This window comes from Pogona vitticeps, chromosome 2 (assembly GCF_051106095.1).
Source record: "Pogona vitticeps strain Pit_001003342236 chromosome 2, PviZW2.1, whole genome shotgun sequence".
Taxonomy (NCBI): domain Eukaryota; kingdom Metazoa; phylum Chordata; class Lepidosauria; order Squamata; family Agamidae; genus Pogona; species Pogona vitticeps.
In genome coordinates, this window is record NC_135784.1 from 148282651 (window position 1) to 148687154 (window position 404504).

Consider the following 404504-nt stretch of genomic DNA (forward strand, 5'->3'; position numbering starts at 1 on the left):
GTAAATCATAGCATTGTGAGGTATAATTGCCTTGTAATCTTTCCCTCATTACTATCTCAGTAAAAGATGTAATCATCTCACCCAGGTTTGGTATTCCTTTTTATCAAAGGCAAGTAGAAATCACACCAGAAACAGTCTGTGCTAAATGCTGTTTTCATATTTTTACCACATACATGTTGTGAGGCCTGGCAGTTGGTCTTAATATTGGAAGATAGTACTTGATGCATTCTTGAAGGCTTTCACAGCCATGACACAATGATTGTTGTAGTTTTGGGGGGCTGTTTGGCTGTGTTCTGGAGGTTTTTCTTCCTAACGTTTTGCCAGTCTCTGTGGCTGGCATCTTCAGGGGACAGGAGTCAGAACCTTGTCTGTGTTCTGGTGTAGTGTGTGGGATAGTCGAATATTTGTAACTGTGGGATCAGCTTTTTAACCTTTTTAGGAGATTGGGTGATCAGGGTGTTTTTTATGGGTGTATTGTTGTGATATGGGGGGATATAATCTGTCACTGTGATCGATGGTTATTATTAGCTAGTCTTTTGTGGGCAGTGATCACCGATCCTTGTGGCTGAGTAGAGTTTGTTGACCTTTTTGCAGGCTGTATTTTTCAGTGCTGGGAGCCAGGCTTTGTTGAGTTTTAGACTTTCTTCTTTTTTGTTGAAGCTTTGCTGATGTTTGTGGATTTCAGCGGCTTTCCTGTGTAGTGTAACATAATGATTGCTCGTGTTGTCCACTACAAGAAAAGCCTACAACAACCATAGTACTTGATGCTGCTTAAATAATTTAGTTTCAAAAAGTTGGCATTAATGTCAGAACACACTATAGGTATTGTTCTGGTCTGCACCTTGCATAATCTTTGAACATAAGCTGTTGCTGATATTAAGTGCTCAAGACCCCTCCATTTTCTTTCCAGTCCCATGCATGAAGTAAACAGAAGCAAGCCATTGGGATGCTACTTGGCATGACTGGTGAACAGAGCTAGTGAAAGCTTCTTTTTAAACCTACAACTTCCAGACTCCTCCAACCCACACGGACATTTTTTACCTCTATTCCAAAAAAATAAACTTTTCAAGGTCTGCTGGTGAGCTTCATTAACTTTGGTTGGCCGCTAATTGTGCACACATCTTTCAGCATTAACTCTGAAATTCTGAAGCATCTAAGCATGTCCAAGATAACCTTGGACCAAGAGGGTGCCCAATGAAGAAATTCCAAGGATAATGAGTAAAGGTCAATAAATTGTAGAACACTTAAAAGACAAGATTGCTAGAATATTTTGCTCACGTACTGAGTAATAAAAAGTATAGGTTATTACAGGTAATAATTTAAGATGAAATAAATAAGAAAATAAATGCAAGAAGGAGACAATCCTGTTGGCTAAAGAACTGTAGGGATTACTTTGGACACAATACGGCATCATTGTTTAAAAGGGCTATATTCAAGGTCAGAGTAGCAACCTCCAGTAGGAAAGGAGGAGGAGGAGGAATGAGGTTGCCACTTTCCAAACTGTGCTAGCTTTCTCACCTGTCAGTTTGATGCAATACATGGCCCCAGGAGCCATCTGCACCCCAACACTATCCCATCTCACCATGATTAAACACATAGAAAAAAAAATTGGACTCAAAACATTCCATTGTTCTCAGTACAGAATAATTTTACCTGTTTTGAGAAGTACCACTTCCACTCCATCCCCAGTAGTTTTTTTTTAATTGAGCCACTAGAAAACCAAAGGGACTCTTTCAATAAAAATACTGTAAATGGTCTTCATTTTTGTAAAAAAAAAAAAAAATTAAACATAAAAAGGAAAGGGTTGCAGGACAGATTTTTACAGATGAACATGTTTAGTCCCTGCACTTCAAGAAGCTTCTAACCCCTTCGTGTAAGGGTTGTTGTTGTGTCATCAAGTCAAAAATGACTTATAGTAACTCTAATAGGATTTTCAAGATAAGGTGTTTAAGGAATGGTTTACCAGTTCTGCTGCCCAGTGAATTTCCTTGCCTAAGCTGGGGGATTGAAAAGTTCCCTGAGTCCTACTTTATTATCCTGTCCACACACCACACTGGGTATCAGTACATCTATTCAGAAGAGAAATCTTAGCATCTTCACTATATTACAATTCTCACATTCTGTGAAGGAAAGTGTGAAGGTAAAGCTGATTTACACCAGGTTGTAGTGTATATCTACATTAAAAAAACTCATATCTCATGAATCAGCTTCATCCTCATTAGCTTCCTTCAAAGACTCTGAGAATTGTAGTATAGTGAGAAGAGATGCTAAGATTCACCCCCTCTCCATTTTGGACTTCAGTTCCCAGAGTTCTCTGTTAACATGAACTGATGGATAAACAAATATATCTCTGCCGTGAGAATACCCAATTAGAGCTACACTGAAGCAGGTCCATCAGAGCCTCCCTCGCTTCCCTGATTGCATTGTTTAGAGCACACACACACGGCCATCTTTCTCCTGCTGAATAAATGCGAATCCAAAGAGACAAGAAGGGAACACACTCTCCAGTGGATATAGGGATGGAAGAAGACATGGAGGTGCTTTGTGCATGAAGCCATTGGATTCAACCTGCCACCTGCCATATTCTCTTTAGGAAAACCCATGTTATAACATTACAAACTAATTTTTACAAGATAAAATCAAGGTTCTGTTCCTTGCCTAAACCGTTTGACTCTGCAATTGAATTAGTTGTGCCTTTCTTTCCTTTTTTTTAACTGAAACTAGTGGCTACCTGCCACCATCATGAGAACGTTGTAAACACCAGGAAGAGGCAATTTAGACATTTCTTTTTAAAAAACCGGGAACTTGACACATAACTGAGTCTTTTCCAGACAAGCACAACTCACTTAATTTGTACACTGAGACATTAACTTGGCACTAGCATGCCAAGCTGTGCTAGAATTTAAGTCTTTATAAGGGCAGAAATTAAGCGGAAAGGTCTTCTGCATCCGATTGACATTAGCAATGTCTAAACTTTCCCCCAGAGATGTTGCCGTTGATGACATTGTTGTAATGCAGAACTATGGGAGAAGCCGAAGCCCACTTTGCAAATGAAGCATCAAGGGGAGTTTGCTTTAGCTGTGGAGGCACTCTGGCGTACATAAAGCAAGGCAGTGTAGTTGGAAAAATTGCTATTAAAAAGGAGTTGTACATTTAAAAAAAACATGCCTAATTTGCTCCAAAATATCATGAATTGCTCTAACAGACATTCATTGCATTTGTTCTTTGAGGAAGTTGCACTGAGACTCTGAGGAGAATTCCTCAGTCAGTCTGCAAGGCTACATCCACATAGCAAGTTTTTCAAATGGGAAAGTGCCTCCACATTTTAAGTACTGTCTGCCTGTAAGAGTTTCTTATGTTTCAGCTGAGTAGACATTCCCAGTGTAGGTACCAGGGAGAATTCCATTTGGTCTCCATTTTTATATAACTTCACCAAATTCATACACTCTGGAACAACATGCGGCTACCCTTTAACTGAGCAAGGCTCCGGATTTTACCATGCAAGTCTCAGATCACATACTGTAAAAAATGGCAAGTATTAGGGCATATAGTATATAAAATTACATATATTGTGATAAGTTTCAAATAAAAGTATATGTCAGGGGAAATACATGTATGTGTGTGCATGCATGCACACTGGCACTTGCACATGCAGACTAATGGAGAACTTCAGTTGAAAAGCTTACCTGAATATGTGTAAAACTGTCACTGAACAGAAATAGCTCTAAATGCCTGTCTATACCTCTGTGCCATCAGTGAAATGAGCACACGGAGAACATGGTTGTTTGTATCCCACCTAAATTAAGTAACTTCTTCAGAAATGTTGATGATATTATTTTGACAGAGACCTGTGTACTAGAAGCATGGTTCTCATTTTTGCAATCACCACCAAAAAGGGGGGGGGGGTTTCTTGAAGAAATCCCTGTGGTCACAGACAAATGGCCACATTTCATTGGAATGGGTTGTCATATATAAAGTGTTGTGTTTTTCCTCGATAATCCCATGCACTGAGCAGATCTTGTTTTAAGAGGCTGGATAGGTGACCCATAACATCAAAGTAAAAAAGAATGGGTGTTAAGCATCCTCAGAAATCATGCCAAGAGCTATTGAAAGGATGCAAATTGTTGTGTAGGAAAACCCCTCAAATTGTAGTTCACGATCTTGCCAATGATTTGAACGCTGCATATTTTAAATTCTCCGAAGATTGCTTGATTCTAATAAAACATATTGTTCAAATGATATTTGTTTCTTGACAGAAGCCAAATGCCTTTCATACTTTTTTTTAATGGAAATGGTTCTTGGCTTGATGAAAGGTGATTCAATATCTATTTTCTCTCATTATCAAACTAAAGTGCCCAAGATAAATTTGCCAGTGTCTAAATCATGAAACATCCCTCAAAATAATTAAATTGGCATCATCATTATGAACATTAACCCCACATTTCTTATTCCTCAAGTCTTTTTCAAGTCTTTGAAGAGAAATTAACTTCATCTCTTTTTTAATTTTATTTCCGCAATGAGCAGTATTACTAACCCATTTTCATCCACTAAGATGACAATTTTCAATTAAAGTAGACCTAGTGCATCAGAAATAAGAACTGGAAACTCTTCTGTGCAATTGCATAAAGCCAACTTTACCTCAGAAAGTCAAGCATTTCATGGTGATAAAAAGATAACTGAGATGAGAGAGAAGTTTGACAAGGAACATACCTTTGCTACAACTTTATATCAGTTTTGTGCTTGTTTAATTGTTGTGGTAACCATCTCCTCATACACACACACAACCCCCCCCAATAAATTACACTTATGAGAGACTGCTAACTCCCCCTCCCCATGTGAATTCTGTGAGGATGGAGAATATTGTATATACTAGTTTTTCAGCACAATTTTTTTTGCTGAAAAAGCACCCCCCTCGGCTTATACTCAAGTCGGTGTAAAAATTACATGCTCTCCCCTGCAGTGTGGGTGTTCTCTGAACTCCTCCACTGATCTACAGGCACCTGCAGCCTCTGTGGGTGGTCTCATGACCCACATTAAGTACACTGCACTTCCGCTTCCAGGACACTCCCATCCTCCTCCATCCTCCATCTCCCTCCATCTTATTACACAGCAGTAGAGCAGTAGATAAGAACAGCATCCAGTGTGAGTCCTCCCTCCGCAGGCAGTGAAGTGTGTCTCGCTGCTCAGAAGAACAGTATCTTCAAAAACATTTAACCTACTGATGCCTTAATTAATGTAATTTTATTGGTATCTATTTTTATTTTTGAAATTTACCAGTAGCTGCTGCATTTTCCACCCTCGGCTTATACTCGAGTCAGTAAATTTTCCCAGTTTTTGTGGTAAAATTGGGTGCCTCGGCTTATATTCGGGTCGGCTTATACTCAAGCATATGCGGTAATTATTAATCCAGTTCAAGCAGTTTATATCTGTGGCGTAGCTATGCCTCAAAAGGATGATAACTTCCATGGAGAATCAAAGAGACCATTGTGCGTGCAGGATGAGGCACTCAAAGCAAAAAAAAAAAAAAAGCTATTCTGGATAAGCCTTCTGCCATGCCAGTCATGTCAGCTGTCCCTGGACAAATACATCTCTTTTGGAAATTGTTGTTGTAATCGGTGAGTGGGTGGGGACTGAACCACATCCTATAACCACCCATCCCATAAAGAGGCAGGATGAAGAATCAAGTTCCCCAAGTTCTTTAGTATAGGAGGAGGATTGACAAGGTGCTCCTGCTTATAAAGGAAAAGTGAGTATGGTCAATATGGAGTGAAATCAGGCAAACACAAAAAACGGAAAGAAGTATTAGAAGACCCTGCCTGAAGAGAACACAAATTTAATGGACAAGGAGGAGAATTGATCCTTTCAGGATACACCTTTTTATGCCAGGCAATATAACTTCTCGAGTTTTATAACCCCTACTAGGGTGTAAAGAGAGGCCATCAAAGAGCAAATCTTGGCTAAGAAAGCTTAGACCGGTGCCTCCTGCAGTGAGTAGCTGCTTCCACTACCGCAGCCAGTGCATTCTTCTCATCCTCTGCAGTTCCTCTTGCAGCCTCCTCTGGGAAATCAAGAGCCTTTTAAACCCACGAGGCCCAACCTCTTCCTTTTGCAGCCTCACCCTCCCTGCTCTCACCTGAACCAGCTGCTGCCAGCAGCATTGTTGAGATTCACCCAGCTGCACAGCCTCATCCATTCCAAGCTTTGGCCTTTCTGGGAACAAGATGGCGACCAGGAAGGGTCATGGAATGGAAAGGACACTGCAGTTGGTATGGGGAGTTGGGATAGTCAGAGGAAGGCCCACAGTGCCTTCCGACTGTCTACTGTTGTCGTTGCTATTTTTATTTTTATCAGCGTAGAGTAACGGTCAGTAAGCAGTGCACTCAAGGAAATTATCTGTCTTGATTTTTCATTAACTAATCTTCCGCTGTAGTGAAGGGCACCTTGGCTGTCATACAGGGCCTTTGCCTGCCAAAAAGGAACGTTGAATCAGCAGGGGATTCTGAAGAGAAAAATTAGCTTGTTCATGGCGTTGTGTTTTTTTTTTAAGTTAGGCAATTTACACAGTTTGCAGAAACAGCAGTAGCTCGTCAGGATGCCAATTAAACAGGCTCATTCAACTGTCATTTTAAAAAAAACAGAGATTCTGTGTTGTAAACATTTTTCTTCAACTTCAATAAGAAGCCTCACAAACATTGAGAAGGCTCAGCCTTATACTTCCAAGCTTCAAAAAAGGAAAAAAGGAAAAGAAAAAGAGAACTTCTCACAGTGGGTTTCAGCATTCAAACCTCCCTTTCTTGTATACATTCTCTTGTTTTCTTGAGGTCTCCTCTGGCAGAGTGCTTTGAAGATTATTTTTATTACCTTTGTATCCAAGGAACCGCAGGTGATATACACAAGGGCCTACGTCTCCCATTTTTCAGCCTCACAAAAACATGTGAAATAACTTGGGTGAGAGGCGGTAGCATCCAAGGCCGTATGATAACATGTATGGCTAAGGGAAATTTATTCAGGAGAACAATGGAGAAGCAAAAGATTTTTTTTCTTCGAACATAAAAAATGCATCTGTTGGGAATTTGATTGAGGGAAGGCCACTAGCATATGTTTCTCCTTCTCCCTGCACCATTTCCCAATGAATATTGTATCCTGTATTATTGTTCCTGTGTTTGTTCCAAGCAGGGGAGAAACTCAGATTAGAGAAGTGATGCATGATAGCACAATGAAGAATGTGTTGTTATGTTATGTGTCATCAAGTCGCATTCAACTCACAGGAACCCTAAAAGGCTTTACAAGGTTTGTGAGAGATATAAGGAGTGGCTTTATCAGCTACAAACTCAGGCACACACATGCACATGATTTGCATGGCTGAATTGGGATTTTAACCTACCTCTCGTGGGTTCAAATCCCCTCCTAGTCCATGACTCTGCCCCCTATACTGCACTGGGACCAGCAATGGAGAAACAGAGTGTTGTTATTAGATGGTGGTACCTAATCACAAGATTTCCCAGATGACTCCATGCCCCATGGCATACTTTGGAAGTAGCATCCATTCTCTGAAAGAGATTTCACTGCCAAAACCTGAAAGCTGAGGGGAGAACCTCAGGATGTCACAAGGGGGTAAGTCTTTGTGATGTCACAGAGGCAGAATGCAAGGGTTGGGAAGAGAAGGTTTTGTGCTTTTTTTTCCTATGAAAACATATGCAACAAGAAAGCAATGAGTTGTGATTTCAATGCTCCACTCCCTGCCTTGGTCTACAGCAGTGGTCCCCAACTGTTTTAATGCCAGGGACCGGTTTTGTTGAAGGCCATTCTTCCAAGGATGGAGGGGGCGCCGCCGCCAGCGTCCATGAATGGGGGTGGGGGGCGTCCGTGCGTGGAGGTACTTGTTATGCAGTAGGTTGTTGGAGGAATTTCCAAGGCATTGGATATACCATTGAACACAGTGAAAACAGGCATCATCGAGTGGAGAAAATATCATACAACAGTGACATTACCAAGAACTGGACGTCCCTGCAAAATTAATGAAAAGACTAGAAGAAAACTGGTCAGGGAGGCTGCCAAGAGGCCTACAGCAACATTAAAAGAGCTGCAGGAATATCTGGCAACTACTGGCTGTGTGGTACATGTGACAACAATCTCCACGTATTCTTCACAGGTCTGGGCTATTGGGTAGAGTGGCAAGACGGAAGCCTTTTCTTATGAAGAAAAACATCCAAGCCTGGCAAAGTTTTGCAATAACACACCTGAAGTCTCCCAAAAGCATGTGGGGAAAAGTGTTATGGTCTGATGAAACCAAGGTTGGACCTTTCAACCATAATTCTAAAAGATCTGTTTGGTGCAAAAACCACAGTGTGCATCACCACAAGAACACCATACCCACAGTGAAGCATGGTGGTGGCAGCAGCATGCTTTGGGGCTGGGACCTTAGTCAAGCTCGAGGGAATTATGAACAGTTCCAAATACCAGTCAATATTGGCACAAAAGCGATCGCAAAAACTTCATTGTAAAGCAATTTCCTCGTCTAACAGGGTAATCAAGTGGGGCACCACTGTATTTTTTGCTGCTGTATCATAGAGGTGCAAGGTGTTTCTGCTTTAACCAGTGCTTATCAAGTAGAATTTAAGGCAATACATTATACATATGAAAATATAATTAAATCAGTTCTCATATTAAAGCAGAAGATGACCAAAGCTCCCCTCCGGCTGCCTCTTCTGCCCGGTCTTGTGGGCTTCCCTTCCCTTGGCTGAGCTTGGAGTTGGGTCGCTGGGGGTCCTCCCTCCCTCCTTCCCTCCCTCCCCTCTCCTCCCTCCGGCCTCCCTCAGTTCCTCCCCCCCACTCACCCTCCCAGGCAGCCCTGCTGGGACACACTCACCATCCCACCCAATTGAAATGGTGGGGTCTTGGGAGGGAAGAGACAGATCCCAGAAAGGGAGAAGCAGATCCCTGGCAGCCTTTCCAGCCGCCCAAGCCTCGCTTTCCTCCCAAGGAAGAAAAAGGAGGGACAGGAAGGGACTTGTCTTTAGAGAGGTAACATTTCCAATGGGGACAGAAAGGTCTCCTTCTCCCAAGCTCCCCTTCCCTTCTAGGAATCCCTATTCGGTGTATTTCACCCTTAGTTGCGTCGGCAACCAAAAGAAGTCCAGGGAAGCATTGAGTAGAGTTTTGGTTCCTTGGATCCGTATCTCCCTCCTAGGTTTTTGAAGGGAAGGGCCGGCACCTCCACCCGCTTGCCGCCTAGCTGTGGAGCAACCCTCTCCGCCCTGCCTGGGAAGGAAGCCGGGGGCCCGCCAACTGGGCGCTGTGGGGCCCCAAGCCGCCACTGCCGCTGCCAACGCTTCCTCTTCCCTTCAGCTTTCCCAGGTTGGGGTCACACAAGGTCCCGGCAGCAGCCCTGCCTCTGCCCCAAGGGATCCCGGGGGAGTCCATGCGCCACAAGGAGGCATGGCAACTGGGTGGGTGAGGCCGCACCAGAGAGGACCCACCAACCAAGTTTCCCAGCCCAGCCCGAAGAAGCCTTTCGCCCAAAACCAGCAGAGTGAAAAGCAGCCCCTGGGGGGTCAGCCGCCTGCGCCCACCTCTTCTTCATGGCTGCCTGCAGGAAAGCCTCCGGCCTGGCCCATCCTGGCCCTGCAGAAGAGCTCAGAGAACCTGGGTGCCAATCCCGCCCCCTTTGGCTGCAGAAACGGGTGCTGCCACCACCAAATACCTCGCGTGAGGAGCCCTGCCACAGCAAGAGCTGCGGGCCCAGACAGGCGGGCCAAGGGCCTGAACCAGAACTGCCACCCCCTCCCTTTCCCCGGACCGCCAGCTGTAAAAGTAGCCTCTCCGAAGTTGCAAGTCCCGCCCACGTGGCTCACACCGACAGGCCGTCCCTCTCCCTCCCTCCCTCCTCACCCCCGGGAGGCGCTTCCCTGGAGCTCCCTTTTCCCCTCCCAAGCCCGGGTAGAGGTCCAGGCCACAGCCCTGAGTGAGCTCAGGCGGCAGAGAGAGTGTGGGGGGGGGGTGGCGGCAGCCTTTTACCTTTCTCCCTCCCTCCTCCACAAGTCCGGCGATGGAAAGGGCGAGGGAGGGAAGGGAGCTGCCCCCACTCGCCCTGGGTCTCCCAGCGGCCCTTCCTGGAGAAACCCCTGCCTGCCTCCACACACAACCCCGGACAACTGAAGCAGGGCGAGTCCTTGAAGCACTCCTCGAAGTCAACAGCCACCCACATCGTGGCCTCCCTGCTTCTGCTCCTGCTTTTGGCAGCGGAGGGAGGGAGGGGGTAGGGCCTTTGAAGGGTGAGTGTGTGCAGGGGGGGAGGTCTGTCTTTGCGGACCTGTCCGGCTCAGGCCACGGACCGGCACTGGGCTGCAAACCAGGGGTTGATGACCTCTGGTCTACAGGGCATGAGGAGTTGGATGTCTGAATGCTCGCAGACACTAAGCCACTGCACACTGGCTCCTGTTGGGAATTTTTCAAGACAGGTGCCCAAGTTTTAAAACCACCTCACATAAAAATTAAAACAAATGAAACAACAGCCTCTTTAGCACTACTCATGCTGAAATTTCTCTCCTTGTCTAATGGTCCAGAGAGGCACAGCAATTCTTTGGGTCCACACAGCACCCTATGACCTGACGAGCATTATTTGAGTGGAGAAGCTTTGTAATGAGACAAAGTGATGTGGTCACCTCAGGCATCAGGTGCCGGGAGATCCAATCAGAAGCCGACCTCCTTCTTCTGTACTTGATTGCAGGAACCAAGCATCACAACGATCCCACATAGTAGGTGAAGTGAAGGGCACAGAGAGGGCACTCTTTCCCAGGTTTTGTCTATTTCTAGAATACCCCAGGAAACATCTGTTGATCTCAGGAGATTATTTGCATACTGACAGATTTTTTAAAAGAAACTAAGGGGGCAGGTGGAGGATATATCAAGTCTGCTAACCCAGCACGCACGTGCACGCACGTGCGCGCGCGCACATACACACACACACACACACACACACAAAGTAAACACTGTTACTGCTCAGATAACAACAGAAAAAGCAGTGATAGGTTTAGCCAAAGGACTATTGCAATCAAACATTTGAAAGGTGGGATGACAACCAGGTATGGGGACTTGATTCTTCATAACTCGCTAGTGTCTTGGCCTAACCTACCACTTAATGCAATCCAGGATAATTTATGCTTTCTTGCTGAACTCAGCTTATAATCATCTTGGTGATCAATGATACAAATATTCTATGGAGCATTTGTAGTTCCTCTCTCTCTCTCTCTCTCTCTCTCTCTCTCCTTTTGTGCAAGGAACTCTGGATAAAATCAAAACTTTACTCTTCCTCCCACCCCCACCCCCAAAACTGCTTGCGGCTTTGGGAAAAGGCCACATTAATCTTGTCTCAAGCAGCAAACTCTTGGGCTTTGGCTTCCCATCATCCCCACCCACCCCAATCAAGATGCCAAAGAGGCCTGCTCTTGCCCAGTTTTTGCTGGCTACTGTTGATGACTACCCATTTACTGTTACACAGTTTTGAATTTTGTTTAAATTCCTCTAGCTATGCAGCGGAAGTGCAGGGACTCACAGAAAATAATAGCTTTAAATTCTCCAGATTAGTCCACCTGCTTTCCTTATCAGTTGACATTTACAGTCTTAATAACTCACCCTGAAACATAAGTAGGAGAAAGAATAAAAGGTTTCATTTACTTACAGTTGTGGAAAGATTAAACAGCCAACTGACAAACAGGGCTGACTGACGTTCACTGACAGGTCTCAACAGACTCACTGACTGCTTCAACAGACAAAGGAGAGAGGGAAAGGCTCGGAGCAGAGAGGTGGGGCTCTCTGAATTCAGAGGTATGAGGGCACTATTGCTTATTCCTGGGTAAATTGACAGTCACCCCAGCCCAGAAATGTCCCTCCGAGCCACGTCTAAGAGAGGCAACATGCAAGATTGCAAAAACTCCAACAATTACCTGCTCTTGCAACCTCCTGCTCACTGCCCCACTTGTTCCTGGCACCCTCTCACATCAGTGCCCTCTTTCTGTCTTTCGCCAAGAGAGCAATGCAGAAGTGCAGCATTACAAAAGGAAAGACTCTTGCTTCTGCCCACCCGAACAAACACTAAGCAGCTGCTAGGGTCTGTTTCCTGGGTAAACTTATCCTTGATAAGAACCAAGACTTACTAATGTCGCCTGGGACTTTGAACCTTCCAACCTGTGTGGCCACAGTCATGCTTGACAAAGGATTCTGGGAGCAGTGGTCCAACAAAGTAACCATTCCAGGTTCTAGTAAGAACATAAGCAACATGTGGTGGCAGTCCATTGTCCGTTGTGTTGAGCCAGACCAAATATCTGCCGAGTCCTGCATTCTATTCCCACTCCAGAAAATCAGAAGTCCCTGGGAAGCCGTCAAGCAGGACAGGAGGACAGTTGAGTTTCCCCACCATGTGCTCCTGAACAACTGGTATACAGAGACACACTAACTCTGATATTAGCCATTGATAGATTTCCCCTCTATGAGTCCGTTTCATTCCTTGTTAAAGTCATCTGAGTTGGTGGGAAGCAGCCCATCTTGTACAGAGATTCCATGAGATACATACCTGCTCTGAACTTTCCGTGTGCTGTTGAAACATAAAATACATCTATACCAAGCAGATGAAGGAACCAGAAAAACTCTCCAATAACATATAATGATCCAATATGTTGGTGCACTCATCTGTGAAATCAGGGCCTTTTGCCATTCAGCAGACATCAACTGAAATAACATGTCTTGCATTATTTGATAGAGTAATTTATTGCTGCTCTACTTTAAACATAAGATGCACCATCTAAGCACATGAGGTGACTGACTCCTCTCTTTTTAAATGCAGTTAAAATTACTATAATTTTCTACCTGTCTCCTGCCATGCTCCTAAATATACTGGAATTTCCCCGCAGTACTTTAACGAGTAGCTTAATCAGAGGTATAATTTACCAGGATTTCAGTGAAACTCCCTGAATACGTATGAGGCCTTTTAAAGAATTGCATTTATATTTTTCTCTGTTTACCTGCTAGCGGGATGCCTAAAAATGGCTTCTCACATCTCTCTTCCACCCACCATGATGTAGCCCATTTTGCTTAATTTTAGCTATGCTGCTTACTCCTTGGAGCTTCTGCTTCTCAAAATACCTTGCCTTTTCAGAGCCATTTTCTGGAGAAAGAAGGCTCCCGGGCTTGCACAAATAGAACATAGCCAAGGGAGGAGTTAGTTGGCATTTTCTGCTTTTCGTTTGTGCTGTGTTTTCTTCCCACCTCCTATAATGTGTGCATATTGCATATAGGCAAAACTGTGATATTGTTGTACTCTGAGCATCTGAAGGAGTGGGTTGTAAACTATGAAAATTTATGTCATACTCTGTTAGTCTTGAAGATGCTAGGGTTCTCTGTTGTTTTGCTGGAATGGACTAACATGGCCGATGGAAAAATATTCCACCAGGGCAAGTCTTTTCCAATATTTCTCATATACATGGAAATAGTTTTTTTTCCCCTGTTGGGAATATAATCCTGTATCTTGTGTGTCTTTGGGGTGTAGGGGGTGTCTTTCTTTTTATGCCTCTCTGGCTTGGGAGTGAGACCGTGTGCAGAAATGTGTATGTTTAAAGAACTCAATTTATTTAAGTATTTAAGAATACTAAAATAAATTGAGTGGTTTCTTTTTCTGCTTGATGTTTTCAGTTGTCCATCCAGGTTCCTCCTTTTTCTCTTTGTTCATCTATTGCTACTGTAGTAGCTATTCTGACTTCAGATGTGACAACTCTAAACAATAATGTTGTGTTGTGTGAAGCAACCTCCAAGGTTTTTCAGCCAAAATGAAAATGTTCTTCCTACACTTCTTTTTTCATTTATTTTTTTTCCTAGAATGATCAGCTGTAATCCTCTGTACTTACTGTTTCCCATTATGCACTTGATGTATTCTAGCTTTCTCCATTTTATGTTTTACAATTTCTTGGTCTTTATTCACTTGCCTTAGTACTTCTTTGTTGGCTACTCTCTTGTTCCAAGAAATTCTTAATATCCTGTGAGAAATCCACAAATGTTTCCACCTTTTCAGTAGTATAGCCCCCAACTCCATGCCATACAGTAGCACCAATAATAAAAAGAACTGTACAAGATGCATTCTCAAAGTCTGTTTTTGTTGCATATTACATTCTTATTGCATTTAACTTAAAGAATCTCTTCCATGCCATTTTTTTAATTTAATTTTTATTTTTGACCCAACAAACATTAACCTCCATCCTTTAAAAAAAATTCTGATGTCTGAAAAGTACTAGTAATTTAACAAAATGAACTGAGATAAATTTGTATATTGAACTGCTATCCACTATCATCTTTTGAATAGAGATGGTCATTAAGAACACATTCCAACTTAACATAGGAATATGCTAATAGGTTACAGTATGGTATCATTTTTGTAAACAGCTACAGTAAGCTGAAGATGTGTTACTACTGTATGATAGCTTTTAGAGAGCATCCCCAGAGGTTTAAACAGACTGTAAAATACAATACCAGGAGAGTATACTCAGAAGTAAGTTCCACGGTATTCAGCTGGGTTCGCAATCACCTTGTCATCCTGCCATGCGGAGTTGGGGAGAGAGAATAGAAAGTTTAGGACAAAACAGCCTTCTGGAACCTCATGTTCATTGGACATCATCACTTGTACACTGCGGATCATGTTGGATTGTGGTCCAATATAACTGGGGAGCACCCTGTTAGTCAGCCAAGGTTGCTATAAAAAGAACTCGCAGTTCCCAATAACTATTTTATGTCATTTGTTCTCTCTCTCTCTCTCTCTCTCTCTCTCTCTCTCTCTCTCTCTCTCTCTCTCTCTCTCTCTCTCTCTCAGTTTCAGGTCTTTCTTCAGTGCCTGCTTAGTGATTCATTGGTGCTTGCTTTTAAATAATCTTAGAACTGGAAGGACCCTATGGATCATGGAGTCCAACCTCTGTCAAGGAAGCTCACTGGGGAATCGAACCCCCAACCTGCAGCCAGATTCCAAAACCACCAAGCAACTGAAGATCTCCTGTCAATCCAGATTCACTGAAATTCCTCCTTTTATTTCCTTGGCTTCTTTTCCCCTTGTTTTCTGACCTCCACTGTTTACGTTCAGTTATATCTCCATCCTCCATAACTCCTAAAGACCTGAGAAACCAGAAGACAAATTTCACATAGCACCTAATGGGTTCCTATAGCTTGGTTTTAGAATAGAGCCTTTAAAAAAACCCACTATTTTTATACCTTTTTACTATCCGAGTAGCCACATCCTGTTTGTGTGGAAGAGGAAAACAAAAGTTAAACTCTCAGTAACCTTCGTAGTGGCCACAGGGTTGGGAGGAGAGCTTTTAGAGTCTGGAATAAAACTTTGTGCCATTTCTTAAATTTACCCATAGCAACCGACCACAAGTTTATTCACTGTTTTCGGAAGGTGTGTTTTGTTACCAGCAGACATGTACATGTGTCAGCTCTTCAGAGAGCATATGTGTAGACTGCCTGTCCTTTAAAGCAAAGTTTCCACCCATACCTCCATTCTGCTCAACACTTCTGAGAAGTGTTGGAATTTTGTCCAAGAACCAGTTGAAATGAGGATTAGGAGCCCGATTAGGGGATCAGGTTGGTACCTTGTGAAGATTAAGTCGAGACTTGGGTGCAATAGAGATAAACCCATCATGACTCACCCACCAAAGTCTCCATGAATCAGTCCATTCAGCATAATGACTCTTTATGCGCAGAACTGCACAAGTCAGGCAGCAGGGAAGGGCTGCGCACCTAGGACCTCAATGCAGGAAAGTTACAAGGAGGTGCCATAAAAAGATCTTTGAATGATCAAAAGACAGAAACCTAATGAAACAACAGCAGCCTATGTTTGTTTGCGCAGGAGCTGAGAAGGAAGATCATTACCAAGGTTGGTTTGTGATATCTGGACTCCTGAGATGGAAGAGCAAATGGTACACCACTCACTCTTAGGCAAGGTTCATAGTATTAACAGACAGCCCAGTTGTTTTTGTACCTAAAGCAGGGAAACAAACAAACAAACAAACGAAACTCCCCAAAGCCCCTTTTTTGCTCCCTGAACTATGAAATGAAAAAATAAATAATAGGAAATGTGGAAGAAGAAGAAGAAGAAGAAGAAGAAGAAGAAGAAGAAGAAGAAGAAGAAGAAGAAGAAGAAGAAGAAGAAGAAGAAGAAGAAGAAGAAGAAGAAGAAGAAGAAGAAGAAGAAGAAGAAGAAGAAGAAGAAGAAGAAGAAGAAGAATGACTGCAAAAGAAACCAATGCTATTTTAGGCTGCATTAACAGAAGTATTGTCTCCAAATCTCATGAAGTAATGTACCCCCTCTATTCAGCACCGGTTAGGACTCATCTTGGGTACTATGTCCAGTTCTGGACACTGCACTTTAAGAAGGATGATCAGAGAACTGGAAACCAAGCCCTGTGCGGAAAGACTGAAAGAACTGGGCATGTTTAGCCTGGAGAAAAGGAGACTGAGGGGAGATAGGATAGCATTTTTCAAATATTTGAAAGATAGTCATGCAGAGGAGGGGCAGGATGTGTTCTCGATCATCCCTAAGTGCCGGACATGGGATAATGGGCTCAAATTACAGGAAGCCAGAGTTAGGCTCAGTTATCAGGAACAACTTCACAACTGTTAAGAGCAGTGCAACGGTAGAACCAATTACTGTACCTCAGGAGGGGCAAGTTGTCCAACGCTGGAGACATTCAAGAAGAAATTGGACAACCATCTGTCAGCTCTGTTTTGATTTGGATTCCTGCACTGAGGAGTTGTACTCAATTGCCTTATAGGCTCCTTCCAACTCCATTATTCTATGATTCTGTGAATAATTTGCTGCTGTTCTGTGGTACAAATAAATATGAATCTACCACTTGAAGTGGCTGCCTCTATTGGCCTAATACAGTGGTCAGGGAACAGGGGTAAATTACCCCAAATGGGGTAAAAATGAAAATCCTGGGGGTAATGAGGACGGTCGCAGCAGACATTTTACCTCCAGGCGTTTTATTTCTGACAATGCTGTCTGTAGGTGGGTATTCCGTTGCGGGGAGAGCAAGCCCCGCCTGCCCTCCTTGCCTCCAAAGTGTGTGGGGGAGGGCGGCGTACCAGGTCAGCTGGACTCTTAGCCCGGTGAAGCCCTGGCTGGGGCTCTCCTTCTTGCCTGCGCCCACCCACCTGGTGCGCTGGCGAGGAGGCCCCCTTCCCGCCTCGCCTCACCTGAGTTCATGGCCAGTGGACCTGCTGGTCCTGTGGTGCCTGCCTCCCCTTGCCAAGGACGTGCTTTCCTGGTGGTGTGGCAGCTCCAGACTGACTGCCCGGGTGGCAGTGGCAGGTCCCGGGCGAGCACAGAGGCGGGGGGGGTCACCTGCAGATGGCAAGAGCCAATGGGGGTAATGTCAACGTATATAAATTGGGGGGGGGGGGTAAAGTTAAAAAAGTTCCCTGACCCCTGGCCTAATAATAGGGCTGGCCCAGTTCTATATGTAGCTTGATTTAGATAGCCATGAAATGTCTTTCAGGCCTATGATAAAGGAGCTGATTGACTCTTAAGAATGACTCAGATATGAGTAAATATCACTTGATTTCCTATTTATTAGCCAATTTATAAGCCATGCTATAACAAGATTCTTTGGGCAGTGCAGAATTTAAAAACAAATGCAGTAAGTGTATTTTAGAGAAGAAAACAATAAAATTGCAACATTATTCAAGTTACAGCAAACCCCATTAGAACCCTGAAAAAACTGTAGAACAACATTAAAACATGCTGGAATGCTTTGTAAAAAATATTTACTCAGGTGGAACAAATACAATAAACTGGTGCCTAGCAAGCTTCTGTGGTGGCCTCTTTCCATATCTGAGTCACAACGAAGGTCATCTCTTTGGTCATCAGTGTCCAAGTTTCAGATGACAGGGCAATCCAAAGAAAGACCGCAGATAAGAAACGAATTTCTGCAATTTTATGCAGAAGAGGCTGGCTTTTAAGTGGCCAGGTCACAAGCTTTGTGGAGCTTTGTCGTTAGCATCTAGCACTTTAAACTGTTTTCAGGAAACAGACCGGCAAAGAGCTGCAGTAGTTAGGCATTACCTGCATTGCCTCCTCACCTGATGCTTCAGAGATAAAGACCAGAAAGCTATTAGTGTCTGCATAAAGGCTGTGCAATTTGCTGCAACTAACTGCGTTAATTAACATGACACCAGGGCACAGCTGTGTACCTCGGCACATGTACAGGTACGTGACCAAGATGCACCCCAGCATTTCATCAGCTAGCCACAATTAGCTGTGGTTTGTTGCATAAACCTTACGAGAACTGCAAGAGGATTCTGGCTGAGAGAGTGAACTGATTTCATTTAAAAGTCATCATCATCAAAACATCTCGCTTGTGGATGAAACATACTTCAGTGGTCCCCGTAGTCATCAGGGCCTTGGGAACAATATCAAGAAATTTAACACAGTATTATAAGCAGTTGCAGATCTCAGAAATAACACAGTCAAAGCTACAAAAACAGCAATATTAGGAACAGCATACATACGGGGCCGATATTTAACAGATACTTAGGTTGTTGGTTAAAACTTGTATCTGTTATGTAACACCAGTCATTGTTTTTATAATTTTGATTGACTGTGTCTGGTGTTTTATAACAATAGCAACAACAACAACAACAAAGTGCCATCAAGTCTATTCTGACTTATAGTGACTGCTTTCAGGGTTGTCTAGGTAGAGAGGACTCAGAAGTAGTTTACCATTCCTTTCTTCTGGGGGTTGCCCTGGGACTGTGCATTTTATCTAAGGCCACATAGGCTGGCTCTTCCCCCTAGAAGCACAATGGGGAATTGTACTCCCAACCTTTGGCCCCACAGCCGGATGCCTAACTCAATGAGCTATCCAGACAGCTAAAGGTTTGTGCAACAAGGATTATTAAAATCTTCCATTGTGATATCTGATCTGTGGATACATCACGTAATGCTGAGGTCTTCTAGTCATGGTGTATGCACGAATCAGCCCCTAGGCTTGATTTGAAAAGGTCAGACAGGTATCTTATTGCCTATAAGCTGAGTGGAAGAGGAGTCATGTAAGAATCTCTGGCTCCTGCTCCAGTAGGCTCCTCATTGTGCAACTGGTGGTGCAATTGATCTTGCAAGCAGTGCAGAATAGGGACATGACATGAAGCCTGCCAGAGCAGTGATGGGCACATATATGCATTTACTCTTCCACTCTGCTTTAGGCAAGAGGGTAAAGGTCTCATTTCTCAACCCACTCTGACCATACTTAGATCTATTCTCTCCACAACAAAGATGAAAGGTAGCCTCTTTGTGATGAGGGTGGCAGACTTTCACTGGTGATGTAGGTTCTACTGCCATGGAAACATGGGTAGGAAATTATGAGCAAAGTATTTGTATTATCCATGTACCTGGCACTCTGTTATTCTAAGCTGGCATGAGTGAGATGGTTCCTTCACCACCAACAAGGTCCATCAATGGAAGTTTTCTCTTAAATATTTTTTTAAGTTGTTCAATCCATATCATGGGAAGTAGCCCCAACCTCCTTGCTCCACATGGTATTGTGACGTCAGCAGTCACTGACAGAAATGTGTTTGAAATACAGTTATTATCTGGATGTCACGAAATAATCATAGAATAAGAATTGCAGAGCTGGAAGAAATGTGAAGAGTATTCCTCTCAACCTATTGCCAAAGCAAGAAATCTGCATGCAAAGCATCCTTGGCGGATGTCCATCCTACCTCTGTTTAAAAACCTCCAGTGAAGGAGTGTCCACCCTGTCACAAGGCAGCCTCTCCTACAGCTGAACAAATTTCCCAGTAATGAAATCCTGCAAAATATAAGGGGCCGACGTCAAGGGCACTGATTTGGTTTCTGAGTCACTGGGAAGCGTTTTCACAGCTTCTTGCTTAATGTGAGCTGTAGCTCTTCAAAGAAAAGAAAAGAAAAACCAACAAGCTGAGGAAAAAACCAAAGCCACATCCTGAAATCAGTGTCCTTTGTTGGGTGGAGAACATGGAGAGGGTTTCATCCATATTAATCTGGATTTTGACATTTATGCAGCCACAGGAGGAACAGGCTGGACAGAAAAAGAATCAGGACCACGAGTTGTTTTTTTTTCTCCGTCTTTCATGCTGGATGACCTACTAAGTTCTTGGCTAGAATTTTATCCTGCTTAGTGGATACACAGCATTTCATGTTTGACTCATCCCTGTTTCCCAACACATGCTATCCAGTCATTTTGTGTATGTTTTTTTGCCACCACTGATAATAATCACCACTAAAATGGTTCAGAGATTAGAAGCCTTTATGTTATAGCCTTGAAGGAAAGCTTGATGGCCTCTGGTATTTAACCTTGCTGAGACATGTTTGTGTAGTCTGTAATACTTTCACGTCGCCTGATGTTTTCCAGACTTTGGTTGGCCATTAATGGGATTATTTTTCGAAAGCTCACTTCATTCTGCATTACCTTGGCCATCAAACTACATTTCTTATGAATTCTTCGGAGGCGCTTTTAGTCTGCTGCAGATGTCATACTGACAACACTATGAGATTTCTGTTTTCTCCCAAAGCAATTCATTTCATTTGATTTACTTTGCCTGTGTTTACGACATCAACATCCCATGCATCTCATAGTTACAGCATGAAAGCAGTCCTTCAAAACTGGAGTCCTGTCAGAAATCTCTTGAGTAAAATATACATGTAGGATCATTCCCAACTTCCTATATCAGTGTAATGCCTATGCAGTAATTGGTTTAGCCCACAGGGTGAGAAATCCTAAAGAAATGGCCTGAGCTCTTTGGTTTTCATTTAGACCACTGGTTCTTAACCTTGGGTTACTCAGGAGTTTTGGACTGCAACTCCCAGAAGCCTTCACCACCAGCTGTCCTGACTGGGGTTTCTGGGAGTTGCAGTTCAAAAGCATCCGAGTAACAAAGGTTAAGAACCACTGATTTAGACCAGTGATTCCCAACCCGGGTCCCCAGATGTTCTTGGACTAAAGCTCCCAGAACTCATCATCACTAGCTGGGCCGGCCAAGATGTCTGGGAGTTGTCCAAGAACATCTGGGGACTCAAGGTTGGAACCACTGAAAGGAGTGGATTTGCCATTCCTCTGAGAGCAGACATATGGGCTCAAATTTAGATAATGGACTTCAAAGTATGTGTACTGGGGGCAAGGGAAGGATGAATTTGATAAAGTAGCCATTATGTATTATGTTTGTATTCTAGTTTTTTAAAGATTTACCTGCTCATTGCATTCCCTACATGTTGTACTTAAAACAACAATGTTTTGAAGACAATAAATACTAATCTGAATTCTGGACATTAGAAGTACAGAGACTTTGTGGAGGGTTTTTGTTTTCCTTTCCAATCACGTTACAACACCTTTCTGATGTATGGAACTGAAAGGACATGTATGTATGAAGCCTCAGACTTATTATTCATTTAAAATATTTTCACCCTGCTTTCCTCCCTAAAAACAACCCAAAGCAGTAGAAGACAATGTTCAAAAGCTAAAACAGTAAGTATACAAAATATTACAAAAGAATAAAACACCACAGTAAAACCATAAAGAAAATCAACACCAAAACACATACAAAGCAACATATACTTCAATCGTTGTTGCTTTTGTTATCTGTTTGTTTTTTAACTGCAAGTCCTTGGAACATTTCTATTGTGTTTGCAATATTCATTTAAAAGTTAGCCTCACTGAACTTTGGAAAGCAATACATCAACCCAGAACATTTTTGCTGCTAGAAGCCAAGGCTAAATAACAATTCCCTTACCTGAGCTACTACTGCACAAGGCTTATAATTCAGGCAGTCATTACAGGAATACAGAATCATATCTTTTCAAAGAGTTTACTTTGGAGTTCCAAAATTCAAAAATAGATAGATACCAAAAAATTAAAATGAAAACGTCCTGTTGAACGTTTCTGTAACTGTGTCGTCCCAGAAGAGGCCATTCTTGATTGAAATGTCATGCTTTCTTTAGTTTAATCCAATTCAAGAGAAATGGGTCTCATGCCTATAAGGAACAAAGTTTTCTGCCTTCGGAAATTAACTTTGTGTGAAATATGTCCAAATATAAAAGGCACTTTAGGGCACGCAGACGTAAATAGTTGCCCTGAAACAACCTTGCAGAATTCCGTCCTCTCCGGAATTACATGGCTATCAATCCCAAGCCACAAGGAGTCCAGAGTCTTCCACTAAAGTGCTTTTTAATTTGAGGGAGACAGCACTCGTGCAATTTATAGGCCTGATGTTTATCAGAAATGTTGAAATGTGTTCTCAGTCTGTATGATTACGCATCTGTTATTCATTCTGCCAGCTTCCTCGATACATCTCCAACACCATACGGCTGCAGCGTTATCTACTTTTGCATTTCTTTTAGATGCACTCTTCTTCATATAAACATAGTTCCCATTTTGAGAAACATGACTTGATAGTAGAATTACCTCGTCAGGACTTAACAAGCGGCATCAGGATCCTAGGAAATCCGGTCATGGCTCCTTGGGAGTTTAAGATAGGAAAGAAGATCAGAAGGATAGACCAATGAGGCGAGCCCAAGACATTTTGCTGCCCGAGGTAAGCAAGAAAAGATTCTACCCATACAAGTCAAAGTGCATAGAACCCCAGAGCCAGTTAAATTAGTCTGGCACATAAAGGAATAAAAATCCATAAGCATGTTTCCATTCCTCTAGCAGTAAAAAATACAAGAAAAAATAAAGTAAGAATTCACTGAGCTTTCATGGTATCGGCTGCCTAAGTTAGCTACATACATATCACCAGAAGGAAGGAAGGAAGGACATCACCAAAATAGATCAAAAGAAGACACCAATTTGTACACAATTGTGTATGCTAATTTAAATACACAGCTGCAAATTAAAAGTGATTTTAATATACTTTTTTTAAGGTAAACTGCATTTTGCCTTGTGTGAGGAAGACTGTGCATCTACTGGGTCTGCTGTGGTTGGGCAACCGTAGGGTGCCCCGTTATGCGCCTGCCAATTCGTCAAATCAGATTTGATAGTCCTGGACGGTCCTTCAAATGGAAGACATCCTCAAAAGAGGAGGGTCATTGATAAAAGAGGGCACATGATTTCTCTACTGTTCCCCAAGGTGGCAGCTTCACTCTACTCAATGTCTACTCGATGTCTCTCTACTCTCTACTCACTCTACTCTCTGGCCCAGAGAGAAGGAAAATCCAGTTCCTGTTTGAAGAGAAGGAAGGAGGGGACACAGCACAGTAGCTGTTCCAGGAGAAGGGGCACGTCTCCCTAGTCCTTCCTGGAATGCTGGCCATATAAGTGGTGAGGCACTATTGTTCAGACCTGCAAAACGTGGCAGCACAACAGTCATGAAGAAAGAACACTAGCCCCCAGTCCCCTGAGGTGACAGAACTAGCCTTTGCCAGCTTCTGTAATAGAGGTTATGCTGTCTTAGTGTGGGTGATGAACAGTATACAAATATGGATATATATATATATATTTCAAAGATTCCATTCACATAAATTCTTTTAATATGCTATCAGATTTGCATAGTCAAGGGCCCAGTTACAAACTTTCTCAAACCTGGCAGCCCCAACTATAAAGATTTACTGTGTTCCCAGCACGGTCCTGTCACTAGATATTTCATAAATACACATGCCACCAGATAATCAGTCTCTTTTACGATGTTGTTGTTCCATTTGGGGCTTTATAAGAGTCCTCGATCATATGACAGTGATGAAATGACAACAGCTCCCCCACCTCACCGCCAAAAGCCAAGGGAGGCACGTTCTCTATGGGAGCGATGAATTACGTATTCTTCTCCTTTCCATCCTTAGGCAGTGTTTTGATTGGGCTATATTTAACCTCTAGCAAGAAGTTCATCATCTTTGCCGAAGCTGAGAATTGTGAAATTAAAGACTGCTCTTGAAGTTTCAAACACTGTTGTTACGGTAATAAGAAAAGCACCCCTTGACCTTGCAAAGGCAGCCATTACTGCAGCTTCCCAATCCTGGATCAAAGTAAACATTTGTGGCCATTTCTCCCATAGGCCTCTGTGCAGTATTCTTAAAGCCTGGGTGCTCGTTCTGAGCAGCCTGCAGTTTTTAAGGCAGAGGTAAGTGTGATAAGTGGAATTAAAGTGGTGGCCATAAGAGCAACTAAAGGGAGCCGGAGAGAAAGGAAGTGACTTATACCCTAAAAGTCTTATGTCCACCATGGAGTTTCAGAATACTTTTTTCAGACTGCAGTGCCCAAGCCATGCTGGCTAGCCAGGACAGATTGCTCCACTGACCCCCTTGGGTTGCCTCTAATAATTGTTTTGGTTTGCAGCCAGGATGGTAATGATTAACAGCTCACATTTTAGCTACCTACGCACCTTAAATTATACGTCCCTGAGATGCAACCGCTGGGGCAATCAGAGCAATATTCTTGGCTTGTTTTCTTTAATGGATGATTGGTAGAACTGTCAAAAATCATGGGAGGGGGAGACTTTTAGCCTCCCATCCCCAACAACAGTGATGGTCCCAAACAGGACTGAGGCACCCCAGTGATATAAACTTCACATTAAATATTCAAAGAAGCATGTACTTTGTCCCTAGGTAAACTGAATTCTGAGTAAGCACGTGGAGTCCCTGGAATTAATTCCTCATCACTCAGAAGTTGGAAACACACATAGAATAAGGAAAACACTGCTGCTGTTGCTATTTATTTTCTTTTATGATACATTTTGGTCTAGTTAGATCCGAGGCCTACCTGTTGAGGATAAAAACCACACAAGAGATGAAAGGAACCATATAGCTTTCAGATTTTAAAAAACACTAAAAGCTATATTTGTGAAGCTATATTAATACAATCTTTTTTTAAAAAAAGGCTTCTCATGTTTGTGGCCATAACAGAGGGTATCCCTCAAATTGTGCGATCTGGCACCCATCCTGCTTGGTCCCCAAGTAAGCCATGTCCTCATGGACCCTATGAGTCCTCCAGCAACAAATTGTTTCAGTTCTTTGGAATATAATTATTTCTCATGTTTCTGATTTCCAGTGATATGAGGAAAAAACGGTATGAGCAAGAAACACATTATTCAAGTCCTACGACACATTAGGAAGCACAACCTTCTGCTGCTCCATGCTGTGACAGCATGGAGCAAGATGAAATTGTCATTATCAATGCCATCTGGCTGCTGATGTAAATATCCAACATGACACACCCCATTAAACAGTTTTGTCTGCAGTGTGACATCATTTCACAGACAAAACAGTTCGGTTACCCTAAAAGCCCTTGAGAAGCAATTGCATATTTTCTGGGATGCAACCCGAATAGAACGCTTCTTTTGATCTTCAGTGTCTAAACAGTAAACAAACATGCAACTTTTGATCTTGCCCTCATTGGGTCAAACAGAATCATAGAATAATGGAGTTGAATTGGGCCAATAAGGACATCAAATCCAACCCCCTGCTCAATGTAGGAGTCCAAATCAAAGCAGATCTGACAGATGGTTGTCCAATTTCTTCTTGAGTGCCTCCAGTGTTGGAGCGCTCACCATCTCCCGAAGTAAATGTTTCTATTGTTGTACTGCTCTAACAGTCAGGATGTTTTTCCTGACAATGAGCCTAAATCTGGTTTCCTGCAACTTGAGTCAATTATTACGTGTCCTGAACTCAGGGATGATTGAGAACAGATTCTGCCCTTCTCTGTATGACTACCTTTCAAGTATTTGAAAAATACTATAATATCTTCTGTTAGTCTCCTTTTTTCAAGACTAAATATACCCAGTTCTTCCAGTCTTTTTTCAAAGGGCCTGATTTCCTGCCTCCTAATCATCCTCATTGCCTTTCTCTGAACTGTTCCAATTAGTCAGCATCCTTCTTGAAGTGTGGTGTCCAGAACTGGATTTGAAGACTACACTTCTATTAATCCAGCCTAAAGGAGCATTGGCCTTTTTCCAGCCACGTTGTACTGTTAGCTCATATCAGTTTGTGACCTACAACAATTCCAGGATCTTTTTCACTCATAGTATTACTGAGCCAAGTATCCCCCATCTTGTAACTGGGAGTTTGGGGGTTTCTTTTTTCCTCCCTAGTTGTAGAACTTTGCACTTATCTTTGTTTATTTCTTTATTTCATTAGCTTTATATACTGCCCCATTAGTGCAATGCACTCCTCTGGCTGGTTCACAATAAGTGTGGACTTCTACCGGGCCCAGAGTTGAGCATTTTCACAAGCAGGTATATCTCCAAGTATGTAGTTTTATTGTCAAAAGGGATCCTGGTGGTCTTGTCCTGAGATCTTGACAAAAGTTACCCTGCAATGCGTCATAGGTATTTTGTCCTTGTTTCACCCCTTCCCTCCTCCACGTTTTCTGAGCTGCATGGATCACCCAGAGGGTTTGGGATCTGAGCCTGAAGCGGACGTTTTTACATGTCTACTGCTATGCAGATTCTACAGTCCACTTCCACAATCTTTATTTAAGCATTTTGATTTAAAACAGCCTCCCACAGATGAGAAAATATATATATATATCTCCAAAAACGAACAGTTGAGGAATAATTTTGAATATATGCTAATCATTTAGATCTCCTGGTGATTTCCAGCATTAGCTTATTCCTATGATAAAATATATCAGGGGAAATAAGTATGAAATACATGCAACATGATAACTAGAAACTATTTAAATCTGTTTTTTTTAAATAAAAAAAAACCCACTTCAGAAGTCAATGGCTGTACAAAAACAACATTCTCATAACGTTCAGAAAATAGGACTCATGACAGCATTAGTTTTATAAATTTGTCCCTAAACTACACAACATTAGCACAACATGAACTGCTGGATAGCTCGGTGGTTTAGATAGAGATTGGGAGCTGGATTCCCCACTGGGCCTCCTTGAGAGGGGCTGTACTCGATGATCCATAAGATCCCTTCCAGCTCTGCAGTTCTAAGATTATCAAGAATATTGTCACGGATGCTTATATAAGGAATTGTCCCAGTCCAGGTAAAATTAGGCAAGATTTCTAACCCACTTCTAATTAGGCAGAAATTCATTTCATTTGGGGTTTTAAAATCAGAATTTACAAAAATTAAAAAAAAATTCAAATGCAAGTGGAAATAAAAATCATATACTTGCCCAGCTCTTCAGAATGGCTGAGAATTTTCTTCTTCTTCTTTACATCGGAATTTAGCATAAATTGCAAAATAATAATAATAATAACATGGGAGAAAACAAGACTAACAGATTTGTCTTTTCCCAATCCTGATGATGTACTATGAAAAGCAGAATCCACAAAAGCAAAAAGCATAAATATAAGTATGCATTTCACATATCTGCTTTATAAAACTGTCAGATTTGCATATTCAAAAGCCTAGTTATAAGTTACTGTATCTCAAATCTACCGCCCCTGGATTGACAAAATTTACTGTGTTCTCAACACAGCTTTATAACTGGAAGTCACAGTTAGAATCATGCTACGTGGGTAGATATTTTTTTCTTAATGAAGGGGAGAACACTCAGAGTGTGTGGGCCTGGAAGCAATGATTCAATTGATCTGATGATTTTCAGGTGTTGTTATTTGTTCTACACTCTTTCTGGGGTGTGGCACATCATATCCTGTGAACTGAGCTAGAAGAAGGCATCTATAGGGGACTGCCCCATACACTTGCCTGGATGAGAAGGCGAGCCACTGAACAAGCCTTGCCTCTTTATTCTGTGCTGACTCAGTTGGTGGCAGTGGTACTCCCAGCTCTGCAAGGTTAAAGCTTCAGCATTGGGGGACAGGATGTTCCCCAGGCTAGTGACTCTGAGCGGTAGTAGGCATCTAGGGAAGGGTGTGGCACCTGACTACTGGAGCGGTGTAATCAACATCTATCCAGTAAGTTAACAATTCACTCTCCAACCTGTATAAGTGTCTGGGTCATTGAGGATGTCCAGCTTCAGGTTCTACCCCTGCTCACAAGTAACTGCTGTTGGGGTAGCTGTCTTCCCCCCCACCAGAGGTCACCCTTGAGCTAGGCTGGGAAAAGCAAGGTAGGTCCCTTTCCACTTGTAAGTACTGCTCAACCTGGGCCCCGTCAGCCCTGGTAGGTTGGAGACCATGATCCTGATATGTTGGAGCTAAATCCCAGAGGGTCTCCTGTCCCCCTTGGTCCGGTTGGGGGCTGTGGCACAGATGGCCCATAGGGCACAGGCAAGGGAGGGTGGAATGAGTGCCCCCACCCCATGATAGGTAGCAATGAGGAGGCTCTCTGCCTCCAGGACCTCTCAAGCCCACCAGCCCTGTCTCCCTTCCCCAAACTGTGCTCCCACTTTCCTGCCATCGAGAGGACCCTCAGGGCCATTGGATTGAACCCCCCCACAGGCTTGGCAACTGCCTCCTGTGAATGGCCCTCCATCCTCCTTTGCCCATCCCCTTCCTGGAGAAGCAGGTGCCATGGACTAGGATATCTGGTGAGACACCGCCAGTTGCCTTTGTTACAGTGGTGCTCTGACCTGTCACATCTGTTGTCCTGTCCTTGGTGCTCAGTTCTCTGCCAGTCTTCTTTCCTTCTTCTCTTGCTTACATTGTTCTCTCCACTCCTTACATCTCAACTGCTACCTGGCCCCATCTCTATGTGTCTTTTTACTTCCTCCTGTGTCTCTGCCTCTTCCTGTCCCTTTGCAGCCCCTCACCTTGCTCCCTGTTGGTCACTCTGCTGATGTCTCTGGGTTGTGATGGCAGCATGCCGTGAAGCCATCAGTTCCATGAGCCACAGCAGCTGAGATCTGGGCTCCCAAATCTTCCTCAAAGGATAGGCAGCAGCCGCAGCAGCAGGCCCTTTCGCCTCTTCACAGGTGGTTCAATTGGTTCGTGGTTTTAAGTTATAAAATGCAGTAGGGCCTTTGGGACAGCAAAAGCTCCTCTTCAAACTACTGCTCATTGGTTGCAGCTCCCAGGATTCTGCCTGTGGAAATTCCTAGAGAATTCTGGTGAGTGTAGTCCAAAGAAACAAATAAACATCTAATGTGATGAGTATTTTAGATAAACATCTAGCATGAAAACCCTAAATTAAAAACACCACCTTTCCATTCTGTTGCTCTAAGGACAAAACAAACAAATAAGTTTTGACAGGTGAAAATGTAAACTTCTATATTTACAGGGGGGAAAAACAGATATACAAATATAGGATAACTGGCTTGGTACTAGTCAATGTGAAAAGGATCTAGAGTTTATTTGTTTGTTTGTTTGTTTGTTTGTTTGTTGCTATCACATCACCCTTGGATCAACAGGGTGATGGGTGGCCAAAAAAAAAGTAAAGGCAGTTTTCAAGGGAAGTATAGTATAGTATTGACATCAAAGAAAGTAACAATACCATTCAATACCATTCTATCCTGCTTTGGTCAGACCTGACCTGGAATACAGTGTCCAGTTTTGGGCACCAAAGTTTAAGAATAATACTGACGAGCTGGGCCATGTCCAAAGGAGGCCAACCAGGAGGGTGAAAGATCTGTGAGGAATGCTTGAAGGATCTGGGTGTATTTAATCTGGAGAAGACCAAGAAGGTTTAAATATTTGAAGGGCTGTCCCATGGAAGCTGGCACAAGTTTGTTTTCTGTAGCTCAACAGAGTAGGACCCACAGCAATGGATTCAAATGACAACAAAAGAGATTTCACTTAAACATTAGGAAACTTTATTTTGACAATAAAACTGTCTGGCAGTGGAATGGATTCCCTCGGGGGATGGCGGATTCTTCTTCATCCGCGTTTTTTTAAACAGAGGCTGGATTTCCACCTGTGCTTCAGCTATCAATTTCTTTTCACCAGGAGTTGGTCACTCTAAAGGACCTGAGGGGTTCCCTTCAGCTCTACAGGTCTCTCAGTCTATGAGAAGTCAGAAAATGCTATATTCATCCTGGATGCATTCATTCTGTAGTTTCCTTCCCCCCCCCCCCACCTTTGGCTTTTGCTCTTTCGTACTTTCTGTAGAACGGTGTGAGGAAAGCCAGGTTCACCAAGTGGATATAGGTCAACAGCAGAGGCCCAGTCCAGGTTTGCTGAAACAAGCTGCAATCTCTTTCTAATAAACCTAATCTTCAGTGGTAAAACAACACACCCCAACAGAGCAGAATGGCTAGCTATAAAGAAAATAATGCCCCCGACTCTTTTTCCAAGATAATCTACTAGCCTGCCCTTACCCTGCCCTTATTCAAGAACATGCTTCCCAAAGAACACTGACTACTGTTGTGCCTGTGGTCATTTTACTATTCAAATGATTAGTGTCTCAAAACTTTGCGAATTCCCATCCACACCAAATTATGTACAGTATTCATAATTCCAGTTAAATTGCTCTGTGGGTGTCGGCAGAGATCTGAAAAGAGGTGACAGGCTTGGTTTGCACACAAAACCCATGCAGAAGGCAAACAGGATATTTGTATTGCCCAAAACACACTGCAGCATTTTTCATGCAACACAATCATTTAAAATTGCCCAGTATAGATTCTTCTTGGATGCAGCCAACAGAGAGAGAGAGAGAGCATTTTTTATGAGAGGAGTGTAGACAGAAGTAGAGTATGCTGATATATAAACAAGGAAAGGATTTTCATTTCAAAGGAGCATGGGACAGGTGGTCTCACTGCCTATTAGATTCTACAGAGGGAGTGTCTCAAACAATTACCTATCCCATGCTCCCGCGAAAATCCCACGAAGCCTTCTATGACTACAAGGCACAACGCTGAGCGGTTTCTTTCCTCTTGAAAAGGCCAATATAATGGCGAAGGAGGCCCACATGGAAGTAAGAAAAAAGCATCTCTTCAAACTTTAGTTCATGGGCTGAAACTCCTAAGATTCTGCCTGTGGGGATTCCTGGAGAATTCTGGGGGTTGTAGTCCAAAAGAAACAAAAGTCCCATTCCTAATCAGGGGCAGGACACTTTTAAGAGTTGGCAAGGGAATCCCAGCAAGCACTGCTGTCCCAGTCCCTGCGAGTGAGGCTACCCCTGCCCCAAGCCTCTTGTTGACTTCCTTTGAAGGTGCGGAAGCCTCATCCTATCTTTTAGATGCCATCCCAAGGCCGGAAGGGATGTTGTGCTTTGCCACAGCAGGGGTCACATCTTTGCCATGCACTTGAAAGTGCTACCCAGAATAATACCAAATGCTGCCATTAGGTGATTCCAGAGAGGGGGACCCAGGCTGTCAGATGATGTGACTTCAGCTCATGGGGGTTTGCCCTTCTGTCCTCCTCTGTTTTCTGGTGCAACACATTGCCAACTACATTTACAGAAATGTCTGAGGAAGTGGACTTGTCCACAAAAGCTCACATTAAAATATAACAGTCTTTAAGATGCCACCACCTATTTGTTGTCTTTACTTTTTCTTTTTCTTTGGGTTTTGCACAAAATGGAAACTACTATTTTTGCTCACCTTAAATCTAAACCATGACTTACACTGCTGAGAGAGAATTTGAGATGTAGATCCTGCAGGAATAAGCTCAGCAATTGAACACATATTTTTCATTCATTTCCTGTCACCTGTTGGCTTCTGCTGAGGGGGGTTAGGAAAGAATTCTGCCCGACAACTCTAAGGAGCTGCTGTCAATCAGTGTGGACTTGAAGTGAGCAAATGTGGCCCTCCAGGAGTTGTTAGAAAGCAACTTCTGTCATCTTTCACCACTGGCACTACTGGCCAGGGTTGACAGGGGTTATAGCCTGACAACATCTGGAGAGCCACAAGTTGCTCAGCCCTCATGTCCATTGTTGGACACTCTCCTCTAAAAGTAAGGCCAGAGGGCCTTTCGGGCCGTGTGAAAAGAAGAGCAGGGAAACATGTTCGTGTCAGACCCAAGTTAGCAAGAGCAGCTGAGCCTTGCATGACATCTTTGGCTGCCAGGACAAGCCAGGGGCTACTTAGTTAGGTTAGGGTTTTATGCTTCTTAAAAGCCAGATGTTGTTCAGGAGACTGTAATCAATAATGTGAACTGAAGACATCGGTGTGCCCTGCCATTTCCCATATTCAAAAGAGAATATCTGAATCTCTGGGATTTGGGTCTGAGTAAACTCATTCATTCTCTGCAGGCTTTGAATGATCTACAAAGAAAGTTCTTCAAAGCACATGTGCGTAAGAGGCAATGTTCTCTCATTTATTTATTTTTTTGCTGATTTCTCGGGGGGGGGGACCATGTCTTGCCTGCTACCATCCTTCACTGACTTCTCTCTCCTTTTCTTTCAATTTCTATCCCATTTCTTCCTGATGCCACTGAATTCTATCTTCTGTTGCATCCCAACAGCCAACACAATGTGCAGGAGAGAAAAGATAGCTGCTGTTGTCGGTGGTGGTGGATTGCTTTTTCGCAGGACACAATGTGACCAGAATTTGCCCTAAGCAGATGAAAGGTTTATGGGAAAGCATAGCTTTTGCTAAATACAGTTGCTGGTTAAAATCTTTTACTGCAATGATACAAATAGCATAACTTTTAAAGTTGCCATAAGTTAAGAAACCTCCATAGGCATTATCAGTTACACACTATTGCATGACTCAACATGCAATAGATTTTGGAGCTTTCTTGACTTAACATCAGTCAGCTTCCAAAAGTTATGTCATTTGCATAGCTGTGCAACAAGATTTCAGCCATTGTGTAATAATCATCATTTTGGACCAAGATTTGGCAGATCTAGGTGCCATTTCTCCCTCAGCTATGAAGCTAATTGAACGATGTTAGGCCAGTCTTTTGCAGCCTGACCTACTTCACAAGGTTCTTGACAAGATAAAGTGGGGAGGAAAAAAGGTATATATGACTCACAAGCTTATGGGTAAGAGTAATATAAATAGTGTAGCAGAAGTTGCTAATCATGTCCATTAAGGTTGCCCAATAAAACTATGAGCCCAAGCAGACACATGTCTTCCTCTCTTCCTGTTTCTCTCTGTCCTTTTTAATCTTAAAGGTTGCATAATATTCTGCATTGGTTTTGCTGCAACAGCCTACTGGGACATCTCCCTGATTTTTCAGTAATGAACGGCTGCCTTGGTCCCATCTCTTGGACATTCACGTGACCAAAGCAAAGCAAAAACAAAGTGTGCTGCTTATACTCTGCCCCATAGTGCTTAAAACACTCTCTGGGTGGTTTACAATTTAATTATGCAGGCTACGCATTGTCCCCACCCCTTCAAAAAGCAAGCTGGGTATTCAATTTACCAACCTCAGAAGAATGGAAGGCTGAGTGAACCTCAATCTGGCTGCCTGGGATTGAACCCGGGCTGTGAGAAGAATTTTGGCTGCAGTACAAGGCTGACCACAGCTGTAATAACCAATTATCTGTTCTGTATCATTTGGCCTTAATTCTTGTGCCGGTGAGCAGAAATGTCCAGCAAAACTTTGTGGTTACATGATGACTTAAAAGTGGGCAAATGTTTTGAATACAAATCCAACATTTCTCATAATATAATGTCAAACAATATCAGTGTTTGGCAGCCTCTGCTGGCTGTCGAGTGGGCAAAGCTGTATTAAAGAACATGTCCTTTTCTCATAAGAAGTAAGGGCTCAGAGTCACTTACATACATTTCCCAGGCTCTCTGCTATTAAGAGCGCTTACAAAGCCAGACTGTTTTTGTTTTAAAAATAGAAGGGAACTCACTCACAATTAGATGTGCGTACAAACACAGTCTGCCAACAAAAGTCCGAATAGTCAAAGCTACGGTTTTTCCTGTTGTGATGTATGGAAGTGAGAGTTGGACCATAAAGAAAGCAGACCGCCGAAGAATTGATGCCTTTGAATTGTGGTGCTGGAGGAGGCTCTTGAGAATCCCCTGGACTGCAAGGAGAACAAACCTATCAGTTCTAAAGGAAATCAACCCTGAATGCTCACTTGAAGGACAGATCCTGAAGCTGAGGCTCCAGTACTTTGGCCATCTCATGAGAAGAAAAGAGTCCTTGGAAAAAACCTTGATGTTAGGAAGGTGTGATGGCAAGAGGAGAAGGGGACGACCAAGGATGAGATGGCTGGACAGTGTCTGCGAAGCAACCAACATGAACCTGACACAACTCCGGGAGGCAGTAGAAGACAGGAGGGCCTGGCGTGCTCTGGTCCATGGGGTCACGAAGAGTCGGACACGACTAAACGACTAAACACACACACAAACACAGTCTGTCATTTAGAAAGCTCTTCCCACTCTTCAGTTTAGCACTTGAGAAGCTATTGTGCAAACAGGCTCCCAAAGGTATGAGAACTTGCTATACAGGTTTAAATTGTCTTCCAGTCCATCCTGAATTGGCGGATCATGATTTCCTCGGCGCTAGGAGAATTCCCAGTTCAAAACCCTGAAGTTAAAAGGAGATTTGTAGCTCCACACAAAATATAATAAAATAACCTACAGTAACATAATCCGGGGGGGGGGGGGGGAACACGGCACATCTGTACTAAATCTGAATTCCTTTTCAAATGCCAACCAGCTTGGTCGAATGCCATTGTTTTTGCTTCCAACATCACATCTGGAGCTAAAGCCAGAGGTTTTGTTTCCTGAATTCTAATTATGTCATCTTCAAAGGTCACCCAGAAGGAAGGATGGCAGAAGAGTCTGCATATAAAGCCAGGGATGAGTTTAAAGAGTGTCATGAAATCAGCAAGATTGTCTCTAAGCTTTTGACCCAAAGAAAGGAGACATCGTGCAAGGGAAGAGGTTTTCCAGCCAAAATCTCTGAAGGCATGTTGGTAATGTGAAGGGAGTGGTAGGAAACATTAGGACAGTATATTAAATTTTGGCTCCACGCGCCTCTGAATGAGAAAAGCAATGAACGGAGCAGCCAAAAACGCTGCATCCCAGACTCAGAAAATCAGTTCAGTGATTTAAAACATTCAGCTGCATCTCAGGAATGCCTGCGAGAACGTCTGCGCTTTTCTCACAGGCAAGCTTAAAACGAGCATCGCCAAAAGACAACAGCCTGGAGAATGTCAATACTATTCCCACTTCCCCCTGGAATCAAGGAGCAAATTCCTATCACAACATCAATTTCAATCCTTCCGTGTCCTGGGATGCAAGTGAAGCAGCCAATATTACAAGGCTATCACAGGGCACTGCCTCACACGGCATTCTTAGGCAGCTGTCAGGACTCCAAGAGGACCCACCATTGAGGCCTTAATGTCCCTCATGGCCTTGGAGGTCCATGGAGAAGGTAAGGGGTGACTAGGTCCATGTGCCCAGACCTGCCTAATGGACTGCTGCAGAACCTAGAAAAGTTACTTTTGTGGACTGTACCCCACACTGGCTATGTTGAACTGTAGGCTAAGAAGCATCTCCAAGCTACTTTTCAAAGGCTAACCCACACTCTGCCTGGAGGACACGTCATCTAATATGATGCCACCCCAGAACCAAGGGTAGGGTCCAATTCTTCAGCAATGCCCTTGCATCACTTGGCTGTAAAAACACATATCAGTCCAGGAGTTCAATGTAAGAAGTGTCTTCTCTTCCCCCACTGAATGCTTGGGGCTTGGTATATAGCAGAAATCTAGATCTCTATTTGGAATGCATAACAATTTTCACTTCCTTTCTTTTCTAGCTCTTTCGGGAGTGCCTCTTTTGGGTCATTCCCCCTCCCCATTTTCATATTGTTTGCACACTCGTCCTTTCATTTATACACCAAAGGGAAAGCATTTTTGAACTTGTTTCATTTTGTGATTTCCCCATTCATGTTTTCGGGCACTCCAAAAACCCTAAAGAACCCTTTAGAAACTACTCCAAAAATAACAAGCTACCATCTCGTTGTACAAACACAACTTCAGTCCAGGAGCTCAAGATATGAAGTCCATTCTGTTTCCCCAATGAACTCATGGGACACAGATTTCTCTGAAGGAGCAAAAATAAGGAGGATGGAGGATTCATGTGCATTTTATCAATTCATTAACCGGGATCTTCTTTGCTTGTGCTACATGCACATTCATCCATTGTGTGAGCAGTTGTGCTCATGTGAGACATACTGAAAGGTGTATTCATTACCCACATGCACAAGCAAATGCATTTGTTGTTTTAAAGAAGACATCTCCACTTGTGCCACAGAAGCCGGAGATCACATCAGAGTCTCTCTCCCTCCCCCCCCCGGCTTCCAAAGAACAGAGTGATCACAGATTCTTATTTTCACAATAGTAGGTCCCCACCCAAAGAGCAGAGAAACAACAGCTTGGTAAGAAAACATTTCTCACAGGATGCCATGAGAACACAGATCGCTTTTTGCATTTAAATACAGAACCCAATCTCATTAAAAAAATAGGTGCTATTTGAGAAGTAGACAATATTGAGATTACTAACCATGTCCAAATCACTATCATAATTAGAAAACAGAAATTAAGTACTGTGTTGATTCTGGCAGAACTGTTGCTTCACGTGCCTATTCTACTTAAAAATCACACTATTTTTTGTTTTGTTTTAATGACTCGTATCCTATTGTGTAGCTCCCACTGCATAACAGGAGTGTAATCACTGGTAGCAGCAGACTGCCATCAATGAAAGAGTTCCTTTTTTCAATTTTGGGGTGCATGTGACTTTACATCATTGGATGTGAATGTGCTAACCTTAAAATAAAGAAAAGAACTCTTTAGTAAGTAACAAGTGGCCAGTGACGTCAGTCCCCTTGCACAGACAAGGCTATGCAACAGGATACTGGCTAAACTAATGGGAAGAGAAATGTCCCCTTCTTTGCCAAACAAATAACCTGTTTACTCACCTGGTTTCCTATCTATTTATTCCCCAACTGGCTATGTTTTTTTTCCAATTAAATCTTCCTGAAAATAATCACTTCAAGCAGTTGTAGATCATATAGCTTGTAGGATGGAGTCCTAAAACCCTGTTATCAGTCAGAGTTGGCCATTTGATAATGTCACTGAAAGCAAATCCAAGCCAACTGAGAGTGAGGGCAATAGTTTGTCTGCCCTGCAGACTTTGCTCTGTCTTGGCTCAGACTGCCAGGCCAATGCTTCCCATCTGACCCTCTAGTTTCATTGCCGACCTTTACTGTTGTTAGTTATATGGCCAATACACCCAAGACTATGTTTTTCTATGAATATCATTCACTACCTACATACATCCCTGCCGCTCATAGCCAGGAAAGTCTAGTTACTGCTTTCTCTACTCTAAGCGAGGCAGCCATCAATTCTGCACTGTGATTAAATACTTTCACCCTTTTTCAATGTCACCTCTGGAAAGTGACTGAAGGAGCAACTGCTTCTGCCATTACTAGACAAGTTTGCAAGAAGCTACCTTCCCTTTGTTCCAGATAAGGCCTAATTCGAATTCATTCCTAATATTTTTTCCCTGACAGATCTATGCAACTTTCTCTTGTTTTACTAATCTCATTACTTGCCAGAGTGAATTTCTATGGGAACAGAATATTATACTTTCTCAGCTTCAACATTTTATGGTCGACTTAAGATTTCACTGCTAGAATTCCCCACAATCTTGCCATGTCCCATAAGTATACAAAATAAGAATGCATACTTTTATGATCTCATCACAATCAAAGCATAACTGTGTTAGATGAGCCTGAATAAGCCACTTCTTCATTAGACCAGAAGAAAATTCTGTTGGATCAGACAAAAGTCCATCTCATCCTGCATTTTTGCACAAAACTATCCAGTGAATCAGCTCCACATTACGCCCTCCAGATGTGTTGGACATAGCAGTTTCCAAGCAAATCAGCCTCATAAAAAATTCCAGTCTTTGCTCTAATGATGCTACTTAATTTTCAGTGCTGTTTTGTAGCCAAAGAAATGCAACACACTCCATCATTTTAAGGATGTCTGACAAATATTGGGTTACATTTTACAGTAATATGATATACCTAACAAATTGCATCTAAAGAAAGTAAGCTACAGGACTTATCTAGGTGCAAATAACCACATTATTTGATTCTTCTTATAATTGCTGATGACATTTACTTGCAAAGATTGATACCTTATGAATCTACAATGAAATGTATGTCATGTCAGGATGTTGTAGAACTCCTGCTTACACATGAAAGAATCACCAGCAACATTGCCTTATGACCCTGCCACAGTCCCATCTTGACAATGGCCCTTTCCCTACGTCCTAGCCTTATTCTCCATTCTTTTGCCCATCCTTCCTCCATGTCCCCCATTTCTACTACTCCTTTCTTCTCTCCCAATCAAGCATGGGATACTTGAGTTGGAACTTCAAATGATATGCCAGTTCTTTTTTTCATTTCCACAATGAGACTAGCTAATTCACCCTAAGCAATTAAGAGCCTTTGAGATGAGAAGGTTTTAGAGAAATAAACAATCAACAATCCAGTGCAGAGGACCACTGAGGATCATTAAATAAATAAATAAATAAATAAATAAATAAATAAATAAATAAATAAATAAATAAATAAATAAATAAATAAATAAATAAATTCTCTACTCTAAGCAAGGCAGCCATCAATTCTGCACTGTGATTAAACACTTTCATCCTTTTTCAAAGTTAAATTTATTTATTTGTTTGTTTGTTTGTTTGTTTGTTTGTTTGTTTTCTAGAGGATGTCCCCAAAGTTTTTCAATGAGACAGTCAAAACCAGCTGATTTTCAAAGAAAATTATGTCTGAAGCATGCCTCTTTTGCAATCAATGATAGTGCTAATCCCTCACACACACACACACACACACACACACACACACACACACAATCTAGCAAACAACCTTATTTTTCAAGGTGACTCCAACTTTTGAAAAAAGTGGTGTTGAAATAAGTTGATTTTGAAATTTGATTAGGACTGGAACAAGTCTCCCGTCAAGAGTTAAGAGCAGTGGCTGTCAATGATAGTGTTTTTTTCTCCATCCACCCAACCAAACTAAACAAGAGCAAAAAAAAAAAAAAAGAGCAAGAGGAGTGAGACACTTTGTGCAGCACCTCATTGGTGACATCATCAACCATGCTCAAAGACATACCTGACATAGGCATGGAAGCCGCTCAACCACAACATACAATATTGACACAAAGTAGGGAAGAACACACTGCAGTAAAATATCCAACAACAACAAAAACTATCAGGTTGGACAAAAAGAACCAGAAAACCATCACCTGCAATCAGTATATGAAAGAATACTGTATGGGCATTGTAGAAAAGACAGGTACCATCCATTTAGGACCTGGTCCATACAGCAAGATAAATGCTAATCTGGACAAGGCCTGGGGCTACTAAAACGTATGCCAAATAAAACTCACTAGTCTTTAGGATATCATAAAACCCTTCGTCACTTTTGCTGCACAGGGACCCCTTTTGATATTTTTCCAGTAACCTGTATTGTTTTGCCCTTGGGGCAATGAAGCATCTGACCTTGCTTGATATGGTGCCATATAATCCTCAGTTGCCCAGGAAAGTCACTGGGTTGGCTGTTCATTTTCTGTGAAGGAAGGAAAACTTGTTTGCTGGAATAGAAATGTTCACACAGATGAGTCAAGGATGAAAGAGGACTTGAGACACATAAGTAATTTAAGGGGTGGGGAGGCCAGGGAGAAAGATGCTGAAGAATAAGTAAAAGCGAGAGAGAAAAAGAGTACCAAGTCAGACTAGCTGAAGAACAAGGTTTGATGAAAAGGGCACAGAAAATTAAAGGGGACTAATTACAGTAGGATTTTAAGAGGAGGGAAGGAAACATTTGACAGTATTTAAATTTGGGAGGAGTTCTGTGCCATGGTTTCAGAGACTGCAGCACTGGAGAGGGCTCAGGGTTAATTAGCTAAAAGAAGTAGGGCACAGTAACCAGTAGACTGGGGAGGGGGAGGAATTGAGGGAACAATGGGTGATAAAGACATGGGACTGAAGAAAGGAGACATCAAAGAGAACAGAAAGCTGAGGTTAAACTGTGGACAGGTTCTGAAAAGGAAGGAAGCTCTACACCAGTGGCAAGATAGAAGGAACGGAGGGAAAAAAGAAAAAAAGGTGTGGCCTGAATACTGTATCACGTATTGAATCAACCCAAACTAAGCCAAATCTTTTACTTTAGCCTTCTAGTTCCCTGTAAGAAGCTTCTAGATGTTATTTCATTGCAAGTGCTCTTGAAATAACTCAAAGTTACATCAACCGCCATGTTGGTGTTTTGCAAAGCACATGCTGATGACCCTTAAAAGCACGCATGTATCTCAAATAGGTGTTTCCAGGGGAAACTATTTGGGAAAATAATTGCAGTCCCGTACAACTGATGACACACGAACTGGAATGAAACCTGCCAACCACATATTATTGTATAGCTGACCAGTAGTCACTCATGGGTTTGTTTGTTTTTTCAGCTGTAGGCAAGCCACAAAAAAGAGGAGGTGAAGATGGTCTCTGGTGAGCCACTATAGTTGACCAGTGGGCTGGGTTTGGTTTCCCAGGTTACCATTTGTACAGATCAAAGGTAGTGGATTGATTCCAAGATGCTGCTTGCAAGCTGAGAATGAAACATGCTGGAGAAAACAGCCCAGTCTCGCATGTGTTGCTTATTATCAAGCACTGACACCGTATCTGAAGCTCTGTTTCTCTGCACTTCGTTGGTCATGAAATCTATGCATTTCTCCCATAGAGATGGATAGTCACAAGGCACTACAGAGTTTCAGTCCTCTGGTTCATTTCCCCAAACTGTCCACCTTTTAATGCTGATCTTGTTCTTTAGGCAGTTCACCCCAGGCTTGAAAATGTTGGCAGGCAGAGGGCAAAAATGATATGGCATTGCAACATAGCAACTCTTCAGTAACACACAAAGGACCAGGAAACAGCATAGGGGTGGCCTGAATGTCAGATCTTGATTTGGCCTAAGTTGAGTCTTTTGAGTCACTCTTCTAGCCCATTATTAAAAAATTGCTGGGCTTTGTCTTCATTTCATATGTGCTTGCTTCTGCTCTAATTCAAAGTTATTATAAGAGAAGAAACATTTGGAGAAAACAAACAAGCCAGATCTGGGGGGTGGAACACGATGGCTTCTTTGCACCTTTTGCATAAGGAAAAACATTTCTGAAGAAAAAGATGATTGTTCCCTAAGCAGTCCATTGATATTTACACTGTTGTGCTACAACATTGTGCAATAGCTGTTCAAACCATTTAAGTGTGTGTTTCACTGGCAGTTACCCAGGCTTAAGAGCAGACTGTTTATATGAAGGAAAATGAAAACAAGTTCCAATGAAGTTTGGAATAAATGCAGTTAGAACTAGTAATCTGCTAAAACAGACTTTCCCAACAGATGATCATGCTGGCCAGCGATGTTGTGAATTGTTATCCAATACATCTGGAGAGTACAAGGTATAAGTCCTACATTTGGAAGACTTTAGTAAAACTGAGGAGGTGTGGTGGCATGTTTCAATTTTCCTCTGTACTTAAGCTAACTTGCATATAGCTATAGACGCATTCATAAATCTCCATTTTATATAGGTGTTACGGACCTTTCTTAGTTTGAGTAGATGTTCACTATTTCTGCAGTTTACTTTCTCTTCACATGTCCTTTCCTTGACCTGACAAATAGCTGCCTGAAAAGAGTACCAATTAACTTACCAATTAACTGTATGGGAAGACAGGTGCTTATCATAAAGGTATGTGGCTGTCACTTGAAATAGGAATTTGTTTGTAAAGCTGTGCTAGCCAAGGTCAGTAATGTCAGATACCTGTGCTTGGGAAGGCAAAGTGTTATCAATTTGCTCATTAGAGAAGTCCTTTCAAGATGTGTTATCATTTTGCCAATTAGCAGTGATTGCCTCATCAATACTCCAGTTACTGAGTAACTATTTGAATATTTTACCAATTAAGAAGGAATGTGCTGTAATCCAACCTGAAAGGTGCTAAATTCATTAAGGCAAAAAAATAAACCTAGGAATTTGGGTCACTGTTGAGATTCAGCACAGGCTGTATGTATCTGGTACTGGGTAATCTATGTGGGCATGAAACCCACAAGGGATGTGGAGACTGGTAACAGCTGAGAATAGGATGAACCCGCTTTCATTTCTTGCATTCCTGGTGGCAGAATGGGCTTCCAAGTTGTATCTTTACTGTGTCCTTTGCATTAGATTTAGCCTTTTATTCTTTTTTGTATTATTGCCTTCTAGTATACTTACTTTACTTTGGCTTCTCTTTTTTCTTATTGCTTTAACAAACGTTTGTAGCCTTTTTTCTTTATTGGCGTTGCCTTGGACCCAAAAATAACACCTTGCCTGTGGCAAGAGAGTCTGTGGTGAAATACTAGGCTGTTCGAAAACTATTTTCACCCAGCCATTTCTCCTACCTTCCATCCCTCGTCTCTTTCTGACTGAGACCATCTCAATTATTATTCCTGCTCCAAGCAATTCTCTTTCCCCCAAACATGCCTCAAATATTGTTCACTACTACACCATCTCATAGCAAACTTGGAGTTCTTCAACTTCATCACCTTCAACTTCACACCATGCAACAAGTAATATCCACGAATAATTCTTAATTTAGGTATTTTATCCCTAAAGGTTATACTTTTTGTGCAATAGGATTTTACAGTCCTATTGCACAAATGACTGTTTGTCCATCTGTCCCAGTGTTTTCCAACCTTTTTCAAACTGTAACTCCTTTTTATAATAGCCAAGTAACATGTGACCTCACCATCACATTTACATAAAAAGGCTCTTTTGATAGGGTAAAGAAAATACACCCAAATATATTATTAAAAGATAATAGAAAAAACCGTAAGTCCTGGGCTTGTTAACCTTTAAACTTTCCAGCTCCTTTAAGATTCTTCCCCACTGCCAAATACTATTAAAGAAGTCCGAATAAGGAAAGCTATACAGTACTGCCACTGCATTTTATCTTTCCTCAGACTCTTCATTTCCACTCCCTTCACATGGGGACAACCTCTGAATCACTGCTTAAGCCCTGAAAACAGTCATAAGGTGGGCGTTGCTGAAGATGGGAAAAGCAAATGCTTCCTTGATTTGCCCAATTCAACCCTCATTTCCTTTCTTCTCCTGGGGCTCTTCACTTTATTTCTGGACAGTCAACTATCTGTCCAAATTACCCTTTGTGTTTCCAACCCAGGTACTCCAAACTCTGCACTCACCTCAGGTGCAGCTCTAGTGTCGTACCCAGAGCATGGAAGCTTCCAACTCCTGTGGAAGAGGAAGGGGAGGACAACCTCTGGGACACTGCTGAGAACTTTTGGTGGGGGTGGGAGTTGTATTATCTTTCCCTCCCAGTCACTTTTACAGCAAGGGGGATTTTTCAAACACTCTGGTGAAGAAACCTGGCAGGACAAAGTCCCAAACAGAGTAGTCCTAGAACGAGCTGGAATTTTCAGCATGAATACATTGCTGAAACAGCGACGTCTACGTTGGCTTGGGCATGTTTTGAGAATGGCTGATGGTCGGATTCCAAAGGATCTCCTGTATGGAGAATTAGTGCAGGGAAATCGCCCCAGAGGGAGACCACAGCTGCGATACAAGGATATCTGCAAGTGAGATCTGAAGGCCTTAGGAATAGACCTCAACAGATGGGAAAACTTGACGTCTGAGCGTTCAGCCTGGAGGCAGGCGGTGCATCATGGCCTCTCCCAATGTGAAGAGTCCCTTGTCCAGCAGGCCGAGGCCAAGAGGCAGTCACAAAAGGAGCAAAACCAGGGAGCTGGACAGGGGACAAATTGGATTTGTCTTCAGTGTGGAAGGGATTGTCACTCTCGAATTTGCCTCCTCAGCCACACTAGACGCTGTTCCAAGTCCTCCATACAGAGCATGTTACCATAGTCTTTCGAGACTGAAGGATGCCTAACTAACTGTACATTCCCTTCCTATCTGTGAAGGTGGTTTGGCCCCTCGGCTTGTTGGAGTGCATTGGGTAAATGCACCGACTTACTTGGGAAAAGGGGGAAGGCAAGAATAAACTTTGTTTAGCCTGCCTCTCTTCCCCTCTCTTAATGAAAGTGAACTTTCCCGGGTATGGCTTAGGCAGATGGGTGGAAACCGCCGGGTCATTTAAACCTGGCGACCCCTTCAGAAAACACCTTAAGGCCCCCATTTGGGAACACAACCCTTCCAGGTTGGGAATCTGTTATCTCACCCAATATCATCAGTTCTAACTGGCACCAACTCCTCTGGCTTTTTCTCTATCCAGATCCAGAAATCCCTGGTATTCCCTGGGGTCTTCCATTCAGATGCAAAGCAGGCCTCAGCCCACTTAGGTTCTGAAATCAGACATGATCAGGTGTGGCAAGGGAGGTGGTATAGTGTAAAACCATGTGCCTATATGCCTAACATGTGCCCATTGCTTCAGTGTTCTTAGCCAACAATGGTTTTCTCTTCCCAACCACACATGCTTGAAAATTATCACTCAGAGTGATACATTTTGTTAATTAAAGTCCAGAGGTTGTTGACTTCAAGTTACAGCAAAATTGCTGATTTTTCCCACTTCCCATTCCCACTGCTGGCAGACGTTCTGAGGACTGCTGCTACAAAAGGGCTGGGCTACTCACTACCTACAACCCCCCACTTCCGCTTGGTCTCTGAAGACCTTTTTGGAGCAAGGCATTGCCCAGACAGAGGGGACCTGGATGGAGGCCTGGTTGGCTTCAGACTTCTTCCTCTCTCTGAGCAGCTTTTCTATCACCCCCCACACACACACACACCTTTTATTTCCCATGCAAACAACAGCTGGGGAGGTAGTTAATCTGGATTGGGGCAACCCTTTCGCTGGATAAAGGATTAAAGCCCCCAAGCCTACTATGAACCTACATTGGTAATAGCTGAAAGAAAAGAGCTTGTACTTGGAGGCAAGCCTCAGTGGGTGTGATTATCATCACACAGTCATTTGACCCTCAGCAGGAGGCCTTCCCGGCTAGGCATCCAAGACTGCCAATGATGATTCATGTTGGGACTAGTTTGTACAATCTGTGCAATCAAAAAATCCAAACTGTTCTACCCAGGGCCACTTCAGGCAATGGGTGTGAGGAAAGTTGCTGCTGAAAGTGCTCTCGCTCTTCCTGTGCCAGGACAGGAGAAGGAGCAGTAGTGCTTGCACACAGAAAAGTGGTCTCTCCCTGGCATGTTTGTTTTTATGGGGAAACATTCAAACCTATACCCTGAAGTGGTTCAGTCTGGGGAAAACTGTAGCGCTAAATTCCGCAAAAGGTTTTAGTTATCCCTTCTAAACCTGGGGAGCTTTGGGTCAGATTCATCCTTGTTCCTGATTTTGTCATACCTGTGACAAGGGCAAAGGTGTGCCCAAGATGGCAGACTCAACCTGGTGCTGAAGAGCCAAACCACGTTCCTGACAGGATATTGTTAGCAACCTGAATATGATTCTGGCAGATATTTATGACTGAGCACTCACAGTTATGCCTGCCAATTTCCATTGGTGACCAATCAGAAACAAGAAAATTCCTGCTGGTGGCCAATCACAAAACAAAGTAAGCTCATTTGCAAACTACCAGAGATGTGAAAAGCTCCTGCTGTGACGGTGGGATGTTCTCACTTAGAGATCTTCCTCTTCGAACAACTCACTATCTGTAATGTATTGTTTGCACCTATGTAAAAGGTAGTTGCCCTGAATCAGACTGTGATTCTATACACATTCAGAGGGATAAACTCCATTGAGCTCAGAAAATATATAGAAATTATATGTAAGGTTTCTCTGTTAGGCTGGTGTGTGTCTATCAAAACTAAAGGAAGCAAATATTTTCTTTCTGGGACACAGACAACTTTTTAAAAAATCACCCAGAACATAATGATATCTTACTCCCAAACATCTTAACAGTTTCATTACACAACCATAGATCATGTTTTGTATATCCCATCAAAGCCAGCAGCTCCTCCCTCGGACTCTTCTTGCGGAATTTAGGATTAGAATATCCAGGGCAAAACAAAATCATTGTTTATGCTTTGTATTTCACATATGTTTTTACCTAGTAAGGATTTTATCTTGTAATTTACATTCCTCCAACTTTATTCATGGACTAAAGAGATTGGGTTGGGCCCAGGCTGAGTCATGCTTAGAGGAGTCCCACTGAAACTCATGGAGCCAGAGCTCAGAAGAGTTAGTTTGGAGAACTGCACTCTCAGATTCCTCCCCTCCGCCAGGGTGATCAAAGCTCAGAAATCTTGCCTTTTGGGAAGGCTCCAGCCAAAACAGGGACTCTTCCAACCTCTGGTTCTAATTCAATCCCATTGATTTTGCTGGGGTTTTTTTTCCCAAAGGATGGCTAAACCCAATCTAAATCATTGCCTGAACAGTTGGTTCATACATGTACAGTAGTACCTCGGTTTATGAATTTAATGTGTTCTCCAGGACGCTGGGTAATGTGAAAAATTCGTAAACCGAAACACGGATTGCCATAGGAAGAGGGGTGGCACTATAAACCTCCAAGCACAATGCATCCTGGGGAAACCTCCTTCATACTGCAGGAAAAAATCGTAAACCGAGGCATTATTTTCAATGTATTTCTGTTTGTAAACCGAAAACTATGTTAACCGAGGTGTTCATAAACCGAGGTAGTACTGTGATTTGTTCCTTCAAGCAGCAAACTGAAAAATACAGTACTTTTTGGTTCATCGTTCCTAAGCAAGATAAACCTCTCCTCAGAATCAGACGATATGATTATAAGGCACACCTGAGAATCGTGTGTTTCAGTACCATCTGTAGTCTGACATTTGCTCCCATCTGCTAGCCAGAGAACTGAATATTGATCAATCGAAATAATGTTCCTTTAACAGCTGAAGAAAGTTCATTGTCAGTGTTAGCTGCAGTACTCGTGTTAATTATGACAGATACTTGCAGAGATTTGTGGGTAATAATATATAGAGGAACATTGCTCACTCCTGTTTTCGCATCTGGAAATTTCCAAGCAAATGACAACAACGAAAATCCAGTCAGATGACTCCCCCTCCAAAGCAAGCCCAGGAGATGGGTGCAAGAACACTACCTCTTGTGCAGACCCCATTCCTTTCAATAGGACAAAATGGAAGCCAAAAACAGTAGCTTTTCCATGCTCTGTTCCTGAAAATGGCTGTGTCTGAGATTTAAGGCAAGACCCTTCCTCCAATTCACATAATCAAACTAACATTTAATAGTAGGGATTTCTAAATTGTACATACATCATCCTATGCATTTTCCTTCACAGATTTAAATATATATATTCATCGTTGTTTAGTCTTGTCTGACTCTTTGTGACCCTATGGACCAGAGCACGCCAGGCCCTCCTGTCTTCCACTGCCTCCCAGAGTTGGGTCAAATTCATGTTGGTTGTTTCGATGACACTGTCAAACCATCTCATCCTCTGTCGTCCCTTTCTCCTTTTGCCTTCACACTTTCCCAACATCAGGGTCTTTTCCAGAGAGTCTTCTCTTCTCATGAGATGGCCAAAGTATTGGAGCCTTAGCTTCAGGATCTGTCCTTCCACTGAGCACTCAGGGTTGATTTCCTTTCCCAAGACGGACAGGTCATAATGGAGAGTTCCGACTAAACGCAATCCACCTGGAGTAGGAATTGGCAGTGCCACTCCAGTATCTTTGCCAAGAACGCCTCATGATCAGAAACAAAAGGCTTATATATATATTAGTGCTGTGCAAAAGAAGTGACTGAACGATGGTCCCTCAGAGGGATCAGAGATGCAAAAGTATCACAAGGAATTATTATTTATTCCAGTATTTAATACTGACCACTATTTGGGTGAAGGGTGTGTTCTTTTTTAAAAAATGCCCACCATTGCATTGGCTTGCAATAAAATAATGAATATTTTGAACCCCACTGATGTGCTTTGTAACTTTTGACTCATTTTATTTTAGCTCCATAAGGTTTGCCCATCTAATGTACAATACCTTGCTAAATTCTGTTGGCTGGTCCATGTTTTATTTTTCTTCCTCCACCCACTTATTTTGCCCTGAATTAATGAATCCTAGGCAGCCGGTGACTAGCCTTCCATCAAGATAGTCATTTAAAGGATGACTAAGTAGAAGGAGGCCAGATCCTTTGGAATTTCTGGATGATTTGGCCACCAAAAGGGCACGTTCCAAGGGAAAGGTTCTGATGTCTATACCAGCAAATCTGGATTAACTGTTATGCTCAGTAGAAAACCTCTGGCTTGGGTTCTTCACCCAGATTTTCCTCAGCCAATCCAGAGGAGATAACATATCTGGCCTGCTTATTAATCCAAAAGGTCTTGGAACTCACCATAAAGCAGATGGAGGCAATGACCGTATTACCTCTATCCTGATCAGTTTTGGCAAAGGAACAACTTAAAACCTACCAGAGGCTACCCACTCCTGCTACCCATTAGTTCTGCCCCTGCCATTTCTGCCCCTCAAGTTTTGCTGGGAAATATGATGCTACAGGTGTAGCATATCAGGGCTTGTCTTCCTGCAGATGCTCTTGACAGTGCCCTGGAGTGAAATTCTGTTGGAAAACCAGCATGCTGTGTTGCTCAGAGGAGCTGCTGGAATAATCGTAGAACTGCAGAGCTGGAAGGGATAACCGAACCCAGCCTTTGTCAAAAAGGTGCAGTGGGGAATCAAACTCCCAGCCTCTATCCAACAGCTCTATTTCAACAGTGATACAACCTGCTGGAATGCCCCACAAAATAGCCATTGTCTGGAGACCTTATGCTGCCCATCCCATTCTAATTGCATACTGTAGCAATTTCTGGAGGGCCATGTCTCTCATAGGCCACCAAAGTGAATCGACCACCAACACACTCCATGAAGGCTGCCATCTGACAGAACTGTTTCTTCCTGAGCTTGTCTGAACTGCTTTTGAGGACAGCTGGTTTCCTTTGAAAGGCTGTACACTTATTATTGGAGTAGGGGTAGAACTGGTAGGGATACCTTAATAGGCTACAACTCAATACGCAGTTACTCAAAACAAAGTCGATTGAATTTGATGGGTAGATGTGTACAGAATTGCCCTATAAATGACTAATCTGGTACTGCATTGGGTGTATTTATATACTTTTCAGCATGTTAATAAATTATGGAACGCGTAAGTAATTTTCCCTAATAGACTGGAATAATTAATAGTGCTGATATTTAAATTATGGTAGCTGAACTCCATAAACTGAACTACTATTCATAAACAAGTTGAAATAAAACTCTACAAGAAGCTGTTTAATTAATTGAAGTTGTTTCATGGATGTTGTTTAATTAGTACTTTCACTATTGTCTATGCTTTAAATCCTAGTACTGTATAATGATGTAGCCAGTTACAGTCTTTTCCCCATAACTTTTTTAGTTATATTTCTCAACTGATTATTTTGAAGTGTCCTTGGTATATGTCTCATCTGAAACGATTTAAAGAATGATAATCTATTTCTATTGTCATCTAATAGCATTTAATAATCATCAATTATCTTAGAAATGCCGAGCTGGAAGGGACACTACGGATCATCAAGTCCAGCCCCTGGCAAGGAGGCTCAGTGGGGAATTGAACTCTCAACCTCTGGCTCCTAAACCAATAAGCTATCCAGCAGTTCCTTCATTAGAGTTACTGAGTTATTTTTTAAAGAAACCTCTGGTATCTAATTACTAATAATCAAGACAAGTCGCCCACAACAGTGTGTACATTAACATCTCTTGTGTGAGATCAACAACACTGTAGAAGAAGATACCGAAGACCTTACTATGGGCTTAAATATGTTCTGATTTTTTTTTATTCCCCAAAGACCAGGATTATTTTTAATATTATAAAGCCTGCATATTGCTGGACTCTGTAATACGTATTTTGATGGGATTTTGAAAGCTCTCTTTTAAGACTGCGAAAGCCCAGACACCAGCTGGGAGAAGTATAATTGACAGGAATGGCAATAAATTGTGAAAGAATGGAAACTCTCGCCAGCACCACAACCTCTCTCCGTTGGGTTTTTAAATGACACATCTTGTGATTCTCTGGTGCTTGTTTGCCCAAACAAAGGGGATTACCAAATCTTCCTCGCCTTGGCGATGGGTTTGCAGTACTGCAAATAGGCAAAGATCAAAAGAATCTAAAGCTGGAGAAGAGTATCAGTGCTAATCACAGATAGGCTGGATTAGAAAGACAGCACTCTGGCACTCGGGTGGCACTTTCTCAAAGTCTTTGAAATGACTGTCATTTCTAGCTACCTTTAATCTCTTTCTGCAGGGGCCAATCATTTATTGAACACAGAGTTCTCTTATTAGTCTGAATCTTTAAGCACCCTGGCCCCCACTACTTGCTCTTGATATGCAATCCCCTAAGCAAATCCTTTAGCTCCTGTTCCTACCATGATCCTAAAATCTCTCTCTTCTTCTTCTTCTTCTTCTTCTTCTTCTTCTTCTTCTTCTTCTTCTTCTTCTTCTTCTTCTTCTTCTTCTTCTTCTTCTTCTTCTTCTTCTTCGTTGTTGTTGTTGTCGTTGTTGTTGTCGTTGTCGTTGTTGTAGAAGTAGTGTTGTCACAAATTTTTCAATCTGAGATACTTAATTCTGGGGCAAGGAAAGGGAGTCAGTGTGTCATATAACAGTTATGTATCCAGGGAGTACCCTCCCATACAGACGTAGCTGGCTTATTGAAGAACATGGGAACAAAGCAAACAGCGAAGGCACGGAGATGTGCCATTATCTTTTCCAAGGAATGCAAAGGAAAAGATGATGGAGCAGAGGTATCTGCTTATAGTCTCCTTCCTCAAGAAGAAATTCCTTTGGCGTTGCTCCAGAAATTGGAGCAACTACAGAGGAAGCCACCTAGGAGCAAAAGAGGCTCTTGGTCCATCACTTGACCCCACATCACCTGTCAGAGACTCTTCAGGGCTATGGGCAGAAAAGGGACCTTTCCTGTCTTCTGATCCTGTTTGGCTGGGTCCTAGACATGTCGGTATGCCTGAGACAGAGAACAAGATGGTACCCCTTCTTGCTCCATGCACAAAAGTCATCTGAACCAGTACTTGAATCTTTCTTCAACAGATGGTGATGGGGCTTTGTCCTTCAGCTCACTCAAAGGGCCCAAGGCGGGCGGATGTTGCGCCTAGCTCTACCCCTTGCTGCTGCCTTCCAGCCTCTCTTGTCTCAGGGCACTGCCTCACTTTGCCAAAGGATACGGCTCACTCTTCCTCCCGGAAACATCAAAACTTGGTCCTGGGACCTTTTCTAACCAGCTACTAGGGTCTCTAATTCAACGTTGCTTTTGGAAGCAAGCTATTGTAATTGTTAGGCCAAAGGAAACATTACAGATAGCTTGATGTTAAAAGAGTGAATGCCTTACGTTCCAAAAGTTCTAAGTGCAGGAGCAGGAGCGTTCCACACATGTCCCTCAGTTTGTAAATTAGCATGCTTTGCTTGCTTTAATTTGCTGCTTCAGAAATGGTGGAAAGAAAGTGCCACCAGAGCACCATCTTTCCAGTCCAACTCACTGAACAGCTTTGCCATTGGCGGTGAATGGTCCTCGGGAGGTAAGCACGGGCTTCATTTGCAAATAGGGTTGCTCAGACACAAAGGTCTACTTGAGTCACCTCTCTAGAACACTGAGAGATTCCAGCTTCTAAGGGCAGGCAAAGGGAGATGTCAACCTCCAGTTGGATTTAGGGCAGAACCTGGTCTGTCCCTTGGCTTTAAAGACCAGGACTGCAGCAAAGCTACTTTCTCTAAATGGGACACACATCTAGGCATCTGAGGTGGGGGGGGGGATATTTCACCCCATCCTGAAGGCTAGACAGTTCACTTGCCTTTTAAACATAAGCACTCCTTAGCTGGGACCTAGCCTTGACTCTTGATCGCCACAGAGGGCGGGGGAGCGAACCATGCCTGCCAGGGACAATTCCTGACTTCTCCCTCAGCAACGGGTCCGCGCCTGTCTTTTGCACAAGGCGAAAGCCCGGGAGAAGGGAGCGTCCTCTCCCCGGGCAAGGAGCGCGACTTCGGCGCTCTTCCGTGGAGACGCACTTGCTCTCCCAGGTCCTGCCCTTCCCTGGACGGCTGCTGGGCGCGCTCCCTCTCCCTCGGCCCCGATCCTTCCCCCCCCCGCCTTACCCCCTCAGTGTTGCGCTTCGGAGGCTGGCGAGGAATGGATCTCGGGAGCGGGAAGGGGGGACGGGACGGCGGCGGGGGAAAGAGCGCTTTCGCAGGCACTTTGGCCGGCACAGTCGCTGCCCCTGATCTGAGCTCCCTCGGAGGAGGAGGAGGAGGAGGGTAGGTCAGGTCCGTCGTGGCTGCTCCCCTCCCTCCCTCCCTCCCTCTGTCGCTCCCTCCTTCCCTCCATGCCCACCCCGAGCAGATCCATCCTTCCAGAGGCAGCGCTGCCTGCCGGTTCTCCTGCCCTCCTGCCTGGGGAGGGCAGCTCGGGAGCGGCGATTTGGGCAAGGTGCCGGGCGCAGCCCCGCCCCGCCTCGCTTCCTCCCCCCCCACCCCCACCCGAGGAGAGCGGACCTGCCGTCTCCTCTCTCTCCTCCTCCTCACCTGCTCCTGCGGCGGCAGCGGGGCAGAGGCCCTCCCCAGGCGGGCTCCCCTCCCTCCCCTCCCAGGCGCTTCGCCTCTCTGGCCCCCGCCCGCCCGCCCTCCTCAGAGGCCACGATCCCGCCGGGTCGCAGCCATCCTCTCCCCCGGGGCGAGGATCCCGGCCGCCGCCGCCGCCGCCGCCGCCGCCGCCGAGCGCTGGACCGGCCATGCTGGGGATCCGCCGCGACCGGCTGCTCATCCTGCTGCTCCTTGGGGCGCTGCTGAGCGCCGATCTTTATTTCCACCTCTGGCCCCAAGTGCGGCGCCGCTTGGCCCCGGCCGGAGCCGACAAGCCGGGCTGCGCTTGCCCTACCGCCGGAGCCGACGGAGCCTCCTCTTCTTTTTCTTCCCCGAGTCCTCCGAAGCCCTCGACGAGGCCGCCGGACGAGGAGCGAAGTCCCCCGGCGGCCGCCCGGTCCAAGCTGAGGCGGCTCTTCGCACACCCGCTCTACAGCGCCCCCGAGGGGCCGGCCGAGAAGCTGCTCAGCGCGCAGGAGGCGCTGCGCTACTACCGGCGCAAAGTGGCCCGCTGGAACAGGTGCGTCCCACCTGGCGGGAGGGGACAGGTACCACCCCCCCGCCCCGCATGCACACCTCTCCATCCTGCCCCAGCCCACGGTCGCTTTGCTGGTACTCTTCTCCCCGCTTTCTGTTGGTTCCTAGTACAATTTCTAACTTAGGCGTGATTTGGAAGTAGGAAGGGGGCGGTTGCTGCCACCAGGACTAGAAACTTGCTCAGCAGTGAAATCCTGCGTCGATTTGGGCTTTTTTAACTTAATTATGTGGAGGGAAAGAGTTAACTGCAAAGTCAAGTATGTTTTATTGTATTGACGTTTATGTGCTTTTAAAAACTCTCTCTCTCTCTCTCTCTCTCTCTCTCTCTCTCTCTCTTTGGCTGACTAATGAGATACCCTTTCCAGATTAAACAATTTCTGTGTCTGTAGACGTGGCTTTCTTTAGTATAAACCAGAAGCTGAGGATGACCAGGTTCCTTGTGCCTACTCTCTTGCCAGGGTAAATCCCACTGAATTCAGGAAAGCTTCCTTTCTCCTAAACATGCACTGGCTTTGATTTCATGTGTGCATCATTCACCCTTTTCCTTCTGGATGGGTCGGAACATCAGTACTTATAAGCCCAGAATGGCAGAGAAGGCCTTCTACCAGCCTGAGAACTTTATAAGATAAACACTTAACTCCAGGCTTTTTGAAAACTTCACTTTCTGGTTCTTGCTGATACAGCCGTTGTTCAATGCACTAGAGCAAAACAGATTGGCATCTTCTCATCTGTTGGCATCTGTGCCATCCCACCCAAAAAACACAAAAATCTTAAAATTCTGTCCTCTCCAGCTTTTATTGTTCAGCTCTGCAGACCTCAGGGCTCTCCCTGTCATTCAATCAGAGGCCATGCTTTTATTTTGTGCTTTGGTGGATGTGACAGTGTCTGTCCAGCCATCTGGGAAGTCAGCAACAGAACTGGCTGAAGACATTTTTGCTGCTAGAAGCAAATTCGATGCCTTTCTCCCCCTCCATCTGCATAAGATGGACTGGTGGCTGAATGATCTTACTTTAACTCAGGTGATGATGGGGTATTGTTCTCCTTCGCACATAAGCCTGCAGGTTAGTTTGTTGTTGCTATTGTTGCTGTTGTTATATGCCATCAAGTGACTTCCAACTGGTTGTTGTTGGTTTTTCAGGCTGTTTGGCCATGTTCTGGAGGTTTTTCTTCCTAACATTTTGCCAGTCTCTGCATCCAGCATCTTCAGAGGACAGGAGTTGGAACTCTCTCTGTGTTCTGGTGTAGTGTGTGGGATAGTTGAGTATTTATAACTGTGGGATCAGCTTTTTGTCATTTTCAGGAGATTGGGTGATTATGGTGATCAGGGTTTTTTTATGGGTGTATTGTTGTGATAAGGGGAGAATGATCTGTCATTGTGATTGATGGGTGTTGTTAGCTAGTCTTTTGTGTGCAGTGATCACCGGTCCTTGTGGCTGTGTAGAGTTTGTTGACCATTTTGCAGGCTGTATTTTTCAGTTCTTGGAGCCAGGCTTCGGTGATTTTTAGATTTTCTTCTTTTTTGTTGTTCAAACTTTGCTGGTGTTTGTGGATTTCAGTGGCTTCCCTGTGTAGTTTAACATTTGCCCTACAGGCAAATGGCTATTCCAAAAATGAAATCACAAGAGCCATCAAACCGAGAAAACACTGAACTGAAGAAGAAAAACAGCCACCCACAAATAAAGTATTTCTGCCATACATCAAAGGGGTCACAGACCGCATGGGGAAACTTTTGAAAAAACACAACCTACAAACAGTATTCATGCCCACCACAAAAATACAACAAATGTTATGGTCAACAATGGACAAAAAGGGACCCCCTCACCACTGTAGGAGTATACCTAATACCTTGCAGTTGTGGCCAGGTATATATTGGGACCACAAAACGCTGCATCCACACTAGAATCAAAGAACATGAAAGACATTGCAGGCTAAAACAACCGGAAAAATCAGCAGTAGCTGAACATGCTCTGAAACAAGCTGGACACAAAACCCTATTTCAAAAAACAGAAGTACTGGACAACACCAGCAATCATTATGTCCCCTTCTGCTGGAGAGCATTGCCTCCCTTTACATATTCAGGCTGTTTTCCAAAGCACTGTGAGGTGAAGTGCCTGAGGTGAATAGTCCTGGTCTCTGGACTGAGCATGGCCTTAAGGACAGCTCAGACCTGGTAGCAATGGTGTCACCTACAATCATTGCCTGAGTGGAAAAACATCCAGGAGCCAAGCCAGATAGAGGAAGCCAGAACTTGAATCTCTAGCGTTGTTTTAAGCATATGGAGCAAAGATCCAGATTTGATTAGAACTGCAATGCTGGACTGAGGAGGGAGGGCTTTTTCCTAGTTTAAAAGCGTTCCTGAGACATACTTAGAATTGGGCAGGGGTGTGGATGAGCCATGATACATATCTTTTTCATACTGGGATTCTAACAATGCCTTCTACAGATGGCTTGCTGTGTATTAGGCAATAGGTAGGAAGGTCCAGTGAAAGATATCCCCACATCAAGTTTGAATCAGCTGTGTGTGGCCCTGTAGATATAGTTAGGCATCCCTCTCCCATCATCCCTCATAATCTATAGGCCTGGCAACGGTGAGTGGGAATATGCTACCCTTCAACATGTGTGGGGCGGCATATTCTTCCAGTTTAGCTTCCAGAATGTAAAAGTGTTACTCTTTTCGAGTACAGTGGACCCTCGACTTACAGACGGCTCGACTTACAGACTTTTCAAGTTACAGACTTCTCTGGCTGCAAAATTTAGATTCGACTTGCAGCCAGAGAATCGACTTACAGACCAGAAAAAAACCAAAATGGAATAAAAATAGAATAAAAACCACTGGTTATGGGATTAATCAGTTTTCAGTGCATTGTAGGTCAATGGAGATTCGATTTACAGACTTTTCGACTTGCAGCCACCATTCCAATACGGATTAATTCCTTAAGTAGAAGGTCCACTGTAACCAAAAATCCAAGAGGAACTGCAGAAAATTACCAGATTCTGAGCAGAGAATATCTTTCCTCCTATGCACAGCTAATTTGGCTGACAGGACCTTACAAAATTTGGGTTTTGATTTTTGTTTTGTTTGTTTGATTGTTTTGCATTTTCTTAAAGACCGGGCATGAGTCTGGGCATAGGGTTTTTTTTTTAAATGCTTGAATTGGCTTCACAACTGAATGCAAAAAGAGCCTTGCATTAGTCTTCACACTGATCAAACTGCTGGTCTAGGCATGGGTCTCAGTTAATAAAGCCAGGGATCAGGAGGGAGAGCATAAATGAATCAGGGTGGTTAAAGCCTTCCTTCCTGGTTCTTGTGCTCCAGAGTGAGGGACTATTTACAAGCTGGGTGTAAATGTAAGTAAAAATCAGTCAAGGAAGACAGGTACGCAGCCACTGACTGGACAATAACTCATGCAGTCTTGTACCATTGACCATGACAAATGAGGCTGGTTGGAGGTAGCAGGCCAAAACATCTGGAAAACAAAAGGTTCTGCAGCCCTCATCTATCCATTCATCTGTGTATCTAATTGACTTGACTGTCTGCCATCAAATCAGTTTTGACGTATGGTGGCACTCCCCAGGGTTTTCTAGGTATAGAGTTTTCAAACATAGTTTACCTTTCCCTTCTTCTGGGGTTGTTCTGGGACTGTGAAGCTTGCTTTAGACTACACAGGCTGGCTCTTCTCATGGGAGGCACACTGGAGAGTCAAACTCCCAGCGTCTGGCTCTGCAGCCAGATACTTAATTTACTAATCTCTCTTTCTCTGACTTTGACTTTGTACAGTATATGTCTTTGAATTATATCTTGCCTATCTCCAGTGAGATTAAGGTAGTATATATGGATCTCTTTGTCCCTATTTTATCCTCATAGCAACTGTGTGAGGAGGTCAGGCTGAGAGAATGTGACTGGCCCATAGCTAAAGGGTGCTCTCCTCAGGGGACCCACTTTGAGGGTGTATAACTTGGATGCATGAAATCCAATCTTCACCAAACCTGGAGGGATTGTAGAGGCGAGTCAGAGGACTTCTCTGTGAATGCGGTGTCTCTAGGTGCCTGGTGGGGGGCATGTTATATGGTTTTAAAGTTAAAAAAATTGACAAATAGATTCATCAATTTGTCAGAAAAAAATCATACATTTGTAATTCATGATTTGTCATCTTGATAAATCATGAATCAAAACGAATCACTGTTTTTCTGATCCATGATCATCTCTAGTACCAACTACTTTTCTCAGATTTCATGTATTACTCAGCTACCAGGGGTTTTACTCTCTATGTTGTCCACTTTTAGATGGAGGTAAGTCTTGCTGATCACTTCGGTCTGTACATCCCGGTTGTTGTTGTGTGCTGAAGACTACAGCACTGGGCTTTTAAAATCTACACTATACAACAATTTAATTAGGGAAAGGAAGATGCCACATAAGGGACCAAGCACCTGGAACAATTGTGTCCTTTTCTAAATGTAGCAACGGAACTTACTGAGCAGCTTTCTAGCAGCCTTTTAAACTTAACAGGGTCACTTTTGTTCTGCAGAAGGGGGGGGGAATCAAGCTGAACACCTTGGCACAGGAGCTAAAAATCTTTATCACAAACCTGCCACCGTGTCTATGTTATGCTCAGATCCCTAATTGGCACTGCTTACGTGTCACTCTCTCTCTCAAAAACAAACAAACAAAAAAACCAAACACCTCACAATGTAAGAACAAGAGCTGTTGGTGCAAGATCCAAGGAGAAGATCGATGGGAACGGGTGACCTTGCTCCGGTTCAATGGAGTAACTGTACAGTACTTTAAACCACCGAGGCGGGAGACGTGACAATAGAGATAAATAAGGCTGTCACTTAAGGCCAAGTCAGGCTGCAACTACATAGCCAAATGCTATGAGATTGGCTCGGCTTATGAAACAGGTGAATTCAAAGTATTTTTCTTAATCAGATGGCACAAAGGCTGATATGAATCAATCCATCCCTTTTTGCTCCCAGATGGGCTTCCCCACACACACACACACCTCTGCTGCTAGGAGTGGGGTTTCTACTTTTTAAAAACCGGAACAATTCAAATGGGCTTTTCCATGTAGTGGGTAGTTGTGATACATTTTTGTAAAGATCGGTTGGCATGTCAGTGGTGTAGGTGTAACCTCTCTGAAATTGTATTTGGAAGATTCATCAACAGTAAGCAAATAGTGCCTTAGAACTTTAAGGCATTTGGTGCATGATGTTCAGGACTCTCCCCCAATCATCCTCCATCTTTAAATATTTTTAATTAATTGCATATATGAGATTAGTGCTAGATTACCTTATCACCTTAATGGTGAGCCATTATTATTATTATTATTATTATTATTATTATTATTGTTGTTGTTGTTGTTGTTGTTGTTGTTGTTGTTGTTGTTGTTGTTGTTGTTCAAAAACACCAGGCACAGTCAATCAAAACTGTATTATATAACATGGACTGGTATTATATAATTATGTTTTAACTAAAAACCTAAGTATCTGTTAAATATCGGCACAGTATGAATGCTGTTCCTAATATTGCTTTTTTTGGTAGCTCTGGTGGTGGTGTGATTTCTAAGATCTGCAACTGCTTATAGTTCTGTATGAAATTTCTTGATATTGTTCCCAAAGCCCCAATGACCACGGGGACCACTGAAGTGCATTTCATCCACAAGCAAGATGTTTCAATTGCCAGGTCTCTGTACTTTGTTAGTTTTTCCAATTCTTCATTTTCAACTCTGGCATAGCCTTTTTTATTAATTATTATTAATTATTTTTTTGTTGTTGTTGTTGTTAAAAACACCAGGCACAGTCAAAATTAAAAACATTGACTGGTATAATGTAATTCTTTATTTCCAATTCTTTATTTTCAACTCTGGCATCCTTTCTTATTGTTGTTGCTGTTGTTATTTCCTATATTTACACCCCATAAAAAGATCATCAGAGATGGGACCAGAGAAAGGAAGGAAAGAAGGGGGATGTAGGCTGGAATGTGACTTGCACAGCATCCAGTATGAATGGTGAATTCCCAAATCAATCTGCAGCCCCTGTATGAGCTTTGACTATGATTTCAAATGTTATACAGGCTGTGAATCAAAGCAGAGCGGAATCGCTCCAATTTAGCTTTCCAGTGCAGTTGCACCCATTGATATGATGGTGAAGAGGCAAGAATAGCTGTTTGGTCTTTTGCAAACTTTTTCAAAAAAAACATTAGTACTGTTGATGGTGGGACAGATAGAGAAATAGTGTGTCTTTGGCTGCCAGAAATATTTATCACAACAGCAGCTTTGGAGAAGGGAGAAGATTTCAACAGGAGAGTGTAGGGCAGAAGAATAAAGTCTTCCCACAACCTGGCCTGATCCAGATCACATGACCAGGGCTGATGGGAGCTGTAGTCTGGAGGGTCCCATATCACTGCCGCTCTCCAGGACCAGGAACTGAAGTGGTTTCTAGGAAGCAGGAAGTAGGTTTAGTGGGAACTGTATCACCCTACTGATTTCAATATGTCCTCTTGACAGTTTTAACACTTCTGCTGAGGTTCAGATTCTGAAATAAAGAATGGAGCAGGGAAAGTGGGGGAGGTGTGGCCTGACAGCTAGGATGTGATGGATCATGGGTGAGTGTGAAGACTAGAGTAAACGCCCAAGACCAGATGCTTTATGTAACTTTTATGGTTTAGAATGCAACCAAAGAGGAGGAGAGGAGCATGCTCCTACTGGTGCAGTGGGTCATTGGCCAGGGAGTTAGGGGGAAGGTTGCCACACATATGAACTGGCATGAACATGCGAACCAAGGTTTGTGTCCATCTCGACGGGAGACCAGTCACTAAACAGAACAAACTAATTTGCATAATCTCAGAGGTGAGAGGAGCTCATGTTGTGGCACACAGATACTTGCATTTGTTAAGAATTTTTTTTTCCAGTCATAGACTATCTCTAATGTCTGTTTCTGGTAGGGGTGTGGTAGGGGCTTGGTATTTCAGCAACGAGATTACTGCTCCCAGAAGCATTGCAACGGGAATTGGACTTAGAAGAAGGCCTTAAACGAGGCTTCAGCCTTGTCCAGGCGGTTGAAATGAAGGGGTCTTCAGGTATGTGTTTGTGGGCTGGAACTCCCAGGATTCTTCTTGGGGAATTCCTGGACAACTTTAGGATTTGAAGTCTTAAAAAAAAAACACTTCCAAATTCTGGCCTAGAACAATCCTGAGCCTGTTTCTGTCAGATCATTATGTTTCTTTGAAATCAAATGTTGCTCGGTGTTCCAGGAAGTTTTAATAAATAGTCTTGGCTGAAGACCTCTCTGTGTGGTGCTCTTTCCCATATGAAAAAAAAAAGATACATTGCCAAGAGTTTGGGCTTGCCGATGCCTGGAACAACTCTGAAAGGTTTTGTAGGAGAGAAGAAAGCACAAGCCGGAAGGGATGAGGCAAAAGTGGAACAAGAGCTCAGGAAAGAAATGAGGAACGTCCCAGAGACCTTGATGGTTGGCCAATTAGGCTGCTGTTTCAGGAGAAAAACAGCTCGCCAGTGAATGGAGATTCTTTGCAGTTGATCAACTGCCCGCTGAAACTTTCAGATTCCATCTTTACAATCTAGTGGCGTTAACAGAGGTTTGTTGAAACGAGTAGAGTCTGGAGTTCAGACCCAGGCCCTTGTGAGAAAATTGGGCTGCCAATGGTCTTTCACGGAGAACTGATGGACAAACACCCATAATTCAGAACTCACCGTGGCACGCTGGAGAAGACTCCCATGCCAAGAACAGCCCATCTGAAACACTGGAATATTTTTCATCAGAGGCAGGCTCTTGGCTGCTTATAGCAGGTCTGAATTGGACTCGAGGTTATTTCCAAAATCTTAATTTCTTCCCCAGCCCTTGAAATGCATTCATTAACCAAGAGTGCGTTTTACACTTTTAAGTTTCTCTGTGGTCAAAAGCCAAACATTCTCCTTGAGCAGCTGTTGGATTTACATCAAGGGCATTTAAAACATCGGCTGACTTACTATTAAATACTGTCTGACACTGTGTTGCCACCCATTCCTTCCTGCCCTGACAGAGGCTCTGTGCCTTTAACAACTGCGTGGCATGGAAATGTCCCTCAGGTGTATTTCTCAGCCTAGTATTGCAGAATTTCTGCTGCGGTTAAAGGCATGTAGCTTCTTCCCCCCCAGGGGAAAAGCTTGCAGTCCTGGGCTCATGGTCAGATTTGTTACGAAGCAAAGGTGAGAGCTGTGGGATAGTGGTTATATAAGGAGCACCAAGGAGTCAATGGCAAGGGGAGAAAGCCTTGTTTGCAGACCTGCCTTTGGATCTTACATCTGTGAGGCTTATGGGAACCTGCCAAGGGAAAAATAAAGTTGGCAGCCTTACCCTGTGACCTAGATTAGTCCAGAATGTGCTTCATGATTTCCAGGAAGTGTGGGAGGGGGAATCACTGCACAAATACATTAACTAAACAAAAGAGGAGAAAGGATGAAGTTATAGATAGCAAAAGGCCAAATGGGAAAGAGTTCCATATTCCTTTATCTGCAGAAAATAAATTGCCTTCAGGTCCAAAAGAGGAAAATGCAGACATTAAAACATGTTTACCTTCAGAACGTGCACTAATATTTGATTTGCAAAGCTCGGGGGGGTTCTCGGCTCAGGTTGTGAAGGGGTGTAATGTGGGGAAGGGCAGTAGTAGTTGCAGGGGAGTAGGAATGTGTAATGTGAGGCCCCCCAGGTATTTTTGGATTGTAACTATCATGAGACCTGACTGGATAGATCAGTGGTTTAAGTATATTGTTAAATCAGAATTGACTTGAGAGCACATTGTCATGATGATGATTAGCTATTATGGATGCTTGCCAACAGAGCCACTGGTTTGAAATTGCCAGAGTTATAGGGAATTTTTAAAAAAAAATAATTGAGGGACTGTATATTGCCCACCTCAGAACCAGAGGGAATTCTGGAAGATGGCACTTGTCATGCAGTGACTGAAATTCTCCCTCACAAGAATTAAAAGTACTGTACAGGTGCTCTGTATCTCTGGCTTTGCTGTCTGGTAATTAAAACACAACACAGTTCATCTTTGGCACAGACATGTCTTCTGCTGATGTGAAAGCAACTTGGAGCATTCGGCTTGCCCTAAAATAAATGAAACCGGTAGCCTTTCGCTGGGAAAAGTATTTTCATTTTTCTTTCATTCTGGTCTTGGCAAATGGTTCATCAGGTTGGGTGCTTGAAGCCCAGACAATGCTGTACTTAATCACAATAAGAAGGACTGAAATATTCAAGGCCACTTAAGTAGCAAGTGTTTAAGTAGTATGAAGAGCTCCTGCAAATGGATATTGATTTTGAATTTGCAGAAGGACTAATACAGGCCAAGAAGGCAATGCTATGAAATGGGCCTGCTGAAGATAACGGCAGGCTACAAAGATGATAGAAAGTAAGTGTCGGCTGTAATGGATCTCTGAATACCTCACAGGTCAGATATAAGGGAAGCCTATGCGTTAAGTGCACACATCCTGAATTATCCATGAATCTTTTGTTGTCGTTGTCGTTACAAACGCACAGTGCATGCTTTTGGAATGCTTCTGAAATACGCAAGACTTGCATAGAAGGGTACCTTTATACCATGACAAATTGTTTGTCCATCTGGCCTCTTATTCTTTATTCTGACTGATCACATTTGAGATAGCTGACTTGCAAAACATGTGCCTTGCACTCCTGCCTCCCCTCCCCACTTCCGAATTATAGTCCCAGCCCAAGAGGGAAGGCAACCCTGTTCTTCCTGTTTGCTTCTCATGATGGAGGAGAGAGGCAACAACAGAAGGCAAAGCATTGCTGCCCTAGAGGTTTTGGTGGTTGAGGCAAAGGACAAGATGTCCACCATTCTATGTGCAGACATGAACCAAAGGAGTACAGTGCTGGTGCTGGACCCATATCAGATTTGTTTTGATGGCACAGAACAGGCTGAGTGTCCCACAGAGTCCTGTCCTCTACTGTGGGGGGCCAGGAGTTACGTGAGTGGTCATGAAGACATAACTAATGCCTTTCATCATCTAAAATGTGAGTTAATTACTGCATTTCCCCCTAATTCTTGGGGTGGCTGCAGAGAAAGCAATGGAGAATTTGGCTTTAATTCTACTAAGTTCTGGCTTTGGTTCCACCCATTGCTGGCATGTCACTTTCAAGAGGCTATGAACATATGAATGTGGCAATTTATGGGCACATGAATTAAACTGCTGTACTACAGGCAAGACTCTGCTCACAGCCAAGAGTTCATTCCCAGCAGGTTCAGATAACCAGCTTAAAGTTGACTCAGCCCTCTGTTCTTCCAAGGTCAGTAAACTGAGTACCCAGCCAGAATCCATCTGAAAAAATACACTGATGTTAGTTTGCATGCACTAAGTCACATAATTGGTATATGATAGCAAATGCCTATGCTGACTTCTTAACTAGTGGGCCATTTGCCTCTGAGATTTACACCAATACACTTACGCTGGCAGGCGTAAGTAAGAGGATTCCGTCCTCTCTGTTTTAAAATGTGTACATGGCAAGGTGCATCTTTAAGCTCTCACCATAGGTGGGATATACTATATGATCCAACTCTTACACACTGCCCACAAGGTCTGTCCACTCCAAACGTAGATAAGGGAGGATACCACAATATAGGTTTGGATGTGCTCAAGTAAGAGATGTGTACACAGAGGCATGGTATCAGATAGTATCTACTGTGTGACTGATGATCACATTACACAAAATGCTGGCTTTGTAGAAGCTGAAAGCATGTAAATTCTTCAGTGGCATGATTCTCTGAGAACTGTGTGCTTGGAGCAATCCGTTTTGTAACTTTTAAAGCTCTATTTCCCTTAACATATAAGATTCATGTACTGTACTGTCAAGTCAATTCTGATTGATGGCAACCTTGTTTCAGGGGTTTCCAAGCAGAGAGTGGTTCACCCTTCCCTTTTTCTGGAGTTGCCGTGGGACTGTGCAGCTTGCCCAAGAGCCACGCAGGCTGGCTCTATTTCTTAGAGTCCCAGTGGGGAATCAAACACTTGCTTACCAGCCAGATACCTAAACCATTGAGCTGTCCAACCAACAACCTTCCCTTAGCATGGCCAACCAGTCACAAAACAAAGCAAAGTGATTTGCAAAATAAATGAGCTGAAAAAAGCACAGGGCTATGGCAAATGTAGTCTTTCAGCATTTAAAGCAGTCCCACTGCTAACAATGAGCTAGTAGAGTTGTGAAATTGGGCTCTGAGGTGCATCGGAGCCTAAGACCTGCACCCCAACCCCTACCAAATCTCCATGCTGGCTGAGTGGATGAAATGTCCCTAGGCCCTAGTGAGGACAGGTGAATGACATTCTCCCGAGCGAGCAGAGTGAATGGGTAAGTTGAACCCACAGTTGTCATCATTCCAGGCATTCTATTGCAGTCGTGTTTTCCTCTTCTGGATTTGTAAAAAAAAAAAGTGTGACTATCAGAATTTACACTTGGTGTCAGAAAACATGTGTGGAATGCATTCAAAAGTGGGACAGGCGTCCCTAAGCTATTTATTGTACTGGATGTGCCTTAAATCATGCCATGTATGATGGTATACATGGCTTGCAATGATGCTCTATGTTGATAATGTATAAATTGCTGCTCATCCTGCCACATAATTCCCTCCCTCCTGAGAAAGAGAACTCTCTCTGTGTGTGTGCATGCATGTGTGGTTGTATGTGTGCCTTTCCCACCTCTTTTTCTGTCTGTTGCTGTTCATCTGCTGTTTGCCCCCTTTGGGGTAGGGAGCTGCTTTGCTCATTTACTACCAGGATTATTCCTGTGAGGTCTGGACAAGCCATTTGCCCTTGTGTGACTTTAGCATCGTGTCTTATTCTTTTGGGGGAGAGACAGTATTGATTATGCTTCCAGTCGCTTTGGAATGCAATATGTGGCACTCATAAAAGCAGGCACTCTTCCGAGAATCTTTACAGGCTGCCTGAACACTGAAAGGTGTCTTTGCCTTCGTGCCCCAATGTGGATGAAATGGAAGGCCAAAGGCTTTTATTTTTTGAAAGACTGTTATTTGTACATGAATAGTTTGGGCGATGCAAGAAAGGTAACCTTTGACACAGGTAGGGAATCAACAGCGGAATAACAGTGGTGCAGAATTTGAAGTGTTGCCTAATGATTTAAAATGGCCTGGGCCAGTGACCATAAGGAACCACCCAACCCTTACATCGTTGAGATTTATGGTAATGATGTTAGCAGAGTGCAGCAGGCTACTAAGAGGAGCTTATGGTTGTGAATTCAAGAGCCATCACTCAGGATGCCCACAGCAAGATAAAGAGGAAAAACACACATGTGTTGTTCCAAAAAAAAAAAAAAATCAGTTTGGGATAAAATAGAATAAAACCTAGGCTTCAGTACCAGAGCTGTAAGAACTGCCTTCTTTGTGTGCAAACCCCTATAGAGGAACCCCCAAGGCAGAAGCAGGAGAACAAAGGGCCAAAGCTATTTCTTTGGAGAAGCGGGGGGGGGGGGAGAGAGAGAGAGAGGAGAAAGAGTCCTAAGGACCTCTGCTATGTAGTGACTACAGAGAACCAAGACGCCCAGCTCTACCTATCTGTCTGTTCCTCCCCGCCCCCCCAGCACTGATAATATTAAATACAGTGTTGATGGACTTATTCGGACAAAAATGAAACCAAGACATCTTGGGTTTCCAAAGTGTAGCTCTCTAGTATTAATGGGGACAACCCCAGGACCAGGTGCTGGATGAGAGTGATTCCAACGTAAAGTGTTTTTTTGTTACGTGCTATCAAGTTGCAGCTGTCTTTGAGCAGCCCTAATAGGGCTTTCCAGGTATGTGAGATATTTAAGAAGCAGTTTCACAACCCACTAGCTGTGAGTTTCCATGGCTGAGCAGGGATTGGAGTCCAAGTTCACTGAGTCCTAGGCTATCCGTTACACCGCACAGGGTACCGCAGCATCATTAGGCAGCAGTAAAGGGCAGAGGAATAAAGGATATTGATGGCCCTGCATCCCAGGCAATGTAGATTTTTATATTCCTGACAGTATCTGCTTCAAAACAAAGCCAATTTAAGCCTCCGATCTGAAGACAGAGGGAGACAAATGTCTGCAGCGATCCCTGAGTGAACTTTGGCAACTTTGATTCATACCCTGAATAATGCTTGTAAATTTCACTTTCTGGCATTTTGAGAACAGAAATGAAATTGACCAAGTCCAATCTCAACCCTGCTGAGAGACAACCTTTTAGGGAAAGGAATGAAAAATGGACCGCCTTGATGCTGTGGTGCTGGAGTCTGTGTCTAGCTCTTTGGAGAAAAGGGAAGGGGTTGGGGTTGGGGTTGGGGAGGCAAGGGGATGTTTTGCTGTCTGCCATAAAGCAGGTCTGCTTCCTGCGTATCAAGGCCATCCCCCCTGTCTTTCTCTATTCTCTGTCTCTCATAGATGTGGCATGGTGTAGTCTAGTGCAGTATAGGCTGGAGAACTTGTGATCCTCCACTGGGTATTGAACTCCACTTTCCACCAGTTCTGGCCCTAGCAAGTAACTGTGGCTGACTCATAGTGTAAGCCATTTATTTTTTGAGTCAGGGGTTAGGAAGGTGAGAGCTGCAGTTTTCTGCACTTGGTGTGGCACCTTATCATGACTGAAGGAAAGAGCTTGCAGAAGGAATCGTGCAAAACAGAGGATCAAGACCTGGGATGTCCTTTGCAAGTTCATGTGGATAAGCCCAGGTGGCCAACAGCACAAGGCTAACATCGCTTATTGACCTCATGTGTGAACATTAGGGCTACACTGTGGATCTGCTTGATGCACATGTCCTGCTAAAGGGTGGGAAATGCACAGGATTGGATACATTGCAATGCATGTTACCTGAGAAGCAAATCTTACATTCCTCACCCCTATGCAGATTGCAGCCTACAACCATTGTGAGTATTTTGACTGGAGGAGTAGGTGCAGGGGCTGAATAACTGGACATTACAGCCCCACTGTCATCCTGTTCCATTTTCAACCATCATGGCTCCCTCTTGGTGCTTAGCAGTAAACCTGGCCCTTCTGGAAAACAACCAGAGCCCGGGTTCAAGAATATGTTCCTCACAGGTAGATGTGTCCTTTTAGCTATTCCGTACTTTGCTGCAGGAAGAGCTATGATCCGAGGAGCCCTCACTCACAGATGCTCTGGCTGGCGTGGGTTAGCAATAGGCAAAAGTCTCTTCTTCCATAGAAGTCCACTTGTGCCGCCAGACAAGCCCTTCTGATCTCAGAGATCTGGCGGCAGAGCGATCTGCTCACAGGACTGCTGTGCTGACAGAAGAATCAGAAAGGAACAGAGAAAGGGTAGCTCGGAGGGAGGCAAGTTATGTTAGATATAAGCCTCTTCCAGTCCAAAGCCACAGCGACTACGCTAGCACAAAGTTTAGGGCGAGGTCAAGGTAGTAATAAACATCTCTAGGCTGAGAAGGGTTTAGATTAAATATAGCTTGAGCTGGGCAACTTGAGCAGGCCCTCAGCCATCTTGGCTGATTAAGATTGCTCTCAAAAGTCAGTATCCACTAATGATGGGTGGAAGATGATGCTCTCTCTGGAGAGCTTCTCTTGATCCAGCTTGCTGTTGTGCAAGCTGGAGGTCACTGTCTTGAAACAAATGGGGATTGTGTCCATGCAGGGATCTCGCCTTGTGCAAGTTCTTAAAGAGCTTAACTGCTCATTGAGTGGAAGGGGTGTAGAAGATTCTGCCCAATGAGTTCTGTTTCACTATAAAGGGTGGCAGGTTTTATTGGGCATAACCTGTCATGAACTCCAGCCCACTGTGTCTGATGAAGTTAGCCTGCGGTCAGAAAAAAGAAGTTTGTGCCAAATAAATCCTGCTCATATTTATGGTGAGACAAGACTCTTCATTGTTTCCTTGTTGTGAACTCCTCCAACCCCAGGGGAGGTTGTGTGGATCTCCTTCCTCCATTCTTTGTTCCATGACAGATGACGGAATTTAATTTATCAAAACAGGTTTCATTAAGCTACTAATACTGTAGATGAGCCAACAAGATTAACACCAACAGGGGTAAGAACAGTCTCTTTGAATGTCAACAGCTGGCAGGGGAAATTATCCTCTCTCCCTTGAATTCCTGTTTCTTTTATTCGCCTTTATTGATGATTGTGGGTTATCGTATTCCTGTCTGCCATACCTGGACAAGGAGTGGTTTGGACAAGGAGTGCTGCAAGAGAGAGGGCTTACATAGAACTCTCCTCCCTCCCCAAAAGGCTGCATCTGCCTTTCCAAGGATCATGCCGGAGCAGATGGTACTCTCCATCTTGGCAGGGAACTCCTTTACTATCTCAGATAGTAGAGACCAATGCACTTGTCTTTCTCAGATTGAACGTTGCCTTTTCCTCCATTCCCACTCTCCTCAATAAGGGGGTTTATGAGGGACGTGTTGGGTTTAGGTGTTTGGCAGCTTCAGATTTTAGTATCTTCGTTGTTCCCAAACCCCAGTCCTCAGTCTTCCTTAAATACATATTCCCCATCTCCTGGGGATTCAGGCTGTTCAAGTCCCTCTATATCTATCTGATGAACCTTTTCCCTGAGGTCACTGGTGGCATTAATCTGAACCTCTTCCTCCTCTACCTTCCTCTCATGTGTTCATCCTTCAGGCCCTTGATCTGCATGGGTTCGCTCCCTATTTCCTCTCTCAATCTTCTTCTTCTTCTTCTTCTTCTTCTTCTTCTTCTTCTTCTTCTTCTTCTTCTTCTTCTTCTTCTTCTTCTTCTTCTTCTTTTGGTGTTTCTTTTTTTCCTGGTTCCCCCTCTTTAGGATTTCTCCTCATTCTTCTCCCTGGTTAGCTTCATCTTCACTTTGATCTAGTAGTTCCCCTGAGAAGTTGTAATCCATCATGGCATCTCGCAGGGAATCGGTGAGGTGGAATTTGAGACCATTGGTCCTCAAAGTATATGATTTCTTACAGGCTGACTCAGGACTTAAGTTATTAGTGGTAACTATCATCTTGCATGCAGTGCCATGCAAATAGAGCAGAGCCTTTAGGGCTAGACGCTCCTGGATTTATTTCTATGGGTTTGTCAGCCCTTAAGGATTGAAGTACATTGTCTGCAATTGGACGGCTCCTGTCTGCTATTTTTGCTGGCAGTGTAAATTTGGTAATCTTTTAATTTCAGTTTGCAAACAGTTTCCCTCACATACATACAAACTCGTGTCATCTCCATTGTTTTCATGCATCTCATGAAGCAGGCCTTTGCCTGTGGAAGCTTGCATCACAGTAACACTACTGTTTTACATTTGTGTGCCCAGAGAGTTCAAAGGGATTTAACTGCATGGTGAACAAGTGTAGGATTACAGACAAAATGTGTTAATCTGAGGTTCTCAACAAGAGTCTCCCCGGCTTCCATGGGATCGCAGTACCTGATTGTACTTAAAGAAGGCCCACTGAAATCAATGGGATGTCTAATCCTTTTTAGGTTCTTCCCATCTGAGATAGGCTGCAATTTAATGTCCATGTGTCTGAGCGCGCATATGTTTCCATGCTCTCCAAAGGCTGGCCTGCACCGAAACAGGATGTGGATAACATCGCATAGTTCAGTGAAACCCTGAGGCTGGCATTTCTCATATGTTCACCATTAATTTACCACATCCATTCTTCAAGGGCTTTTTATTTAAAAGCTAGGCACTGACTGCAGGGTATTGAAATCTTCTGGTGACATTAATAGAAATCCAAAAGGATTCCAAAAGGAGGACAAGATAAATTATAATAGTAGTAATAATAACAATTAGGATGAGGAAGGTGCTTCATTTCCTAAAAAAAAAAACTCCACAGTTAAATTTAATTTTTTTTTAAAAATGAGCAGACACACCACTTAGAATTCCAAATGCCATGAAATAAAGCCTCTCAGAAGAGCATTGTTCTTAGCAGCTACCTCTCTAATTTGAAAATATTCTGCCTTGGTGGGGGGGAATTACATTGATTTATCTGCTGAATACCTCCTGCAGAGAAAGCACTTGCGCTGCAGAAGATTCTTGGTGGGATCTGTTCAAATCTCTGAGGCACACCCAGTACACTCAGGGCTTGCATAGAATCAGGGCTTGTGGTGACTCATGGCATCATGGTCACCACATGTCAATTGAGAGAATTGGGGGGGTTACATAATGCACACACACATAAATGTCTCTGCTGCTGTGTTACAGAAATTATCCCAGAGATGGGAAACATTGGGTCCTCCAGATATTGTTGAACTGGCTTGATGTCTCCCCATGGGCTATACAGTAATGGTTATAGCTGATGGGAGTTACAGGTCAAGGACGTCTAGAAACTAAACATTCCTCAGGCATGCTTTATACCTCACTTTCCCTTCTGTTTTCTATGGTTTACAGCTGGTGATGTTTTCTTGTACAGTTTCTGCCCTGTCTCACATGCAGAAGTCTACCTTGTGACATAAGGCCCACAGCATTTGTGGAATGAGGTCTTCTCCTAGGGCTTTTGAGGGATTGAGTTGTTTAAAGAGGAATTGGTGAACAGGAGGAGAAGGACCTGGCTATTTTCAAGCTAAGAAACACAAATGTTGCAGGGAAGTGTGGGTGGGGCCTTTATAGACCCAATCTTGGGTCCCTAGATGTTCTTGGACTACAGCTTCCAGAAATCCTGTCCAGCATATCTAGTGGTGAAGGCTTATGAGAGTTTTGGCCTGAGAACATCTGGAGACCCAAGGTTGGAAACCACTGCTATAGAAAGATCAAGAAGTTTGTAGTGCCTGCTTTTCTTTTAATTCTGCTCACTTCCTGTTGAATTCTTCTCGAAAGTATTGCATGCACATACCCGTGCATGCATACACAGATTATGTGTTCTGACTATATCTTGAAATATATTGGTGAATTCTTGACGTGGGTACCCGTCCTGAGGTTTCCTGGCAGGAAAGGACAAAGAAGCAGCGCTCTTTTAGAAAGTGGTTCTTCCACTTTCTTGCATATATTTCCTCACAGCTGCCCATAAGAACCAGCACTAGCTCTCTCTTTTCCTTTGGTTGATCCATGCCATCTGTTTCGTGTGGCCAGACTGAGGAGATTGTAAATGAGGTTGACGTGAAAGATGGTCTGGTTGGTTTGTCGGTTAGAAGAGCAAAAAGGCACTATGTAATTTAGGCCATTTTAGTTTGTCAGTAACTCTGCTGCCTGTTTGGCAAGTATGGTGACATGTTTGTGCTCCGTCAATAGATACCCATTACATTTCCAGCAGCTTAAGAATGACTGAGCCAAATCCACATTATAAAAATAAACCAAACATCTCTACAAGTTTGCCAACAATGGCTTGCCACTGTCATGCACTGATTAGTATAACAGCCATTAATATCAGAGCTGTAACTAGCCATTGGGTGGCCAAAGCTTCATTGCCCTGTTGGTTAAGTTTGGGTCATATGCTGTGCTCATATACAGGGAGAGCATGGATATCTGGGAAGGAACACTTGGTCTGCACACACCGCAGCCATAGTGGCTCCACACTGAGACCAGCTATTGTGGGTTTCATTCTGCCCATGGAGGAGGAATTGCAGGCAACATAAATATGTATAGCAAAGGGGTTTCTATCTTTCTCGTAGCAAATACTGTATCAATAGGTTACTCACATGTTCACCCCCTGTCCTCTAAATTTTGACATCACTCCTAAAGCCCCTTTTGCCCTCCTCTGCTGATTAATATATTAATATATAAAACATACTGGCTAAAATCCCACTGTTGTTTGTGCAACTTTCCATGGCTAATTGCAGCTAATTGACAAGATGCCATCAGATATTGTAGTTGTATGCATGGTCACGCTTCTGAGTATGCAACCGAGATGTATCCCACCCGCTCGTCAGATAACCACCATTAACCATGACCAATTCTGTATATGCATACAGAAGAGGACTCCGGCTATTTTTGAGACTGCGAATTGGACTTTGTCCCCCTAAGGTGAAAAAAAGTAGTCAACATGACCGCCCTGGGCTTCATTTGAGCCTCGAAGATTTCCTTTCAGTTCCCGGAATCGGTTCTCAAATAGCCAAAGTAATAATATAGCAGAAAACACTTTTGACTATATGTAGACTACCATTTCCTCACAATTATTTCCTTATATGATTGGAATTAGAGGGGAATGTTTCTAGGTAATATTCTAGATGGGTTTGACCACATATTTTAATAATTTAGCTCTTTTTTGTGATCTCAGTTTTTATGGATAAAAAAATAGATCTTGGCAAACACAAATCCAGGGTGATTGGCAGCAGAAAAATCCTATGTCTTTGCCCTGAATTAACTAGCATGCTAAACACTCTACCGCAGTGCAGCCTGAGATTATATGCAGTCCTGAGATTACGGCTACAACTCCCATTACTCTTGACCACTGGCTATGCCAACAAAGGTTGTTAAGAGTTTCAGTCCAATAATGCCTGCAGGGCTCCACTTTGCTTAACCCTCTTTGTGGCCCCACCCTGGGATGATGGTCTGTTTGTCTCCGTTGTGGAAATGTTATATACAAAACTTCTACAACCTGTTCTAAAATTATGGAGATACACATATACAGTATAACAATTTCACACTACATATTCAGTACCTAGTGAAAACGAACAGAGAGTCTTGTGGTACCTCAAAGACTAAAAAGTTTAATATGGCATAAACATCTGTGAACTGCAGCTCATATAATCAAAAACAGATGTAACCTTGATGTAGGGTTTTTTTCATTGTGTGATACATCTGTCCATGTATTTTGGATATCACTGTGCAATATAAGGTGAAAAATTATATACCATGGAACACAATGAAGACAGTCATCATCAAGTGGAGAAAATATGGCACAACAGTGACAGTAGCAAGAACTGGACTTCCCTGCAAAATTGATGAAAAGACTAGAACAAAATTGTCAGGGAGGCTGCCAAGAGGCCTACAGCAACATTAAAGGAGCTGCAGGAATATCTGGCAAGTACTGGCTGTGTGGTATATGTGACAACCATGTGACATATTATTCATATATCTGAGCTATGGGGTAGAGTGGCAAGACAGAAGCCTTTCCTTACAGACAAAAACGTCCAAATTTTGCAAAAACCATATCTGAAGTTTCCCAAAAAAGTGGAGAAAAGTGTAATGAACTGATGAAACCAAGGTTGATCTTTTCGGCCCTAATTCCAAAATATATTTTTGGTGCAAAAACAACACTGCACATCACCAAAAGAACACCATACCCACAGTGAAGCTTGGTGGTGATGGCACCATTATGCTTTGGGGCTGTTTTTCTTCAGGTGGGACAGGGACCTTAGTCAAGGAAGAGGGAATTATGAACAGTTTCAAATGCCAGTCAATATTGGCACAAAGCTTTCAGGGTTCTGCTAGAAAGTTGAACATGAGGAGGAATAAATAAATAATAAATAAACTTAATCTTTCAGCATGACAACCACCCAAAGCAAACATTCAAATCAACAAAGGAATGGCTTCACCAGAAGAAGATTAACGTTTTGGAATGGCCAAGCTAGAGCCTAGACTTGAATCCGACTGAATATCTGTGGGATGATCTGCAGAAAGCTGTGCACAGGAGACGCCCTTGCAATCTGACAGATCTGGATCGTTTTTGCAAAGAAGAGTGGGCAAATATTGCCAAGTCAAGGATTTGCCATACTGATAGACTCATACCCAAAAAGGCTGAGTGCGGTAATAAAATCAAAAGGTGCTTTGACAAAGTATTAAGTTTAAGGGTGTGCCCACAGATGCAACCATATTATTTCAGTTTTTTTATTTTTACTTCCCTCCACCTAAAAGATTTCAGTTTGTTGTTCAACTGAGTTGTACAGTTCATAGGTCTCATTAAAGGTGGAAAAAGTTCTGAAATGATTTATCTTTGTCTCATTTTTTTTACATCACAGACACTTGACAGTTTAACAGAGTTGTGTAAACTTTTTATATCCACTGTATATTGAACTGCCACTGATTTCCAACTGTATCCGCTACATATGCTGTGGTCTTGGACCTCAATATCACAATATCTCTGACATTATGGATAAGCCAGCAGACCAATCGGAGGCATCCAGGTGCAGCAGAGAAATGTAATCTGTATTGAGCTCAAGTAATCTGAAAAGAATGGAATCGTATATCTGATAACATTCCCCGTGGAGCCTCCAGTCTTTGAAATGAGAATTGTTCCCTCTCCATCAGCCCTGGCAACTCTGACAAGCCCATCAGGATTTTCAAGAGGCTGCAAGAAGGAGAACCTCATTACTGTGCTCCCAGGCATGGATGAGGAATCTGGGGTATCCATCAAGACTTCCCTTTATCTTGATATCCTGGGCTGCCAGGGAAGGGAGGTGGATTGATCTTGCCAGAAGCCTGAATGGATCCCCTTTGAAGCACCTTCCGAAATTAGGCCAAGACCCCTAGGGCTGGCAGCCTGTGGGGTTGCATCTGTGCTACCAAAAGTGGGCAAAGGGCAAGATGGGGTCCAGAAGGAGATCTGTTTGTGATGTGCAGTACAGTACCAGGTTTTTCTGATTCCCAGCCGCGGCAGAATTACCTCCGTTTGTCCTCGTTGTACTGCCCAGTTAAAAAAACAACTTTAGGATAGTCGGGAGTAGATCTTTACTCAGGTATTCATGGTGTAAAAAGGCTGCCATGCCACAGGTACAATGGGAAGCTCACCAATTTGTGCCATCTCACTTGTCCTGCCAGGTTTTCTCCTCACCTTCTTCCTGCTCACTGAGGCTTGCTGTTGACAGGGCAAACCAACACTCCTTAGGCTTGGGGCCCACCACTGTGAACTTCCTCAACTTTCACACTCCCACGATTCCTGGAAAAGGCCACCTTTTACTGTTGCTTTCAGACAGAGATGGCCCTCATGGTAACAAGGTTTCCAAGGGACGGCTGCTGTGGCACTCAAGCTGATGGGGTTCCTTCTGCATGCTTTTTAAAACCCTAACCTCCTTTTGTTATGTGTATTTCAGGAAGCAGAAGATTTACAGAGAGGAGCGCAACCTAACCTTGGACTCATTGATGCAGCTCAAGCAGGAGGCAAGCTGGCTCCAGTTCCACTTGGGCATTAATAGCCAGGCCCTGTATCCTCGGTCCAGCCCTGCTATTGACCAACTCCTCAAGGACACACATGACCTTAACACCATCAGCGCTGGTAAGTTTTCCTTCTGAATCTGTGGTTAATCAGTCCTGGTTTTGAACTGTTCGGGTTTGTGCCTGGCGGATTGGAGAGGAATGGTCTGTTAATTGCACCTTGAAAAGTCTTACCTAATTTCCACAAGGTCAGTGGGAGTGAACGTTGCTCGTGTTCCATCATTCTGTTCCGTTTTTTGACAGTTGTTAGTTGTTATGTGCCATTGTGCTGCTCCCAACTTATGGTGGCCCTGTGAATGAGGGATTTCCAAAACGTCTTGTCCTCGACAGCCTTGCTCAGCTCTTGCAAACTCAAGGCTGTGACTTCCTTTATGTAGTCAGTTCATCTCATATTTGGTCTTCCTCTATTCCTGCTGCCTTTTTGATGGTACACCACACTGTTTAAAAAGAACACAAAGGAAAGTGCTAAGAAGAGGAAACCAGTAATTAAAACCTCTCCCACTGAATAGGAAGAGAAATTGGCAGTGGCGTAATAGGGGAAGTGCATCAGTAAAATCCTGCTGTTGCTGACTTTGTTTTCATGGCATAGGCAAGGGAGCAGTTCTTTCTGCCTCTGTCAGACCCTGCCTCAATACTGGGGTGTCCTCCTGGAGAGATTTTGGAAGCCTGCGGAGGAGGGGCAGCAGGGAAAAAGGAGCAGAAGAAAGTGCAATTGTTCATGAGAGCATTTCACCTGATGCCATGTTGGATCCCATCCTCTATGTTGGAGCCTCCATCCTGTGCTGGGATTTCATCGGGGAAACAACAAAAGGAGCTGAGCATGCAGGCAGGCGTAGAATGCAGAAGCGGGGAGATTTAACCACTGGGCCACTGAGATAAAGGCCAGAGGGGTAGTAAGCTATACAGCTTCTTGGCCTTCTCACCCTGAAATGGGCACCCAGTGGAGATGATCTGTGAAGAGGCGAGCCTCTTCAGATGGTTCTACAGCTGTGGTGCTCACTTTAAAAGTGAACATTTTGGAAACCGTATGTTCTCTCCTGCTGCCGTTGAGACATAAAAGCCTATCCGCATAAAGGGTGGTCACAAACCCAAACATAAAACATAAGACGCAGAATTCCTCCCACAATCCTCTGCATGTCATCTGTTATGTCCCTGGAAGCTGCCAAATACAGATTGTCTCCTGTGTGCCACTTGTTGGTCAAACCACCAACAAGAACATGAAATTCTTCTGCCAGAGGGAATAGGACTTCCATTGTTCTCCTGTTTTCTACTGACCAAGTCGCTCCTGTGTGTTGAACATCAGGACATGCTTGGGCATGTAGGCAGAGCACCACAAAATCTTTTACACAAGGAAATTCCCAAATAGCCACACGACATAAGAGGGGCGTCTTTAATTAGACCATAGCTGTGTTATTTAATTAACATGATAGTTAATCTGTCCCTTAGTTTGCAGCATGCATGGGAAAATCTAATTTTTTATGAATCATGCTTAGTTAATCAGGTCAGATTTCTAGCAAAGTAAGCATCCTGTCTATTTAATAACCAACTGGCAGAGACGGGATGCACCAGATTTTTCTCACAACAAAATGAGAAGAAAAAGTAAGAAATGTTACTTTGTTCTAGTCTCTGTGGTTACTAGCATAACTAATGCTAACAATTTTGTATTATTTAGGGGATGGTTAGAAGGGAATTTGCCCTACTATTTGGTCTGCTATGGGGATGGACTGGTTCACTTCTTTTGCTGGTGATCAGATGACTTAAGTGCCAGAGTGAACCAGCCCATCCCCAGGGCAATCCTATATGCACTTTTATGGGTCCCAGTCAGGGGCTACTCTTTTTTATGGTACAAGTAGAATCGCACCGTTCTGAATTCATTTACATTATATGTGATTGCTGGGATGGAACCGAAGCAGAGATTGAAGCTTTAAATTTCCCTTCCACTTTCAATTTCCCAATATTGTTAAGTGGCATAAGGAGACAGTTTAACCACTTCACAAAAATGCAGAATTAAACATTTTCCCTGCTCCTCCATGGAGAGGAAGAGGAAGAAAACAATTTTTTAAAAGTCTATGAGAACAGAACTGATGTGTTACATTGTTTTGAGAGAGAAAAAATTGAAAGCTTCCTCCCAGAAAAAGGAGGAGAGTGGAGGGAGCAACGAGGAAGATTTTTTTTCTTTTTGTTCTTGTTGTTTTTTTAGGAATGTAGGCCAAATAGAGTCACTCGATGTATGGATGCCACGTGGATGCAAGGATTGCACCAAATGGCATACTGGACCTTTACACAATCTTAAGCAACCCTATTTAGCCCGCTCCCTCCTGCTTCAGTTGAGCTGTGCAACCAAGCCCTAAGTGCTCATCCAACCTAATTCCATCTTTGCCTCATTTGTTAGAAAGCTGGCAAAGCAGTTCCACCTGGAGGAAAAAGGAAGCGTAGTGCTGTGGCCAAGGATGCTGCTTAGAGGCAGAGTTTAGAGGCACTGTAAGCACATATGCCCCTATTTTGTTGGCTATGAACCACACAGGAAGGGGTCTGTTCACCACACCATTCTACTTTCTCTGTTACTTGTGCAAGAGAGAATCTACTCACCTTTTGCACACACAGGACACTTGCCAGCTTGTTTAACTGTGAGGTGGAGATCTTGGGGACACATGGAGAGGGACAAATCTCTCAGCCAAAATCTCCAGCAGTGTCCTTGATGGAATTTTCTACTGTTATTGACACAAGAAAGTGTGACTTATCACAAAGTCCTTTTGCGATACAAAAGATACGTTATCATATAACTCAGTGAGCAGTCTTAACTTTCACTGGGCTTTTTCGCAATTATATCCTGAACCCGTCGGAGAGAGCCTGTAACTCTTGCTGGAAATGATCTATCTGCATGTAAAATCACTTGGCCAAAACTTCCCGTGGTGTTCTTACCTTGATTCAAGCTCAACTGCTGTTTTAAAACCCTTCATTCTCCCCAGGATATTCTTGATTGTCCTTGTTCCCCTTTTGTTCTTCTAAAAATTATAATGCACACATCCTTTGCAACACCCATTACTGGCATGACAGGGCACACCAAAGGCTGTCATAAGACATTTTGCTGCTTAAGATCAAGGATAAAACAATGCTTCTCCCTGAACAGTACTACATACTGAAGAACCTTACATCTACGTTGATGGTGCGACAATTCCCTTTTCCACGCCATGGGCAGCCTAAAAGGTAGGGGGCAGATTGCCTGGCACATAAAGATCCCTCCTGCAACACCACCCTGCCTCTTGTCATCCTTCCAGTAACTGCCATGTGGTTCTAACGGTAGGAGCAGCCCTGCATACCTATTATGGCAAATGGTAGCACTGGTCCGCCACGCGGGCTGATGATTGGGCTGTCTCTGCATGAAACTCTTTTTCGAGATCTATTCAATGGCTCTGAATCTCATTCCTTTTCTTTTCTTTTTTCATTTCAGATTATAGTCAGGATGAGAAAGCATTGTTAGGTGCCTGTGACTGTTCACAAAGTAGGTGGAATGTATTTTGTTTCTGTTACCTGTCTTGATCGATGTACCTCAAGAGTCCTTGTTTCTTAGGAGAATAGAGGGATTTTAATAATACCTTGGGGAGGTGATCTTCAACCATTTCTCCTTCCCTCTGCAGCCCTTTACATCTCTTTATGATCTGGACACAATCTCTGCCCTCCAGGGCAGCTTTATAGATGGCACATGGGAAAGACCAATCACAAAGGCTGAGGGCAGGAAAAGATAAGAAGGTGACTTTGCAGTTAGAAGCAATGCTGCCTCAAGAAGTAAAGGACATTGGATTACCCTATTTTCTTATCACAACTTTACAGGTTGCAAATTAGTTTGCTTTTGTTTGATGAATAGCAATAGGAAGATTTCCTTTGCATGTTGATTGCAGTTTTCATGAATGCTCTTCTGGAGAGATCACCTTCTAACCACAAAGTAACTGTCTGTCTTTCTGCACTGACTCCTGCCCAATTCAGCTGTCTATCAATGTTAAAACAAACTTTGCAAAAACCACACTGTGTGTACATGGCTTATGCTCACAATCACTCATGCACAACGCCCTTTCTGCTGGTTAAAGGGCCTATTGTTTTTACACAAATGCCCTAGCAAAACTAGCATGTTTAACTAAATAAGCATTTTGTCTTCTTAAAAAGTAGTTTTGTAAAAAAAAAAATGGGATAAATAATTCTTTCATTTCTCAGTTGTCAAGCCCAGCGGAGTTCATTTGAAGCTCGTTCTGCGGTTCCAGGACTTTGGGAAAGCCATGTTCAAACCTATGAGGTAAGCTTACTTTGCCTGAAAATATTTGGGTTCATTGTTAAGGTGGTGGGCAGTGGGTTTTCAGAAGGCCAAACAATTTGTAGACATACATACATACATACATACATACATACATACATACATACATACATACATACATACATACATACATACATACATACATACATACATACATACATACATACATACATACAGCACTTATATTTAACAGATACTTAGGTTTTTGGTTAAAACTTGTATCTGCTATATAATACCAGTCAATGTTTTTATGTTGATTGACTATGCCTGGTGTTTTATAATAATAATAGTAATAGTAATAATAAATAAATAAATAAACAAATACATTTATTATTATTATTATTATTATTATTATTATTATTATTATTATTATTATTATTATTATTATTATTATTATTATTATTATTATTATTATTATTATTATTATTATTCCAATTTATGGCAGCTTTCCTACATTTTCAAACTGTAAAGTTCTCAGAAGTAGCTTACCGTCCCTCCTTCAGGTGGCTGTCTGAGACTGCAGTTTTTGAAGACCGGGCACACAGCCCAATCATCCACATAGCTGCTTTTCCTCAGAGGCACAGCAGGGAATCAAACTCCCAGGTCTGGAAGTCCAGCCAGGTGCTCGAACCCCTTGAGCTATTCCAGCTCTGCTGAAGAATTTCCTCCCAAATAATCAAGAGATTTCCCTGTAACAGGCCAAGATGAGACAAACTATTGCCTCACTATTCATATGACTGGCAATTCTGCATTAAAAATGATTTACTTTCTTTCTTAAGTAAAACTATGGAAGAAAAATGATCCAGAGCTCTTGATATGGTCAAGGATGGTGGTTGTGGGGAATTTATTTCTCTGCCCTCTGCTGCCATCATGCGCTGGATCTGTAGCTGCCAATTACAAAAGGCAGATGGCTCTCTGTATTGTTGCTCACCATTCACACAGCAGCATGAATGGCATTGTGGACTCAGTTTGGCCCTAAGGTGCTGCTGGGTGAGGTGATTTCAACCTTATTTGTCCCAGCCATTGGAACAGAGGAATGAAAATCGATCAGAGGATCAGCACGTATCCTTTTGTACTAATTGTGAAATATTTTTCTGGAGCCCAAGGACAACATCAGTTGCTACCATTCTTAACCCCTAGCTTTCCTTCAGACAGAAACGAGATGAGGAAACTCCTGAAGATTTTTTCTATTTTGTGGACTTTCAACGACATAATGCAGAAATTGCTGCCTTCCACTTGGATAGGTAAGTATATCTGATGGGCTCCTCGTTCCTTCTTTAGCTGTAGAGCATTGTCAAGTCACATCTGACTCAGGGCAATTCTAAAAGTACTTTCAAAATATGTCAAATAGTAATGAGTGATTTTACCAGGGAGTCTCCATGGTTGAACAGAGATTTGAACCCAGGTCTCCTGAGTCCTAGTCTATTACTCTGTCCACTATACCACACTGCCTCTTCCATGCATGTCAAAAGAAGAGACTGTTTATGATAGGGGATCTAGACACCTGGATCATGACTTTAATGAGTTCTCGAACTGAACTTAAAAGGATCTGTACAGGATGGGACCATAGGCCTGTTTACCTCTGTCTAGCCACTAATCTAAAGGCTGAAATCCTGTTGCTTAGCATATGCCAAATTGTACTGTAACTGTTGAATTTTTTCCTCCCTAGTAAACTAAGCGTCCCTGTTGTGTGCACACCTGGCTTGCTGCATCATGGCAGGGCTGCTTTGCTTACCAAGAAGGAATGAACTGAACGTTTTGGCTTGGATTAAGCTACAGACAGGAGTTCGGCCAAAGAGGCACACTTTCCGACTCCCTTGCAAGAAACAGAGACAGTGAACAGTTCAGAAACCTTTCTCCATCTGTGTGCAGGTTTCTTCCATTGTCATCAGCAGGTACTGATTTCTAGGCTCTTCTCTTAGCCTTTATTCCTCGAGTCCTATCATGCCGCTTGCTCCCTGCTCTCTTGGATGTGAGAACATGGTTTCTCTACCCCCAGATGAATGGGGCAGGCGGAACAGAGGGAGATGCCCAAGTGGAATACCAAAGAGTGGGGGGCTGTCCAGAGGTTCTCTGGACTACAAGGCTGTTCTCCTTTTCCCTACAAAGCGGGGGGTGGGCCCAGAGGTGCCTCATTATCAGTTTGATAATTTGAAGGTGGATTTGTTTTCTCTGAGTTGGGGCCTGGCAACCTTATGTGAAACCATATGTCATCTCTGTATCGCACAGGAGAATTTCGTATGCAAACATGCACTGTCGGATTCATTCATTCATTTATTAATTTAGTCAGTCAGTCAGTCAACTTATATACTGCCCCATTAGTGCAAGCAGTACACTGGGTGATTTACAAAATTAAAACTTAACAACTCTCAAACCCCAATAGGAAAAAAAACAATCATTCAAAAATAATAGGCAATACAACAGGCATTAAGTAAACCGTAAATATAAATAACCCTTTAAAAATCTATAATTAGTTTTTTTAAAATGGCATAGACCTGTGGTTGCCCAAAGGAGCAGAGAACATACTAGTGATGCCTTTCAGACATGACTCTTGCCTCCAAAAAGCTGCGTGGGTGCTGTTGATGCTCATACAACAACCGTTTTTTCCAATGGCACATTCCCCCCATTTTCAAATAGTATTTCATTGGTATTGAATGGTCCGTTGGAGTTCTCAAATGACGTGCTCTAATAGCGTGTGTCAGGTGCTCCCATCCTGGTGTCCTACAAAGGTGTCCGATTATAATATATCAATCCTGGCCACAGGCTGTGCTTACTGCAAGTGATGGGTGTTGTAGTCCAATACCTTTGAGGAAGCCTGGTGGGGTAGACACGTCCTATTTTCAAAGAGTATTCCTTGTTCTATAGACATCTCACCTCCACAGGATACATTGCATGCCACTGGTTTCAATTATCTCAATTTTGGAATCCAATTTATTAAACAAAACTTGAGAATTGAACTGGGCAATTTCAGGTGCTTGATCAGGTGTGTGTGAGATGTTTCCCCGCTAAGCAAAAGGCAAGCAGTAGCTATGTAGATGGCAGCAGGCAAGGGCTCCGCCCACCTCCTGGGTTTGCTACCTGTCAAGTGCCTGACATACGGGGAGGGGGGGGCTCCTTTGAGCTGGAGCTGGAGCCCAGGCAGTATCTTTCTTTGTTGGCTTTGATGTTCAGAAAGCAACCAGCTAAAGAGCCCTTCCCAGCTGTCTTGGGGGCATGTTAAGAGGCATCTGTGCCAGTATTTAGTCAGTCTGCCTGGTGGTTGCTGACTCACTAACCGATGATGTTTTGTTTTGCTGAGGAAATAAGCCCCAAGGCACCATTTTGTAAATTTTGTGGAATGCATCAGCCTAGACAGGAGAAATTGCTCCCACTTTGAAGGATCTTCCAAGATGTTGCAAGCTGGAAAAGCTATGCTAGGAACAAAAGCCCACTCTAGACCAGGGTTTTGTTTCTCATGATGGCCAAACAGATGCTCGGATGGGACTGATTCCATGAATGGAACTACAGTACTTGCTCTGCTCATGTTCACCAGCAAAAAGGGTGGGGGAGAAGAGGCAGGTTCAAACTAGACGTTTGGGATCAGGCATACAACCTGCCAATAGTCAGCTTTTTCCTCCCACAACATAGTTTCTGAAGAGATGTAAAACCTAGACAGTTTCATCCAAAACCTGGGCTTATCCTTCACTGATCAACACAAAACAAAGCTTCTGGGAATATAAAGTAAAGCACTGAGTGAAAGGACCTGCTAGATCAAAGAGGTCTCCCAGCATTTACAGAAGCTAAGAGTGTTGTTTCATTTAACCCTGGTATTAAGAGGTAAACACCAGCTGATACAGAGATACTGTGCATAGCCATTGAGCCTAGCAGCTATAGATACCTACTCATAGGGGGAAACTCTTGATCTCTACATAATAATCTTCTTAGAGCAAGGGAGGGAAACTTTGAACCAGCAGATGGTGGTGTAGTGGTGAATTTGAAAGTGAGAATACATTTCATGACAATCCCTGTAGTCAGTTTCCTTCCTTCAAGAGTCCAAAAACTCAGGCCTCTAGATCAGCTCATGTCAACAAATGAGGAGCAGATATTTTGTCAGATTAATGACTCTTAACTGCCTATTCAAGACTAAACCACCCTCAAATGCTGTAGACATAATATATCTTAATTTCAGCAAAGCCTTAGACAAAGTGCTTCATGATATTCTGATTAGCAGCTAACTAGCTGTGGGCTGGATAAGGCAAGTGTCAGATGGATGCACAGTTGGTTACAGAATGAAACAGAGTCCTTATCAATGGCTCCTTCTCAAACAGAGGAGGTAACAAGTGGGGTACCAAAAGGTTCGGTCCTGAGCCAGTGCTCGTCAACACTTTTATTAATGACTTGGATAACAGAGTGCAGCAAATACTTATGAGATTTGTGTGAATTAGTTAATACTCTGAAGGTATTAACACAATTCACAGATATCTTCATAGACTTGAGCAATAGGCTGGAAACAAAAAAAAATGAAATTGAACAGGGATAAGTGCAAACCTTAGGGGGGGAACACAAATGCACAGTTAAAAATTGGAGGATACTTGGCTCAGTAATACTACGAGTAAAAAGAATATTGGAATTGTTGTGGATCAAAAGCTGAATACAGTATGAGCCAACAATGTAATGTGGCTGCAAAAAAGGCCAATGCTATTTTAGGTTGCATTAACAGAAGTATAATCTCCAAATCCCATGAGATACTAGTTCCCCTCTATTTGGCGGAGATTAGGCCTCATCTGGAGTACTGTGTCCAGTGCTGAACACCGCAATCTGGAAAGGACGTTGTCAAACTGGAACAAGTTCCAAGGAGAGCAACAAGGATGACCAGATAACTGGAAACCTATGAGGAAAAATGGAAAGAACTGGGTGTGTTTAGCCTTGGGAAGAGAAGACCGAGGGGAGATATGATAGCACTTTTCAAATTCTTGAATGGTAGTCATAAAAAAGAGGAACAGGAACTGTTCTCAATCATTCCAGAGCGCAGGGCGCATAATAATGGGCTCATGTTACAGGAAACCAAATTTAGGCTGAAAAACTTCTTAACTGTTAACTGAGCAGTGTGCCAATGGAACCACTTACCTTAAAAGGTGGCAAGTGCTCCAACACTGGAGGTATTGACGAGAAAATTAGGCAAGCACCTGGCAGATATCCTTTGATTTGTATTCCTGCATTGAGCAGGGGGTTGGAAAAAGCATTCCTTTCCCAAATTATGTGAGGGTAATAGCTAACCTCAGAGGAAATAGGGAAGCTGGGGGAGGAAAGTACTTCAAGCACCCAAGCTCTCGTTCCAGTTCATAATGCTTGCAGCCAGTCTCAATCTGGCCCACAAGGACTCTCCTCTCAGAGTCCCTCTGTCCTGAAGCCATTCCCTCCCGTGCTGCGTGCTGCGTGCTTTCTTAGTTCAGATGGCAGATAGAGGCCTGAAGAGACACTTGTAAAGCACATTCAACTGCACACACCTCTATGGTCTACTATAGACCTTCCACTATGGACCTTCCAAGGTCTGTCTGGAAGGAGGAAGGTGGGGGCAGGCTTATGTGTATGTCCAGCCCTGAATTCCTGTGATGTCCTAAGAGGGCAACCCTGTTTGGGTAGAAGCCTACGCTATAAATTACGAAACATGAGGGATGAGTTGAGCAGACCTGGTTCAGGAAGTGTGTTCATTTAAAACTGAATGGAAGTGATGAACCCCCCCTCTCTCATAGCAAAACAGACCTGCTTCTTACATTTAGTCTGAGCAAACACTTCTCTCTCCCTCCAGAATACTCGATTTTCGGCGTGTCCCTCCTGTGGTTGGGAGAATGATTAACATAACAAAGGAAATATTGGAGATCACTAAGAACGAACTCCTGCAAAGTGTCTTTTTTATTTCCCCAGGTAAGTTTCATCTGTACTGGGTGCCCAAAGGAGAAGCTTTGTTGTTTCCTGGTGCTGCAGATCGAGGGCTGCATTGAAAAAGAAGTTGTTGTATCACAACAGAGAGTGGGGTGTGGTGAGTGCACACACATGTACTGCATCCCATGCAGATGTGCATGGAAACTGGTTGATCTGAGAGTTCTGTGAGAAAGCTACAGTTTCTCGCAGAGTCCACATGCTATTGAAATAAGGCATAGATGATTTGTATGTGTGCCAGTTTACACACAGGCTGCTTGGTTGGGAGGTCTGCCCCATTAGAAGTGGGCCATTGAAGTCGAATTACCAGGAAAAGGGAATGTATCATCCTCACTCCGACATGACTGGAAGCCTAGAAGCCATGCTGCTGTTAACATGTCCTGTTCTCTCCATAGCCAGCAACGTCTGCTTCTTTGCCAAGTGCCCTTATATGTGCAAGACGGAATATGCCGTCTGCGGCAACCCCCACATGCTGGAAGGATCCCTCTCTGCTTTCCTGCCATCCCTCAACTTGGCGCCAAGACTCTCTGTCCCCAATCCATGGATCCGATCCTACACCTTTGCTGGAAAAGAGGAGTAAGTGGGTAAATGGATCTCTCTCTCTCTCTCTCTCTTTTTACCTAATAGCAATTCCCGTTTGATACAGTACTTTTAAAACACATGCCATGGGGCTCTTTATGGAGCATCCCAGCCCTTCAAAGGTCAGTAAGTATTTCTATTTTATGGTTAGGAAAAGCGAGCAATGCACACATTCCTGGGAGAAAGTCCTGCTCAACACACAAGAGTTTGTTTGTTTTCCTTTGGATTTTAGCTTTCTCCATCTTGGTGTCTTTTCTGTGAGCTGTACTACAGTTCCCATGAACCCCATGCCCTTGGTTGTGCTGGCCAGAGACGATAATAGTTTTAGTTCAGCATTTCCAACCTTCTGCCAAGCAAGTGCTGTTATAATATGCACGTTTTGGGCTGGTGCTGAAAAACTCTATACAGTTCCAGGGTCATCAAGAACTAGACTTTTGCCTTTTTCTCTCCATGCCACGCCCCCCCCCCCAAAAAAAGGACAAAAATTGTCTCAGAATCTGCTACTGTAGTTCCATTTCAAGCAAATCCTCCACTGGTGCCTGTAAGGGCTTCCCTTGAAATGCAAAGGACACCAGGTTTTGTTGGGACTATGGCCGAGGCAGAGAAAACTGGCATCTTCTCAAAGAATGGTTCAAAACAAATTTTCAGGAACCTTGAAGAAACTGACCTTCCCCTCAGGATCTTTATTTTGTTTTGGGTTCCTTTGCTTTAATAATAGTTATCACAGAGTGTGCGCACACACAGCTTTGGAGCAGGAGGAAGAGGGAAAATAAGGAAGGAAAAAAGAGAGTGGGCATCTTAAGGAGTCACTCAGAGGAGGCTAAGCAGGGAGGCTCTCAGTTCCTCTTCATTGCTGCTTTAGTAGATTAGTACCAATGTGAAACCTTCCAGGGGAAGCCCTCTACAGTGGAGAAGGAATGGGACACATACACGTGCATAGGCACAGTTGCAGAGCAGGAGGAAGAGGAGAGAGGTGGGGGAAAGAGGATGTCTGATGTCTGAGGGAATCACTGAGAGAGACACAAAACAGGCAGGACCTCATGTTTTCTATGTTGCCTCACTTTGGAATTTGATTCCATTCACTTGAAGCCATTTGACTCCCCCTGTTCCACCGCCATCCACTCCGTATTCCTCAGCAATGTATTTCCCCCTGCTTTTCTGCCAGTGCTTGCCTGGAGGGATGTCTTGCACCTGTAATTGCGGGAATTTGAGGGATAGGTAGTGGTGGTTCATTTTCTACTAGCTTAGCACTGAACGGAAGGCTCCCAGCTGGAGAAGAAGTGGCCTCCTGAACTCTGCTGCAATAAAAATAGAAACAAACAAACAGAAACCTGCAGGAGGTGGTATTTAAAACAAAAACAGGAAACCAGGGGAGTTGCTGCACTCGGTCATTGTTGATATCATTATAAGACTTGCCTCGTCTGCCTGGTGGGGGGAAATGCCAGTATCCTCCAGTGTGCAGGAGGGTACAAAACAGGGAATGCACAGTCTGTGTGCAGGAGCCTTTCCATATAAACAAAAGCTAGAACAAAACCTCTGCACATCCATGCAGTCCCTTGCGCTGGGCCATGGTGAGTCCTAGGCAGGGAAAAGACACAATCTCCCAGCCAGAGATGGGATAAAGTGGACAGGGTTTTTGGGGGACTGAGATCCTGGCATTCTTTGCTGGCAGAACCTTCCTCTGTGTCATGACCCGGGGGGGGGGGATAATCTTTTGTGTGAGAGACAACCCTGTCCTTAACAATAGATAAAATAGTTTCTTACAGGTGAAAGTACCGTATTCCATATTCCTAGCAAGCATATCAGCACTGTCCCTTCTATAGAACATTGGGAAACGACCTGCTGCTCCCTTTATCAGAAAAAAAACCAACTCATCCCTACACTCGTTGCCAGCAGCTAGAATGGATTTTGAAAACATGTTGGTTACAATGAATAGTAGAGAATAGGCCTTCATAGGAACCTTATGGGCTAATGAAATGTTCTGTTATGTTACTGCAATCCAGCCTTCCCTACACACGTGCCTTTGAGATACAGCTCCCATTAATCCCCAGCTAGCATGACCAGCCATGCTGCTTATCGCGGGAGGATGAAAATTGTAGACCAAAGCATCTGGAGGGCACTAGCTGGGTTTTTTCTGGGGGGTGGTGCTTTAAGCAAACATAGCACACACACACCGAGCAGTTAGGTCATCTTGCAAGCCTCAGAACTCAGGAAAGAATTCCAACCCTCCAGAGGCTAATCACCTAGAGATAAGGACAGGGCAAGAAGGCAAGGTCACTGGTGACTTCTTTGTTCTTCTCTGTGGCACCAAGGCAGGATTTGAAAAGCTCCTTTGGGTGCAGCCAATGGGACTTTTGACCCTCTCACCCCACTCCCTTTGGAAAAGCTGTTTGGTTTTGGAGCACTTATGAGTCTCCACAGCAGTTCCCTCATGGGCCAGCAGGTCAGTTGAATGAGGGGTTGTGCAACAAACAGAAGGATAAAGGCACACAGACACTAAGGCCTACTATGTCAGTGTGTCTCTCTGGCTATGTTGACAGAGGACTTTGGTCTGTTTAACATGACTCGCCCTACTGTTAGGTAAAGTGAGGTGGACGCCACAAGCAGCTGATTTGGGGTATTGTGGTTGTAGTCATAATTTTATTGCTGGGAGAGGCATTTGTAAATTTTTGGCCATTTGTTCTATTATGGGCAACAAACTGTATTTAAGCTAATCAAGCTACAGAACCATTCTAGTGCCATCGCTGGTGCAGTGAATTAAAATATTCACCTGCCTCTTAAGTCTAGTAGAGTACCCAAGGCCATCATCCTATTTCACTTATGAGACAGTGGCTGACAATGATCCTAGACAATGTGGAGGGAATCCTGGCAAATGCCACAGAAGCTCTTGAGGAAAAGAACCATATGCTTATGTAGGTGTTTGTGGCATTTATGAGCCAATGTGGTAGAGTGGACAGGGTGACAGACTAAGACAGAATACCTGGGTTCACTCAGTCATGAAAACTCACTGGAGAGGTAGAACTGGTAAAACCACTCATTAAATATTGCACATACCTTGAAATCTCTATTAAAGTTGCTATAAGTCCAGTACTACTTTGTGTTGCATTATGTAACACAACATGGCATTTGAACATGCCTACCAAAGCCACCAACATGAATTTGACACAACTCCGGGAGGCAGTGGAAGACAGGAGGGCCTGGCGTGCTCTGGTCCATGGGGTCACGAAGAGTCGGACACGACTGAACGACTAGACAACGACCGCATTTAGCCCTGCTTTTCCTCTTAAATTTACTCCCTGAATACCATTGGTACCCATGAAGTAATTACTAGCAGCAGATTTCATAATCACAGTATAATAGTAACTTTTAGGAGCTCAACATATGATACCTTTTTCAGCATAATAATGGAACATTACAAAGTGTTAAGTGTTTGTGTTGGGGCTGAGATTTAAAGTGGTGGGTAAAGGCAAGCTGTTATGAGGTGAGGAGCAGACATTCAGTTACAACCATATGGCTCCGTTTGCTTGTTGTTTGCCAAGGCAAGACAGATTGCGACTGGGTGCATTGATAGTGTGGAAGCACATGGCCACCACTGCAGAAGAGTGGTACTGGCTCAAAAAAACTTTAGATATCCTCACCATAGGCTGTTGCAATAAAAGGTTGCCAGTTACTTCCCACACTGGGTGCCAATTATTTTCAAATATAGTGAATGAATGTGGAAAGTGCTAGTGCTGAGGTCCAACCACTGTCCTCTTTGATATTTTCCACAGATGGGAAGTGAATCCACTTTATTGCAATACAGTGAAGGAGATTTATCCTTACAGCAGTGGCAGCCGGCTACTCAATATCATTGACATGGCAATCTTTGACTTCTTAATAGGTATGTGGGAAACACCTGGATAACAACTAATCTCATTAATTTGATATGCTCTCTGGAAGACTGCAAAAGATCCTTGCTGTGTAGATTCCAGCTGGCCTGGGAACACAGTGGTAAATACAGATAAAGAGTTAATGTTTCCTTTATTATTTTTTATTTAACTATAACATAAACATAAAATACATAAACCAAAATACAAATTAACTGTGTTCCCCATCACCATAGTTGGGAGCTCTTGTAATAATCCTCTTCTTCCTCCATCTATATTCTTTTTCTTCCTTTATTGTCCTCTTCTCCAGAACTGCATTGATTCTTGATTTGGAGCTTTCCCTTTTCCTCTTGCTAATACATATTCCAAAAGTCTGCCCATATATCATAAAAAATTATTCTTTTTCAACTCTCCTTTCTTAACCTTTAAGTTACAAGTTAGCTTATCATTTATAGCTATATTCCATATTTCATTATACCAATTATCCATTCGAAATTCAGATTTTGATTTCCATTGCCTACCTATTATTAATCTAGCTGCCGTTAATAAATTGATAATCAATTCTTTAGTCATCATATTCCACATTCTCAAATATTGATAACAAAGCTATCTCAGGATTAAATTCTATATCTTTTTCACATATGTCATTTTTGTTCTTTAAAGATTAATTTCCAAAATCTTTGTATTTTTTCACATTCCCACCACATATGAAAGTATGTACCAATTTCCTTCTCACATTTCCAACAGACATTCAGGTAACTAGCATTAATTTTATTTAATTTTGTCAGTGTTAAATACCATCTTAAGCCCAATTTTAAAAAAATTTCTCTTATTCTCACTGACATCTTAAAACCCTCATTTTCCACATCTTCCTCCATTCTTCCTCATTTATTCTTTTTCCAAAATCTTGTTCCCACACTAACGTCAATCCTTCTTTCTCACTTTCTTCTTCTAAGTCAAGCAGGAATCCATAAATTTTACTCACTGTACCCTTTAGTGAATCAGTCATCTGAATGTCTTCATATGATAATAGAAATTGTTCATACCTCGTATAGTCTCTACCTTTGTTATATTTCTTTACCCATTAATTAGTCCATCTTTCTAACTGCATATAATTCAGCCATGAAATATTCTTATTCTGGTTAATAACCTTTATTATATATAATTTCTCCAATAAACCTTAATTAAATAATAATTCTTTATATTTGGTAAACCCATATCACCTTTTTTGTTTTATACCAATACTTTTTATTTATTCTGGCTCTCTTCCCTTCATTATAAGAGTTAATATTTCCGACATTCTGTTAACTCGTTTCCAAGTCCTTACCCAGTAGTACTAAAGCACATCAGGAGTATCTTCTTGCTTTTATTTTGATGAGAATTTTACAAAGCAGAAATGCATATGTTAGGACAGGACAACTATAGCAGGCATGCCAGGAGGGTAAATATTTACTATATCAGATCCAAAAATATCAGAAAATGTCAAATGCAAATAAATGAACAAGCAAACGAAGAAATGAGTGAAACAAATGCGAGAAGGTTAAGGTTTGGGGGATGGAGTAAGCCTGTCGACCTGCTTTATATTAAAACTGCTGCTTATAGAAGTCTCCAAAAGGAGACTTTTAAATAATGATAATAGTAGCATGCTGTCATTGCCATTATTTCCTTGACCTCCAGGGGGAGGAGGCCATAAGGTGTCCTGGAGGTTGCAAACATTTCCTTGGGGGAATCACTCTGCAGCCACCACAGTATAAGTCTTCCAAAGAATTAAGACTTTCATGTAGAAAATTTCCTCTCTACAGTGGTTACAGGATAGGGGGAGGGGGAAGAGTTCACCCCATGATATCTGGGGTTCTTTTGCCCTTGGCTGCCGAAACCAACAGGAATTTTCCTTACAATGCTAGCGGTAGGAAGTGAGGGTAGTGGATGTCATCAAAACCCAGAACACAAGGACACCAAAGTATTTTGTCCCACCTCTGCGTGCTGTCTAATGAAATAAACAAATTAATTAGATAGGATTACACTAACAGACAGCCACATCTGCAGTACCATGCTGACACTGATTTGGGGTGGCGTTTGCCAAGGCTGTTAGATTTTGTTGGCATCTCAGTCTTGCTCAGGATGAATGAAGCTCACTTCCTAGGGCTGAAGGGAACACCCCCCCCCACGCCACTAGACTAGTGCTCATGCCCCACCCCACCCATTTTTGAACTACAACAAAATGCCTCTCCATGTTCTCTTGTGGGTAAGTGAAGCAATTTTACGAGGTTTGCCCACCTCCCGGGGCAGCAGCTGTTTTAAGCCCAGAGGGGGTCTTTTTCCAGCAGTGACTGTAGAAATTCTATCTATGCAACCATGCGTCAGAGCACACCATTTCGTATCCAGTGAAAAGTAACTCTGTGGGGTTGTTTTCCTGCTACATCCCATCATGCATCATCTGAGGTGGATTAAGGGCAAAAAGGAACACAAGCATCTTTTAAGAGCTTTATAATCTAGGAAGGTTTCTATGCCACTGCTGTTGGCGGAGAGTGTACTGCCACTTTGTCAGCCCTGAAAATGCCAATAAAAAGCGGTGGTATCATCAGGAGAACCATATTATATCACTTCCTAGCACTTCAGCCACCGGAAGGGAGGATTTGTCCTTATTAGCCACTTCAGGCTCATTAAACAGTTGCAAATCCCAGTCTTCATAAAGATTCTTGCGTACATGCCATAATGATGAATAACCTCCCCTGTAATAGTGGTTTCCTGCTGGATTGTAGAGAGCTGGCAGTTCCTTGACCGCAAAATGCAATGCTAACAAGGGGCAGCAAAAAAAACAGACTGCAGTCCAAGTGACTTTAGTAACCATCTGTCGTCAAGTCGTCTCCGACTCTTCGTAGCACGCTAGCAATTAGTATACTTTAGTAACTTACTTCTGATTAAATGTGCACAGGATTGCATTGATAGGCATCATTGCCACGCTTACCCCAGCCTGGAGTCCTCTGCCAAGTATAATGGACTACAACTCCCATTCTCACCAAGTAGCGTGCCATTTGAACATGGTTTCTGAAGATGATGGAAGCTGTAGCCCAGAAGGAGTTTGGAAGGGGAAGGCTGTCCTAGCTCAGAGAACAGGAGTAGGGATGGTGTAGCCCTCCAGATGACCTTGGATTACAACTCCCTCCAGAGGTTGCCATTGTGACATTCAGTGCATCAACTTATATGTTATGTATGAACTCAAAGCATAGCATCTGCACATCACCTCATACAGATGCCTCCAAACTCATGACATAGGTCAGCTAAGACTTCAGCCCATGCTGTAGAACTGAACATGACACATCAGTGTATGCTGAGTAAAAAAAGAGCCCTGCCAGATGAGATCCAAAGGGTTTATCTGGTCCAACATTCTATTCCCAGAGTAGTCAACTGGCTGTCTATGAGGAAGCCCACAAATAAGAGTACAAGTAAAGGTGTGATCTGATGACTGCAAAGGCAAGACATCTAATCACGCTGTAAAGAATCGCTGTAATGTAAGCAATCTCCCTTATAGTGCATCTTCTTGTCTACTGGGGAAGCACTCCAAAAAGGAGTAGCTCTAGAGATGAGCAAAAAAGGTCTGTCTTAGGCATGAATTGGGGTCAGGCTGGAGAGAATTTCTCTGTTATGTTGTGTGGTCGCTGGGAAATAGATTGCACTGGGCCTCTCTACAAGCAGACCAAATTGCAATCTATTTCCCTATGTAATCACACACTAAATCAGTGGATGTTCACTGAATCAGTTGTGTAGCTACGCCCTGAACATCCAGCCAGAAGAATTCACTGCAACTCAAAAGCTTGCAGCAATTCCGCTCTTTATGTTATCAGTGTCTCTTGCTCAGGTGTTCTTATTCCAACCAAGCAATTATGAACATCTGGCATACCTTGGATATATCCTTATGCACAGACGCCCTCAGGTGGTTGTTTTGGATTAGCTCTTGGGGACTAGTAACTATGTCTCTTTTTCTCTTTCAAAGGCAACATGGACCGCCATCATTATGAGATGTTCACCAAATTTGGGGATGATGGCTTTTTCCTGCACCTGGACAATGCAAGAGGGTAAGGTGTTCTCCAGGTGACCTGTCTCTTCCGGGCTTTCTGCGTCTGACCCAGATGCTCTCTCAGTTTATCATAACTTACCCTTTTTCTCAATTATATATTTCGTCTTTAGCATGCTTTGTTTTGTGATTTGGCACTGGCAGGTTAAGTACAAGCATAATTTGCAAGGGTATATTGTTTCTAGTAGCCGGCACAACTGTGGATTCTGAGCTAATGAGGGAATGCCTGTTTCAAAAGAAAACTAAGTTGATTAGAAGAAAGACACATTCCCCTTAATATCTGGTTTAATCTCAGGCACATCCTGGCTTGGTTTAAAAGTCATGTTAAAATATTAACAGAAATCCATGTGTCTCAGATGGCCACTGTACAGCAGTAAACTAAAAGACTGTGTTTAACTTATCAACTGGATTTAACTGTTCTTACCAAGGAACCTGGGAAGTGTCGTATTTTGTTTTATATTTTTTTTGGGAGGGGGGAGGAAGGATAGGAGAGCTGTAGCCATGCTAGGGAATTCTGGACATACTGACTGAACTACAGTGGATAGTTCGGTCAGTATGCTTTAACTCTGGGTTTATAGATCAAGTACAAGAATCAGGGTATTTCAACTATAGGTTTGTAGTTTTCCATAAAGCAACCTAATGCACAGATCGGCATCTTATGAATACACAGTGGAAACGTCCTCCGTAGGATCCCATGGAGTACGTCCACTGATGGAACTGATTCATCAGCACAAGGTGGAGATGGAAATCTCCACTCCCAGCTCTTGCCTGCCACCCCAAACACTTTGCTACAGAGGGGTGGGAAGCCCCCTCAAGCAGCTTTCTGAGCAGCTCCAAGAGCTGAAGGGGGGGAAGCCAAACAATATTTTGTTGTGCTGGAGCTTCGTTTTAGGTGGACACCGTTTTTCACAAATACAGTACTGTAGTGGCATAGTCTTTTGTGGTGTCCCCTGCGAGGTGTCCCTTCTCACTATTATCATTCTCTAGTGAGTTACACGCTCACCAGGGAGTTGCAGGGCGCTTCTGGCACCTTCGCCTCAAAACCTGGCCACCTCTTCTCAATGCCACTAGGTTAGGCGTTAGCCCAAAGGGCAACCAGCCACAAACCTGTCCAGAGCGTCTGAGGTTGTCCCTTGATTGTGCTAATCAGTCTGAGCCTTCCAGCCCCTCTTGCGGATTTCTATTATGTAGCTCTTAAGTGAAAAGATTTCTAAGGTAAGCTTGGTCTTTTCCTTATTCAAGTGTTGGTATTGATGTGAGTTGGATGTAATTCTTGCTTGTTTATTCTGGCTTCTAAGTATTTTTAAAGTGTGTCTTATAAATGAATAACAAGGGCTTTTTCCCCCCTAAGAATCAAACAAAAGCAATTTATGAGGAAAATCAGGTATAAGAAAGGCAGGCGAGTAAGGATAAATTTATCAATCAAAATTGAAGTGGAAAAACAAGGATAATAGATATTATCTTTTAAATATTTTTGTATACTTCCTTATCATCTACTGTTTCATCTTTTAACTTTAGAATTCGCTATTTCAATAGTCACCACACAACCCATTTCCCCCTTAACTCCTTTCTCCTCACTAACTCTTCAAAAGAACACAGATTCTCCAGACAGACTGAACTAGACGTCTCTCTCTCTTTCTCTCTCTCAACTCTCATATTCCACCAAATCAACCAATCAGCATTCAGGCTGGTATTCAGCATTCTATAATTCTTCCGCCAATCAATCCAGCACTCAGCCTATGTGTATTTATTGATCATATCTCTTCAACCATCTCTCATACCAACCTGTTAGCACTCTGGCTGAATCCCTGTCGCTGAAGATAGTGACCTGCATTCAAATTAATGGAACTTCCAGTGGAATTGATTTGCAAAATTCTCATTGATTCAGTGGCCGAGCTCTAGTGCACTAGTGTTTACCTAAAAATTACTATCAGGCTATTCATTAGCTCAGAACCTACACAACAGTGCCAGCTACTAGAACCATAGTACAGTATATATTTTGCCAAGCACAAAAATAAGCTAATTTGAAAATAAAATATGTACTGATATACTTTTAACCATTTGAAATAGACAACTTGCTTTGGTTCTAAGCCAAATGTAACGGGCAGTTAAGTAGAAAGGTTCAGTTCTGTAAAATGGTTTGGGTAATCATTAATCATCTGTTTTCCCATGCCCTCTCATAAAATGCCTCAGGGTGCCAAAATAATTTAGTCGTCAGAGATGAAGGACCACAACTTTTTAAAAAATGGAAGTATGCAGACAGACCCCCCCAAAAAATGAGCTTGAGACTATAGTATGTGGGGGAGGGGGAGTTGGCTGTGTTATCTATCTATCTATCTATCTATCTATCTATCTATCTATCTATCTATCTATCTATCTATCTATCTATCTATCTATCTATCTATCTATCTATCTATCTATCTATCTATCTGTCTATCTATCTATCTATCTATCTATCTATCTATCTATCTATCTATCTATCTATCTATCTATCTATTTGCCCTTTTGGTTAAAATTGGGCACCTGTAGCACAGAAAACAGCAGCTTGCTAAGAGGCAGCAGTTTCTGCTGAGATCATTATAGGGTAGCTAATGAGGGAACTACTGGCTTGCAAGTGCAGGAGAGATGCTGTAACTTTTTAAAAGACAATTTAGGCAAGCAGGAGACCCAACCATTGCCCCCCCTTTTTTTAAAAAAAGGTGGAGCAGATAACATATTCCATGGATTACATGCACACCCAAGCCATTTTCGTGGCAGTTTCATCCAATAAAAGTGCACCATTGGAGGTTAGAGGGAAGATTCTCTCCTTTACAGAAATGGAAACACTCTGCCCTGCCAGCTCTATGATGCAGGATGTCACTCTGGCACCATCCTGTTAAGAGCTGCTATGGTGTCAAGAGCTGCTATGGTGGATGTCAAGCTGCTACAGTGGCCCAATCATTTTGGCTGCATGAATGTTACTAGGACAAACTCTCCTCATTGAGTGTGTGTGTGTGTGTGTGGGAGATCCGTTACTGCCTCCTGCAGCAGGAAGATGTCCCTCTCTATTTTAGGACAACAGGGATTTCTGAAGTTAGAGGGAACATGAGAGGTAAAGCTGTGCTAGATGTCCTTGGAGTCACAGTTGACGCTGTAGATGGACTTTCAGAGCCACTTCTAGCAGTCACCTGCTTGATGTTGCAGGCTGGGCTGCAGGTATTACCACCTGCAGCTACCATTTGGAGTACAAGACCTCTGCTCCCTACCAGTGGTATAGGAAGCCTGGACTGTACAGGCTAAGTGGGAAGGGAGCAGAAAAGGAAGCAGACAGGTCTGTTCTTTTTCAATGTGATTACCCCCTTCTGCTTTGCGACCCTGTTTTCAAGCGCAAATTAAGAAGGCAAAGGGTAAAGGTAAAGGTTCCCCTTGACAATTTTTGTCCAGTCGTGTTCGACTCTAGGGGGCGGTGCTCATCCCCGTTTCCAAGCCATAGAGCCAGCGTTTTGTCCGAAGACAATCTTCCGTGGTCACATGGCCAGTGCGACTTAGACACGGAACGCTGTTACCTTTCCACTGAGGTGGTCCCTATTGATCTACTTGCATTTGCATGCTTTCGAACCGCTAGGTTGGTGGGAGCTGGGACAACCAACAGGCGCTCACTCCGTCGCGTGGATTCGATCTTACGACTGCTGGTCTTCTGTCCCTGCAGAACAGGCTTCTGTGGTTTAGCCCGCAGTGCCACCACATCCCAAGAAGGCAAAGAATGCTAGCAAAATTACTCCTTGTTTGGGAGAAGAAATTGTCAAGAAAATTACTAGTCTTTGCCAGCATTCTTGCTTCCAGTGTGAGAACAAGACAAGGCCCGGGGTTTGGTGGGGTGGTTTTCTCCAAAGGGTTTCTTTAATTTGCACCAAAAAAATTCTACTTTAAATGATAGTCTTTTCTCTTTGTGGAAAATGGAAATGGCCACGCAGACACATTACTGAAGGATTATGCTGATTGTTAAAAAAACAAGAAGAAAGAACCTGTCTGATCCTGCTAATCTTGTGCTGCAAGGCAGAAGAGATAGTACTTTGGAATAGTCTGCTGAATTTACACAATTTGCATAAAAATCACCCTCACAAATACAAGAACCCTCTTAGAATATCTTGCCCTCTTGCAAGAAAGGAGAGAAAAACTGCAGTTTCTTATTCTCATGCATGGGAATGGGACAGGAATTACAGCCCTAATACAAAGGGAAGCAGTCACAAGCCCTATAAGACAAATGAAAATCTCATTGACCACTCTCTTTTGATGGCCACTTCCACATGAAAAACACCTGGCATCTCCAGCTATTTGGCACATCTTTGCCCTGGTAACTCTTTACTATTTTCTTTGTTGTTCTCACAGTTTTGGGAAGCATTCCCATGACGAGATCTCCATTCTGGCTCCCCTGGAACAGTGCTGTGTGTAAGTACCTGTCCTTCCAAATTAATGTAACCAAATGGAGAGACTAAATGATTGTTTCCTGAGCCACGATAAGCAAGCAAGTTCCTAGTTTACTTGAGGCTGATCAAATGAAGCGTCCTTGGCAGGCTCAGTTCAACAGGTCCAATTTGTTTTAGGATGTGGCAGCTCCCCAAAGCCCTCTCCATTTCCCACAAGAGGTGTGTGTGTGGGGGGGCCTTCAGGGTGGGTGGGTGATCTCATTTGAAATGAAAAAGCAATGCTGGAAACTATGGGAGCTACATTTTCCCAGAGTGCCCATAGGAACTTGACACTTTCACATCCATGGCCCCAAAGCACTAGCACAGGATTTTCTTCCCACCCAATGCCGAAAACGCCATCGCAGTCCTCTCTCTTTGTTTCCTATCTCTGCACCCCACTTCAGTATGTTTGGACAAGGGGGGAAAGGGAAAATTTCCAAGTGACTGTGTTACGGTTTCAAGTGCTTTGCCCAACCCATTATCACCACGATTAGTTGCAGTTCTATTTTGGACACTGACAGATATGGCAAAATAATTCAGTTTCTCGGAATTATTTCTTTAAAAAGGCACATCCAATCTCTCCGATGCACACAAAACATCAAGATTTGGATCTTGGCCACACACCCGTTCCCCTTCAAACCTGCCATTCGTCATAGCTTAAGGAAAATGAGGCTTTCCCTCAGATTCCTGTCAAGAACGTTCACATTTTATTGGCTTCCAAAGGGGGTGAAAGAACCTGAATGTATCCATTACATTTGTGTCCCCCCACAGCGGTTTAGGGGGATGCCAATAAATCATGCTGTCTGAATCCTCTCCAGGCTCCTCTTTATGCATTCCAGTAAATCAAGGCCCTAGGCCTTTAAAGAGTTTGGGTTAAGGGCTATGCTGCCTTCAGGTTTCTCAGCCACCACCAATCCTTGGCATTTCCACCACTGCCTGATGTCAATAATGGTGATACAGCTATATTGAGCCTCCACGTCATATTTCAAAAAGTCGTTATTCACACTCTGCAGGGCCTCCAGGTGATAATTACAGGCTTGCCAATAAATCATACTTGTCTGTGTGATTTTAAATTGGCACTCACTCACACCTAATATGAAATAACCACTTCCTCTGAGCCACAAACTATTACTATATCAGTATTTTAAATGCAGACAGGGTGGGGCTTACAGCATTATCAAATATAATAATACCACATCTGGTACTTATTTATCCCTATCTGAACAGAAAAGAGGGGGGGGGACACAGACTGCACGTATCTGAAATCAAGGCAGAGAATTTGGGTCCTCTGTTTCTGCATTTCTAAAGAAAATCTCAAAGGGTGTTCACGAAATAAATATACTGCTAGGCTTTCAAAGGCCTGGGTGAAAAGCCAGGTTTTAATTTGCTTCCTGAAGGTAAGGAGCCTGGGAGCCTGATACAACTCCATTGGAAGAGAGTTCCAAAGTGATGTGGCCATTATGGAGAAGGCCCAGCTTCTAGTTGACAGATTCTGGACCTCCCTTGGAGTGACCACCTACAACATCAATGACTGGAAGTGCAGGTGGGACTAGAGGTCAACCTGAGGGACAGGCACTCTGTCAGGGTAGTGAAGATCTAAACTGTACAGGGCTTTATAAATTTAACCTTAGCACCTTGAATTTGGAGCATTCCAGGAGCATACCAGCAGCTTTCTGGGCATGGGGAAGAGTAGTTTTTGTTTGTCTGGCCCATATCATTTACTTCTTTATTATAAATATATTACCACGTTTTCTGTAAGAAGCTCAAGGGAGCACACATAATTGCCCTCTTAGCTTGATCCTCAAGCTTGTGATACCAGGTTGGCTGAGAAAGTGACTAGCCCTAACGTCCCCCGGTAAATTTCATGGCTCCGTGGAAACAATCAAGTATTTTTCGCAAGTCACTGCCCAGCATTCAAGCCATCCCACTGCACTGACTCTTGTACGGCAAACCAGTACACTACACAAGTAACTTTCACTAGATCCCAGAAACTAAGAGGAAGAATTGGATGTACCCAAGGTTGATTCTTGTGGATCTACTAGCATCACCAGACGTATTATAAACATGCCTTTGCAGTCATGTTTTCAGGCTCATATCTGCTGACAATGCAAGATATGGGGCTTAAGATATTGCTAGATGCAAGCTCCCATGTTTGTTGGCCATGACAGCTGAGGCTGGCGGGAGCTATAGTCTGACAACATATTGAGGTTGGCAGGTTCCTTACCTCTGCGTTAAAGGCTTGGAAGTTGATACAGTTCTGATTTAATTCGAATTACAGTACCTACTGTAGAAGATGCATTAACTCTTGTGTTCTTGTATCTCACTCCCCAGTATGGCTTGCTGCTAACTTTGTATAGATGATGGCTTTTTACAGGTTGTATTACAAAACTGGCATTGCCTGAAATACACACAATAAATTAGTGTATTCTGGTCAAATGGATTTTTCAGCTTCGCAAGCTGTATGCTAGAGAAACCAGACTAACCTAGGAAATGTAACCAAAACTGTTTTGTTAGCAAGTCCACCTAAACACCAATGGAAACGATGGCCTTACATTCAAGATTACCCATCAGCAAATCATCAAAGTCACATATCTGAAGAACCAGACTCACAGAAAAAGTGCTTGTGGCCTAGTGGTAGCGATTAAAATGTCTGTCATAAGAGCCCCCCTCAACCCTTGCTTAAGGAATTCCCTCTGCTTGTGATCACGTCAGGCATAATTGGGCTCAGTGTCATGCACTGACTTCACTAAGTCATGATTTGACACTGCTACCACTATAGGCTGGTATCAGGAGGGTCTTTTGGAAGCACAGAAATCAACCATACTGAAGAAGCTGATTTTCAGAGTAGGTCAGAACACAAAATACAGGAGGGCTACCGAGGGGAGGCCTGTAGTTTCAAAATATACCTCTAGGACTACGACAGAGATAAAAGGAACACAGGAGGATTCAGAGGAATCAGAAAGTGGAATGCAGTCAGACCTGGAATTCTGTTGGTGGTATCACATGGCCAAAATGAGCTCTAGTTCAACCCTCAGTGGGTTGCTTTGTACTCAGTGCATCCACCAGTCACATTGCAAACTCATAGTCGGGAGATATTGAGCCATTTCTTCTCAGAAACCCAGAGGCCAACCATATATCCATGTACCTTACCTTCACAACTCAGCATCCCACATATGTGACAAAGGGACAGATTTGACTTATGAGACGGTTAGGTCTTAGCTTCTAATCATACATTTCAAAGCTAGGCTCCAATGTCTTTTCTCTCTTTTCTCTAGAATCAAGGAGACAACATTATTGCGGCTGCAGCTGTTAGCTCAGCCAGACTACAAGCTCAGTGACATCATGCGGGAGTCCTTGCTGCAGGACCACCTCTCACCTGTCCTCACAGAACCTCACCTGTTGGCCCTTGACAGAAGGTTATGGATCGTCCTGAAGACAGTAGAGAAATGCATAGAGGCCAATGGTGAAGATAATGTTGTGGCTGATGGCAGACCACTGGAGACACCCACTTTTGACAGAATGACACAGCCAAGCTAGAGCTCAACAAGAACACTGGACCTGAACTTTGAACTGCTGATTATGATGTCTCTTATCCTGGGCAACTCAGACAGAACTAGGAGGAGGTCTCAGAAGTATAATTAATCTACTGGCTGGGGCACTGTTGGCATCAGGTTTTAGTGTATTTATATACTGGAACCTTGTCCTTTCAACCCTCCTCTTACCTTTGTGCCTCTTCTCCAACAGAACTGAATAAACGAAGCACCATCGAGCTAAAAACAGCACAGTTTGAGTGTTTGGGCATTTTGCAAAATCTGCCCCTGGGCCCTCCTTGTCATAGATTATCATGATTCTTTTTATTTTAACTGGTGGCTTGAATAAAAAGGGACCAATCAAAGAGAAGCATGGTTAATCTGCACCTGTGTGTCTGCTCCAAGCTTTAAGACATGCTATTAAAACTGAAGAAGAAAAGGCAAACAGAGAGCGAGGGAGGCAAAATATTGTGCCATTTAAAAAACTTAAGATTTCTGTGCGAGCTTTAGGAATTTTTGCCAACATACTGAGACAGTCAAATGCAGCTATTTCTCCAGAAGCAATAGGACAGTATTAGCAAGATGGTTCTTGTATATGTTCGGTTTCTGGTAAACCATAGCAATTGTCTCATGATGTCCAGAGAATGAGAAAAAGCTGTCGGGGTGGGTGGGCATGAGTGGTAGAAGTTCAACTTATTCTCATGAAAGGTGTAGAGAGAGAAAGAGTAGGACCAACTCACGTTGGGAGAGAAGACTTTCTGAGGGGCACTTTTGAGGAACACAGCCAAATGCATGGCTAGGCTGCTGAATAGATGGAAATCTGCTTTTCGTTCAGTTCCAGTGATGGGGAAAGTATAGCCTTCCAGCTCTTGTTGAAATGCAGCTCCCTTCACCTTGGGCTATACTGGGTAGGGCTGATGGAAGCTACCTCCCATCTGTCTGGCCACATCTGCCTGCCTTGTTGGTCTGCCTTGGGAGCCCAAGGATAACAGCAAGGGAAGAGGAGCAAAGGAAACTTTGAATGAGGGCAATCCATGTAAGAAACTCAAGTTGCAGACTAAGATGGCTGTCATAGGAAGGAGGGAGTACATGAGTTCCATTAAAACCTCTCACCCACTGTCTGTCACAAGTGTAGTGGTGTCTTCATAGGCATTTTAGTATGAACCCTAGCAAACAGAACTACATTCTAAAGAACAAATTGAACAGTAGCATGAAAAGGCACAGAATTTAGATATTTGTCGCCTGGAGCACATTCTTCCAGTTTAGATCAGATATTTCTGCAAATTAAATATGGTTTGTACATGAAGAAAACTAGCACATGAAAGGAGCTGCAGCAATATACATCTGAAGGGGCTCACAGAGGGAAAGAGACCAGCTTTGTTAATAAGAGATACAAATAATGTAGGTCAGAAAAAATTATTGTTCTGGCCAATGATTAATTTAGAATACCTTTCACCATTTCTCTACTCTGTGACATATCAGTATATTTTGGGTCCCTGTAGTTCCTTCCAAGAAAGAGTGTGTAGTCATTTACTTTTAACAGAGCATAGACATTTTCAAAAAATAAGTAGCTCTGTTAATCTGTGCAAATATATCAAGGCAAAATTCAAAAAAGGAAAAGGAAAGAGAGAGGGAGAGAGACTATAACAACTGTTATACAATATTTCAATGCAAGATTTTGTAGGTAGGAAGGAATTGAAGGAAACAGGATGCATTCCTCTGTTAGAACTGGCAAGCTTCAAAATGAGGGAGTATTTCCAAGAATAGAGACATCACGTCTTGCTAAAAACTACCCTCTTTGCTATAAATCATGCTTCCCCCCCCCCCAAATTTCTGATTACAGGGCTGACTGGGATAACTCAGTAGTGAAACAAAGCTAGTTTCCAAAAAACATATGAAGAGCCTGTCCCAAAGTGAGGCAGCATTGGATCCTGGACAGCTAAAACAGCCACTCGTTCATTTTTCTATGTATGCCTCTGCCAGAGGTCTTATGGATGTTTCAGTAAGATTATAAAGGGATGCTCTGTTGAAGGCGGGGCTCAAGAGCATTTGGGAAGCAGGTCTCTCTCTCTCTCTCTCTCTCTCACACACACACACAGACACACAGACACACAGACACAGACACAGACACAGACACAGACACAGACACAGACACAGACACAGACACAGACACAGACACAGACACACACAGACAGACAGACAGAGAGAGAGAGTCTTTTGCCCATAGCCCCTATAAACTTGGTGCCAAGCCGGTTGAATCTGTTCAGGAATCTAGCAGAAATAAATACATATAACACAGGCAGCAGTATCTCCAGGGATCTAAAGCTAGAAAATAGCATTGGAAATAGATTTCAGGGCTGACAGTTGCTTCAATTTAACCACTGCCTTAGGAGTGTTGAAGATGGAGCGCTAGCAGTCTCAGTACTGAGAGTGACCTCATTTTTAAAAATCTCTTGCTGGGTGAGAACAGGTCAGTCTGAGAAATACTGTCCTTTCACGAAGAATGTGGTTTAGGAAGCTGCAGAGAGAATAATACTAATGAGTAGGGAAGTCAGGAAGTTTGCTTTGACTGATATCCCTTGCTGAAACATTCACACTCCCAACTTGCTCTAAGAATGTTTCCCAGTTTTTAGAATGGCTGTTCAATAATACCTATTTCCCCCTCCCCTCTAGATCTATAAGATATTTATTATCACCCATCTTGAGCATATAGTCAAAGCTAATAGCATGAGCAAGACAGGCTGAAAGTTCAAAAGCAGTTGATTTGGACATTTAGCATGCCTATAAAGTGTGGCCTATCTGTGCACTGTGTCAATCCCCGGGATGCGCAGCAACATTCCTGTCGCCGGGGGAGTCGCTGGTAACATCTGCCGTCCCCAGGCACTGGGTGAGAGACAGTGCCTGGGAGTATTTCTGGCCTGCACTCCCCTACCCTTCAGGACCAGGACCCTGCTGCTGCTGCTGCTGCTGCTTTGGGCAACCCCACCCCTTCCTCAACACCAGCCATCTGGCTGGGAGGGGAGGGAAGCTGGAAAAGCAAGAAGCCGGTGCCAGGGCCCTTTGAGAGCAACGTTCCTGTCGCCGGGGGAGTCGCTGGTAACATCTGCCGTCCCCAGGCACTGGGTGAGAGACAGTGCCTGGGAGTATTTCTGGCCTGCACTCCCCTACCCTTCAGGACCAGGACCCTGCTGCTGCTGCTGCTTTGGGCAACCCCACCCCTTCCTCAACACCAGCCATCTGGCTGGGAGGGGAGGGAAGCTGGAAAAGCAAGAAGCCGGTGCCAGGGCCCTTTGAGAGCAACGTTCCTGTCGCCGGGGGAGTCGCTGGTAACATCTGCCGTCCCCAGGCACTGGGTGAGAGACAGTGCCTGGGAGTATTTCTGGCCTGCACTCCCCTACCCTTCAGGACCAGGACCCTGCTGCTGCTGCTGCTTTGGGCAACCCCACCCCTTCCTCAACACCAGCCATCTGGCTGGGAGGGGAGGGAAGCTATAAAAGCAAGAAGCCGGTGCCAGGGCCCTCTGAGAGCAGCGTTCCTGTCGCCGGGGGAGTCGCTGGTAACATCTGCCGTCCCCAGGCACTGGGTGAGAGACAGTGCCTGGGAGTATTTCTGGCCTGCACTCCCCTGCCCTTCAGGACCAGGACCCTGCTGCTGCTGCTGCTTTGGGCAACCCCACCCCTTCCTCAACACCAGCCACCTGGCTGGGAGGGGAGGGAAGCTATAAAAGCAAGAAGCCGGTGCCAGGGCCCTTTGAGAGCAACGTTCCTGTCGCCGGGGGAGTCGCTGGTAACATCTGCCGTCCCCAGGCACTGGGTGAGAGACAGTGCCTGGGAGTATTTCTGGCCTGCACTCCCCTACCCTTCAGGACCAGGACCCTGCTGCTGCTGCTGCTTTGGGCAACCCCACCCCTTCCTCAACACCAGCCATCTGGCTGGGAGGGGAGAAGGGGCATTAGAAGGGTGTGTGGGCTTGTTTTGTTTGTTTTTAACTGTTATCGAGTTGCATAGAGACCCACAGTGAACCTGATGGAACAGGAAGGGGGGAGGGCGTTGGAGGGGGCAGCCATTGAGGTGGTGCTGGGTAGGGGAAGGAATGGTGGTGGGGGTAGAACATGCCCGCGTAGGAGAAGAGAGGTTAGATATCTTACATCTATCCCCTCTTCTAGTCCTACCTCCAACCAAATGGTATCAGGCGACCATATCAGCAAACCCTCAAGCCACACGGTGCTGTTGATGAACGCCAGGTCAGTACAAAACAAAACTGCCCTCATCCATGATGTAATTCTGGATGAGGGGGCTGACCTGGCGTGCATTACTGAGACCTGGGTGGGACAGGAAGGTGGTGTCCCCCTCTCCCAGCTGTGTCCTCCTGGGTACTCAGTCCAGCACCAGTGTCGCTCAGAGGGTCGGGGAGGGGGAGTTGCTATAGTCTATAGGAGTTCTATCTCCTTGACCAGGCTTCCTATCCCTTTGAGAGGAGGTCTTGAGGGCCTGTATTGTGTGTTGGGCTCACGAGACAGATTAGGGATTCTGTTGGTGTACCGCCCACCCTGCTGCGTACCAACAGTCTCCCTACCTGAGCTGACGGAGGCAGTCTCGGACCTGGTGTTGAGGACTCCCAGGCTGCTGGTGCTGGGGGACCTCAACATCCATGCTGAGGCTGCCTTGACTGGGGCAGCTCAGGACTTCATGGCCGCCATGACAACCATGGGGCTGTCTCAATGTGTCATCGGCCCGACACATGAGAAGGGCCACACCTTGGACCTGGTTTTCACAACGGGACTGGAAGGTGGTGGTTTGGATGTGGAGGGGCTGGTCGTGACCCCATTGTCATGGTCAGACCACTTCCTGGTCAAGTTTAGTCTATTAGCGTCTTCTTCCCTCTGCAAGGGTGGGGGATCGATTAAGATGATCCGCCCCCGGAGACTAATGGATCCGGATGGTTTCCTGAATGCTCTGGGGGAGTATCCGTCTGATATGGTTGGCGCTCCTGTCGAAGCTCAGGTCACCCTATGGAATAGGGAGATGACCCGGGCGGTTGACACGATTGCGCCTAAGCGCCCTCTCCCTGCTCGCCGAGCCCAGACAGCTCCCTGGTATACTTCTGAACTGCGGGCGATGAAGCAAGAGGGGAGACGGCTAGAGCGCAGGTGGAGGAAGTCCCGCTGGGAATCCGATCGAACACGACTTAGAGCCCATTATCGGGCCTATTTCGTGGCAATACGGCTGGCGAAACGGCAATATTTCTCCAGCCGTATTGCTTCCTCAGAATGTCGTCCAGCAGAGCTGTTTCGGGTGGTCCGGGATCTTCTTCAACCGGGAAACCCGGTGGAGGTCCTGGACTGCTCATCAGCTCGCTGTGATGAGTTTGCTATTCATTTTGAGGAAAAAATCGCTCAGATTCGCAGTGGGCTGGACTCCACTGTTACTGCAAAATCGGAAGATGTGTCCAGTGTGCCGTGCTTAGGTCAAACTTTAATGGATGAGTTTCAATTGTTGAGACCCGAGGATGTGGACAGGGTGCTTGGATCTGTCCGTTCTACCACCACGCCGCTCGACCCTTGCCCATCTTGGCTAATTGGAAGATCTGCCAGGGGGGTTCGCACTTGGGTCCAGGAGGCCGTGAACGCCTCTCTGAGAGAGGGAGTGGTCCCTACCGCCTTGAAAGAGGCGGTAATTCGACCACTCCTTAAAAAGCCTAACCTGGACCCAAGGCTGGTAGTCAACTACCGACCAGTGGCGAACCTCCCTTATTTGGGCAAGGTGTTGGAGCGGGTTGTGGCCGGGCAACTCCAGGCGCTGCTGGATGAAACGGATTTTCTGGATCCATTTCAATCGGGTTTCAGGCCGGGTTTTGGTACAGAGACAGCCTTGGTCGCCCTGTATGATGACCTTTGCCGGGAGAGAGACAGGGGGAGTGTGACCCTGTTGATACTCCTGGACCTCTCAGCGGCTTTCGACACCATCGATCATGGTGTCCTTCTGGATAGGCTGGCTGGGTTAGGAGTTGGGGGCACTGTTTTACGGTGGTTCCGCTCCTTCCTAGCTGACCGTATCCAGAGGGTGGTGCTGGGGGACAGTTGCTCTGCCCCATGGCATTTATGTCATGGGGTTCCTCAGGGCTCGATACTGTCCCCCATGCTGTTTAACATCTACATGAAACCGCTGGGAGAGGTCATCAGGAGGTTTGGGCTGAGGAGTCAGCAATATGCTGACGACACTCAGCTCTACCTCTCGTTTTCCACCAATCCAGGTGAGGCGGTTTCTGTGCTGAACTCGTGTCTGGACCTGATAATGGACTGGATGAGGGTTAATAAATTGAAACTCAATCCAGACAAGACGGAAGTGCTGTTAGTGGGTGCTTCGCCGGACAGATTGGAGGGCCACTTCCCTGTCCTGAATGGGGTTACACTCCCCCTAAGGGACAGGGTCCGCAGCTTGGGGGTGCTCCTGGACCCCAGTCTAACACTGGAAGCCCAGGTGGACTCGGTGGCCAGGGGCGCCTTCCTCCAGCTGCGGAAACTATACCAGCTACGGCCCTACCTGGACGAGCGGAGTCTCATGACAGTTACACATGCACTGGTAACATCTCGTATTGATTATTGCAATGCGCTCTACGTGGGGCTGCCTTTGAAGACGGTCCGGCGACTGCAACTGGTCCAGAATCGAGCTGCACGGCTGGTGAGTGGTGGGGCCGCCAGAGAGCACATCAAGCCGATTCTGTATAATTTACACTGGTTACCAGTTGCTGTCCGGGCCCAATTCAAAGTGCTTGTTTTGACATATAAAGCCCTAAACGGCTTGGGCCCTGGATACTTGAAGGACCGCCTCCTTCCATATGAGCCTACCAGGCTGTTAAGATCTAGCCAGGGGGCCCTTTTGAAAGAGCCATCCCTCAAGGAGGTAAGAGGGATGGCTTGTAGACAAAGGGCCTTCTCGGCAGCTGCCCCCAGACTATGGAACGCCCTCCCAACTGAAATTCGCCTGGCGCCGACACTGATGATATTTCGGCGCCAGGTCAAAACCTTCCTGTTCCAGAAGGCTTTTAATTGAAATAACATTAACTGTGGGTCTTAATGATGGCAATTTTAATTGTATTTTTTAATTGTATTTTAATTGTATTTTAACTGTATTTTGATCATTTTATTTTATCGCATTGAATTTTAATTGTTGTAAGCCGCCCAGAGACCTTTGGGTAGAGTGGGCGGCATATAAATTAAATAAATAAATAAATAAATAAATAAATTTGCACACATCACCCTGGCTCACCTCTCCGCTCAGTATTTCACATCAAAGTGACTACTTTCTCATCCAGCTCTTCCACCTCCTTTGGCCGGGGAACAAGGAAGTCCTATAAAATGTACAGCATACACTGAGCTCCTCTTGATAACACCCACCCAAAGAGTCCGATGCTACTACTAGCTCTATTCAATGTTTTCCAAAAGACTTAACATTTACACCCTGGTTTTAGTACTGGAATGCCATCTTTTGACATGGATTAAGAAACTGCTAGACAGCTCTGTGGTTTAGGCATCCGGCTGCTGAACGAAAGCTTGGGAATTCAATTTCCCACTGTGCCTCCTTGACAAGGGCTGGACTCAGTTCATAGGGTCCACTCCAGCCCTGCAGTAGTTTTTTTATTATTATTATTATTATTATTATTATTATTATTATTATTATTATTATTATTATTATTATTATTATTATTATTATTATTATTATTATTAAACCAGTTACAATTAAATTTGTTATTTTTGCTAATTTGCATTGTCATCATTATGTGGATGAGAGACAGATCTTTCTCTTTCTTCCTCCGCAGATGATGCTGTGCACATTCATTAGCACTGCCTAAACTCAGTAATGGACTAGAAGACGGCCAACAAACTGAAACTGAATCCAGATAAGACGGAGATCCTAATGTTGGACGGATCACCAAACCAGTTAGAAGGAAATTTATTCAGTCTGGGTGGAGTTAGCAGTTCCCCTGAAAACCTCTTTATGGAGGTACAAAATATCTGTTGTGGCCAAGAGTGCCTTTTATCACCTCCAGCCAATTGTCCAGCTGTCCCCCGTACTTGGATGAGAAATGGCTCAGCCGTGGTTCAGGCACTGGTAATCTTTAAAATGCACTCTTGTAACACTCTAAATAGGGCTGCCCTTTATGTTGGTACTGAAACTCCAGCAGGTTCAAAATGTGGTTGCCAGTCCAATTACAGGTACCAGTAGATAAGAACACACATCGCATCTTGGGATGCCCTCATTGGCTCCCTGTTAGTTTCTATTCCCCATGTGAGGTGCAGGATGATGACCTAGAAAATCCTTAATGGTTTGTGTGTTTAGTCGTTTAGTCGTGTCCGACTCTTCGTGACCCCATGGACCAGAGCACGCCAGGCCCTCCTGTCTTCTACTGCCTCCTGGAGTTGTGTCAGGTTCATGTTGGTTGCTTCGCAGACACTGTCCAGCCATCTCATCCTCGGTCGTCCCCTTCTCCTCTTGCCATCACACCTTCCTAACATCAAGGTTTTTTCCAAGGACTCTTTTCTTCTCATGAGATGGCCAAAGTACTGGAGCCTCAGCTTCAGGATCTGTCCTTCAAGTGAGCATTCAGGGTTGATTTCCTTCAAAATGGATAGGTTTGTTCTCCTTGCAGTCCAGGGGATTCTCAAGAGCCTCCTCCAGCACCACAATTCAAAGGCATCAATTCGTCGGCGGTCTGCTTTCTTTATGGTCCAGCTCTCACTTCCATACATCACGACAGGAAAAACCATAGCTTTGACTATTCGGACTTTTGTTGGCAAGGTGATGTCTCTGCTTTTCAAGATGCTGTCAAGATTTGTCATCGCTTTCCTCCCAAGAAGAAGGCGCCTTTTAATTTCAGGGCTGCTGTCTCCATCTGCAGTGATCATGGAGCCCAGGAAGATAAAATTTGACACTGCCTCCATATCTTCCCCTTCTATTTCCCAGGAGGTGATGGGACCAGTGGCCATGATCTTAGTTTTTTTGATGTTGAGTTTCAGACCGTTTTTTGCACTCTCCTCTTTCACTCTCATTACAAGGTTCTTTAATTCCTCCTCACTTTCTGCCATCAGAGTGGTATCACCTGCATATCGGAGGTTGTTGATATTTCTTCCGGCAATCTTAATTCCGGCTTGGGTTTCTTCCAGTCCAGCCTTCCGCATGATGTATTCCGCATATAAGTTAAATAAGCTGGGGGACAATATACAGCCTTGCCGTACTCCTTTCCCAATTTTGAACCACTCAGTTGTTCCATGACCAGTTCTAACTGTTGCCTCCTGTCCCACATATAGGTTTCTCAGGAGACAGATAAAGTGGTCAGGCACTCCCATTTCTTTAAGAACTTGCCATAGTTTGCTGTGGTCCACACAGTCAAAGGCTTTCGCATAGTCAATGAAGCAGAAGTAGATATTTTTCTGGAACTCTCTGGCTTTCTCCATAATCCAGCGCAAGTTAGCAATTTGGTCTCGAGTTCCTCTGCCTCTTCGGAATCCAGCTTGTACTTCTGGGAGTTCTCGGTCCACATACTGCTGAAGCCTACCTTGTAGGATTTTGAGCATAACCTTGCTAGCGTGCGAAATGAGTGCAATTGTACGGTAGTTGGAGCATTCTTTGGCACTGCCTTTCTTTGGGATTGGGATGTAGACTGATCTTTTCCAATCCTCTGGCCACTGTTGAGTTTTCCAAACTTGCTGGCATATTGAATGTAGCACCTTAACAGCATCATATTTCAAGATTTTAAATAGTTCAACTGGAATGCCATCACCTCCACTGGCCTTGTTGTTAGCCAGGCTTTCTAAGGCCCACTTGACTTCGCTCTCCAGGATGTCTGGCTCAAGGTCAGCAACTACATTGTCTGGGTTGTCCGGGATATCCAAATCTTTCTGATATAATTCCTCTGTGTATTCTTGCCACCTCTTCTTGACGTCTTCTGCTTCTGTTAGGTCCCTCCCATTTTTGTCTTTTATCATGTTCATCTTTGCGCAAAATGTTCCTTTAATATCTCCAATTTTCCTGAACAGATCTCTGGTCTTTCCCTTTCTGTTATCTTCCTCTATTTCTTTGCATTGTTCATTTAAGAAGGCCCTCTTGTCTCTCCTTGCTATTCTTTGGAAGTCTGCATTCAAGTTTCTGTAACTTTCCCTATCTCCCTTGCATTTTGCTTCCCTTCTCCTCTCTGCTATTTCTAAGGCCTCGTTGGACAGCCACTTTGCTTTCTTGCATTTCCTTTTCTTTGGGATGGTTTTCGTTGCTGCCTCCTGGACAATGTTACGAGCCTCTATCCAAAGTTCTTCAGGCACTCTGTCCACCAAATCTAGTTCCTTAAATCTGTTATTTACTTCCACTGTGTATTCATAAGGGATTTGGTTTAGATTATACCTGAGTGGCCCAGTGGTTTTTCCTACTCTCTTGTCGAATATCTCTCCTGAAAAATAGCTACCTGTCCCACATGCTCCTTGCAGTCCTTATGCTAAAAATCATAACACCAAAGAAAGCCAATAGAACTAATGCCAAGAACTTTCTTGGTTGTGAGGCCTTTCCTCTGGAATAGTTTCTACAAATGTTCATCCCTCTCAGTTTTTAGGAAGTTGATTAAAACCAAACTGTATAAAGCTGCTTTCTACTAGTATTTTACTAATTGACCTGAGAGGTTCAAATTTGCTTTAAATTTATTTAAATGCAGGTTTTATTGATTCAGCTAGAGATAACGTTTTTATTGCCTTTTCTAGTTTGTTTGTATGACTGTAATTATGTTCGGATGCAGTGGTATAGAAGTAAAAGGAAGAAAAAGAGAGGAAGGAAGGAAAGTGATAGGGCTCCCTCTACTGTCAGGTTACAGGTAGTAACTGTTAGAATTTTTGAAGGCGTTCTGAGTTCTGCGGCAGGGGGCAAAAGAAGAATGAGATCAATGCAATCAGAGGCAGTATGAAAGTTTTTGTTTAATTACTGTCCCAAGTAGATTCACTGATTCATAACACACTGGACAACATAAAACACTCTTCAGAGCAACCCAATTCTAAGGTCCACAAAACATGATCGACGATACTGAGGGGCTATATTATGCTAAGGCAGGGGTCGTCAACCCCCGGTCCGCGGCCTGTTGCCGGTCCGTGGGCTTACCGGAACTTTGGCCGCGGAGACAAATCTCCACCCCCCGCCTCCCCCCGGAGGGGCGTGTTGCTCTTGCTGAGGGGTGTGTTGCCGTCCTAACGGTTCCCCCAGCGCTCTTTCTCTGCACGGAAGCTGTTGCGGGCAGACCACCCGGGAAGCGCCAACAGCCGGTCACCATGCTCGGCGCCACCCAACCCAGGGCGAGTGGCCGATCCTGCTGCTTCCTGCCCAGCCGTGGCCGCCACTTCCCGGGTGGGAAAGGTGGGCTGGGCTGCATGGGGCTCTGTTCCTCCTCCGTGGAAGAGGTTCCAGGAGGGCAGCTTCCCCTCCGCCACCACCGCCGAGTAGGGCTTGCCTTCTGGGGCCTCCCATCGGAGCCTCGCTCATGCCCTTGCAGCAACGGCTCCATTGCTTCTGGCGGCCCTGCCCGGGAGCCCTCGTCTTGTCTTTTTCTCGCAGCAGAAGCATCCCCCACTGCCAGAGCCCCGCTTCCCTCACCGATGGAAAGTGCTCAACAGGGAAGGAGGGGGATGTGCCGGCCTTAGCTCCAAGACGCAGCCTGGGCGGCTGCACACTGTCCATTGGTGAGGGAACCGGGCTCTGGCAGTGGGAGATGCTTCAGCTGCCAGAGAAAGATGAGGCCAGGGCTGCCAGGCACGGAGCTGGCGCTGCAAGGGTGGAAATGAGGCCCCACTTCCCTCGCCGACAGACCTGTTGTTCTTTCCAACCGGACCTCGCTCCTGCCCTTGCAGCACCTGCTCTGTCGCTCATGGCGGCCCTGCCTGGCAGCCTTCGCCTCCTCTCTCTGGCAGCAGAAGCATCCCCCACTGCCAGAGCTCCGCTTCCCTCACTGATGGACAGTGTGCAGCCGCCTAGGCTGCGTCTTGGAGTTAAGGCCGGCGCATCCCCCTCCCTCTCTGCTGAGCACTTACAATCGGTGAGGCAAGCGGGGCTCTGGTGGCAGGGGATGCTTCCCCTGCAGGAGGAGGAGGAGGTGAGGGCTCCCGGGCAGGGCCGCCAGGAGTGATGGAGCCGCTGCTGCAAGGGCAGGAGCGAGGCTCCAATGGGAGGCCCCAGAAGGCGAGCCCCACTCGGGGGGGGGGGCGGCGGAGGGGAAGCCACCCTCCTGGAACCTCTTCCACAGAGCAGCAGCGCCCCATGCTGCCCGGCCCAGCCCACCTTTCCCACCCGGGAAGAGGCGGCCACGGCCAGGCAGGAAGCAGCAGGATCAGCCGCTCGCCCTGGGTGGGGTGGCGCTAAGCACAGTGATCAGCCGTTGGCACTTCCCGGGTGGGCTGCCTGCAACAGTTTTCCTGCAGGGAAGGAGCGCTGCTCTCCTGTGAGGTGTGCTGGGGGAACGGTAGCAGGAGTGGGATACACCCACCCGTGAACACGGGGGTGCCCCACCTGTGAACTGGTCCACGCATGGCGCTTGCCCCCCCAATGGTCCGCAGACCGGAAAAGGTTGAGAACTACTGTGCTAAGGGAAGTAACTAATGTTCTTTGCAACTACTTAGATTTTCTGTGCGCCAACTCTAGGAATGCCTTAAGACAAAATATACTGAATTTCATACCTAAATACACCCAATACTTTAAAGATTTGACCTGTGTCTCAGTCCTTTTAGCAAGCTACATGAGCAGCTGAAATCAACTCCTCCAGTTCTGAGCCTCACAATAAATCACTACTCATGGAAGCCATTGACACTAAATCCTGTGGTTTCATTTTCAAGTCAATGCAAAACCAAAAGACAGATGCTTAATTAATCTGAATAACTCATGTATGATCAGTTACCCTATGTTTCAAGTTTAGCTTTATGTACAACCTCTTAAACACACAGGTTTATTTTTTGCTCACCCATTGAAAGGAAGATTTTGTGCACAGCTGATGCCTGTTTCACTGTTTATCTTTCATAGTTTAGAACACTTCCCTTTCTGTTGTTGGTTTTTAAAAAACTATTAGAACTGTATCATGCTGTTACACTGGACTTCTATCCAGGCAACTGGGGAATCCTAGAAAGTGTTAGGGCTGAGCGATATCAGGCGAGCCCAGAAGTGTACTGGGGCTTGATTACAACTTCCCTAGAACAAAACATGTAGTCTGCAGAAAATTATATTAGAACCCTCGACTTAGATAAAACCAATCAATAACATTTCTCTTCTGCTGTCATAATCACATGGGACGTTATCATGATAATATGGCTGATTAAAAGCATTGGAATAAGATCCTCAGAAAGGACAGGGGTTGCTGGTATAATTATAGGAACACATTCTAGATCAACACTAGCCTAAAATTTTTGGAAAAGATTTACAGCTATCCAAATGCAAAATTCTGCATTTTTCATTAGAACTGTTTAAAGCAGCCGATGGAAATCTCTATCTGTCAGGGAATGGCTCTGGTACTGACAATCCAAAGTGGTCAACGTTTGGCCCCCTCAACCATATTTACCCAGCATTAATTTCTATGACACCCTTGAAGTATCCCCAAAGTTCCCTTGCCACTTGCACAATCCAGTGGTGATAAAAGTAGCACTTTCTCTTCAAAAGGATCACTTTTCAATTTTCATGATGCATTTGTTAGATTCTCATGCACCTTACTTACAAGTGGAACTACACTTCCAGGAACACAAATTTACCAGCAAAGAATAAATTGGCAGTGGTAGCACAGCCCCATTTTGGACTCTTTGATGGGCCCTGGACCCATGGACATTGTCTCTCTCTTCCCTTGACTGCCAATTGCAGAAATACAAACGGAGAATATTTGAGGGAGAAAAACAAAATTGTGCTGCTTTGAAAAGATGGAAGGCTGAGTCAACCTTGAGCTGGTTACCTAGGATTGAACCCCAGGTTGTGGGCAGAGTTTTACTGCAGTACAGCAGTTTAGCCACTGTGCTATGAGGCTCTACATCAGGCAATGTTAGCAGCAACCAAAATACCACATAAATTCCATTTTTCACATTTGACAGAATTCTTTATCAGGTTAGGTGGTATAAAAATCTAAGGGATGGGTAAAGTAAAAAAAAAAAAGGCCACTTGTTGAAGTCATGAGTAGGGGGAAGATTTCTAGGACATGCCATATCTTTTTCTGCAACCAATGTTTCACCTTATGGGTAGGTTTGACCATGTTTATGAGTAATCTGGTGAGAAAGGCCAGATTACTCATAGATATATTTGAACCAGTTTATGGGTTTAAATGTAGGTTTCAGAGAAAATGTGAAATGTCATAGAAATCCTACCCCTAGTCATGTTTTAGGACTTCAGACAGGTTTTTCACCACAGAGTCTGGAGCTGGCACATAGCAAGACTACAGAGAAACATGAGAACCCTTACAAAAGCTTCGTAAGATCAAATATTTCAAACTTTTCTCCTGCTGCCTTCAGGCATCAACAGCCACATACTGACTGAGAAAAGGGATAAACAACGGTCTTCAGAAGATAAGTTGAAATCAACAGGAAAGGGGCATTAACTTAAGATAAAACATGTATCAAATGAATAATATACGGAATAAGCTAAGATCCAAAGAAGATATGACCATTTTTTAACCATGTTTAAAGATCTGGAATAGACCTCCTCCTCTTGCAGCAATTTTCTAAGACAGTAGAACAACAACAACAAAATCACCGACCAAGCAATCTTAGCTAGATTACGACAGCAAATGTAAGTTACTGTTAACAAAAGTGAAGACACAAAACCAAGGCAAAGCGCGGCAAGATCAACCATGTAGCCTATTCCTCAGTACTTGGTCCTAGCCCCAAAGCTTACTCTTGAACAGGGCGTGGCAAAATAAAACGCTGATTACATTTAAGAATTTAAATCATTTTATTGCTTTACCTGCCATTAGGACAATCTATAACAAAAGGAATATATTAGCACATACAGTAAGTCAGACTAATAGTCCAGTAACGATACAAAAATGGTCCTCTGGTTTACTATAGCATTCTAGGGCAGTAGATTGTTTGTTTTAATTTGCTAAGGTGACCTAGCAAAAAAAGATTACTTCCAAAGCCCTGAATGTTAGCTAAAGCAAACTATACCAACTGTGGATTCAAACATGTTTAAATTGCACACAAAGGTAAAGCTTTAACTGTGATTAATATTTAACTCAGACATAGCTGGTTCATCTTAAAATTTTGTTGATAAAACTACAAAAGGGAGTAAACAGCAAGCTAAAAAGACGCAGTAGTGAAACTTGATTAGAAAGCCTTATATAAAAAAATGTGCATTTTTGTGGCGCTGCAACTAGCTTACATAAGATTTAAAATATTTTTGGTGCTTCAACAAGGATCAAATCAAGCTTCAAAAGTAACAAAGGTGTAAGGGGGAAAAATCCCTGGATAGATTCAAACTGAATAGAAGTTTAGAAGGAAAAAACAGCACTGATGACCCCTGAAAAGGTAGATATCCTCACCTCACCTAGGTCTCAAAGAACAAACAAAAGGAATTCACAATGTATATGTTACATTTAATCTGTTATCTAGAAATATGGGCACATTGATAGCTCCCTAAAGCTTTTTTATACTAAGGCTCCTATTCTTCAAAATTAAAATATGATTAGCAAACATTTTCCCAACATGTCAGAAAGGGTGTATACCAGGTCCAATTGTCAGGTGGTGGAGGAAGTCTGGGCCAAGTGGGATTCATAAGTAGTAGTTGCATAAAAAAATGCAAAAAACTTGCTGTCACTCCCAAACAAAACCCTATACTAGTTTTAAATAATTATTATAATGAAACTGAGTTGCCTACATTATCCAACTGTGAAATTTCATAAAGCCGGTGGGCAGCACTGAGTGCACACTGAATATCATTAACACAAACCTGGTAAATACTGAAACACACCTCAGACTTGACAACAGGCTAGCTTTCCAAAAATGGCTATTCCATCAGATCAATATGGGACTCTAGGCCAAGAAAAGGAGGAGATTAGAATGTGTTGTTTACTCTAAGTATTTTATTTTATTTTAAGGCTAGAAGTTACAAAAACTTCTCCTGGGGCAGAAGAGATTCTTAGAAAGAAGAGTCTTTCACAAAACTGGACGCCAGCTTTCTCTTTCCTGTCTTTTTCTGCCACCTTCCTCCATGGGACTGTGTATTATATGCTGCTTTGAATTATCAGCTATGAAACAGAACCACTTTTCTCTGGTTCCAAAACTAAAAGGGAACGCAAAGCTGTGAAGAGCAGACCAAAGACTGGACACAGAGAGGGCACCCTTCACTGTCCTGCTCTATATACAGAGCATGGGGTGTTACATTTGGCATTAGCTAAGGAGCCGTACAATTGTTATACCAGTGCAAGTATCAACACCAATATTCATAGCTGACTTTTGAGCATTTGCACAGGGAAAAAAAATAAGGAGGGGCAAATATGAATATTCACAACTAAGAACAGGCAGAAAGACTTGCCATGCCAAAGATCAGCAACGCTGGCAGTGGCCGCCAGAACAAAAGCTTCTACACAAAAACCTGACAAACAATAACCAGGCCATCTTGAACCAACTGAAATGGAGACAGGCATACAAAACTATCAGCTTTCTAACTGGTTTCACTAAGAGCTGCTCTTAATAACCAAGTCAAAGATAACCCATATCCAGAACATTTATGCCAAGAAATTGAGCTAAGAAGGTATGTTTCTCCATCTAAGAGAAGCACAGTAGAAAGTTAATCACAACCTAAAAGACACATAGGATTCACCAGATGAAATATGTGTGCCTTGAAATGATTTCCTACTGTTGCATCCTTAACTCTATGGCAATAACCTTGGTGCTGGGAGATTTCCCCAGCAAAAGGAATGGCAGTCACTGACCAAGTTGGGCAGTGGACATTGCACAGAGAAAAGCAGTAACAGCAAAGGTCTCCATACAATTTTCTATTTATTTTAAATGGGGTTGGGAGCACCAAAATAATGCTCTAAAATTTAAAATGGTGCTATAAAAAGCAACTGGGTTCTCTTTTTTCCCTTTCCTCTCTCAGACAGACAGGAAGCTGCAATAGCCAGTGGCCATGTGGCTCTGCACAAGAGTAACGAAGCAGTCTGCGTTTGTGAAGCATGTATTGGAGAAGGAGGGAGACTTCAGACAGACAGAGAGACAAAGCTGTTGTACTGCTGGATGTTCCGCTTGAGAATATCTGAACACGGACCCAAAACTCGCTCAAATCGGGGCCTGTCAAGCTTCACACATTTCAGTGGGCCACGGGCAACAACGGTGGCAGCACGCGGACGATTCATCAACAGAGCTATTTCACCTAAAGGAACAAAACAGGAGATTTTTTTTTCTCAAGTGGATGAGATGATGAGATTTAAAAATGAACAATGAGTGCACAAAATAAAAACTAATACTGCAGTCCTCCAGTCCTTAGGACCGTACTGTAACATACTTTGAATCTACTTCTCCAATGGAAGGAGATTTACTTTGGAGGCACTCATCTGACTGATGGTGGAAAAACTCAGTCTTTGTTATAGCTCCAGTGGCAGTAAAGGCAACAAGTGGGCATTCTGGGGACATGTCACAGGCAGATTGGGGGAAGCTTTGGATCTGCTTGACCCCAGATATACTCTAGCAGTGGGACTAAACTATAGTAATACTAGAGTTGTTGTGATTTATTTTCTCTTCCATGGGAATGGGGCTGAGGGACTGCACTCCTACTTTGGGTGATAAAAGCACAATAGGACTCATAACATGTTTCCTCTTCCCCACACACTCTCCTAAGATTTCTAGGAGTAGTTCAGGATACCATGTAGTAAATTCTTGCATAAGAATGATGACAAAATTTGTTTTTTAAATCCAAGTTATTTGAATTGACCTAAGTCTTTGACATTTATAGAGCACTCAGACATCAAGGAAACTCACCAAAGTAATCAGATGGTGCAAGTCTGCCCACTTCAACAAATTCTTCATGTTCTGACCTGCGCTGTAACACAGCAGCTGTACCCTTTAAACAATAGATTGTTAAGTGAGTTAAGTCCACAAAAGCAACCATTTTGTAACAGATTTAGGAAACAAAGCAAAGCGCGCTGTTTATATACCGCCCCATAGTGCTTAAAGCACTCTCTGGGAGGTTTAAAAGTTAATTATGCAGGCTACACATTGCCCCCTCAGTGAGCTCAGAAGGGTAGAAGGCAGCCTTGAGCCAACTACCTGGGACTGAAGCAGGTCATGAACACATTTTGGCTGCAGTACAGCAGTTTAACCACTGTGCCACAAGGCTCTCTGTCTAAACAGAAGCAATCCTTGCAAACAACTTGGTTTAAGCTGTCCCTTTAGCTCAGAGGTTTACTCAAAGGGAATTTAGCAACATTGTATGTAATTTGAAAGCATACCTCACAAGTAAATAAATAAATAAATAAATAAATCATTCATTCATTCATTCATTCATTCATTCATTCATTCATTCATTTTGCTGAATTTAGAACTGTTCTCTTTTTAAAACAACTCTGTTCTCAAACTTCTCAAATCTATATTGCAGAAAGAAATATTCAGGTTACTGCTGGTGCCAGTAGCTCGTATTTCACATTAGGTCAAAAGAACAAATGTTCATACAACCAGCATGTAAATACTATACAGTTAAAGCAGTGGACTAACATTACGTGGAATATAGCACACTCCAAAGTTACAGAAACCAAATGACGAAAACAACTTAAAACAAGTATTAAATATGCAATGTGAAAACAGCACTGGCACAGCTACTTACCTCTAGTATGATGAAGAACTCATCTCCTGGCTCTCCCTGCACCACAATTTTTTGTCCATCCTCAAATTGTACTGGCTCTAAAGCATCTGCCACTGTGAGACGTTCCCATTTGTCAAGCGATTCTAAATACAAAAAGTTGATACTTAGCTCATCTCATTGTATTACAAAGGTTTAGAATTAGGTTACCTCTTCACCTCTCCTAGGATATAATGTTCCTGCCAACACCATCATTCAAACAGCAGCCAAATCTCTATACACTGTTCCACATTTCAGTTCAAATCACCCAAAGGATTGTTTCAAAGGACAATAGCCAAAAAGTGATTCAGGCTCTTTTGACAACACTGAATGGCCCGTTTTAGACAGCAGGTGATGATTAAGGTGAGGAACAGCCCATTTTCACAGCAACACTTTTCAGGATCAACAAGAAGATCCTTCTTCATTGACTTGCACATAGATTTCATACTGCACTACAGAACATGTTCAGAACATGCGACAAAAAAAGACCTGACTGAATTTGTATACACCCAGGGAGTTGATGAAAAAGTCTGCAGAAATAAGGACAAAGGATTAGGCATGGCAGGGGACAAGACAGAAAACAGTGAATGTTTGTGCCTGATGAATCCAAGATAACAGAAGATCAAGTGAGAATTCCAAAGAACTCTCATAAGCCTGTAGAGAGGAGAGGCATCACAACACACACAAGCTCTTCAGACACAGCTGTTTTGTATCTGTAGCTCAAATCCTCTTATGCAACTAAACTGGCATAATACTAACAACAAACATTTGGAGGCAAATTGTCTCCCATGAAGCAATGCCTTGTAGATATTACCTATTGTGTATGTAACCATGTGATTTAGCCTGCAGTGATTTTAGAACTTGAGGCAATTCACTTCCAGAAGTTAGGCTATTAGCATGACACCAATGTAGCTGAGCAAGAGAATGTTGGGGGATGCCTAGGAAAGCCAACCACCACTCAACAATGAAAAAGACACTAAAACAGCACTTTAGCTCAATTAAGTCCTGTTGCTAGAGCCTATTGGGTGGGGGGGGAAGTTAATTGGAAATATATTGATAAGAAACTGCAGAGTGTAAATCAGGCCTAGAAATGGTGGAAAGGAATAAAGAAGACATACACAAGAGGTGAAAATACAAAAAGGAATTATGGGAGCATAAAAAAGAAACTATGAGGAAAGGACTTGAAAGGCAGTGACCCACTTCTATATAGAAGAATACGCATGAGAATATATGCCTGATTTTGATTTTTCTCCCCAACCTGTGGCAATCACCGGATTAAATCATCAATTGTAACTAGGTCCCTGGATTTTTGACCTGTTTGGGGCAAAATACACACATGTAGCATCAATAAAATCTAGAAGGGAAACTGCACCATAGCAAGAACACCACAATATTTATCGATTCTTGTGATTCACAGGACAGCGACAATCAGGCATTTAATAGAACTACTGGCAAAGTATTCACTCACCCAATATTGATACTTTGCTAAGAAATTCTTCATACATTTTTCTCTTTCTCAATGTACTACCCTGGGGGGAAACACAAACACATATAGAAATTACTCCCTGTTTAGTATTTTATACTACCTTGAAGTAGTCTGAAGAATTCCTAGGTAAATTCAACCAGATCCACTTTTGCCTTCGTTTAGGGATGCAGTAAAACCTGTTCTATTCTACCTGTGTTTTGATTAATTTTAATGTTATCCCTTTGGTCTAGTTTTCAAGTTGTCTCCATTCCTTTCCTCTAGTTTTCAAGTTGTCTCGGGGGGGGGGGGGGGTCTGGTTACAAATTGTTCATAAAGTTATTTTCACTTTACATCTTGAGAGTCCAAGTGAACAGGAAGATGATTTATTTTAATGTCACAGAAATGTTAAGCCTACCTGTTACTGAAACCCAGTATTAAACAGTTAAAGGTAGTTAAATAGTTAAAAGTAAAGTAAACCTATTTGAATAAACAGAACTTACACAGGACTCATCAAAACACCATTGGTTCAATGACGCTACTCTAATTATGACTTATTGCCTTTGTCTATTCCAACATCTTACAAAGGTTAAGTTCAGCTCTATTGCCAAGCACGCAATACGGAATGTATGTTGCATGTGAACAGTAACAGTTCTACTGATCTCAGTCCCATCCAGAGGTGATAGGACGCAATTCAGAGATTTTTATCCATGCCTTCTCCTGAAATTTATACTAGCAAAACACAGCAGGGAAGCCACTACATTTTATTCAAGACCAAGGATTAAATCGCCTGGAAAAAGCTATTTACAACTAAGGACTGTTTTTTAAACTTAGGTTGAGAGCAGCTGTTTAACTGAGTACATTGTTCTTTCTTAAGCTCCTTCATCAAAAAAGTAAATTAAAAATAGTTTTAAAAATGTAAATCCTGTTATATGTATATAACGAAGCTTGCAGAAAGTATACAACTGTGGACTCCCAAAATGCTTTTTGATTGCACCTTGTCCTCAACCCAATCAACACTGCTAGAAGCAACCAGAAATGCTAATCAGCTTCAAAACAAATTACATGCTTTCTCTGGGCCTCATTTTAAATCAAATCTGTACAGCTTAAAGTTGTATTTTGTTTATTTGCTGCATCACCATATTTCAGCAGTACAGATCCTGCTAGAACGAAGAAATCAATGCTATCCACCCTAAAACCAGAAGTTGTCTTATTCATGATATAAACAAAACTCTTTTTTCAGATTACTCCTTAGAAGTTGCTTGGAGGTTTCACATTCTAGTTTCCATTCTAAAATCTTCTGCTTAGGAATGTGCAGTATGGACCCTACTGGCTACATCAGGCTGACACACAAACCTTGTAATCTACAGGCACCCCCCTCCTGCAGAACTGGTGGTGGCAACTGTAAGAACTTTCTGCCTTCCCATCACTTTAGAGAGGGAAGCTGACACTTTGTTCTGTAGCCTCATAGACCTTACTCCCCTGAACAATAGAAACCTGCCACCAAATTCTATTAAGGGAGCAAATTCAGTGGTAAGCAATGCTTTTCAATAGCAGGTACAAAACTAACTGTTGGTGAGCAAAATTGGTGAACAATTTTTCCCTCGGGGCACAACCAACCAAAATTAAACTTTTAAAGCAACATGTAAGTTTCTACCGGTGAAATCAGTAGGACGTGTTTCATCACATTGGATCACACCCTTATTGTATTTATTTTATACCTTTCCTGTTTGCTTCAGATGATTGACAAGAAATAATGACAAGGTCACGCAATGCCTCTCAGAACTCCTTTTGAAAACATGTCAACACTTACCATAAGGATTCTTCTATAGCTGTCTCTATCAATACCCCACAGTTTCACATTAGTTTTTGCTTTGACTGTTGCTGCCCGGGGTGTGCCATAGATGAGTGCAAGTTCTCCAAAGCTGCCCCCTTCACCAACACTAGTGGCCCACTCACTGTTTACATATACCTAAGGAATCAAGACACACCGCTGAAAGTAGGCAGACATTGCCACAAACATATTTAGATCTTGGTCTGGTCTGTTTCATTTCAAAATATACAGGACACACTCTGGATAATACCCTAATATTCTCTCACAATAACAGTTTTCCACACATAAAATGCCATTATATTTTTATTTTGGTAAAATTTAATTTTAGTGACCGTTTGCATTGCTTTTGCATAATGCTAAAGGCATTATTTAACAGGACACAACACTTGGCCTATCAACCATTACTCATCTGATTCAACATTTTAAGACTGCAGTCCTACATCCACATATGTAGTATTCCTATGTAACTCAACAGCATTTGTTTTTAGAAAATATATTTAGGATGTTAGCAGTGTTTCTCAACCTGATCCCCCTCCCAAAAAAAGACATTTTGGGCTGAAAATCAAAAATAACTCTCATCACTGGCTATGTTAACTAGTGGAACTGCAGTCCAAAAGTCGGGGAAGAATAAAGATCTGATTAATCAGAACTCCAGAGCTGGAAGGGATGGTGAACTACAGTGAAAATGTATTCTTGAAGGCTTTACATTACAGTGTTAATGTTTGGTTGCTCCTGCATAACTTCGTCCCAGTAAAACAACCTATATATCCTAAAAGCATTTGAGAACAGTGAAATAATCTAATGTGGAGGGAGGGGACTTACATCCATTTCTCCTTGATCGACAACATAGAAATTATCCCCTTCATCACCTAAAAATGGAAAGAACAAATTTGAGAAATGATTACTGCAAGAATGGACAACTCTGGCCCACACTATATTAGCTACTGGACTCCAACTTTCTTGCCCCCCTGGACTGTGGGGTTATTCAGACATAGGACATGTTCCTTTAAAAGTATCAGGTTCTGAAATGATTTTATTGGTTTTGGTCTCATCATCCACATGACATTAAGACTTTCACCACATTTTTTCCTCTTTTCAACATTGTTTACTTTGGCCTTTGGTTGTTCCCCACACCCACCCAAAGGAGGAGGTATGTAGTGCTATGGAACTTCTTGCCAGAAGTTCACATCTGCTATCAGGGCCACCTGGCTGGAAGCTTTCAAAAGAGCATGTCAGTTAGCACACAACCCCTGTCGCAAAACTCCTGAAGAGAAGCTCCCACAGGAAAATCTTTCTTGAAATTTTTAAAGGAATTCTAAGATTTCCTAAAGAAAGACAGGTTTCTAATAAATAGCTTTTTAAAGGAAAGTTTGTATACAAATGCTAGTAATGTCCACATTGATTCACAACCAAGCAAGAGAAACAGGGTGGAATTTTATCCCATCTGGAAAAGCCCTTGGCCAGAAACTTCTAAAGTGCTGCAGCTGATCACTCTTATTGGCTTAAGCAAGCATCAGAACTATGCATCTCTCCTCTCTCTCTCTCTCTCTTGCATACACACACACACACACACACACACACACACACAAATTCTGTATTGGTTTGTAACATTTACACTTCCCTTTAGATTCATGCAAGTTGAAATTGCCATGTCATCCTGAAGTATCACTGAAAGATGGAGACTATTTCATCACACCTACACCAGGAATGGTGAGAAGTAACTATTTCATGCTAACTGATCTTTTCAGCATGCCATTGCTGAAACAGCTCATGTTGTCATGCAGTTTCTACCCAGCCTCAAATTTAGTAAAGGAACACACTGCAGCAGCTACACTGAAAGAAACTTCAGTCAAACACTGCCTTGCTGAGATTTAGTCCAATGCATCTGGAAGAAACCTTACGCTTTGATAAACAGTAAGCAAATGATCCCAATCCCAAAGAAGGGCAGTGCAAAGAATGCTCCAACTACCTTACAATTGCACTCATTTCACATGCTAGCAAGATAATGTTCAAAATCCTCCAAGGTAAGCTTCAGCAGTATGTGGACCGAGAACTCCCAGAAGTACAAGCTGGATTTCGAAGGGGCAGAGGAACTCAAGACCAAATTGCTAACATGCGCTGGATTATGGAGGAAGCCAGAGAGTTCCACAAAAACATCTACTTCTGCTTCATTGACTACGCAAAAGCCTTTGACTGTGTGGACCACAACAAAATATGGCAAGTTCTTAAAGAAACAGGAATGCCTGATCGCCTTATCTATCTCCTGAGAAATCTATATGTGGGACAGGAAGCAACACTTTGAACTGGATATAGAACAACTGATTGGTTCAAAATTGGGAAAAGAGTACAACAAGGCTGTATTTTGTCTCCCTGCTTATTTAACTTATATACAGAATACATCATGCGAAAGGCCAGACTGGATGAATCCCAAACCGGAATTAAGATTTGCTGGAAGAAATATCAACAACCTCCGATATGCTGATGATACCACTCTGATAGCAGAAAGTGAGGAGGAATTAAAGAACCTCTTAATGAGAGTGAAAGAGGAGAGCGCAAAAAATTTGTCTGAAGCTCAACATAAAAAGAACTAAGATCATGGCCACTGGTCCCATCACCTTCTTGCAAACAGAAGGGGAAGATATGGAGGCAGTGACAGATTTTACTTTCTTTGGCTCCATGATCACTGCACATGGAGACAGCAGCGATGAAATTAAAAGACGCCTGCTTCTTGGAAGGAAAGCGATGAGAAACCTAGACAGTATCTTAAAAAGCAGAGACATCACCTTGCTGACAAAGGTTCGCATACTCAAAGCTGTGGTTTTTCCAGTTGCAATGTATGGAAGTGAGAGCTGGACCATAAAGAAGACTGACTGCCAAAGGATTGATGCTTTTGAATTGTGGTGCTGGAGGCGGCTCTTGAGAGTCCCCTGGACTGCAAAGAAATTAAACCTATCGATTCTGAAGGAAATCAACCTTGAGTGCTCACTGGAACAACAGATCCTGGAGCTGAGGCTCCAATACTTTGGCCATCTCATGAGAAGACTCCCTGGAAAAGACCCTGATGTTGGGAAAGTATGAAGGCAAGAGGAGAAGGAGACGAGAGTGTTGGACACTGTCATCGAAGCTACCAACATGAATTAGACCAAACTCTGGGAGGCAGTGGAAGACAGGAAGGCCTGGCATGCTCTGGTCCCCGGGGTCATGAAGAGTCAGACACGACTTAACGACTAAACAACAACAACCACTAAATGAGCAGCTGCTTAAAAAACTAATGCACATACGAAAATTATATATAAACACAAAAATTGCCATCACTTGCCTTGCTGTATCACAGTCTCGCCAGCAATATAGGTGACTGGGAACATAGCATCAAAAATATCACTGAAAAAGATTTTAGAATTATTCAGCAAAAAAAAAAACAAACCCAAGAAATCTGAGGTTTGTTCAATATACTGTATTTCTAAATGAGGATGAGTGATAATATTTATATGAACATTTGTTTTGTTGAATTAAGCAGCCAGGTATGTTCATGTCCTACCTCTTCCTATGTTCATACAATACATACAATAGAGCCCAATTGTACCCTAATGATTTTTCTTTCTCCCTCACCTACAGCTATTCTTGCATTTACAGAAAATAACTATATAATTTAAATCCAATTATATATATATTTAAATAAAATTAAAACACATTTTGCTATTCTAAGACTCCAAACCAAGGATAAAAACAAAGTTCACAGTGTAACTAAACCAATCAGGAAATGCTGGTTACATTATAAAAGAAGACAATGTATTTCTGTTAAAAAATCTAAAACGGATACAGTATCACAATATGGGTCAAAAGAACCCTAGTTATTTTGAAGTTACTGATCCCTTCTACTGACTGTTCAGCACTATTTGAACATAAGATCAAAAGATTTGGAGCTAATGTAGCATACCTTCGTTCATTGTCATCAAGATGGGCAAAAAGCACATTTTTCTCTATAGCTTTTGCCAAAGCAGCCATGGTCTTGTAATCTTTTGGAATAACCTGCAGTATGGGAAAACAGAGGTTGGATTCAAATAGAAATAGATGTCCTTTAAGTAAACCTATTTCTAATAGCAGTTTTATCCTTGATAGTGTAGTGTAGTGTAGTGGCTAAAGTGCCAGACTATGACTCAAGAGACATGCACCTAAATCCCAGCTCAACCATGAAAACTCACAGGAGTTGGCAGAGGGAAATAATACCTTTTAACATCTTATGTATTTCAGAAACCATAGTCACACACAGTTAGTAGGCATCCTTCAGTCTCAAGAGACTATGGTAATGTGCTCTGAATAGAGGTCTTGGAACAGTATCTAATGTGGCTGAGAAGGCCAATTCGAGTGTGACAATCCCTTCCACACTGAAGATGGGATTTTGCTGCTTTCGGGACTGCCTCTTTGCCTCGGCCTGCTGAACAAGGGTCTCTTCAAATTGGGAGAGGCCATGTTGTACAGCCTGCCTCCAGGCTGAACGCTCAGATGTCAAGGTTTCCCATCTACTGAGGTCCATTCCTAAGGCCTTCAGATCCCGCTTGCAGATGTCCTTGTATTGCAGCTGTGGTCTCCCTCTGGGGCAATTTCCCTGCACTAATTCTCCATACAGGAGAAATTTTGGAATCTGACCATCAGCCATTCTCATGACATACCCAAGCCAACGTAGATGTCGCTGTTTCAGTAATGTATACAGTGGTGCCTCGCTTAGCAATGTTAATCCGTGCAGCAAAAATTGCCAAGTGATAACATCGCTAAGCGATTTTTAAAAGCCCATAGAAATGCATTAAAACGCGTTTAATGCGTTCCTATGGGCTTAAAAACTAACCTTATGCGAAAATCCTCCATGGGGCAGCCATTTTCGGTGATTCTAAAGCAAGGCAAAACAGCGGGCGGCCATTTTTTTCCCGGCAGCCATTTTGGAACCACTGATCAGCTGGCAGAAAATGGGGGCTTTGCGATGATCGCTTCACCACGATCATTGCAAAGCAAATTTTCCCCATAGGAAACATCGCAAAGCGATAGCAAAAACAGCATTGCTAAGCGATTTCGCCATAAAACGGAGTGATCGCTAAGCGAGGCACCACTGTACATGCTAAAAATTCCAGCTCGTTCTAGGACTATTCTATTTGGAAATTTGTCCTCCCAGGTAATACCAAAAATGCATCGGAGACAACTCATATGGAACATGTTCAACTTCCTCTCCTGCTATGCACAAGGGTCCAGGACTCACTGCAGTACAGGAGTGTCTCATGACACAGGCTCTATAGACCTGGATCTTGGTGTATGCCATCAGCTTCTTATTAAGGCATACTCTTTTTGCGAGTCTAGAGAACATGGTAGCTGCTTTGCCAATGTGTTTATCCATTTCGACATCTAGAGAGAGTCAGAGATCGTTGAGCCAAGGTACACAAAATCATGAAGAACCTCCAGTTCTTGTGTAGAGATGGTAATAGAGGGAGGTGAGTCCACACACTGGCCCATGACTTGTGTTTCAGGCTGATTGTTAATGCAAAATCTTGGCAGGCGGCACATAAGTTAAATAAATAAATAAAATTATATTTAATATGACTGTCGTCCTTGAAAGTGATTTCAGGCATTTTTTCTCTTACACAAAGCAATCACTAATTTCTAAAGTAATAAAAACTTTCCAATATTTTAAAAAATGGATGTTTGTGCTGTTTTGCCTACTTTCTGAAGATAGTAGGAATTGTCCAGCTGATAGTTATCATTCCTGACTGGTGCAAGATTTGTTGACATTTTTCCAGCAAAGACACCATTCAAAAACTACTGTAGGCTTTAGGAGTCACAGAATCAGCATAACCACTGCATTTTCCATGTATAAGATGACCCAATATATAAGATGACCCCCACTTTTCCAACTCCAAATAAGAAAATTTGATCACTGCTTTCCCCCTCCACTTCCTTAGCCCCGTGAAAGCAGGATCAAAGGGCTGCGGAAGTGGAGGGGGAAAGCAGCAATGAAAGGGCTGCAGGATCGCAGCCCTTTGATCCTGCAGCCCTTTCACGCTGGCTTTCTTCGCCACTTCAAAAGCCCTGTCGGGCTTATGCTGCTTTTCCCCTGAACTTCATAAGCCCCACAGGGCTTAGGAAGTGGTGGGGAAAGCAGCTAAGCGGCTGCAGGATCAAAGGACTGCAATCCTGCAGTGCTTTCATCCCTTCCCCTCTTTACTTCCGTGTATAAGACGACCCTCAATTTTTAGTCTAAAGATTTAAGAAAAAATATTGTCTTATACACGGAAAAATATGGTAACAGTGTTCTTAAGGAAGAGATAGTTGATCTTGAATGACCATCAAACAAGCACAACAGCTCTCACCTCCTTGAGGCTAACATTCTTGCCTCTTGTTTTTTATTTTACCCTTCCTACTTGCTAGCATCATGGCTCTGAGGAGTTCTTAAGTGTGCTTACGGGTTTCCCATTGGTCAGCTTGCTAGCACTATGCTTTCTGTAAACTGTATACAAGTCAAAAGGATCGCAAGAACAACACTTTAGGAGTTCCAAATTCTGTTGAAATTAACTGGGCAGACATAACAGAATCAAGAGAGACACTTTGCTTTGTTGAGCCCACCTTTTAAAAACAAATAGCTCCTTACGACATATACACAAATATATGTTTCTATAAAAAATTAAAATTAAGCCATCACCAAACTAAGCATCTGTTAGTTTATGATATGCTGTATGGTATCTCACTAATTCTAAGACAAAATAAGTTTTATATGCAAAGCACAAAATACAGCATATCTGAAGGAAGAACCAGAATGCAATACCTTTCTAACATAAGAGGCAGCATCCTCTTCTGTGTAAACTTCTGCACTGATGGCACCACGCCTTCTGCGGCCCTTTACCACTGGATTCATGGGTGGGGGTGGAGAAATCTCATCTTCACGTGAGTCTGTGCGGGAGCTGGCTTTCTGCTGACTCATAAACTGTTTTGTTTCTTCCTGTAAAGGGGCAAAATAGTTCTTCATTAACAAAGTGATACTAGCAAAACCATTTTCCTCTCTTGCTATTACATCCATTTAAAGAACAATCATTAAGTTGTATTATGCACTGAAATCTCAGATTGTAACTTACGTATTAGAATCTCTCCTCTCATAAAGTTTGTGAAAAGTAGCATCCTATCTGTGTGTTCAGTATGGAACACGGTGATAGAACGAATCAAGCCAAAATTCTCCTTTGAGGCAAAACTGTTAAAACTCAGGCCATTGTACCTTGGGCACACAAAGAGAAGGCAAGACTCACTGGAAAAGAGAATGCTAGGAAAAGTTGAGGGCAGCAGGAACAGAGGGAGACTAAGGGAAAGACTGGCTCAACAAAAGAAGCCATGGCCTTGAGTGTGCAAAAAAAGAATAGGACTGTTAGCAACAGGACCTTTTGGAGGTCACTAATTCATAGCAGCAGCACTAAGTCAAAAACAACTTGACAATATGGAACATGAACTGTTGTAGAGGATTTGAATAGTGAATTTAAAACTGTTCCAGAGGAATATATATGAACAAGAGTGGAGTGAAATCCTACTGTTAAACCATAATTATTATCTACAGACAGTTTTTATTTTAAAGCAGAAATAATTTTCAAATGCAATAAAGTTCTAAACTAAGCTTGCACTTAACACAGAATATAGTCAGTCAGAACCTTTATTGGCATAAACAAAAATCATATATACAGTGTAAGAACAAACTATTAATTAAGTGAATCCACAAATTCACTCTGTCTTAGTCTATGACTCCTCAGGATCTGTTCAAAAAGGCAGCCACGTTCTCCACTGTAACTGACTCTCTTGCTGATGAAATATACCTCAGTGTGTCACAGCCCCTCTTCTTCAACAAAACGGATCTAAATATTTTCTGTGGAGATCCATGCAAAATGGACAATACAAATCATGTGAGAGAGTGACTCCACCCTACCCAGCTTGCAGGAGCAGCAGCTCTTGCTATATGGAATCCCACTGAATCTCCCATACAGCGCTGCTGATGAAACAGCATTGCATCTAGTAAGGGTGATGGCCCTGCATCCTGGGGACATGTTAGCAGGTAAAGATACCATGCTGGTTGACCAACTTTGATAGGAATCTGCAGGCTCATTGGTGAACAGGTCTTATTCACAACACTCTGCAGTTCCAATATGGAATGTATATGTTGGGACCAAACAGTGCTGGAAAAGACCTGAAAAGACAATAAGAACTGTTAAAATATTTCCAAATTAAAGGTTCTGAACTGCCTCTGTTCATACTTTTAAAAACTGGAATCAAGAAGACTACTTGACATTACTACTATCCTCCAAGGAGACCATAGTTTTCATAGTTGTCTTCACACAACCCACTCGGCAGCTCAAACTGAGATAACAGCCAATGCAATGCTAACAAGTCTCATTGCTAAGGCTCATCACACAAATTACCGCAATGGCAGGTTTGCTGCTAGTTCCATGGAAAAGGCACAAACAGGGATACAAACTTTCTCCCAATATTTACATCTAGAACCCCCTAGACAAAATGCTAGCACTTCACATACAATTCACCAGAATGCAAGACTATCTTTTATGCCGCTGTCTATCTCTGAATCCCAGTACTCTGTTTCAGCAGAATGGAATACATTTGAGGACCTATCTACTATTCAATTAAGTGGTCAGCATGAGAATTAACTCCAGAAGAAGACAACTTATCAAATAGCACATGATAATTTTAGTTGTGACCAGATTTTCATTCCCAAGGGTGTCTCTCATATGAGTCCATTAAATTAGATCAGACTGTGCACCATTAAATATGACTCTATGACCCTTTAGGGGAAAATTAGAACACTCAAGATGAGTATTATTCCCCAGAGAATGGCTAAAATCCTGTTGTTTAATGTAGTAACTCAGACTAAAGTAGACCCAGTGAATCAGTGATTATTCAGTGAATCTTCTGTAAGTTCCATTGATTCAAATGGGCATACTCTAGTGTGGTTTATTACACTAAGAAATGAGATTTCAACCAAAATAGGAGAAATTTCTCTATATACCTTATAACTTTTTCAGAAATTGAATACTTTGTTCCAGAAACTCATGCAGGTTTCTGCAGAACTACAAATATCCCTGACAAGGATGCAGCCCTCAGCCTATGAAGATGGATTGGGTTTCCAGATATTGGTCTATATCAGTGGTTACCAACCTTGGGTCTCTGGATGTTCTTGGACTAAAACTCTCAGAATCCTTCACCACTAACTGTACAGACCAAGATTTCTGGGAGCTATAGTCCAAGAACATCTGGGAACCCGAAGTTGGGAACCACTGGTCTATATGTGAGATGAGGGGCAGAACAGATTCCCACACAAGTGCCGTCCACTCTGCATGAGAAAGGAGAGAAGAGTCTAGATCCTGGGGTAGAGGGGGCTAGATTGAAAGGAAAGGAACTGACATCTGCCAGAGGAAAATTAAGGAGATGAAAAGCAGAAAAAACAGGGGATGTAGGGGAGGAAGTAATGGAGCAACTGGAAAAAGCGGGAAGAAAAAAATGAGGCAATTGGGCAGCTAATGAAGGCAGGAAGAGAGGATAAGGAGGAAAAGAGTGGAAACTGGCAAACAGGGGGCTACATATAAAGAACGACCGTCAAGGGAGAAGGTAGTTGAAGCTGGAGAGGTGGAGGCTTTAAAAGGAGGGAAGATATTTCCTCCTGCCAGGGAGTGGGTCTGACTAGAAAACTCATGGACATATAAATGGGAGAGGCTGATGGTGATATGATGCTGCACCCATCCTGATCCTGGAAGGTATATCAGATGTACAGTGCGATAAATGTAATGCCCTGACCATTGCTGTTGCAGGTTTCTTATCTGCAATTCTGAAATTGTCCCCTGCTTCTCACTCCTAATTTGTGAAATTTGTGTAATTTTACTTTTCCTATTTTGCTTGTGTTGTTGTAACTTGTAAATGCCATTAAAGGTTTCAGAACAGAACAGTGTTCTGAACACATTTCCGAAACACGTTTACCTTCTTGACATTTGATCTTTCATAATGCACATCTAAGACAGAGCACACAAAATAGCTGAAAACAGAGATTTGAAAGGAGGCCACTGAAACACATTATACACCGATTTCCATTTTATCTATAAAGAGCAAAAAGTATTGTAAGATAACAGAAAATAGATGGTTTTTGCAAACAAGAATCTTAGCACAATCTATTTAGTAACTTTAAAATTGCCTTTTTGTTAGTACAGTGGTGCCTCGCTTAACGAGTGCACTGTTTAACGACGAGTCTGCATAGCGATGTTTTTGCGATTGCAAAAGCAATCGCATAACGATGTTTTCAATGGGTAAACATCACTTTGCGATGATCGGTAAGCGTTTCACTTACCGATTATCACATAACGATGTTTTAAAAACAGCTGATTGGCGGCTCCAAAATGGCTGCCGGGTAAACAAAATGGCCACCTGCAGTGTTTTTGTGCCCTTTCCTCGCTTACCGGGCAGCGAAAATGGCGGCCAGATGGAGGATTTCCGCATAGTGGTGAGTTTCCCCATAGGAACACATTAAACGTGTTTTAATGAGTTCCTATGGGTTTTTTTTTCCCGCATAGCGACGAATCCGGATGGCATCGCTATGCGGGGCACCACTGTAAATACAAATTGACAGAATTCCTACAGTGTGTAAGCATTAACAAGTAGTAGTAACTTGATCGTTGTTTATTTTATTTGAAAGAAAAAATCCACAACCATTTAATGTGATTTTTTTAACAGCAAGCTTTTAATTTTTCTCCTTCTAAAACTAGATGCTAAGTAATTTGAAACAACAGAAGTTACCACAAAATATTGAGGGTAGCTTTCTCCAACTAATACTGTATATTTCTTCAGTATACTAAACTACTTCATATTTGCCTCATATTTTTTACATAAGCCTGTGACTGAAACTAAACCAAGTTGTTACTCCCTCAAAATACATATTACAGACATAGTCATATCTAAAAGATTCTTTACTGTAAAGTGATTTTGCAGCTCAAAGTCACTGCACATCCAAACACCAACACACAATGAAACAGCAACCCAACTCTAAATCTTTTTGGCATCCAATGAGGGAAATAATACAAAAAAGGGAACGCTAGGTTTCACTAGACTGATTTCCACCCATCTGATTGTGGGTCAGACATGTTGCTTTGCCTCAAGAATGGGCAAAAACTGGCCCTCTGTGTAAATCGTGGTATTGACTGAATCAGGGCATATTTTTAAATTTCAAGGGGTTATTATTACTTATTTAGCCGCCTAGAGTGGTCATGTTACCAGATAGGCGGGAAATAAATAAATAAATAAATTTTATTTATTTAAAGTACAGTATCAGCTTTTCCACCCATTAGTACTCTTGTCTTAAGAGCATTTATGACAGGTTAAAATAATTAAAATATATTTTATATATTCTTTTAAAACAGATTTAAAACATTATGTAAAGATCAGATCTAACACCAGCCTTTCTTTGTCAACAAAACACTCTGTTCATTAAAATATTATCTTTGCACTCTTTTTGAGGTACGTAGTTGCTTCAAACTCTGAACAAAGACAGCTGCACCTGCAACTGTTACTATGATATATCAAACATTTCCCTTGATAAAGAATTTGCATAAAATACACTATATCTACAGACATATATTTTTAAACTTAAAGAAATTTCAGTGTTATTTCTTTAAAAATACAATGTATTCATCCTATATCAGGCATCAGATTTGCAAATTGAGTTGCATTTGCTAAAGTTGTAAGCTAAGAGGCAAACACACAAGATTTAGCCTTTCAACATTTCACAAGGTTTAATGCTATTCTCACCAGTGCTGTTTTGGAGGAGGAAGGGGGTAGCATTTAATGGAACATACATTTTAAACTGGTTCAGTTTTCTTATTGATACCCAGCATGAAGATTTGGTTGAGGCTTTTATGTAATTCTCTGGCACGAAACTACTTAACCCTAGGCACAGTACTAAAACTAAGTTTCACTGACCTCAGTGGGACTTTCTCTCCTATAAGCAGATATAAGACTGTACAGTGGTGCCTCGCTTAACAATTGCCTCGTTTAGCGATGAATTCGCATAACGATGTGTTTTTTAGAAAATAATATGCACCGTATAACGATGTTTCCTATGGGCGATTTTCGCTTAGCAAAGTTTGGGACCATGCTTCGCATAACGAATGCGATTTTAGGTCCCCTGCTTCACTTAATGATGTTTCTTTTTTCAATTAAAAAAGTGTCTTAGAAGGGTCAAAAACGGTTCTAAATGCTTGGATTCGTTAGAGGACCCCCTAAGTCATGTGCAAACCTGATTTGGCTTTGATCTGACTTTTCGTTAATTTATGGTTAATTTTTTTTTCGGCCCATAGGAATCAATGGACCTGTCAAAATCTGACAGCTCCATGCTTTCCTATGGGGGAGAAAACAATTCACCATAAATTAACGAAAGTTCAGATCAAAGCCACATCAGGTTTGCACACGACTTAGGGGGTCCTCTAACGAATCCAAGCATTTAGAACAGTTGCTGAGTCTTCATTAATTTTTTGTGAATTTTTTCTTCCCCCATAGGAAATAATGGAGCTGTCAGATTTTGACAGCTGTCAAAAGCTGGGGGGGGGGAACTCACCATTAATTAACGAAAAGTCAGATCAAAGCCAAATTAACTTTTGCATCCATTTTAGAGGGTGCAGAAGCTAATCCAAGCATTTAAAACCATTTTTGACCCTTTTATGACACACTTAATTTTGCAAAAATTGACTTCACAAAGCCATTGAAATGTATTGAGTCAGCTTCAATACATTCCAATGGAGGAAACATTGTATCGTTTAACGATGTTTCCTATGGGTTTTTTCGCTTAAGGACGGCAATCCGTGCCTACTGGAATGGATTAACCGGTTTCCAATGCATTCCTATGGAAAATGGTGTTTCGCATAACGATGTTTCACATAACGTTTTTTTTTTAACCAATTAAAATCGTTATGCGAGGCACCACTTGTACAGTATTTTGAAAGAAACACCAAAGCCTCCTGAATCATTTCTGTCACTCATAGAGAGGGCACTGTGTTTCATTCTTTGTCTCATTTTTTAAAAAATTCACTTCCCAATTCATATGGCAAATCATTTTTAATTCATTTATATTCCTCTATATAGAAGTCTGCAAACTTAGCTCATCTGGGTACTACTGTTGAGAAATTATTGACGTAAGATACTGCCATAGAAGATGCTTTTCAATGATTATAAGTCCATCAACTACAAATTTCACTTAGGACACTTTAAAGATTCATAAGCTAAAGCGGACTGTTCTGATTATACAATGGGTTTCAATTCAGTCTGCTGCAACATGGCTTTCTAATACACGCCAACTCCAGAAATAGTGTTCAGCAAGATAACTATTGAGATAAAACGCAGTCAAAATATTTTTTTTCTTAGCAATTATAATCTGTCTCCAGCTCAGAAGAAATGAGATACTTTCAGTAGTTAAAATCCTGGAAATGTTCACAGGGGCAGGGAAAGGTTTGCTACTGTGACCATAAATATACCAAGTTTCAATCTCAATTATATTTTCAAATAAAGTAATAGGAAGAGAGGAAACTACTTTCATTGATAATCACTATCCAAATTCTATCTTTTTTAAAATCTAAAATAATGTACTTGTAATAGCCATGGGGTATATATAACAGATAATATTTTTCCATCTTTCTTCAAGAATAACTCATTTTATAACATTAATATCACATGTTTACAGCTAGCAAAAAGCAGGGCTTCATGCAACAGTTCCTTATTAACATACTTCCTTGTGCAAATCATGTCCAAACTCATGTTAATGAAGCACACTTATTTCTTGTTTTACACTACCTTTTTAAGAATCTATTCACAGGCCTCCACAAGTCCACTCATTATAGGCAAGGTCCTTGTTCTATGCTACTTGAGATCTCTAGCTGGAATAAGTTTGTCCTGTCGTGCTTTTAAGGGTGGGGAACAAGCAGAAGCAGAGTAATTGACTCACAGCTTTCACCTTTTCCAACTCTCCCTTGGCCTGATATAAAAGAGCTCCCTCACCTGTCCCCCACCTTCTTTTGCATTTAATTACCTTTATTCATACTTAGTTTTATTTTATTCATTATTAAAGGCTGAAACGAAATAAGATTTACTTGTATTTTTTCTGTATTTCTATAGAAATTGTCTTACAGGTGTGACTGAATGAAACACAATATACATTTTATCAGTAAGATAAAGTGGTATCTGTAAATAGAGGTGTTTGTGTTTTGACAGTGTTTCTGCTCTGTAAACAATGGATACAAATAACTTCATCTAATTATATGCTGGAATATAAAGCATACAGTGTTCTAGCAGGTTAAAGACAAAAGTGCAATGTTTATACTATTTGGTTTGCCAACTGCACAGAACAATGCTTTGCCTCTTTTTATTCCTACATACAAACACACCTATAAAAATAACTAAGATTAAATCTTCACTTTAACTTAGCAAGGCTTGTAAGAATCAAGGTTTCCCCTTTTCAGCTAAAGACACCTGCTTATAAGTAACTGCTTCCTCAGTATTCAAAACAGAGATATCCAAGCAATTCAAGAATTATTTGTGGCTAGAAGGTAGATCAATTAAGTTTATATACTACTCTTTTATTCTGTAGTTTTAAGCTGTTGCAAAGAATGCTCCTGCGATATTATAAATGTAAAGTGTTTGCTTAAGTAAAAATAGGGTATTTAAAACTCAGTTATCTTATTTTTTTATTTATTTGCTTAAATTTTAATTAAATCAAGTAAAGCTACTACTCATTATTGTAAAGAAAGATCATTTTAACTATTTTCACTTATCACAAAATTGTCTGAAAAATAAACATACATGCCCAAACATGCACCTACTGGTTGAACAGAACGTGCAGTTCTATCTGCAACTATCACTTCTGTCACACCACTGCAGCCCCCTGTATCCCATAAACCAATCTAAAATGATCCCCTAGAATGGTATGATGTGACATACAGAGGATCTGAATACAGCGAAGCCGACACCAGAATCAAGGGTTGCTACATGAATGCTAGGTCCTTTCTATTGCCACAATACACCTTTGGATTATAAAGCCTGATACTTAACAGCTCACACAACTCACTCTGCTGCTTTTAGAAAATACATTGCTCAACATTTGGATAAAGCCAAAATACAAAATACAAACAGATGACAAGAATTTTACTGATCACAGCACTGATGTGTTCATATATATACACATCCTCAAGGCTCAACTGAAAGAGCCAGTACGTTGCACGACATATGAACACAATGCCTCCTACTCCAAACAAATTATGCATTCTCATAATAGTGTTCCCTGTAAATAAAAAATATGCATTAAACTAAAAATCAGCAGTCAATCCAAGAATCACTAAATATTGGCTGTACGATTTGCCTTTAAGGCATCAGCTGGCACTGTATGAATGCTGTTGACCTTCTCTCCTTCCACAGAATGTTGACATAGTGAGGGGAGAAGCTGTTAATGATAGAGCAGTCAAAGAACAAGAGGAATAAATATTTTTTGTGGTCCTGCTATACAGCTACATGGGGAGAGACACGAGTCTTTTTAAAAAAGACAATCAGTACAAATTATAGAAGTAGCATCCCCTATAAACAAGGCATAATCCAACAGGAAAATTTAAAATGTGAATTACTGCTAACTAATGAATTGACTTCCCTGGCAATTTTATTGCTCATCTATACTTTGATACTTATGTTTTGCCTATACAGCTTCAGATTTTACATCAGTGGAAACCGTTTTCACTGCAAGGCATTAAACTAACCTTGACAGACCAGAACATTTAACAGTATCCTAAATTTCTCGCTTCCCTAGTCTCTCGGAATTAATGCAATCCAGAATTCAAATATTCTGCACTTTCACAATAACATGTGAAGCCCCAAATTAGTCTTAATTCTTGCAAATAATTATATTCCCCTCCAGTGATGGTGTGGGGACCCTGCATTCCTGGACTTCAACCTTCATCAACCCCAGGCAACATGTTAGTGATTAGTGATGATGGTGAATTGCCCAACAACTTCTGGAGGGTTACAGATTCCCTACACCTACTCAAATTCCAAGTGAACTAGGAGTTTTGTGTTTTTCTGCAAAATGTTTATAAAGCAATCTGGGAAACAAGCTTATTACATATGAAATCAATTGGCAAAAGAGATATAACTTTAAGGCTGCAAGACATTCAAAATGACTACAGTTGTATGCCATGAAACTACTTTTATGGGCATGCAATTACTTCCCCTGGTGCAATAGTAATACTATACAGTACTAGTTTTATGCAGAGGTCTGAACCAAAGCAGGGAAATGTTGGCTGTTCTGCAATTTCTCATTAACCTTTACCACTGCAAATGTTCATTGAAGCTTCTGGTTGTTACGGCTGAAAGGCAAATGGAGGGCAAATGTTCCCCACTCCAGCCTCTACTTTACAGATTGTTTCATAAGGAACCAGAAGAATATGAAAAAAGACCAGGCACCATAGGCTCTAATTGATAAACCTAAAATTAACACTGTTGCTAGACATAACTACTGTAAGCAAACTGATCACAATAAATTCACTGAAGTTTTCTAGGTCATGCTGTACTGCACAATCATAAAACAGAAAACATTCTCCTCTGCTAATGGAATCCAACATTAAAAAACTCAACTTTTTTTTCTTTCAAAAGCAGGACTGCTAGCTGCTTTTTTCCTGCCTTTGAGCTATGAAGAAGCTTTTGCTCAGGCCTGAACATTTTCAGTCCATCTTTAAATAAATGTGATAGCTAAGTGAAGAAAAGTTTTCCAGTTTTCTGCCTATATGTACTTACATGAAAATCACAGGTTTAGAATACCTTATAACAAAACTTCTTGAAGACAGAAAAGGCTGGCTATAAATGTACCGAAGACTCCAATATTTTGTAAGCAGAAATGACTTCTCTCTGCAATCTTCCTGAAATTCATTTTCTTACCAATTTATTTTCTCTACTCCACTTAAGAAACTATTATTGCATAGACATTTTCTAGCAAAACTGCAAAAATTCAAATATTAATTTGTATTTTCCTCTGTGAACAGCTACAGTTTTAATGTACTCCAGGCCAAAATCAACACTGACTCTAAGTTATTTGAGAGATGATGCAAATAGTTTTCTCCCCCTATTCTCCAAACCTATTTTTACCTTCTCCAGTCTTTCAAAATACTCCCGGAGGAACCCCATGGGTCTCTCAGGCCGCACTGTACATAGCTGGACGATGCAATCCTTCAAGAGTTGCTGGATATTGTGTTTTTGCACATACTGTTCACATTCACGGAGGCTGCGCTCCTCTTCACTGCTGGTGCTGGTAGAGGTTGCCATTGCTGCTATCTAAAAGAAACAATGCATTTAAAAAACCTTTAAAAAGATGTCCTACTGCTTTGGTAGCAATATTATTGCACTCATATTTTTTAGCACACACAGCAAACATACACTCTAACTTGTTTACAGCTAATTAGCAACAAAGGAAACATGAGGCACTTCCAAAATAAATTCATGTTCAGTACTTCTGTCTATGCCCTTAGCCACCAGTAATTAAGAAAACCATAAGAGAAGAAATAAGCAAAGATATATATTCAGTTACCTTACAAGTATCACTATCTTCCAGCCATACATACCAGCTAACATAATAAACCAAAGTAAAAATAAAATATTGCATTTAAATGCCTGTTTCTTCTCTGAAAACAGTTACCAAAATAAATAAACATTCCATAATGCTTTATATCACTTATGAAAATAAGGTTTTGTGAAACTGAGAATGCATTTTCCAACTGTACAACACTTACTTGAGATACAGCTAACAGGAACAACTACAGGTATGCACAGAATTTAAAGGAGAGGATGTTGATCCCAGTATCACCTTTCAAGAAGGAAGGAAGAAGGAAGAAAGTGAATAACTTAAACTCCCAAGTGTTACTGTCCTATTAATACATGCTTTCCTAGGTGACATATTTAGACACACTGCACATATGGCAATACACTTGTGATAACAAATATATCCCTCTAATTTCTGTTACTGAGGGTTATACAAGGACTAAAGACAATGCTGAATTGCCCATTCCACTCCAAACACATTGCATTATTGTCAACTAATCTGTAGTGTAAAGGTTACAGTACACCAAAACTGCACATTACACCCTAAACCCATTGCATTTTGTTATGGGTAATCATTGCAAAAAAGTCTAAAGGTTGCACTACACCTGTTTATGATCAGACAGTACACACATGCCCATGTGGCATTCACACTGAGTTGCTTGAAGTTCTACAGTTACCCCTTTTGTTTTGACAACTTGCATAACGAAGGTTCATAATAAATTCCTTAATTAACTGCCCCAAAGTAATTCCATGGCTTCATGATAGCCTGCACATTTGTCTGTGGAAAAAACATTCACACTGCTGATAGAAAACATCAAATATCACTGCTCAAACACCACTGCTAAAGTACCATACAAGAAGAGTCTCTCGAATAGATAACCTCAGTTCTGCAAAGCATGCTACTTAGCAAAGTAAGTCTCTACCACAGACAGTTACTGAATTTCTTTTAACGAGGGCAAAGCCAAATATTTTTGCAGCCTGATACCATCACCAACTGGAAAGTAATATCTGATGCAGAACTTTGCATTTCTACCAGTCTTCCCAATGTGAAGGGGAAAAATACAAGTAAATTCCACATCCAAGATCACTGATAGGTTCTGAAAGCACTGCCTTTGACAAGGAAAACCAAGCCAGGAGTCCTCATGCAATTCCTTTGTAAACATACTTGTAGTCATGTTTAAACGTCAAGCAAATAACAATCTGGTTGCAAGTTAGTTGACAAAGTGGAAAGGGGTCCTATGGTTTTACTGAAACACCAGATACAGTATAATCAATGCAACACCTAAAAACTTGTTTATCACTGCATTTGCCATTTACAGCATATCTTCTTTCAAATCTCCTTCCTTTTACATCCATACCCAGGAAAGTCCTACAATTCCTGGTAGAAACATAGCTCATTTAGACCTAGTATCTGCAGGAAAGGAAGATGCAGACATTCAAGAACTCACAATTCCTGTGACTACTTCAAAAGTAGATTTTTTTAAAAAAAAAACCATCTCTCCCTCTTCATCCAACCTACACAAGAAATAATATTCAAATCTCTCTTCTCCTTCCCATCACACATAATATGAAACATACTGGAAGACCCATATAATGAATTTTTTATGACAGAAAGAACAGCTCCATTTTAAGCAATACTGAGCAATCTTCAACTGTACTTCAGTCCATGTCTTTACTACTGATACTAATCCCATCCCCATTTCTCCCTTGCTTGTTTATTAAGTAGCTCCATTCCCAACCCAATCCTGCTTCCCTGGAATAAAGTTACACCTCAGATCAACCATCTTCTTTCCACTAGGAGGACTCACCCTCCCGCAAACGTACATGCAACCCCTCGCTTAGACGGTTCAGGAGCACTGAAAACGCTTCCCCAGCCCTGCTTCCAGGATTTTGCACTCCCGGGAAGAAGGAAAGGCCTCAACAACACCTTTAAACCAAAGGATTTTCTCTCTGCCTACATGGCGTCACCCTCCACGTACACCCTTCTCGTCCTGAAGGTAGTAGCTCTGTATGCTGCAGCTACGTGATCCAGGAGCCCCTCGGCCCCCCGAATCGGCTCTCCGCACACCTCTAGCCCGGACTCCCTTCCCACTCCTGAAGAATCATGGAGTACCGTCCCCTCTCCACCCGGCCTGGCCTGCCCTGCCCCGCCCCACCCCCTGGGCAGGGTACTTTGAAACAGAAGGTGCCCGCCCCAAAATCTCCACCGCCGCTCCCTGCAAGTGCCCCCCCGTCCCCTAGTTGTTCCCCCCACCGCTCCCTCCTTCCCTCCCTCCCCCTACCCCACCCGGCCCGGCCTTCCCTAAACGGTTTCTCCCCTCATGCCCTAGCAGAGAGGGATCCCTGCCGCCGCCGCCTCCTCTCCCGCCACCGGCCTCACCTGAGGTGAAGGAGAGAGAGAGAGAGAGAGGCCTCCCTCTGCCGCCACTTCAGCTCAGGCGTACCGGGTGGCCAGTGGCTCCCCCTCCCGCTCCCCTCCGCGAGGGCTTTGGGCCCAAGCGGGACTTACCCCCGGGGGTCAGGGCGGCAACTCCCTGCCTGGGCCTCTTCTCTGGCCCCCCTTCCGCCTCCTCCTCCTCTCCTGCCCCGACTTCTGGCCTGCTCTTTCTCTGCCTCAGCAATCGCTCCCACCGGAAACCCTGATCCCTCCGCCAATCGCCGCCCGGCCTGACGTCAATGGGCCTCGTTCTCACTTGCCGAACCGTCACCCAGGCAACCTTAAAGGGGAAGCGCCACGGTCTCCCCCCCCCCACCGCACGGTCGCCTCCCGCCAAAGGGGACGCGAAGAGCAGTGAAAAATTGCCGCCAAACGTCAGTCGGGCCTGTCCCTTTAAAACGCCGGCTGACGTCAGAGCGCTCGTTGAAAGGGAGCAGTCACCCTCCTCTCCCCGTGCCCACAAAGGGGGAGGGGGGGAGAAAGAAAGAGGGATGCGATGGAGAGCGAAAGGAATGCCAGCCAGGAAGGGAGAGCGCCTGCGTTCCTTTGCCGAGGGCGGGAACGCGTTACTGGCCGCTGCCGTTATTCCAGAGTAGTTATTTCAGAACACCGGCAGAAAACGGGGAGGGGTTGCTTTGTTCGCCCTTCGCAGCCAAGCCGCAGTAGAGCGAGTTTTGTGGCTCCTTAAACGGCTTTCTAGAGAGATTAAGGGCTGCCGTCCTCGCTGCCCTTACCTGGAAGTAAATCCTTTCAGCAGGCGCTAATAAGTGTGCACGGTTATGGCTACGGGTGTTTTCGTGGGGCCGAGCACGCTTCCTCAGAGGCAGAAAGCGTCCGACCGAGGATGCTTCTCAAGCATCTCTCTCTCCAGTGAGATCCTCCTTCCTTCCAGGCTAGCCGCCGCTGACGGCGGGCTCCTTATAGTCGCTAAGGAGGACTGGAATACTTTCTTTAGCAAAACGTTAACAACTGGGAGGGACAGGGGGGATCTGTCTTTTTACCCTATTTAATAGACCCGCTTTAAAAAAAATCTTTGGTAGATCAGGAAAAAAAAACATGGATCCTTGTATCAGAAAAAGAAACGTACAGTACTTAAATGGCCAAGTGAGAAGGCCCATGACTACAGATACAGGCTGGAATAAATAACCCTCTAGAAGAAAAGGCCCAGAAGACGTTTGTATCAATAGACCAGAAGTAGGGCAAAAAACCCGGTAGTGTTTGAGGCTTTCCTGGCTGAGGCTGTGACCGCACTTTTAACAACAAATATCATCTGATTCGGACTGGAAAAGATGGGAGAGAACACAACAATAGAGGGAATCAGATGTTTAACAGTGACATCATCTGGAGTCTTCACAAAAACTGAGCTATGTCAATATTGGGGAAATTAACTGGAGCTTGCTCCATGCATCGTCCTTGTCAGTGAGCAGTGGTATGTGACCTTAGTAATAAATAGATAACTGTATTTGTTCTGAAACTGTAGTGCCCTCCCCCACCCCAGTCGGCAGTGGTGAAGGCAAGTGCAGGACTAATTGGTAGCAAATATAAAAGAGAAAAAGAAAGAGAAAAACACAGGTAAGGCTGCTTTCCTGTTTATACTTACCTAGAAGTAAATCCCAGTAAGGTTTATATCTGAGTAAACATGGATAACATTGCACTACTGTACACAGAAGAAATGTGAGCTCCTACTAAGTTGACACAAACTGCCTCAGTTTTTTTTTAAAACTACATATAATTCATTTTGTGTGTATTTTTGAAACAAGGCTATGCTCCTGACAATTCTTCACATTTTGTCTGATTTTGGAATGTTTTTCTTGTATAGTACCTGAAAAGCTTGTTTATTAATGTTGGTGAAGAAACATTTTTTTTCTGCCTGGTATCTGGTAGACATAGACAGATCTTCTTGGGATACAATGAAAATTATAGAAAGGTAAAAGTGGTTTTTGGTGTTCATGAGCCATCAAAGAATGAGGAAACTCCTTCTGTATTTCTTTCTGTTGTTAGCAGCAACACAGCTTTGAACCATATACTTAGCTCTCATTGGTAGCAAGCCAACAGGTAATATGGCAGAGTCTTCACTGCACCTATTTGCAATCTCGGTGAGGAACCATACTGGGGTTTTCAGCTACTGCTGTGTACTGAGGTACAAGGGGAGCAAAGGGTACATGTCTTGCGTAGGAACGATACACTCGTAGATTGCTGTGCAAAAAACCCACTTTGAATGCATGGAAATTTATGGCAGTATCAAGGGAAACAATGCTCTGCCCCAGCATTAATTTATACCTGGAATGAATGTGTACTCAAGGCTCCAGTAACTGCTTTAAATAGTACTCTAAATAGTACAACAGTCAGCCATGACCTTAGGAGCACTTAATATAGATTTCTAAGTAGTCACGTAAGAAGCATATTAAAACTTGTTTGAATTGGATAAAGCTTGAAATGGAAAATACGGGAACTGTTGGGAGAAACTGCCAGAGCAGTTCCCAGAGAAAAAAAATCTGGGTGGACTTTCAGACATTCAGTATTTTCGTTCCCCACCACCACCATTCCTTATCCTGTTCTTGTCTTCATTCCTGAAACAAAGAACCACAGTTATTTCTCTTCCTCCTCAACACTCATCTTTATTGTAAAGCCCCAAGTCTCTTTCAAGCAGCATTTTTTCATCTTAATGCATCTAGTTCACCACTGATCTTACTGGTATTATTCCCCCCCCCCAATCAACATTCCTTTCGTTTCCATTAGTACTGTGAGATTTTCTACTGCTGTATCTACCTTTTCTTCTTTCCTGAAAACATGATTTATTTTTAGTCTCTCACTTTGTTCTGGGAGGATAGAGTTAGGCTATGGCTCTTCCCAGCTAAAGCCATGTCCAAGGGGAGCTTTCTCTTAGCATGAATGAACCAAAAAGCTTCTGCAGCTGAGCCTTTTAATTATGTTTTAAAAGATTTCCTTTTAAAATAACAGTTTTTGTAAAGAGAAGAAAGGGAACTTTGGATGCAAATGCCAGTAATTTTTGCAGCCCTTTATGACCAACAAAAAGAGTAGAACTTTTGCTCCATCCAGGAAAGCCCTTACACTCCTTCTAGAGTAAACTGAAACACGTTCACACTATCTTTACGTTTTGGAAAACAGTCATTCTGAAGCACACCTCTGCAAACATGCTTATGACTGCATTTCAAGTACTGTACCTTTAGAACTTGGACATTTGTCCTTCGGATCCAGATACAGCACCCATTTAAACACAGTGTATCTAATTGGGAAAACAATGTTTTCCAGGCTGCAGAGAAGTGTGAGTTTGAAATTAATTCAGAGAAAATAGACCATGTCATCATGGGACACTGGGGCTCATGACCCATGTGAAACAGCTTCCCTTTTGGGCCACTTGAACTGACTGGAACTTATAAAAAAATTATAACAACTAGTATACATTTATGTATGATTCATTTCCTTTACATGTAATTCATCCAAATGTGTCCTATATAATTGAAGGGCTTTATTATATATCTCACCCAACATAAGGCGTCCATGCGGGCAAATACTTTAAAGGGACTACATTTTCCCTTCTGGTCAACACAGCTGCCTGCATGAGATCTCCTTTGACTGTGTGACTATCATAAGGAGTTCCTGTTCTCAATCTACCAGTATGCTAGAAGAACTACTCCCAACTATGTAGTACAAAAAGAAAAAGCTTTTTTCAAAAGGCAGAATGCTGTTAGGATACTGTAATAACCTTCAAGCATAGTATCCTGGGCGTCCTCCGGCATGCAGTTGTCTGAGCAGAAGCCCACTGAAAACAACAGAGCTTCTGCACAGACAAACACTGGGGGGGAAAATCAAACCACATTTACAAATAACTTGCATGTGCAGTAAAAACAAAGGGGCTTCTGCGTTGAGGTATCGGTGAGGCAGAGTCTGTGTTACATGATAAAGGAGCATCTTCTCCTACTCGGATTATTTCCACCCATGTTGCTCTATTGCAGCAAAACCAAGAAAGAGTCCCGTGTCATCCTCAAAAATAACAAGATTTAATTGGCATAAGCCTTTGTGGACTGTAGCCCACATCTTCAGACTCTGTGCATCTTCACTCCCATGCCATGCTTCTGAATAAGTGGGCTACAATCCATGAAATCGTACGCTAGATAAGACTTGTTCGCCTTAAAGATGGCACAGGATTCTTTGCTGGCTTTCTCTCCCAGAATTGTATCTTTCTGTTCTTGACGTTGCTGGCCTGATACTTTTTGCTGCCTGAAATGGAAGTATCCTTCCCATAATTCCCCATATGGAAACAAACCAAAATGGCAGTTGTATTTTATTTCAACACTAATGTTTTCCCATCATCTTAGAGGAAACAGGCTGCTATAGGGATACTGTACCTCTATTCTAGGATCTGGTGGCGGAATGTCTGGCATGGGCTGCTGTCCACGGCATTTGCTGCCTGAGGTGGTCACCTCAGTTGGCTTAATGGCCAAGATAGCCTTGTCACTTAAGATAAACCTGAGAAGCATATTTGCTCTGGATTTTTTTCGGCTTGTCATGTAGCGTCTCTGGCGTGATCTTCTCCTGCTAGCAGGATGAGGCAAGAGATGGACAGTGTCACATCAGGCTGCACTTGAGGAGGGGGGCATTGCTTTACTTAATGCTTTCTTATTTTGAAAGCAAAAATAGTGAACTCTGCTATTACAAATTGAGAGAAGAACAGGCAACAACTTTTTTAAACAAAAATTACATATATATATTTACATGGAAGGAGAGATCATGAAAAAATATTTCTTAGTAAATTTGAAAATATTTGGAGGAGAAGACGTTTGTACACAGTGTTTAGCATTCCACCTTCACTCCCACAACCACACCATACCACCCATTATCAGCATTTGGAAATACACTCCACTGGCTCCATGTCAAAGAGTAGACTGTGTCCAGCACAAATTAATTGGTGGGAATATGGTATTTATCTCTCAGGGCCTCAGTGATGCAAAGTACTGTTCCATGTTGACATCTCCAGCACCTAGTTTGCTGTGCAGAGCCTCCTCTTTGATATAAAACTGCTGGAATGTACATATTTCCAACTGCTGATAATGGCTGGGCTGTGTGTGTGTGTGTGTGTGTGTGTGTGAGAGAGAGAGAGAGAGAGAGAGCGAGAGAGAGAGAGAGAGAGCTAGCTGTGTCATGGAAAGAGAGCTGGGCAAGAAGATAAGTACAGTATGCTCCTTTTCTATCAGCAGCAATCTGGTTATGTAGCAGCTTTTATATCTTTATAACTTAACGAGGGATGACTCCACTCTTTCCTTAGTATAATTAACTTTTTAAAAAACTTTCATAGTTACCAGGGTGGACTTGTTAAATGATGGAAAAAAGTATCATGTGATTCAGCTGGTGCTGACTCATGACTTGTGCTTTGTTGTGCATGTTTAGAGTATGATGAGTACCAGAGATTTGCAGCTTATACCCATCACGTTTTTGCCTTTTTAAAAAATGGTGCTTTTGAGAAACGGCAAGCTGCAGAGTTCCTTATTAAAATTTAAAATGACAGCAGTAATGAACTATGGAGGGTGACCTGTTACGAGATGATAAAGAAGCGAGTTATTTTTGAAATTAATTCACCAAGTTCCAATAAGGAAATAAATATTAGTTGTTGGAGGTGTTTTAAAATTTGGTAGTAGGGGTGGGTCATAGCTTCGGTGGGAGGTGGATAGGGCTCCCTTTGACGTTTTTGGGTGGGGCGCCTCCTCCCTCTGCAACCTCTGCATCTACCCTGCATAGGAGTTCCTTCTGGTTTTAAGTGGAAAAGTTAAACAATAAGCAGAGGACTCTCCCCCCCCACCCCGTGAGTAGATCTTTGAGCTGTTCTGCTAGTAACAGTGAAGGAGGGCAATGACTGATGACTCAGTCATCGGTGAGATACAGATGACTGACCTGTGGCATGGATCCCCGCAAGTGGCAAGACAGTAAAGATTTGTGGCACACCTGGAGGCTGACATGCTCACAATTTATTTGCAGGGAGGTTTATTTCACAAGGTGGAAAATGTTCAAAGCACCTTACCCCATGTGGTGCCTTCCACTTGAGTCCAACTGCAATTTCCATCTCCCCCGGTCATCACTAACAATGCTGGCTGAGAATAATGGGAGCTGTAGTTTTGACACATCTGCCAGGCTCTGGTTTGGGAAGGGCTTTAAAGTTTTGGTCAGCCACCTAATAAAGTCCAGGCGTAGATAACATCCTGTCACCCTAATGGCTTTGTAATTCTCTTCTTATCAGTTATTGCTGAGAATTGATGCAGTAGGTTAATCCTATGATAACGCACCTGCATGAAATAGCCTCCATAGATCAAACAGACCAGACAGAACTTCAGCCTCAAACACAAATTCTTTTCATCAGCAGCAACCAACTCAACCGTGATTGTTGTCTTATTGAACATAAGCAGTCAATATGAATTTGTGAGCTAGTGCTCAAAGCATCCTGCATCCATTACAAATTGTTGCACTTGAGCTGATGTAAAAAAGCAATATTTTTTTAAACCAGTGGTGATTATTCCATCTATATTGACGTAGTTAGGGGACATCAATAATTTAATAATTTAGGTAGATGAAATCATCTTATTGGCAGAAGGCAGTGACCTGAAATGACTTTTAGTGAAAGTAAAAGAAGAAAGTGCCATAGCAGGACTGCAGTTGAACTTGAACATTAAGACCAAAAAATAAAAGTAAAAGAAATCCCAACTATAGAAGAACTATACAACTTTAGTGTTATCAATGAAGAAATTTAAATAGTTAGAGATGTTGTATACCTTGGTTCAATCATCGATCCAAATGGAGATTGCAGCCAAGAAATCAGAAGAGGACTGAGACTTAAAAGGGCAGCAACAAAGGAATTAGAAAATATAATCCAGTGTAAGGATGTGTGACTGGAGACCAAGACCAAGATAATCCACACTCTTGTATTTCTGATCACCATGTGTGGATGTGAAAGATGGATAGTTAAGAAAACTGAGAGGGGAAATGTATTAATTTGAAATGTGCTGGAGGAGAGCTTTGTGGATACACTGGACCGCTAGAAAGACAAACAAGTGGATGCTAGATAAAATCAATTCTGAACTACCTGTGGAGGCAAAAATTGTTAAAAGTGAGACTGTGCAGCTTTGGGCACATCATGTGAAAGCAGGATTCTCTGGAAAAGACAATAATGCTGGGAAAGGCAGAAGGCAGCAGGAAAAGAGGAAGACCAAATAGGAAATGGACTGACTCCTTAGAGGAACCCGTAAGCTTAAGTTTACAAAAGCTGAGCAGGGCAGTTGATGACCCTCATTTTGGGGATCCCTCATTCAAAGGGTCGCTAGGTTAGGAGACATGCACATGTGAACTGTGCTCAGAATGGGAAGAGAAGAAAGTAGTAGCATCTGCTTCATTAACGTGGCTTGAAGGCGCCTTAGCCATCTCAGGCCATAAGAATTATGATACAGTAATGATACAGTAATTTCAAAGGATCCCAAACTTTATTTTCACATCTAATGAAACATACAAAACCAAAGATAAATTCCTATGTCCAATAATAAAATAATAAAATCCCAGGAAAAAAATGTTAAAAGCAGCTATTTAATGCCATACACATTTTTTAAAAGCTTAGAAACTCAGGAGGCAATATGATTAGTCTATCAGCCATTAAAACCTTGCTGAAATAAAGAGATAGCTTTGTGGGAAGTAGACAGTTTTAAAATTGTGGCTATGTGGATTTGCAGCTCTGTATGTTGTGTACCAGGATGGTTGTGTAGAACTCGGTGTGAGCTGACTTTCTGGAACACACAGAATGCCACTCTGTCAGGAGTGTGTAGAGAACAACGTTGCATTTCTTCTTGCATTGTTCTTGGTCACATGTAACACCCTGTGGTTTCTGCGGGCCAAGTCTAAGCCATAGATGTGAGACTCAGGGAGAAATCCTGAGAAAGCACCCTCGGTTGCTAGATGCAAACAGAATAAGATGTTGTTATAGGATTCTTTCTCTTTTTAAAGGACTTGAACCTTTGTTATTGTTACAATTGGTTTATCTTGCTTAGATCTCTTCAGCTCTTCCCGGTCATGGCTTTGATATTTTGAGGCTTGCTGTGAAGCCCACCCCGTGGCTATCTCAACCAGAAATTGGTTTAGTCCCACAATCTTAATTATGTTGGAAGTTAATCATTTGCAGTGGGCTTGCTGTCAGGTGCCTATCTGGTCTCCCTTCTCAGAAAAGAATGGTTGTGAGGTTGAACTGTCACTAGATGGCAATATTCATTACTAGTGCATCTTTAAACAGCGTTCATTGATTGAGCTGCTGGCCACCTATGCATCTTGAATTGGATACAACCATAGAACCCTACATTTTTTTCAAGTATACACCCAGGTTAAATATGCAACTATAAGAGAGCTGGGGTGGTGTAGTGGACTGAGTGACAGACTCAAGCATGGGAGACCTGGATTCTAATCACTGTTTGGCCAAGGAAATCAGCAGAGGCTTGGGACTGGTACAACCACTCACATACCTGGAGAACCCGATTGGGATTGCAATTAACAGTACCTAATAATGTCTAACTATAAAAGTACTAGGAACACAGAAAAATGTCATATGTCAGTGGCCGGGCTGGTAGTGGAATGCTGGGAGTTGTGAGTGGGAAAACTTTGCCCATTTTTCTTTAAGTGAGTCAGACTGGATTTTTCCTAGACCTTATTTATTTATTTATTTATTTATTTATTTATTTATTTATTTATTTATTTATTTATTTATTTAAACTAAAGGTGTGCAGAATTGTGTTTTTGGACTACAGACATACCAGGTGGGTATGAAGTGTTTCCTACTTTAGCTAGTGATGCCAGAAATTCTCCCTGGGATCCTCTACATGCAAACCCTGTGCTCAGAAATTGAACTAGATCTCCCTCCCACAGCAGAATATCCATGTTGCTAGTGTATGTTTGGAAAGATCTATCAGACAAATAGACGTGTTAGAGAATCAGGATTGCTTGAGTTCCTGGCCAGAGTACAGTGGGGTCTTGTCTTGAGAACTTAATCCGTATTGGAAGGCAGTTCTCAAGTCAAAATGTTCTCAAGTCAAATCTGCATTTCCCATAGGAATGCATTGAAAACCATTTGATCCGTATCTGCTCTTTTCCGTCCATAGAAACTAATGGGAAGCTGCTATTCTGCCTACGACCACTAGAGGGGGATATTTTGTTTCTTTTTTTCTTAGGTCAAGAAAGGTTCAGGGAAGGCAGGGAAAATACAGTCCAGGCAGTACCAGGCAGTCTGAAGACTCCCAATCCACTCTCTAAACGCTGGGAGGCGTTAGGAAGCAGACAGGCACCCTTTTCACTGGCCAACAGTTAACTGAAAGTTCAAATTTTGCACTTTCCCTGCCTCCCACGTGGTTTTTTTTAATTCTTAACTCAAATCTAAGTATGTAAGTCAAGTCAATATTTTCCTATGAGAGTGGTTCTTAAGTCAAAATGTTCTTAACTCAAGGCGTTCTTAAGTCAAGACCCCACTGTACAACTGGTGGAAAACCTTCACAAAATATGTGAAGTGATCCTACCATTTGATCATCACTCCAGATATGTAAGAGAGCTACTTCTGGATCTTTTGTCAGAGACACATTCTGTTTTCAAATCTGAAGCCTTGCAGAATAACCACTTGTGGGAAAGTATGGATACTTACTAGGCTCTCAAACCTTGCTCCAGTTACAAACCTTTGTTTTTAAATTTTGTAAGAAGCTGTAGGGCTGACCCTGATGTTTGACACATTGATATAGCAGACACAGGCAAGTTTGGGGTAACATCAGCATGTAGTAAATATTTCCTCTCTTATAATTGTGTTTTTTCACCAGAGGTGAGGAAATGTTTGAGGGTTTTTTACCTCCTGGCTTGTTCTCCCCCCCCCCCCCCAAAAAAAGAAAACTTGGCTAGCTTTGGGTATTCTGCATCTAGATCTAGAGGGATGTGTTTCTCAGTGTGGGTAGTGGGAGTCATTTGGTATTTTGCTTCAGTCAGCCAATATCTTGGGTTGCCCTTACTTAGAAAGATGAAAACAGGAGTCAATGAGCAGCAGCAGATGAAAACGTTGCTCCAAATCAGCCTCCTAGATGGACCTGCCCCTGCTGTTGAAAGGAGAACAATTTTGGTTGACAAATAGCTGGAAACAAGAGTTTCCTCCTCAGCATGTGGACACAGCTTTCATGCTTAGGCTGTGTGAATAATTTTGAAAATAAGCAGAAAAAGTAACTGGAAGTCTTTGATGGGGGGGGCGGCACAACAGGGCACCCTTTGCAGCTGTGTGAACCTCAGAATGTGTGACGTTGGATGCTGATCTTCCTGGTGCCAGTCATTCAGATGCCCATTATGTGTAGCATAAGTCCTAGGTCATGGTGGGGGGAAATCAATTTAAAGTAACCTAACAGTAATGGACTCAGTTTATATAGGCTAGAGGGGGCCAGCAACTCACAAGTTGTTCTTGGAGACTGCTTTTACAACCTGCCATGTGTCCCTGAAGTTGCTGTCACCTCTCTTACTCTACACCTCCACCACAAGGGATGATCATAATTAGTGAAGTATTTTTTTTGTCATCCTTGTCCCCAGTACCACCGGGGTCCTATTAGTCTAACACAGAGCTGACTAGTGCTCTGTCAGTGGTCCGCATACACTCACTTTCCCAGCACAATTATGCTGATGGATCTTGTAGCACATGTGACAGGCTAGTGCCAGGAGGGTCTGCATTCTTGGTTGCCTGCTGAGGCTCCCATACCTGTCAGTCTCGTGGCCTGTTTCCATGGTCTTATTGCCCACCTAAGATAGCTTTATCCTTGACATGCTCTTTTTCAACATAGAGCTGCAATACAGTGAATCATCTAACTTTTTTAAAAAGTTCATGTATCCCAAACTATCTCCGAAACGCTAGCGCTAGAAATATAAAAATTTTCAGATACTGTACTACCAATGTCACAACTTAAGTAACTGGTATGTAATTTCCTGAAATGAGTTTCCTCAAAGCCCCACTTGGTTTCACTGGTAATTAGATTTTATTAGCTCCTGATCATAGGCAATTTCTGGATGCTTATGTTAACCACGCAAGATAAACTTCAGTGACAAGATCCTTTTCCTCTAGCTAGAGTATTTAATAGAAGTGAGTCCACTCCCTCACATTTCATAAATATTTTACTATATCTTTTCCTGAGACAACACTGAAGAAATGACACTTGGCTACAATGTAAAGCAGTGAGTATATAGCTTGTATAACAGTGTAAATGTGCTGTCCCCTCAAAATAACGTGACACACAGCCATTAATATCTAAACCGCTGGGAACAAAAATGAGTACACCCGTAAGTGACAATGTCCAAATTAGGCCCAAGTAGCCATTTTCCCTCCTTGGTGTCATGAGACCCGTTAGTGTCACAAGTCTCAGGTGTGGAGGGGGAGCAGGTGTTATCACTCTCACTCTCTCAGCCTGGTCACTGGAAGAGCACCTCATAGTAATGAACTACAGTGGTGCCTCACATTACGACGTTAATTCGTTTCAGCGAAATCGCTGTAGAACGAAAATGTAATGCGAAATTTAAAAGCCCATAGAAATGCATTAAACCCCGATTAATGCGTTCCTAGGGGCTTGAAACTCACCGTCCAGCGAAGATCCCCAATAGCGCAGCCATATTCGCTGCCTGTGCAGTGAGGAATCCATCGCAGAAAAGAGCGGGGGAGCCATGTTTTTTACCCAGCGGCCATTTTGAAACCGCCGATCAGCTGGCCAAAAATTATCGCTTTGTGAGAAATTCCCCCATAGGAAACATCGTTTTGCGATCGCTTTTGCAATCGCAAAACCTTCAACATAAAGCAATTTTGTCGTAAAACGGAGTGCTCATAATGCGAGGCACCACTGTATCTGCGTTCCTCATGGCACCTCATAGTAATGAACTATCTGAGGATCTGAAAAAACAAATTGCTGCTCTACATAAAGATGGCCTAGGCCAGGGTGGGCAATTAATTTCTATGGGGGGGCACATAAAAAGTCTGAACTGTGTTTGGGGGCCGAACCAACTTTACTTAAAAATAGCCCCCCCCTTAGGTGGGTAGTAATAGGCCCCCATTGGGTGAGGCCCTGCGGTGAATGAACTACAAGGCTGATATAGTTAACTCCCTAAACATTTTCGGGAGTTAACTATGTGAGCATTGTAATTCGTTCACCGCAGGGGGGCAAAGGAAAAAAAAAAACCCGACACTGAGCTAACTCATCTGTTCTCCGTTCCCCTGCGGCCTTCCTCTCCAACTGTTTTCTATCCCACGCAGGCGACGTGATGCATCATCACGTCGCCTGCGCAAGGATCGCTTCTGGCCTCTTGAGCTGCAGGCTCCATAGCCTGCAGCTGAAGAGTAACAGTCAAAACTCGTGAAATTCCAGTGTTGGATCTCGCAATTTTTGCTTACTGCCATGCTGGGTGACCGGAGCCAGAGCTCCGGCTTACTCAGCGGTGATGGGCGGGCCAGACTGGAGCAGCTCGAGGGCCATATGTGGCCCGCAGGCCGCACTTTGCCCAGGTCTGGCCTAGGCTATAAGAAGGCAAAAACCCTGAAACTGAGCTGCAGCACGGAGTAGTTTAACAGGACAGGTTCCACTCAGAACAGGCCTCGCCATAGTCGACCCAAGAAGTGGAGTGCCCGTGCTCAGTATCATATCCAGAGCTTGGCTTTAGGAAATGGACGTCTGAATGCTGTCAGCATTGCTGCAGAGTTTGAAGGGGGGGGGGGTGTTCAGCCTGTCAATGCTCAGACCATACGCTGCACACTGCATCAAACTGGTCTTCAGGGCTGTCGTCCCAGAAGGAAGCCTCTTCTACAAATGATACACAAGAAAGCCCACATATGGTTTGCTGCAGACAAGCAGACTAAGGACACAGATTTCTAGACCCATGTCCTGTGGTCCGATGAGACCAAGATAATCTTATTTGGTTCAGATGGTGTCAAGCGTGTGTGGACGATGGAGGTACGCAAGGTCTCTAACATCCGCCAGCTCTGTGATGTCATCATGGAGGAGTGGAAGAGGATTCCACTGGCAACCTGTGAAGCTCTGGTGAACTTTATGCCCAGGAGGGTTAAGGCAGTGCTAGAAAATAATGGTGGCCACATAAAATATTGACACTTTGTGCCCAATTTGGACATTGTTACTTAGGGGTGTGTCACTTTTGTTGCCAGCGGTTTAGACATTAATGACTGTGTGTTGCTTTATTTTGAGGGGACAGCACATTTACACTGTTATACAAGCTGTATACTCAGTGCTTTACATTGTAGCCAAGTGTCATTTCTTCAGTGTTGTCCCAGGAAAAGATATACTAAAACATTTATGAAATGTGAGGGTGTACTCCTGTGATATACTATATGTGCTAAGTAGTTCATCTGTCTCTCATGCATCTTTCCGCCAATACTTTGATTTCTTAATGAGATGTAATCAATATTTCAAGTTACTTTGGTGGTAATATGCAATAATTTTAACAGTAATAATTCGGTGGATGTAATTGAAAAATCAGTATCTTCAAATCTCTAAATATGGAACTCAATTTCTGCATAAGTGGAAGTGAGTTCCAGGGCAAATCAGGGGCAGAATGAATGGTGGTGTGTGAAAAAAAAACCTAGCATGGAGGGAAACACTAGGGGTGGGATTATTAGAGATATATAGCACTTCCAGGAAGACTCCCTGGAAAAAACCCTGATATTGGGAAAGTGTGAAGGCAAGAGGAGAAGGGGACAACAGAGAATGAGATGGTTGGACAGTGTCACCAAAGCAACCAACATGAATTTGACACAACTCCGGGAGGCAGTGGAAGACAGGAGGGCCTGGCGTGCTCTGATCTATGGGGTCACAAAGAGTTGGACATGACTAAACAACAAGAATAGCACTTAGAGTGGTGGTGGAATGTATGGGTTTTAATGTGGGAGAAGCTGAATATATTTGTTGCAGTTTTACTCTAGTTTGAATTAGGTGGAAATGGGGCTTTAATTATCTCCTTTGTTCATGTGAGAAATAATCCAGTGGCAGGATCAGTGAGCAGGGAAGTTCCTTCAAAGTCCGCTGCTTTAAATTATGATGACACCGTACTTATTTTATATCTTCTAATATGGCAGCCAAAATTTTGTTGCTTAGTGTAGTAAACTGCACTAGAGTGGTCCCATTTGAATCAATGGAACTTACAAAGGAGTTGACTCACTCAATCCCCATTGATTCAGTGGGCATACTCTAGTGCAGTGGTTCTTAACCTTTGTTACTCGGATGTTTTTGAACTGCAACTCCCAGAAACCCCAGCCAGCACAGTTGGTGGTGAAGGCTTCTGGGAGTTGCAGTCCAAAACTCCTGAGTAACCCAAGGTTAAGAACCACTGCTCTAGTGCAATTTACCATGCAAAGCCAGAAAATTTTGGCCAGCATGGTGTTAAAAAGAGAACAGAGTAAGAACAAAACATTTTTAGAATGGCTTATTTATTTATTTTTTATTTATTTATTTTATTTCTATCCCGCCTATCTGATCATATTAGACCACTCTAGGCGGCTTACAGTAAAAACAACAATGTAATTTTAAGACTTTACAGCAGAAACGTAAATAAAAAAAAAATAAAGAACAGAATAAGAAAAAAGATCGTCAAGGGTTTTCTGTTGGGAAGGCCCGCCTATACATCAATGTTTTTAGTTGTTTCTTAAAAATGCCCAGCGAGGGAGCCGCGCGAATCTCAGGGGGCAAGTTGTTCCAAAGGCGAGGAGCTGCCACCGCCGAGAAGGCCCGATTTCTGGTCTTTTCCTTTCGGGCCTCTCTCGGCGTTAGGCTCCTCAGCCTTATCTCCTGGCTCGCGCGAGTGACACGGGTAGATCTAGGTGGGAGAAGGCGTTCCGCCAAGTATCGAGGTCCTAAACCGTTTAGGGCTTTGTAAGTAAGAGTTAACACTTTGAAATCAATGCGGAATTGGATGGGCAGCCAATGCAATGCGGCCAGAGTGGGGGAGATATGTTGGTATCTTCTCAGCCCACTGAGTAGTCTGGCCGCCGCATTCTGCACCACCTGTAGTTTCCGCAGCAATCTCAAAGGTAGCCCCACGTAGAGCGCATTACAGTGGTCTAATCTCGAGACTACAAGCGCATGCACCAGAGTGGTGAGAGACCCCACATCAAGGTAGGGCCGCAGCTGGGCTATCCGCCTGAGATGGAAAAAAGCGGAACGGACCACGGACGCCACCTGGGTCTCCATGGTGAGCGCCGGGTCAAGATGGACACCCAAGCTACGGACCCCATCCCTGGCGGGCAGGGTCACCCCCCCCCAAAAAATGAGGGAGTTTCCCATGTCCCCAGGTGTGGGGGCGCCCACCCTCAGTACCTCCGTCTTGTCCGGGTTCAGCCTCAGCCCGTTCTCCTGCATCCACTCCTGTACAGCCTCCAGGCAACGCCGAAGGGACAGAATGGCATCTCCTGCAGTTGGAAAAAAGGAGATGTAGAGCTGTGTGTCATCCGCATATTGATGGCACTGCGCTCCACACCTCCTGATGACCCCTCCCAGCGGCCTCATGTAGATATTAAACAGCATTGGGGAGATGATCGACCCCTGTGGGACCCCACAATTAAGGCACCACGGGGCCGAAACATTCTCCCCAAGCTGTACTCTCTGGGGACGGTCCTCCAAGAAGGAACGGAGCCAAGCAAAAGCCCGGCCACCTATCCCCAACTCGGCGAGCCTCCCCAGGAGGATACCATGGTCAATGGTATCAAAGGCCGCTGAGATATCGAGGAGGACCAACAGAGACACTTTGCCCCTGTTGGCCTCCCTCAATAAGTCATCACACAGGGCGACCAATGCCGTTTCTGTCCCATGGCGCGGCCTGAAGCCCGACTGGAATGGATCCAGGGCATCTGTTTCATCCAGGAACGCCTGGAGCTGATCGGCCACCACCCTCTCGACTACCTTGCTTAAGAAAGAAACATTGGCGATGGGCCTATAGTTGCCAATTTCGTCCGCCGCCAAACTGGGTTTCTTTCTTATGGGCCTAATGAGTGTTTCCTTGAGGGCAGAGGGAAATCTACCCTCAAGGAAAGACCCATTAATTATTACAGTAGCCCATTCCGTTGTTGAGGGCCTGGCTGCCTTGATTAGCCAGGCCGGGCAGGGGTCCAAAGAGGAGGTGGTGGCACGACAGCGATCAAGCGTCCTGGCCACAGTGTCGGGCGATACGGGCTGAAAAGAGTCAAAAGACACCGGGCAAGACGGAGCGCTGGACATCTCAACTCGACTCTCTGTATTCAAAAAAGGAGTGAGATCCCGGCGGATGGCCTCCACTTTGGATTTTAAAAATGCTGCAAATTGGTCCGGGGTAAGACTAGGGGGAGGCCTATCTCCCGGGCCAATTCCGGATAGGTCACGTACTATACAGAATAGTTCCGCCTGCTGGTTGGATGCCTCACTTATCCGGTTAGCGAGGTAAGTTCTACTGGCAGCCTTTACCTTAGACTGGTAAAGGTTAGTTGCGACCTTAACAGCTATACGATTGAAAACCGTCGGGTCCTTTCTCCATTTGCGCTCCAGCCGTCTCCTGACCCGCTTCGACACCCGAAGATCCTGGTTAAACCAGGGTGCCGGGCGATCTCTGCGGCGGAGAGGGCGTTTAGGTGCGATCGTGTCAACGGCACTAGTCGCGGCGGTGAGCCAGCCGTGAACCAGGGCCTCGACAGGAACGCCAGCCAGGTCAGCCGTAACCCCTCTCATGGCATCCTGGAATCCAATCGGATCCAGTAGCCTTCGAGGGCGGACCATGACAATAGATCCCTGCTCCCTGCGAGGGTTTCCACTGTTTCCACTGTTGCATCTATGATACTGGTGGTAGTGGAGGGTGAAGTTTGCTTTTGATTCCCAAAAGCAAACTTCAAAAGTTACAGTACTTGCATCTGTTACTCAGAAGAAACAGTGACCAGAATTTGATGTTATAAATGTTGCAAAGGATTATAACTGAAGACAGTAAATAAGATGGGCTGGGGAGTGTATCCAGTAACCAGCTGAGTCTGCAGCAAAAACAGCAAAGACACTTCCAGGCGTTATGAAGACTCCTTTTTATCGGGCCCAAGCTCCTAAACGTGCGCTGCCCACGGAGTGCTGCCAGGCACCTGAGAAGGAGGCTTGCAATCCATGATAACGTCTCGTTCGTCGTTAAAATGCCAGGAGGCTCCTTGATGTTTTTGTGGGCAAGGGCTAACTCGTTTCCTTTGAAACCACCTGGGCACAGGATGGCCCTACACCATTACATCGATGGTAGTTAATTGCCTCGTCTATTAAAAGCAGAGATAATCTTCGCCACCACCGCTAGAGGAAGGAAGGAAGTAATGGACGCAGTTCCCAAAGGAAGCGACCTCGTCCGCGAGCAGGCATCAGGGAAAGGGCTTGGCTCCAGGGAAGCTGGGCCGCGGCCGCTGCCACCTCACGACCGCCCAGCCCGCCGGCTGCCCACGCCTGTGCCCTCCCCCCCTCCACCACTGCCGCCGCCTCCCTCTCGCGTCTGATGCAACCACCACAACACAACCACGTGGCCCTCACCAGCTGTTTGCCCGCCTGAACCAATCGGGGTCGGCCCTGCTGGCGTCGGGGGCGGGGCCTGAGGAGCCGAGCCGCTTCGGTCGGGCCAGGCTGAGAGGCCCGGCTGCTGACGAGGGCGGGACGAGGTGGCCCGTTTGGGTTCGCGGCGCCCAATAGGAGCGCTCGGCCCGGCGGAGGGCGTCGACCCCCCTCCCCTCCCGAAGCCGGCGGCGGTTGGGGTGGCGATGAGACTGGCCGTCGCTTCGGCTCGGAGCCGGAACCGGGGAGGTGTCGCGGCGGAGGCCGGTGCGGGGAAGGGGGAGGCAGGCCTCGAACCCGGTCCGGGGGACGGAATTGAGCCCGGGGATTCGGCGCCCGCTAGAGTCCAATGGAGGCCGCCGGCGGAGAGGGGGAGCCGGAGGCGCTGACCTGCTTCTCCTACAACCAGGACTGCACGTACGTAAAGGGGAGGCGGGAGGGGAACTAAGTGGGCACACTCGAGCCCGGTCGACTCCTCTGCTCGCCCTCCCGCCCGCCTTCTGGGAAAGAAAGACTGACTTTAAAAAAAGCCTTTCCAGGCTTGATCAGGGAGGGAAAAGGAGGGAGGGAGGAGGAGGAAGAACAAGAACGACCCGGGGCAGGGGAAAATGGGCAAAAGGGGATGAGGTAGGCCGCGGAAGAGCATCAGGTGGAATGAGCTGGGCCGGAGAAGTGTGGGAAGGGGCAGGGCAAGGGAGGAAAGGCTGCGGGAGGATCTGCAGGAGTCCTCAAAAGAACTCTCCTTTTGGGTGGGCTTTTCCCGCCAGATGTCCTTGGATCGGGGTTTTATACGGAGTTAATAGACAGATGCTATGTTCTCTAGTATCCGTTCCCATGGCTGCTGCTTCTCCGATTTAAGATGTTTTTGGATTGGGCAGGAGTGTACTATGTGCTGCCAACCAGAACCAATTTATAGCCATCCTAATAGGGTTTTCAAGTGAAACAACATATTTCAGGAGTGGTTCTATGAGTTTACATGGCTGTGGGGATTCGAACCCAGATCACCTGAGCCCTAGTCCATCACTCTATCCATTACAACCCACTGGCTGAAATCCAGTATTAAGTCACAACTAGAGTAGGAATCAGTAAACAGAGGAATTTAATCACCGGTCCCCACTAATTCAGTAGGCCTACTATAAAACCCTAATGGATTTCAGCCATTGTATTACAGTTCCCATAATTCTCACACAGCACAGCCATCAAGAAGGGTGTGATGGTCCAACACAACCATACACCTCCAGAGGAGCGAAGGCTGTTATGTGAGTTAACCTCCTGTTGGTCCTGTTGGTAGTTCAAGAAATCTGAGGCCCAACCCAAAGGCCTGATGTTTCCCCTTCATCATTTTCTAGCTTTGTGTGTTGGCTGCAGTGCCCCATAATTATTCCCTTTGCTTTGGTTTTCTTCCTGTCCTCTCTCCTGCATTGACCTTTTCTATTATTTCTGGTAGAGCAGAAGTCAGAGAAAGGAAGACTTGTTTAACAACAGAAGTCACAGGAAATGCTATGATGCTGTGTTCACAAGCTAAGACCCAAGGATAGATTCAATTGTTTTGCTTCTTAAACATCTGATTAGAAAGGTGCCTGTAAAAGAGCAGCTTTTATGGACTCTTTTTAGAAAATGACAAAATGTTTTGAGAGAATGCCTTATGAGCCTTCCTCTGGATTTAATTCTTACTGTATATCAGGACACACACTTGCAGAACAGTATCATATAATAGAGTAGATACAGGCATTGGTTAAAACTAAGCTTTAGCACGCCTTGCTTCTGCCCTAGGTTGTGGAAAGAGGAAACTGCACATCTCTACCTTGCATTTGTTTATGTGCTTCAGAAACCAGCAGGGGTGCCAGGCCTGACCCACTTTTCTGATGAGCAATTACAGTAACATAGAGCTAGCAGCTTATGATTCTCCAGGTGGTGTTAGATTACAACTCCCATTGTCATTTCCCATTGACTACTCTGGTTAGTGCTGATGGGAGCTGCAGTCCAACAGTATCTGGATGACCACAGTTTGCTTCTGCCTGCTCTAATCCACAAAGCAACCTGTAAAATTGCTGAAATAGGAAGTAACACACTTTGGAGTTCTATATTACTGCTCCATGTTTTTATATCCTAAAATAATCATGTGCTGTGAAGTCAATTCTGACTTATGGAGACCCTTTTCAGGGTTTTTCAGGCAGAGAACACTCAGAAGTGGTTTACCATTCCCATCGGGGGACACCCAAAGACTATGCAGCGTGCCCAAGGCCACTCAAGTTGGCTCTACTCGCAGGAGGCACAGTAATGAGGAACTGAACTTCCAGTCTCTGGCTCCACAGCCATTGAGCCGTCCAGCTAACTCAAGTTATTTTATACATTCCTTTAATAGGCAATTTAGAGTATGCCCCCCAGTACTTTTGAATACAACCAGGAAGCTCTTCTTTGGCCAAATAGAAATAAATTTCACGTCCTCGTGGTTTATTTGCAGTACAAAAAAAAATCTTTAAAAAAATCACAGTGAAGGCAGCTGAAAACATATTTTCACTTCTTCTGGTTTAATGTTTCTTAGATAATATAATTCAACAGCTAAACTTAGCAGTTTCTGAATAAGGCTATTTAATGAGTCTGCCTACTGCAGTTTGTTACTGAGCAGTTTCTAAAATGGTATGCAAATTATATTATTTGCATTTCAGGTACACAATAAGCCACCTGCCACTGATATGATTACAGCATTGTTCTTAGTAAATCTTACAGCATTGGGAGTAAGGTGTACCTGTAAGCCACTACTGAAGTCTTAATAATATCAAGTTAAGGCTAGCTTAAATCCCACTGATTTTAAATGGTCTGTTGTAACCATGATTAAGTCTGAATCTAGCCCATAATGTGGGTGGTGATGCAGCATCTAATCCACAAATACATGAACAGGAAATATCTTTGCTCTTAGCCGAACATGCAGAAATGAGAGGAAATGTAACAGCTGTTGAGAAGTAGATTAAAAGATGTTTAACTGGTCTGTGAAATATTTTACCTTACAATATGCTAGATGGACATCAGGTTTACTTAATATCTGAAGTTTATACGTTCATTTGGAAGAATTGTCAGGAGATAACAGTTTTATTCCCTCTGTTTTCAGAAATAGGAAGTAGACAGCAGAGGAAAGAGTACTCCTGAATGTGTTTCTCCACTTCTTCAGGTACTCTGTCAAAGACAGAAGGGATCTGTCAGGGCAAGTTGCCATAGCATTATGTCTTGTCTCTAAATCAGTACCGAAAATAATATTAATCTTGGATGAATCAAAGGGAATTTGAATGAGTTTGTGATTAAGCACAAGCGAATAAAGGAAAATCAGAGACAAATTGCTTTACTGAATCAAATTAATCATTGCAGCAGTCCTCCAGTTTGTCTCCAACAGTAGCTGGACAAATATCTCTGGAAGTTCAGCAGTAGGAGCCCTTAGAGAAATTACACATCCCTAGTTTCTGTTTAGCACGTAGTATTCAGTAATGTATTCCCATGAGACACAGAGATTCAGAAATGCTGCTTTATGTTAAGTCACACCAATGATGCATTTAGGCAAGTATTGTCTGCTGTGACTGTCAGTGTTTCTCCAGGAAGAGACCCTTCCATTAGCTACAGCCTGTGACGTTTTGACCTGGGAAGGAGCTTTCCTTTCTACTAATTTTTACACTAGCTAAGGCAGTTGCAGACACTACCCAGGCACTTTTTCATACCTTTTAATGCCTGAAGTCCTAGCCACCATTCCTTAGTGCCAGTAGAGAAGTCTTTAAACTGCAAGAACACCCTCCAAGTATTTGTGGGCTATTCCTTTTACTGTCCCAGCCAAAGCCTCCTTTGCGCAAGCTGGTATCCACCTAGATCATGCAGATGTTCTATGTGAGTTTCTCAGTGTAAATAAAACTCTGTGTTCCTAATGATAAAATATGACTTCGTAGGATATGGATGTATTTTCCTTTATTAGTAGTCTGGGTTCTCTATTCTTAGTTCTGTATAGAACAAATAATTTTTGTTCTGTATAAAACAAACAAATTGGATTTTTATTTAGGGATGACAGGTGGTAGGTGTGAAGGGAAAATATGGTTCTTAGATGGGAACAATAAGGATTAAAAGAGCAATAAAGATCATCAGAATTTAAATTTCAAAATAATTATATCACAAATTCTCAAGCTTCCTTACACACGCACTCTTAACTGCCATAGACAGACTTCTCTTCATAAACCCTGTAATAGACTGCTACTTGCAAACAAACTTTTTACTTCCTCCAACTTTCTGATTTCTTTCCCCAACTGAACTCTCACCAGACCCCAAAATCCTACCACATTCCAATCACGCTAGCCTTCTAAGCTGTGGATCCCCAGAGTGCTCTGCCAAGAACATCCACAACCCAGGCACCCAAAATCCTTTATCTAGAAACCTCATGTAAGTAATTGAACATAAGTTTATACATTGAGCCTGTCGCTGCTGTTTAAACAACTGTCATGTAAAATCTTGAAAGGAATGTTATCCTCTGGAGAAGGAAGTGATTCCTTCTCTTTGGCATTGCAATGCAACAGCTGCCTTTCTTTATAGATCCCCTGTTTCATCCCATCCAAATTCCAGATGTGCCCATTTCTGAAAAAAGCAAAGACTGGCCTGCAGTAAATTAGTCTGGGCTTTGGCATTCTGTATCTTCATAATATGTTCTTCAGAGGCTGTAAATACCCCATGAAATTAGCTCTGTGTTTATCATGCTGCAGATTTCTGATTTATTGTTAACAGTATTAGTCCTTTCCCACAAATGTGGGAATCCAGGGTTTACGTTCTAACAATGTGGAACAGTTATGTAAAGCTATTGATTTCCATAGCATTATACTGTAGAATCTTTATTGCATTTATCCTGTCAGAAATAATGGACAGCCTCATTTATGCATAATGCAGTAGTGTAAATTGTTGAGATGAATTTTCGCTACCTAACAAGTCATTGCTTGTATTCCTCATTGTGCCAGGTCTCATGACCAGTATGCAGTAAGGCATATGAACAGTGACTTGTTAACTAGCAGCAGTTTATCACTGTGATTGCTGCCATTGCACTCATGTGGTATAAATAACTAATAGGATTCTGACTGATATAAGTCACTATCATTTCCAATTTGTAAATGGAGGACTGACTTAACCAAAACTATAATTAATGCATAGCTGAATGGGAGGAATGCTTAAGTGTTCCACATCTAAACTGTGCCACAGCACCAAGATTAGGGCTGCTATTTAATTTTCTTTTGTATCAGCTGAGCAATCCTAGTAATGACATATTCTCTGATCAAAGAGGGTTTACTGTTGACATCAGGGAGACAAAGCACGGCTTTAGGGTGAAGCAGTCAGGAGTGTTTAGATTGTAGATATGAGTGAGTGTGAGCAGCTAAAAGTGTAGACAAGGCTAGAATTAGTTATGAAAAGTTTTCCTGAAATTGAAGTTTGAATGAGTAGTTTTAAAAAAAAATCTGCCTGTTGTTTTAGGAGGAGGAGAACGTTCTAGGGATGAAATAAAAAAAGGTAGAGAGTGTACAACTGGAGAGCTGGAAGAGGAGGCATAGGGATCTGTATGCAGGAGTAAATGCTGATTTGCCCTAGATAAATTTCTAAAATATAATAATGATAATGTGCCATCAAGTCAATTCTGACATGGCAACCCTTTTCAGGGTTTTCTAGGTAGAGAGTACTCAGAAATGGTTTACCATTCCCTTCTTCTGAGGGTGCCCTGGGACTGTGCAGTTTGCCCCTCAAGGCCACACAGGCTATCTCTCATCCCAGGAAGCACAGTGAGGAATAGAACTCCCATTTTCTGGCTCTGCATCCAGATAAGTAAACCAATAAGCTATCCAGCCAAGCCCTTCTCCAGAATGTGCTGCTCTCAAATTTTGAGTGACAATCAGAATACCTCTGATCTGCCACATAAGTTATGTGGTTAAAGGCAAAAGAGATTTCTATTATGGACATGGAAGTCACCGTTGTTTCAGTTCATAAAATGCTAACGACCTTTTACTGATAAGAGTCCCAAAGCTTTATAGCATTTCATGCCAACTGACCATTCAGAGCGGGGTTATACAGTGGTGCCTCGCATAGCGAGGTTAATTGGTTCAAAAAAAAACATCGCTATGGGAAAACATCGTTAAGTGAAACGTGTTTTCCCATAGAGATGCATTGAAAACCGGATAATCCGTTCCAATAGGAACGGATTATCCGGTTTTCTCCCCCACTATCGGGCGCAGCCCTTTGGGAGAAGCCTCGGGGGAGGGGGGGAAGACGGCATCGGCTCCTGCCTTCTCCCCCACCACCTGGCTTCTCCCAAAGGGCTGCCCTGACTGTGCTTGCAGCAGCGGAAGAGGTGCCCAGTGCTGCAAGCACAGTCGGCCATGCCTCCCACCCTTCTCAAGCCGCAGGAGGTGGGTGGTGGGTGGGAGGCATAGCCGGACTCCTTGGCAGGCACCGCGGCTCGGATCCGATCCGAGCCGCGGTGCCTGCCGAGGAGTCCGGCCATGCCTCCCACCCTTCTCAAGCAGCAGGAGGTGGGGGGGTGGGAGGCATAGCCAGACTCCTCGGCAGGCACCGCGGCTCAGATCCATCCGGATCCCCCCACCCTCTCCCCGCGGCTTGGATCCGACCCGCGGCAGGCTACCCCATGCATGGTCGGACTCCTGAGAGTCCGACCATGGCCGGGGAAGCCGGCCGCGGGGAAGGGGAATCCCAGCGGTGGCCTCGGAAGGACCCTTCGGAAGGGTCCTTCCGAGGCCACCGCAGGCATTTTCCCCCAGCTGAGTGGCGGGAGCTTCAAAGCCCCGCCGCTCAGCTGGGGGAAAATATCGGCAGTCGGCGGTGGCTTTGGATGGATCCCAAAGCCACCGCCGACCGCCGACATTTGCCTTCCGAGCTCTCAAAGGGCTTCCCCACCACACATTGGAGAAAGCCCTTTGAGAGCTTGGAAGGCTCTCAGCGGCAGCGGGGACAGGGTAGGGGGTGTCCGAATGGCTTCCAGGCGAAGCACTGGAAGCCATTCGGAACCCCCCTGCCCCCGCCGCCGCTTGGATCCAGCCCCCGGCCGGTTCCCCTTGCATGGTCTGATCCGACCATGCAAGGGGAACCGGCTGGGGGCCGGATCTAAGCTCCTACCGCCACCGCCACCGCTTGGATCCGGCCCCCGGCCGGTTCCCCTTGCTTGGTCTGATCTGACCATGCAAGGGGAACCGGCTGGGGGCCGGATCAAAGCTCCTACCGCCGCCGCCGCTGCTTGGATCCGGCCCCCGGCCGGTTCCCCTTGCACGGTCGGATCAGACCACGCAAGGTGAACCGGCCGGGGGCCGGATCCAAGCGGTGGCGGCGGCGGTAGGAGCTTAGATCCGGCCCCCAGCCGGATCCAAGCTCCTACCGCCGCCGCCGCTGCTTGGATTCTCCCCCCGGCCGGCTTTCCCTTCCATGGTCGGACTCTCTGGAGTCCAGCCATGGATGGGGTAACCGGCCGGGGTGAGAATCCAAGCTCCTACCGCTGCCGCCGCCGCTTGGATCCGGCCCCCGGCCGGTTCCCCTTGCACGGTCGGATCCGACCATGCAAGGGGAACCGGCCGGGGGGCGGTTCCAAGCGGCGGCGGTGGCGGTGGGGCTTGGATCCGCCTCCCGGCCGGTTACCCCATTCATGGCCGGACTCCTGAGAGTCCGACCATGGAAGGGGAACCGGCCGGGGGGCAGATCCTAGCCCTGGATGCCTGATAGGCATCCGGACCCCTGCCGCCGCGGCTTGGATCCGCGTTGCGGCCGGCTACCCCATCCATGGTCGGACTCCTGAGAGTCCGACCATGGCGGGGGTAGCCGGCCGCGGGGCGGATACAAGCGGCGGCGGCGGCGGGGGTCCGGATGCCTTTTAGGCATCCGAAGGGGAATCCCGGCGGTGGCCTCGGAAGGACCCTTTGGAAGGGTCCTTCCGAGGCTACCGCCGGCATTTTCCCCCAGCTGAGCAGCGGGGCTCCCGCTCAGCTAGGGGAAAATGCCCCCTCCGAAGGGGAATCCCGGCGGTGGCCTTGGAATGACCCTTCGGAAGGGTCCTTCCGAGGCTACCGCCGGCATTTTCCCCCAGCTGAGCAGCGGGGCTCCCGCTCAGCTAGGGGAAAATGCCCCCTCCGAAGGGGAATCCCGGCGGTGGCCTTGGAACGACCCTTCGGAAGGGTCCTTCCGAGGCTACCACCGGCATTTTCCCCCAGCTGAGCAGCGGGAGCGGTCCTTTGGAGGCTCCCGCCACTCAGCTGGGGGAAAATGGGGCCCATGGGGAAAACATCGCAAAGCGATTTTTCCCCATAGGCAACATCGCAAAGCGATGGCAAAAGAGATTGCTTTTTTGCCATCGCTATGCGAATTCATCGTTAACCGGGGCACTCGTTAAACGAGGCACCACTGTATTTGGGAATACTTCATAGTGTACTGTGCCTTCTGCGCTGTGCCACTTTAAACTATAAACGAAAGATAGTGTGTTTGGATGTCCCTAAATAGAAGACCTTCCTCTATTTCCGACAGTAGCTAGTGAGAAAACTAGTCTAGAATTGTATTCCTCTGCATGCTGTCTTTCTTCAGGCAAGGTGTTTTGTATGATAAGAAACATTCAGATAATTTTCTGTGCGCCGTGTTAAATGGTATGGTCTCTCTCTTTCCTATTCCACTCCCATTAGTGTTGAGGCACAACTCTGGGTGGTTACAACAAATATAATAGAAAACAAAAATAAAGATGGAAACATTAAAAGCAACAACAATAACCCTAAAAACAGATGGCACCGACTAATCATATAAATCTAGAGCATGTGTTTCTACAGTTTGGATCATTCCTTGGTAGATGAGTTTGTTTTAAACCAAATTAAATCAAATAAAGGTTAATTAAAAAATCTAATTGATTTCAATAAAAATTAGCGCTTTCTTTGACAATTTAAATTGTAAAAGTCATTTAAAAAATTTAAATCATTATTTAAATCAATTTGATTTTTAAAAAATCCACGTTGCTTTCCACAACAATAAATGGCCCCATTACAAAAGTTGACTAGTGGAACTGAGGTGATGGGGAAGCTGGAGTGGGTTGTGTTCATCCCTTGGGGAAAGTTATAAAAGGTGGATTGTGGAGTAAAACTGTAAACCAATAAATTATACTCCAGCTAGTTCTTGGCCCTACCCACAACTGTATCTTTCACAACACAGCCATTGCTGTTAGCATTTGGCAGCCTGCCTAGTCATGCCATTCTATCAGGATGTGCTCCATGACATTTAAAAGTCTTTGCTGTGTTTAGTTCCATCATGTGTTGTGTTTCCTGCTTTACGGGTTTGCATCTCTCTCTATATATATATACCTAACTGCATAACTGGATGTAAACTGAATATATATCCAGTTTATAGTTAGGAGTTTGGTACATTGCAAACATCTAAATAACTATGACGTTTGTCTCTCAGAGGAAATACGTCTGACATGTAGATTGTTGATGTATTACAAATTGCATCCTCATTTACTGGCAAAAGACAGATTTGTTTTAAGAAGGCCAGGGGAAGCTATGTTCACCTTTTCTGACATTTCTGTCTCTTGAATGAATGGACTTGGGACTGGAGTGGTCAATGCATATTGTATATGTCATTTGGGGATGGATGGATGAAAAAACAGACTTGCTGGATTATGCCAAATGTCAGTTAATGAGGTACGTATATGTGTGTGCAAGATAATGAAAGATAAAATATGCAGATGGAGAAATGCAGGGGGAAATGATGACATCCAGTTGATGCATCTCCACCACATAAATGGTGATGATGCCATCACCTACAATGTTAATATTTATTTTAATTTAAAACTTCCCCAACTTCAAATTCTGAAGCTCTCCAGGAAGCCCCTTTGACATGAGTAAGACTTTGGGAGCCTTGGGATCAGGGAGAAGCTCTTAATATTGGAAAATCAGTGTTGGTTGTCCTGCTGCAGTGATCTGGTGATGATTTCCCAGTATTAAAAGCTGCCCAAAATCAGGATTATTTAAATCAGTTTTATTTAAATCATGATTCTAACTTTAAAAAATGATTTTTGAGGATTTAAATTAAAAAAGAGAATTTTTAAATTTAAATTCATGATTTAAATCAATTAAATTTTTACAAAAGTCACTGATTTTTATCCACACTGCCCATTATTCTGAGACTCCCAGAGTCTTCCCTATGGCAAAAGGGATCCCTGGGAAGCTTTGGAATTTGAAGGGGGTAGATAAGAAGTTTTAAACTAAAATGAGATCAAGATAAATGTTACCAGGTGTGGATGTAATTACTGTTTCTTCCTGGTGGAGTTGCATGAACTGGATTTCAGCCAATATATAATGTCTCAGTAATTTAGAAAGAAAACGGTAGATACATTAGGCAGCTAAGGAAAAGAATACTTTGATGAAATAGAGGAACTTCTTTTTTTATCATACAGTGGTGCCTCGACTTACGAACGTCCCTACTTATGACCATTTCGAGTTACGACTAGCTCCAGCTGCAAAATTTTGCTTCAACTTGCGGCTGGAGCTTCCAAACAGAAAAAGGCAGGGGGAAAAGGCGGGAAATTCAGATTTCTAACTGTAGGTGGTGACGAGGCTGCTTCTTTGTAGCTCTTTCGCCCCAGCCGTTAGAGAGTGTGCGATCAGAGAAGGCTGCCTGGTAAGGTAAGGTGCTGCTTTCTGCTTTTTGAAAACTGTTCTGGGTGTTTTTGCAGTGTGGTTTTGTACTGGGGGGGTGTTATGTTTCTGTGGTGTGATGGGTCTTGGGGGGGTTGTTTGTTTTTTGTTTTTTTCCCCATTTCCGATGGGTCTTGGGGGGTTTGGTTGCTTTTTGGAGTGTTTTCCCCCATTTCCAATGGGTCTTGGGGACGGTTGTTTTTTGGAGTGTTTTTTCCCATTTCCAATGGGTCTTGGAAGGTTGGTTGCTTTTTGGAGTGTTCTTTCCCCATTTCCGATGGATCTTGCATGCTTCCCTTGCTTTTTGCATTTCCAATCTGATCCTTTTGTTCTCTGTGCATTTCTGACCTGGGTCCCTTTGTTCTCTGTGCATTTCCGATCTGCTCCGTTTGTTTTCTGTGCATTTCCGATGGGTCTGGCATGCTTGATTGGTTTTCTTCCCCTCCCTCTTAGCCGGAAGGGATTAGTTGCATTTCCAATGAATCTTGCAGTGATTTCTTTTGGGGGGGGGGGTATTTTTTTTCTTTGGCCAGAACTGATTAATTGCATTTCAGTGCATTTCAATGGTAAATAGTGCTTCGACTTACCACCATTTCGACTTACGCCCATCTTCCAGAACCAATTAAGTTCTTAAGTTGAGGCACCACTGTATACCTTTTACTATAGGATAACCTGTCTGTTATTGTGATAGCTGTTCACCCAGAGAATAATATTGCTGGGCAAGCCTGTAATAGTTTAAAAAAAAAAAAACCACCAAGACTGCAAGTGGCAATTTTTTGCTAAAGGCTCTTCTTCCCACTTCTTCAGGCTCTCAAAGGCTTCCCCAGAGCAAAAAGCAGCCCTGTGGAGTCACAGAACCTGAAAATGAAGAGAGGAAATTTTGCCATGAGTTGAAATTAAACGTTTCCAGTGTCCAATCTGGGTTATGCTGTCGAAAAGTTACACTATCCAATTTTGCCCAGTGATAACTACCATCAAGCTGATTGTGGCTAATGGCAACCCTTTCCATTTTTTTCTGGGTACCTTCCATTATATGTTATTGAGGGTCACTCCTAGGCCAGTAGCTGTAGTATATTGTAACCTAAGATACATTTCGCTATGGCACTTGTCTTCAGTCTCCTTATTATCTTCTCATTCATGACCTCAGTCAGTCACGAAGGGTATGGGCTGGAAATGTCAGTGCTTCTGACAGGTGTGGCAGGCAATGTGCAGAGTTTGCTCGCTGTTTAGCTGTGACAGTGTGGTGCAATTGTGTAAGGAGCATCTGAATAATGAAGAGATTTGGTAGCAGATTGATGACTGCTTTCACATTCTCTGCAAATGTCTAACCTTTGATTTGTATCTTAGGATATATTAAGGTACAGTAGTTGTCCAACTGAACTTCAAACTGTATGGCTTGTAAGATCGGGCAAGGCAGCAATGAATGTCATGGTTTGTACCTGTCAATGTCCATTTGGTGAAACAAGCTATCAGTCTTTCCCTGCGGAGTATTCTCAAATTGCTTTTGTCATTAGTCACAGGAATGAGTACCCTATAAGGCTGAAGTTGTGGTGTGACGGCACATGAGACAGAATACGTGTAGGTCTTGACAAGCAGGTTACTTTCTGGTCAGTGTCTGGGTGGGCACTCTCCAGGAACTTGATATATTTGAGAATTCTATATATGCTGCCTTGAATTATATCGATGAAAGTGTAGAATAGAAATAAATATGGATTCTTGAGCAAAGCATCCTTCAGCTTGATTCTGGACAGATAAAGTCATAACCTCTTAGATGCACACATAATATGTAAGATGGATATGAAATGATGCCACTGTGGTGACTGAGAGAATCATGTCCCATTTGCACCCATAAAAATGCTGTAGGGGATAAAGCTGCTGCTTACATAAGGCCTCAGATCAGGAGAGTACGGAGAGTAGAGCCAGAATGGCCTTGGATCTGCTAAAGCCATAACCTCTTATTTCATCAGGGAGGCAGCAGGGGTGAGTTCTGCTGTGTCCTTGGAGCTGACGCTAGTGTCTTTCTCATTGCAAGTTCATTGTTTCCAAATCCTTGATTAGAATTTGGTGGGGAATATGTTTGACTCTGCACACCAGTAATGTCTGCATTCTGTCCTGTAGATCTTTGGCCATTGGAACCAAAACTGGATACAGACTGTTTTCCTTGAGTTCTGTGGAGCAGCTGGATCAAGTACATGAAAGCAGTAAGTCTGTTCTGTTTTGATATTATTATTATTATTTGATGGCAGCCTTTATTCTGCATTACAACATGTTTTAATCTGCCACAAAAGAGCAGTTCCATTTTATTTTCCCTACTAGAAGGCAGATGGTATCTCTTGGCTTTTGCCTTGTTGTTATTCAGACTCCGGAAAATGCCACTGTGTTAAAGAGACAGCTGCATATAAAAATAATGTAAAATAAAGCACTGTTGCAAATGCCCTTCTTGATGGCACTGTAATCAGAAAGCTGAGCTTGTTTTCAGGAACAGTTCAGTGTCACTCATCAATGAACTGGAGTAAGTTGATTTTCAGTAACTGTAGTAGTTCAATCAAAGTTTTCTAAATATGTCAGAATTACTATTAAAACAAATAGGTATGATAAGTACTAGGAAAGTACAGTGGTGCATTAATGTAAGTCTGAGAAGGGAGAAGGGGCAGGCTGAGAAATATTCATATTTAAAGCAGTGACCTTTCTCCTGCTCATCTCTATCATAACAATAAGGAGATTGAAAGGTTCAATTTTTGATTACAGTATTTAGATTTTAGTTGTTGCCCAAACCCAGAAGAACTGTGATTACTAACTGTAGTGTGACTAACTCGGGTGAAATTGCAGGTGTTGATTCCAGGAGCCTGTCTTAGGAATTCCCTCATGAGCATTATTCCACTCCACACACACAAATATTTTGGTGTGTCACAGAATGCAAGAAAGAGCAAATGATCAGATACATCCTCTTCTTTTGAAGCATTCAGAGCTGTTCTGTAAGCAGCAGAAATGAATTAATCTGCCAACTGGGTGTGTAATAGACAATGTAATGATCCTAGTAACTTTTCAACAGGTTTTCCCTACCTGATTTAACTGGTGAACTAAAGTCTTTGCAATATTCTTTGTAGTACAGATAATATATTCTTGCATTTGGTGTATAATTATACAGTACCATTGTTATCACAGAGTAGTAAGGAATGAAATCCTGCAGAGGATGGTAAAGCTGAAAGAATAGAACAGGCTGCAAAGAAAAATAATTTTTTATTAGTCGGCCTTGCTTTTGTGTTATCCCTTCATAGGAAACTCCAGTTGCAAATGCTTTAGAACTTTTAATTAATCAATCCAGGCTCTTATTAGAGAAAACATTATTTCTTTGAAAATCTTCCAAGATGCAAATGTTATAATCTTATGAGGTTTCCTCAAATGCTGTGGAGCTTAGAGGAGGACATGCTCTTTATATTTAACTCAGATTTAACATTCTGTAGCTCATTCTTGTCATTTCACAGCCTATCTTTAGTAGCCTTCCTTTTGTGGTTCTTTGGTCATTTAGTGGGATAAGGATTGATCATTCTGATCACTCACTGGATTAGGTCTGTGCTGCTTTATATTTCAGAAAGATCCACATACCCTTGCTTAATCTCTCCTTTCCAAGGCTCAGGATTTCCAGGAAGCCATAATGGGTAGCAGTACTAGCAACATAATACGGTGGTGCCTTGCTAGACAGTTACCCCGCATGACAGTTTTTTCACTAGACATTGACTTTTTGCAATCGCTATAGCGATTCGCAAAACAGTGATTCCTAGGGGAATTTCGCTGAACAATGTTTGGTCCCTGCTTCACAAACTGATTTTCGCTAGATGACGATTTTGACAGCTTCCTCCGCGCTCGCAAAACAGGTGTTTTCAGGACCTAAGCTTCGCAAGACAGCGATTTAAACAGCTGATCAGCAGTTTGCAAAGCGGCTTTCCTGTGACCGATCTTTGCTAGACAACGACGATTCTTCCCCATTGGAACGCATTAAACAGGTTTCAATGCATTCTAATGGGGAAATGCTTTTTGCTAGACAATGATTTTGCTAAACAGTGATTTCAGTGGAACGGATTATCATTGTCTAGCGAGGCACCACTGTAATCCTGTTGTGCTTCCAGATCTACTATATGCTGACCTTCTGCTAATGGCTTTGGCTTTGTATGCCACAGAATTCTTTTCTTTTTGAAGAACTCATAGTCTTGTGACAAATACAGAGAAGATTTTTTTCAGTACTGAACTTTTAGAAATGTATTCTCGAAGGCTGAGTACTCTCGATAGTTGAGTATTCATAGTTGAGTATTCTCAACTATCCCACAAACTGCACCAGAGCACAGAGTTCTGACTGCTGTCCTCTGAAGATGCTGGCCACAGAGACTGGTGAAACGTTAGGAAGAAAAACCTTCAGAACACAGCCAAACAGCCTGAAAAACCTACAACAACCATCTTTTAGAAATGACTGAACCAGAATTACAGTTTCTGGCAGAAAGAAGGAATCAATACACAATGGGTTTTCTGTTTCCATGACATGCTTCACATATTGCAGTGATAGTCAATAACATTTCATTTTGAAGACTTCTTAACACAGACTTCAAAGAAGTTGCATGATTCTCCTGTTTTCATGCAGTGTAGCAACCAAATATATACCTTTATGTGGTTTTAATATACCTAATGTGATTTAAACCTGTGTTGACTATGCCCTTAGGTAATACAGTGGTGCCTTGCTTAACGGGCGCTCCGTTTAGCAACAAAACTGCATAGCAATGAAGATTTTGCGATCGCAAAAGCGATTGCATTGTAATGTTTTAAATGTTTTTTTTTCACTTTGCGATGATCGGGTCCCTGTTTCGCTTACCGATCATCGCAAAGCGACGATTTTAAAACAGCTGATCGACGGTTCCAAAATGGCCGTCGGGTAAAAAAAATGGCCGCCCGCTGTGTTTAGGGACGGGTTCCTCGCTTAAGAGGCAGCAAAAATGGCCGTCGTATGGAGGATCTTTGCTTTAAGTTGAGTTTTAGGCCCATAGGAACATTAAACAGGTTTTAATGCGTTTCTATGGGCTTTTTAAAATCGCATAGCGACGAAATCGCTTAGCAGCGATTTTTGCTGCATGGATTAACATCGCTATGCGAGGCACCACTGTATGTTGCAACTTTATTTGTTTGTTTGTTTGTTTGTTTGTTTGTTTATACCCTGCCCATCTAGACCAGTCTATTCTGAACTAAATTGCAATTATTTAGTCCAGAATAGCCTGAGCTGCCAATTTGTGGTGTCCCATAGTTCATCCATTCTACTTTGCCTTCTACACCATTGTTGAAATTCTACTTGCCCTTCCCTTTGCTGTACTTAACACTTCTTTGTCCTTTTCAGCCATTATTCCTTTTTCCTATAAAAGGATATGTATTTCTAGTATTTGAAAGATTGTAGCCTAGTTTTATGTATATACACTCAAATATGTCAGTGTGGGTCACCACGCGGTTCATGGTGGCACTGCGGATTAAACCACAGACACCTCTGTGCTGCAGGGTCAGAAGACCAGCAGTTGTAAGATTAAATCCACATGAAGGAGTGAGCTCCCGTCACTTGTCACAGCTCCTGCCAACCTAGCAGTTGAAAAGCATGCAAATGCGAGTAGATAAATGGGTACCACTATGGTAGGAAGATAACAGTGTTCTGTATCTAAGTCACACTAGCCATGTGACATTTAAACTGTCTACGGACAAACGCTGGCTCTATGGCTTGGAGACGGGGATGAGCACCACGCCCTAGAGTCTGACATGACTGGACTAAATGTCAAGGGACACCTTTAGCTTTACCTATGTCAGTGTGGTATACTGTGAATGAAATATGTGTATATACTGCATGCAGAGACTTGTATTGTTAGCATTTGTAATGGCTGTGTTTGGATGCATTGATAATGTGCTCTAGGAACAAGCCTCTGGTGCAACCATTTTGAGGATAATGGACATTTATTCTGCTTTTGATTTACAATAGTTTAGTTAGTATATCATTTAAGCATTAAACTGTGCTTAACTATACAGTGGTGCCCCGCACCACGACAATAATTCGTTCCCCTGAAATCGCTGTTAAGCGAAAACATTGTCCAGCGAAAACAGTTTCCCCATTGGAATGCATTGAAACCCGGTTTAATGCGTTCCAATGGGGAAATTACCTTGTTGTCCAGCAAAGATTGCCCATAGGGAATCCATTTTCCGAGCGCCGATCAGCTGTTAAAATTGCTGCCCTGTGAAGCATGGGTCTGGAAAACACAAGACAGCCATTTTGCGGAGCCAGAAAAATTGTCGTCTTGCGAACAAACGGTTCATGAACCACGGACCTCATCGTCGTCAAATGAAAATCCCCGTAGGAAACATTGTTTTGCGATTGCTATAGCAATTGCAAAAAAGTCATCGTCCAGCAGATTCATCGTTTAATGGGGTCGTCGTCATGCGGGGCACCACTGTAGTTAGTTGAAACAAGCAAGTTTATTAAACAGTGCATTAAAGTTAGTTTGTTTCTAGTAACCATAGTTGAAATAAACCAGTTTTTCAAAGCTCAGACAACATGGCAAGCTGTACTTAATGTAAAATCTGGGTGAATGCTGCATTAGAAGAGGAGGAGTTGAAGAACACATGAATCCAAAGCTTTCCTCAGTTTGTTTTCATTATGTCATACTGTTGCTTAGTTTTGCATCTGAATCAAACTGTTGAGATTTCAGTGGAGGCCAAGTAAGAGAGATCTGAAATAGTTTAAAATATTAACCCTAGTTGTGAAATGCAGCTTCAAGTTGTATTCTGGGACCTGTTAAAAGTGCTGTGGTCCATACATGACTTAGGCAGATATTGTAGTTTAGTTATTTGGCTTCAGAGCTGGAGGTTGAGAGTTTGATTCCCCACTGTGTATCCTTGACAGGGGCTGGACTCGATCCATAGGGTCCGTTCCAGCTTTGCAGTTCTAAGATGATGATGATGATGATTCCCACTTAAGCATTGAGGGTGCAGTTAATTTTTAGCAACTTTCAAAGGAGACTTAAATGGCCTCCTTAAGAAAACTACTCTTCGTTGTTGCTGAGGGCATATTGTCTGACTTCCAGCAGAAGTAGCCAGTAGGAGCTATCTGCAGAGGCCAGTCTTGCAGATGATGGTAATTTTGAAGCTGAAACTAAACCTGAAAAGGATAGAACAGACAGACATGTGGCTGGAAAGAAAAATACATTTTTTTTATCAGTGGACCTCTCTTTTGTGCTGTCCCTTCATAGGAAACTCCTGTTTCAAATACTTTAAACTTTTTATTAATTGATCCAGACAACAGACTTCATCACTTCAGAAAAGCCAAGGCAATTACAGCTGGGTCATTGGCCAGGACCCCATTGTTCCAAGTCTGAATGTACAAGGGATTTATTTGCATATTAAAAGCCCCTCATGCTGCTCCCTAGCCTACAACTCCTGAGTTAGCAGATGGACACAAAAACAGTTTTGAAATCCAATCCCTCTGCTGGGGGGTTGTAAAAAGCCATTTTGGACTCATGTAAATGAGACACGTTGGGAGCAGCTGTTAGAGACGATAGCTTAGGTGCAAGCAAATGCTGGGATCGGGGCCAAAGAGAAGAATTTATCATTGAGTGCCTGCTGTGTAAACTGACCTGGACATTTCCTCTTTTCTCTAGCTCTGGCTTAAGCCTTCTGACAGGAAGACCAGGTCATCCCTTCCAACAGAGGCTGTCAAACAGAAAAGTGATAGATGGTGCACATTCTGTCCCTTCCTTCTGGAAACCCATTTGGTTTCCTTTCATTCCACAGAAGCCTCTGTCACCCTGCCTCATTTTATCAGCTAACAGTATGTACTGGAACTTCCCTCCCTCCCCCTTTTTTTTGGGAGGGGGGAGCTGTGTTTTCCCTGACTAAGAAGAACAAAAGCACCTTTAGAACTTGATATGCACCCTGTCCCCCTAAAGTAGCATATATATAAAAGCATTCATTCTCATACAGATTGCAAAACACTGAATCATCAATTATATTGCATTTTTCCAAAATATTAGCTTCACATCATAGAATTTGATGTTCTATATATATATATATAAGCATTCATTCTGATACAGATGATACAGATGGCAAAACATTCTGATACAGATGGCAAGACACCATGAATATATATCCATTCTTTCTCTTTTATTTTCCACTCCAGATGAAATCCCAGATGTTTACATTGTAGAGCGCCTCTTCTCTAGCAGCCTGGTAGTGGTGGTGAGTCGCACAAAGCCACGGCAAATGAATGTTTACCATTTCAAGAAAGGGACAGAAATCTGTAACTACAGTTATTCTAGCAATATCCTCTCCATTCGGCTCAATCGGCAGGTAAGGGATCTCAGCCTTTGTTCACTCCTAAGTTGTTCACATGTGTGATCAGAATGCTGTTGCTCACTGTTACATACAGCACTGATGTTACCTGTCTGTCATGGGTTTGGAGGGAAAGTTCCATCCTATGGGGAGTGGAAGGCGGGACATCAGGAGGAGGGGCAGTACTGTATATATATATGTGAAGCCTGTGTGGAGAAGTTTAGTAGAAGGAGAAGCTGGGAAGAAGAAGCTGGTGTGGGAGTCTGTGTGTCAGACAGGGTACTACTGTGTGTCAGTCAGTACCAACCTGATCGGTTCAGGTGTCTGTATGGGTAGCCAGAACTGATAGGTTCAGGGTCTGTGCTTTATTTAAAGGTGTTCTGTGTGAACCAAAGTGGTGTATGTATGACTGAGACTAAGCCACGTTACTGTATCTTATTCACTTGATCATTTTATTTTCCCTGTGTGTTATTTAAATAAACCTTATTCCTTTATTTGTTAAAAATCCATTCCTGGTCTGTGTGACTCCTTACAGGGAATGGTTGGTGGCAGCTTAGTGAAAGTGTGGCATATCCCAGTAGGTCTGGGTTTGTCACATTGATTGGTGTCCAGCGTGTGGGATACGACTGGTCCAGTTGTCCAGTGGTCCAGCAAAGCCTTGGCAAGTGTGCCCAGAGCAAGGGGGGTCTAGTCAGGGACAATCTGAGAGCGCGTAGGTAATCTTCTAGGCTTACCTCACGGGGAGGTAGGCTAGTGGAAGAACGTGTAACCTCAGATTGGTGGGACTAGATTAGGGAGCTCTGAGGCAACCTGTTTTGGCGGGAAAAAGCTGAGGCAAAGCTGAGTGAAATAGCAGTGATCTAGCTTGTCTGCTGAGAGGCCTAGCAGAGGGGGGTGGACTCTGGCTGGCAACAGTTGCAAGTTAGTGCTGAAAGAACAGCAGCAATCTATAGAAGGCTGGTTCTGAGGCAAAAGAAAAAAAAAAGTGGTCGCTTTATTTTGAGGCTTGACTTTTGAAAGCAGCCTGTTCTGGGGGGGGATTATGCCCTTGACTCGAAGCCAAATGGCGGAAATGGGTGAAGTGAAAGACCCACAGGTGGACCAAGGTTCTGAGGATGAATTTGGCTCAGTGCAGGATGAGAGCACGGGAGAACAGAACCCAGAACTCAGGAAAATGCTCATAGCCCAACAACATGAACTGAGGATGAGGCAATTGGAAAAAGAAGAAAGAATAGAGGAAAGAGAGAAACAGAGACAATTTGAAATGGAATTGGAGAGAGAGAAAATTGCTCTGGAAAAGGAAAGGATGGCGTTTGAGTTAAGAAAATTGGAAATGATGAATCAGAACAATAATAACAATAGAGATTCTGAGGGGGGCCAATTGTCTAAAACTGACCTGAAGAAATTCCCTGTGTACCACAAGGGAGATTGCCCTGAGGTGTTCTTTTCCCTCGTGGAAAGAGCGTTTGTGGACTTCTCAGTAAGGGAAACTGAGAAGATGACCATTATGCGATCTTTAATCAGTGGCAGCCTGGCAGAAGTCTATGCAGAGATGCCAGAGGAACTGCTAAAAGATTTCGCAGAGTTTAAAAAACTGGTGTTTGCCAGACATGGGATAAATGCGGAACAGCTGAGGCAGAGATTCAGGTCACTCACAAAGAAACCAGAGCAGACTTTTACCCAAGTGGGGGCCCAACTGGTGAGGCTGCTAGAGAAATGGCTGTCGCAGGAGGGGACAGAGACCTTCCAGCAGCTCAAAGACCTGATAGCGCTGGAACAGTTTTATTCAGTCCTGCATGGGGAACTGAAGTTCCAGGTGAGGGAAAGGAAACCTAGATCTGTGGCAGAAGCTGCCGAGATCGCAGATTTTATTTCCCAAATAAGAAAGCCCTTAGGTGAGGGGAAATCTGTAGGTAAACCTAAAGAAACCTACAGCAAGTACTCTCAGGGACCAGGAAGAAACCAGCAAGTGGGAGGGGCCCATGGTGAAGGGAAGCCCTCAGACATGAAACCAAGACCTCAGATTTTGGAGGGAAAACCAAAAACAGATGAGAAAGACTCCAAATACAGCAGAAAATGTTATTTCTGTCAAGGAAAGGGCCATCTAATCTCAGAGTGTGAGAAATTAAAGCAGCTAAAAGGAAATGTGCCTCATGAGTTGAGTGGAACCAAGCCAAAAGCTGTGTTCTTTGTCCAGAAAGAGCAAAGCTCCTTGTCACTGAGGGAGCCTGTTGCCATGGCTACTCAATCTGGAACAGTTACATCTGCTGATCAGGCTGAGGAAAATGGTCCTCTTGTGGAGGTCAAGCGCTGCTTACTAGTGAGAACAGATTCACAGTTGTTTGAAACCGCAGGGGTGGACGTAGGAATACTTGACCATCAGTATAGGGGGCTAAGGGATACTTGTTCCCAGGTGACCCTGTGCCATCCAGACATTATTCCTAGGAAGTATATAATCCCAAATGAGAGCATGAAGGTGGCAGGGATTGAGGGACAGGTGATCTCGCTGCCAGTAGCTGAGGTACCTGTGAACTTTCAAGGCTGGAGGGGAGTTTGGCGGCTAGCGATTTCATCGACTCTGCCAGCAGCCGTGCTCGTGGGAAATGACCTGGCTGAACATGTGAAACGGGTGCTAGTGATTACACGCTCACAAGCTACCACGGGGACAGTTCAGGGGGGTACTGGAGACCCAGAGACGGAAGCAGAGGGGAGTTCCGAAGCTGTGGTGGAAACCTTGACCACGGACAGCAGATTTGGCCAAGAGCAAAAGGCAGACGCCACTCTCCAAAAGTGTTTTGAACAGGTGACAGACGCCCAGCTAACACCTGAAACCCCAGTGAGATTTCGAGAGAAAAAGGGAATTTTATATAGATAGACCCTGAGGAATACCTCAAAAGGGGGAGATGGGATCAGAAGTCAGCTAGTGGTACCTGAAAAGTATCGCCCCATGATCTTACAAAGGGGGCACTCTGACATGTTTGCTGCGCACTTAGGGGTGAACAAAACCCAGCAGAGAATCACACAGAATTTTTACTGGCCTGAAATAGGGAAGCAGATCAAGGAGTTCTGTAAACAATGTGATGTGTGTCAGAGGCAGGGGAATAACCGTGACAGGACCAAAGCAAAGTTGTGCCCTTTGCCTGTGATTGACACTCCGTTCAAATGTATAGGGGTGGATATTGTGGGACCTTTGCCCAAGGCCACAAAGAGGGGGAACCGGTTCATTGTCACCATTGTGGACCATGCCACGAGGTACCCTGAAGCCATTCCCTTGACTAACATTGAAACTAACACAGTGGCAGATGCCTTGGTGGGGTATATGTCCAGGATGGGATTTGCCTCAGAAATAATCACAGATTTGGGCGCATCGTTTACATCGAAGCTCATGAAACGGTTATGGCAAATCTGTGGAATTAAACACAAGGAAACCACTGCCTACCACCCTGAAAGTAATGGGTTAACGGAGAAGTTCAATGGGACTTTGATGCGCATGATTAGGGCTTACTTGGCAGAGAATCCAAACAATTGGGACAAGAAGCTGCAGTCCCTTTTGTTTGCTTATCGATCAGTGCCACAAGCCAGTACCGGGTTCAGTCCGTTTGAACTTTTGTTTGGGAGAAGGGTGAAAGGGCCCCTTGATTTGATCAAACAAAATTGGGAGCAGATCACCCAGGATGACCCACAAGACGTTGTGACATATATAGACTCTTTAAGGAATGACCTAAAGAGAAACCTAGAGCTAGCAGCAGAGACCCTGCAAGCTCAAAATGTCAGAAAGAAAGCCAGGGAGAGGTGCTTTGACCCAGGGGAGGAAGTGCTTTGGCCTAGGCCCTGCAAAGAGAACAAACTGCAGCTGGGTAGCCCAGAAATAAAATACTTGGGTCACATAGTAGGGGAAGGAGTGATAAAACCCCTAGAGGCCAAGATAGAAGCCGTTCGTGATTGGCCCAGACCCAACACCAAGAAAAAAGTCAAATCATTTCTTGGGTTGGTGGGCTACTACAGGAAGTTCATCCCGAGGTTTAGCGAGATAGCGACTCCGCTGACCGATCTGACGAGGAAGAAGACTGATGACCGCATCCCGTGGACCAGCGACTGTGAGGAGGCGTTCCAGAGGTTGAAGGAGGCCCTCATCAACTATCCAGTGCTGCGTGCTCCAGACTTCGACCGGGAGTTCATCATCTACACCGATGCGTCTAACAGCGGGGTAGGAGCAGTTCTTTGCCAGGAGGATGAAAATGGTGACCAGCATCCAGTGTCCTACCTGAGTAGGAAACTCCAGAAAGGTGAGAGACATTTGGCAACCGTGGAAAAGGAGTGCCTGGCCATAGTCTACGCGATCCAGAAGGCCAAGCCTTACATCTGGGGAAGACATTTTATTCTGTGCACTGACCATTCACCACTGCAATGGTTAAAGACAATGAAAACCCACAATAGCAAACTTATGAGGTGGGCTTTAAACCTGCAAGACTATGACTTTGAAGTGAAGGTGGTCAGAGGGTCAGTGAACTGTGTTGCTGACGCCTTGTCAAGAAGACCTGAAGAATGAAGACGGCGAAAGAAACATGGACTATGTATATATTTTGGTGACCAAAGGTTAAATGTATCTGTTTATTAAACATGCCTGGTTTGTATGAATAAAGGTAACTTGATGTATTGTAAATGGTAAATGTTTAAATGCCTAATTGATATGTTTATCCTAGAGTAAGTATGGTATTGTATGTTAATGTATAACTGTTTTGTATGTTTTGGATCCAGGTTGTTTTTTGGAGAAAAGCACTTTAGCTTTCCCCCTACAAAACAACTTATAAAGAGGGGAGGTGTTACATACAGCACTGATGTTACCTGTCTGTCATGGGTTTGGAGGGAAAGTTCCATCCTATGGGGAGTGGAAGGCGGGACATCAGGAGGAGGGGCTGTACTGTATATATATATGTGAAGCCTGTGTGGAGAAGTTTAGTAGAAGGAGAAGCTGGGAAGAAGAAGCTGGTGTGGGAGTCTGTGTGTCAGACAGGGTACTACTGTGTGTCAGTCAGTACCAACCTGATCGGTTCAGGTGTCTGTATGGGTAGCCAGAACTGATAGGTTCAGGGTCTGTGCTTTATTTAAAGGTGTTCTGTGTGAACCAAAGTGGTGTATGTATGACTGAGACTAAGCCACGTTACTGTATCTTATTCACTTGATCATTTTATTTTCCCTGTGTGTTATTTAAATAAACCTTATTCCTTTATTTGTTAAAAATCCATTCCTGGTCTGTGTGACTCCTTACAGGGAATGGTTGGTGGCAGCTTAGTGAAAGTGTGGCATATCCCAGTAGGTCTGGGTTTGTCACACTCACATCAATTGGATTTCAGTCTTGCTTCATCTTTTTCAAAAGGACTAAGCCTTTGATAATGCAAAAAGCTATCCAGCTTTGTCAGTGGGGGTTATACGGTACAACAAAATGCAATTACTATTACTGATGCTGCTGCTGCTGCTGCTGCTACTACTACTAATAATAATAATTAATAATAATAATGATAATGATAATGATAATAATGACAACAACAACAACAATAATGCAAAAATTTATTATGTTATTGCTACCTAGATAGCTCAGGGTTTAGGTCTTTAGCTGCAGAGCCAGAGACTGGGAGTTCTATTCCTCCCTGTGCTTACTGGAATGAGAGCCAGCCTGTGTGGCCTTGGGCAAGCTGCACAGTCCCAGGGCATTCTCAGAAGGGAATGGTAAACTACTTCTGAGTATTCTCTACCTGGAAAACCCTGAAAGGGGTCTCCATAAGTCAGAAGTGGTTTCACTTTATGCAGCAGCAGCAGCAATAATAATAATAGTAATAATATTTAGACTATGATGATACGATAACACACCAGACATAGTAGTAATAGAATGAAGAAATGTCTGGATCATTGACATTGCAATTCCGGGGCATGGCAGAGTTGAAAATAAAGAATTGGAAAAACTAACAAAGTACAGAGACCTGGCAATCGAAACATCTCGCATCTGGAAGAAACAAACTTGAGTTGTCCCTATAGTCATTGGGGATTTGTGAACAATATCAAGAAACTTAACACAGTACTATAAGTAATTGAAGATCTCAGAAATCACACCATCAGAACTACCAAAAAAAAGAGCAATATTATGTGCATCATACATAGTGCGCAGATATTTAACGGATAATTTCGGTTAAATATCTGTTATATAATACCAGTCAATGTTTTTATAATTTTGACTGTAGCTTTGTCTATACAACATGGCAGGATCCAAATACTAGATGGAATTGAATTAAAAATGGCAATATTATAAAATCACTATCAAGTGATGAAAATTATAAATATCTTAGAATACTAGACGCAGATAACATTGTGCACACAAAAGTTAAAGAACTGACAGAAAGGGAATAGATCAAAAGACTGTGGAAAATCTTAAAATCATAATTAAATACAGTGGTGCCTCGCTTGACGACGTTAATCTGTTGCAGCGAAATCGCTGTAGAGCAAAATCATTGTCAAGCGGGGGAAAAAACCCCACTGAAACGCATTGAAAACCGTTCATTGCGTTCTAATGGGCTAAATACCTAATCGTCCAGCGAAGATCCTCCATAGGGCGGCCATTTTCCGGTGCCTGTCTTGCGAAAAATCTGTCCTAAAAACAGCGGGGAGCCATTTTGCACAGCGGGCGGCCATTTTGAGAGCCGCTGATCAGCTGTTTTTAAACCACTGTTAAACCGATAATTGTAAAGCGATTTTCTCCCATTAAAACATTGCTATAGTGATCGCAAAAACCTCATCGTCAAGCGGATTCGTCATGTAACGAGGTAATCGTTAAGCGAGGCACCACTGTACAGTAGTAGAAATATGATCAAAGCCATAAACACAAGGGCAGTTCTAGTAATTAGATACCCACCTGCAATAATAAATTGGACTCAAAACAAATGAGAAGAATTGTATTGGAAAATATGGAAACTAATGAACATGCATCATGCACTATATCAAAAAAGTGATGTGGACAATTATATTTACCATGAAAAATCAGAAGCTGTGGATTACTGCAAATACAGAGATAGAGGAGGAAAAGGGAAACCTAAATTATAATATCAATTACAAGCAGAGAAAAATTTACATAGTGAAAATTCAGAATATTTTGAAAACAGGAGAAAAGCTCAATATAAGAAACAACCATTTGAAAATAAATTGAACAGCTGGAAAAATAAACCACTACATGGACAATACTTGGAAAATATTGACGGAAACCATGATAAAAATTCAACATGGGCATGGCTAAAACTGTGGACCCTTAAGAAAGAAACCGAAGGCTTGATTTTTGCTACACCGGAACAAGTCTTCCAAACCAATATGATGAAAGCAAAGATCCAAGGAATTAATGCTAACAGCAAATGCCAACTCTGCCAAGAAAAAGATGAAACTGTGTCACACTTCATATGTGACTGTCCAAAGATTGCACAAAGAGATTACAGATTTAGACATGGTAGAGTGGCAAAATTAGTGCACTGGTCATTTTGCAAAAAATATTAACTTGCCAGTCTCCAAAAACCTGTGGGAACATCAGGTAGAGAGGGTATTAGAAAATGAGGAAGTCAAGATCTTATGGGATTTCCAGATCCAAACTGATAGACCTTGAACACAACACACCAGACATAGTAGTAATAGAATGAAAAAATGTCTATATCATTGACATTGCAGTTCCAGGGGATGCCAGAGTTGAAAATACAGAATTGGAAAAACTAACAAGATACAGAGATCTGGCAATGAAAACATCTTGCTTGTTGATGTACAGTGGTCCCTGTAGTCACCGGGGCTTTGGGAACAATATCAAGAAATTTCACGCAGTATTATAAGCAGTTGCAGATCTCAGAACTAACACAGTCAGAGCTACAAAAAACAGCAGTATTAGGAACAGCATACATACTGCACTGATATTTAACAGATACTTAGGTTTTTGGTTAAAACTTGTATCTGTTAGATATCAGTCAATTTTTTTATAAGTTTGATTGATTGTGTCTGGTATTGTTGAATAATAATAATGATTCTTTGAATGCATAAGTATGCAGGGAGTTGCTGCTTTTTTGGTGGCGATTTGCGATTGAAGCCTCACCCAAACCCACTAATTAACAACCAAGATTAGACATTATGGTGGCATGTGTGGTGTTGTCACGATCCCAACCCAAAATTTGCTTGCAGCCCAGGGTTATATTTTTGAATTATTGTGTTGATCTGAATCCACTATTTCCATTGTATAAATGTACCTGTGTATGCATATTGGGGACTTCCATTTTTTCCAAAAAAGTTCAGAAGTGTCACAGCAGTTTTTTTTATTGTTTAGTCATTAAGTCTTCTTCTCTTGCCTTCACACTTTCCCAACATCAGGGTCTTTTCCAGTGATTCTTCTCTTCTCATGAGATGACCAAAGTATTTGAGCCTCAGCTTCAGGATCTATAATTCCAGTGAGCACTCAAGGTTGATTTCCTTCAGAATGGATAGGTTTGTTCTCCTTGCAGTCCAGGGGACTCTCAAGAGCCTCCTCCAGCACCACAATTCAAAGGCATCAATTATTCGGCGGTCAGCTTTCTTTATGGTCCAGCTCTCACTTCCATACATCATTACTGGAAAAACTGTAGCTTTGACTATGCGGACCTTTGTCAGCAAGGTGATGTCTCTGCTTTTTAAGATGCTATCTAGGTTTGTCATCACTTTCCTGCCAAGAAGCCTTTTAATTTTGTGGATCTGAGAGGCGCTCTGACAGGTAGCAAGGTCTTAAACCATAAAGGGCTTTATCAGTTAGCATCAATACCTTGAATTTGGCCCGGAAGCATACTGGCAACCAGTGCAGGCAAGACAGGAGAGCAAAATATGGTCACATTTAAACATCAGTGACCAAATTGGCTGCTGCATTTTGCACTTTCTACAGTTTCCGAACCACTGTCAAGGGTAGCCCCATGTAGCATTACAGTAGTCAGTCCTCAAAATTACCAACAGATGAACCAGTGTTATTGGGGATCTGTTGAAAAGGAGACGGAGGTGTGCAATCTGCCTTAGATGGAGAAAGCCAGGATATGTTTCTCCATCAAGAGGGCCGGGTCCAGAAGCACACCCAAATTTTGCACCTGATCCTTTGGGGTGTGTGTGGCCCCATCAAGGTCAGGTAACAGGCCCTCTAACCAATCAGGATGCCTTCCCAACAACAGGATCTCTGTCCTGTACAGCTTCCCCTGCTGAAGAGGAAAAGGAGATAGAGTTGTGTATCATCAGCATACTGATGACAGCGAACTCCAAATCTCCAAATGACCTCTCCCAGTGGCTTCATGTAGATGTTAAAGAGCAAGGGGGAGATGATCGACCCCTGTGAAACACCACATTGTAGTGTCCATGGGGACGAAACAGCTTCCCCAAGCTGAACTCTCTGCCATCGGCCATTGAGGAAGGAACGGAGCCAGCATAGAACTAGATCTCCGATCCCCAATCTTGATAACTGTTCCAGGAGGATACTGTGGTTGACAGTATCAAAGGCAGCTGAGAAGTCTAGGAGGACCAGCAGGGTCACACTCCCCTGGTCAGCCTCCTGTAATAAGTCATCTAGCAGAGCGACCAGAAGCCTCTCAGTCCCATGACGTGGCCTGAAGCCCAATTGGAATGGATCCAGACTATCAGTATCTTCCAAGTATGGTCAACCACCAACCTCTCAGTCAGTTTCCTAGTGAACGGTATGTTAGCAACCAGACGATAGTTGTTTAAATCATCAGTTGACAAATTAACTTTTTTCAGAATGGGTCGGATCATTGTCTCCTTCAAAACGGGGCAAATATCCCTCCTGTAAGGAGGGGTTCACAATCTGAGTGGCTCATTCAACCATCACTGCCCTGGCCAATGTTAAGAGCCAGGAGGGCCTGGGTCTAATTGGGAGGTGGTGGCCGTAGAGTGCACAAGTGCCTTGTCCACATCATCAGGCAACACAGGCTGAAACTGATCCAATAAAACTGGACAAGATGGTGTTGGACATATCAACATGACATATTGTGCTAATAGAGTCAAGGTCCCTACGGATCACCTCAATCTTAGTGCGGAACTGGGCTGCAAACTGCTCACAAGTAGTGACATCTGGCTGAGACCCCAGATGTCATCCGGCTCCAGTGAGGTTGCAGAACACTAAAGAGTTGCGCCTGATGGTTAGCTGCCTCACTGATATGTCTGATGTTATAAGCCTTCTTAGCGGCCTGTGTGGCATTACAGTATTTGCCAGATATCTTTTTTACTGCAGCCCAATTAGCATCAATGGGATCTTTTCTCCAAATGTTCTCGAGCCTTCTCCTAACTTGTTTCATGGCTCACAACTCCTCTGAAAACCAGGCAGAGGGGCGAGCCCTGACACATAGAAGGCATTTCGGTGCAATGGAGTCAGCTGCCCCGGTTGCAGCTGTGTACTGTTCTGCAATCTGGGTTTCAACACCCATGCCAACCAGCTCATCCGGAAACCCACAAAAGGCATCTTGGAAACCAGTTGGACTCAATAGCCTCCATGGGCGGACCCTTCTAATTGGCCTTTTCTCCCTGCAAAGGGGTGTTGCCATTGCCAGACCACATTTCAGCAGGTGGTGATTTGACCATTACAGGACACATGAAGAACACCTGGTCACCCTCAAACCATACTGTTCCTGACCAGCCAAAAATACAAGGTCAAGTGTATGACCCCCCATGTGTATGGGACCACTCACTTGTTGGGACAGCCCCGTAGATGTCATAGATTCCATGAAGTAGAGGGCCAAAACCAGTAGACAATGCCTTAGCCGCCCCGAGTAGGCGTTGTCTAGAGGGGCGGGGTAAAAATCGAATAAATAAATAAAATTTGCATGAATTTCAAGTTCCCCAGGAGCACCAGTGCCTCAGAGACAAAGTCTGTCCACCTTGGTAGGGACAGCGCTGCGTCGTGGGGAGAGCAGTACACCAATACTGCCCCTAATTTGTCCCCATGGTCCATAGCCAGATGGGGCACTCAAGACCAGGGCAGGCCAGGGCAGAAAGTCTGCTAACCTTGATGGAAGTTTTGAATACAATGACAACGTCCCCATCCTGGTAACAGTAGACTTGACAAGATAACATATTTATTACTTGAGGAACTAGTTTTCATAGAAAATTGTGAAAGCTAAGTGAGTTAGAAAATGCAAGGTTTTGAGCTGTCAGAAAATATGGCCAAGGGATACTTTTTCTATTTCGTATAGGAGATTTTTTTCCCAGGAAATTTTAAAAATCAGAGTATAATAAAGCATGAGAGGGTGGAAAGTGTCAGTGATGTGTTATTTGGAAGACTTCACTGAAATGACTCAGTTTGACCACTTGGTTGTGCTTGCAGTGTTGTGGATGGAAAGAAGAGAAGATTATTTTGCTCTAGAGTCAGTCTCTCTGTCTCTCCCTCTCCCTCTGTGTGTGTATGTGTGTGTGCGTGCGTGTGAGAGAGAGAGTTTACATGCACATAAGCACTGTCTCTGTCTCTTTTTGTCTTTAACGGAGGTTAGTGTAGGGTAGCATTCTTAATTGTATGGTACTCGCATCCAATGTCCTTGGATGGTAGTCCAACTTTCAGGCCCACCAAATAATGGCTAAAGTTCTGCAGTTTATGGCAGCTAGGACTGTTCTTGGACTGCAGTTCCCAGAAACCCTGGTCAGCAGAGCTGGTGGTGAAGGCTTCTGGGAGTAGCAGTCCCAGAACACCTTGGTTACCCAAGGTTGGGGACCACTGAGCTAGAGGAATATGACACCTGTGTCCACTTACGATGCTTTCACTGTGTGTCTTAAGTGTGACTCTTGACTAAACAGAATATTTTTTCTTTGTGCTTTATGTGAATGCAGACAAATGGGTTATACTGCGCCTGCACAGAGGTTCTCGGAAACCTCTAGAGCTTCTGTATAGGATGTGTTGGCTCTGTTGTTAGCAAAATGTGTGTTTTAACATTCCCTTTTATCAGTATGCAGGTTAAGCAGGCTTTTTGGTTGTTAGAACTACAGGAAGTGTTTTAATCCCATAGTGCCAATTCAGCACTCTTTCCATTACTGACATTCACTTTAGATATTGAAAGTGTATCTCCCAAACTGGGCTCTAATGTACATGTTATGAGGAGAAAGCACTTAGTATAATCAAACAGGTAATCAGTACAATTCCCTACTGTATATAAGCAATGTCACCACCGTTGTTTGTTATTTCTACTATTTGGCTCGTGTGATTCCTGTTTCTATGTTGTACTAACCTCATGTTCTGAAATACTAGATAGTGGGTCTTTAGCTCAGAAGAATGTTAAATGCATGTGGGGATGCCCTGTTTTCCCCCCTGCCCATTGGAGTTTTACTTTCTCTGTCATCGTGAGTAGGTGTGCTTTCTGTTATACAGAAGGGCCATCCAGGCAGGTAAAGTGGAAGGCTGTACCTTGGCTTTTGAGTTACAGTGCTTTTGGAAGGTGTGGAAGCAAGATGGGAGGTGATCTGACATATCACTGTTCACAAATTTGTTTCCACCTCTTCGTACAGTAAAGCAGTAGCTTAACATTTGAGGTCAAATGTAGAGGTGGTACAGAGCATTTCTGTTTTCTTTCCGTTTTTTACTGCATGTCTCTAGATGCCTTTTTTTCTCAGCAGTTTGTATCTGAGTTGGGCTGTGGACGTCTCTGGAATGTGCTGATGATCTCCAGACAGTGATGGCTAATGCTTGTTGTAGTTGGTGGGCTGAAAGGCACAGCAGCTGATGGTGGGCAGAGCCAGGTAGAAGAAAACACAGCCAGGAGAAAAGTGGGTGTTTGTACACATGCAAACTCACTCACATCCAGAGGCAGGCAGATAGGAAGGCAAGCATTCACACAAATACAGAGAGGTAGGCATTCAGTGAAATGCTGCTACACACCACCCTGTTCTGTCACTCTGCAACTCAGGCAAAGAACATAAAATGCCCCTTGCCCAGAAATACTTCTTCTTACAGATGCTTCCCTCTTCCCCTTCCACACTTTTTTTCTCTTACACACATTCACAGAATATGAGAAGCTGGGAGTTCAGCATGAGGGACAGAGGCAGGGGCTTACTCTTCCAGTAAGAAGATACTCAAAAGCAGGCAGGCTGGTTGTAATCTGAGTGTGAAGTAAGACTGTACCCCATGTGTCCTAAGGGATGACCCTCCCTTGGGTCTGGGATACCTGGGCATTTTTCTGTTTCTGAATAACAAGCTGTGTGTTGTTTTTGCAGAGACTAATTGTTTGCCTGGAGGAATCTATTTATATTCACAACATTAAGGACATGAAGCTTCTGAAAACGATCCTGGACACCCCCCCAAACACAACAGGTAAGGGATGAACTGTGGCTCGTAGATAGAGGTTGAAAGGAAAGAACAGAGTCCACAGAATCTAGAAGGTCATCAGAGGGGACTTTAGAAATTGAAGGAAGTTTGGAGGGTTTGAGATGTCACACTGATGCTGTGTCAGGATGCATTCATTCAGTGGAGAGCTTCTTCTCCCTATTTAGAATACCCAACAGACAGTCTTTGGGCAGCTTTCAGCTTCATCTTGCTATGTCTTCAGCTTTCATGGTAACTTGAGAGAACAAGAGTAATATCTTGGGGTTAGACTAGCTTTCCTCATTTGTCACAAATTGGTAGAGGGTAGATAAAAAGGCAAGCTTTCTCCTGCAGCTGTTCAACATCCTTTCAAGTGGACATGCCCTTCTTTCATCAGCTGATGGGGTGTCTTCTTCAGTTCTTTCTCTATTCTGCCATTGTTAGAAATTGCTGCATGTGAATCTTCAGTTAAGTTGTAGGCCAAAAGCCTGTTCTGATCCCATGGAAGGCCAGTGTAAACTGGCGCTAGTCAGTGGTGGTGGCGATCTTTGCTGGGAAATGTGGCAGCCAGCTTCAGCCTGGTCAGCAGTTCCCTGACACTGTTGATGCTTCTGCCCATTTCACCCTGCTGCCATTTTCCTGCTGCTCATCTTCCTCTGTTGCTTCCCACCAGCCCAGAAGAGTGAAGTGTTTCCACTTCTGAGGCCTTAGCAGCAGAGGGGATGCAGAAAAGTCCAAAGGTGCTCTCAGAGAGAAGGTGCCTCGTAAAAGATCAAGATATTGTCCAACTGATCTGCCTTTTCCTCTTTAACCAATTTCTGTTATGAAAAGGAAGAGGCTGTGATAAAATGCGAGGGAAAATAGCATTGTCTAGATGTTTGTGTAAAATTCTGCAAACCAGGCAGGATGATAACCCAACAAAAGCCTCATCTGGAGGCACCCAAGGGGAAGACTTTGCTAACTGTTACAAACCTAGTTACTGTTACAGACACTGTTACAAACCTAGTCCACAGAATCTAGAAAGTCATCAGAGGGGACTCTAGAAACTGAAGGAAGTTTGGAGGGCTTCAGATGTCACACTGATGCTGTGTCAGGATGCATTCATTCAGTGGAGAGCGAGTCAGATCAGAGTACAACAGGAAGACACTGCTACTGTGATGTCTGCTCACCCTCCAAAGCTTCCTTCCTTTCGGTCTCAGCACAATAATAGGATGTTTCAATTATGTGCTTTTAAAAGTTCTGTTTATGGTGTTCCCTTCCCCAAAAAGTATGGCAACACTTCTGTGTTGTGCTCTCTGCAAACAGACACGCTTGTCTTTCATCACTTGACCATGAGCGTTGTAATAAAAAATGAGTTTTAAAAAATGAGTTGCAGCACTCAGCATTACTACAATGTACCTGATGATGTAATCTAAACACCTTTAAAATACTTTTTAAGAGGAGAAGTTAATGTATGCCAAAGTCATGCCTCCCCCTCAGAATACACCTATGTGGACAGGATTCTGTTGCCCTACTTGTAAATGCTTTTTCTTTTTACCTGTTCATGTTTTAGCTCCTTGATAATCTGGGTAAGCTGGTATGTCAATTCCACACGAGCAAGACAGGAAAGGTGTACATGGAGTGTCTGTTGGTTACAGAGAACTACTGTCTTTCTGACAAATACACCTTTTTGCATCCCAAGCAGCACAGAGTAGAGATACCCTTTGTTGTACTCCATGGATAGATGTAGTTGGGGGGTAAATAGGACTTTGGTATTTATTGATATCTGTTTTCATTGGAGTTAGGCTGTGAATCGTACACATGCTTGCTTTATTGCAGGTTCAGTGGGTAATCTTTTGGATGAATATGGTTCTGCTGGAGCCTTGTCAAATCTGTTTGTGTAGATTAGCCCATCATAGAATAAGATATTATGCAGAAAGTGTAGCCTATGGTTGGAGGGGGAAATACTATTTGTAATTCTAGTCTGCTTTGGCTTCCAGAGTAGCTCGGTGTGCAGCTTGGAATTCTTTTTAGACATAAATAATATGCCACTCAGACAGCGTGATTGCGCGATGCCAAGGAGGTTTGCCTTTGGCCTGGTTTAAGCATGATGCCAGATGCAAAATCCCATCCCGTTGTGGTATTGCATGTGCCCATGTGTGTGCAGCATCAGTCTGATTGAGATCTATGGCTCAGATAAAGCAACTCGGCTTAAATGAGTAGGCCAATGTGTAAAATGACACATTTGTTAATTTCTTTGTACCCAGCCGGGTTATTTCACTGAAGCAAGCCTATCTAAAGAGCTTCTGGAGCTGTTATGTGTTGGGCTGTTGCATTGGCCTTGTGGATGAAATAAATGGATGACATTTGGGTCTCAGTGACATGAGCTGGATTTTGATTGGCCTAAAAACGCCAGACCGGACACTTAAGAATGCATTAGATAGTTGAGACAGAGAAGAGTAGCCGAAGAAGTATACAGCTGATTGCCTCATACAAAGGTCAAAATGTTGGTTCTTCCAGCTTAGTAACACTTGGTGAGTTGGAGTGGGAGCTTAATGTGTCAAGAAGTCATCTTTCCCATTCACCACTCAGGCATGAGACCAAGAGTGATGCTCATTCTTTGTTTTTTAATTTATTATAAAGGGCCCCTTTAATCAGTGAGCTCTTAAACCAAGTGATGCTCTGTGGTAAATTCACCCCAATTCCCCTCCTCTTGTCTGGATATGGAGAGAATGAAGTCCTATATTCATTTACTGTACTTGGGAGTAATCTCCATTGGGAGGGTTTACTTCTGAATAGGGATATATAATATTTTTCTGTTAATTAAACATTCCTCAACATGTTTTTGCTCACTGTTCTCCTAGGGTTACTGCAAAAAAGTTCGCCTCTGGTCATTTTGTGTTCTGGTGGAGAGATTCTCAAAATCATGTGGTGTTTTTCTTTTCATAAATTTAAAAATCCCCTGAACTTTTTTTTACAGCCTGGTTACTACTCTTCTGCTACTCTATTCAGTGTCAGCAGTTAGGAAATCGGCTACTTCACCACTCGAGCATTCTTAACCAAGACATTTCAGCAGAGGCTTGACCACAGTTTGAGCATCAGCTGAGTTAGACAAAAACCACAGGGAAGATTAAATGGCAGTAATGCTGCCCTTCTCTCCTGCCACTCTTTCCTGCTTTCCTCAGTGGCTTTGGTTCTGGCGTTCAGTCCTTTGGAAACTTCAGTGCTTAATCCTGAACTCTGTAAAGAGAGACTCTTTGTCACACCATCATGGTGGACTGCGTCCACCGATAAAATAGAAGCCTCTTATTGTCAAGTAAAGGAACAATGAGATGCTGAGATGCTGTCTGAATTGCCAGGAAATTGCCTTGTGTAGCACAGTCTTGCTACTAGACTCTAGTCTTGCTACTAGAGTTTCTCTGGTGCCCTTAAAATGGCACTTCAGTAAAGTATGCTGCCACTTGGGTTTCTGTTCTTCCTCTGGGAGGCCTTGTATTTCCAACCGTACCACTTTTAGGCTTTCCCAGAATAAGCAGAGTTTTGTGAAAACTTGGATACATTTAGACAATCTATAGTTTTCCAGATGTTGTTGTACTGCAACTCCCAATAGCGTTAAGCCAATGTAACCAATGTTGAGGAATGATGGGACCCTCAACATAATAACGCCTAAGAGATCCACATGCTGCCCTCCCCTATCTGAGACCAACCTTAGCTGATGTTTTCCTTATTTTGTATCTCAAAGTATCGCAATCTGCTGGTAGTTCCAAAATATTATGTTTGACCCCTTATCAAATGACATAGCTAGCACAGAAAGAACACGTTGTATTAGGACAAGCATTTCAGTGCACCTCATCAGTGGCAGGACTACCGTGACATTTGCAAACATCAGCAGGTTGACATTTGTATCTTTGCCCATAGACTGGAAAATTGTGGCCCAGGATACTAAATGATTCTCTAGCTTGAGGAAGCTACACAGTGTTTCAGTAAACTATTTTGAATGGTACTTTATTCTTGAAGGCTTTCACGGCCGGGATCCAATGGTTGTTGTAGGTTTTTTGGGCTGTCTGGCCGTGTTCTTGAGGTTTTCCTTCCTAATGTTTCGCCAGTCTCTGTGGCTGGCATTCTCAGAGGACAGGAGTCAGAACTCTGTCAGTGCTCTGGTGCAGTTTAGTACTCAACTACAGTATCCCACAAACTGCACCAGAGCACAGACAGAGTTCTGACTCCTGTCCTCTGAAGATGACGGCCAGAGGCAGGCGAAACATTAGGAAGGGAAAAAAAAAACCCTCAAGAACATGTCCAGACAGCCCAAAAAACCTACAACAACTATTTTAGATGGCTTCACTACAGATTACTCTTCTTTTCTGTTGAGTCAATACCAGGGGTAGGGAAGTTAAAGCCCTCCAGAAGTTGCTGGACTTCAGCTCCCAACATCCCTCATTCCTGACTGTGCTGTGGGAGGGAGGTAATAGTAGTTGCCATCAAACAATATCTGGAGCACCACACATTTCCTTAAATGGGGCCTGTGTAAAGTACAACTGTCCCCTGAGAGTTTTTGCACGTCTGCTCTTCTTATGCCAGCTCTTGCTGGTCTGATGGAGAATTGTTCTCCCATTAATAAAAATGGAAACTGAGTGTACAGATCCATTCACTGCTGAAACATGCAGAGTGAGAGGGCAGAGGTGAATTTGGACGGACAAGTCTTTGTATTTAAGAAGGACAGCAACATTCATGTCTTCACTAAAGACTAAAAACTAAGGGGTGAGGGAAGAAATACAAAGGTTGTGGACATGGGCAGAGAGCTCTCCATTACCAGGCCTTTTTCCACAGGGAGCCTGCCTCTCTGCTTATGAAAATGTAGACTCACAGGAACATCTTTCAAGGGACCAGAGAATGGAATTCTTTATGTGCATTTTAAAAGGCATCAACCGAGAAAGGGAACTCTTGATAGCAAAATTATTTTAAATATGTTTCTAAAATAGTTAATGCTGATATTATCTACAATAAACCTCTGATAATGTTAACAGTTCCATAGATACACTATATTTGTTAATAATTAAAAGAAGAAAAATTAAGATATTAAGAAAACTTTTAAGAGGAATCATGGAATAAGGTATGTTTGTTTTTTAAAGACAAAGAAACAAACCTGAAGACCATCACTTTGGATACCTTTTTTGTTGTTGTCATAACTCTTTCAAGGTAACTGACGGGGAATTTCTTTTCCTCTACTTTTCCTCATACAGTGGTGCCTCGCTTAACGAGCGCACCGTACAACGACGAAATCGCATAGCGATCCCTTTTTTGGGATTGCTAATGCGATCATTCAACGACTTTTAGATAGGGCGAAACTCGCTTTGCGAAGATCGGTAAGCGTTTCTCTTACCGATCTTCGCAAAACGAAGCCCTGACGATCAGCTGTTTGGCGGACAAAATGGCCCCCGGAAGCCCCAAAATGGCCGCGCGCAGTGTTTTCGCACCCTCCCCTCGCTTACCGAGGGCGCGAAAATGGCTGCCGGCCATAGGAAACTTCGCTGAACGGTGAGTAAAGGAGCCTTTTGGAACGCATTAAGACATAAGACATAAGACATAAGAAATTTATTTGTCATTGCGCTCACAAGTGGGTGCAACGAAATGAGGTGCTCTTCCCAAAGGTAAAACTGGACAACACTACAAAAAAAAAGTTAAAATATACACAACTTTCACCATCCAAATATAGATACCCCGTTTTCTCTCAGCAATTAAAAAGTCCACCAAAAACTTATGGCCCCGCATTTAAACTCAATACTGCACTTGGGTAAAAACTGTTCTTGAATCTGCTTGTCCTTGCTTTCAATACCCTGAATCTCCTTCCTGATGGTAATAGTTTAAAGAGCTGATATCCCGGATGAGAGGAGTCTTTCAGTATGTTAGATATCTTCCTCTTACATCTGTTCTTATACAATTCTTCCAAAGAGGGGAGTGAACAGCCAATGATGTTTTGGGCCGTCTTGATCACCCCTTGAATTGCCTTTTTCTCTACCACTGTGCAGCTCGTGAACCATACACAGAGACAGTAGGATAATATACTCTCAATTGAACTCCGATAGAAGGTGATTAACAAACTCTCAGTCAATTGTTGCTTTCTAAGAATCCTTAGAAAATACAACCGTTGTTGTGCCTTCCTGATTAACGCAGCGGTGTTTGCACTCCAAGTCAGGTCATTTGTTATGATAGTCCCAAGAAACTTACATTCAACCACCTGTTCCACACAAACTCCATCTATATACAGTGGCTGAATGTCTGCTCTTTTTTTCCTATAGTCCACTATGAATTCCTTGGTTTTTTGGATGTTAAATAAAAGATTATTTTTTTTGCACCAGCGGGATAGCTGTAATACCTCGTCCCGATACGCAGACTCATCATCCCCAGAGATAAGTCCTACTAGTGTAGTATCATCTGCAAATTTGATAATCCTATTACTGGGATGGTTATTGGTGCAATCTGATGAATAAATGGAGAACAGTAGTGGACTAAGGACACAGCCTTGTGGAGTGCCAGTGCTGAGTATCTTGTCAGTAGAGATGTAGTCATTCAGTTTAACCCTTTGTGGACGATTTGTTAAAAAATCCCAAATCCACAGACAGATAGAATCTGGAAAGTCAAGATCTTTAAGTTTGTCTATTAATCTGTGGGGTATAATGGTGTTAAAAGCAGAGCTAAAGTCTAAAGCTAAAGCCCTAAAGCTAAACGATGTTTAATGCATTCCAATGGCTTTCCCTGTCCCGTTCAGCAATGTTTCGCTATAGCGAAGGTTAATCCTCGCTATGCGAGGCATCACTGTACATACAAATAAAGAAATATACAAAACAAACAGTATGAATAACTATTCACAGCAGAGAAAGGCCTTCTGTATTAACCTGACTGTGTAAACTGTGTCTCTTATGCAGCTGATAAGAGCCTTTCACCCGTAAAAATCTTAACTTCCCCCTATTTCTGTTCAAAGAATGCAGAATCATAATCTAATCAAATACTTAGGCTTTCAAGTGAAGCTTGTCATGGGGCTTGTTGTACCAATCTGTATTTCAGCTTAGCTTTTGAATAACTGCTGCAAGGCCATGCAAAGAAGGTGGGCAGGGGGATTTTTTCCTTGGCAGTTGGCATCCAAGCTTACAGATCCTGAGGGCTTGCCTCACCTCCGGTCTAAGGGCTATACAGTATATGGTTTTGTTGACAGTTGCTGCCTCCTCTCCAGACCATATTATGCTACGTAGCTGTAGCTCAGAAGAAGGACAAGTGCATGTTTGTATTAGCTCTCCATTGTGCACTTGGGTTGCAAAAACTGTCATGGAATATTCAGGAATGTTTTGTTTTTGCCTCTTGGGTAATGAGCTGATATCACGTCATCTGAAGCCTAAACAGGGAGGCTGCTCAGCTTTGAAGGCTCTTTTTACACAGTGGTGCAGCAATTCTGCACTTTGGTCTTTCCCAAATTCAACTCCAGGCAGCTGAATTCTTTCCCAGGCCCTTCACAGCTTGGTTTCCTGCTTGGCTGTCCCAGGCAAAAGTTCGAACTGAGTCACAACCCAGCCAGTTTTGTTTGTTTTGCTTTGAGATTCTTTAGATCCAAAGTAATATCCAAATGAACGCAGGAAGCAGGCTTCACTCAATGTTCTTGTGTGGCTTTCTGTATACAGTGATGCCTCGCTTGATGACGGTAATCCGTTCCATTCAAATTGCTGTTAAGCAAAATCGTCGTCAAGCGAAATTAAAAAACCCATTAGAATGCATTAGAAACTGGTTAATGTGTTCTAATGGGTGAAATACCTCATCATCCAGTGAAGATCCTCCATAGGGCAGCCATTTTGTGGTGCCTGTAAAGTGAGCAATCAGTGCTGAAAACAGCAGGGAGCCATTTTGCGACCTGCCGATCAGCTGTTTGGAAATCATCATTAAGAGAACAATCGGTTCCCAAAGCAGGGAACCAATTGTCGTCAAATGAAAAAAGCCCATAGGAACATTATTTTGCGATTGCAATAGCTGATTTATCGTTTAACGTAAAGCAGATTCATCGTTTAACAAGGTAATCGTTAAGCGGGGCACCACTGTATATGTGAAGCTAAAGGTCTTCCTCTTCTAAGAGCTGTCCAGCATCAGTCCTTCCTTTTATCTGGCTCACGTATTGCACGTTCCTGTGTCGTGTGACATCCGCAGTTATGCTGTCTCTTCTCTCCCTTTCCTGCTTCCTCCATTAAGCATGCTCACAGAGTTTGACAAATGTGTGACACCTGCCAGTATGCAGACCTCTATCTGAAGTCTCCATGATTAATTCAGGGTGAGGTTTCCCTGTGATTGAGGAATCCATTGATGAAACAATGATGCTTAAGTGTGCTGGTGGGAGTAGGATGGAAGAGGTATAAGGAATTTTGTGTCGAAATGCACAAGCAGCAGAAAGGAACCAATTGTGTCAGTAGCTGGGTAAAGAGCCAGGACTGAGGCTCTAGATGAGGGGTGGGTGAATGTGTGACCTTACAGGCAGTTGAACTGCAATTCATTGTTGGCAGTGCAGCCTAATGCTGATGGACTCCTGGGGGCCCACCCCACCCCACCTTAAGTCTAAGGGCTCGTTTATGCATACTTCTCTTGGTGAGGAAATGTCCAAAGAGCAACACTGGAACCATCTTTTCTTCCCTCTCATTTTGTTGCCTTGTTCCGTACAGTGGATCTTAGTGGAAGACGATAAAGTTGTTGGCCATGAATGGATAAAGGGACTGATATCAAAGTCAGAAGATGCTGCCAGACTATAGTGGGACTGAGGAAATCCTGCCCTACTCTTGAATGCTTGCCAATCAGCATGGCACAAGCATTTGCATGAAAGATACTATGCCCTGTTTCCTTTTGAAAAGTTCCACGTACCACCTGTTTGGGAGTCCTTGGGCCTTTGAACCCTTGGAGTCCTGTCAAAACACAGGGCCCTGGCATTTCTTGCTGCTTGAATATTTGGCTCTCTTAAATTTTACCAGTGGCTATAGCAAGCATTTATCTGAGTCCCAGATAGTTCTATGCATAGGGATGGACAGGGAGTTCCATTCTAATGGTTCTCAACTCTTTTATTAGATGTCCTATAAAATGAAGCATGTGGGTCTCCTCTTCTCATTCCTCAAAAAGCTTTTGTCTACAAATTGGAAAGCTCAAGTGTAGTCTGCCTTTTGTGCCTTCCATCAAGTAATACCAAAATAGGAACTGTTTCTTGAAGTATATAATAGGCTACAAGCCTACTTCTCTGTCACACATTTCTTTAATTCTGCTGGTATCCACCACCCTTTTTAGAACACCTTGAGGTCTTCCTTTGATTCATCAAGCAGTGTAGTGTCTCTGGTCTCACCCTGCACTGGTGGAAGAATCCATCTGAGCTAGGAGTTCATGTGATAGAAATACTATTTGCAGAAATAGAGGGATGTGCATGGCTAGCTGAGCACCTTGCGTTTCCAGCTCCAGAGACTCTTCTGTGGTACATTTTTCAGTTGTGTGATCCCACACCAGAGTTTGAAAGACCGTCAAGACCAGAGCCTATCAACTATTTCTCAGCTAGGCCTCTGCCTCTTGCACTTTCTCAGGCATGTCCTTTTGGAATATATTAAGATTTCAAGACTGTCAAAGGAAGGATGTGAGCTGTGCCAGAAAAAAAGAGAGACAATATTCCATGTGTCATCTTGCTGCTTTTTCACCCTTGCATATCAAGTTTAGTTTAGGACACTGGAAACAGGACTGTGATCAAGAAAATCTAGGGAGTTCTTTAAATTACACAAATGCAAGAGCAGGTGATACCTTTATTAGACCACACACAAAAATAAAACAAAAAGCAAGTTTTCATGGGTCAAGTCACTTCCCAGGCCCTGCACTGACCCTTCCCCCCTTCTCATTGTAGATATGTTTTTCTCCCTAATGGATTGGCCTCTTTTCTTAGCCCACTGTTTCCATAGTGGGCTAAGAAAAGGGCTTCCCCTTGTGTACATTCAGGATGTATGACAATTGTAGCACAGTGTCGCCTGGACGAAAGCATATTGCCCCTGAACCCAAGCAGCGTCTCTCTGGTGTAGTCCAAAAGTGGGTGGTGGTGTCTTTAAGCTGTGTCATATGAAGCAGGGGATGGATTTGTAGAGGGATGAAAACAGAATGCGGCCTTGTATTCAGTGAGGACACTGAATGGCGTTGTACCATGGCTAACCTGCAGGTGTCACCAGAGTCAGAAGAATTCAATCTTGTTAGCCATCCCAGTCAATCTCCCAGCCCATCCTAGGGCCAAAAGCACTTCAGCGGTGCAGGGCAAGTTCCTCCACAAGAGGCCATGCCCATGCTACTCTCTTTGAGCAGCTTGCTTATACTGTGAGCAAAATCTCCACCTGACACTACTGTTTTCCCCCTTTCTAGGTTTGTGCGCCCTTTCTATCAACCATTCCAATTCGTACTTGGCATACCCCGGTAGTGTGACTGTTGGCGAGATTGTTTTGTACGACGGGAACAATTTGGTAGGTACAAAAGTGTCTCAAACTGACAGCCTCCTAAATTGTGACAACAATCACTTTTATTTATTCCCTAGTCTATTTTCTTGTCGGCCTTCCATTTGGAATTACAGACACTCCTCACTTAACAACTAAGTTCCGTCCTTATGTCTAGGTTGTTAATCAAACTGGTGGATAAGCGAGGAGCAATAATAGTGTATAAAGGAGCAATAAAGGGTCATGGCGAAGACGTAAGCATGGATTTATGAGGGTCATAAAGGGTTGTAAATCTGAGCAGTTGTTAAACAGGTATGTTAAGTGAGGAGTGCCTGTACTGGTTCTTCTTCTTAAGAATAATTACACTTGTAGTATCAGTCAATCACTAATCACATGGGGAACAATAAAATCACAGGGTTACATAAGCCATTCATTTGGCTATGTGATCATGTCTTGGACATTAAAAAAGAAAGAAAATTGCATGACGACAATAGATTCTTATTTTTGGTGAATATGCTTAATAGAATGAATTACCAAAAAGAAGAAAAAACATGGTTGGAGAGAACCGTGCTTTTTATTGCTGCCAAAATCTTTGTGGAAAGCACGTCACTCTTTTATCACGATCCTGTCTCCAGCGAACATGAGGCAGAAACAGAATGTATCCTGTAAGGCCTGTGTCTCAATAGTGTGTGCACTTCAGAGAGGCAAAGAAGGCCCCAAACTGAACACTGCCTGAGAGTCTGTTTCCTTTGAATGATGTGAATGCAGCCTTGCATAGAGAAGGAGAGAAAGAATTTGTGTGCTGGGTACCAAATCAAAAACACCTAAACATGCTCCATGCAGTGATACATGACTCTTGATTTTCTACACTTTTGCTTGTTGCCTGGAAGAACTCAGTACTTTTGCTTTAGGAAGCCTATATGTTTCACTGTGGTACCTAGAGAAGACTTCAGAGGAAAAGGTTCACTGGTTCAAACAAGGTGGTTTTTCCCAACCCATAATAAGAAGTAGAAGGTGGCTAGAAAGACTGGTGCATTTGCTTTAAAAAACAGTGCTGTTATATTTACATATTTTGAAGAAAACCTTGTAATTGGACAGCACTGTTTTCTTCTATGAATGGAGATTATCTTTAGCTTCTTCTTTAACTATATTTTATTTTTGTCCCAACAACAACTACTACTAACAGAGAGATGTGTGCTCGATTTCTGCCCATGACGGCCCCCTTGCTGCCCTCGCTTTCAACTCCATGGGATCAAAGCTAGCAAGTGCTTCGGAAAAGGTGAGTGGGTGAAGAGGTGGGCCCTCTGAGGTAACAACGAAAGACTGCTTGGCTTTTCCAGGAAGAGGAGTACTTCAGAAGACTCATTTTGATAACCACTTAAATCTCTTTTGGCAAATTACTCCTTTTTAAAGATGGCTGGTATATTTGCCATGCCCACAGTGTGGAAAAACACATTCCAGGGCAGCGTTTTTAAAGAATTTATTTTGAATATCTGGAAACTGAGAACTTTTCAACCCTTCCAGCATTCTCTTAACTTTATTAAGCCCATCATGAGCTATAAAGCAATATGGTTTGTTTTGACCATTTCTGTGTCTGCATCAGAGCCTGAAAATGTTACTCAAGAGAACATCAGCTCTCGGATTCCTTCAGCCAGTGTGGGCGCTGGCCAGGGAATTCTGGGAGTTATAATTTCGACAAAAGCTTTCTGAACTCTGGTCTGTCTTATATGTGAAAAATGAATGTAAAAATTACTTTTACAGTGGTGCCTCGCATAGCGAGGTTAATCCGTTCCGGATTAACCTTCACTATAGCGAAACATTGCTGTGCAGGAATAAAAAAGCCATAGAAACGCATTGAACTTCGTTCAATGCGTTCCTGTGGCTTGAAAACTCACCGCTGTGCGAGGCTCGTCCATAGCGCCGCCATTTTCGCGCCCTCGGTAAGCGAGGGCAGGGCGCGAAAATGCGGCGCGGACCTTCCGGCGGCCATTTTGGAACCGCCGATCAGCTGTTCTCCCCGGCTTCGTTATGCGATATTCGCTAAGCGAATCGCTTCGCGAATATCGCAAAGCGAAAAATCGCCATAGGGGCCATCGCTGAGCGAATGCTCCAGCGATGGCCCAGAGCGCCTCGTTAAGCGATTTCATCGCTCAGCGAGGCGCTCGTTAAGCGAGGCACCACTGTATCTACTTTCCTACCTAGCCATCTGTTACCTCACCATTCACTTGAAATGGTGGAGCTACAGAAAAGAAAAGCTGTTCTTTTTTGTTGTTTTAAGACAGTTGGTAAAGAAGTAATTATCTTACATCTAGTTAAATGTCCCAGGTTATGATTAGCTTGTTGAGAAATGTGCTGTGTTTGTGGTTTACTCATACAGACTTGAAAATTAGTTCCACTGAAATCTATGAGGCTTAATTCTATTTAACGATGCTTCTGTTGAGTTTCATATCCCCAAATTTTGCTTAACTTTTAGCTTAGTCTAAGTGATTTCATGTGTATGTGTATTGAGATGGAAATTTCCCTGAATTCAGTGGAGTTGGCACTTCCACTTACATATTTAAATCATTCTTTGGCCAAAAAAGGCTTCCGGGGCAGCAGCTTGTAAAGATCAATAGCATGGAACCATCCCTGCCCTCAGGTTTACAATAAAGAGAGATACTTTGCAAAAAGCAAAGGTGCTGGAAAGGGAGGGAGCAAAAACAGAAGGAATGACGACAGTACCTTTAAGATCAGAACCTCTCTGTCTTTCTCAGTCTTGTCTGTTAATGTTTGGAATATGTTTAATTTGTTCTCCAGTACCTGGCATTCTCTTTGAAATGCTCATGTGTTGGTTATGAGTTTGGTGTGCCTTGTCAACATTACTGTGAAAGCACTAAGGCAAACTGCTGCTTTGGCGTGACTGCTATGCGGCTATCATGCGTTCTCTCTTTTCTTTCAGGGAACTGTCATCCGCGTGTTTTCCGTCCCTGAAGGACAAAAGCTCTATGAATTCAGAAGAGGAATGAAAAGGTCAATTTGCCGCTCACAGGCTTGTGGCCTAGAGACAGCATATGGAGTCCCTGTTCTCCTATTACCTTGGAGAACAATGAGCTCTGACATTCAGATAGTCCTTTCCTGGGAACTGTGTCATTTGTAGGGATTAAATGCATTTGTATGGCCTGAGTGACCCTTGCATAGCACACGGCGGCCGTCCAAGTGGTCCCACTGCCTCCCTTCCAGTAATATGGTAGAGGTGTCATATTTTCTGTCAGGGAATTGGTGCACCTACCAGGCACAGCATTGATGCAAGGTTTCCAGTGGTGTATTATACTTGCTTTGGCAAAACATCTCAAGGTTAGGGCTAGTTTTCATGATCCTTTGGAGAATGCAGGCCTATTCCCACTAGTTCTATCGATGCTGAGTGCTATTTGCAAATGTTGCATGGGACCAGAACATGGTGGGGCAGAGTGGTTGTCCTCATGTAGCAGATTTGTGAGATGCGGGGCCTGTGACTTGCTTACATGAATTCATGCCTGTGATGAAACTTTGAAGCTGGTGCTTCATAACTTATTCTCCAAACCAGTCTTCTGCACTACTGTACTTATTGCTTACAATGATACTGCAGACCACAAAAAACTAGCATTGTGGAGCACTGTTCATATCTGTATACAGCATTGATTTCCATCCTTTCTCATCAGCCTCTCAGATTTGTTTGTTTTGACCATAGCTTAGTGTGGCCACGGTCTCTCCTGTGTCAGCTGCAACCACCTCTTTTCTCCCCTTTGATTTTAGATATGTGAACATCAGCTCTCTTGTTTTCAGTATGGACTCACAATTTTTGTGTGCATCAAGCAACACTGAGACTGTGCACATCTTTAAACTGGAACATCTCACAGACAGGTGGGTATAAGACTGGACTGCGTATCCCAGGGGGAGTCCAGTTAAATCAAGCAAGCCCCTTCTTGACAGCCACTGCTGTTATTGGAGTACTGATTGCCTTTAGGAAAGGAAGAAGTGAAGAGGCACCTCTCTCTCTCTCTCTCGAAGCAGAGGGAAGCATCCTACTGCAGGGGTTATAGGCAATCAAGGTGTGCTTCCTGGATAGCTATGGAATTTCACTCAGGTGGCTTTGTACAGATCTTCCATCTTTTTCTCCTTAGCAGAATGTTTTGCTGTAAGAAAAGAGATTTAGGAAGGGGTATAGAAAAACGTTCACGTAGAAGACATTTGGCCAGCCACACACAGGATTATTGGTAAAATCCTGTGAATGAGACATGATGTCTGCAGAACAGAAGTCTTATTGGAAAGTACTAACAGTAAGATCTGGCCCAGCAAAGCTTGGAGCAGAAGGAAGAAACAAGGTTACTGCACATCTAAGCCATCATGGCCAGCTGGTCACTGGGATTTGGACATACGGATGTTCAAACAGATTTTTCACAAGTGATTCCACATTAGTTTTTTTGCAAGAGACTACACCAGAGGTTTGTGCATTGCTGAGGCACCGTGGCTGAAAACCATTTGTGAAGCCACACAGCAAGATGCACCCTGGTTAAGGAATGGGGTTGTTAGGACTTGCAGAAAGGATGGGGAGAACAGAATTTGGTTGCAGGCACTAGGGAGGAATCCAGGTCCATCTGGACTGAGAGAAGCCTGGGGCCAGAGCTGAAAGAAGGGAAAGAAGAAAGTGTTACAAAGGAAGAATAAGGGCTGCTGGTGTCACAGGTTTTTAGTATTTGGGTGGGGGAGAGGAGTGCCATAATAATGGTCTTTGTTACAGGTAATAGACTGGGAACATTCTCAACTGGTAGCTTCTTTCTTCTAGCCGTCCAGAAGAAGCTGCCTCCTGGAGTGGCTACATGGGCAAGATGTTCATGGCTGCCACCAACTACCTCCCTTCTCAAGTCTCCGGAATGATGAGCCAGGACCGGGCCTTTGCCACCGTGCGTTTGAACATCTCTGGGCAAAGGAATATCTGTGTGCTCTCCACGTACGTATGGCTGTGGTAGAGGCAGACGAGCTATAGGGCTCTATAGCTCTCTTGGACTACTCTTTCCACCACCACCTGCTACTACAGCTGATAAGAGGATTAAGGGAGTTGTCATCCAAAACATCTGGAGGTGCTGGGTTTATGCCCCTGGCCTTTAGTAACTGCACAGCAACAGCTTTTTCTGGTTATAATCAGGTTTTCCTGTGTGCTGTATCCTGTGCAGGATAGCTCTGTCCTAACTATTCAGCAGATATGCTCAATATTACTGCTCCAATATCTGCCGAGTAAATCTTTCTTTGTATTCTGTTGAGGACAGAATGTAGGCAATACAGAATCGCAGTTCACTGTTGCTGTTTCATTGAACTGCTGGATAGCTCAGTGTTCAGGTCTCTGGCTCCAGAGTCTGCTCATGGCTGAGAGTTCAATTCCCCAGCTGTGTCTCTTAGACAAGGGCTGGACTCGACAGACTATAACAGTGGCGGTGAACCTTTTTGCGCTTGCGTGCCCAAACTGAAAAAGCAAACCAACCCCAGCAGGCGGTGTGTCGCGGTGGCAGCGGAACCTGAAGTGGCGGAAGGGGAAATCCCGGGCATGAATGTGCCTCCAGATCTGCTGCCAGTGCTGTCTGCTCTGGTTCAGCTGTCGAAGTGCCAGCACTGCGGCTGCAGCCGCCTTCTCAGGTTCGGCTGTGCGGGGGGGGGGAGTAGCGATCTGGCGACTTAGGCTTGCGTGCCTGCAGAAAGGGCTCTGTGTGCCAGCTGTGGCATGCATGCCATAGGTTCGCCATCGCTGGTCTATAGGGTCCCTTCCAGCTGTGCAGTTCCAAGATGATGATAATAATGATGATGATTTGTGTGACCACTTTAAGAGAGACATGGTCATGTGAAGGCTGACTAGGAGTGAAATTAGCCAAGTCTGAAGGGGGAAAGGGTACGTTGCAATTCTTTCTTTTTAGTGGATAGTATTCTATAGGTTGAGGATTCTCCTAGCCGGATCACTTGGCAAGAATCTAACAGATAAATGATCTGTCTTTTGCCCCATTCCAACCATTGTGCCGGAGTTCTTGCTCCTGTTTCCAGCGGTTAAATTTGGGAAATTTTTATTTAGGTGAAAATTTCTGCATTAATAACTTGTTAGTTCACATTTTACAGACTCAGGCCAGTGTTCTGTAGTTTCTTCAGGGTGTATGTATGTGTATGTTCCGTGTGTGTGTGTGAGTGAGTGAGTGAAGGGGAGAGCGAACAAGCATCTTATTCATTTTCTTCCTACTTTCCCTTATTTAAAGAGAGAATTACACAGTAATTGCACAGTCAAGGACTCTGCTTTCACAGGAACAATTAGAACTTTCTCTTTAACTACCAAAGAGCACTCACAGCAGCCAAAGATAGGCAGACAGATGACATGACCAAGTCAGGGCAATAGTTCAATAGTACAGCATATGTGTTACATCCAGAAGGTTGCAGGATTGATCACCTACATCTCAATTAAAATGATCCGCCCCCGGAGACTTATGGATCCTGAAGGATTCCTGAATGCTCTAGGGGAGTTTCCAGCTGATATGGTCGGCGCTCCTGTCGAAGCCCAGGTCGCCTTGTGGTACAAGGAGATGGCCCGGGCGGTTGACACGATCGCACCTAGGCGCCCTCTCCCTGCCCGCAGAGCCTATAAGGCTCCATGGTACACAGAGGAGCTTTTGGCCATGAAACGGTTGGGGAGACGGCTTGAGCGCAGATGGAGGAAATATCGCTGCGACTATGACCAAACACAGCTTAGAGCCCATTATCGGGCCTACTCTGTGGCAATACGGCTGGCGAAACGCCAGTATTTCTCCAGCCGTATCGCTTCCTCGGTGTGTCGTCCAGCAGAGCTATTTCGAGTGGTCCGGGACCTTCTTCAACCTAATGGTTCGGTGGAGGTCCTGGACTCCTCAGTGGCTCGCTGTAACGAATTTGTTACGCACTTTGAGGGAAAAATTGCTCAGATTCGCAAAGATTTGGACTCCACTGTTGATGCAGAGCCCATGGTTGTGTCTAGTGCTCATAATTTATTGGATGAGTTTCAGTTGTTGCGACCTGAGGATGTGGACAGGGTGCTTGGATCGGTTCGTGCCACCACTACACAACTCGACCCTTGCCCATCATGGCTAATAAAGAAATCTGCCAGGGGAATTTGCACCTGGATCCTGGAGGTCATCAACTCCTCGTTAAGAGAGGGAGTGGTTCCTGCCCCATTAAAGGAGGCAGTGATTCGCCCGCTCCTAAAAAAACCTAATCTGGATCCAGGTCTAGTGAACAACTATCGTCCAATAGCAAACCTCCCTTTTCTGGGCAAGGTGTTGGAACGTGTGGTGGCTGAGCAGCTCCAGGCTCTCCTGGATGAAACGGATTATCTAGATCCATTTCAATCGGGTTTCAGGCCGGGTTATGGGACGGAAACTGCCTTGGTCGCCCTGTATGACGACCTTTGCCGGGAGAAAGACAGGGGTAATGCATCCCTGTTGATTCTCCTGGACCTCTCAGCGGCTTTCGACACCATCGACCATGGTGTCCTTCTGGACAGACTGGCTGGGATGGGAATTGGAGGCACTGTTTTACAGTGGTTCCGTTCCTACCTGGCTGATCGAGTCCAGAAGGTGGTGCTGGGGGACAGTAGCTCTGACCCATGGCGGTTGCGTCATGGGGTTCCTCAGGGCTCTATACTGTCCCCCATGCTGTTCAATATCTACATGAAACCGCTGGGGGAGGTCGTTAGGAGGTTTGCTGACGACACCCAGCTCTACCTCTCATTTTCTACCAATCCAGGTGTGGCAGTCACCGTTCTGAACTCGTGCCTGGACTCGATAATGGTCTGGATGAGGGTCAATAAACTGAGGCTCAATCCAGACAAGTCTGAAGTGCTGCTGGTAGGTGCCCCGCCAGATAGGTTAAAGGGCCATCTCCCTACCTTAGACGGGATCACACTCCCCCTAAAGGATAGGGTCCGCAGCTTGGGGGTGCTCCTTGACCCCAGTCTGACCTTGGAAGCCCAGGTGGACTCGGTGTCCAGGGGTGCCTTCTTACAGCTGCGGAGAATATATCAACTTCGCCCTTACCTGGATGAGCGGAGCCTGGCAGCAGTCACTCATGCACTGGTAACAACCAGACTGGATTACTGCAATGCGCTATACGTGGGGCAGCCTTTGAAGACGGTCCGACGACTGCAACTGGCACAGAACCGGGCTGCGCGGCTGGTAAGTGGTGCCGCCGCACGGACTCATATCACGCCGGTTCTGAAAAATTTACACTGGCTGCCGGTTGCTGCTCGGGCCCAATTCAAAGTGCTTACTTTGACATATAAAGCCCTAAACGGCTTAGGACCTGGTTACCTAAAGGACCGCCTTCTTCCATATGAGCCTGCCCGTCCTCTAAGATCAGGCCAGGAGGCCCTTCTGAAGGTGCCATCCCTGAAAGCGGTGAAGGGGATGGCATGTCGGAATAGGGCCTTCTCGGTTGTTGCCCCCCAACTTTGGAACACCCTCCCTAGAGAGATCCGCCTGGCTCCGACACTCTTGGCCTTTCGGCGCCAGGCAAAGACCTTTCTGTTCACCCAGCATTTTAATTAATTACTTTTAATGTTTTAATTGTTTTAAGAAATATTTTAATATATGGTATTTTATACTGTTTCTTAAAATGTTTTTAATGTTTTTAGGTTTTGATGTTGTACGCCGCCCAGAAGCCACTGGCAATGGTGCGGCTGAAAAATATTGTAAATAAATAAATAAATAAATAAAAGATAGGCTTGGAAGAAGAAGAAGAAGAAAAACTCTTTTTGTGAGACTTCAGAAAATTGCTTCCAATCACTTTTGCTAGCTAATAGTCCAACATAGTGGTTGAAATCCTGTTCCAGTGCTTTGCCAAAGGCATAACTTTTGGAAGTGAATTGTCTCAAGAAATCTCTGTAAGCATTATTTGCTATGACAAAATTGCCTGACTTAATCTACAGAGATTTCTTAACTTGAGGCAATTCACCTCCAAAGCTTATGCCTTTGGCATGGCGCCGCAACAGGATTTTAGCCCCAAATCAGGCAGTTTCCTATGTTCATTTCAGCTGTCCTTCTGTGCATTTTTTCATAGGATACAAAAGCTGCCTCGGCTCTTGGTTACAACATCTGATGGGCACCTTTACTTCTACAACCTGGACCCTCAAGATGGAGGAGAGTGTGTTTTAATCAAGAAACACAGGTAGTTAGATACCTGCTGTTAACAGAATTATAGAAAAAATGAATGTGTGGGGGAGGGGTGTAAATGTTGGTGCATAAAGAGGAAAACTGCAGGCCATAATAAAACTCTTCCTTGATGCTTTTTCATGTATTGTGGGTGGAAGTAATTTGGCCATCTACTTGATAAACTACATTTCCTTTGAATAGAATTCCTTGTTCATAACCTCTTTCAGTCTTACAAATAGTTTAACCATACGACTGCAAAGGCAACTAAAGCTGCTTAGGTGGAGATCATCAGACTCTTTCAGCTGAATGGGATTATAAGGATGTACACAATTTGAAGGCCATAGACAGGCAGTGCTCTCTGTAGCCATAGGTGCCTTCCAGATTGTGGGCTTGTGCCCACCCAAGGGAGAAGGGGAGCAAAGATGGATGCACACCAAAGATGAATCTGTGCAGCAAAATGGATTCATGTGAGTGGAGCTGCCTACCTGGAGGTAAAGAGCAGTTTGATGGGTTAAGTCTGTAATCTGGTCAGGCATAGCGGGATGCGTGGTGCCTGCAGGTGAAAGGAAGTTGCCTGCATGCCTCGCATTGGTACTTTTATTTGAATTCAAATCAGCCTGTAAATAACACAGTCTTTGGAGCAAGCCCTTAAATACCCACCCAGGAATTAATTGCACTCTCAAGTTATAAAGTGCTGTAAAATGTACAGGTCACCCTGGAAATTAAAATCGGGCCCTGCTCTGGCACGCCTGTCTCTTGCAAATCTCCCTGACCTGCCCACCTCCTGGCCATGGCATGAAGCCTGTGCCCATCCTTTCTGGATGCTTCAAGGCACCTCTCAAGCTTGCACTGGTGACCCCTCTGTGTTGCTAGTTGCTCAGTATTAGGTTTGGTTCCTCTTCAGGGGGAAAAGGTAGAGAAGTGGTTGTGGCCAGCTACAGGGAAATTAGACACTGGGATTGGACCGTTGCTTAGTGTGAAAAAACGACAACCCCCCGTGGTGTCAGAGCAACAAAGTGTTCCCTTCTGCTTGTGAAGGAAGGCCTCTCTCTTTTTTTTTCCTAGACTGGGGATAAGGTGCAGTTGTTCCACGGTGAAGAAAAAGCAATAATGAACTATAAGATAACTTTTTATCTTTAACAAAAAATGAAGATTTATTTTCAGAGGTGGTAGGATGATGCTAAATGGGCATAATTAAAGAAGGGAAACGTGACTAACATCATGGATAAGAATACCTACTGGAATATGTATTTTCTGTCTACACTGCTGAAAAGATGTGGCCACTTGTTGTACCAGTCCCCTCGCCCCATTCCTCCACAGCAAGCCTACACCAGTGTAAGGATTGCTCAGTGTTTTAGGTTTCTGGTTGCAGAGCCAGAGGTTTGATTGAGTTTGATTCCCCCACTGTGTCTCCCTGTCAGGGGACGGGCTCCGTGATCCATAGGCTCTCTTCCAGCTCTGCCGTTCTGAGGATGATGATAAGCATTGCCCATCCAGTCTTCCAGGTGCCACTGTCATCCTGAGTGCTGATTCGGTATATATCCATGATTTTACCTTCATGCATTGTATTGGCAAACCAGTGGATCAAAAAGTACCCAAGGCCTTCCTCTCCACCAAGCCAGTTTATCCATTACTTCTCTTCAAATGAACTATGCACACACACAATGGGTAGGGTAAATACTAACTTTAATTTTTTTTCCCCTGATTCCTGTACAATTAGTTTGCTTGATGTGGGAAGGACAGAAGACGACAAAGAAAATGATCTCCAGCCTTCAGTTCCTCAGACGTATGCGGCAACGGTAGCCAGACAGAGTACAGTGCCTTTGCCCCCTATGATGCCAGGTAAGTGCCAGAACTGGCGTACCTTGAGTACCAAGCTGGTTTAGGTGTCAGACATTTTTCATAGCGAAGTACCTCCATGCACTGGAGCCTCTCAGCCTTGATATTCTGATGAAGACATGCACACTTTTAAAGTGTGGGGTCTTTTGTGCTATCCAGCAGCTGGTGGGGGTAGCATTTGGGACAGACAGAGAAAGAAGGGTGGGGAGGGATTCCAGCCAGAAAAGAAAAATCACATCCTGTCCTGATACCAGAGTCAGCTCCATTGGATTAATATTAAAGAAGCAAAGGCATATGTTTGCTAATGTTAGAATGTCAAGGAACTCATAGAAAAAAGAATGTATGAAAGTATTATATTGAGACCCCCAGCCACTCCCATGCATTCTGGGGGAAATTCCTCCCTCTCTTTCCAAGTTTACATGCACAACTAGAATAGGAGAAATCATAACTTCCTGGAGGCCATACCTATACCTCTCTTTCCTCAATATTGAGTTCTCTCAGGAGTCTTCTCTTCCCTCTGTCTTAGCTATCAAGCCTTTACTCTCCTCTTTCGGGTTCTCTTTCTTGCTTTCTGTTTCTGTTGCCTCTGTCACTTCTTCCTCAAGGGTGTCTTTCCCCGCTCCTTCCAGAAGGTTTTTGTTGTCTCCCTTGGTTGCCTTTTTTCCTGTCTTTTCTTCCTCCTTATTCCCTCTCCTTCCCTCGGGTAAAGCCTTTATATCCAGGAACTGCCAGGAGTAGGCTATTTCACATCAAGTCCTTGAGGCTCCTCTCCCCACTCCAGACTGCCGTGATGACGCTGCCTTGCATCTGTGAACCTGTGTTGGGGCTAGAGACCACTGCAGTCTGTAAACCTTCCACATCCTTATATTTAGGTAGTGCACTCTCGGGGGATCTCGCTGTAGGTGTTTTGGGTCTCTGGTCTGGGAGCGAAGGTACCCCAACAGGGGCTGCCTTGACTCTGTATCCTTCACACACATTAAAACAAAACACACCACATTCAAAATGACTGGAAGCAGCTCCACCCCCCTCTGGTGACCCTTCCTGAGATATAGATGCCAGCTCTGATAGACAATGAAGGGACAAGGCCAAGCCACAGGGGTCATATGAGAGAGAATCATCAAGATGGATTGTGGTCTCCAGAAGCCCCACAGCAAAAGCACCAAGTTTGGTGCCTTAAAAACCTCAGCTTCCAGAAACCAAAGTTCTTAATTTGTTTGTTTACTTTGTCTTTTTAAGAACAGAGAGCGCAGCACTCTGAAAGCAACCACAGAATATTGCTAAAACATCATGTTTCGTTCCATTACATTTAAAATATAAAGCAAATCTATCGAGGGAGAATAGGTTGTCAGTTCCCTGGTGTATTGCCAAGACATGGAATGTCAACTTTATGTGGTAGACACCAGAGGGAAGAAAATTACTCACATAATAAACAAACTTGTGGGTATTCTGCATGTCTGCAAGTTCATTGCAAAAAAGCATACAAGCTTAAGAGTTTGATGACACATGATGTGCAGAGCCATGTTGTAGAACACTAATACCATATTTTCCCTTCTAAGGAAAGGGATCACAATTAAAAAATAAACATGACAAGAAACAACCTGTTATCTACCCCTCCCTGCTTGTGGGGGGGGGGATAGTCCATGAGCAGGCAAGGAAGTCCCACCCTCCCAGACTACCCCATTGTTTGTACAGAAATCTCCCCTGATTTTGCTGCTGTCCTAGAGTTACTGGCAGAAAGGGGGCATACTGAGGCAGGTAGGGTGACACTTTGGATCTGCTGGATCGCAAGCCATCCTGCTTCTCCCAAAATGAAGGGAAAGTGTCCCAGCCTAGAGCTGTCCTGTCAGTACCCTAACATCTAGCTGGTTTTGGACATTGTTCTATTTTAGTGCTTCTAGTTCCTCAGTCTTTGGACTGCTCTGTTCAATGGCCTGCATGACCTACTTAATCTTTCCCCAAGCTGCCTGTTGTTATAGGCCCCCTGCAGTCTTGATCCTTTACCCTCGGTCCATCCGGTGTGTTTCAAAGCAGTGCTGTCCCCTATTCATGATGGGAGGGAGGGCCTTATCACAAGGTTTTAGCTTTTCCTTAAACAGTTCCTGTGAGAGTCTGTGAAAGCTAGCATGCCTGAGGTGTTACAAATGAACTCCACTGCCAACCTGTCCTGAAATGGCAGGAGATCATATTCTTCACATTGACCTACATCTTGGAGAAGACGTGGAAGCAGCTTATCCTATAATTTTGAGGTTGCTCAACAGTTGCCGCACATGCCTCATGAGTAAAACAAATCTTCCCTTTGGATATGACAAAATTTAATTAGTGGTAAAAACTCCCAACACTTTGAAGCTGTAGAGTACTTTGAAGATTATAACCCTTCTCCAAATGCCAGCTGTTGTTATTACACTCCTCATGCAAGCCTTGCCTTGCCTTACCTTGTAGCAAAAGATACTGGCTTGTGAATTCCGGCATATCTCCCATCTTCCTCAATCACTGTCATTTTGTTTTCTTCTCACATTTCCTTGTCTTGGGTTTTGTTCTCAGTTTATTTCTATCAGTTTTTTAATAAACGCCTGCTCTGGAACTTGCTGAGCATTGACAGCCATTTCCAACATCAAATTACTGTTTGAATGGAAAGGTCAAATTATTTGAAAACTGCCGCTGTGTCTCAGATTTGTGCCCTCCCTCCTTCCTCTCCTCACATATATTCCCCCTCCATATGCATTTTCTGGTGATCTGTGACATATAAATCCAGCACTCTGTGAATGTCCTGTTTGGGAGTGACTTGCCCAAGCCAGCAAGTAAGAGAGAGAATTGGAGTCTGGACTAGGTGTGGAGAGAAGGAGGAAGGTGCCATTTTTAAAAACCTTTATCTGGGAGCCAAGCCATAGTGTAAGATGAAAGATCTGAGCCTATTGACATTTGCCGTTGGTGGCTCGTTTAGTGTCTGTGTATGGTGTTTCCTCATGAGTATTTCTAGGCCAAAATAAAAGGCTGAAGTCGTGAGGTGCATTTTCGCGGCTATCTCTGGATTAATAGGACTTAATGAAAAGATCCCAAACAATTAGTGCCTAGCACTAATTGGGCGGTACAAATGTTTATGAAATAAATAAACCGTTGGAATGTTGCATCCTGCCTTTTGATAGCTGAGCCAGCACTTTTGTAAGGATGGGCACCTGAACGTCAGACAGACCTGTAACCTCCAGGGGTTATGCTTGATGGGCATCTCATGCTATTTATATTACTAGCTGCCTCTTTGTATCCGTTCATTAAACCTGAATTCCTTCAGTGCTAACAAGTAAAGATGTGGTTCTGACCTTCTTTATCAAAACCCCTGCATGCCCTTGGATAAGTGCTTGTTAGGGGCCCTGCGTGACTCAATCGCCACATCTCTTGTTACAGAAAGCCCAAAGCTCCTGGAGTGAAAGCTGCTAGCTTCTGATTTTAAGTCAGCTAATGTTCTGAGAACATGACTTAATGTTTTTAGCATTGGTGTGCTTTGCTCTTCCTTTTAATTGTCCTTTTTGGTCCAGGACTGGATACAGGGTGAAAACGTGCTATGCAAAGTGGCAGTCATCCAACAGTGATCTTGTCTGCTCAGCTCCTTCCCTGTATTTGTTTATAGTATTTTCGCCTGTTTTATTTGCAGGTTACTCAGAAGATGGAGGAGCCCTTCGGGGAGAGATTATACCGGAGCATGAATTTGCCACTGGGCCCGTGTGTCTGGATGACGAAAATGAATTTCCACCTGTGAGCATTAGGAGTACTTAAGCCTGTGTTCTGGGCCTCCTGCTCCTTCCAGAAGAGCTGCTCTTTTCTCTTCTTCTGCAGGCCAAGTCAGGCTATTATACTCATGGAAATGGGCAGATAGCTCTCGCTGTGATGGGAGATTGGCTTGAGGAGCAAGGCACATGCAGACCTAATTTAAATATGTATATGTAGTCTTAAATGCTCCCAGCCGGTTCATTGGCTTCCACACAAACCCTCTCGAGAGAAGGGCGTGTTCAAGGTGTGAAACAGTATTTCTGTTTGCAGAGTTTTCACCTCTGAGATAAGGCAAATACTCTGTACATTGGTAAGAGGAGCTTATTAAGGCAACCCTGCAAGTTGTGGGGCCCTGGTTATATTTGGATTAAATGAACCAAACTAGAAGAGGCGGTGCTGACACGTTTCAGCCCCTTCCCACTTGTCCCGGACAGGCTGGTGGTGCGTTAGGGTGGGGTCAGTGAAGGTGAACAGGGCAAATTCCGTGAGAGGAACTGGGAAGCTGCAGTGAGCAAACCTTGGCAATGCAATGCTAGGGCACCCGCTCAGAGTAGAGGCACCCACTCTGCTGTTGCTGGGCTTTTGGGGGAGGTCCAGCCAAGCTGTGTGAGAGAAGCAGCCCCAGAATATGTATACCCCACCTCTGCTCATCTCCAGTATTGAGCCCGCTGACCAGCCATGTCTTTTGTTTTAAAAGAGAAGCTATCTTGATTTATGCTGGAAATCTTCGTTTTTATGTTGGACAGTGTTTTCTCTGTCTCTGATGGATGGAGTGTCTCTTAATTCAGTCTGTCTGTTTTCTAAGAAGTGGCACAGAATTCCTTTTATGTCACTCGAGTGTTTCCAGTGGACACCAAGTTGGCATAACTAGTTATTTATATTAGCTATGGCAACACAGAAAAGTGTAAGGAAGTTGACTGGGACAAATGGCAATAAGGAGAGGGCTCATGTGGGAATGGCCAGAGCTTGGAAAGTTACTCTTAAATTAGTTTCTTCCATTACTCATAATCATGTTCTGTGAATAATTTGTTCACGTCGCTCGCTTATTACCATGTCAGAAAGGCAACGCTTTGTGTTACTCTGGCTGCTCCACTACTTCATTCTCTTTTTTGGTGGAGTGATTTTAGATTGACAAGAGAATGGCATAAAACAAGAAAAACTTGCATCAACATGCCCTTAAAAACAAAAATTAACTGTTAAAAGTAACTAGAAATGTTGCTTATTGCACCAGTGAAACAGTTCTTTCCCACTCACTGGGTGAAATGCAGTAGTAAGTTGCAATTAGTGTAGGCCCATTGAATTAGTGGGGATTTGATGAATTAGACCCTCTGTATGTTCCATCGATTCAACGGGCCTTCTCTGATAGTAGCTCTCTACTGGATCTGAGCCATTAAGTCATGTTTGAAAACAAACATGTTTGCATCCTGGTTAGATAAAGAAGGTAGCTGATTATGTTACTTCTAACACATTATTTCCAAGCTCTGGGACAATCCAGCTAGAGTTGAAAGCTGGATCAGGGACATGAAAGTGATCTGATTCCTTCTGAATCATTCCATCCCTATTGAATGGTTTTGCATTACTGGAGTGCCTCAGACACAGCCATGGGGACGTTCCTCTCACGCTCTTGCGGGGAAAGGTGGATTGGCCATCCACCTGACTCACCACTTGGCCCCTGTTGCTTCAGCTGCTTGCCACTCTGTTGCCCTTTCCCCTGCCTCTTTTTATTTCTGTCAAGACATATAGTGGGTGTAGGTTTTTATCGCTAATTGCTTCTGAGAAGAAGCCAGCGTTGAGCCCGAAGCTACGGTCCCTTGCTGGGTAGGTCAGAGCAGAATTCCTAGTATTCTGCTCCGCAAAGGCACTATGGTTTTCTCCAACTAATAACCCATGCCTCTCATATGTACATGGGTGGGAACATGGAATTAGGCAGTGTTCAGAAAAGAAACAGATGGGTGGGAAGACGGATACTATATATAAAAGTATGACGGGTTGGTGGTTTTGCTATTTTGCCTTCCAGGCTGTATCGTGACATTTACTGTGCGTGTGCAGATGATTACCGAGCTTCTTGGGTTCACTGATATCTGCTCAGACATGCTGGGCAACCTCTCTGAGCGGGTGGTGGCGGGAAACTCCTGCACTTAGTGCTTGTGTTTCATTTTCCCCTTGGCTGCCTTAATAAATAAGGGTGGCTTATAGGATTGCTTAGGATTTGTAGAATTTTAGTTACTTGCCTAATTGACCTTCTTACCTTACTTCGCCATTTATTTATTTTGGTGATAGTACTTTATGCATTCTTCTTCATAGTGTCTGGCAATAAAGCACTTTATTCATAAAAATGAGCTCTGTGGGGATGATATGACAAGCAGTTGTTTTCTGGAATCATGCAAATACTAACATAAAAAAGGGTTTCTAAACAGCATGCCGACATTAATAGCAGGAGTCCAGAACTGCTGTGCATGCCTGCTCACTGTGTACCACCTATAAATTTCCCCAGAATTTTCCTACCCACACCTCACTTCTGTATAGGAAATAAATACTTCAGTATAATTTTTATGCTGCTGCTGCTCAAACTTTCTCACCACTACTTACTGCTGGCAGGAGATGGGGAGGTGAACATCCGAGTTGTAGTTTAATACAGTACATATATTCCTATATACATTCTCTATGCCCAGAATCGGAGGTCTTCGAACTCTCCTCCCCATGGTTCACTGACACAGTGCATGCATCACATCTTGCATACATCTAGCAGAGTGGGCAAGCCCTTCAAAGGTAGTAAAGTGCATACTTTATCCTTCCTGGCACCACTTTTCATGTGCTGAAGTTGCCATGTGAGAAACTGCCGCCCTGTATTGCAGATAAGTATCATCTTGGGATCTAGCAAGTACAAAACCTCTGTTTCTAAACATAATTTCTCTGTGCCTGTTTACAGAAGAGCAACTTCTAAAGAACAGCACAGAAAGACTCGCTAGTGTCGTCACTCCATTGTATAAGGCTGGGAGGATGAGTATTTTATTGGCTTGCTAATGTGTGATTCAGGTGTGCTTTCATAATTGACAAGAGTTGTAGTTTTAGAATGAAAGAAACTCTTTCTTTCTGTCTTTGGCTTGCTATAACTGGCAGAGGTATCGATACTGCAGGCAGGAATCTGGATGGGGAAGGCCAACAAGACGAAAGGGTATTGCAGAACTGTGGGAGAGTACTGACAATCTGTATTATTAAAATAAGAAATAAAACAGCTTTAAAAATAGCTGGGAGGATCCACGCAGATATTTCCCCTGTGTATTTCAACAGAGCAAGCCCCTTCCATGTAACAGAATACTAATTATAAGTGTTGTGTTTATTTTGTAAGAGACAAACCTTGCTCTGCTTGCATGTCCTTGTTGCCGTGCTTTTTGTTCCAACATGCTAATTCGGTTGCCTTGCTTATTTCCTGGAGTTAAACTAACTGACGCTCCAAGTGACCCAGTATGTGCTCTGTTTACAATCAAGACAAGGATGTGATTCATTGTTTAAGCCAGGAATACAGTTTTAGTCTTAGAATTCTAGGTCAGATGCCAGATGGGGCATTGGATTTTGTTCATCATTCCTGAGTCAGACAATTCCTGTAGGTCAAGGACAAAAGGATGAAGTTGACCCAGAGGCACCCCCGGGGCTTGGCGGAAAAGAAAACAGCTGCATTACACTTGCCTCCCTGCTGCTTCCCCTGCATGTGTGCAAAGTCTGTTTACAGCAGCCCATGCTCAACGGCACATTACCAGGAAAAGTAAGGCCCTTCTGTTTTGGTTTTGGTAGATAATCTTGTGCCGTGGAAGCCAGACGAATAAAGTGAAGAGATCATGAGGAGTGGCAAGCAGTGGCACAGAGCGGCGGATGGGAGGTAGATTGAAAAACAGCAAGACAAAAGGGGAATGTGGAAGAACCCACAAGTAAGGGGGGGGGGGAAGCAGAGATACTCCGCAGCTGTTAAACACAGTATGTTTAGATACTCCTTTGTGTATTTTCCAGGAGCGCTGTGTGAGTTTGCTACGTGTACTGTATTATTTACATTGCCTCATATTCGAGAACCACAGTGTAGAAGATATCCTGATTGAGCCCGAATTTTATACACACTTTCCCTTTTCTAATTTATGTCATGTATAAATGTACTTATAAAGAGTCTATTGTCTTTGTACAGTATACTGTATCCATAATATTTTTTTGCAGTGACCTACTAAAAAAAATTGAAAACCCAACATATACAGTGTTGGAGCCTTGCTGGAATAATTGTCAATAAAGTCATGATGGTTATCAGCAGCAACTCTCTTCCACCTGCATCTTAAACTTTGCCTTGAAGATGACAGTTCTTGATTAAATGTTACAAATGCCATCGTTGCATACATAGTTGTAAATTGACGCCTTTTTCTTACTGTAACCTGCCAGCTTATTATCTATGTCTCAGTTGCTCTTTCAGATATATTTCTTTAGAGATTCAAAGAACATTTATTTATTTCATGTATTTATGTACCACTGACTCAGTGCGAGGCACTCCTCTAAATGGCCTACAGCAGTTGTGTCTCTTACTCTATGCACATGATGTAGACCCTCATGATTGCAGGCAGAAACTGGTAAGCAGTCTAGCATAATTTTAGTTATTAGAGCAAAAAGCAAATAAGATGGGTGTGTAAATATATTCACAATGTATACAAACCCAAATCTGCCATATTTTTTTTTCAAACTTTATGAACTGTATCAGATCTTTAGTGACTTTAACTGTCAAATGTCTTCAGGCTCTTGGGCAAAACACTAGCCTTCATGACATACCCATGGTTGCTACTAAGAGCTGCAATCTTGTGTCTACTTTCCTCCCATAATACATCACACAACTGTCCTCTGTTTCACTTTGATGCAGAGTGGGATCAGTTGAATGCAGAATACTGTCAGTATTATTAGGACACAGCTAAGTTACACTCAATAGGCTAAATAGGGATGACCTAAACAGGTTGCCATTTTTGGTGGTATAGACACATAAATATGACCTCTATTTTTAGTTTTGAACTGAGCTGACATCTGCTGAAAGCAGTGGTTCCTGAACTGAGATGTTCACATTTTCAAAAACCAATATACAAGCAGTTTTTAAAAACCGCAAGGGAGCGTAACATCAAGTGATTTTAGTAATTTTATGTAAAAGAATAAATAAATGGCAATTGTCCTACATTTTGCAATTTATTTAGAAAAACACTTCCCTGTTGTCACATAACAGAGTTCTACATCCTAATATTCCTTGGAATTGTTCAGGCTTTGAAAAAATGGTGCAGATAGTACCCATCCTTTTTGAAGTCTGTGTATCCATCCAGTATCTTTCAAACAATTTCCAAGGATTAAATCAGAATAAGGCAACTAGCACCTGCAGACCACATGATGTGGGTTGCAACAGGGCGTCGCAGCTGGGTCATGAGCATAATCAGCTACAGATACGTTGTCTGTCGCAATATCCTGAAGAACGTCTGCCAGAGCCTCCCTTACTGCTGGCAAGACAGCTTGGTACTCTTCACTATGAATGTCCAGGGGTTGCTGCTCCTGAATGTCATTCTCCAAGTTAAAAATGAGAGGTGGCTGGTGATGGTGTTCTTTTCCAATACGTCCGTCACAGGCCTTAGCACCACCTGGAAAGAGATCAAGCACCCCAAATTAGACTGTTGTTTCTCCTAACCAGCCTGGCCAGTGGTGAGGGACACAGGAAGTTATAATTTGCTAACTCTTAGAAAGTCATAGACCTGCCCTTTGGTTTCTCATCAGGGACCAGCTGGAGGACAAATTAGTCACTGTAAGACGCCACTTCTACCACTTTGAGAGAAGGTTTAATGCTCCCTTGTTTGCTGGTCTTTCAGTCTGAGAGCTGGGTACCAAAGTGTGACTGGATATGATAGTGACTGACTCTGGCACTCTGACGATTCTATCCGTTAGGTTGGCAATTACTCCATTGTGGACCAGATGTACTTGATTGTGTGTAGCTCATACTTTCTGCTCCCTTTCAAACCTGCCATTTTTCATTATGCTTTTGATTTATTCCCAGAAATGCAGATTACTACCTTCTGAACACTGAAAGTATATTTCTTAACACATAACTTATTTGCAAAACCCTGCAAAAAGGCTGTGCTCTATCAAGGGATAACCAGTGACACACACTGTGCTACACGCATGGAGCAGTCTTAAGATCTTCACACTTTGAAATTATTTGCTGAAATCAATGACATGATGCAGTAGGAAGACAATTATAGTGGAGATTTTACTACTTTGCCTTGTTCGATGGAGCAAACATGCCGAGATCGTAACAAGAGTGCCATGGAGAAATAAATGGACACAGAGAGGAGCATTTCACATCACCACAGGACGTGTTGTACATGAGCAGCCACATCCAGAAGAAGACAGGAAGAGGGTATATATAGAAACATACAGTAAAAATATAGCTGTCACGCCTTGAGGAGTCACTGGCAAGCCAGAGGGGAGGAAAGCAAGGGTAGGGGGAAGAACCGTTTCAATTATGTGCAGTGACAGTCCATATCCGTATCATCTGGTGAGAGTGATACCATGTCAAAGCCTTGTAATTATAGATCAAAAGACTGGAATCTGCAGCTGCCTATATGTTTCTAGAGGACTGTCCCACATATGACACTCACCGTGAAGTGACGGGCTGCAAGCAGTATCAGAGGCCTGAGAAAGCTAGTCAGGTGCCCTCATGTGGTCTGCTGGGAGAGTAATGAAGTATTCTGCATTTCAAGGTGTACCTAATTAAAGTGACCTTTGGTTGCCTCTAGGCTGCATAATGAACATGTGCCAGTTCTGGTGTGAGTTTTCATTTCTTTTTCAGTCACTTCCCATTCGTTAAAATGCACTGTGCCTGCTTAAGCAAGATGATTTGCAGGTGACATGCATAGTGAGCGCAGGAGGATGGATGCATTTTTTTGTCTCTCTTTGGCTATTTGTTGCTAGGAAATGTGTTCTCCAAGGTAGACTCTTTGGATCCAAATGAAAGAGTGGGAGCTTCTTTATACTGAGTTACACCCCTGTTCCATTTAGTCCAGTATCGTCAACACTGGCTGGCAAGCAGCTCTGCAGGGAGTTCCCCCCCAGCCCTACCTGAAGGCTGGGAATTACACGGTGGTCCTTCCTTTTAATGATTTTGAATGACCTTAAAAACACAGCAAACAAAGCAGGTGCTTTGCCTCTGAGCTATGGCTTTTCTTAAAATTAAGGCCAATACTAAGAATCACTGATCTAGAACCACTGTCCTGAAGAGGCAGCATCCCTGTGGAAAGACTGAAATGCAAGCTCACAGCTTTATATCTCTTACAGTATATCAGAGTTGATAGTATAGCAGTTCTTAAGTGAGAATACCATCTCCTAAAATATTTTCCTCTTGCCAGTTGGATTTCCTGATTAACCTCTATCCAGGTATAAAAACAACAACAATGGTGGTGATGAGGTACTGCTAAATCAATTCCACCTTATGGCAACCCCCCTTCAGGGATTTCCAGGTAGAGAATACTCAGAAGTGGTTTACCATCCCCTTCTTTTGGTGGTGCCTTGGGACTGTGCAGCTTGCCCAAGGCTACACAGGCTGTCTCTTCTCCCTGGATACACAATGGGGAATTGAACTTCTGGTCTAACTTACTGTTGTATCTTATGAGCTTAGTGTCTTACAGTCACCTGCAATCTCAGTTACCTGAGTTCTGTCCACCTCATCTAAATCTAGGAATAGAAATTGAACAAATACAGGATCATATGCTGTGGTCAGAAACGCAAAGAAGAGAGTCCACAAGGGACAGGAGAATTTCTGAAAATGCTGCCAGACTGTTACTAACAGAGGAAGATTCTCTGTAATTCAAGACTTCCTCTTTCCACCACACAGTTCCCACATGGTGAAAGGAATGGAAAAGCCACCAGACAAAAGTAGGAAGTTTTTAATCACCAAAAACAGCTCCTTGCTAGTGGTGTCATCTCTCTTTTCCAAGCATAAATTATACAGTAACTCAACAGTATCTATTCTGCAAGGTCTTTGACAAGGTACGCCATATTCTTGCAGCCAAGCTGGTAAGATATTGGCTAGACATTGCTACTGTTGGATGGATTTGTAGTTGATTGACGGGCCATAGTTAAAGAGTGCTCAGCAATGGTTCTTTGTCATCTGGGACAGAAGGAATAAGTGGGGTGCCATGGAGTTTTGTCCTGGACTCTCTATTGTTCAGCATCTTTATGAATTATTTGTATGAGGGCATGGAGGGGATGCCTATCAGATCTAGATATGACATCAAACTGGGTAGGGATGGATAATATTTCAGAAGCCAAAATCAAGATTCAAGATTACCTATACAGAGAACGTGGCCAAGATAAGCAAAATGTTTCAGTCAAGAAAAACGTGAAGTTCTATCTAAGCAGGAAAAAAACAGATGCACAAATATAAGTTGGGTGAAAGTAGTAGTATGTATGAAAAGATCTAGGGGTCTTAGTGGTCAATGGTATGACACCACAGAAGGAGGGGGGGAAGTGCAATACTTGGCTGTGCCAACAAAAGTATAGTCTTCAAATCAACAGAAGTAATATTACTAATTGATGCTGCTTTGGTCAGCAATCACCTTGAATACTATGTCCACTGCTGGAACCCCCGGCTTCAGAAGAATATTAACAAGCTGGAATGTGCTGAAAGGAAAGTGACCAGGATGATAAAAGGAGGAAGCTGAATATGTTCAGCCTGGAGAAGAGAAGATTTAAGAGATGGTACAATAGCTATCTTCAAATATTTGAAGGGGTGTCACACAGAAAATGGCGAAAGCTTCTTTTCTCTAGTTCCAGAAAGGAGGACTTCAAGCAATGGATCCAAATGACATGAAAGGAGATTTTGCCTAAACGTTAGAAAGAACTTGACATTAAGAGTTGTTTGACAGTAGAATGAACTGTCTTGGAGAGTGGTGAACTCTCCTTTATTAGAGGTTTTCAGAGGATGGATGGCCATCTATTAGGGATGTCTGAACTATGCATTGCCTCAATTGAGGTTGAGGTTCCTTCTAGTTCTACAGTTCTAGAATTCTACTAATAAATACCCACCACCTGTATTACAGAAAACTAGAACAGACGTGGGTTAAGTGGATGTTCTGTGCTTCCAAGCAGAATCCACTCAGATGCCATGGAATGCAGCAGAACATTTGGATGTTTATAATTATCCTAAACCATCACCAATTCCCTGTCTGCAGAACCTTCAGCCTTCTATATGCTTTATTGAAAAGACCATCCCATACAATATTAAATCCTTCCCTTCTGCCTGGATTCTTTTAAGGGAGGAAGAATAGAAGGGATCTGGACAAACGTGTAAGATATACTTCTGATTAGATTTGACTGAGTTTTGGTACTGGAAAAAGGTAACTGATGAAATGACTCATTTTATCCAGGTCTCATTATTTTAAACAGGAGAGTGGAAAAATATCCCATAAAATCCTTTAAAAGTATCAAGCAAATCCAAATAAGTGACCTACCTGTGAGATAAAATGCCTTGTATTGGTCAAGTCGAAGAGCCTGTATCTCTCCATATTTTCCAGCTGCCCCACTATTAGGATGGAACAATGTCTAAAGGAAACACACATACATTCAGATTAGTAAATTAGCCCTTTTGATCTGTGTCAATGATATGTTCCATCAAGTTGGAACCAACTTACAGTGACCCTAATAAGACTTTCAAAGTGAGATATTTAAGGGGTGGTTTTTCCAGTTCCACTCCCCAGCCTCAGAGAATTTCCATGGCTGAGTGGAGATCTGAATCCAGACCGCCTAAGTCCTAATCCATCACTCTATCCACTACATCACACTGGGTGTTTTACTTTGTGCAATTTGGGGAAATACAGACACAGGGTGAACACGTACATTAGCTGCCCCAAATTGTAGCCGTACACCTACCACCACCTCTTCTAAGACTGAGAACCAAAGTAGTCACACCAATAGGAGTATCTTTCCATGTTTTAATTTAAATTCAGCTTTTGGAAATTGCAAATAGAATTGGCTATTAGGAGAGAAGTTTGGTAACTACTATTTTTTCTGGAATCATAAGGATTTTGAAAAAATGGCGGCTGGATGTGGTTTATATGCTCATCCCACTTTAATTTTGTAGGTTTCTATTAATTATTTTAAAAAGAAATCTTTGTGTATACTACAAAAAACAATACCTTTTAGTTTTCTTAGGTCAAAACTACAATATGTAATCAGTCACCTAGGGAGCAAAATCCGCTGAACTCAACATGACCTACAAGTTGGCATGAAAATAATGTTGCTGTTAATCACTGTTGTTTCTCTGAGTTCACAATGCCCCAATTCTGGATATAGTGCAGCATTTAAATGCCAAGGTTAGAAAATGTGCAAGTTTTCTTTGAGCTTCTTTCTCACACCAAAGGGCTTGTCTCTCGAGCTCAAGGCCAACCAAGCAGGAACTGTATCTTCCTTTCCTGCACTGACACTTTGTGTGTTCAAATGAATAGCCCATATAAGAGAATCAAAAATGAATGTACTTTCACAGGTTCAGCTTCTCAATGAGCTAGTAAGTTGGGGAGAGGGGAGTTTCTTTTCCCAACTCACAGAATTGTTCATATCCTCCCACAGTAAAACAAGTTTACTCCACCCGATTCACTTCCCTTTCATTTTCCATTCTTGTCTCTTTTAACACCTTCTGTCTGCTTAATCCCCTCAGGATCTAAGTTTCCCATACGTATAATAGCCAGAAGAGTGTTTCTGTGCCCTGTGTGAAGAAAAATGGATTTTATACCACTGTTTGATGTTAACAGCAAGCAAAATAATATACATACAGTGGTGCCTCGCATAACGAGCGCACCATTTAATGACGAATCTGCATAGCAGTCTATTTTTTAGATCACTAATGCGATCGCATTGCAATGTTTTAATGGGTAAAACATTGCATTGCGATGATTAGTAAGCGTTTCGCTTACCGATCTTTGCATTGTGATGTTTTTTGAACAGCTGATCAGCGGTTCCAAAATGGCCGACGGGTGCCCAAAATGGCCGCCGCAAGTGTTTTCGCGCCCTGCCCTCGCTTACCGAGGGCGCAAAAATGGCAGCGCTATGGAGGAACTTCGCTGAACGGTGAGTTTGGGCCCCATGGGAACGCATTAAACGAAGGCTTTTTCCGTTCCGTTTAGCAATGTTTCCTTATAGCGACGATTAATCCAGAACAGATTAACGTCGCTATGCGGGGCACCACTGTAGTACTTTCAGAGGTGCATGAAAAATCATCTCTAGCAATAACCTAGTAATTGTAGGAGCACACTATCAATGTGCCTTCAATTCTTGTTACAGTGGTGCCTCGCAAGACGATGTTAATTCGTTCTGCGAAAAACGTCTTGTAAAAACATCGTCTTGTGAAACGCGTTTCCCCATTGGAATGCATTGAAATCTAATTAATACATTTCAATAGGAAAAAATCGTCTTGCAAAAATCGTCCATAGAAAACATCATCTTGCAAAACGCCACAGCGATCACAAAAACCAATCATCTTGTGAGGCAATCGTCTTGCGAGGCACCACTGTATATGATCTTCTGCTGATGCTGGGACATTCCTGTTCTCATATGGTGAATGAATACTAAAATTTTTCACTAAAGAACAGAAAAGAAGCAAATTTATCCTGTCTGTGCCTTACATGGTTACAAGGATGACAACTAAATGAACAATAGCCTTCTGCTGAGGATCCCAGTCTGGCTAATGGCACCAGTATCTGAGGGGACTTCTTTATGAGTTCATGCAGGGTCAACTGACACAGCAGAGTGACGTAATTCCTTCTGCCTGAGGAGCATAAATTGTTCCATTTCCTGGAACAGTGTTGTTTCTCCACTGACTCAGTGGCACAGTTTTCTCTATGAAACTCTGCCAAGCACAGTCAGGATTCCCAAATTCAAGTGAGTGGGAGCAGACCATTAACCACCATCTTATGGCAACTTTGTGCTTTCCAGGCTGCTGGCACTGCACAGAGACTTCTCCTCAAGGGGGAAAAAACCCAGCATGCCAAAAAGTAAAGCAAACACAGTAGACCAGGGTGGGGAACCTTCTCTAGTTCCAAGGGCCAAACAGGCCCTGGAGGAGCCTGGCCTGGCCTGTGTACTGCCTGCCTGAGGTGCAATCACATCTCAGCGTGGGCCTGCACTTCTCCCCATGATTGCCTAGCCCTAGACACATACCGCCTCTGCCACCCCTGCAATCTCTCTCCAACAGGGAACACATACACAGAATATGTATTCCCAAAAATGTGGAGGGGTTGTTCTGAAAACACTTCTCAAGAGGGGATTTATGCTTTTGTTTTCTTGCTTCATTTTTCACATTATTTTATTTTTAATACAACCCAGTGCTTTGAAATACAGTGGGATGGGAACGCATATAATAACATGAAACTCAGATTTTTCAGAAGAAATGTTACCTCTGGATTGGAATGTCCTGGGATTGTATAAGGGAGCCTGTTTTACCTCCGCATTCTGTGCCATAGTTTCCATCATCCCCAGCCAGCACATTTATAACATAGTGAGAACTGTAGCACAAGGTATCAGGGCAATGCCAGGATGCTGTTCAGAATATGGCCTCAGGGCATTTAGCTGAAGTCCAGGACTTAATAGCTTTTGCAGACATCCTGAGCTAGTCTACTCTTCACATATGCTTGAAACATCACCAAATTCTGATTTATAGGGGACAAGGTTGCCTCTAAAGGCAGGATATCCTCTGAGTCACTTCTGGCTTTGCAGTTCTACGAATGTGCATTGTCAGGGCTGTTTCCAAGTTTCAGCAACAAAGAAGCAAATTATAACATTATGACCCAAGACAAGGACTGATTGATCTCCTAAGTAATTTTTTAAAATTACAAAATGCAATAATAAGGGAAGTGATAGAGGAATTAAGGCTCATCCTTCACCCTATTTTGCCAATCTAAATTATTCCAGCTCCATTTGGGGAATCAACAAAGGAACTGCTCAATCATTTGTGCATGTGTGTACACAGACGTTCCTCCACTTAATCGGCTCCATTCTCTCTGTTAACCACAAAGAGGTCATGGAAGGGGGGGGGGGCATTCCATGTATTTCTGTGCTGATTTGGACCTGTACTTCTGGCTTAGAAAAATATCAGCCGAGTGGTGTGTTCTTAGGCAGGCAGGTTTAAAGCAGAAAGCAAAAAACAGACAGCTCACAACTCACACCTTTTGAAAGACCATCATATCTTTGTAACATTAACATATCTTTTAAACAGCAAATAAAATAGAAGCAAACAATATCAGGTCTCTAGATCCTTGCCCAATTAAAGCCAGGCAAATAATGAATGGTATCACAGATGTCAGCTATGGAACTAACTTTAAAGAGTTCTGATCCAGGTTAAGGCAGCTCCAGCACACCTAGAGATCCTTCATATTAATCTTAAAACCTTAAGAAAGTATGAGTTTCTTGGCAGTGGTGGGCGTGACGAAGTCATTCTTCTCTGCCACCACTGCATCTGCACAGAGTCATCCAGCACAGCTCTAATATGTCAAGGGCCTCTTACATGCTGGCCCGCAGGAAGAGAATGCAGACCACACTGTGGACCACCGTGAAGAATTTGCACGACACTTTGCAGGTAAAATTGTTGGGGTCTGCTTTGACTTGGATGCAGTAGTTGACACAGGTCCTATGGATGTAACTATGGCCCATGCTTGTCCTGTGTTAGTGGATAAATTTCATTTTGCGCAGTCTGAGGATGTGGTTAGGACCCTTGGAGAGTTGAAGGCTACCACATGTCTGCTGGACCCTTGCCCTTCCTGGCGTACAGAAATGGTCAGAAAGGGAGTGGCAGAGTGGGCAGATGGAGTGGTGAATGCCTCTTTGCAGAAAGGTACGACCTTTGCAGAAAGGTATCATTGAAGGGGGCGGTAGTAAGACCATTGCTGAAAAAGCCCTCCTTGAATCCCACAGTACTGGATAGTTACCAGCCAGTTCTATCCACAGGCAAGGCACTGGAACAGGTGGTGGCTTATCAGCTCCAGGGGTTCCTGGATAAAATGGATGATCTAGATCTATTTCAATCTTCAGACCTGGTTATAGGATGGAGATTGCTTTGGTAACTTTGGAGGATGACTTACACTGGGAAATGGACAGGAGGAGTGTGTTCCCATTTTTTCTGCTGGACGTCTTAGTAGCTTTCGATACAATCAACCATGGTATCCTTCTGGATTGTCTCTCCAGGATGGGACTTGGAGGCACTGTTTCGCAGCAGCTCCAGTCCTCTGTGGAAGGGGAGAACTTAGAAGGTGTTGTTGGGGGACTCCTGTCCAATTCCTGGCCATTGGCCTGTGGTGCCCCCGGGTTCTGTCCCACCCCCCCATGCTATATAACATCTACATGAAACTATTGGGAGAGATGTCCAGAGTTTTGGGGGTCAGTGTCACCAGTGATAATAATAATTCTAAACTCTATTTTTCCTTGCCACCTAAAATTGAGGAAGCTGTTTTGGTTCTAGATCAGTGTCTGGTGTCAGTAAAGACTGGATGAGGATGAATAAACAAAAACATAATCCAGACAAAGAGGTGCTACTGGTCAGTCAAAAGGCAGATCAAGGACTAGGGATTACCCTGTCCTGGATGGGGTTACACTCTCCCTGAAAACACAGTCGTGCAGCTTGGGTGTGCTCTTAGATTCATTCCCGAGACCGGATGCCCAGTTTTTGGCGGTGGCCAGGAGTGCATTTGCACTGTTAAAGCTAATGTGACAGCTGCGCCTATTCCTGGAGACGTCTGCTCTAGTCATAGTGACATAAGGTTTACTTACATCCTGGCTGGATTACTGTAACATGCTCTACATAGAGCTCCTTTGGAAAGTATTCGGAAACTTCAGTAGGTCCAAAATGCCACTGCCAGATTGTTAGCTACGGCTGGAAACTAAGATCACATAACTCTGTTACAGCAGCTCCATTGGTGGCCAGTCAATTTCTGGATACAGTTGCAAATGCTAGTTTTGACCTTGTTTAGTCGTTAAGTCGTGCCCGACTCTTCGTGACCCCATGGACCAGAGCACGCCAGGCCCTCCTGTCTTCCACTGCCTCCTGGAGACGGGTCATATTCATGTTGGTTGCTTCGATGACACTGTCCAACCATCTAGTCCTCTGTCGTCCCCTTCTCCTCTTGCCTTCACACTTTCCAAACATCAGGGTCTTTTCCAGGGAGCCTTCTCTTCTCATGAGATGGCCAAAGTATTGGAGCCTCAGCTTCAGGATCTGTCCTTCCAGTGAGCAGTGAGCACTTCGACCTACAAATCCTTAACCAAATTTGGGTCCAAGCTATCTCAAAGATCACATGTCCCTTTATGAGCCTTCCCAGATATTAAGATGATCAAGGCAGACCCTTCTCTCAGTTTCACCTCCCTCACAGGTACACCTGGTGAGGACAGATGTTGCTGCTCCCACACTCTGGAACTCCTTCCCACAGGAGGCCAGGCTTCTCCCATCTTTGCTGTCCTTCCACAAGCAGACAAAGACCTTTATCTTCAGGTAGGTTTTCCCTGAGTGACTTGCTGTCTAAGGGGGGGTTCATAAAATGGAACTGTTGATTTCTGTTTGTTTTCATTGAGTTTTCAGTACTGTTTCTACCTACTAGTTTTAATATTATATTTTATATTTGTTTACTTCTTCTTCTGTTCTTAGTTTTTTTATACTCTTTTTTTCCTAATACTTGAATCCTTTTTGGAAGAAAGGTAGGGTATATGTAATATTACATCAATCCATCCATCATACATGCATATGTCCTTAAGGCAAGGAACCCAAACAGGTGCCCCACAGAAAATATGTGAAATGATTTTTTAGCTTTAAGAATTCAGCTGGAAGAAACCTGTCACCCTACATATTAAAAAACTGATTAGCCCTCCCACATTTCATCCCATGTTACTCTTGGTATGTTTTCCCTGTAACCAACCGCTTCACAGAATCATATAGATGAACATGAATCTGCTTGTTCACTTTGGTATCCCATATCCCAAGGTAATCTAAACTTCCTCTTGAAGAAAGCCAATATTTTGGTTCTAGTATACTTCATTATTCAAAGGCAATTCTTGTAGTTCTCAATAAAACTGCTCAGTAGTCTCTAAAGCGTGTGAAAAACCAGAACAGCAGCATCAACATGGAGGAAAATGAGGACCTTTCTTGGATCAGATGGTTATTTCTCCAAAACAAAGGAAGGTCTGTCAAACATAAAGAACAAAAATGCATTCTTGTCTTGATACCTTAAGAGGCAGCAGTCCCACCTTGATTACTGCAGCAAATCTATATAAAAACTGTAAGCTTTCTATCTATAGAATGTCATAGTAATTTACTCCAAAGACAAGCACAAGGGGAAAAAAAAGTAGATTTTAAAGACCGAAAAAGAATTTGCCTCCTTTTGGCCACCTCAGTTTAAAAGCAAAAAAACAGAATATTTGTGAGCCACCAAGCAAGATCAAACCAGACTCATGCAACCTGTTATTCCCCCAATATATCATTTATCACTAATAAACACTTCTAATCTGAGGCCTAAAAAGCTAGTGCAAATCTTCCCAATGAGGGATAAAAGGCAAATAGGTTGAAAATGAGATAGGTCATCTTTAGGGCCCTTCTTACAGCCTAGGACAGCAAAAGTGGTAAGCCAGGCTACTAGAATTATACCCGATTTATTAATTAGAGAGAAAAGGGAAGCCAGCAACAAAGACCGACAAGAACTGATGTCACATTTCAACAGCTCTGAAGGGATAGCATCAGATTATTTGTAACAACTGAATATTAGGGTTTTATTTTAGAAATGCTAAAAGGAAGCAGATGGAATTTCAGTTTGCATGCTGGGGGGGGCAACGTTCCATTGCTCCACTCCTTCCAACTGTCCAAAGTAAGATCGTGCACCAGCAGGTGGCTCTCCAGGAGAAGTGACTGGCTGATCATCTCCAAAATGGTGGTGGAATTAAACTATTTTGTGGATTTTTTTTGTCTCACCTTTCTTGGAGTTTACACGATGATGGTTTTCTACACTCATGAGTATTAGTCTTTCTGCTTCTCAAGGGTGCTTCCTAATACCAGCGGGGTTTCCACATAAGACTTATTTTACGACCAAAGGGCATACCTTGAGTCTTCTGAAATTGGTCAAGGTAACCTGCACCACTTGTCTTATCTTCAATGCCTGAGGGGCATGGGCAAACCCAGACTCTACCCAGATCCCACCACATGTTAAAGAAAGGTGGCAGGAAGGCCTCTCTTCTACCAACAAGAACAAATCTTTCTTTTGGGAAAGGTCCACATGTCTCACTTAGCAGGTACATTGAAACTGGCATGTCTGGGGGGGTTTCTCACAGGGAACCTTGCTTGACAACCCTCGAGGTCCTCAATTTAACACCAAAAGCTTGACTATGTGTAGATTCTTCCAGTTGACACCATTCAAAAGGCACTATATCACAGGAGGGCTCAGTAATTCAGTGAGTTAGGTTGAAGAGCCAAAGTTGGGGGTTAAATTCTCACACTGTGCATCCCAGAAGAGTCAGCCTGTATAGCCTTGGGCAAGCTGCAGAGCCCCAGGACAACCCCAGGAGAAAGGAATGTAAGCACCTTCTGAATACTGTCTACCTAAATAATCCTGGAAAAGGGTGCCGTAAGTCAGAATTGACTTGAAGACACACAATTATTATTAGAGATGGGCACAAACCGTGCTCGAGCAACGCCATGTTGCACCCACACAGATGTTCTGCAAGTGCTGCATGCTTCCCTCCCCCGCCTCCTTTGCATGCTCATCCACTCACCAGCTGAAGTGCGTCTCTTTCCACCACCTCCTCTGTGCACTTGCCCATTCACCAGCTGCGGTGGGCTTCCCTCCTCTGCCATATATGTGCGATTGTCCACTTACCAGCAGCACTGCGGCCTTACTTGCCCTGCCTCTTCGGCTGAGTGGATAATTGTGGAGAGAAAGCAGAGGAGGAAAGTGCTCTACAGCCAGTGAACGCGTGAGCATGAAGAGGAGGTGAGGGAGGGAAGCACACTGCAGCTGGTGAGTGGGCGAGCGTGCAGAAGAGCAAGGAGTGTGGTATGGCCCCTTTGGAACAACTCTGTGGGCACTGCATCAAACTGGGCTGAACCACTGATACTCAGATCATGCCCATCTTTAATTATAATTACTATTATGTGACTGTAGATATTCAGATGGCTCTCAGGACTTCTCTACAGATTACATCTTAAGGTTTTGGCTACTGTTGTCAAGAAGCAATGTTTTCACTTCAATATGGGTGGCTGTATGCCAGCTCTAAAAAGTGGCAACTCATTGTCCACTAGGGATGCCTTAGAATGTGCTTTGTGTAATTTGAGCCTCTCTCCTGGGTATAATCCAGAGGCAGCTGACAGTTGCCTAGAAGTCAAATTAATGTCACTCCAGGTTAAACTCTGATTTTTTTAAAAAAATAACCACACTGCAATGTTTGCTCAATCTTTCACAGATGACTCCAGGCTCAGCATCTCAACAGAAATAATAATCAATGTACAATGTACTTTTTCTGTGAAGTGAGAAAAACAATGTATAATCACGCTTGTACTAATGAAGCAAAATACACTGATCTGAGATCCACCCATCCCATTCTAGAACAGGGTAAAAAACCTACACTATCTTATGTAAGATACTATGTTCACTCAGTTTCAAAATATTTGCCTTATTAAATGTGTTAGTGCTAAACAATGTGACTCCCCTTTGACCTCATGGCACAGTGGGTAAACTGTAGTGTTGCAGCCAAAACTCCACACATGGTCAGTGTTTGATACCAATGGATCTGACAGCCAGCTCAAGGTTGACTCAGTCAGTAAAATTAGTACCCAGCTTGCAAGGCAGGGAGCAATGTTTAGTCTGTATAATTTTTTTTTAAAGTAAACTGTGAACGCGTGAGACTGCTTTAAGCACTATGGGGCAGTATACGTATAAGGCAGCACACTCCATTTTGCTTTACTCTGCTGCTATATGTTTGGTGCATTCCTCTCCAGAATGCTTGTCTAAGATGGTCTGACCATTCTCTTACCCTTAGACAGAACAAGGCAGCTAACTCACGATTTCACAAAACGGCAGCAAATGCTTAGTCACTGAACTTATGATCGTTGTATTTTACTGCCAAGGGAGAACAGAGAGAGTTATGGGATTTTCTGCCACAGAAGCTAAAATAACTTGATGGACCATAAAGACTATGTCCAGAATTCTGTTTGTCCTTCACTGTTCCAAATAGGGTACCCTTTTCCCCGCTCCCTGTGTGAGAGGAAATTCGCCAATCCCTCGTGCAAGCAGAAACCCCTGATTCTTTGAACAGGACAATTTCCTGCTTACACAACTGCAACTCGGAGCTCACCTGGGATGCTATGCCCATGGACATGGATGGCTTCAGAATTACCAAAAGGATTCTGGGCTAAGTACCTTGATGATGGTGATGGTGATTGTTGATGATCATAAGGATGACCGAGGATCATGACTTCAGTCATGATCATGTTGATCAGTGTGTGCTGATCATCGGCTGCAGCCCTGCCTCAGGCATCAAAACGTCTTTGGACTAGTTCTCCCTATCATTCTTTCCCATCCTTATAAACTAAGCCTCATTACTTCTCTAGCCAAGATGACTGGGACAGATCAGTATATCCTCTCTTGTTGACAACAACTTCCTCCTGTCTCTCACTGAAACCCACTCCACATTCTCATTTGGTTCACAGGATCTTTCAACAGTCGCAGCAAACCTCAGCAATGCTGAGCTTCCGCTTCGGAGAACTGGCTGATTTTCTCAGGACTGGTGTGAAACTGACCTTCCAAATCCCCAGTTGGCCCTCACTGTGAATAATATGAATGCCAAGGCAAAAGCCTTCTCTTGTTTGTGAATGAAATGCCCAGCTGTGGGAAGTCAGGAAAGCTATAACCAAGGCTCTCCTGGAATTGGAAACACCAGAGTTAGCCAGTGCATTTTTCAGTTCATCACAGAAACTAAAGGAGAAACTTTACTTGCTTTGATCAAGTTAGATTCTCTTTTTCCACAGGCTTGATGGGTACAAGATGCTGAATATTTCTTACTGGGCGTGGGAACGAAGCTTCTGCACTTTCAGTGAGCATCAAGGGACAGCTGATGTTGCCATCAACAATAGCAACAACACAAAGAGCTGTCATTCTCCACCTAGTCGTCTTGCATCCTAAAAAAACCAGCTGGCATATTAGATAGCAAGCTTGAGCCAAAGGATCCCAACCTAGTCCTGATGGGTGCAAATATGGAGGCCAAGGGAGAATGTGTGAGCCCAGGCACTATCCTCACTCATTCAAACTGTCGGGCTCCATGTTTTTCCATTATACGTGTGAATCAAGCTGAAGTGTGAGCTCAGCTTCCCCCTGATTTCATAATAACAGGCATATGCCCAAGAGAATCTATTGCTGGCTTACTTGTTCATTTTGTCTTTTCTCTCATTACTCAGGAATATTGGCTGCATGTTTATTTGTCACTTTTAAAACTCCTAAGAATACACATTTACAAAACTTAAAGAGTTATACCCCAACACAAGAATCATTATATTTTTGGAAAGAGACCGGGTATATGATATAAATTAAGATAAAACATATTGATGTGTGTGTGTGTGTATATGTATATATATATATATAAAAAATTTATATTCCCGATTTATATTCCCGATGGTGGTGGGTTACACTGTATATTTGGGTTGTGAGTCTATTTGTCATTTATGTTGTATTTTTGTTGTATTTTATTAAATTAAAAAATTAAAAAAAAACTTTTAGAACACCTACCTATATGTTTACCCATTTATTAATGTATCCTGTTGTTTAAAGCAACTGAAGCCCATTTCAAAACTGTTCCATAGATTGGGGATGGGTCACCTTGATGGCACCAGAGGCACCAACCCACCAGTTCAGCTATGATGAAAAATTATTTTCCTTTCAGAACTTCTGAACCAACCCAATCCCTTCATGAATGTTGCATCTATTGTCACTCTCAATACTCCTCATGACAGGACACTAAAGTAGGCTGGCATTATTTTACTCATCAGGATGAATTTGAACTAGGGACCTCCAGCTCACAGCTTGTGAGTCTTTCAAGTCTTTTCTTCTCTGCCTATAATAGTGATTATTGACAGACAGACAGAGAAAACTTCATTGGCATAAAAAGAATAAAATATAACCAAACTGGTTCTTGAAGTGCCCCACAAATACAAAATCCAGGAGGTAGGAAAGCAGAAGAGCAAACCCTTCAAAGACATTTAATTGAGAGCCAGGCTTCGCTTTCTCACAATTGAGCTGATGAAATCTGCAATTCTTTCCAGAATGTCAGGCACCTCTACAGATAACATAAAATGGATTTTGTTCACATAAGATTTTCCCTCCAATTTTAACAGCACCGGTGCCACAAATTTGGAACAATCACTCTGGTTAAGTGGACAAGGCGGAAACATGTGGATAAGAGTTTCCAGTGCAGCCTGCTCACATGGGCAATGCCTTTTGAGGTACGGGATTCCTTTGAAGATACCATATACTGTAGTAAGGCTGCAGGCATGACATTGCATCTGGCTAGGGAGAATGCCCTGCCTTTTTGTGGACAATTGATCAGAGAAAGGAAGGCAGCTGGTTTTCCAATCTTAAAGGAAATGTGGGAAAACTGTGGCAAGCAGGTATTATTGGCTGCATTCCATAGTTCCTGGAATTCAATGTCCAAAATTCTTCTTTTGATCATTTGGAAGGCTTGCCCTTGATTTAGTGAGGCCAGGTAGTCACTATCTAAGCCAATCCGTTTCAGTTTTTTAAAAAGGGCAATAGACCCAAAGGGAGGTTTAGAGTCCAGTAATAGTTGATATAATAAACTATCTGGGTCAGAGTTGTAGAAAAGTTTTAGCCAGAATTGAAATGATCTTAGCCAAGTCATCATTTGCAAAGAGGAAAAAATGGTCTCTAGACAAAGCACCAAGTAAGGGACACAACTTGGTAGCCCCAGCACCTAACGTAAGAATTGAGATTGTATGTGTTCAATTGACCTATTCAAGGCATTTAACCAGATTGGGATGGATACAAAATTTGTGGGATAATACTGGATTTAAAAACCTGTAAATCTGCTGGAACATAACAATTGCCAGAATTATAATAGAAACGAAGTATTGCCTGACCAGCGAACCTAGCTACATTTATAACCATTCTGTGATGGGGAGACCAGGAATGCTTATAATGGAACCGGATGCCTAGGCATTCATACTCTTTAACCTGTTCGAAAGTTGCTTCCATGACTTTGAGAAAACCAAAATTTTGGATTTATTCAGTTGGATTTTGTTTTTGTCTAGGTATTCCACAGTTCTGTTAATTAAACATTTCAACCTGGACAAGAGCGCGAGATGATACTAGCATTGTCCGCATAAAGCAATAACGGGACACGATAGATCCCCAATTTTGGTGAATGACCCTCCACACTGGCTAGAAAGGGGGCTAGGTCATTCATAAATAGGTTGAATAGTGAGGGAGCAAGAATGTGCTGATTATTAATTACCTGTGCAATAGCAGGACTGGTCCTGGAAACCCTACCCCCGAACTCTACTCCTCTGCAGTTACAGAAGACAACTACCTCTGGACCATCAAATTAAAACAGGAACAAAATAACAATTCCAAAGGTCAGTCTCTGAAGTATTCATTCATAACCTGAGATACAAAGAATCAAATTGTGAAACAGCTGTAACCAATCAGACCCCAGAGTCAACCTTGATATAATGCACTTTGCGATGATTACCAAATATTACCACATGGCAGAAAATGTCCTTGTGGCAAACACTGATATAATCAATCAGAAAGGAAAGTTGAAAAGCTCCAGTGAACAGATGAATCCACTCACTGGAATATGGTGGAAGACCCTTCTGTCATTTTGACATGAAGCAAGTAAGGAGTCTCAAAATAAAGGCACATTTTTCCTTATAGCTACAATCTCCATTATCTCTGAGCAGCTGGAAGATTTAATGTTTTTATGGCTTTCACCCCGTCCCTTATTCTGACTGATGCCATTACAGTCTCCTACCCTGGCTAGAAACAGAAGTTTCCAGTAAAATTATCTCAAACAAATTGTCACAGAGGTGTGCGTTCATGGAGTTGGGCTCCCTCCATTTGTGATAACTGCCCTGTAGGAATTTTATTGCCAGGAGAATTCTAGGATTTAAGACTTTAGACTGGGGCTTAGTCCCAGATCTTCGACAGCTCGCAACTTGTTCCAAAAACAGTGTTGTGAGCAAGCAAATTTTAAGATGGCAAAGGTTGAATTTAAAGTAAAATTAATTGAATGTTTTAAACAGAGACTGTTTTTCTGCACTGCGTGGAGACTTCATAAATAAACCAAATACCAAGAAAACATGGACTTACATGTTTTCATCTAAGACAAGAAAGTACATTGAAATAAGCCACTTTTTTTTTCTTTTTTCTTTTTTGGCTAAGCTGTCTTGTTTTCTTAAAAAAAACTGAGGACAGAAGTCTTTTGTTGAGCATGTCATCTATTCAAGTTAGAAACTGTGCAAGACTTAAGATACAAGCTGGGGAAATGGGAACTAGTTGTCCTTCTTGGTGGGGGGGGGGAAGAAAGAACAAAAATGGTTGGTTCTTCTGGTTATTAATTGTCACAAGACCCACACACTTATTTCTGTAACTCAAACGTTAAAAAAAATTCATTGGGAAAGCAAGAAAACAAACACGAATGGTTATACAGATACTGGTACTGCAAAAGTAATGGCACCTGTTAAAGAAAAATACAGTAGAAGGAAATCTATCAGAACAATGACCAGACCCTTAAAGGGGGAGAGGACTTGAACAAGATGGACGCCTGCACACATTCACTTCCAAGAAAGTCCAAATTCGCAGACCTTTTTGTAGCTTTATTTCCATCCAGCATGCCAAGAATCTCTACTTCAGAACGTACATGCACAAGAACACTCCTTAGTGTCAGAAGGCAAGCCATTGAGCCATTTAATTTAGTACTATGCACCGCAAGGGTCAGAAGCCTCAGGCTCTGTAGCAGAATCCGGACTTTTTCAGGTCTTAGTTTGGCCCTTTGGGACCCCCTAGAAAGCTAAGAGCTCTTTTGGCAGGGCTTCCCAAAATTAGGCCCCCAGATGTTTCTGGACTACAACTCTCAGAAATTACAGCCAGCACAGCTAGTGGTGAAGGCTTCTGGGAGTTTTAGTCCAGGAACATCTGGGGGCTCAAGATTGCAAACCACTGCCCTATGCTATCATTATTAGTGGGTTCCCACCTGTTGTATGAAAACTCCCTGCTTCTGAAAATTTGAAATGCTTCCCCTTAGACTTATTAGTTGGCAGCAAAAGGTATAGTAAGCTACTATGCTGGTATTTTGATCCAACCCTTTTGCCCTTGGCCACACTGACCTACCACCAAAATGTGGCCGCTCTGAAATTTATTGTAGGGTTCTGATTGAAAGAGGTTCCCCATCCAGCAGTCACTCTGCAGACACCTTGAAAACAATGCAGTAATAATTAGGTGTCAACATGGATTTGTCAAGAAAAAATCCTGCCAGACTAATCTTATCTCATTTTTTGATTGGGTAACCTCCCTGGTAGATGGTGGGAATGCTGTAGATATTATATATCTTGAGTTTAGTAAAGCCTTTGACAAAGTGCCCCATGATATTCAAGCAAGCTGATTAGCAAGCTACCTAGGTGTGGATTAGATAGAACAACTGTCAGGTTGGTTATAGAACTGTACTCAGACAGAAAAATGGCTTCTCCTCAAACTCCTCAAATATTGTTATTGTATTTTATTGTTGTTAGCCGCCTAGAGTGGTCCTCACCGACCAGATAGGTGGGGTATGTATGTATGTATGTATGTATGTATGTATGTATGTATGTATGTATGTATGTATAAATAAATAAATAAATAAATAAATAAATAAAAATAAAATAATAATAATAATAATAATAATAATAATAATAATAATAATAATAATAATAATAATAATAATAATAATAATAATAATAATAATAATAATAATAATAATAATAATAATAATAATAATAATAATAATAATAAAAAAAAAACTGGGTGGAGGAAATAAGTGGGGTACTGCATGGCTCAGTCCTCAACCCACTGCTCTTCAACATTTTAATTACTGACTTGATGAGAGAATGCAGGGAATCAGATGACATAAAATTGGGTGCAACAGCTAATACCTTGGATGACAGGAACAAAATTGAAAAATGATCTCGACAGGCTTGAATACTAGGCTGAAAACAACAGAATGGAATTTAACAGGAATAAGTGCAAAGTTCTACACATTGGGGGAAGACAAATGCACACTTACAGTACGGCAGATACTTAGCTCAGTAATACTATGAGTGAGAAGGATCTTGGAATTGTAGATCAAAAACTGAGTATGAGCCAACAGTGTGATGTGGCTGCAAAAAAAGGGGTGAATTCTATTTTAACAAAAGGTACTAGTTCCCCTCTGTTCAGTACTGGTTAGGCCTCATCTAGAACACTAGTCCAGTTCTAGACACCACACTTTAATAAAGATGCTGACAAACTGGAACATGTTCAGAGAAAGGCAACAAGGATGATCAGAGAACTGGAAACCAAACCCTATGTTGAAAGACTAAAGAACTGGGCATGTTTAGCCTTGATAAAAGATGACTGAGGGGAGATATGATAGTAATTTTCAAATACTTGAAAGACTATAATACAGAGGAGGGGCAGGATTTGTTCTCGATCATCCCAGAGTGCAGGACACACAACAATAGGCTCAAATTACAAGAAATCAGAATTAGGCTGAATTATCAGGAAAAACTTCCTAACTGTTAAGAGAAGTACGACAATGTAACAACTAACCAATTACCTCGGGTGGTGGTGAGCACTCCAACGCTGGAGGCATTCTAGAGAAAACTGGACAGCAACCTGTCAGATCTGCTTTGACTTGGATTCCTGCACTGAGTAGAAGGTTGGACTCAATGGCCTTTTTGACTCCTTCCAACTCACTCATTCTGTGTGATCTTTCGTTACTTCCTCGACAGAGTTTTAAGTCAAAGATTCTGATCCAGCCCTACTTACAGATGCTAAGAGACTAAGCCTGGAACCACTTATATAGTAAACCTCTTGTCTACTACTGAACTACCATGGTGTTCTAGCTCTTTCAGGTGTCACCAGCAGAAGCTTTAGCATTTGAAATGTCTTTCTCAGCTTCCACAGTGTGACAATACTCTCTTTGGGGCAGAATCATACTGTTTGGGTTATATGCACATTGTGTGTGTGTGTGTGTGTCTGTGTGTCTGTGTGTCTGTCTGTGTCTGTGTCTGTGTCTGTGTGTTACAATGAGCAGAATCTGGGATTAACCCACGTTTTGCAGTGACTGCCATTTTCTAAACCAACTACTCAGTTGATGGGTATATTTGGAATAACATGTCATTTAACTTGCGCACCTGTTATGCTAGCTGCAAATCAACATCCATCCTCTACAGATGTGAGAATGCAGCTATGAGAGCAATTTCCAAAACCTGTACAAATTCATGGCTGGAAGCGCAATGCTCTCAAGTCTTGGGTTCTTGGAAATATGCTATGAATGTATCAGAAATATTGAAGTAATAAAATATGACATGGTAAACCAACCTGACCATGCTGCACTTCTAGAAGATTAACTTCTGCAGATTTTAAAGAATGCTCCTAGCAACAGTTTTGTACTTATCCAAGACTAAATTAATGGCCAGTACAGGTTATAGGAATTTGGCTCAAATACACTGAGTACTTGACATATTGAAGCAAGGCCAATTCTAATTTTAAACAGCTTTAGGAACAGCATGAGTTGCATAACAGTCATAGTTGTAAACATTATTTATTCTCAAACACTTGCTTCCTAGGTATTTCTTTATTTCTTTAGTTTCAGATTTTCACATAAGGCTGCAATCCTATGGGGCAAGGTGAGCAACATGCAGCCCGTAGGGCACATAGGCCCCTGTCCATTTCTGCACTTTCTAAGGGTCTCTTCCCTGTAGTTGGGGGGGGGGAAGCATAACTTCACCATTAATAGATCATTTTATTCTGAATGAGGGCACATATTCATTCTTAGAAGCCTCTCAGAAATGCCAATCTGTTTGTAAACAAGATGTATCAGAAGCACACACTGTATTTTAGAGAAAAATATATATCTTTTTTTCATGATAGGATTGGGGATAAAAGATATTGTGCGGAATTGGGAGGTAGATAATGCACATTGTGCCTTCCATGGCCTCTAGATGTTGCCTGCACTTAACCTGGCAGTCAGTTTCATTTAACTCAATTAGCTGGATAGCTCAGTGGCTTAGGAATCTGGCTGTGGAGCTGGATTCAATGATCCATAAAGTCCCTTTCAGCCCTGCGATTCTAAGACTGGGACTTTCTGATTATTCATGAATAGACTTATGCTGTAAATTAGTGTCCTTGACAAGTAGGGAATATCATCCTATAATCTTATAGAGCAAAGAAAATCAATATAATTGATGATACAGCAGACCAAGAGGCTAAGATAATAGCATCCCAAATGGATGAGCGGCCTGTGTGATGTGCTTGCGTCAGTGAAAATAAACAGAGACTTCACCAATACATAATGATCTCTACAACAAGACCTACTGAACATTTGTTCTTCACCATACATTTATTCCAGAAATTTAAGCCTTTGCCATTTCATACTAAATGCCATCATCCAGTTTAATCCTGATTAAGGAATTGCTCATACTGTAAACTGTGGAGCTATTTCATAACTAGGATGCACTACACATACATGAGCAGAGTCATTTTAGCAAGTCCTCTTAGAATAAACAGGTTTCTCTGTAAATAAACTAATCTTCAGGGTGCAATTCTATACCTAATTTATTATCTAGTGTGAAGTAGTGAAAGGGTGACAGACAAGAATTCAAGAGGAGTGGATCTTAATCCCAGTTTAGCCACAGAAACACATGGGGTGGTGGTGATAAATCCACTCCCTGAAATTTATCTTGAAAGGCATATTAAGGCCATTGTAGCTAGGTTTCAAGCTGACAACATTTTCCCTTTGAAAGCCAGCTGTGAACCAGTGCTTTGCATTTGTTGAGAGTGTCAGATGGGGATTTGGGAGATGCAAGACCCCACTCAAACAAGAAACATAATCTTGAACCAGTCCCTCTTTCTCAACCCGACCTGCATCTCATGTATCAGACTAAGGAGGAGGTGGAGTATTGAGTATTGGAATACTGAGCCTTGAACTCAGGGGAGAAAGGGCTCACTGTTGTAATTAACTAATTAATACATAAACAGATTAATTAACTAATTAATACATGAACAAATTAATGCATCTCCTTGGGAGTGTTTTCCAATGCCGGCTGGGGAGCAGTATCATTTACACTTCCGATTCACACGGGAGACGAAGAGGTCGAGAGTTGGTTTGCCCCATCATTCTCATAGGCAAAGAAAAACTGATTGGTCTAACCCCCATTCATGAGCTTGAGAGTTGTGCAGCTGAGTAGATCGGCCAAGTCGCTGTCATGGCCGGCAATGTGTAAAGCCATGAGGCAGATATGATGTGCTAGGCACCACTCTCAGAGGTCGACCGCTAAATAGAGGAGAGTGGGTGCCACCTTGTTTCAGAATATAGTACATCACCGTGGTGTTGTCGGTGGCAATTTGTACCATTTTGCCAGCCAGGAGATTTCTGAAAGCTCTGCAAGCTTTTATAACCACCAACATCTTTAATTCGTTGATGTGAAGCAATTCCTCTCTGGAAGACCACTTGGTGCGGATTTTGAGAGATTTGCTGTGAGCTCCCCAGCCTGTGAGGCTGGTGTCGGTGGTGACCTGTATTTGTGGTCATGGTTGTTGAAACGGCCGCCAAACGGATAGGTTGGGAGGAAAACGCCAACACTGAAGTTGGGAGGCGAGTTCTGGGGTGACCCTTAAAGAGTGTGAGGAGGGCCTGTGAGCGGGTCAAAGAGGGTGAGAAACCACAACTGAAGAGATCTCATCTTGAGACATACTGAAGTCATAGAGGCCATGGTGCCTAGTACACGTTGCACAGTCAAGGTGGATACCACAGCATGAGGGGTGAAAACTTGAAATAATGCAATGAGATTTTCTCTCTAGTTTGTTGTTGTTATGTGCCGTCAAGTCAGAACCAACTTTATAGCTCATATCATAGTTACTGTTCTCTTTTAAGAGATGGACTCCTCAAGAAAGAGAACAGAGAGAATGCATCATAAGTAGGGGAACTCCAAGATGTGGAAGAACAGGGGCAGAATGGGTTGGTTGGAAACTACCAACTAAACCTCCAATCAGTTCAAAACCGAGCATAAACCTACCCTCCCCTTCTCTCTCCTCTGTCAGCGCTTGTAGCACGAGCATTTAGCCTGGCACAAAAGGGAAAGACACTTGGCTTTCCTGCAGCATACAGAGAAGCCATCAATTGCTATTGGTGGGAGACAAAACAGAAAGAATATGGAAGACGTAACACAAGTTTACTCTCTCTATAGTCTTGAAGAGAGATTCCCAATGGAAAAGGGATGACAGATTTTAAAGAACACAGCTCCCATTTTGATTCCTTTTACTACATTCAAAGAGGAAGCTGAAAGGAGGAAGAAGATAGTGCACCCCCACCAGATGCAGCCTCTGTATCTATGACAGGGATGTCCTCCTCATCCAGTTTGCACCTGCAGTCTTCCTTCTAAGACTGCAGGTCCATGCCTACTTCCCTCTTGTGTCATTTTGTTGTTTAAACAATGTAAGTAATGAAGTCCATTCCTTTTGGAGATGTATTTTTTGAAAATGTGTTTCAAGTCAGACACATGGCTTGTATGCCTTTTCTGCGCTAAAATGGTGTGCACCGTCTTCTAAATAACTTTCCAGATGTATTTTATCCGCTGCATCCATAGCAATCCACCAATGGATGGATTCTGGAATTAAAAAGTGCTTTGGACTCCAAACCACTCAGTGCTGTATGGCCCAGCACAAGTCCATACAAGAAATTCACGAAATTAGATTCTTCATGCATCCTTAGTACCTGATGGGCCTTTGCACTACACTTGTGAACACAACATTTCAGCACCTAGGTTTCAATGGCTCAAGCATATAGAAAGAAAAAGGTGATAACTAGGTAAGATTCTCACCTTCTGTGTTTGAGGCACTTGATAAAGGAAGATATTGTGTAATGGAGATTCTAGTCTTTATTCAGAGATGGTGGTGTTTTTAGGAGAATACTATTCTACTTCAAACTCAATTTTCCCCCAGTCTAGCAACAAACTTCATGGACATTCATTAAGACCTCAACCATGTCCTTTCCATGACTATTATTAGACAACTCCGATTAATCTTGAAACATTCAGTCCTTGATGTTCATTTATTCTGGGACTTATCGGTTAAATGCTGCATAGCCTTTCACTAATCCAATCACTTTGCCATGACTTGTCACAGGACTTACTGTGCCACAGGAAAACATCATATTCCCGTCTCTGTTTTCCTTCAGGTTTAAGTTGTGGCCCCCACAAATAAATTAACCACGCACAAGGGGCACAGTGAACTCTCAAATGCCCTGTGGGAGCTGGACTAGAGCACAGCAGGCTTTCAAAACAAGGCTTCAATGTAAGGATCCCCTTTTCAGGCAAGAAGCTTTAGAATTCACAGAAAATGTCCTCTGCAACTTCTATCCAGAAAAATGCTGTTCCCTTAAATAAGCTCACAGCTCTTATTATCAGGTGAACAGAAAATGCCAGGACATGGATGGAAGGGCTGGCCTACTTACCAAGTGATGATGGACACAGCTGCTTGAGCCAGAACTGAGAATGAATGGGAACTTAATTGTATCCCTATTTGTCTATGCAAGCAAAGTCTACGGAGACTAACACCGAGTGCCTGGGATAATGTTTTTCTCTGGTTTGTTTTGGATTAAAAGGAGACTGGGGGAGGGAGATTTTAGCTGTTGAGAAGGCTAAAATCTGGCTTAGCCTGAGAGGCCCAAGATGATCAACAGCAAAATCTGCAAACAGAGAAAATATTTTACAGGTAGCAGCAAAGCTGAAGAAAGAAAAACAGCTCTATCCAATTCTTGGTTGTTGTTGTTGTTTAGTCGTTAAGCCATGTCCAACTCTTCGTGACCCCAATTCTTGGAACCTTCATTCAAAATCTACTGGTTTCAACAAAATTTAGGTCTAAGCCCTTTAGTGCACACAAAAGTTATAATAATAATTAGAGATGGGGGTATTCATATTTGTATATGAATACGATTAGCCACACACAGGTGGAAATAATGCTCCGTCCGCTGCCGCCGGCGGTTCTATATTCCCTTTCAATTGTACCAGAGCTTGCGGTCAACTAGCCACTCCTGTCAGAAGGAGGGAAGATGAATATCCCTGCCAGGCTGACAAGTGGCTAGTCGACCACGAGCTCTGGAGCAATTGGAAAGGAGAGCAGAGCCGGCAGAAGCAGTGGATGCATGAGCGGACGGTCCGGCCCCGTTATGTCCAGCTGTGCAGGGGGATTCGTATATGAATACAAATACCCCCATCTCTACTAATAACTATTGGTATGTCAAAAGTTATTGGGAACACAGATCTAATTCCACAGCTGATGTTATGAGATAGGAAGTGAGTTATTCTATTAGTGGCAGAAGAGTAGCACCATACAAATCTCAAAGTAGAGAGGTCGTCACCCGACCAGATAGGCGGGATATAAATAAAATAAATAAATAAAAAATAAATAAAATAAATAAAAAAGTACTCCTGTTGCTTCATTTGAATCTAGATGGGCAGGGTAAAAGCCAAACAAACAAACAAACAAATAAATAAATTGCTCCACCACATCCTCCATTAAATGCCTAAGGATGAATGCCAATGCAGCCATACATAATAATACAATGAATTGGCTGGATTTGGAACTCTCCTAGTTCACTATTTTCACTTTACATAGCAAGAAATTCCCTATACAAGCATGCAAGTTTACTAAAAACTCTCTCAATGAACACTAGTCTTGTACAGTGAAGACCTGAAAACCTGGACTGAAAATCTGAATTAAAATTGAAGCATTAGTAGTAGGCATCCTTCAGTCTCGAAAGACTATGGTATCGTGCTCTGTATGGAGGACTTGGAACAGCGTCTAGTGTGGCTGAGGAGGCCAATTCGAGAGTGACAATCCCTTCCACACTGGAGACAAATCCAATCTGTCCCCTGTCCAGCTCCCTGGTTTTGCTTCCTTTGTGACTTCCTCTTTGCCTCAGCCTGCTGGACAAGGGTCTCTTCAAATTGGGAGAGGCCGTGATGCACTGCCTGCCTCCAGGCTGAACGATCAGATGTCAGAGTTTCCCATCTGTTGAGGTCTATTCCTAAGGCCTTCAGATCCCGCTTGCAGATATCCTTGTATCGCAGCTGTGGTCTCCCTCTGGGGCGATTTCCCTGCACTAATTCTCCATATAGGAGATCCTTTGGAATCCGACCATCAGCCATTCTCACAACGTGCCCAAGCCAGCGTAGACGTCGCTGTTTCAGTAATGTATGCATGCTGAAAATTCCAGCTCGTTCTAGGACTACTCTATTTGGAACTCTGTCCTGCCAGGTGATACCAAAAATTCGTCGTAGGCAACGCATATGGAAGGTGTTCAGCTTCCTCTCCTGCCACGCACAAAGGGTCCAGGACTCGCTGCAGTACAGGAGTGTGCTCAGGACACAGGCTCTATAGACCTGGATCTTGGTATGTGTTGTCAGTTTCTTATTGAGCCATACTCTCTTTGTGAGTCTAGAGAACATGGTGGCTGCTTTCCCAATGCGTTTATCCAGCTCGACATCTAGAGAGAGGGTGTCAGAGATGGTTGAGCCAAGGTACACAAAGTCATGAACAACCTCCAATTCTTGTGTGGAGATGGTAATAGAGGGAGGTGAGTCCACACCCTGGCCCATGGCTTGTGTTTTCTTCAGGCTGATTGTTAGTCCAAAGTCTTGGCAGGCCTTGCTGAAACGGTTCATGAGTTGTCGGAGGTCTTCAGCAGAGTGGGCAACAATGGCTGCATCGTCTGCAAAGAGGAAGTCCCTCATGCATTTCAGCTGGACTTTGGTCTTTGCTCTCAATCTAGAGAGATTAAAGAGCTTTCCATCTGATCTAGTCCGGAGATAGACACCTTCTGTTGCAGTTCCAAAGGCATGCTTCAGCATGACAGCAAAAAAGATCCCAAAAAGTGTTGGTGCGAGGACACAGCCCTGTTTCACTCCGCTTCGGATGTCAAAGGGATCTGATGTTGAGCCGTCAAAAACTACAGTGCCTTTCATTCCATCGTGGAAGGACCTGATGATGTTACGGAGACGAGGTGGACATCCAATCTTGGGAAGTATTTTGAAAAGGCCATCCCTGCTAACCAAGTCAAATGCTTTTGTAAGGTCTATGAAGGCCACTAAGAGTGGCTGTTGTTGTTCCCTGCATTTCTCCTGCAACTGTTGGAGGGAGAATACCATGTCAGTGGTGGATCTATTTGCTCGAAATCCACACTGTGATTCCGGATAGACTCTGTCTGCAAGCACCTGGAGCCTCTTCAGCACAACACGGGCAAGCAGCTTCCCTACAACGCTAAGAAGAGAGATACCACGGTAGTTATTGCAGTCACCCCTGTCACCTTTGTTCTTGTACAACGTGACAATGTTTGCATCCTTCATGTCCTGTGGTACTCCACCTTCCCTCCAGCAGAGACAAAAGATTTCATACAGTTCGGTGATGATGATCTCCTTACCGCATTTCAGCACTTCAACAGGGATGTTGTCCCTTCCAGGTGCCTTGCCAGAGGTGAGGGAATCCAAGGCCGCATTTATTTCTGCTAGGGTTGGTTCGCTGTCCAGCTCTTCCAAGACAGGCAGGCACTCAATGTTATTTAATGCTTCTTCGGTTACTACATTCTTTCTGGAATATAGCTCGGAGTAGTGCTGCACCCAGCGTTCCATCTGCTGTGCTCGGTCCTGGATGATCACACCTGTAGTAGACTTCAAGGGAGCAGATTTCTTCTGTAATGGACCTAAGGCCTGCTTGATACCATCATACATTCCTTTGATGTTACCTGTGTCCGCTGCTATCTGTATCTGAGAGGAAAGCTGAAGCCAGTAGTCATTGGAGCATCTCCTGGCAGCCTGTTGGACTTGGCTACGAGCGGCTCGAAGAGCTTGCAGGTTGTACTCGCTAGGACAGGCTTTGTATGCTGCTAGAGCTCTTCTCTTATCCTCAATGGCTGGCATTAACTCCTCCGAATGGGCTTCGAACCAGTCAGCCATCTTTCTGGTCTTCTTGCTGAAGGTGGACAAGGCGGTGTTGTAGACAGTGTTCTTGAAGTGTTCCCATCGTTCAGGTGCATTTACATTTGCTGGACCTGGAAGGGTTTCCTTGAGTGCTTGGGCAAATTCCTTCACTTTTCTTTGATCGCGAGTCTTGTTGATGTCAATACGTGGTCTTCCTTCCTTTTTCATGTGATACAATTTCTTTGTTCGCAGTTTTACTCTACTACACACCAGGGAGTGATCAGTATCGCAATCAGCACTCTGGTAGCTGCGTGTGATCATAACACTAGGAAGGCTAGAACGTCTAGTGAGGATCAAATCGAGCTGATGCCAATGCTTGGATCTTGGATGTCTCCAGGAAACTCTGTGTTGCAGCTTCGTATTAAAGAATGTGTTGCTGACACAGAGACCATAGTAACAGCAAAACTCCAGTAAGCGTTGGCCATTTTCGTTCATCTTTCCAATGCCAAAACGGCCTAGACAAGTGGGCCAAGAATTGTGATCAGCACCAACTCTAGCATTAAAGTCTCCAAGAATGAACAGTGACTCTCTTTCAGGGACTTTTTTGATAGTAGCTGCCAGATCGTCGTAGAATTTGTCTTTCACTTCTGGAGTGGATGACAGTGTTGGTGCATATGCACTAATGAGGGTTACTGGTCCTGCTGATGAGTGGAGCTGCAGAGACAGGATTCTTTCACTCCCCACAGTGGGTGGAACAATGCATCTCAGGAGAGTGTTTCTGACTGCAAAGCCAACACCATATTCCCTGGTCTCATTCGATGGTTTTCCCTGCCAGAAGAATGAGAAGTTTTTTTCTTTGACAGATCCCGAGTCTGGCAGTCTTGTCTCTTGCAGGGCAACAATGTCCATCTGCAGTCTACTCAGTTCCATGTCAATGACAGCTGTCTTGCGCACATCGTCTATTTCTTGCAGGTCGTTAGGAAAGCCGTAGTCAGGAAAGCCAGGGGTCATTTTCCGTACATTCCAGGTGCCCAGCTTTAGGGCAGAAGTTTTCCTATGATTGTTGCATGCTGCACGGTTGTCGATCTGCTTGTCGGGTTTCACCCTAAACCCCACGCACCCCGTGAGGTTAACAGACCGTGGCGAGGTAGCACCTTACTGGCTGGGGGCTGCCCAGCTTAAGGCGGGCGGTATCTACCTAGTGAGGTGCAATGACCTCTCCCACCGTCAGAAGTAGCCCCTGGCGTCCTGCTCTACGCCAATTGAGCAGAGACTTATAACCGGTAACTGCTACTTCCCGTGTTGTTTCAACGCTGTATGAGAAGCTGGAGTGTCCTCTCCAGAGCACGAAGCCTGGGTAAAATAGTATGGAGGATAGGCTGTTACCCAAGCAGCAAATCCCCCCTCTCCACATCGCTGAAATGGTCCAGTGGAAAGGCAAGAGCCAATACAACTGGTTCCAGCAACGTCGCAGGAGTTGGCAGAATGAAAGAAAATGCCTCCGGGACTCCGGCTCCGGATTTTGCCTCGAGGTTATCTCCTGAAGCCCTTTCCATAAGTGGATATAGCCACAAGGCAGTGGAGGTTTAAATTCGGAGTGGTCCTTCTCCTAGATGGGCTGCCTTCCAGGGCTGACGAGCCCCACCTACCCGGAATTGAAGCATTAACACATGTTAATTTGCTTGTGTATGGAAGATAATTGTAAAGTTCACAGGAAAATGTTATATACAGTATAAACAACACTCATCTTTAAGTATACTAGAATCTGAGAGAGAGAAAGAGAGAGAGAGTTAGACAGAGAGAGCAGCCCTCTGCCAGATTAATACAGGGAGGCTATTTTTGGCCCACTATGGGAGTCAGAAGTTGTCTTCTGCTTGATTACATGAACAAAGTACTATGTATATAAACTGAAGGAGCAGAGCCAGCAGATAGACACAAAACGACCAAAATTATTTCTCAGATCTCACAGGAATGATGAGCCAGTTTTGCTGAAATCTGGAAACACACAAAGCATATGCATAACGCAATTATCTTGGCTTGTGACATGAGTTCTGAGAGGCCACATGAGATGTAACACAACCTGAACTTCTGGTGATCCCTCCTCCATGTGAGGCTAGTTCCAAGCACTAAAGCTGGATAAGTTGTAATGTTTCCTTTGAATTGCTTCTGTCATGTTCAGGAAAACGGCTTGTCTCAGGATTGTGGCAGGTAAAATGCTTATGTTAGTGAGAATGTAAGGGTGTCTTATAAATGTTTCTCTTCTACCTTCTGTTCCACATTAATAAAACCCATAAGGGAGCCATTCCAGATCAAGAGCTGTTTTTACAATGATTTCAAAAGAGGCTCTTAATCCAACAGTACAATGTATACCTGGGCCTCTGGGATTGTATCTACTTTTCCATTCAGGAACAGCAGGACCCCCGTATGCACAGTGGATTGGTTCCAAGTATCGTCCCCCTCATGAATGCTGAAAACCGCGGATAATAATGAAAGCTATACACAGCATGGTAAAAAGAAAAATCGAGAAAAAAAGTATTTTCACCATGTATTACAATTATTCAACAACAAGAATGTTCTTTGGCTCCATCTAGTGGCCATGTCTGAAAAATACACCATGAAAATACATATTTCTAGTTTTTTTCTTTTAATGTTTTCAAACCATGGATAAGTGAAACTGGATACTGATTCTACGGATATGGGGATCCTACTGAATACTCCATTTTATTTCCTGACACAATGCTCAATTTGCATAATCTTGGATACTCTCATAGTGTCCTGAGAATATAGTGAATCACATTCCATCTGAAATGTTTATTAGTGTGTAGATCCCATAGGAATTAATGAAGTTTATTAGTGCATCAAGTTTTCCAGTCCTTCTCTTCCTTCTTTAGTTATTCCATAAAATTACCGTATTTTTTGGTGTATAAGATGTTACTTTTATCTAAAAATTTTGGACTAAAATTGAGGGTCATCTTATACACAAAAATAATGGGGGGAATGGGATCAAAGTGCTGTAGGATCAAAGTCCTTTGATTAAAGTCCTTTGATCCTGCAGCCCTTTCATGGCTGCTTTCCCGGCCACTTCATAAGCCCCAGGGAAACATTGGAAAAGTGTCTTATACATCAAGTCACCTTATAATGTACATGGAAAAATATGGTATATAACAGGGGACCTTAGGAGTTTCCAAATTATTTGCTAAGCAGTATAAGAGGGGAAGACGAATTGAAATACAGACGTACAGCATATTTATACACTGCAGCTTTCGAGGAGACTTGACAAATATAACAGATAAGATAGCAGCTCATCCTGCAGTACACCAGGCATCTTTACCTCCCTACTCCGGAGGGAGGAGGTGACTTGGAACAAAACTGATCGGAATGGAAGAGTATCCCATAAGTTGTATGATCTCACCCCCCATCATGCTCAGATCACTACACTAGTCTCAGCTTAAGTCATCTGATGGTAAGTGTGCTAAAGCATCCGCCATGCCTTAGGGCAGGCATATCAGGGCAGCAGGTATTTTGTCAGAATAACGAAAAAGCTCAAGTTGTAAATCCCTAATCCTTGAAAACAAAGAACAAAATCTCAAATGCCAGATCACTGTGTGTACCAAAAAGCTGTACTACTGAAGTTCAACTTTTATGACAACATGTGGAAACAACAGGGGTTTTCTTTTAAGGAAAATAAAACGAAACAGCACACACAGTTCCTTCCATGTGACAACACACACAGGGCCAGCCTGAAAAGAAGAGAGGGTGAGCCTTGCATCAGAAGGAATTTGTGGAAAGCAGCATAATACACTTGCACAAAAATCATCAGATAGTGAAAGAAAGAGGTTAAGCAGTGTGGATGTGTACATACAGGTATGATATATTCCCACCTGGCAGGAAGACTGAAATGCTGAAAGGGGGTGTGAGCCAACTATAGAAATCTCAGCCCATGATGCAGGTGATGGGACATGGGCCAAGTCAAACATCTAGAGAATTTTAATATATAACAAATGTGTAGTCTTCAAGATGCGTCTCAAAAGGACTGCATAGGAGAACATGCCTGAAATACCGACAGGTATCAATGATGGTGAAGACTTCAATGTAAAAAGAGTTAAGCACAAGGTTCAGATTCTTCAAAAAGTTTTACACCATCATTTGGCAAGGTCACAGTGGTAACTGGGAAGAATGTTCTTTCAAAGACAGGGTGCAAAAATTTATGCACCTCCCTTCTGATGGTGAGCGCATTTTAAAAGTCTTGTTGTCTCCCCAAAACCCACCAGATCCAGCACCACTGCCTCACCCTTGCTGAAGCATAGCATGACAAGGTTACCCAGCTTAATCAGCACAGAACTGGGTTGAAATACAGCGGCTCACCAATTCAATGCTGCCTCCACAGCTCAGTATGATCTTGCAATCAAAAATGCCCCTACTCTTCAGGCTATGCCAAACCAGCCAAACGTGTGGACTCCTAATTAACAGAAAGCCTTTAACTATCAAATGCAAACGTACGTTTGCTGTTATATTTTTGACACAATAGGAAGGGCCATTTTCATTTTCTACCTTAGGCAACAAAACATCTTTAGCCATTCTGTTTTGAATACTCATTCATGTTTAGGACTACACCTTGTTATGGAGAATCTCAGCTGCTCCATTTTATTATTAGTCATGCACATTGATTCTAGAACGTCAGGTTTCCCCCCCCAAAAGGCTAGCTGAATAGAGGTTTCAATAAATTAAGCAATAAAGCCATTCCTTAGGCCTACTGACCTTTAACTTGCACCAAACACAAACGCATTGGCAGTCATTTATAGCCATTAAGAAAAGTAACTTCTGCTTAACAGTTACAGACATCATGGGCCATGATAGAGAACCCCTATAACACTGTGCACGTATCTCAGAGGTAGACGGCCAATTCAGCTGAGCAACTAACTCAAAGGTCAAGAATAGAGATGGGGGTATTCGTATACAAATACTAATATCCCCCCACAGGTGGAAATAACGAGGGTCCGGCCACTCTGCAACCTGGCAGAGAGGCTTGTCATCCTGCCTCCTGCCAGGAGTGGCTAATCCATTGCAGACAATGGTGCGATAGGAAGGCTCTGCCGAGCTCGCATCCGTGGCAAAATGGTGAGTGGACAGTCTGGCCCTCGTTATTTCCACCTGTGGGGGGAATACTCAAATTTGTATACGAATATGAATCTTTAGTCAAGAACGCTCTCAAACCCTTTTATTTCTTAAGTAAAATGTCCCCCACAGAAATGGATAGTTTTAAAGAGAGTTGCCCAACAGAGAACTATGGCATTTACCACTTAATTTTGTCCATATTATTTCACCTTCAGCCGTGTGGCCAGTCAAAGCTCAATTTAACTCAAATTAGAGGGTTTTGTTATTGTTTTGTTTTTGTTTTAGCCAAAAATAAGTGTATCTCAAGAGAGGCTTATATGTTTTCAGTACTCCATCTCATCCTTCTGTCTGAAATAATCCCCTTTTATCTTCCTACTATTCCTTTGTGAACTGGTGTTCTGGTTCATTGATGAACTGCCAGATCAACATGAACTTTTGAGAAAGACTCTCCTTAGACACTTTTTATCTAGAACAGATAAATGAAGATCTGTGGTTCTATATTCTTTCTTCCTTACTGTTTCAGTCTCTGTTCTATGCCTTGTGTTGCCTAAGCCCATTATATTTTCATACAATATTCGCTTCACTGTGTCTAGTTTCCAACATTCTCTGTCAGATCCTCAAATTACTTCCTAACAGAGTAAGCCCTATCCCCCTTTTTAGCATTTGTAATTTCCTCTCTTCCAGGACTCTCTTCCTGCATCAACTTTTTGCTTTCATATGCTTAGCATAATCATTCTTGTTCACGGTAGTGTAGGTAAATCTAACCATCCTCTCCATTCTGTATTAAAACCATGTATTTGGCCTGTATTTTCTGATGCAAGACTTGGAAGCATTGAGTAGCTAATATCTCTATGACTTACATGTAAATTACAACCTCCACTTGATATCTTTCAACTCCAGACTCAATGACTGTATTTATATAGATTGATACTTATTCATGCACACTTGACGTGAGATGTAAGGTAACACACAGTAACAACCACATAAGTACCACTGATGAAGAAAACGAAAGCAGTACCAATTCTTTTTCCATACAAGAAGCATCTGTAACTAACATCGATGCTGGACATTGACAAAGTTCTTTTTATACCTTGTGCCCTTTGTTCGACTGTCCAAAGAGGATTTCAGACACATCCATGCCATCAAACCGTCTGCTGGGAGGGAGGCTTGCATTTGCCAGAGACACCAAGGTAGGAAATATGTCTAAAATGCTGCATAAGAAAAGAGATTGGGATCAGAAGATCAAAAATACAACATTGAACATGATTGCCTCACTATGTCTTTGGGACCTCACTGTTAAGACTTTCTCATTTCTGTAATAATAAATGTTGTGCCAAAACACAGGAGTTCAGATCAGGCCCTGCGTGCACTAGGCATTTATACAGCAAACTGTCTCTCTCTTTTGCTCTCTCTCTCTGTCCGTCTTTTCTTATAATACTGTGATATAGAAAGGGAAAGCTTCTAAAGTCACTAGATTATGTTCCTGCATGTTTCATGTGCATGCAGTCCAGAGTGCCATAGTGTGCCCTTCTTTCAGTGTCTAGGTCAAACTGGACACATACAATGACCACACAGACCATAATCTGAAACTCTAATCTGCCATCTGAAACACACACACACACACACACACATGCTGGGGAAGTCTCTTATTAAAAGATGCTGAAATGGGTTTTGTTCATATTAATTATCACATTTTAATAAACGTGTGTCTCTTTCACAAATATTAATGTGCTTAAGGAAAGAACAGCTGGCTACTTACTGGGCCACATAGAGACGGGCTACCTAAAATTCAGTATTTCTGATGGAAATTTACCATCCCCACCTCCAACTGCTGCAAATGGCTAGCAAGTCAATGGTAAATTGTATTCCAAAACTGGATCATACAGAGAAAGCAGCAGCATGCATTTCTTTCTGAACTGTCTTGTCATTTTCAACAATGTATCTGGCGCCACTCATTCTAGGGGAATTTCACCTCCTGACTTATTAAGCTGACATGATAAGAGCCCTTAAAACACTGCTTCTAGCACAGCTTTCCTTTCTCTGCCTACTGGAACCGTTCACTTGGGATTCTGACTAGAGATGGGGGTACTCGTATACGAATACCCCTGCACAGGTGGACCTAACGAGGGTCCAGCCTCCTGGGACTGGACCGTCCACTCACTTCCGCTGTTGCCGCAGGCTCTGCGCTCCCTTCCTATCGATCCGGAGCTTGCAGTCTGTGAGCCACTCTTCGACTTGGCAGCGAGGCTCATCCTCCCGCCTCCTGCCAGGAGTGGCTCGTAGACCGTGAGCTCCGGATCGATAGGAAGGGAGTGCAGAGCCCCCAGCAACAGCAGGAGGTGAGCGGACGGTCCAGGCCCAGGGGGCAGGACCCTCGTTATCTGCACCTGTGAGGGGGTATTCATATACAATTCTGACTCACCCTAAGGGATGAGCACCTATATAGCGTCAAGCAGATCCTTCTGGGAGCCCAGGGGGTTTCTCCCCTCTGGGGGAAGAACTAGTCCTATACATTTGATGTATAGGACCCTTATTCTGTATACCCTTATTCTGCCATCTTTCCTCTTGCAAAGATCTGCGGCCTACAGAAAAGAGAAACCTATCCCATGAATGGTGTTTGGCCCTACTCCATGCTGGCCTCTTTCCTTTCAGCCAGTCCCCTCCTCCTCCTTTTGCCTCCCTTTCCTGCTGCTCCCCCTAGGACTGAAGTGACAGGGAAGAACTCCAACAAGGCTGGAGGGAAGCGGCAAGTAATTCAGGGCTGTGAGAAAGAGTGGGGCCAATGATAGAGCAGCCTGATGGGACCATGAGTGATGTAGCCCAAGGAATTACTCAGACTTCGCTGGAGTCACACAGAACTTCCAGAGAAGTACCAAAAGCTGAGTTTTGGTGTACTATATATGCAAGCATGTGTTTGTATGTGCCTGTCTACATACGTATATGTATGTGTGCGTGCCTCTCTCTCTCTCTCTCTCTCTCTCTCTCTCTCTGTGTGTGTGTGTGTGTGTGTGTGTGTGCGCATGCGCATGCAAGCACACATACACACAGAGGGGAAGCAGCTACAAGAAATTTTAAAATAAAAATATGAATGGCTTCTAGTTTATCTCCTTGATGCAGATACAAATAGAAAAGAATAAAGGCAGTGAAACTCCACATCTTTTCTCTGAGGATAATTCTGTCTTTTCTGTGAGAAGGCAACCATGTACATTTCAGAGCCCATACAGGGCCTGTCAGTCATACATGTTGGTGGGGAATTAGTGTGGGCCAAAGTGATCATTTGTTAAGAGACGAGAAAGTCACAGAATCATATAATAACGGAGTTGGAAGGGACCTACAAGGTCATCAGGTCCACCCCTCTGCATAACACAGGAATCCAAAGCATCTGTGTAGAATCCAGCCACAAGGATTCAACTTTTAAAATGAAACCACTGTAGCATGTTCAAAGAGGCAGGCCAAAAACATCAGAATGACTGGGTCAGCTTCAAGACAGGTCTGTGTTACTTAATAAGGGGAAGATTCTTGCACACTGGTATTTTTAATATACTATCTCACAATCTAAGAACACATGGTTTCACTTATTTATGGTACAACAGCTTTCACAGGATCGAAATTGAGCATGGTACTGGGCTTCTCCCCACCCCCAACCTTCTCATATAGTTCCTACCAAGAATTCTGTCAGCATTTCCACCCTCATCTTCTGATTCCGAGGCCTTAAGGTTGGGTCACAAATGGCAACATTATATGGTCGTTTTCTTGAGTATATGACAGAACAAGGAGAGCTACATGAGGAGTAGTTGGGTGATCTGACATCTGGCAAAAACACTGTACAGAAATTAACTGAGATGGGGGCAGGCAGGAGTGGGGCTGAAAGCTCAATTCAGCCAAGCTCATGCTTCCTGCGCCACACGGCCAAATTACCTGAGGACCTGAACTGATCAGCAGGATCCCTGCCACTCACCCACATGAGGGGCTGGGCACCTGGGAATCTTGTTGCAGGTCAGAGGCTCTCAGAGCAAGGGGATCTCTCTGAACGTCTGGAGGGAAGGAAGAGAAGAAGATACTTTCTCATCGAGGGACTGGAGAGTTTATTCTTGTCACTGCATCTCTCACAAACCCCTCCTCAACAAGGTCATTTCCCAAGGGCTATGCTTTCCTCAGCAGCGACATTTACAGGCATCTTTTAAAAGAAGGTATCTACCATTTCCATCAGCAGCCTGCCACCTTTGCCAAGAGGAAGAAGATGATCTGCTGCTATTTTAGTGCTAAAGTAAAGGTTCCCCTTGACATTTAGTCCAGTCGTTTCCGATTCTAGGATGCAGTGCTCATCCCCGTCTCCAAGCCGTAGAGCCAGCGTTTGTCCGAAGATAGTTTCCGTGGTCACGTGGCCAACATGACTACACACGGAACATCCTTTAGTGCTAAACAGAGCTACAAAAAGGATCTCTTACTGACACATCCAGAAGCCAGCCGTGTACTCTCCGTCTAGCATCGTCAACAGCACACTGAAACAGGGCTGGATTTCGCACTCCCGAGGCCTGAATGCTATCTCACGTCTGGAGCGCTCACATCTGGATCAGTTCCTGTCCATACAAACGACCGAGACTTCTACATCTCCCTCTCCTATCCAGAGTTCAGAAAACATCACACCAATCCTCACTTGGGAGGCGGCTGCTCTTAAACTTGATGTTGCATCCAAACCTGTTTTCCAGGCACTCCAGCCCCGTAAGGCCTTTAAACACCATGCCTCTTGCCCAAGGTTTCTCTCAGCCTCCACGGCCTCTTTTCCAACATGCCATGCTGTTCCTGATAGTCTCCCTGGGAACTGCAGCAGGGAAAATGAGGCAGGAAATTGCTCCTGTGTGAACATCCTTGCACTTGTGTGATTGGGGGGGGGGGGAACCCTAAAAACTGTACACTTTTTATTGCTTTAATAAATTTTACTCTTTTTGTTGTTGTTGTTGTTGTTGAAAATGACTCCCAGACCATCTTCACCAGTAAGCCTTGACATTGGCTATGAATTCTGGAAGTTGCCAGCCAAAAGCCTAACCTTTCCAAGCTCCATTTTTTTTGTGACAGTTGATTGATAGCTTGTGCTTGGTCTTTCTTTTCCTTTGTCCAAATATGTACATTAATTTCTAAATGTTGTTAGCTGTTTTTGGTTCCAAAAAGATGTTATAAATGGTTCTGTATGATAGGTAAATTAAAATATAAATTATGATTAACTTTTTTGATTCTGTACTTTCAATGTGAGAGAGGTCAGGGACCAATGATGGCAATGTTACTTAAATATTCTAAAGAAAATGTATATAGTAGGAGAATTTACTACCCCGACTAATCTAGATTTTTCTCTTAAATGTACAACTTGCAATGTAAGAGGACCTCGGGCTAAGTCCAACAGTTAGTCCCAATTATTTATTCCATCCACTGGATTCACTGATGTATTGAATTACCATTCAACTGATGCAATGGGTCAACTCTAGCTGAGAGTAGGAACAAGATTTAGGTCTTTGTGGTGTGGTCAGAAGTTTCTAGAATGCAACTGTCACCTACAAGGAGCCTGCAAATTCTGAAATATTAACTTCTCTTCTATAACCTTGGTATACATGGAATAGTATTTTTTTTTTCATACTTCATGATTGACTTTGTGGATTAATGTCTACCCCTTAATGCCCCTATTTGAAAATGCAGGCACTGTGGGAATAGCATTCAGCATATTGAGCCATGGTCCCCTCTCATTTTTCAAATCTTTTGTTTATCCTTTTTCAAACATTTCATTTGTCTTTTTCCACAATATCCTTCCTAGACTTCCAAAACAGGATACAGTGTTTCAGAACTGGAGGAGGTACCAAAAATAGGTAACTTAAGGGTAATTTACTTTTTTCCCCATAGAGAAAGCACCATCCTTATAGGGAGGAAAGGCATAATGTTGGCTTTTTTAATTAGTATTACAAAAAGAGACTAAGGAATGATGGACTGGGGACATGTGAGACAGTTACAGCATTATGAAAGCTTTGAACAAAATGAAATTATTCCATGTTGTAAAAAGATCTAGAACGAGGGATCGTTCAGTGAAACTGACTGTAAATTAGTTAAAGACTGATAAAAGGAAGTATTTCCTGAAACATATAATCAATTTTCAGAAGTCCATGCTATAGGATGTGGTCATATCTTCTTAGCACAGACCACTTTTCAAAACAGGGTTAGATGCAGTGATGTCTAACCATATATTTCTACAAGAACCATTCACATTTGTGTTCAGAAGTAATATGTAAACTTCCATTGACAAAACAGCTTTCAATATACCACAAGAGACCTGGCTTTAGCTTGTATTTCCGCATTAACATTTCTCCAGAATTAAGCTGGTATTTGTGTTAAGCTGGTGCTCTTCCATTAAATCAGGGAATCTAGAGAGTGCAAAGTCAGGGCAAGACTGTTCACAGAATGCCAGAAGTAGCAGAACAAACCTGTTCCAGGAGATCCATGTTCAAGTTCACACTAAGCCATGGGACCCCTGGGTGACTTTGGCCCAGATCCGTTCCCTTGCTACTGGACAGCAAGTGACATCAAGTTCCGCAAATTCATTGTGTGGAAAGAGAAAAAACAACCCACTCGGTATGACTCTGAGCTTCTGCTCTGTACAGGTTTGGACACAGGCTGCCAAGACATGCCACCTCCTATCACCTGAGCCTAAGTATTCAGACACCACACCTTAAACATACAGGCATCATTACATGGACATATAACTAATTAAGTTTAAGGTGGGTGTGGCTGATCACCACAAGTCATTTGGAGTAGAAGAAAGCACAGCAATCAGTGATAGGTGGAGTCAGAAGAAGGACAGGTTACCTACCTGTACTTGTAGTCCTTCGAGTGGCCTTCTGTGATTCACACTCTGGGTGATCCGCGCATGCGCGGAGCCTTGTCAAAATATTCTAGAGCTTATGCAGTTAGAAAAGATACATTAGTACAAGCCCCTTCCCCCCTAGGATATGTATGTACCTTGGCGCCAAGGCTTTCCCTTCAGTTAAGTCAACCACCACTTGGGAGTAAGGGTGTGACAGTGGGGAGGCTGAGTCGGAATGTGTGAATCATAGAGGGCCACTCAAAGAACTACAATTACAGGCAAGTAAGCTGTCCTTTTTCTTTGTGGACTCTGTGAATCACAATCTGGGTGACTAACAAGCTGGCTTACCCACAGAAGGGTGTGAGTATAGCATCTCTAAAAGCTGCATCAGACTTCTGGCGAACATCTAGCTGATAGTGATTAATAAACATGGACGTCTGTGACCATGTGGCAGATGCGCAAATCTGCCATCAGACTGGTATCATCTGCATATTGGAGGCTGCTGATGTTTCTTCCAGCAATCTTAATTCTGGCTTGGGGTTCCTCCAGTCCTGCCTTTCACATGATGTATTCTGCATATAAGTTAAATAAACTGGGGGACAATACGGCCTTGTCATACTCCTTTCCTAATAATCAACCAATCAGTTGTTCCATATCCAGTTCTAACTGTTGTTTCCTGTCCCACATACAGGTTTCTCAGGAGATAGATAAGGTGATCAAGCACTCCCATTTCTTTAAGAACTAGCCATAGTTTGCTGTGGTCCACACAGTCAAAAGCTTTTGCATAGTCAATGAAGCAGAAGTAGATGTTTTTCTGATACTCTCTGGCTTTCTCTGTAATCCTGTGCATGTTAGCAATTTGGTCTCTAGTTCCTCTGCCCCTTCGGAATCCAGCTTGTAGTTCTGGGAGTTCTCGGTCCACATACTCTATTGAAAGCAAATAAGCAACCTCCAAAGACATGCAAGGCTGTATATTGTCTCCCTGCTTATTTAACTTATATGCAGAATACATCATGTGAAAGGCCGGACTGGAGGAATCCCAAGCCGGAATTAAGACTGCCAGAAGAAATATCAACAACCTCCGATATGCAGATGATACCACTCTGATGGCAGAGAGTGAGGAGGAAATAAGGAACCTCGTAATGAGGGTGAAAGAGGAGAGCGCAAAAATGGTCTGAAGCTCAACATCAAAAAAACTAAGATCATGGCCACTGGTCCCATCACCTCCTGGCAAATAGAAGGGGAAGATATGAAGGCAGTGACAGATTTCACTTTCCTGGGCTCCATGATCACTGTAGATGGAGACAGCACCCACGAAATTAAAAGACGCCTGTTTCTTGGAAAGCGATGACAAACCTAGACAGCATCTTAAAGAGCAGAGACATCACCTTGCCAAAAAAAGTCTGAATAGTCAAAGCTATGGTTTTTCCTGTAGTGATGTATGGAAGTGAGAGCTGGATCATAAAGAAAGCTGACCACCGAAGAATTGATGCTTTTGAATTGTGGTGCAGGAGGAGGATCTTGAGAGTCCCCTGGACTGCAAGAACAAACTTATCCATTCTAAAGGAAATCAACCCTGAGTGCTCATTGGAAGGACAAATCCTGAAGCTAAGGCTCCAGTACTTTGGCCATTTCATGAGAAGAGAAGACTCCCTGGAAAAGACGCTGATGTTGGGAAAGTGTGAAGGCATTAGGAGAACGGGATGACAGAGAACGAGATGGTTGGACAGTGTCACTGAAGCTACCAAGATGAATTTTTTTGGTGATTTTTTCTTTTCATTTTATTTCTAAAGAATGAAAAGACAATCAACCATATTACAAATAGTAAATACAAAACTATTCCCCACAATTCTCCAAATCACATATATACCATTCCCCGTCTCCTTTTTTAAACAGTATCGACCAACAATCTAAATTTCTTTTCAAACCACATGTCTCAAAGTCTATTTTGTCGGTATGTTTTAATAATGGCTTCCAATTTTCAGTGAATGTACTGTGGTTTATTTCTCCACTATGTAATCTAACTTTGTTAGTCATTTTTTCCATCAGCAATGTATGCCATATTTTACTTGTGAATGCTTGCAATGAGAGATCTTGGGTTTTTTTCCCCAATTTTTAGCGATTTCAGATCTTGCGGTGCCTATAAGATTTGCAACTAATTCTTTATATTCTAGTTTCTCATTTCCCCTGTGAATAATGAAATTAACAATAATGTTTCATTAGTATCTATTTTTTGATTAGTCAGTGTCTCTATCCATCTAATTAACTCCTGCTTCAAGAGGGAGTCCCTTTGATGTCTTTTTTGTCTTCCCCATATCTAGGCAGCATAGAATGTTTTACCTCTTCGTTGGCTTGCAGACCACGCTACCAAGATGAATTTGACCCAACTCCGGGAGGCAGTGGAAGACAGGAGGGCCTGGTGTGCTCTGGTCCATGGGGTCATGAAGAGTCGGGCACGACTAAACAACAACAAAGGCATACTGAGACGTCCATTTTGGGGCCTAAAGGCCAGGTATAAATATAAATGAAGTATCCCTCTTTCAACAAATATCCTTTTGGTAAGCCTGCACACATATGTTTTCTTTCCCCCCTCACTGTAGCAGTGGAAATTACACAGTATGTGTCACACAATTGAGAAAATAAAAGGGCAAGTATTGGCAAGCATTCTAGATGATGCCAGGATAACAAATGGGTTTCCCCTCATTATTGCTCTTTTGTCTATATAATTTATTATGACGATACTCTCAATTTCAGTGTCTCATGCAGCAAACCAGAGCCCTTAGGTAAAAAACACTACACACACACCACATCCATACAGGGATGTTGCTCAACTGAAGACTGTTTCCCAGAGGACCTGGTAGTAAAACAGTGCGATTCCACGTACGTGTCCAGCCGCCACCACCCCGCCTGCCTAGTCATTCCTTTCATTGACCTACTTTACTGCCCTACTTTTTAATGAGCAGAAAACGTATAAAGGCATCACAGGCAGTGATTATCAAATGCCATTAAGCAAAGCAGTTTGGCTTGTCAGATTTTGGAGAAAGGTGCTTGCTCTATTCCAAGAAATGTGATATGTTATTTGTTTGTTTGTTTGTTAAAATGTTTCTAGAGAAGATACTTACAGATCTAGGTAAGAGTCAACTGTATGGGCACAGAAGCCTTGCATATAAATACGTACACAAAAAGAAAAGAGAAAGAGAAAGAAAGGAAAGGAAAAAAAGAACGACTAATATAAATGGGATATTTGTATTTGTAAATGAAAATGAATATCCCAGACCCAGGTAGCCAGGATCCCCAGTCCAGCCTCTCTGAATTGACCTGTCATCCCGCCGCTCATGGCCGGAGTGGCCAGAAGAGCAGGAAAGTGGAGAAGTCCCAGCCGGGCTTCGTTGGAGATTGGCATGAGGAGCAGGATGCTGACCCTGTGTGCTGCACGGCAACTCATAAGTAGCCAAGTCGGTTCGTGGAGGCAGGACTGGGAATCCTGGCTACCTGAGTCCGGGATATTTGCTTCTTTTATGAATATGAATAACCCATCTCTAACTAGTTGTTTTAAGTTTATCCAGATAAGGAGCAGGAAAATAAGCAGCAAGGAATCCTGAGAGCATCAGGCTCGTTCTGTATGGATCTTTATTCGTTAGAGATGAATAGGAACAAAATGCCAAATAAAACAGACATTTAAAATTCCTGGTTCAACACAATGGCCTTCGCCTGCCATCAAAAGGACACGAAAGCCAGCCACCGTGGAGGGCCTTCCAAAGAGGGCACACCAACAGGACTCATTTCAGCCCACCACCTTCTTCCCTCACAAAACTGGAGAATCGGAAGAAACTTGCTATTTAGGAAACAGTGATTTCATACGGGGGGAAAAAAGCTTGCTTTCAAGCTACAATGAGTAGGGTGCCTTACAAGAAAGTCTAGCCAACTATACAGTTTTCTAGTTCTTCACTGTCTTCCATTTTTAGGCTGTCAGTTGGTTGACTAGCATTGTGTTAGGAACACAGAAATAGAATGGGTGACAGTTTAAATTAACTGTTCCACTCTGTGGCTCCAGTTATCCCACAGAACTCTGTAATTTAAACTCCCGAGTCACTGTGACTCATCAGTTCTGGGATCAGCCTTTGCTTGAAGAGCAACTCCGAGCTAAACAGGTATGTTCTATTATTTGAAAGGTCTCATTTTTTTTTCAGAACCTGTATGTGCAAATAATCCTCTGAATTAATCAGTGGCAACATTCCACTCTTTCTCAATATATGTTCTTCCTTCCTCATCAGTCCAAGTCCCCCAGTGTCCGTTTCATACAAACTATGAAGCAGGCTTCTACTTACACAAGTCTGCCCCATGATATATATATGCATTTTTTTAGCCTTTAAGGAGCCAAAGGACGCTGTCTTTTCCCTTGCCAAGGGCAATTAAAAGAACCAGTACTCTAGTTCATGACGGTAAAGCGATAATTGTTTCTCCTCGTTTAATATGCACCGTTGATAAAAGTCTTGCCCAACAGATGCTTAATAAGCATTCATAAAAAGGTTGCTGGTGCACAGCCAACAAGACCGGCCTGGCACACCCTCTTCACAAGGCAGCCAGGTGCACTTATTTCCTCGTTGTGCCACTGTCTCCTCCTTTGCTTCAAGCAATCATTTCACTCACCCGATATTACTGCTAGCTTTCATTAACTTCTTCACGTGTATAGTGAATTCTCTTTTACGGAGATTGCCCTCAGTGTTTCACTCTTAAAGCTGGCACTTTTTAGATTTCCAGAATAACATAAAATGTGGAGGCCACAACAAATGTGTCACACCCTGATTGCCCAAGGTGCAGATCACAGGAAGGATCTTTCCCATCCCACAAAATCCTCATTTTTCATAGTCCAAGATTCAATATAGATACAGGTATAGAGGTGGTTCTCAAGCAGTTAAATAGTTGTTATATAGCGGCCGAGTTACGAAACTTAGTGCTTGACCTTGGTGCATTAAGTAAGCTACTGGCCTGGGTCCTATGGGTTAGCCCTGCTGACTTGAGTGCAATAATGTAAAAACTGCATTGGCAAATGGCCACCAAGTAATGAGTTGCCATTTGTATTCATTTTTTTTTTTTAAAAGTTGGGGATAGGGTAAAGAATACAGAAGGTAAGGATAATGTGGGGGAAAATGGTGGAGGAGAACATAAAATGTACTTATTTTTTTTATTTATTTATTTATTTATTTATTTATTTATTTATTTATTTATTTATTTATTTATTTATTTATTTATTTATTTATTTAATATCCCACCTATCTGGTCGGTTAAGACCACTCTAGGTGGCTTACAGCATAAAAATACATAAAAGTATATACATAAAACAGTTTTTACATAATAGAACACATTTCAACAAGATGGGGCAGAGGAAGAAAGGAAAGCATCAGGAATTGACTGGAGGGAACATCCATGTTTTTAATTGATTTGACTCATCAAATCCTGAGTGTTCCCGTTACAATATCAAGTCCACTTTTCGCCTTTCTACAGTTTGATTGCCCTTCCCGATTCCTACTTGCCGTTACATCTTAGTTTATTTCTACATTAATCAAGCTCTTTCTACTGACTCAAGCCATTTATATAATAAATCCCATCGTTCGGTGGCCTTTCGTATTACAAAAAGGTATCCATTGTTATGAACACGACCGATGCACAATGACGAAATACAAATGGTGGCTCATTTACTGGCAGCGACTTGCCTCTGTAATTTATGAGGAACCACTGCACTGACACCAATGTCACTTAGCTGTGACGGAAACCTTGACCCACCTGCTTGTTAACAGGGAAGCAAGGGGACTCGCTAGGTGGTGCATCTAGCCAGCCTATCCTGGAGCCAGAAGGAGGAGGGAACTGCAGGGTTAGGCGAATAAGAGCATAACTGAAAAAAGGGGGCTGTTACTATTCGGTTGTTGTAACTGAAGAAGAATTAATGAAGAGCAATTCAAAAGGAGAAGGCAGGCAAAACAGATTTGCAGATCTGTGGGATAGTACTGGGTCAGGCTATTGCTAGAGGAATGACACCCTTTGTGACTGGCCCATAGCCTCCTCTGCCTTCCCAGCACTTGTGCTGGTAGGTAAAACAGACCACACAGCTTAGAAAATCAGCAGATGGCACACCAGATTAGGCTAATGCTTCTCACAGGGTCAATAAATACTCTCTAATGATTGAGACTATCTTCTTTCTAACCCCACAAAATACATTGTTGTTCTGTGCCACCAAGTCAGAACCAACTTATAGCAACCCTAATAGGGTTTTTCAAGGTAAATGAAATACTGAAGGAGTGGTTTCACCAATTCCACACCCTGAGTGAGTTTTCATGGCCAACTGGAGAGTCAAGACCTGTTCCCCAGAGCCCTAGTCAGTTACTCCTCCACAAAACATACTTAAATCAAAATTTGGAAGAGGAAATCATTGGTAAAATGACTCTGGGAAAACAAAAGAAGTAAAATAATTTGAAGTATAAGTACATGCAGATATGCAGAGCTTTGCTGCTCTTCTTTTGTAACGACAGGTTGCCCACCTGTAATTGTAGTTCTTCGAGTGGACCTCTGTGATTCACACCCTGGGTGACTCACACCTGCACGCTGGAGCCTCAGCGGAAGATTCTAGAGCTTCTGCAGTAGCAATAAAAACAGTAGAATATGCCCCTCCTCACCCCACCCATATAAGTACCTTGGTGCCAAGCGTCCCCTTTCAGTTGTGTCAACCGCCGCTTAATAGTAAGCAAACAATGGCATGACAGGGGGAGGATGGGGCGGATGATATGTAAATCACAGAGGTCCACTGGAAGAACTACAATTACAGGTGGGTAATATACAGTGAGGGGAAAGGAAAAAAATCTCTGATTATAATGAGTTTGATCTAATAGTTTAAAAGAAAAAAGACCGATAACAGGAAGGAATCAAGAATAAGCTCTCTTTCTCTTTTATTCACAGAATCAGAATTATGAGGCTCCCAACGTGGCGGTTGAAAGAAACTGAAAGGGGACGCTTGGTGCCAAGGTACAGTACTTATAGGGTTTTCTTCTGTTTGCCTGCCGGACACTAGCATGCACTTCCTTCAGAACTGTGACTGGTTTTTACATTTCTTGCTTTTAGGAAGGGTATAAAAATACATATTCTTAAACTGGCATGTAATGTTAACCCATTGTATTGTTTTTAACTGTAAAGTTAATTTACTGTTTTTTATGGTAGGGTTGGCCTTATTTTAAAGGCTTTATCTGTGTATAAAAGCCTGTGGCCTAACTCCATGCACCTAAGAAAGCAGATTGTAATCCAGGAAAGCTCGCTTTGAAATAAATCTGTTAGTCTTTAAGACACAACAAGTCTTTTGTTTTTCTTTTTGCTATACATTATTTCATCCAATTTACTTTGATTTTTGCTATGCATGCTGAAATTCACTACCTCTTCGAAAATTGGTGTAATAAGCAGGGGGGAAAGCCTTTAAACACAATGGAAAAAACACCAGTGCTAACACCTGCCAATATCCTAGGTAGGACTAAATGTCACAGCAATTATGAGCCTTAGTTATAACTGTAGTGGCACTTCCATGGCAAACATTTGCTTATGTAATAGCAATCATAAGGGAATAACACCTGGGGAATTCATTTACAAGTACTAATAATGTCTAATTATCACTGGTATTTTTCCAGTGGATTAATTCTTACTGTGAGAGACATGTCTTCCTGCCCTTGAAAGCAACAGCCAATGGTGTAAATGTATGTGCGCATGTTAGCGGAATAGATCTTGGAAACATTAGTTTGTTTTGACTACAACTCCCAGAATCCCTCCAGCCAGTGGCTAGAACATTGTGGGAGTTGTGGTCCAAACATTTAACACTCCTAAATTCTGTATCAGAATACAGTACTTTACAAATACAGTACTTTGTTAACATTACTTTTTCCGGTAAGGAGGTGAAATTGAGTTATTTTGGGGTCTGTAAAGTAAATGGCTGCACTTGTCATTTCTCGGAGCAGTGGAAGATCCAGTATTCAACATGGAGGCATTTTACTACACTTACTCATTGGTGGACCCCCAATAAAACAGTTATCATTTCAGAGTAGTCCCCCTGACTGGAAATGAGGTATTAGCATGCGCTGTAGTTCAAGGCATCTGGGAATGTGCCAAATAAAACTTTGCTTCACAGCATTTCATGGAATAAACAGGCTTCTTGAGGGAACAGAGAGCATTTTCATGCTTTTTCCCATGGTTGCCCCAGTAACAAGGGACCACCACTCACTAGTGTTGAGGCACAGGCAACGCATTTCTTCTGCAGGAGGGATAATAACTACCGTAACAACCACTTGGAGGTCCCAAATTATGGTTACCAGAACAAGTTACTTTCAAAAAAAAAATAAGGTTCCTAGAAGCATGTGCAAAAGCATAAGAAGGGGAGTAGAAGGTGTCAAAGCCAAGTACACAGACCACAGTGAGTTAAACCAACGTGAGGACCAGATCAAAGAGCAAACAAGTGGGGACACTTAACACAAAGGAGAAGGCAACAGATGTCCAGCTTGGGCAACTGAAAACCCAGAGGATTCAAAGGGGGTTCAAAGAAAAGAAAGTGAGCTGTCATTGGTTCCATGACACCTGCCATTATGTGCAGCCTGGGAAGCAGGCAGGCATCTATGTTCAGTGTAGGAAGCACTCAGCATGGGCAGACACATGCCAGTGGGTAGCCCTAGCAGTTAGCGTCCAATGACAGTAAAATGTTGCCATGTGGGCCTGCAGGTTTCTTTTTCTACCTCAATCATAGTGAATGCAAAGAACTGGCAGAGGTGGCTTTATGGCAATAATTTTGTATTTGAAGACTCAAGTTCAAATCAAACACAGTCAGAACATTCACCCCTTAAGGTTGGGCAAATAACTCTCTTTCAACACATAGGATTGTTTTGAGGATACGAATAATATACTGCAGCCTGTTATGTTCTTTTCTTGGCTCAGCTCTGTCCTTGTGATGAGCCAAGAAAAGAACATAACTCAGAACTGATTTGAACATTAGTTCTCCCCGATGGTTAAGGTAAAGACCCTGCGTTTCTCCTTCACCTTTTTTTTTATCTGGGGCATTTCGCAATATATTATTTAGTAAGATTCAAAGGGATACATCCAGTTAGTGTCTTGTGATGACAAGGACAGTGACATGGAAGCAATGTGCTACACTTTCCACTACTTAGATTAGAAGGGGCAAGCAATTAATATTACATACCAAAACCACAATCCAAGCCTGAGAGCAAAAATTATGCAACACCTGAGGCTCAAACCCTCAGTTCATACTCTTAATTTGTACCTTAATCAACAAGGAATGTACACATTTGAAAATTCAGCTTGGCTAAAATTATATTGGATAGAACTGATGAACAAGAAACGTTCAAAAAGCAGAATTTGTTAAGATGCAGAGCAGAGAGCATTCTTTATCCCAGAGATGAAGAACATATGATTTTCAAGATATTGTTACAATGAACTCCCAACAGCCCTAGCCAATACAGCCAATGGTGAGGGGTGATGTGAGTTAGAGTCTGAAAAAATTTCAGAGTGGCATGCTTTCTCCATCTCTTTTTATAGGAAGGCTTTGGTATTAAGTGATTTCACTGAATTCAGTTTGACTGCTTTTGTTGATGTCTGGATTATTTTATTGCACTTTGTTCCTGCTTCTTAATTCACATCCAGGTAGATTTTAAAAACTTGCACTTAGTGACTTCTAAGGTATTTTTTGACCTCTAAAGAATATTAATGTATTGCAGGGTATGAAATGCCCAGCAGCTGTAGAAGTATTTGTAGATGCACATGCAAGGAGGTTTAGTAATAGCCAAACAACCGGAGCAGAAAAACGCACATTCAGATGCACTGGTTGTTTCAAGTAGTTGACAGTCCTCTTCTTTTACAAAAGGTGAAGTCAACACAATTGTGAGTCTAAAACATACTATTACTGTTAATTCAAGAGAATAAAAACCTTGGTTTGAGCTTCCCTAACCAACATAAACCCTGAAAAATGACAGCTGTTTTTTATTTACTTACAAGAAAAGCCGGCATTCATGGCTTACGTGGCAATTTTCTCCCCTCCCCCCCCAATTAAAAAGATATCAGAAACACTTTTTTATCAGAAAAACTTTTTAAACAAACAAAAAACCTATAGCTCATTGCCTTTAGGGTAGTTTTTTCCCCCCTAAACAAATGCAACGTAGTATCACACACACAGACATGTTCCATGGCATTTTTTCAGTCAACCACAATAAAGAGAAGAGGCCATGCCATCCGTTTTTCAGTATCTTGATCCTATTGTGCGATGCAGGGAAGGGAAACAAGAATCCTTACAGGGGTCAGGAAATGTAAGAAGTGTACATGAAATCCTAATCTTAATCTCAGTTCTAAATTTAAACAGAAATACAACCCAACTGTAACCCTCCATATACTTGAATCTTCATCAGAATCAGAAAATATTCACAACTTACTCTATAGACATTTTCCTTCGTTAAGAAGCACAGGAGGAATGTGTTTTCATGGCTTTTCAAACAATCATTTTATTATATTTTCCCTTCCAGCCCTTTGAAAGCTGAAATGGAATACAAACATCCAATTTTTAAAAATTAGATTATGTTCGATCAGACCAAGCCTAGCTAGTCCATCTATCTACCTCTCTAGCAGCAGCAGGTATGGTCTTCCCTTCTTGGTCTACTGCAAACATCAAAGGTATAATGCCTTTGAACATGGAGGTTTCCTTCCTTCCTTCCTCCCCTTCCTTCCTAACATCATGTATATTTGCTAGTTAGACATACCTTCCATACATTTTCCTAACTTTGTTTAAAGCCAGCTGAGTACAGCATGAAGGTTATCACTAGCCTTGTGATACTGGGGGGGAGGGGGACGACAACACTTACAATCGTGCAGGAGTTTTCCTCTTGTGCACCCCAGCACATGAAAGGACTTGGGAAATGTGATGAATGTGATGGTCAGTCAACAACACAGAGACACTCACTTGCATGACTGTTTACATACTCTGCGTGGAAGTAACAGGATTCTGGCCTGAATGTAATAAGTTAATGTATGTACTGAAGACAAAAGTGCTAGACTAGCAGAGTTATATGTACTTTCTGCACCTTTGGAAGAATATCATGCAGGGAAGAACAAGGGAACTAGGTGTGGAATTCAGCATCCGCAACAACTCATATAAAGAGAGTCGCCTTGAATCACCACAAGAAAGATTACCAAGTTTTTCTGTATTTAGGTAACAAGCTCCTGTGCGCTATACAGAGTGTTTCCTCATTTTCTGTGACCAATACACACATGCTTTTTCTATAAATTTCATAATTTTCTGGGGAAGCAGAACTTAACATTTCTTCATGAGGACTGTGGCTGACTTGGTAGAGGAATAAGCCATATGCCATGGAGAAGGAGATACTGCAAAATTATAAGATGCTTATCTCTTTAACCATGGAAAACATCCCAGCCGACCTTAGCTTCTAGGATTTTCAGCAGAAACCCTTATATTTCCATACCTTTCTTTTTCTTAAAAAAAAAAAGTCATCCTGGTGATTACGTAGATAAGGAAATGCTTTTACAGTGAAAACTAACATTCTTAGGATTTAAACAAAGTTGTAACTTTCCATGCTAGACAATTAGATAAGAAAGAACAGAGGTCTGCAGCTAAAGATTTGGCAGATAAAGAACAATCGTATTTTCCCCATAAGTTGCACTCCATACATGTGATCTCAGCAATGTTAAAACAAGTCTCCAAATACAGCCGATCAGTGCTGGATGACTTGGGCAAGTCTGGGAGCCCTTTTCTGGCCTCAGGTTCTCCTAAGGCCTGCAGAGACTGCCAGACGTGTAGGACAATGGGAAAAACAGATCTGGAAGAAGTTGATTGTCTACTTTCAATATTGAAAAATGGTTATTTATTTGATTATTTATTTATTTATTTATTTATTTATTTATTTATTTATTTATTTATTTATTCATTCATTCATTCATTCATTCATTCATTCATTCATTCATTCATTCATGCTGCTTAAAACCAGGAAGGTAACCTTGTTTTCAGAAGCACCAGTTCACTTTTTTTTTTCTGCTGCTTCTTTTGGCTGACAAAAGCAATTTTTAAAGTGGGGAAAGGTAAGGAAGTTAAGATCTAGCCAGGGGGCCCTTTTGAAAGAGCCATCCCTCAAGGAGGTAAGAGGGATGGCTTGTAGACAAAGGGCCTTCTCGGCAGCTGCCCCCAGACTATGGAACGCCCTCCCAACTGAAATTCGCCTGGCGCCGACACTGATGATATTTCGGCGCCAGGTCAAAACCTTCCTGTTCCAGAAGGCTTTTAATTGAAATAACATTAACTGTGGGTCTTAATGATGGCAATTTTAATTGTATTTTAATTGTATTTTAATTGTATTTTAATCATTTTATTTTATTCCATTGAATTTTAATTGTTGTAAGCCGCCCAGAGACCTTTGGGTAGAGTGGGCGGCATATAAATTAAATAAATAAATAAAATAAATAAATAAATAAGTCTGATGGGCCCTGAAGTGAGGGCACATATTGTCTCTGGGACGCATTATACTCATCCCTGCAGGTGAAGGCTAAGGCAACACGGGTTTGTCCAAAGTTACTTTTAAAGTTCATGAACAAGGTAAGATTTGAATTATGGACGTATAAGCTCATGGATCACAGCCTAGAAGCCAACGCCTGCGTTTTCCTTGTATGTACTGATCTCACAGCCCTGATTTTTCATGACTAAGCAGCCACCATCAGGAAGGGAGCCCAACTGGAACTGCAGAACATGGAGGGGGAAGCGTTTAACCGTCTGCCTCTGCCCTGGGTGCTGAACGGCAGGCACACTTCTGCTGTCTGTGTCGGCCAAAGGTAGCAGTGGAAACATACAGTCCAATGCTTGCAGAGGCACAGGGAGGCCTGAATTCAGATGGGAGCCACAGTGGAGATCAGGAGATCAGGAGTAAAGCCAATCTCTCTTTCTCTCTCTCTCTCTCTCTCTCTCTGCACCAAGGTGCCAGTCTCGGCCACCTCCATCTCTGCCTAGAAAAACAGCAGCTCTTATTAAAGGGTCGCAGATATGAACAATATGCCCGGATGAGGTCTTAAGCTGCCACACCGTCCTAATGACAGGTCATAGATCCCCTCTTTGCCTCTGCTGCTTTTTTAGCTCCCTTGTTCAGACATATTCTGCTGACAGGCCTCACTTCTTCTTTGCCAGCAGAACCGCTGCCTAGGCCTCCTGTAAGTGAATCCTATGGTATTTTCTCACTGATACTCAGTTCCAGTGGCTCTTGGGCCTGCTGAAAGGGGTGGTGGGGGTGGAGGTTATTTCCCTATGCTTCTAATTCCTGAGTTCTGCGAAAGGAGCCCCCTTCCTCCCCACTTGGGATCCCATGACAGGAGCAGAAGAACTTCCTTTACTCATATTTCACACCCTATATCCGTTTCAACAGGCAGCTGCCAGCAGAAGGTAATGCAATGAAGCCTACGATCCATATCTCCCGGGAGGCAAGGATGGCAAGGAGGCCGTGCCCAAGGAAGTAACCCAGGCTGTGGCTTGCCTGTGCTTTGAAGCTCCCCAGCTCCCAAACGGACTATGTCAGGAAGCGAGCTAATCCCGGCATCATGTCCCTTTCCTGATAGGAGATATAAATAACAAAAACTCTGCTCCTGCAGTGACTCTTGTTAGCCTATGACTTGAAGACAAGAAACCGCCAGGGCAGTTTAGGAAAGGTCTGGTGGCCAGCCCTTCTTTTAAGTATCTCTCAACAAGTGTCTTCAGCCTCCAGAGCTTCACCTCATCACTAGCAAACCCGATATGATCCTGCCCAGTTACACCCTTCTCCTCCTCTCTTGGGTACAGCTTCATTGCCACAAGCACAATCACTAAAGTTTTCATAGTTTCCACTGCTGTTTGATATTGGTTAGAATATTTTTTTTCTAAAGTTACTCAGCTGAACGCTTGTTTGTCTTTGGAAAGAAATGGGCACACCATTAATAAAACTCTGAAATTTTTCAGCATTCAAATCGCTTCACACACATAGGCAGAGTCCGGGCATTGTCACAGTAATGTACTATCTAGTGAGATGTGAATGATCCTAGTTTCTCCTCTCCTTAGGGTTTATGTGCTCCCCATTGCTTCTCATTCTACACCATTGTTGCAAAGAACTGAGAAGATCCCACTTTTGGTTAATTACTGCTGCAACAGAAAGAATAGTCTTGTGGCTATGGCATAGATTTTTAATGGATTGCAGCCCTTAAGATCCAACTAAAAATGCATAAAGGCACCTGAAGAAGTGGATTGCAGTCCACAAAATGTATGCAAAATAAAAGCTGTTAGTCATCAAAGTGCCATAAGACATTTTCTTGTTTTGATTATAACAGATTACAGACCAACATGGCTTCTCCTCTAGAAATCACACAGCTTGAACACAATATTATTGTTAATCTTACCTATGCTTAACGTAAACTAGCCAGCTTCATAAATCAAAACCCACGCAGTAACTTTAACGATTTTAGATATGCAGATGACACTGCACTATTGGCAAAAAATGTAAATGATTTCAAATGATGATTGAGGAGGTTAAAGAATAAAGTAAAGAAGGAAGACTACAGGTAAACATTAAAAAACAAAAACAATGACTACAGAAGTATTACATAACATTAATGTTGGCAGTAAAGCAATCAAAATAGTCAAAGATATTCTACATCTTGGTTAAACGATCAATCCAAAGGAAGACTGCAGCCAAGAAATCAGAAAAAGACTGAGTCATGAAAGAGCAGCTGTGAAAGAATTAGCAAAGATCCTTAAGATGTGTCATTCTTGGGGACCAAGATCATCCATACTATGGCATTTCCTATTACTGTTTACAGACATGCAAGCGAGACAGCGAAGAAAGGGATCAGGAATACCCCCAATTCATTTGAAATGTAGGGTTGGATGAGAACTTTACAGATGCCACAGACTGCCAGCAAGACATGTAAACCAGGGCCAAAGTCCAATCAGGCCTGGACTCTAAAAATGTGGCTCAAATGAGGCTATTGTACTTTCAGTATTTCAGGAGAAGAGAGAGGAATCACTGGAAAAGACTACAATGCTGGAAGAAGTTGGAAGCAGTAGGGCAAAAGGAAGAACAAACATGAGGTGGATGTTTCTTCTGGTTTGCTTTAAGCTCCATCTTATCCATTCAAAGGGAAGTCCAGCCTTTCAGCCTTAAGTGAGATGCAACTGTACATACAATACCGAACAACAAAATTCAGATGTTAAGAACCCAGGTGAGTAAATGGCACAGGGATGGCTGATTTTCCACAATGTTTCCACAGCAATCATAGATAAGGAAACCTCTCTTCTTCAGAAGTCACTTTCCATATGTGAAGGGTCACTTGGATTTGTGACAAATCCCACTCCCTCCTTACACAATTACCCACCTGGATTCCTAACAATTGCATGAGGCTATGGGTCAATGTTTTGCTGTTGGAAATGAATCACAGCTAAGATTAACTGTCATTTATAGCAAGCAGAAGCCTCCAAATTCCTCTTCCCAGCCATGTGGAAAAGGTAAGGCACAGGGAGAACACACAAGTCCAGTTGCAGGTGGAACTTATTTTTTCATCACTATGCTATGGTGATATCCAAGTAATATCCTAAGTTTCAGCAGTCCCAATCTACTACAGAGTAGACCTACATGAATATTGTATTGGAGGTGGAGGGTGGGAATCGATCTAAGAAGATAGTTCCTTGCCAGAAGTATCATAATACAACAGTGACTGAAGCTACCTCCAACCACCAACTTACAATTTTAGCCAAGATAAAAGTGCATCAGCAGCACATCTATGGAAGAGTAATGTGGGAACTGCAGTATAGAAAACATGCAGACTTGACAACTTTGGGGGAAGCGCCCACATCAGGTCATGTGGATAAATGCTTAGATGCGAGATGCCTTGTCAATTGTCCTATCCAGCCTTAAGGAGTCAACTGGTGCCTTCACACTTTAAGGGGAGCACACTGCCCCTGTCTCGTTTGTTACTGCACTGAACACAGAAATGCAAATATCTGAAAAGTGAGAGGCTGCTCTATCCAAGTAGCTTCTCCATGTAAGCCAGAACCTCAGTACTGGAGGCTCACATGAAAAGATCTTTTTGAGTCCAAGAGCCTCCTCCACTTCAGGGAGCTACTTTGCCATGTTCAATATAACAGGGTGCTTACGTGTGTGTATCTGTGTTCCCCTTATTTTATGAGGGGTCTCTATGCACTTCCTTAATGACTGAACAGGGCTTAATGTGCAGACGTAATGACACAAAAGTATGCCTTCCAGTGAAACAGCCTTTCCCCCATCCTAATGAGAGAGAGAGAGAGAGATTTTGAAATCTTTATCTGAACAAACATCTTCAGTTTAACCTTCTGGTTTGCTTTAAGCTCCATCTTATCTATTAGGACAACAATTTCTGTGAAAGTACTGCTCTAGCTCAGTTACTGACCTGTTTGAACCTGCTCACCCTGATAACTGCATAGTTTTTCAAAAAGCCACCTTTATGATCCCTGTTTAGCCTAGCTCTGAAAGAAGGGGCTAAAGGACATGAAGGATTGCACAGAGCTGTGGACACTTAGCGGGGCACGTTACTGGTTAACTAAGTACAAATCTTCCTTTCGTGAATTTTGTTTATCATTAAAGAAATGTGAGGTCCTTCCTTTTTAAGCAATGTGTGTTCTCATCAGTCCTCCTGATATATGTGAGAGTTGGTCATCAGTTCTCAAAGTTATGCAACGTAACTGCGAACGTTTTGCTCTCCTACCTTAATAGCACAGGGCTTGTCACATTTCCTGGGATCTTTCCTATCCAATAGGCCAGCGTAGGAACGCGGTGTCCCCCTTCCCACGTTGTCTGCTTTGCTGAACTACCACCTGTGGAATATAAACAGAGAAAATATACGTGCAAAGGCCTGTCTGCCAGAAGCCTTGCCTTCTGGCTGATAAAAAAATCTTATGAGCCAAGCCTGCAAAAGAAGGCAATAAACTGGAGCCATGAATACAAGGTCTCTTTCAAGAAAAGAAAAGAAAAGAAAAGAAAAGAAAAGAAAAGAAAAGAAAAGAAAAGAAAAGAAAAGAAAAGAAAAGAGGAGCACAATAAATTTGGGGCTCGGCTCAGTTTAGAGTTTGGAAATGTTATTTTAAAGACTTAAACTTCCAGAATCAGTTCAATCCTTGCTGAACTGGCTGTTAAAGTGGGGAAATCTCGGAGCCCTATTTTCCCATTTGTGAAGGACATTCCAGATCTGCTGCAAAAGCAACAGAAACAAATGATATTTGTATGTAACAACTTCAATGTTCAGTTATGTCTGTAAATGTCCACTATGACCAACAGATGGGAAGTGTTATGAAGTGAGGAGATACTACTCAAAGGCACTGTCACATCTGGAAGATGATTGTGAAGGCAGTTACAGCTATGGATTGTGCCTGAGGGAAAACTGGTAGTAGTTCCCTGAGGTTGGGATTGGCGAGTCTCCCTACCTGGGCTCCCCCACTCCAACTTGCAGCAGAGAAAGCACAGCTTGAGAAGTGCTGCAGCTGCTACTTAGGCAGTGAAGGGAAAGAACATACTACCACTGGAATGAAAGAAGTGGATGTAATGAGGGCATGTCTTCTCATGGGCGTGGCAAAGGAAAACAGCCATCCATAAACAGAGCTTATAAAAATATAAACATTTGGGGGTCACAAAATCTCAGAAACCCTTACTGGCTGAAGATTCTCTTGAGGTGTGGCCCCAAAAGGTAATGTTTTTAGATCTCTGGCCAGGACGAAAGTAGGATGCTTAGGGCTTTCCATTAGAAACAAAAATAGTGGGCTTTACAGCTCAAATTAAGATCGACAGGATTTAAGAAGGAAATCTCACACATCTAACGCATCTGTACAAACAGTTAGAATTTAGGCCACTGTTTTCCCAAGCTGAACATCCACAGTTGTTTGGTTTCTAGGAATGTACTGTTTTGATGCTGCTTGAGCAGAAGAGAAGTCAAACCAGGAAATGCTTTAATTGATTTCAAGCTGATTCAGTTCTGCTTACCCATCTCAGCCTCAGGGGCTAGAATGGAGATGGGTGTGTCTCTGTTGTGTTTGGACAACAAGATCTGGAAATGTTCAGTATTTCGAGATGTTACATCCAAACTGGAGACATTTATGTAACCGTACACCTGGCAAGGCAGCTGCCTTGTTTAAAAATAATCCCTCTCTCTGGCACCCCCATCAGTTTTCCCATGCCTGCAGACAGGAGAACATTGGGCAGGGGGCCTGTATATATTGTGAAAATTACTTTTTAGACTACAGACTCCCAGCCAGCACAGCCACTGGTCATTCTGAGAAATATAAAAGTTGTAGTCTTAAAAAGTAACTTTTCCAACCTCTTAAAAATGCCCTTTTTTATCAGGTCTGATTATTTGGTTGCAGAGTCCATTATGGTGTTCTCTTGGCCGGCAATGGCTCTCTTCACTCTTAGACAGTGAAAAATCTTTCTTATCACTTGCTATACTAAATAGCATGCTTTCTTTCCCTAGATGTTTTTACTCCACATGACATTGGGCTGATAATAATCAGAAAAAAAAACCTTGCCTACTGCTTGCCTTTAACAGTGTCTTAATGAGGAGAAATCAGCATTTCATTGCATGGAGAAAAACAGCACTTGATAATGTCCACATTAAAGGCACAGCTGGAAGGGAAAGTCAACCGACAAGATGGCAATCCCAACTTTGCTGATTATGTGCAAGTGAATAACTGAGGGAATGGGTCAAGCTTCTTTGCTTAGAATTTGAGAGGTCCACACAATTGACTGATAGTCACTGTGGCATACACACCCGCACATACAATAGACACCGTTGGCATCTGCAGTACAAGGAGGAGGCTATTTTTATACCACTGAAACTGATACGGTTTTTTTCCCCCAAGAAGCTGGAAAACTGAAGTAGATATGCCCATGTGAACTATTAACAGGGCTTAACTGATTGTTGATCCAGGCCTCCAATGGAGTAATTGTCATTGTTATCATCACCATCACTTAACAAAGGGAGTCAGCATTTTCTGCATGAGCCATTAAAAACCATTTTGAACCCATTCTGCTACCATAATACTTCAATCTATAACTTTCTAGTTTAAAACTACTTTTTTTGCTGTACAAGGAGAGCAAATGATGACATCCCTATCTGAGAATTTTCAGCTATTTGAATCTTGTCCGGACATGTCTTCACTGCTAATTTTATTTCCTCAACAATAAACAGAATTTTCCTCACCGTGGGCTCACAGAATACACATGTATGTTTTTTTACTATTTGTCTTCTTTCTTTCCACTTGAACAATACTTGGAGTGCAGAACGTAATGTGTCAACCCTCATTAGATGTTATACCACTCTCTTGAACAAAGTTGTACTAGGACTGCCCAGGGTGGAAACCTTATGCTCCTTCTGTTGCCACCATGTTTCAGTCTCATATTTAGTTTCTAAATATCTCCTCAGAAGTACTTCTGCTTGACCAGTTGCTCCTGACATTATATCTTCTTTTTGCTCCCTCTCTCCCTGATTATGGAGAAACTTGAATATTTAGTCTTGCCTCTGAGAGAGATAAGCAACCTGGCAGTTTCATCTGCTACCCTTTCCCTTTCCATCCCCTCTCACATCTCTAATTTAAAGAAAGTGGACCGAAGGTACAAAGGTGGAAAACAAATCCTTCCAGTGTAGATTATGGATATGGTTGGCTAAGCCCACCCCACCCTGTTAACAACTGGATTGAACTGAAACAAATGTGATGTCTGTTGGTTTTTTCCTTTGGGTTTTTTTTTGTGTGTGTGATTTTGTTGGTTAATCTGTTTCTTAAATGGAAAGGCCTTGTTTTGCAAAATGGGATCAAGGAAGGAAACTCAATTCAAATTATTTTTTCAAAATCCCATGAACCAATATGATGATGGTCTGTTGAAAGTGGAGAGTGGTATCCCTAAATACAAAAGGCATCAGAGATACAACTTCCCTTAAAGTTTCTAAATTGTTTCTGGGCCATTTTTTTTTTTTAAATGAAGCACACATCCACACGCTAGGACAGACCCATGGCATTTATTTCAATAATCAAATGTTATGCAAGCATTCTGTTGCATCAAATTACAAAGGCCAAGGCTTCTGAGAAAATCTGACAGATGACAGAAACAGAACGTTCCCTTGTAAGGAAGCTGGGGGGTAATAAAAATAAACCCAAATACACCACTTGCAAAAGCAAAAAATGGAAAATTACTAGTGGAGGGGATAACACTGGACCCATTAAACAGGTTACTTTTCTTGAGGGCACATATATCTGTTCTCTCTAAAGCTATAATTTTCTGGCAAGATAAAGATGTTACTGGTATATACTTATTTTCTTTTAACTGATTTTTAACAGCTCTAGATGAGGTTGCTATCTTCCTATATGATCAGATAGTTGAGGAATGCTCATAAATCCTTCTTTAGTACTAGAGGCTGATCTGATGTCAGTGACTGAGCTAAAGCACAAATTTCAACTACTAATATGGTCTGGTAACATCCAGGCAAAACCAATACATAGGACTACCTTTGAAGACTGTTCAAAAATTGCAGTTAGGGCAAAATATAACCACCAGGGAGATAACTGAGGTATGGAAATTATATCTCAGTTCCACAGAAAACAGCTCCACTGATTCCAGATCTGAATCCAAGCTTAAGACAAGGTGCTGGCACTGAACCTTAAAAGTACAACTCAACTTGAGGACTTGGTATTTGTGGGACTGTCTTCTTCACACTTTGCCAAGCTGACAAAGTCTTCCTCAGAAGTTCTCCTCAGGGTAGCACCATTTTCTGAGGTAAAGCTGAAGAGACAACCTGTGCTGGCAGTGTCCTAACCTCTCCTCGGGAAGGTGTCATCTGGCAGCTATTCCGTACTCATTTTATAGTTTTAGAGATATTTCTTTATCTCCTATGTGTATCTACTGTATATTATTCCACGTTGTTTGGTGTTGTACTATGCTTTCTTGCTGTTTGGTTCTGTGATTGGTGCATTATTTTAATGTTTTTCTTGTACAATACTCTGAGGTGCATGGAAGCAATGGAGGCAAAAAATAAATCACCCACAGTCCCATGTTCAGTAAGCAGGACTGGAGAAAAGAATAGCCAAAAGTGCTACAGTGCTGCTGCCAACAAGCAAATGAAGAAGCCATCATACATAACCCATATCCTTAGCATACCAAAGTGATCTTAACAAATGGTCTTGAGACGGTAGTGCGACTAAAAGCAAAACACTGTTTCCTCTCAGGACAACACTCATCATTAATTAAGATACTACAGCTGAGTAGACTCTTTGGAATGTTGGCTAACTCTGTCCAGCCATTAATCCTGCAGTGCTCACTTGAAATTGCAGGTTGTATAATCTCCTTAGACAGATTTTACTTTCTTGGGCTCCATGATCACTGCAGATGGTGACAGCAGCCCCGAAATTAAACGACGCCTGCTTCCAGGAGGAAAGCGATGACAAACCTCAACAGCATCTTAAAAAGCAGAGACAAAGGTCCACATAGAAGCTCTGGTAGCGATGTATGGTAGTGAGAGATGGGCCATAAAGAAGACTGATCACCAAAGAATTGATGCTTTTGAATTGTGGTGCAGGAGGAGACTCTTGAGAGTCTCCTGAACTGCAAAGAGAACAAAGCTATCCATTTTGAAGGAAATCAAGCCTGAGTGCTCACTGGAAGGACAGGTCCTGAAGCTGAGGCTCCAATACTTTGGCCATTTCATGAGAAGAGAAGACTCCCTGGAAAAGCCCCTGATGTTGGGAAAGTGTGAAGGAAGGAGGAGAAGAGGATGACAGAGGACGAGATGGTTGGACAGTGTCACAGAAGCTACCAACATGAATTTGACCCAACTCCGGGAGACAGTGGAAGACAGGAGGGCCTGGCGTGCTCTGGTCCCTGGGGTTACAAAGAGTCAGACACGACTTAACGATTAAACAACAAAATAATCTCCTTGCTCAAAGTCACCAATGCAGCATTTACCAGATGCAAAATTGACACCACTGCAAACTGAGGTGAAAGGGAGATTTGCCATTACTCATAATTAAGTTCATCCCTCTGCTTTTGAGGCACAACCAGGAGCCGACATGCAGCACTATTTCAAGAGGCTAACAATTGTGTGGATCTGCCTTTGATGGCATGAAGAGTTATATCAGGAATAAGGAACATGTGGGCTTCCAGATGTCACTAAACTACAGCTCTTGCTATGCCTCACTGTTGTCCATGCTGGCTAAGGCTGATGGCAGTTGGAGTCTGACATCTGGAGAGGGTCACATATTCCCCTCACATCTTATATGGATTGAGACAACATCATCCAATACATCTTTTTTGGCTCCTTCATTATAAGTACACAACAAGTTGCTACACAACAAGAAAGAGCATTGATTGGTGGTTTGCTTCCATAAACAAATAAACAACTATTTGTGGAAATAACGGAAATCTGACTTCCAAACATAGTCCAGAAACCTTAGCTGTAGCTCATCCTATCACTGACACAAGCCTCACCACCCCCACCACTTTTAAATTTCTTAATCTGTTATTTTAAAGTTCCTACAACAACTCTAGAGGTTGCTGGTTAAATCAGTGTCCACTTGATCCAGATGTTCCAGGGGAAAAAAACTGCTACTTCCATCTCCTGATCTATAAGCCTTTTGTCTTTCTGTTGTTAGCTAAATATTTCAAAGCCAACGTGTGCAATGCTTATCCTAAAATCCCACAGACTAGAACACATGCGTCACTTACAATCCAAAAGTATATTTGTTGATGAAAAGCAACGTCCAAAACAAACAAGAGTTCTAATACTCCAGCTAACATAACTGACTCTCTTCTTTTGACAACTGTCCTCACCACAGACTTCTTACCTCATCTTTCCTTTCTTTTCCTCCTTTCCCACATCTCTCCACTTTTACTTCAAATGGCCTTTTAACTACCTCTCCTAGCAATAGGAAACATTCCTCATCCCTCATTCACTCTGATTCTGATCATCATCACCTGTTCTCTCCCAGAACAAATGCTTGAGGCAAGCAGGTAATCACTGCCAGAGTTCATAACCACCAGTTCTGCTGCTACTTTCTAATTCCTATTATATCTTATAATATAGATCTACCACCTGAATGCATCAATCTTGATACCATCCTTTCCAAGTTCCTTAAATGTTATAGACTGACTGACAGAAGAATTTTTTATCTCCTGGTTTCTTTCTGATCAGGTTCCCCATATTACTAATAAAGTGGACAAATTATGTGCAGCTGCTGCTGCTCTCTGTTAACAGTGATTCTTTCTCCCAGTTTTGGATACTTGTGGCAGATGTTTTACATAATATGTGGATGCAGAGTTTGCCATAACACGTGTTGCACATTCTGTTTTGGTTTGTACTGTACCTTTTCTTTGGTGCTGGTCTTTGTAATAAATTCAATTTCATTTCAGATTGATTGAGAAGAAAGTTTCCCAGATCAGTCCTGGGAACATAATTAGAGGACTGCTGGATGTAAAGTCAATTTAGATATGTTACCTAGGGATATAAATTTTTGCCCTTGCAAACAAGGATGATAAACTGTTATATTTTTCTCCTCAGTCTGCAGGAAGAGAGATAGTTGCTGAAAATACTGACTTGATAAGTTTTACATATACTGATTTATTACAGATTACACAACCTGAGCTAATTAGTAAAAACTATAATTGCTGCCTTCTTCCATGGGCTTTTAAGAATCAATAAGGATGATTCTAAAAAAAAATCAATTATAACCAATCAGTTAAAACAACAAGCAGCTAGTCCATGCATGTGTGTAGGCCTCTAGTCTTAAATGGAACGGATACTAAATTTATATAGACTGTTACAGAGATATTATGACTAAATTGCAGAAGTCTTGATGAATCTTGTATACAGTATTCTGTTTTCAAACAGTGGCCAATCAGAGCCTTATCCAGGCTTTCTCAAACTGTACAGAAAGCACATGGAATGAGGGGAGTGTGCTAGGCCCTCTCCCTCTATTATCACTTTCACTATCCTGTTTCCCCAAAAATAAGTCCTAGTATGATTTCTCAGAACGCTCGTAACGTAAGCCCTACCTCCAAAATAAGCCCCACATAAGTGAAACCCCGCCCTCCACTATTGTGCAGCAACCAGAAGAAGATGACATGACTTCTTCTGTCATGTTTCTTTCATCAGTAAAGTGGTGGAGAGGGTGGTGGCTGACCAGCTTCAGGCTCTTTTGGATGAAACAGATGCCCTGGATCCGTTTCAGTCGGGCTTCAGGCCACACCATGGTACAGAAATGGCATTGGTCGCCCTGTACGATGACCTGTTGAGGGAGGCTGACAGGGGTAAAATATCTCTGTTGGTCCTCCTCGACATCTCAGCGGCCTTTGATACCGTCGACCACGGTATCCTCCTGGGGAGGCTCTCCGAGTTGGGAATTGGTGGCCTGGCACTTGCCTGGCTCCATTCCTTCTTGGGGGACCGACCCCAGAGAGTACAGCTTGGGGAGAGTGTCTCAGCCCCATGGAGTCTCAACTGTGGGGTTCCACAGGGATCGATTATCTCCCCAATGCTGTTTAATATCTATATGAGGCCGCTGGGTGGGGTCATCAGGGGGTGTGGAGCATCATGTCCTCAGTATGCGGATGACACCCAGCTCTACATCTCCTTTCCACCTACTGCAGGTGATGCCATTCTGTCCCTTCAGCGCTGCCTGGGGGCCCTACTGCAATGGATGCAGGAGAATAGGCTGAGGCTGAACCCAGATAAAACGATGGTCCTGAGGGTGGGTTCCCCCAATGTTGGCGGCTTGGGTGACTCCCTCTCTTTTGGGGGGGTGACCCTTGCCGCAAAGAGTGGGGTTTGCAGTCTGGGAATCCATCTGGACCCGGCACTTACTATGGAGACACAGGTGGCATCGGTGGTCCGCACTGCCTTTTTTCATCTTTGGGGGATAGCCCAGCTGCGACCCTATCTTGATGTGGGGGTGCTCACCACCTTGATACATGCGCTTGTAATCTTGAGATTAGAACACTGCAACATGCTCTACGTGGGGCTACCTTTGAGGCTGACGCGGAAACTCCAAGTGGTGCAGAATGCGGTGGCCAGACTCCTTAGCGGAGCGAGAAAATACCATCACAATTCTCCTATTCTGGCCTCGTTGCAATGGCTGCCCATTCGGTTCCGCGTTGACTTCAAAGTCTTGATGCTTACGTATAAAGCCCTAAACGGTTTAGGACCTCGATACTTCGCGGAACGCTTACTTCCACCTAGTACTACCCGTGTCACTCGCAAGTCAAGAGGTGAGGCTGAGGAGCCTGACGCCGAGGGAGGCCCGGAAGGAAAAAACAAGAAACTGGACCTTCTCGGTGGTGGCTCCTCGCCTCTGGAACAACTTACCTCCAGAGATTCGAGCGGCTCCCTCGCTGGGTATTTTTAAGAAACAACTGAAAACTTGGATGTTTAGGCAGGCCTTCCCCACTTCCAGTTAATTCCTAATTTTTCTTCCCTTCTTATTTGTTATAATTTATTTTCTTTTTCTTGCCATCTTGGAGGGAAAAAAAATTCTAATTTTTTCTAATTATGTAATTATGTTATATATATGTTTTCATTTTATGTTGTAAGCTGCCTAGAGTGGTCGCAATGACCAGATAGGCGGGGTATAAATGGAATGAATGAATGAATCAATGACTGACTGAATGAATGAATGAATGAATAAATAAATAAATAAATGACTATATTTGAATAAATGTAGATTGTTGCACATGAAAAAAATAAAACATTCCCTGAAAATAAGCCCTAATGTGTTTTTTGGACCAATAATTAATATAAGACCCTGTCTTATCTTTGGGGAAACAGATGAAAACAGGAATCTGAAGAGAGGGAAGGTGCTACATCTATAGATGCACCCCACCTAAGAAAGATACAGGAAACAAAAATCTCTCCACATGCTTTAAGAATACGTGAAAAGGGCTCAGATGGTTCTGGATAGTACAGCATGAAGGAAATAACCCTCCCTGACTCTTGCTGCCTGGCTCAAATGACTACACGTTCTACAGAACCAGCTCTTGGGAAAGTCACTGATTCCAACAAGCAACTCTTCAAATCCCCCAGCCAGTACTGGAGTTATTGGGATTCTGAAATTTGGAAGTCCAAAAAAGTAACTTCCTCAGGTTCTGAGTAGAAAACTTACTCTAGAGTTGGAAGTACCACTGTACTCGCCATGACTCATAACGTGGAAGAGCCCTTCCCTTTTGAGGTACAAAACAAAATCAAAATTAACACACACAATTGTTAATGATAGCAACAGCCATGCATAACTTGTCAAACAACATCCTTGTTGTATTTTACACAACCTTATTGGGTATTATTAGCTTTCATTTAGATGCTGCCCTTTACAGTTCTTTACATTTATTATACAACTCTGCAGATGATAAAATGTTTTTAAAATTACTTTAAAAAGGGGGTGGTGGTGGAAGAGAGAAGAATGCTGAACAGTTTAACTTTAAGTGAAAAGTTCACATTACGGGGCCAGAGATGATCATTCAAAACTACGGAAGAGATTTTGAACAAAGACGAGCAAAATCCTAGGACTGTAGGTTCTGAAATAGCTTTTTATCATATACTAAGTCTGGCCACTCCTTTCTATATTTGGGAACTGACAGGAAGCAGATGTGGAAATCCCAAAGAGCAACCGGGAAATTATGACTTCAAACACTCACAGATACACCAAGTGTTATACAAGCAGAACCCAGAAAGGCCTGCTTTATGCTCTTACATAGCTTAGCATAAACAACTCAGCCCGATGCTACTCAAGCTGAACTGCAAGGCCGAAACCCAAGCCGAGCTCTGATCTGAGCCCTCTTTGTAAGATGTTAAAAAAAACAGAGAGGCAAAGGTAGCGTCTTTGGGCACTCGTTGCCTCTAGCAAGACAAAGATTTCAATATGGTTAAATGCTATAAACAGGAGGAGGCCACAGCAGATTCCAAGAAGTCCCTCTTCCAGGATAAATTCATCAGCTAGGCTCCACCTCTAATGAGGGTTTGTGCTACACTTCCACCTAGGCCCACTAAGTATGGTTCTATATATAGTAGTTTGCTTCTACCAATGGTTCCATGAAAAAGTACATAGTGCCCCATTTGGGATTATTTCTCGGAAACTGAGGTTTCTTTATGGAACAGCAAGTGTAGCTTTTTCCCCACCCCACCCCGTTTTGCTAGGTTTTCCCAAATTCCCAAGGAGACTTCCAATTCTTCCATTTTAATCGTTTCTACCACCAGGATCCCTTGGTGGCCCAAAAGACCCTCCTAAATGCCCCCAAAAATAAAAATAAAATGAAAACAGAAACAACTTTCCACCTCCTTCTGGTTCTGAAGAACCTTTAACATTAAAAGGAAGCGAGGGACCCTTCAATCCACATAAAAGATGAACAGACACTCTTGAAACATACAGCGGCATCAATTCACATTCTCTGTTATTTGCTGGGGGTGGGAGAAATTTGGGGGGGAGGTCAAGTGGGCCAGGTGATTTGGGGTAGAGGCAAAGGCTGCAAAAACAAGTTGCCTCCCTTGCCTTAATTTTAAAGTTGCATGACCTTCTTTGGCCCTCAGACCCACACCAATCATTTTGTTTATTTAAGCAATTAAAATATTTTAAAAACCACCTTTCTTCTTAAATACGTCCCAAGGTAGCTTACATCCTTGAAAGACAATATTTAAAGCTGAAAACAATGAGTATACAACAGTGGTTTACATCATTAAGGCAGTATTTAAAGCTAAGAACAATGAGTATGAAGAGACAAGTTAGATAATTAAAAGACAATATTAAAACTAAAACAATAAGTAAACATAATAAGGAACAAACAAATCCCACTCTAAGAAATGGAAAACACACACAGTACTAAAAACCCAGAAAAAGCAGTAATACATAACAATCCATCTAAAAAACCACACCCAAATAGCCAGTCACGGAAACAATGAGTGCTAGTAATTACCTCTCTTTCTTTGCCATATTCCAGTGTATGGACCAACACTCCCCGCATACTGGCACTTCTCAGACCAAGGGCCATTGTCTCCTAGGAAGAAAAGGTAACATCTTATTGAAAAACATAACAGGAAAGTGTACTTAATTAAGAACAAGGAGATAGGTGGTAGTGACAATGGAACACAAACATGGTCCAATGTTTCTTTCCAATGAACATTACTTTTGTTAAATAAAGCTACTTCCAGTGAAGGAATATGTACAGTACACAGGAGTACTCAACAAGTTTCCTTCTAACACACTATGAAAGGGTTCTTTCACAGCAAGCTGGGTCATGGAATGGTACATACCAAACAAGGCAAAGGGTCAGAAAACAAGGAAATCAACACTTCAACGTCAATAAATGTTTTCATTGCAGGTAAGTTTTGTTTTTTCAATATGAATGGAGGGGAAAAAATCAATTTTAGCTTTAAGTTAAATATTGTAGGACAAGGCCCACCAGACTTGGGATAGCCCTCCAACATATTTTTTCCAAAAAAATCTTCACTGCTGGGCTAGGCAAATCCCATCACCAATGGTCTCGCCTTCACAGCTATAACCTATGGTGTTCTTGACATTGCCTTCAGTAAGCCACGAACTCTCAGCCAGATTTGGTCTCAGTTACAGAAACAAAAAGTTGTTGTTCTTCCGGGCACAGATTGCCCGTGTCTCCAAATCCGAACTCTCAAAAACAACTCTGAACTAGTTTGAAAAGGTGTGATGAGTTGTGCTATGCTAATAGTAACTGGAAGTGAAGCAACATGACTCTAGCACTTGTTAAGAGCCTGCATTATACAACAAAATATTTGCACAGTGCTCTGTGTGTGTGTGTGTGTGTCTCATATAGTAGTTGTGAGGAGAAAAATCAGGACGAGAGATAAAAATGAAAAATAGATATGCAACCTCGAGTTCCTTTGAAAAAAGGTGAGATATAAATGTAACAAATAAATGCACAAACCTTAAATGTACTGATGTGGGAGATTCCCATGAAAAAGACCCATGTAAAACTCCCAAGGCTCACTGAGGTATCAATAAAAACTAATCAGAGGCACGAAAATATTGTGCAGAAATCTTCCTGTCAGTTTGAGAAGCAAGAGGAACACTGCCCCAGCAGCTACTGCTGCTTGGGGGCAAGAGAAGGGGGGGCAGCGGAATAAGGCCCAGGTCATGCCCTGTGATGGTACAAAGGGGTAACAGTAGGAACCAGGGCCACCGCGGCCTGTGTGAGCTCTCCCAAGAACATTGCTCAGGGCTGAGCCTCAAGGTGACCACACAAAGGCTCAAAAGAAATCTGAATTGCTACTTTCTCCAGAGAATGGAAACAACTTTCAAGGGGGAAAAAATATGGCATTTTCTCAGTGGGGAGGCAGGCTTAACCTTCCAGTCTGGTAACTCAAACATGGGGAGAGAAAAGAATAGTAAGGAACAGTTTGCCTTGGGTTTTAATGAGCCATGGCTTGACTCCTTTCATTTGGAAGAAAGCAACCTCATTAACAGAGGATTTAGGAAGGGGATATCTTGTTCCTATTTAATGAGGATTTATGTTTTAATATTTAAATGCGGGTGACAAGGTCTGTCCATTTGAATGAAATTACGCAACTGACCAAAGACAGCCAATGTCTCTCAGGCGTCCGTATTTCACAGTCTCAGAATCTAGAACAGTGGTTCTTAACCTTTGTTACTCGGATGCTTTTGAACTGCAACTCCCAGAAACCCCTGTCAGGACAGCTGGTGGTGAAGGCTTCTGGGAGTTGCAGTCCAAAACTCCTGAATAACCCAAGGTTAAGAACCAATGATCTAGAAGAAAGTAAGAGCCCAAAATGGACCCCTGACACCTACAATGACTTTCCTAAAAAAGCCAAATGGGTCAGTTTATACATAGGCAAAAAACCTGGCTAGATACTGTAGCTCAGTGAGTTAAGCATCTGGCCGTGGAGCTAGAGTTTGGGAGTTCAATTCCCCATAACGCCTTCCAGAAGAGCCAGCCTGTGTGGCCATGGGCAAGCTCCACAGTCCCAGAGTGCCCCAGAAGAAGGGAATACAGTACTAGTAAACCACTTCTGGGAAGTTTCTATTAGAAAACTCTGGAAAGATTCAGCACAAGTCAGAACTGACCTGAAAGCATACAGTTATTCACTATGCACTCACATATCCACATATATTCAGGCAGCTTGCATTTCCTACACAAGGCTGCACAGCCGGGGGCTTGGAGTTCCATGTCCCACTGAAACTATAAGGAAAGGGGCCAGCCAAGATCACCTAAGCATGTGTGGCTAATGGGGTTGTCTGCCCTGCCACCTGTGTGGCCTTAGGCAAATTGTGCAGTCCTAGTGTGACACTAGACAGAGGACACTTTTGCAACCACATGTGATGACTTTATACCTAGAACACCCTGGGAAGGTCACCACAATTTGAAATCACCTTGACGGCACATCTTTATTATTGCTGAAAGGGGAACCTCACTGACATTGATACAACATTCATTTCAAGGGCCTTCTATGAGACTTCATTGTTAAAATATAATTTACTGGGGGGGGGGCAGGTTTATTCCACTTTTTTAAAACTGTGAGTCGCCTCGAGTCCCCTTGTCAGGAGAAAGGCTGCCTATAAATAAGACAAATAAATACATAAATCAGCCAAGGTCCAACCAAATACACCACTGGATTCATGACTAGGTAAACTCAGTTAATTAAAACACATCCACAACCATGCTGTTACTTGGACTCACATGAACAGGTACCTGAATGAGAGACTGACTGGAAGCTGCTCTAAGCTTCTTCAAAAAAAAGTTGCAATTAGAGTGCTAATTTATGGCTCTACCTACCTCCTTACTTATTTACTATTCCATCGTTCAGAATATTAAGCCTTCCAAGGAGGCTTGAAAATGCAAGAGAGATATATCAATAAAGGACAAAAACTATACAGTGGTGCCTCGCTAGACAGTTACCCCGCATGACAGTTTTTTCGCTAGACATTGACTTTTTGCAATCGCTATAGCGATTCGCAAAACAGTGATTCCTATGGGGGAATTTCACTGGACAATGTTTGGTCCCTGCTTCGCAAACCGATTTTTGCTAGACGAGATTTGCTTTTTGCTAGACAATAATTTCGCTAGACACTGATTTCAGTGGAACGGATTATCATCGTCTAGCGAGGCACCACTGTACTAAAAATGCAACTCAGATTAAGCTGAGGAACGACATACATTTACACATTCAACTTGACAGTGCTTTATTCTGGCTGACATAAAAACAGTTTAGGGCTATCTTGTGCTGTTCTTCTTTCCAAATCTCTGGTCCAGTTCTTAGGAAGAATGAGGAGGGAGGCTTGAAATAATAAAGAAGCTTCCACAGCGCACAGGGCAGCATGCAGAGGGCAGTGAGTGATCTGGGGGCAGCTCATGCTACAACATGAGGGAAGTCAAGGAGCTGTGGAGATGGCGAGGTCCTCCAACTGGAGAACCCAGGTAGCCTCAGGCAAAAGCAGGAGAGTGGTTTTATAAAATTAATAAATATGCAAAAAGAAAAAGAAAAGAAAGTAATATACAGTGGCAAAACATAAGAATGTCCCAATCCATTAATCAAACTAAACATTCATGACAGGCACCCCTGTCCAAATGAGCCATCAAGTGGGTTCAGTAAGTTTAACAACCATTCCAAAGGGCAAAGGAAAGCAGCAGCATTCATTAAAAAGTAAACAATGGGTAAGCATTCCAAAACTCTAATCAGATTAAGTTAGAAATTATCCAAGACCCTCAAGAGAAGGAATCGGAATTGAGGGCTGCTTTTGTGAGCATTTAAACTGGTACCATTTATTCCCATGAATAACCGCAGAGATTAAATCAGAGAATGGGCTTGATGATTATTGCTCACCATTTGCTCCCACAGACTAATTTACCCACATTGGGCCCTAATAATTGAGCTGAATCCCTCTCAAATGTTTCTGTTTTTCCTATAGAAAAAGGTTCTTAACCTGGGATCCATGAACTCCCAGGGGGCTGCAATGTCCTCAGGGGGATCTAGAATAAATTTTATAAACTTTTGCAGTTAAAACAGAATGAACAAATGAATGAATGAACTAATGAACGAATGAACGAATGAAAGCAAGAAAGGAAAGGAAACATAGAACAAAATCTTAATCTCCCTTGCTGTTTGTGTAAAACTTGGCTTTTCTAACCTACCGCCTCTATTAACAACAAACAAAAGTAAAAATCAGTTATGAAAATCACAGTTTGATAGTAAATAACTTTGATATTTCACATGGTGAGAACAGGCAAATGAATGATGCTGAGTGGCTGAGAGACAGCACGTGACATTTCTAGCTTCTGCGCAGACAGTCACAAGCCGTGGGAAGAAAGAGCCAGAGTCAGTCTATATCAGTGTGAGTGTTGGGTGGACTTTGTGATTGTTTCTTCTTCAAATTCTGCTAATAAAACCATTTGATTACTGTCAGGTAAAGTGGCTTTTTGATATTACCACAGTGATTTTCATAACAATATATTTTGGCTCAGCCTCAGAATGGATTGCTGGCTGAATTTGAAATGTAAAAGAACTGATGCTGTTGATGAGGGTGGATCCGGTTCAAAGCAAAACAAAGCTTCTTCCAGTCAATTTAAAAAGTGTCGCTGTTACAGCAAGAAATATCTGCCGATGAGACCATTCATGAGAAACTTTAAATAAATATTTGATGCACTTTAGAGTTTTAAATCTTGAGTTAAGTCTGGTTGCCCATGGCGACAAAAGATATTTAAAGGGAGTCTATGGTAAAGAAGAGGTTAAGAACTGCTGCTAGAGCACTGAGTGATTCCTACTAAAACCAGCTATCTAAGCAGTCTTTGTTACAGGGTGATTGGGTTTTGCTGCCTCACCTGTGAACCAGAGGAAAGTGTCTTCCTTCATGCTGTCAATTTCGTCCTTAATGCGTCCCACCAGGGCATCCATCTCCTGCAGGTTTGCTCCATACGGATCTTGAAGGGGCAACCTCTGTGGCGACTTGGGTGATACCAAAGGTACATGCATATGAGCCAGAGCGAGGTATAGGAGGAAAGGCCGACTCTTCTGGCTAAAAGGAAAGCCACAAGAAAAAAGCACTGGTTAATTAAATGGAGAATAACATGGCCTGGTCAGAAAGACGAGGGCATGTTCATACATGACCTGTTATCATCATAATTACATTTAAAAACCTTCGAGCTCACATTAGCCACAGAAGTGGGTTGAAATTCTCAAACTGTCCTCAAACTCTGTAGGCAGTTCATCTTCTTCTCTCCAAGAACAGCCCTACATATTTAGTGGACTGCTTTTCCAAGTTACTCCGGACCTCTTCGTGTCTGCCATGAAACCCCAGTCCATTGCAGTTCTAGTAAGAACTTGAAGAGGTCAGTTTGGGGAGACGGCAATGCCCAGACTTCCTGACTGAGCTGAGGTTCTAGGACCCACTGTCAGTTCATGCAGGACAATGGCCAGGTTTGGTCCACATCTCCTCCGTTTCCACCCAGGCCTTTTAATCTCTAGCTTCAAAATTTAGAATGGTAGCAAGCATAACATATCCTTGGCAAGGGAAGGTGGGGCAATCACTTTTTTTAGGAAGAAGTACAAAAGGACTGAGCAAGAGGAGGAAATATATCATAAATTGGATTCTAAGAATTTCCTCTGAAATATATTTTTAGCCAAGAATTATTTTGGGAAAAGGATACCTTAGAATGGGAAAAAATAGCTATAATGGGTCAATTCTTCAGAGGGGAAAACTGTGGGGGTCAAGAGATTATGAATCCTGCAATCTGAAAATCTCATTTTGTGTGATTTTGATTTTAAGATTTTGTTGTTGTTGTTGTTGTTGTTGTTGTTGTTGTTGTTGTTGTTGTTGTAAGGACAACACAGAAGTCATACTATGCAGACCCACCCTGGTCTTTTTATCTTTTACCCAGAAATGGACACAACTACACTGAACCGGCAGCCATAGAAAGAAAACAAGAAGGTTCCCTGGTTTCACTGGCCCAAGTTAAGAAGCTATATAGAGAAGTCAAGACTTATATGTTATTGAATGAAAAACATATATAAAAATGGGGGAGTCACAACACAGACACTTGGGTTTCCCCCATTTTGCCTGCTTCATGCAAGGATTGTAAATAACCAAAGCCTTTTAATCAGTTCCTCCCCCCCCCCCCCACTGGCCCCATTAACACACAGAGGACAGCTAATCAAAGTAATTTCAAGATAAGCCAGTTGCAACAATAAATATGCCATCCAGGTGTAGCTGGTTACATAATAAGATTATAGTGAACAAAGTCCAAAGAATTCAAGCCACGATTCAAGGAGAAAATCCCTCTTAAAATTGCCATACAGGAAAAGACTGATTTATCCATTCATCAGAGTACATAGGTTGCTCCTAAGAGAAAGGACTACAAGGTTCAACTTTTGTAGAAGAATGACTGTATCCTGCTCCAGTACTCGTCTATGATACTAATTACATAATCAAAGCTGTTTATTCTTATGGTAATGTATACCACACGTAAGACTCTTTGAGTGTTGAAAGCCACCATATGTGTTCCAGAACCATGCCTTTCCTGGTTAAGTGAGCAGGGGAGGTCTAGCTAAGTAGATAAAGAAAGCACTGGATGCCTCTCCTCAAAAGGAGAAGATTCTGACCGGCCTAAAAGAGGCAGATAAAAGACCACTTTTGAAAAAAGCCCTCGCCAAACTCCACTGTGCTGGATAACTACCAGCCAGTGTGCAATACATCATTTCACAGCAAGGTGCTTGAGCATCAGCTCCAGAGATCCCAGGATGAAACAGATTAGCCAGATCCATTTCAATCTAGCTGCAGGAATAAGTATGGGATGGGAACAACTTTTACTGACTTGGTGGATGACCTACAACAGACACTGGGTAAGAAAGAGTGGTGGATTTCTCTGATCTTTCCAGAACTGATTTTTAGAAGGTGATACTGGGAGACTCCTGTTTGACATCCCAGGCACTGGTCCATTATGTTTCCTCTCGGCTCTGTATTCTCCTTTATGCTACTTGAAACTTCTGCGATAAGTTTCAAGTTTTTGTAGTTGGTGCCACCAATACAGTGGTACTTGACTTACGAACTCAATCTGTATTGGAACGGTGTTCGCAAGTCAAAAAGCTCGTAGGTCGAGGCACCATTTTCCATAGGAATGCACTGAAAACCGATTAATGAGTTCCGGGGGAAGAAAAAAGGATACCAAATGAAAATAAAACACTGTAAGTCCCACGCTGGGACTGCAAACAAAACAAGAAACAAAAACAAACAAATCCAAAAATAAACATTGGAGCAAGTCCCATGCTGGGACTGCAAAAAAAAAAAAAAAAATCACCAAAAAACAACACAGCACAGAAACATAACCATCCCAGCCCAAACCCACCCTGCAAAAGCCACTCAGAACAGTTTTTAAAAAGAAAAAAGCAGCACTTATGAAGCCTCCTGGGGGTCCCCGGTGCTGTGATCGCCACCACTGTTAACTGCCGCCGCCTTGAGGCTTGAGTCTGGCCAGGGTGCTTCGGCTGTTCACCCCCGGCTGTGGCGGAGGCAGCAGTCGCCCAGCGCCGGGGGACTTGAGCTGGCTGGGTTTCGGCTCAAGCCTCTTGGCACCCTCCCCTGGTAGAATGGGCCTACCAGGGGAGGGTTTCCCCTGGTAGGCTCGGTCTACCCCCCCCCCAGGAAAGCCTGAAGGCGCCAATCGCGGTGGCAGGGGACACCCAGGAGGTCTCCGATGGCGGCGGGGAAGCCCTGGGAGACCTCCTGGGGGTCCCTTTTCCTAACCACTGGGATGAAAGAGCAGCCTCTTCGCCACAACAGTTTGAATGGAACGAAAAAAGGCAGGGGAAATTTGAATTTCCCACCCTTTTCCCCTGCCTTTTTTGGTTCGTAGGTCGAGGCTCCGTTCACAAGTCAATACAAATTTTTGCGAACGGAGCCGTTCGTAAGTCGGAATGTTCGCAGGTAGGGACATTCCGAAGTCGAGGTTTGATTGTACGCTAATGAAGCCCAACCCTCTTTCTCCTCACTGTCTAAATATTAGGAAGCTGTTTCAGTTCTAAACCAGTTATCTGTCACACCAGTAATAGTCTAGATCAGACTGGACATCTGGGACCTTCATTCACACAAGACGGAGGTGTTCCTGGCCAACTGAAAGCCAAGTCAAGGAATAGGCATGCAACCTGTGCCAGTTATACCCTCTTCTGAAAACTCAGTTTTATTTATTTATTTATTTATTTTATTTTATTAAATTTATACCCCGCCCCTCTAGACCATGTCTACTCGGCATAAAAGTTTTGCAGTTTGTGTAAACTCCAAGATTTACCCCTGTCCCTGGATGCTCAAGTTTCTACAGCAGCCATAAATGCACAGCTACATCTAGTATACTAATGCCCATTCCTGGAGATGTCTGACTTTGTTACAGTGAAATGTGACTTATTTACATTCCAGCTGGATTACTGTAATGATTTCTATGTGGAACTGCCTTTGAAGAGAGTTTGGAAACTTAAGGGGATACAAAGCAATGCAGTCACACTGCTAAACAGGTCCAGTTGTACGGAACATATAACTCCTTCCCTGTAAATGGCTAACAGCTCATTCCCAGGGACAATTTAAAGCACTGGTTATGACCTACAAAGCCTTATGTCTTTAGTTTCGGCTATCCAAAAGACCATGTTTTAGCAATCTGCTGGAGAGACCAGTTTCACAGTCCCACCATCCTCATAAGCCCCTTTGGTGTGGATTTGAGAAAGATATTTTTCTGCAGCTACTCCCAAACAGTGGAAGTCCTCCACTGAGGGGGCAAAATTCATTTTATTTGGGCAGACCTCTGGCAACTAATACCCTGAAACGACAGGATTTAAGATGATGTGCCAGTTCTCTCTTTCCTTCTCCCTCTCTCAAGTTAAATAGTATTAGTGTTTTAATTAAATGTTTTAGTAATTGTATTTTAATAATATATAAGTTTACTTATAGATGGATAGTTGTAACCTGTAAGCCACCTTGGGTCCCAATTCTGGGAAAAAGATACCAATAAATAAAAGAAATAAAAATAAAAATAAATAAATAACAAAATGCACAGGACCACTGAACTATAAATATGAAACAATGTACAACTGAGCTATACATTTTGTGCTGTGTTGTATATCCTTGCTGTACCATGTAATTTCAACCTTAAAAGATATAAATCTGTCACTAATGCTCTTGCCACAGGAACCAACAGGTACAAACAGAGCAGGAATTTCAGAATCGTTTCCTCACTGATGCGTATAATGTTCCCGGAGGGAGGATTACACGGCTTCTTCACCACTGTTTTGTATTGTGGTTAAGAAGACAGGGGGAGGAGAACGCCACAATCAAAGGCCATTCAAATATTGTTTATTTGACTACATCTTTATTTCCATGAATAGCACTTAAAGGAGCTAACAACAATCCTAAAAAAATTAAACAATAAAGCCACTGGAGCACAAAATTTTGGCAAAAACACAATTAAAATGCAGTAGTCATTAAGCAGCAAAATAATTTGAAAGACCAGAGTGAAGAGATGCATTTCATACCCTTCCTAAATGCAGTGACATAGAAACCAGACTCCAATTCTAAAGAAAATATGTTCCACCATATGTGAGCAGCACAGTTGAAGAGAAGATCCTCTTGGTGCAGTGGTTAAACTGCAGCATTGCAGTCAAGCCTTCGCTCACAAGTAGAGATGGGGATATTCACATTCATTTTTTTATATGAGTATCCCAGTCCCAGCTGCAACTAATAAGGGTCTGGCCCCCCAGAACTGGCCCATCCACTTATATACCATCGCAATGGTGAGTCTCCCCACACAGCTGCTGAGTGGCCAGCCAAGCAGGCAGACAGAGGAGCTACTATCATGACTGGCGGAAAGAGCAGAACGCTTGCAGCACGGCAGCACACGAGTAAGCGGGCAAGTTCCGGGGGCCAGACCTTCATTAGTTGCAGCTGGGACTGGCAGACGCCTATTCATAAATGAATAGGAATATCCCCATCTCTACTCAAGAGCTGAGCTTTATCTCAAGGGGCTGTTGACATCCCAAGATGCTTCTGATTAGTTTTCTCCCTTGTTGTTAAGTGTCACCTTAGTAGTTTGGGCCCTATGTCCACAGCTTCAGCCTCCACCCTTGCCTGAGAAACTAACGTTAAAACAAGCTGACAGAAGCCATTTCCTCTCCCACAGTTTGGTTCCTAATCTCATTAGCTTTCATTTCCCTGAAGTAACCAGCAGACGCAGCTTCTCTGGGCACCCTTCCTCTCTGCCTCTTTTGCAACAAGTCAAAACAGAGCTTGAGTAACACCAGCCTTCCTCTGCACGCTCCTCGCCAAAGGGCCTTGACCTAATGCTCTAGAAGCCACTCTATGGATTTTCTATAAATCTGTGTCCACGGATTTCCCTTGAATAGATTTTCGTTCTGTGAAAGGACTTCCCAACTTATAGGCTTCCTAGGTGAGTGAAGCAAAAGGAGGTTAAATACCAACACAATCATCACATTCTCATCCTGTGATAGAAATATCTCTTCTCTGTACAATGGGGTGGGGAAAATCTTCATTGCTGGGATGGGTGAGTAGATAGGTGTACTTACAAGAATCTGTATTCTTCCAAGCCTCTCTACCCAGCATTGACACTCAAGATGGTCAGCTGCTCACAAAGGGGTTGTGAAAAAGGATTTTCCCAGCTGTGCTATATGAGACTGAGCCAGGCATCTCTGACACGTAAAGCACAATCTTTTCCATTAAGATGTGAACCCTCTCCATGTTATCTGCTGCTATTTTCATTCAGCAGGGGAGACAGCTACCCAACATCTGTGACACATTCCTGATACAGGCTGTCATCACAGTGCTAGAATTTTGGGTCAAGTAGAGATGGGTCTTATAAAGATGGGTCTCATTTTCACAAAGAGAGGTCATACAATGGAAAAAGATTAATTGTATTGCCCTGAAGTTTGCCAGTTATGTATTTCCATTGCTCACCAGGCTCAGTCTATGTCATTCTGTGAGACAGTCAGAAAAGCTTAAGAGATAATGGTGGACCAGACCACTGGAGTAGAAGGAGCAAGTAGGTTCCTTCCTTCCTTCCTTCCTTCCTTCCTTCCTTCCTTCCTTCCTTCCTTCCTTCCTTCCTCCCTCCCTCCCTCCCCTTGCAGATAGAACAAAGAATAAGCTGAGAAATGAAAGGAAGTGCAGGGAAGGCAAGGGAACTGAGAACAAAATTGGGGAGGAAGTGTGTTACAGGAGAAACTGAGGAACAAAATTCTGTTTATATAATTGTTCAGTGTGGTGGGAATGCCCACTTCCCCATATATTTTGGGGGGAGGACCCAAATAACAATAGCAATAGCAACACCAAAATAGAGCAAGGGAAGGACCATGTCTAAGAAGATGGAATGGTTTCAAGTAACAGTTAGGTGCCTCTTAGAGATGGGCACTTACTGCGCTTTGGTTCATTTCAGCAGTTCGGTCCTAACAGTGTTGCCTGTGCACCCTGGATTCAGCACCCCACATTCTTTCATAGGCACCCAATCAGAGGAGGAGGGGCAGGGAAGCCCATGGTGTTGGGTCTGACAGGTTGTCTGCAGGAGGAGACAGGCTGCAGAATCTGGGGTGCCCGCACAACACCTGTGGGCCTGATCCACCGAACTGTGCCAAACCGCATTAAAAAAAATCTGCAAAGTGTTCCATGAAAAGTTTGACATGTGATTGGAGTGGGGAGTGGAGAAGACCTTCTGCTCAAAAGAAAGGTGTAATTGTGCAAGACCTTCAATGTTATTGCTTTCCATGGTACTGATCTACTAATACTGCATCTCTTTTGAATCATGAAACACAATCTGCTTCTCACACATATGTCAGCTCCACACTTCCCAGAATATTATATGTTATGACAAATACAGAAGATCCGTAAGAGCTTTTTCTGCTCTAGAATACAAAGACCAAACATATGAAACCAGGAAATTAGGCCCATATATTTGCTTGCATTTGGTCGTCTGATTGTAAGGAGTCATTGCTTGACTTTTCACTGTTTCCAGCAAAAGACAGTCACGATCTAAGGTAGTCATTTCACTCAGCAAAGTAAAAGAACAATTTAAGGTATCGATGGACAAGTCACATGAAGAAAAAATAGGCCCAAAGAAGCTAGTACATATTCTGAACCTGAACTTGACACACACAATGTATCCATATTCAAAGGGAAATTTGCACTGATTAAAAGGGAAGTTAAGCCATAGACAACAACAGCTTTGTAAATGCCAAATGACTCCAACATTCCCACACAGTAGCAGAATCTCAAAAAGGAAGAAGGCATATGGAAAAGGAGGTCCAAGCCATTTATTTAAAAAAAGGGGTGCATGATTATTATCCAGGCTAATTTATTTTTAAATAGCCAGAGAACATGTCCTGTTTTCTTGTTTACAGCTATATTTATCTGCTGAAACAAGGTCTGCTCTTCCTCCGGGCGCTCCAAAGGGGAAAGGGTGGGATGATGAGGAGGAACAGAGTTATAGCAAATGTGCGTGTGTTTGCGTACTTCTCTGGGCATATGCTCATGGATCTCATGAAAACAACGACAAACAAACATAAGTCTGCCTTCACGGTTCCCAGGACAGAGGACAAATGAAATGTATCCTTGCAATGCACCCTCCATCATATCAAATCATTCAATTGTCACTGCATATATTAAAAAGAAAAAAGAATATTACCTGTATTTCAAGTACAGTACTCTTTATACCCAATAGTTCCAATTTCTTTTCCTTTCAAATATCAAATACAGAATTTAGTAACTCATACTACTTCTTACACACACACACATACACACATATTCCTGTGAATTGTGATCTTTAAAAACATCTCAATATCACATCACTACTGAATCATAAGCCCAGTGCACTCACAAAATGCACATCAACCTTTTTTTAAAAAATTAAGAAATTTGCTTTTTGCTCTTTAAAAACTCACTTGTTTTCTTTAAGAAAAACTATTGATCCCCCCCCCCTTTACATTCATCATTACAGTACTTGTAAGATGCAAAGGCAATGACTGCACTTGTTTACAAAACACGTGACTCTGTAATCAGTGATGGTTGATGCCCATTCTGGTTGGTGGGAAAGGCAGCACAATAAACGGTGGTGGGTGGTGGCAGTAAAGATACATATTTATCTCTCTCTGTGTACGTAATATGCATATGTAAACATGTAAGCATATTACACAGAGACACATATCCACGCACATACATACACAGAGGTATTCTCTCTCCCCTCCTCTCTCATACACAGAAAGAAAACAATCCCATCAAAAAAGGAAGCCTGCCCTAGAGACAAACTGAGCAGTTGCTATGGTTGTCATAACTTGGTGTGATCAGATGCTTACGTTGTTGACCATGTAGGGGATGTGGAAGCCCTGCTCACAGAACAAGGACTCCCACACAACTAGAATACGCTGAATAAAAACCTGTGTGTTTTGCCCAAAATAATGGATTTATATCTGAGTTTCAGCTGTATTTCTTCAAGAATGGCTATCTACCTATCTACCTATCTACCTATCTACCTATCTACCTATCTATCTATCTACCTACCTACCTATCTATCTATCTACCTACCTTATCTATCTATCTACCTACCTTATCTACCTATCTACCTATCTACCTATCTATCTATCTATCTATCTATCTATCTATCTATCTATCTATCTATCTATCTATCTATCTATCTATCTATCATCGTCTGTCTGTCTTTAGATGCAACCTGACACCTACGTGAGACATAAGATGTGAGCTGAGTTGTGCTGCAGACTTCATAACTACAATTGGTTTAATTTTTTCCTTTCTATTTTTTACCCATCTTGAGATTAAAAAAAAAACACTAAACTGATGACGAGTTCTGGAGAACTCAGCCCTTTGCGCATGTGTGGTCTTCATAGAATTCTTGCCCATCACTGGACACCACTTTTACTCATAGTTTAGCTACTTCTGATGACAGAGCTTGCCACATTACTTTAAAGAAGCATAACATGCTAAAGCCATGCTATGCTTCTTATCTACTAGCACTCAGTTAGAGACAACTTTAGCATATCACTGTGCTCATTCTTCTTAATAGTAACTTCTCAAATCCTACAACTATCCTGAAATTTCAGACATATGTAAAATGAGAGAAACAATTCAGGAGCTGTTTCAGGCATATTATTTAAATGCTAGTTTTTACAGCATCTCCCAATTACTTGTGGAAGAACATTAATGGCCTGTTTATTTGGGAAGGGAAAATGTGGTCATAATAAGATTTTATTCAGTCCCTCTCACCTATGAATCTTGGTTGCCTCTCTTATTCAAGTTGGAAGGAAATGCACAGGAAACTGGCAAAGCAAAGTTTGGAGATTTAATCAACATTGATAATTTAATCAGTAGCTCCAGATGAGGCACTCAAAAGAATCATCTTTATTCTCCTCTCTTTGTTGTCTGCCCAGTCCTTTACCTCTTCAGCATGAACCTGGTTAACACAAGGCAATCATCAACAACATACCTTTTTTTAATCAACAGCTGTGAGCCAGTGGTCATTAAGAACTTAAGGCCAGAGCAAGATCAGACAAAATGAAACTGAATATTAAATTATTAAACTGTGTTAAGATAACAGCATGCCCTAATGAACTGTTTCCTGGATTAACTTTAACTTACATAAGAGATTAACCAAAGCAGTCCAGTTCTCATGACCAATTAAGGAAAACCCTTGCAATTAGTTTAAAAAGATTTTTTTATTAACCCTACACTCAGCAGTCTTCACCCTTGATCTATCTCCCTTGGGTACAAACTGTTCAGAAATAGTAACAGTAAAAACTTGAGATTTTCAAAAGGTCCCAGGCATCCATGAAGATGTCTGAAACACCTATGACTGAATGCTTTAATAGCTACTGGTAAAATCCAGTACATATGACGTTGCACATGTGATTTGCTTTTATGTCACATGACAATTCAAATATTACACATGCATCCTCTGATCTTTCCAAATTCCATTTACATGAGTAATTGTACATTCCCAGATTTATTATTATTATTATTATTATTATTATTATTATTATTATTATTATTATTATTATTATTATTATTATTATTATTATTATTATTATTATTAGTAGTAGTAGTAGTAGTAGTAGTAGTAGTAGTAGTAGTAGTAGTAGTAGTAGTAGTAGTAGTAGTAGTAGTAGTAGTAGTAGTAGTAGTAGTTTTATTTATATGTAGCATTTCTTCCAACAAGGGACCCAAAACGGCTCACAACATTAAAATTCACACAATTTAAAAACAAAATAAGTTAAATATTAAAAGATGAATTAAACAATACTGTATATGATTTAAAATACACTTAAAAGACTAAAACATGACAACATAAAAAAGATTAAAATTATCTGCTAAAATGGGGTTCAAGGATTAAGTTATAATAGTTAAAAGCTTTTTTCGAAATGATAAAACGGAAGGGACCATCCTGATCTCCCAAGGGAGAGCGTTCCATAGCCTGGGAGCAGCCACAGAGAAGGCCCTCTCCCGTGTCCCCATCAGCTGTGCTTGTACTGGCAATGGGACCGAGAGGAGGGACTCCTCTGCTGATCTTAATCACCGAGAAGGCACATATAGGAAGATACAGTCCTTCAGGTAGCCTGGACCCAAACTGTATAGAGCTTTATAGGTAATGACCAGCACTTTGAATTGGGCCTGGAAACAGACTGGTAGCCAGAGCAGTTCTTGTAACAGATACAATGAAAAAGCCATCTGCATGAATTCTCCATTACTGATCAATCATGTATTTTACCACATAATTTCAGTGAGGTACTAAAGCAAGGTTAGGGTCAACATCTGTTGATTTGATCCTGCTGTACAAGAGAAACCAGTTCCACCAATACTACTTCAATTCGCAATTCACATGCAAACACATACAGTAACACCAGAAAATACCTCATTGTATTTGGGCTGCTGTTTCTGCAGAGATAAAGCTATAAACAGTTAGAACGAGGGTGCATTTACAACAGCAAGAAGAAGGGAACAGACAAGACATGGTGCTGGGCTGACCATCCAGAAATCTGTGGCCTCCAAGTTCCCATCAGAGCCCCAGCCAACTTAGTCAATAGTTGGGAATGATGGGAATTTCAATTTAACAACATCTGGAGAAGTTCTCTACCCCTGATTTATAGGTTATAAAAGCTGGGGTTGAACAAAGTGCTAATAAATGTCAGCTGAGGTGATAAACAACATGTGAAAGACTGCAGAGCAACAATTAACTATTAACAGGAAAAGACATACAGTGGTGCCTCGCTTAACGATTACCTCGTTAAACGACAAATCTGCTTGACGATGAGGTTTTTGAGATCGCAAAACAATGTTTTAATGGGCAAAATTTGCTTCCTGACAATCGGTTCCCTGCTTCGGGAACAGATTCTTCGCATTACGATGATCAAAACAGCTGAACGTCGGGTTTCAAAATGGCCGCCCTCTGTGTAAAATGGCTCCCCGCTGTGCTTTAGGATGGATTTTCCGCTGCACAGGCATCGGAAAATGGCCTCCCTATGGAGGGTCTTTGCTGGACGCTGAAGTATTTAGCCCATTGGAATGCACTGAGCGGTTTTCAATGCGTTTCAATGGGCTTTTTCATTTCGCTTGACAAGGATTTCGCTCTACAGCGATTTCGCTGGAACAGATTATTCTCGTCAAGCGAGGCATCACTGTATAAAATAAGTATTGAGCATTTCTTAACAGACCTTGGTAACCTACATGACTAAAAATGGGTTGATTGACTATTTGTGTGATTTAAGAAATATGCAAGGGCCAAAGCTGAGCCATATAAAGTTTAGCCAAACACTTACCAGATGCACAGATTCTGCTTTATGATTTGGGCAGCACTTCAGTTAATACTAAATTAAATTACATTACATTCTTACTTTCTAATCATATTTTAAATATCTAGCCGCTCCCTGAGCTTATCTTGTCCTTGACCTATCGCTGACAAGACTATTTCGGAGGTTTGACACAGTCCTTCATTCAGATTGCAGTCCAACTCTGTATAGGTAAGGAAACCTACTTATCTCCTTCCCATTCTTTTGGCCAGCAAAGTGATAAAAAGCATTTGAGTGAAACACATATACCCACCACAGAGAACTGTAAGTCACTCAGCAGGAAATGCATGGTGTAAACCCTGAACATGGCAATATCATTTACTGTAGGTGAGTGCTTAAGAGTTGTTAAAACAAAACTGCAACTGAAGTAATGCAGATAAACCATTTCTAATTAATCAGAATAATGCTAGTTTTCAGTCCTAATCCTGACTAAGAATTTAGTGAGAAGAATCCAGAATAATATAGAAGGTTTCTATCCCCTGGTTATTTCTAAATGTTGTCCCTGGATCAGCTGAAAGACAGTACAGAGTTAAGAAAATCTAAACAGGGCCCAGGTCTTCTTATCTCACCTTTAGTACACTGCAAACTTACTGGGCCTGAGATAATGCTGTTATTCCATCCGTTAGATTCTCAAGGCTGGCTGAAGGTATTTATTGCTTGAGACAGAACACCAAATGACATTATCCCTGCCCCACATGCCATGCTCAAGGTGTACAGCATCTTAACACCTGATGTTTACTTTTCCCTTTCCTGGACTGGGACAAAAAACAACATGCAACCTGGTAGCCCCACTGTGTAAACTACAAACTGGAAACTGCATGGAGCGCTTCACATACACCAAGAGGATTACGGCTTAAATGACTAATAATCTGTTGCCCTTTCACATCCATGGGAGTCAGCTACAGTACCTGAAACAGCTGCACCACTCTGCCCACTGATAGTGCTGATGCTGCAAGCTGGATGGCTCAGTGTTTCCAAAATTAGTGACAGTAGAGGCACACTGTGTGTACGTAAGAGTGTGTCTAAGAGAGTCGGTCAAAGTGTTAGCGTTTTCAGTTAGATTTATAAATTAGAGGGTGCTGTCAGTCAGATTTTGTGAGCTAGTTAGCTCAGAGAGTAAGAATGGGTGTGATCTGTTTTGCAAAGAGACTGTGAACAATAGTATGGTCTTGTTAGTACCTGCATTAAAACAAGTGCCTGCCTATCTATCTATCTATCTATCTATCTATCTATCTATCTATCGATCGATCGATCGATCGATCGATCGATCGACCGATCGACCGACCGACCGACCGACCGACCGACCGACCGACCGACCGACCGACCGACCGACCGACCGACCGACCTACCTACCTACCTACCTACCTACCTAATAGAAAGCATTCAAACATTCTAAAGAAGAAAAGTAAAGGCTGGCGATTACACTGAGGAAATTTAAAGTTTGAAACATCATCTTTATTTATATTTATTTTACCTGCACACCGAACCTTTTTATTTCTTCACATTTTTTAAACATAAAAGATAATATGCTCATGCTTACTGAGGTTTAATGATGTGATTCACGGTTTATGTAGCATCACTATACAGTGGACCCTTGACTTACAGACGGCTTGACTTACACACTTTTTGAGTTACAGACTTCTCTGGCTGCAAAAATTTAGGTTTGACTTGCAGCCTGAGAATTGACTTACAGACCAGAAAAAAACCAAAATGGAACAAAAACGGCCTGTTACGGGATTAATCGGTTTTCAATGCACTGTAGGTCAATGGAGACTTGAGAACCGCCTTCCAATACGGATTAAGTTCTCAAGTCAAGACTCCACTGTAAAAAACCAAGGTGTATCTCACCAAAAGGGCAGTGTGAAGTCAGTGCTTAGCTGAGACAAAGTTTTCGCTGCACTGCACAAGGAAGCATCAGCTGTTTGTCTGGGTTGGTGGCAGGTATAACCCAAGAGAAGGGGTCCCTGTTCACACGTTTAAATGGCAAATCCAAACTTGGGAAGTCATTTGGGCAGTATAGTATGCACAGGTCATGAAAGTATATGAGTGCTCCAGGAAATAAACAATATTCTTACATGGGAAGAGAACCCATCCTGTATTTCCGTGTAAGCCTCTGATGTGCCTATGCATGTCAACTAGAAGAAATCCAGAACTTAGCCAGAGCTGCAAAGAGTACTCTCTCTTGAAGACAGGAAAATTCTATTGCATTCTACTAACTGCTGAGATAATCCAAGCATATTTAATGGAGAGTAAAAGGAGATATTCTGCTTCATGGCTTGGGAGCAGCTCGTTACAGGTAACTAGTTATTTTCTGATAATGAATAATGTACAGTGGTGCCTCGCATAGCGAGGTTAATCCGTTCCGGATTAACCTTCGCTATAGCGAAACATCGCTAAACGGAATAAAAAAAGCCATAGTTCCTATGGCTTGAAAACTCACCGTTCAGCGATGTTTCTTCATAGCGCCGCCATTTTTGCGCCCTCGTTAAGCGAGGGCAGGGCGCAAAAATGCGGCGCGGACCTTCCGGCGGCCATTTTGGAACCGCCGATCAGCTGTTCTCCCCGGCTTCGTTATGCGAAGATCGCTAAGCGAATCGCTTAGCGATCTTCGCAAAGCGAAAAAAACCCATAGGGGCCATCGCTGAGCGAATGCTCCAGCGATGGCCCAGAGTGCCTCGTTAAGCGATTTCATCGCTCAGCGAGGCACTCGTTAAGCGAGGCACCACTGTATCTGGTATTTACAAAGAGCTTTTTACGTGTAACAAGTAAAGCATGTGTAACACCTATCTACTTTTAAAAGTTTATTTTAAAGAGCACTTAATGGCATTTTTAAACGCTTCTCAATAGGAATTCTGTATGTTGTTTTTTTTTGCCATTCCTTTCCCTCTCCTCAGTGGCCAGGAAAGTATTTGTGGGTTTTTTTCATTGTATTTTTATAAATATTTCCAAGGTACAATATCAGAATTGACTATTGGGGGAATCCCATGTATCCTTTTTTGTCTCTTGTTGGTAACAACAAAGCAACCTGCTAACAGCGCGCAGAACAACAAATTAATTGTATAATCAGAACAATGAAAACTGCAGTCAGGGTGGAGAAAATCAATGACTTTTAAAAATCAAAATTGATATAAATCACTATTTAAACCAAAACAATTAATTTTGTAATTTTAATTTAAATAATTGAAAAAAATCCTTTTAATGTAAATCATGATTTAAATCAATTTGATTTAAACCCAATCCACCCTGACTGTACTGGCAACCTGGCTGCCAAGGAGTAATAAGTAACATTCTGAGCTCTGTTCTGGCCAGAGAACATAATGCTTGTGTAGAGCAGTGAATTATGCACAGAGGCTGCCGACAGACACCTCCCTCCATAGCAGAAATGGCCAGTGCAAAACTATTTACTGCTCTCACACAGTCTATGATGAGGCAGATAAACCTACTGAGATCCATGGGACCTACTCAAAAGCAAATTTGCACAGGGTTATCTCTTCTTGGCGACAGACTCACCAGGTGTGCACTATTAATCACACTCCGCTAGGGTTGGCGGCTAGCCATGAAGATTTTTTTTTAAAAAAATGCCGTTCTTATATGTTTTCTTTTTGTTGTTGTAAAAGATATTAAGTATCAAAGTATCATGGGAATAAAGACCAAGCTATGAATGTACTTTGATATTATATATCAAAGTATTTATATATCAAAAGTATTATATATCACAGTACAGTGGGAATAAAGGCCAAGCAATGAATGTACTCCTTTCTATACAATGTCCCCCAACACTTGCGCAAGGTGTTACAAAGGAAGTGCAACATTTGAAACCCTATGGCTTTCTCATTACTTCTAGTCTGGCCCAAGGGCTTGTTCGCCTGAGAAGCTGCCCCATTCAGAAAAGCAATTTCCACACTGGGGGGGGGGGGAGGGGGCATTCCCTCAACATCAAACTTTGATCTGCTCTCTTTCTTACATTCTAACTTTCTCTTCCCACATTTTACTGCCTGATAAACTCCTTGTACTAACATGTTATCAGGTCTATCCTGCTGTTGCTCATGGTATCTTGGGCAACAGAGGAACAACTTCCTGGACGTTTCTGGGAACCTTAAGCAATGGGGCGATCTGTTTACACGAAGAGAACAAAAATAGGATCGCTCCTTTCTTTGGTAACACCGCCAAACACTTCATGGAAAGAAAACCACGGTAAGATTAAAGGCGAAGATTAAGACTAAGATTAAGAAATCACAGAATCTGAGCAAAACTCGATGTGTCACCCCCACCCTCACTTTTCAGACTCAAGGGGACTCAAATGAAGACATTCAGCTCATTTTGGTCATCCCATGCAGAAAGGTGACTATGGCTATTTTTTTCTTTTCCTGGTAAAGCCTCTGGCTATGTCCTTTTAACATGGTACTGGGGCTTTCTGAGGCAAAAGGCGACCACAGTTGGTCAATAAACTGCTGAAAAGCCAAATACTGCCCACCGTTCACATCTGCCATTTTTAACTTAGATGTCACATAAGATGTTACCTGGACAATTCTGACTCTACAACAGGACTAGGACTGTGCCCTGTTCCACTCCCAGGACTCCCGGCCTGCAAAGAACTTATTTTTTTTTCCTTTAGCTGCAATTTCTGCCACATGCTCTACTGGTCAAAAATTACTTTTACAAAAAAGTTTAAATTTGTTTGGGGGTGTTGAGGTTCCTGAAAAACAAAGCAAATGTGACACCCAAGGTTAAAAAGGCAGCACCTGAGGGCAATTCAACTACTCCGGAGGCAACAAGTGACAAGGGACTGCTTGTTTCAGTGGAAATGTAACATTTCTGGTAATAGTATAATGAGCCAAACTTGATTCCCTGACAAATGAGTCTATGTGCATTCACACTTTTTTTTTTTTTGCTAACACCATGCATTTTCCACATTTATAATATATATTTTTGGTTGAACACTTGGAATATCTTACATGTGCACCAAAAAGTCAGGTATGAAGAGTTCCTTATGGAAATGATGACTGATGTCCAAAGAAACAAACTTTAAAACATGAGTTGTCCAATTGGCTCATTTGTATCTAGCACAGCTTAATTTAAGCCACAATAGTTTGTACATAACAAGCCCCTTTTGCAGAAAGTGCAACTAAATTTCAAGTAAAACGATACCCTTCCAAGGCTCTGCCAATAAGCTAATATGTGAATCCAGTGCTTCACTGTGACTTGTTCAGCCTCACATGTCCAGCTTAAACCATGGTTTCCTGTTACCTGCAAAATGGCCCAAAGCTAAACTGTACTTGGTTAAAAATGGAAACAACCCCTTCCAGCCTCTTTCTTGCTGAGGCACATTTCCATAAAGCTAAACCAAAGTTTACCACAACAAGGTAATTAACTACATAGACGTCCTCACCTTGAATGGTTGATGAACTGGATGGCTTTCTCTGTATATTTTGCAGTCAGGCTGGCTAGATCAACAGGCTGTTGGACAATTACATGGTTTTCAAAAAGAGGAACTGCAACCTCTGAATAGCAGCTTTTCTGATGGTTACTGTAAAAAAAGCCCATAAAACATTATTTAAAGAAAAAGTTATGAACATGTTACTGCAGGTTTAAACTGCCTACTTAATTTAGTTGGACAAAGCACTGTTGCCCAGCATGTTACATTGCACTTGATTAGGTCTACTGAATCAATGGGGATTTAGAGAGTTCTCCTCTGTAAGTTTCATTTATTCAAACTGGCTTACTCTAACAGCAGCTTCGTATGCTAAAATAAGTGTTAGAATAGTCTCATTTGAATCAATTGAGCTTATGGAGGAGTTAAGTCAATAAATCCCCACTGATTCAATGTTCCTACTCTAGCACAATTTCCTGTGCTAAGCAACAGGATTTTAGCCACTGGTACACATAAGGTACAAATGTCTACACAAATACAATAGAGGTTCATCAAACTTTGAAGAGTGTAGGAAGAATGAATAAAGAAAATTTCCCCTCTTGTATCTTCAGACATATGTAACACTAGGGCTTAGGACCATCAACGAAACTGAATGGCAACTGACTAAGAAGAGACAAAAGGCCTTGTTTGCACCACAGATAATGATTATGCAAAACTGACAGTCACAGGAGGTAAGGATGATCACTACTTTGGACTACTCTTAGGAGATTTACTTAAACCAGATCTATCAGTAGGTACTACATACATACGAGGGCTAAATATTCAGAGGAAGTAACCTATACAGCAGGTGGAGGAAATCTAACAGAAGTGAGGGAGCAGACCTTCTCCACAGACACCTCTGCCTAATGACACCATCCAACTCCCAAAGAAAGCACCAGCCAGAGCTTCTCTGGTCAGCACCTGAGGTGGACACCTATCTTAACTCCAGACAGTCCCTACATGGAAGAGAAGCCAGGATCCTGACAGAGATGACAGTTGGAAGACAGCTCTCTCCAGCTGGTGCCTCCGCGATGTCAGTTTCCTCTGCTTACCCCTTGTATCCACTTTAGAGGACACTGAACCGTGTCACTTCCAGGAAAGCTCAATGCCATGTGGTGCAAACCCAGCAAGCTTCACCCACCAATGCGTAAGCCCATGGGGGAAGGTGTAGGGCAGATGAAGGTCTGCTCAAGTCATGCGCCCAGAGAACAGCCAAACTCACCTGGCCCTGGGCTTGCTCTCTGTGGGTAAAGACGGGCTGGGTAAAGCAGTAAGTCAAGCAGCCTTAAGGAATCTTTGCCAAGGCCATGCAGGTCAGACAGGAGCTTGATTGACTTTTGATCTTCCACTCATGGTTGAGAGATAGAGATAAAAGGCTAAAGGGTGCGGCCTCCAGAAGGGATCGCTCCTTCCCAAAATACATTATGGGTCAAAGAGGGGAGTTCAAAAGGTCAGATGGGGTTCACAAAGCAAAGATTCCTCATCCCAATTATAAGGAACTTCTCAACTTTTAATCCTTATGTAGACAAAACAGCATCTCCCACAAAAGGAAGGGATTAACAAGCTTCAGAAAACCACCCATGAGGTACCTGAGGCAATTACCTCAGGAGGTGGTGAGCACTCCAATGCTGGAGGCATTCAAGAGAAAATTGGCCAACCATCTGTCAGATTTGCTTTGATTTGGATTCCTGCCTTGAGCAGGAGATTGGACCCGATGGCATTATAGGCTTTTCCCAACTCAATTATTCTATTATTTTATAATTCTATATGTATTACTTCAAAATACAGTATGCTGCCACTGATGCTTGGACTCTTCTGATCATTTTGTTGAGGGGTAAAGTCCACAGTTCTGCCCCAAAGTCCTGGCACCACCAGCAGCAATATACAAATCTTGTGGGGAAGAGACAACAAAGGAGAAAACCAACCCACCCCATAACAGTTTCACAAAGTAAGGAGAGTAGAAGAGAATTTCTTAAAGGAAAAATGGCTGTCAGGAACACTGAATACCTGTTGCAGTTCCTTACTGATGTGCCTTACATTTTTACAAAAATAATAATAATATATTGTTCGAAAAAGAAAGACAAACTGTTTACCAGTAACTGTGAATTTACACACACAGGTTTCATATCTGCAACAAACAACCATCAGAACATTTGAGAACTGAGAAAATTTTTTAGCAGAAGCTCTATCCCTTCTCTGGACATGTAGCCCCTCTTGTGGCAAGCCACCATCCTCACTCCCTGTTGCATGTCCTCCACACAGAACAGACATGGCAGACATCCTGAGGGGAAGGCAAACTGCAATATGTTAATTCACAGACTTGAAGGAACACCAAGTAAGCAACCTGTCCTTCTTCTTTGTAGTATCTGTGAATCATACATATGATGACTAGCAAGCTCACTTACTGGAGCAAAAAAGATGCCAGTCAAGGACAGAAGGCTTAGGTGAACACCACTGACAAAAAACAAAATGGGACCCTCTAGGAAACCTTTTATCGTGGAGGTAGGCAACTGAGACAGGTGCAAAGAAGTAGCAAAGTGTAGAAAATCTTTACACTTCCATAAGAAGCTCTGGTGGAAAGACATCTAATTTCTGGGAGGACTCACTTATCTCCTGTGATAGCGGTGAAGTGCCCTAATCGGCCAGGCACAAATAAGCACACACATGTGGTACACACAAATATCCAAGCAAGGAGGAGGGCCAGGGTGGCAAGGAGCCTCCAAAATTTTCCCTGAGACATGTGGAAGATTCCATGAAAACAGTGCTGCCTCAGATACCAGGGAGTGATTGAAATGCAGTTCACATAGTCCTCCTATCTTTTGACTATGATGTGTGTTTTCAAAGAATGGGGAGAAAAGGTAGAGGAGAGTGGGTTGGACCACCTCTTGAGGAAGGCCTCACTAAATAAGTGCATTTTATATATACTCTGCTGAAACAATGATGGCATTTGGAGTACGATGCTGAACTGAGCACTTTATGGAAGAGAGGCCAGACTTGTAACTCAAGGAGCACAACACCCAGGCAAAGAGAAATCAGCATTGGCTCTTCTGGGCCTCTCAGCTGCGAGGGCATTGGCAAGGTTGTGGTTGATTCCTGTGATGTAAATCACAAGCCAGGGATATTGCAGGAAATGCACCAGTCCCACAGATGCAAGGTTAGCTGAATGAGGGAGTCCAAAGACTTGCAATCCTGTTTGATTATTTGAAACATTTTAACAGCATTGTCTGTGGCAATCTGAATAACCTTCCAGGATAAGTTCAAATGCTCCAAATGTCTTTACCACCACCAGGAGTTTAAAGCAAACTGGTATAATGCTGAAACATTGCAGGTGTCCACCAGGTATGCACCGTAACGCCTTTGCAATGGGCATCATCCCAACATAAATGCATCAGTGGTGACTAAAATGGAGGGTGTGGGCGAGCCAAAAAGGTATTCCACAATGGTTTCTGAACAACTGCCACTGAAGACCTTGTTGTACATATGAGGGTATCAGCTGACACTTGGCCAGATGATCCAAGGTAAAAGGAAAGTCATGAAGAACCAGGCAGAATGTATGCTGAACTAAAGGCAGGACAAGAGAACTACTGTTGTGGTCAAACCACAAGTCCAAGGAGTCTTTGAACTGTGTGCACAAAATAAACGAGGGAACAAACCCTTCTCTCAGTGAGGATGGGCCTGATCTATGGAGAGGCAGCTACTTCAGACATACTGAAGGGACCAGGAATGGAACAAAGTGGATTTTTCAAGTCTGACCCTGAGACATAGTCTATTGCACTGGTTCTTAACCTTGGGTTACTCAGGAGTTTTGGACTGCAACTCCCAGGAGCCTTCACCGCCAACTGTGCTGGCTGGGGTTTCTGGGAGTTGCAGTTCAAAAACATCCGAGTAACAAAGGTTAAGAACCACTGGTCTATTGAATCGGGAGACTGAATACCACATCCATCAATAGCTTGGGACTGGAGGAGGACAACAGCAGCCGGTCACTGGTGTAAGGGAGGAGGGAGATTCCTCTGGTCCTCAGAAAGCAAACTACAGATGCCATGCACCTGCTGAACGCATGGGGGCTGCAGTAAGACTGAAAAGTAGAAGCCTGAATTGAAAACATTTGATTTCAAGGGCAAAGTGGAGAAATCAGCATGATGCACAAGAAAGTGGGTGCAAAGAATCTCCAGGCTAAAGACAGTGTTTCGAGGTGGAAGAGAATGGCTTGGTGGAGTAGGAGCTGGACTGAAACTGCTGCTTGAAGGCACATTGTTTTTGGAACTAATGGCTGAGATTCTCCAGTCCCCAAGGAGGTAAACTAGCAAAGTAAAATCGCTGACAAGACTGGTATCCAAGCCTGGTAAATGCTGACCTGTACAGAGAGTGCAGTGGAGAAACAAAAGAAACAATAGTCAAGGAGATCAATCTTGTGACCTCTCTTGTCCAGAGGCATGAAGTGTGATTTGTCCTTCCCCTTGGACAACGACAGCATTTGGAGGTGGGTGTTACAACAAGAAGGTATTTGCACCTGAAGCCTGTAAATGGCGATGGCTGAACCAATGATGTGGCGTTGGCCTGAAGCGCAGGAGGGTTGGGAATCTATTCTTTGCCCTTCTTTCTCTCTTTCTTTGGGACAAAGTCCCTCGCCACAGAACATTTGGGCTTGTCACAGGATTGATGCTAAGCTACCTGTGAACACCAAGGCAGGTAACCTCTACTGACACAGGTGCGGTTGGCCGAAGCCTGCACTCCATTGCCATACTGGAGTCCCCAATACTGGGGAGGACAAAATGGACATGGAAGACATCTTGGAAGCTGGTGTAAAAATAGGCTTCAGCAATCAAAAGTTTCTTGGAAAGAGAAAAAGATGTAATACAACTGATCAGCTATCTGAGGTGACTTCTCCAAAGCATGGAAAGTTTCAACATCACTTTCTGATGAATCCTTGGCAGAGAGAGCAAGCGTGGATTGGGTGACCAGCTCTGAGGGAAAAGTTCTTGGTGTGCTCATCATATTGGGCAATCTTCTGGCACAATGTTTTTTGTTGTTGTTTTGATATTCTAAAGAATTCGAGGAAAGAAAACCACCTAAGAACAAGAACTAACAAGGGAAAAGAAAAATGGAAAAAAATACTCAGCAAAAGAAAACAATGTTCCTTTGGACAGAAAGGAACCGAGGGGGCTGCCTCAAGAGCAGCTATGGATGTGCAGTATGGGAAAGGAAAGGCCCTACCCAAAATTTTACTCAGCACTCAAAAGTTCCAGTGGTGCTCACAGCAGATGCAAGACCCATCCATAGGCATGATTCACAGAGGCCACAAAGAAGAAAAACAAGGTTTGAAGGACAGGGGGGAAAAAAGATAAATTTCACCGACAGCACTTGAACACAGCTATCGCGCGGGAATAAAGGGAGCCACCATTACTATGAGCTATGGCTCCGTCCAAGTGCAATAGCCCATATGAAGCACGTCTACTCGACAGCCTTTAGCATTTTGTCCCTGTGAAATGAGGCACCTCTAGCCACGCAGAGGGACTGCAATTAGAAAGTCACTCTCTGAAAGGAAGATGGCACTCGGGAGGGTCTACTTCATCCTCCAGGGTGCCATCTGGTTCCTTGAGTGTATTTTTCATGGATTTAGATCAAGAGCAACAAGGCCATGTTAGAGAGGAGGTTCTCTAGAATAGTGGTTCCCAACCTTGGGCCTCCAGATGTTCTTGGACTTCAACTCCCAGAGTGGTCCTATGTGATTCAGATAGACAGGATATAAATTAAAATAAATAAATAAATAAATAAATAAATAAATCTTGGCCAGCAGAGGTGGTGGTTCTAGTCCAAGAACATCTGGAGGCCCAAGGTTGGGAACCACTGCTTGCTTGGCTCACCATCCACTAGAGTCCAAGCTGGTTTTTTTAAAATAGAAGTGGAACAGGAGGCAGGTGACAGACAGGAATCTCTTTGAATGTCAGCAACAAAACCATACCTTCCCGTCATAGGGTTCCGTGCGCAAGCTGGGCAGGGAGGCAAATTATAGCCTGGTGTGTCTGTGCATCCCATATCATGGCTGTAGGGTATCCCGAAGTAATAATCAAACCCTAGGATTAAAGGCAAAATATTAGCCTTTGCAAGGCCACCCATTTTTCTTCAGAAAACATTTGCCATTATCTTATAGAAATGCTGTATACTGTTATGTACTTGTACCCCAATTTTGTAATACATTTCAATGGCTCTACTCCTAATCTTGTTCAGTTTCCTTAAAAGCCAGTCACACAACAATTACGGTGACTGAAATCCAGGAGTAAGTTGCAACTAGAGTAGGCCCATGGAATCAGCTGAACTCACATAAGGGTTGGCTTACCAAATCCCCAACAGGCCTACTCCAGCTGGAACTTACTACTGGCTATTAACCAGTGTCTCCACGGTTTACTTATACATGGAACGATTAAACAACAACAACGCAACAATTCCACATATATAGGCTGAGCACAACATGAGAGTTTGCAGCACTGACACTCCCAAAGTATCCTGTTCCCCATCCAACGTCTAGAACAGTAGTTCCCCACACTGGTTCCTCAAATGTCCTCGGACTAAAACTCCCCAAAGCCTTCGCCATTAGCTGTGCTGGCCAGGATTTCTGGGACTTGCAGTCCAAGACCGTCTGGGAGGCTAAGGTTGGGAACCACAGGTGCAGGAGAACCTTTGGTGCTATAGGTTCTCCTTAGTTCTGTTTCCTTTCAGACCCAGTTCCAGAAAGGACTGAGTGCAACTCACATAAATTATAGTGCTTCTCTTATTCTTATCCAAGGCACAAGCAGCACATCCCTTTGGGAGAGAAGACAAAAGGGGAAGGGACATATGACCTGTGCCTCCCTGACTTTTCCTAGCAACTACTGAAACCTCCCATAATCAGAACTTCTACAGGGTAGTTCTAGAGGGTAGTGACACACCAATTTGGGCAGGAGTCTGGCCGGCTCAGCCCCACCAGGTTCCTACTCAGACTAGTGCACCACCACCAAAGGAGGACCACAGTGATGCACAGAGCCCGCTTCATGGCCAAGCAGGCCCAGAAGGTGGGGGAATGGAATCCACACCACCTGTGGTGCTGCTCTTCATATCTAATACAAATACGAAGCACCCGTGTCTAAAACCAAGTTTTGTTTTGAATTCACATAACTGGTCATCATGCTAGAATGAAAGCCTAAAGACAATTTATTCAATTAAAAAAAAAAACATGTTGTTTATATACCACCCCATAAAAAGTAAAGCACTCTCTGGGTGGTTTACAATTTAATTATGCAGGCTACACATCGTACCCCTTCCAAGAAGCTGGGTACTCAATTTATCAACCTTGGAAGGCTGGAAAGCTGAGTGAACTTCAAGCTGGCTACCTGGGATTGAACCTGGGTTGTGAGCAGAGTTTTGGCTGCAATACTTCTGTTCCACCACTGTACCATGAGACTCATGGTTATGATCCAAAATTAGAGGGGAAGCCCAATATAATTTCACATACTATGATCGGTACTGATATACCCCTTACATGCAGTTAAACAGAAGGGAGGAGCTTGCTTCTGGAAGCCTGCAAGCTACTATTGCCATAAGAAATGGATTGGCTCATTAAGGTGGTGTTCTCAATCATTCTAAAAATCCTACATTTCGATGGTACCAAGTTAAATCAGATGCCAATGTTGTCTGAAGCTGTGGTCTTTGCCCTTCGTGGCCCCTGCTTGTCTTTCCCTCACAAAGGCTCACATCACATTTTCTTCTCACTGCCACCAGTGGATTACCTCAATCCACAATATAAATGACGTTTGTCAGAACACTTGTCTTGTGAACGGAAACAGAACTTATTTATTGAAGTGAAGCAGATTGAATAATAACAGAAGTTCTTCAGATAAACATTGTACACAAGCAAATCATTAACAGTCCTCTCAGTACATACTTCTTTTCTCTTGCAATATCATTACCACCTTCTCTACCTATTTTTCTAACCAGTTCTATCTCTCTCAGTATCTCATCCCCATCTCTCTCTCTCTCTCTCTCTCTCTCTGACTAACCAGCCCTATCTCTATCTCAATTTCCATTCAGCCCTTCTTCTGCTAAGGCTCATGTAGGTACTGACTCTGCCTCTCCACCAGATATGAAAAGTAAGCTCATGTTTACCTCCTGATGACTAATCACCAAACAAAGGGAGGTGAGAAAGTTCCTCCTCCTACAAACAGCCATTTGTCAAAAACGTTAAAAACTTCTGCTTCATAGATTGAACGTGCAATCACAGGTGGGGTCCCTACATCACTGAATGCTTCTTTGTAAGATTAACATGCCCACTGCCCGGAAAACTAGCATAATCAGAGACAGTCTAGGTTGTAAACTAGCTTTCTCCCAGGCATGCTCATTTCCTACATCAAAGGCATGTTTTTATATGGAGAACATACAGCCTTAGGAGATCCCACTTGCAGTCTCAGGTGGAACGCCCAGCTCTCTCCATGAGCGCCAAGCCAACAGCGCCACTGGCCTTCCAGAAACCAAGAGAAATAAAATTTAATCCTTACCACGAAAATTGGGATGATAACGTCCTTCATGTCCTAAGTGCCACTTCCCTACAACAAAGCAATCGTAGATCTATCGTCAGCGGGGCAGTCTAGCATATGTCAGACACAGTAGGAACTGGATACAAGACTCAGTTCTTGTTATTGTACCCAGGGAGTTATGTGGGAAGGTGACTGGTGGGGCTGAGGAAGAGGCTTAACTCCTGAACTCTATGCCACTTCTGCCCATCAAACTAGATGAGCCTTTCAGTTTGTTGTTAAATGTAATGGGCACCAAAGGTATGACACAGGGAAAACAATCTGTCTTCTGGACACTCTTTCTTTTGGTTCTTCTGATAACATGGTTCAAGGGCAGGCGAAGGAAAGGAAGGGTCTAGGTAGGAAATACTTACTGCCATTCCCTGCACGGCATGCCCAAAAAGGAGACAGGAAGGTCTTGCATGTAAATCAAATATCAGCCATTAAAGCTCATATGCCAGGACCCCTTTCTTTCATTCACTTGAAAAGAACACACACATTTTTCTCCTGTCCATAGCCACCAGACAAAAATGATAAGCTCAAAATGGATTCCCAGAAGCTCCAATACAATCTCATATGCTGACAGCATTATAACCCTTTTGACTCTTTGACTTTGATGTGGCCCTGACTGGGGGGGGGGGCTTAATCTGTGGGAACTTATGGGCAGAGACTGGAAAGTTAGTGGGGAAGGATTGACACATGTCACATTATTCTGACCATCTTTTAGCCTAAAAGACTAGCAGAATGAGGGTGAGTTAATGCGGTTTCAAGTCCCCACAGAGCTGTGGAACTCACTGAATGAGCCTGGCCTAGTCCCCCTACCTCGCAGCCTGACAAGTGAGGATAAAGTGGAGAGAGGGAGAGAGTCAGGTATGCTGACTGAAGCTCACTGAAGAAAAAATGGAATATAAAGACAAATAAGCTACAAATACTAGTAAACAAACATACGTTCAAAGACTTATTAAGAAATCTATAGATGTGTATTCCAGGGTTAGATCCATACAGGGAGTATTTTCAAACACGGGAACCCATGCACCCACCCCTAGAGCATCTTGAGTTCTGCCACTTCCGGGACATCCAGGAGGATGCTGCACCTTGACTTCCTTGATGTAAGGAAAGCGCACCACCACAAGATTAATCCTACCACATAGTTTTAAAAAATGGAAATTCATATCCATTAAAATAGCAAATTGAATGAAGTTGCTCCCCTTGCTTAGGAAATTTCCTGTTTAATTCATAACAAATTGCATTAGTACCTAAGTTCCCCAAATTGCTTGTGGTCACATTTGGATCCAGAAAGAGATGCCCTGGCCACTGCCATCAATTGGCTACTTTATGAGGAGGCAGAATCACAAAACTCTCAGGAGCCCCGCCATCCTCTGTGTTTACAAGTGTCTCTGCGTGTCTCCTTTCTCTCTCTCTCTCCTTCGGCACTGTCTCTCTCAGTTCCAAGGCTATAGGACCCCCTCTCCATTCCAGGGATGCACTTAGGTGAGAGAAGGGCACATCATGGTAATCCTACAGGCAGCTTGTGGTTTGAACAGGGAAGGATCCACTGCCAGGAAGAAATCCAACTGGGAGGTTATCAATACTCGGATCACAGCAGCCAGCTATTCCCACCCACACAAGACTACAACTGGCAGTCCAGCCAAAGCTGTTAATACAGGATATTCTGTGTCATGGAAGCTACCTGGGCCTCCAGTGGCAAGCCCCCAACATCCCTTCCGCATCACAATCAAATGTACCTAAAAACAACCAAGTATGGAACTAGGTTGTTTTTCTTTCTGCAATGGATGAACTCACCTATCACAGCAGTGAGGTAGCCAGCTTCCTTTAGGACTTCTGCTAATGTTGTCTCATTCAACGGGAGGCCTCCCACTGACGTCACAGCAAAATTGTGGGTCACTCCATTTCGAAGGCCAAGGCGTCCTGTAAGCAGAGAGGCACGCGATGGGGAGCAGGTGGATGCAGCTGAATGAAAATCTACAAATCTATAGGAGGAAAAAAAGCCGACTTACTATTAATATCCTGCCTTCCTTGATTTTTTTAACTATTTATCTATTTATTTGGCTGTTATACTGCCCATCTAGGTAAATCTACTCAGGACAGTTTACAGTAAAAAAAAAGCAGTAACATTGAAAACATCAATTAAAAATCTAAAACAAGATGGAAAAACCAGGAGAAGAAATTAAGTAATGTCAGGAGGAAAGGCCTGCCTAAAGAGCCAGATCTTCAGTTTATTCTTAAAAACTCCCAGCAAAGGAGTCAGGTGGATCTCGGGGGGGGGGGGGGAGGATGTTTCAAAGGCAAGGGGCCACCACCAAGAAGGCCCAGTTTCTAGTTTTTTCCTTTTGGGCCTCTCTCGGAGTTAAGCCCCTCAGCTGCTCAGTCTGATTAGAATGAGTGACATGGGTAGAACTAGGTGGAAGAAGGTGCTCTGACAGGTATCGAGATCCTAAGCCATTTAGGGCTTTATATGTAATCATTAGCACCTTGAAAATGATGCCAAATCTAATGGGTAACCAGTGTAAGGCGGCAGCCAGAGTGGGGGGGAAAATGATGATATTTTTTCACCCCAGTTAGTAATCTGGTCACTGTGTTCTGGACCATTTGAAGTTTCCGCATCAATTTCAAGGGAAGCCCCACATAGAGTGCATTACAGTAATCTAATCTCGAGACTACGAGGACGTGGAAAAGTGTGGTGAGTGCTCCAACATCAAGATAGGAGCACAGCTGGGCAATCCCCCAAAGATGTAAATGGGTGGTGCAGACCAGACATTACCTGAGATTCCACAGCAAGCGCAGGGTCAAGATGGACCCCCATGCTGCGGACCACACTCTTTGTGGTGAGAGTCGCTCCCCCAAAAGAGAGGGAGCTTCTCAACCCACTGATGACAGGGGCGCCCACCCTTATGACCTCCGTCGTGTCCAGGTTCAGCCTCAGTCCATTCTCCTGCAGCCATTGTAGAACAGCTCCCAGTCAGTGCTCAAGGGATGTAAAGGCATCCATTGCTGATGGAAAAAAGGAAATGCAGACCAGAGTGTCATCAGCATACTGATGACATGAGGCACCACACCACTGGATAACACCTCCCAGAGGCCTCATGTAGATATTAAACAGGATTGGAGAGATGATCGAACCCTGAGGGACCCCACAATTGAGGAGCCACGGAGCCGATACATTCTCCCCGAGCTGGACTCTCTGAGAACGGTCCTCCAAGAAGGACTGGAGCCAGACAAGAGCCAGACCACTGATTCCCAACTCAGAGTGCCTCCCCAGGAAGATACCGTGGCCCTCTCCGATGCAGAACTCGTCCGGCGCCCTGGTTTTCCCAGGAGCTCCGGGCGATGAAGCGAATGAGAAGGCTAGAGCGTAGATGGAGGAAGAATCCGACGGACAATAACTGGATAGCCGTTAAGGTCGCAACTAACCTTTACCTGAATAAGGTGAAGGCTGCCAGTAGATCATTCTTCGCTAACCGGATAAGCGAAGCATCCAACCAGCAGGCGGAACTTTTCCGTATAGTGCGCGACCTATCCGGAGTTGGCCCGGGAGATCGGCCTCAACCTAGTTTTTTACCGGACCAATTTGCGGCATTTTTTAAATCTAAAGTGGAGGCCATCCGCCGGGAGCTCTCTCCCTTTTTGAATACAGTGAATCGAGCTGAGATGTCCAGCGCTCCGTCTTGCCCGGTTATTTTTGATTCTTTTCAGCCAGTTACGCCTGATTCTGTGACCAGAGTGCTTGACCGCTGTCGGGCCACCACCTCCTCCTTGGACCCTTGCCCGGCCTGGCTAATCAAAGCAGCCAGGCCGAAAACAACTGAATGGGCCACAGCTATAATAAATGGGTCTTTCCTTGAGGGCAGATTCCCATCTGCCCTCAAGGAGACACTCATTAGGCCCATACGAAAGAAACCTAGTTTGGCGGCGGACGAAATTGGCAATTACAGGCCCGTCGCCAATATTTCTTTCATGAGCAAAGTGGTGGAGAGGGTGGTGGCAGACCAGCTTCAGGCACTCTTGGATGAAACAGATGCACTGGATCCGTTCCAGTCGGGCTTCAGGCCGCGCCACGGGACAGAGACGGCATTGGTCGCCCTGTATGATGACCTGCTGAGGGAGGCCGACAGGGGCAAAATGTCTCTGTTGGTCCTCCTCGATATTTCGGCGGCCTTTGATACCGTCGACCACGGTATCCTCCTGGGGAGGCTCTCCGAGCTGGGAATCGGTGGCCTGGCGTTAGCCTGGCTCCGCTCCTTCTTGGAGGACCGCCCCCAGAGAGTTCAGCTTGGGGAGAGAGTCTCGGCCCCGTGGAGCTCCAACTGTGGGGTTCCACAGGGATCGATTATCTCCCGAATGCTATTTAACATCTATATGAGGCCGCTAGCGGGGGTCATCAGGAGGTGTGGAGCGATGTGTCACCAGTACGCTGATGACACTCAGCTCTACATCTCCTTTTTGCCAACTGCAGGTGATGCCGTCCTGACCCTCCAGCGCTGCCTGGAGACTATACTGGAATGGATGCAGGAAAATGGCCTGCGGCTGAACCCGGACAAGACGGAAGTCCTGAGGGTGGGGCCCCCCGTAGTTGGTGGCCTGGTTGGCCCTCTCTCCTTTGGGGGGGCAACCTTGGCCCCGGTGAGCGGGGTCCGCAGCTTGGGCATACACTTGGACCCGACGCTCGCCATGGAAACACAGGTGACGTCGGTCGTCCGCTCCGCCTACTTCCACCTCTGGCGGATTGCCCGGCTGCGGCCCTATCTCGACACGGGGGCCCTCACTACCTTAGTACACGCACTCGTAATCTCAAGATTAGATCACTGCAACGCGCTCTACGTGGGGCTACCTTTGAGGCTGATACGGAAACTTCAGATGGTGCAGAATGCAGCAGCCAGACTCCTCACCGGAGGGAGAAAATATCATCACATCTCTCCCATCCTGGCTAGACTGCACTGGCTGCCCATTTGTTTCCGTATCGACTTCAAAGTCTTAATGCTCACTTATAAGGCCCTAAACGGTTTGGGACCTCGATACTTGGCGGAACGCCTTCACCCACCAAGTTCTACCCGAACCACCCGCGCGAGCCAGGAGGTAAGGCTGAGGAGCCTGACGCCGAGGGAGGCCCGGAGAGAGAAGACAAGAAACCGGGCCTTCTCGGCGGTGGCTCCTTGCCTTTGGAACAATCTCCCTCCTGAGATTCGCGCAGCCCCTTCGCTGGGTACATTCAAAACTCAATTAAAAACATGGCTTTATGTCAAGGCCTTCCCTCCTGCCAGCATCTAATTTAATTTAAATTACTTTTCTCTTCTTTTTCTATTTATTATTTATGATTTATTATGTTTTGTTAATTGATATTTTGATATTTTTGGATTTATGCTATTATAACTGTATATTTTTATGTTAGCCGCTCAGAGTGGTACCGACTTACCAGATGGGCGGGATACAAATCAAATCAAATAAATAAATAAATAAATAAATAAATAAACGGTATCAAAGGCGGCTGAGATGTCGAGGAGACATTTTGCCCCTGTCAGCCTCCCTCAATAGGTCATACAGCAGGGCAAACAATGCTGTTTCAGTACTGTGGTGCAGCCTCAACTGGAATGGATCCAGGGCATTAGTTTCATCCAAAAGTGCCTGAACCTCATCGGCCACCACCCTCTCTACTACCTTGCTAAGGAAAGAAACATTGGCGATGGGCCTATAATTGCCAATGTTGTCCCGCCAAGCTCAGTTTCTTCCTAATGGGCCTAATGAGCATCTCCTTGAGGGCAAGGGGAACCTTGCCCCCCTGGAGAGACCCATTATTTTTGGCAGTGGCCCATTCAGCTGTCACAGGCGTGGCTGCTTTGATTATCCAAGCTGGGCAAGGGTCAAGGAAGGAGGTGGTGGCAGAACAATGTTCAAGCACTTAAGTAATTCTCATCCGACAGACAGTGCACTGGATGTCTCAGCTCAATCTACTGTTTTCCAATAGGGGGTTAGGTCCCGGTGGATGGCCTCCACTTTAGATTTAAAGAATGCTGCAAACAATCAACCCTTAAACAATTAACCCTTAATGCACTTAGGTTTTCTCTACCCTTGATTCTAAAGTCCTAGTCTCTTTTTTTCCCTTCTTCTTTATCAAACCTTTTGATTTTCTCAATCAAACTGTAGCACAACCACCTTTAATAAATGTTGACATTGTTTTCTGGTGGAAGGAGTGCTGTTTTGCATAAACACACAGGTCTCCGCCCTCCTCCCTGCCTCCTGATCCACAGTGGAAAATGCACTCTTTGCAAAGAAGTTGGCTTTTAAAAAAGCCATCAGAGCTCAAAAATAACAGATTACAAATGATGCAGTACCCATAACACCATACTCTTTTGGGTTGGAAGTGCCTTGCAACTGTCCTTTTCCCAAACAAACAAACAAAAACCCATAATAAATGGTAGTATTGTTACATTTAAGAAGATGCTTCCCTATAATGTCTACTTGTTACCTTTGGGGAGTTGAAAAGGTGCTGGAGGCATTAGAAGAGATTATGCTAAATGTAACCTAGATGCTTTTTTTTCCAACAAAGGGTAATAAAAGTAATTCAAACAAGTTATTTTTTTTCCAGCTTTGCAACATACTGGCTCTAATTTTCTTGGCAAAGCTGCACAGTCGTAAATGGTGATGATGTCATCAGTTTTTAATATTAATCTTTAATTCGAAGTTTCCTATCCTTTCCCACTCCAGTTCCAAAGCTCCCCAGGCATTCTTTGTGAGCTAGAGGAAGACTGTGGGATCCTCAGGATAAGAGCGTGGGGAGGAGATGAGCCTTTAATATCCAAAAACCATCGCCACTGGTCCCATGACTTGATGGCACATTACACGCAGATAGAAATAACATGCTGCATATTCTGCCATTTTCTGTGGGACTTAGAGGTGGGTGGGTAACAATGTGGCAGTGGCAAGGTACACACAAACACAAACTGTCCCTGAGAATTATCAAAACAAATGCTATGCAAGGAATCATCCAACTGGGTACCCTGAGGGTAGGGTGCTCCACATGTAGCACCTCAGTGAAAACCAGATGTTTTAATGATATTGCTGCTTGTGCTGCTGCCTTCATAAGATGAAAGCTTTATCAAGTTTCCCATCCTTGTGAAATTTCCAGACAGCCTAGACTCTCACTTAACGTTTGTCTGAAAGAGCCATGTCCTAACTGGGGAGGCGGAAAATGAAGCTGATTTGATTTTGGAGTGTCACAGTTGTCATTACAGATTTTGAGATGCACACTGCCCAAAACACGCAATATGTCATAAGAGCCTTTCAATGGAGATGCGGTTATCAAGATAATTGATAACTGATTCCATTGAGAACCCCGGGGAATTTGATACTGCTAAGGGTCCAAGAACATGACAAGGAACAAAACATAGGCTGAATATTATCGGCCGGTTACCATTATATAGCAAGGTGAACGTTTTGCATTGTCCAGATAACAATAAACACAAAAATCAAAGAATATAAAACAAAGCCCTGCTCTTTGGTATAAGAAAAGGGAAGAGCCACGGAATGACTGCCATCCCTGTCTGCAAGAATGAAGAAAGACTATTGACTCTGCATTCTCTGAGAGAAGACGTGATACAACCAACCCATCCCAAACCAATTCTCCAAGTCTTGTAGCCACTGTCTTCAAAAGTTAGTTTGACCACAGGCCCTGAAGCTTCAATACACAGCAGGCAGGACATCTGGACTTCTCTGTTTCTGTCTCTTGATGCCGACTCTTACCAGGCTCTCAGGGGAACTACTGGAGTGACACACATAAAATACCCTAAAATGGGTATTTTACTCTAAAATGGCTATACCAAGCAGATATGGAAGCCATGGAGCCCTACATTCCACACAAGACTTTTATTCTTACACCGTGCTCTGCTGAACAGTTTTGAAAAACAGGGTACATAGGCTTGGCCATGTTAAGGGAAGGCATACTAAAATCAGTAGGCAGAAAGCAGGTTAGCCCAAGTCATACTTGTTTAAATCTGCCACTCTCCAAGGCTTGCATTCATGCCACCCTGTTATGAAGCAAATCCATTCAAGATGGACAAATGCTGAGTAAAAAAGATGCAAGCTGAGCAAAACGGAACTCCCAGTCATTCTTGTTAACTCGGCGCCCTGACGTAACAATTTGTTTGGGCAGGTTTTACAAGCCAGTGCTGACGCTGTCTGTGAAACCATAAACTCTAGGGTCATTAACAGGTTCTGTCCATCCTAAAAGTACAGCCATTAATTAACAGTGAGAATCTTTGTGTTAAAACGTTTCATTGCTCTTGCGGTCATAGAGGAAAGCTTGAAAACGTGACTTGGAAACCTCCAGGTAAAAAGCAGCTGTCGCTTAAAACAAAATCAAAGAAAATAACTCCCCCCCCCCAAAATAGCAATATTTAATTGCATTCAATGGGTGAGATGCATTACATTGGCAAAGTTTCCCTCCCCCCCAAAAAAAATGCCAGTGCACTTACAGAAATCACCTTCAAGACACATAAGACTGAAAAATCATAGGAGAGAAGAAGGATACTACCAGAACTGACTAGAATGTTGTATCAAAACATTGAACTGTTTGCAATTGCCTTCCGCTCTGTACACTGGCCGACCTTTGGAAAAAGCCTCCATCGTGTCCTCAAGCATCTCTCTGTAACCAGCTACGAAAGCTGCACATGTGCGTATGGGCACAAAGTCACTTTAAGCAAACGATTGCACTCTCAGAATTCTTAAAAGAACCATGCAGAAGTAAGTGTACCTGGGTAACTACAGGATACTCTACTGCATGCTCCTATGCCTTGCTCTTCTCATCTCTCAAGAGCAGACACACTGAATCTGCCCTCACTGTGTCAGGACCAGAGGTGACTTATTTCCCATCTGAATTTTATTTCCATTATATTCGCGAAGGCTTTCACGGCCGGGATCTAATGGTTGTTGTGGGTTTTTCGGGCTCTTTGGCCATGTTCTGAAGGTTGTTCTTCCTGACGTTTCGCCAGTCTCTGTGGCCGGCATCTTCAGAGGACAGCAACCTGTGCTCTGGTGTAGTTGGCTTGGGAGTATTTCCATTACTAATCAAGAGCAATTAGAACACTAAGGGTGCTGTTTTGTTACTACAATTGTGTGTTTGTTTTTATAAGGTATGCCTCCCTGGTTCCTCTTGAGAAAAAAGAAGGGTACAAATATTTTTTAAAAAATATATGGGGAAAAAATCTTATTGCATACCGTATTTTTCTATGTATAAGATGATACTTTTCTCTAAAATATTTAGATGAAAAATTTAGGGTCGTCTTATACACAGAAGTAAGGAAGGGGGAGGGGTCAAAGCGCTTCGATCTTTGCTTTCCCTCTCCACTTTCTTCGGAAAAAAAGTGGAGGGGAAAAGCATAAATCATCAAAGCAATTCATCAAAGCGGTTCCTGCTTCCCCCCCCCCCTCCACTTCCGAAGAAAGTGGCAGTGGAAGCTAGAAAGTGGAAGGGGAAAGCAGGAATCAAAGAGCTTTAATCCCCGCCTTCCCCCTCCACTTTCTTGTGAAGAAATAAATTCTGGGTTAGAAAAGTGGGGGGGGGGATCTTATACGTGGGAGTGTATTATACATGGAAAAATATGGTAACTTTGAGCCAACATAAACGGGATCAGAGCACTGGAAAGAACTAATTCAAATCTTCCTATCCCCCACCCTCTTTTCAGGTTCTGAGGATCCCTACAGCTCCTTTGGCACTGGGGAAACCTTTGGGAGCTTTGGAATTGGGGGAGATTTTAATAGTCAAAACTCACCCAGCAGCAGTTTCAATCCCAGTGGCCGCAATTTAGCCGTGATTTTTTTACTATTTAAAGCCCCCCTCGGCCATTCTGAAGCTCACAAAAGGGAGGAAAAGTGGGTCATGGGGAGCCTTGGAAGCTGAAATATGTAGATAAGAAGCTTTCGTGTAAATTAATTATTTCTGGCACTGCCACCTGTTTTGCATTGGCACCAACAGGATTTTGCCCAACAAAGAACACTTGGCAGAGCTCCTGGTCTGCAACTGTGGGAGAGGTGGGGCAGGACAGTCCACTGCAATGGCTCAGAAGGTTGAAACTAGATGAGTGATTTCCCTCCAAGAATCATTTTGCACACTTCTCGCGGTGTCTGCAGTGGCCAAACTACTTCAAGATTCTTCTAAGAACTCTGGAGAGTTCTTTTTGCTTAAAGTGAACATGTGCACATACACATACACACAATTCGATTAATTCGAAGTCTTTGGTATCTAAACTAGCTTATCTTCCTCTTCCTTCTCCATACTATTATATATTTCACATGAACCTAAAGGGTTGTGCCATTTTTAAATTTTAAAACAATACCAAGAAAACAACAATTATGGGAAGTACTAGGCTTTGATATAGAGCTTACCTCATTCCTTCCATCGCCATCTTATCCAGGTTAGGAGTATCATTTCTCAGGTTCCAATTGGCTCCAAGATCTCCCCATCCAATATCGTCGGCTAAAATTATGATGAAATTTGGTTTTTTATAGGCTGATCTTTTCACATCCAGAAAGAGACCTGGACGGTAGCAGCAGAAGAGTCCAGTTAAAAAGCTGGCTAGTACCAGAAGCAGTGATTTAAAAAGAAGAATATCCATGATATCAGGCACATAACATAGGAAGACGTCTCATGAACATTAGCCATTAGGTAAAAATATTCCCATGCAATAAAATTCCTTTTTTGTTCTTTCTTCAGAGGCAATGTAAGTGTCATATCATCTGGAGCACCCCCATACTTCTGGAAGAAAAGAAATGGGGATTAAAAAAGTTCAGAAGTAGCAGCAGCTGGTAGGACATGCCTTTAAGCCAGTGCTTCCCAAACCTAGGGGTTGTGACCTCCAAGGGTGTTGCGAAGTGTTTTCGGTGGGGTGTGTGTGTGTGACAGGTCACATATGTGTTGCAGTCTTTGTTAAATAATTTCTTTCTTGGATCTTTCATATTATTAAATTTAGTGTGTGTGTATGTATGAGCAACATTTGGGAAAGAAAGCCTTTCTTTCTTAGAAAGGATGACTTTATCTCATTAAACATGCCTTTTTACGCAAAAATTGCACGGAGGATCCCAGGTTACTTGACTATTATAAAAGGGGGTCACAACTCAAAAAGTCTGGGCACCACTGCTTTAGGCAGAGTGGGCTTCAGACTTTATGAAACGGGTAGTTGTTAAGGGGAGGCACTCCAATAAGTAGTGAGGTCCCAAAACGTTTAGGGCTGTATAGATCATTAGTACCTGGAGTATGGCACAGAAGCAAACCAACTCTCAACACAGGCAAACCAGGGAAATATGATCATATTTTGAAGTTCGCAAAATTAGCCTGACCAGCTTGGATTTGCTGCAGCTTCCATACCACCTTTGAAGGCAGCCCCACACAGACAGCATTGCTATAGTCTATCCTTGAGACAACCAATGTGTGAACTAGTGTGACCAGGGATTTCCTGTCTAGGCAGGGGCTCAGGTGTGCAATTTGCGTAAGATGAAAAATGGCAGCTCTGGCCATAGCCAAGATCTGTTTCTCTATCAAGAGGGCTGGGTTGAGAAGAACACCTGGATTGTAAACTTGCTCTTTCAGGGAGAGTCTAACCCCATCTGGAGCAGGCCTGAGATCTCCCAGACAAGAGTTCCCACCTAACAACAAGATATCTGTCTTGCCAAGATTCAACCTCAGCCTGTTCACCCTTGTCCAGGCCATAACCAAGGTTAGGTAATACTCTATGGTCGCACAGCTTCTCCAAAGGCACCTTCAGCAACCCTTCTTCAGCCAACTCTGAGCGAAAAGCAAAGAGATGCATGTACAGATTTTCTGGACAGTGGCATCCAATTCCAGAGAAAACCATAAATTTCACAGAAATCAATGGATAGGCAAGTTACAAATTACAATACACTCCTACATATGTCTATTTGCCATGAGCACATTTAGGAGAACCCTCTAAAACCCTGTGATTTCCCTGGATTGATGGACAACTAATAATCTCTAGATTAGGAAGGTCATGGTTCATTAATTATCCATTTCCTCCTTTCAACAAGGAATGTATTTATTCAATTTATTTGGTTTTTATACCATCCATCTAGCTACCAAGGCACCCTGGGCAGTGCACAAATAAGGTAAAACAATGACATAACTGTTAGAGATCATCGTTTGTTCTGACCAATTATCTTCAATGAGCTAAATTAAGTAGAGTCAAAAACATGGAACATTAGAAAAGGTTTATTACCTAAAGATTTTAGTATTTCAGTAGTAAAGGTCAAAATATAGCATTCGAGTGAAAAACAAAGAAGGTTGTTTGTCTTATATATTCCAGGCAAGTTTATTTAGTTTTGATGAATGTTCCTAAACGAGGTAAACCACTCCCTAAAGCTGGATGGCATAGAGGCAAGTGTGGATGGAGAGAGAGCCATCAGATAGCATGTGCTCAGGGGCTCAGGCAATCTCCATCTCGGAAAAGTCCTTTCTTCAAGGAAAAGAGAGAGGAGGGGCAGGAAGTGACCAATGCACAATAGTGCTCCAATAGCAGGGTAGAACTGAGTGATAGGCAGAATCACCCACTGCACACTGGGACGCAATTGACCTGCATACTCCAACAATAACAATAAGGGTATTCAAAAGGTGCTAAACAAATTACACTTTAAAAAACCACATAATAAGACATAGGAAAATAAAATGAAAACATGGCAGCGGGTTTGATGTTAATTATTAAAGGCAGGATGTATTCAAATCTGGGAAGGCCTGTCTGAAAAACCACGTACAGTATTTAGTTGTTTTTTAAAGGCTCCCAATGAAGGGTCCAGTGAATTTCGGGAGGGAGTATGCCCAAGCTGCCCACCTCATCCTTCACAGAAAGAGAAACACCCAGACCACAAACACTAGGGGCCCCCACCCGCAGGATTTCCATCTTGTCCGAGTTCAACCTCAGTCTGTTTTCCCTCATCCATCCGAGCATGCCGTCCAGGCAGCGCTCAAGGGATGGGACAGCATCCACTGCAGAGGGATGGAAGGAGAGATAGAGCTGGGTGTCATCCGCATATTGGTTACACAAAGCTCCAAAACTCCTGATGACCTCCCCCCGCGGCCTCATATAGATATTAAATAGCACTAGGGCACGGGTGTCAAAGACAAGGCCCGCGGGCCAAATCCGGCCCGCCAGACCTCGTCTGATGGCCCGGGGAGCCGCCGCCAGCCTTACAGATACAACCGGCCCTTTGATGGGGACAGGGCCACAGGGCCTGGAGCTTGGCGTGCGACTCCTTGGGGAACGTGTGGCTCTCCAGGATGTGGTAGCGCTCGCGGTAGTGGCCGCCGTGGAAATCCATGACGGCGCGGGCGCGCAGCACCGACTCATTGCGATGGAGCGCCTCACCAGCCTCCGGCGCCACCGGCAGCGACCACAGGAAGCGCCCCAGGTGCTCCACGTCGCCGCTGTCCTCCAGGGTCTCGCACACCCCGGCCACCTGCTGAGGGCTGAAGTTGAGGAGGGGCAGCTGGAACATGGGGGCGGCCGAGTTGAGGCGGGGGGGCAGAAGCACGGCTGAAGGAGAGGCCGGAGAGGCGGCCGGGCGCTGCCCTCCGCCTCGCCCTCCTGTCGGGCTGAGGCGTCCCTGAGGAGACCCGCTCACCCACGGAGCGCGGAGGCGACGGACCACGGGTCCCCCCCCACTCGTCCCTCCCGGGTGCCCTCGCCACCGCCCCGGCACCGCCACCCTTGGCTCCAAATCCCCGGAGCGAAAGCAAGCAAGAGGGCTCGCCTCCTTCTCGCTTCGCCCCCCATGCCGCCCCTCGTCTTCTCCCGGCGCCCCTCGCCTTTCTCTCGGGGCTTTTTTTTTCTCCCCCCCTCGCAAAAGCAGCCGGAGCCGCCCGGCGCGGGCGCTGCGCGGAGGCGCTGGGAGGCAGGACTGCGCCTCGGCGCTCAGGCTGCGTTGCCTCAAGTGGTCGAGGGCGGGAGGCGCGAGGGGAGGGGGGAGTGGGGGGGAGGATGATGACTTGAGGGGGGGAAGAGAGAGAGAGACACACACAGAGAGAACAAGGGAAAAACCCGGACGTCCTCCTCCTCCTTCCTTGGCGCACATCTCCCGCTCGCTCCTGATTTGCCACGGAGGGAGGGGCCCCCCGCCAGATTGGCCGCCCCTGCCCTCCCTCGGCTCGGTTTCCATGGAAGGGCTCCTGCCCATCACTGTCAAGCGCCTGCCAATCAACAGCGCCCGCCCATCCAACGAAAGGAGCCGCTCAGCGCGCCGGGCGCAACCCCACCGCGCAGGCCTCCCTCCCCCCATAAGGGCGCCCTACAGATAGAACCGGCCCTTTGATGGGGACCAAACTGCTGATGCGGCCCCCGATGAATTTCAGTTTGACACCCCTGCACTAGGGAGATGACTGATCCCTGTGGGACTCCACAATTGAGAGTCCACAGAGCAGACAGCATCTCCCCAAGCTGTACTCTCTGAGGATGGTCATCCAGGAAGGACCAGAACCAGGCCAAGGCCAAACCTCCTATCCCCATCTCAGAGGGCCTCCCCAGGAGGGTACTGTGGGCGATGGCATCAAAGGCCGCTGATAGGTCAAGAAGGACCAACAAGGACATTTTGCCCCTATCAGTTGCCTTCAAAAGGAAATCTTGCAGGGCGACCAATGCCATTTCCCTGCCATGATGTGGCCTGAACCTGGACTGGAATCGATTGAGGGTGTTGGTTTCCTCCAGAGGTGCCTGAAGATGGTCAGCCACCACTCTCTCTCCACTAACTTGCTAATAAAAGGAACAATGGCAACAGGTCAGTAGTTGTTAACATCATCTACTGCCAAAATGGGCTTTTACAGATCAACTGAATGAGTGTCTCTTTGAGGTTGAGGGGGAACCTTGCCCTCAAGGAGAGACCCATTAATAATAGCCGCAGCCCATTCTGTCCTTAACAGTCTGGCTGCTTTCAAGAGCCGGGAAGGTGCTTGTCCACCAACCTGGAGGAGGATATAGCAGCTGGGGGAGGCAGCACCATCTCGCTGTTTCTCAAGCCATCTAACCTCCTAATGGCTGGCAAACCCCAACCACTCAAAGAATGAGGGAATCTCAAGAGTCGCAATGTTTGCCCTGCTGAAGGATTATACCTGTGCAATCTGGAACATAATCTGTATAAGGCCTTATCCTATCTGGCCAGGCCCCTCTTTAGCTGGCTGAGAAGTATGTCCCCATCTACTCCTGATGATAAGATTTACACCAGGTAGCTGCCGGTTGTGAAGGGATTTTTAATTGCACTGTGAGCCCAATGATGAACACAATTCCTTCTTCCTTTTGGGCAACCGTTATGAGACAGCCTACAACGTTTTCAGCCTAACAATTTACAGAGCATCAGAGGAAGTAATACCCATAGGGACACAATTAACCCAACAGCCAGATTAATTTTTTTGAATTGGAGAGAAGAGTATATTCTCCCCACCCCACCACGGGATTCCAGCTGATCCCAATTAATAATATAAAAACTGTTAAAAAAATGGCAACATTTCTCACTCATTTGCTTTCAACTGCAACACCTAAAATTTTAGAAAAGGCTCTTGGAAGAGAATACATAGATCCGTACTACAGCAAACCCACTGGATCAATTGGACATGTTTTTTATTTGTTACCTGCCGTCAGGGCACTTTGAACGTATGGCAATCCCAGCAGGGCTTTCAACGTATGTGAAATTTTCAAGGATAGTTTCCTATTGCTAACTCCCAGGGAGTTTCCATGGTCAAGCAGGAATTTGTTGCAGATCTTCCAAATCCTAAACGGATACTCTATCCACCCTACTGACTCTAGTGGGACACCTTAGGCATGACTAAATGAAGCCTAATTGGTTTTAGTGCATCTACTGTGAGCATAATTAAGTCTGGGTCCAGCAAATCACTCTACTAAAATTTTCACTGCGGTCTCCCTTTTCTTTGAACTATTACCCTGTTTCCTTGAAAATAAGCCCAAGTCTTATTTTTCAGGATGCTCTTCATATAAGCTGTTACATACAGCATTGATGTTACCTGTCTGTCATGGGTTTGGAGGGAAAGTTCCATCCTATGGGGAGTGGAAGGCGGGACATCAGGAGGAGGGGCTGTACTGTATAAATATGTGAAGCGTGTGTGGAGAGTTTAAGAGATGCTGAGAGACACTGGGATGTGACGAAGCAGCAGCTGGGAAGAAGAAGCTGTTGTGGGAGTCTGTGTGTCAGACAGGGTACTACTGTGTGTCAGAGTACCAACCTGATAGGTTCAGGTGTCTGTTGGTTAGCCAGAACTGATAGGTTCAGGGTCTGGGCTTTAAGTTAAGGTTCTGGGTGAACCAAACTGTATGCTTGTATGAGTGAGAATAAGCCACGTTCCTTTATGTTATTCACCTAATTGTTTTATTTACCCTGTTTGTATTTAAAATAAACCTTATTCTTTTATTGTTTGAAAATCCATCCCTGGTCTGTGTGACTTATTATAGGGAATGGTTGGTGGCAGCTTAGTGTAACTGTGTGACAGGTCCCAGTAGGTCTGGGTTTGTCACATTGATTGGTGTCCAGCGTGTGGGATACGACTGGTCCAGTTGTCCAGCGGTCCAGCAAAGCCTTGGCAAGTGTGCCCAGAGCAGGGGGGTCTAGTCAGGGACAGTCTGAGGCGCGTAGGTAATCTTCTAGGTGTACCTCACGGGGAGGTGCGCTAGTAGAAGAACGTGCCAACTGGGGAGACTTAGATTAAGGTGCTCTGAGGCAGCCTAGTTTTGGCGGGAAAAAGCTGAGGCAAAACTGCGTAGTAACAGTGAGCTAGCTTGCCAGCTGAGAGGCCCAGCAGAGGGGGGTAGGCTCTGACTCGATACTGTTGCAAGTTTAGTGCTGAAGAACAGCAGCAATCTCTATAGGAAAGCTGGTTCTGAGGCAAGAAGGAAAAAAGTGGTTGTTTTATTTTGAGGCTTGACTTTTTAAAGCAGCCTGTTCTGAGGGGGGATTATGCCCTTGACTCGAAGCCAAGTAACAGAAATGAGTGAAGTGAAAGACCCCCAGATTGACCAAGGTTCTGAGGATGAATTTGGCTCAGTGCAAGGTGACAGCACAGGAGAGCAGGACCCAGAACTCAGAAAAATACTCCTAGCCCAACAGCATGAACTGAGGGTGAGGGAAATGGAGGAAAGATTAGAGAGAGAAAGAAGGGAGGAAAGGGAAAGGCAATTTGAAATGGAGCAAAGGGAAAGAGAGAAACAGCGGCAATTTGAATTAGAGAGAGAGAGAGAGAGAATGGAGAGAGAAGAAAGAATGGAGAGAGAGAAAATGGCGTTTGAATTAAGAAAACTGGAACTGATGAACCAGAACAATAATAACAATAGGGATTCTGAGGGAGGCCAATTGTCTAAAGCTGACCTGAAGAAATTCCCTGTGTACCACAAGGGAGATTGTCCTGAGGTGTTCTTTTCCTTAGTGGAAAGAGCGTTTGTGGACTTCTCAGTGAGGGAAACTGAGAAGATGACCATCATGCGATCTTTAATCAGTGGTAGCCTGGCTGAGGTTTATGCCGAGATGCCTGAGGAACTGATGAAAGATTTTGCAGAGTTTAAGAAACTGGTGTTTGCCAGACATGGGATAAATGCAGAGCAGCTGAGACAAAGATTCAGGTCCCTCACAAAAAAACCAGAACAGACTTTTACCCAAGTGGGGGCCCAATTGGTGAGGCTGCTTGAGAAATGGCTATCGCAGGAGGGGACAGAGACCTATGAGCAGCTTAAAGACTTGATAGCACTGGAACAGTTCTGTTCAGTCCTACATGGGGAATTGAAATTCCAGGTGAGGGAAAGGAAACCGAAATCTGTGGCAGCAGCCGCAGAGATCGCGGATTTTATTTCCCAAATAAGAAAGCCCTTGGGTGAGGGGAAATCTGTAGGTAAACCCAAAGAAACCTACAGCAAGTACTCTCAGGGACCAGGGAAAAGCCAGCAAGGGGGAGGGGCCCATGGTGAAGGGAAGCCCTCAGACATGAAACTAAGACCTCAGATTTTGGAGGGAAAACCAAAACAAGATGAGAGAGAATCAAAATACACCAGAAAATGTTATTTCTGTCAGGGAAAGGGTCATCTAATCTCAGAGTGTGAGAAACTGAAGCAGCTAAAAGGAATGGTGCCTCAGGATTCTAGTGGGACCAAGCCAAAAGCTGTGTTCTGTGTCCAGAAAGAGCAAAGCTCGTTGTCACTGAGGGAGCCTGTTGCCATGACTACTCAGTCTGGAACAGCTACCTCTGCGGATCAGGCTGAGGAAAATGGTCCTCTTATAGAGGTGAAGCGCTGCTTGCTAGTAAAAACAGATTCTCAGTTGTTTGAGACAGCCGGGGTGGACGTAGGAATACTTGACCGTCAGTATAGGGGGCTGCGGGACACTTGTTCCCAGGTAACCCTGTGCCACCCAGATATCATCCCTAGGGAGTTTATAATCCCAAATGAGAGCATAAAGGTGGCAGGGATTGAGGGGCAGGTAATCTCTCTGCCAGTAGCTGAGGTACCTGTCAACTTTCAAGGCTGGAGGGGAGCTTGGCGGCTAGCGATTTCATCGACTCTGCCAGCAGCCGTGCTCGTGGGAAATGACCTGGCTGAACATGTGAAACGGGTGCTAGTGATTACACGCTCACAAGCCACCACAGGGACAGTTCAGGGGGGTAATGATGAGCCAGAGACGGAAGCAGAGGGGAGTTCAGAAGCTGTGGTGGAAACCTTAACCACAGACAGCAGATTTGGACAGGAGCAAAAGGCAGACGCCACTCTCCAAAAGTGTTTTGAACAGGTGACTGACGCCCAGCTAACACCTGAAACCCCAGTGAGATTTCTGGAGAAAAAGGGGATTTTATATAGAGAAACCCTGAGGAATATCTCAAAAGGGGGAGAGGGGATCAGAAGTCAGCTGGTGGTACCTGAAAAGTATCGCTCCATGATCTTACAAAGGGGTCACTCTGACATGTTTGCTGCACACTTAGGGGTGAAAGGGCCCCTTGATTTGATCAAACAAAATTGGGAGCAGATCACCCAGGATGACCCACAAGACGTTGTGACATACATAGACACCTTGATGAATGACCTAAGGAGAAATCTAGAGCTGGCAGCAGAAAACCTGCAAGCTCAGAAGGTCAGACAGAAAACATGGTATGACCACAAAGCTAGAGAGAGGCACTTTGACCCAGGGGAGGAAGTGCTTTGGCTTAGGCCCTGCAGAGAGAATAAACTGCAGCTCAAGTGGGCAGGACCATATAGGGTCATTTCCAAGATGTCAGACCTGAACTACCTTATAGAGCAGGAGGAGAACCAAGCAAGGAGGGTGGTTCATGTGAATGCCCTAAAACCCTACTACCGAGGGGAGCAGAGGGTTTTATTCGCGATAAAAGCAGCTGAGAGTGAGGAAGCTGAATTACCCTTCTGGGAGGGTAGAGGGGAAGTAAAATACAACCCAGAGGAGGTAAAGATCAGTCCTGCACTCACCCAAGACCAGCAGCAAGAACTAAAAATGCTGCTTAGTAAATATCAACAGGTGTTTTCCAACAAGCCGGGGATAGTGAAGGGAGTGATGCATCGGATCCATACAGGGGATGCACCCCCGCAGGCAGTATCCCCATACCGAGTAACGGGACCCTATAGGGACAAGGTGCGGAAGGAGCTGGACGAAATGCTGAGGGAGAACATAATCGTCCCCTCTTCTAGTCCTTGGTCCTCTCCGATAGTCCTTGTGGACAAGCCTGATGGGAGCATTAGGTTTTGTGTTGATTACAGGAAATTAAACCGTGTAACCACTCCTGATGCCTACCCAATGCCCAGGCTAGACAACCTGATTGAAACCATAGGGGGTTGTCGGTTCATCTCATCATTGGACCTGGTAAAGGGATATTGGCAATTAAGAATTGATCCCAGGGATCAAGAAAAGACTGCCTTTTGCAGCCCTTTTGGTCTCTATGAGTTTCGAGTCCTGAGCTTTGGTCTCAGAAATGCACCAGCCACATTCCAAAGGCTGATGGACCAGACCTTGGCAGGACTCAGTGACTTTACAGTGGCCTACATTGACGACATAGGGATCTTCAGTAATACCTGGGAAGATCACCTGATACACCTGGAGTTAGTGCTGCAGAGGTTAAGTGCAGCAGGGCTAACAGTAAAGGCCAGCAAGTGTCAGCTGGGTAGCCCAGAAATAAAATACTTGGGTCACATGGTAGGGGGAGGAATGATAAAACCCCTGGAGGCCAAAATAGAAGCAGTTCGTGATTGGCCTAGACCCAACACCAAGAAAAAAGTCAAATCATTTCTTGGGTTGGTGGGCTACTACAGAAAGTTCATCCCGAGGTTTAGCGAGATTGCGGCTCCGCTGACCGATCTGACGAGGAAGAAGGCTGATGACCGCATCCCGTGGACCAGCGACTGTGAGGCGGCGTTCCAGAGGTTGAAGGAGGCGTTAATCAACTATCCTGTCCTGCGTGCTCCAGACTTCGACCGGGAGTTTATCATCTACACCGACGCGTCTAACAGCGGGGTAGGAGCAGTTCTGTGCCAGGAGGATGAGAATGGTGACCAGCATCCAGTGTCCTACCTGAGTAGGAAACTTCAAAAAGGTGAGAGACATTTGGCAACCGTGGAGAAGGAGTGTTTGGCCATAGTCTACGCGATCCAGAAGGCCAAGCCTTACATCTGGGGAAGACATTTTGTTCTGTGTACTGACCATTCACCACTGCAATGGTTAAAGACAATGAAAACCCACAATAGCAAACTTATGAGGTGGGCTTTAAACCTACAGGACTATGACTTTGAAGTGAAGGTGGTCAGAGGGTCAGTGAACTGTGTTGCTGACGCCTTATCAAGAAGACCTGAAGAATGAAGACGGCGAAAGAAACATGGACTATATGTATATAATGATGACAAAAAGTAAAATGTACCTGTTTTTGAATTGGTTTGTATGAATAAAGGTAAATTGATGTAATGTATATGGTAAATGTTTAAATGCCTATTTGCTATGGTTAACTTAGAGTGTAAGTATGAGTAAGTATAATATGGTATGTATAACTGTTGTTGTGTATTTTATACAGGTTGTTTTTTGGTGAAAAGCACCTTAGCTTTCCCCCTACAAAACAACTTATAAAGAGGGGAGGTGTTACATACAGCATTGATGTTACCTGTCTGTCATGGGTTTGGAGGGAAAGTTCCATCCTATGGGGAGTGGAAGGCGGGACATCAGGAGGAGGGGCTGTACTGTATAAATATGTGAAGCGTGTGTGGAGAGTTTAAGAGATGCTGAGAGACACTGGGATGTGACGAAGCAGCAGCTGGGAAGAAGAAGCTGTTGTGGGAGTCTGTGTGTCAGACAGGGTACTACTGTGTGTCAGAGTACCAACCTGATAGGTTCAGGTGTCTGTTGGTTAGCCAGAACTGATAGGTTCAGGGTCTGGGCTTTAAGTTAAGGTTCTGGGTGAACCAAACTGTATGCTTGTATGAGTGAGAATAAGCCACGTTCCTTTATGTTATTCACCTAATTGTTTTATTTACCCTGTTTGTATTTAAAATAAACCTTATTCTTTTATTGTTTGAAAATCCATCCCTGGTCTGTGTGACTTATTATAGGGAATGGTTGGTGGCAGCTTAGTGTAACTGTGTGACAGGTCCCAGTAGGTCTGGGTTTGTCACATAAGCCCTACCCCAAAAATAAGCCCCAGTTAAGTGAAACACCGCCCTCCACCATTGTGCAGCCACCAGAAGAAGATGGCATGACTGTATTTGAATAAATGTAGATTGTTGTACATGAAAAAAATAAAACATCCCATGAAAATAAGCCCCAATGCATTTTTGGCAGCAAAAAATAATATAAGAACTTCTCTTATTTTGGGGAAAACATTGTATTATTAATTAACTGAAAGGCAGAGAGAGGAATAATGAGACTGAGTTTCCCAAGTTTTGCATCTCCCAAAGTTTTGTCAACTTTTGCACCAAGGTCACTCTTGAGAACTGTCAAGAGTAATGTCCCTGATATTACTTATGCCATCAAGATTATCTTAATAAATCACAAATTCTCATTTTGATATAATAAAATGTTACTCTTTATTCTTTTGGGGTCCTCATTTATAATAAATTATCTTTGCTTTTTTTGGCTGATGAAGAGAGACTTTTTGGCATACTCCGCTACCTCTGCTGAGAGTAAAAAATAAATCAAAATTAAGGTGGAGGGAATGCACCACACTTCATCAGGAATGAAAACAGCAATTTTCAAATGCACAGATTGGGTTATTTTATATGTGCTTTCTCGCTCATATAACAAGATGAATACTGGGGGGTGGGGGGGATTTACACACAAGCAGGCATCTGTTCTTCCTAATCACAGCTTCATATCAGTTACAGAAATGCTAACCCATGCTTGATCTTTCCTCTGTACTTATTAGGATCTGAAGGTTATTAGAAAAGTAATTTGGCCATATCTGCAGCAGAGGTAAGAATACATGATATACCAACAACAGGTCAAGTAAAAGTCACTGGTCTCTGTGCAGAGAGCATAAGGGCAAAGACGGAAGGTAATCATCTGGTTTTAAAGTTAGATGTAAGTACAACAACTAGTGTACAGTTTGCAAATTCAGATATATATAAAACACACACTATAATAAGCAAGCAAACTACATACAAAAATTCATCTGTGTTCCATAACCACAGTTTCACATTCCTATCTACTAACTGAACCTCACACTGCTAGACCAAGCCAATTCTCGATTCAAAGAACCAAGGGCCAATAGAGAGGTCAAAGGCCAATCCTCCACCCCAGAACAAACCTGTCTTGGTCTCCTACTGTGCAGTGTGACATTTCCCCCCCCCCATGCCTAGGATAAATGGCAAATGCCTTTCATTTATTGATTTATGAACTAAACAATTACAATGCTTCAAAGTCTCTAGCCAAAATGAAAATATCATTTTGAGATATAATTTGTGTGCTCCACTTCTGCACTTCAGAGCTAAAACAACATTTATTTCTCTGACATGAAGGTGTCTTGAACCATGACAGCTAGCAAATTCTAATTTCTGCCATAAGCCAGCATTTTACAACATAACAAAATAATGCTTATGTCTGAGGAAGCGGACTTGTCCATAAAAGGTCGCATTAAAATACAGCACTTAGTGTTGGACAGTTAGTCTTTAAAATGCCACAACATATTTGTTTTTGTATTCTCGAAGGCTTTCACAGCCAGGATCTGATGATTGTGACAGATAATCTCAGTGACAGATAATCTCTCCCCCTTATCACAACAATACATCCACAACAAAAACACACTGAGCACCCTATTTCCTGAAAAGGACAAAAGCTGTTCCCACAGCTATAAATACCCAACTATCCAACAAACAGCAACAGAGCATGGACAGAGTTCCTACTCCAGTTCACTGAAGATGCCGGCCACAGAGACTGGCGAAACGTCAGGAAGAACAACCATTAGAACATGGCCAAAGAGCCAAAAAAACCCCACAACAACATTTATTTATTTACTTATTTACTTATTTACTTATTTACTTATTTACTTATTTATTTATTTATTTATTTATTTATTTCTAGTATATAAAAGAAAAGTGGCAGTTCACAAGCAAGTTTAGACCACATCATTTTCAAACAATTTCGCTACTAATTCTCGTTGCAGTCAGAGGAAATGTTGCCATGTTTTTGAAACGATGAGTCTCATTCAACCAATTACTTTAACAGAATGCATTCCTGCCACTTGGGCACACCCCAAACCAACTACATACTAGATGGCTGGAACATCCTTAATAGCAAAGCAAATGGTACTGAAATTCTGGAAGATATTATTTCTCCTGTAAATAGGAAACAGATGAGAAGTCTTTTAGATTTACTCTTCAAAGAACCAACATATATGCCACAAGGATAACCCATAGAAATGCAATACCGTGTGACAACCATTTCAAGCAACTTTTCTCAGAGTGCTACACCCCAAATTCCTCTCCTAAGGCAAAAAGTCTGTTTTCACCTTTTGTATGCTTGTTGTTTTTATCCCTTATTGGGTTAAATTTTTGAAACAACTACAATTTCCTTTGGGAAGAAAAAACTAGCAATTCTAGAGGTATCAAAATCTTAAGCATTTTAAAAAGTGGGACTGAATCAATTTTCATGTGGTGTTTTGTGTGAGTGTGTAAAAATAATTAATGCCCAGCTGGTACATCCAAGGCAGTGTGGAAAAGGGAATGGTCTGAATGGGTTGCCCGGCTGCCACCAGTGTATGATGCAAACAGCTTTCCTTCAAGGCACCTTCCTACAATCATCTCAAGAAACTAGCTATGGGAATAGTGTGGTTTTTGTACTTCCTGCCTTATTTTTTCACCAGCTACTGGCCAAAGAAGCATCTTTGAAAGCTGAAACAGCAGTCCTCTCACAAGAGTTGTCCAGAAACCATGCTGCACTGTATTTCCACCTATTCGGGTTTGCCAGAGAAGTCTTTCTCCACACCTTAAACGCTTCTCACCTTCCCCAAAATATCTGTGCCAGTAAGAGATATACATCAGAGGTGATTATGTATTTTTTCCCTTTGAGACCAGCAGATCAACCATGTTTGTAAAACATATCTACATGTGTACACACACACAAACACACACATACATACACACACACACACACACACACACACACACACACACATACATACACACACACACAAAATTAAGCTGGCAGCTAAGAAATCAGAGCTGAATGTCACGAAGCTATTTAACAACTTGATCGACTACTGAGAACTGGCCAAAACTGACTTCATTTTCAGGGCTGAAAGTTATTTCAGCCATCAGCCAGCCGCCTAATCTGCAAGGACAGTAAGAATGTTATCAGAGGAGAACACTTGAAAAGAGAAAGAACTGGCTTCAATATCAAAGACTAAGAGACACTGTGAATATAAGCAGTTAGGAGGTGGGTGGAACAGGCTCGCTGAGTCCAGCTAAGACCAGTATTATGACAGATGTTTCCAGTTGTGTATCAATGACCTTGGGGAAAGAATGTGCAGCTGAAGATACAAAATTGGTAGGTCAGTCAACACGACAAAAGGAAGGGGGAAGGGTGACCTAGTTAAATGAGGGGCATGAGTAAATTGTTGAATAAACAAAACAAAGAACTCTTGAGATAGTAAGGGAGAGAGGATAGAAATCCCAAGGAACACCCCCTGCAGGTCCAAAACTCAGAAGCTGACTCTTCTCAAACTTTCCTGCCAAGTTCTTTGTCAAAGACCAGACTTAATGAAGGAATAGGTGTGGCCCTTTTGAAAACAACTTAGGCTAAATATACACGTGAAGAACACCTGTACATGGGATTCTCCCTCACATTTGATGTTTTAGTAATTAATACAGATACAGCTAAGAAGGATGGGGGAAGGGTTGTAGAGAGAGAGCCTGGCCTCTTACATTCACCCTTGGTGGACTTTTTCCTGCAATCCAACTTTTTTGGCACCAAGAGCGAAACTAAGATCCTTGTGTTGCGGTGGCTAAACTACAATATGGCAGCCAAGGCTTTACTCACAACCTGAGTTCGATCCTGATGGATTCAGGCAGCTGTCTTAAGGTTGACTCAGCCTTTCATCCTTCCAAGACTGGAGTACCCAGCTGAGGAGAGGAGGCAATGTGTGGTCTACATAGTCAAATCATCCAGAGAGTGCTTTAGGGGCTAAGGGGAGGTATTCATTCATTCATTCATTCATTCATTCACTCATTCATTCATTCCATTTATACCCTGCCTATCTGGTCAATTACGACCACTCTAGGCAGCTTACAACACATAATATAAAAACAAATGTATATATAACATAACATATAACATAATATACATAAATTAGAAAAAAAAGAAAGTTTTTTTCTCCAAGATGGCAAGAAAACAGAGTATGTTATAACAGAAAAGGAGGGAAAAAATTAGGAATTAATTGGTGGGGGGGGAATATAAGCAGCACACTTCACTTTTTGCATTGATATATGTTCTCACTTAACCTGCTGATGCCACCCCAGAAGAGGAGGGACATAGCGCAAGGTTCCACCTTCATGGGCAAGTATGCTGCCATTCAAAGGCAACCATCATGAGCTCAACAAACCAGGACTCTGGCTCTCTATAAAGTGGTGTTGCACATTCACTGCTATTTCACTTGGATGGCTCATGTAAACAGTAATTTAAGCAGAAGCACAGTGAGCCCACAGGATCCACACATCTACAGGGCACCGCAAACAGGACCTGAAACTCCACACACACCCCCATGTCATGGAAAGCACTTGTTAGGGTGAGCCAAAGACACAGGGCTGAAGTAAACAGTATATTCTTACTCATTTTACAGGTAGCCCACCTGTTCTCCAAGGAGCTCATACAACTTTCCCCTGCCAGGTTCTGCCCCTTCAACAGCCCTATAGGGAAAATTAAGATTAACACACGTTGACCAGCCCTCAGTCATCTGATATGTCTTTTACAGATGAGAAGAACTTTGAACTTGCCTCCCTAATCCTAGTCTCATACTCTCTTCACCACACTACACTATCCTTAGGAGGCAGCATAAGGCAATGCATCCCTACCAGCTCCAGGTGCATGATCATTTGCTGGGGGATGCCAGGTGGAGGAAGGTCACTGTCCTCCTGTCCTGCTTGTGGGCTTCCCAGGGGCACCTTGCTGACAACTGTGGGAACAGAAGGTTGGACTAAACAGGCCTTTGGTCGGATCACAAGGGGGGGGGTATTTGCATTCTTGGCTTTGTCTCTACTCAGTTTTTCATCTGACCTGGGGCATATCTGAATAGAACAAACACCACCATAGAATCTGGGGGAGAAGGTGTCTTAGTGTAACCAGAAGGACACCACGTTTGCCTTGTTGGGACACTTCAGCCTGGTCCTAGGAACTGCTATGTTTGTATAGTGGCTCAGCATGGGATTTTCAGAATTTGTGGACTACAACTCCCAGAAGTCTGCAGGAATCCCCTTAGCCAGGCTCCTGGGGGCTTGAATCAAGAAATGAAAATCTGACAGGTGTATTCAAGTTTCTTAGCTAATGAATTCAGGCTGGTAACCATTTTCATCTTTAGAAAAAATAGGGGAAATTAATATGCAGGGCTAGGTTTCATGGGAACTACACAGGATCTGGTAGGGTTTTGTTTTTTAGAGAGAGAGATTTCCTGTGCAGAGCCTAATGGCCAAATAAGACTACCACACCCATAATTCCTTGCATCTCCCATGGGGTTTAGCCCTGCCCACCCGTATCTGAAGGTGCAACTAGGTAACTAGATATAAAACCAACTCACCATGGAGTTTAGCCCTGCCCACCCGTATCTGAAGGTGCAACTAGGTAACTAGATATAAAACCAACTCACTTCCAGCACTTCTTGTGCCGTAAAGTGACAAAAATAAACATTTTTCATTTGTACCTGTATTTTAGCAACACCCAGAGGCTTCTCTCAGAGGGGCAGATTCCCCTCTGGGTGAGCAATTGGTCTGAGTCAGCCTGAACTTTTGGCAAAGTGTTCTGTTTACACTTGCGTTGTGTGTCTCATGCGGCTTCCAAAGCATCACTAAGCCGCTTCTTTGAAAGCACACTGTGCTCTACATATCTGAAAGGGCAAAAGAGAGTACTGGTTTCAACTTGTACCATAAAAATTGTACCACATTTTACAGAGCCAGAGAGCTACAACCATGGAGAAAATATCCCAGCCCCTACCAGTCTCAAAGACAGAGACCATTCATGCCATCATGTCCTCCTTAGTGGTTGCCCTGCCAAGTTTCAAAATTTATCAGTCCCAAAATAGTGTGGGATTATCTGGTAGTGGAACAGTTTGACCATTTTCCCACTAATTCTTCCTAGGCTTGCAGTTACAAGATGTGGTAGATCCAACCCCAGTGGCCAGTTTATGTCAGCAATCCAATCATTCCTACCCCTACCACCACGGCACCCCAAATCAATACAGTACCTTAAATTGATCTAAGCCCTGGTTACAAACCAACATTACAATTAAGAGTGGTAGTAATAACACTATTCTCAATAGCGCTGGCCGTAAATCAAGGGCAATAATGGACCACAAATAAAGCAGAGGTATGCAACAAATGTTTGTTTGTTTGTGCTACTGCTATCTTTTCTTTTCCCCCAATGAGCTCCTGGCGAGGTACATAGTTCTCCTCCCCATCCCACTTCATTCTCCCAAATCTGTGAGGCAGTTCAAGGTGAAAGAGTGTGGTTGACTGGTCCAAAGCCACTACATGAGTTTCATGATCTAATTCCAATTCTCAGTTCAACACTACAACCACTGCACCCCCTTATTATGATAAAAAGTTGTGGCAGCAAAATCTGAAATGTGTCACATATGGGACAAAGGTTAAGTAAACAAACAAGTTCTACCCAGGGCCAGTTTAAACAGGGGCATATTCATCAAGATATAGCCTCAGAGGAACACAGGTGGTAGTAGCTGACTGGATAGATAGCTCAGTGAGTTAAGCATCCGGCTATGGAGCCAGAGATTGGGACTTCAATTCCCGACTGTGCCTCCTGTGAGCAGAGCCAGCCTGCGTGTGCTTGGGGGCAAGCTGCATAGTCCCATGGCATTCCCAGAAGAAGGGAAAGTGAAACCACTTCTGAATACTGTCTACCTAGAATATCCTGAAAAGGGTCACCCTAACTCTGAATTGGCTTGACTGCACACAATTAACAGAAGAATGTTATATTACAACACAGAATCCATGTAGATCTAGCAAGAATAATAGTTGAGCAAGGAAATAAATACATAAAGAATCTTGACTTGCAAGCTTTCAAATACTTCTTGTGAGTTCTGATCTAGTCCTGCTCAAGATTATTTCTCCAAAAATTTTCCTCAATGGAGGGAAACACACACACCCCTAAAAAGTAACTCTTAAAGAAAACACCAAAGGGAAGCGTGGTATGAATTTCTAAGTATCTAAAAGAATAGCATCAAAAAGGGAGAACACAACTGTATATCAGATCCACACAAAACAGGCCAAGAAACAAGTTATAGATGCATGAAGTAGTTTATGAAAGTTTGTAAAATGTAGAGAACTACTCATGGGAACTATGGAATTGGCCTGGCTGCAATTGTTCAAGAACATCTGTTTGGACAGATTAACCTCTGTTAAGGCTGACTGAAATCCAGAAGATGGATGTCTAACGGTTACATGAAAGGAGTCACACTGTTCTTCCGAAAGTAGTCTAAGGACCTTTGGTGTATTTTCCTCACATTCCTCAAAGGTGCTCTAAATAATTCCATTAGAAAATCAGTAGTGTCCAGGGTAAGGGTTTTTCTATCATGAAGTACCTGAACTCAGCATTAGATATTTACTCAGTGTACAGACAAAATCTAAAAGAAAATTGCAACATAATATTGCATCTCTATTCATTATAACCAGAAAATGTTTTTTTTTTTAATTTTCTTTCCAAATGACACGGCAAGCAAACGTTCTGCCATGTCTCAGTTAAAATTTGGCAGGTCATGGGGTGCGGGTGGGGAAGCTGTTCAGAGAAAATGGCCACATGGACTGGAATGGCCTACAGACCACAAAGCCCCCTTTCCTAACCTCCAGGAAGTTACCTTTGATGACCCCTGAACGCTAAACTGGGGCCACTCTACCCTTTCCATCACAACTGAGCACTCCAAAGCACAGGGGCCTCTCCAGGTGATCATTTCACTGCCCCCTCCAATTAACTGATAGAGGTTTGTAGCGTCTGAAAACTGCGTGTTCTAGAAACCAAACCAAGTGCAAGGAAGCCTAAGACCAGACAGAGATTTTCTCTGTGTACTAATATTCAGCTTTTCTGGTCTGGCATCAGAAAGTCTGTGTAAGTAGTATATATTTATATATTCTTACCCAAAAGTCAATAATGCGCCTTATGAGAAGCAGGAGAACAAACTACACACAACTACACTGAAGCCAGGTTTCCACATTCTCTTTTAAAATTATGAATGTGATCCCTTCCCTCACGACAAAGGAGGATGTTTGAATTTAGGAAATCCTTTCCTCTGCACTATCACGAGTAGAAACCGCTGGAGGACTTAAGTTAAGGCGCAAGTGAGAGCTGCTCTATCACAGTGAAGTCTCCAGTACAAGTTACTTCAGCCATTGGTTCAGCTACCATAGCCCTGATCTCCTTCCATAGTCTTAGGCCAGCCATTGCTCTCTCTTCCAATGTCTGGTTGGCAACAGGGGAACAGGAATATGTACCTTCTTACAACACAAGGCTGTTGTAAAGATAACCAAGATACTGTACGTGAACCACGGTGGATGCCTGAAACACGCTACATAAATTCTCAGGATTCAGTTCTGAATCTTGTGCTTTTCAACTTGCTTCATAGGTGCTATGCAAGAGAATCACTCAAACTCTGGCAAGTAAGAGTGAAGGAAGGTTTATTTAAATACCATGGAGTCTCCAGCAAAAAGTAAAAATACTACAGTTGGCGAGCAGGGATGATCAGTAAAATGACAAAAAGAGCAATGGCTTAAACTTAATAAAATAAGGCAAGTAAAAGCTTTCATGGAACCAGGAATTTCAGCAGATGTAATTTTGTCACATATGTCATATCTGCTGATATTCTTTCTTCCATAAAATTACTAGAAATATGGGAATCCTGTCTTCTTTGGCATGTCCTCCCTCCCTACTATATAAAGGTCGCATAATTCAGGGCTTTGCTTTACACAGAAAAGAGCAGTAGCCCCCATAGGTACTTTATAATGTTTGGAGAGACTTGGCAAAATTAAGGAAAGCTTGGAGCCCATCTTACCATCTGTTGGAACATACAGTATCACCTAATTCATAATCACTTATATTAGAGGATTTTGATCTTGCACGCTCTTTGGGGTTAAAGTTAAAACGAGCAAAACAGGAGGCTGAGCTTTTGAAACAGCTGACTTGCCATCAAGTAAACAAAATAAAACATGCAAACCTTCGGGAACTAAGACATCAAATGGATTCAATGCCTCGCAAGACCTTTCTACTGAAGAACTGGAAAGCAGCCCACATAATTCCACTAAGGGTAATTTTTGTCCCTTTGGCACAGGCTTTGATTTCAACACAGACTTGCCTATGTGGTGTCATGAGTACAAAGTAGGCAAACATGTCAGAAAATACTGGGGTAAACTGACTCATTAAAAAGTTGTTAGCCAGCTGTCCAAGGAGCAATAATTTAATAATACACAATGGTCATTAGCTCTCTACTCTGGGAAGAAGTGGAGTTTGATTGTTTATTACATACCATTCAACAAGGATTCATTCATTCATTAAATTTTTTAACCACCCATCTAGCAAACTGCTACTATGGGTGGCGCCCAGAAAGAAAAGAAAAATCATTACAACACATTCTAAAATTCAAAGACTGGAGGGAAAAATTAAAAAGACAAGGGGCAAGAAACTGTCAGATGGCAAAAAAAAAAAAAGGTTCTGTGGGTTCAAACTATTTGCATGATTACTAGGAATCCCAAACTAATTCCGAGGCATGGACGCAGATCTTAACATGCCTACTAAGTGCTGAATCTTCATGTAGCCTGACTTCCTTGTTCCACATGAGTCACCCACCAAATTGCCAAATCTGGGTTTTCTTAAAATCATCACACAGAAACACATATGGTTTGCAACTTGCACTCACACATAATACTGCTTGGCCAACTTTTGGAAGCTGTGTTTGGTGGACATATATCCTTGGTTTGTGGTTCTTACACGCACACAAAAACACACCATTCGAGGAATGAATAATCACTTCACAATACATAATATATGCATGCTGCAATTTGCCAACAGGCACTGCTTAATGACAGCAGAGGAAACTGCCATCATGCTGTTCATCATGAGAAGCTTATGGACCAAGTCACGGACACTGCTGCTTGGGTCACAGATTGCCCACGTTCTGTGGTATGCAGGATAGCAGGCATTTGTTCAGGCACCTATCTTCCCTCTTCCTCAACAAACAGAGCTAGGGAGAAGGAAGCTGTCTCTCCAGACCACAGAAAGAAAAAGTTGGACTTCAAGAACACCCTATTTCTTTCTTTTGTATGTGGGACAACTAAGAATTGGATCCAGCTGAGCAGATTTGAAGAGCACCTTTCGCCACAGATACATTTGTGGTGCAGTCGGAAAATGGGCAACACAGTCCTCACTGTAGAAATACTGCAACACTGCTCACACAATCACTTCCTGCAAATGTGAATGGCAAGGAGATTATGTTAGGGTTATTTCCCCCCCCCATCCCCGCCCCACCCAGGTCTAGAATAAAGCTGTGATAAGCACATTTGCTGAATATTAACCAGCTTGGAACATCTTTAGTTAAACATCATTTTGATTATTCACCCTTAGTCTGGTACAGCCGCTGAAAGCTACAAAGGCAAAAACCAAAGAAATACCCATAGAGAATAGTAAGATGATTCTTTATAGCGTCATGGGAAGACTTTTACAGCATTAGTTCTAGTGGAACACAACATTCCTTTAAAACTGACTACTAGCTGGACAGTGATATTTATAACTTCCAAAATTATTGTTACAAATGTCCAATTGTGTGAAGACTTGGCTTTGAAGAAAGAAATGACAAGCCCCTGGAACACATTAAGGGCCTCGCAATCCCTTTCACAAGAGATTCAAAACAAAGACCCACCTTTTTGGCAACCATGCTGTAACCCAACACTCACCTTTATTAGAGACAGCCCTGGACAAAGACCCTTTCCATACAATCCAGGTGAAAAGACATGTGCTCTCAAACCTCTCCTACATTTCTCTCTCTCTCTCTCTCTCTCTCTCTCTCTCTCTCTCTCTCTCTCTCTCTCTCTCTCTCTCACACACACACACACACACACACACACACACACACACACACACACACACACACACACACACACACACACACACAAAGAGAGACCTCCATTGTCTTAACAGTTCACTTTATATAGCAATACGCAACTGCAAATGATCCAGAGCTAACTTTCTCATTTCAATGTACTTCATTTCTCTGCTGCCTTCACTCTGCAACTGTGTTCTCTGATGCAGGTGGGCAACCAACAGAGTTGAAATCCTGTCTGCTGGAATTCATGCCAAGTTACCTGGGCATAATCATTGAGACAGTGACCTGCGCAGCTGCCTTTCCGTGTATTTCCTCTCAAAGCTCATTGAACCACTCATTTTAACCAAGAGCTAGCACAAGGCAAACGCAACTGGAATTTGGGCCTAGATGCCCAGTTTGCCTTGGTAGGTGGGGCAGACCCCAGCCAATATAGTCTGATGTCATACAGTCAAGCTTGGCAAGGTTAGTTATTAGCTTATTTTCAGAAAAAGACAGCAGAGATCTTTAGCTTGAGGGGAGGGCAAGAATCTTCTCCAAAATTCTTTCTTGGTAGGAGGGGTTTAAAACCTTATAAATATCACAGTCTCAGCTTAAAATAATGATATCTGTTCAGGGGAGTGGAGTTCTCCCAGTGGAGATCTGCTTTGCTTGTCACCCATCTTGAAACTGTGGAGTGGCAGAAGTCATTCACTCTGTGCAGTATTGCTCCTGCATGTACAGACATTTAGGAAGCCTATGAGACCTGAAGGCACCTGTACCTACAACGCTGGCCATGGGGTAAGTGTATATATCTTACTACCAACACCATCATCATTTGTTGAAAGTGTGTGTTACTTTTTTGCCTATGAGGGAGCCCAGAAAAAGATAAAAACATAGTTTTAAAAAAATCAAAGTAGACTATTTAAAAACTAAACAATCTTTAAAGCCAACATTCTTCTTTAAAAGTTCTTTTAAATTATCCCCTCTTTTTAAAAAAGAGATCAACAGCAACACTAACAGTCCACTTTAATTGTACTTTTAAAATAACCATGTGCCTATGAAACAATGCAGTATGGGATATCCACAGAAGGAGATAAGAGAAGAGACTGAAATGCTGCTGCGGAGAAAGGCTTCTCCTGCCTGCTTGTCCACTTAAGCTTCTCAGGGTGATGAGATGTGCAACTGGTGCTTCCATGGAAGAGCTCAAATTCCAAAGAGACTCATATGGGAAGAGGTGGGCTTTCAAAGATCTTGGCCCTAAGCCACTTAGGGCCCTGGACATCGAAACCAGTGATTTCAAGCCTTGCTTCTTGTCCTCCCAGCTGAGGAGCAGGAACTGCAAAATCTCCCTCTTTGCCTTGTGAAATGGCAAGCCATTTTCTGGTACGACCAATGTGAGATTTTTCTCCAGACTGCATAATTTGTACAAAAGTGTGTAGCTTTTGCACATTGTGCCGAACTGAAACAGCCACTATCTTGTTGCATGGATTTTTTAAAAAAAAAACAAAGCACTCAATGGTTGGTTTCTATTTCGGCTTGGTTTCTTCCTTTCCCAATGGGAACAATGGATCAGCCACTCCTTCTGTGCTTGGTAGGTAGGTGTGAGAGTAAGAAGGTGTCTGTGTGTCTGAGAGAAGGAGAAACAGGGTGTATGTCTTCTTAAAGGGAACCACCATTAATTTTGCACAGACTACGACAGAGACAATTTGTATAAACTGCAGAAACCTTGGGGGGGAGAGCGGGATCATTCCATGTCTTGTTTTTGTGATTGTGGTGATATATATTAAGAGACTAAAAAATTCCTTGAGGAGGTATCTGAATGGAGTCTAAATGAGAAGAGAAAGAGGGATTTAGGTACCAGTCTTCACTTTCTGTAGGCAAAACCAGCACCCTGAATGTGAAAGCAAGTGTATATTATTTCTGATTTTCATCCCAAAGCACGATCCTGGGACTCAGATAACTGACTACCCAAGAAATATCTCAATGGGTTTTTGGCTCTTGATTTCAATTTCTACCTGGCAGCCTTGAGATTCGTATCAGAACTGTATTTAAAACACAATTACAAAAAAGTCTAAAAAACAGAGAGAAATCAGATACCTGAGAGGCTTAGTTTTCTTTTTTTTTTTTTTAACTACTACTACATCTCATGATGATGCAGAGAACTACCTGAAAATAGGTTGGCAACTGCAAGATTCCTTACTAGTGAAAGGGGAATAAGTTCCTATTATCAGGAAATATATTCACCTGCCCATGCTTTTTGTGCAGTCCAGAAACTCAGAAAAGCAGAGATAAGTGATTGGAACGTCCCTCATGTTTTGGGACATGTACACTTACTCAATAGTTTAGGTTTATGAGAAGCAGGTCTGGGCAGACAATAGAATACTTCCTATCTCCCCATTCCCTTCTCCCTGACATGCAGTGGAAAGACCATAATTAAACATCTGGAGTACAGAACAGCACAAAACCAAATAAAAGGGGACTGTGGAAAGGGGCCATTCCTAGATTTCCTGCACCAACCCATTCTGGTGAGGGGCAAGCTCAAACAAGCATCATACTGTCCTTCCAACTGGACTGCTGCAAAAATAATTCCATGTCTGCTTTTGGGTTTTTGGATCACAGCTTCCCAGATTCCCCCAGGCAACATAGTCTTAGAGTTATAGTCCAAAAAGGCAAATCTCCAAATCAGTTTTGGAACAAAAACACAAAGAAAAATTAAAAAAAAAAACAAATTGTGATGCTTGTATACCACCTCATAGTGCTTAAAGCACTCTCTGGGTAGTTCACAATTTCATTATGCAGGTGACACGTCTCCATCTCCCCACACACACGCACACAGCGAGTACTCAATTTATTGACCCAGGAAGACGACAAGGTTGAGTCAATCTCAAATCAGCTACCTAGCTTGTTGGGATCAAACTCAGGTTGTCAGCAGAGTCTTGACTAGAGTACTGCAGTTTAATCACTGTGCCATTTTTTACTTTTTTCAACATGTAGAAAGTAGTAGTTTGGCTGGATTTTCAGTGGTCAAAGGAAAGGGTGTCTGCACAGGTCCACATATATTTCTTTCTTTCTTGTTTTGCAATTTTTATTCCCATTAGAACCCATAGTTCTCAGTCTGAACTGCAGATGGGAGTACAGTATTCGTATACGAATATCCCCACACAGGTGATATTAACGAGGGTCCAGTCCCATGGGGCTGGACGGTCCACTCACCGATCCGCCATGGATGCGGACAGCGCAATTCTACCAATGGCTCCGCAGGGCGCGATCCATTCGCCACTCCTGGCAGGAGGCGGGAGGACAACCCTCGCTGCAAGACTGAAGAGTGGCAACCGGATTGCACGCTGCGGCATCATTCAGAGAATTGCACCATCTGCAGCGGATTGGTGAGTCTGGCCCCATGGGGCTGGACCCTCGTTAACGCCACCTGTGCAGGGATATTCATATTCATGTACGAGTACGAATACCCCCATCTCTAGTCTGAACTAGAGAAACCTATCCCAAAACCAGAACAGGCTACACAGGTTGGGCAGAACTTAGCTTTCTTAAGCCTTTGCATTAATCTTTTTTATTTAACTGCACATGCCATTAAAAATGGTGGCACATTTTTTTCAAAACAGAAACAATGAATTTCTACTGCCATTCTGAAGTCAAATATTCACTTCAGTTTTGTAATGATCCTCCAAAGAATGTCACTCAATTTACAACCAGATTCAAAGCTGAGAGAAGTCTGTCTGACTCTTTTGGCATGCACTGTCAATGGCACTGTCCATCTGGATAATTGAACTGTCTAGAGGCTCTCTAGGTAGAATATTTTTCAAAAAAAAAAAAAGAACACCCTTCTTATTGCAACCTCACCTTGCAATAAATCAACATGAACATCTTGCAAGCAAGATCTGTTCTGAATGCAACATTGTAGGAAAAGATTTAACTGAAAGTTGAACTTAAAAGCGCTCCAGTCTGGCAACTGGCTTCGAGATGAAATGATTCCACTCAGGTATGCTTTGCAATGCTAGGCTGGACAGCTCAACGAGTTGGATATCTGGCTGTGGAGCCAAAGGTTGAGAGTTTGATTCTCTCACTGCGCTTTCCAAGGGAAGAGCTGCACAATATGGTGTCCCCAGGAAAAAAAAAGAATTGTAAACCATTTCGGAGTATTCTCTACCTAGAAAATCTCCGAAAGAGTTGCCATAAGTCAGAATTGACTTGATCGCACGTCAGCAGCATTAGCCTTATAATATATCCCAAGAGAAAGAAGTGGGCACTCTATTTTTTCCCCAGGGACAACTCTTGCCGCAAGAAATGGAGAAGGAAGCAAACAAACCAGTTGAGCGATGCCAGACTACAAGGGCAGGGCTGTCTTCAACCCCTGTGTTCTAGGACAAAGTGCTGGCTTCATTTCCCTCGCTCTTTTCCTCATGCTGACTTAAAAAAAAACACCAACAAACCAACAACCTGAGAACATTTACATGCTTATTTCTCACCTGAAGCTATAAATCACTGCTGAAGATGCCATATAATTTGCATGGTAATCAGCAGGAAAGGTGAATCTCCACTTATGGAAAGCAGGGCAGGGGTGGTTGTGCAGGCATGTATTCTTAAAAGAGAAATGGTGCGACGGGGTCCCACACCTGAGCCAGCCCAACCCCCTTCAATCTAGAATGTGGAAAGGTTTTAAAAGCTGTAACTAGTTTGACTCCAACAGTGTCTAGCAAAGAAGGTTAATCAAGGTCAGAAGAAAAACATTTTCTCTGATACCAGTTAATCAGCCCCTCACCAAGGGCTCTTTAAGCCGCAAAGAGGCAGTTCCGTAACAGTTTACATGAAAGGCAGAATGAACCTATAGGCATGAGGATGGAACACAGTGAAGCACAATTTCCGTGCACAATGTAAATATCTACTTCCTCTCCCATGCAAAACTCATTGCTAGACGAGAAGATTTTTCCTCACTTAATCCCAAACTTAAACTGTATATTCCTGGCTCCACTTGTTTCTGAGATCTAGAAATCTAGAAATGTTCTGAAGACGCCCCCTGCTATTCTCTTAATATTATTGTCAACAAGGGCACATTGCAACCTATTTCCAAAAACAATAAATGGAGCATATTTCATTGTTTAAAAAATGGAGTGGTTCCTTAAATCAAGTGGTAATATGGCAGTACATCCACTGTGCCTGCTTTCAGCAAAATCTGTTTTCAGCAACGAGAAAACAAAATCCAAGTTGAAGAAGTTTGCTTTTTGATATAATTTCAATTAAGGTCTCTTAGTAGATTTCTTGAAGCTGGGTTTTTTTTTAAAGTTCTCTTTGGTTAAACAAACAGAAGTTCACTTTTGATCAACATGGCCGAATGTCAAGTTTCCACAGGCCACAAACTCAGTAGGCCAAATGAAGCAGGGCTTAATTTACTAATGCCAGATAAATTAAGCATTCTCATTCTTTGCAAAAGGGCAATAAAGTCACGGAGTCCAAATACAATAGACAGTGATGAGTAATAACTTCAAGGCTCAGGAACCCAGCACTCTGAATTACAGTGAAGGAGGTGTGTGATCCCACATGAGTCTGGCCATTCATGTGAGTTTGTAGAGGAGGAGGGCTGCAACAGATAAAAACAAAACAAGCCTAGCCAGAACTTGATCCTTAAACAATGCACTTGCTTCACAACAGAAAACAAGAAATTCAACACAACATAGAGAACAAATACCACGCAGTGCTTTTTGTTTGAAGTGCAAATAACTTAGCAGGTCAAAAGGTGTTGTTCTCCAGAAGCTGAGCAAACATCTGAAATCTGCCTTTGTTTTTTTGTTTTGTTTTGTTTTTTTAATGCCACCTGAAAACCTGTAACTGGGGAGCAGAAAGTAAATTCCCACTAAGCTAGAGCCTCAATTGGTCACTTGAGACTGGTCACTGGCTCTCAGCAAGTGGCAAATTTATAAGGGCTAGAAACATTATGATGCAACAGTTTAGAGTAATTAGAGTGCTCAAACAGGACTGAGTAGACCTAGGTTCAAGTCTCCGTATGGTCCTTAAGTGCACCGGTCTATTTCCAGTGCTTATAGTCTGGACAACCTTGCACAGTTGCTATGATGGTAAACTTGGGGGCACCGGGGGGGAGGGGAGAAAACCAGGAATCCTCTTTGGGTTCCTAGAAAGAAGGGCTGGAAAAAATAATATACAAACACCCTTCCCAGAGAACAGGTTTGAAAAAGAGCATGTTATACCAAGGGAATACTGAACTCTCACTAGTATAAAGTCCAGTAAAGGACTAGTTATAGGCTGAAAATGTGTAGCTCAATCTACAGAAGGCACCAACCCTGCCAATCAGCAGCCTAACTAATCTAAAATTGGGAGTACAACCAATTATGGGCAGCCCTGCCCTAACTCTGAAGGATCAGGTCCACAACATGGGGGTACAGCTGAATCTGGCTTTGCCATGTGCTCGGCCAGCTCCTATGAACAGAAGAGCCCTTTGTTTAGCTTTGGCTGGTGCTAAAGAGAAAATCTTGGGTAAATCAAATCTGGCCACGCTGGCATATGCATCGCCATCCCCCAGCCAGGTTACTGAATTGCACAGTGTGGACTTGCCTCTGAAGATGGTCAAGAAACTGCAGCTGGTATAAAACACAGCACCCAGATTTGCTCTCTGTGTACATTATATAAATCAAATGATTGTTGCTGTTTTTAAACCACACCAATTTTACACCAATTTGGAAGGTACCATTATGTTTCTGACGACAAGTCAAGGCTTATCTACAAAGTTTATGATGGCTTGGGACAAGAACAGCCAGTCATAGGAACTCATCCATAGACCACGAACATTTTCTGAATTGTTGCTTTATCTCTGTCTCTAGCAGAGTTCAGGTTGATCAGAATGCAGGATAAGTTCTTCACGTCAGCATTGGAATTTCCTTCCCATGGATGGTAAACCTCATCTGTCTCTGCTTAGATTTAGGTCAGCCAAAATAAATAAACAAATAAATAAGACATTCACCTTTTTATGGCTTTTGGTTCTCACTCTCCATCTCTCGATTTCAACAACAAAAAAGCTCTGGTTTATTGGTTGTTTTAATGTTTTATTTTGTGTACCACTTTGGAAAGCTTGGTTACAAGGGGAAAATAACTTACAAGTATTTTATAAGGACATAAAATAGACTTAACAGAGGGACACTAAAGAACACCATTGAAGTGTGCCAAGTGTGGCTTTTCCCTGGTAATGGTTCAAGAGTAGTTGCAAAGGTTTAAGGAGCTCACAATCTGTGTGTCAGAATTACTGTCTGCTCTCCCATACTGACTAGAGATTAGGATCATTTTTTGAGGTCTTAATCTGGATAAGTCTGCCTTTAGAGGTGTCCTGCATTACCTGGTTGTTGCTCTGCTTTGATTTCCTGTTTTGGTCTTCATTTCCAGAAAACTGGAGTGTGGGTTCTCAGATAATCCATATAAGGCAAGGCAGTGTTTGCTGGTTTGTCTTGGTATAGGTTTTCATGGGACAACTGTTTGAAAAGGCTGCATGGAGACAGACTATATACAGCTGCTGCTTAAAGAAAACAATGGTGCAGAACAGTAGTAACCACTGCTAAATTGTTGACATTTTAAAAGTGTTTTTTTAAAAAACTGCAAATACTGTTTTAATATGGAACACTATGATCCCACCATAGAACTGCATCCAAATGGAGTTACCAAATCACTTACATGTCTGTTCCAGAGAAATGTACCAGCTTAATAGTTTGTCCCTGAAGCCAGGACAGCTCCAGCTAAGATAAATTGCTTGCCGCATGCCTTCACTTTCTTGTTCTTTGTTATACTAACAAGGCTGCCTCTTGAAAAGAGTTTAACTTTTTTTTTAATGTTGCCATTTATTTATTTACTTTGGTCCATGCGGGGGAGGGGGTAGGAGCTCTCAGAAAAAGCACCCACAGGCTGGTGGTCCCTTTTACAATCTTAGGAACACCAGTAGAATAATGGGGGGAGTGCCTGGAAACTCCTTCCCGAAAAATACACCAAAGTATATGAATTGTGAAACACATACTTTTGTTTTAAAATAGTCTTAATTGGGTATGAAAGCACTTTTATGAATCCATCCTTACGTCAGAATGTTGTCAATGGCACCATCATCTTCCAACTCTCTTTGAACTGCCTTATCCTATTACTGGAAGAGCAACTGAAAATGCCGGGACCATCTAACACTCCAGTCTTGGAACGGGCTAAGAAAATTCTAAGCACTCCTGGGTTCAGTAGAACATCCTGCAGAATTACAGCCCTAGCCTGTCTCATTCAAACTGGGACTGATTTCCAAATTCTGTGGAAGCCCCCTATGATTCTTTCTGCGTGGATGCCTCTGAAAACAAAATAAAATTACAAGCAGAAGTTGCTACATGCACTGATTAGTTTTTCTGGAAACTATGAACCAGCTCCACCACAAAGTGTTGCCCCTTCAAACTTTTCGGACTGCAGCTCCTGACCAGCACCCACCACCACGGCCAATGGGGAGGAGAAGTAAGTGGAGTTGAACAGAGGACCCTTGTGGTTGATATGCACTAATTTACTGGTCAAATTATGTATAACACGTTAGAACTGCATCGTCTTCCCTCTCCACTTTAAAAAAAAAATTCTACAGAGGCAAGGTACCTCATATGAAGTTGCTTTGGCGCACTTTAAAAGTGTATCCCATCTTTTTGAACTACCTTTCTTCTTAAACAAAAGCTACCATTTATGTGTCGTTACTTTTTTAAGGTGTCCAATGTTTACTTCCCCAGTTACACAAGTCCCCGATTACGGGAGACCAGCTACCCCCAGCCTCCTGTTGCAGCCCTTCTACACAAACAGAGGGAAAAAGGGAAGGTGAAACCAATTGGGGTGGGTGGGTGGCAAAACTCCTTCCCCGTCCACGCGGAAGGCACGAAACAACCTCTGCTTGAGGAGCGTGTGCGTGAGAGGGAACTGCACGTCGCGCACAGGCGACACCGAGGCACACCCGCCGCTGCCGAGATAGCAGAGGTTGCCCAGAGCCTCGCAAAAGCCGTCCTGGTCTCCCTAGCCATGCGCGGCGGCGGGGGGGGGGGGGGTTAGGGGAAAGCAGGGTAAATCAGGATGTTCTTCACTCCCACTGTCAGAAGCGGGGTTTATCACGGTAGGAAGATGCTGCTGAAACGACTGAGAGACAGAGGGAGATGCCCGCCGGGCTTCTCAGCGAGGTTGGATGCTGCTCTCCGCCGGCTCTTTCCCTCAAGGCGCGGCAAAAGCTCCACCAGCTCCTGCAGCCATCCTCGTCAGGGCTGCTCGCTGCAAAAAGAGAAGCTCAGCTTCCGGGAGATTACGAGTCTCGTCTAATGCACACAAGGCGGCGGCGGCGGCGGCGGCGAGCCACACACCCAAACTGGCAGAAACCTGTTCTGCCCGGATCAGCTCTCGCAGCAGCACGAGCTCGAACCTGGGGAAAAGGAGACGCGCTCGCGCCGCCGCGGGGGTGAAAAAAAAGGGGGGGTGGGGGTACGCGCGGGCGCTCGTTCCCGAGACCGTCCCGCTAGACTGCATCCAGCCGCTGGGGGGCACTCGCCGGGGACCCCGTTTGAGGGAAGGCCCGCAGCGATGACACGGGGACCGGAATTCGTGAAAACCGCTGTCAAGGAAAGACACGCACACACCCCATCTGGATCCCGGAGGGAGTGGCTCGCATCTACCCTGCGAAGGGTCTTCCAAAAGTCGCTGAGTCACCATTCCGCGGAACGGGACCCGCTGGCCCTCTTCCCTCACCCCGCACCGATCCCCATTTGCGACTTCTTTACACGAGGCGTTGATCTGGATGCGTCCCGTTGGACCGAGCTGGCATCCAAGTCCGGTTTCTCCCACGGAGCTGTTCAAAGAGGCCACTCCTGAATTCCGGGGGAGCAAGGGGGTTGGATGCCCTTGGAGCAACGGAGGCCTCCCGGGAGGTCTGGAGGATACTTGCTGGGGCAGCTTTCCGACGCTCAGGCACGGCGCGCTCGCTCAAGGATGCCTGGGGGAAATGAGATTCCCGGCGAAGATTTGCCCCAGGAGTTGTGCACGAAAAGCGAGAGAATGAATGACGAGCCCGCGCCTCGGCCTCCTCTTTCCGGGCTTGGCCAAGGGCAGGGCAGGGGGGAGCGGCGGCGGGGGGGGGGCGCTTCTGCGTCAGCAGCAGATGTAACCTTAGGGAAATGCACGGGAGCGAGGGTGGCGAGCGAGGCACCGGGAGCATCCCGGCCGGTGGGCGACGGCTTCCCCACGGCTGCTCTCTGTATTCCGCGGTTTACCTTACATGACCTCCCGCAGGACACAAACTTCGCGGGCAAGACGAGCGGCCCTCAAGCTCTTCTCCCTCAAGGACACGAGACTCCCCCAATAAGCGGAGGGGACACCCCTCGGTCCGCCGGACCAAAGCGTTCGTGCTGCTCCGGTCGGTGGGGGAAGAGGGAGCCAGCCACACACCGACAGCTCTCTTTCTCTCTCCCCCCCCCCCGCGCATCCTCCTGAGCAGAAATCGGGCAGGAGACGTAACCTTCCCAAGGGCTCCGAGTAAGAATAAATGCTTTTCATTCCTCCTCCCCAGACAAAACAGACGCGTTTGTCCAGGAGCGGCAATGAGATCCAGCCCCATGAACTTTGAGGGACGACATTAAAAGAAACGGCCAGGGCTAAGGGCCTGCCTCTGAAGGGGGAGAGACTCCCCCCACACGCGCCCTCTTGCATTACGCTTTGCTGAATGTGACAAATATACTAGGAGGAAAACCTTTCTCTCAGCAAGTCCCCCTAACCTTGTGGCCTCGTGGGGACCGAGGGACCCAACCGGGGCGGGTGGGGGACTAACGTCCGTTGAAAGCAAAAAAATAGGTGGTGTATGATTAAATACATTACAGCAGTTTTATGAGGGGGAGAAGGGGGGGCAGGGAGGAAAGCGGAACGTAGCAAAGCCGGATCACTAGCCAAACGAGACCCAAACACCCGCACGGGCCGGCCCTTTCCCGCTTTCTCCTGGCGTGGCCGAAGCAGCAGCAGCAGCTTCTTCCTTCCTTCCCTTCCTTCCTTCGCCTTCCCTCCCGCGCCTCTTTCCTTTCCCCCCCCCCAGGACGCCCGGCGCGCACCCGCCGCGCTTCCCCGCCCGTGCGCTCCCTCTCAGAGCACGCGGAAGCGCCCCCCCTTTTTTTTCTTTTTCTTTTTTTCTTTCCCTGCTGCAATTGAAAGCCGGCGCGCACATGGCGCTGCTGAGCCACCGCGCGCGCCGGGTCCGCCGGCAGAGACCGGCTTGAGCCGGTATAAAAAGCTGAGCTAGAGTAGGTGAAGAGAGGAGACGGGCGCCGCTGGAAACGGGACTAGGCGGGAGCCGGGAAAGGAAGCAAAAGATAGGCAGGCAGGCAGGCAGAGAGAGAGAGAGAGAGGAGGGCAGAAGGGTCTGTCAGTGGCTCCTGGGGGCACGCGACCCTCTTTAAGAGCTGAGGCGCGCCCGAGAAGCACCTCCTTGGGCATGGGGCAGCCTTGGCACAGGCAGCGAGAGCATAGTGTTGGGTGAGGGGCTGCTGGCTCCCCCCTTTTCCCCCTCCCGCTGAAAGGAGAGGAGGGGGGGTCTGCTTTAGCCACAGGCTCCACCCTCTCCCCCGAAGGGGTCAGGGATATAAGTCTGAGGCAGCTGCTTCACCCCTCGGTGCCTCGTGGAGCCGGACGGGGGGTGGGTGGGTCGGTGGGCGCGTTGAGGCTTGGACGCAGCCACCTCAACATGTTGCTGACCAGGTCATAGGCCAAAGCCGCACTTCTCTGCGGCTTCGGGGGAGGAGGGTGTCTTTCCCTTACACATCTTTCTCTCTCCCCAAGTTGCAGCAGCAACATCTTCTACTGACCTGGTAAGTGACTTTTCTTCTGGACGCTGAAGTTTGGTTGTCTTGCTGCCTTTTAAAAAGAAAAACGTGATGTGTTCTCCCCACCCACCCACCCCCCAGACCATCGGTGCTTTTTTTCTTTTTTTAAGAGGAAGATGTGGCCAGTTTGAAGAAACCTGCTAAAGTGTGCCTTTTACAAGTGCACAGAGTGGTGGAGAAACTGCCTGTTTCCTTTTACTCATTCTACATCACAGTGACCTGGATGGGGGGGGGATGTCACTCACCCCTCTCGCTCCCGCTGTAGTCTCAGCCATGGGAACCTGTTGTTTTCTCCTTCAGAAGAAAACGTTTCCCCTTTATTCGTTGTCCCCCCCCCTCATTTTTATTCAAATTTGCTTGAGGCTTTTTTGTTTTGGGGTGATTGGGTTTTTTTTTCTGGCAACACTTGAGACTTGCACATCTGCACTGCAATAGTCTCAAGGTGCTTTAAGGATAACTGCATGGTGCAACATGCCAAAAGTCTCTCCTGCTTCCTGCAGGACTGCACATTCTGTGGGCATCCTCATCACAATTCAACAAAGCACCTTTGCCTCACATGTGGCTTAAGTCCTGTCCCCCTGCTGCAATCAAATCTTCCTGGGCCAGAAGTGAAGGGCTTAAACACATCAAGTGTTCTGTTGAAGTGGAGTGCTCTGGACAGGACAGGATCCTTTGCAGAAATGGATCAAACTGGTATCAGAGCCTGTTCTGTGCAGCTGAGATTAGAGAGGGGTTTTGCTCAAGATCAGATCAGCCCTGCAAATGCACCAAGTCATATGGGATGTGCCAAGCACAGTATTTGATGTGGCCAAGCACAATGCAAAAAAGCCACATGATAAATACAGCCTAGGAGTAAGTTTCTCCCACACACACAAACCTTCTGAAAAAGTCAAATTTAACTCTGTTTGTGGGGGAGAGACTGGAGTTCTAGCAGATCACTTATGGTTTTAGCTGGTCTACATAAAATATGCAATATGTCTTGTTCACAGCATTTATAAAATACTGATCTCCTATGTAGATTCCTCCAAACATGAGAGAATTGGGGCAGTCCTGTCCAGTCCTGTGGTTTCATAAGCACCGGCGCATTGCAGGCTTTACTAGAAATAATAATTGCTGCTCCTAGATAGAGTATTTTTGGTGTAACAATTTAACAATGCCTGCCTACTATTTACTTATTTACAATGTGAGTACCTTTGTATCAAATGATCTCCAAGAAACCATTACAATGCCTTTGCTTCAAATTTCATGAATTGATAAAAGGCAACCTTCCTTTACTTTGCTCTTTGCCAAATAATTTGGGGGGGGGGCGAGTCTCCATTCTAGATTTCTTAATTCCATGTTTCAATCACTACTTGATGTAAATCATATTCTAGTGGGATTACCTTTAAAGGGCAAAATTACTCAGTCTTAAATGTAGCTACTGGGAGATAATCCTAAAGTAGTTGCTGACCACTAACATTTTTTACTGAATGCATCTCAGATTTCTCCAGAAAAATCAGAAAACAATTTCACTAAATTTCCCAATGCAACTGTCTGAGGCACACTCAAGTCATTGATTTCAGTGACTCTTTCAATTGGCTTAATTACAGTGAACTCTACATAAAGTTAGGCAGTTTATGCCATGGCAGGTATTACAAGTAAGAGGTTCTATTATGCACACAGACTTGCATATCACTTCTAGTTAAAACTTGAATCACTTGTAACTGGTATGACACATAACTTGACAAGTAATGATGACAACATGGAGGTTTCCCCCATTAGGGCATGCAGATGTTTTTTAAGTTAAAGGAGTAAAATTGCTATATATCCTGCAAGGAGTCCCAAGCCACTGCACTGCTTTCCCTTCAGTTTTTCAGAGCCTGTGACAAAGTAGCCACATACAGAAAATAATATGCAACCTCCATGTGTTCTGTATAGCACACTATGGAAATCTATTAAACTGATGCAATTTTACCTTTGTTTTTTCAAGATGCATCATAGTCATTGAGGAACAATGTGCTCCTTTAGGAGGTGCCACCCACATAAATTGCCTGGAGAGCAATAAAACTGCCTAATAGGTCACATTTTTCTATGGCATTGCCTTAGTGAAGACTCTAATTTCATTAGTGATTATTACACTCTTTTCTTATCCCAGTGTGCCAAAATAAAAAACTGCAGTGTGTTCACTAAATTACATGACACCTGCAGTATGCAGCAGTGAGGTCCTTCAGTGAGTGTGAGGAAGTCGGAGTACTTCAGCAGATGGGCAGTCAGAATGTGATTAAAAATAGTTATAAGAAACATCCTAGAACATGAAATACTCAGGCTTCCACTGCAAGGGGATAGACTCTGGGTCTTGATGGGCAGGACAGAAATCCAATAAATAAATATGTTTCATCTCAACGTGTTGTTACAATTTCTTGTTCATTTGAAACAGGATGTTCAGTCAAAAGATTTGTAAACATGTAAAACTGCTTGAAGTAGATTTATAATTCTAAGATCCACTAGAGGGCAATGATCTGGATCCAAATAAACCTGACTTGTGTAAGACAGGCAGCAAAAACAGTGGTCTCGCACAAGTCTGCTGGTTTGGATGTTTTGGAGTCTGGGGAACCAGTTAAAGTTCCTGACCAAGCAGCCTGAATGCATGTTAAGCACCCAGACTGTTGCAATTATCTATTATTTTAAAAGCAAGGATACGCAAACTCATCCTGTTCATAGTTTACATAATTTTTTCAGTGATGCAGAAAACACACGGAGCTGTCTGATAAGCTAGGCTGGAGCAGGACCAAAGATCCATTTGCTCTACGGGCTTGTTAACTACCAGCAAATGCAACCCGCAATTTCAAGTTCTGAACCTTCTTTTTACAGTATTTGTGAAATTTCACAGGGCCTTTGGGTTCGTCATGGGTTTTTTTCACAGAACTGTCTCCCACTGTATTTAAGTCAGATGACTGTTCTATAATTGCTTGCTCCTAAATAGAAACAGCTGGTCTTACGAATAAATACATTTTCTGGTTCTTAATTCAACTAGTCCAATCTGATCATAAAAGGAGAAACTTCTTTTGGGATACTATACATTAATCTTGAAGCAGCCATCCAATAAAAGTTTGTTGCTTTCACACTCTGTATCCTATGAAAACAAGGTCACTTTTTATAGTGAAGCATAATCCTAAGCATATTTACTGGGAAGGAAGCCTCACTAGGCTTATCAGTTGTATTTCCATGCAGAACATGTTTAGGACAAAGGCTTTTAACATGTCCTTAGAAAAAATTTTGATACCCCCCACTTCCTCTTCTATTCCAGAACAAAAATGACGGTCAAGGCAACAAGAATGTCATGCATCACTCCAAATGTTTATACTAAAGTGCCTGATGGAGGATGGGGCTGGATTGTGGCTTTCGCCTTCTTCTTCATTGAGGCCCTGACATATGGAATTATCAAGTCTTTCGGAGTCTTCTTTACAGATTTAGTGGAAAGTTTTGAGGAAACCAACAGCAGGATATCTTGGATAATCTCAATATGTGTTTTTGTACTAACATTTACAGGTAAGCACACAGTAGATCTTGAAGTTAAAAATGGTGGCTTCCTAACTTCCTAATTGTGTACAACATGAACTATACCTAAACCCGTTTATTTCTGTGGCCTTAAATATACCTTTATCTGCAGAAGATCAGATTGCTAGAGCTAGGTTCCCTACAGAGGGAGTTGAAAGGGTGACATATACAGGTACATCCATGTCCTATTTCAGTGGCAATCTCTAAAAAGCAAAGGTACCAGCAGAGTAAGATTTTAAAAACCCAGCTATTGCCAGATTTATTTTAGGCCTGGCACTGCAGATTAAAGGAGGACAGGGATCTACAGAGTGACAATGACAGTTACCCTCTACCATTTCACACATTAAAAGAGGAGATGCTGAGTGGCTTGGATTTATGATTTTCCTAGAAGAGTAGAAAGCAAAAAAAGGGAAATATCTGGAAAGAAATTGAGGGGTATGTAAGCAGAGAAGAAAGACAGCTACAGATCAGATTTGTTCAAGCATAATCACTTGGTCTACTTCAGCTCCATTCTAACAAGTTAGAGCTGCATAAAGGCAGAGGTGCTAATGTCAGTATGTTTAGAACCAGAAAAGCTCCTCCCAGTGGATACTTCTTGATGTTTAACTCAAGTGAGACAACTCATTTTGTCAGACGGGCAATATAAAAATTCAATGAATGAATTCTGAATTATTAGGACAATGATGTACATTTTCCTATGTTTATGTCTTGTTTAATACAAGACTGCTGGGGAAAGATAGTGCATCTTTTTTGGTGTTTTTATATTAATGCAGTTCTATATAGAACCTGTTCCTTGCATAGCAAGCAAGTCCAAAATACAGTAGAACTGTGGTATCCACAGGGGATTGGTTCCTAGCCCTCTCGCATGGACGCCAAAAAAAAAAAGGAAATATTGAACAGTATACGTTGCATGGTCTCCGGCTCCATTTAGTAGCCATTTCTAGTAAATACACCCGGAAAATAAATAAAAATATATATTTCTAAGTTTTTAAATTATTTCCAGGCAGCACATAAGGGAATCACTAGATACTGATCCCCTGGAGTACAGGGGTATAATACTATCATAAAAAGCCAGTACAGTGCCTTCTTGCAGCACACGTTAGGAACTGCTGCTTAAGAGAGATACAAAAAAAGATAATCCTTTCTCTCTTTGACAGCTCCTCTCGCTACAGTACTTTCTAATCGTTTTGGTCACCGTTTGATAGTGATGATCGGAGGGTTACTGATCAGTAGTGGAATGGTAACTGGCTCCTTTGCACGCAGTGTTGTTGAAATGTACATCTCGATTGGCATAGTGTCAGGTGAGTTGTATGTCTCAACTATTTCATAAATAATTATCTGTCATAACATCACTATGTTTCTACTGTATTCAGGGCCAGAAGTGGCTTGGCTTTTATGGAGCTGTCTGGTTTTGCTGTGTGACCCTCGGTCAGGAGTTCTCAAACATTTCTAACTTGTGGTTAGTGGCAGTGGGCGAAGGAACGGTGAGGGGGGGGTGGGGTGGAGCAGGAAGCAAAAAAGCATGAAGGAGTTGACGCTGGAAGGTGAACAGCAACACAGAAGCAGCAGCACCAGCTTGGCAAATAAACAGAGAGAAAGCTCTGCCACACTGCTAACTTGAGTTTGGCAGCACCATTGCAAAGCACATATTGAGATACTGTATTATTAAGAAAGCTGCCACAGCGCATTCCAAGAATTTGAAAACTGCAACAGCTGTTAATGAGAACTGAACAAATATGCCAGAGCTCCAGGAGCAAAATCTGTGGGGTGGATTGATTGTATGGCCAAAGAGAGTGGTTTAAAAAAAACTGTAAGAGCTTTTGTCTGATATCAGCATCTTTTTAAATTGCTCGTAATAATTATGGTTTGTGTTTTTAACCGTATTTATTCACAGGCTTAGGATACTGCCTTACATTTCTCCCTACTGTTACCATTCTGTCTCAGTACTTTGACAAAAAACGTTCCTTAGTCACAGCAGTGGCTTCTACAGGAGAATGCTTTGCCGTCTTCTGTTTCGCACCAGGTACTGATGCACAGTTTTTGTGTTCTATAATATACTTGGGGTGAATATCCTTTTAAAGACTGAGGAGTAAAGTTAAAACCGAGTATTATGCTGGGGACCACATGTTAGCCTTTGGGTAGAACCACCACTGATGTGTGTCAGCAGTACAGTGGCTCTACCCTATTCATTCACTCTCCTGCCCACACATCTCCTGAAAATGCAAGTATGCTTTTGAAATAAATATATAAAAGGAGAGATTTTCAAGGAGGCCTGCAGAGTCGGAACCACAGATACATGCTTTATGCTTCACTGAGGCTTCTTAAAGCCCCCTTGGGACTAATATTTTGTAAAAGTCAGGTGGGGCAGTGACTCTGTGGGGGAGGTTCACACTATTTCAGTTTGAAAGATTAGCACTTCTTGCTCAAGCAGGGCTGTTCCCAAAACCGGGCCTTTTAAAAAGCCTCTGCTCTCTACAATCTAGATGTAAAGCAAGGGGAGCCTCTGATCAGAGAGAAAAGATTTTACCTGCCCAGTAAAGGATAAGGAGGAGACACTGATGGGTCAGAAGAGACCCACAACCACACACTCTCTATTTGGCCACCAAGCCAGAGGTTTACTGTCCATGACTTAGATGTTATATCTCTCTTTAACTCATTTGACTTCATGGTTCTATGAGGGCATATCAAAATGCATTCATGCCCAAATATTTGATTAATCTCAATTGTCTTCAGGAGAGAGTTTTCAGAGTGGAAACTGGCTTCAGCTAAGTTTTCTCCCAAAACACAAAGCCCTAGCTTTAGAATACAAGAGTTTTGTGGGTCACTCTGCTCCTTGTGAAAGACCAGATCAATTACATTCCAGATAAGTTCTGGCTTTGCAAAATAATAATAATAATAATAATAATAATAATAATAATAATAATAATAATAATAATAATAATAATAATAATAATAATAATAATAATAATAATAATAATAATAATAATAATAATAATAATAATAATAATAAAGTAACTAAGTAAACAAAAAGGTGCCACCAGAACACAGGCCTGCAACACTCCTCCAAACAGATTCCTAGAGGCCACACATTTTCAAAAGGCATTACAAACATGATCTCCATTAAGCCAAAATGTCTCTACTCTTTATTCTGAAACTTAGTACATCACAAACATACTGAACATTACATTTTGGCACAGACGTGGGTTGAGGGAGCAGTTGTCTGCCACCTCCACTCAATAGCCATTCAGTGCTTCAGAACATCTGCCAAAATGTCAAGTCAAATTTTGAGAAACCATTCTATTTTGCCAGAGCCAAAGGTCATCCATCCATCATTAGCCTCTAAGGACTGAAGTTCTCTCTCTCGGGGGGAATCCCAGAAACACCTGTTAGCTAGAAAGCCATGGGATGTGTGTGTGGATGTTGCTGCAAAAGGGCCTGACAGAGGAAGGGAACCCCCAGCTTTTACACAGAATATCCATGGATTTTGATACACATAGAAGAGATACTGCAAAGGGGAGGTCTCATCCATTCTAATCACGTCTGTCCCCTTGGTTGTTCTAGATGTAAACTCAGACCACTGAAAAACGCTTTCACTATTTTTACCATCTTTGCACAGTGCACTGATAGCAGTTCTAGTTGCAAAGACATTACGTATCTGGAAGGTTATTTAGTATATATAAATCACACTTATGAACCCCCAAAACCTGGGCTTTTGAAAGGATAACTGCATCAATAAAGGCTGTTCAAATTCCATCAAGCTAACTTGAACATATTAAGATGACATGTGTTGTTCCAAGTCGGAAAAATATTTTGCCTGTAACTCTATTGCCCTCAGTTATATCAAGTTAAGAGGAAGCCTGCTTAACAGCTCATGAGCATTTAACTAATCCTGTTACGACTGGGGATATACTCTTTTTTTCATAAGCTATTTGTAGTATTGGAAAAGTAGAGGATCTACAGGTGATCTCCCAGGGAAGCCACACAATATCGGTGCCAGAGTTGTGTCGATACCTCCCATCCTTATCCCTTAATCTTTCTGAACAGCTTATGTGGGAAACTGCACACTGTGCAAAGGCAATGTGATTTCACTGAACAAAGAAGCAGCTTCAAAGCTCAAAACCCACGCTGTGCAATAACTTTTTACATTTTGGGCCCAACTCTTCACACTGCCAGTTTCAATCAAAATAACTAAGCCTAAGTGGAAAAAGCCTGTCCTATATACTTATTCTGAGACAATATGACTAAAATTGAGCATAACGTGGCCCTTACAGTTAAGTCTTATACATCTGTAGCCCTACAAATTAGCACTTCCACTAATTGATACATTTTATTTTCTCCTTTCTATAGCTATCACTGCTATGAAGGAACACATCGGCTGGAGATACAGCCTCTTGTTTGTTGGGCTGCTGCAGCTGGGAATTGTCATCTGTGGATCGGTGCTGCGACCCATCATCATCAAACCACAGGAAATAGTGAAAATATCACCAGTGGAGGAGCAGAAAGAAACAAAGTACATGCTTGAAAATGAGCAGACCCGCACCTCAATAGATTCATTTGACTCAGGAGTAGAATTAACTACCTCACCCCACAACACATCTGGAGATGCCAAATCAGAACTGAAAAGTGCAGAAGAACCAAAGGAAAACACAGAAATGCTCATAGAAGCAAGCAGCATTCCACACAAGGAACCAAAAATCCAACTCATAGACTTTTCTGTAATGAAAGATTATAGCTTTATTTGCTATGCACTTTTTGGTTTATTTGCCACTCTGGGATTTTTTGCTCCTTCACTCTATATAATTCCTCTCAGCATGAGCCTAGGCATTGACAAGGATCGCTCCGCCTACATCTTGTCGGCAATGGCAATCGCTGAGGTCTTTGGCAGAATCAGTGCGGGCTGGGCCCTCAACAAAAAACCTATCCGAAAAATTTACATTGAACTAATCTGTGTCATTCTGCTAGACATCGCCCTCTTTGCCTTCCCTTTTGCTTATGAATTTTGGGGACTAATGATGTGCAGCATTTTCTTCGGGTTCATGCTCGGGACTGTAGCTGGTACACACATTCCTATGTTGGCCGAAGAAGATGTGGTTGGCATTGAGAAGATGTCGTCTGCGGCAGGGGGCTATATATTTATTCAAAGTTTATCAGGGTTGGCTGGACCACCCCTTGCAGGTAAAACGGAGTAATAGCAAAGAAATGCCCTCTAGTGTTCAGAATATATCGCAGATGTTTATAATCAGTGGTTAGTTTAGTGATGTCATACGCTAGCCAGGAAGAACCAGACAATGAAACAAATGCTTCCAAATGACTGGGATAATCTGAAAATAGCAAGAAGTAGACAGAGGCAGAAAGAAGTTGGGAGTATTCCTGGAAAAGAATGAGAAGGAGAGCAAGGAAAAAAGAAGGCCGCAGAGTAGACAATTTAGCATAAGTAGCATGCTTTCAAACCCTCTGAGTTTCTTCTTCACAGTACCAGGCATTCAGGCATTGCCTTAAAAACCCCTTTCAAGCCATCTCCATGCAGGATAATTAGGACAAAAATTTTAAAAAAGTAGTTTGGCAGCTAGACCTGCAGTTAATATAATGCTCCTAACATACAAAATAGGAAACTGGCTGGTTAGCTCAATGTAACTCAACAGATTATGGCCTTGGGCAAACTGCACAGTCCCAGGGTGCCCCCAGAAGGGAATAGTAGACCACTTCTGAGTATTGTCGACCTGGAAAACCCTAAAAAGGATTGCTATAAGTCAGAATTGACTTGAGGGTAAAAGTTAAGGTTCCCCTTGACATTTAGTCCAGTCGTGTCCGACTCTAGGGGGTGGTGCTCATCCCCGTTTCCAAGCCGTAGAGCCAGCATTTGTCTGAAGACAGTTTCCGTGGCCAGCACGACTAGACACGGAATGCCGTTACCTTCCCACCGTGGTCGTACCTATTTATCTACTCGCATTTACATGCTTTTGAACTGCTAGGTTGGCAGGAGCTGGGACAAGCGATGGTTATTATTAATGTACTTAAGTAATTTACAATCTCTGTTTTATCCCTCACAACCACATGAGACAGATTATTATTTTACAGGAGGGAGCAAAAGCTGAGAGAGAGCAATGATTTTCCTAAACCACAACTTGGACTAAAATAAGACTTAAAACCAGGTCTCCCATCATCAGTCCAGCTCTCTATCTGTAGGATGACTGTAACCCATACTATCCTTTGGCTTCATGCTTAAAGCAGTCTTAAGAACAGGGAAGGGAACATGGTCTTCACAAGCAAAAAGATTTTTTTAAAGCCAGTGCACTTAACTGAAAAACACAAGGCACCCATTTTCTTTTTTGCCTTAGTTGGCTACATTAACAGGAATAAATCATGATACCTGTTTTTTAAAAATTATTTCTATCCCTCCTTTCCTACAAGGAGTTCAAGATAGTGTATATGCTCTTTTCTCCCTGCCATCTTATTCTCACAACAATCTTATGAGATAGGTTAAGCTGAGAATTAATGACGGACCCAAGATAACATTTAGACAGCGTCATGCCCCCAAAACACTTATTTACCAGTTGTTTACTGCTCAAAGATCCTTGACTCATCCTTTGAGAACCAAGGGGCTGCACAGCTAGCAAGTCATTGCTACCATACTATAACACAAAAGCCTTTTAGCAAGACAATCAATCTTTTGAAATGAATTTTAATTAAACTGTTGGCTAAAGAGAAACATTCTCTACTGGAAGTTGGGAGTTTGGGGGCTGTTTGGAAGTAACTCACAGCAACAATTCCTAAATCTGTTTACAAGCTTGAACTCATAGGATGTTTGGGCTGAACCCAGAGAACATTTACTTGGAAGTTCAGTTCACCGAAATCGATGGGACGTCGTTTTCAGTCGCTCTGTGAGTCCCATGTTCTAAATAAGGAATGTTTAGCTGCAAATCAAAGGCCCATGTACTATTTTCCACATCTATTGCCACATAATCCCAACTTCTCCCTAACAGGCAAATGCATATATGCTACAAATTCAATGATATGGCATGACAAGAGTTTAAAAGAGAAACATTAATTCTGCTCTAGCATACTTTTCCTTCTTATGACTTTCAATTGTTTTTATACTAGGTTCCAATTTTGTTATCCCTTTTTGGATTTGGGAAAGAATTGTCTGCTTATATTATAAACAGAGACCTGAAAAGATAAATTAGAGAGTGGGAAAGATTTTAAAGTTGGCTGACAAAAAGATGGCAACACGCGAGTCTATAAACAAAGCTCCTAATGTATTCAATATTTCTCCTTCTACTCCAGGTGTGCTAGTGGATACTACCAAGAACTATAGTTCTGCATTCTACTCCTGTGCTGCTGGCATGCTCTTGGCTGCTGTGTTCCTTTCGTTGGTGAGGCCTTGCAAGAAGCTACAATATAAAAAGAGGGAGCCAGCAGTGCAAGAGAAAGTGTCGACACCTTTGCCAGATGTACCAGATGACTTTATAGAACCTGATCTTGGAAAGCCTGAGGATTCTGTAAAAGGCTGTGACAGCATGGCTTGAATGTTAAAATGTACACCATGTTTAAAGACCGGGGCAGAGAAAGCAAGTCGGCTCTGATCCACCTTCTGAAAAAACGGTTTAAAGGGAATGCAAAATCACAAATGTGAACAGATGTTACCAGTTTTTTTAGAAATACTGATTGATGTATCACTCTGTAAACATCTGGAATGCTAAGTTCCATTGCACACTCCTGTCCAGCATGAAGTGATTCACATTCTTGTATTCCTAAGGAGACATAAGCAAGACCCAAATATTCCTATCAATTCCAAATTATGGGACAAAAACAATTATGTAGCTAAAGCTATCAAATGTGCAAACTTTCTTACTGCCTGCAAAGTTCTTGTAGAATTTTGTTCTATCATTCAGCAACAGAATGTTGATTTGATTTAAAAAAATCATTCTGAACTTTAAAAAAAAATCCATTTCAGATGGAAATAATTTTTTTTAGATATTTTCAGGGAAGGAAGTGTGGTTAACTTTAATAGTATATTTAGAGAAAGTGAAGAACTTTTGGCTCTAGTGATGTTAGACTTGAATTTCCATCAGTCCCATCCAGTGTAACCAACAGACAGGGAGGATGAGTGTTGAAATCAAACAACATTTAGACGGCCATAAGTTCCCATCCTGACCTACAGGGAATTAACAGAGGTCTTTTTTAAAAAATAATAATAATAATAATAATAGTAAATTGCTTGAACTTCATAAATGCTGGAAAGTTGCAGGCTACCAGTAACATTTTATGGCCAGTTATTACTTCAGGTATTTCTTGAATATATTTTACTCCAGATTAAAATTCTTACAGTTTCAGACTGCAATCATGTATCTACCTACCTTTGAGTAAATGCTACTGAACCTAGTGGGATAAACTTTTGAGTAGACATGCATTGGACTCCACTGTTAAACGATTTTTATTCCCCTCACAGAAGTTGAAAAAAAATCAACATGTCTTTATCATGTGTAATTTAAAAGTAGTATTTATTTTTATTTTATTAAAGGGTGCTTGAGGGCTGGATTAAAGTTTTTTTAAACTTTCCACCAGTTTCATCAATGCATGTTAACACCTGAGGGTTGTTTTTTTTTAAAGGTTCAATGCAAGTATATTGTGACCTACACATGCACTAAATTAATCAGAGTTGAGAAACAAACTTTTTTTTAAAAAAAGAAGAAGCACACAATGCTGTTCTGGAGTACAATTCCCTAAGAAACTGCACTGTAGTCCAGTTGGTAATGCCCTGAAGGCAGGATCCTGCCTAATTCTTAATACAGTAAGAATTTCAAGCATGATAGGTATTATATTAAGATTTGTGTAGTAAATGAGGGGTCTATAGTTAAATGCATTCCTAAATCAGGCAAGAGAAATTTCAAAATACGTCTTCTTTTTCAGTGTTTTTTTATGTCGGTTTGGGCCAGTTTTTGTACCAACTGAAATGGGAAATCTGTGCATCTTTTAAGTTTGTTCTTATGTTTGGTGTCTCCCATGCCATCTCCATGGGGGTGTACAGGGTTCTCCCTGAATTAGACAGAGGCACCGACTGTGAGCACTGGTGCCTCCATAGAAAGGTAGTACATGACCCCATGGCTGGTCAAACTGTACAAACAGCTGCCTCAGTCATTATCTTCATGTAGTTTCCATTGGGCTGTGAGCCCATGACCAGTGATGATCCATGGGGCAAATGTACAAAGTCTTGGAGTCTTAAATGTATGGTAAACTTTCCATTCACTAGCACTATATTCCGCACAATTCAAATCAAAAATCATAGCAGAGAACTTAACTGGGCAAGGCAAAGCTTTCCAGTATCAATTCATAGAAGTTTACATTTTTACAATATTAAAAGAGCATTCAACAGCTGCCACAGGCATCTAATAACTGGTCCAAACACTGTAACACTACCACTCTAATCTTGGTAGCACGGAACTTAAGAATGTCATCACTGACTCCAGGGAAGCATAAATGAAACACAGCTGGCTCCACCACTACCACCACCTCCAGTTTTCAATTACATTTCAAGAAAGGGAATTATAGAAGATGGCAACATATTGATTATTTACTCACATTTTATAGCTATCAAGGTTAACATGAGCTTACTTGCCCCACATTTATGCATCTTTTTGTCAGCAGACAACTCAGGGGGACAAAATAAGAAGACAAAAAGGTCTGTTTTGGTTCTGAACACACACAGTACAGATTCAGAAGTTTCTCCATATTTCAGTGGGAATGGCATTGTATGACAACTGCTCTGTGAAGCCGTTTATGTATTATCAAACAGATATGCAGAACAAATTGGTTTGTGGCTGTTATTCCTAAAACCTGTTAAGTTTTTTTAAAAAAACTTGAATCCACTCTTTGAAGTCCTTAAAATTTCAATGTGGTTAGGGATTACACCCCTTAATGGAGGTGCTCACTATATATTTGGTGAAGCATACTAGTACATTTAGTATCAAAATACTGGGATGCAATATTAAGAATATTTATGCGATCTATCCTCTACTAAAGTTTTTTTTTTCAGTTCCGAACATGATGATGCCTCAGACCCAGGAAAGAGCAGTCTTGTATCAGAGTAGTTTTATCAATTCACCTTCTCTCACTGCCTGAAAACTATGGAGACCATGTTGCAGTTTAGTGTCCTTGGTATAGTTTCAGCACTTTATTGTGTACAGTAGAACCTTGATAAATTACAACAGTAACTGGAAGAGACACAACACCCCTGAAAACAGTGGTGATTAGCTTTTTCCATTTCTGAATGAGCAAGTAAATGAACAAAACATGATGCTTATGTTCATACAACTGTGCTATTTATTTATTTATTTATTTATTAACAGGCAAATCTTATAAATTGTTCAACATTTTAATTCCAGCAAAGCAGCAAACATGCTGTATAATAGCAACTGCAACATTAATGATGTCTTAGTAATATAAGACCTAAATATAGTACTTTTGCTATGAAAAATTTGAATTTAAACTTTCAAAAAAAAAATCACAGGGGGTTTATGGGGAAATCTAGCTGTCCTGCAGGTTAGTAAGGTTCTACTGTATGTTTTTAAAAAGATTTCCAGTACTAAATAACAGCATCCATAACTGACTGCAGCATGAGTTAGAGCATATGTAGATACCATATTAGCATGAACAGGAGTGTGTGTGTCTGTGCACAACAGATCCAAAACCAGGATTAAACATGGTCATAGCAGGATTGCTAGTTCTGTACTGTAATTAGTGAATTTGGAAGTGCTACCAAATACTGAGTTTTGCAATAAACTTTTTTTAAGGAAAGAACGTTACGTCTTAATAACTCCTCTTTATTCTTAAACCTTCCAGGTTTACCTCTTAAGACACGGCAATGGTACTGATTAAAAAAAGAAGAAAAAAGGACAATATCACAAAGCAATTTTAAAAATCTCCCTGGGCCATGACTAAGAGCTAAATGTAGTCATTTATGGTGCCTTCTTTAATGCGTTTCAAGCCTTAAGTATCACAAAACATGCAGAGACTAAACATAAATAAAGTACTTGCAAAGCGTTACTTTTAAAGATGCAAAAGTAGAAATACTTGTACTGTTGAACTGCTTTGGCATTCCCATGCCAAAAATGCTAGCCTTGGAGTTAAGTGGCAGCACCTACTATTAATTTACATGTTTCCGCCCCCCCCCCCAGAGATGGTGTTGCTCCCTCCCTGTGTTTAATCTAGGAATGAGGGACCCTATTTGGCCTACTGATTTGGTCCTTTGTTTTTTATTGGACTGGTCCTCTTCCCTCTGCTCCTAAAAGTGTATCTTCTGCTGCCCAATCTCCCCACAGCTTAATGCATCCCACTCCTCAGTTTGTCTTTTGCTGTCTATCCAGTGTCTGGTATTCTGGTACTTGGTCCCCGCCCAACAAGCCCTGATTTATCCTGTCTGTCCATCCTCTCCTCTTCTGATTCTTTCCTCCTCAGCTCCGCTTTTTGGGGAACAGGAGGATTTCTCCAGTCTTTCAAATCCACTTGATCCTGCTCTGTTTTCAGAGTTTATAAAACCAAGCACTTGGCTGGGATGGACACAAATGTATCACTTGTTTTTCTAAGCGCAGAAGTCACTCCTACTCTTACGTGAAGTAAAAGCAGAACTACTGTATTTAATACAGAGCGTTTTGAAACACTATTCCTTCTGTGGAAGTGAAGTGAAGTAACAGCTTGAACTGAACACTGCATTACCATTGAAGGCAAATTCCTAGCACACAGCACTGCAGATACATGTGAATTTATTCTGGCAGGTTTGCTTAAACTGGGGGATGGAGAACTCTGCCATTTAGCCAAACTACCAACCTGTTCTCTCTGACTCATATTTCCCTCCCACCTATAGATGTATTTCCTTCCTACACTATTCCATGGATCTCCATTACCTTCCAGCTTTTCCCAAATAAATTTATACAAAGCAGGCTGGAGGGAACTTCCTGGCCTGAACTGTTAAACAAACTGGCTACCATAAATTATCAGATCAATGTAAACTAATTACATTGAAATCAGTACAAAATTTTATATTGAAAATATTTTTATCACAAGATATACATCTATAATTAAAGTTGTTTCTTTCTCCCATGCTTTTACATTGTGGGAATTTAATCTCAGAGTTTCTAAATTATCCAGTTCTGCATGATAATAACTCATCATACATACAATACATGCATGATTCACATGCACATATCGTAGTGTACGAACAATATGTGTACATACACTAATGAGAAATGTGTATGACACCTAATGGAACATACAAATCTAACAGAATATAATCTGCAGGATGAGGCTAAATCAGAAACAGCACATAACATCCTTGAACTAATTCTAATACTGTCTGATTTAGCTGCAGCAATAAACTGACAAACCAGGAAGATTATGAGTGGTGAGGGCAGAGTTGGAATAGAAACCCCCAGCTCCCTTCACAATTAACAGCAAAGGTTTATTTACAAAATGGTTAACAAAGGCTAAAGTATATCTTTGGGTCATAAGGGCACTGGGGAAGCAGATCCTGAAAGTTTAAAATCTGCCCTCCATTATTATAAACACCATATTAAGTGTGATCATGATTATTAGCAATGTAAAGCAGCCTTTATTAACAATCTGTATTATTCTTAACTTCAGTGGGCCAGTCTATAACCTGCCATGTGCTAGAGCAGCTATTCTCAACTTTTCTTTGGCCATGGCCACAAACATAATATGAATATTGGCCAATTCAGGATTGTATGTTGCACAACAAGCCTTATAAGGTGGTGTGTGAAGAATTGTTTCCAGTCTGTGGCCCTCAAATATGCCAGCTGCACCTGTGGGTCCTGTTTAAAATGGCTGTTCTATGGTATATGTGGGCTTTTGAACATGTAGATAGGGGAGTACTAATTCAGTTAAAACAGAGAGTGCAAACAGAAATGCACCAAAATGGTTTATGGATAGAAATGTGCTTCTGTTAATGTGAGCAAGGGTAAAAAGTAGTGGAATATACAGTGGTGCCTCGATTTATGACCACAATCCGTTCCAGGAGATGGACATAACTCAAAATGGTCGTAAGTCGAAGCACCATTTCCTATAGGAATGCATTGAAATGCAATTAATCCATTCTGGGCCGAAGAAAAAAAATCATACACACACACCCAAAAAAGACTCATTGGTAACACAATTAATCCCTTCCGCCGAAGGAGAAAAAGAAAAGAAAAGCAATCAAGCGTGCAAGACCCATTGGAAATGCATAGAAAACAAACAGAGCAGATCGGAAATGCACAGAGAACAAAGGGGGCAAGTCAGAAATGCAAAGAAAGCAAAGGAAAAATCAAGGGAAGCATTCAGGACCCATCGGAAATGGGGGAAAAACTCACAAAGCAACCAACCCCCACAAGACCCATCGGAAATGGGGGGGGGGACTCCAAAAAGCAACCAAACCCCCCAAGACCCATCGGAAAGGGGGGGATTAAAAAACAAACAATCCCCCAGACCCATTGGAAATGGGGGGGACCCAAAAAGCAACCAAACCCCCAAGACCCATCGGAAATTGGGGGAACGCAAAAAACAAACCCCCCAAGATCCATCACAGCACAGAAACAATCCCCAGCTCAAAACCACACTGCAAAAACACCCAGAACAGTTTTTAAAAGGCAGAAAACAGCACCTTACCTTACAAGGCAGCCCGAAGCCTCCCTGCAAACACACACACATGCTCTCAGAAGCAGGAGGCAGTCCCGAGCCTCCCCCGACACACAATTTCTAACTGCTGGGGCGAAAGAGCTACAAAGAAGCAACCTCGCTGCCACCTACAGTTAGAAATTTGAATTTCCTGCCTTTTTCCCCTGCCTTTTTCTGTTTGTAAGTGGAAGCTCCGGTCACAATTAGAAGCAAAATTTTGCGGCCGGAGCTGGTCGTAACTTGACATGGTCGTAAGTAGGGACATTCGTAAGTCAAGGCACCACTGTATGAAGAAATCTCATCTATTATCCACAGCTATCCCACATACCAAATGTGTTATGTGCCTAAGTCACATTTAGCTTATAGCAACCCTAACAGGGGTTTTAGGATATGTGAGGCAATTAAAGAATGGGCTTACCAGTGCTAACCCCCCCCCCTCCAATGAGTTTCCATGATTCAGCCAGGATTTAAACCCAGTTCTCCAGAATCCTAGTCTGCCACTCTATCCACTAAACCACACTGGATATCAAAATACGTACTAAAGAGTGGGACTGAAATGTAAATCTGTATTTTCATATACACATGGCACAACCAAGGCCTGTTTTTTATTGTGTTAACAGTAACCCTTTTTCCTAAGTTTTCAGAAAGCTAGCAGTGTTAATCTATCTCTGCAACAAAAAATATATGGTAGCACCTTTCAACTAACAAATTTATTTCAATGTGAGCTTTCATGGACTTGCAAACCAATTTTTCACAGAATCATTAATTTGGAAGGGGCCCATATGACCATAAAGTCCAACCCTCTACTCGATGTAGGAATGCATGTCAAAGGATATCTGCCAGGTGGTTGTCTAAGTTTCTCTTGAATGCCTCCAGTGTTGGAGCACTCACCCCCTCTTGAGGTAGTTGGTTCCACGGACTCATTGCTCTAACAGCTAGAACAGGCTTCCTGTAACGCGAGTCCATTGTTGCGTGTCCTGCACTCTGGGGTGATCAAGAACAGATGTGTTATCATATCACCCCTCTGTCTTCTTTTCTCAAGGCCAAACATGCCCAATTCTTTCAGCCTTTCCTCATAAGGCTCATTTTCCAGCCCCATGATTATCCTTGTTGCCTTCCTCTGAACCTGTTCCGATTTGTCAGCAACCTTCTTGAAATGTGGTGTCCAGAACTGGACACAATGCTCAAGGTGAGGCTTAATACTTAAGCGTTCTTTTTAAAACTTTGACAAGCAATTCTAGTTTGCACATGAATATTGGTGTAGAGGTGAGAGATAAGAGAGAAAATAAAAATGTTGTCACTGATTTCAAAAATATTTTTAAATGTTCACTTGATAGAAAAAATGTGAATCTGTTATTCACTTTAAACATATGACAAAACAAGAGACACATTATGTTTTGTTTTGGGAGATGACAAGTTTTTGTTTTAAAGAAGATAAATAATTCCCTCCAGTGTGCTGTTCCTGTAAGATACCTAGAATATATTTGCTTCCACCTCCATGAATATGGAAGGAACTGTCACTCTCAAATTACCCCACTTTTCTAATCCAAAATTAAGAAATCTAAATGGGGTTTAGCAAGTGTAGGGGGAAAGGGATCAAAGCACTGCAGGATCATTTGATCCCTGTTTTCCCCTCCACTTGTTTTTGTTCTCTCCTCAGCTTACTTCCATGTATAAGATGACCCTCAATTTTTAGTCTAAAGATTTTAGACAAAAGTATAGTCTTATACATGGAAAAATACGGTAGGCTTCTCAGCCATACAAGACGCTGTTCCAAGACCTCTATTCAGAGCACATTACCATAGTCTCCTGAAACTGAAGGATGCCTGCTATGTATCACCATGAATTCTAACCATTAAAAAAAATGCTTTCTTGAGGCATGAAAAAGCAACACATGCATACATGCTCCTGAAGCCAAGTTACTCCCTGAAGATCCCTTCCCAATCTACCCCGGTTAAGTTTTCAGAGAAAGGGGGACTGGCTTTCACTTCTACAATTAATAAGAGCTCCTGGGACTTTCTAATGCTCTTCCCAACGATAATACAAGAGTAAGTGCATTCAGATGCATCCATAATGAAAGCACAACATTATGCTTGTTTAAAATATACAATTCAATCCAATCCTACATACACACAAACCAATTAAACTGATGCAATCAACATTCACACTCACTTTCTAGTTGTAATCGATCTATCAGGGAAAAAAAGGGAAGAAGAATCTAATTCCCAGAAATTGCAAGATAAAATGTATGATGGAAATCACTTGGCTTTCAATTGCAAACTAAAACTTGTGAAAAGGCTTTTTCCTGATTCTGTTTTAAGTTGTAAATGCCACCCTGGCTTGGCATAAACAAGAGCTTTATTTCTAAACAAAATATCTGTGAATTTAAAATTAGGCCCTCTTTACCTTAAAGCAGAAGGGGGAAATAGTCTGCAGTTGAGAGCTGCCACGGAAACACTACCCAGACACTGGAGATCCCTTGATAACTAGAAACTAAAATACTATGCTTATGAATAAACAAGCACAGTTATTAGTTCATGTTTGCACATCTGTCTTAGTCAAACTACTATTAGATATTAATATAGGAAAGAGCCTCTGAGTGGTCCAGCAGCTCTCATAAGATCCAGAGCTGGAAACCAGAGTATCCTATCCTTCCCAAATCATGAAAATTTAACCAGAGTACAAAAGGATATTGGAACATATAGGGAATAGCTGCTTAGAGAATGAACTGGGCTAACACTTGGTTTGGCTTTAAGGAGGATATTTAGTTCCCTATAATGTGTTGTTCCTGCAAGAGATTTGGAGGGCTTCTTTCCCAAAGCCATAGGTGGAAGAAGTGTAATAGAGCCTGGCAACGGAAATAAGCAGTATGATGTGAATCTTTCCTCCTTCAAGTACTGTACAATGGTGCCTCGACTTACGAACGTCCTGACATAAGACCATTTTGAGTTATGACTTCAACTTGCGGCCAGAGCTTCCAGTTATGATCAAAAAAGGGGGGGAAAGGTGGGGAATTCAAATTGCTAACTGTAGGTGGCAAAGAGGCTGCTTCTTTGTAGCTCTTTTGCCCCAGCAGTTAAAGAGTGTGCAATCTGAGGAGGCTGCTTGGTAAGGTAAGGTGCTGCTTTCTGCTTTTTTAAAAACTGTTTTGGGTGGGTTTTGCAGCGTAGTTTTGGGCTGGGGGGTTATGTTTCTGTGCTGTAATGGGTCTGGGGGGGTTGTTTGTTTTTTGAGTTGCTGAGTGGAGATATGTCAGGATTGGGCCACAGTGGGACTTTAACTTCCTCTCAGGCTGTACTGGAGATTGGGATATAGGTAAACGCTCAACTCAATGCAAGAGCCCTTGTGGGGCAGTAATATCATGGTTACACTAGGATTCAGGAGGGCTGGGTTCAAATCCCCACTGGGCTATGAAACTCAGGGTGTGATCTTGGGACAAACACATTCCTTAACCCTAACCTTCCTCATCTGGTCATTGTGAGGGTGAAGCAGGAAGGGGAAGAGCCAGATGTGTCCCCTTACACTTACCAAAGGAAACACTTGTTAATTATAAGTGTTCATTATATTTAAGAAATAAATGAATTAAATTCAATCACCTCTTATTCTGCAACAGCCTTAAAGAGATGACCGTCAGATTGACAGAGAGACCCTTTCATTCGTGAGCCAGACAGGACAAGTAGATGGCTGCCCACTCTTCCAACGAGGCACCTTCGTGAAAAAAAAAGATGCTTCCTCCTCTGTCTCTCTGTGGGGAGAAACGGGCTTTTCTGGTGCCACCACTCGTGGTGTATGGGGCGAGGACGGGAGGAGAAAGCCCAAAACCCTGGGAAACCATTTCCTCCCCCCTTGAGGGCTGCCTGCCCTGCCCATTTTTCCTCCTCCACACCTAACATGGGAAGAAAGAGCGGGACTGGGCTTTAAAAACGCAAAGTGCCTCAAGGGCTGAGGAACCAGGCCAGTCCAGACGCCCTCTTTTCGCGCCCGCCACAAGAGGGGCGCCGAAGCGGGCCAGGCCAGATGCCGCCCTTTCTTTCGCACTCGTACTCGGCGCGGGGGGGGGGGGGGAGAGAGAGAGAGAGAGAGAGAGAGAGAGAGAGAGAGAGAGGAGGCGGGGCAAGAGAGCGCCCCGCCCTGCGAGCGCTGAGCTTCGAGCGGAGCGGCCAATAGGCGGGCCTGCGAAAAAGAAAAGAAAAAGGAGGGGGGGCGCCTTGGGCTCCCGGGCGAAAATCCCGGAGCGAAAGAGGAAAATTCCACTCTCGTGGGGCGGAGGCACCGCCGCAGCCGCCGTGCCGTGAGCGGCCTTAACGTCGTGAATCCTACTGACAGATACGATCCTGCACCCGAGTGACACGGGAATAAGTCCCTCTAAAGCCGACGGGGCTTACTTCTGAGTAACACTTCCAAAGAGTAAGATCGGGCGGCGCTTCTCCCCACCCCCACCCCCTTAAAGCTCAAGCGCGTAGGTTTCGGCTTCGGCGGGACAAGCAGATCCAAAGGCGCCGTCCCGTTGAGCCAAGGCTTGCAAAGGGGGGCACGCCGTCCCCGTTCCCACAGATGACCTACGTGCACCCGCCCTGCTGATTTCTGGCCTTCAGCCCGCCCCCCCTCCCCGCCCCAGCCATTCTTCTGTGGCCCTCCCAAGCTTCCAACCCTAGCCAAAGACTGCGGCCCCAAATCCCCTGATCCCACCAACTGCCCCCCCAACACACACACACACACACACACACACGGCTGTTTCACCTCCACCTGGACAAAGCCACAAGGCGCCTCGAGTGCAAAAAAAAAGGTACCTGCAAAACGACGAGATCGTCGGTTCGCACACAAGGCGCCGCCGCTCGCTCGCTCGCTCTCCTGTTGCACGGTCTCTGGCACGTGTGAACGCGGCCCGGCACCGCCCCCTCCTCTCGGGCCTGAGCCAATCGGGACTCCCCGAGCTCTCGCCTCGCCGCCGTGTCGGAAAGGCGGACGGCGTCTCCGCGCTGCGCCTTGGCCGGCGCCCTCCCGGTGAACCTGGCCAAGGGTTTCGCGGCCGTGAGAGCAGGCAGGCGACCTTGGCAGCGAACTCCCGCAAGGCAGGGCTCTTTTTGTTTCACGCTGTCCTCTTTCTTCCTCTCTGTATTTAAAAAGCAGCCCACTAATCGGAGCAACTGCACCGCAACCTCTTTTCTCGTACCACAACTCTGCCGTAACTCGAGACCAAAGCATCTCTTTCTGTTCAGGAGCACCGGCAGTGATGGATGTACATTTTTGGGGCCCTGGTGCTTGAACTGTTATTGGGGGGGGGGCATAACAGCAACCACCAACCAGGTCCGTGTACTGTAACAAGTGGTGTCATCTTCATGGGGTTGTTCCACCACAGATCACCACATTTTTTTAAAAATGTGGACTAAAGTCAGTTCTGGGGACCCTCTGGGATTAGGAGAATTGAAACTTAAAACTTTATTAATTTCATAGCAGGGACATTTTTAAGAAGAGATGCTCAGCCACCTTGCCTTTTTCCTTTGGTATACCTGCTCTGTGCAGACCTCTGCCATCACTCTCCATTGGTCTTTTCAACCCCAAATCCATAATCCTACCCACATTTACCAACGAATACACCGTGGATCTCAGTCAGATTTAAAAGATGCTGAAAACTATCTGCAGAAACAGTTTTACACAGGACTTCAGGTCAGGGCATGCCCGACATACATTATGTGGTGTATTTGGTGATTTGTTTTCCTGCCACTTGAGCATATGGAGGGGATTGGAAAGTAGTGTTAGGGGGACAGGATGAAACCCTATTTTAACAGGAGATATTATGTTTAATTATGCATAGTCATTGCTTAATGACTATAAAAGGTTTTAAAAGGGTTTTAAGCATTGCATGGACTCTGTAATCTGTAACCAAAATACCTTGTAACTCTTGTATCTGAATCAGTCTAGTCATATCATTTATAAGGACATGATTTCTTTAACAAGGTTATTAACTAGCTCATGTAACTTTCCCTATTGTGCTCTTGGAGTTTTAGAAGATACTCCTGCATACCACAATCACCTTGATCCTTGCCAGACCAGCAATAAGAGAAATCAACACCCCAATCAACATCCCAGTGAGATAGGTAACAGTAGTATTTGTCTTCGAGGTTCTGCGCAGATATTAATCTTGTGTTTTAATTAATTCACATGGATGGTAGACTCCTGGTTTTGTAACTGGATGCCAGCCTCACCTATTCCCTATCCCTCCCATATAACACCCTATCATCTGCCCATCTGTGAGAGTTTGCTCAGGGTCATCATCAAATAATAACCTATGTTCAGGATTCAAACTCACAACATTTATTTCAACTATTAACATCAACTTGATCTGTCAGCTTCTCATCCTCACATAATGGGGTAAGGAAAGGGTTAAAGACCTGAGTCACAACTGGATTATCAGTGGGAAAGTCCAATTATCCATTCCCGGGCTCCAAGTGGAAATCAGTAAGAAGAACATAAGAGCCCTGCTGGATCAGGCCAAGGGCCCATCGAGTCCAGCTTCCTGTATCTGACAGTGGCCTCTGGGAGCACATGAGACAACTAGATACCGGTCTCCTGATACCCCTCCCCTGTATCTGGCATTTTGAGGTACCTTCCTTTTAAGCCTGGAGATTATATATCCCTATCATGGCTTGTAACCTGCAATGGACTTTTTGTCCAGGAATCTGTCCACTCCCCCTTTTAAAGGCATCTAGGCCAGATGCCATCACCACACCCTGTGGCAAAGAGACCAACACAGACTAACACCACGTGGGTCAAGCAATATTTTCTTTGGTCTGTTCTCACTCTCCCAACATTCAGTCGGAGTGGATGTCCCCTGGTTCTGGTATTGCATGAGAGGGAAAAGAAGTATACCATCCCCTGCATAATTTTATCCATCTCAGTTGTGTCCCCCCCCCCCTCAGGTGCCTTTTCTCTAAAGAGCCCCAAACACTGTAGCCTTTCCTTATAAGGGAGGTGCCCCAGCCCAGTCATCATTTTAGTTGCTCTCTTCTGCACCTTTTCCAGTTCCACAATGTCCTTCTTGAGGTGCAGCAATCAGAACTGTATGCAATACTTCAGGTGCAGCCTTACCATTGTTTTGTACGATGACATTATAATGTTGACTTTTATTTTCAGTCCTCCTTTTAATAAGACCTAGCACGGAATTGGCCTTCTTCACTGCCGCCGCATACTGGGCTGACACGTTCATCGAGCTGTACACCAGCACACCAAGATCTCTTTCCTAATCCATCACGGACAGCTCAGAACCCATCAGCTGATAACTAAAGTTTTGAATTTTTTTGCCCCATTGTACATTACATTTTATTATACTGAAACGCATTTGTCAGTTTGCCACCCATGCTCCCAGTTCGGAGAGATCCTTCCTGAGCTCTTCATAATCCCTTCTGGTCTTCACCGAAAAAGTTTTGTGTCATCTGCAAACTGGGCTACCTCGCTGCTTATCCCTGTCTCCCGGTCATTGATAAACAGGCTGAAAAGCACCGGTCCCAGGACAGATCCCTAGGACACACTGCTGTTCACCTCTGAAAATTGCCCATTGACACCTACTCCTTGTTTCCTGGTTCTCAACCAGTTCTTAGTCCATAAGACGCCCTGTCCTCTTATCCCCTAACTGTGGAGTTTTCTCAGCAGCCTTTGGTGAGGGACCACGTCAAATACCTTCTGAAAATCCAGATAGTCAATATCCACTGGTTCGCCTGTATCCACATGCCTGTTGACCTTTTCAAAGAATTCTAAAAGGTTGTGATGCAGGACTTACCCTTACAGAAGCCATGCTGATTTTCCCTCAGCAAGGCTTGTTCTTCCACGTGTTTTAAGATTTTCTCTTGGATGAGGCTTTCCAACATCTTCCCTGGATCAGACATTAGGCTAACCAGACAGTAGTTTCCCGGGTCCCTCCTCCTTCCCTTTTAAAAGATTGGCGTGACATGTGCTATCCTCCAGTCCTCTGGCACAGTGGCCATTTTAAGGGACAAGTTGTATATTTTAGTTAAGAGATCAGCAACTTCATTCCTAAGTTCTTTAATAACCCTTGGGTGGATGCCATCTGCACCCAGTGACATATTGATCTTCAATTTATCAATTAGGTTTAAAACATCCTCTCTTTTAACCTATATCTGATTTTTCATTAATCAGGAGTGGACATTCAAGCAGCAGAACCTGCCCAAGGTCTTCTGTCATGTAGACAGATGTGAAGAACATTTAATTTCTCTGCAATCTCCAAGTCCCCCTTTCCCTCCCTTTTCCCTCCCTCACCATCCAGAGGGTCAGCCACTTCTCTGGCAGGTTTCCTGCTTCTAACATACCGTATTTTTCCGTGTATAAAACTTTTTCTTTAAATAATTAGACAAAAGATTGAGGGTTGTTTTATACACAGAAGGCAGCTGTTTTCCCTACCTTTTGTGAAGCCACAGGGCTTAGCAAAAAGGGAAGGTTCGCTTCGGGTAAAGCAGCCGTGAAAGGGCTGAACATTCGCACCCCTTTGATCCTGAAGCAGTCATGGATCAAAGGGGTGCGATCGTGCAGCCCTTTTATGGCTGTGTCACCCACTTCCTAAGCCCCGCGGTGATTAAATTTTCTAATTTGGGGGTTAGAAAAGGGGGGGTCGCATTATACATTTGGGTAATCTTATAAACGGAAAAATATGGTATTTTAAGATTTTATTATTCCTCTTTATATTGCTGGCTATACATTCCCTCAAAGTCTTCCTTTGCCTTCCGTATTATCTTCTTACATTTCTTTTGTCAGAGTTTGTGCTCTTTTTTTATTTTCCTCATTTGGGAAGGATTTCCAAGGAAGGACCCCTCCTTGCCCTTTAAAGCCTCTCAAACTCTGCTCGTTAACCATGCTGGCACACTTCCACTGGGCCTCTTACTACCATTGTTTTAAATAGGATCCAAGCACTCTGCAGATATTGGATTCTTTTTATCTTCCCTTTCAACTTCGGCTCCATGACAAGTTGATCCAAGACAGTCATTTAGCATGTCAAGAAACCCAGTCTTTTTTGTCACAAGCAGACATTGACCCAGTCCATGTGAGGATAATTGAAGTCCCCATGACTACAATCCTGTCCCTTTTGGACACCTCCCTGATTTGTCTCCTCATTTCAAGGTCCCCCTCAAGTTTTTGATCTGGAGGACGATAGCACACCATCACTATCACATTGCTCCTTAGGCCTGATAGTTTAACCCACATTGATTCTATGATGGAGTTAGACCCGCCATCCATCTCCATTCTGTTGGATTCTACCCCTTCTTTGACACAGAAGGAGCCTCCCCACCTGCAACATGCCCCTCCCTATCCCTCCTGTAGACTTTATAGCCTGGGATTATGGTATCCCACTGGTTCTCCGAATTCCACCAGGTTTCTGTTATGGCCACTATATCAATGATATCCCTAGCCACCAAATGTGCCAGCTGTCTCATCTTTGCTCAGACGCTTTGGGTATTTGCATAAAAGCACCCGTGTACAGGGTTCCCCCAGAAGGGTTGCTTCTTTTTTCCCCACAGCTTCTCATTCCAGTGGACCAACTATCATAACCCATCACACTCCCAGTGCTAATTCCTACCCTGTCATCACTTTGTGGTTCTCTACTCTCTCCATCCTCATTCCCACTTCCTTCTTGCTATCTTTGCTCTTTCCTCCACAGTCTTCCTTCCCCACTCCCTTGCTTCTTTCTCCCCCCAGTAAGAGGGTGTTTGAGGTACCACTTCTAACCTCCATCCAGCCTCTTCACAACGCATCATGAGTCTTCCCATTTATTAGTCCAGGGATTTTCTAACCAGATCCATTCCCATGCCAGAGGGAAGAGCTTTCTTTCCCTCTTTACTCTGTCCTGCCTCGACTACTACTCTTTTTGGCTCTTCCCCCTCCTGTTCACTGCTCTCTTTTGTTCCCGCCTTTTCTGTCTTGTGACTTCCTCCACTATCCCACTTTTTCTAGCTTGCCCTGATTTCCTCCACTACTCTTCCCACCTTTCTCTCCTCCCTCTTCTTCTCTTTCCTCAGCAGAGGTTGTCACCTTTCTATACAGGTCTTTCCAGCATGTGACTCTATGGGTTTTTTCCTCCTTTCTGTGGAGATGGTCAGGAGTCTGGCAGGGACAATATTGGACCTGCCGGCCATTTCACACCATCTTAAGCACCTTCTACAAAGTCTTGCGCACACATAGCCACATGGATACAGCTGGAGTGTGTAAGTGCTTAAAGCAGTTTCTGGGTGGTTTACAATTTCATTATGCAGGCTACACAATTATGGAGGGTACTCAATTTAGCAGCCTCAGAAAGATGGAAGGTTGAGTCAACTTTGAGCTGGCTACTGAATCCATCCGGATTGGACTTGGGTTGCGAGCAGAGGCTTGATTGCAGTCCTGCGGTTTAACCACTGTGCCACAAGGCAGAATCCTTGTATCTGTACACATGATGCTCCATCCTATTGAGTTCAGACACTTCTCACAATTTGCAATTTGATCAATATGTAAAGTGCTGTTCCCCAATCCACTTTTGGGACTTGTGTAACTACTTTTCTTTTTTAAAAAATAATAAATCTGAACATCAGAGTATTCTATGGCCCAGCACCCACAGCTTGTCTGTTATGGTTCTCCATGTAGCAACTCTTCACTTTGCTTCTGTAACTTTCCTACCTAGCTCCAAAACAAAAGGGAAATAAAAGTTACAACAACTTAAACATCATTCCATACAGCTTTGTTTGTGCTGTATTTCTGCCATGGAAACAATACACATTTATAACAGAAGTTTAGTGACTAATGGTGTCAGGTTTTTATAGATGTTTCTAGAGGGCACAGCCACTGTGGTCTCTAGCCTGCTACAGCAGAAACAACAGCCTTGCAGCAACTTAAAAAGGCAATCACATTATATTGAGCATAACTGTTTGAGAACTGTATCCTATTTCCTCCTATCAATCTGAAGAACTAGGTTACAGCTCACAAAAGCTTCTCCTGAATAAAAGTAGTTAGTCCTGAAAGCACAAGAGTCTTCATTGTTTTCATTGTAACTTTTTTTTTTTACAGCAGGCACATAAAAATCTATGATGTACTGTATAAAAATTAAGCCCCAAAATTGTGCACGGTGGAAAATCTGGCTTATTCATGTAGCAAAAAAGAAAAAGTGCACTTAAATGATAAATACTGTAATCAAGAAAGTGTGGTAATAGAATTAGAGATAGAGATGGAAGTATTGCTGGGCCCAAGAACAGTCATTCAGGAACAGGAAATTAAATGCCTCACACTTATTAAATCTTAATAACTTGTTCTTGGGGTTTTGGTAAACATTCCATTAATTCTTCACAGTTCCAAGTTCTTAGGGACCATTTCCAATTATTCCTTTATTACCAAGAGTGATTTCAGCCTGTCTAAAGCAGAAATGAGCAATATGAAGGCTACGGCCCACATTCAGTCCTCATAACCATTTCCCATAGTCTCCCCAAAACATATACCACCAAATCCATCTGATTTTAGAGGCAAGCCACCAAATACTATTACAACTAGATGAAAATGTTTTGCTTTAAACTGAGTTTTGCAGGTAAAATGTGACAGCAACTTTAGAAACCCCATGGAAAAAAACATATAATTTTAAAGGCTTTGATCAGACTCCTGTTATAATTTAGTGGCAATGGAGCTGAGGAGAGGAGAGCAGTCCACAGTGGATCCCAGGAAAGAAAAACTGGTCCCTGGACCCACCAAAGTTACCTGCCTCTGTTCTCAAGGACCACAAGTCTGATATGTGATTTTCAGACTGTGTTCTATACCTAAGGGCCAAGGCTTGCAAACAGTTGGTTCTTCGTAGCGGTCTCTGTAAATGCACACAATTGGGTTATCCTGTGCCTGCGCAGGAACGTCCGGAAGATTCTAGAGCTTAAGGAAAAAAGAGTCAATTAGCTCCGCCCCGCCTCCTCCATCTTCCTTTCAGTTCCTCTTTTTCCGCCATTCCTGTAGGATGTAGGAAGAGCAGAGCTATGAACCGTTAAGTATCTAGCTTAGCTAGCCTTGTCTCCTTATTCCTTTTCCTTTGTTTTTCAGTTGTTTGACAGAACCTATTTTATATTGCCAAGTTTTTTGTTCTGTCTCGTTTTTTCTCCCCCCCAATCAATGGATCCCCCCCTTTTTTCTTTTTGTTTATGGCCCCTCGGGGCTTCAAGCAGTGTGCTGTCTGCTCCCCAAAAATTCCCTTATCAGACGGGCACGATAAATGCTTGTTTTGTCTTGGAGAATCACATCAAGATCAGTCGTGCGCTGCTTGCAAGGGTTTTTCAAAGCAGGCGATTAAGTTAAGGCGCCAAAGACTTCAATCTTTCCTTTACAAAAAGACTCTGTCTCCAAATATGGAAAGCGCCTCCCTCACAGCTCTGTCTCCGCCGCGTGCTGAGGCCTCTAAACAGAACTCTCCAGCAGACCAACCGCTGCTTACCATTTTTGTGCCGGTTAAGGCTAGGGACGTTTCCAAACCACCAAAAGCCAAACCGCCTTCTCGTCTTGCAAAAAAGAAGGCCACCGATAAGCCTAAGAGAGCCAAGAAACTGGCCAAGTTGCCTGTTGTGCCTCCTCCCGCTCCTTTGATATTGCTCAAGGAGTCTTCGAGGGAAGCAATTGGACTCTCTGATGCAGAGGAGCACATTCCTTTAGCCTAGATGGCTCAGGAAAATATGTGCACGTCGCCAAACTCGAAACTATGGACAATATCCATAAAATGAGATTTGAGGCTGAGCCAGACGCCAGCCAGGCCGTTGCCCATCCAAGCCCTCGATACTCAGGGCGGGCTGATACTGAGTCTCCATCTGAACAGGAGTCTGATCATGAAACTCCTAGGAAGCGTACCGCAAAGCGCAAACACACCGCTCTGTACCAGCCTCGGGGTGGAGGCGATGGGTACCATCCACAAGGACCACCACAATTTGGTCCTCCTTTTTACGCTCCGTTTCAACCATACCAAGGCTACGCCTATCAGTCGGAGCTTCAAGCACAAGTACTGTGGCACCATACTGTGGCTCCCTCTATCCCATGCCAGTCACATACCCAACAGGATTTTTCTACGCCTCAAGCACCATCTCACAAGAGGCAATTTCCTATGGTACCTACAGCACTTCCCAAGCATGCTAAGTTCAGTGGCAGGCACTCTTCGGTCCGAGCTACAACGCTCTACTCCGGTCCTGATGCCCACGATACCGTACCCTTCCCCCTGTCCACCCAATCGGATGTGGACATGGTACCAGAAGACACAGTACCGAGGCGTTCTCCTTTGCTCGCCTCACAGTCATCTAATCCATCTACGGCGTCCACCAACTCTGACGCTCCCGATACTGCTGCCCAAGGCTCATCATCTCAGCCCTCATCAGAAGACTTCTCATCCTATGCACAGCTTATTATGCGTATGGCGAAAACTCTTCAGCTCGATGCACAGATCCCTCAACAAGAACGTGACCTTGTTTTCTATGATATGGAGCAGGATAAAACTTCCCCTTCCAGCCTCAGCCTCATTCCTGCTCTCTTTGAACTTGTAAAATGTTCTTGGGACAAACCCCCTACACTGGTTCAGGTCCCGCATAAAATTGAGCAGCACTATAAGACTCATGGTTTGGACTCTGACTTTCTGGCCAAGCATCCCTCACCCAATTCCATTGTGGTGGAAATTACTCAGTACAAATCCCGTACCAGATCATCAGTTACACCTGTTGACAAAGACGGAAAGAAATCAGACAACTTTGGAAAAAAGCTGTATTCGTTTGCTGCAATGCTGATTAAAATTGCTAACTACCAAGCCGCCATGGGCGCCTATCAGAAGCACTTGTGGGACAAGATAGTTCCAGTGCTACAATCGTTACCTGACCCTTCAAAAGCAGAAGCCCTTAACGTCTATGAAGAGGCTAATACCCTTACCAGGCAACAGCGATTTGCTGCGAAACACACAGCTGACATCGCTTCCAAATCCATGCTGACTGGCATTGCTGTTAGACGTCACACCTGGCTTAGAAGAGCCAGCATCCTGAAGACACCAAAGCCAAAATCGAGGAACTTCCCTTCGATGCTGTGGGGCTGTTCAACGCTAAAACTGATGAGACTATGGACAATATCCATAAGATGAGAAAAACAGTGAAATTTTATGTACCATACCAGCCATATAGGTACCACAAGCTATCCTACAAAAAGCCACAGTACCAATCATCTACTCAGTACCAGCCCTCTCGGTACAGCAAGCAACAGCAGGACCACACTTACCAAGCTCAGCAGCCTCCTACACTGCTGTTCAAGCAACAACGCTTTCGTAGCCCTAAGCAGTCCTTTCGCAAGACCCAGCATCGTCGTTTAGTCATTTAGTCGTGCCCGACTCTTTGTGACCCCATGGACCAGAGCACGTCAGGCTCTCCTATCTTTCACTGCCTCCCAGAGTTGTGTCAAATTCATTCTGGTAGCTTCAATGACATTGTCCAACCATCTCATCCTCTGTCATCCCCTTCTCTTGCCTTCACACTTTCCTAATGTCAAGGTCTTTTCCAGGGAGTCTTCTCTTCTCATGAGATGGCCAAAGTATTGGAGCCTCAGCTTCAGGATCTGTCCTTCCAGTGAGCACTCAGGGTTTATTTCCTTTAGAATTGATTGGTTTGTTTTCCTTGCAGTCCAGGGGACTCTCAAGAGCCTCCTCCAGCACCACAATTGCTTACCCAGCATAAGGGTAAGAAATTATCATGAATCTCCCTTATATACAAGATTGTCTCCATTCCTACAAGAATGGAAAAACATCACTACTGATAAGTGGGTCCTTAGTATCATTCAACATGGATACAGGATAGAATTTTTCTGCATTCCTCTGCCAAATTCAATTAGACCTACTCCCTTTTCCATGCCACTGCATTTGGAAATCTCATCTCTGTTATCCAAAGAGGCCATAATTCAAATTCCATCTGACAGTACCGATGGGTTTTTCTCGCACTATTTTGCAGTCCTCAAGAATGATGGGGGCATACGGCCCATCATGGACTTAAGAGATCTCAACCGGTACATACTTCACAAGAAATTTTGTATGCTCACCCTTGACTCCATTCTTCCCCTCTTGTCTCAGGGAAACTGGTTCGTCACCATCAATTTGCAGGATGCGTATTTTCATATCTCCATCCACCCGTCTCATCAAAAATTCCTCCGGTTCTGGTTCCACCACAATACCTTCCAATTCACTGCCCTACCATTCGGGCTCTCAACGGCCCCCAGGACATTCACAAAATGCATGGCACCAGTCGTCACGTACCTACAGACCCAACAGATAAAAATCTTTCCTTACATCGACGACTGGCTTCTAGTGGCTTGATCCTGTCACGAAGCGCTCTTGGCCACAAGATTCACCCTGTCCACCCTGGAAAAATTAGGCCTAAAAATTAATGCAAAAAAGTCCAACCTCATACCTTCTCAAGTAGTCTCCTACATAGGAGCAACATTGGACTCCGTTCGCACAAGGGCCTTTCTACCATCACAGCAAATTCGAAAGATCAAAACAGCTGTGAGCAAGCTCAAACCATGCGCTATACTCACAGCGCACTACATTCTACACGTTCTCGGACTAATGGCATCCACTACAGCAGTGGTATCGTATGCCAGACTCGAACTCAGACCCCTACAATCTTGGTTCATCACTTAGTTCGATCCCGTGACAGACCCACAGTCCAAGAGGTTGAGAATTCCCCCTCATGTCGCGCAGCATCTCGGCTGGTGGTCCAGATCCAGCAACCTGTCACGGGGAAGACCCTTCCACTCCCCTTACCTGTCTATACAGGTTGTCACTGACGCCAGAACCTCCGTGTTCACGGCCTTTGGACCCCAACCCAAAAGACCTTGCACATCAATCAGCTAGAATTGCTAGCCATCATGAAGGCCTTTCGATCCTTCCTTCCTTGCATCCAGAGTTATGCAGTGCAACTGGTAATGGACAATACCACAGTGATGCACTACATCAACAGGCAAGGTGGAACGTGATCAGCACGTCTCCTCCAGCTGTCAGTTTTTGGAGATGGTGTCGTTCCCACATCCTCCCACAGATGATTCACAATGCTTCCAGGGACAATTCTCTGGCAGATCACCTGAGCAGGCTCCCTACTAGGATGCTTGAATGAACATTAGACCAGACGGTCTTTCTCAACATTTGCAAACGATGTGGACAGCTCACCCTGGACCTTTTTGCGTCCCATCTCAACACCAAGTGTGCCCAATACTGTTCCAGAGCGGGCATGGACGACGCTTCCTTGGGAGACACCTTCCTTATACCATGGTCAGGGGAACTGACATACCTCTTCCCTCCAATACCGCTGCTTCTCAGGACTATGACCCAGGATAATGCACACGGTACAGATGCACTCCTTGGTGGCCGAAGCAGCCGTGGTTCGCTCACCCATCAGAAATAACACAAGAAGTGTACCACTTACCTCAGATACCGGCCCTCCTGCCACAGAAAAACGAGGCTCTCCTTCATCCCGATGTTCGGTCCCTTCGCCTCACTGCATGGAGGATAACCCCCCCCCTCCGCGAGGTGCTAGACCATGCATGAAAGCCCTCTACTTTGCGCTTATATGAAGGCAAACGGAAAGCCCTTACCAAGTTTGCCCAATCTGAAGGCATGACCACCATTCCGGCTTCTCTACGCATGGTACTTACCTTTTTGCTGCACCTCTTCAATATGGGGCTTGCTTACTCCACGCTTAAAATCTACATTTCAGTGATTGTAGCGCACCAACCTCCTTGGTCAGACTCCGCGAGGCTTTTTTCTGACCCTACACTTAAAAGATTTTTAAAAGGTCTCCAAAATATACGACCACCCTCCCACACCATCGCACCGCATTGTCCCTTCCACTTGTCTTAGAGGTCATTACTAAACCTCCATTTGAGCCAATGGCTACTTGCTCTGAAAAACTTCTTTCCTTCAAAACGGCATTCCTAGTAGCCATTACCTCAGCCAGACGAGCAAGAGAGATTGCTGCCCTAAGGTCGGACCCTCCGTACCTGCAGATGCACCCAGATAAAGTTACCTTATACATGGACATTTCCTTCCTCCCAAAAGTGGTGTCAGAATTCCATGTCAATCAGCCCATTGTGCTTCCAACCTTCTTCCCATCTCCAACCACACCACTGGAGCGCAAACTACACTCTCTCGACTTTAGACGGGCCCTTGCCTTCTATCTACACCGCACCAAGTCCATCCAGTGTTCTCCGCATCTCTTATGTTACCACGGATCACACAAAGGTGCTCCTGCTTCCTCTCAATCAGTATCATGGTGGATTGTTCAGCTCATTCACCTGGCTTACCAGCTGGCCAAGAAGCCTCTTCCAGAAGGCTTAAAGGCGCATTCCACCAGAGCAGTTTCTACCTCAACAGCCCTATTCAAAGGTGTCCAACTGCAGAACATTTGCAAAGCAGCCACCTGGGCTACCCCCCTGACGTTCGCCAGACATTACCGACTGGACATCAGAGCCAAAAATGATGCGGTGTTTGGACAGGCGATACTGTCATCCATGATACTGTGATGGCGCTCCTGCTGGTGAGTACAGCTTGCTGTTCACCCATTTATGTGCATTCACAGAGACCACTACAAAGAAAGTTAGGTTACTTACCTATAACTTTGGTTCTTCTAGTGGTACTCTGAATTCACATATCTCTCCCTTCCTCCCCTCTATCTGTCACAGTACCATTCTATGATACCATGCTTATCTAACATACGGTAACGGCGGATTTAGGGAACTGAAAGGAAGATGGAGGAGGCGGGGCTTATATACTCCACGGGGGGGGAGCTAATTGACTCTTTTTTTCTTAAGCTCTAGAATCTTCCGGACGTTCCTGCGCAGGAGCAGGATAACCTAATTGTGTGAATTCACAGAGTACCACTAGAAGAACCAAAGTTACAGGTAACCTAACTGTATCCTACACCTTTTCATACAAAATGTTTTTCTATTTGATCTCTGTCTTATTAGAAGGGCTGCAAAAATTAACCAGATTAAGCAATTGAGGGTGACCTCCAAGTTTGCACAGCTAGATTTCCACTCCTACAACATGACTTCTGCTCACACAACAGCACCTTTCTCTTCCTATCCACCCCCCTGCACCCACTTCAATTTGCTCGAGAGATCTGGTGGATGTATACAGTGGTACCTCGACTAACGAACATCCCTACTTGCAAACGATTTGAGTTATGAACGGCTACGTTCGCAAAAAGTTGCTTCAACTTGCAAACAGAGCCTCGAATTATGAACCAAAGGAAAAAAAGAAAAAAACCCTTTCCTGCCCTCTTTTTTTGAGCTAAGTTCACCTTAGGTCAAAAGAAGAAATAAAAACAATTCACCCTCTAGTGGCAGAGTATGGATTAACCAGCTTTGCATTAGTTCCTATGGGAACTAATGCCTCTACCTACAAACAGTGCCTCGACATACTAAAGAAAAACAGCAGATATGGATTAAATGGTTTTCAATGCATTCCTATGGAAAAGTTTACCTCGACTTATGAACTTTTAGATGTACAAACGCCATTCCAATACAGATTAAGTTCATAAATTGAGGTACCACT

The 404504-nt window shown here is 43.2% G+C and overlaps 5 protein-coding genes, 1 long non-coding RNA gene and 1 pseudogene across 31 annotated transcripts; 3 read left to right on the forward strand and 4 right to left on the reverse strand.

Moving 5' to 3' along the window:
• Positions 1 to 50230: 50230 nt before the first annotated feature.
• LOC144586316 (uncharacterized) lies at positions 50231 to 52021 on the reverse strand. The gene is made up of 2 exons (XR_013541086.1): positions 51894 to 52021; positions 50231 to 50354 (listed from the first exon to the last, which is right to left on the reverse strand). It is a non-coding gene; the product is annotated as an uncharacterized LOC144586316 (long non-coding RNA).
• A 12-nt stretch (positions 52022 to 52033) lies between these two features.
• FAM20A (FAM20A golgi associated secretory pathway pseudokinase) lies at positions 52034 to 102058 on the forward strand. Of its 4 annotated transcripts, none has more exons than XR_013541084.1 (11): positions 52034 to 52896; positions 74848 to 75029; positions 78420 to 78470; positions 79178 to 79256; positions 80426 to 80518; positions 85063 to 85178; positions 85589 to 85777; positions 89543 to 89652; positions 93633 to 93714; positions 98082 to 98141; positions 101434 to 101666. XR_013541084.1 is itself a non-coding variant. In XM_072990786.2 (11 exons), the coding sequence occupies exons 1-11, from the start codon at positions 52526 to 52528 to the stop codon at positions 101693 to 101695; spliced, it is 1587 nt and encodes a 528-aa protein (XP_072846887.2). In that variant the 5' UTR covers positions 52139 to 52525; the 3' UTR covers positions 101696 to 102058. The 4 variants fall into 4 exon arrangements, 2 of the variants coding, with proteins under 2 accessions (XP_072846887.2, XP_020646952.3); XM_072990786.2 differs by having other exon boundaries at positions 52139 to 52896; positions 85589 to 85769; positions 101434 to 102058; XM_020791293.3 differs by lacking the exon at positions 52034 to 52896 and adding an exon at positions 61061 to 61117 and having other exon boundaries at positions 85589 to 85769; positions 101434 to 102058.
• Positions 102059 to 116611: 14553 nt separating this feature from the next.
• PRKAR1A (protein kinase cAMP-dependent type I regulatory subunit alpha) lies at positions 116612 to 144106 on the reverse strand. Of its 4 annotated transcripts, XM_078384349.1 has the most exons (13): positions 143370 to 143546; positions 142048 to 142220; positions 141634 to 141707; positions 140993 to 141178; positions 130614 to 130787; positions 127746 to 127837; positions 127128 to 127189; positions 124631 to 124677; positions 123788 to 123946; positions 121981 to 122041; positions 120498 to 120619; positions 119657 to 119738; positions 116612 to 119051 (listed from the first exon to the last, which is right to left on the reverse strand). In XM_078384349.1, the coding sequence occupies exons 4-13, from the start codon at positions 141167 to 141169 to the stop codon at positions 118879 to 118881; spliced, it is 1149 nt and encodes a 382-aa protein (XP_078240475.1). In that variant the 5' UTR covers positions 141170 to 141178; positions 141634 to 141707; positions 142048 to 142220; positions 143370 to 143546; the 3' UTR covers positions 116612 to 118878. The 4 variants fall into 4 exon arrangements, with proteins under 4 accessions (XP_078240475.1, XP_020646964.1, XP_072846904.1 ...); XM_020791305.3 differs by lacking the exons at positions 142048 to 142220; positions 143370 to 143546 and adding an exon at positions 143952 to 144106; XM_072990803.2 differs by lacking the exons at positions 142048 to 142220; positions 143370 to 143546 and adding an exon at positions 143823 to 143927.
• Positions 144107 to 145365: 1259 nt separating this feature from the next.
• Positions 145366 to 223411, forward strand: WIPI1 (WD repeat domain, phosphoinositide interacting 1). Of its 5 annotated transcripts, XM_072990796.2 has the most exons (15): positions 161737 to 161878; positions 164571 to 164630; positions 165757 to 165874; positions 174262 to 174344; positions 180335 to 180504; positions 193723 to 193819; positions 204197 to 204294; positions 205451 to 205543; positions 207203 to 207273; positions 208036 to 208143; positions 209066 to 209230; positions 213343 to 213450; positions 215155 to 215276; positions 218920 to 219020; positions 222828 to 223411. In XM_072990796.2, the coding sequence occupies exons 2-15, from the start codon at positions 164609 to 164611 to the stop codon at positions 222873 to 222875; spliced, it is 1404 nt and encodes a 467-aa protein (XP_072846897.2). In that variant the 5' UTR covers positions 161737 to 161878; positions 164571 to 164608; the 3' UTR covers positions 222876 to 223411. The 5 variants fall into 5 exon arrangements, with proteins under 5 accessions (XP_072846900.1, XP_072846899.1, XP_072846897.2 ...); XM_078384348.1 differs by lacking the exon at positions 164571 to 164630 and having other exon boundaries at positions 161792 to 161878; XM_072990799.2 differs by lacking the exons at positions 161737 to 161878; positions 164571 to 164630; positions 165757 to 165874 and adding an exon at positions 145366 to 145451.
• An 813-nt stretch (positions 223412 to 224224) lies between these two features.
• On the reverse strand, positions 224225 to 391156 carry ARSG (arylsulfatase G). 14 transcript variants are annotated; one of them, XM_078384342.1, is made up of 15 exons: positions 390727 to 391156; positions 334496 to 334646; positions 325904 to 326091; positions 324086 to 324133; positions 321520 to 321631; positions 315537 to 315674; positions 298135 to 298328; positions 293242 to 293322; positions 282017 to 282125; positions 267569 to 267687; positions 262343 to 262418; positions 259475 to 259595; positions 255640 to 255762; positions 228542 to 228632; positions 224225 to 224677 (listed from the first exon to the last, which is right to left on the reverse strand). In XM_078384342.1, exons 1-15 carry the CDS (start codon positions 391139 to 391141, stop codon positions 224412 to 224414), a joined length of 2232 nt encoding a protein of 743 aa, XP_078240468.1. In that variant the 5' UTR covers positions 391142 to 391156; the 3' UTR covers positions 224225 to 224411. The 14 variants fall into 14 exon arrangements, with proteins under 14 accessions (XP_078240468.1, XP_072846891.2, XP_078240469.1 ...); XM_072990790.2 differs by having other exon boundaries at positions 334496 to 334865; positions 390727 to 390852; XM_078384343.1 differs by having other exon boundaries at positions 334496 to 334862; positions 390727 to 390829.
• On the reverse strand, positions 337222 to 338048 carry LOC140702656 (homeobox protein SIX6 pseudogene; annotated as a pseudogene). The gene has a single exon (XR_013541085.1). The product of XR_013541085.1 is annotated as a homeobox protein SIX6 pseudogene (transcript).
• On the forward strand, positions 357487 to 380830 carry SLC16A6 (solute carrier family 16 member 6). Of its 2 annotated transcripts, none has more exons than XM_020806437.3 (6): positions 357487 to 357665; positions 372021 to 372262; positions 373429 to 373572; positions 374166 to 374294; positions 376619 to 377446; positions 379556 to 380830. In XM_020806437.3, the coding sequence occupies exons 1-6, from the start codon at positions 357661 to 357663 to the stop codon at positions 379795 to 379797; spliced, it is 1590 nt and encodes a 529-aa protein (XP_020662096.3). In that variant the 5' UTR covers positions 357487 to 357660; the 3' UTR covers positions 379798 to 380830. The 2 variants fall into 2 exon arrangements, with proteins under 2 accessions (XP_020662096.3, XP_020662097.3); XM_020806438.3 differs by lacking the exon at positions 357487 to 357665 and adding an exon at positions 368498 to 368719.
• Positions 391157 to 404504: the final 13348 nt, after the last annotated feature.

What these genes read in the sequence shown, in the direction of transcription:
- FAM20A (XM_072990786.2), top strand. Translation starts at nt 52,526, where the DNA reads ATGCTGGGGATCCGCCGCGACCGGCTGCTCATCCTGCTGCTCCTTGGG. An exon ending in TGTCTTTTTTATTTCCCCAG is followed by an intron (nt 85,179 to 85,588) that starts GTAAGTTTCATC and finishes TTCTCTCCATAG; the next exon opens with CCAGCAACGTCTGCTTCTTT. An exon ending in CACCTGGACAATGCAAGAGG is followed by an intron (nt 93,715 to 98,081) that starts GTAAGGTGTTCT and finishes TTGTTCTCACAG; the next exon opens with TTTTGGGAAGCATTCCCATG.
- PRKAR1A (XM_020791305.3), bottom strand. Translation starts at nt 141,169, where the DNA reads ATGGCAACCTCTACCAGCACCAGCAGTGAAGAGGAGCGCAGCCTCCGT. An exon ending in TCGATCAAGGAGAAATGGAT is followed by an intron (nt 123,947 to 124,630) that starts GTAAGTCCCCTC and finishes TTGATTCCTTAG; the next exon opens with GTATATGTAAACAGTGAGTG. An exon ending in TGCACCATCTGATTACTTTG is followed by an intron (nt 119,052 to 119,656) that starts GTGAGTTTCCTT and finishes TTGTTCCTTTAG; the next exon opens with GTGAAATAGCTCTGTTGATG.
- WIPI1 (XM_072990796.2), top strand. Translation starts at nt 164,609, where the DNA reads ATGTGTTTCTCCACTTCTTCAG. An exon ending in TTTGCCCCCTATGATGCCAG is followed by an intron (nt 215,277 to 218,919) that starts GTAAGTGCCAGA and finishes TTTTATTTGCAG; the next exon opens with GTTACTCAGAAGATGGAGGA. An exon ending in ACGAAAATGAATTTCCACCT is followed by an intron (nt 219,021 to 222,827) that starts GTGAGCATTAGG and finishes TGGTTTTGGTAG; the next exon opens with ATAATCTTGTGCCGTGGAAG.
- SLC16A6 (XM_020806437.3), top strand. An exon ending in CGTCTTCTGTTTCGCACCAG is followed by an intron (nt 374,295 to 376,618) that starts GTACTGATGCAC and finishes TCCTTTCTATAG; the next exon opens with CTATCACTGCTATGAAGGAA. An exon ending in GGCTGGACCACCCCTTGCAG is followed by an intron (nt 377,447 to 379,555) that starts GTAAAACGGAGT and finishes CTTCTACTCCAG; the next exon opens with GTGTGCTAGTGGATACTACC.
- ARSG (XM_078384342.1), bottom strand. Translation starts at nt 391,141, where the DNA reads ATGCTTTGGTCTCGAGTTACGGCAGAGTTGTGGTACGAGAAAAGAGGT. An exon ending in ACGATCTCGTCGTTTTGCAG is followed by an intron (nt 334,647 to 390,726) that starts GTACCTTTTTTT and finishes GCTACCGTCCAG; the next exon opens with GTCTCTTTCTGGATGTGAAA. An exon ending in AGTCGAACAAAGGGCACAAG is followed by an intron (nt 255,763 to 259,474) that starts GTATAAAAAGAA and finishes TGCTGTGTATAG; the next exon opens with CTTTCATTATTATCCGCGGT.